General features: G+C 41.7%; 12 protein-coding genes, 1 long non-coding RNA gene and 15 other non-coding genes across 32 annotated transcripts; 9 read left to right on the top strand and 19 right to left on the bottom strand.

Annotated features, from left to right (window-relative positions):
- Positions 1-129,598: 129,598 nt before the first annotated feature.
- On the top strand, positions 129,599-157,809 carry nucks1a (nuclear casein kinase and cyclin-dependent kinase substrate 1a). Its single transcript, XM_070958881.1, has 8 exons — positions 129,599-129,914; positions 140,804-140,853; positions 143,165-143,255; positions 146,373-146,419; positions 146,529-146,681; positions 148,809-148,958; positions 149,485-149,637; positions 154,890-157,809. Exons 1-8 carry the CDS (start codon positions 129,898-129,900, stop codon positions 155,138-155,140), a joined length of 912 nt encoding a protein of 303 aa, XP_070814982.1. The 5' UTR covers positions 129,599-129,897; the 3' UTR covers positions 155,141-157,809.
- Positions 157,810-162,617: 4,808 nt separating this feature from the next.
- On the top strand, positions 162,618-174,485 carry slc45a3 (solute carrier family 45 member 3). The gene is made up of 7 exons (XM_070959169.1): positions 162,618-162,956; positions 164,346-164,587; positions 166,839-166,951; positions 169,480-169,952; positions 170,033-170,298; positions 171,785-172,030; positions 173,545-174,485. Exons 1-7 carry the CDS (start codon positions 162,713-162,715, stop codon positions 173,686-173,688), a joined length of 1,728 nt encoding a protein of 575 aa, XP_070815270.1. The 5' UTR covers positions 162,618-162,712; the 3' UTR covers positions 173,689-174,485.
- Positions 174,486-177,201: 2,716 nt separating this feature from the next.
- On the top strand, positions 177,202-182,763 carry LOC139329516 (Krueppel-like factor 15). The gene is made up of 3 exons (XM_070959883.1): positions 177,202-177,366; positions 178,691-179,851; positions 180,957-182,763. Exons 2-3 carry the CDS (start codon positions 178,758-178,760, stop codon positions 181,123-181,125), a joined length of 1,263 nt encoding a protein of 420 aa, XP_070815984.1. The 5' UTR covers positions 177,202-177,366; positions 178,691-178,757; the 3' UTR covers positions 181,126-182,763.
- A 7,656-nt stretch (positions 182,764-190,419) lies between these two features.
- Positions 190,420-391,756, top strand: elk4 (ETS transcription factor ELK4). Its single transcript, XM_070959397.1, has 7 exons — positions 190,420-190,482; positions 192,888-193,102; positions 199,270-200,046; positions 200,666-200,905; positions 207,183-207,302; positions 207,417-207,698; positions 391,746-391,756. The coding sequence occupies exons 2-6, from the start codon at positions 192,896-192,898 to the stop codon at positions 207,513-207,515; spliced, it is 1,443 nt and encodes a 480-aa protein (XP_070815498.1). The 5' UTR covers positions 190,420-190,482; positions 192,888-192,895; the 3' UTR covers positions 207,516-207,698; positions 391,746-391,756.
- On the bottom strand, positions 212,164-231,520 carry mfsd4aa (major facilitator superfamily domain containing 4Aa). The gene is made up of 10 exons (XM_070958193.1): positions 231,288-231,520; positions 229,456-229,654; positions 227,220-227,474; positions 225,226-225,355; positions 225,014-225,129; positions 224,737-224,910; positions 216,074-216,221; positions 214,799-214,869; positions 214,247-214,361; positions 212,164-212,216 (listed from the first exon to the last, which is right to left on the bottom strand). Exons 1-10 carry the CDS (start codon positions 231,518-231,520, stop codon positions 212,164-212,166), a joined length of 1,494 nt encoding a protein of 497 aa, XP_070814294.1.
- On the bottom strand, positions 217,444-217,516 carry trnaf-gaa (transfer RNA phenylalanine (anticodon GAA)). Its single transcript has one exon. It is a non-coding gene; the product is annotated as a tRNA-Phe (tRNA).
- Positions 217,672-217,744, bottom strand: trnaf-gaa (transfer RNA phenylalanine (anticodon GAA)). The gene has a single exon. It is a non-coding gene; the product is annotated as a tRNA-Phe (tRNA).
- trnaf-gaa (transfer RNA phenylalanine (anticodon GAA)) lies at positions 217,900-217,972 on the bottom strand. Its single transcript has one exon. It is a non-coding gene; the product is annotated as a tRNA-Phe (tRNA).
- On the bottom strand, positions 218,128-218,200 carry trnaf-gaa (transfer RNA phenylalanine (anticodon GAA)). The gene has a single exon. It is a non-coding gene; the product is annotated as a tRNA-Phe (tRNA).
- On the bottom strand, positions 218,365-218,437 carry trnaf-gaa (transfer RNA phenylalanine (anticodon GAA)). Its single transcript has one exon. It is a non-coding gene; the product is annotated as a tRNA-Phe (tRNA).
- On the bottom strand, positions 218,808-218,880 carry trnaf-gaa (transfer RNA phenylalanine (anticodon GAA)). The gene has a single exon. It is a non-coding gene; the product is annotated as a tRNA-Phe (tRNA).
- Positions 219,045-219,117, bottom strand: trnaf-gaa (transfer RNA phenylalanine (anticodon GAA)). The gene has a single exon. It is a non-coding gene; the product is annotated as a tRNA-Phe (tRNA).
- On the bottom strand, positions 219,273-219,345 carry trnaf-gaa (transfer RNA phenylalanine (anticodon GAA)). The gene has a single exon. It is a non-coding gene; the product is annotated as a tRNA-Phe (tRNA).
- trnaf-gaa (transfer RNA phenylalanine (anticodon GAA)) lies at positions 219,510-219,582 on the bottom strand. The gene has a single exon. It is a non-coding gene; the product is annotated as a tRNA-Phe (tRNA).
- trnaf-gaa (transfer RNA phenylalanine (anticodon GAA)) lies at positions 219,953-220,025 on the bottom strand. The gene has a single exon. It is a non-coding gene; the product is annotated as a tRNA-Phe (tRNA).
- Positions 220,190-220,262, bottom strand: trnaf-gaa (transfer RNA phenylalanine (anticodon GAA)). The gene has a single exon. It is a non-coding gene; the product is annotated as a tRNA-Phe (tRNA).
- trnaf-gaa (transfer RNA phenylalanine (anticodon GAA)) lies at positions 220,418-220,490 on the bottom strand. The gene has a single exon. It is a non-coding gene; the product is annotated as a tRNA-Phe (tRNA).
- trnaf-gaa (transfer RNA phenylalanine (anticodon GAA)) lies at positions 220,655-220,727 on the bottom strand. Its single transcript has one exon. It is a non-coding gene; the product is annotated as a tRNA-Phe (tRNA).
- Positions 220,882-220,954, bottom strand: trnaf-gaa (transfer RNA phenylalanine (anticodon GAA)). Its single transcript has one exon. It is a non-coding gene; the product is annotated as a tRNA-Phe (tRNA).
- Positions 221,110-221,182, bottom strand: trnaf-gaa (transfer RNA phenylalanine (anticodon GAA)). Its single transcript has one exon. It is a non-coding gene; the product is annotated as a tRNA-Phe (tRNA).
- cdk18 (cyclin dependent kinase 18) lies at positions 234,092-284,163 on the bottom strand. Its single transcript, XM_070959058.1, has 16 exons — positions 283,846-284,163; positions 259,022-259,157; positions 252,085-252,221; positions 248,958-249,089; positions 248,318-248,374; positions 247,107-247,221; positions 246,118-246,212; positions 245,956-246,018; positions 244,636-244,759; positions 243,996-244,116; positions 242,671-242,768; positions 242,427-242,532; positions 241,379-241,421; positions 241,189-241,279; positions 238,377-238,454; positions 234,092-237,640 (listed from the first exon to the last, which is right to left on the bottom strand). Exons 2-16 carry the CDS (start codon positions 259,137-259,139, stop codon positions 237,606-237,608), a joined length of 1,413 nt encoding a protein of 470 aa, XP_070815159.1. The 5' UTR covers positions 259,140-259,157; positions 283,846-284,163; the 3' UTR covers positions 234,092-237,605.
- LOC139329561 (uncharacterized) lies at positions 265,299-266,388 on the top strand. The gene is made up of 3 exons (XR_011602080.1): positions 265,299-265,358; positions 265,906-265,999; positions 266,233-266,388. It is a non-coding gene; the product is annotated as an uncharacterized lncRNA (long non-coding RNA).
- LOC139329335 (uncharacterized) lies at positions 353,789-371,031 on the top strand. Of its 3 annotated transcripts, XR_011602060.1 has the most exons (3): positions 353,789-354,497; positions 356,518-356,676; positions 370,441-371,031. XR_011602060.1 is itself a non-coding variant. In XM_070959606.1 (2 exons), exon 2 carries the CDS (start codon positions 370,472-370,474, stop codon positions 370,604-370,606), a length of 135 nt encoding a protein of 44 aa, XP_070815707.1. In that variant the 5' UTR covers positions 354,361-354,497; positions 370,441-370,471; the 3' UTR covers positions 370,607-371,025. The 3 variants fall into 3 exon arrangements, 2 of the variants coding, with proteins under 2 accessions (XP_070815707.1, XP_070815705.1); XM_070959606.1 differs by lacking the exon at positions 356,518-356,676 and having other exon boundaries at positions 354,361-354,497; positions 370,441-371,025; XM_070959604.1 differs by lacking the exon at positions 353,789-354,497 and having other exon boundaries at positions 356,542-356,676; positions 370,441-371,025.
- An 11,853-nt stretch (positions 391,757-403,609) lies between the features above and the next one.
- klhdc8a (kelch domain containing 8A) lies at positions 403,610-441,376 on the top strand. The gene is made up of 9 exons (XM_070958852.1): positions 403,610-404,014; positions 406,105-406,163; positions 419,745-420,166; positions 420,830-421,040; positions 424,986-425,150; positions 425,301-425,519; positions 435,402-435,503; positions 436,010-436,158; positions 440,063-441,376. The coding sequence occupies exons 3-9, from the start codon at positions 420,002-420,004 to the stop codon at positions 440,114-440,116; spliced, it is 1,065 nt and encodes a 354-aa protein (XP_070814953.1). The 5' UTR covers positions 403,610-404,014; positions 406,105-406,163; positions 419,745-420,001; the 3' UTR covers positions 440,117-441,376.
- Positions 441,377-453,438: 12,062 nt separating this feature from the next.
- slc41a1 (solute carrier family 41 member 1) lies at positions 453,439-476,122 on the top strand. The gene is made up of 11 exons (XM_070958627.1): positions 453,439-453,788; positions 455,700-456,845; positions 463,568-463,675; positions 469,024-469,095; positions 470,352-470,496; positions 471,526-471,672; positions 473,067-473,214; positions 473,900-473,979; positions 474,414-474,548; positions 474,773-474,921; positions 475,418-476,122. Exons 2-11 carry the CDS (start codon positions 456,360-456,362, stop codon positions 475,601-475,603), a joined length of 1,656 nt encoding a protein of 551 aa, XP_070814728.1. The 5' UTR covers positions 453,439-453,788; positions 455,700-456,359; the 3' UTR covers positions 475,604-476,122.
- Positions 476,123-480,313: 4,191 nt separating this feature from the next.
- LOC139329256 (EF-hand and coiled-coil domain-containing protein 1) lies at positions 480,314-487,865 on the bottom strand. The gene is made up of 9 exons (XM_070959455.1): positions 487,133-487,865; positions 485,325-485,769; positions 485,102-485,236; positions 483,412-483,491; positions 482,017-482,143; positions 481,770-481,923; positions 481,070-481,186; positions 480,616-480,685; positions 480,314-480,517 (listed from the first exon to the last, which is right to left on the bottom strand). The coding sequence occupies exons 1-9, from the start codon at positions 487,734-487,736 to the stop codon at positions 480,357-480,359; spliced, it is 1,893 nt and encodes a 630-aa protein (XP_070815556.1). The 5' UTR covers positions 487,737-487,865; the 3' UTR covers positions 480,314-480,356.
- A 10,462-nt stretch (positions 487,866-498,327) lies between these two features.
- etnk2 (ethanolamine kinase 2) lies at positions 498,328-516,888 on the top strand. The gene is made up of 9 exons (XM_070959051.1): positions 498,328-498,778; positions 506,337-506,474; positions 506,587-506,708; positions 507,348-507,488; positions 509,884-510,026; positions 510,392-510,475; positions 510,563-510,723; positions 510,825-510,898; positions 511,852-516,888. The coding sequence occupies exons 1-9, from the start codon at positions 498,632-498,634 to the stop codon at positions 511,922-511,924; spliced, it is 1,083 nt and encodes a 360-aa protein (XP_070815152.1). The 5' UTR covers positions 498,328-498,631; the 3' UTR covers positions 511,925-516,888.
- Positions 516,889-522,705: 5,817 nt separating this feature from the next.
- On the bottom strand, positions 522,706-568,429 carry sox13 (SRY-box transcription factor 13). 3 transcript variants are annotated; one of them, XM_070959123.1, is made up of 14 exons: positions 568,264-568,429; positions 541,279-541,495; positions 541,013-541,115; positions 539,215-539,301; positions 538,120-538,292; positions 536,672-536,740; positions 536,387-536,501; positions 532,985-533,061; positions 532,161-532,326; positions 530,511-530,641; positions 526,927-527,032; positions 526,186-526,356; positions 524,093-524,309; positions 522,706-523,106 (listed from the first exon to the last, which is right to left on the bottom strand). In XM_070959123.1, exons 2-14 carry the CDS (start codon positions 541,492-541,494, stop codon positions 522,821-522,823), a joined length of 1,917 nt encoding a protein of 638 aa, XP_070815224.1. In that variant the 5' UTR covers position 541,495; positions 568,264-568,429; the 3' UTR covers positions 522,706-522,820. The 3 variants fall into 3 exon arrangements, with proteins under 3 accessions (XP_070815224.1, XP_070815226.1, XP_070815225.1); XM_070959125.1 differs by having other exon boundaries at positions 536,387-536,498; XM_070959124.1 differs by lacking the exon at positions 568,264-568,429 and adding an exon at positions 560,877-560,906.
- Between the last annotated feature and the right edge of the window lie 1,328 nt (positions 568,430-569,757).

Below are 569,757 nucleotides of genomic sequence, written 5' to 3'. Positions count from 1 at the left end.
CTTCAAATGCTGTGACCACTAACTTTAATTCTATGTTAGTGCTAGTAATAATAATAATAATAATAATATTAATAATAATGCATTTTTTAATAAAGGCTAATAATACTACATCTCCATATATATACTACATACTAAGAACTGTTATTTGTACTTTGTGTGTGCCGTTACAACTGTTACTACTACTATTGTAGTAGTGTACTTACAACTACTAATAACAACTAATACTAATCACGATAATAATACTACTCCTAATAATAATATAATATATAATAATAATATATAATCAAGACAAAGTAATCATTTATGGAAAAAATACTACTATTACTAAAAATAATACTAATAACAATAGTATTTTATGTACTTAGTTTACTGCTGCTGCTGCTGCTGCTACTACCAATATTACCACTGGCACTGCTACTGCTACTACTACTACTACTACTACTACTAATAATAATAATAATAATGATAATAATAATAATAATAATCTACTGAGGTTATAAAATAGCATTTCCAATAGTTAAAAGTGTGAATTATTTTTAAATACTTTTTTTAATACAAGGTATCAGTGTTACTGTATGTTCTTTCCCTCATGAGGATTTATAGTTTATTTACCCACACACCCGTGTGCACCATGGCCAGCCTCTGTATCAAGTTGTAACTGCGGTCTAATGTGTACGGGTGAGTGTGTCACGGCCCTGCTCAGAGGTCTGCCAGCACTGGTGCCATGCTGAGTTTCCAAACTCAACTGTACGCCCTGTAATCCCCGGGACATGGCAGCACAACACTGTCACCACTCGGCTGCCATCACGACAAGGCTGCTGCTCCTGCTGAAGCATAGCTGCTAGGTCCGCTTGATTTACCTCACACGCACACAACAAGAACAAAAGGAGTAGTACTCGTCCTGCAAAATATTTAAGACGATATGTAAGAAATGTCCCTGAATATTGAGTGTGAGCATACATGCAGCTGGCCTGCTAAATGAAGGCGATGGAGGGTTAGTTGAGATGAGTGTCAGGCCAAATTGAGGCAGTGCTATGCCTGCCAAACCCCTTCCTCCACCCCCCTCAGGCCTGGAAACACAGGGGTTTCTGTGTGAGGTTATAATGCTTCCTCCACAACATGTATAGGGGAGCCTTGTGCCTACGTGCAATGTCTCTGTAAAGCATGGAGCAAGAAAGACACACACATAAACACAGAAAACTGAGGGTTACGCATCATTTTCCGGGCATATTCTCTGTCACTGTTTTGTCCCTGATCTGCAGTGTGTGTGTTCATGTGTGAGGCTCCTTTGCTTTACCACTAGGCTGCACTGTCAGTCTGCCTGTCTAATAGGCTGCATGCCTGTGAGGACAACAACACTGTCATCTTCACCCCGACGCTCCGATCTTTCAAGTGCAGAGGAGAAAATGCTCTCTGAACCCTTAAACATTAAACAAAAAAACCCCACTGATTTCTGTCAATGTCTCTGATGTAAATGCATGACCAGAGGGATCTGAAAAAAAGGATGCTTTGTAAGAAGCAGGCTGACAAATCGAGTTCAAACACAGAGAATTTAAACCTATATTCTTCCTATAACAAGGGGGATAAAAAAACAACCCGTGATGCAGGAATGATTTTCCATTAAGATGTACAGCCTGGAGCTTCTCGCCATAAAATAATGACACAAAATATTTGTTCTGTGTTTTTACACCCAAACATGATCCCTTTTCCTTTTATTGTATTACGCTGAACCAGAAAATAGATCTGTATCCACAGAAAAAGCACACTGGCTGCTGTCTCAGTCACCTTTCGCATCTCTGGTAATTGATTTTCTATGCAGAGACACATCAGTGTGACATCTCAGTTTAGGCAGCTGCATAAAGTCTTCTCTCCTTTCTGAGTACGGGAGGCGGTAGAAAATTTCAAATGTTCAAAATAAGAGGTCCAAGAGTAGGTGAATAATAGTGCTCTGAGGCACAGGTTTTTAGACGAAAAACCATGTCTCAGTATATAAACATGAATATAAATGCAATCACAAAGAAGAGTAATACTAACATTGTCGGGTCGTTTCGTCCTTTTACCATAATTGAAGCAGGGTGAAAAATGTATGATAGATGTGTTATTATACACACACACACACACACACACACACACACACACACACACACACACATAGAGGCAGGCTCATTAAAATGGCTCCCCATAGCTCTCTGCTCTCACAGTAAGTCTTAGGGAAAACTTGTTGTTGTAGGTTACACTAAACAATATATGCATCTTCAATAATGAGAAAAATTTAGTGAGACTCTTTCAATGCAGCAACAAAGTGGGGAGTCCCTGGCGTGTGTGTGTGTGTGTGTGTGTGTGTGTGTGTGTGTGTGTGTATGACCACTTCGTGACAGGAATCTAAATATGTCCACCTGGGTTTACCTGGGGGCGTTCTGTGGGCAGCAGTTGGCATTAGAACCTTAGGGTGTGTGGCTGTATACATGACTGCATGTGTGTGTCTGAATGTGTGTGTATGTGTGTGAGCAAGCAGATGGTGGGGGTCAGTGCGTGCCTACTGTTGTGGGGCTTGTTGGTGTATGTTGGCTAAATATAGCGCAGTAGTGACAGAGCTGCTCAGAGCACAGTCATTGACTCTGTCGCCACTCTCACTTTAATTCTTTGATCAGTTCAGCTTCGTTCATTTCTCTTCAGTTTAATCAAGTCACTTCAAAGCAACTGAATTCATTTCAGGTAAATTAATTTCTGCTATAAGCTACCTGGCCACAGAATGACACGTAAAGATGTCATTTTATCTGGCAGCTGTTATCATCACCAATTAAAATGATAATTGCTTCTTATCAGCACTTTTCCTGTAACTTCTTCTTTTAACTTAGTTCATAAGAGTTATAGTGACATAATATACATAATATACCGTACTTGTGCATGTACAGTAGTGGTTAATTTAGCTCCAATGCACAGAGAACCTAGATTTTATATAAAACAGGCCTATTTAAGAGACACTCCTGTTTTTTTCTGGTTTGCTCCTGTTTGTATTTGTTAATGCAAACTATGTTTACCAGTTTTCTTGATGTATTTAAGGTAATGTTTATTTCCACAGCAGTTATTATAAAAAAAACATAATGTCATACTCATCATTCTGTTGCTCTGACGTTCTCTTTTTAACAGAAATATGGTTTTCACTCACTCATTAATTTTTAATTAATTTTTTTAAATTCGTTGTTTGGCTAACATCAATTCAAATGCAACACTCCAAGCCCCAAACCAACGATCCACATTCCCTTTAACCATGACCACAATAGTTCCCTAACCTTAACCACATGTTTATTATTGTAACCGTGATGATGAAAGTCTCAGAATAATAATTTTAACCCTAAGCAAGATGTTTTTCTAATCCTTACGAGATACTTATTTTAACCAAATGATGTTTCCCTAAACTTAATCTGCAGGGTTACTGAAGGTTTTGTGGCTAAACTTAACCAAACCTTAATCATTGCATTGTCAGATCATAAAATGGATTTCTTTTTTACAATGATTCCATCCCAAAGCATCGCAAATCATCATGCTTTGGGACGGCACAGACAAATTATTACAAATATTTTGTTCTAGATTAGTGGTTCTTAGCTGGTCTGGCTTCAGGACCCACCATCACCTCTTAATGACAAGCTGTGACCCAAGCCGTGACATGAATAGATGGCACTACATAAAAAATCCCCTTCAAAATAAAAGCACAAGATTTTTTTTTTTTCTTAGCATTTTTTTTCTTTTTGCCCAGACAAAAGCCCACAACCCACTGAAAACGGGCCTGTGGCCACCTTTTGGGTCGCGACCCACCAGTTGAGAATCATTGCCCTAAAGTGTTTCCTTTTTGAGCAACGGCACATATTTTACATTAGAAAAATCACAAGGCACAGCACCAAACAAAAATGTCACAAAAAGTATATTTAATGAAATATAATGAAAATCTAGTCTCAATTTACTTAGTGTGAAACCTGGGTCTGTTTATTTGAACACAAAGCTGATTTTTTTGCAGGAATTGATGAAAGACACACAGGAAGATTTCACCTGATTGGTGCTCTAAGTGTTAGAGCACCAATCAGGTGAAACTGGATAATCTTCCACGGCACACCTGATGATTTCTCACAGCACATTTATGTGCTGTGGCACAGTGGTTGGGAAACACTGCCCTAGAAGATAGTTACAAACAGTGTATTTTGTTGTTTAATTTGGAGGACTGTTGGATGTTTCACGCTCACATTTTTTCCATTCAAAGGGCATAATCCCTCCCTGTCCTGGTAGGTTTTTAATGAGAAATGTCTGTATGACATTATTTGAATACCAACTTCTATTTGAGAATTTACGGGATGCAGCTGATGACTGCCAGAGGTATCCCTATATCTCCAAATGTGGGGTGAACAGAGTTGCAGCAGATTCACTTAATTCTTCTTCTTTGTTTTTTTTTATTTTGTGAATTGAAACTCATTATTTCTTTCACGGATGTATCACATTAAAGGCTCTCCTCTGGCTTTACAGCCATAATCCCTCAGTTTTCTCGTAGACCTTTACTGTGAAATGTCTTTAGGAAGAGTTGAGCTTCATTGATGTAACTTAACAATAATTTTGAACAAAAGAATGTTCAAAGAAGTGATTTGAATTAAGTGGTGAGTAAAAATAGCATTTCTGTTAAAAAGACAAAAAATCTGGATGGCAGCAAACACTGAGGATCTGATACTATTCAGATCTCCTTCAAAGACCATTTTACATCTCATCTGCTTTGCTTGTCATTCTGCAATTCTCTGTTCCCACTCTTACACGGAGGTCAGTGGACTTTTCTCAGGGTGCTGCAGCTTACACAGTTCAGGGTCAGAGGTGCTACACTTAACAGGTAGCCTCATAGACACAAGCTTTGTGGCTGTGTTTGAGTCACGACAGGCTATGAAGAATGAGGGTTAAATATACAGCAACTTAGCAGATTGTGGATGATAATAAAATAGTTGTAAAATGTTTTGAGTTATATATATATTTCATTTTGCAGACAATGTCAAGGAATGACAACAGTCGTTGGTCAAAGGTCTACCAAAATCTACAGCGCTTTTCAAAATTGGCACTTGTAACCAGTTGGCTAATGTCTGCTAACTGCTTGAATGAATGTAAAGTATGTCATTATGGTTGTGGAGTGGGCTGCTCCTGTCACATGTTTTAAGCTGATGATATCTCTAAAAGACATATCTAGAAATGGCACTTGTCTCTTCACAGCCTTGTTGCAGGCCAGTGCAAAACAGCTAACGCTGTACCTACTTAGCATACAGCAATGATGACACCCTGGGGCCCCTTGACATAGACACCTGGAAAGACCCCCAAGCTACACCTGTCCATATACACATATATGCAAATGCACATATGTTGTGCTGTCTGTTACAGCGTGCACACACATTTTTGACTCTTCAGACAGTTTACTCTATTAAAACATATTTTTTCAACTGCAAACTTAACTAAAACATAAAAAGTAAATTTGGCAGACACAACATTGGGAAATGCTGTTATAAAGAGTGGATATGTGGAACATGCACAGGACAGCACCTGTTAAAATCTAAAAAAAAATTTTTCCGCAAAACAAACATCCAGTTTGCTTCTCTTGTGCAGTTAGTGTGCTTGTGATGTGGACAGTCCACACAGTCACAAATTTTGGGTTGCACGTGGATGTCTGCAAAGTGACCCTTGTAGACATGGACAGGTGAGGAAATTTACGTCACATGGAAACAGCCTCTATGGATAACCTGTGTCTGCATCCTTCACCTGACTTTATTCATTAATTCTGCAATTAATGGCTTTTATCTTATACAACTAAACAACATTGGCTACATTTGCTATCATGCAGCCTGAGACGGGTATTTTTAAAGAATGCCTCAATCAAGGAGTGGAAACCTCTCCACTCCACATACTCTGGAACCACATATTCCCACTTGCCACTTTAGGTACTTGTGTAACCCCAACAATACTGAGGGACTTCAACAAATCTGTGAACTGTCTGTTGGTAGAGGATCCTGGGAAGTCAGATGTAGGAATTTCAACAGCATTCACAATTGGTCAGTGTTCCCTCCCCTGTTGAAACCACAGTGCCCTGCCTTCCTGTCATTGTATCTCACTTGCCACATCGCATGCAGACAGAAGAAGTAATCAAATTACGACGTGAATCTTATGAAATTTCAGTTTTTTTCTTTTAGCACTAGTGGTGTCTTGGCTCATTAAGAAGAAGAAGAAGAAGAAGAAGAAGAAGAAGAAGAAGAAGAGGAAATGTACTTTTATTTATCACACATAGTTAGTTGCACACTACATGCACACACGCCATGCTTCCGTGAAATTATTTTTCCGCATTTGACCCATCCTCGGTCTGTCGATCCTCCACGGCAGACCAGGAGCGGTGGGCTGCCAGCTGCCAGCCGATGCCGGTGCCCGCGCCCGGGGACCCATCCCTTCTCGTCACCATTGGTCAGGTGGTGATCTTCTTGCATGTTTTTAATGGGGGTTATTACGGAGGAAACCCCGGGTCAATACGGGGAGAACATGCAAAACTCCACACAGAATTATTATATAATATTAATATAGCAAAAGGCTTGGACGTTTTGCTACAGACACAGCTGTGTGTGTCCTGACTAGAGCTCCTTGATTATTGCCTACACCTTGCTAAAAAGCATGGGCAGATCCAGGACTGGCCCCAGCTGGCGCCCTTTCACGATGCCTATGACTTAGTCTTGACAGATGAGTAAACATCACAAACTATGGCACCTAAAATAACTTCTTGTAACTATAGTGATGTTACATTTAAGTTATGTGGGAGGGAAGCAATAATTGGAAAGATTCCCATGTTTATGACTTGGATGCAGCTTGGATGTTAATATCAATTGTGGAACATCAAGTAGCAGCAAGCTACTACATCACTGGTTAGTTAAAATTTCTTGTTGCTTATTTTTTTCCTGTCTACCAACACAAACACCACGTTTATGATTATACTCCAATTATATACCATTAAAAAGCCAAGATTCTTGTGAATCTATTGATGCAACCCACTTCAAGATACAGTCACAACGGGAGGCACAATAAATGCCAACAGCAGACAAACTGACGCAACTCTGAGGCAACTCACCGATGACGTCTCTCAGTGACCCACAGATCCATAACACTCTGACAAAAATAGACTGGTAACATCGACAAACGTCCAGATGATCCACTGCAGTAAAAATATTTGATCCAAAACAAGATAATAATCCACAGACAAGTGTTTTCTCCTTTCAAATTAGCAGGCATTGTAGTCGCCTTCCGCTTGTCTTCTGTGTTTTCCCCATTATAACTTCCATAAATACGGAAGGGCACCATTGTGTCGCCTGGAGTCTCGGTGCAAAATGACACCTCGCTTGACCAATCACAATTTGCCATATGAAGTCCAGCAACCAGAGGAGCCAATAACAGTCTGAGTTGAACGGAGGTCTCCGCCCTTCCCCCTGTGTGTGAAGATTCAGCCAATCAAGGACAATTTTGAAAATGACTGACACGTCAAATAGCCAATGTCATTTCAGTGGTTTATTTACATCTCCAAACACAAATAAGGATCTTGCACACAATTTGAAGTGATAAATATCGTAAATGGCCTTAATATAAAGCTATATAGCTAAAATATAGTACAGACAGCTTGAATATGAATATATATTCCTCCTTTTTTGGAGGACGTCGGGATATAAAATTAAAGAAAACATGAGAATAGTAAGCTCCTATTATATTGTTATCAGTTTTTATTGAACTTAGACGAGGTGAGGCCCAGATATACTCAACTGCAGGCATCTATTTGCAAAAATATATTCAGGTGGGGAAAAAAAAACCTTCAGCGTATTCAAACTTTCATTACTCAATGCCAGTAGCACTTATAGTGATTCTGAGTGCTGCAGATAAAAGTTCAGAGTGTTACCTTTCAAAAGAGAATAAAACCATACATGTACTCCAAATGGTTCAAGAACAGCTATCAATTTACTTTGAGTTTGCCTTGGATGCAATGCAATACATTAATGCAATAAACAGGAAAATTGTTAAGACTTTGTTTTCTCTGTTTTTTTGAAGTTTTGAACAAGGCTCAATTTGCAAAATATATTCAATGATGTGTGTCTTCGCTCAGAGTTATCAAACCACTGGCAAGCAGGGAATGACTGGTGAAATGTACACATTACTGAGTAAGGAAATCTGCATGGATGTTGGGCATGTACGTTATGGCCCCTGATTTAGAGAAATCCTAGATCCACCCCTGCCAAAAAGTACAAATTCCCATCCCTGAAGATTGACCTGAAAGTGGTGACCACAGTCTAGAGCAGTGGTTCTCAACTGGTCTGGTTTTAGGACCCAACATCACCCCTTAATGACAAGCTTGACAATGACAATGACAATCCCCTTCAAAATAAAAGCACAGGATTTTTTATTTATTTATTTATTTATTTTTTTGCCCAGGCAAAGGCCCGTGACCTACCAGTTCACTGGTCTAGAGCACTCGTGACAGATCTGGAATTGTGCTTCTCTGGGCTGCAGGTAGGATAGATGTACATAGAGGGTCACTTGGATACATTTGTGTGGCTGTTCAGACTGCCTTCCAACAGAAGTTGAACTTGCTTGATGTGCAGGCCCACACATCGCATAGCTGAGATTTGGAAGATGTGCACGTTGACTCCTCTGCAAGCATCAACCTACGGTCACCCATAACAACCTTCTCTGCATAGGTTCACGGAGATGTTAATGAGTTGTTTCAGAAAAGCTTAATTCCAGTTTAACACACATTATGAAGCTGCTGCTTTGTGTGGTCACTGCCAACACACTTAAGCTCGGGGAACTTGTCGAGTAAAATGCAAGCTGACATTAAGCAAAGTGTTTCTTGAAATAAGAAACACAAGGAAAATAAGTCATCCAATACAATACTGTCATTAAAGTGTGGTACATTAACGATCTGAACTGAAAACAAACAAACAAACAAAAAATGTAGTTATTACTGAAATAAATGTTCTCAGTGAATTTCTTGGTTACACATCATTGCCATAATGTAATGTGATTGTGTGTATGTTAGATTAAAAGTGATCTCAGTGGAAATCAGATCCCTACAATGCAATATCAGTTTCCACCAGGGACCACGTCACTACAACCCAAACAGCATTCCCAATAGACTTGAGAAAAGACATACGGAGATGCAGAGCTGTTTGATCCAACAAAGTGCCTTTTTTGTCAGTTCAGAAGGCCTTTCACCAGCTTTCGGGACATGCTCATCATGATATCTGTTGTGAGATTTAAAAGGTCTCTATAAAAAAATTGCTTTGTTTGAGCAAGTCTTTTTATGAGCAACTACTTTAACCTAACCATGTAACATCTTGAAGAGCATTCAGGTCCAATGGACTTCATAAGCCTCCATTTCAGAGGAAACTTTTGCAGTCCTTTGCTGCTTATCTGTGATGCTTCCTTTGAACTCCTGCCCGAGCAGTCAGGCAAACAGAATCTAACTATAAGCTGTCAGAAGTGCTTGTCTAGCTAACCTAAACGCACAGCTAAAATACATTTCCACAAAGTCTTGTCATCTGCACTGAAATCATTCTCTCAGACAAGACTACAGACATCTCACAGTCTGATTAGTATGTTATGCTTTGAGTAATGAGCGTTGATTATTCCATCTAATTTATCTGCATATGTTACTGATTGCTGCTTCACTGATTGTTTTTTTTTTCTGTAGTGCTTGCTTGCTGCTGCTGCTGCTGCTAGTAGTAGTTTCAACAAATCATGCTGTTTAAATCTGTGACATGCTTGTGTTACTTGTGCACACAACCAAACAGATGGATAATAAGAAATAAGAAGTTTTATCATCAAAGGCAGAACCTCGCCCTTATTGCTAACACTCTTGTATAGCCTTGAGAGCAGAGTCATTGTTAGCTAGCAGCAAAGGGATCTGTTCCATATCTTTAGTATATACTTTGTGAAGTTATTTCATCTTATCTCATCTTTACTTTCAGTGTTTCTCAAGTATTTTGCCAGGTACAACTGTGTGTGGCAACACAGACACTTCACCCTGAAACATTTACAGTGCTCAAGTGTACAGCATTCAGATCTCTTATCCATTTCAACAAGTGCGAGTATTGTCCACTAGATGAATACATAACTCACCCACCACAGAAATAAACAGTCCTTTTACATGTAGAAATGCAGGAAAGCTCAGGTTTTATTTGTATACTGTTGATTTTCAAATAAAAGTCAGCTTTCAAATTATGACTGGAGTCTCAAATAAAAATAATACAACATTATCTGTCCAGCACAAACATGTCAAAGCTGGTTATGACTAAAGGCTGTTTTTAAATTTCAACATTATTTCATTTTTCACAGCACTGATTGCAGTTGTAATATAAAAACAGAATCTTGTCATACTCTGCTGCTCTGAGTTTCTCTTGTAACAGAAACACTGTTTTAATTTATTCCAGTCATTTCTACTTTGTCGTTCTTTCATTCATTGTTAAGAAACAGAAAATTTCCTACCAATATTTCACATTAAATTTATATCAGAATTATTTCCTTTGAGCAAATTGGAAGCTTTTAATGTGAAACATCTGTACTTGAAGTGTTTTATTGATGGTAGCTTAACACCAAACCCAAAAAACAGGAAAGTAGAATGAGTGGGATTATTTAGTGAGTGTTAAAAAGACTAAATCAGAGCAGAGCAAAGTGGCACGTAAGGCCCACTGCTCACTGTCCTGCCCACCACATGGGAGACAGTAGGATGCTTCCCACACAAAATGACCCTGCTCTTTATTGGAGATGAGCAAACTAGAAGGACCCTGTGGAGGATCTAAACAGTAGTTGTACTAGAGAGCAATGTTGGGGCAAGTTGATTTCCATTTTTTAGATACATATAAGCTGACAGGCACAGCTGATGCACATTTGATAAAGCTGCCAATTTCACACTGTTAATCAGCACTTGGTGGCAGTAACAAGGAAAGAAGTCAAAAAACATGCCAGCAAAGGCAGAGAAGAACACTGCTAGCAAGCAAAATTGATGAAAACAATGCAAAATTGAAAATATTTTTACAATCAACTTTGCAAATATTCTATGCAGGAGGAAATCCAACATGTTCTCCTTGAAGCAGATTGCCAAACTAAACTCACATGTCGAGTTTCCACCACACTCCCAAAAAACAGCGTTTTTCCTTATTATAATGACTTATGATGATCTTCTATGACTTGTCTTCTGTAATAGAGAGGCTATTACAGAAGACAAGAAGACAAACAGCCATCCAGCCTTCATCAGTGTCACAAATATGCAGTACAGATGCCTCTTGAATAGCAAACAATGCTTTAAGATGATCCTTTTAAGGTTACAGGCACTGCATACAAGGGAATTGTTTATTTAAATAACAACCAATCAGCATCCAGCATTAGAACAGGAAAAAGGTGAATACAAATTCACCATAAAAAAATGTGAGGACCATCAACCAGACTCTCAAATAACATCAATGCACATTCATATAATAAATATACGCTATTTAGTTAAACCATTTAGTCATCATAAAAAAAAAACTAAAGATACTTTTTGAAAAGCTGTCCACAAGCATAAATCTCACCTTTCTGTAAAGTACATTTTTTGGTGTGGCGTTTCCTTCGCTTCATTCTTGTGCATCAAGCTGTAATGGGATTACTATCATCCCCTGTGGCCAGATGGCAGAAAACACCCACTGCAACTACAACTCAGCAGAACCTGTGCAAGCCACACAAAGGTGAGATCTACATTTTACTGGAAGTATTTTCAAGCAGTAGATTCAGTAGTATATACAAGAAAGAAGGCTTCAGGGATGAGGACTATGTGATTGGTTTGGCATTTGCCAAAGCCTGATTAACTTTTCCCGTCTCTAATAAAGTGCAGCACAGAGCTATGTCCATGAGCTTTATTATGGGAAGCATCCATGACTGTCTTCCCGCACAGTGAATGAGACAGTCCCAAACATGGTTAAGAGGTTAGTATGACATAATTGTTATACTGTTGGATTATAAGTCTGTGCAATGTAAATGATCTTGCATTTATCAAGACAAAAAGATAATACATGTTGGAAATGGAGTTTGCATTAACAGCAAAGGTAAAGGGAAATTAAAACAGAAACAGACCTGAAAAGGAAGCTGACATACTACTATGTGTAACTTAGCCTTGCTTCAGATAAAGGCACTGGTATTTTCTGTTGCCATATTTCATACCATCAATACAACAATGATTAGGTGTCAATAAACAAAATTAGGACGCTCAAGTCCTCACATTTTGCTTTTATGTGTACTGAGTAGTTTACCATAAATTGGCCAATTGTTTGTTTTTTTTTTAATTCCAGTGGAGCCAAGAGCAGCAGGGACCATGAGAGGGTCTTAACCAGGAACAACATCAATAACGAGGTCACACTTTCTGTATGTGAGTGTGCACATGAGAAACTGCATTTTCACTTGTGTGTATCTTTGTCCATGTGAGAAAAACAGAAAGAGTGTGTGCAAGCGAGAGAGAGGGCTATGAGGGGTCAGTGTTGTTGTTGTGCTAATACAATTTAGTCCTAATTAGCAGGCTGCCTCTGAGCCTCAAGTGTCCTCTCACAATACACACCATTTCCTAACAATCAATTTCCATGAAAACAACAATTAGCCCTGAAACTACAACATGATGACCCAAACTCTTTGATGTTGTGCTTTTTTGGTTGTTTTTTTCTTGTTTTATGTTCTTCATGAACATGACATTTCAGCACGGACTAACATCCCTAAAGACAAATAGCCAAAAGTGATGAGTTGTCTTGTATCTTGTCTCCAAGAAAGCTTGTCTTGACTTGTTTGGAAACCCCGAGAGCTGACAGACTGACAGGGACTGTTCCACTGAGATCCTGTCAGACACTGTGTGTGTGTGTGTGTGTGTGTGTGTGTGTGTGTGTGTGTGTGTGTGTGTGTGTGTGTGTGTGTGTGTGTGTGTGTGTGTGTGTGTGTGTCCTATTGAGGGTGAGGGTCACAGAGTGCCTGTGCGACACATGGCTTGTTGTATCTTAAATCAGGAAAAAGAAATATGACGGAGACAGAAGTTGATTCAAGACTATAAATTGTACAGGGAATATTTACTTTTCAGCTGAGGACAGGTAATCACTTATGCTTTCCTATTAACCCTTGCGTCTATGGATTTGAATAGAAAACAATTTAATATGTGGATTAACTCCATATCATTTCGTCTGACTTTTCAGCTGAGTGCCGTGAGGCCAATCATAGGAGAATGAGGTTGACCAGGTCACTGGAGCTGCCAGAGGCCACAGGTAATTAATTACTCATCCTTTCCTAGTACTAATTTCATGCATGGTGTCACTACAGGCATATATTACAATTTATTAAGTTCATCATGTATAATGCTCTTCACAAGTCCTATTTTAAGTGTATTGACTCTGTTAATGCGTGGCATCCACTGTAATGGTCACATACATAACGCTGAGGAAATGGGTGTTCAGCAATTACTATATCCCATCATTAGTTTCATCTATCTTCGTTGAACCATGGCTACCTTTCAGTATCCATCCCACAAAAGATTTTCACACAGCACATGAAAACGCAAAACATGAAGTTCTCCATGATTATCAGATATTGTAGTTCAACATCAACAATTACAGTCAACACAAACTGCCCACAACCAACATATAATCCCTGGTGATGTGTAACATTCTGACTATTTTCAGGTCAACACTGTACGGTGAGTCAGTAGTGGAAAAGATCAGACAGAGCGACAGAAACTTCAGAGGAGCCTGGACAGCTCCACAAGAAGTCACAAATTCAATTTCATACACCTAAGACGGATGTAGTCTACATTTCTTCCAATGCTGTCATGTTCCCTTGGGAGACGTCAAAAGCTCATGGTGATCACAAATCCTTCAGTGCATGTTGCAGCTACAGAAGAATTCAACTCAATCCATTCAAAGACCCTTATCCTGCACTAATGTCTCTTTTTGACAGACACTCACAGCAATCCAGGCTGTTCTTAAGAACATTTGGCAATATAACAGATTGGCGTCTGTGTAGTTTAGTGTAGTCTGTGTAGATAGTGAAGTTTAAGGAGATGGACCAAAGCCCAAAGTTTTGTAAGGGGAGTTTTTCCTGTTTCTTTCTTTACTCTTTAATTTACTATTTTCTTTAATTTACATGTTGATGGTGTATATGACAAAGAACTACTATTGCCTTCATATACAAATATATATACAAATATATATTGTATTACTGCACTTTAGGAGTTTTGTGTGTATGTGTGTTCTTTTTAGGATAATGTGCCGTGCACCTTTCGCCAGATCCCTTCCAAATTCACCATTAACACTGCTTGGAGGTCTACCCATTGAACAGGATATTTTTAAGAGGTGGGGCCAGAGGGATCAGGGGAGACTGGGGGTGAATAACATGGAGAGGGTAATGGGGTACGTGGACAAAAGTCTTGGGGATCAAGGAAAAGGTTGCACCACCCAAAGGGCACTTTGTTCTAATAATCAATTAAAAGAATATTTGACATTTTGGGAAACACAGTAATTTTCTTTTTTCCAAGATTGAGATGAGAAAATCTATATCTTATGTTTGGGCATTAATACAGAGTTGCAGTTAGGGCGTGCTTAGCTTAGCATTGAGAACAAAGTCGGGGGCCATAGCTAGTCATAGCTTTCTCCAAAGCACCTACCTCTAACGTTCAATAGTAAAGGGTTACCTCCAGGGTTTTGATACTGTAGACTTCTGTACAGACACAATGATACAAAACCTGGCAACCACACTGCTGACAAGATGTGAAGCAACACAGAATCATATCACCCAGCTGTTTGCCAAGAAAAACATGAAACAACATTACAGCATGTGACTCATTCTAAAACCATGAACATTAAACAAACAAGATTCAGGATGTTAATTAGTGGTGCTGATCTTTTCACTTTGAAAGGAACTCTGCTAGCTATTTTTTTTTTTACACTCAGCAGTGCTAATCGACTGGCTGATGCTCGATACATAACATACACACGAGTGATATAACTCTTCTGGTATAACTCATTGAAAGGCAGTGAATAACAGCATTTCGTAAACTGTTCAAATCTCTATTTGTATTGAGCTGGTATCAGGATGTGGTTAGCCTTGCCTAGCACAAGATTGCAAACGTGGAGAAACAGCTAGCCTGGATCTGTCTAACCAGCACCTCTAACTCCTTTACTAACTGACATGTATCCCATTTGGTTAACATGTGCATAAACCAAAATGTAAAAAATGTTAATATTAAAAATGTTAATTCTTCGTAATGCACTTTCCTTTTTAATCTGATCATCTGCCTCTTTCTTCTTATTTCCCTCATCTCTATGTGTGTTGTGTGTGTTTTTTTTTAGATGCAGTCATGCCTGACCTGTCCAGCAGATGTGGAAGAAACCCAGACATAACATGCTGTGTGACTCCCCACTCGTCCCACTCCCAAGAAAGGCCAGCTCCACAGAAGGAGGCAAAGTTTAGAGTAACAGTTTATTAAAACTTTAGAGTGAAGCAATGCCCAAACCAGCAAACAGCAAAAGAAAGAACACAAACCAGTCCTCCATATTTACACACACACACACACACACACACACACACACACACACACACACACACACACACACACACACACACACACACACACACACACACACACTGTCGGGAGGAGAGAGAGAACTGCCACATCAAAACAAATATGACCCAAACATTTCCATGACTTCGCCATGACATTTTCTAACCTCTATTAAATCCTGAAGCTATGAGATGTTGGCTGCTACTCTGCATCTGAGTCAGAAACACAAGGTGACTGTATTTAGAGAAAATGATGGTTGGCACAGGATTGGACTAAAGGTTCATTTCAAAGTGTTATATTGCCAACAGTAAGGCTGAGGACTATTTTTCAGTGGTGCTGGTGTTTTTTGAACTTGAAAAGTGAAAGATTCGATGATCAATGCCACAGTCATCCTACTGCAGTAGCATTGCACCTGCACCAAGAATGCTGGCGTCCACCTCCAGTTTAAATGGACAGAGGTGGTGAGCACGGGAGCATTGCAAAAAGGCGGCCTCAAAGGCAGACTGACATTTATCTGACCACTGAAAGATGGTTTGGGGCTTGTTGGACTCAGCAATGAAATGAAGCAGTCTTAAATCTCACTGAGGGTTCTCTGTGGGTCAAAAGAGGGTCAAAAGAAAATGCAAATGAATGCTTGCTTCTCTCCACCACAGTTATGCAATTACAAGGAGTTAGTTCATTGAGATAAGCAGTAGGTAACCCCAATTACCTACGAGTCGGATGTGATAATACCATTGCAGAAAAAGAGGGTGGATCAAGATGACATGATAAAATGAGCACTAGTCAAACCTCAAACAGTGACAACAATGTAGAAAACCTGATGGACATATGGTATTTATGTTTGCTTCATGATGGACGTTACAGTCTTCTCATCGCTCCACACGGATGTGATGTTTTAGTCTGCTGCTAGTTTTCATCTCTTCAGTTGATGTTTAAGTCACAGGCTTCATGTATGACAACACCAATGTTTCACAATTTTCTGAAAGATTAACATTTCCCTGAGAGAAGGGTCACGCCTCTCTGTCGATTGGAAGGAACCTGATTTCCTGGCATTTTGTTGTTTTGAAAATGTAATGTGAGTTGGAGCTTGTCCTCTCTGTATTTCCCCTTGCTTTAGAAGTACATTGTCATCGTTGTTATCCTTGTTTCAATCAAACTGTGTGCCTTTTCATGAAACGTGTTGATTGATGGTAGTTTTATTGGTGTTAATTCCCATGCTGGTTTGGTCATATTGTGAATATTCTCCCTTTGACAATAGCTACCTGACTTCAGGTCAAAAGCTGAATATAATGACCAAATAGATGGTATCAAAATTAAAAATGTCTTTCAGCTGTGGGTCTGGCTGTCCTCTGCTATTGTTGCTGCAGTCTGCTGTGTTGGCTGCAGTGGTCTGCTTGACTGTGGGCTAAACAGGGTCTGTGAGTGTGACTGGCCAAATAGCTAGCTACCCCCACAGGTGCTTGTGGAGCTTCTGAACTCCAAAAACATTGGAGCACTTTTTAGTTTTGTGATCAATTTTTTTAAAACTGCCAATATTTGAAATCTAGACAGCTGATTTCTTGCCTTATAAATGAATTTTGTGATGAAACATCATATACGAAAATTATAAAAATCTTCCTGCTGTTGGCCCATCTGGTTGTTGTGACTCCTCCAGCACTTTGCATTGTGGGATATGGTAGGTGAGATTCAGTATGACATCTGGATATTTGTGGCATCCTGCAGATTTTGTTTTTGCATACTACATGCTACATTTTGGCCTAATCAGTACATACTGCTGTTGTAGTAGGCAGTTTCAAATACAGCCTTCGTGTGTTTCCGTCCTCTCCCCACCTATTCTCTCCCACCTCATCAGCCTTGTGACCTGCTGCACTACGCTGGCTAATTAGTTTCTCTGTATAGAGGGGATGTACATGATGTGACCATGTCCACTCTGCTGTCAGCACAATAGTGTAGTCAGGTAAGAGGAGTGATGGGTGGGAGTAAGTTTGTATTTCTGTCAAACCTTTGAATTAACCTTCTTTGATGATTGATCAAATGTTTGTCGTCTTCTTTGTTGTAAAGACTTTTGACTCAACTTGCTTTTGGAAGTTGCACTTATCTTGTAGTCAGTTTCCATCCAAATGTACTGCAAATTTTAACCAAATGTAACATTTCTTTCCAATTCTGATATTTAATTTGTCATGTGACAGTGACAGATGGAGTGGATTACTACTAATAATTACCTCTATATATCTGTGCCTTTTTTTCTTTCAAAGAATCTTAGTGGCTTATTTATGCCGTAGCCAGGGATGAACAAGAGGCAGCATTAATAGTAATGTGTTTGCTGCTTTCACTGGCAGTGAAGTTGTTTTATATTAAACCACTTCATGAACTATACAGGTGTAGGAAAAGCCTTCCATCTCAAACCCATCTACATCATCACAAATGCACTGGATTGGATTTACTAGCTAAAAATAATGACTCATGGCTTCCGTATGGTAGGTTAAACTGAAGTGAAAAGGTTTTGGCTATAGTCTGTATCATTTTTTATTTAATTAGTTTATTAATTAGTATCTTAATGGTCTCGGGCCTTCTTATTTATCTGACCTATCAACCCTCGTGGACCCTGAGGTCCTCCGGCACTGGCCTCTTAACCGTACCAAAAGTAAGAACTAAAACACACGGGGAGGCAGCTTTTAGTTATTATGGCCCCCGATTGTGGAACAGCCTGCCGGAGAACCACAGTGCCACAGAGACCGTTGATGTTTTTAAAAAGAGGCTCAAGACCCACCTTTTTAATCAGGCTTTCAATTGATTTGTTTGTTTTAATCTTATTCCTTTAATCAGGCTTCTTATCATATTTAATCTTTATTTGTATCTTATTTTAGTTGCATGTTTTAACTACATGTTTAATTACTATTTATTTCATTTATCCATTTTATTTTATGTTTATGTCTTAGTCCCTTGGTTTTTAGCTGCAGTGTTTCCTCATGGGGGCCGCCCACACTGGGAGGTGCTCTTGGTCTACTGATGGGGGCGCTGCCGAGGGGACGGCTCTGGCCTGGATGGCTGGAGGCCTCTGCACCTTGGTGTGGGGCCTCCTGTCTGCCTGGGTCAGGGTGGTCTTGGGCGGCGCTCCCTAGTCATGGGCCGGGGACCCTCTCAGTGTGGATGGCCCCCAAAGGTGGCTTATCCCTTGCCTTGTCTGTATGGGTGTGTGCGCGGGTGTGTGTGTGTGTGTGTGTGTGTGTCTGTGAGTGTGTGTCTCTATATGTCTCTGTATGTACTTATGGGGGCGGGAGGGTCTGGTAGTCTGGTATAAACACTGTGCACATATTGTTACGGTCGGAGACAAGGAATGCCAGGACCCAAAAATGCAGAGATGAAAACCAATCAATTTATTAAACAAAGTAGCAACAGAAATCTCCTGAGAACAGGGAAAAAAAGCTCACAAGCTGAAAAAACGAAAAATCACCACAACGGGAAGAAAACGGTATCAAAGACAAAGTAACAAAATAACACGAAACACAAAACTCACCAGAAGAAGGCTGGGAGAAAAAACCACAAAATGCAAAACTAAGGGCGACTATGAAAAATCTCACAGTGAAATATCAAAAGGAAACACAAAGCACTCAGGAGAAGCGACAGCGAGAGACGAGCCGATCAATCAGGAGAACAGCACACTAGAGAAGCTGAAACAATAGTCCGGCACCAGAGTGAGGCACGAGGCAGCTTAAGAAGCCGAGTTGATTAGCAGATGAGGAACAGGTGCGCCTCCGGAGCCAGCTCCCCTAAACGATCGGCCCGCCCCTCTCTCCCGCTCCAACCTGCCGTGGGCGTGAACACAAAGAGCAGAATCAGAAAACACACATAGTGACAAAACCACAACCATCACAGTACCCCCCCCCCAAGGGACGCCACCTGGCGTCCTACCCGGTTTACCTGGGTACCTAATGTAAAACTCCCACAGCAGCTGTGGATCGAGGATGAGGGAGCCGTACCCCTCCCAATCCACAAGGTACTGAAAACCTCGACCCCGCCTGTGGACATCCATCCATCTCCGTTTGGAGAGGCAGGTCACGGGAGGAGAGCCAAACCTGCGGCCCCACCTGGTAGTCGGGCGCCGGTGTCTGTCGGTGATCCGCCAGCCGCCGGTTCCGCTCCGTCGTTCTCCCCAACGCCGCCCTGGCCTCACGCCAGACCCGCCGGACCCGGCGGAGCTGAGCCTGGATGGAGGGAACAGCCGCATCCGACTCCTGATTGGGAAACAGGGGAGGTTGGTAGCCCAAGGTGATCATGAAGGGGGACATGCCCGTGGCCGAGCTGACCAGTGAATTATGAGCGTATTCCACCCACGGGAGATGAGTGGACCAAGAAGCCGGCAAGTGGGAGGCCACGCAGCGCAGCGACGCCTCCAGGTCCTGATTAGCCCGCTCTGTCGTTGGACTGCGGGTGCTAACTGAGGAGAGACTGGTGCATGCGCCCAGGGCCTGGCAGAATGCCTTCCAAACTTGCAAAATGAACTGGGGTCCGCGGTCAGAGACGATGTCCCGTGGTATGCCGTGCAGCCGGAACACATGCTGAACCAGCAGATCAGCAGTTTCCAAGGCGGTGGGAAGTTTAGAGAGAGGGACAAAATGGACCGCCTTGGAGAAACGGTCTACGATAGTCAGAATGGTGTCATTGCCTTCAGAGGGAGGAAGGCCAGTGACGAAATCTACCGCTATGTGCGACCAAGGGCGGGAGGGGATGGGCAGGGGCTGCAGCAGTCCAGGCGGCGCCTGATGAGAGGATTTGCCGTGGGTGCAGTCAGTGCAGGCGGCGACGAAGGTTCAGACATCGGCTGCCATGGAGGGCCACCAAAAGCGTTGTCGGACCAAAGCCAGAGTCCTGTGCACCCCTGGATGACAGGTCACTCGGGAGGCGTGCCCCCACGTGAGCACGGCTGACCTCGCAGAGGGGGGAACATACAGCCGACCGGGACGGCATCCGTCAGGCATGGGATGGACCCGCTGAGCATCGCGGACCTCCTGCTCCACTTGCCACCGGACCGCTCCCACGACGCACTGAGGATGAAGAATGGTGTCAGTGTCGGACTCCCCCTCCTTGCGGGCGAACAGCAGGGAGAGAGCGTCAGGCTTCACATTCCGGGAGCCCGGGCGGTACGTGAGGGTGAAGTTGAATCTGCCCAGGAATAACGCCCATCGCGTCTGGCGTGAGTTCAGCCGCCGAGCGGAACAGAGGTAAGCCAAATTCTTATGGTCAGTCCACACCACAAAAGGATGAACCGCCCCCTCCAGCCAGTGACGCCACTCCTGCAAGGCCAAAACCACAGCCAGCAGCTCCCAATTGCCAACGTCATAGTTGCTTTCAGCTTGAGAGAGATGGCGGGAGAAGAAAGCGCAGGGATGTAGCTTGTTGTCCGCAGGCAGGCGTTGAGAGAGGACGGCCCGACCCCGGAATCCGAGGCATCAACCTCGACCACAAATTGCTGTCCAGGATCTGCGTTAGTAAACATTTCCTTCAGTTTTACGAAGGCAGCATCAGCTTCATGTGACCAGGTAAAGGAGACTTTACAAGATGTCAACTGGGACAGAGGAGCCGCTATTTGGCTATAGTTTCTAATGAACCGCCTATAAAAGTTAGCAAAACCCAGAAATCTTTGCAGCTGTTGGAGGAGGACGGGCCACTCTCTGACCGCCTTCACCTTGGAGGGATCAGCTCTGAGTTGCCCCTTCTCCATAATAAACCCTAGAAAACTCACAGACGACACATGAAATTCACATTTTTCTGCTTTAACAAATAACTTATTCTCCCGGAGTCTATTCAATACATCGCACACATGTTCCACATGTTCTTTAACGTCTCGAGAGAAAATCAGTATATCGTCCAATTTTACAAAAACCACTCTATTTAACAAGTCACGTAGTACATCGTTAACCAGTGATTGAAAGACTGTGGGGGCGTTGGTTAACCCCAAAGGGGTTACTCGAAGTATCACCAGGTACTCGAAGTGTCCCAGGTGTGTATTAAACGCCGTTTTCCACTCGTCCCCCTCCCGTATGGGCACCAGGTGGTAAGCGTTGCGGAGATCCAACTTGGAGAATACAGTGGCTTGGTGCAGAGGACCTAAGGCAGAGTCTATGAGAGGGAGAGGATATTTGTTCTTGACAGTTATGTCATTTAAACCAGTGTAGTCTATACAGGGGCGGAGTGATTTGTCTTTCTTTTCTACAAAAAAGAATCCCGCTCTGACAGGCGAGGATGATGGGCGGATGAGACCAGCGACCTCTCGGGTCTGGAGAGGTTGTACAGTTTAGCTGTAGGAAGAGGAGCTCCGGGGAGCAAGTCTATGGCGCAATCATAGGGACAATGAGGTGGAAGAGCGCAGGCTGCCTCTTTGCTGAAAACCTCCTTGAGGTCATGATACTCACGTGGAACGTTTTTTAAATCAATTTCCTCTGGTGGCTGGACAGGACGGGTGGTCCTGGCAGGAACGGCGGACTGCAGGCAGTGTGCGTGACAGTGGGTGCTCCAGTCGCGGATAGTGGCGGTGGACCAGTCGATGTGGGGATGATGTAATTTCAGCCACGGGATGCCCAGAATGACAGAGGTGAGTGGGGAGGAGATAACAAACAGTTCAATAATTTCATGATGATTCTTGGACAGAATGAGCCCGAGAGGGGCCGTTCTGTGAGTAACTATTTCCAGCAGTTTTCCATCAATAGCCAATACTTCCTTGGGAGTGTTTAATTCTACCACAGGAAGGTTGTTGGCTTTCACAAATTCACAGTCAATAAAGTTATCATCGGCCCCAGAATCCACCAGAACCTGGACTGGTAAATTTTGTCGGGCCCATGTATCATACCTGATACTTGGATCCGGGAAGCGGAGGATGAAGAGATTCGGCTCACCAGTGATCCCCGTTCTACTGGCGAGCCTGCTCTTTTAACAGTTCAGGACAGCGTCTGAGGAAGTGACCGCCTTGGCCGCAGTAGATTCACAACCTGTTGTGAACTCGCCGCTGGCGCTCCACCGTGGAAAGACGAGTCCTCCCCAACTGCATGGGCTCCTCAGCTGGACATATATATGTATATATTTATACCCTGATGTGACACTGTAGGGACCATTAGCTGATATGATAGCTTGAATATGTGTCTTGACCTAGTCCCAATTATTACCTCTTAGCAATAGAATATTATACTCAAGTGAAAATACTGTTGCTTCAAAGGAATTGTACTCAAGTAACAGCGACAGTACTTGGGTATGTACTTCGATAAAAGTAAGAAGTAGGTCAGTTAAAATGTATTCTGAGTAAACATTACTCTGACTACGAATGACAAATTAAAGACCACCTTTAGGTAGTCTGTGCATGCAACTGATTGTCAGTTGTAACTATACAACGACCCTTCTCTGTACAGTCTTACTAGGATAAACCAGAATAGGTTATAGCAACAAGAGTAAATGTAATTCACCACTGCAACTCCTGAGCTTATGTATCAACATTACATTGAAGAGCTAAGCCTCCATTCTTCTGAAAAATAATTACTTGTCGAGCTTTGAAAATCTCAGGTCATTAAACTCACTGCTGTTGTGAAGGTATTAGCAGAATAATCTCAGACTCTGCTGTACAATAGAAAAGATTTTCAAGTTTCAAGTTGTGACTCATTTTCCTAATTCAAACAAAGAGGGTAGTCAGAAATGACATATGTCTGTGGTCAGTCTGTTCAAGATGAACCAACCGACTGTATCAGGATTTCAGGAGTTTCAGCCAAGTGTGGCCATCTGTATCATGTCTGTGTGTTCAGAGTTGTGACTCAGAAAAGTTGTATGGTTTTGATTCAAACTGTGGTAATCAGGCACAAAGGGTTTTAAAGTTCCTTAATAACCTCCATGAGCTGCGTGTCACAGTTTCTGTTGCAGCGCCAACTGCTGACTGTGTTAGCGAGCAGGCCAAGTTAGAATGACTTCCTGTTGTTTTAGAAAACAGGCATGCTCCTGTCCCTTTCACCTCACACAGTATCTTTGCCTCACATCTCTCCCTGACAACCTCACTCTTAGAAAACCTCTTGTCTATATTGATGTCACTTGCTATTATTTCATATTTTTAAGGCAACCGTGATTTTATTTCTTAGAAAACTGGATGGTTGGCTGTGTTGCTCAAATGTAATGGGAAGAGAGAGAAGAGAGAAAACTTGGTTGTATTTTGTTAAGTGTTTTAGTAATTCCTCATTGGGGAAATTATTTTTTTATTAATTACACACATGGCCTGAAAATACACACACATGCACACACACAGAACTTATAAACATCTATTATTAGACATGATGTCAGAGCGGCGGGGCTGCCACATAGTCAGCACTGCAAGCAGGTAAGGGTCCAGTGGCTTGCTGAAGAAGGCAGTGCCCCTGAGGTGGACCACGCTTAAGACATGAACTAGCCTTGTGGTTTGGACCAATCAGTGTTCTTCAGGAACCACTGGCAGCTACTGGCAGAACTACTGTCCATTTGAAACAACAAAGGTGGCTCCTAAAGAGGTGAACATAGATTCTGCTACAGCATCGATTATATCATAACTGTAGAGTATTTCTTCATTGACAGAAGAACAAAGAACAGCACTAAAAGGCTTTTCTACACAGAAAAGATGTTCTTGCTCTTCTGCCGACTGACTTCAGCAGAGTCCTGATGCATCATATGGTTCGTTGATCTGATTGGTTAAAGTTAGCCCGTGATAGATGGTGATCGGCAGATTGCTCATCCAATTACCTGCCAAGTCTTTTTGGAAAGTGCCTGCCCTTTTTCAAATAGTTTCCAAGGACGACTTCCCATATGGTTCTGTGTAACAAGCCATCTGGTGCATCAGGTTAGTCCCCATGAGTCCCCATGAGCCATATCCAAGTCTGCCCCTCTCGTAATGCATGAGAGGCACAAACTTGGATATAAACTATGTGGCCTTATTAATGTTTGTGGTCTATTAATGATGACAAGTTTGAGCAAACTTTGATTCAGTCTACTTTGTTGCAAACTGAGTGTTGAATTGACTGGTAGCTTGAAGTGGAAACTCATTTAACCCACTGGACACAGAGAGACAAGTAAGATGAAATATTACAGGGGCCCAGGTAATTACTGTAAGAGTGACAGGCTAACTTTAATGCAAGCCTATGCAGAACTAATGCTATACTGAATGTTATTATTACCAATGGAACTGAGAGCCAGAGTTACAAAAAAAAAAAAAAAAACCCAGGCTGTGGTAAACAGCAGTTTTTCTCTTAAGCTGTAGATTTGTTTCTGTGATGACAGAGTTAATGACTGACCCTCCATGCTGCCCGGGAAAATATTATCACCTGTGTTGGCTCACCTTAACAAGTAAATGTGACAAGGTGAAACAGGACTAACTGAAACACACTGATACACAATCTCTCCCCTGCAGTACGTGTTCTGAGCTTTCTGTCTCTCTGTTTCTGTCAGTTTTTGTGCCCTTGTTGTCCGTAAATCACATTGCCACAAGTTTGTTTGTTTAAAGATTCATGAATAAAAATTGACCCACAGTACAAAGATATAGGGTCATATCATGTGAAGAACTGGAAAAGAACACATTTTGACGGGGGGTTATGCTTAAAGAGCATGAAAGTATTTAGATTTAAATGAAAATGTACTGAGTGATCCTGGCAGCAGTAGTATTTTTGAAAAGACGCTGGCAGCATAACACCCTTGTAGTTAGAGAAATAGCAAGGCTTGTATAAGTCACAGCTACAATTACCAAAGGTCACTATGTGGCCAGTTAACCCCTGCACTGACTCATTAGCTGAGCTGGTAAGGATGAGAACAACACTCAGAGGTCTAAAGTGTACATTTATTTTGTTCCAGAGCACTGATTTTAATGAGGCAAGACATTTTTGCCTCTTTTAAATAACCTCCACTGCACCAGTGGGTGTAGGCACACCAGATGCACCCCTGTTACACTTTTTTTTTTTCATCTCCATTTTTATTTGTTCCATTTTTCTTCTTCATCCTCTGTGGTTCACGTTTTTACATTTTTTAAATAAACACAACCAGATTGCTTCACATCATTTAATATAGAACTGCTTCTCATTAAAGCAGAATAAAAACTATTCCACTGAACTTTAGTCCTTCAAAGAACTTTGAAGAAGTACAAGCTTTCGAATATCTGGTCATTGCCAGAGCAGCTGTCATTACACTTACCATTGGCATGGCTGAGGCTATTTATAAATCTGTATCATTAATTCACCTCATGTACCTGCATCTTTAGTATTATTAGAATTATAAGCAACGGTTTAGTTTAAAGCACTGATATTTAAACAGATTTCAAGTGCCTCACAAAGGATCAAAGAAAAACGTGAAGCGAATTGATTCCTCCAGTGTCAATAAAAATTGATTGTATTTTACCATCACACAATCAGAAAAACAACCAGGCAAATAAAATGTTTTATTATGAATGTTCCATCTCTTATTTTTCTTTTCTTTTTTTTTTTTTTACAGCCATGTCATAATATTAGCCATGTCTTGTTGTAGAAACCCATGTTCTTTCAGTTCCTAAATGGGAGAAGGTCTGAGTTTGTCAAAACGTTAATTTGCTCATCTGAGTTGCCTTCAGTTATCACAATGTGCTCACAACATTTAACAAGCAGTAGCAAGTGTTTTATGGGCTTTTTGCCCAACGTTTAGCCTCTACCTGCCTGGGCTGTATGCAGCCTGTGAGGAAGGCTGCAGACAATACTCAAGGCTGAAAAGTCATTTTCAAATAATAATAATAATAATAAAAATCATTTAGCCATTTTTATTTACAGATGATTCTCTAAAGTAAGCTTGAACTGATCACCCCAAAAAAGATAATACAGTTAAAGACAGAGCTCTTTAGAAAGACCATATTATGCTTTGGGGGTTTTCCCTTTGCTTTAGTGTGACATATAACTTTTTGTGCATGTAAAACATCTGCAAAGTTACAAAGTCCAAAGTGCACACCAAAGGGTGTTATTCTCTCCCGAACTACTGGACACACTTTGTTTACGTTCTGTACCACATCACCACCTCCAGCACGGTGACCATTCTCCACCTCGGTGACTGTCCTGCAGAGCTCGCTGTCTGCCGTTGCTGTACCACCCTGTTGATGACTGCAAGAACCAGCATAAAAGTCTTCATTTGCTTCCATCATCTGATGTTGTCAAGATCCTGTGGATTAATGTTATTTTGATGGAAATGTGACGGAAATGTCATCACAAGGACTGAAAAACTATGGATGCATTCTAATGTTTGGACTGCTTTGTCTGAGGGTCAGTAACAGAACGATCTTGAGAACGGATCAATTCTGGCTGTCCATGACCTGACTTCAAACTTGGAAACTGTAAGATTTGCAATGTTGTTTTACTCTTTAATTTGTTGGTTAGCCTGTTTGACTTGCTGCTTGACTTGCTCTTAGCATGTTGCACAGCTAAAGTGGAGTTGAGAGAAACTGTGTGAACATTAAGCCTCATTTGAAGGCAACTAAATAACAAGAGTTGTTAGTTCCATGCCAGTAACTGTTTTTTATTACTGCTTTTTTGTGTGTTTATACTGCAACACTAGCTCAGATAGCATTAGCTTTGCTGTCATATGAAGCCTGTGTATGTGAGTGTGTCCCTGCTGTGCATAATTTTACTTGATAGACATGCTATGAAGGTAACGATATAGCTATGTGTGGAAAAGAAATGAAAAAGACCATTACAAAGCTGTAATGTTAGTGGCCCACTGGGCAGTGAGGCTGAGGCGAATGTCAAATCAGATTCATCCTCAAAAATGTGCTGTGGTGACACTTTTATTTTCGAAGCGGTTCTCCTAGTGACATTCATTGTAGAAGTGCAGGTCGAAGCTAATATCACCATTAAAGCTGACATGAAACACGATGAGTGGTGCCTATTTAGGCCTGTGTGAGCTGACCTACCAGAGCAGGGCTAGACAGGAGCGGGCCATTCAGGGGAACTAGAGCTGAATGGGATGTTTCAGACAGCGGTGCCCTAGCAATGGACAGCCTAAGAATAATTATTTGTTCTTTGAACATTAATTCATGTATACCTACTCTAGTAGCCACATATACCAAAAGTATGAATCTGAAAATAATCATATTACGGCTTCGTTAAAAAGATACATTATGTATTGAGGTCATAGTTCATGTTATCAATGTCAACATTAACAACTTTTTATCTAACATAATTTTTTTAATCAAAAAATCTTTTGATTCTATCAAGGATATTATAGTTATTTGGTTAGTGCAGCAGTTTATGTGGCTTTGTGGTACACTGACTTTTAATTTAGTGCCACATTAAATACATTTACACGAAATAACTGCACCGCATTTCCTTTAAAGTCTAGTTCTTCTGTTTATCTCTGTTGCTGCTGTTGGAGATGTAAAGCACATAACTTCATGTGTATCAGCTGCCTTTTCCCTGGAAAAATATGATGTCACTGTAGTCAGCAATAAAGAGGAGGAATGCAAACACTGTGTGTCTGAAAATATCTCACTACAAATAAAGATACTTTTGTTTATTGTGTAATGTTACTGAGGGAATACTTGTCTTTGAGGACGAACATAATGGTGAGTAGAGTTTTTATGACCACACTGATGGTAAGTTCATTTGATCTGACTGTAGGCATCTCATCCTGTCAACTCCAAGCACATCTCCTCGCTCATTTACACCTCTAAAGAAAGCCTACCTGCCTTAAGGAGGTTCTTCGTTTCTGTATAGGTGAGCATAGGCATGTCTATGTGAGGATAATTAGAGGAAGTTGGTTTTGCACCCTTGAGGTTCATTTTACAAGCTGGAAACACTGATGTCAATTCATTTCACAGAATTTTATGATTCCCCCAACACCCATTTTCATTTAAGGCGTACAATCAATATGGGACAAATTTTGCAGCTGATAAACTGTGACAGCCCCGCTGTGTGTGTGTGACCTAACAGCATGGAGGCGGCAGGGAGACACACACTCCTATGCTTGAATCAAGGAGGACAGAAATAGATCTTTAGGCACTGTGCAACTCACAGGGTCATCCTCTCTCAATGCTTGTCTGTGTCTGAGGATCTCTTTATCCATGACAGACTCTCTCAGAGGGGCGGTTTAAAAAAAAATGAGCGAGGAATACGCAGAGGAAGAGGAGGAGGAGGAGGAATGAAGGGAGGTAAACAAGGACTGTCACCAAACAGCTCGGGAACTCTTTGTTACTTTGAGAAAGCGAGCATACAGCTCTGGCAGGGAGAGGATGGAGGTGTGTGTTTATGTCAGCATCTCTGCATTAGGTGTGTGTGTATATGTGTGTATATCAGTGAGTCTCAATGTATCTTTGTGCCTATGACTGAAAAGGATGGTAGGAACTGTGAGAAGCCGTGGGAGGTTACTATGAGCATTGCATCATGGGAGGTAGGGTCAAATAAAGTTCAATGTTGTGCGAGTTTACCCAGAAGCATTGTTAGGAAATCACACACATGCACATGATAATGGAGTCCAGAATTTAGCATCCTGGGGGCATATTGCTCGTGATGCCTTTAAGCACCATCTAAAACCTTTAAACACACACACACACACACACACACACACACACACACACACACACACACACACACACACACACACACTTCCATGTTTCCATCACTTTCAGGGACATTGCATAGACTTACATACATTTCTTAGAGGCTTACTTGAACTTAAACTATAACTACGAATTGCCAAACCTTAATCCTTACCCGAACCTTAGCCCTTCACATTATGTGGACTTGCTCCCAAAATAAAGAGAAGTCCCCACAATGTGATTGTGTAAACAAATTTATGTCCCCAAAATGAGAGTCATACACATTTACTCAAACACACACACACACACACACACACACACACACACACACACACACACACACACACACACACACACACACACTTATACTGTTGATGAGCTTATGCATCTCATCTGAGTGTAGGCTATTCATATGTTCGCCAACAGTAGAGATAAAGCAGAAGGACAAAGAACACCAGACACTGTAAATCCATTTATGTGTGAAAGAAAATCTGTGTGTGTGTGTGTGTGTGTGTGTGTGTGTGTGTGTGTGTGTGTGTGTGTGTGTGTGTGTGTGTGTGTGTGTGTGTGTGTGTGCGTGTGTGTGTGTGCATGCGTGCGTGCTTTGCTGGCTACTGCCCATCTGCATTGTGAAGTTACGAATTATTTCAGCTGAAGCTGTTCCTCCCTGTTCAATATCAATCCTTCAGCTAAAAGACACATATGAAGCTGGTGTGTATTTGTATATTTCCATTCAGTGTGCTTCTTGCAATGCTGATTTGGGATCACTGAGCAACTTCTCTTGATCAGCCTATTAATGCAGATGTGTGAGGCAAACTGAATCAGGACTGTTGTTCTTGTAGGTGTTATAAAAGCCAAGCATGCAAGCAAAAACATTTCTTAATTCACAACAGTTCACTGTTTGACAACTTACATCTCAGAGGAATCAGAATGACATTCCCATGTGAATGGTGTCTTGGTGCATCTCTCAGGTACCTTTCAATTAAGTAGGATCATATTGTGGATCTAAAAACTTGAGTATAAGGCCACTACTGCTCTTAACCTCTGCTTACTGAGCGTATACCTGACAAGACCCACTGTGTCCGGAGATGCAGCACAGAGCTGCTGTGTGGATTAATAAATAATGATTTGCCAAAAAATAGCTCCAACCATGTAAGTGCCTCGAAGACAACAATGTCTTGTTTTTAGAGTAATTTTAACCAGTGCAAGTGCATTGTTCATGTGTTGTAGTGTCAGTCAGTTCATGCCACTGGTTTATCTGGACAGCAATGTGATTGGAGTTCCATTAAGTTTAGGATGTTCATGGTCCCTGGAAGAAGAATCTTATGTGAGGTCCTAAAAGGATACCTTGAACTCTAATAATGCCTCAGATTCAGTCCAAATCAATGCATTAGTGTGTGAAATGTCATTTGAACTCTAGTGGCCAGAGGCAATATTGCAGCAATGTTACAAACTAAAACCCTTGTCTTATTATACACTGTGGCTGAGCGGCGCCCCCATCAGGGGGAGAGGAGGAAATCACTCTGTTATTTCACATTGTGTTTATTGACATTGACATGCTATCGATGAAATAAAAACCTTGCGAAGTAGGCTAGCCTACTCACAAATATCCATGATTTTAATTTGCCTAACATACAAACATGTTAAAATAAAATAGTTTACATTCTTTTTTTTAATTGAGCTGCAAAGGCTGCAGATCTCAGATCTGTGATGTAATGTGACTAACTACATTAATTGTACTGCATTGTTTATAGACCAGTCAGGGTCCTTGTACTTTCCTTGAGTATTTCCATTTTATGCACCTATATATGTTGACGCCGCTGCATCTCAGAGGCAAATGTAGTTTTTACTCCTCTACATCTGAATACTTCCTCCCTACTTGTTGTTGGGAAACAAAGGTAACAGGTCCTTTACAAAACGCTGTGAGATGGCTTCAGTGGACATCTGCGAGTATTGGCTCATTATCTTACATGTTTCAAATTTGTTGCATCTGTGGTTTACATTCTGACTTATTTTCCTACTGATTTGTTCAGAAAAATATTCTTAGCTGTATCTGAATTGCCAGTTACACTGTATGCCAACATGTCAGGTGCCATAAAACCAAGCACATGAGCACATTCACATTGATTAGTTGGAAATTCATACATTCAGTTCCCCCAAAACATGAGCATGTTCAATGAACACTCTGTTTTAATGTGTTCATGCACAGCACTGGTGCCAGCTTATGCTTAGTTGCATCATGCCGCTTTAACAATTTCAGTCTGTGACATTATCAGGATGATGATTTCAAAACAAAACCAATGACTTGGAATTGCAAATATACCTCAGTATTTTTCTGGAGTAGCTCTACTCTTCTATGGATCCACATCAGGTTTGACATTAAGTCATGCAACTTGCTTTAAAAAAAATGCAGGATTTGAAAAGTAATGTAAAATAAGATGATGAGGAGATAAAACCCACTTGATAATAACAGTGATAACAACATAAAAATAAGTTTGAAAATAGAATAAAGAGAATGCATAACATAAGATGGAAATAAAAGCCTCTGTAAAGTAGAGCAATTTAAAAGAAGAGCAGCAGTGTGTGAGGCACATCGCAAAAGTTTCCGGCTTGTATCAGGAAAGTCACAGCTAGTTAAATGCTTATGTGAGGAGATTTTTAGCTTACTTTTAAAAAATGTTCAGCGAGCTGACTTTGTGGTAGTGTGTTCTAGAGGTTTGAGGCATAACTGACAAAGTCTGCATCTCCTATTCTCTTTCAGCTGTTGCTGGAAACCTCCAATAACCCAACAGCAGATGATCCCATTGTTCTTAAAGGCAAATAATAAACAAGAGAGTTAACAATGTAGCCCATTAAGGGCTTTGTGTGCAAAGAGGAGGGTTTTAAAATGAGTTCTAAATGTACAGGAAGCCAGTGCACAGTGTGCTTGAAATGAAGGCATGAACCAGTTTTTCAGCATTTCTGAACTCACCTCAGAGTGAATTCAGGGGGTTAATTTCCCCCAGGTTCACTGTCCATTTTTAAAACTCGTCTTAAAACCCACTTTTATTCCTTGGCTTTCAACTCCACATGAGACTCCGCTCTTGTTTTAGCGTATTATGGTTTGTTTTTACTTATTGTTTTATTGCTTTTAATAGTTTTTAAAAACAATAAAATTATTTTAGTGTTTATTCCTGTTTTATTTTATTTATCTTATTCCACTTTTATTGTTTTGTCTATAAATTGTACAGCACTTTGTTTCAACTCTGGTTGTTTTTAAAGTGCTATATAAATAAAGTTGAAGTGTTATGGTCTAGATCTGGTGCAGTGTTTTCTGCTCTGTTTTTCTTTTCTTTTTTCTCTCTCTCAGCTGCAGTGCTGGAGCGCGGAGGGAGGCGGGGTCGATCTCCTGGCCACTTGAGGAGACGCACCTGAGCGGCATCGGCTCATCAGCCGCTGACTACTTCAGCGAGCTCTTCCACCTGCTGAGTGCCGGAAGATTTCTTGGTCTGTGCACGTGTATCACGCCGTAGCTCTGCCTTGTCTGCCTCCGTGCACCAGCCCCTGTGGTTTTCTTGAGTTTTTTCATCCTCATTGTTTTCTCGTGTCGTTAATTCCCTGTGAAGGTGATTTTTTGTTTACACTTAGATTCCGAGAACGGGTGGTTTTGTGTTTTTTCTAGCGGCCCTTTTGGTCTTGCCTTTTTGTTTGTTATAGTGAGCTTTCTGTCTTTTTCCCACTGTGTGGAGATTTTTGTTAGAGTTTGCGTTTTTTCAATAAACTGTGAAACCTGTTTCTGCTTCCTGGGTCCTGGCCTTATTTCTTGCCACGAGATTCCGTAACATGAAGTTGAAGTTGAAGTTGAAGGTTATTCAACAACATTTCTCTTGTAGGTGATGTGCTGTAGCCCCCCTGGCCTAGATGGTGTCAGGCAACAGTGTGTTCAGAAACCCTATGCATGTGTCTCTGCTGGGCTGCAGAGAGTGAAGTTATCCAGCCTGTTTTCACGACCATATTTCTATGTGCCAGTCATCAGCCATACTTGAATTAAACTCACTGCATGGAGAATTGTCTTGTTAAAATAGGCTTTACTTTCATTAAGCTTGAACAGACAAAGCAACAACAACCACTGGTACAGAGCATGTGGCTGCATCCACAATCACCCCTCAAAGTGCGTGTGGCTTTGGAAGATAGTTTGGCAAATCAGGTGAGAAATTTCAAATTGCATATTGTCTAAGACTTCAAAGGTCAAGTTATGCATAACCATGATAATGCACACTCATAAGTAATGGCCATGTTACACGGTCATTATCCACACTTTTTCACCAAATGTTTTGGTAAGAGACTGTCTAAAATGGTAATGAGGCTAGAAACATCCACGTGTAATTCAAATTATCGTTACAGACTGCTGTTTACTTCAGACTCTCATAAAAAGTGAAACGCATATCAGATAGAGCAGTATTACATTCAGAGAGACCAAAAAGGAGGCACTCCGTAAAGACACATCATTTTCTAGCAGTTTGTCACCATCTTTTTTTCTCAAAATCACAACTTTAAGGAGTAACTTAACACCAAATAAACTTTTTGAGTTCAAATACTATCAATTAATTGTGGATTTGTAATTTACAAAGATGTCAAGAGATTGAAAGTGCGGTGATGTCGTCACATTACTGTGTGTCCAACCAGAATGTGAAGTCAGTGGAAAAACTTGAGTAGATGCAAACTTTCTCAGGGTGATGCCAAGACATTCAGGCGAGTTGAAAATGTTTCAACATGAGCATAAAAATTGGGCATGTCTTTAATACAAAAAAGTGACAAAAGTACTTGAGTAAAGACTTCTTTCCTCCTAACTTGTGCAAAGTGCCCACTGTCATACCTGGCCAATCACTGTGTGGATGTGTGTGTCAGACTATTGGTTTAGAACCAATAACTGAAGGGTGGTGTTTCAAGGTTTTAGTGCATTTTTTTCTTTTTAATCTCTGAACGGTGTTCAAGCTAAAACAGCCGAAGATGCTCTTTATCATCACAGGCTGTGACAGTCCTCTAGTCCTCCAGGTTCCTAAATACTTCTTTTTAAGAGATGGGCATGAAGTCCATCAGTAGGAGGGTTACCACCTGCGCAGGCTGCTCCTCAGCTATATAAGCTAGCCAAGTCTCTCAATGGGAGTTTGTTTGTCTTTATTGTTCTTTGAACCTGACACACCATTCCTTACTCATGCACTCAGCACCACTGTTGTTACTTATATTTACATGCTTTACATTATCTTCAGTTAGTTAGTCCTGTCCTCATCCCCTTGAGCCAGGCTGTGACATTTCATCTAAATATTACAACAGTCTCTGTACATTTTGATTCTCAGCTGAAGGGAACAGCTGAGCAGGCTTTTACAGCAAGATAACAATTATCTTTGTGGGTTTAATCAAGGCCAACAGTATCTCCCGCATGTACATGCAACTGTGCTGTGTAGTCTATATACTGTATGTGCATGTGAAGTCAGGAACAGTAGAGTAATGTTCCCCAGCACACAGCTGCTAAGTGACAACAAAAGGCCTGTCACTGTGATTAATGACAGTGGAAGTGTCCCTGCGTGCTGCCTGTGTGCACTACTGCAGCAGCAGCTCTGAATGGAGCCACATGCACTCAAAGGCAGGCAGGCAGGCATGCGTGTGCAACTCTGTTGGTCTCTTTCTGTTTCATTCCACAAGTTAATACCTCCACTTATCTCCGACCTTGCACACTCTTACCGGCTTTTCCTCTCTCCTGCAGGGCTTGCCCATGAAGCCTGATTTTTTTGGCTTAGGAAAGACGTGGAGGAGTAAAAGTTGGAAGATTCGGTGCCATGACTAGAGAAAGGACAAAGGTGGAGCCAGAACACACACAACATGACACATCCACCGAAGTGCTTTAAAGTCTACAGGGCTCTGACTTCTCGCCATATAGTTGTTTTCCTGCCTATTTCCATGTCAGCGAGAGCAGACTGCTCTCCTCTTTGCTTGCTTTTAAGGTGAGAGAGACAGGGGGAGGCAGAGAGGGAGAGATGCTATTGATTAACGTTTCTGATTCTCCCATCAGGAAACCAGCACTGAACCCAGATGGGGTAAAATCACATCAGCCATGGGTGCTAAAGTGACACCTAAACTCTATGGAAAAATCCATACTTTAAGGCTTATTCCAGCCATTGGGATGCACCACACAGCAGTGCACTACATGAAGCTAAGAAGAATCCAAAGGAAAAGGATGAAAGTGTAATGCTGCAGCTGTCTGGACCCTGAATACGTCTAGATTAAATTTCTTTGTTTAACTTAAATTGAAAATTCTTAGGATTTAATTTGTGCACACACTTATTTTCATGGACCAGGGGCCTCATATATAAAACTTGCTTACGCACAAAACGGGGCTTGAAAGTTGCGTACGCAACTTTCTACGCAAAGGTTGTGATTTATAAAAATAAACTTAGCGTGAGATTGTGCGCAGCAGTACGCCAACTTTGATGCTTGCGTACGAACATTTTGGAGACAGGGGGAACTGGCGGTGCAGATGGTGAGGAGGTGAATTGAAGCCAGATTGATCTCATACATTTAATGTCATCACATATCAGACTTATAGACCTGCGTAATCATAAACACCCAAGTCTGCAGTGTTATACATGTGTTCCTTTAGTTAGCCGTTAGGCCTACTACTGTATGCACAATGTTCATATATCATACTTCCATCTTCAAATGATACAGAGCGGTGGATGGCACTGATGGATTAGTATTAATTGTGACGAGGTGTGTAACAATCACTCAATTTGCTGAGTAAGCATATAAATAGTGTGGTGACACTCATGCGTAATGCTGCACAATGGATGCGCTGGCACTGCTAGAAGATCACGGAAATGGTAGGATCAGGATGGAGACAAGTTTTAGGGACCACGGAGATTTCCTGGCCCATGATGATGACTGGCTAATAAGCCAGTTTGGATTCCCTAGAGCGGTGCTCTTGGATCTATGTGCTGAACTGGGCCCAGTGTTAGATAGACCCACCCGCCGGAACTGCGCCATCCTGTACCAAGGATCGAGGCTATCTTGGTGTCCAGCGGTGTGGGCTCGGGTGCGCCCTTGCCCCCACCAGTAGCAGATGCACTTCGACGGTGCCATGCCACTTTCTTTTGGCCTCCACCTTCACATCTGACCACTTCTTTTTAATTTCTGTCACAGCACGCTCTGTGGCACTGGAACTATTCACTGCGGTGATGACATGATGCCACACATTTTTTTTATTTTATTCGTGTCGCCATTACTGTGACCACCAAACAAAATATCTTTTCTGGCCTCCACCTCACCCACAAGCACCTCGATTTCAGTCTCCGTAAAATTTCTTTTTCGTTTCTCTGCCATGATCGTACGTAAAATGCCATTGATCAGCAGGCATATTTATATGCAAAGACATTCATGAGGTACTTTGCATTGACCATTCATGGTGAAATGTCGGTGTGTCGGGGGCGGGATGTGAGGTGAATCCACCTGCGCAATCTTCCAGGTGGAGTGTGATTTATAAAGGGAAAATTGCGTGCAGGTGTGAGTATGCACGGTTTTATAAATCCGAATGTTTCTTTGGCGTACGCCATTTTCAGTTTTTGGACGTACGCACACTTTTAGTATGGATTCTACGCAATGTTTTATAAATGAGGCCCCAGCTTTTTAGTCTTACTTATTAAAAGATAATTCAGGAGTATAAGAGCTTGGGCCGTTGGTCCCTTACACTTACCATATTGTCACACAGAAATGGAATATGCTGTGGAGGAAGAAGTATTTACTGCATGTTTGATTCAAGTACAAGTAGTAATACTACGGTGCTTAATGTTACAAGTTACAAGTAAAAGTCCTGCATTAAGAAAATGTGAGTATTATCACAAAAATATACTTGAAATATCAAAAGTAAAAGTACGCATTGTACACAATGGACCCTGTCTGTGTTATATTCTTATCATTGAATTAACTACAGCTGTCAGATAAATGTAATAAAAGAAAAAGTCTAATGTTGTCAGTCGGTTATTGATGTTGTTGTCAGTTACATTTATCATTATTGGAACTGTTTGGGATAGGTTGTAAACAAGCCGACAGGTAGACTTTATTTGAGTGATGTTGCTGACACCAGAAAGTTACTTATTGATTATTATCTTTGAAACGATAATTACAGCACTTCTTACTACTTTCACAATGGTGACAGTAATTAGTTACTTCCAATTAGTCAGCCAAGCTCTATTAATAATGCCTTTCAGCCACTCTGAAATCTCCACACCCACACATCACATATTCTGTATTCAGCACATGCAGAAATAATGTCTCCAACTCTCAAACCAGGTGATTCCCCTGAACCAGGACCAGTTTGCCCCAGAAACACATCGAGACAAAACTGATACAAATCTGCCATCATCAGTGTTTGCTGTCTAACTCGTGATCAGACAGCAAACAAATGACAAAATAACAGAGCATTACTGGGACTACTGTAACGTCTCAGCTGTAATCCATTAAACTACTCTTTCATCATATATATATATATATGCTGTTTAAACTGTACATACAATTGGTCCTATCATCTTTGGTCTTCTGTCCAAACTGGCATCACTGATAACACCAAATCACTCATGTGTTCCCACCTCAACAGTGACAATGAGGGCCAAAACCACAATAAAAGTTCAGAGTTTTAATAAAGCAGAATGATCCTTTAACCAATCAGATTGAGAGACACCTTAAAATATTTCCATGTATGCTGAAAGAAATAACTGGATGATAGGACCTCTTCACATGCTCCACAGTAAACAATCGGAAAGGGGAGGGTTACAAAGGGCAACTTTTTGTCAAGCTGCCATTTTTGGAGCTGCATGGCTTTCCCTGAAAAGCGGGATTGGTCACTTCCTCTTTTCGTTCTGTCCACACTGACAGCAAAACCCTCTGAATGTACTGAACACGCCTGAACGAGAGGACAAAAACAACACAGCCCCGCAGATAAAGAGAAACTCCTGAAGAGGCACACTTGACGGTGCTCTTGAATGGAACTCTGCACGGCGGCGGTGTCTGTCGGCAGGCATGCTAACGAGGCCGTGGCCGCTGCTCGACGTCCTCTGGCTCCGAGCTGGAAAAGTGTCCTCTCCCTGAATGCTGGAGACGACCACAAGGGAAGTGAACTGTCTCATATTGTCCCAGATGGACTCATTATCCGAATAATGAATCTCTCCCTCATGTGCGCACACACATCCTCTCTCTTTCTCTCTTTCCCTCCCTCTTACACACAAACTCCATCTCTCCATTGTCTCTCTCGTGAGCACATCAAACAAAAGACAAGTGAAAGAACAGCACAGCGAGACAGACGAGAGCAAAGTCTTTCTTTGACATGCTTCTCTCCTCCTGATTAAAGATGGTGGGGATTTGCTCCACCAGGTTGATTGCAGTTTGCTCCCTTAGAACACCACAACCTTGGTCAACTTCACAGATGCAAACCCGGACGATCGGTTAAAGACGGCCTCAGATTTAAAATTCAGCAAGAGTCACTTTCTCCTTCTTTATGCAAATGAACAAAATCAAAGTGGACATTTTTTTAAAGATTTTTATTGGGTGCTTTGCTGCCACTGGGCAGTCAGTGTTTGGCCAGCGAATCACCGCTGGCCACTGACTTTCACTTGGCAGAGGCGCCTTTGGACAGTGTGTTCTGAAGATTCAAGGAACGCACACTCAAACACACCCCTAAACATCCTGAAAATAATGGTCGCTGTTGTGGTGATTGTTGACAGCTTGGCTGCCATCGAAAACACTGTGTGTGTGTGTGTGTGTGTGTGTGTGTGTGTGTGTGTGTGTGTGTGTGTGTGTGTGTGTGTGTGTGTGTGTGTGTGTGTGTGTGTGTGTGTGAGTCATCGTGGCTTGATGTTTATGTGTCTTATTGTGTGGAGCAGAAAAGAGCATGCTGATCAGCACAACAGTGTCTCAGTCCCCGTTGGCCCCTGCAAACACCAGGGACTCGATGCACAATTAAAACAACCAGCTGCAATTATTAGCCGCCTCTCCTCCTCCTCCTCTTCTTCACTGTTTCTCCCCCCTCCCTCTCCTTTCTCTTTTAAAACAGAAAAATAAAGCCGAGCCTCCGATGACTATAATCTTGGGCTTCGCTATTTTCCCAAATGGAAACATTGCAGACAGAAGAAAGGGAGGGAGGGACTAAAAATATTAGACGTCAAAATTGGAGCAAACCAAAATAGCTTGTGTGTGATTTCTGTAAGCATGTGTAGCATATGGTAATACAGGTATGTGAACATCTTACTCATGAGAGTGTGCAGGCATGTTTCTGTGAGTGCTCAGTAAGTAAAAAACAATAATATTCCATTGTAGGAAAAAGGTGATAGAAAACCTTAGTGCACTAAAAAACACTTCCTCGATAAGATAATGAGAAATTTCAATACACTGTTGATAGAATAAATCTTTTAATAGCAGAAATAAAATGGGGGAAGACATGAAGACTTCTTCAGAGCAAAGTTTATGTGTGATGATGTACAGATATTTTGACCTTTGGTCACAAAGTGGATGAGATAGATCCAAATGGGACAAAGTCGAGCATCACCATCCAATAAAGCATGCATAGATCAAACACTTAGACTGACTGACTGTTCCCCCCAAAAGCCACTGTCCAATTACATCTTAGCAACCGTAACTAGGCACTGCATGCTTGTCAAGCTTTGGATTTCTCAACTGGAGCAGCGTGCAGGGGGCTGTAATAAGCATAATACTATCCAAAGAGTTTGGAGAGTCAGGTCTGTTTTAATCACCTAAAGGGTAAGGAATGGTGTTCATCTGCCCAAACACCAGCTGGGTAACTTCAGCCAACAGTAGCAACCTGTCACTGCAAAGGAAAGAAGCATATCATTACCTAACTATGTTATGTGGAGTCACAGTTTATGTTTATGTTACTTTTCCCACCAGATGTCTATTCCATATTCTTGTGGAAAGCCCTGATGTATGTAGCCATCTAGAGCATCTGTAAGACCTTATCAAATGAGAATAGGGTTCTCATTTTCAGCAACAAACAAACAAAATCAGCAGATCAGACTGCTGGGTAGTTAAATCAGCAATGATTTTTTAAAGTATGGAGTACTTTAAAAAAAACTGGTCATATGTGTTGAGTGTAAAACCTGAATTTGTAAAATAACTCTTAACTATAACTGTCAAATAAAGTACACTATTTATAAATGTAGTGGAATTGAAGTATAATCTGGCAGAAAATGGAAGGAGGGGCTACTCAAGTAAAGTAGCTCAAAAATGTACTTTAATACAGCACTTGAATAAATGTACTGGCCCATATGTGCGTGCGTGTGTGTGTGTGTGTGTGTGTGTGTGTGTGTGTGTGTGTGTGTGTGTGTGTGTGTGTGTGTGTGTGTGTGTGTGTGTGTGTTTGGCTTCCACAGGGCTTGCTCAGAGGGTGGGTGTTCCTAATCTTAGCTGGCGGCCTTCAGCTCTGTTGATCTCACACTGTTTAGGAGAGACTTATGTAGAAGTCCAGCTTAGATATAACACAGACACACTTTGCACACACACACACACACACACACACACACACACACACACACACACACACACACACACACACACACACACACACACACACACACACACACACACCTCTACACCTCGAGTTCCCACCATGACTCCACAAAGACAGAAGAAGAAGCAGACAGTGGAGTGAGGGCAGGGCACTGATGCATGGACAACGCCAGGCGAAGATGTCATGAAAGAAATGAAGTGAGATTCCAGACATAAAGCTTTGAAAAAAGCAGCTAAAGGAACAGCGGGGGTGAAGTCAAACCCCCACGGAGGAGTCCCGACTCCCTGCTCTCCCCTATTGACTCCCCCTCCCCTCCTTTCTCTGCCTCACACCCTCCTCTTGCTCTGTTCTCCTCTCTTTGACATGCTCTGTCTCTGTCCTAGCCTCACCCAGCTTAACCCTGTCTTCTTCTCCAGCCTCCTCCTCGCTCTCGCCTCTCCCTCTTCATCCACCCCTCGACCTGTCCCTCACCCTCTCCAGCTTTTTTTTCCCCTCCCCTCTCATACTGTCACCCTCGAAAGCATTCAGGATGGCTTTTGCTATGCTGTTTCGCTGTCTTCGCTCACTAATGCAAGTGTTCAGCGGATTAAAGGGAGAATATGTTGACTGCTCCACAAACCATTTCCATGGCTCTTGATCACAAAGTGGAGGTGACTCCTGACTACAGAGGCTGACAAAAAACAAAACACACAACAACCTCATTACTAATTCAGCCAGTATTGATGAAATACTTATAGACATACAAACATACACACCCTAAATATACCCCGGTTCTTGTCCTGGCTCTGGGATTGAGCACAGTTCATTAGTTCAGCTTACATAAGTATGCTAATGAGGCACTGATTTTATTGGCCTCATTACACCGCAGGGAATTGGCCCGATAAAACAGGAGTTATGTAAGAGAGGAGAGGACCAGAGTTTAACATCTGCCCTTTCATGGCACTGAGCCCATCAGGCACCAATCACCAGCAGCCGGCTGTCTTTATACTGATAGAGAGACAGAGAGGTAGAGAGAGAGAGAGAGACAGATCCCTGGCCAAATCCACATTTGGCAGGCCTGCATGTGGGAGGGTGTGTGAGCGTCTGCGTGTGTTTGTGCGATTTGTTTTTGTCTTCCCTTTTTGTGCCTGCGTCTTTGCCAAAGCTGAAATTTCATGGCTGGGGACTATCAGAGGTGATTCTGAGTGCAAAGCTGAATTATTTCTTTTTTTGTCTGATGAAGTGGGACATACCTTGGGACATACGTGTGAGTGTGTGTGCTTCAGGCTATTTCATGTGTTTGTGCATCCTGCAGATCTCTCTCCTGACGAATTTTGTCAAGCGTTTGCTCTCATTCCAGTGTACCAGTGACCATGAACAAGTGTACACCATGAAGGGGAGTTCACCATTTCAATGCACGAAGGCCTAAAACGTGTCTGTTCCGATCCCTCGCCTCAGCCAAACAGTTGAATTAATGGCTCGCTAAGAACTGCTACCTTTTGTGCTGTGATGGTGATTATCACCAGATATTATCCCGGACCCTTTGAATAACTCTGGATAATGAAGAGATTTGTTTAAACAACAGTAAGTGACTTTGACTCCAGCGTTACAGCGAGCCGAGTTTCATCAGAAACATGCCCTGCAGCTGAGAAAGTAATTACCTGCTAAGATGAAGCTGTGGCACGTTTGTCTCCACATGCGATTTGCAATAAAGCTCTCCACACATTTCTAGTTGAGCACAGAGTTTAGCTGTTAGATCATGTAGACCTGAATGGAGTTATTCAACAACACAAGAGTCCACAACAACCTTCTTGCTGGAGGACATGAAGACCTGAACATAAAAAAAAATACTGTTTGCATACATGTTAAAGTCAAAAAGTTTGGTCCATTTTGTTGGTTTCTAATCAACTTCAGGCAGAAATAACTGATTCTGAACAAAACCATTTGCAGGCACGAGAGCTCCACAACAAGGAGAAAAACACACTGACATGGCTAACATGTTAGCAAACCTATATTAGGATACATTTGTAGTCGTGTTTCTGGCGATTTGACCAAGGTCAGTGTTATTATGGATATACACTCTCCTATTGGCTTTGTTTCAGCCTCTATCAACTGATGAAAGTCTGGTTCCAATCCAAAATTCATTCACCATCGAGTTGCTTTGTCTGCTGATTGATGTGCGGAAGGAAGCTTCCAATGGATTTATCGGTCCATGTTGAAAAACAGCGATCAGTGTCAAAATTATTGATTTGAGGATCTTTTACGGGTTTTGCTGGGGACCATCTGGCTTGTATGAATATTATGCTAAATCAGTATTTTATGTCAAATGATTAACAACGTACAGACTGTAGTTACGTAGCAACTGTTAACGTAGTAACTAAATCTTGGTGTAAAATTTCCACTCTCAGCTGCTCCACATTTTCCAGTTGTTGTTCTCCGCTCACTCTTCAGCCACAACCCCCCACAGCAAGGTGGTAAAAGCTGCCTGTCAGTTGCATTATAAGATGTAAAAGGAGATTTAGAGCCAGATGGAAAAACCCAAACATAAATCATTCACTATAGGTGATTTAGAAAAAAGTGAAAAATCAGCAGCTATAAGTCTCTACTTCCTTAATGTTTGGAGACAGAAGCAGGAAGAAGAGAGCATGGACGAAAATAAGTCATTTGTAGGATTTTTTTGTAGGACATATCCAAATACACGGTTGCTGCATGGTGTTACCATCTTAATAAAAAGATGTGTACTGTCAATAGGATAACAAGTCCTTTAGCTGTTTGGAGACAAAACACACAGAACTCAAGAACACTGCAGCACTTACATTTGAACAGCTAAAGAGATGAAAGTTATTTTCAACCCAACAGTTCACTTGTGGGATGGAGTGATATGTTGCAGTAAGATTGATCACAGATGACTTTCAAAAAAAACCTGCTCCATGCTTCCCAGGAAATCAAGCTGCTCTCCTCCCACTCAACAACAAGTGAGAGGCTGTGTCTCTGGTTTTTAATATTGTCTAGTTTGCTGAAGATGAAACTGTGGCTGCTGGTGTCATGCTAGCAGTGTTAGCTGGCACGTTAGCTGACTGAGTTTTGAGCTGAGTGACCACTGGGTGAACACTGGTATGCTTGATCTAATTCAGTGATGGGAGGTAACAATTTAAAATGATAAACAAATATGCAATATAAAAAGTCATTTATCTATTATAGTAGCACATCGTCATATTAAAGAGGCTGTCCCTAAATACCTCAGGTCTTTGGATATTTAAGTGCCAGCTGCCTTTTTAAGCTCTTTTAAATGTACAAATAATGCCTTGCTTTTGCTCAGTGAAAAGTAGTTGCAGTTAAACACCCCAGGCCTGGTATTTGCTGACAGGTACAGTATGGTGGAGCTCTGGGGAACTGCCTCTTATTACAGAATAACAGTGACCTTTAAAGCATCCCATCAGGCTCCCTGGGTGTTCTTGGTAAAACATCTGTTACTGTAGCTCAAAGCCACGCACAGCCACCAGCACCATAACTCAGTGTCCCGCTCCACTCAGTTCAGTTCTGCTCTAAAAACCTCACACAACTTTTTTTTTTCACCGAACTGCAGGATTTTGCATAATACATAGCATGACAGGGGCTATACTCTTCTTTACTGTCTGCTGGACTTCGTATCTGCTGAAGAAGGGACTCAGCAATAAGAGTGACTGCCATTTCCAAAGACAAATTTTTGTCCACAGCTGATAAGCTTGATATTTCAGTATCGGGTATACATCTCGGCAAAATGCAGCCAGTTTGTTTACAGTGTAAAATCGGGATTATGGACCATGAGACTTTCGGCCCACTGGCCTCACTGTGACTCTGTCCGCATACATGGCTGAACAAAAACAGGCTTTGTCCCAGAAATGCAATTTGGAACGGTGCTGTCAGGCTTCAACCCCTTTGGCCACTGTGAGAAAGATCAAAACAACTGCACCGAGGCTTAGCGTCAAACACTGCAAGAAGTTTCTGTTCCAAATATACAACGTGCTGCTTATGGGAAGTTCTGAAACTTTTTAGTGTCACACATACGTGGCCATGTTTGAGTTGACCACATTAGACAAGAAGGAGGCAAGTGCAACAGTAAATGAGACTTAAATATAAGATTTAAATACATTTTTATTTAAAGGATGATTCCAGCTTATTACAGCTTGGTCTTATTGTTCTCACAATCACCACACCATTACAGCCACTGTCCCACATGTAGTTTGGAAGGATGAAAGAAACTCACAACAAACAAGCCGGCCCTTCAGACATCCATCCATCCATCCATTATCTATACCGCCTATCCCTTTCGGGGTTGGGGGGGGCTGGAGCCTATCCCAGCTACATGGGCGAGAGGCGGGGTACACCCTGGACCGGTCGCCAGCCGATTGCACGCATGCACGGGAAGAACATGCAAACTTCACACAGAAAGGCCCCGCCTGGCCCTTCAGACAGACTATCTAAACCACGTTACGTGGAGGAAAACAAATTGAACACACCCAAAAATAGCAGTAAAAATCACCACTTGAGCAGGGAAACTATGAGTGATTAAGTACAGTGAGCTGGCATCAACTATGACGGATGTTTGCAGCAGTTTGAGTTTTACACTTCTTTGTTTCCTCTTTCCCAGTTTGAGTAACCTGGAAGTCTGAATGTTACCATGTTCCCACATCTCAGGAGCTGACTTGGTGACTACAGACTCCCTTTATTTATATGCTTATGGCACTCACTGCACGTCTTAGCCAGGCATACCAAATGTTGTTATTTTCAGAATGAGCTAGGCTACACCGACATGCCATCAATAAACAGTTTCTATTATTATTTAAAAGGCAGTTGAAGCGCAGATAATCCAAATCCAGAATGTTGTGATTCTTTTTGTTAACTAGCTATTTCAAGAAAAAAATGATTGTCTCAGTTAAACATTTTGCCTGTATGTGCACATATTTTCACCACACAGCATGAATCTATAGAGGAGAGTGTCAGTGTTACCGGAATATAAGTTGTTGATGGAACATTGTGAACCTCAGTTCTATCAAACCATTTACTGACAAGCAACAAACAAAAAGATGATATTCATTGATTCTGATCCTAACCCTCTTATTGCTATTATGGAATGAATAAATTTTGAGGTGATCACCCCAGGGTTCCCCACACAGAATGTGTGTGACTGTTTGTGTGTTCATGTGCAGTTTGCATCGATCTGGTTCAAGGAGTTAATTTCCCCACCCAGCTGTTTTTCACAGTTTGACAGTTGCTGCTAAAATCTTCTTCAAGCATCCAGTGGAGGTCCTGAACACATCTACAATACAGCAATTTGAAAAGCGTTCACTCATTGGGGCCAAGACAAAAGTACCTGTGACAGTCTGTTAAAAAGCACTGAAGGTCGGAGCGAGCAGCAGTTTGACAAGTGTTTAATGGCCGACTCAGTGTAGAGACCCGAGTCCTGGAATTGGAAATGTCAGTCGGTTAGATGTGACAGAAAATCAGCCAGTCGTCAGTTTTTACTGCACAGCTGTTGGGGTGTTAAAATTAAAGCTACTTGAAAAAAGTTAGAGGTGATTATATTTCTCTCTATCAAAGTTTAAGTTTCAATTCCATGTTTACTTTGAAGTGACTTTTTATTCTAAAAGACACACCTCAGTGTGTTTCAGCCTGCTTTCATTCCACTTCTTTAGGAGCCAACCACCAGCACTGGCTGTCCTGGCAGTCATTTTTGGCCCTTGAACAATCACTATTCTTCCTCATCCAGAGCCCGAGAATTATACTTTCAACACTGACCGAGCAGTTTCTCCCCTGTGTTCTCCAGGACTCGTAATTATCGATCAAATCAAAAAAGCCGAAATGCCAGCAGGGAATACACACTCCAGCAGGCAGATTTATCAAAGGTCGGCTGTTAATGAAGTCACACCAGGCAGATGGAGTGAAAAAATGTCAAAGTGACATGCAGGGTTTCAACTGAAAGACGGGGAATCTGGTAAATGAATTTATGTCCTTGTGATTTGCTTTGATAATCGTTTTAATGTCACCACAATCCTACTTTGAGAAACGCTCACAGATTTCGCACCATACTTTTTTTTTATTATTATTGTAAAAATTTCCGTGCAGACTGAGAGCTAGTGTTCGTGAGTCAGTGGGTTTGATGAAAAGACCAAAAGACCTTGTCAGATCAGGACAGCCTCTGGCGGAGTTTCCTGTCTAGCGCTGGTAGACTGGTAAGAGTGTTTTCAGCCTCCCAGTCACGGAATTTGGATGACTTTTACTTTCTACTGCAATCCTGTGATGGAGCATGTCCCCTGCATAACACAGCAGTCAGCATTGTGTGCCTTACCGCATTGTGATTTTGCGTGTTATTTCTGTGCTATGCTATGTCCTGGCATGTATGCAAATACTGCATCTGTGTGTGTGTGTGTGTGTGTGTGTGTTTCTATGTGTGTATGGTGCTAGCGTGAGCAGGAGTGTATGTTTTCAGTGCTTCCGTGACTTGCCAGGAAGCCCCCCTGCTGTGCTGCTGAGTGCCTCCCCTTCAGACGCATTAAAATAAGATGAGCGTGTGTCTATGTGTGAGTGTGCAGCAGTGTGTGTGTATGTGTGAAGTAGAGAGGGAAGGACATAGTAAAAGAACAGAGAGAGTTAAAGGAGAGATTAAAGGATTGCAAACACACACATCATGAAGCAATCTCTGTGTGCGCAGTCACATTGCACACATGCAAACATGCCTGTGTGTGTGTGTGTGTGTGTGTGTGTGTGTGTGTGTGTGTGTGTGTGTGTGTGTGTGTGTGTGTGTGTGTGTGTGTGTGTGTGTGTGTGTGTGTGTGTGTGAATGTGTACAAGAATGTGTGTGTTGGAGTCCCTGTGGGCCATTAAACTAAGATGAGTGCCATGTTGGATAGCAGAGAGGGAGAGATAGAGGAGGACGAGGAGGAGGAGGAGGAGATATGTGCATGGTGGGTAATTGGTTCTTAAGTGCAGCACGCGTCTTTACCCAAGAGCCTCTGCTCTCCGCTCCTCTCATGGCTGCCGTTTGTTGGGCTGCAAACTCCGTCCACTTATCTCCTCAGCCAGCAATCACTACAACCTTAAACACACACACTCTTTATCACTGACTTACATGTTTTCTTCCGCTCTTCCATTCTGTCTGGCTCTCCAGTCTTACTCCCTCCTCTCCAACTTTTTCTCACATACGCACACATTCACCAGGGACAGCGGAGGACAGGAAAACTGTTAATTATATATTATTAATATAAATAAAACTATTAATTCTATACAATAAGATATATGGATATTTTGATTTTTACACAACACCCATCCTTGCTTACTATTAATTCTTGGTTTGATTTTATGACAAAATATCAATGGAATGGAATGTTTCTCCTGCGATCGGCTGATGACCGGTCCAGGGTGTACCCCGCCTCCCGCCCGTTGACAGCCGAGATAGGCGACCCCGAAGGGATAAGCGGCATAGAAAATGGATGGATGGATGGATGGATGGATGGATGGATGGAATGTTTCTTTCAAGCAGACTATGTAGTCTCAGATATGTCAGTGTCCCTGAACACACCAACAAGGAAGAGTTCCCAAACTGATAGATTAACTGTCTCAATCAAGATTTAAGATCCTCAATGCTGATTCATTCGCATTAAGTTGGGTATATCATCTATTGTATACAGCAGCTTAATATCATATGTATTCACTGAGTATTCTTTGCCCTACCTGCACTCCTGTTCTGCCTGTCCCATGACCCTGTATGTGTCTATCCATATATACAGTATGTATATATTGAGCACCACTGGGAACTGTTGTCAGATTCCTTAAATGTTTCAACATACTTGACCAATAAAGTTGATTCTGATCTTGTTTACCAAACATAGACGAAATACTCTCACTGTGTAAATACAAGCTCTTCTCAGCCTTCGTTACTTCAGTACAGAGAGACTGGTTCAATAGTATCCCACATATCACACACTGGTCCCATAAACTCCACTTTGCAAATTTATGTGGAGGATTCACTATATCACAGATCATACCAAAATAGATAGGAAAAGTGACAGCCTTGGTGAAAATGAAGAGAGTCTCTGTTGCATCCCACTACTTTGTCAGATAGTATTTTGGTGACGTACAGAAGCCTTTCCTTACCTTGCATTACACTGCCTGTTCATGGTAGCTTGTAGTCAAAATATAGTCCCAAATAATTATTTAACCTACTTTGTTATTTTCAAGGGTTTGCAACTTTCATCATTAGCCGGGATTAGAACATCTTTCCATGCCTTTCTAAATGTAAAATAGTACAGCCACACCATAAGGACTGAGCTAGATGCTTATATGTAACATCTATTCAGTGCAGCTCCACCAACATAGGTCACCTGACAACCTAAACTGACAAGATGACTTATCTGCCCACCAGCGGCTGATTATGGCAGGCGTAGGTGGCACCCAGCGGCCTGGCCACAGTCCGCCTGGCTCTACCTTAAACCTGGCCGTCCTGAGGCATTATGGATTTGAATCTGGTCCATGACCTTTTTCACATGTCATCCCATCCCTGTCTCCCATCCTTCCTGCCTCTCTCTGTCTAATGAAGCAAACATGAAACAAAACTGCTGCTTAGAGAGGTGTTTAAAGATTATTTAGTGCACCTCTGCTCTGTTCTAAAACAAAAATGAACTTTTAGCATACTCCCCAGATTCATACCTGGTGCTACCTGTACATGTGCAGACATACACATATGCAAAAAAACACACGAAAAATAGCACAAAGCCATTTATTTACGCAGCAGCAAATATCTGTTTCCAAATCTGTGGCTCACCTGAGTACAGTATGTTACAGAGTTTGCTTGAAAGCCTGAACTTTACAGAGTTATTTTTCTTCAGCAGACACAGTGTGGTGGCAAACACTTTCAAGTTTGTCTCCTAGGTGCCCTTAAATAACATCTGGTTAATGCTACTGACATTTGTTCCAAAAACCAGGGGATCCAGCAAGATGCAAAGGCACTTCAACTTTCTTCTCCTGGTGTGAGAAGCATCTGGTGAATAAAACAAACCAATTAAAATACAAAACATCAGCCTATTGCTTTTAAGAATCATGCGCTCTGTGTATCAGGATCATCCTTGAAAGTGTGCAGTGTTGGGTGTGGTGGAATAACATCAGTGGTTGGCTTCCATGTCTCTGGTTGTCAGACCTTTACATTACAACATCATGACGCATCAGAGACACGAATAATTGAAGAGAAAAGTGAACGGCATCTACAAGGCTGATTCAAACCATCTAAAAGTCCTATCATCCCTCTGTCCCTACTGTTTCCTTGTTGGTAATAAGAGTTCCAGACTCCCAAATTAAAGTATTCATGGAGGAGAGATAAGCCCCTCTGCTCTGAGAAAAAAAAAAATCCTCCTGCAATGATAAACAGCTGCTGGAGAAAAAATAATATTCCTCAACAGAGTGAGAGAAAAGGCTTATGTTTATGATTTCTCAAAACAACTTTACGTCTGACCTCTCCATAATCCCCAGAAAGTCTTTCAATTAGAGAATGGCTGAGATTCCCCCTATTACTGTGCGCCCTGCTCCCAGACAGACTGGGGAGAGAGGGAGATAATTGGCCAATAAAAATGTAAATAGGGTGGTGGAGCAAACCAGCATGTGATGTGGAAGAGGGGGGTGTTGTGAGGGAGGGAAGGGAGGGTTTGGGATAATCCACTGTGACAGGTTGTGTTGGTTTTGTTGGTTGCTAATTGGATGCTCACGGAGTTCTTTTCTGCGCAAATACTATAATACCACATGGGCATGATTATTGATGGGAGCCAAATGAGATGAGGGGGTCCAAAGCCAGAGCAGTTTGGATCGGACAAACCCCCACCCTGACCTCCAGGATGATGGCTTTGGGTAACAGGTGAAAGCCTGTGGAAATACGTGATTTGATTTGTTTGGGTAAAAGTTCAAAGGGTTAGATGTGTAATTGGATTTGATAGCGGGTGATATATCAGGCTTTAATTAAAACTTTGAAATGAGCTGGTGTAATCTGGCTACATCAGCTTTACTTGAGCTATAATAATAGGTTTTATTTTAATTCGTTTCTTTTCTTCTTTTTTACTTTCAAAAGAATAGTCCAGCATTTTTGGGAAATGTGCATCATTTCTGGTTTTGAATCTCACAAACAGCTAAAGAGCCACATATTTCCCTCAGGAGTAGATGAACACCCAAACAGGAGAACCAGAGGGCAGTGAATGCTGGAATTACATACTGTGTCCAGAAGCACAGCTCCAAATAAATGCGAATGTTGCTCTGTGTCTGCTTGATGAGCAGTTGTTTCCTAACGTTTGTGTTAGCTGTATCAGCTTTATAATCAGGGGTGCACAAAACTTGAACGCAGGTACACATGAGCAGCAAAAATAAGAAATGCGTAACATCCAGTTTCAAAACCTGCCTTGGCTTAGCAGGCAGCTGTATTTGGTCCTGGATATAGAATGGAAAATGTGGTGAATGGGATCACTGTTGGTGGACACTGTAAAAAGTTTGTGTTGTGAAACTACAGATAGGCGTAATGCAATACTTATGCAGGCCAACAGCCATAAAACTCAACAGAAGAGCAGCAGCTGGGATTGATATTAAAACATTTTTTTTTTTCTACACGAGTTTCTTGTCAACACATTTTACCCAAAGAAGTAACCCACAGTGGGACGTGAACGAAAAAAAATCTGATCTTAAGCAGAAGAAAAGGTTTTTACCTGAAAGTGTCTCCAAGATGTGTCGTGGTTTGAAGTCAATAATGAATGCTCTGAAATGTGGTGCAAGATATGTCATTCACATCCACATCCAGCAAGTGCATTTTATACTGACTGCAAGAATTTCAACCATCCATTATTTGATAAAAGAGTAATGAGTGAGTTTGCAAGCTAATGCTAACAAACAAGCAAGTCAAGCCAAAAAGTCTAGTCACCTGCTTGATAAATGGTGAAACAAGTTAAATGAGGAACAATGGCTGGCTCTGTGTAATGTTTTTCTCTTTGCCTTTCATAAGGCTAAATACACACGTCCTATGTCTTCCTGTGCTGAGGGTTTTGCTTTATTGAAGTGGCTTGGTGTGAATATCAGAGTGTGTTTATTATTCACATGGAGGGGGACATCGACAATAGAGAGCATTGCACAAACTATCAGTGGGGAGGACAATTGCATCTGAATTTTGCAGGCTGCTCTTTGACGGATCAGAGGACATCACACAAACCACCTTGCAACTTCACAGAGACTCCACTGAGAGAATGGATGCACTTACATCAAGCAGGAAAACTCTTGGCAGCATCCTCTGTGTATGACTTGGTCCAAATAGGAAATACAAGCAGTCCAGATTGTTACTCAAACGTCCACAAGGTGTTGAATTGTCTGAGCAGTGCAGCATGTCAGAGGGGATTCTTACATCTCAACATAACAAAAACTCATCTGTCACATGCTCGTCTCTCAGCCCTGATGCACATTCACCTGTCAAAGATGACCACAGAGACATTTGACCCAAAGCCAGCTGTTGATCTGTGGATGGAGACAGCTCATCACAGGCTCAACCAGGGATGAGGAGATGAATCTTCATCATCAACCATACAGGAAGCTGAAAGAGAGGACAGTGAGGAAGACTGTGTTTATTAAGACCACACTATGTATGAGATGAGTGCCAAACTCCTAGTACACACCTGAGTGCCTGACTAAAAATATTATGTGCACCCCTGTTTATAAGATGATAACTTGTGAGCTAAATGTGTTTTTTCAGCTGGAAAATGTGGATTTCTGCCCCCATGTGGCCAAAAAGCATGACTACTGTAGGGAACCTTTGGTGAAATGTGGTTATTTGCTTTCCTTTGGAAAGTTAGATGAGAACAAATCCCAAGTCCATTGTCTATTTTCAGAAATGCGAAGTATATTATTTCCTCATTTGAAAAGTAGAGTGAAATGAACAAATATAAAATGGAAAAACCTTTCAGAAAGACTGGAGAAAATTAGTTTTTTTTTTTTTTTTTTCTCCCTTTTACCCTTTGGAGTGACATCCCTCGGTCACCATGTTGTTGGAGGATAACAAGCTGAGGACTTAGTTTCATGTGCGTGTGTGTGTGTGTGTGTGAGTGCGCGCGCACGCTCATGTACAAATGTGTGTGCTCAGGCCTTTGTCAGATGGGAAGAGCTCTTTGTTGAGGCAGTCTAGTGAGGGAGAGTCGTTCCTCTCTCATTCCAGCCCCCTCTGTTTATCCTGATGATAATTCACTCACAAAATAACTCACTGGTGACAGGATACACCACTGAACTGACTTTAATCACTGATTATTTCATCATATTTACTCAAACCTTCATGTCTCGCAGGTCTCCCAGCACGCCACTTTGATATGTTTCATCACAAGAAAATGAGAAGTCAGCACACTGAAATCACAGAGAAAACAAGCATTTGACAGTTGTTTTTTTTATAAAATAAAGGAACATGCATAGGGATACAGATGCAGACCAATAGCTAGTAACGTAAATTCCACTCCTTCACATATTCCCTTACAAAGGCATCATAATCCTTTAGAAAGTTCTGAGGAAATCCTCTCTGAATCAGAGCATCTTTCAAAATCCGGGACTTGCCTCTCTTTTGTTTTACATTCATATTTTGTGTATGGGAGGGTGGGGATGATTGTTGCAAAAGGGATGGTTGGAACATCACTTTCAACAAGAAAGGATGACCTAAGAGTCAAGTGATTTTGTCTATGATAATCTCCTTCCAAACCTTGCATGAGAAATTTCATAGCTATGTGAAGAATTATGCCGATTACACTGCCAAAACACTGATTTTCAGGTAAGAAAGTATTTTGGATCAAGGCTTGATTAACACTGATACTTAAGAAGTTAGAATTAGGAAACTTGTATTAGATCATGCTGTTACAGCTGGCTAAACAATAGCTGACACGAGTGAGGATAGTTGTAACATTTTTTAAAAAGTGTAACAACTAACCATATAATGACAACATAATATATTAGTGCTTTATTTATTTTATTAGTGCTAATGTATTTTCTCTATCCTACTCTTTTATTCAGCATACCAAGACAGTGGATGAAAAAGACTGACAGTGGTGTGCCTACATACATCCCAAAATTTGCATCAGATGAGGGAGGCAGGGAAAGACTGCCATATCACATTGAGCAAATACTGCAAGAAATTACAATTACAATGGTCCTCAAATTACAAATGTTCAGGAAGAAAGTTCTTTTAAAGTTTTAAGTGTCTCAGCAACAGCTTATTATTTTGTATTACAGTCATTGTTAAAGTGATTTAAAAAGCAAAAAGTCTTTGTGTTTGTAGCAAACCACAGGAATATACTTAAGTATTGATACATGTGCAATAAAGTCTTTGAGATGCATAGAGTATTTTGTGGTGTGGTCGCAATTTTTAATTCTTCGCAACTATAACTTAGTATCACTTCATTCCCCTTTATTTGGATTACATTCAATATTCAATCATTAGACTTTCACTGGTGGATAGAACTTGCACCTACTGGCAACTACAGTGGTGGAAAAAAATTTTCGGACACCCTTAAAATTTTACACAATCTCAAATATTATTATGAAATATTTTTTTTGTTTATTGTTTACAAGAAAAACTAACAAAACTAAATTCTTGACAGTTTCAGTATGTCAGTTCTCAACATTGTCGGTATCAGAGTATCAGAGTATCAGAGTCAGCTCTGCCTATTCACTTGTGAATGACACGGAGAAGTGAAACTAACTGCGCACTTACAGTAGTCAGTAGCTCCCCCCCCCACACACACACACACTCTTGAAACCCCCTCCTCTTTATGGAAACAACCAGGACCCTCGCGGTCGATCGTAAACTAGTCATAGGAGCAGATTGTAGCAGCGTTTTTTCGAGCTGGCATATAACTTTTGACCATAAAACAGCAAAGGTAAGACATACTGTATGCTTTTGAGAAATATTTTTCTGCTACTCTTTGGCTGCTGGCTCGCCAAGGTTTGGTCGCACAGTGAGGAGGCAGACATTGTCCTGATCATCAGACTCTCTGCTTTCATATGATATCAGGCTTTTGTGGTTTCTATAAGGTGGTGAACACAGCAGACACTCTAAACTGGACGTACACTGTTTTTGTGTTTTCCTTATATGCCCATATAATTTATTGCAGTATGAATTAGGTTTCGTTTTGGTAGCAATGCTGGGTAGAGGCTTTTAACTGAGTTTCTCCCCTTATTCTGGTATGGTACAAGTTAGGATTGGTGTTTATGAGTGTGACCATTAATCATCAACGTGCACACGCATCCCAGGTTGCCACCTGTACAGGGGGCACCGTACTGAAGAGGTTACACCATGATCTAAAAGCCGGCCCCGTACAGTGCGGGTGGAACACTGGACACCAGTTTGGTTTGACCACTGCTGCTGAAGCTCCTGTGATGTCATTCGGCGGTTTTCCCTGCACATGCAGATCAGGATGCGGTCATTTCTTGCTGAAGAAACCCTTGGACGCCCAGACCTTGGTTTGTCTTCCAAGCTGTTGGTTTGTCTGTATTTCTGCAGAGTGTATCCAACTGCTGAAGGACTGCATCTGCACTTCCTGGCTGTCTGGCAGCAGCTGTACCCTTCCTGGCTGAGAATCTGTATTTTCAGGCGTTTCCTACATTAGGTTCCTTGCTTTAGCCATTTTTGTCTCTGAAGAACTTTCAAATGTGCTGGCTTTATATAGACATGAAGGACGGCAACAAAAATTGTGTCTTTTAATAAAAAGCACGACCTTCATTAGTGGATCACTGGTACCATAATGACCCAATACTCAAATTTTCTTTTGTATTTTTATGGAACCAATCAATTTTTAGTTTTTAATGGCTTTTTTAGGATTTGTTTAGTATTTTGGCTGTGACTGTACTAAAAGCTCATTAGGTTAATTGGTGACTCTGAAATTGCCCCTAGGTGTGAGTGTGAGTGTGAATGGTTGTCTTGTGTGCTGCCCTGCAATTGACTGGCGACCGATCCAGGGTGTACCCCGCCTCTCGCCCGTTGACAGCTGGTATGTGCCAATTACATTGGCATCACACTACTCAGCCTCCCTGGTAAAGTCTACTCCAAGGTGTTGGAAAGGAGGGTTCAACCGGTAGTCGAACCTCAGATTGAAGAGGAACGATGCGGATTCCGTCCTGGCCGTGGAACAACGGACCAGCTCTTTACTCTCACAAGGATCCTGGAGGGGGCCTGGGAGTATGCCCATCCAATCTACATGTGTTTTGTGGACTTGGAGAAGGCATATGACCAGGTCCCCCGGGAGATATTGTGGGAGGTGCTGTGGGCGTATGGGGTCAAGGTCAAGGTCAATTTTATTTATATAGCACATTTAAAAACAACCAAAGTTGACCAAAGTGCTTTACAGACTTCTAAGCACTACAAAAACAACATACATGAACATAAAATGAAGAAAGGCAATATATATGCAGCCAGGATGTCAACGCCCAACCGAACTGAAAGCCACTGAGTAAAGATGGGACTTCAGCTGGGACTTAAAAGATTCCATAGTCCGAGCAGCCCTAATGTCCAGCGACAGGCTGTTCCAAAGTTTAGGGGCTGCCACTGAAGAGGCTCGGTCACCTTTAGTCCTCTAGAGACAGGATTATTTCCAGATGCACACGAAACAGTCAAGCCCTGCTCAAAAAGTTTTCCAAACTAACCTTTCTGAGTAAGATATTGGGAAAAGCTGTGTTTTCACAGTTGGATGCATTCTCACATGACAAGATTCATGAAAAATGTCAGTCTGGGTTTAGAACGGAGCTGCAGATAAAATATTTTGACACTTCTAAACCAAATTTAAAATTGGATTGGTCTCTTGTTGTCCAGTCTTGTTGTCCGCCCAGTGTTGCTGTAGCGTCATGTCCACAGCTATCTCGGCCTCAGAGATTCTCGAGTGACTCAGGTGATATCAAGCCTTTTTTGATGCAATGCAAGCTCCATTTTGAACTGCAATCTGCAGCCTTCCCCTCTGAGCGCACTAAGATCTCCTACCTGTCTGGACGTGCTGAAGCCTGGGCGACTGCAGAGTGGAATCGCTGCGCTGTGTCATGTGCCTCGCTCTCGGAATTCACCAGAGGCTGCCCGAGCGCTCATCACACTAAAGCAAGGCAAACAGAAGGTCACAGACTATGCCATAGAATTTTGCACTCTTGCTGTGGAAAGTGAGTGGAATGCTGCTGCGTTAGCCGATGCTTTCTTTCAGGGGCTGTCTGGAAATATCAAGGACCATTTAATCTCCACGAACCTGCCGGAGGATTTAGACTCGCTCATCACATCGCTGTCAAGATCGACAAAAGGCTCACAGAGCAAGATCGGGACCAAAGTCGCCTTCTTGAGGGCGCTTCGCCTCACCGGGATGGGCTCCACGTCAGGCCAGCCGAACCGACTTCGGCCGCCTCTCGCCTCCGTCCTACCACCAGCCGACGTCGCGGAGGAGCCCATGCAGCTGGGGAACACCCATCGCCCACAATTTGTTTCCAAGTTCTGGAAGGAGTTTTGTGGTCTGCTGGGGGGCACCGTCAGCCTGTCATCAGGTTTCCACCCACAATCTAATGGTCAAACCGAACGTTTTAACCAGGAACTGGAAAAGGGTCTGCGCATCACAGCATCACGACATCCTGACACCTGGTCATCACAACTGGTCTGGATTGAACTTGCCCATAACTCTCTCCCTCTGCATCTCTTTTCATGTCATCCATGGTCACCCACTCTCTCTTTTCCCCTCCTCAGACCCTGCCAGTTAAAATTAAATTAAATTGAAGGAGGAGCACCCCACTCGTACGTGACACCCAGCAAAAAGTGAAATGCACAGCAACCCAAACTCCAGAATCACACAACACACGAGGGACACCACCACCCGGGACACCACCACCGGCGGCACTCAGCACTATAAGGAGAGGGGAGAACACAATTAGTTCAGCCTAGCTTAGCTTCTGTAAAAGCCACAAAAAGCAATGTAACAATACATATACATACACCAAAACAAAATATTAACAGCCTAGGGCTGAAACTCAGTAGAACGTAGAAAAAGAAACATCTTATAATTGGCAAATTAACCAACCAACAAAAACCAACAAACAGAAAAAATAAGCAAAGAAAAAGGGTCTCTGGCCAGAGATACTAAATCAACAAATGGACATAACCTTTAATTGAAATGAAAACTAAATAATAACGACCAACCAATTAATTTAAAACAATACAATCAAAGGACATAAATAAAATTACCTGATCCCATCTAACACCTGCCCACACACACGCGCTCACTCATCCATGCACGCTCGCACATGCGCACACACTCTTGACTGGGCAACTACCACTGAAGCCCGACGCTAGAAGCTAAAGCTGGGCACCAGAGTACACAGGGCCAAGCAACAACTTGAAAACAGTTCCAGAATGAAGCAGTGGCAGTGGCAGCAAGCGAAGCAGGCAGTGGCGAGCGAAGCAGAAAGCAGCATGCACAGAAGTTACAGTCAATGCAGCCGGGCGTTAGGACAGCCTCAGCGAGATAGCCACCACACCCTGAAGGTTGGCGAAGCAGCAGTGTTCTAATACTAATGACAGGTAAAGAATAACCCGCAGATAATGCGGCGTACCTACCTGCATGGAGAACAGAAGAGCAAGCAAAAGGCCGGGAAATGGGAGGGCCTTTGAGCCAGGAAGTGAGAGGGTGAGGGAGGGACACAGTCTCCTTTTATACCCTCGCCCTCTACACTGATAGGCTAATGCGCCAGGTAAAGTGCAGAGCAGCAGACTCGCCTGCATCCAGCCACAGTGGCATATCATACTGCTACACAGCATTCAGTATTCCACGTCATAGTCTGTTTTGTGTACGACCTCGTTTTTACCTTTGACTTTGCCTTTTGCCTTTTGTCTTTGGATACCTCTGCTTGTCTGACTGATCACCCCCGTACCGAATCCAGATCTGTGTTGTGCAGTTGTGTCCACCTGTTCTGTGTTCAGGGGAGTTCTTGACAGTTCTGTTCTTGGTTTTTTACTCATTTGTCTGTATACAAACTAGTGCTGTCAAAAATATTGCGTTATTAACGCGTTAATGCAAATCAATTTCAACGGCATCATTTTTTTTATCGCGAGATTAACGCTCTTTGTGACCTAGTGAACTTGTAGTTTTTTATAAGCTGTGGCCACTGCTAGTATCGTAAGAAAAACTACAGGATCCGATTGTAAGCTGGAAACAAAACAATAGGCACACCCCACGGTCTTTCTTGCTTGTAAAAGAGTAGGCTACCGGTTTGTGTGGATGTCAAGCGCGAAACGCCGTAATGGATGCGAACAAGATTCTGAATGCAAAGTTTAGTTTCAAAAAGTTGCCAGATGGGTTGACTGACAAGACCAAAGTTATCTGTGTGTATTATTGGTGTGAACTGAATTATCAATGTAGCACATCCAGTCTGAATACCACTTGATGGCTAAACACATGGCAAATGCGAATTCTCTGCCGCCCCCTTGTCAAAACCAGGTGACAATGGATGGCTTTCGACAGAGGCATATGGATGCTATTATGTTCAAAGGAAACTTAAGAAAGGAAAGTTTAAGCCATGGTTTAACTGCACTATAGCCTGAGTCCTAGTTTACAATGATGTGCACTTTCTAACTTTATCTTGTATCACCCTGTTTTGATCCCTTAGAAAGGGTTGTTGAAGGGGCTTTTTGTAACCAAGTATTTATTTTTTTTGTCATCTGTTTATTGACAGTGTTAAATTGTGTGAGATTTGATTCATTCAAATGTGAATGACTGCTCAAAGTGAGAATGTTGTGAAATGTAAATGTGAAATAACACTACACATTGTTGTTTTCAATAAAAAAACATTTGTACAAAGCAAGCCTATCCACTTTTCCATGTTGATAACAGTATTAAAATGATAATTCAAGGGACATTTAGAATAGATGAAAATGTGTGATTAATTTGCAAATTAATCGCAAGTTAACTATGACATTCATGCGATTACTCGCAATTAAATATTGACAGCACTAATACAAGCACATGTATATTCAATCTGGAGAGACCCGAAAGAGACCGCTTTGAGTCAACAGCTCCAACCATCATCAAATGTGTTCCCAATAGATTACCTGACAGCCGCCAAGACACAGAGTCAGACCGCGGACCTTTATATTTTCAGTCTAAATGTTAAATTCCACCAGGCGCGGCTCCATCCATGACACAGCTTGCAAATTCAGCCGTGCTGCAGCACATTTCAGAAGCGGCCAAGAAGCAGCTCTCTATTCTGCTCCAACACGCACTATGTCTATTTTGGACAGTCAGGCAGGAAATCAGGTACATTTTTCAAAAACAAACACAATTAAAGCGGACAAAGAAATGGTACATGATAGAAACACAAATATTACTGAAAAATGGCAAAATCAGTTAATCTGAACAAGTCACCAAAATGAGGCAGGCAAGACGTTGTGCTTCTGAAATGCTCCCAGTGGGGTTTGAAGCCGTGTGGAATACGGAACAAAACTGTGTTACAGCCAGAATGCCACACAGTCGTGCCCAGTGGAATCTTAGGGTAATGCTCTCGCTACTGAGCTACTTCAACACATAAGTTTGTCATCTGTGGACGTCAAGTGAAAATCAGAACATGTCAAAAAACTTCCCACGAACCATTCAGGTGTTACTGCTCTGTCAGCATGAGTAGTAATATTGAGAATTCATCTAATTAGAAAATTATCAATAAATAGGAAAAGCAGAAATCACAAGATTACAGCAGTTTTGCCTGTGTTCATTTCATCATCGCAGACAACAGAAGTCCCCTTGTGTTGCTTTGTAGGAGTAAGGCCACGTAGGAGAACATGGATGCTTCAACAGTAGGATCCAATCACGTATGACATCATCCATGAAATATATGTGACATTAACTAAAGACAAGCTCTAATTAGATGACAGCTATGACTCAAATACACTGGAATAGAGCCATACACAGACCATACAGGGATGGTTAGCTGGCAAGACAGTGTTAATCCCTCCATCTTCTCCTCTCTTTCCGTTTTTTAGATGTCTCATTCAGCAGGTTCACTAGACCCCTGAGAAAAGTCTAACCTCAGCATGAACCTGTATCTCACCTCAAATATGACAGCTTACAGTCCCCTCTCATCTCCCTGTTCTCCTCTCACTCTGACACACACACATACACACACACACACACACACACACACACACACACACACACACACACACACACACACACACACACACACACACACATCTCAGTTTTCCTCTCAACACTCACATGCACAGGAAAGTTTGCAACTTCTCTCTTCCTTTCTCACTCTTCCTCTAGCACACACACACACCGAGAGAGAAAGAGAGAGAGAGAGAGAGAGAGAGAGAGAGAGACACACACACACACACACACACACACACACACACACACACACACACACACACACACACACACACACACACACACACACAGGGGAGTGCAACTTTGAGAGGAGACTGTGAGAGGGAAGAGGAGATGGTACAGGGAAGAAAGGGCTGGAGAAATGTAAGATCTGTCACTGTGACCTTTGATGGTGACAAGTGTGAGAGCGCCGCCATACAACTGCTGTCTTTACCTCTGTCTCTGCCTTCCTCTCTGAAATATTTCAACAACTCATGTTTGTTTCAAGATGTGAGAAGAGTTGTGTTTTGAAGTCTTGGCAACTAAAGCAGTTCATCACAGCTGGTGATATATTTTCAGTAGATTCACAAAGTAGATGATTTGGATTGGCAACATTAATGTTATTTTGGTTGTTTTGGAAATAAATAAATAAATAAATAAGATGATTAGCCCAAAGAAATTGTACATATTTGCGCTGTTATGTAAAGGAAATTTGGTTTGGTTTTTGGTTGAGAAGCCTACACCATATAAACCAAATAATCACAGCTGAATTAGATTAATACATTCTACATCTCATATGATGTCAAAAGATAAAGTGATATGTTCTTGGAACAATGTTTCTTTGTATATCTCTTCTTTGTCTTCTTCTACTGAATAAATTGGTACAGCTGAATATATCAATAACACAAACAAGACATCTCCAGTCAAACTGTAGCTCTGTGTAGCTGTACTTTGGCACATTGCTGCTTGCAGTTAAATGCTATGGTAAGCATGCTAACATTCCCAAAATTACAGTGTTAGCAAGCTGATCTTAGCTTAGTGTGTTAGCATGCAAACCTTTGCCATTAATCACGAAAGTGGACAACTAAGGCTGATGGGTATATCGTTTGCAGGTATTTGGTAAGTACTGGACAAATAAAAGATTTTAGAAAATATTGGTAGATGAAAAGTTAAGGGATCACCAAAGTTATAACAATTCATCCTGATGGAGGAATGTGTGTATTTGCCAAATGTCATGGCAATCCATCCAATAGTTCCTGAGACACAAAACAAAAAAGGAAATTTCATGGTGGCATTAGAGAACATTTCATTGGATCATCAAATGCAATAAAATTTAAATACAACAATATAAAATCAAATGTAATTTTTGCAAAAGGATCTTGTCAAGACCGGAATACTTTCTTAATAAAGTTGTTTGATAGGGTAGCAACACACAGACTTACTGCAGTTTTACAGTCCACATAATGGTGTGTTGATTCTTGACTCATGCACTGAATAACATGCAAGAAAACATTTTACATTACAAGTTGCCATTGCTGCTGGTAGCTTTTGAGCAACACAGTGAATTTGTTCTCCAGTCTATGGCTTGCTAAAATTAACTAGTAAAAATTAAAAGTTAGCAAAACATCCTTTCATTCGTCATTCACTCTTCTGATGATTTTTTGCGATGCATTTACATTGAAACATTATAAAGCCAGTCTAATAGGCACACTCACACAGACGCTGATGTTCGGTAATTGAGGCTGCAGCATGTCACCAATAAGTGTTTGTCCCAGTTACATCTAATTCCAGAGACTGTGTTTTCCTAATCTCTCTCTATATCTCTTCCTTGTCTTCTAATTCTCAATGATGTTTCCTCTGGTGGGTTCTACAAAGTCCAAGTGAGACATGGATAGATACAGGTAAGAGCGCTATCATTATTACAGTGAGATATGTTGGCCAATATTGTATTCATCAGGAAAACAACATTGGTAGTTTGTTCAGACAGCTGTCCTAACAGAGCTCTTACAATCTGTCTAAATTGTGATGTAATTATATGTCACAAAACCTGTTCAAGAAGAGGTTGTGATCAATGGTTGATTGGATTAAGGTTTAGTACTTTGTCACAGGAGAGTTCACCTGCAATCTCTTACCAACAGTCAACACTGATCTCTTTGAACCATGGCAGTGACATTTTCTTTACAGCTTGAAAGATCATGCTTTATCTCGGAAACAGTAGTTTGGAAAAAAAATTTTTAAAAATCTGTCCATTAGTATCTTTACGTGCACACTTGTCCCAGCTATGACTTATCCTTGTTTTAATAATGTTCAATGGGGCTGGAACAGTGACTTTAAATTTTTTACACTGAAAATAAAAGTTGGCACTGAAAAGTAGAACGGTGAAAACTTTGGCAACCAAAATGAAAATTGGCACTTAAAAGAAAACCTAAACAAAAAAAATCAAATATTGACATTGGAAATCCAGTATTATAAAAAGTTTTATGTGCACTGAAAAAAGTTCCATATAAAAATAACATAAAACAAAAGGAACATTTAAAATTATTTAATTTCATTTAATTTCAATATTTTTTTTTTGTATATGATGTTTTCAAAGATAATCTTCACTTTTTTTTTTTTTCACGATTGTCATGAGTGGTTGTGGTGTGAACATAGCGATAGTGGCGCCATTTAAGGGGTGGAAGTCAATGTAATGCTGGCGTCATGTTGGCTAAGTGAGTTTTCAGATTTTGGTGTGAGAATAAAGAGCCACAGAAGGTGTGCAGCCAAAAAGAGATGGTTACTGGTTAATGTTACTACATGTTACTAAGTTTCATGACTTTGACATGATAGGGTGCTCGAGGAAGTTAATGGTGGTCAGCCTGAAGTGGCACAAGGCTGTGCTGACTAAGCTGCTACAAAAAATCTGTAGGTGAAATATATGCACCTCCCTGGAGGAGCTGGCCATAAGGATATTGCACAGACAGATGAGTAGGAAAAGCCCTCCAGCACGGTGTCCTTGAGAAGTTATAGAAGTGATCTGCTATGGAATGTAGAGTATTTACTACAAAATGTGCTTGAATTGTAAAAAACAGAATTCAGAAAACATTAAATGAAATCTGTAAAGCATTAAAACAGATTCCATAGGGCACTACTAATGAGAGCTGGAACTGATGTCTAAGAGTTAGATAAAAACACTAGCATGTCATCAGCATATAGAATTATTTTCTGATTTTATTATCCCTCTAATGGCCTCACCCAGCAGCTCAAAAGCTAATTCAAACAGGAGAAATGACAAAGGACAGCCTTGTCCAGTACGTTCATGTGTACCACTGATTATTTGCATCTAGAAAAAGCACTAGACCATGTTGTTTAAAGGCCTAAGTAACACTGAAGAGATGTCTAACATTGTTGAATTTCAGATTTATTTTTTTTTAAAGTTTGATCTTCCTTAATTAGTATTGGCAAAAGGTCCTCTAAGATAGCTATTTTAGAAGGCAGTTTTCGGTCCACATTTAAAAGACATATCACTCAGTAGAAGGAACAAGATTTGGGACATTTTCCTCTCTTAAATACACATGATATGTTAGCCTCCTCAAGAGTCCAGAGAATTCTGCAGTAGAAAACAAATGATTAAACATTTGAAGTAGTTGTTGTAAAAGTAGGTCCTGAAACTCCTTAAACAATTTGCAATAGGATCCATCAGCCCCTGGTGAGGGACATTGAGCAGACTTTTTTCTTTTTCTGATATGTTGGAAGACTCATCTGAACAAAAAGCCTTTCATGAATTGAGGTACATCACTTGTCTGTTCAGAACAAGAGTAACGAGTACAGATTTGTGTAAAATTCCTTGAATCAGTTATTTATCAACCTATTTTATACGATTGCCCTACACATTCACAATTGGCAAAATTCAGCATGTAAAAATCTTGCCCTTGTAAGATACCTTTAATGACTATTTTTATCATTAACACAATCAACCACCTTAAAAGACAAAGTCTATCAAATTGTTACATCTGCCCCTACAGCATAATTGGATCTGCAGTAACCCCCCCATCTTCCTCAGAGTCTCTCTCTCTCTCTGCCTGTATGTCTGTATGGTGTATAATTGCCTGAGTGGAGACAGGTGTGCTGGAGCCCAAGCATAGCCTCTCCAGCTGCACCCTATCCTGTAATCAAGACTCCAACAAAGCCTAAGCTCAGCCCCAACCACCCTGCCAGACTATAACTCTTTCCTCTTTGTCTTGTCTGCCCTGCTCCCCTGCCTCAGGCTCCTGTTCAGTCTAGCAAAGACCAGATTCCGCTCGGGACCAGCTGGGCTCTGCTACCCACTTATTGGTCTCTCTGCTTGGCTCCGCCCCAGCTTATATGACTTTGCACAGCAAAAAAATACCTTAAATCTCATACCTGGCTCTTTGTCTTTGTCTGCACCCGGGTTCAATGGCTTAACCCTTCACTCTAGTTAGTATAGCAACACCCGTACTTCTTATTGTAAATGACAAAAAGAGTGCTTGTGCACATATTTGCTGTTGTTGTTGTTGCACCAGTGCAATTACTTTTTCTTTTTTCAAGACGGTATATTCCTGTTTTATGGGATTATGAACACCTCACATATTCCAAGCGCAGACCTCTTACTAGAAGGGCACTCGGAGTGTGCAGACATCTGCCAGTTCCAATAGTACTCTCTTCTATGATACGCATATCTGGCAGTGCAACCAATTTCTCTGGATATGTGTCCAGAACTAATAGAATTATGTCAAAATACAGCTGTACCTATCTGAAGCCTCATTATCCAAGCTATTTCTACAACAATATATATGCTTAGAATTACTTTTAAGTTTGTGTGAGGGCCTACAACTGAGGAAAACATGAGACAAAAACTACGATCGTAACCAGTCATGCCAAAAAAATGCATGAGCTCTTTCTTTGTGTAGGGAGTTGGATATATTTTGATGGCTGCAACTTTTGCCTCCACAGTGTTAGGATCCTGCCTTCCTGTCTCTCCTTTTGTGTCTCTTTGCCCTTTTCCCTGTGTGTGTGTTTGTCTGTTCACCCCTGCTGGCGTGGCTGGGCAGCCCCTTACCTGCTGCCAGCTCCTCCTCCTTCGACTCACCTGTGTTCATTCTCCCAGATGAGCCTGTGTATTTAAGGAGTGAGCAATCTTCTCTTCCTTGCCGGATTATTCCTTCATCCTCCCATGTCGGTGTCTGGTCTTCTGGTCTGTAAGTACTACGTCTCCTGTTTTCCCTCGATCTCAGAGAAATTGGTAATTGTCCATTATTTAGTTCCAGCCACTTACCGTGTGCTGTGTTTTTCTTTGTTTCAGTGCCTCCCTGCCGCTTCCATGCGTGCCTCGTTTTTCAAACCTGCTTTGTCGGAGCTCCTTTCGTTCATCCACTCCATTTGAGTGCGTCTTTTGTTTCTTATCCACTCGTTGAGTGCGTTTTCTGTTTCCCGTTTGTTTAATAAACTGTGTTTGGTTTTATACAAATCCTGTCTCCGGGTCTGCATCTCTGGGTCCTAATACTTCGCGGCTATTGTGCGGCTGTGTGTTAGGCTATTCAGCCTAACACACAGCTGAATAGCACATAAGCTATTCAGCCTAACACACAGGCCACTCTTCACCTTGCCCCACTACTTTCCCCAAATATGTCAATTTGGCTTTTGTGAAATCGGTCAAGTTAACTGTCAAATGAGCCCAAACCAGCCATTTAAACAATGCCTCTATCCTGTTGAGATGTTCCTCCCAAGTGTCAATGTAGATGACGACATCATCCAAGTACACTGCACATAAGCCACTGAAAGGTGGCTGGTGCATTATGCAACCCAAAGGGCATCATAGTATAACTATAGAGGCAAAATGGAGTAAGGAAGGAACAAACCTCCTGTGCATGCATAGAAAGTGGAACCTGCCAATATCCTTTAGCAGACATGTCAAACTCATTCCACAAAGGGCCATGTGGCTGCAGGTTTTTCCTCCAACCAATCAAGAGCATGCAGTCTGACCAATTAGCTGTCTGAAGACTGAGATCAGCTAATGAAATGAGTCAAGTCTGGTGTGCTGCTGCTTGGTTGGAAAGAAAACCTTCAGCCACTCGGCCCTTTGTGGAATGAGTTTGACACCTGTGCTTTAAGGGGATCGGACTTACATACTTGGCTGCCCAAACCTGATCAACACAGTCCTCTCTTCTTGGTAGAGGGTAGGACTCTGGTTTTGTAATGGCATTAACCTTCCAAAAATCAGTACAAGACCTAAAGGTTGAATCAGGTTTTCTAACCAATAGACATGGAGAAGACCAAGCAGCAGAGAATGGCATGGCAAGTCGATTATCCAACAAAATTTTATTCAACCAATGTCAACCCCATGCTCCACTAAATGAGTGTGCGTTGGAGTGTCTGAAATCAGAATCAGAAAAAGCTTTATTGCCAAGTACAATTTTACACATACAAGGAATTTGTTTTGGTGATGTTGGTGCATGACAATCTTCTAAAAATAAACTATTAAAAGTAAAAATTAAAAGTAAAGTAAAAAATATAACAATATAAATATATATACAGTCTGTTTTTTTCCAATGTTCACAAATGTGCAAATCCAAGAAAGGAAATCTGAGCTGAGCGTTAATGTAACGCATAGAGTTATGGTAATGTCAATGTGACAAGTAGAGGCAGAGTGTGAAGTGTGTCGGGGGGGTTCCAGGCCTTGTTGATAAGGCTGACAGCAGACGGGAAAAAACTGTTCTTGTGGCGTGAGGTTTTGGTCCCGATGGACCACAGCCTCCTGCCAGAGGGGAGTGTCTCGAAGAGTTTGTGTCCGGGGTGGGAGGGATCAGCCACAATCTTTCCTGCACGCCTCAGGATCCAAGAGGTGTACAGGTCCTGAAGAGATGGGAGATTGCAGTCAATCACCTTCTCTGCAGACCGAATAACACGCTTCAGTCTGCCCTTGTCCTTGGCAGTGGAAACAGCGTACCAGATGGTACTGGAGGAGGTGAGGATGGACTCAATGATGGCTGTGTAGTGCATCATCATTGTCTTTGGCAGATTCAATTTCTTCAGCTGCCGTAGGAAGTACATCCTCTGCTGTGCTTTCTTGATGAGGGAGCTGATGTTTGGCTCTATCATCTCCTAGGAGATGATAGAGCCGAACAACATCAGTTCCCAGGAAGCGGAAATACTCCATGGTATCAATAGTGGAGTCACAGAGGGTGATGGGGGCAGGTGAGGCTGAGTTCTTCCTGTAGTCCACAACCATCTCCACTGTCTTTAGAGCGTTGAGCTGCAGGTTGTTCTGGTTGCACCAGGTCACCAGATGGTCAACCTCCCAGCTGTCGGCGGACTCGTCACCATCAGAGATGAGTCCGATGAGGGTGGTGTCGTCCGCAAACTTCAGGAGCTTGACGGACTAGTGACTGGAGGTGCAGTTGTTCATATACAGGGAGTAGAGCAGAGGAGAAAGACCGCAGCCCTTTGGAGATCCGGTGCTCATGGTCTTTGAGTCGGAGACATGTTTCCCCAGCTTCACGCTCTGTTTCCTGTCAGACAGGAAGTCTGTAATCCACCTGCAGATGGAGTCAGGCATGCTCAGCTGGGAGAGCTTCTCCTGAAACAGAGTTGGGATGATGGTGTTAAAGGCAGAGCTGAAATCCACAAACTGGATCCTGGCATAGGTTCCTCTGGAGTCCAGGTGCTGGAGGATGAAGTGGAGGGCCCAGGTGACTGCATCATCTACAGACCTGTTGGCTCTGTAGGCAAACTGCAGGGGGTCCAGGAGAAGGTCAGTGATGTCCTTGAGGTGTGAGAGCACAAGGCGGTCAAAGGACTTCATGACTGTATACAGAGGTATATACAGAGGTCAGGGCGATGGGTCTGAAGTCGTTAAATCCTGTGGTCCTTGGCTTCTTGGGAACAGGGAAGATGGCTGAAGACGTGAAGCAGGCTGGCACATGACATGTCTCCAGTGAGGTGTTAAAAATGTATGTGAACCCTGGAGACAGCTGATCAATGCAGTGCTTCAAGGCAGATGGGGAGAAAGAATCCAGTCCAGCTGCTTTCCGGGGGTTCTGTCTCCTCAAGAGTTTGTTGACATCCCTCTCATGGATGGAAAGAGTCATCACTGAGGTGTTTAGCCTCTTTCAGAGCCTTGCTAAACGTGTACTTCGCCTCTTTGAATCTGTCTTTGTCCCCACTCATGTAGGACTCTTCCTTTGCCAACTTTAGCTGTCTGAGTTTGGCTGTGAACCAGGGTTTGTCGTTGTTGTAACTCACCCTGGTGTGTGATGCGAAACATTTTTTTTGGAGTTAATTATGTTTAGGCTACACCCACTACCTCAAGAACGGAGAGACTTGAACATTGGCTGAACGCACCTGCTGCAAATCAGCACCGCAGCGGGAAAGTGGAAAGTGGGTCAACAAAAAGGGACTGAAATCACTGAAGGCAAGCAGAGAGAGGACTGAAGGGCAGTGTGCACAGGCATGCAGAAGGGCAGAGATGGGCACGGGTAAGTACTACAGCAAACGGAAGTGATCGGGAGTACAGTGCAGACCAGAGACCAAGCCAGGGCCAGAGAAGATATACCCAATTTAAAAGAGGCCGGTTGCACGTGTGCTGGGTGGCTGGGAGCAGGCTGCTCAGACTTGGCCAACGTGGTGCAGCGCAGAGACAGCCGAGGGGAGCGCAATCGAGGTCTGGACCAGGGAAGCTGTTCCGACGTGGTATTCAAGGCGCGTTGTGCGTGTGCTGGGCGGTGCACAGCTCGGGAACCCGCTGGAGGCTGCTAAGGGAGCTGCACAGCGACACTGGAAGAGCTCCTCTCCCCCCTCATGATAAGTTTCGATTTTAGATATTTATTCTCACTCCCATTTTAGCCTTTGCCCCATTTTTAATTGACATTTTAGCCATCTGCTGCCCTATTTTAACATTTAAATAATTTTATTGTATTTTAAATCTTTCATTGTAATAAATTCATTGAAAACTGTTCATCTCTTGGATTTAATTCACTGCAACCTGTACTTTTTTTAATTGGGTCCTAGTCCCTTTACTAGGTGGCGTTGTCTGCATTTTAATCTTTTAACCATTAAAGGTAATTACTTTCTAACTTTTAATTCTCCATGGCCACATAAAGTTGCCAAGGACAATAACTAAAGAGTCTCAGTTGGTCCGCTCCACACACAGTATCTGGTTGGTGAACATGTGCCGAAGTTGAATAATTATTAATGATGTTAATCAACTGTTTACAGTGAAGCTCATCCAAAATGTCCCAGCATTACAGACAAATTACCTAAAGCTTCTGAATTTTTGAGGAGATGGTGCAACACCTCATCAGTATTCCCTCTTCAAGTACTGCCACAGTCTGAGAAGAGCTGGAATCTGTAGCATTGGTGAGAAGGGCAGGATTACCAAAATCTCGAGGTTTATGCAAATGTACATGACATACCTTAGAGGCCTCTCCTTTATTAGGCATTTCAATGAAATAGTTGAGTTCTGACACTTGGCTTGAAACAGCACAAGGGCCAAATAATTTGGCCTGGAAAGGAGACTCAACTACTGGTATGGAAGGTCCTCCCAATCTGCTTTCAGCTCAGTACAATTAGACTGCATTAAGGACTTTAAATGTTGATGAAATCACTCTAGTGTACCTTGACTCTGGGGATGATAAACTGAGTACTTCTGATGTTTGATGTTAAGTTGTCTAAGAACTTGCTGAAACAACCAAGAAGTAAAATCGGAGCCCTGATCACTGATCACTGAATTATTTTTTGAGGACCCAAAAAACAAAGATGAACTCTGTAAGTGCTAGCCACAGCTGCTGGTTCACCCGATGTCTCTTTCTCAGGCCATATACGTGCTCCTGCCATGTCATTGCCTAGAATGACATCAACTTCCTCAACAGGCAACTTTGGACACACACCAACTGTGCACTTCTCTCTGTCCTAAGTTAGTGGACAAAAACATTTTGTGCACAGGGACAAAAAGTGCTGCGATCGGCTGGCGACCGGTCCAGGGTGTACCCCGCCTCTCGCCCGTTGACAGCCGAGATAGGCTCCGGCCCACCCGCGACCCCGAAAGGGATAAGCGGCATAGAAAATGGATAGATGGATGGACAAAAAGTGTTCCTCTTACAGGCACACAGGTTCCTGTGTCTGCTTAGTCAAAAAGGCAAAACCGATTGTTGAACAAAAGTATTAGGGCACCGCAGTCTCTTATTATCTTTACCTTAACTTTTGTATCACTGCCCGCCATGAATATGAAGCTGTCAGAGATTAATGGAGTGTAACCTGCAGTAATCTCAGCTGTACACATAGTTTTAGGTTGCATTTGAAAGGGGGAAGGTAATGTACTCGGTTTAGAGGCAACTGGCACAGTTGACACAGCAGATTTGGGTGACAAAAACATATACATATACATATACATATACATATACATATACATATACATCCCCTACCTTGGCAGTAGTTACAAACCCTGTCATCTATCCCATAAGGAACTTCTGTTGGCTTAAGAGACCATGACTCACCATTAAACTTCTTAGCTTTTGGACCATGATCAATCTGTTTCACCAAAAATACACTTATGTGTTAAAACATATTTGTCCGCAAGAACGGCAGCTTCATCTGGGGTTTTTGCTTTACGTTCATTTATATATGTGGCAATATGGCTAGGTACACATTGTTTAAACTCCTCCATAATAAGAAGACACAGTTTCTCAAATAAAAACACTAGCACTCTCTGTAGGCTTCTGGCACCAATTCATAGGTCCTCAAGACTGCAGCTTTAACCTTACCATAATCTTTGCAGTCCTCAGATGTTAAAGCTGGATATGCTTCCTGTGTCTTACCAGTGAAGACACTGCAACATCAAGGTGCGGTCCTCATCTGGCTAGTTCCTGGAATCTGCAAGATGCTCAAACCTATCAAGAATGTGTTTGGGTCTTTATGATTGTACTTTTAAGTTACTAACAATGTCCACTCGAGAAATAGAAGGTGTGCAAGTAGCTACCATGATGCCAGTCAATTCATGGGATGGCATCTTTCCTTCTTTAATTAGATCTAGTTTAAATTGCTCTAGTTTCAGTCTTTCCTGCTCAGTCTTTTGTTTTACTGCCTCAGTTTCTAGTTCTCACCTGAATAATTTTCTCATGCTGCATCTGCAACGCCAACAATTCTTTTTGCTGTTCAAATGTCAAATTTACCAATGCAGACACAGGCCCAATGGAAACTCACTTGCTCTCTTCACCCTGCAAAATTCCATCTTCAATCAAGTTTGCTTTAAGAATACTTTTAATAGTATTGTTCAATCTATTTGCCCCAATTGCAATGTTAAAATGGTCAGCAATCTGCAATAACCTTTTTTTGATACACTGTACCAGTAGTTTTATAGAGGGTACCTGAATGAAGGAATCCACAGCAGAAGCCATAATATTCCAGTTTTAGCTCTTACCAATATTACCCATGCATGAAAATGTGCAATGTGCAATTTATCCACCACATCCTGAATATAGGCAGCTAAACACTGGAGTCTCTCCATCTTAGACTAACTGCTATGCTCAACCCTAGTTTTTGTGAAGTTACAGGTGAGGGGTACTTATTCACTAGAACCCAATGACACTGAAAAGTACCTGCACTTTCAGAAGCCCATGGATGTGATCCCAAGTATGTAGCTCTACTCACTTTCACCACCACACTAAATAAGACATGCAACAATCTCTCTTTTTTGAACTTATTGCCAAACCTATCAGGAAAGCCTCCAGTGAACACCAAAGGAACCAACATGTGGATTAGTACTCACCAACCTAACAACCGGGCCAAACAAAAGGACTAGATATTTGTGAGTCATTTAGAAAGTTTATCTTAAACTAGAACGGCCAGTGCAACACACTTTTTACTGTATCACTGCCAGCTGTACTGCTCTTTTTATTCTGAAAAAACAGATTGTATATATGTATTTATATTGTTATATTATATTATATTGTTTTACTTTTTAACAGTTTATTTTTAGAAGATTTGCCATGTATGTAATTCCTTGCATGTGTACAATTGTACTTGGCATTAAAGCTTTTACTTATTCTGATTCTGATTCTGATTCTGATTCTGAGAACAAACAGACTTGGGTCTGAATGCCACAGACAGGCCAGACCGACAGACTTTCACATTGTTGGTTTTGGTCTTTTTGTGGGACTTGTGAACAATATTAAAATTACAGAATAATGCCAGCCTTACCCTTTAACCACGCTTGTCACCTCTGTGTTTGTGGTTTATTTGTGCATTTCTGTTTTTTATTTTTGTGATTTTTGGTCATTTCACCTTCAGTAGAAACAATGCTACATTTCAGCCTGGTTTTACTTTCTTAGAACATGTAAAGGCCCTTGTTCTGGGACACTGAGAAATATTTAGCTATTTAATTAGCAGGTCAAAACAAAATACATTGCTTTAGGTATAGCATCCCTCTAGTGTTGTTTTTTTGCTGCTATCATACACGTTTCTGAGCAGTGAAGCAGAACTCTTTCCATGCGGTATATTTTTAGCCTGTTTTGAAATTCTGTGCATGCTTCCTTGATGTTTCTCTCAGCCTTCCACACTCCCCCTGACATACACATTCACATCTCCATCTCCACCTGCACTTCCCAACATACCTGCACTTTCTTGTCTACCTGCAAACGTAGACCCTCTGGGGCACACAAAGCAAGCCAGGGTCTGGCCATAATGCCCCTGTTGTTGCTGGCCTGCTGGCTCCGGTGCCTGGGAATAGATTCAATGCCTCCGTTCCCACTCTGTGACACTCATCCAGGCATACCTGCATGCAAGACAATCTCCTAAGAATGTCCAAGCTTGTGTGAGGGGCTGTTGTCGTTTGTTGCTTTGTCTCATGCCATTCCCAGACTGCTGCGAGGCCCAAGGCCAGACCTAAGGGAGTATTGGCTTGTCGTACAGAAAATCAGAAATACATTTTTTCTTTGTTTAATGGGAAACTCTCCTGCTCAGCTTACCTCTCTGCCGTCTTTTTTTCTTTCAAAATAGTAAAGCAATGTGTGAAAGTGATCCGACAGGAAAGGGGAGCAGAAAAAGAGATGGGATAGCAAATATGATGGACATTGAAATCTACTGAGAGGCTGCTGAGAGTGAAAAAGAAGGGAGGAGAGCAAGGGAGGGGGTGGAGGAAGGAAGATGTGAGAAAAAAGTGAACAGAGGTGAGGAGTCAGTTAGGGATGGAGAGAGGGAGGGATGAAGAGCAGAGAAAAGATGGAGGGTAGATTTTGTCTTCCCATCAGGGTGCTGTCAGGTTTATAAATAACAGTAATCAATGGCTCAGCTGGCTCTGTCCTCCGCACTAATTGCTTTAAGTGCTTAAAAACCAGCTTGTGCACTTTTTTCCAGGACAGCATGGTTATAGAGCTGCCACTGTGCTTTTGTCTCGTCCACTGCTGTTTCACATTTTGACCAGCATGTTTTTAGACACAGTCCTGTGATTAGTTGGTTTTCTAAGTTGTACTTACTGTTCTGTTCTTGTGCATAGGACAGTGGATGCAAATGACACTGTCATAGTCACTGGACATAGAGGATGATTACAGCCAGGATTAACACTGTGCCTGTATCAATTTAAAAAAAGACTCAAAAGGAAATGAAGGACAGCTGGACCAAATTTGAATGGACTTAAATATATTCAAACAGGATCCAAAGTATTTGGATAGAGACAAATCATCAACATACTGGCAGCTACATGATGCTCCTCAAAAACAGCAATTGTATGTATATGGCATGTTATGACATATGTAGTGGTGGCACGGTGGTGCAGTGGCAGCACTGTCTGCTGGCAGCCCACCGCTCCTAGTCCGCCGCGGAGGAGAGACTGAGCAAGGATGGGTCAAATGCGGAGAAATAATTTCACATAAGCATGGCGTGCGTGCATGTAGCGTGCATTGTTGTGTGTGATAATAAAAGTAATTCTCTTCTCTTCTCTTCTCTTCTCTTCTCTTCTCTTCTCTTCTCTTCTCTTCTCTAGCCATCAAATTCAGATTCAGGTTTTATTTACTCTAAACCACACATCACGGTATGAGTACAAACATAAATCAAAATAGCAGAACAATGACAAACAACCAGAATAGATATTTAGCACAAACTAAGTCATTTAAAGAGAGGCAGAACATGACTCTAAAATACACCCAGTTTACATACTGTCTGCAATAATGATGTAAATTTAAACATAGACGGCTGGTTTGCAAAGCATGTTGGCAGGTACTTTGTTCTATTCTCAACAATGCTCATGTTTTTCCATTAAAAAAACAAAAAAACAAAACAAAAAACATGATATCCATCGCCCAGGCAGTTATCATTATATAAATTACAAAACTTTTAATTCCATTACAAACACTTATATCTTCCTGTTATTTCAGGAATTCTGCTATTAGAAACTTGAAATTGCAAATAGCCAGGGTATGTTTATTTTTTTGCTTTTCACAAAGGAGATGCTTCTCAAACTTATAGAGTTTGTCACATGATCACATATCCTGGATCTCATAAAACTAATCTTTTAACCTCTGCTCAACTGCCAGCATCAGCCATTTGATGTTATCCAGCTAAATGTGTGAGAAACCACATTCAGCTAATATTTGCTGAACAGATGTAATCCAGGGTGATACTTTTGTTCCAGTTACAAAGAAGTTAAATAAACAGTTATACATAGTCCAGCTGAGTTTTGTTTCCTTCAGTAAACTCTCCCAGTAACCAACAGTTACTCTCTTTTTAATACCAGCATACAGTGAGTATATTTATCTAACTCTTATCCTAACTCCCAAATATCATATTATTAGAAGCTGTTTTTTTTGTTTGTTTGTTTGTTTGTTTTTTGTTTTACTGTATACTTGAGGGGTATTAGATGTAACCTTTCTAACGGCTGCCTTCTCAAGCCTCCACACCATACATACAACATAACTCATACTTGAATACCTCTGCTACATATTTAAGACCTTTCTGCAGTTTTCTCATTTCATACAAACCAGATGAAGACATTAAAGAAACATAAGAGTGACTGTTAGTTGTGTATTTCAAATATATGCAGAAACTCAGGTTGGGACTGAATGGTCACTAAATGAGCAGCCACGGTTGAAAAGCACAATACAGCTAATTATCCCTGCACTTCATGCCAATAATCATTCCCCTTGGATGTACTCAGGTGTTAGTAATGCATCAGCATTGCGTGCAAGGCTGATGAAAATCCAAATCCCATGAAGGCAAGCCTCTGCAATTTTGTCTGTTTTATGTTAAGGCTTGAAATGTTGATGGAATTTGTACCTTCAACTGTGGGTGGTTCAGTATCTTCACATGGTTAACTGTAATAATGTACCAGCAGCAGTAGTGGTACACTCCCCATAAAGACTCTGAACTCCCTTCTTTCTCACACTTTAAGTTGTTCCCAAGCCAAAACTGGCAAAAACTGGAAAAATACCAACAGTGTCAAATACTGTAGTTCCTTGAATGGCCACTTGAGGCTGGCTCCAAAAGTGAGTCAGTCCCCACAGACCTCCATTTTAAAATGCCTAACTTTACAAAAATAAACATGTTTACACTTGTCTAAATAATAATAATAATAATAATAATAATAATAATAATAATAATAATAATAATAATAATAATAATAATAAATTGTTCTTATATAGTGCTTTTCAGGGTACTCAAAGACACTACACAAAAAATAAAAATAAATAATATTAAGTTATGCATAATTATGGACACAGTCACTTTGCATGACAGCCAGCTGCTAGGTTTCAGCAACCAGGCTGACTCCACTGCCACTGACACTGAGCTTCACAATGGCCCTCCAGAAACCTACGAGTGATGTCACAGAGTCTATGTCCATGTTTTATGCAGTCTATGCTTGTTGTGGATGAGGAGGTGGGCTAAATACCTAAAATGTAAATAAGGGAAGCAAGGGAATCACTCAGTACATGATATCTAGCTCTGCAGGCGTCTGGACAACTCCATGACATGAAGTTTCTGGTCTGACACTTTCCCCACAAACCTCCTACCAAGTAAGTCTAGTGTGAACTCAGCAGATTCAATTCATCTTCACGCATACCTCCCAACAGCATTTGGGCGAGGGACTTGTCCTATATTCCAGCTCTACTTGGCAGGTATCCACTGTGTCTTTGGGCTAACGAGCACAAGTCTGCCCATGAACAGAATGGAAAAGAGAAGTCTGCCACAGCCCTGAACATTCTGCTGGAATTAGTTTTTCAATCTTTTGGATCTCTTATTCTAAAACTCTCTTTTCTTTTACGCTATTTAATTCTGTTGAAAAGTGCTAAAGGTGAATTAAAGGTTGCAGCAGAGGTATGACAGTATGAGTTAGAGTGGATGCAGCTGCACACTACCTTTGACATAAATTTGAAAGGAAAGTATTTGTAACATTCTCCATAAATCAATTACAATTACCATAGTCATTTGGCAGACACTTTTTATCCAAAGCGATGTACATATGAATTCACATGCCAATGGCACAGCGTCAGGGCCAGGTTTTTTTTTTTTGTTTTTGGTGTGGTTCAGTATCTTGCCCAAGGATACTTCGGCATGTGGACTGCCAAGGAAAGGGATCGAACCATCGAACTCCTGAGTGGTAGACGACCACTCTACCTCCTGAGCCACAGCCGACCCACAAAACACAAGCTAAGCACTTGACTCCTTGAGTATGGACCAAAACAAATACAATTCAGTGTGAAAGCTGATAACATGTAGTCGCAATTTAATGAAATCAGTTTTGTCTCGCCAGCATTCACCAGTATAATTAAGTATTTTATATCGCAGTTTTTGTTATCAAATTTAACAGCTGCACCCAATACAAGAAGTGCTACTAGTAGTATTACAAGCAGGAATAACACTGTTATTAGCAGCAGTGCAAATCAGAGTTCTGACATGTTGAGTATGCTTTGTATAATCAGAAACACTTCAACTGCTTTATTGATCCAAAAATCCTACAGAATCTTGAAGTTGAGATCTCTACAAATCTCATCCTCTAACTTCCCACAGCCTTGAACAGTGCAGTCAATAGACTTTCAAGCTCACTCACTGGATGTATCTCACCACAGTGCTCCTTAAGACTTGGAGTTGACCTCTCTTTGTACAATCTTGTATTTTAGACTTCCCATCAATTTTTTACAACACGGATGCTCATTGTTTGTTTCAAGCAGTAAAGTTCACCCAAGCCTGAATTCCTCCAGCTACCAATCATCTCCAAGTGTCTATGTAAAAAAGGATTGGGAACTCTGGCTGCTTGTTATTGCCTCTCCCACTTCACTACTCTAGTAGTAGAAGTAATAGCATTGGCAGTAGGGCTGGGCTGTACGGCCAAAAAGCTGGCTAGTTAGCACGAGTTACTACTTGGCAGCATCACACTGAACAAAGCAGAATCTTGGCAGTGTTCAGTCAACTCGCATGGCTTAACATCTCAAGCCACAGATCATAACTCATCAACAAATGCAAACCAGGAGTGCAGATTAGGATCCAGAGGCTTTTTAAAACCTATTCTTCTCATAGATGCAGCTGTTCACAGTGAACTGCAGTGAGACACTTGAGTGACAGCAGGCCCATAAACTGCTCATTATTATTTAAGCCACAGTTTGCCTTGATGTTGTGACTCAACGGATAATGTAACCAGCTATCATCTGCATTAGTTTTTGACTGAACATGAAATTTTTTATAGAAAAAAAAAAAAATTAGAATTGATATTACGCCCAGCCCTAAATGGTAACAGTAATACTAGCAGTAGCAGTCAGTGTGATAATACCAGCATCAGTAGCATTATCAGGCATTCAGGCAGAAAACAGAAGGCACAGTGGTAGCAGAGATACTAGTGACAGTCGTAATAGTCCTCAGAGTGCCATTCATATTCATGTGTCTAACACCTCAGAAGTTTGTGCAGACACAGTCCAAGTCTTCCTCTGTAATAAAGTCCTCTCTAAACACAACAGCACAGTTTTGATATTTCTCTGAGCTCAAAGGCTTTCACACAAGTGAGCTCTATATAGTGTTTGTGTGGCGATTGATTTCTTGTGGCATGTGAAGGTGAGTGCTTACTTCCACAGTGAGCACCCAGCAGTGCAATGGCTGCTTTTGTACTGATCTGTCCCGCTGTCACGGATCAAATCAAAAATAGAAGAGAACTAAACCCCTGGGACATCCCGGAGGCTTAGTGGGCTAAACAACATACCACGTCTTCTTTGTCTTTTGCTCCTCTTTTTTGTTCTATTCTCCTTACAGTTTTTTGTTGTCTCTCTTATTTCCCCACCCTCTGGACCTATCCTAACCCTTCCTTTCCCCTACTTTCTCAACCCATTTCTCTCTTTGTCCTTCTCAGTTCTCTCAAAGGGAAAACCCCAAGAAAACCAGAGTTTCTTTTTCACAACCCCTGGCAAAGGTGTGTTGCTCAAGACTGACTCTTTTAATTGTATATATCGAAAGGAATAAGCATTACAATCTTTTTTCCTGCTATTTTTTCTTTTCTACTGTCATTCTTTGTGGTGTCAAATTGAGGACAGATGAAATAAGAAATATTTGATATAAAACCAGCAAAGAACTGTGCACTACCTGGATCCACTTTCTGGATTTGTTGGCAGATTTCCTCTAGCAACTCCAGCCTCCTGTGCCACAAGTAGTTTGACCAAATCACATACTGTTATGTTGGTCAGAAGTGATGCTTTAGATTTGCTACAATGAGAACTCAGTCATGCACGAGTGTTCTCAGTGCCTGTTTAACATCCAAAATGCTGTCTATCTCCAATGAGGCTTGCCAGTTTGGCTCATTCAAGAGTGTGTTTCGTGTGTGTGTGTGTGTGTGTGTGTGTGTGTGTGTGTGTGTGTGTGTGTGTGTGTGTGTGTGTGTGTGTGTGTGTGTGTATGTGCATGTGTTCATGCTGGCGCAGCACCAAAATGAAGTGAAACCAACTGTGAAGAGATGACTGGGCATGCCAGGTAAGTGTGTTTGAGATTGTGTGTGGCTGGACGGCAGTTTGACAAGATGCATGTTCACTTTAAGTGCTGCTGAGCAACTTGTGCATAGCAAGCCTTGTTTCTTGTTGCTTATTAGATACAAGCAGTTTCTGAGAAGGTGAAACCAGCCACCCTCCTGACGATCAGACTTTTTTTTTTTTTTTTATCAGATTTTAATCATGATTTAAAAGGATAGTTCATTCCTAAATCTGATATACATTTTTTCTTCTCGCCTGTAGTGATATTTATCCATCGAGATTGTTTTGGTGTGAGTTGCTGAGTTCTGGAGATCAGCTGTAGAGATGTCTGCCTTCTCTCAAATATAATGGAACTAGACAACATTCGGCTTGTGTTGCTCAAAGCCGAAAAATTCAATGGCAGTGTCTCTTTCCAGAAATCATGACTTGGTTACTCAACATAATCCACAGAATTTGTTGTGAGCTTTTTCATGTAGGAACTGTTTTCTTTCTTCAGAACTGCACCCACCAGCCGTATCACTGTGCAGAGGGAAGTGTGTATCCATTCCCCTAACCCTGGTCTGACATTGTTAGCTTGTAGAGATTAGTATATAGTTAATCAATACTGCTAGCTAGCTTTACAGCTCAGCCGAGGAGGACGACATCAATGTTTACATCCCACGCTGTCACGAGGGCAAACCTCTCGTGAGTAGATGCATGCCTCAAGCTCCATTTTGCAAGTGATACCCATGGTGTCAGTGATGATTATCCAAGCTTGTCAAATAACTAGCATTAGTGAATGTGATTGCTGTCTTGAGAGCTAAATCTAAGGACTCGATAAATTTGCCCAGTGGTTTAAGGATGGTGGCAGCAGCATGAGCATATAATGCATATAATCCCGTGTAAATAGTATAATGGATTGTATAATGTTTTTTCTATTTTGATAGCTCTGTTGAGGAACAACCCCAATTCCCTAACCCTTTAGTTACGAGCAGGGCGAGCCCAAACCTTTATTGAGCCATAAGCAGAATTTGATTTTGGGCCCCCCACCACCTCAGCACCACCAGTACTACTGTCTATTGTCAGTGCTTGATCATTCGCACACCTGAGGCCTGTACCATAAAGCTTGATTAACCTAGCCGGGCTTCCTCTTACTTATCGGGCTTCACTTAACAAGACATCCGCCCTCCGGATTTTCGGTACCATAAAGCCGGCTATCAACTCACTAATTCAATTCAGGCTTGTCCAATCTAGATCTGTGCGCGCTCACATAAAAAGGGCGGAGTTTGCTGCATGCGACCAATCGCAAACATGGAAAAATCAGCCCGAGCCGCATATTTCACTACGGAGGAGCAAACAATAATAATTAATAAATACGAGGAATACAAATCAATAATCCAGGCAAAACGCAACACAGTTGCAGCTGCCAAACGGCGCAAGGATTGCTGGCAAAAAATCGCCGACTGTAGCTGCGTTTCCATTATCCCTAGAAATGCGCAAAACCTAAATATCGCAATAAAATACTGGTAATGGAAACACCTATATTTCGAAAATCCTCTCAAATATCGCAAAAACATTTTTACGCTCTCATGAGGTGGTTTTTCAGATGTGTCGATATAAAAGTGTATCGCAAAAGTGTAATGGAAACACTTTTTTCGCATTTACATGTCGCATCTGGTGCCACAAGAGGTTCAAGAACATCGCAAAGCTCGTTGAACGTGGCCCGGGTCATCCGCAAATGTTGTATCCACAGTTCGTCTGTGAATTCCTCATTTACAATCTTCTCCCAGAAATCCCTTATTCGTGGCCGCTGCCACACATAAGGGCTTCGCAACAGCCACACAGCAACAGCCGTAGCGGCTCCTGAGATCAGTGTACTGAGACGAATAACGCTTTCGGCCATCTTCCAGTCTCGCGGGACGGCCGAGAATTTACGTGAATTTCGGTTAGTTCGCAAAACACCGTTCAGTGGAAACACCTGTAAGTAGCACTTGTACTTTGTCGAAATTTCAGAAATATCGCTTTTATTTTGCGAACAACTGTAATGGAAACACAGCTTGTGTCAATGCGCAAGTTAGTGCCATTATAATATTATTTCCCCACTATGACTGCACTTGTATATCTGACTACAGTAACATTTGTGTGTTCCATAAATGTATGTGTGTATGAATTTTTTCGTTATGGCATGTGATTGTAGCCTTATTCTTTCAGATGCAACCCGAGAAGAGAACATGGGAGCAAATCAAACATAAGTATAAAAATATACTTCAAAGTGGTCAGTACGCTTACTATATCTTATACATGTAGCATATGTATATGTGGGCCTACATGTTGGAGGCTATATACAATACAATATACAACGGCAAACATCCCAGGGGTTAGTCTACATTATGCAAATTACACATCAACCTTGCTTACCTGCGATGTCATAAAAGCCCTCTTTGATGCATTGCGTGGGCAGGTGGCCGGGAAACACCACGAATGCATCGACAAGCTCAGTCAGGGCCCCCGCGACTTTATGAATAGCTCTACATACTGTGTTTTTCCCGAGGTTTTCGGCATCGCCAACAGAATACATAAAAGTACCTATGAATGAATGAATCAATCCATGATTTACTTAAACAAATAATTGATTAATGGCATTTTATCTGTGGCTTGCTTGTAACCCATCCAACGAGGGATTTAAAGACATCATAATAATTACAAACATCACTAAGAAATATATTACCTGTGGCAAAAAACCTCAGTGCAATGCACACTGTCTGCGGGACTGTCAGCGCGTGGTTGCGGTGCATTACATTGCTGATGTAAGGCTCCAGCAGCTGAAAGATGTATTGTAACCCCTCTCCCGAAAACCTGTACGTACAGTGATTGTTCAGACAATTCGAACAGATTACAGCGATCTCTAAATATTCTCTCGCGCCTGAGTGCTCTTCGCACAAGCTGTGCACCAAGATCCACCGGGTTCTCATAAAACGGACAGGCCATTTTCCAAGAGAACTGATTGGTCAGTAGGTGGGGCTTTTATACCTGCTGAGCTCTTATCCTGAACTTATCCTGCTCCGGAGCAGGTTAAGTGTTCAGCATAGGTTACCACGGCAACGTAGCCCGATAGAAAGTAAGACACCTTTATGGTACCGAAAAGCCAGGGTTAAGCCTGAAGTTATCTCGCTAAGCCGTAATCCAGCTTTATGGTACAGGCCTCTGGAGTCAATTTAGCACACCCATTATCAATGTTATTAGCTGTAGCTGTCAGCCTAGCATGTTTTCAATGTTGTCTAATTTAGAATCATAAAAGGTGGCAAACTCACAAGAGAGGTCTGGTTTTAATTTGCACTTTAATATTCAAACAGTTGAAGTACTAATTAGCATATTGAATGTGGAAAGTAACAAAATAAACCAGCAGACAATGTGTTTACTATAAACAAATTTGTCATTTTATTTGCTTTTAAAAAAAAAAAAAAAAATTGCAACATGCAAAAGTGCAGAGCAATGATCAGCTGCAATTAAAATCTAATGACTTGGACAAACAGTACTCCCTCAAGTTTACTTCTTATAAAAAAAAATAAAAAATGCAAATGTACAAAGCAAACAATATTAGATGCATTTTTGTATGATTACCAGTGACAGTGACATTCCTAACATTGTCAAATTATGCGTGGTTTTGTTCAGCCCAAACTCCTGCCCAAAGTTGAAAACAGTGTGGTTAACTTCAGAGGATGCACAGGAAAACTCTTCTTTTCCTTTCATTTTCAATCCATTTCCACTTTGCTCTGTTCACTTTGCTCTGGTCCAGTTTTGTTTGTTTTTTTGGTAAAAGTAATAAGCATAGTCGTGTCATAGGGTTATTGACATTGGCACTAGATATAGTTAGGTTGATAATCTTTAAAGAAAACAAAATAAACTGTACACAAATTATTTTCAAAACAGACATCTGCTCTCCAAATGAGACATATTCTTGATTACCCATTACTTTGAAATACATAATGATAGTATCTCTATGTAATTACACTTAATTAAAATACAAAGAAATGTAATTCTGCAATCTGTTTTTCTGCAGCATTGTGCTCGTAACTGAGGTAAGTCAACTCCAAAATACTACCATAAATCAAGCAAATTCAAGCAGACTGATATGTTTTCAGCTAAACTTTACCGATCATCCTTTAATGTTACATTAGCTTAACTTACTTAAATTACAATAGGCATTTCCAACACTAACACCAAAACCAGCACTTAACTGATCAAAATTTATCATTCCTTTCTTCTCTGTGTCTGTCTTGCTGAGACTCCAAGCGTCCACACGTGCGGACCAACTTCACTTAATGAACCGACTTTTCACCGATTTCTTTTCCTCCCTTTCCTTCCTGATGACATCATTGGCATTTAAACTGTTCCCTACATGCTCACTTTCATGATGCAGTTCTGTCAACCTCCTTAGAAAAAGAAGGCTGTCTGGACATCCTGCAGGAGTAAATTGTCAGAAAAAACAGATATTTACAAAAATCACTGATGTTGATGAGGTAAAAGATTAAATATTATTAAATAACAAATTATTAAACAATTAATATTTTAGTTTTTCGGTGTTGATTGTCAGTTTGTATGGAAATGTGATATCTGACCATGTTTTTTTGTATGTTCATTCTCTAATTCATGCCCCCGATCTGCTTAACAAATTGGGGGCATGGATTAGAGAATGAACATCAAGCCTTCATGCTTTTGTGCAATGCATGCATTTGGTATTTTTGAGTGTGCGTTTAGAACAAGTTTGAAATCAGTAAGAGGTTTGGAAGTTGTCAAATGCATACTGTATCCTGAAGAAGGCCTGATTTACAGGAGATATGATAGCATTGCAAGATGGTATTGTCAGCATAAAATGGAACTCACAGTGTTCAGTTGGAAATTAAACAATATTTATGTAAGTAAGTAACAGTCTGAACTCTACCAGTAAGACATGATTTGAGCCAGTTGTAAGCAGAATCAACAGAGCAAACAGAGAACACCTTATTTAACAAAGGTTGACCACAAAGGTGTCATCAGCAGTATCATAAGTACAGTAGTGATCCACAGAGTGGGGGGCAATGTAGCTTGTAATTGAACTAGGTCATCAATTACCGCATTTGCAGGAGATTTTGTTCTATGACCAGATCTAAAGCCTGACTGTTTTGCATGAAAGGCGTTATTGTCCTCGAGAAAAGCACATGAATGGGAGATGACCAGTGATTCCTGGAATTTAGACAGGCAGGACAGCTTAGATCAGGGGTGGGGAACCTTTTCCTGTCAAGGGCCAATTCAATTTTTATAACATCCTTCAAGGGTCATACTCAGTGGTACCCCCAGAAATTTCTGTTTACTATTCAAGCCCTGGAACATTTCGACAAATGCAAGAAACAGCACTGCATCCAAACAGTACAAGAAACTGCATTTGTGTGGGCATTTTGTCTTAAGTATTGGTGAGATGAAATAGTATCTAGAGGCCTGTTGGCTCTTGTTCTTGCAGAGTAGGAAAATGCAGTGTTTCCTTTTTCCAGTTGCATTTGCCACAGCTTTAATTTCACCTCAGATGATTTCACATTTGAAAGCAGGGAGCTGAGAAGCTGGCTGGAGCTGGAGGTTCCGCTCCGAGAGGTTTTGGTAAGGTCCACCGTGAAGGCTAAATCACACAGACACTTGCTATCACGGAGTTTCCACGTCAGGTTTTCCTTCATCTCTATGAATTATTCCAGACAAAATAGAAAATAATATAATTCATCCCTTCTTTCTAAAATGACCAATTTTTACTAATTTGTTCCCCATAGTCTTGTGTTCTTCCAATGCACCCACATTTAATTACCTGTAGCAACCCATAAGTATTTTATTGGTACTGACAATGAACTTACCCTATAAATCGCAGGTTGTATTATAAAGTGTTACCAATATTTGTGCCAGTAGTTATAATACATATTGGCATAAACTATTAGTTTGCATTCAAAATCTCAACTGACTCTAAAGAGCCTTCAGCTGTATCAAATGCAACATTACACATAAACTAGTGCTGTCAAAAATATCGCATTATTAATGTGTTAACGCAAATACATTTTAACAGCGTCATTTTTTTTTTTGCGCGATTAACGCTCTTTGTCACCTAGTGAACTTGTGGTTTTTTATAAGCTGTGCCCACTGCTAGTAACATTAGCAAAACTACAGGATCTGATTGTAGACCAGAAACAAAACAATAGGCACGCCCCACGCATGTGTTTGGTCTCATAGACAATGGCCGTTTCTCAACATAGACATAATATACGTAGACGCCTCATTGACTGACGCTTCCTTTTGGAGCTGACGTTCAGCGCGGCCGCCATCTTGGATGGGTCTCCCATGCGTCCCCAGTGCATTTATTTCTACGGAGGAAGGTGTATGTCCAGCTACTATAATCATCGTAACTCTTCTAATTTTTACCCGATTTTCACACGGTTTGGTTTGTTACAAACGTCAGAGATGTAGTTATGATACAGGACGCTGTCACACATTAAAAACAAATGCTTTCATGCTGAAATACTTTGTTAAAGAGCATAATACAGACATATGGTATGGCACATTAATAAATGTATAAATTAATTAATTTTAGATTTTAATAAAGAAACAGTTTGATTGTTCATTTGATCTCTCTCTCTCTCTCTCTCTCTCACACACACACACACACACACACACACACACACACACACACACACACACACACACAAAATCATGGCCCTTCTGTACACACCAATAACACAAGAATTTCTTCATTTTTGTTTTTGTGCGCTGAGTTTATTTAACGTAAAGTTAAGCACAGGCACATAACGCGCACACAACACGCGCACAAAAACCAGACATCTCGCATAACCTGTTGACATGCGTATTAAACTTGGAGTAAGTTTTTATACTCATTTGTGTTGGAATAAAACTTCACCAAAACAAACTGTCGAAACGAGGAAAGTTTTTTCTTTTTGGCCAACTCATCATGTGTGTCGGCCCACAGTCCACTGCTGCTTTCAAACACACACACGCACACACCGTCTGGCCTGACGTGTCTAAATTTAAACAACTGTTCACAGCTTTAGGATGACAAAGATTCCATAATAGCCTGGACTGAAACTGCTGATGTTTGTGATACACTGATTTTAACACATACATACATACAAAGCTCCCATATATTCCTGCTCAGTACATTTTTTCCTTCTTTCTTTTTTTTTTTAGGCCTGGAAAAGTTAGCTTTAAAAGTCCAGGTCATTCCAGCATCTTACACTACCCTGTTAAGCTTGTAACTGGGGCTGGGAAGCTAAATAAAATAAAATAAATAAATAAAATAGGGGCATTGTTGCGCTCTTTACGTGCTAGCGGAGACCCACCCAATATGGCGGCGACGCTGGATTACGCTCCAGCACGTAATGAGGCGTCTACGTATATTATGTCTATGTTTGGTCTTGTCTGCTCACTAGCTGTAAGAGAGTAGGCTTCCGGTTTGTGTGGATGTCAAGCGCGAAACGTCGATATGGATGCGAACAAGTTTCAAAAAGTTGCCAGATGGGTCGACTGACAAGACCAAAGTTATCTGTGTGTATTGTCGGTGTGAACTGAGTTATCACTGTAGCACTGAAATCCCACTTGATGGCCAAACACACGGCGAATGCGAATTCTCCGCCGCCTCCTTCTCAAAACCAGGCAACAATGCATGGCTTTCCACAGAGGCATATGGATACCGCAACTAAGTACAAGAAACTTAAGAAAGGAAAGTTTAAGCCATGGTTTAACTGCACTATAGGCTGAGTCCTAGTTTACAATGATGCGCACTTTCTAACTTTATTTTGGATCACCCTGTTTTGATCCCTTAGAAAGGGTTGTTGAAGGGGCTTTTTTGTAACCAAGTATTTATTTTTTTTGTCATCTGTTTATTGACGGTGTTAAATTGTGTGAGATATGATTCATTCAAATGTGAATGACTGCTCAAAGTGAGAATGTTAGTGTGAAATATAACATTACACGTTGTTTTCAATGAAAAAACATTTGCTCAAAGCAAGCCTATCCACTTTTCCATGTTGATAAGAGTATTAAAATGATAATTAATGGGACATTTAGAATAGATAAAAATATGTGATTAATTTGCTATTAATTGCAAGTTAACTATGACAGTCATGAGATTAATCACGATTAAATATTTTAATCGATTGACAGCACTAATATAAACATTACAAATGCATGCTGAAAAAAAATTATCTAGAAATTATTGAGCAAAATTTATTGCCTGCTGTTTAACAACCAAAAAGACACTGAGCCCTTGTGTTAATTCGAGCTCAGTGGGATCATGTACCAGAAACTGAACCCTCAATGAGGAATGACTATTGAAAGATCTCGATCCTGAGCCAAGTTGTTTCATATGGGCCTCCTTCAAGGAGCAAACTGGGATTCAGAGGAAGTTGAATCAAAACCAAACTGTGCGTCCAAGAGACGGTGAACCACAAGCCAAGACAGATTTTGTTGGGATAAAAACAATTATCTGTGAGAAGATTAGAGAGGACAATTAGCGGTGAAATGGCACTTTTTTTCAATGACATTAGGAATAACAAAGAAGTCCTGTGGCTTGTTATTTAGCATAATAAAGGCTGTGTAGAGTGAGCCAAATAATGCGGGCTGGCCAAACAAAAGCAGCCCATCAAAGCTCATTAGAGCCAGAAATGAGACACATTTGGAATGTTTAATGCTTGGTTATGATGTTGAACGAGAGTGAATGGAACTCTGAAAGGATGTGGTAATTGTTGTAAAATTCAAATGTTTACTTTCAACAATATGGTGAGAGGGTAAAAGGCTCAATTTATATTCTACAGAGAGAGGCATGGCAGCTGATCCCAGGCGTTATTATTTATGACTTCCACCTCAGCTAGAAATGGAACAATCTGCATGGTGCTTGCTCAAAATGCTGCCCAGAAAAAGTAATGCCACCACTTGTAGACAGATACAAGAGGTCAGAGAGCTAATGTCAGGGAGGCTTGTATGGTTTGACACAGTAAATCTTGTCTCTCAGTGCACTGACAAGTCCTCTTTGTCTCGGAGAATGTGCAAGTCTCATGAAAACTTTATTATTTATCTTCTCCTCCACCACTTGTGCCTAAAATGGAGAGAAGGAAAGATTGAGCAACACAGGAAAGGAAGAGGGTTAGGGCCAAACCACTGCAATAAAAATGATGTATGAGACGTCACTCAGTGATTGGCTCAATACATCACACTCAAAATGTGAGCACGTTTGCACACACACACACACTCACTCTGCAATGCAGTGAAGTACGTAGTGGAGTCCTGTCTGCCTGTAGGCTAATAGATGCAAGATAAAATAAGAACTTCACAAATATAGGATGGAGCAATCCTTTATTGGACTGTATTAGCTCCACCAGAATATCCACACGCGCACAGCCATACACAAGCACACAAACTTTTATGTGTTAAATTTAACTTTTCTAAAGCTGAAAGCACAGGAGCATAAAGGTTGAGAATAAGCAGGTGGTAACTAAGTGGGATGACGGAGATGGCACCTGCTCTGATTGATGTGTCTATTGGTGCTCACTGATGCTTGATGCTTCCAATGACGCTTATGAACCTCTCAAAGCATGGAGGTCTGAAATCCGGATGGTGCATGGCCTCACTGCTGTGGAATGATAAATACTTGCTTTGTTTCTGCTCATTGTTCATCATGAAATCTCTCTGCGGATCAGACATTTGGAAACAAAGATGCTGTCAGTACAAGTGCTTATAGGGGTAGAATTTGTTTCACAGAAGAAAAAAATATTCCAAGTGTTTCTGTTGTTTGGTTATTTCTTTACTTTTCTGTTTATTAGTTTGACCCCAGTGTTTGCCTGAAGAAATGTCAAATGTCTTATTTTTACAGACTGTTTGGGCCCCAGGGGGTGCAACATCATTTTGTTCCTTGATTGTGTGCAACATTTCAGATTCGAATGAAACTTGGCATTGGTGCATTTTTAATCTCTCAGATTTACAAAAAAAAAATGATGAGGTGCGATTGTCCATTGCAGTTTTCATTGAATTTGCTGGTACTCTCTGCATGTATTCTGCACCTGATTTATTGAGAAGCAGCTCATAATGCAGTCAGCTACTGGACTGATCCTGGGACTGCCCTCCATGTACACAATGCAAGTGAAGGAGAGTGCTTTTCAGCAGTGTGATTTCTATGAGATCACTAAACTAAGAAAAGATCGAAGTATTTACTTTGGCCACAGTTCAGCTCCACCTCAGAAGAACTGTAAAACAAACTAAAAAAAATTTATTCATAAAATTGTGATGCTCTACTTCTACTTATCTAGTTTCAAAGTCTTGCTACTTTGGGAGAGGTTCAAACAATCCAATCCAGTAAAATATTTTGTCCAAAGCACATCAATACATCAGTAAATACAAACAAACCACTTTTGCATTGATTCAAATTAGCTTGCAGATGTGGTAATCTTCCACATAGTCTCAGTCATAGCTCCTGTTACCATGTCAACATGGGAGATATGTTTGTGTCAAAGTGGCAGTTGTTGTTCCATGTCCTGTCCACAGCCGGCAATATCCGAGCAATACTGAAAGTCTCGGTTGAAAAGAAGTGCCTGTTAGGATTAGCGGCTGGGTTTGGACTCAAGAGCAGAGTCAGACAGAAAGCGAGGAAAAATAAGAATTTGTTCTGGATCTTAATACTGATCACTCCAGATACATAGAAGACCAGTCATGTGAGAGCTCTGTGAGTGGCTGGCAAGGCATGAGGTCCAGAGGTGGAGAGATGATCCGTAGTGCACTGTGGCGCTCAGAGCACAGGTGGTGCAAGTACTTGCATAGGGGATAGCACGTGGTCATGGGTGCAATTGTAAAGTAAAGAGGTGGAGGTCGAGAGCTTGAAGCTTGAGGCTGATGGAGGCAAGAGGCTGGGCGGTGTGGTGGCTGAGACACTGGCACTAGTGAGCGGTGCAGGCAGACTCACTGAGGAGAGGAGGGAAAAGACACACAAGGTTAACACTGGTGAAGAACACAATGTAAAAAAAACTAACATAAGAATAAAACTTTCTTGAGTAACACTAGAGAGCGGCCAACAATACCACTGAATCTTTATCCAGTCTGTGATTGTGATTTGTACCAGCTGTGTCGGAGTCAGCTCCCTAACCACCTGCTGAAACACGCCCAGCCTCTGCTGAAAAAAGGACATACAGGAAACCAAGCCCCACACACCTCCACAGCATATAGGAAAACACAGGGAAATCCTAAAACCACCACAGTGCCTTCCCTTCTTTGGGGTAAAGATCAAGCCAGTTGTAACCGACTGTGCAGATGATGGGCGCTTTGTATAGCCAGTGAATTCCAAAAATGACAACACGCTACTTCAGTGGAAAGCTACTACAAGGACTTCCATGCAAACTGAGATGTTAGACAGGGCTTCAAAATGATAAATCGATAAATGGCCTTGTGATGTGTGTTTGACATCAAATACTGTAAAGTAGGAGAACAATTTAGAAATTCTGAATTCTCAATGGTGTTTAATGATTGCAACATGCATGCTGTCAAGACAGGAAAACACACAGTCCTTTCACATTTTCCACATTAATATCTTGTACCGAAATTTAACAGCATGCCTTCAAAGTACCATAACTATAGGAAATCCCATTCATTACATCTCCCTGTCAAAGACACATTACTTAGACAATTTCTGTTATACAATTAAAGTGGAAATAGACAACTTTTTCAACCCACCTCTCCTTCCCCAGGGTTTCCAAGTGGTATTATTGTCGCGCCACTGTGAAAAAACAACTGGATCTCTTTCTGTTTTCCTCAGAGCCCAACAAGTACCAAAAACAAAGGACTCTACTGCATTTGTTTCCAAAATTCCCTAAAAGAAACAATCAACGCCACTTTGGAAGCAAGACAATAGAAAGAAGGAAGTACACTGAAGAGGTACAGTGAAATTGTGATAACAGCAGGGGCTGGCATTGCAGTGGAGAGGGAATGTAAGAAACATTAAGAGAAAAATCTTGAGTATAGTGTATATTGGAGAAATGAAGGCAGCTAGAAATGGTGCCAGCCAGGCTGGATGCCAGTCAGCCTTCATTTTACATTTACTTCATATTGATACATCAGAGCAAAAAACTTGCCTGTTACCATTTTTCTGTGTGGGAACATTACTACAGACAATAAAGACGTCTTTGAGAGTCCTTACATGTTATTCCCATTGATTACTTGACATCCCACCTAATACAGTCTGTGCTGCTCCACGAACATCTGTAACAGCATTTTCATAACCCAGCTTTCACACCTCACACGTAATAAATCTTTTTTAACCTTTTTTTTTTTTTTTCTTTAACAAGTGACCCATCTCATCTTTCATTTTTGTCTATGTCCTTCCATAACAGGAAAAGTCCTCACAAGTGAAGCTGAAGTGCTGGTTTACTCACTCAACCCAAGCCAGTGACAATAGTGTCCCTTGTGTGCATGTAACAGCTGCTCCAGTCACGGTGTCTGTATTTGTGTGATTGTTGCTTGTTTCAGTCCCACAATGCTCAGACACCTTTACATGAACCTCCTCCTTTGATGTAGGTGTGTGTGTGTGTGTGTCAGTACTGTGGGTGCCCTCAACAGATGACATGGGTTTGGTCATAGCTGTTCCCCTGGAGCTGTGTCCACCACATTGATTACTCATGCCATTCCTGTGGTTGTAGAGGTATGCTTTTTTCTTTTTTCTCTTTGGCAGCTACACCTGCTGGCCTCATTTCGTCTTCATTTGGCCAGTTTGGGTTTAAGTTCTCAGATAAGGTGGGTTAAGTTGTTCAAATTTTCAAACCCATCAGCAGCTCTGCAGGACTGACTCTGGTAGAGGAAGAAGGCAAGGTCCTGTATACCATTAGAGCCAAGAGGGAATCTTCCTGCCTGAGAACCTATTTCGCCACCTATATCGGTGTGTTGTTGCGCGTTGTTTTGTCTTGTATTGTGTTTTAACTCTGTTTTTTGCAACGGTACCTGGAGCTCTTTCACCAGAAAAGAGCTCATGAACATCAGGGTAACAACACCAGAGGATTTAATTCCTTTTCTGCTCCCAACACTGGAAATTTTGGATATCCTGGTCAAAGGTGCGCTCACCTTTGCACACACAGCGACACATCGGAGGAGAGGAAAATGGGCCGGTGCGCTGGTGTGTCTTCGCCAGCGTGGAGTATGCACAGCGTTAACTGGAATATTTCTCTCTAACGTGCGTTCACTGCCCAACAAACTGGAGGAATTGCAACTGCTGTTGGGTTAAAAACAGAGACTTTTCTTCATCTGCAGTTTTGTGCTTCTCTGAGACGTGGTTGTGTGGATTAATACCGGACTCGGCGCTGCAGCTGGTAGGCTTCTAACTCTACTGCACGGACAGAGACACGGAACTAAAGGTGGAGGAATCTGTTTCTACATCAACAGTGGTTGGTGCAACAACGTGATCCAGCAGCACTGTTCTCCTGACCTGGAATCTTTCATCATTAACTGTAAGCCTTTTTATTCACCCCATGAGTTTGCTTCATTCATTCTGGTTGGCGTCTACATCCTGCCACAGGCCAATATGACGCACAGTGTGTGCTCGCCGACCAGTGTGGAGCGGACCAACCCGGACTCTTTAGTTATTGTCCTTGGTGACTTTAACAAAGGTAACCTCACCTGCTAAACAGTTGAACTGCCACACACACACATACACACATTATTGCACCATGAAGTTGAGTTGGCACCAAGCACAAAAAAATTCATTACTTGTGATGATGTTACATTGTTACAAGTATATGACAATAAAGAATCTTGAATCTCACAAACTCCCTAAATACAGAGAGTTTATTAAATGCCTGACCAGAGAGGAGAATATTCTGGATCACTGTTACACCACAGTCAGGGATGCTTATCACGCTGTCCCCTGTGCTGCACTGGGCCACTCTGACCACGTCATGGTCCACCTGATTCCTGCGTACAGGCAGAAACTAAAGCACTGTAAACCTGTAGTGAGGACATCAAGGAAGTGGACCAGTGAGGCTGTGGAGGATCTCCAGGTGTGTTTGGTCTCTACTGACTGGGATGTGTTTAGGACTGCTACCAACAGTCTGGATGAGTACACGGAGGCTGTGACGTCACATCATTCTGTGAGGGCTGCTGTGTTCCATCACGCACCAGGGTGAGTTACAACAATGACAAATCCTGGTTCAGAGCCAAACTCAGACAGCTAAGCTTGGCAAAGAAAGAGTCCTTCAGGAGTGGGGACAAAGACAGATTCAAAGAGGCGAAGTACAAGTTTATCAAGGCGGTGAAAGAGGTACTGTACTCTGAGAAGCTCCAACACCAGTTCTCAGTTAACGACTCTGCATCTGTCTGGAAAGGGCTCAGGCAGATCACCAACTACAAGCCTAAATCCCCCCACTCCATCAGCGGCCGACGCCTAGCCAATGACCTGAACAAGTTCTACTGCCACTTTGAAAGACAAAGGGACAGTCCAGCAACCACCCCCCAAGATACCTCTCAACAGCTCCAGCTCCAGTCACCTCCACCAATGCCCACTTTAAAGGCCAACCTAGAGCTCAACGCTCTACTGTGGAGTCTTTCTGCTTCCTGGGAACTATCATCTCCCAGGACCTCAAGTGGGAGCCAAACATCAGCTCCCTCATCAAGAAAGCACAGCAGAGAATGTACTTCCTATGGCAGCTGAAGAAATTCAATCTGCTGAAGACAATGATGGTGTACTTCTACACAGCCATCATTGAGTCCATCCTCACCTCCTCCAGCACCATCTGGTACGCTGCTGCCACCGCCAAGGACAAGGGCAGACTGCAGCATGTCATTCGGTCTGCAGAGAAGGTGATTGACTGCAATCTCCCATCTCTTCAGGACCTGTACACCTCCAGGACTCTGAGGCGTGCAGGAAAGATTGTGGCTGATCCCTCCCACCCTGGACACAAACTCTTTGAGACACTCCCCTCTGGCAGGAGGCTGTGGTCCATCAGGACCAAAACCTCATGCCACAAGAACAGTTTTTTTCCATCCGCTGTCACCCTTATCAACAAGGCCCGGAACCCCCCGACACTCTTCACACTCCACCTCTGCCTCTACTTGTCACATTGACATTGCCATAACTCTATGTGTTACATTACTGAAAAAAACTGACTGTGTGTCATGATTCGGCTCCGATGTTTTTTCTCTCCTAGGTCTAACGGTGTTTTTTTCTTTCCTCCCTCTCTGTCAGCAGGTGGAGCGAGAGACGGGTCTGATCACCCCAGGTGCAAATTTCATTAGACACAGCTGGGCCTCATCAGCTAATCAACCGGCTTCTTAAGCCAGCTCCAGTTTGACTCGCAGGCCAGACTATTCTCTATGCTCTCGCCATACGAGCCTTGCTCCTGTTGTTATCTCTTGTCTCTCTCTCTCGTGCCTCCAGTGTTTGTAGTTTGCTATTCAGCCTCTCTAGTGAGTTTGCTCCTAGACACTTTGAGTTTAGTAGTTATTTTTCTCTCTAGTGCAGGGGTGGTCAACCCGTTCCACAAAGGGCCGCTGTGGCTGCAGGTCTTCTTTCCAACCAAGCAGCAGCACACCAGACTTGACTCATTCAATCAACTGATCTCGCTCTTCAGACAGCTGATTGGTCAAACTGTGAGCTCTTGCTTGGTTGGAAAGAAGACCTGCAGCCACAGCGGCCCTTTGTGGAACAGGTTGCCCACCCCTGCTCTAGTGAGTTTGCTCCTAGACACTTTGAGTTTGATAATCGTTTTTTTTTTCTAGTGAGTTTGCTCTTTTCCCGCAGTGGTGTTTTTGGCTTCCTTTTTTCTTTGATGGAGTTTTTCCCTGTAGGTGATTTTGTGTTCTTCAATAAACATTTTTTGTTACGACTCTGCAACTGGGCCCAGGCTCTTCCTGTTCACACGGAACACTGTGTTTCTGAAAAAAACAGACTGTGCTTCTGGTAAAACAGACTTTTATCCATCCATCCATTTTCTATACCGCATATCCCTTTCGGGGTTGCGGGGGGCTGGAGCCTATCCCAGCTTCAGCGAGCGAGAGGCGGGGTACACCCTGAACCGGTCGCCAGGGCAACATGCAAAGACAGACAACCATTCACACTCACACTCTAGGGGCAATTTAGAGTCACCAATCAACCCAATGAGCATGTTTTTGGTCTGTGGGAGGAAGCCGGAGTACCCGGGGAGAACCCACGCATGCACGGGAAGAACATGCAACTTCACCAAAACAAATTCCTTGTATGTATAAAATCGTACTTGGCAATAAAGCTTTTTCTGATTCTGATTCTGACATGAATAAAATCATATTTGTGACTACACTGAGGGCCATTATCGCTAACTACCACTTCTGGAATACCATAACATGCAAAGGTGGCTGTTAGCTTTTTGATGATGTGGCTATCGGTCGGCATGTCAACATGCAAGATCGCCAAGTATCTTGAACAGTAGTCTGACACTACCAGATAAGACAGCCTCTTGTACTCACACAGATTTCTGGTTACTTTTTGCGATGGTCTGGAAGGTATACAGTTGGCATAAGTTCCTGTGCGTGCTTCTGTTTTCCATGCAAAGCTTGCATTGAATTACTTTGCTGTTACTGTTACCATGTCCTGTGAAATTCTTGGCCACCACACTGACCTCAAAGAGGTGGGAATCACAAGTCTTTAACCCTGAGCACACACACACAACCCTAGGCCACAGATGTCCAGTCCTCAACATGCTGGTGCAACAGGACCCCTCCATGCCTGTAACTGTCTCATCTTACACCAAAGTGGGCCTGGTAGCATCACTGAAGGAGAGTACAGGTGCAGATGCTAAGGCAGACCTCAGTCTGTGGAAGGCCATCTGCTGTGCAGGTTCAAACAACCATTCCACCTTCCCTTTCAGCAGTCCGTAGAGTGGTTTTCCAGCTGTAGAGAGCTCTGGGATGAATTTTGCCATGTAGTAGATTATTCCAAGAAACTGTTTGAGCTCCAATAAGTTTTGAGGTTGTAGGGAATCTTCTGTCCCAGCCATCTTCTCTGGGACAGGTCTCACAAAACTCTTATCAAAAGTGTGCCATAGGATGCAAATTTGCTGCTGTTGGAAAAAACATTAAGGTCTTTGGGGCCAGCTGCCTCAATCACTGTCAGTACCTGCTTCAGACACTGATGGTGAATTTCCTTCGTTTCTCCATGAACTAGGATGTCATGCATATAGACTTCTGTTCCTTCCACCCCCTGGAGGGTTTCTGCCATTTCCCCCAGGAAGATTTCTGGGACACTTCATATCCCACATGGGAGTCGGCAGACATCATACCTCCAAAAAGGAGTGATGAAAGTGGTTAAGTAATTTGCAGCTAGTCTGTTGCAAGGGAATCTGGTAAAATCCACTGGTGGCATCTAATGGCGTGAACAATTTAGACCATGAGAGCCATGGTATGATCTCCTCTATTATGGGTAGCACATGCATTCCTGTTTCACTGTATAACTTAGTTTCCTTTAGTGAGCACCAGACATCTTTTCTGATACATACGGTATAAGTAGTAGTGGTTCACATGCATATGGCTAAGCATCGTCCTTGACAATGATTTTAACAGGTTCAGTCTTTATCATGCTGCACACAGTGCTCTCCGCTCTCCTCACTATACCCTTTTTAACTGCTGACTGAGCAAACTACTTCTGCTTTTTTCTATATGTCAACCTGTTCAGGCTACCCACGGCACTGCTGACAATATGTAATGTCTGTTTGACATTTAACAAAGTGAAAGAACAACTCAGAAATTCTGAACTCTAAACAGTGTTTAGTGCGCAGCTGTGAATATGTTGTCAACACAGGAAAACACACAGCCCTTCCTCACTTTGCACACTAACATGGCTCGCAGGGATACCATCAAGGCTGGAAAGTCATATGCAGGCAGATGGTCAAGTAGGAAGACTGGCATGTGGGTAGAAACAGTTGAAACAATCGTCTGGCATCAAGTGTAGAGCTGAGGTTGAAACAATTCCACACTGATGAGCTGATGGAGAGCAGGTGGGCACATTCAGAAGGTGTGCCTCATCAGCAGTAATCCAGGAGCTGGGAGAGTGAGAGGGGGATTGCCACGTCCACACCACAGACACAAAGACACAGAGAGAGAGAGGTGCAAATGAGATATGGGGAAGGGGGAAACAAAAGGAAACATGAAGGGAAAAAACTTTCTTAGCCATGACATAAGTATAACTATAGATGGACAGAGATAAATACAAATGGACTGAATATAAATATCGATTATCTAGATAAAAATAGTAACATTTTTGGAAAATGCCTCAACATATCCACAGGCATGACCAATTTGGTTTTTTTTTTTTTTTTTTTTTTTTTTTGTTTGTTTTCTTTTTTACTTGGACTAGGGTAAATCTTCACGCTGCAGCTAAAAAATCCCAATTATGCTCATCTGCAGGCATCTGTTAGAAAATATATATATATACAGTATATTTATGTATAAATGTCAGGTGGAAATTAAAAGCCTCTATTTCATCCGTGTCAACATTGGGATTTGAAAATAAGGGAAGTTTTCCAGTGCCATGCCCCAGTGGTGACCCTTACCACTGTATACCCCTTACATTTAGACAAGGGTACATACGGTGAGCCCGAAAGTCACCACCAGGCAACCACTTGCTTTAAAATATCAGAGCAACAAGGAAGTGACTGCACTTACCTGGTTGGAAGTGAAATACTGTGAACTTTCCTGTATTATATAAATGAAAACAGAAAAGGCTGAGCTGAGGCTGAGACTGAAGCCATTATGCGTCAGTTGTGATTCTGAGAGAGACAATGAGACAACTATAGGAGAGGGTGATTATGAAAATGGATGGTAGCAATAGTATAAATACAGATATTGGTGGATCATGTTTCTGTGCCTTTTGGACACACTTGTGCTTGGCACTTTCCCTCTGTGTGATACATTGAAGTCTGTGTGGCATATTTTGGCCAACGTTGCTCTTCAGTATATTCAGGTAAACCTCCTCCCAAGTGGTGAGAGACAAACTTTTTGCCTTTTTGGCAGGTACTCCAGCCGTCTTCTGTCTTCTTCCTCTTTCTCTTTCTCTTCCCCATCTTCTTCTTCCTTTAGTGGCAGGTTCAGTTTGAGTGACTGAAGTTTCATCACTACATGACCTTATTTTCTATTTTAGAAAGGTTAAAAATATGGGAGATTCTCAGGAAAATAAACAGTAGGTCTGTGGGAGAGAAGGGTAAAATATGTGTGGATCCCAGAAGAAATGGGAGGGTTGACAGGCCTGTTCAGACTTCTATTACTCAATGCCAGTAGTACTTACTGAGAGGGAGCAGGTCAAGCAGCTCACAGTGGAGCGGGGGGAGGTAGAGATGGTGTTCATGTGGACATTAATACTGAGGTAAATGCAGCTAAACGGAATATTTCTGAAATCGCACACAGTAAGGTATAGATATGGTACAGTGTTTTGTACTATTGCGCAATATATATATAGGCTCAGTATGAAAAGAAAAATAGGTAATATTGCACAAGATATTGCATAATTGTAATAGCAAGATTTTAAACATAAGCCGCACAGTAGTGTAAACAGTAGGCATGTAAACAAAAAATTTCAAACAGTGCTAGAGTTGATTAGTCTGACAGCTGTTGGAATAAAGGACATGTGATAGCGTTCTTTCTTACATCGTGGATGCAGCAGTCTGTTGCTGAAGGAGCTGTTTAAGGGCCCCTCCGCCTCATACGGGGGTGAGAATGGTTGTCCATGTTTGATATCAGCTTGGCAAACATCCTCCTCTCACCCACATCCTGAATGGTGTCCAGAGGGCAGTCCAGGACAGAGGCAGCTCTCCTGACCAGTTTGTTCAGTTGTTGTCTGTCCCTCTGAGCTTCCACAGCCCCAGCAGACCACTACATAGAAAATTGCAGATGCCACCACAGTGTCATAAAATGTTTTTAGAAGTGTCCTACATACTCTAAAGGACCTCTTTCCATTCTAGATGGTAACGACTTTGGCCCTTCTTGTACAGGACACATGTGTTCGTCCAGTCCAGTTTGTTGAGGTGAACACCCAGATATTTGTACTCTATCACCATCTAATTTGTTTTGCAGGTGTTTATGTGCAGGTGGTTCAGTTCACACCATTTGATAAAGTTGGGGTGACTTGCCTGTATTCCTGTTCATTCCCTTGGGATACACATCCAACAATGGCCGTATCATCGGAGAACTTCTGGAGGTGACAGCTGGCGTGTGTTTGAAGTCTGATGTATAGAGGGTGAAGAAGAAAGGAGAGAGCTCTGTACCCTGTAGAGCCCCCATGCTGCAGACTACCAAATCAGACATACAGTTGCAAAACCTCACATACTGTGGTCTGTTGGTGGGGTAATTGATGGTATACTGGCAGTCTACTCCAGCTCCTTCCAGCTTCCCCCTGACCAGTGATGGCTGGATTGTGTTGAAAGCACTGGAGAAGTGAAAAAACATGAACTACATTGCGCTCCCAGTGTTCTCCTGGTGAGAAAACACAAATGGCTGGTCAATATGGGAACTGTATGGGGTCCAGCTCACTGCTCACCAGGTGACGGAGGTGGTTCAGTATGAGCCTCTCCATGGTCTTCATCAGGTGGGAAGTTGGGTGGTGAAGGGAACTGAGATGGTTTTTAGGCCTCTCCAAACCTACAGTATATGCCATTGCTCCCCTGAAGGCGCACCTCCAGCTTCCTCCTGTAACTGTCTTTGCCTTTCCTAATTTCCCTTTTTGGCTCCCTTTGCACCCTCCTCAGCTCATTTTTGTCCCCAGATCTAAAAACCCTCTTCTCCTCATTCAATGGGGCTTTTAGTTCCGGGGACACCCAGGGTTTGTTATCTGGAAAACAATGTTGTCCACGCAGAAGTTAATGAGACCGTGAAGCGGGTTGTTAAGCTGTTGGTGTCTTCCCCGTGTGCACTGCACAACTCTTCCCAGTCAGTGGTGTCAAAGCAGTCCCTCAGTGCCATACTGGACTCTATCCATCTTTTCACACACCTTATGGTTGGCAGTTGTTTATTCAACACAGCTATGTATGCAGGGAGCAGATGAACCAGGTTGTGATCACAGCGGCCCAGCAGGGGGAGGTGGTGAAGTACTGTAAGCATCCTTTGTATTTGCACACACAATGTTCTCTTGTGTCTGGTGTGGCAGCTCACTGATGGTCAACTTCAAATTCAAGTTATTTGAAGTCAAAACTCGTTTGTGATACAGTAATCAGATATTGTGTTCATAAATTGTTGAATATTTCCTTATAATAATTCTTTAAAATTACTTCAAGTCTACATTGAATGCATGTTTATTTCCACCACTACAGCTTTGCTTGTGTCTCTTGTAGAGCCCATCTGTTCTTCAGAGGTAGAGACTTTTCCTTGCTAAACAAATTGCGTGACTTCAGTAAATCCAGTGAAACACATAATTCTGTTCAGATGTCTGCCCTTATTATTTGCACAGTCCTCCCTTAAATGCTTACAGATTGAGGAGACAGACCCACCTTGCAAAACCTCACACAAATGACACATAAACCGTGTGACAGTGACATAAACCAGTGACAATAATAGTATGATAATAATAGTAAAGTCCAAAATGGAGAAAACTACACAAGGATGCATTATAAAAGTGATGTGTTATAGTTTACAGTCAATCATGATAGTTTGTTAGTGTGGTAAGATGATCAGGGTTGTTAATTAGTTTGTAGTAGAGTCACAGTAGGGGCACACAATGAAAAAACTGTTAAATTTGTTAATTAAAAATTATAATAATAATAAACAGGAAATATACACACGAGCAAAATTTGAAAAATCAAAAGGCTCTTAATCAACAAGTAAATGAGTAAGTAATAAATCAAATAAATAATATCATAATCAAAGTAAATAAATAAATCATTCAAATTCAAGAAAAAAAAAAAAACATCCCTTGCATTGTTGCAGGAAAACCAATAGCATTCACATTGGACTGCTTCAGGTCATTCTTGGTTAAGGCAAGTACGGACCAAGGGCTGCAGTGCCTAACCAGTCACAGCAAAAGAAAGAAAGAAAGAAAGAAAGAAAGAAAGAAAGAAAGAAAGAAAGAAAGAAAGAAAGAAAGAAAGAAAGAAAGAAAGGTAAAACCAGCCCTTCATAAAGGCCATATGCAAGGACCAAACAGTTTCACCAAGGAGTAGAGGCCATGGATTTGGAAGGGCCACCCACCGCGGTGCACAGCCAGGCCTTCCCAAAGAGCAGGAGGGTGAGAATTGCAAGTCGCTGCTCAATCACTACCCACAGAAGACCAGAGATTAAGAGAAAAAGAGTTACTCTTAACTGGAGGCCACATAGAAGCTGCCTGAAGTTAGCAGATTAAATGAGCCAGCCTGCCTGAAGAAGAGCAAAGCCATATGAAGCAAACGCCCAGAGCAGACAATATTACTTCAGATCTGCAGCCAGAAGACAAACCAGCTACACTGCAGAGCAGAGGAGCAAAGACAGATATAATGACAATGACACACACTCTAAATGTGCAGTAGAGAAAGGCTGTAAGCATCTAAACCCACTATGCCACACTGCAGACACGGCGACCACACAGTCAGGCTCCAGGAAGAGGTAAACACACATCCAGATAGCAGTCACCTGCTTATATGTAGTACTGAGCAGCCCCAGCAGTGATGAAGATGCCAGAGCATCATCGAATGCAGCCTGGTGAAAAATTTGGTGGTCAGGAGGAGAGGAAACCTAATCTGCTACATTATATATTAACCAAAATATATAAAATACCTTTATACCTTCATGAAGTCCAAACAATATTTTGTGAATACATGTGAACTACATGATCCGCCACAAGGTCAAACTATGTATTCTTAAATGCGTTTTGTTTTTAATTGTCAGGCAAGCTAGCAAGCTACTATGTTATCTAGAAATGTAGTTAACGAGCTGGCTAACTTCTGGTTGTGCCTGGAATTGCAAAAACACACATTTCACTCTGCTACTTTCTAGCATGATCAAACACTGAGTACGTTGTTGTTGTTGGCATCCTTTTCCTTGAAAACAGACATCAGGCTTTTCTTAACCTAAATAATAGTAATAAATCCATTGAGTAATAAAAAAAAATCAGAGGATAGCAGACAGAGGCACTGCCACTGTCTGCTGGGAGAGGGAGGTGCTGAGTGTGGGTGGGGTTTGCATATGTGGTGACTCAGGGAAGACACTTGAAGTCGCCCATCCTGTTGGCCTTGCTCTCGACGCTGACAGTGCTGTTGCCCTTGCACTTGAAGATGTCAGATCCTTGTGTGTCGATGTGTGTGTGTGCGAGCAGCATCGCTCAGATGGAGACACTTAGATGGCAGTCACCGTGACAGGGTCAACAAGGAGGGAGAGCACTGACACTGACATCACTCGACCTCTGATGACCGCTCTATACACATACCCACACACACACACACACACACACACACACACACACACACACACACACACACATATGTGTGCTTCTTGTTCAAACACATTCAAAGTTAGACAGGACCACAGTCACCTGACTGGTGCAACAAAGAATTTTGGGGTTGGATTTGAGATTTGAGCACACAAATATTTACAATCTTGGAACCATCATAGGATGTAAAAACAGTTACAAATGAAAGGGTTTTTTTATGTCAAACTGTGACTTATTCTTTTTATTCCTCTATGTGTTTATTGAGTGGCAGCAACAGGAGTGGGACATTGAAAGTGGTGAATCATGATTTTCCTCTACACCTAGAACAATATTGTTAAAACTGCATAATAAACTGTATAATTTTAGATACATACAATAATTGTTTCTGGTGTTCACACTTTGCTGATAATTATAAAATCAAATGAAAAGGAACAGTTTGGAGTCATTTTGTTTGATGCAGTTACAATAAAATATTAAAGAAGAGCAAAAAGATTTGGGAGTTTTTGAGCCTTGTGTGCTGAAGAACTTAAAGATATTACTGATGTGAATGCTGCAGCCACTATACTGTGCCTTGTCTGGAGTTGATTTGCAAGAGGGTGGGTTTGGGTTAAGGGTCCTACTTACTTTACATAATTTAATTCCAGATATTTAAATTCTATTAAAGGCTATTTGTTTTGAGCCTTCTGCTTGGTTGCACCAGAGACTCCTGGAGGCTAAAGAGGTTGTCACGGGTCAGTGGGTTGCACCCAGCTGGCATACCTGAAAGGATGAAGGCATTTAGAGGCTTATCTGCCACACAGGATGGCTGGTTCAAATTCTCACAGCAAGGAAGAGGGCCAAACAAAATCATAAGTCAAAACAGGTGAGATAATAAGGTTTGATTTAAGGTTTAGGTGCATACTTACAAGTTATTTCACTTCCTTTCTGGATCCCTCAACAACAGGATTCAGGTTTCTCCCACTGACTGAATAGACGTGAGCACAGCAGCAGGTTGCTTGTACAGGATCATTTTTTTGAGAGAACATGGCCTGGAGTCAAGGTAAAACTTGAAGGCTGTGAAAATAGTTTTCCTGCAAGAGTCTAGGTTTCAAGAGACAAAGCTGGGATCATGTAGCAAACCACACAAACATACTGTGGTCATAAAGCATATATCATAACCTTATTTCACCTTAAACCTGAAAAAACTCAACATAAAATGTTTTGTATGAAAGATAGAGAGAGAGATGGGTCCTTGTAAAATACTGAGTGAAACACGCTAAATAAATGCTTGGTCAATGCAGTTTTAGTTTGTCAACGAACATTCCCCATGACTAAATTGTAAACTAAATTGTAACAACGTAAATGAAAAAAAAATTGACAACAAAAATTACAGCGAAATCGCCGTTCATCATGCCCTGAAGAGTAAAGACGAGCCAAAAAAGTTGTTGCTTTTAGGGAACCGATTTAAACCCCAATGGTGTCATTATTCTTTAGCCATTACATTGTGCAATCAGTGTTTACATTTTATTGACATGGTGGAGCAAAAAAAATGTGTGTGTGTGTGTGTGTGTGTGTGTGTGTGTGTGTGTGTGTGTGTGTGTGTGTGTGTATATATACATATATATATACACACACACACACACACACACACACACACACACACACATATATATATATATATAATTATTATTATTATTATTATCAGATTATTACTGATCCATTAATATGTAACAAACATATGTTTACAGCTTTTGGAGGAGCAGCTGATTTTATAGTATTTGGCAGTTTACATGACGACGGTGGTCTGGTTCTAAATATTTTTTCAAAAACAAATGTCATTAAAAAAACAATGTTAGTATGTCTGTCTCTTTCTGACTTCCCTACCTTGTCCGCCCTACCAGGAAGGCAGGCAGGCAAACCTATCCAAAGGGGTTGGCCAGAGAATCATTGGTCTGTGGATCAGGCAGCAGGTCAGGCAGGCAAAACAAAGGCTGGAAAGCTTGGGTGGATGCAAACCAGACAATCTGGCACAGTGTGGGTGGAAAAGGGATGATATATATTATGCTGCCAGACTAATGAGGGAAATGGGGAACAGGTGGGCAGGGTAGGTCAGGTGGAGGGAAAAGAGCTTACTGCAGTGCAGGAGGGAGGGGCTGGGTGTGAGGGTCAGGTGACAGGGACAGGTGGACAAGTCTGATCATCTGGTGGACAGGTAGAGAATAGCAATGATGGCCTTTAGGAAGTGGACAGAGGCAGAATGGGCAAGAATAAACATGACTGTGGCAGACATTGTGATGCTAATCATTAATAATGCATCAGATTTTATAGGCAGTTCATATATTTTATATGGAAGTTTCATCTGGAAAGCAACTAGAATCTATAGCTGTCAAATAATAGTGGAGTGAAAAGTAAAATATGGTTAGAGGAGTAGAGATATAAAGTAGCAAAGAAAATAAGTGGTAATGTACCACAAAATTATACTTAAGCATAGTACTTGACTAATACTTGACTATTACGTCCGAGTACAGCAGAGAACATAACCTGCAAAATACTGTCGATATTGAGCTTTTTGGTCAAATGTCTCATTATATTTGACTTTGTCAATATCGCCCAGCCTTAATGCTTCACATTTATTACACTGTGTCCTTGCAGTTGCACTCTAACTGACTGCACTCATGAAGAGCCTATGAGTACACCTGATGTAACATTAAGCTGAGGAATAAGAATGGACAGAGTGTAAAGGTGATAGATTGCTCTCTGTAAGAAGTTTCACAGCCCTTACTCCAGAGCAGGGACAGACACCGTTATGGATTATACAGTATGGTGAAATTATCACCATGGTTATCATTCTAGATGTTAATGGACTTTATATGGAGAGAGACTGCAAAGACACACTAATGTCCTCCTCTTCATTTTTAACCTTGACCTACCTATCATGCTTCTGAGGTAACCACAACCACAGTAATGACATAGTAACACACACATGCACACACACAGAAAAGATGAATTCTGCAGAGGAGGTCATTTATAATTAGATACACAGCACGACAGTGGTCCTGCTCTGCCACACACAATCAAAGACAACTCAGCATACAGCATCCACCGCATGTACAATAGCAATCAGTATTCAAGACAATCAAGTAATCACATTTTTAATAATGCATCTCCCACTGGGGGACAGTGTACAACAGTGTAGGCTGAATATTAGATTAGAAGCAAAAATCAGATAAAAGCGGCCCATTATGCTCATACTTTACGATTGCATTACACTTTTTGCAGCACATTTTTTCACACAGCAGCAGCAGTATGTGACTGTGTGTCTGAGTGTGACAGCTCTATACTTCGATGCCAGCGGTAAGACAGGTTGTCACAGAAAGCCTGGAGAGAGCTACAGGCTAATGCTCAACAGCAGCAGTCAACACTGGACCTGTGGACCTCTGGTCCTCCAAGCAAATGCTGGAAAACTTTGGTTTCCCTCTCCGTCAATATATCTTAGCTCAGATATTTCTCTCAGAAAGAAAGCTCACACCTGCTCCACCTCTGGACATGTGTCATCCAATTTACTTTATTGGATAAGTGTAGTGCTTTGAAAAAGTCATTATCATTGCTGTGTGGCAGACTGTGGGCCTGATGTACTCTGCCTCTGGCCCTAAGAGGAGCTCCAGCCCAACCGGACAAGGAGGAAGGCCCTGAAGAACTGGATGAGTGCTATCAGGAATGGATCACACACTATTTATGAGGCACTGAACGTTTATACAGTATGTATTATGTATGCACAACCAATGAAAATAAATAAAACAATGAAAATAATAAAATAACCTGAAATCAACAGTAAGTAAAGGTATAGTGCAGTGACAATACAGATAACTAATGGGTAAAAATAACATATTAGGTCACTATTATACAGCAAAATATTGTACACTGGCATCTCTGCTGGTTTGTACAGCAATTCATGACCTGAAAAGAAGTTGAGGCTCAGCAGAGAAGAAAAAAAACACAAGAAGAATTAATCAGTACGTTTCAAACAAAGTGCTCGCTGAATTGTTGAACATCTGAAACCCCCTCCTCTCAGTTAACAATCCCACTTAATGCAGCGATTGGCCAGGTGTGCAGAGGTCTGAGGGTCAGCAAGATTTTTTTTTTTTTTTTCATTCACGCAACCACTCCTGTCATTTTTTGTGCATATAAAGAAGTGCAACAAAATGACCAGCTTTGAGGAGATCCATCCCATAACACTTTTTACTTTAGGTGTGGTCAGACAATACATCATCCAAACTTGTGTGATTCAGAAGCACTCCAGCCTTTTCACTGTTGCCTTGTCTCCAAACTGTTTTAAGCTTCCACAAAGTTTTTGCAACTTATCCAGCTCTGAACCTTATATTAAAGTGATTTGGCAGTTACCCAGTGATGTGTCACGTAGGGGAAACACTTATCTATTAATGGAAGGATGTGACTGATGGGAAAGCAGTCTGAAATGACTGTATTATTATTTTAGTTTATTTATTTCTATGTATTTTTTGTTATAGTGTCAATGAAAAAGTCGTTCAGCTTCTAAGGAGACACGCTGCAGATCATCAAAAACCATAACAGGTAAACAATGAATGAGAGATTCAGGAGAAATAATGTGTCTACACTCTGTCCAATTGAATCATTTTCAATTGATTGTAACGAGTTGAGTTGAATTGACAGCTACAGCAATTTGGAGCATGGTAGATTAGGGTGTAAGCCCGACTTGATTCAGGTCCTTGGTGCATAGGGGTCTGGTTTACCCTGAAGACCTCTGCAGTTGAAAAGCTGACGGCCTCCATTTTAATGACATTCTCCTACATTGGCAGTTTTGAGGTCAGGTACATTTGGAGTGCCACATTTGGCAATTGCATTTGAAAACCTCAGACACCGTCAAGAAGTGATTTCTAAAATATAACTAATCTAGGGCATGACCAGAACAAGTGTGTCAGACCTCCAGGGGGCTGAGAACATCCAATCGAAGAACACACGGGTCTCTGGATAAATTTGGGTCGATAAAGTTTGCTAAAGTGGACTCCCAAAACACTCCTCCTCAATATTATGCAGTGGATGTACTTTCTCCTGCTCCTGCCGGAGTTTCTGAAGCATCACTAACAAAATGAGGAATAGAATAATTTGCTTTGTTAAAAGTAAGGATGTGTTTCTCTTTCATTATGTAAACAGGTCTACAATTCAGTGGCCAGAGCTGGAAAAACTACTGATAGAGAATTATGTAGGAGAAACTGGAATGAGATTGGAGTGAGTATGTGATGGTGTGCGAAGTGCATGTATGAGAAGAAGGGGGGGGGGGGCAGGTGGTATGCAAATATTTCTGCTGCTTGACTTGCAGTATTTGGTTTTAATTTTTCTTTCATGTTTATTGCTATGTACCAAAATACCAGGGCCAACTCGCCAATAAATCCAACTCGGAGTCTGAATGTGATAGACTGTACACACAATATATAAGTATGAGTGCGTACATTATTATTAATTAATTATCAGTGTGTGTGTGTTAGGGGGGAAGGACTTCAGTTCCAAAACAAATATAGAGGCGGAAAGAAAAAACTACTGTATTTCCTGAGATGGTTAAATGTTTTTAATATTGATTGGAAACCAATAACCTTATCTTACAAATCTTTCATTCAGTTTGTCTCATAGCATAGTATGGCCATCTAATAGTCAACAACAAAATCCATTTAAAGTAGATAATAAAGGCAGCCAGAAAGATTATCAATGAGCAGCAGTCCTCACTCTCACACCTTTTAATAGAACAGTCTGGCAAAAGGCAAACATTACTGCTACTAAGCCCTTTCACAAAGAGTTAGAGCTGCTTCCTTCAGGATAGAGATATAGACAACATATTGGCAATAGATTCAATATGCATTTTTAGTATGTACATTGAGATCACTTATTTTGCATTTCAGCCCCCTAATTTGCATTTGCCTGTTTTTCCTGCTGCAATTTGTTTTAACTCAACATTTTCTTTTTATTGTTGGTGTGTTACTCTTTCTAAATGGCATTTCTTTTAATCTATGATATGTCCTCAATATACTGGCATATGAGTATATCAAATGTTTGTTTTGAAGGTCAGAATTACTGAAATTACTGGTAACTTCCGCCTATTCTGCTTCTGCTCTTGAAATAAATGTAGTGTTTTGAAAAGTATAATTATTCCCTCTAGGTAAGGCAAAATTTCACAGTACAGTGCTGTATTTGTACTTAAGTACATTCCTCCATCAGAAATCTTCTTATATGAAGTTCCTGTCATGCTTTACTACCTCTACTTCATCCATGCAGAGCCACATGAATATGCCACTGCCTCTTAGTATATTTCATCATGACATATCCGTTCCTAGATGGTGTTACCAAAATATATGATTAACTGTTAACAGTGTAGTGTAAGGTGATTTACTGGGTCAAATGTGTGAGATCTTTCATTTAACAGCATGTTGTCAGATCATCCAAGACTGTCACCTTGTGGCAAAAAGAAAAAACTGCACTAAATGTGCATGTGGGAAGATAAAAAAAAAGTCATCACTACAGTCCTCCCCAGTGAGTGTGTGTGTGTGTGTGTGTGTGTGTGTGTGTGTGTGTGTGTGTGTGTGTGTGTGTGTGTGTGTGTGTGTGTGAGAGAGAGAGAGAGAGAGAGAGAGAGAGAAAGTGAGTGAGAGAGAGAGAGAACGAGAGCTGATCTGTAATGATAACGGCTTCTGGAAGAGTGCCAGCCATGCTGATTTAACCTTTCTCACAGGAGCAGACTGGGTGACAGAGACTGCTTTTTTAAGTCCGTCATATTAGTTAAATAGGTTGTGATATGAAAAGTATAATTATTTACCCATTTGTTCATCATCAGCATGAATTTGTCGCTGTTTTTCATTCATGTCTGTGTACCTTCAGCTGGGATGCAGCGGCGGCAGCAGCTCAAACCTCCGTGCTCCTTATAAAAGCACATTTCGGTGGGGGTTTGTATGTGTGTCACAGAGCCACCCTGTCCTCTCTTTCACCCCGAAAAACAGAAATACTCCCTCTTCATCCTGCTCTTCCTCTCTCTCCACCCCCCATCTCCCTCCGCCTCCACTCGGCTTTGATCCGCCCCTGCAGCCACGCTGGAAAGATGACAGAGCGAGGAAAGAGAGAGTGGCGAGGGAGGAAGAGAGGAGAGAAAGAGATGACAGCTCCTCAACAAGTGTGGAGCATCGGGAAAGAGAGAGTGAGAGGGGGAGAAAAAGAGGAGAGTGCTATTCTGATGATGAGCACCTCACCATGGGAGGAGGAGGAGGAGGAGTAGGAGACATATGCAGCATCAAGAGGCACCGGAGCTGGGTTAAGCATGCACACACTCACTGCTCTCTTTCTACACACATCCACTTGGGTAACTGCATCTGTTTACCCTCAGCCTGGATTATCGATGGTCTCTGTTACCATCTGCCCTGTTTGACACAGATGCTGACTTGTAACATCCAGTAATAATCGGTCATAAAAAAAAGTAGATGCTCAGGTTGTCAGCAGCTATTTGTCTTACAAGATAAATCTTCTTACCATCTTAGTTTATATGTAAGTACATTTCACTTGTGTCAAGCTTTTTTGGCCTTAATTATCTTAAGATATTATCACTTATCAGATTAACTGTTTTGGAGTAACTTCATGCTTGAAACTAGAATTTCCAGAATTTTAAAGCTGTTTAATCAAGACTGACAAGTACAGAACTGCTTTGTCAGTCAGGATTCCTTTGTATCTGCAATCCAAAACAAGGAATGTGTAGCCTACAGTATTTCTTGATCTCCAAGTCATGGGGTTAGTTTTATTTGCAATAGTTGTACCATGAGGTTTTTGTTTTTGTTAAGGTTGGTTTTCTTGTTTAAGTTGATTCTTGATATACTTCTTTGAAGGAAGAGTAAGAGTGCTGCAGCAGCCCAGCAGAGCTGATAGTGAGTAGACTATCACTGTGCAGTGCCAGGTAGCATGGCGGTAGGTGTCAGGAGTGTTTTGTTTAAAGTGTCACATTGTAACAATCACATTTGAAATATGCAATGTACAGTGAGGTGAGGTGAGGTGACAACGGTGGACTGGAAGCTGGAGTGGTGCTAATTTAGCTCCAGGGCACTGCCAATGTACCCCCGAGCAAGGTGCCCAACCCCTTACCACTCAAATCGCTATGCTGTGGCAACCCATCTTTCAATATCAATTACATGTATAGGTTTCTCTGTGTACCTGTGTGTGTGTGTGTGTGTGTGTGTGTGTGTGTGTGTGTGTGTGTGTGTGTGTGTGATAATTATAATCTAAGTATAAAGATGAATTTCCCCCAAGGGGGATTAATAAAGAGATTACTCTTTCTTTTTTTCCAGATTTGGTTCCAGCATTGGGAAAGATGGATAAGCCTTGTCCCCATTTTATTGATCGTAAGGATATTGTTTTTTTCTGATGGGATAAAATTCTGTCTAACAGATAAGAATAAAATTCTGTTCTATATATTCTGGATCTGATTTTGTTTGAAGAAATAATGTTAATTGAACCTGATGTCGAAGAGGGAGGATTTGGATTGATGCCTTCATGTTTAATTTTAGTTTAATGGAAGATTTGAGTTGTTACTCAGCAAATAATTGTCATTATTCCCAATGCTGTATTTCTGGACAAGGCGGGAGAATGAGATCAAGGTGTTAGTACTGAAGGTATGTTTACGCTGTGTGATTCCCTTTTCAGACCATGAATGAAAGTCATGTGGCTTCTTGGTTTTAAGAAAGCTATGGTTGTTCAAAAGGGGAGTGTCGTTCGATGGTGCAAGAATGGTGTTTATGGAATTTCCCCCATGCTGTCAGAGTCATTGCAATTGTTCTTACTTGGTTGTGGTGTTTGATGGTTGGGCTAAATGAATTTATTTACAAAGTTTTTTCGTCGCTATATCTTTCCATGTGTTGTCTGATTGGTTGTAATTGACTGAAACGTACATTGAAAGAGTTTGCAGAGAAATAATTGAGAAGGTGTGGGGCTCCCAAGCCTCTTTGGTTTGTTCAAGGTTGCCATTTTGAGCCCATGTGTCTTGTTTTTTCCTATAATATGTGGTGATTAATGGTTTAAACTAGGTGAGGGTTCCATGATATGATATTTATTGAGATATTTAAAAGAAAGAAAGAAAGAAAGAAAGAAAGAAAGAAAGAAAGAAAGAAAGAAAGAAAGAAAGAAAGAAAGAAAGAAAGAAAGATACTTGCCCTTTAAAATGCCCTTTATAAATAATTTTTTTATTCATATAAAATTTGTTTTGACTCAAGGTGCTTTTCTTACCTTCTTTCATAAGATAAAATAAGCCAGCCATGACATCAGCATGTGCAAAAAGTTGGCATGAAATGTCTTTGGCAATGAATGATTTAAGCATGCACAATTTCAAAACAAAAACAGCGCAACAGTCTGAAGCAGTCCTTTCAGAAAATGATCCATGATCAGTTTATGTCCTGACAGGTTTAACACTCTCTGTTTGGTGGTCAGCTCAGCTGTGATTGAACTGTGGTGAAAAAACACTGGAACAAGCCTCGACCAAGCAGACGGGTGGCACGACCCGCATTCAAGCCTGCTTGTTAAGCAAGGTTTAAAGTGTGTATAAAACACTTTATGTGTGGGACCTTGATAGAATTCTGTACTTTAGCTCCAAAGTGTTCACTAAGCTCTGAAATCCATTGTTGTCAATTATCGAAAAAGGCCTTAAGTCTTTTCTGGTCATGTTGATTTTCAGCAGTGCTTGGCTTGCACAAAGACAATAACGGGAGGTTGTCTTCTCGGCAACTATGATTGCACTCTCTGCTGTTCAAACATAAATCAAATCAAATCAAATCAAATTTATTTATAAAGCATATATAAATTTATTTATAAAAACAACAGCTGTTGACCAAAGTGCTGGACAATTTTCAAAGAATAAAAATGTGTTTTAAGACGTGATTTAAAAACAGGCAGTGAGGGGGATAGTCTAATATGCAGAGGCAGCTCGTTCCAGAGTTTTGGGGCTACAACAGAAAAGGCCTGATCTCCTCTAAGTTTTAACATTGCTCTGGGTACAACTAAAAGCCATTGATTAGCAGACCAAAGAGCTCGTACTGGCTCATGTGTCACTAAAAGCTCAGCCAAATAACTTGGAGCTAGTCCATGTAAAGATTTAAAAGCAAAGGTTAAAATTTTAGAATTGATCCTAAAATGTACAGGGAGCCAGTGAAGGGAAGCCAGCACAGGGGAAATGTGCTCTTGCTTGCATGTTCCTGTTAAAAGACAAGCTGCTGCATTTTGGACTAACTGTAAGCGTGAGAGAGAACTCTGGCTAACACCAACATAAAGAGCATTACAGTAGTCAAGACGGGATGATTGTGAAGTGCCCCACCAGAGACAATAGAACACTCCCCCTCCAGGGGGAGTAACACCAGAGAGGTCTGGAGGGGCCTGAAAACTATCTCAGGTCACAGTGGCAACAGCAAGGGGAGCCCTGAATCCAGAGACCAGGAATGGATGAATGAACTGAACCTGTTTTTCAACAGGTTTGATTCTACCCCTGTCGTTCGACTTCTCCAGTGCTTTCAACACGTTCCAACCATCACTGCTCAGGGGGAAGCTTGAAGGAGCCGGCATAGAATGTCACCTGGCTGCATGGACCATCGACTACCTCACCAACAAACCACAGTATGTGAGGCTACGCAACTGCGTGTCTGATGTGGTAGTTTGCAGCACGGGGGCTCCACAGGGGACAGTGCTCTCCCCTTTCCTCTTCAACCTCTACACATCGGACCTCAGACACAACACCAACAGCTGCCACATCCAGAAGTTCTCTGATGATACAGCCATCATTGGATGTGTATCAGAGGGGAATGAATTGGAATACAGGGAGGTTGTCACCAACTTCATCGACTGGTGCGGACTGAACCATCTGCATATCAACACCAGCAAGACGAAGGAGATCGTAATTGATTTCCGAAAGAATGTACCACAGACTACATCAGTGAACATCCAGGGCTTGGACATTGAGATTGTGGGGGATTACAAATACCTGGGTGTTCACCTCAACAACAAATTGGACCGGACAAATAACACAGATGCCCTGTACAGGAGGGGCCAAAGTCGTCTGCACCTGCTCAGAAGACTGAGGTCCTTTGGAGTTTGTAGGACATTGTTAAAAACATTTTACAACTCTGCAACTATGGAGAACCCATCCCACGCCCTGCATGAGACGGTGGGGGGCTTAAGTAGCTCCTTCAGTAGCAGACTGCTGCATCCGGTCTATAAGAAAGAACGCTACCACAGGTCCTTCATTCCTACATCTGTCAGACTATTTAACTCCAGCATCATGTAATGTAGCACTGTGTGGACACTGTCCTTCTTTCTTAATCTTTACATCCTAAACCTGTTTCTGATTTTGCACTACTGTTCAAGATTAATATATGCTCTATTGTTAATATCTGCTCACATTTATCAATTTCACCTGGTGCAATCTCTAAATTTCTAAAGTTGGATACTTCTCCCAGCTGTGTATTAACAATTTTTTATTATCCATATTGGCAAACGTATACTGTGTACTTATAAACTGTATATATTGTGCATTTATATAGACCCAGTATTCCCAAGTGCAATACTATTTTATTTGGGTGCAAGAGTATTCCCAGTACTTTTTTATGGCAGTAGATTTCTTTTGGCATTTACTATTTTTAATAACCTGTACAAATGTATATAGACATAGTTGCTCTTTTCTACCCTGTATTTTTGTGAACTTTTATATTTTAATTTTTTGACCTTTTATGCCACTGTGCCTGCTCTTTGTAACCTGCTTGCTGTAACATCTAAATTTCCCCGGTGGTGGGATATCTATCTATCTATCTATCTATCTATCTATCTATCTATCTATCTATCTATCTATCTATCTATCTATCTATCTATCTTTTGATATATTATTACATTCCTAGTGATTGAGAACAGATTTTAGTTTTATTAGCTGTCCACAACAGATGCTATTAAGTTTGAGATCATAATTTATTGTTTTGAGCAGGGTTGTATTCAAGTTGACATTGAGCGGACTGAATGAAATCCCTTGATTTGTTGTGTGACGAGTGCAGAGTGGAAGAGGTCACATCCCAGCTGTTAATCCCTAGTAGGAAGACAGTAGATTTTATCCACTTTATAAAGAAACTTTCAATTTTGGAGAACGATTCAATTAGTTTGTTTTTTCTGGTTATTATTATTATATCTTTTGTAGATAAAGTAATATGTCATCTGTGTAGAGACTGATCATCTGAAGTGTGAAAAGTGTTTGAATTCCTGTGATGTTGATGTTCTGGCAAATGGTCGCTGCCAAAACTCAGTAAATATGGTGAATGGAGAGGGGGAGAGTGGGAGTCTGTGTGTTTTACCCAAGTACAGAGTGAAACTTTGTGATGATGTTTGCCCACTAATGATGACAGTGTCCAAAGGTGATGTGCACAGAATCCTAACCCAATTAATTGGGGTGGTATTTGTGTTTGTTGGTTTGTTGTTAGTCTAGAGGGTTTTGTGTTTGTTTGTTTTTTCAGTTGTCAGTTGTCAGTTTGTGGAAAAAATCGGCACTAGGATGGCCCAAAAGTGTCTGTAAGATAAGATAAGATTTTATTGATCCCACACCAGGGAAATTCAGTCATTACAGCCAGCAAGAGTTACAAAAAGAAAAGTAATTAGAGAAGCCATTAGGGTCTCATGTTTTGTGTTTGCATGTTATTAAGTACAACACTAACACACGATATCAGACTATGCCTCTCCCATCCACCCTTGGCTACAACTGTCTCTCTTGCCGAAATCACAACTGAATTCTAATCTCAAAGTGATGTGTACATATCATTCAAGTAAAACATCAATAAACTCAGTGTTAAAATTATATGCCCTTTTTTGTTTTATCTGTACAATGCAGGGATGTTCACAGCATTTCACTTTCAACCATGTATCTGATTCTGACCACCTAGCTGTAGTCACTTAATGTAGGAAGTAAAGGCAAAGGCAAACTTATTTGTATAGCACAATTCATACACTAGGCAATTCAAAGTGCTTTACAGAAGCATAAAAATACATTAAAATCATACATTTCAAAGAAAGAAAGAAAGAGATTAGAAGAGAATAGAAAAATTAAAATAAAATACAATAAAGGAAAATTTAAAACAGAAGCCAATAAAAGACAATAATTTAGCATCTAGAATGATTAAAATCATTGAGCAAGTACATTTACTTTAAGTGAGAGCTGTAGCAAATAATAATGTTTTCAATCCTGATTTAAATGAGCTGACAGTTGGTGCAGACCTCAGGTGTGCAGGGAGAATGTTCCACAGGTGAGGAGCATAATAACTGAAAGCTGCTTCACTTTGTTTCTTTCTGATTCTGAGAACACACAATAGACCTGTCCCTCATGACCTGAGAGGTCTGGGTACTTCATATGGGGTTAATAAATCTAGAATATATTTTGGTCCTAGACCATTTAATGCTTTGTAGACCAACAGTAAAATTTTAAAGTCTATTCTTTGACTCACAGGAAGCCAATGTAGTGATCTGAGGACTGGTGTGATATGGTCCATTTTTCTGGTGTTTGTAAGGACTCGTGCAGCAGCATTTTGGATCAGCTGTAGTTGCCTAATTGGTTTTTTGTTTAGGCCAGTAAAGACTCCATTGCAATAGTCCAACCTACTGAGTAGATGTCAAGTAGTTATCCCAATCCTTGTTGCTCTAATGTTTTAAAGCAAATGGTTCCCCAGTGGTGATTTAAGGATTCACTGTATATAGCCTTGTTAAAATGTAAGGGGTGGACAGTGGTGAGGGTGGTGGGATGACACAGGGTGGGGTGGCAGGTCTGGCCACATCTCCAAGCCTCTGACAATCAGGTTGTTCATATGGGAATATTGTTGCAGGTCAGCCACACAGTCCTCAAATATCCTTTCATCCTTCTTGACATTTTGTCTCTGCATAGCCTTGATTTGTCTCATCAGTTTCACTAATAGTTTCTTTTGTTTAGCAATGTTTGTGATCCTCTCCTGACAGAGATATCAGTGATTTCTCAATGTCCTTGATCTGCTCTTCACAAAGTGTGCCAAGTCTATTTGATGGCATTTTGCTATGTAATGTCGTGGAAAACAGTACAAAGCTACAGAAAGACACCCAACAAAACTTGCTCTCAACAGCAACACAGGCACAGCTAGGCTAATTAGACCAAGTTAGCCAGTGGACCCACTACTGACATTAAATCAAGTTCCAGATCACAGTAGCAAACCAGGCAAATCCAGCAGTATATTTCAGTGCAAACTGAGGTCCAAACGCAAACCGCAGGTGTTTTTGGATAAGCCATGTCAAGAACGTGTACTACCAAGCTAAAGCTAACTAGCTTGAGCATGTTCCTAAATTATTGTTGTGATCCAGGTGTTCAGATCAAAACCATATCAAGAGGCAGATATTCGAAAACCTGAAATCCAAAATCTGTTGCCAAAGGTTAGCCAAAAGCCAGAAAACATAACACAGAGCAGATTGTCCTGATGCACAACAACAACAAAAAAAAAAACCTAACCCTAACTTTAATCACCAACACAAAAATCAAGTTATGTATTTTCTCTGGTAAGACAAAACATTTATATTTATATAATTGACACAGGAAACATACATCTAAAAGAAAGACCTCGCAAAAAACATATGTAGCTTTTTCATGCTCGGGTGCCTGTACAGACTGATAGGCCTAGAGTGTGAATGAAGGATGAGGCAACATGCTGGAACCCTATTAACATACAACAACAGTTAGAAAGAGATACAGTACCAGTGTCTGATGGGATTCTGCCAACATGGGAAGCATTTTCTGGCACGTAGTCAACATGAAATAAGACTATGGAAATTCAGAATGATCATATTCAGCACATGCATTTCTTTTATGGGAGGGAAATATCTGATAACAGCACTGACATTGCCCAAAGCCAAAATGTGACTTGAATACAGTGTGCGTATAATTACCAATCACATGTATCCTCAATAATACCCAGTTATTATCCTGACATGAATCAGAAACAGCTTATAAACGCTGAGGTCCCCATAAGGGAACTGAAATCATCCTGCCTCACTTTACATCTTATTAACATGCATCTCATACCAGGACTGTCTCCATGTAATTATACTAGATTACATTGAGCTAATTAAAATCAGCCCTGTTATACACATTTAAATTGGATTTCTCTTTACCTCACAAAACATTCATCACTTCCTCTAACATATGTATTCATATATATGTTTTTTTCTGTATTTGGTCAAACTTAGCATTGCAGCAATTCAATACTGCACTTTCATACAGTTGGGAGACTTGCAAGAGACAAAAAAAAAAGACGCTTAAAGTTGATGCATCAGTGGGTGAGATTTTGTGACTTTTATTGTCAATTCATCATCATCTGGGTTATTTTCTCCGAGTTGATAAAGCTTCTCCAGAGGCGTACTATTGCTCTAGTGGTTAAGGCAAATACTGCAACATCCTCGGCTTGGATCTTTGTGGCATATAAACAAAAAAAACAAAAAAAAAGCACTCCTCCAGAGCCACACAGGACATTATGCATTTTTTTCACAGGCTGAGTAGTAGTGGTGCTCTTCATGACTTGTAAACTGTTTTTAAATTTGTATTTACAGGAAACACTAATGCAGGTGGAGTATGTTAGTGTTGGACCAAACCACTAAAGGAAACTGTTTACTTTGCTGTCCTTTTCCTAACACTGCAAATCATCTGGATGAAAAAACCTGTATTATAAAAATGCAATAAGGTGTTGGGGCTATTTAGGCAGGTAGGGTCTAACAAAAACATGTTTTATTACAGGAACTATAGTTTATATTTAAAGGTCCTGTGTGTAGGATTTAATGGCATTGCAACCTCATGCAGACTGCAACTATGCCCTTCACCTCACCCTCCCCTTCCAGGCTTGTAGGTGAACCTATGGTGGCCATTAAATTGGTGACAAACATGAAAGGCCCTCTCCAGAGCCACTTTGTTTGTCAGTTCTTAGCTGCTGTAGGAACACGGAGGTGCAACATGGCAGACTCCATGGAGGAGGACCAGCTCCCTCTGTAGAGATAAAGAGCTTATCCTGAAGTAACAACATGATTCTTATTTTCAGGAGATTACACCCAATTGAGAACATACTTATAGATGTTATAGTCCATTTCTGCCAATGGATTCCCCTAATTCCCACACACTGGATCATGAGACCCCTTATTAATAAAACTCTATTACTGCTATATGTATATGGGATATATATGGGATGGGACGTTGGATGGCCAGGGCAGTTCCTCTGGGAGTCCTCCATTGACGTGAATGGGTTTACAGTGGAGTTAGTAGAAAGCCTACTGAGTCTCATACAAATGCTAAAGGTTACCTTGTACGTCTGTATGAGACGCAGAGGGGTGAGACAAAGCATTGGTGTCTGAAGCTCTGAGAATGAAAACAGGTTGAAAATGACTGTGGACCTTTTAACTCCAAACATAGTGGGAGTGGGAGATGAATCCCATTTAAGATGGGAACCATTGTTGAGGTTGTGATGAATTCTTTCTTGTGTTGGTGTGGTTTCAGTTCATGTGAGGAGTTTTACAGGATTTATAGAGCTGCTACAAATTGCGTCTGGCCTTGAGTTGAAAAAACTCCTGCACCCCTCCTCCTCACTCTGCTTTACTTTCTGCCAACTGGCATAAAAGGTGCCAGATTAACACACTGGCACACATACATTTGAAATGTTGGTGCGTATGAAGTATATGATTGTGTGTGTGTGTGTGTGTGTGTGTGTGTGTGTGTGTGTGTGTGTGTGTGTGTGTGTGTGTGTGTGTGTGTGTCTGTCTGTGTGTGTGTGTGTGTGTGTATGTGTGTGTGTGTGTGTGTGTCAGGATAATTGCCTGGGTTTATGGGTGACAGGAACAGTTTACTGTGTCATTTAGATTTTCAGGGACAAGGGTTCACTTACCGGTGAATGTGACAGACAAAGAACCCGGAAAGACACACACACCAAAACACACACGCACACACACAAGCTGACTTGGATGTGTAGGAGTTTCACGGCTTAGTGTTTGCATGTCGCAGTGATATCTTGTGTATTGAGTGTGTGGGATAGAGGAGCGCTACATGTAAGGAGACAGATGCTGAAGCTCGCAGTGAAACACACACAAACAAACACTGACTGTCTCTCTCTCTCTCTCTCTCTCTCTCTCTCTCTCTCTCTCTCTCTCTCACACACACACACGCACACACACACACACACACACACACACACACACACACACACATACACACACAAACACATGCATGATGCCCAAAATCTGACAAATACGGCAATGAAGCTGATGTGCTCAGTGCTACTGACTGTCCCACAGATGAACTCCTGCTACTGAAATTCACACTCCCCTTGGTTTACCAAGGGGAGTCTGATCAAATACTCAAATTCCCTACTGTTACCCCCCAATCTTCACTCACACGCACACACACACATGCAGAGACACAAAAACAGAGTATGGGATGATGGTTGAATACTAATGTCAGACCTATTTACATTTCAAGCTGTACGACTGTCAGCGCATCTCTGTTTGGGGAGAGAGTGGGGAATTGTCAAGAACACACAGTTCTCGCCTCGCTCTTAGTTTTCTTCCAACCTTTAAACCCACAACATAATGTTGGGATACTCTGCTATCAAGGCTGATAATGAAACTTCAGTCAGACGGAGGGAGCCACTGTTTCATCTTTCATTTTGTTTACAAATCCCGTGTTTACACCATTTTTCCTCTGAGAAACCAGCACGAGTCAAGATGTGATCTGTCTCTGTCTCTCTTCATGCCATTTATTCTGCCTGTGTGTGGCTTTCAGATTGACCCACTAAAAGTAGTCACAAGCTGCTGTGTGAATGATGCAGCTTTTCAAAGTCTAGACCTATTCAGATATTCTCATTAGCTGTCCTCCGCGCTGGAAGAAAAGCTCAACCAGTGCTGCACTGCAAGGTTTTCCAGAAGGTGGAATGAGTGAAATCAATTCAGAAAACAAATGTTCGTGAATAGATGGTTGAGATGATGTATTAGAGGGTTGCTTCACCCAAATTACAAAAATGAATTTTCTTTTTTGTGACCAAATTCTAGTTGCTTTTTCTTTTTTTCACTCCCCAAAGGAAAACAGGAAGGAGCCACAGCAATTTCTGACATACAGTGCTTGTAGTTTGGAAAGTGGTAAGCATGCATGCCCCCGGCTAAGAAGGGTCCCAAGCAGCTATGGATTTATTATGATGTTTAAATAAATTATGTTACTAACTCATATACGGTATATCCTGCAAAGCATTTCTTTTACATGTAAACAGAATTTTAATGTTTAAAAATGTTTAAAGTTCACCTTGTGTACTGCTGGGTAGTTTCATCGATAATGATGCTTTATATTTAATCAGTTGATATATTTTGCATCTAAAATCTCGATCTGCACATGCAGTGGAGCAGAAAAATGATAAAGCAGAAAATGAAAATATTCAAGTGAAGTGTCACACTTCAGTAAATGAAGTTAGCTTCTTTTCACTGGCTGGTTTAGTGAGAAGTTCATGTCAGGGAAGCGGAGGAGAAAATGAGCAAGTGCATTTCCTCAAGTATTATGTTTAGTTACGGTTGTGAGATATTTTTTATGTTACTTTATTTGAATATGAGCTCAACTTTGAAGAGACGAAATGTGAGTACATTTGATGATAGTTTTATTTAAGTAAAAAATCTCAGTACCTCTTCTTCCACTGCCAATACCAACATTTCAATTAGAGAAAGGGTGAAAATACACGTTTGGCGCCCCAAACATGCCTTATTTTCAGATCACTAAATCCAGCCATGATCTAATTCCATAGGTAAAAATATGTCTTGTTTCCCAACTGTCACAATTAAGACAAAGGTCTTACAGCTGCAAGAACCCATCGATCCATCCATTTTCTATGCCGCTTATCCCTTTCGGGGTTGCGGGGGGGCCGGAGCCTATCTCGGCTGTCAGCGAGCGAGAGACGGGGTACACCCTGGACCGGTCGCCAGCCGATCGCAGGGCACATACACACAACCATTCACAGTTACCACTCAACCTAATGAGCATGTTTTTGGTCTGTGGGAGGAAGCCGGAGTGCCCGGAGAGAGCCCACGCATGCAAGAACATGCAAACTTCACACAGAAAGGCCCGACCTGGGAATCGAACCTGCAACCTTCTTGCTGTGAGGCACGCGCACTACCTGCTGCGCCACCGTGCAGCCCGCTGAAAGAACCCTCATGTGTTATCTCAAAAACATTGGTTACTTTCATGTTGGATACTTATTCAGCAGCGGACTGCCAGAAAACATGGGGCAAAGGCAGAAAATCTCAAAATTCAATGTGAAATCACAAAAGTTTTATTTTTTAAGTATTCATGAAATGTGTGGATATGAATATATATCCCCATTTATATGTATGTGCCAGTGTATGTATTTGAATTTGCATATACTGTAGTCACAGTAGTGCAGGCCTTAACTTGTGACCCAGGGAGGGATTTTGTCGTCTGTCTTTATATGTTTTCATTCCCTTTGGGTCTGTGTTGTGCTTCTTAGTTTGTCTTCAATAAGTATTAGGGAAAAAAGGAATGACAAAGAAAAGGATGACAGCTGTTCCAGACATGTATACACAGTAATTAAAAAACAGATTAATACTACCCTGTGATTCTATTAACTAACTTAATCATTTGCCTCCTCCCTAATATGATGGAGGTGAATGGAATTTCATTTACACAGATTCAATTTCAAAACAAACACATATGCACAGTACATCAGTGACAAAGCATGCATATGATATTGTACACTTTTTTAGAGGCAAACAAAACAAACAAGTAAACAAAAGCAAAAAAAGACCAAAAGTCTGTGTGTAATTTGTGGAGAACCAGAGGTTTTATAATACAGATACAGCTGATAAAGAGTTTTTCAGAAGGTAAAATGTGTGAAATGTGAAAATATTTTTGCAATTAAAATCAGATGAGAATTTAACAAAATAGTGAAAAAAGCCCATCATGGTTCCCTGCAGCCCAGCGTGCAGTCCAAGACACAAAGATATTTTATTTACTGTCAAATATGTCAAACGGAAGCTTAAGACTCTCACAGCTGAGAAGCTGGAACCCACAGATGTTTGCCTGAATATTTGCTTGAGAAATGACTGAAATGATTAAACCATAATAATTGCAAAATAATTTTCTGTCAGTCAAGTAAACGATCAGTCAACTAATGGTTTCAGTCCTGAAAGACATTGTTGTCTGCTTTAAACTGATTGCTGGAACAATGCCATCATTATGTTTTTCATTCCACCTGTACGTTTCCTGCATTGACAAGTCAAAATGTGTTTGGTAAAAAAGGTCTGTGAACGTGTTTTGCACAGGAACAATAAAGACACAACAGTGTTCTGATGTCAGTGGGATTATTAAGATTCAGGAGAGCAAGATTTATTGCTAAAGCAAAAAAACAAGCAAAATACAAGATGGACAAACTTTTGACAGGGAGGAAAACAAAAGAAGCTCATCAAGCAAGCGTGTCAGACATGATTAACCACAAACCTCTGCGGTTTCTCGGGACACGTTTCATTATGCTTTCTACCAAAAGAATAGAGCCTATGAAAACAGTGGTAGAAGGCTTGTTGCTAATATTGTAAATATGTTTGGGTTTTTCTGTGATTTGGGTGAGCCGATCACTGAACTCATGATGGCTGAGGACTGATCTGACAGAAACAAACTAATGTGTAGTGTAGACTTCAGGGCAGGCTTTTCTTTGTTTATGTATCTGTAGCACTATCTCTACACATGCACGTGTTTTCCATAAATCACAGACTTGAGAATTAAGTTAAGCAGCACTGCCTGCTCTCCATCTATCTCTCACACAGTTCCTGTATTTCTTGCTCCACTTATCCACAGCATTGCCTGAAGCTACTCATCTGAGAACAGAGCGGAGAAAATGAGGGAATCAACTCCAAAGTGGAGGAGGATGATGTGTAAGAACAATCACTGTGCCAGGAGGCACGATAAGCCTTTGAATAGGAGGTTCATTTATGGAAGTTCTTAACCCTGTTGCTTTTTCTGTTTCTCTCTCAGAGCATCAGCGGGTTGTTTGCAGACTGTCAAACAATGAGTTCACCAACTGAGGGTGTCACAGCCAGGTCAAGAGACATTTTAATCAAACGTTCACACACATACACACAGACAGAGGTACCGAGTCAAACATTTGGCCAGCAGGCATTCACCACTAGTGGCTGACTAGAATGTGCAATGTGCTCTGTGCTGGCAAGCAGTGATCCAGTTCTACTGCGAGCCAAACGCAGTCCTGCGTCGCCCTCCTCAGGAAGAACAGGAGAACGTGTGGCTGGCAGACAGTCAGTCCAAATCCCATCAGTATCATCTCTTATCTCTGACATAACAGTGACTGTGTAGATTAGCAGTGATCACTCCAACTATGAACTTTCATGTGAGCAGAAGAATTTTACTTTAATCTGATATACATGTATGCATACAGATATGATAAAGAGCCAGGGCCAGATTAACCTACTAGTGGGTCCCCAAAAAAGGTACTCTTTACACCCTACATCTTACTTGTTACCTCACAAATTAACATTTTACTTCAAAAACAGATGTGATAAACTTCTAAAATAAAAAGCCTCATTAAAGATTATGTCAGTAGTTCCCAACCTTTCCAGTTTGTGACTCCAGTGGTGTCTAGTAGGGGTCCTCTAATATTTCACAAAAAATAAAAAGTCCAAATATGAATACAGATTTGTGTATCAAAACTTTACTTATTTCTTCTTTCCTCTCCCATTAATCATGGCTCAACAACTAGGTGATGATCCAGTGGCCTAAAGGACCTACCTGTATATGAAGTAATTAAGACTAGCTCCATCTCAAACAACTGCAACAGTAAAACACTGCTTAAATATTGGTGCAGCATCATAATATATCTGATAATACACACACACACACACACACACACACACACACACACACACACAGACAGACAGACAGACAGACAGACAGACAGACAGACAGACAGACAGACAGATAGATAGATAGATAGATAGATAGATAGATAGATAGATAGATAGATAGATAGATAGATAGATAGATAGATAGATAGATAGATAGATAGATAGATAGATAGATAGAAGCAGACATGAATTTACAAGCTTGGGAACTGCTAGTTTAATTTTGAACTGTTTTATTTTATACTTTTTGTAAAATGTGATTTAGAAAAATGACTAGTAACAGTAACAGTAACAGTTACACTCTAAACTGTAATTGAGTAGCAGTGTAAAGTAGCATAAAATGAAAATAGTCCAGCAAGTACCTCAGAATACAGTACAGACTGGTACTTGAGTGACGCACTCACTCTCCACCACTGTCCACTGCCATCATGCAAACACCAAATGTGGGAATATGTTTTGAAAGACTCTGGCATTTGCTGGCGCTTCTCCTTGCTGCATTGCAGTTTAACATATTAGCCACAAGGTGGCAGTACTACACAGGTGAGGAGATAATGGGCGCTCTGCCAGCTGATCATGTATGGCTGCAAATCAACATTTTATGGTAATCAGTGCAAATCTAAATTTGGGTGGATCTGAGTGATTTAAATGAATCATTATCTTAAAATTTGGTGCATCAACACTCTGCATCTGTGTGTAATCTGAATTTTAACTACAGTCAGTACCGTTCCATACCAGCCAGACACTGATGGTGCACAAATTGTGCATTAGTCATTCATCCAGAGGCGTGATAAAAACACGTCTCTGGGGTTCAGGCACTTTTCTCCTGTTGCGGGCTGAAGAATGCAGAGCTCAGACCGATGAATGATCCAGAGGCAACTGTAATGTCATACAGAGAAAGGCGAGAGTTACTTCCCTGGTTGCCATGGCAACACACCTGCTCCTCACTACAGCATCATCCCTCAACACAGAGACATAAGTCTGTCTGATGTTTAAGAAACAAGAACCCGAGAGAACAACAGACACACAGACAGAGGCAGAAAGACAGGCGGAGACGAGGCATGCATTTCAACATTTTCTCATCACAAACAACTCACAAAATACTGAGCAGTTTATTCTGATCAGGATTCAACAGCCTGTTTCTCAAACTCCAACTTTACATCATTTTTAACAGGTCAACACTGACACAAAGAAACACACACAAATACACAAACACACAGCATGATGGGAATAACTCACATTCCAAACAAGCCTTCAGCACAGCCTACAATTTGACAGAACGTACTCGAACTCACCACATGAGTGGGTGGACCTGAAATTCAATGAGCCTAAAAAACAAAGGTTACTTCCACCCAGAGCCTCCAAAACTCAACAGGAATTTTTAACAGAGGATCATTGCAGTACAGCTGGATTTCTAATCGTATATGCTCTGAGCAACTGATCATTGAACTTTAAATAATCAACCTGTTTGGAGACCCACACAGGTCAAACAATTCAACTGTAACTGACATTTTATCGTGTGGGACACGTTCATATTCTGCTCCTTTTTTCCTATTCAAATACTCAATTTCAGGTGATGACATATAATGCTGAGAAATACACTGTTGCTTATTTGTGTATCTGAAGCTCTGATGGAATTTAATACTTTTATGAACTGATCAAACTGAAATGAAAAACACTGAGCAAATTTAATTAATGATTGTTTCAAATAATATGTTTCATCATTCACCGTAGGTTTCTATCTTGCTTAAAAGCCATAGGCAAATTTGCTTCAAGACATTCAATTCAATATATCTTTATTAGTCCCACTAGGGGAAATTCCAAAAAACATGTTGAAAGTAATGATTTTATCGTTTTTTTCATTACATTTGTTTCATCATTCAAGCCACAAGGCTTAAAACAGCCAGTAAATAAGACAGAAATAACAAAGAAATGAGCAACAGATGCTGGGACCAGCATCAAGGTGTCCAAGGAGTCCATGGAACATATTTTGAACTTGTGTTTTGTTTGAAGCATAGCTCTTTGGGAAAAACTGCCATCCCTTCAAATTGCTCCTGATTATCAATTTTCATCAAAAAAGGATAGCAGTGACATTCCAACAGCCAGTCAGCCATCACTCGGTCTAAATACGAAACATCTTTGAAGTGATGTAAGCCAAGATACCGCTAAGCAAAATGTTTGTGTCCTGTTGCCAAGCAAGTCAAGAATGAAGATGAAATTGGTTTAAAGCAAACACAGCATCACAGACATGTTTTACTTTGTTTCTAAAGGAAACAATGATAAGTCTACAGCATAGCATAGCATTTTGCTATCTTGCTTAAGGGACTTAATTTGTGCTAGTCAATGAATGAACCAAGGTAGAGTGGTTCAGAGCAATGGAAAATCAGGAAGTGTACTAATTTGTACAAACCAATGCACACTCCTGCTAGCTATGTTTAGCTTAGCATGTTACCATGCGAACATTAGCATGTTGGGAAACCTTGTCATCATCAGTTTCTCAACTTAGTTTCTGACTGAAAAGCCTGTTGCATTATAGAGGTCTCCACAAGAGTACGAGCATGTGCATTAATGTCTTCTTTGCCCGTCTCGTCTGCAGCTCACTGAGTCTACTGAATCTGCCTCAGACTGTGCAGCATGGTGACCACTCTGTGTATCAGAAAGAGGAAACTGACACAAAAGAATTTTTAGCTGTATACATGTGCTTTCTAGCTGGATATTGGGGTTTTCCACCAGCAGCTTAATTCCATACATACATACAGTTTTATCAAACTGGGCTCCTGACATCATAAAGTCTGTTTTAACGCAATCTATTCATTAGTATCAGTATCACAGTATCAGTTGAAATTCTTCCTCCTTGACACTATCTTTTATCTTTTAAACAGTGACAGTGAAGACTGCATTTTGTTTTGAAATGAGATTTTTTGTCAGGAAATGAAAAAAGCATTATTGTGTGTGTAACTATTTTAAAATCATCTCAATCATGTTTTAGCAGTCATTACAATTATGGCTTGAACTACTGTATTTTTCTTTGTTCAGATATGATCTGAATGGACTGCTACAGATCCTAAATCCCATTTTGGTCCTGCAGCTAGCTATATGACTACCTTATCATGCTTAAAGGGATGGTTCAGCCCAAAATTAAAAATATGTTTTTTTTTTCCTCTTTCCTGTGGTGCTATTCATCCATCTAGATTGCTTTAGTGTGAGTTGCTGAGTTGTGGAGACATCGGCTGTAGAGATGTCTGCCTAATAATGGAATGGAACAATGGAATAATGGAGCTAGATGGCACTCAGCTTGTGTTGCCCAAAGTGCCAAAAAATAAATTTGAAAAACTCAATAGTAATGTCTCTTTCCGAGAAAACATAACTTGGTTACTCAAGATAATCCACAGACCTTGTGAGAGGTTTCAGGTGCAAACTATTTTGTTTCTGCTGAACCGTATCTGCCAACAATATCGTTGTGCTGAGGGAAGCGTGATCTACTCCTTGAACCATCTGATGATTGTTAGGTTGTAGAAATTAGTTGATAGCTGACCGATACTGCTAGTTAACAGCTCAGCTGAGGAGGACACCTTTAAGTAGTAGTAGATGAGTGCCTCCTTCCGTGCAGTGACACGGTTGGAGGATGTAGTTTGGTAAAAAGTTCCTACATGAAACTGCTCATAGGTTCTGTGGATTCTCTTGATTAACTGTGTCATTATTTCTGGAAAGAGACAGTGCTGTCGAGTTTTTCCAAATGTATTTGTTTGCTGCTTTGAGCCAAACAAGCCAAATGCCATCTAGTTCCATTATCTTGAAGAGAAGGCAGATATTTCTACAGCTGATATCTCCAGAATTGTGGAACTCACACAAAACAGTCTAGATCAATAAATAGCACTAAAAGCAAGGGGGGAAAATATTTTTCAATTTGATTTGAACTGTTCCTTTAAAGTGGTTTAAGATATGGGAGCAGCATTTTTATTTATTTATTTCGATTTGTCACTGTGAAATTTAGTTATAGACTCTCATTACAGTCTGGAGATTAAAAAGACAGGACGGAGTGTATGAAATCTGTCAGTGAAATAAAATATGTAACCTGTAATATTATAGGCTCTGCAGCTGTAATGCTATGGATGCAACTGCTTGCTACTTGCATCTCATGCTGCAGCAGTCTGCCAGGTGAAACAGAAGAAGGTTAGTCTCCATACCAGCCACGTAACATTCAGTCTGATTACTGAAATGCATTACATTCTATCATTACATATAAATGATGTTTGTGCACGTTGTAACCTATAATTGCAATATTGCTTTATGGTCTTTTGGGACCCACACTGAATTCAATGTTTGCATCCAACCTGAGGGCCTCTTTTTGTTTTCTTAACAGTGCTAATCCAACCGAGCCTGCTAACAAAGGCGGGGAACTCTATGCTAAAACTGTTCTAACGAGCAGCGGAAGTATCCAATACGAAGGGAATTCGTCGTTCAAATCAGCCAATGGGAGCAGCAGGCTGCCGCGCTGCGCCTCTCAGGGCACCGTAGGGGAGGAACTTGTCGGCGACGACCCACCCCTCAAGGCCGCGGGTTTGGTTGCACACAGGCTGCAGTTTCAGTTTGTTTTATTCACCATTTTGAGTAGCTGAAGGTAAAAAAAATTAAGAATATTTGCGTGCGGAGGACAAGTCGCTGCCGTACTTTTATTTTCACGCGCTAGCTCGGACGGTGGAGTTGTGCGTCAACCTCGCTCCCCTCGGTGTTTTGCAGAGCGGGAATCTATATTTCTTTTTTTTCCCCTGTGCTTTTTCGTCTCCCCCCTTTCTTACATCCTTAACCTCTACAGTATTCCTGCAAAATGTCAAGACCAGTGAGGTAGGTGTGCTAAATCTGTCCTCTGCTCTCCGTAAGTTAATAACGACACCGTGCTGGCAGGCATCGCAGATAACATGCACGTCTCGACCATGCTGTGTTTTATGAGCTGGGAATTTGTTTATTTCATGAAAAAATAATGGGAATGTGTGTGTGTGTGCGTGTGTGTGTGTGTCTCCCCTCGCGTGTGTGCACCCTCTTTTTCTAACATGGATCCCAGCGGTGTGGACTGTTCGCCATGTCTTGTGGAGATACGCGCAGCCCGCCGCTGTGTCGTGTCTATCATGCTTTTAAACGGATCCATGATGAGCATTGTTGGCTGCTATGTAGGCCAAGCGGAAAATTAGGCAGTGTGATTTAACCAGCTACATTTTACGACTCATTTATGCCAGGCCTCATAACATTTTTCCCCCTCTGACCGAGAATGAGAATATGGCTACCCATTCATCCAGGGGAGGCTCTAAAACGCTAAACCCCCCCACCAAAACTGAAAAAAACCGACCAGAGGAGGTGGTGTTCGGCCTCGGGATTTGATCTTGTTACCGCGCAGACCAGGCACGTCTGTGCTACGGTCCCCTTTATATCGTATTTCATCGCATGGAAACATCTTAGTCGTTTCAGAACAATAGAATATCCCTTATTTGTCAACAAAAATGTCGTCGTGGGGGGAAAAACTATGGAGAACGTTGGTAAATTTTCAGTGCTGGCAGTAAATTACCTCTGCTGGCTGATGTCACAGGAAGGCGGAGAACTCCAAAAAGTCACCACACCCCCACAATGCAAGAGCACCGCTGTTATCACAACGCATGAGGGGTCTCCAGGCCCATTTTCATTCAAATTAAAGCATCCCTTAATTTGATCAGACGTCTTTTAATACCATTAAAGAGAACGTAAAGATGGTTTTCGTAATCTCGCGATGTCTCGGCATCTGAGTGCCGCATTTATGCCATTTAAATGGAGTGTTTCAGTCAGAGCTATTAGTTCTTTCTCTTCGTGTTATTGGGAATTAGACAAAAAGTTTTGACACAATGTGTTTGTTTTTTTTATTTCTGTAACTTTTGCATTGTCGATTGAAATACACACACGTGTGTGTGTGTGTGTGTGTGTGTGTGTGTGTGTGTGTGTGTGTGTGTGTGTGTGTGTATTATATATAAACTATGAAATAACACATTATATAGGAAGCAAAAAAGTGTAAAAGGAAAGTGTTTTTTTTTTTTAATATATTTTCTGATTATTCAAAGTAGCCACTCAGATTGGCATTCTGTCATCCAGCTTCAGGAGGATGTCACCTGGAATGCTTTTCCAACGGTCTTGAAGGAGTTTCCAAACACGCCGGTGTTTCCTCTCTTATTGGCAAGATGCCAGGCCAATGGGAACTCCCGCCAGAACTCCCAAATCTTTTTTTAATGCTAAAAATAACACCAAATAGCCATTCATTTGAAATCAATGATCTGTCGAGACCTCTGTGCGGTGTGTGTTCTGAAATGAGTCAAAATCTGTCGTTTCCCAGGAAGCTCTTGGTGTGATGGGAACACCACTACTGCTGTTTCCCCAACATTCATTCTGCAGCTGTATGAGGGGCGCTGCTAAAACTTTACAAGATCTGTAATAATGTCTGCTCTCATGTTTCATAGAGGGCAAGATTAGCCTGTCCATACAGGGGTGGGTAATATGACCTAAAATTTATATCACCGGATTTTCTGTTTGTTTTTCACAGTGATGGTTTCATACCACAGTATTACAAAAATAAAAGGGGTTCTCCACTCAATTTGATTCACTCTATTAAGAATGTAAGGCATATGTCGTATATGCCTCCATGTGTTTTTGGAAGGAGTAACCTGCCCTGTAATGTTGGTTAAATATTAAATGTAATGTGATTCATTGTCAGAGTTAGACAAGCGGTAGGATTAGGCTTCTCAGCAGCATTTATTTGGCAGAAAACCCAAAGTATATTTTACAAGTACAGCAGTCAGAGTCAGTGTACAATGGGGCATGTCTGCCAAGTACATTTACATACAGCAGCAACAGACACCGAAACTACCCACAGAGAAATGTAGCAAGCTAAGCTACAGCAACATGGAAAGTAGCTTTTTTTAATTATTATTATTATTTTACATTGAACCAACTTCAGTCTAAGTCAGTGCTCACTCAGTGATCAATAGAACTGTCAGTCAAACAGATTGACATGAAAAAACTTACGTTCAATCACTAACTATACAAAAAGCTTTGCTCACTGCTCCAAAACCAATATGACAACAAAAACTAACAAACAAACATGTTCCACATAATAACAAAAAACAAGGTGTCAAGAGTGTGTGCTCATCTATGTTTGTGTGTGTATGTGTTTGCGTACACACCTGCTACATTTACTGGACAAATTCAAAATGTCATAACAACTCAAACCACTGTAGAAAAAGTTAAATAAAAAAAAAAAATAAGTGAACTGAAGCGTGTGTGTCTGTATTCCCCTGCAACAGAGACATTGTAGGCATCAGCCCAAGGATCGGTAAGCAATGTCGCCATCATATGGAAGTGCTTCTGATCCTTAGCAGTTTAATTTAAGACTGCAGCAGAAACCTCTGCTTAATTTGCACTTCAGAAATAGTTAGGAAAATGTAGTTTGTGTGGACATGACCACACCACTTGATCAACAAGAGCTGAGCCACTGAAAGACTGTTTAATTCAGAAAACAGTGACTCTATCCCCACGCCACTGAGAAATGCAGTTAAACTAGTAACACGGCTACTTTTAGTGCTGCTTCTGCCCAACACTTGCTGCAACACTAACAAGGGACACATATGGGATAATATACTTTGGCAAAGAATTTAAGTATACTAAGTACAACAGTCAGTATACCATAGGGTATATCTATAATGTACATTTACATATGGCAGCAACAGACACACATACTGACAAAGTAGAGGAGACTCCACAACTGCTGGGAAAGCAACATGAAAAAACAGTTTCCCACATCCAAACAGCTACCCTGGTTATTTAATTGGCTTCAAATGAGGCTCAATGTTCAGTTTCTCTTGACAGCTCCTCAATAACTAAGCCAGCATTGCTCCAGTGTGTGGGTCTGTAATAGATGCTACTAGCCACGTTGGCTGCAGAACCTGCTAACGCCAAATTCAACAGGCTAACCAGCAAAATAAACAGTAAAGCAACATAAAAATGTCAACACATAGAGGTTCAAAGTTTGAAGTTGGGATTGATCCATCTTCGAGCTTCAGTTTTGAAGTCAATCCTGCTTTGCATTGGCCTTCAAAGCAGTTCGAATCAAAAATAGTTAGCACATACGTACAGCCTGAGAGCTTTCCAGTTGTTATATATAGTGTTGTTTTTGGCGGCTTGTTTTAATTTTAGTCTTAGTCTAGTCTTTGTGTCAAGCTGTCATTTTAGTTTTTATTAGTTTTAGTCACGTTCATACTCTTTTTAGTCTAGTCAAGTTTCAGTCGACTAAAAGTCTGAGCATTTTAGTCTTATTTTAGTCAGAATTATTGGTGACTATTTTCGTCTAGTTTTAGTCGACGAAAACCAATGATGTTTTAGTCAATGAAAATTGTAGTCTCTTTTTAGTAATGCAATTCTGTTTAACCCAGTCAATATAGTATCTAGTAGTATAGACGGAACCAAAAATTTCTTTTAGTCAAACCCATTTCACAATTCAAACAAGGTTGTCTTATTATTATATTGTTACCTTATAGACTCAAGAATACATCCATTCCACACACGAAGATGCTCTGATTTGAGTTTACAACATATTTATTTTACCAACCCAAGCCGGCTGGCCGGCTGGCGGTCTCGTTCTCTGTGTCAGTTGTCTGTCGTTAACCTACCGCAGCTGCATCTTCTAAATAGTGCCGCGAGTGGGAACTAATGCCGTGACATCGCCTGCGACTGCGCAGTGCGACCTGATGCAGCCCCTGAAGTGAGACACAGGAAACAGAAACACTGCAAAATAATAACAATGCGACTAAACGAGACAAAATAACGTTAGAACATTTTGTCTCGTTTCGTTTTAGTCAACGAAAATGAAGAGACATTTAAGCAGATTTTTTATTTCGTGAACCACATTTAGTCTCATTTTTATTCGTCAACGATATTGCATTATATATTTAATTGTAGTTATCATCACATTAGGGCTGGGCGATAAAATGATAGCGATATGTCTCGCGATAGACACGTAATCAAGATCAATAAAAAACGTTCAATAATTTTTTTTTCTTTGTTGGAAGAAACCTGGGCCGTTTCTCAATACCAAGTACGCCATGTTCGGACTTACGAACTTGGCAGTTCGGACTTAGCAAGTTCGACTTGGGAGTACAGTCTCTCCAGGACGGGAGGACACAGGACCGTCATTCTGCAATTGGGACAGCAGCATACTTGATGACGTTAGCAGGACGGCACATCTCCAAAAACTTTGGAGCAAATTTTAAACTGTGCGCTATCGTGATGAATCGACCACAGATTTTATGTTTTAACATCCACTTCCTCACATAAAATAATCTTAAAACCATATTCCGTACTACTAAAACAGCAGTATTTCGAAACTTGTAACTTATAGTTGTGAGTCCTCTCCTCCACCATCGTTGCTACGAAATGCATTCTGGGATACGTGGTTGTCCCAAGTCTGCACAAGTCACCATCCGATGCATCCTCCATAAAGTGAGAGGGGCAAGAACACATTCGGGTATTTGAGTGTACTTGTCGAGATTAAGACTTTTGAATTGGAACAGTACTTGGACTCAGAGTGATGACGTTGCTCAAGTACACAAGAACACAAGTACAGAGAAGAACGCATATTGAGAAACAGCCGTAAAGTTGGTTGGTTGCGTGAACAAAGGCACTTGCTCTCAGGTAACTGAGCAACATAGGGAGTAATCGCTGATCAGTGAGAGAGACACGCTAACACGCCAATCATGTAACATTATCAAGCTCGGTTGCGCCATCTCGTCTTCTCGTGTTTGATGCTCCGTGCGGATTGAGATGAGAAATAGAAAGTGAGTGCTGCACCGAGCGAAGAAATTGTCGATAAAACAGGGAAAGTCAGCTTGCCAGTGTGGCAGTTTTTTGGATTTTGTAAGTCGGACCGTAGTCAGACCAATGTGGTCTGTAACTTATGCAAGACTGTCGTCCCCACCACGACCGGTAATACCACAAACTTGTTTAACTACCTTAGCCGCGCTCACTCTTTGGAGCGCAGCCATATTCACCAACGTCCAACAACATCTGCAACCACAGCACCACTGCGCAAGCAGAAGACCACCATGCAGAGGTATCTGCTTCAGTGCCTGATGACAAATCATCTAAAAGCACAAAGACATAACAGAGGCAGCGGCATATCATATAGCTAAAGACATGCTTCCGCTGAGCACTGTGGAGAAACCAGGTTATAAAAATCTCTTACACATGTTTTTTTTTCTTAAACACACTTACAATAAAAATATAATTGAATAGTTCATGTATGTTTAGAGTAAGAAGAGTGACTATATGTCTAGGCTGGTTTTATAGTTCAGTCAGTCTTGCTGTACTATCAAGTTTGTTTGTTTGTTTGTATGTTACAGATGTCAAGTCTACCTCAGTTTCTGCTGTGTTTACAAAACACTGCACATATCTGAAAACATTTTATTCACCAGAAGGTGAATCAGCTTGTGAACTTCCTGAACTGAACCTGCAGAAGAAAAGTTATCAGGTTTCTCTCTGTTTACATTTTTACACTTTTTTTACATTTATTATTTGAGTGTTTTCCATGGTTGTGTTGACATTTCCTTTCCTTTCTGCCTTGATAGCTGAGGGGATTATAATCAGAGAAAGGTTCAATTTAAAATAAAAATGTTTAAAATGAATGTATTTTTCTCCTGGTCCTTATTTTAAATGGGTAATAAAAAATATCAATAATTTTTGATATCGACCAATATAAAACACTTATATTGTGATAGTTTTCAGCCATATCGCCCAGCCCTACATCACATGACCAGCATTTACGTCGCGTCTCGTTTTCGTCACGTGATAAAGGTACACATACGGACAGGCCGGTGAAAGGAAGATAACGTTGGTATTGGTTGAAAACAGGTTCAGTAGTGAACAATACGCAAGTGTGTGGATTCTGTGTTTTTTGTTGAACTAGACCAGAGAAATCCTGTGGAGTTTGCTGGAAGTGATGTAATGTAACCCAGGTGTGTTCTCTGTGGGGTGAGCACTGCACCAGATTCCATTTAAAAAAAAAAAAACAGCCTTTTGAATGCTACATCGCTAGTCAGCAAGCACTTACACGGTAACTGAGGCGGAAATTTGGCCTTGTGTGCTCTGATTAATTTGTCATCAACTTAACACACATATCATAATTTTGTTTGAATGAAAACTGAGCTCCTAATAGGAGTAACAGGCGAACTAGCTTAAAAATTGATGGATTTTCTTTTTGAATAAGTATTGTGTGATGTATCAAGGATTGTAGTGATTAGATTTGGGAGTGGAATTTGGTGTGGTGAAAGGTAGTAGCCCACCCGCTGCCACAACCTCAAAGCAGTCAACCCAAGGGAAACACTGAATGCAGAACACTTGTTGGCTGCTTCTCTGTCACTCAGCGCTCCAGCTCACCTCAAACCATCTCAGTTGGGTTAAGGTAGGGTGATCGTGAAGGCCAGCTTGTGAGATGCAGATAGCCCTCACACCCTGGAGGTGTGTTTTGGGTCATCATCCTGATGAAAAACAAATGATGGTCCCACAAACCAGTTGAGATTATATCTGTCAACACTTATTCCACTTTGGTGGTTGCACTGGATGCACTGCATGATGGACAGGAGTACCAGGAATCTGGTAATTAACTTTTTTTTTTCTTTCTGTGAAACCTTGTGAAAATATTCTGGCTCTACATGTTGTTTTCGATGCTATCTGCCCCCTCTCTCATACGCAAAATTAAGAGTTCAATTCAAACAATCAACAACAGACAACACAACAGAATTGGTCACGCTTGTTGGAACAGCGGAAAATGAACCAAGAGGGTTTTGGTGAGTTTTATTTTTTTTTTTTGTTTGTTTGTTTTTGTCATCTAAGAGCTGTGTCTGGTTACACAAAAAGGAGCTTCCTCTTTAACAAACTAACTAACTTTCTGAGCTTGTCAGTAACAAAAACAAACACTTGTACTCTCACTGAATGCTGGAAAAAAAACTTCCAAAATTGTAGTCTCTTGGACACAAAAACAGGGTCCATAATCAGATCATAAGTAGATTTCTGGGACATTGAAATCTTCCAGGGTGTAGGGACTGGCAACTGGAAACTGTGCACACAACGTCACTGTCATTGTTTGAAAAGTGCATCATTCAGACACTATTTTATTTGGTCTTTTGGTAATGTGAAGCTACATCGTATTTGGCCAATTATGACAGCCCTTGATGGGATGGCACGTTGCTGTAGAATAGTGTGCCATCACCATGCTGGTGGGAACCACATGCACATACCATGGTGGTTGGAACCATAAATCTGGACTCATCAGCTACAGATCTCTCCTGATTTAATCTCAGTTCTTTGTGTTTCTTGAACTAAGCAGTTCTCATCCTGTTGGTCTCCATCAGTAGTGGTTTCTTTGCAGCAATTTGACCATGAATTGATCATAAACCACAACTGTCACACAGCCTCCTCTGAACAGTTCATGTTGAGCTGTGTCTGCTACTTGAAGTCTGTGAAGCATTTGAATTGGCCCTAATCTGAGGTGCTGTTATTTGCCGATTTCTGACGCTGGTAACAGTAATGAACTGTTCCTCTGCAGCAGAAGTGCTCTTGGTCTTCCTTTCCTGGGACGGTCTTCATGGCCGTCTTTTGTCATAGTGTTTGATGGTTTTTGCAACTGCACTTGAAGATTTAAAGTTCTTCAAATTTTCCAGATATGTGAATGTGCTAAGCAGGATCATTGGTGACAGGTGATAGTATCATGATTGGGTATGAAAGGGGCATCCTGGGAAGGCTCAGCTGTTCACAAGCAGGGATGGAGCAAGGTTCACCACTTTGTGAACACATGATTGTGTTACTACATTGGGGCAATAACCATCGTCAGTTAACACAGTTCGTTTGCAAATGAACGCATTGTTTTTGTTTTACAAAATGGCCCAGCTTTTTTTTGGAATTGGGGTTGTAATAACTAAAATTACAACAATAGTAAATAAAATAATAACAAAATGATAAACATGAAATAAACATATTAATTCATAAAATGCACCCATGGCCACACCCACCTCCCACCCCCAAATAGATCTCCATAATACACATGGAAATAAGGGCCTTATGACATCGTCATAATTTTTTCCAGATTCCATTTGATTCTTGCACTGCTGTGGGTGTCCAGCTGAGACTGAGACACTGAGACCACCAGTTTTGATACTCATCCCATCGTTTGATCTTGTGTAGTCAAAATAGAATACAGGTGATGTATTTTCAGTGGTTCCTTCTGTGCAACACTGCATATCTTCAACTGTGATGATCTGTTGAAAATGTAGAAAAAAATAATGGCCCAGGAAGTCATTTGTGCAAGCAGTTCGACTGATGGGGCAGCTGGACAGGGACTAAAGGGGCCTTGACAACAAGAATGTGCAATGTGACATTGGGAGGAGGCAACACACAGTAACAATCATAGTTGTAGGGTTTTTATTGAGTAGTTGAGTCATTTTGCTGAATTTTGGTCCCTATCAGAATAGTTTCATTTCTTCTTCCAGATAATCCCATGCAAGCCTGTCAAATGTATTGTTTCTGTTTTATTTTTTTTTTCTGCATCCAGGCTACAGTGTTTTGAGATATGATATCTTTAGCAGTATGATAGGCAGAAGTCGGCACATATTATCAGAGGCCAGTCCTGATTTAATAAAACCTGCCTGGTCACAGTAAACTGATTTGTTTAAGGCTCAGGACAGGATGCCAAGATGTGAGCAAATGCTATGCTAAATAGAGTAGGATGTTTGCCGGGTTTGCGTAATACAGATGATAGAGCCCAGTTTATTTCTTTTAAAAATCAATCCTTTTCAATAGAACAGTAAATCATATCTACAGGAAACTGACCTAACAGGTCCCAAAATGTGGAATAAACACAGCTTGCCCCACAGCTTGTGAACTGAAATAAAATACAAACATGATGAAAAACAGGCTCTCCATGTACCTTAAGAAACAGACTGCCCTCCCCTCACCATGAAGAAAGAATCACTTCCCCAACCTGCCATATAATTTTGAGGACTGTACACTAACTTTATTCCCAAGGAGTACATGTACCCATAAAACGTTTAAGAACACACAAAGAAATTGAGGAGCACAATGAAAAATGTAAAATGCAACACAGTTTATTAACAAACAATTTATTCCATACATATTTATCTTTGTGTGTGTGTGTGTGTGTGTGTGTGTGTGTGTGTGTGTGTGTGTGTGTGTGTGTGTGTGTGTGTGTGTGTGTGTGTGTGTGTGTGTGTGTGTGTGTTCATTCCTTTTCCTTGTATGTAATTATGATGTGAAAACCAGTGGAGGACTGTGGAAGTGGAAGACCCTAGTGTCGAGACACTAAGCATGGGCCTTAAAATATTGACAAAACTTTATGAAATATTGAAACAGATTTTTGGAAAATCTGACACATTGAAAACTGCCTTTAAAAATGACACAGCTTCAGCATGTTGAAACACAGCTTTTTAAATAAAATATTGCAAGAGCTTTTTAAAACAGTTGTTTGTCACAGCAAAGATGCAAAGTGTGTTTTGGAAAATGCTGAATGTAGCAAGACAACAGATTGCTTTAAAAAAAAAACTGTTCAAAGCACTTCACCATATTCAGTTTACGATAATGTATAATACAGAAAAGCATCAGATCCTCATGTTTGAGAAGACTGAACCAGGAATGTTTTGGATTTTTGCTTGAAAGTGACTCGATGATTCGATTATCAAAAAATTGATTCTTTTTCCACTGATTAATTAGTCAGCTAATCTTTTGCTGCTTTCATGAATTGTGAGGGCTGTTTCTAATATGACCTTGTGAATACACATTTGGTGTTTTTCCCTTAATCGGTCACAATTTCCAATTGAAGACAAAGGTTGGGAAAGGGTAGATGCGCATTTAGAAGTGAGAATGAATCATTGCCCCGAATAAAGACTACGTAAGGATCGCACACTTGACACTACCTGCGCTGTACATTGGCATTGGCATTTGTTGCGCAATTTAGTGACTCACTGTAATGGAGATGGTTGGAAAAATAGGATCTTGCTCTGCGATATCCCTGAGATGTAAATAATGATGCGTGGAAAACCTTTCGCACATCACTGGCTGCTGTTGCGCATGTCTGAGGATTTTACTGTCGTGAGCGTCGGAGTGTGGGCGTGTTGTAATCTAAGTACTTGTTAGAGTTTGTGGTGCCATTACCCCTCCCAGTGCCATTTCACCGCACACACACACACACACACACACACACACACACACACACACACACTCTGCTCCAGCTTGGTATTTAACCTGGTTAGGACCCACAGATACCTAGATTTTCAAAAAATGCTTGAAAAATGCTCTTAACCTGCACCAACACAGCTTTGAGAGTTTTGTGTTACCTGAACTGTAGTTGGCTGCTGTTACCTGAGGCTTCCCTCACACACTTTGCCAGATTAGCCCTGGAAACTGTAGAAGGTAGACCAGTGTCCAGTTCACTGCCCCCAGCTGAAGGCTCTGTGTGGCTTCTCAAACCAACCAATACAATCCAGACATTCGTACATAGCTGACTTGTTGCTGCCTGTTAGAATTGCTTGGCATGACATGCAATAGCTTTGTTGTCCAGCCCCCCTGCACCCAGCACATGTCTAATATCAGGTGTGAGCAGCGATGTAACTTTGTCCTACGTAAATGTAATCTGATGCAGTGTGTGTATTTCTTCACAGGAACAGGAAAGTGGTGAACTACTCACAATTCAACGAGTCTGATGATGCAGGTAAGAGAGTTCCAAGATGATGTGTTTTAATATAGACTGCAGTAAAGATGGCCTATACAGAGCCTCTGTTAAACTACTTTTTAATATTTGATATCATGATACCCATAAGCAGTGCTGCTAGAAAGTTTGTCAACCCGTTAGTCCTAATACTAGATAAGAGCAACTAGTTAAACACGACATAACAAATACTGATTTGTTTATTTAGCAAAATTGTCCAACAGAAAATGTCTTTTTTGGAAAATGTGAACCCTTGAGGATTTTAACTTGATTTAAAGGAGCAGTTGGAGTCCAGTGTTTCAGTCGGTGGGATGACAGTCAGGTGTGAGTCTAGCGGCCCCTGGCTTATTGAAAAATCATAAACCTGGGTTTCTGGGCTCCACCTTTTTAGAAGAGTGCCATGCCTCCATCAAAGGAGATTTCTGCACAGTCAATTTTAAATAAATAAACAGAATGCAGTTTGTGCTTATGGCTAATCTGGAAAGTGAAATGAAGAGATGAAGGCACCTCATTCCACCTATGCAAAAGGTAGAGATCCAACATAAAACACTAAGACCATCTAATTGTTTTGCAGCAGTATCCACAATGGTCTGATACATCCGGAGATACAGTATTTAAAGCATAGTTTAGTGTACATATGGCAGAATCGCTCACCAAAAACTAATTTCCATCTTGTTATGGTTCACACTGTCATATTGGCCAACCCTGTGTGGGACAATGCGCTGATACTGGTGCCAGCCATATCAATATAGTGATGGTAGAATTTATAGATTATACCAGATAATTCTTCTCTTAGTTTGAAGTCTAAAAACTGTAACAACATCTACATGTTAAACAACTCAATATTTAGTTAGTTCGGCATGAAAAAATAAACTATTTTATTGATTGATTGATTGATTGATTGATTGATTTTTAGTCTAGCTTGTAAGATGACAGTTCTAGGGATGGCAGTATCTGTAAGTTTGTGGAATGGCATGGTGTCTGGAGGCCTGTAACAAAATCTTCAACTGCTTTTGTTTAGTAATGCAATACCAGTGAGTAAATCAGATGCTTTTGACCGGGAGTAATGGATCAACACTTCATGTTGGGTAAATTTAGGGCTGGGTGATAAAACGATAGAGATATGTCTCGCGATAGACACATAATCAAGATCAATAAAAAATGCGTTTGATAAAACATTAGATTTTTTTCTTCGTCGGAAGAAACCTGAAGTTGCGAAACAAGGTAGGTGGCATGAACACTCGCTCTCAGGTAACCGCGCAACGCGTAATCGCTGATCAGTGAGAGAGGCACGCTAACATGGCAATCATGTAATAGTATCAAGTTCGGTTGTGCCGTCTCGTCTTGTGTTTGATGCTCCGCGAGGAGTGAGATGAGAAATACAAAGTGAGTGCTGCAACTAGGGCTGGGCGATATGGCTGAAAACTGTATCACAATATAAGTGTTTTATATCAGTCGATATCGATAATACCGTATAGCTAAAGACATGCTTCCACTGAGCACTGTGGAGAAGCCAGGTTATAAACATCTCTTACACGTGCTTTTTTTTTTTTTAAACACACTTGCAATAAAAATATAATTGCATAGTTCATGTATGTTTAGAGTAAGAAGAGTGACTGAAGTTGTTCATATGTCTAGGCTGGTTTTATAGTTCAGTCAGTCTTACTGTACTATCTATCATGTTTGTTTGTTTGTATGTTACAGATGTCAAGTCTACCTCAGTTTCTGCTATGTTTCCAAAACACTGCACATATTTGAAAACATTTTATTCACCAGAAGGTGAATCAGCTTGTTAACTTCCTGCACTAAACCTGCAGAAAGAAAGTTCTCAGGTTTCTCTCTGTTTACATTTTTACACTTTTTTTACATTTATTATTTGAGTGTTTTCCATTGTTGTGTTGACATTTCCTTTCTGCCTTAATAGCTGAGGGGATTATAATCAGAGGAAGGTTCAATTTAAAATAAAAATGTTTAAATTGAATGTATTTTTCTCCTGATCCTTATTTTAAATAGGTAATAAAAAATATCAATAATTATCGATATGGACCAATATAAAACACTTATATCGTGATAGAGTTTTCAGCCATATCGCCCAGCCCTACTAGCACTCCATCTCCTCTGTGATTTTTCTTTTTTTTCTTTTTTTTCTGTGCCTCATGGAGGACTTCCAAGCATTGATGAGCAGATAAAGAAATACCAAGAGTTTGACAAGGACAAAAAAAGTATGGGTCTTTGTGACCAACAGTGAATAAGGATGTGTCCTTGTATGTGGATGAATGGAATGAAAGAATAAAATCTTGTCCTTTCTCTGCAGATGAGGAGTATGGTGACAGTAAGCCTAAGAAGGTGCGCACAGCCCCTCGTGAGCCCAAGCACAAGCGCTCAAAGAACTCACAGGATGACAGGTGAGCCCTCTATAGACTGCCGGGGTCCATCAGCTTTCTACAGTATGTTCAGTGCTTTGATACGTTTGTTAATTAGTTGGTTCTTCTCTTGAATTCATGTCTCATTTCCATGTGTTTCACTGATAAATCACTTTTGTGCCATGTGTGACTTAAGTGCTTCAACACATTGATGCAGAGAGGAGCAGAATATTTGTCCTTGACAAACACAGGAGCTTCTGTATGAGCAGGGTGGAAATGTAACGCTCAAGAGGCAGATAGACACAGTCAGCACTAAGACACCAGGATATAGTGGTACAGGTGCATCGGGGCTGGGGGGTTTAGGCATTCTTAGACACAAGCCTTTATGGGGGAGAGAGAAGAGGAAATGAGTAGCTGATCAAATACATGTTTAGGAGGATAGACGACCAGGTGTGTCAGGCAGAGCAGGGCTGGTGAGTGAGTTGGAAAGGAGAGGAGAGACAGAAACTCGGCTAGAGGAAACTGTGGGGGAGGGAGGAGAGCTGCGTTTGATTCATCATGGAGGCAACTTGTGATGTACTACCTCTCTTGTAGGTTTTTTCTGTGGGCCAGAATAGGCCAGCATTAAGCCACACTGTACCAAGCTGTGATGATTTGTGTTTCCACTCCTGCCTCACAGCAGGGGATACACAGTGTATGGGAGAGTCGAGTTGCGTCGCTGTGGGCCAGTTTGGTAGCAGGACAGACCATGGACTGTACCCTTCTCCTCCCCTTAGCTGTGTCCTCCACAGCTAGACTTTATTGTTTGTACTGGTGACTAAAAGTCTCTGTGTTGATGGGATGCTTCTTTAAGTGAAGAGGATATAAGAAATGCAAAGAGTTTATTAGTGAATTGTCAGAGCTTTATCAGCCATTCTCACGCCTCAGTTGGTCAGGTCAACCTGGAACAGAATTTAGAGGGATATGCTTGATACAAACTAGTTTGTACCAACTGTCATTGTTCATGTCTAAATACATAAGTGTTTATATACTTCTACATGGCCACACTGAAAGATGGGACAAACGAGCCTGTCAACATAGAGAGGGGTTAGACATGATGAGGGGTGCAAGTGGGGATAATGGGGCACATTTTAAGACAGCCTCACTTCAGAGGCATTAATGGTGTTGCACTCAGTAGTACATACCAGAAGTCACAGGTGTGGAGATTTAAGAAAGAGGCCACGAGAGAAAAGATCAAACCCTGCTCGACTTCACACGTCTGCACACATGGCCAATCACTGAGCCTAATTCATGCAACATGGAAAAACCAAAATGAATCACGATCAGATTTGTAATCCAGCCAGCTGAGAAAATCTGTGACTAAATCTGAATGAAATTGTCTTAATTTGGCATTTTACCCAGATGCAGACACTTGAAATGACCACTGTAAATGGGATCTGTGAAACAACTTTGGAGGAAACGTGTGGTGGCAAAAGGGACTTTCGACAAAGGGAGCTGGTGCAATTAGCATGCAGATCGGACAATCTCTAAATAATTGATGGCATCTGTGGTTTAGAGTCAGGAGAAACTTCCCTTTTTATAGTGTTCCTTTATCTTCTCACAGCCACAGTCAGTCCTGTGTGATGCTGTTGGTATGTTATGTCTGCCCTGTATGCATCAGGCGAAATAATCACAGACTGGCAAGATGTACAACCAAGATTTCAGAAAAGTTGGGACGCGGTGTAAAACATCAATAAAAACAGGATGTGATCATTTGCAAACAAGCATGTTTTCCGTCAGCAGTTTCATAAAGTGTTCCAGAGTCCATTTAGTAACATCCTTTATCCAATCATGTGTTCACAAAGTGGTGAACCTCGCTCCATCCTCGCTTGAGATCGACTGAGTCTTTCCAGGATGCCCTTTTCGTAGCCAGTCATGATACTATCACCTGTTACTAGGGTTGGGCGGTAATCCGGTAATAAGGTATCCCACGGTATCTAAAAATAGCAACGGTATCAGTTTCATTACCGTCATTAAAAAAAATGCTGCGCATGTACGTCTATAGGGGTCGAACATAATTATAGCATTGTCATAACAAAAATGAAGTCCACTCTGTTCAATTTATCTGATTGAATTTTTACTCGAGAAAATGGTGACTGCGCAATAGTACGTGCTAAAAAAAATGAACCTGAGCAGTTTTACAGAGGTTTTAACACAGGTGTGTCCAGGCGCTCATTCAGCTGCATCTGGGCAGAGTACCTTTATCTCGTCCAAGCATACGGAGAAACTCCTCTGTTGAAAACACTTTTCCAGCCTTTTTTCTGCTTAGTATTTTTCTTATGTCTCATAAAAGGCCCAAATGCAAATAAAACAGTAAAATAACACTTTGGGCTGCTCAGCAGAGTCCTCTGTGAGCGCTCTGCTCTTTCATGAGACAGAGCGGTGAAACTAACTGCGTGGTTACGCCGGTCAATAGCTCAGCGACCCGCCCAAATTCACCATAGAAACACCAATGACGATCCAGAAGGAAGTAAGCCCAGAGATAGGTTATTGCATTAAGAGCGCTCCCTCCACTCTAGAAACCCCCTCCTTTTTATGTAAACAACCAGGACCTTGGCGATTGATCTCAAACTAACACAGAGTTATAGGAGGAGACATTAGCAGCGTGTTTTCGGGCTGGAATATAACTTTTGACCCCAAAACAGCAAAGGTGAAACACACTTTATGATTTAGCAAAGTTTTTTTCTGCTACTCTTTGGCTGCTAGCTCGCCGGGTTTTCGTCGCACAGGGAGGAGGCAGACATCTTTGTGAACATCAGACTCTCTGCTTTCATATGATACCAGGCTTTTGTGGTTTGCGTGAAGTGGTGAAATCAGCAGATGCAGTACCGTTGACGTGCGCTACTTATGTGTTTTCGTTGCATGCGCGTATAATTTCTTGGGGTATGAATTATGTTTCTCCTTGTGAAAAATGAGAGCAAAAATGTATTGCTTTTACTTTGTGCTCAGCATCTTATCGGTACAAATTTCTGACCCGTTCTCAGAACCCACCCTCTATTGCTTGTTTGTTGACTGTTTGCTTCAATGAAATGCAGATTAAAATCCATGCCTTGTTCATGATCCCTCTGGGCACCTTAAATCTAGTTGTTAAGACTTTGTTTTGTCTGATCTTTATTCCAGTGAGGAGTCTGACGACAAGCTCTCTAAATCCAAAAATGATTCAGCAGGTAAGTTGCTCTGTTTGATTTATTTGAGAAGGTTGGCTCAGCCACTTTGTGAGAGTGAACCATGGAGAGCCAGCTCCCTGACTGACTTCCCTCTGTATCGCTGCTGCAGATGACTTTGGCAGTGATGAGGAAGACAATGACTTTGGAGAGGAGGAAGATGAAGATGGAGGAAGCGACTATGAAGAAAAAAGAGGGAAAAAGGCAAAGAAAGCCAAGGTGGAGAAGCCCAGCAAGAGGGGGCCGAAGAGAAAACGGGCTGCAGGTAACAATCCAGCTTCTCTCCTGATCACGTTGCTGTTTATTCAATGTCATGTAACTTGTGGAGTATGCAGAGTGTGTTCTGCTGCGTGTGTTCGTCCACTTTGATAAAAACTATGCAGGGTGTTATTTTGTCATACTGTATGTGCTTGCAGACATTTATAGGAATTCATCAATATCAATACACAATTAACCGTTCACACTCGTGCTGAAGATTCAAGTAAAATATCTTACTGTCATTTTTCTGTCCAAACTAACTAATAAAAGAAGTGAAACTCAGTTTTTTTTTTTTTCAGTCCACATGGCCTTGTTTTGGCTTTGTTGTACAGTCAGACAATATATTCTATAGCTGCGGGATTCACTGAGGTTCCATTATGTTTTGGGGGCCCGAACCGTGACACATTTGTGGCCCTGTGCTACTTTCTAAAATAATGATGAGGGGAATTAGTGCCATTGATTAATATTAATAAGATTAATATTAAGATCTTTTACTTTATTAATCACTGCACACACATGCTACAGGGAGGAGACTGCGCACACGGCATGCTTCATGAAATTATTTTTCTCCACGTTTGACCCATCCTGGTCTGTCGTTCCTCCGCGGCACACCAGGAGTGGTGGGCTGCCAGCTGCCAGCCGATGTCAGTGCCCGCGCCCGGGGACCCATCCTTCTTCGTCACCATTGGTCAGGTGGTTATTAAGGAGGAAACCCCGGGTGAACACAGGGAGAACATGCAAACTCCACACAGAAAGGCCCCTTTTTCCTCGAGCAGCACTGAAGACATGGTGGAGGACATGCCACCAGCCCACAGCTAGATTCGAACCGGGGACCTTCTAGCGACAGTGTTATCACTTGTGCTACCGTGACGTGAATATTTAAAATAACTTGAGCTCAGTGGTCGACAGGCAGCACTTCCTGTGTTCTCCCAGATGAGCATATTCCTCCCACAGCCCCAGCTGATGGTGAGTCATTTGCCTCCAACATTCCCCAACACTGACAGTATGAGCCTGATCAATCATTCACTGTCATTTGCTGAGCTGCGTCTGGTGATGGTCTCAACAATATCTTCATTAAATACACATCTCTTCCCCTTTTTCTTGATGGTCTCATAGGCTTTAATGTAAAGTTGTTGCCTGATAGACATCATGAAAATAACTTTGTATGTATTTGTATTTCTGCCTTACCATCATTCAAATGAATGATTAATGTCTACAGGCACAATGCTTACTTACTTGCTTACTTACTTACTTACTTACTTACTTACTTACTTACTTACTTGTGCCAATAAGCAAATGAAGCCACATCCGTAACTTCCATTCTGAGGAAAGGTTGCTGTGAGGCAGAGGTCACGCTCATCTAATAGACCAGGCCATTCAAACGTACCTAAGTAAGTTCATTTCCTGCAGGCATCGTGGATGCAGCTCAAGTTGTCCAAGTTTAACAGGCTGAATTAACACATTCTTTGCAAGTGCATCAAATATATACCATCAGATGAATGAAAGGATGTTTTGCTGCCTTTTCATCTTGACTAGTTAACGTTAGGTAGTCATAGACAGGAGAAATATTTATTTAATTTGCTTTGCGGCTCAAAGGCTGCTGGCAGCTATCAGTATCTTTTAAGATGGAATGTTTTCTTGCATGTTACTCAATGCATGAGTTCAGTCAGCAGACTTTAAATGTCAGAATGGCCGCTTTGACCATTTGTATTTCTTGGCTTTCTCGTGTGAAATACAAGAAAATGAATGTCAACGAGATGATGGGAACTGTGAATATTCTGTTTGCTTACTCACGTGGCAAGGCGTCGTTCCAGTGCGCTCCAGCACCACGTCCTCAAGCTGCTGGAAAGCGTGAATCCTGATCTCCTGAGTGCACCTGATTTTTACTGATTATCAGCAGATAACAGTGGCAGCTGATCGATGTGGGCATCTCTCTTCATACATTACACTGGCGTCCTTGGGCCAGCACTGTGCATAAAGCACCAACCACTCCCCTTGAGATAACACACACAACACAGGGTCCTTCAAGATCTTCGCCAAACTTAAGAAAACCTGCGTCTGGTTAAGTGTTTTGTCACTACGTTTTCCTCCATTCAGTGCGATGACCAGAGTAACGTGTGTGCTTTTTGCATAGATGACAGTGATGATGACAGGGAAGTGAGTCGAAAGCGTACAGTGCGCCAGGCAGCCTCCAAGGCTGTGTCCAAACAGAGGGAGATCCTGCTGGGTGATGGAGGCAGCGAGGATGAGGAGCACGAAGACCAAGAGGAATCCTATATGGACCGTATGTACAACTGCACTTTGCAAAAGCTACATATAAACCATAAGCAAGTAGTAAATGTCTGATGTGTTGTCTGTATATGAACCAAGACAAGACTGTGAGCTGCATGTGGCAGATTTTTGCACATGCCTAAAGAAGATGAATTGAAGTTGTAAAATTCTTCTTTAGAGCAGTTATTCCCAACCTGAGGGTCAGGACCCTCAAAGAAGTCCTGGCGCATCCCCAGATGATTAAATGGATAAGGAAGGAAAATGTTTTTGTTACAATATTCTTTCAACTTTACTGACAAGTTGATGGGCTTACTAGGCCAGCCGGAGGTGTTATATTTTCGGCATGTCTATCCAAATGTACGTCCCATTCTCATGAACACAACATCCCAAAGCCGTGAGAAAATTTCCTTCACGTTCACTTGGACTCAGGGATGAACTTAAAGGATGGTGCTACAACCACAGGCACCCAGTATAATGTATGTATTGATGGAAAGTATCGCTGCTCCAGAGATTCTTATGCATTCTGTTTCTGTGTGCAGCTGACGAATCTGGCAGTGATGAGGACTTCATGGTGGAGGATGATGATGACAGTGACTATGGTCACTCCAAGAAGAGAGGCAAGAAGGTGATTCGACGGGGACGGCCGGACAAGAAGGAGAAGAAAAGCCCCAAACCTCGACTAAAGGCCACAGGTGAGAGGTCCAGTCCCTCTGCAGCTGCAGCCTCAGACTGCCAGAATCTCCCAGTTAAACTTTTAATTCATATGTTAGTGTTAAAATGCCTGCTCTGAAATTTTGTTGAAATTTTATTATTTATCAATACTAATACGCTAAAATTTTGAGATTTTAATTTGAGAATATGACAACAGCTGCAAGGGATGTCCTGATCCAGTTTTTTTGGTCCTGATCCAATACTTAGATCCCTAAGTATTGATTAAATATGTATCCAACTCATTGAAATAATGCTTTAGCTGCACTGAACATGTAATACATGCGGACTGTTCATGAAGCAGCTGCTACAACGCTACGCTTTAGCTATAATTGCACTTGTGTGTGTATATATGTAATGATGATATATTATGATGTTGCCTGGCCGTATTATCTTATATATTAGAATTTATATTATGTTATTTGTCTTTGTTTTTGGGAAGTGTGGAAGATATTGCAAGTACAACATGAAAAGGCTTTGCGCCACTGGGCCTGGAGACATCACCGCAGACAAATAAAAGGCATTTTTAGAGGAGGAGGAGTTGAATTGGCAGGGCAGCTCCCATACATGAAACGCCTCCCTGGATCCGCTGTTTCCTCCCATATTCTTCACATTTTGTAGCTGTCTCCCTGTCTGCTCTCCTCCTGTCTAGCTCTGGTTGTCTCTTGGGCTTGGGAGGTAATCATGGAGGACACATGCTGCCATCACTACTACATCTACATGACAAGGCAACATGAAATCCTGGTGTAGAATACCCTCCACTGTGCAGCACACATTTTCCTGGCCTTAGAGACTGTGTCCAGAATAGGGCCTCATCAAGGCAGCAACCCCCCCACCATTGTAAATCACTTTTGCTTTGTTGACCTGATCTGGGCAGAGGTCCATTTTCTGGTATATGCAGTGTTCGGGCATCCATGCGCTTCCCCAGAGCTGAGTTTGCAAATACTCGCCATCACCGGTGCCATTGATGGCCCCACTGCAGTTTTGGAAATTCCACTTTCCCCAAAAATGGTCTGCTATCTCTCACCATGCCTCCTCTGTTGGCTTTGGGATGCCTCCCATCATTAGCCTCATGACTGCTCTGCAAGTCATGCAGAGTGAGTCTGCCAGTTTTCCCCCTGAGCTGGTGGGCAAAAGCCAGGCTTCTGAAGGACTGTCTGGTAGCTCAGATCCTGTAGAAAAAAAGCGATAAGTAGTAACTAATGTATACACATAATTTTATACCAATCAGCTTATTTGTCTGTGTAGTAAGTAAGGGCTGTCAAAAACAGAGGAAATATTAAGAGATCACTTGGTGAAACAAAATAGCTGAGTGGATAAGTTTGCTGAATATACTGAATAGTGAAAGTAGAACAATGACTGCACACAGAAAATCAAATCTTCTACATATGTATTTGTGCAACAAAGAGCCTTTCAGTAAGAACATTTTACATACACTCTGGGATTTCCAGTATACGTACATTTTCTTCTTGAAGCAGCTGGAGTTGGATATGCACACTATTTTACAAATTCACCAAGTTTAAAAATACGGAAATACTTTTATTTTCTCATCCTGTATTTGCTGTGAGTCAACATACATTCCCACTGTCTGACATGCATAAATTAACATCCTCTATGATATTGATTCATTGCATATTATATATTTCATTAATCTCTTAGCTCAAGAAGCAGACTGATATTATCTGTGCCACACATGACTAATGGGAAGCTATGGATTTGAGTGATGTAATGGACTTGATGTGGGAGAAGGTACTCAAAACTGTCCCTCACTCTTTGCAAGAGGACATTCAAGAGCAGTGATTGCGACCTTAAACTTTGCACAGTGAGGACCCAGCCAGCCAAGAGAAGTCCGGGAAAACAGGCTGCCAGCTTTGGTCCAGGATTTTCTGGCATGGCCACGTGCTATGGGAAGAGGATGCTACCTGTCTGTAATAAATGAAGTACAAAGGGAAAGTTACTGCAAACACAGCCCCCCTTTTCTCTTCAGGCTAGGGTCGAGCTATCAGGCAGTTGGAGCGGACATACTACCAAATTAAATGCTTTGGGCGCGTACATCAACCCCCATCATTCCAGCTCAAAGGTCTCAGTACATGAAGAGTATCATCACAGTATAACATCAAGTCAGTTAAACTTCAAGGGGTATCTGTCTGTCCATTTAGGAAGCACTAAATTGTGACGCAGCTACACCTGCTTTGGTGCAAATGAAAGTGACAACAGGTGCAATGGAGCAGCAAAAGCAACCCCCAAAAGGGAGTGGTTTTGTATGTGGTGGCCACAGACAATTGCTCTCTCCCCATGCTTCCTGACTGATTCTTCTCTAGCTTTGAGTTCGGTCAGTGTACTTGTTACTACTGGTAGCATGAGGCGGTACCTGCAGCCCAGTCAGGTTGCGCAGGTAGTCCAGCTTCTCCAGGATGGCACATTCATATGTGCGGTCGCAAGAAGGTTTGCTGTGCCGCTTAGCACAGTCTCAGGAGCATGGAGGAGATACTAGGAGGCCGGCAGTTACACAAGGAGAGCTGGCCAGGGCCGTAGAAGGTCATCAACCCAGCAGCAGGACCGGTATCTGCTCCTTTATGCAAGGAGGAACAGGACGTCCACTGCCACAGCCCAACAAAATGACCTGCAGCAGGCTACAGGTGTGCATGTTTCTGACCAAACTGTCAGAAACAGACTCCATGAGGGTGGCATGAGAGCCCGACATCCTCTAGTGGGACCTGTACTCACAGCCCAGCACCATGCAGCTTGATTGGCATCCTCCAGAGAACACCAGAATTGTCAGGTCCGCCACTGTGCGCACATGTGACAGGCGTCAAAGAGTCTGGAGACGATGTGGTGAACGTCATGCTACCTGTAACATCATCCAACACGACCGGTTTGGTGGTTGGTCAGTGATGGCCTAGGGAGGCATATCCTTGGATATGCACAGACCTCCATGTCATAGCCAATGGTACCCTGACTGCTGTTAGATACTGGGATGAAATCGTCAGAGTGATTGTCCGACCTTACGCCGGTGCAGTGGGCCCTGGTTTCCTCCTGGTGCAAGACAGTGCTCAGTTTCATGTGGCCAGAGTGTGTAGGCAGGTCCTGGATGATGGAGGCATTGATGTCATTGACTGGCCTTCATGTTCCCCTGACCTGAATCCAATTGAGCACCCATGGGACATTATGTCTCAGTGCTTCCGACACAGCCAAGTACCACCGCACACTGTCCAGGATCTCACCGATGCCCTCATCCAGGTCTGGGAGAAGATCCCCCGAGACACCATCCGTCGACAGGAACATGCCCAGACGTTGTCGGGAGGGGGGCCATACACACCACTGAGTCACATTATGATTTGCTGTGATGAAATTCATGCAAGTTAGATCATCCTGTGATTTCAATTTTTTACTTTGATTTTTGGTGTGATTTTGAATCCTGCCCTCAGTGGGTTGATGATTTTGGTTTCCATTAACCCTTGTTGCATAATTTTGCTCTCAACAAATTATCAGTAAAGATTTTCATCTTGAAAAATTCATTCACCATGATCCGATGTGTGATTTAAGTGTTCCCTTAATTTTTTTTGAGCAGTTGATTTATTATATACTACATTGTATTTTTGGTTCAATTCATTTGTGCTTCAAAATCTTTTTGCCCTTGCTGATGTTTAGTGAAACAATAAAAGAGTAAATACATGATTTATTTTGCCACTACCAGGTGGCAGTTCGTCAGTAACTTCATAGCCTACTGTAGTGTGTAGATGTTAACTCACCCATACGACACAAACTAGGAAAAATTTGGAAGTTTCACAGTACTGTGCTGGGTCCAGAAACTATCCTGTGCCATAATTGCACTGCAGGTGGAGCTAGTATAAACATACACTCTGCAGCAAATGCGCTCCACAGACGTTATGTCTCCAGTGTCGCCTCGCAAATGATCTTTAGCTGAGTAGAGACAGCAGCTGCAGAGAATACACAGACCATTTCATTTTGGTCTTTTATGAAGTTACTCAGGATGTGTCATTTATTAGCGGCAGCTGGTGTGATCTGCCACTTGTAAGGTTTGTCATTTTAACTGGTCAAAGAGTTGGTCAGCGTTGAATGTTTTGTGTACCAATCCTCAGTGTCTGAACTCTTGTTTCACATTCACACCCTAATTTTCACTCACAGATCCAGTGACATGCACCAGCACCTCAAACTTTCAGAAATGAATGTCTTGTTTTGTCTGTACACAAACAGAACTAACAAAATGACAGTTTATGGTTTTGGAGGCTGTTGAGCAGCATATGCAACTGCCTCTTCACAAACAGCACTTCATCCAGCACCCAGGACTTTTGTCCTGCACTCATTGGCAGATTCACTGTGGCAATAAGACAGAGAAGTCGCTGCACCTACTTACTGTTTGCATTTCTGTTTGAGAACAGTTACAACAAATGAGATACAAAGCATTATTGGGAAACTTTGCCAATTTTCAACCAGCTGTGTATCGTTACAGTGTGGGTAGTATATTCAAATTAATAATGTTGAACTTCCTTCAGTGTTGCCTGCAGCCAGAGCTCCCCACTCATTTGCATTTCGTGTCATCCAGCAGGCTTGATGGCTGTAGGGCTGTTGTTTGAACTAGATTGTGTCCATAGACAGTTAGATCGAGAGAGACAGCTCACCACGCAAAACTCAAACTGTCAAACTAGGCAGGGTTGATTGATTACCAATCAAAATTGTGTGACCGCATTTCCTATTTCTTGCCTCAAATGTTTTTTGTTTTTTTTGTGTACTGTTACTACAGCCCGTATTCTTTTTTTTTTCTCTGATCACGTAGAACCAGTTTCAAAAACATATACGTCTTTCCACTGCTTAGACAGCCCTGTTTCATTTAAAGAACATCTTTCCAGCGGTGAAACACTTGTTTTGTTAGTGAGCTCTAGAGGTGTTGGCAGGTGGATTCTTAACGTTTGGGCAGAGGTGTACAAGCCGTTTCCCCCTGCCTCCAGTCTTTATGCTCAGCTAAAATGAGCGTCAAACCCTCAGCAAGCATTTCCCAGAATGTTGAACCCATAACGTTCCATCAGTGTGATCAGTCAATTATCCAAGTGATTATACTGAAAAGAAAGGATGTGACAAGGAACACAAATTCCGTTTCCATTTTTTTTGAGACGTTGAAAGAAGCGAAGAAAAAATTTATGCTGTTCAGTGGTCATTTGTGAAATTGAACTATGGTCTGATGGTCACTGACTGATGTGTCTTTTTTTCCACTCAGTGACCCCCAGCCCAATGAAAGGAAAGGGCAAAGGGCGCCCCAGCGCCAAGGCCCTGGAGAAGAGCTCACCCAAAGAGGAGGAAGAGGAGGACCCCGAGAGTCCCCTAGAGGAAGAGGAGGAGGAGGCCGAGAAGAAAGAGACCTCCCCTGCCCCCAAGACGACGAAGGAGGCCGCAGGAGGAGATGAGGAGGAGGAAGACGAAGAGGAGGAGGACGGCTCGGAAGAGGAGGCACCCTCTGGAGAAGACTAGAAGATGGTACCCGCTGACGCCCATCCTCCATGTCTCTCTATGTCTCTTCTCAACGTTTTTGTTTTCTTTTGTCGCTCTGCGTTTAGAGTTGTTGTTGAGTTGTTGGGGTTTTTTTTGTTTTGTTTTGTTTTGTTTTTCCCTTTTTTTCTTTTTCTTTTTCTTTTTTTCCCTCCTGGTGGCCTGGCTCAATGGTTTGGACTTTGTGTGCTTTTTCCTATTTTGCTTCTCCCCCCTCCGACCAAGACATTGTGCTCATGTGACCACATGGTGTATGTAAGGAGGTTTTCATTTTCGACACCAGAGTCACAGCGTTCAGCCTTACTCACCCTCCTGTCTTTACCATTTGCATTCTGCGTTTCAGTGTGAAAATTCAGACAAGTCTGCCTTTCCAAGAGCTCAGTGCTAGTGAGCATCCGTCCTTGGTGTGAACAAACCAGTTCACGTGTGTTTGTGTTTTTTTTTCATCTCCCAGGATAACCAATGATCTGACATGACTGGCCACACATTTTTTTCCTGTTTATCTGACTGGTCTGCGATTACAGGGAGTATTGTTCAGAGCTTTTTAGTATCTGTATCTAAAGCGCTGTATTTACAAAGCGATGTTCAGTCAACACACGCAGGGCTGAAGCTTTTACCTTCTCTTTGGTACATTGTGCTTTTAAACCAGGAGCATGTTTTAACAGGGCAGCCTTAGTTAGGTCATTATTTTAAAAGCTTTGAAAGTGTTCTTTCAGTTAAAGCAGCGTCTTTGTTTTATTTTCAGACCTCACCCTGCTTTTTTCAGGCTATATTGATGCCCTGAAACCTTTGCCGCGTTTCTGTGTGGAGACTGAATAAAGTGCGTTATTTTGAAAGTATTCCACTCGTAGCTGCTGCTTCTTAGATGAGTTCGAACTGTTAAAGGTGGTGGGCCACTGCTGAGTGTTAGCTACATGCTGGACCACCGCTGTCACACATTTCAAGCCAGCATATGTGTGATTTTCTGTGCTTGTTTAAATCTAATGGTTGTGGGAGTACTTCCTGTAAGAGGGTCTGGCTTTTTTTCTCTCAGCCCATCAGCTGCCTATGTGAAACGGTTTTTGGTGTATGTTGGGCTTTCTAACGGTGCACCATGCTGCGTGAAGCAACCCCGCCCCTTTAAAATGCGACCCCCACCTGCCTGCATGGCTAGAGCATCTTCTCAGCATTCAACCCCTTGTGCCAGGCACGCCCCTAAGTCTTTTTGTTTGTTTTATTTTCAAGAAATGCAAGAAGAGATATTTCTTTTTTCCTTTGAGAGTAAAAAAAAAATGAATGTCATTTTTTCTCCTGTTGGTTCATTGTTCTAATTCTCTATTCAGATTTTTTTTTGTAATGTTTGTTTTTTAAGAAAAGAAATAAAATGTATCTTGATTTTAAAGAAAAAAAGTCGACCCTATCCAATCTGTTCTGCCTGATGGTTGGACCCAGCCTCCCCTCCCTCATTTTCTCCTTTCCTTCACTCCCCATCCTCTCCCCCTCTCCCAGTCCCATCAGCTTAATGGTTACTGTTGGTATCCATGTCCATTTGTTTCGAGCTTTCTGTTCATCCATTAGTATTTCACAAGCCGATACTTTTTTCAGTTCAGAGTTACACAGTACTGAGGTTCAGAAAAGATCAGCAGCTCAGTTTATATCTGGCATTCATTTGTCTTTTAATGCCTTAATTTTCATTGAGTTCCGTTTCAGTAGTGGCTCTGATAACGTCGTTGGAGGCCTGAGAATGTAACCTGTCCTCATGTTTTAGGTCTTTGCTACAAGTGGCAAATTAGGCTTAGAACAAGTCAACAATTTGTATGATCAGCAGACCATCCAAAGCCATAAACGATCTCAAAACTAGTGACTCGGAGAACAGGTGCAGCACTTGTGAGATTGTCCTTTTTTGCGATAAGTAGTGTTTTGATGTCAAAGCAAAAAAAATAAAAAAAATAAAATAAAAATAAGAAAAAGCTGCTATTGTGATCTTGGGAACATAAATTCATTATTAGGCGTTGTCAGGAGAAATTCTGATTCGTCCCAAGGCTGCAGTAGAAATTAGTCCTGGATGTGAACAGGACACACTTGAACCTAGTCCGTGGTTCAGAAGCACATTCAATTGTTTTACACTGTCCTTATCAGCAGGTTAGTGTGTTTTTCTACGTTCAGGTCCTGAATTGGCACCCAATCCTTAATGACAAAGAAAATAGGAAAAGTTTGTTTATACCAATCTAAAGCTCTGAGAGCTGTTTGCAGTAGGATCAGATACTGTCTGTAGATCACAGCGTTGAGGGCTTGAATGAGGGTCCTCTCCATCCCACAGGGGGCACATGGCATAAGGCTGTGAATTTCTCCTCTTTCATCCATTCTACGATTTCTTCTGTTGTACTGTTTTTGATGTTTTTTTTCTATCTACCTTCAGTTGTACTGGCAATGTAAATGTAAGCCAAGTTGTGATTCCTACAGGAGACCAAGTGAAGAAGCTTTTGTCAGTAGTGTGGAAAAGGAACGCTGAACTCTTGAATCTTTTGCATGTTGTGGAAAAAGTGCGAAGCGATGATGCTGGTGATGGCAATATTGTGGTCTTACAAAAAAAGTATTAACAACGACGATGTTGATAATGTTTTGGTTTCCCAGCTTCTAATAAAGGCAACCTACTTTTTATACGGATTTAACTACTTGTTTTGTGACGTTGAGCTCTGTGTAATGTGCGCATGGTGGTTTTGGTTTATGATGATCGGCAGTAGACAGGTCAGCCACTCAGGAGCGCTGATGACCAATTTAGATCAGTTTAATGACAGCTCAGACACCGCAGAACCTGATCACTGATGAAGTTATATCCAAACTTTACAGAGTCATGCTTAACTTGGGTAAGCAGCTTACATCCCCATAGACCTCTCTCTTCAAGCCTGGACTCTTATGTGTCTGCAAATGTTTGTATTTCCCCCATATTTTTGTCATGTAAAGGAGGCACTCCAGAGGTCAAAAACAGCAAAAGAATGACCTCGTCTTGATCACTTAGATGAATTTTATTTTGCAGCTAATGAACTGACAAATCTGCATTTCAAGAGAATGCCAGCATTGAGAAAATAAATTAAAAATAAAGGAAACAATAAGATTAAGAGAATGCTAGACAAATAGAGATTTTCCATATCAGGTATTTCTTAGAGTTTATTCGGACGCCTGCAGACGGACTCCTTCCTCGCTGCCTTGAGTGTGTGGCAAGAAAGAGCCCAGAACAGGAGACGTTAGTTATATACAATACATTATCTTGTAGACAGGATGACTTTGTTCTACCATCAGAACAATGTCAGCACTATAGGCACGTCATAATGTGCTGTACAATCAGGACAAAATGTTCACAGTAGGTAATAATATACGTGGTGTCATGGACAGCAGATTATGACACACACACCCACACACACCTAATCGTATGACATAGTTATTAATTTGGCTTGAAGACAGTGAGTGCTTACGATTGAGTAACAGAGAAGATGAATAATAAGAATTCCCATCACAGTTTACAACTTGGATGCAGCTTGGATGTTAATGTTAACAATCACATTTATGAGCGGGAACCAGTAACCAGTTTTTACTGGACTGGAAAATGCAACTATGAAAAGTATTAATTATATAGAGCCAGGAGCAAACAGGGAATGACTGGTGAAATGCACACCTTACTTACACCTTAGTAAGGAAATCTGCATGGATGTTGGACATGTACATTATGTATCCTTGATGATGTCATGGCTGTATCGTGGGGATTTCCCAAAGACCCAGTGTGTCCTGTCCAATGGGAAACCAGAATCTGGATTCGAGCCAAACCTGACACTTAGGCGTGATTTGCAAGGCCTGATGGGATTTTGGCAGTACTTCTTTTTTCTCTGGCCTCAGGATTTTATCCTGAGGCTTCAGATTGTACATGTAGGTCTGTCTTTGTTTATCCATGTGGTGAAAATCTTTAAATGCATCTTCAAAAATATTACCATGAATAATATCAAGCATTGAAAGTGAAAACTTGATTTCAACGTATTTTCATCGGGTTTCCTCTATTTTTATTTTTTTGCAGAATTAGTCTTTCCTCAGCAGCAGAATCTGATATTTTAATAGTTACTGCCCCCAAATGGACCAGAAAGAAAACAAAAACAATCAATGCAGCTTTAAAGAGAGCAGTAACTGAGTTTGCTGAGATGGATTTAGCTTTGCATCCACTTGGCTAAAAATGTCTCATATGGATGCTGCTGGCCATCCACACACTATTGCTCAGTTGCTTCCTGTTTCACACATTTAAATTCTCATGCCACCACATCACTGAGAAGGTCAACACACTGGGATGGATCTGTAAATTATATACACTCTCAACTTACTGTCCACGTTAAAAACAGTTAACCTCTACAGTTTTCTTCTTACATATTGTTTAGTTTTCATATCAAATCTCAGTCTTGTCAATTTTCCAAATAGCTTGGTTCTAACAGAAGTCTGATGGTAACTCAGACTTCTTCAGACAGAGGAAAAAAAAGACTTAATGACCAGATGACATCTCACTTTTATGTTACAGCAATGAACATTAACGTCTCCTCTTCTCACACACCCGTCACACTGACATGAAATAGCCTGATATTCTTCATCCAGTCCTGTCTATGTACGAAGGCGTGAATGTGTCTGACCTCTGTGGTTCCCTCTCGACAACTTGTGCAGTCCATGTATGTCTCGGCTCCTCTGCACTTTTCCTTGTGACCGTGTTAACACTTCATGCTGAGTGTTACGCACACAAACACACACAAAGCTAAGTGATATTTTAGGTCACCCAAGGACAAATAAATGTCCTGAAACCAGCCGGCAACATGGTCATCACACTCAGAGCAACAAAGTGAGTAAATCTGATTTTATTCATCACCATCTGCTGTTCAGTTCCAGCGCAGTCAGTACTGTTTACAACAACGCACACTTGACACAATGTTTTCCCTTCACAGTCGCTTTTATCAGTAGGATGTAGCTGTAAGGTTTATGACAGCTTCAGAAGGTAGTGTGTGCAGTTGGGTTTTAGGAGTTTTATATCATGTAGCATTTCACATGTTATCAATTACCAGCAATTGGCCAAACTTTCACTCACTGCAGTTGATATGTATACAGTATGAGCCCAATGAAAGAATAGAATTTGGTCAAATAAGGTAAATCTACAGTACAAGATGTGAATTAAGAGGGAAAGGACATTCTTCATTATGATATCTTTGTACACAAAAATTTGTCCAATGAGAGCAACTTGACTGACTGCAAAAACAGGTACAACTGGATGTAATCTTATTAGAAATTGTCCTGAATTCTCACTTGACCTATTACCCCTGTAAACATTTCCCTCATGGGTTTTTGGTCTCAGTCACCACTTTCAAGTCTTCTTCAATTCAGCACGATGTTGCATTTTGTGAATTATGGTCTTATTGAAAGTAAAACCGACAATAAAGCAGGGTATGCTTTCTGGTGTGGCTACCTTGTGATTGACAAGTCGCTACCACAGTATGTCCTTGGGTTGTCAGTCAGATCCAATCAGGACAGAGGTGTAGGTATGTGTCTCGCACCGCTTTCTCATCCAGATATGAAAAAACCTAGATGGCAATGGCCATAATGTCAAAATCGAGGCTTCTTAACCAATGGTTGATATGACAGTGGGTTTACACTTGCATAAGAGTGCAAGCTGTTGATTGGTGTTTCATGTTTTGGTAAAAGAACGCAGGACAGTATGCATTCTCTGGGATTTGTGTTTTGTTTACTGCCAGACCTTCAGTTCATGATCAGTCAGTCAGTGTGTTGTCTAGAGTAAGATTTATGTTCCATCCTCTCAAAGACGAAATGTGCGCAGGTCTGGTTTGTCAAGTCTGTAGGTTTCATAGTGCTTTAACAGTTGAAACATTCCTTATTGACAGGTGAGCTGACAAACTGCTGTCACCTGTGTACTACAATGAAGTATCAAAATCTATGACCTTTTCCCATAACATTCAAACTTTTTAAGCATAGTCTGATGTTATTATACCAAGTGCATAACACTCAATGACCTCTAGGCTGTACCTGTTGTAAATTGATGGACCTAAATGAATTTTGATATACTTCATCTTTATACTAACCTGCAACATTTCATATTACCTGTTGGGAAAATTCCTGTTGTAGAAAAACAGAACTACAGATGAATTATTTGAATTACAACATCAGGCTCTGTGCTGTAAAAGAGAAAGAAATAAAATGAACACTCCACATAGCATATGACCAAACCCTCAAACTGGATGACTGACATGCCTTACTAAGGCAGTAGACCCGCCTACATGTTCCATAGAAAGCATAATGAGAAACCTGGTCATTTACTCTCCAGCGTCTGTTCTCCAATGAGCCAGAATCTCCCCACCCATGGGCAGGGGGTGTTGTGTGTCCTGTCATCGTGGTCCGCGAGTGGGATTGTCTGAAAGAGACACACATGCTGCACCACACCGCTGAGCTTTAGAATGAAGATGTGATTACACTGGGTGAGCTGCTGCTGGCAATTCAAGCTACTGTTTTCCTTGAGGAGAGATCAAGGAGCTTTTATGAGGCAAGTGAAGCAACTCACTGGTTTATCGCTTGATGCTTACTGATTTATCAGAGAATGACTGTGTAGCAGGAAGGGGAAACTCTGGTTTAATGAGTGACTGAAGTGAGCAACAGATGAAAGCTTAGTTTAGTATGAGACAAAGTGCTTTTATTTTTAGAAATGTCTGTTTGGCTTACTGTTGGTTTTATATACTGTACCACAAAGAAAACCGATAGCAGATCAGGGAATATCGACACAGCCTGTTCTTGTAAGTACTGTTAATATACTAGCGGCATGTAGTTAACACGTCACAAAGATAATTTACACCCCTCCTGAGAATCAACCCAGGTGTTACTGCCCCATGCAAATATAACGCTGGACAATGCATTTTTTAAGGGTGTAAATGCAGGTTAAACGTGTTACAATTGGAATGCGGTCAGATCAGCCAGACTGACATTGCACATCTGGAGGTTGCTCTCAACCAGCAGAACCTCCAGGAAGTTACTAGTCCCAAACAAGAAAGAGTCTGGCAAAAAACCTCTTGTAAAACCACAATTTATTGTTTTTTGCACTTTTTTAGAGTTGATTAAATAGAGGAGATACAAAGTGTCAATTGGTGAGCTTTAGAAGTATCGGTATACAGATTGCATGTTAATACCAGGTGTAAATAAGGCCTATTGTTCAGTGTCAACAAACCCTAAAGATTATTTATTCTAATACATTAACCAAGTTCTCAATTTGGCTGTTTGCTCTTTTGCCCTGTATATTTACATTAGAGCCAACAGTCCTTTTCTCTGTCTGACCTACACAGGAAGACACCACGCTGCCAGAAGATGTCCACAAGTTGGCCTCTGATGGGAAGAGTTCATCCTTGCAGAATGACACCTAATGCCAACAAAAATAACGAGGAAAAATGAGACGCATCATGACTTGGAAATCTTGCAAAACTGACAACCAGCCAAAACCCCTCTGGGAATTTCGCTTATTGTGCTGTGTTGACATGTTCTAATTATTTCATATAAATGCACAGCAAAGATTTTACATTCAAACAAGGCAGTGAAAACGAAAGGAGTGGTTCAAAAAGAAGAAAAGTGAAGCAGCCAAAGATGAAGTTGAAAAATCTTTCGCATGGCCTGATGTGGAAGTTGTTAATGGTGAACACCTTATCATGTGGTCTGGAGGCTTGCATGGCTGCAGGAACTGTCTACATCCCACCTCTACTGCTACAAGCAGGCATGGAGGAACGGTACATGACTATGGTGCTGGGTAAGTGGATAACCCATACACACATTTAGTGACCATGACTGGAAGTTAATGGACATGACTTGCTACTGCAAGGCACAAGCAGTTGTTGTATTTGTACTGCTCTACTACTACTACTACTACTACTACTACTACTACTACTAATAATAATAATAATAATAATAATAATACACTACTACTGCACAGCATGTCAACAGCTAACACTGTATCTGTAGCAAAGGTCCTAGTCTTGGCAATATTTGCATAACTGTAAGGTTGATGTCCAATAAAAATTTTATCTACATTTGGCAGCCTAGGTGGAGCAGTGGTTGCTGTGTGCTGCTCCCTGCTCTGGTTTGTAATCCTACAGACTCTCAGCATCAATTGACCCTTTTGATTAAGGCCAATAATAGACATAATCTACACTCAGGACTTCTTGCTTACAGATAGGAGCCTATTTGTCGGCCCTCTTCATTTCTTATAATTCCTTTCATCTTCTTTCTCAAACTTTATCAGAGCCGATGAGAGGGAAATATTGTTTATTGTAAGATCATTATCTCTCTTCTCATTTCTCTAAAGCCAATGCAGCACAGAGCCTCTTATGTTACTCTAAACTAGGGACGACAATGTTACACAGGCTCCCAGGGAGTGAATGTATCAGTCCTGAATGGAACTTTTCTACCATAACCTGTTAACCAGTGTTGCGAATAATGTAGCTAATTATATGAAAACTCTTTGGCCTAGAAAGTATTTCGAAATTAATTTTTAGCAAATGAATATATTAGAACTAAACCACTGTAACCCAGCTAACCCAGGCATATTGTGTAGGCAAGTACATAAGAACAGAAAAACACACTCCATTCCTCACACTTTTGCAATTGTATATTTGATTTTGGAGAGATGATAAAGATGCAACCTTTCAAACTTTTTTTATACCATGCATCACTTTTATAGCCCCACGCACACCCCTTTAGTATGTGGAAAAAGCCGAAGCTCAACTGGACAGCCGGGCTTAGTTATGGTTGCTAAGCTATGATTGGACAATCATTGTTTGAGAAAGAGCTTTAGCAAAAACACTCGACTGGTCTTTCATGGCTGGTTATATGAGTGGCCACCTATTTTCGATGCCTGTCCAATGCATGAGCTGGCTCCAGTCTCTGATTACCAGTAAAGTAAAAATGATGTTGAGGCTGGCCAGGTGGACATGTAGTACTACAAAAATCTTTTTTATGAAACAGCAAGGTCTCATATGATAGATATATACCAGTTTTACGAAGTGAGAGGCTAATCAGCTCTCACTGCTGAAATATTTTCCTAAATGTTTCCCAGTCTTAACTGCCCATTCCTTCCTGGTCAATGAAAGTGTTTTTCAGAAGCAGTGTATCAAATTAACAGGCTGTTTCTTTCTGCCAGCAGTGGGTCCAGTTCTGGGTTTGATCTTTGTACCCATGATTGGCTCAGCTAGCGATTCGCTGCAAAGCTATTTTGGTCGTCGCCGGCCGTTTATCTGGATCCTGAGCCTGGGAGTTTTACTAAGCCTTCAAATCATACCACAGGCCTGGTACCTAGCTGTGCTGATGTTCCCAGAGCACCCACACTGGCTGGAAGCTGCCCTGCAGGCTGGAGCTGTGTGTCTGATTGACTTCTGTGGACACGTGAGTTACTGTTTGGCTCAAAATCTTGGTTTCCATTCAGAAACCAGGCATGTAATGAGGTATGACTGTGGTGTTGGCTTTATAATGAAGTAAGTGCCTTGTTTCATGAAGGTATAATATTAGAGACAAAACTGGTTTCTCAGCAGCACAGATAACACAAAAAACACAACAGATGTGCTAAAATGTGTGAAATAGATGGGCTAAGAAGAACAGACATCTCAACAACCACAGTTCACACTGTCAATAGATTTTGAACAAATCCAGTTAGACAAACATTCATAATCTATTGAGTCAAGTGCCTTGTGTTGAACAATCATATTAAGTAGTGTTACACCCTTCACAATTATATGAGGTACATATACTTTATTTATGTGTTGGTCGTTATGAAAGTATTATGAAACCTTCATTTTGTATTCGGAGTACAAGAAGAAAACTCGAAAGAAGAAAAAACTACTTTAGAAAATTCTGGTTTATTAGTTCTTAAAGACCCAGTGAAATAAACATGTTCACTGGAAACTGTCACTGTCTGAAAACCATGTGAATCTTTAAGGGAGACTTAAAAATCATTAGATTATAGTATTATAGTATGCTTTGTGTAAAATCTGAAAATGTTTTCTCAGTAACAAGTCGGCAAACTGATTGGCTAATGTCAGTTAAACTGCAATAGATACGTTCTCTAACATCAACTAGCTTCAGCAAGACTGTGTAGGTGTGATTTGGTCAGATTTGATTGACATAACCCAAACAACCCCACAACTGTTATCACATTTTTTTTCAGATTGATTCATCGAACCAAGATGACAGTTATCAAGACACAGTAAAATGTGCAAAGGTTGGATGAATATTCCAATGGAAGCACAGTTTTTATGTTAAATGATGTTTTGATCATTCATTAGGCCACTACCCCGCAGTGAGTATCTGGCTGTGTCATCATATATCTACTGGGCCCCATGACAGGCCACACCACTCTCTAGCCCTGACATAACTTTTCTTTGATCTGCCTTTAAATCTGACAGTCACCGAAGCAAAGAGTAGATACTTGGCAGTTGATAAAAAAGCTGGGTGCTTGGGCATTACACTATCGTGGTTGGTCTTCATAGACAGTATCCTCTTCGTACCATGTTCTGCTCAATAGTCAAACCACCAGCTGTATATCTAGTTCCACTGGTTACCACCACTTATTAAACGACTCTAATGAGCAACCCCTCTGGTATGAGAAATGTCTGATGAACCATATCCTGCCCTACCAAACAAAAGAACAAGGTTTCAATATGAAGTTAGGGTTGAGTCTAAGAAGTCAACAGGGTCATCAGGTAGGCACCCTCCCAGGAACCGATGTTTCATTGATTTGGGCCCATGAAACAGACAACAGCCCTCCGTAGAAGATTATTTTCATTTTTGTCTACATCACCAGCTAACAGCATCAGTTAGCATGCTAAAGGCTAAGAACCAGCTAATAGCATGTCAAGATAACTGGCATCACCAGCAGCATACAGCTCAATCCACCAGTCCATCAGCTGCTGGTTTCCATGTATATTATATCCTGAACTGCCCACATTCAGCACTCACAGACGATGATCACTTGAATTAGCTGCATTTATGTGTGAATGATGTCTGTCAACCATCATTAACCAACAGCATGCTAGCAAACAACAGTTAACATCAAGTTAAGCTAACAACACATTAGACTGTGTGGTATTCTATCATCACTGTCACCAATTCATCAAACAAACCACCCAAGCCGCTTCATCTATCATACTGGCAAGCACCACACCATTTGTCTGTCTCTAACGTTGTCAGATGAAGTTTAGGATTCTGCACTTGTCTATTTTGACCATCACTCACCTTTCTTCTAACCCACAGCTATTCACTGGAACTGGCTGCAATGTCTGCCATGTTTTTCACTGCCTGCTTTAGGCTCTGCCCTCTTAGACCCAGCTCAGTTTGCAGGACAAAACTGATTCGCCAATAAAACCCATACAGCCAGTCTCCACTGGATGCTCATTAACTGAGCCCTGTCTACTTCAAACCAGCGAAAGAGCACTGACAAGTACAAACGCAAAAACCTCTCAGGTGAAATAACCAAAACCGTTCTTTTTTTGGCTGCATATTCACATAGGTCATGTAGGATCCAGCACTCATTGTAGTATGGTGATTATGAAAATATGTTTTCAGGGTCTTTAAAGTAACAAACTAATGTTATTATCACAGTGTGATTTGGTGTAAGGTAAGCTTTGTTTTGGTTCCTCAGGCCGGTCTGACTCTTCTGGTGGCACTGCTGTCAGACCTGTTTCCTGCAGAGGAGGAGAACCACAGAGCATTCTCAGTTAACTCCCTGATGACTAGCCTGGGGGGATGCCTGGGGTAAGGCGTTTAATAAACCTTTCTTTCATAACTGGTTCTGTCTCTCAGTCAATGTCTTTCATTTTTAGGAATGCATGGGGAGCATGGGGAGTATACACATGCACTGTACGTCACTTGCTTTTGTCTGAGCATACTTTATTTGCTTTACGTCACTTACTTTATATTTGTAAGGCGGTGACTTCAGAAACACTGTTGCATGCAAATACATGGTGGTTGTTTGCCATTTTGGCTCTCTGTGTTTCTGTTTCCTGATTATCAGTTTTATGAACAGTCTTATGAACTTACATTTAGTCATATTGGTGAGCAAGTACAGCAGGTTCCAGACCATCATTATTTTAAACTCTTCTTATTTCTTGTTATGAGTCACTATGTGTGAATAAACATTTTTAAGCATTTTTAAAGCGCTTGGGGCAACTTTAAAGAGATTAAAAATGAGAATAACAGTAATAGAATAGAGGTAAAAATAGAATCACATAGAATGCATAAAATCAAGTAAAATACAGCAATCTAAAAGAGGTAAAGCAGTGCAAGCAAAGCACAGATGTTTCAGACCTTTATCAGGACATCACAGCTGGTGAAGAGAGGGAGGTTTATTTTTAAAATATTCAGCAAGCTGGCTTCTATGATATCTATAGGTAGTGTGCTCCAGAGCTTTGGGACATAATGGACAAAGGCTGCAACACCGATTTTCATTTGGCTGTTACTGGAAACCTCCAATAAACCAGCAGCCAATGATCAAAATGTTTATTAAGGCAAATAATAAACAAGGGATTTAGCAATGTATCTTGGTCCTAGTCCATCAAGGGCTTTATGTCCAAGGAGGAGAACCTTAAAATCAATTCTGAATGTTACAGGAAGCCAGTGCAGATCAGCTAAAACTGGACTGGATGAAGTTGCTCAGTGTTTGTTTTTGGGTGGCCAATAATCAAGTTGGCTTCACATAAAGGCATGAATCTCTTTTTCAGCATCTTTTTGATTTATAAAGGTTGTACTTTAGCTATGTTTCTAAGGTGTAAAATGTTGATGTAGGACTTGAAGCTGACATCTGACTCTTAGGTCAACATCAAGACTTGTACCCTCAGATTTAATCCAGGGAGTTAATTTCCGCAGATTACTAAACAGCATTTCTTTTTTTGTTTGAGGGCAGAGTAGTAGGATTTCAGTTTTGTCCTCATTTAACTTGAAGAAATTGTTACTCATCTATTGATTTCTTGGCAAAAGACAGTCAGTAATGGAGTCTCTAGCTGCAGCATCATTTGGTTCAGCACAGATGTACAGTTGTGTGTCTGCATAACCATGGAAACACACATTGTGTTCTCTAGTGATGTCAATGAAGTGGCAGCATGTATAGTGAGAACAGTAATGGACCGAGGCAGCTGCCTTGTGCAACCCCAAAACAGATGACATGTTTCTCAGACACACGATCTCCAAGACTGACAAAAAATGTCCTCTCTTTGATGTTTGTTTGAAACCAGTTTAACACAAAGTCAGAAAAAACAACCAACTGTTCAAGACGATTGATTATATCACCGTCAATCATATCGACCCTGCACTTTGGTCTAAGAGGACAAGAATTGTCCTCTTGTAATCTGAGGTCACTGATTATTTCAGTCAGAGCAGTTTCAGTCCTGTGGTTTGTTCTTAAGCCTGACTGAAATTCCCCCAGGATATCATTTTCTTTAAGAAAGGAGTTAATTTGCACAGAAACTATATATTACAGTATCTTACTGATGAAGCGAAGGTTGGATATCGGCACATAGTTGGTGAGTGCATCACAATCTAGGTTGGGTTTCTTTAGTAAGGGGTTTATAACAGCTGTTTTGAAGGCACCTCGGAAGATGCCTGTTTGTAGATGTATTTATGATCTTCAGGTCATGATTTGAAACACTGTCAAACACCCGCTTTATAAATGCTGTAGATACAGGGTCAAAACATGACGTGGAGGAGTTAGACTTAGATTATAATTAGTGGCTGATCATTTTCTTAATGAGTTTATGGTCACAATCACTACTTTAAAGTCTTCTTCAATACAGCATGATGTTCATCTAGTAAATTATGCACCAATTTTATGCTAAAATAGATGATAAAGGAGGGCATGCTAGGATGTGGCTACCTTGTGATTAACAAGTCACCACCACAGTGTGTCCTTGAGTTTTCAATCAAATCCAATTGGGACAGAGGTGTAGCAATAAGTATCCTCCCCAGCTCCACCCTCCCATCTAAATATGGCCACTTCTGACTCCAAAAAAAAAAAAAAAAAAGATGGCAATGCCATAGTACCAAACCAGTAGGTGACGTCACAGTGGGTTAACACTTCATCTACCTTAGTGTATTTTTATGCCACCCCTAGGTTTTAGGTAAAGGCTAGTTCATAGTCTCTAAAATTCAGCTTTCTGCTTTATTGATGACTTGAATTTGGAATTCATGAAAATAAAATGGTCAAGCAAGATCTTTGAAGAGATGGACATAATTTTGTTTTTGTTTTTTTCAGCAGAGATCATTGTCACTGTCTTAAACTCTATCCTCAGGTATCTTCTCCCTGCTGTGGACTGGAGCCAAGCACCCATAGCAACCTACCTGGGTGGGCAAGAGGCCTTTGTCTATGCACTGCTCACGCTCCTATTGCTCTGCTGCCTCGTCACCACTGTCTTTATTCGAGAGGAGACAGGAACCAGAGGAGAAGAGAGGAAGCCTGTCACCCAAAACTCTTTGAAAAGATGCATCACCAGATACTGCCCTCGCTCCTGCCTGCCCCAGCCTCAGTGCTTCCTTGTTACACTAGGCCGATGCGCATCAGCATTTATGTCAATATTACCTCGTGTGTATGCAAAGTGTGTTTGTGTGCCAGCAGTCATATGGAGACTGTTTGTGGCAGAGACATGTAGCTGGATGGCGCTCATGAGTGTCATGTTCTTCTTTGCTGACTTTATGGGGGAGGCACTGTACCGGGGAGTGCCGAATGCAGAACCACAGTCACAGGAAAGAAGACACTTTGATGAAGGTAGGGCTTTGCCCGTACAGGGTTAACTTGACCAGTGGGATGCATTTACTGTAATAACCGCTTAATTTATGTCTGTCCAGGTGTGCGTATAGCCAGTTTGGGTCTCTTTCTGCAGTGTGTGGTGTCGATGCTGTGCTCTGTGGTAATGGACTTCTGGGTTGCTCTGCTGGGAGCCAGGACAGTGTACATCAGTGGTGTCGCTCTGTTGGCGTTTGCCACAACCATCATGAGTGTCTCAGAAAGTGTGTTTATGGTCACTGTCATGGCTGCTTTGACAGGATACACACTCTGCGTTCTTCAGGTCCTGCCATACACCTTGCTGTGTCTCTATCACTCAAATCAACAGGTAAGTTAATCCCTCAACCACACACTTTAGTATTATGCATAAAACACTTACATGAAAACATTTGTATTATTGTGATTAGTATCTGGTACCTGGTATTTAAAAAATGATTCCGTGTTTAAGTGATGAAGTGTGGAGGTTCTCTGCTTGCTGATGAAATGATCGTTAGAGGAAAGGGTATCCTCCATTGTCCCGGTGTGTTTGTGTCGTGTTGAAGATGATGTCATGGCAATTTCACCCATATTGCTATGACAATCAGCTAAGAATCTGGCTATACCAATGAAGAACCAGCTGCAGTGGAAACGATATTGAGAATACCTGGTACCAAGAGCACATTGAGTCCAGTTGATCCAAGCTGTGCCATGCAGTGGAAACACCGGTGGGGCATCTTGCAAGCCAAGATTCTGTTTGGCCTCAATTAGAGTTTGTGCCGTGGTGGACTTTCCCGCCAAAAAAACATCATTAAATCAGTTGTTACTTATTAATCTCCCACTTTATATGAGGGTAAATATTTTATACCCGTTAAGGATTTTCATGTCAATAATTTGGGCTGAAAATGACACTCACACATTCACTCACTACACTGCTCCCACTTAGTAGCAGACATTTTCAATAGCTAAGTGTAGGATTTTCATGCCTACCTCAACATCTATCTGCAAGACTCCAAAAGGAATCAGTTGCAACGACTCATCCATATAGCCTTGACTTATATGAAGCAGAGGGCTAAACAAAGGATGGCCACTAACTTAAGCTGGTACTAGCCAACTAACTTGCAAACTATGCCTATATATCTCAAATATAACTGTGTATAACTAATTGCATTTCATTTTCACACATTTGAAAAGGGGATTGATAGTCTACCAGCCACTTTAGCAACACACCGTTGGGCTGTAGCCTGTCCTCCAGCACTGATATAAGTGCTGTGTGTGTGTGTGTGTGTGTGTGTGTGTGCGTGCGTGCGTGCGTGCGTGCGTGCGTGCGTGTGTGCATGTGCCAGCTGGTGTGAACTAATTTCATTCTGCAACTTTTGGAAGAACCCAAAACTGTAGGGAAAGTAGGGTGTGTGACTTTCAGAGGTATGATCTATGATGTATTTACAAGTACATAGAAAAATATGTGATGAGATCATTAAAACCACTCTTATGTAAGTATTTTAGTATGGAGCTGGAGCCATGATGTGGTTAGCCTAGCTTAGCATAAAGATTGGGAAAAGGCAAAAACAGCTAAAATGGCTGTATCCCAGGCTAATCACCACCATGCTCCAGCTGTGTACTTGGTGCATAGATATGAGAGTGGTATTTAACAGAGCCTGGAACCAGATTTCATGTTTTAAACAAGACTATCAAAAAGATATCTAATAAGAGTATTCCTCAAAATGTTTCTTTGAGGACATGACATTCTTCACTACATTAATGATTATACATGATGTCATGAGGAATATAAATAATGACATGAATTGATCTCCATCTTTGATGCTTCTTTCTTCAAGGTTTTTTTCACTTCATCAAAGCCCAGACTTCCTCAGCTCAGCAAAAGTGATGGCATAGCCATGCCTTATGCTCAAGGCCACACAGTGGGACTGACTTTACCCAGGGCGGAGCCATCTGTTAGATCACCCCATGTTTCACTGTTTGTGAGTGAGGGTGACAAAAGTGACACAAACTGCACACCAGTCTCACAGAGAGGGATATGTTTTGACATGGCGATACTGGACAGCGCCTACCTGCTGTCACAGGTAATGTGGTTAATTGCATCATGAATCAGTTATTCAAAGTACTGACTGTTGATTTACTAACTGTTTGGAAAAAAGAGTACAGTATGAATGATTCTAATATGTAATCAAACCAAATACACCCCAGACAAATGTATCATTCAGTTATAGCAACAACATCAGGCACACAATAATTAAAGACGTACAAATTTAACTGAAGGGGAGATTTGCATTCATTGATCCATTTGCTGCTGAATTTATGGGTTTACCTCCTTTATAACCCAGCAGCTCTTCAACTGTTTAGCAGGTCTAAAACAGTTTGTGCTGGGAAACATATTTGTGCACTTTCCAAGTTATCCACCTCACTCTCTTGGCTACCATAACAGCTTAAACAGCTATTGTCTGTGAACTCTTGCTCTGTAGCTGTGCAGCATTTGCCCAGCAGCAGACAACAAGAAGTGTGTTGCATGCCCGAAGGTTTATATTCAGTATATGAGAAAGTGTCAGTCACCTCTGCCCAAAAGCTCTTAAAAACACACTGTGGGTCATAGCGTACTGACACACAGCTGTGAGTATGTAGCTGTAGCTCTGATTCTATTTGGAAATTTAAGGAGACCTTCTGGGCCATCTTCATGGCTATGACCTACACTTCCAACTGGCAGCAACATCTACTGCATGAATAACATCTAGCATATTGTCAACTTTCCTCACTCTCACCATCATATACCAAGTAACAAATAAGAAAGTAAATCTATACTTCCATGCACAATTTATGATTCAAACATTTTTTTAAATTGGTCACCCCAACACCAAAGAACTGACACCTGCTATTACTCCTAAACTGACTGTGGAGATTAAATGCAAACACAATAACCCACAACTGAATTATTAATTTTTGCAAATGTTTATCTACATCAGTCATTTTTAGCCACATTAGCAGCTACCCAGCTACACCCACGAAAAATGGTGACTGAAAAGTTGCCGGAAACAGAAATTGTGACAAGTGTGAATAGTATGCAGCCGTACTAGTTGTTGTAAGTCATCTTATAAAAATAATAACGCTATATTTCTTCTTTTGTACAAAAAAGGTTAACTGTTTCCAGCAGCAGCTAGTGCAGCACATCAGCAGTACAAATAGTTGCGTCTGATTGGTTTGGGAAAAACAAAACAAAATGCTAACCTCCACCACATCTTCAGTGTCCAACTGAATGAATGAAACAAAATGACAATTCAGTTCATTCAAGTTCGTAAAAAGACTGAGTTTCAATTGTGATCATTTGACAAAATGTGGACATTTCTGTGATTGAATGGTTCCATTGCCTGATCTGAGTAGCACATGTGCGAGTGGTTGGGGATTGGTTAGGGTTAGGATTACCCATCAGTCAGGTGTCAGAATCAGACCTACGCACATGCGCTACTCAGATCAGACTGCTACTCACATTATGGAGTAACGAATGGAACAATTCAACATTATATTGAGCCTAAAAGAAATAGCATCCCAATCACCCATTTAAAAAGTTGTTCTGAATCTCCTGCAGGTGCTGCCAGCAATGTGCCTTGGCTCGATAGTGCAGCTGGTTAACAGTGTGAGGGCTTACATGGCCTCCGCCTGCTGCTTCAGCCTGCTAGCCTGTCTCTGCTCTACCAGAGTTGTCTACAGCCACAGTGACCTCCAACACTGACCATCTCTCCATCAAGAAGCAGAGGGTTTCCAGCACAGCCTCTGGTGATGAAGTGGTTACAGTTACCGTGTTCTTGAGGGTTTACAGAGATTCAGGGCCCCGTTAATTTAATATTAAGCTATTCTTTTAAGAGTGTTGTTGTATTGTCATTACAAGTTTAAGACACATGTCTCATGTTAAGCGTAGCATCAGCTTAAAGCAGCACATTCTCCACACCAGTGCTGAGATGTGAATGAATGTGTTGCTTTCATCAAAGTCAGAACAATTTGTATGGGCTAAACTCTAACAGTGAACAGAAACTATAGTATGTTCATGTTTAAAATGAAGTCGTATTTTACATTCCTTTATAGGCAATGATAGGGAGCAATAACCTGCTGGGTGCTGTTGCTAAGAAACCAAACTGGAGTCATGACACTACTTGTGTGGTGCATTATGCTGCAGTCTCTTCATCCATATGCTGTTTGGCTTCTATGGAGGACCAGTTACCAGCGTATAATAACTGAATTATGCTCATTGCCAAATATGACAGAAGATCAACCTTTTCAAATACAGCTACTTTTCCGGCTCGGTGTGAAAGTTGTTTGGAGCTTTACGGGTTATTCATGAGCTAGGTCATTGAGTAAGATATCATTTTAGAACCAGAATGTACATTTCCTGAAGAGCTGCTGCTGCTCCTAGCTGCTGCCAGCTACAACCAATTTTTCCAATCTTTCATCGCCACCTCCAGGTGACATTTATCAAATTCTACAGACTCTGCTGAATTTGTTTACCATGGAATTTTATATTAAAGAAATACAGCTGATCATGACTGGTATGGTGGTGTTTTATTAGTGGACACAAGGTGGGGCTGTTGGTGCTATGCTTCAATATGTCATGCGCATGCTTATGGAAAACCTGTTTATTTGTTATTTTATTTATTTTTTGAATAAAGTCAACAGAATTGTAGAAATCTCATGTTTTAACATTACTGTAGCGTCCCCTGTAGGTAGAATTATCTGAAATGTTACACATTTGTGCAAGTTGGCTGTATGTACATTTCCAAACTTGGTTCAATCCAATTTAGTATTGAAGAGTTATGACCCATTAAATGCAGCAAGCCTTAAAACGTTTGGTAACTGACAAACGGTAAGTGATACCTCTGTTTGTTCGGGGTCATTTAAATATGGCATGTACTGAGTTTGATGAATATTAGATGAAGCATGTCCCAAAAGATGAAAAACATGTTAACTAAAAAATTCAAAATGGCAGAAGAATTGTACGGGCACAAATGGGCATAACACATATGAGTCAAACTGACATCATCCGAGGAACACCCTGTGGACATATTGTTTTGCTATGCTTCATGGTTCATGAGCTGTTAGCCAAAACATAAAACACATCTCTCTCTCTCTCTCTCTCTCTCTCTCTCTCTCTCTCTCTCTCTCTCTCTCTCTCTCTCTCTCTCTCTCTCTCTGTGTGTGTGTGTGTGTGTGTGTGTGTGTGTGTGTGTGTGTGTGTGTGTGTGTGTTTGTTTGTATAGAGAGAAGTAGAGAATTTGATGAGACTAATGATATTCATCTCATCTCCATGCATTCAGTGTGCAGCTTGAGCCTTACGATTAGCTTATCTTAGCATGAATGCTGGAAGCAGCGGAAGCTGTTGGCCTTAGTCTCTCCTAAATTCAACTATAACGATACCAACACCTCTAAAGCCAAGTTATTAAGGAGCTGTATCTTGTTTGTTTAGTCCTTATCAGTCCCTCATATCAACTAATGCTAAGCAAGACAGAACAAGCTTATTTTCCAACATGTTGAATGTCACGCGCCTGTAAGGCAGAAAGTCTTGTTTTCAGCGTGACCAACATATCATACCAACACATAAGACTTTATCAGTCCATAGATAATTCCATAGGAGTAATATTTTGTAATTCCATAGGAGTAATATTTTGTAGCATTTATCAATATGCATATAATCCAATACACGCAGTCATGTAATGTGTCATGACTAATTATAATAACACATGTAAGTAATACTTTTTCATAATCCCTTATTAGAGTTTTAAAGGCTACTTGGTTTAGATTTAATATGGAAAACGTTTTAATATGGAAACACTAGAATAATATTATTGCAATGGATTCACTTGCCTCCCACCTTGTATTACAGAAAAGATGATAAGAGTTAATGTGCTGTTGATGTAATGATTTATTGAGTTTATTGAGACCAGCAGAGGGCGCTTTTGTACAAGAGACCAGCAGTACGTCATTATCAAGTCGACACAGTTGAAGATAATATCTTCAAAGCACCTTGATATTTTGCTCCAGGCAGATAGAATAATGTCCCCAAATGAATGTGGTAATGACTTATCACGGCTGCTGTTTCACCCTCAAACTTAAGATTTTCAGTCTGAATTTGTCTTTGAACGTCTGATTGTATCAGGAAGTCTTTTCCACTAGGAGACATCTGCTCATGGTTGTCTGTCTGTAAGTGCATTATGTTGGTGTCTTTTTGAGCTGAATATAGACCAAAAGGGGACCTGTGATGAGTTAACAGTGTGGTTGAGATAAAAGGACCTAAAATTCATTGTATCAATCAATCAATCAATCAATCAATCAATCAATCAATCAATCAATCAATCAATCAATCAATCAATCCAGTGACATTTTCTTATTGTGATGTGGCAAGCACGTACAGAGAGAGGAATGCTAGGCTCATAAAGTCTTAATGCATGAATGTATGATGAAGGATCTTGACAGTGCCATGAGCAATACACTTTACACTCAGGTTGCCATTATAGAAAATGAAAAAACAAACATAAAAGACAACTATAGGCTCTCAGCAGGGTGTCGAGCATCATTCATACTTTTTCTTGTATACATGAATCCTATTTTGACTTTTGAAACTTTGTTCTTCATCACTGGACACCCTTGAACATTTCTTTAAACAAGACATGGAGGTCAGATAGTTTTGAGACATCTTTGCAATTTTAATAATATTTACATTTAAAGGAGGCAAACCTTTCAGCCCCAAAATAGGAACCAATAAGTCTGCACATTTCTCAGCATAACAGTTTAATAGCAAACATCAGGCGGCAGGGTGCTAATACCATTCACCTGATATAACTGATTTTGAACAAGGCCTCCACAGACCGCTGTACAAGTTCAAGAATAACTTCTTCAGCAGCAGGATTTTGTCAAATTTCCTCCCCTTTCTTCTCAGAACAGCTGCAGGCTGTCAGGATGTAGGACAGAACGGCCTGAAGCTGCTCTGGTGGAAAAGGCTGATCTTATTTAGATTTAATACGCTGTTACATTAACTGCTGTTTCCTTTATTTTGTCCATCCCCCTGTGTACACCATCACAAAGCAACACTGTACGCTGCTCAGTGGTGGTATGGCTAACCCTCCATCAACACATGGCAGTCAGAATTTATCGAGCGGCAGCCAATGAGAGCGCTCCTTTTAGGGCGAGCCTCCGTCGCACTCAGCCAATCGGAGACGCGGAACAGGACCCGTGCCTCCGAGTTGTGCAGCGATGCAGTCACGTGACGCTGGGAAAAGGAATGCCAACATGGACCCGTGGCAAGGACGGGATGTGAGTGTGCTACGACAATAACACGACGGAGGAAAAAGGAAAACACGAACACAGAAAAACGATCGACGGCGCTGCTCTTCTCCGCCGAGCCTCCCCCGAACAACACACGGTAGGTCGAGCCAATCGTCCGGGATCCTCCTGCCCGGATCATCCGGAGACACGGAGGAGTATAAATAGAACATTTTTTGACCCAGCCGAACTTGAGACTCGTGGATTCCAATGCAGGCGCTGTTGTATTCAGGCAGATTGCCATGTTGTCGACCGCTGCTGCTGCGGAGACACAGTCAGACCGCTGTTTTCTCCGCTTTGACGGGACGATCTTTGGCTTCGGCTTAGTTTTGCTCGCCATACGGTTCTGGGCGCGTCGGTGCGGGCCGTGTTTACCCAGCGCCCTGTTCGTACACTGTGGAGTACGAGGCCCTGCTGCAACATGTGCCTCACCGTCTGACAGCAGCAACAAACAGCCTTTACATCAGCGAACGGCGGCTTCTCCCTCCATAAACTTTTAATTGACTTTAAATTTACATAACCAAAGAGTTTCCGACTGTTTTTTGTAAGCTTTTCTCATATATTTTACCAAAACCTGCATTTATATACATATGTAAATTGTTGTTATGTAATAACAACTGGATTAAAGCGTACCAGAGCAGTGCTAGAAGATTTGAAAGATTTTTGTGGCCCACAGATGAAGTTGGATTTTATTTTTACATTTATTATAGAACGCTTATTCCCTAAATTTGACAACAATGGTGGGATATCTGATGTCAAAATGAAGTAGTCGGCTGTAACTCTTGGTAGTGCTGGTTCAAGGCTGGGGCAGCTCCCCCGTAGCCCCCAGCCCCACAGGGCAACGAAAGCCCCTGCTTGATTATGCGTCAGTTAGTTTTAATAGTCTGAATATTTATGAATTGTGTGCACTGCTTAAGTACAATACAACTATAGGCAGGTAACCCATCATCTCCAGTACTGTTTTTTAGTCTTCTGGAAGGCCCTCTGTGAAAGATAACGTTGTATTTAATTAAATAACAACAAACTAACACATTAAATATTAATATTAAGTTAGCTGATCGTAGCCTTGGCTCCTCAGCTCTTTCTGTCCACACGTCGTAGTGTCCACTGAACCCAGACTTTTTCCTGGTTTGTGTGCATCTATCAAATATTTCATCAGTATTGCTATTTAGTGACTTTCAATAGATCTGCATCATGATGGGATGGACATACTGTGTTATTAATTGTTATTATTATTTTTTATCTCAACATGATTAAAATTGGGCCTTTAACAATTTAGCAAACCATTGCCTGTAGAATAAATGCATATTGCAAAGGTATCCTGTAGCATCGAAGATAAAAATCCGGGCCGTGAGGTAAATGAATAGCTTTTCATCCATTTTTACTTTGTGCTGGGTAATAGAATCTCACTGCTCCCTTTGCAGGTTTTTGTGATCCCACCTCTGGATAGTGTTTCCTCAACGTCCTGTCTTCAGCGTTTGGCCTGGATCAATGGTGTCTCTCAGCAGCAGAACGCTGAGCTTGGAGAATGACCTGTTCAGGGACAGCAGCAGCAGCAGCCTCTTCTCCCTCAGCCTGGGAGGTGGGGTCCACAGCGAGGGGGGTAGTTTGGCCTCCTGCGACAGCCCTGAGGCCGCAGAACTGGGGGCTACGCACAGCTCCAGCCTCGGAGAGGACGAGGACGAGGAGGAGGAGGAAGATGACTATGAGGGTGCCCGTCTGCATATTTTTCTTGGAGCAGAGGGAGGAGAGGAACCTGCGAGTCACGAGCCTAAGCTGCCAGAATTCCCTTACCACCCGTCTTCCCCATTCTCCCCCACTCTGGAGGACATAGAGGAGTTCTTGAGGGAAAAGATGGAACTTGTCAAAGAGGGGCTACTGACCCCAAAAGAGGAGGCCTCCCCTCTTCCATGCAGTGACTCTGCTGCACCCCCGGCTGCTTCCTCAGAGTCTTGCAGTGACCCAGGGACTAGTGCCTCCCATTGCACCTCAAGCCCAAACACCTCTAAGAATGAGCAAGATAGACCCAGCCCAGCTGACCCTTCCCCTTCTGCCCAAGCTAACCCCTCACCATCCACCTTAACTCCACCCATGGTCCTGGGCAGTCCACTGGTTCTCCAGCTCCAGCCCCTACATCTGGCCCAGCCTCAGACCCCAGCAGGCTCTCCTCCTGGGGCCCAAAGTGGTATTTGGCTCACTCATCTGGTCATGGGGCTCCAGAATGGAACAGGGCAAAATCTCACCCTGCTGACCCCCCAGGTGCCCTCTACCCCCACCACCTTGTTATCACTAAAAAGTGGAGATAGTAAGTCAGCTGACCAGAAGTACGTGAAGATCGCCCCTCTGCCCATCACCATGAGGACTCTAGAGATCACGGGCGTCACTGGGGTTGGGGGCCAGGGCAGTGGTCTGTTGAAGGCCGTGGCCCCCCGGGTGACCAGAGTGCCGCCAACAGAGAGGGTCCATAAGTGCTCCCACCCAGGCTGTGGGAAGATGTACACAAAAAGCAGCCACCTGAAAGCTCACTTCCGCCGGCATACGGGAGAGAAACCCTACACATGTAGCTGGCCTGAGTGTGGCTGGAGGTACGTAACATGATGTGCACCGAAGCAGCTTTACGATCAAGATTACAACATACAAGTTTGGGGAGATTTTCCCACTGCTTGATACCAGGGGCTGCACTGATGGGGCAGGTTGGCTCCGATACTAATGAGATGATGAATTAGGATACAGGAAGTCCAGTTTACATTGCACAGGTTCATAATCCTGTGAGGAAAGATTTTACAACTTGAGTTGCACCAGAAGTTGAGCGTCTGATCACGTCCTCACCAACAAAGTAATTTCTCAGTTGTCTTTTTGATTCTATTAAATGAAAATAGAAAACAGTATGTCACAATTTTACAGAGCCCATGATGACCTCTTCAGATTCTTTTATGTGAACAGCAGTCCAAAATCCAAAGAAAGTCACTTTACAATATAAATGAATCAGAAACAAGCTGAGAAAACTGACATTTGTACAGCTGAAACCAGTCATATCTTTGCCTGATAAATGATTTAATGGATTATTCAGTTCTAAAAATGGTTGTTGATTCATTTTCTGTGAGTCAACTTATTGATTTAATGGAGAAATTAACATAAGAATTTTCCCAATGCTGAGACACTAAACTGCAAACATTATCCCATGTATGAGGGCTGAATAGTAATAAAAACTTCATCCTATCACTCAACATGTGTCTGAAAGCTCTCCATCATTCACTCATTCACTGTTCCCAACATGAGAAACACCCGTTAGTTTACAGTATAGTGAGTAGTATGCTGAAATTTCAGGCACCTGTCAGTCATCACGGGTTTACTGTCTGATTTTACACACCCACCACTCAAGGCATGCATTGCATTCTGGGACTTATACCTTTTCATTGCATTGTGGGAACTTTGAGGGCACTGTATAGTGCACAGAAAGTAAATGTCTGAAAGTGAATGTAGTCATCAGTGTAGTAAACGGGGCACGGTGAAAGTTTGGCTGGTAGAGTCTGATGGGGTAAGAAATGATGATTCGGGGGTCCACAGAAAGCCTATTGATGTGAGCAGTATTCTCTCTGTGGTTCCAGAACTCCTAGCTATGTTGCTATGCTAATGTGAAAACCTTGTTTCTGTGTTCCTTACTCCACCCGCCTGCTCTTGTGTCGCCAGGTTCTCCCGATCTGACGAACTGTCTCGTCACCGCCGCTCCCACTCCGGCATCAAGCCATACGAGTGCTCGCTGTGCGAGAAGAAGTTCGCACGCAGTGACCACTTATCCAAACACACGAAGGTCCACCGCAGCTCCAGGCCCAGCAGGATTATCAGAGCCACTGTGTGACACCTTCAGCTGGCCTAAACCCTGCCCTGCACCCACCCACCCAGCCTGGCCTGTCTTTGACCAGGGGGGTCCGGGACTCCCTCAGGACTTTTGGTGCTTGACAAGCAGAACTTTCAGAAGAATCAGGAGAGCCGGCTGCTGTTGTCCACTCGTAGTTTCCTTCCTTTCTCTCCTCCCTGCTGTTTATCTTTCACTGTTCCTTCTGAGCATCTCGTCCAATACTGAGCATACAGCCACCTCAGGAAAATGTCAGCTGAAAGTGGATTTCCTGGCCTTCTCATACACACATACACACACACACAATATGTATGTACACACAATACAAAACACACAACTCTTACAGAAGCCCCTCTTGCACTACTGTTGTGTTGCCAAGCTACCAGGTGCTGTTGAAAGTAGGGTGGTAACCAGTAATAGGAGTGTCTGTAATTCTATATCCTCCTTTCTACTTTTGTCATTGCCCTTCATCCTCAAAGCCAAAGGGTCTTCATGCATAAAGCTTCCCAACATTTTTGTACGTTGCTAAAGTGAAAATTTAGCCTGCTTAGCGTCACATTTGTGCCATGTGTTCTAATCACAAGGGTTGAAAAGACATGTTCACGTGGTGCGAAATCATGATTAAAGCAGCAGAATCTCCTGTGGATACTTAGAGTCACAGTTCACCCTGAATGAACAACATGACTCTTGATGTTCGGAGTAAATGCTGAGGCATTGTTTTTGTCAGACTAAACTTGTGGCTTTGCTCACAGCTGAGAAAAACTTCCACTGTTTTTTGCCTCCCACCCTGGCCTTTATTGCATTCGTCCAATCATAATCCACCCTGTTTTGACCTGAATGCCTTTTCTCAGCCCCAGTATGCCCTAATCTCTATTGATGCCTTTGTCCATATCACAAAACCTCACTTTATCCTACTGTTATCATATGACTGCTCGTATTTAACTGTGATTCTCAACTGGGGGTTGCCAAACCAGAAATCCTTGTTCTGGCCCTATGAAAGCATGAAAACGACATCCTCGGTGCGTGACAGTTTATAAGCTCTTTATTCTCTGAAATTCTCTTGAAATCGTTGTGCAGACAACTCATGTGGCCTGAAAAACTACTTGGCCTATATGTTATATTTTGGCTCAATGGTGCAAAAGTGATGTGAAACACTGCTCTCTCTTCTTTACACTAGCACTTACTGTAAACCATTTCTCTGTTGGTTATGGCAGCAAGAAAAGCTAATAGGTTAAACAGCTGGAAAGGCAGCTAACATCTATTCAATCATCTGTATTAGCATACTCAATATATTATGTACTGAACTTGTACAGCTTGTAGCCTTTATATAGTTTTTTTATCAAAGGATTTTCAATCAGTGCATTAAGCTATTCAGTCGTGCTTCTGGTGAGGTTTTTGGTCTGTTATGTGAGTTTGATTGTAGCGTGATCAATCTGTGGAATGTCAGACTGATTATGGTCTGGGATTTGGAGTCCCACTCTACCCATTCACAAACCATTAAGCTGAGTCTTCTGGTCTTAAGTGCACTTGTGTTACAGTGAGAAACAGTCGTTGTGCTCTTCTGGCAGTTCAATAAAATGTATTGGAAGCATAAAATGCCAAGAAAGAAAGAAAGAAAGAAAGAAAGAAAGAAAGAAAGAAGCATATTTTCTAAGGAAGGATAAACTGCACTGCGCAGTGCAGTCACTATTGTCATCTATTCTATGATCTTGACACTTTGGTGCTTGTTGACCTATCAGTGCTTCACATGAAGAGACTGTATAACTGACAGCATAACGCTTCACATAACTGGATTGTTTCTGTTAAACCAACAGACACTTACTACTACAAACCATAGGCTACTGGCAATCTTAACTTAGCTCGACTCGAGCAACATCGGTGCTTTTGGATAAACTCAAAAGTAGAGCACTTCTGCATGTAGCAGTGCACAGTCATTTACACAGCAATCATGCTCATGTCTTTGTCTCTCAGCATCATGGTTACATTAGGTCTCACTCTTTAAAAACGACCATGCTTAGTAATGTAGAAACCCATTCAGAGCAGACAGACAGGCAGACGTGTTTATCTGTCTGAACCAGTGCTGTCTTTGTGTCTGAGCCTCCCCAGGCTGCTTCTACTGACCTACATCCAGACCTGTATTCCCCAATCATCGTCATCCAGTTTTCCCTCTCTTCTCTGTTTCTCTCTCAGTCCTGCCTGTGTATCTGGTTGAACACAGGCTGTTTTTTTTTTTAATACCAGAAATGCTATTTTCCTATTTGCAAAAAAATAAAATAATAAAAAAAAAAGAAAATACTGAATCCTTTGCTTTGTTGTTTTTGTTGTTGGATGCTTTTTGAAAAGAGCTGTTAGAGGACAGAATGGGAGTTACGGTAATGGTTGGGTTCATGTTTCACTACCATTTGATGTAACAATACAATGATCTTATTGTGTGGAATGGTATGGTCCTGTTTAGATGTGTGCCTGGAAATGGTCAACGCTAATCAGTGGTGGAAAGAAATAAAGTACATTTACTCAAGTACTGTACTTAAAGCTACACACATCATTATTTTTACATGAACAGAGGCTGGGTGTAATGTGAAAATGATTGCTAATGAAGTCAAAGTGACAAAGGATTCATTACCAAATTCTGTGGTTTCCAACAATAGCTGCAGGAAGTGGATTTAAGCCAAAAAACAACTTGATAATATTGTAAGTGACATGTTTTCAGTATGTGACATTGCCCTAAACTGGCTATAAATACAGCTTTAAGTACACTTCTTATGTGCTTGTAATTCACTGAAGTATTTACATTTCCACCACTTTGTACATCTACTTCAAGTATGTTGTACTTTTACTCCACTGCTTTTATTTGACAAACACATGACAAGTTGCTTTGCAGATTTAAGTTGTTTTAATGGTTTCATTACATCGATGAGGACACATAGACTGAACAAAACTCGTACATTTGTGGACTGGAAAAACCAAAACATTGAGGGGAACTGCAAAGATCCTCTTTCACATTACACATAGTCATTTGACACATTGTTCAGTAAAAATACTGAACACTGCAGGTTTAAGAAAACTATGATGAGTAATAAGCACATTGGTATACAGAACTTTAAAATATCCAACAGCATGCCATGACTACAATTCCCCCAGTGAGCTACCAAAAAGAAAGCTGCAACTGCATCATCGATAATCATATAAATAATCCTGTGTGTGTTTGTGTGTGTGTGTGTGTATGTATGTATGTGTGTGTGTGTGTGTGTGTGCGTGCGTGCGTGCGTGCGTGCGTGCGTGCGTGCGTGCGTGCGTGCGTGCATGTGTGTGTATATATATATATATATATATATATATATATATATATGTAGTGGCAGACAAAGTTACCGGCTTGCTCTCCTCTCACTGTATCTCCAGTCAGCTCCTCTATTAATCTACCCAGTGACTGTCTCAATGAAATGACACCAATCTGAATTTCCTGGAGCACTGAAAGACAGCTGAGATCATAGCTCAGAGGTGGCATGATAACCAGATCAAGGCCACTTCAGTGAGCCTGAATAAAAAGAGGTTGCAGGAAGGTTTCAGTCCTCCAATCACTTTCCAATAGTGATGTGGCTGCTGCAGAATGGTGTGATATCTCTTCGTGCAATACTCTAGAAAGCAGAGAGGAAGCTGCAGCTCTGTCTGCACGCATATCAGGGTGGAATTTCTGGCTGCTGGTGCTTTCCAGTTGTGTTTGGCTTGGAGGGAGCACCCGGAGGAAGCTGGGACGGGGCTTCAAAGCAAAAATCTGTGTTGCCTCCTTTCCTGCTTTGCTCTTGCACACTCTGAGATGCTCTTGCTAATCAGAAAAAAAAGCATCTGATTTGTGTCGTGCTGCTTTGATTGATAAGCTGTAACTGAGCAAGGTGTCTGAAAAGGAAGGAGCCTGGAACTGGAGGACTGAGGGAAGAAGGGGATTTCCTTCTAGAAATGAAATGTGCCCACGGGCTTTAACGTAATAAGAGCAGCTGACAACAGTTGTGACCAGAGGTTATTGTACAACAGAGTGCTGTATTGTCTTTAAAAAAGAACAGTATTGCCTCTAAAAAGCTGTAGATTTCCTCCCATCACTAAGGTTACAACATCTCCCTCCAACAGCTATAGAATAGAACACTGTTACTCTTGCTCTTTTGTCAGTTCATAAGAAGCATTTTGTGAATTTGTGAAATATGTTCTCCTTCCCTCCTTTATTCCTTCTTTCCCTCTTCCGTCCTCTCTCTGGCCAAGTAGGAAGCTAAAGTGAATCCATATGGGCATCAGAAAAGCAGGCAGAGAAAAGCTTAAAGCTGCTAAGGAACACTTTTTCATTAACAATGGATCAAATGATTATGTCATTTTGAAGAAACTGCTTGTAGTGATGATCCCACAGAGAATTATCTCCTAACTCTGCAGTTCCTTTCAGCTGTACAAAGCGTTTTAGCTTTCACTACATTGTTAACCTCTTTCATCCACCTGGTGTCCAGCAGCAGCAGCAGCAGCAGCAGCAGCAGCAGCAGCAGCAGCAGCAGCAGCAGCAGCAGCAGCATGAGGCTGTATTAAGCGCAAAAGCTGTATAGTCCATGCTTTGCACTAAACGGCAGACAGACAAAGTTATCTAATGAACATAGTGCAGCATTTAGCAGCTAAAGAGTTAGATATTTCTCCCAGGAGTTGCAAACACTGAAAACAGGGCTAAAATGTGGCTGTGAGACATTTTCCTGGTGACATGTCAGTGGTAACCAAAAAAGGAGGTAAAATGTTGTGTTTACAGCTTCTTTCGTTGCCCTCAAGTGGCAAAAAAAATCAGTTATTGTTGTTTAAGACAGCAAGATTTATTTATTAATTTATTAATTAATTAATTAATTTATTTATATCAGTTCGATTTATGTCTAGTATTGTATCTAAAAGTGTATGAAGGATTAAGCCAGACACGAAAGCCTTACAACTCGAATCTAAAGCTACATATTACATAACATGACAGAAAGGTGTACTCAGACAGGTTACAGTGCAGTCAGCCATTTCTGCACGCACCTTACATTCTCACTAACAAGAACTTTAGATTAGATTGGATTAGATTCAGCTCTATTGTCATTGTCAGAGTGCAGCACAGAGACAATGAAATACAGTTAAGCATCTAACCAGAAGTGCAAATAGTCATAATATCACAAATATAAATACACGCAAGTAGTGGCATGAGGTATAAACAGGATGAGGTATGAGTAGGTAGTGCAAGTAACTTGTTGCTGTATAATTTTAAGATGGTTAAGTGCAGACTTCTCCCAAATGCAAAGTATATCTATGTAGAATATGAGCACATTGTAAACCATCATAAGACATTAAAAGGTGGAATCCAAATACTGTACATTTGTCCCTCAAGTGTGGAGAGTCACTCATCCAGCTAGCCAGTCCAGCACCACCTCTCTTTAAATACACAGCAAACACTGTATGAAAGAAAAAAACTGCAGTTGAGACATTTGTTGCCTGGAGATGACTAAAGTCTTAAAACTGAATAGCAGAAACTATGATTTGCTTTGCCTGTAGGGGGCGCCATTAATGTGAAAATCAGCTGGTCTGACCTGCAGCAGCAGCCGCCTGTTCCTCATATGGTGCAGGTTGTTCTGACAGTAACCGAACAGCTCCCCCTTGTGGACAAGCTGCAGTGTGAATTCGTGAGTTGGAGAGTAAAATGCTTTGCATCAAGCACAGAAAAAAATCTTTACATTATGTGTGTGAGAGCCCTGTGAGAGACTAGACTGAAGGGAAGCAATGGGTAGACTGGCCCAGGTCATGAGAGGATAGGCTTAAAATTACACGGAGAGTAAGCATGAAGGAAATGCAGCGTGAGAATACACTGCTCAAGCATTAAGGTGTGTCCTCCGGACATCTCGTTGCTCTCATTCTTTTCTTAATCCAATTATCAACAGGTGCCAGGATTTCCCTACATCGGCTCTGCTTCTGTCTTTTATTGGCACCGCACCAACTTGTTTGACAATGCATCCATTCATCTGTTATTACCTGAAGTAACTCCAACATGAAATCGCTATATTTATGAATTCACATTTTTCTTAGAAAATGTTGTCCTTTTAAGTGTAATTTTAAATGTTTATGTTGTACATGTTTCGTTTTAAATTAACGAGTCGCGCTAAAAATCGTTGTTGTGATTTATTTTTATCTAATGATCAGATTGTAGCAACACGTCGTAAACCACAAGTTTACATTAGAGAAATAAACAATAGCCTGTTCAAGACAACACATACTGCTTTGTAATTCGGGGAAATTTGGAAGTGGGTGGTAAGGTAACTACAAAATAATAACAGAACAAGAGAGGAAGTGATCTCAGCGTGAGTTTAGCAACACGTTTTCGTGCTTTCTAAAATATCGGAAATTTGGGAGGCACACATAACAAGCACACAGGTGGTCATTTTCTCTGTGAGGTGGTGCTGAGATGTGACGTTTAAACCCGAAGAACATGCAAGCCGCCTTGCTCAGTGAAACTATAAAGGTTACGTCTATTGCATAGCCTTTACTGTTCGTTTAAGTTATTCATTTAAATTCATCTCTTTTCTCTGAGATGTCACCGTTTTTTAGATGTTGCGATAAGTAGGACTAATTTTTCACATTCGTGCCGCAAACCATAGAAACTGTTTCCTGCATAATTTAACACAGAAAAACAACAGCTACTAACGTACAAATGATCTGTTTTATCTTCAAGAAAACGCACAGATCTCGATTGTAAGGCGTCCGAGGAACATTGAACGCAACATTTTTCAGTTCAAAGGATATATCGTCAGTACAAGCCAAAGGCAGTTTAATGTATTTTATGTTCAGGTATTTCCCTGACGCTCTGTTGCAAACTTGTTTCTTGAGCTATGGCGCAATAGAAAGTTTTCCAGCAATGTTTTGGCAATATTTCAACGTGGCTCGACGACTCGGAAATTCAGCGGGCTCTGCGAGCGAGGTAATGTTAGCAGGGAAGCTAACACGAAGCTAGCTAACAGCTAACTTACAGTTAGCAAAAAAAAAACAAAACACACAAACAAAAAAAACGTTAATGCTTTGATTTGTTTATCTCTTCGATTTCTAAAGTTATACACGTGCTAAACACGACAGTAGCAATTGAGCCCGACAAACTGTCGGGCAATATAAGGTAGCCTGTGTGGACGATACTGAAACTAACGTTATTCATCAACAAGTGGTCTTTTATTTTGCACTGTGTGGGTGCCTGGCTGTAGGACAGTAGACACCAGTCTCTTCAGCCGCGTCGTCAATAGCGCATGAACAGTCCATGTTACATGACTGATCTGACCCATCTCTCGTTATCTCAGTGCTCTGTCGATAACGTTTGCTGCTAATGTCAGTTACATAACGTTCATCGGTAAGCTCTTTGCCTGGCAGCAAAAACACTGTCCTATTTTTGCCCCGATATCACCGGTTTTAACATGGCAGTTTGGGACAGATTGTGTGTGTGGGGGGGTGTGTCTGAAATCCAGCAGGTCTGGATGAGTCAGGGCAGATTTACTCGTCTCCATAAGAAGCTTATACGAGCACACACGCGCGCGCGCACGCTCGCTCCCACGCACGCACATACACACACTTGTTGACCAATGCTGACAGCCAGAGCCCAAATCACATTCAGCCTTGCAACATGGAGTGGACGAAATGGCAAAAAATACCACATGAGAAGCCGGCGACACATAGCAGGCATTAGCAGCACGTGTTAACGCAGTGAAGATCACTTCTGGAGTGAAGATCACTTCTGGTGATCTTCACTCAAGGCAATATGAGAAACCCTCAGCAGTTGGGGTGTGAATTACAGGAATATTGTGCACTGAATCTGCAAGGAGGGATAAGATATCTTAAAATGAATAATCCCTGGGAGTGGACCCTCCTTTACCTTTGGAGTTGGAGAAATTGAATTGCACACGCAGTCTTATGTCATGACAGGACATAAGATTGTGTGTGCAACTCCATTTCTGCACTTGCATTGCATGTGGATGGATTATCAAGAGTGGGCTCTAAGCCTGATCTAATGAATACAAGCATGAGGCTGACATTCACATCAGCAAAACAAGTGTAGTTACTGGGCTTTTCGATCTCAAATGTGTACAACAACTGGACTGGAACACATGACACTTCATCAGCACATTGGCCGCAAGGGAGGCAGTCTTCATAGCTGAGCGCATAACAAGTGATATTTAAGCAGCAATTGACATCACAGTGCAATTCTTGGTACCAGTTTGCCACACTTTTGCCCATGTGGGGTTATGACGAATCGCTGTATTCTGCCTTGATGGAAAAATGGTGCAAACAGAAACTCTGTTGTTCATGATTATAAATGTACACGCTGGTGGGGGAGGTGTAATTGTTTGCAGTGCATTCAGATGCCATACACAGGGTTCAACACTGGAGTGATGCCTTGATCCCAATTGGCCATCCCTGCTCACCAGTTTCTTGCAGCAAAACATGTCTACACTATGTCTGTGTATGTCTTTGCTTTTAATTGCTGTACTGATCTGTGCTCATCATCTCAGGTATGTCTATACTTGTGAATATGCAGTGATCTTGACTGTTCAGCCCAAGCTTAAATGAGCCTCATTACATGAGGCCTGAGTTTCACTTGTGGAACAGCCTGGAAGTGTACTCAAAACAAGGTTTTGTAAGAAGCCTGCTTTTTTTTTTTTTTGCCTCTTTTGTAGAACAGCACTGTAGTGTAAGGAGCATGACACAGCAACAGAGGTTGTGATCTAACTTTTCTGATATTGACCAAAATTTGTCCCATTGCATCAAGTATCATCGACTATCAACTGCCAAAAGCTGGAATATCTGGTCAGACTCCTAGTCTTTTTTGCATATTCCTTAAGTAGATATTTCCCTGTTTATATAATAGGCCCGCTAATTCAGCGCAGTATTTTATTCTCGTAGAGGGATTGAAAAGATGCTTTGTGTTTGAACAAAATTAAACATTAATGCATTTGAAATATCGACTAATTTGGTTACAGTGGCTTTGACTGATATTGTTTGTGATTATATGAAATAACGTGATGTGACATTGAGCAAGACTTTATAGTGAGTTTCAGCTCATTGTTTAGCTGTTTAGCTGCAACTTTACCCGTTTTTTTTAACCAGGAAAATCTTTTGTTGTCTGACATATTTTAGTCTCTTCTGTCATAATGTCCTGTGAAGATAATTCCTGCGTTAAATTAGAAAATATTGAATGGCTCCATGCAACACTTCCTCTGTTGCTTCTCTGTTGTCTCGCACTCATCCCCCAAATCGGTGAATTGAGAGTTTATCTCAATCAAGCCAGATTTAGAGATGATTGCTGGAACAGTGGAAAGACAAATCAAGAATGTTTTGGTGAGTTTTATTTTGATTTTGTCATGTTTGAATGAAGTGTGTTTGACAGTGATTTTTATGAATGGAGTCTGGTGAGACTTTGGCAAGAGCAATATAACAGCTGTTTCTGGTTTAACAAAGCAAATCTTACTCTTTAGCAGAAAGGTATCGCTGAAGGAATCCTTTCCATAATGTTGAAAAAGTTCAAAGTTTGATGTCTCCATTAGTCACTTGGACACAAAAAACATTTTTGACAGCACTATTGAGAAGTAGGTTTGGTTGTGATTGCAGAAAGACAACAGGACAAGGAGCTCTGAAGCTGTTCTGAAGAGAAAGAGTGACCCTACTATCGATGAGACACTTCACACATATAGCGTTTAATCTCTTTATTATATCCACCCACACTATTTTTATGTATGTATTTATAACTGCTCTGTTTTGGGCTTACACTGTTTTCAGTCACAGGATGAGCCCTCCCATCTATCTGTTTTTATCTGCACAAGCCCTCCTCTGGTGAAAAGAGGAACCCGTCACTTTTCTCTGGGCAACAATATTAGCTGTCTGCTGAGGTCAAAAAACATCATTTACCTAAAGAAATTATCTGGTGTCCCACTCTGACCAGTCACCCTACAAGTGAGGGACATGCCAGTCTACCTGCTCTATACATGCCCACGCAGTAAGGAGAGGTGGCCAAATTACCAAAGTGAGAGAAAAAACTCGTGTTGTTAATCTCAACATACGATGTCACAAAAAACATGCAAAGACTGCAGCAAAGCCACTCAAAAATAAAGAAAATGAAAAGAAAAAGAAAACCTTAGCTGAGGCTAACAATTAAACAAATACAGTAAAACACAAGCATGAGCAAAAATCAGCTTTTTTTGTTTACTGATTTGTTTACCAATCATTGTGTCTTCTACAACCTGCATTTTACCAGTAACTTGTAGCTGTCAAAGTAATGTCACCACAGCACATTTTCAGCCACAAATGACCATCATTTGGTTGGTGATTGGTGGTCTTTGCCAATGTCGGTGTAAAAAAAAAAAAAAAGGTCTCAGTAGAGCTGCATAAAGAAATATGTAGGTTATAATCACATACATCCTTTTAAAATTTCTGTAGTGAAATTGTTCAGTAACAAATAGTGGAGAGTTGGCAGATACTAGAGTATCTGTAGAACAGCAGCTGTAGTTGAACATAGTCAAATGCAATAAAGTGTTCTTTGTGAAAATATTTGGGGCCTGTTGTAATGATCGTACAGTATTGACAGAAGAATTATTTTCACTATACTGTGGATACCAAGCCCTCCTGTCCGGGCGACGATCCCTGCAGGGCCCTGTGTGAATGGCTTTCCTTTGCGCCTGCTGGTGAATTTACTTTTTCATTAATACCATTCTTTTCCTTTCACTGTGAGGGGCATTCCATTTTCAAGGCCATGGCGCTTTGAAAGCCAGATGTGAGCAAGATGTTTGGCCTTGACTATGACTTGTCAGCAGCCACATCACAGTGCCACATTTTCTATTTGTCCTTAAATTAGAAAAAAAAGGGATTTTATTTTTAGGTGTAATTATCTTTTTCTGAGTAATTGGTTGAATGTGAACAGTGTGACAAATGTTCAGATATATGACATGATTCAGCTATCACTAACCCTAACAATAGCGCTGCTCCACACTGTCTGTCTGGCTGTCAGTCAACAGCCCTCAAGTTCAGACAGAAAGTGTGTACAGAGCCACTAGTCTTAAAGTCCACTTCATTTTACCAAGGGGTGAAGGTGGACGTCTTCTTTACACTCTTGGCTCCACAACGTCCCATAAAAGGGATGGCATGGAAGGTGTTTGACTTCAGCCAATTTATTCAGCAGGGTCTCTGGTGGCATTACCATCCTGGAGTGCTGGATGCTGGAATGTCAGCATTTGTACCAGATGGGACACCTGGTCCTGTACAGCCTCTTATTCCTCGGCTGTTACATAACCATTTACAGCAATTACACCACATTTCTGCCCATACTTTGAGGTATCCAACAGACTTTGTGGTTTGAGGGGTTTTTCTTGCTTGTTAAAGATACAGGTGTGGGTGACTAAGACCAGTACTCTTCCCATTGCTCCAAATGGGGTCAGATTTTGTGCTTGTGAAATTAAGATATAATACTATATTACTTTTTAAAAGACTCAGAGCTTCCTAGCTGGAAGTGATGGGAATGAGCGAACATCAGTCTCAGTTTCTACCAGTCAGGATGTCTTTACCTGAGTCAGTGATCAGGCTATGATTGAAGGAGACATGTCAGAACAACAGTGGGGACAACAAGAACCCAGTTACAGCACCTCATCAGAAGCTAACTGTCGGAATAAACGGAACATACTGAACTGACTTGCAAATTTATGAAATCACATATTGTTACTTTAACTTTAATCTAACTTCTTTTTTTCCCCCAGTGAGAGACATGGACAACTCTGTCACCCTGTGGCAGTTCCTTCTCCAGCTCCTATTGGATCCCAGTAATGAGCAGCTGATCTGCTGGACCAATGAAGAAGGGGAGTTTAAACTGCTACAGGCAGAGGAGGTGGCCCGGCTGTGGGGAGCCCGTAAGAACAAGCCCAACATGAACTATGACAAACTCAGCAGGGCTCTCAGATACTACTACGACAAGGTAACCACAGTACCTCTTCTCGCCTGTAGAATACACAGCAGTCACGTTCAGGTGATTAAACGTCACTGCTCTGTATTTTCTGCCTTAGCCCAGTCTTTTAGTGTTTAAGTTTGACACATGACAGTAACCATGCTATCACCACAAGACCAGTATTTGGTCAACCATCAGCTGACTGTTTGCCTGCATCCCACACATTGTGGTTGGTGTCACATCTACCAGCCTTGTCATTCCCATAGGAGGCCTGATTGGACTAGCTCCCTAACTCCCCAATACTCCCTAGCCTCCCTAACCCCGATCCAAACCGCAAGCATGTGTTGTCCTTCATTTTGTTAAAGATCTGACTAATTTCAGCTGCTTTTGAATGTCTGTTGGCCTCTGGGGGCTAAATGATCAGAACACATTTGGCCCAAATGTGGCCATGACTGGTATGTTTCTGCTTCTTATTATTCCTCTATTGATTGCCTTCCATCGCCATAGCAAGTACTCTCAGACTTTCATAAAATTATTTAAATAACTTTAAGAATCTAATATGATAACATTTTTGGTTAGGTCTTATCATATTTTTTTGGAGATTGTGTCAATAGTGAAGCATTTTTATCCTGTCAAGCTGAAATTCTAAAAAGGATGTAGTGGATATGGTGTTATGCAGGTAGCTCACAACACTTCCTCAGCTTTGTTGGCTGTTAGTGCTAGTCATCAGGCCAGGTTCCACACTAAAATCAGAGGTTGCTTTCCAAATCAGTGGGGGTGTACCGGCAATAGTTACAGTCCACACTTCATGGGGCCTGCAATGGCAATCACAAGAGCATATTTCTTATATAATGTCACCTCAGTTAATTTAATAAACTACAAGGTGGCACCATAGCAACAAAATGTAATACACGGTTAGACTTAAATTGTGATTGGTAGAACTCATTTCAGCTTAAATAACTAAAAGAGATAAAGCATGAAGAATTCAAGAAGAACTGAAACAACATTATGTTCAGGCTTTGAGTTAGAAAGCACCATTGCAACAAGGCACCCATTAAAACACAAAATGCCCCATCTCTGGGCCTCAGTGTCCTCCATTTTTAGATTTCATAAGCTGTATCATCATTTATTTCATGTCTTAGCCAAACCACAAAATGAGCTGTTGGCTGTTGTAAATGTGGATTGCAAACTGGTGTCTGTACACTCAGCCAAAGATGCTGAGAGAGAGAAAGCCCCACTCTGTACTAGGGCTGGGCAATATGACCTAAAATTTATATCATCAGAATTTTTTGTTTGTATGTTTTTCACAGTGGTGGTTTCGTACCAAGGTATTACCAAAATAAAAGGGATTCTCTACTCAAAATATGAATCTACCCCTTTTCATTCTATTAAGAATGTAAGGCATATGTCTGTGTGGCTCCAAATAGAAATGAAAATAAAGGATAGGCCTCCGTGTGTTTTTGGAAGGACTAACCTGCCCTGTAATGTTGGTTAAATATTAAATGTAATGTGATTCATTGTCAGAGTTAGACAAGCGGTAGGATTAGGCTTCTCAGCAGCATTTATTTGGCAGAAAACCCAAAGTATATTATACAAGTACAACAGTCAGTGTACCACCACATTTACATACAGAAGCAACAGAAGACACCAGTGTTGTGAAAGCTACTTGGAAAGTGTAGTGAACGAAGCTACCAGTTACTCTACATTAAATTAAGCTTCGCTGCACCGAAACTACCCCGACAGAAATGTAGCAAGGTAAGCTACAGCAACACGGAGAAAGTAGTTACTACACCTAAGTCAGTGCTCTCAGTGATCAATAGAGCTGTCAGTCAAATAGATCGACAGGAAAAAACTTAAGTTCAATCACTAATTAAACAATAAGCTTTGCTCACTGCTCCAAAACCAATATGGCAACAAAAACTAACAAACCAAAAAACGGGTGCTGCACATAATAACAAAAAGATGATGTTGTGTGTGTGTGTGTGTGTGTGTGTGTGTGTGTGTGTGTGTGTGTGTGTGTGTGTGTGTGTGTGAGTGAGTGAGTGAGTGAGTGAGTGAGTGAGTGAGTGAGTGAGTGAGTGAGTGAGTGAGTGAGTGAGTGAGTGAGTGAGTGAGTGAGTGAGTGCGTGTGCACACCTGTGATTGCATGTTTATGCTCAATTTAGACCTGGGGAGGACAGCTTAAAATTTAGTAACAACTCAAACCATTCCATTCCATTGTCCTCCGCTTATCCGGGGCCGGGTTGCGGGGGGAGCAGTCTGAGCAGGGACGCCCAGACTTCCCTCTCCCCGGACACTTCCTCCAACTCTTCCGGGGGGATCCCGAGGCGTTCCCAGGCCAGCCGAGTGACATAGTCACCCCAGCGTGTCCTGGGTCTTCCCCGGGGCCTCCTCCCGGTGGGACATGCCTGGAACACCTCCCTAGGGAGGCGTCCAGGGGGCATCCGATAGAGATGCCCGAGCCACCTCAGCTGACTCCTCTCGATGCGGAGGAGCAGCGACTCTACTCTGAGCTCCTCCCGGGTGACAGAGCTCCTCACCCTATCTCTAAGGGAGCGCCCCGCCACCCTGCGGAGGAAACTCATTTCAGCCGCTTGTATCCGGGACCTCGTTCTTTCGGTCATGACCCAAAGTTCATGACCATAGGTGAGGGTAGGAACGTAGATTGACCGGTAAATCGAGAGCTTCGCCCTTCGGCTCAGCTCCTTCTTTACCACGACAGACCGCCTGTCAATCTCACGTTCCGGTGCTATGTGGAATGGGTAGCAGTCGTGGGCGGGGGCCCCGACGACCCAAACCCTGGACAACGACTCTGGCTATGGGGACAACTCAAACCAATATAGAATAAGTAAAAAATCCTGACTCTTTGCATCGGTTCCTCTCCGTCCTCGCCCTGTCATATTTCCATCGAGTAAACGCAAGCGTGTGTGTCTGTATTCCCCTGCAACAGAGACATTGTAGGCATCAGCCCAAGGATTGGTAAGTGATGTCACTGTCATATGGAAGTACTTCTACCGGCTGTGTGTGGCAGTGGTGTCACTTACTGATCCTTAGCAGTGTTATTTCAGACTGCAGCAGAAAGCTCCACTGTGTTTTAACTTCAGAAATGCTTGGGTTCTGCATTCTACTGAGAATGTTGTTAAACTAGTAATGCTACTATTGCCCAAGGCTGACATACATACTCATATGAAAACGGAAAACCAAAAGTAAACAGTCAGTGTGCCATGGGGTACTATCGAATACATTTACATACAACAGACACACATACTGACATAGCACACAGCAGAGGAGGCTTTTCTGTAACAACAAAAGCAGCTGAGCTTGTGTTGTAGTATTAAGTTGGAGATAACGTTAGGTATGTGATAGCAAGGAAAATATTAGTTGCTGGCCCTCTACAAGCATGTTATCGCAGCACGTAACATGATACTGGTGATGGTAACAAAACTGGTATACTGCCCACCCATACTCTGTACCAATTAGATTTTTAAAAAGTGATTAAGGTTTGTGTTTTTTAGTATTCAAAGACTCTGTCAATAAACCAACAATAATTTTGTGAAAAGAAAAAATATTATCAAATGTTTTATCGAACGCATTTTTTATTGATCTTGATTACGTGTCTATCGCGAGACATATCGTTATCGTTTTATCGTCCAGCCCTAACTGAATGCTATATACAGATAAGTGACCAGTCAGATCTCACAGCAACTGATAAACTTTGACACACGTGTATTAATACTTACAACATACGATGTTTAGCTGCTTTTGCTTATCAATTAATTAATTGTTGATGCCTAGCGTGATGACTTAGACACTGGTAAACAGAATATTCCTGCTCTCTCTTTGAACTCTCGCAGGACGAATAAAGGAATATTGAAAACTGTTTTTGAAGATTTAGTGATAGTATTGCCTCTTAATGGATGGACTAGGCACAATGTACAGCTCTAAGGGCACTGTGCTGAGTAGGGATTGACCAATTACCGGCCTGGCCGATAATATCGGGACATCGGCCATTTATTTCCACCGATTATCGATAAAATTAATGAATGTATTTTAAAACACGCTCCCTTGCCACGATGCAGCCGTCTCTCTGCCTGACGTTACCACTCTTGGCTGTGTAACAATGTCCCGCCCACAGCTCTCACTGATTGGCTACATGGCACAAGTGAGTTAGTGACAGCCAATCAACACTGAAGCCTCTACATGCAGTGCCACAGACAAGGAGAAGCAGGCAACTGCTCCGGTGATCCAGCAGAGATAAGGCAAATGAGTCAGTCCTAGTTGCAATAAAAATGTAACCAAGTGAACATGACCTGAAGCTCCTTACTTAATAAAGAAAAAAAAAGAAGACATAACGACATACCGGTAGGTAGACTATAGCAAGTATAAGGGAGGAAAACCTGCTGAATTCCGCTGTTTGGCTCTGGAGATGAAACTGTTCACAACTTCAACAAGGCGTATTTCACGATGACCCACCGCTGCATTATAATTGCTGCAACCGCTTTATAGCTGGGGCCAGATGCACAATAATAATATAGGCCCTTTCGGTTACCATTACTTTGTGGGAATAATAAATCTCCTAACGTGTCTCAGCCCGTGGGGCAGCTCCTGGTTTGTCAGTAAACAACACCGGAGGTGATTATAGCCTATAAGTTTAACAGTACTACATGCTAACATGTCCTTGTTTGTTTACATTCACCTCTCCCTCGGCGCTCATGCTCTCACTACACTATGGTGCAGCAACTCAACTACTGGTGTTAAATGATTGTCTTTTTGCCTGTCACTCGTGAATTCAAGGGATATGAGTCAAGCAGAGAGCACACGTCGAGGAGATTATTCTCAGTGAGTTATATTTTCAATCAATAAATTTACCGTCGCGTCTACATCTCACGTGTGTAATGAAGCCTTTATTGTTTGCATTTACAGTTGCTAAGTGCCTTATTCTTATTTATGTTATACGACATACAGTTCTAAGCACAAAAGTTTTACATCTAGCCTACTGTTCTGACATTCAGAATATGCCTTTATTTCTCTAAATATATATAAATAAATATAATAATAAATAAGGAACTATAAGTGAAAAACTCTGGGAACCCCTGAAAGTTTAATCTTTATTTACTCATTATGCTGTTTTATGTAAAAATTTAATCCGAAAAATAACTACTAAAATTATCAAATAAATGTAGTGAGCCAAGGTTTCTGCCACCCTCTTTATTGGTTTGCTCTTAATCATTAAGGGAAAGGGAAGGGAATCATTAATCATCAGTTTTTGTTTTAAAAATACTTAAACTTAAAGGCATTTCAATCAAGATTTGGTGTTTGTGTTATTTTACAAAAAGTTAAGGTCTTTTTTTCAGTGTACACAAAACAAACAGTATACTGTATTCATTCTAATCCCAGGTGTGTTACTCCAAATTTTGACACCAAAATTTTCATTTTTGCTGCAAATGAATATTGGTTCTAAATATCGATTATCGGTTTCGCTTGATTATTAATAATCGGTATCGGCCCTGTAAAATCCATATCGGTTGATCTCTAGTGCTGAGCACTGTAATAATTTTTCCTATTTGTGGGTTCCAAAAATAAAAATGAATACAAGTTTCATCAGATTGTGTGGTATCCTGATAAGTATGAGATGAGATGTTTGTCAGTCATAACATGCTGATGTTAATTACATGATGACAAAGCTGCATAACAGCACATGTTTTGAAGCAGCAACTGGAGACTCTGAGGGGACTGTTTCCTCCAGAGGGCTGCACTAAAGAGTGCACCAGCCAATAGCAAAACACAAGTTAATTGCATCTCAGAATGGTTAAAGTCGATTGCTCAGTGACGTGCGGAAGAAGGTGAGAGTCCTGTCTGTTTCCCACTCTGCTTGTGGTTTGGCAGAAGCACAGCCTGACTCTGTGGGCGTTCCGGGTAGGGCTGCTCTGGTATGTTTGGCTGCAGCATTAGTGGCTGCTAGTTTGGTACAGACAGGAAGGACAGAGCTGTCCCACGCACAAGGCTTTTCTGTGGTTTCACTCTGCTATTTTTTACTCCTTGTGCCTGTTTGGTAGAGGCATACTACATGAGGGGAAGTCTTGTTTCTGCTCTAACTGGGTGCTTTCTGCCTAGATGATAATGATATACTTTTTCGTATTCACCAAGATGAAAGACTAACATATCTTGTTCTGCAATTTCTTTTTTGTGTCTTACAGAACATCATTAAGAAGGTGAATGGTCAGAAGTTTGTCTATCGCTTTGTGTCCTATCCCGACATCCTGAAAGGAGATGTTGCTGCCCGGATGGAGGGTGGGGATGTGGGTGCTGGGGGCATCCCTCCCCTATCAAAGAGGGGAGACAGCACCCTACAGGAGGGTGAATCTGGTGACCGCAGCAAGATAGCAGGTAGTACAGCAGCTCTGGGCTCTAGTACCAAGCAGTCAAACCGTAACGACTACATCCACTCCGGCCTGTACACCTCCTTTACCCTCAACTCACTGCAAAATGGACGCCAGCTCTTCAAGTCCATCAAAATAGAGAACCCAGCAGAGAAGATGGCTGACAAGAGAGTTCTCATTGCCACAGGCCAAAGCCAGGAGCAGTTGCCTCAGCCTCAGCAGCCAACTGGTTTGCCAACCGTCATCAAGTTTGGAAACACCCCTCCAAAGCCAGCACCAGCGCCACCTCCTCAGGTTGACCTAGAGCCAACCTTGATGTCCAATGACCTGGATCCTCTGCACGCTCCGCCCCAGAGGGCAGAAGACATCAGCACACACTCCTCCCTGCCGCCCCAATCCATCTACTCATTTGAACACATCCGCCCATCGGAAGCAACATTCAGCCTTCCAGACCTGACCTCAGCCAGCCCGTCCCCGAGCCTGGTGCCTGACTCCTCCCAGGAGCTGGTGATAGACAGTGACATGGAGTCGGGATCTTCTCAGCCCTCAGTTGCTCAAGCACCGGAGCCCATAGATGCTCAGTCTCAGGAGAAGGCAAGTCTTCATACAAACAACATAAATGTTTAAAGGCTCTAAAAACTTATTTTCCCAGTCAGTTTGGTTCTTAATTTCACAATTGATCAGAATCTGCTAATAATTGTGCGGTAGTTTGCATATGTTGTCAGACCACTCTCAAACAAATCTTATAAAAACACACCCATATAGTCCCATTGAAGTGGATTGGTTCAGCTTTTGGCGTTAAACTTGTGGTGTTTCTGGGCACCAGATGATTCTAAGTGCAATATTTACTCTCTGTTTAGCCCTGTTTTTGGTCTCTATCAAAATATCTGGCTCCTTACCTGCTAAATGCAGCAGCTAGTTTCTAACTGTGTCTGTCTGCTGTTGTTGTTGGTGCTGAGCAGGTAGTGTACAGTGGGTTGTCAGAGGGTTGTTTTTTTTCCTGAAAACAGCTGTCTGCTGCAGCCAAAAACCAAAACCATGTGAACCAAAACAGTAAAGCTGTGGGCCAGAAAAAAAAACCTGAGTGTAAATTCCCTCTGAATTCACCACCCATTTAACTGAATCACATGATTTTTATTATAAATGTCCATTTTTATATAAATAATAATAAATAGAATTATATAAGTGTCATTATCTGTCTCCTGTCCACCAGGTGGACAGTGGCATTGGTTTGTCAGGAGATGAGACCAGCTTGGTGGACGCTGAAACCAGTTCATCCTCAGTGAGCAGCAGCACCACAGTCAGCACTCAGAGCTCAGGAAAGACACGCAAGCCACCGAAAGTCCTGCAGATCAGCCCTCCGACTCTGCTGGTCACAGCCTCTGACTTCTCCCCCATGAACCTCTGCAGCCCCTCTCTACCGACTGCCTCTCTCACACCAGCAATGCTGCAGGTGAGCACGTGAATTCATCCACATTTCAAAATTAAGTCAATTTCTTCCAGGTAAAAACACATTTAAGTAAAACATTTACACCTAGACATGACAGCATAAATCTGAAGTTATTTTCAAAACTAAAAAAGAAGTAATAAGACTAAGGTCAAGTAATCAGATCAGGATGATTTGTTATAAAACTGGTGAATGCATGGGGATGGCACAACTTTGTGAATGTGGAATTTTTCTAGACCTTCAAGAGGTGATGCATGCTGAAATTAAGTATGATGATTGATAACACATGCCCACGATAGCAGGTTATTAACCTTTTGATCAAAAATAATTTGTTAATTACAAGCAAGAAGAGCAGAAATGTCATGTTATCTATTTATTTTCCACACTCACTGTAGACTACTTGTAAGTTGAAGATGTCATCTGTATTCCTCCTGTTGTAGCTCCACTGTCAAATGATTGGAGGGACAGATGGAACCAAAGTGGAACTGAAACAAACAGTGAGACATCATCAGTCAGTGTAGTTTTGTTTTGAAAAGAGCATTTATGTACTCATTACACACACCTACTATATATGAGCTACAAATTGAGTGTGTAATAAATAATGTCATGCAGCCAAGTGGTTGCACTGAGTTGTACTTGTCTGTAAAGTATTCGTTACAGTCTTGTGCTTTTCGTCCAGGTTACTGCAAGAGAAAACCAAGGCAGAGATCCTTGAAAGTGATCTGTTTGAGATTCAGTGTGCCATGGATCAATTTGTGCCTGACTTTAGCCAGTCCAAGCAGGCATGTTGTTTGTAGGCCTGAGTATCATTGAAAAATGTTTAACTGAGGGTTGGTATAACAGTATATACTGGTGTGATGGTAGAAATGTGTCCCCTGGTAGACATTTGGCAATTCCGTTCCACCATGGGGGCTCTCCCTTAAGCAGTATTTACACATCATTCACAGTGCTGCAACCCTGCTAAACAGCAAGAGTGGGTGTATTGATGACATGTGCTGATGACTTGTGTTGAGTGTAGCTGCTCCATAGTCTTTTCTGCAAGCCTGTATATTTCTTTCCACTTGTTCGTTGATGTTGTGGATGCATCCATTTTATGTAGTATTGATGTCAGTGCAAAACAGTCATCATTAGGAAATTAGTCCTTCTCCTCCTTTTGTACCAGGTGCCACCACTCACCTAAACTAAACTGAGAGTATTTCTAGTGAGTGAGAATGTGTCTGACAAAGAAAAATTTGCTGCTTGTGTTAAAGGACAACTCTGGACAATGTTTGGGCCCGATTCTGCGGACATTGTCCAGAGTTCATATGAGAAATGGTTTTGGTGTCACTGCTGTATTTCAGGGCGGCAGCACATTGTAGCCATCAGCTGCCTCGCAATGTCACATGATTTGGGCAGCAGGACTGCTCACCACCTCCTCGTTCTCACTTGACCTGAGAGCGACAGTTGATGACAATATATTGGCAAATGGGCAGCAATACACCATTGTAACATCCAGTCTCTTACTTTCTCTGTGCTGAAGAGCAGCTAGGCTGGAGCTGACAATCATCCACTGTGTCAACTTCTTTTACCTGTCAGTTTGTGAGCAACTCCCATGTTTGCCATCAAAAACACTCTTCACCTTAGCACCAGGTTATGGATCCCTGCAGCGAGGAGAGAGGATGCGCTGGTAGACGATGTGTTGAATGGAGTCACTGCTAAGCAGATACAGCAGGGGTGGGGAATCCTTTTCCTATCAAGGGCTATTTAAATTTTTGCTTTGAGGGCCATACTAAATTATTGAACACATATATCACACACTAACCTCTGCAATGGCTGGAACTGCTTCTCTTTGGTAAGGTCTCTGATGTCAGATGGTAGTGATAGTGATGATGCTAATCGCAGCTGGTTTTCAGTCTTGAGCAGAACCAGGTTGTTGCAAAAGCCAGTTTTGAGAGGAGCTGCTCTCAGTTGTAGGTTGTTGCTTTGCAGCTCAATGATTTCATGGGCTGTGGGTTGTCAGTTAAGGTCGGTTATCAGCTCGTTCCACATTAAACAGTGTATGTAAATATGTTAAACTCCTTTTGTTTACTTTTCATGTCTTTAAACCTCTCACCAATTGCCTGAAGGCTTTTCCCTTGGAGATGAAAATGGGGTTCTCCACCTTGAAGGCCAAATCCAGTGTTTCCCCTAGAATTTTTTCGTGGTCCACCGAAAAAACCCTAAACAGACGAGATGCGTGGGACGGTGTATTGGCGCAGTTGGATTAAGTCAAGTGGCACAGCAAGCAGTCTGGAATTCTGCAATTATTATATTTGCATTCAAATTTTTGTTCACCCAGACTGTATTCAAGGGGCAGCACGGTGGAACAGCAGGTAGTGTGCATGCCTCACAGCAAGCAGGTCGCAGGTTCAATTCCCGGGTCGGGCCTTTCTGTGTGAAGTTTGCATGTTCTTCCCGTTTATGCGTGGGTTCTCTCCAGGTACTCCGGCTTCCCCCCACAGACCAAAAACATGCTCATTAGGTTAATTGGTGACTCTAAATTACCCTTAGGTGTGAGTGTGGGCGTGAATGGTTGTTTATATATGTTGCCCTGCGATCGACTGCATTTACAAATGGAACATGCTTGATTACACATTGGCACTTCAACCACACAGTGTGCATTGTTCTATGCTGCACTTGATTTTTCTCGGTTTAGAGAAGACCTTCACCAAGGCATTGTTCCAGGGGAATTTCCTACACATAATGGAGATTCTATCAGTTGTAAATAATTTAAACATTTGACAAACATTAAACATAGAAGTTTTTGAATCATTTTATTATAACAGAGTTGCATACATTTGACAGTGCCTGGGGAAAAATGACCCCTTAGTCAGTGGCAGCGCCTGACAAATTTCTCGGGGGGGGGGGGCGCAACTTTTGCGATGATGGCTGACATGACCTGTTCAATGAGTAAAATAATAAAAAATAAAAGTCAGATAGCTAACTTAACAGTGTTACATTGTATTGTTTCATTTGGTTTTCCTATTCAACCACTAGATGGCAACACCAGACATGAATTGTACATACTGTACAGTATTTCTGTAAAGCTATATCAAGTTAAATGTCTCAAATACAATAAATTATTCATGTAGAGAAACAATGGAGTTTTCCTCGCCACAGTTTACTTTGTCTGGTGCTAGCAGCTTCACAGCAGCATCAAAGACCTTGTTCACAAATTGTCCTTCTGAATGAAGTTTCCTAACTTATTAGCTCGCTCATAACACCGCCTTGGCCAGAATGTGGTAATATGACTCCACCCAAACTCTGTCAAAGAGTGTTAACTTTATCCAATCACACTTGTCCTTGCAGCACCCTTGCGAGCACCCCTAGCATCCTTTGCATGCGCCCCAAGCCCTTATATCTGATACAACTTAGCTGCTACTGGCTAGCTAACAAGCAGCACAAAGTTTACCTAGTTACCTGATCATATAAGCAGCTGGCGGAGAAAACAACAACCAAAAAAAAACACCCTCAGACTGCAAATCACAAGGTAATGACAAGACATTTTTTGATGCTCAGCAGTTTTGAAGCAGTTCGGATGGTGCCTTAAAAGTATCAACGTTGGCACCCTAGCCCTAGTTGTTTCATCAAAATTCAAACATTGAAAGTAGTTTACCAGTAGTTTTGTGTTTTACATTTTTCATTACAGAAGGTTGGTGCTGTCTGTTGAAGTGATACCTGTAGTTGCACCTTCATTTATTCATACATTTTGTGTCTACACTACTTTTGGTATTTTATAGTTATTTTTGAAGTCAACTGTTGTTTGGGTTAGGGTGTCCAATGGTGCATTTCCATTACACAGTTCCAGCTCTACTCGACTTGGTTCTGCTCCACTCTACTTGGTTTGGTTGAGTTTCCATTACAATTGAGTACTTCATAGTACCTCCTCAAGGTAGGCGGGGTCGTCGTACCACGGCTGCGTGAAACTGCCGTACGTGACGCAAACAGAGCCGACCTCGTCGATGGACCACGGTGATATTTTACGAGCAGCCATTTCCCTCGAGTGAGAATAAAGAATAAAGTCAGCGGTTGCTGTTGCCCGGCGTTACAATGGAGGGGGTGGGATTGTTTTTCCGGTGTTGGACGTCGCAGACCAGTGACAACTCTCTCTAGCCAATCAGTGGCCGACAGGCTGTTGACGTCACACATATAGTATTGCTTCTACTCGCTTGGAACCTCGCCAGAGCAGGTACTAAATATAGTATCAGGTACCAGGTACTATCCCTAATGGTAACACAAAACAACCGGGTGGAGTAGAGTCGAGTCGAGTCGAGCCGCGCTAGTGGAAATGTGGCATACTGGACAGAACCCAGACAACCTCCAGCATTACCGATCCTGACCAGCAGGTGGCAGCAGAGCAGCTGTAATCTGTGAAGCCTGGCTGTCTGGTCTTGTTCTTGTGGTGTTCAGTTGTTCCCAGTGATGCTGTCTGCAGACCACATGACTGTGTGTGCTGCTATGTAGAATTTAGGAGTCTATTAGATTTGCTGGTTTGTTTTTATTGTGTCTCTCTCCAGCAAAATAGGTCAGTTTGATCACAAGATCCAGTGTCAGACTGCCTTCCTGTTTTTTTCTCTCTTCTTTCAGAGATTGACTTTAAACATGACCTCTTCATTGTATGGGACAGTTTAGAGTAGTTCTTAATGGTCAGTACAGATGCATATGGATCAAAGCTGCTGATGGCTTGTAAACTGCCCCTGTGACCCCACAATTCATAAACATTAGTTTGCTAAATTGAATGAAAATATTATAAACTGTCCAGTGTTGCCAGAGGTGAGTTTGACTCAAACTGAGACTTTTGAAATTCCACTGAAACCTACAATAATGCACCTGTTAGTAAATGATTGTAGAGTTTGTGCTGTTCAAAGTTGACAAGTCCAGGGACAGTGTGCAGCAGGTCCTTAATTTGATAATTGATAATTGATAATTAAAACTCATAGTTTATAGAACATAGTAGACAATTAAGCTCTTTTACGAACATATATGCATGGAAGAGCAGCTGCAATATAAAAAGCATTGTGTACATACTTGCCTGTGTACTTTGTGTGTGTCTGCAGAATCCAGAAGTGTTTCTGTTAAGAAAATCAGTCAGGCCGATAGTAGAATGTGCATTGTGATGCAATCAAGTGGCCCATTATATATAAACAGTAAATTCTGTATAGTACCCTGTGTCACAGATTGCTTTTGCAGTAGATAGAACAGTCTATTTATTATGCTTACCCAAATGTACTGGGAACTTGTTGGAGTAATTATCTGTTGCAGCTAGAGACAACAAAAATCATTTTGACTAAAGCAGCTTAGGCTCTGATAAAGAACAGCATCAGAAATAAACTGTCTCTGCTAAAAAGATCCTACCAACATTACTAACAGTTAATGATGAGGAGCCAATTCTTCTGTTTTTCTGTATTATTTGCGGTCATTAAAAGCAAGTGTAAGCTGCAGCAGTTATAAAAGCAACAGTTGCTTGGTCACTGATGGAGCTGATAAAACAAGTTAATTTAATATCCCATGAAGTGTAGACCTTCTTAATAAGCTGTGGAAGTGGTTAGAGTACAAAAGACAAACTGCACTAAGTGCAAATGGCCACTGTATGCAGATAAGCACTGTAGAGAGACGCGCACAGTGTAAAGCAAAGGCTGAGACAGCAGTGGACATACAATGATGATCTTGCTGAGCTGCCATTTCTTCTCACTTCACTCATTCATAGACTAACAACAGCTTGTATAGCCCTGTCAATCTCATCCACACTTTTTACCACGGTATCTACGTGGACAGATGACATCCCTATTCTTTATACCGCATATGCAACTCTTGATTGTTCGACTGCTTCTCCAACCTGGGGAAAGCGCTGTTAATGAGCACAACACCAGACTTATTTTCTTCTTCTTCTTTCTTTTAAGCTGCTGAACATACTGCATGTGTGTCATAGATGATAGAGCCCAACAGATACATGGTGTATACTGTATTTATACATATTGAATTTATAACTTTTTGAACAGTTTTGACAGTTTTTGTTAAGGAAATTACGTTAAGTGACCAGATGCTGAGTGGGAGAGTTATCAGTGAAAAAAAAGGCTGGCTAGTGCTCTCTAATGGAAAAAAACTACTTAAATAATAGAGATGCTCTATCTTTGGCATTTCGCTGCTGCAGTTTCTCACTATGTATTGTCTTGAATTTATGCTGGTACAATATATCTATGAGAATCTAAAAGCAGACTATGTTATAGGCCTGTTTTATGAGTCTGTTGTTTATCCTCCTCCTCAGACTCCCACTCTGTTACTGACTCCCAGTCCTCTGCTGTCTAACATCCACTTCTGGAGCACGCTCAGTCCGGTCGCTCCGCTCAGCCCAGCCACACGCCGCCAGGGAGCCCACCTGTTCCAAGTCAGTACTTTAGAGTATATAGTGTACCCTCTTTGTCTTTCCTTTCTGGTCATTTTTCTATGTGTCTGGACTGTCTAAAAAAGCATCCTAACACTCCATTCTGCTCTGTTCCAGTTTCCGTCTGTCCTCACCCCTCAGTTCCAGATCCCTGTACACAGCTTGGATGGGACCAACACGCCTGGCCCCATTTCTCCGGACCCTCAGAAGACATAGAATTTACCCCCTACAGCATCATCGCATCTGGACACAAACAGCCAGACCCCCTGCCCCCCCAGCTCCATCTCCCACGACCCACATCCAGGACTATTATGTGGGGGTCATTGTCATTCCTCATCACTCCGGTGCTTTCAAGTTCACTGCCACAGAATTCACACTACAATCATGCGTGATGAGAGGGTTACACGTTCAGTTTGTCTCTCTGAGCGTTTACAGCCTGCGAATGGTATCCTGTACTCATACACACTGATGCCATTGCTCCATATGAACTTATGAATTCATTTTGTCTGGCTTTTTGGGATCCTCAGTCAGAATAATTCAAAGGAGAAAGGAATTTCCATGGCAACAGATGGTGCATGTGGATCGGACACTCAGCAGCGACAATCTGCTTCATACTTTGACTCACAGACCGGTGGGATTGCAGATAACTGAATCTTTCCTTTTATAGATTTTCTGTCTTTTCTTGTGCGACAGTGTTGCTGCCAAAAAAGACATATTTTATGTTATCAGTTTCTAACCTGCTTCTCCCCCTGCTAATTGTGATTCTGCTTCTTTTTGTGTTCTATCCTTAACATTTACTCTTGTTGAAGGGGAGTGCTTTAACCTGATAACCTGCATGTGTCCCTTCAACTCTGTTACCTTTAACACAGCTCTCAACCTCGCCTCACCTGCCTAAGTGTGCACTGTTTGCTGCTTGAAATGCTGGCTGACTCCAGCTGTATCCAACAGGACCTTTACCTTGACTGTCTTATTGTGACATGTGGCCATAATCCAAGTTGAACCTTGAATCATGCCTCTGTGTAACTGTTGTAATGCATATATACAATAGAATAGCCCCAAAAGCCATTGTGGCCTGGTTTTTCTCCAGCCAGCAAGCTTTCAGGTGGGAATGAAAGAAAGTGAAGCCATAACCCTTTCTGTGCATCGATCTGCAAGCAACATACACACCTGACCTTACTGCTCGGATGGATTCCTCACTTTTGTTTTTTAACAGCAGCATGCCCCCTTTCAGTTCCACTAACTATGTCACTGTAGACATCAGATGACGGCATTGATGTCGGAAAAACAACAGAGAAGTCAGCTTTCTCTGTCAATGTAGCTCGCACTGAGGAATTTTTGGCTTCAGTTCACTCTATTTATGTTTTTTCATGTTTTATGTGGATATCCACATAAAACATGAATATTCCTTGAAAAAATATTTTCAAGGAATAGTTAGACATTTTGGAAAATACACTTATTTGCTTTTTTACAGTGAGTTTGGTAAGAAGACGGACACCACTCTCATGTCTGTACGGATACTATGTACCTGGAGCCACAAACTGAACTTAGCTTAGCACAAAGGCTGGAAACAGTGGGACACACCTAACCTAGCTCTGACCAAACGTCCCAAAATCCACCTACCACCACCTCTGAAGTTCAGTAATTGATTCATGTCTTGTGTGTTTCATTTGTAGAACAACCAAAGTATAAAAACATTGATTTTTGTGGTGTCAGACGATTTCCTCAACCACTCTACACTGCTTGTCTGGAAACTGGTCCTGGCCAAGAAACTGTTTCAGCACAATGCTAATTAGTGAGCTTCAGAAGTAGTTTTAGTTGGATTTGCTGCCTTAGGACAGAGCCAGGCCAGCTACATTACATATTTATCATACAGACATGAGAGTATTATCAATTTTCTCATCTAATGTTTGGCAAGTAAGTAAAATGGAGTGTCTTCAATTTTTTCCTTAAATACAATTTGAACTAAAGCCACACAAAATTGTTACTCATCTAGAAAAATCACACCAGACGTTGAACTGTGTGGATTGTCCACAGGTCAGCTCTGTTCTCTTTGCTCTGAGTTCATGGGCTTTGATTGATGTTGCTTGCACGGTCGGTGCCGTTATTTTATCTCCAGACATTTTTTTTAATTTTATCTCTGAACATCCAAATCTTAGTGGCTAGACTTTTAAGAGTCCAGCCGAACCTTTGCTGAGCCTTAGCCATTTGAAATACACCAACCTTTAATCCAGAGGACTGTAGAAACCTTCTGGAGCTCTGAAGCACCTTCCTTGCCCTGAAACTCCTCCTCTAGATTATCAGCCATGAAAGGCTTGTACCTGTTTTGTAAATGATTCTGAAGCCATAAGTCAGAGACTCAAGAGGTAGATCCCACATTTCTATGCTATTGAATGTGGAAATTGTATATCACACTTGTTTACATGGTACTTGGATAGAACACGCTTAAGTGTTTCATTACCTAAGTGTCCCTTTCTAACCCAGGGATGGACGACCAGCGAATCTTATCGGGGGGAACTCTTGCTCATTTTTTACTCAACTAACAGACATTTGCCCCCTCAGCCTGCAGTCCGTCACATTGTTATACGGTGCCTTACCACAGCCGAGCCCAAGTTGATCTCCCACAAGTGGCTGCAGTTGTATCATTTAAATGTAGTGAACTCCCAGTGTGCAACAGCGTTTGTTGGTTTTTGTTTCTGTCATATATTTGCGTAGACCAAACCAGTGGCCCAGAAGTTTGGAGTAAGCTTCACAGGGATATTTTGTGTGCGAGTTCACTGCAGCTCATGTGGTCTGCCACAAATTATGTATCGCAGAACCTGAAATGTGCTCCAGGATGCATAACTGTACATACAGACAGCAACGTGGGTTAATATGCAGGGTATGTAAATCTAATCAGGCCATGTTTCTTTCCTTCCTTACAAATGTTTGTGATAACAGTTTTACTCAGAAAGCATATAAATGAATATATATATATACACATATATATATATATATATATAACCTGTTTATTATTTTTCTGTAATCTCCTTTCATTTTCCTGTAACACCAATAGAATTTTAAGATTAATTTCTATTTTTGTAACGGCCAGATAGTTAGATGTCTGCTATTTTGAGTTCTCTAATTCAATGTTTTTTTGTGCATGTGTTTCTTTATGTTTTCCTTGTGTGGATTCGGGAGGAGTGCCCCACGATGGCATTGGCTATTTTTGGAAATCAAAGCCTTATGAGGAGAAATCTAAATCTATGTTTTATATGTAAAGTGTTTTGATATAGTGTTGATATTGTACATGCAGATGTTGTGATGGAACGTTTGCACTTAAACTTTCGGGGTTCCTGTAGTATTGGATTCTGTCGCTTTTCTATGACTGTGATTTCCTCTTTCATGAAATGTTGTTGATGTTTGCTTACTGAGAAATGTATATTTTCCCAAAGGGAGGATAAAATTATGCACTTCGTATTTTATATAGTAAATCTAATCTTTTACAGTATACATCAAATGATTTGTGATTAGGCATGACCACACAATATTTATTTATTTGAATTTATAATAGAGCCCAATACAATTGGCAGTTTATGATGCATTTTTGCAGTAAGTTTGATGAAAATCTATAAAATAGCTGGATAATAACCCCAAAGCCCATTTGAAAGTTTCCTCCATCAAGTCATCTTGGGCTTGTTGTTTGCATATTTCTTCATTTGTATCTTTCAGTGATGTTTTTCCTTCAAATTAGCTTGAAATGTAAAATGTCATTTTAAAAACAGTTCTTGCTTTGTTCTGTCCAATTTTCTATTTGTTTGATGCTTTTTCAAATGTTTACAAGCTGCTTGTCTTAAGTGGCGTATTAATGTGTGAGAGGTGTAGAGGAAGTGTTTGTAATGGAAGAGATATGTGAGACCAATAATAAAAGATCTCTAACTAACCAAGTCTCTGTATTATGTCATTACATCATGTTTTTAATGTCCCCTCAACCACCACGAAAATCACGACGTTACTACGTAGACAAGCTGATATGAATCATATTTTCCCAGGACAAACCAAATACATTGCAGGTTTTTTGACAAAAATGGACATAATACAACACTTCAACCACAGTCTCAGTCCATTCACATTCACACTGAAAAGACAGTACTTAATCATTGAGGTGTGCTGCAAGAGATAAATGTACCAAAAATTCAATCAAGCAGTTCAGGGCATCCATTGAGCTGCTTGTTGATCATTAGGCTTGAAAGTACAATCCTGATTCCAGAAAAGTTGAGATGCTGCATAAAACTTTAACAAAAACACAATGCAATCATTTGCAAATGAACTGTGTTTATGAGCATTGGTTTTACAAAGTGTTCCCAAGTTTATGTATTAATCTCCTTTATACGGTCATGTGTTCCACAGTGATGAACCTCGCTCCACCCTCGCTTGTGAACCACTGAGCCAGGATGCCCGTTTCATACCCAATCATGATACTATCACCTGTTACCTGTCTTTAGTTGCTCCTGTCAAACTTGTTTGAAAAGTGTTGCTGCATCAAACTCAGAATAAGCAGATACTTACAGCTGATTAGGTTACACAATAGATCGATTTTCTTTGTTCTGTTTTCAGTTGAGTATATATCAGAAAGTATTAGCAAATTGTCCAATTGGTTTTTATTGATGTTTCTCACAGCGTCCCAACGTTTTTAGGAATCCGGATTGTGGACTTCTCTCAAGTTTCAGAGAAAATGCTCAGCTAGAGGATAAAGCTCCTGTTCCAAACTTGGGTAAGACATCTGAATGTCAGAATTCTCCACCCTGTCCTCGAGCTCAGCAGAGGTACTTGGTCCGAGGCAATTGGTCATTTGTGTCTTCTTGTCTGCCTCTCAGGAACCCTCAAGTCAGGAGCCTCCTGGTTTATGCTTCTCTTCCATGACTGTGTTATTAGATGAGCCTGAGAAGTACACAGTGCTGATTAGTGTGACTCATAGCAGAGACACAAAGCCGGTGTGTTCAAGTCGTCTTATTGATGTTACTATCATTTTTTTCATCTTTTTTATAATATAAATCTCACAAAAGAAGGCTCACTTCACAGTAACAATAATGGAAAAGACAGAACAGGGGAGCACCAATTGTATTGTTTCTCACCTTTAAAGGAATAATTCCACATAGGAAACATGCTTATTTGCTCTGTGGCCCCAACAGACAGCAATTCTACTCCTGAAACCAAAGATCACACCAGGGCCCTTTAGATGATCAACTCTCCCAACTGAGCTACTGTATGGTGGCCATGAGGTGCAATAAACCCCAGCATTTCTATTCAACAGAACAGGTAATGACTACCTCCCGTGTGCCTAATTTCTTTTGTTTGTTTTTGGACAAGAAACACTTCCCCTACTTCAGAGAGACAACATCTATGTCCGGTCACAAGAATAAGAAAGACGATGATTAGTGGTGCCATACGAGCCCTCATGTTTTTTGATCCACACTTCAGTTAAATTTAAAGAAATAGAAAAGGACTCTGTGCCTACTTGTGTTTTGTGGAATGTCATTGTTGTCTGGTTTATCACTTTGGTTTCCAACTTGTTTTGTGTTAACACTTTTGTACCAGTTTGAACTTCAGTAGTGACCTACAAAGGCAGAGAGCAGTAACTCCAGAGTCTGTTGAGATAACAGGGCTTTTGTGGTACCGAAAGATACGCTGCGATGTCTTAATCTTAAGCCCTCTCTGGCAGATTCTGACAGTAAGTCCTTGATTCATTATATGCTGATAAACCACAACATTAAAGCCACCTGTCTAATGTTGTGTAGGCCCCTCCTGCCTGTAAAGCAGCTCTGGCCTGTTGAGGCAATGACACAGGACCTCTGGGAATGTCTCGTGGCGTCTGATGCCAGGGCGTTGGTGGCAGATGCTTTCTGTCCTGTGGGTTGAGAGGTGGGGCCTCCTTGAATTGGACTTGTTGCGGCACATACCATGGATGCTCAAACAAGACTGAGATCTGGAGCATTTGGAGACCAGGTCGATGCCTTGTGATCTTTGACATGTTCCCTGAGCCATAATAGAGCTGTTTTTGTGGTGGAGTGGGGCGCTGGGGGGAGGCTGCTGCCATCAGGTGGTGTACTTGGTCAGCAACACTGTCTGGGTGGGTGGTGCATGTCAAAGTGGCATCCACATGAACATGAGGACCCAAGGTTTGCCAGTGGAACATTACATTGTAAAAAACAGACTGCATAAAATATGGACGTAGTCTAGGTGATATCAGCTTGAAGTTTCTGAAGAGCCATCATGCAGCTCAGTGTCAGTGGCTCCGGCTGTTGTCACCTTGGCAGTGCCTGACTCTACCAAAAACCTAATTCAAAAATGGGCATAGAGGTGAAGGTGGATCTGAGGGGGGGCTAATGAAGCCTGGTTACTGAAACATACTGGCTAGCAGTCACTCAAAGTGGCCATGCCCTTAATTATGCATAACTAGGAGAGTTATATAAAAATCCACCCCGGTACAGATGTCATGAATGAGGAAATTAGCTAGACACCAAAACGTTTTGTACCAAGCTGTAAACAGGTTTGTTTCTGATGTAAAGTCGGGCTTGTTAATATGGATGCTCTGGGAACTGACTGGCTTTTGGAGCCAGCCTCAAGTGGCCATTCAAGGAACTGCAGTTTTTGTCACCTCTGCAGTACAAGGTTGTGGCTGATCAGTGTATTTTAATTCTGGCAGAGCAGTTAACTCATGCCTCAAGCAAAGTTGCATCAACTGACAGCTAGATTCCCCACCCATCACATGTCACTACACTTAGCTTGTGTTGCTGCTGCTCTCAGCTACGACTCCACTTCAGCCTCCATCTGTTTTAGTGTCTTCTCTGTTTGCATGCACTGTTTTATTCCCAAGTCAAATGTCCTGTCCATGTCCTGCTGCAATGTGACATCATCTCATAGAAATGTTACATGATGTCTCCCCATGCATCGACCTGATGTGTGTTTACCTGTCTTTCTGTGGATGTGCTTGGCATAGAGGAACAGGAGGAACAGCCCGAAGCTCATGAGTGACGCTATTGTACAAGTCAATGGAAAAGTGTAACTGCCTTGACTGCTGATCATCTGCAGGAAGAGATACAAGCACACTGTGAGATTCTAATAACAACTCTGCAATCTACACTGGAAAGCAATGAAGCCACAGTAGACGTTTATAATGGCAGTGTTTCTGCTTCCTCATTCAGACCCAGCAGCCTACCACCACACTAAACCCTGTGAACAATAATGCCCTGTTGCAGACAAGTTTCCAACAATAACAAAAATTCTTTTAAGATGAGGGCAAGTCAAGGTCTGCAGCAGGGTTCCATACATTTTTGTTTTTATTGTTAGCATCTGTAAAGCAAATATTAACATATCAAAACAAACAGGCAATATGCACATATGAAAAGAATCATGTAAAAACCACTGAATGTGGATATGAATGAAGCATTGGTTTGAATTTAATCATTATTTTAAATCAAATGACATTCAAGAAGAAAGGACACTCGTGAAAAATGTCTTACTGATCCAACGAGTAACTGCACCATCATCTCTCCTGTGCTGGCACTGGTCACCAGGACAGCTGTGGCGCAACCTTTAACACAGAGAGGTAGACAGAATTTATCTACAATTAGGGAGGCCTAAAAATGACAAATTTATCATTAAATAAGTAAATAAGTTAAAACTAGGGCTGTCCCCTAAAAGTGACTGTAAAGTCTGACAGTAACAGGAAGGAGGGACCTGCGGTATTTCTCCGTCACACACTGTGGGTTAGGTGACAGGGTCCTCAACTGTATTTGTCCAAGGGCCAGAATTGTTCTAAGCAGACACTGTGGGGGCTGGACTTTCAAATGAAAAAAATTATGCCAAACCACATTCTGCACATATTACAACAGCATGGCTCCATAGTAAAAGAGTCCGGGTGCCAACTGGCCCGACTGCAGTCCCAACTTGTCACCAATTGAAAATGTTTGGGGCATTATGAAACTTAAAATATGACAAAGGAGACCCAGAGCAGCTAAAATCTTACATCAAGTCAGACTGGGAAAACATTTCTCTTTGAAAATGACAGCAGTTGGTCTCCTCAGTTCCCAAAAGCTTTCAGAGTGTTGTGCTAAACATGACCCTGTCCCAACTTTTTTTGAAAAGTGTTGCTGGTATCAAATTTGAAATGAGGACATAATTTTCAAAAACAATGACATTTTTCAGTTTGAACATTTGATATATTGTCTTGTTTCAGTTAAAAATTAGGTTTCAAAGATTTGCAAATCATCACATTATTTCTATTTACATTTAACACAGTATCCCAACTTTTTCAGAAACGGGGTTGTATATAATGACTAAATAAATAAATATTTCAATTATTAAACAAAAGATTAATAAATACATGTTTTTATTGTATTTCTACATTTCTACAAATCTACATAGATTAATTTTTGGATCTCTGCATTTATTGATGTAGGTGTATGTTAATGAGGATTATCAATGCTGTAAAGCAAGACTGGTCACAGGATTGATTCTGATCTGTTAATGTGAGCCTTGCTACATGACTGGTACACCTGCTACTGGTGTTAACTCCTGATGATCTTGCAGCTAGTTAATGTCAATAATAGGTGTAAAAATGCCATTCAGCTCAGCTTTATATACATACAATTATATTTTTGTCTGTGTTTTCCTAACAATTCTTTACAAATGTACATGTTTATCTTTTGATGAAAAAGTCCTTTTTTGTCTTCCATACTTGGTTACTTGATGAGTTAATGCTGAGAGAGTGTACGTGTCAGAGTGTTTGTATCTACCTTTGTAGTCCAGTATGTCCTCTGTAAAGGCCAGCAAGGAGGGGAACACACTGCTGATGCACAGTCCCAAAATGCAGGTACCAATAAACAGAACAACAAAGCTGGTGTTGAAGACAAACAGCAGGCACTGCACCAGTATGATCCCCACCTGAGACAGACAACCAGACAGACAGCGAGAGGGGTGAGAGAATGACCATACTTAACAGAAGCCTGTGTTCTACTGCATCCAGCAGACCACAATTATACTTGCTGTGCAGAACCTGACTCAGTAACAATCAAAACAAAAACAAACCACTGAATTTGACAAACATCTTATCCACTCAACCTACTCTTATAACTGCATCTTAAGAGTTTCAGTACAGACCACATTTATTTGCGGTGACTGTCAGGTGCAAAAAATTATATTTCAGAAAAACACACAAAACCAAATGAAACTAATTTCTACTTTTTCAACCTAAAAATGACACAATTGACATCACATTCCAATGAAATGTACTGTTCCAAATACTGTTCAGTTTTCTAAAATTATTACAAGTGTTAAATGTTAAATTGTTGAAGTAGAAAGCAAGGCAGGGTTCAGCTATTTTTACTGTGTGCACCCCTCATGTGTAATCATACTCTTTCTCAAGTGAATGAAGCAATGTATGATCATTTTCAACATGGACAAAAGACTGTGCCTGCAAACATGAATACAAATGTTTGGCCAAAGAAAAAAAAAAGATTTTGATTGCACCCGATATCCAGGCTGCTTTTACCACCACCATCTAGGATAAATAAGACACAAAACAGATTACGCTATTCTGCTCATGGTGAGCTGACACACGGTCAGGTTTAGCTTGTTTTCCTCCAGCATGCAGAGGTTGCCTGTGGGAGCAGAGGCACATTGTTTTTGAGTTGTCCATTTGTCCATTGCATTCTTGTGAAATGATATCTCAGGAAAATCTAAAAAATATACAAAAACCTGACATTCCAAGTTTAGTGTTGTAAAATTTAGTTTTTCAAAACGTTGTTTTCTTTTCTGAAGTGGTGGCCTTTCTTTCATTGATGACTTTGTTTTGACTGTTGTGCTCTGCACCAGAGGGCATACATACCGATGAAAGATTCAGTGCAGTTCTGCACAAAAACCACATCTAAATTTCAAGAGAAACATTCACACCAGTTCTGCCTGTGGTCATTTGCTAATCCATGGTAACAAAAGCACAACACAAACTACACATGTCGATCCATGGGAGGAGGATCTAGTCCGCAATGACATACAATGCGAAACTATGGAAGCACATGTACAGCGTGCAAGACAGCCACCAAACACATTGCTATGAGTCAGTGGTTTTCAATCCCTGGAATGCTTTCCCAAAACTCAACTTTCCAGCTGCCGAAACCCGGGATTGAACCAGGGACCTTTAGATCTTCAGTCTAACGCTCTCCCAACTGAGCTATTTCGGCACAAAACCTAAACATATGGTGATTTGACAAACATGTCCTCAGATGACACGTTGACAAAAATGGGACAAAATATGGCAGATGTACTACAAACACATTGCCATGAGTCAGCAGTTTTCAATCCCCTAGAACGCTCTCTCAAAACTCAGCTTTCCAGCTGCCGAAACCCGGGATTGAACCAGGGACCTTTAGATCTTCAGTCTAACGCTCTCCCAACTGAGCTATTTCGGCACAAAACTTAAACATATGGTGATTTGACAAACATGTCCTGAGATGACATGTTGACAAAAATGGGACAAAACATGGTACATGTACAACAAACACATTGCTATGAGTCAGTGGTTTTCAATCCCCTGGAATGCTTTCCCAAAACTCCACTTTCCAGCTGCCGAAACCCGGGATTGAACCAGGGACCTTTAGATCTTCAGTCTAACGCTCTCCCAACTGAGCTATTTCGGCACAAAACCTAAACATATGGTGATTTGACAAACATGTCCTCAGATGACACGTTGACAAAAATGGGACAAAATATGGCAGATGTACTACAAACACATTGCCATGAGTCAGCAGTTTTCAATCCCCTAGAACGCTCTCTCAAAACTCAGCTTTCCAGCTGCCGAAACCCGGGATTGAACCAGGGACCTTTAGATCTTCAGTCTAACGCTCTCCCAACTGAGCTATTTCGGCACAAAACCTAAACATATGGTGATTTGACAAACATGTCCTGAGATGACATGTTGACAAAAATGGGACAAAATATGGCATATGTACAACATAGACACCAAACACATTGCTTTGAGTCACCAGTTTTCAATCCCCTGGAATGCTTTCCCAAAACTCAGCTTTCCAGCTGCCAAAACCCAGGATTGAACCAGGGACCTTTAGATCTTCAGTCTAACGCTCTCCCAACTGAGCTATTTCGGCACAAAACCTAAACATATGGTGATTTGACAAACATGTCCTGAGATGACATGTTGACAAAAATGGGACAAAATATGGTACATGTACAACAAACACATTGCTATGAGTCAGTGGTTTTCAATCCCTGGAATGCTTTCCCAAAACTCAACTTTCCAGCTGCCGAAACCCGGGACCTTTAGATCTTCAGTCTAACGCTCTCCCAACTGAGCTATTTCGGCACAAAACCTAAACATATGGTGATTTGACAAACATGTCCTCAGATGACACGTTGACAAAAATGGGACAAAATATGGCAGATGTACTACAAACACATTGCCATGAGTCAACAGTTTTCAATCCCCTAGAACGCTCTCTCAAAACTCAGCTTTCCAGCTGCCGAAACCCGGGATTGAACCAGGGACCTTTAGATCTTCAGTCTAACGCTCTCCCAACTGAGCTATTTCGGCACAAAACTTAAACATATGGTGATTTGACAAACATGTCCTGAGATGACATGTTGACAAAAATGGGACAAAATATGGCATATGTACAACATAGACACCAAACACATTGCTATGAGTCAGTGGTTTTCAATCCCCTGGAATGCTTTCCCAAAACTCAGCTTTCCAGCTGCCAAAACCCAGGATTGAACCAGGGACCTTTAGATCTTCAGTCTAACGCTCTCCCAACTGAGCTATTTCGGCACAAAACCTAAACATATGGTGATTTGACAAACATGTCCTCAGATGACACGTTGACAAAAATGGGACAAAATATGGCAGATGTACTACAAACACATTGCCATGAGTCAGCAGTTTTCAATCCCCTAGAACGCTCTCTCAAAACTCAGCTTTCCAGCTGCCGAAACCCGGGATTGAACCAGGGACCTTTAGATCTTCAGTCTAACGCTCTCCCAACTGAGCTATTTCGGCACAAAACCTAAACATATGGTGATTTGACAAACATGTCCTGAGATGACATGTTGACAAAAATGGGACAAAATATGGCATATGTACAACATAGACACCAAACACATTGCTTTGAGTCACCAGTTTTCAATCCCCTGGAATGCTTTCCCAAAACTCAGCTTTCCAGCTGCCGAAACCCAGGATTGAACCAGGGACCTTTAGATCTTCAGTCTAACGCTCTCCCAACTGAGCTATTTCGGCACAAAACCTAAACATATGGTGATTTGACAAACATGTCCTGAGATGACATGTTGACAAAAATGGGACAAAATATGGTACATGTACAACAAACACATTGCTATGAGTCAGTGGTTTTCAATCCCTGGAATGCTTTCCCAAAACTCAACTTTCCAGCTGCCGAAACCCGGGACCTTTAGATCTTCAGTCTAACGCTCTCCCAACTGAGCTATTTCGGCACAAAACCTAAACATATGGTGATTTGACAAACATGTCCTGAGATGACACGTTGACAAAAATGGGACAAAATATGGCAGATGTACTACAAACACATTGCCATGAGTCAACAGTTTTCAATCCCCTAGAACGCTCTCTCAAAACTCAGCTTTCCAGCTGCCGAAACCCGGGATTGAACCAGGGACCTTTAGATCTTCAGTCTAACGCTCTCCCAACTGAGCTATTTCGGCACAAAACTTAAACATATGGTGATTTGACAAACATGTCCTGAGATGACATGTTGACAAAAATGGGACAAAAAATGGCATATGTACAACATAGACACCAAACACATTGCTATGAGTCAGTGGTTTTCAATCCCCTGGAATGCTTTCCCAAAACTCAGCTTTCCAGCTGCCAAAACCCAGGATTGAACCAGGGACCTTTAGATCTTCAGTCTAACACTCTCCCAACTGAGCTATTTCGGCACAAAACCTAAACATATGGTGATTTGACAAACATGTCCTCAGATGACACGTTGACAAAAATGGGACAAAATATGGCAGATGTACTACAAACACATTGCCATGAGTCAGCAGTTTTCAATCCCCTAGAACACTCTCTCAAAACTCAGCTTTCCAGCTGCCGAAACCCGGGATTGAACCAGGGACCTTTAGATCTTCAGTCTAACGCTCTCCCAACTGAGCTATTTCGGCACAAAACCTAAACATATGGTGATTTGACAAACATGTCCTGAGATGACATGTTGACAAAAATGGGACAAAATATGGCATATGTACAACATAGACACCAAACACATTGCTATGAGTCAGTGGTTTTCAATCCCCTGGAATGCTTTCCCACAACTCAGCTTTCCAGCTGCCAAAACCCAGGATTGAACCAGGGACCTTTAGATCTTCAGTCTAACGCTCTCCCAACTGAGCTATTTCGGCACAAAACCTAAACATATGGTGATTTGACAAACATGTCCTGAGATGACATGTTGACAAAAATGGGACAAAATATGGTACATGTACAACAAACACATTGCTATGAGTCAGTGGTTTTCAATCCCTGGAATGCTTTCCCAAAACTCAACTTTCCAGCTGCCGAAACCCAGGATTGAACCAGGGACCTTTAGATCTTCAGTCTAACGCTCTCCCAACTGAGCTATTTCGGCACAAAACCTAAACATATGGTGATTTGACAAACATGTCCTGAGATGACATGTTGACAAAAATGGGACAAAATATGGCAGATGTACAACAAACACATTGCCATGAGTCAGCAGTTTTCAATCCCCTAGAATGCTCTCTCAAAACTCAGCTTTCCAGCTGCCGAAACCCGGGATTGAACCAGGGACCTTTAGATCTTCAGTCTAACGCTCTCCCAACTGAGCTATTTCGGCACAAAACCTAAACATATGGTGATTTGACAAACATGTCCTCAGATGACACGTTGACAAAAATGGGACAAAATATGGCAGATGTACAACATAGACACCAAACACATTGCTATGAGTCACCAGTTTTCAATCCCCTGGAATGCTTTCCCAAAACTCAGCTTTCCAGCTGCCGAAACCCGGGACCTTTAGATCTTCAGTCTAATGCTCTCCCAACTGAGCTATTTCGGCACAAAACAGACAGCCTGAAAAAATGCTTCTACGCTGACACAGGCCGTGGCAAGAAGCACATTGTTTTCAGGATGTCCATCCATCCATCTCATTCTTGTGAAATTATATCTCAGGAAAATACTTAAAAATATCACATTCATAAATATTTATAAACATACATAGATATATTGTATTTGCATATAGTGTGCTATAAACCACTACTAGTTAAGAGTCTATTATTAGAACTGTCACTGTCACTGTGATTGCATTTCTCTCTCTCTGCCTTTACAGATGACACCACGGTGATAGGCCTGATTGACAACAATGACGAGTAAGCCTACAGGGATGAGGTTTAGCAGCTGGTGATGTGGTGCGGTGACAACAACCTGACCCTCAACACCAAGAAGACCAAGGAGCTCATTGTGTACTACAGGAAAACTAAAGGCTGCAGTGACACCCCCATTCACATCGATGGGACTGAGGTTGAATGTGCCTCCAGCTTCAAGTTCCTGGGTGTCCACATCTCCGAGGACCTCTCCTGGACCCTCAACTCCTCTGGCTTGATAAAAAAAGGCTCAACAGCACCTCTACATCCTGAGGAGACTGAAGAAAGTTAACCTGGCTCGTCAGATCCTGGTCAACTTCTACTGCTGCACCATTGAGAGCATCCTGACCAACTGCATCTCAGTATGGTACAGTCTTTGAGCAGAGGGCCTGGCAACGGGTGTAAAAACCAGCCAGTGCATCACTGGTGCCCAGCTAACTGCCATGGAGCGCAAGCGGTGTCTAAGAAGGGCACGCAGCATCAGCAGAGACAACTCCCACCCTAACCATTGATTGTTCGCCCCCCTACCATCTGGTAGGAGGTTCAGAGGCCTCCATTCCCGCACCAGCAAGCACAGGAACAGCTTCTTCCTCCGAGCTGTTACACTGTTGAACTCCGTCCTCCAGCAGCCCCTCCCTCCAACCCCCACCAACCTTGCATTGACAATGACACCACCTCATACCACCCAAACCTAAAAATATGGTGATTTGACAAACATCTCCTGAGACGACATGTTGACAAGAATGGGACATATGTAAGATCACTTTGACATTGAATTTTAACCACCAAAATCTATGAAGTACATCCTTAAATCCAAGTGAACTATTGCATCAAATTTGAAGAAATTCCCTCAAAGCGTTCCTGAGATATTGTTTTCACATGAATGGCATGGATGGATGGACAACCTGAAAACATTCTTCTTCGTCGACACAGGCCGTGGCCTGAGGCACATTGTGTCTTTGGCCAAGGCTGGTGACCACATGGAAGCACAATGAAAATATACAAAAATACATTAACACCTGACATTCTAAGTTTAGTGTTGCTAAATGCTGTTTTCCAAAATGCTGTTTTCTTTTCTGAAATGGTGGTCTTTTTTTCATTGATGTCTATCTGCTGTGCTCTGCACCAGGGGGCCAACATACCTATGAAAGATTCAGTGCAGTTTTGTCTGAACAAAAACTAAAATTTCAAAAGAAACATTCACAACAATACTGCCTGTGTTCATTTGATGATCCACAGTAACAAAAGCACAACACAATGTATTGATCAATGGGAGTAACCCACACAGGAGAACATGGACAAGCAGATATATGAGTCACTGGTTCTAAATACCATGGAAGGCATTATTAAAACTCAGTTTTCCAGCTGCTGACATTTAGATCTTCAGTCTAAAGCTTTCCAACTGAGCAATTTTGCCACAAAAGATACTAATGTTGTGTCTTCTGGGACCATGTTCATGAGATTGGATAGATGTGAGGTCATAGTGATGCTGACCTTTAACCACCAATATGTCTCAAGCTTAATTCCAAATTCCATTAAATAAACAATTCCCCTGTTTAAAGTTAGGTTTGAGTTGTAAAAATATCCATTTCTGTCATTTTAATAGGCATTAATCAAGGAAAAACATATGTTTTGTTGTAGGTTTCAATGATTAAACAACTATTTACATTTAAAAAAGCTCAACAATCAAATACAGAAACTATCTAAGTCTGAATTCATTGTCTTCACCATGACAGAACCTGTAAATGAACTGAATTCCATTGATTTCGGAGGGTTCTTGTTCTTTCATGCTGTTCACAGTTTACATCAGTAGAGGGCATAGCTCTGCAGCAGTTGGTGCAGGTCTTCAGAGGACATTAGACATTTAAATGTATTTCATGATTCTACCACTACATATACTTGTACATATACTCCTTACCTTGTAGATCATGTAATGTTTTGTCTTCCATAATTAAAAATATAATGAAAATTCTAATGAATTACTTTTGATTATATCCAATACCATTTTTGTGTAGTTTGTAGCATGGCAGGATAGATAGAAAATGGAGATGATCAAAGAATTATTTACAACAATACTCAAAACAAGTAGCCTACAACCTGCAGGAACACACTCTGTCAGCCATCATTAGATGAGACATCTCTTCTGCTGTAAATAAATGTACAATCAAAGGAAGCTGTCACCCCGCCGCTTGTCCTGCAGAACTGTGAGGTATATATTTATTTAAATTGCTTGATGCTATCATCTAGATCTGTGAAGTGTCTTTGTTTGGATTAAACATAATATGGGCCTCATTCTTGTTGGATCTCTGCCACCCCTAGATGTAGTGTAACATGAATTTGGGTTCATGTTAGGGTGGTGGGGTGACAACTATAATTGACTATGTTAAAAAATGACTGAATTCCATTTAGGTACATTATTTCCATGGTCCTGGAGTTGTGGGTACTGGCTCATGGTCATGGCTTACTAGGACACTTCACAGAACTGAGCCCTTGTTAAATTACTTTTAAATTACTACAACTGAGCTTTTTCTGCCATGACCGATCAAAATTCCGTCGCCTGTCCTGGGTCTTTGTAATGCAAATACTATATACTGGCAAAAATTACTAGTACAGTGCATGTAATCACATTGAAAGTCAAGGCAGCCATTCTGTGACTGACATAAGAAAGAAGCAGAAAGAGAGACAGAGGTGGAAAAAGAGAGGCACAGAAATTCAGTCAATGACACTAATCTGTTTGTCTTAAAGTTAAAGTTTTGAGTACGTATACAGATCCTGTTGTCTGTATACCTACCTAATCTTACTCTGAATAATGCCACCTAATCCTGTCACATGAATCCGCACCCAGTTCAAATATTTGGTGAGAACCATCACGTGACAGCTGTGCATGAGCTGTTTTTACTGTAAAAGAAATTACTGCTCAGTGTGACAATGAGGAAAAATCATAAATCCTGACCCTTGATGTTCACGTCTTGAACTCTATGTGATGTCAACTGTCATTATTTCAAGAGTTACTTTGTGTTCATACCAGACTGAAGATGAGCACCCTGGTTGCCGTGTATCTGTAAGACAGGTAGATGAAAGCCAATCTTCCTACTGTGATGGATGCCCAGAATGTACTGTTCAAATAGCCGGCAGTCGTACGAGCCATCAGCAGAGGAGGGTACACCGCATAAGTGTAGATGTAGCTGGAGTAGGAGCCCTGTAGGGCAAGAAACAGAACAGGAGGGTAGCACAGAGATTTTCAAGTCTGTCCTGAGTTAAATATCTGTGAGTATGTGTGTAGCGTTAGCAGGAAGGCTCACTATAATCCCATCAGTCAGGAACAGGATGGCCCCACCCAAAGCATGGAGGATGAAGAACGTAGTGGGGTGACCCCGGAGTTTGGCAGGGTTACAGCAACCAAAAACACTCCCATGACCTGGAGAGATAGGGATACTGAGACGTATGCCATGTCATTTGCACAGAGTGGTCTCAAAACACACACATAGACGCATACATTACATACATGCATTACCTTGATCACTCTCCTCAGTGGGGCTAACGTTGGACAGAGAGTCTCCATCAAGCAGACGTGGACTGCTGCTGAAGCAAGGCAGCAGTCTCTCATGGTACATCAATGCAAACACTGCTGCTGGTACAGGTAGCTGCCAGGGCGCGCACGCATGCACGCACGCACACAAACACACACGCACGCACGCACGCACACACACACACAGGCTATTGTTTAATCAGTCAGCACTTCCTGTCAGCTGAATCGATTTGTGACCCCTCTCTCATAAAAGTAGAATCCAGGCCTTCTTATCTCGTCCTCTGCTTGAAACAGATCCAGTTCAAACATGAAAACGCAGTGGTATTTCTGCTGAGGTGGAAGTTTATCGCTTTATCTGAGAAGCAATATCGAGGCTCACAGCCATCTGAAGAAATGCAAATAATTCTGAAAAGACCAAAACTGAAAACAAGGGCACAACTCTGAGTGGCTCTGAAGAGCAGTAACATTGTTTGGAAATGTCATTACATCACTGAATTTCATTCAGGCCATGAAACTGTGCAGCACTGCATTAGAAATCTAGTCATGGGAAACCTGTATAAATATGAGCCAAAAAAAGTTGTTGGTTTTTTTTTTCTGTAAAGCCTCATCAGAAAAAGGTGCATCAGTGTTGATAAGAACTGCATGTCTTGGACTGTATAATATAAGCTATTTATCATTACCACAAACCCCAAACGTAAATGAAGTTAAAGCTTTTTGAGTTTCTGGTCAGAGCAGAGAGGAGACAGGATAGAACACATGAAAGACAGATACTTGATACTGACACCTGCTAAATGTTTATCCTGATTCTTAGCATCACTAGTGACATGGCTTTAAGGGTGTCTGTGTCGGTCGGTGTTCTAACTGGCATGTCTCGACAGCTTTTAGATTTGCTGTGAAATTCGGCTCAGACATTCACGTTTTCCTCAGGATGAACTGTGATGACTTTGGTAATCCCTTAACTTTACACCAAGCACCATCATCGGGTCACGTTTTTAATTTGTCGGTTTATGACCAAGCATCTGCAATACTAATCACATTCCAAGATACTTAACTAATATCACAGCAAACATTACACCTGCTGAACAGTAGCATTGACACTGGAAGCATGTTAGTATACTATTATTATCATTATTATTATTTAGCTCACCTTTAGCTTGTAGACCTGCCACTTTTTTTTATCAGAAATTCTGTCCTTTGAATGCAACGCCAGTGGGAGTGTTTCTTAAAATGCAATGTCTGTCTGACCCACTGAATTCCCTGTCAGAAAATTAGGCTATTGTTCTCTTTGCTAATGCAAAATGGAGAAAACTAGCAAGATGTGCTAAGGGATAAAAATACCAAACCATCTGAGCTATCAGGTAAAATAGAACTGTCTCATTGGTTTGACAGTCAAGACATACAGCAGAGGTGCCGCAAATGAGCAAACCTGGATTCATATTCTTAGAGTAGAGCCCTTCTGCCTAAATGAATTGAGTTTTCATCTTAAATGAATGATTTAAAACCCCCGCTCAACCAGTTTTCCAGTGACAACTGTTCTAGGTTGACTATCAATGGGTTTGTCTAATGTCCTGGTCCATTTTGACTGATGAAGACACACGTAGTAGACTTAGTGTCAAAATGTCTTCTCTTCCCCTTGGATATTTGCTGTTGTCAAACTGAGAAGCACTGAATTCAGCTGCATATTGCTGGAGGCTGCACAGAGAACCCTGTTTCAGTAGAAGAGACTTATAGCTTCACGTCATGATACTGCCTGTCACAAGTTATCTGTACTCTTAGTCAAATCACACAGCTACAACTGGGTGTACATCTAGCTGCTAACTAGCAGTTACAAGAGTCACCTTACAGGTAAAGAGTCATTTTCCCATTCACAAATGACAGACATCTGAGCCAGTATATTAAATAGATAACTTATACTAGCATGTATCGCATACACCTCAGTCATCAATCATATGAGATAAGTAATATTGGCAAAAACTCACATTGATTAGAGCAATGGTCCAGAAGGCGTACGACACACTGGTGATCACTTTACCCTCAGTGAGCAGAGGGTACTGAGAGATGTTGTGTACCACTATTCCTTGCCCCGCCATGCTGCTGCGGAGGTGCTGTAGGTCTGAGGAAGAGGATGAGTTGGTTGTCCAGTTGGCACCCAGGACACAGTTGCTCTCTGCCAGGAATGGATTGACCACCAGGGGACTGATGAGCGCTCCCAGGCCTGTAAAAAAATGCAAGGCCTATGGCGAGAGATGAACATAGATCCCTTAATATTATATATGGGGGCATCCAGCAGCCTAATGGTTAAGACACATACCGTGTAACTGCAGTGACCCTGATTTGATTCCAGCCAGAAACTTTTGTGGCATGGACATCACTCTTGTTTTCCCCTTATTTCTTGTCGTACATTGTAACACAGGTCCTATTGCAAACTGTCCAATAAAGGCTAATTACCCCCCAAATCTTGATGACTTTCTGAAAAGTCTAAACTGTGAAATGAAAGATATTAGCTGGAGAGGCTGATTTAAATAAATAAAAATATAAAAAAAAGAAAGAAAGGAAAAGAAAAAACTATGCCCATTTTGGTTCTAAGGTTGTGGAGAAGTTGGAAACAGTATTTCAAAAGGAAATTTCATCTCAGTTTAGAATAAATATCTTCATAGATTATTAGTGCCTATCTTTCATTCGTTAACATTTCCAACAGCTATATTCAGTGCATCCATTTCCTATTATTCTTTCTTAAAGCTTCTGCAATGGATGCTTTTGGCCGACAGACAGTTAACAGCTAGCTAGTGAACACAGTGGAGCATTTAGCAGCTAAAGAAGCAGATATTTCCCTCAGAAGCTTGTAGAGACCAAAAACAGAGCTAAAGAGAGTGAACACTGGAGGTATCTTCATTAGCTGGTCAGAGACAGACTCCAAATGAATGATAATGTTGCTCTATGTCTGCTGGATCTGTGAAAAGACAACTGCTTGCTAACACTTCAGCCATAACAGCTGAAAAGTGATGATGTGTCAATAGTGCTTTCACAATTTGTTTCAGGCAAATGGTTTAAACTGCATTATTCTTTTTTGTTTGGTTGGGTTTGGGGCAGAACTCCTCAATAAGTTGGACATATTATGGCTTTATGAAGTTGAAGCTGTTGCCTTTTTCTTGTGTTTCCCCATGCTTCTTCCATGTATTTGTGCCATGTTAGTCTCTCCTTGTGTCTGTTCTTGTGTGTGTGTGTGTGTGTGTGTGTGTGTGTGTGTGTGTGTGTGTGTGTGTGTGTGTGTGTGTGTGTGTGTGTGTGTGTGTGTGTGTGTGTGTGTGTGTGTGTGTGTGTGTCTGGACTGGGTGGTTCCCTGCAATCGTGGCTCACCTACACCTGATCCCTGTGCCAATCAGCCACCACAGCTGCAGCCAATCCATGATCACCAGCCATAGGATAAAATCCCGGATTTCCTCATCTGTCTTTTCAGACTCTTGCACTCATTAGTCTGGCAACACGTCTAAGTCACACAGCTCTCTTTGCTTTGTGCTTTATTCTTGCTCAAGTTTGTTTGCCTTGCCTCTTTCTGAGTAACTGTCTGCCTAAGTCTGCCCTCTGGGATCATCTCCTTGTGTCTCAACCTGCTAAGTCTGCCCAGCTCCAGTCCACTACCAGAGAGCCTGCTGACTCACCTCATCTGCCTACCCACTCCTCCTTGGAACAACAGGGATCAGCTCCCAGTGATCAGTATACCCTTTCTTTTGACAATAAAGCTCTTTATTATTAAAATCATCAGTAATCATCAGTAATCTGTGTCCTGCTTTTAGAGTCCAGCCATTTCTTCAGCCCCTTACCATTAGCATTAACTTGGAGTCATGTTTGCAGTGACTTGATGATCTTAATTCAAATGTTCACTCTCCTTTTAGCTCAATTTTGGTCTTCTGATGAGGACTAAACCTTACAAAGCAGTTAACCAAAATGACAAGTTGAAAAAAGTCTATACCTATTTTACATACATTGATTTGTATAACTTGAATTTTCTATTGTTTCTTTACTTCATCAATAAAGTCAATTACCAAGAATGATGTTATTATACAGCACATCGTGTATCTGTGTCGTATTAGTCCACATGCTCATCCATCCTTAGCTGCTTCCTCTTTAACATACAGTACAGAATACACACACACACACACACACACACACACACACGGAGTCACTGCTGTTACTTCCCCTCCTCTCCACTCTGACCTGCAGGAAGATGGCAGAGTCTTTCTGGTACAGCTTCACCAGCTGCAGGTTGGCGATAGTCTCTATCACCCCCATGGCACTGCCAGCAAATGCCATGGCGATGGACAGTAGTGCAATGTTGGAACATAGTGGTATGATGGCAAACACAAGTGAAATGGTGAGAGTGCAGAACAGGAGGGCTGCCAGGGAGGATCGGAGTCTGGACAAGACACAGAAAGAGAAGACAATAGCCACAGCATTATACAGTGCATTCATACTACTTATGACTTAATACTCTAATATATTCAGTCGCTCATTCACAGGCGTAAGTCAAATTTTTATTCTTATGAAACTTGATTCAGATGATTAGTACTGTACTGAAGTCCAGACTGAACAGGAGATTTCCAGCTTGTTGCCGCTGCAGTAGGGTCACCTTGATGTGCTCCACTAACTATTATTTACCCTGCAGGTTTATCGCAGCCCTTCAGCAGCAGTACACCACCACATTATTTTCACCTTGTATTCTCCTTCTTTCCTGTCAACTTTCCACTCTCTCTTTAACCTTCTACCAGATAGCTTTTACCGTAAGCACCTGTGTGTGTGTGTGTGTGTGTGTGTGTGTGTGTGTGTGTGTGTGTGTGTGTGTGTGTGTGTGTGTGTGTGTGTGTGTGTGTGTGTGTGTGTGTAGTCGTAGAAATGTGTTAGGTGGTGGAGTAATATGCAATTTTCAGCCATGCTAGCAGCATGAGTCTATGGATGGCAATGTTGGTCTGGCAGTGGGTCAGTCCGCCACTGTGGTTCGGGCTGAAATATCTTAACAATTTCCATGAAATTTTGTACAGATAGCCATGTCCCGACATGATGAATCCCACTGACTGTGATGATACTCTGACTTAACACATTCAAGCCTATCTCAAGATGAATTGTAACAGCTATGGAGATTCCCTGACTTTCCATTTGGTGCCATCATCGGGTCAAAGTTTTAATTTCTCCAATGCCCAATCTCCATGACATTTCCATCAGCATCAGCTGTAATTTGTGTTTATTGTTAATTAGCAAAGTGTGCTAACCTAAGACGCTGAACATAGCACAAACACAGCCTCACAGTGCTGCCAACATGGAGGGGGAGGGCTATAACCAGGGTGTACAAATATTCAGGTAAGAATATTTCTTTGCCTTGTTTACATATACATAAGTGGTACTGTGTTTTGTTGACTTTACTTCCTTATTGTTTCATGTCCCACAGAGCTCAATACTGCATGTGTGAAATTAATAAAAAGAATTTCAAAGTCAAGCCATTTTCCCTTGAAACATTTTTCTTTTCATCCAACCTTATTAAAACTCCATATGTGGGAAAGTACAGCAGTGGTCGTGACTGTTGTTGCAACAAACTAGAATTGCGCATTTAAAAGAATTGATACACCAAATAAGGAAATATTTCATGTTTCATATGCTATATGGGCTGTGCATGAACACATATACTGTATATTTCTGCTATTTGCCAAAACGTCATTCACAAATGCAGAGGCGTACAGCACTATATAACAACTAACCATAACTATATAATGTTTCTATAATACTTACACTTAGGGTTAGTTAAATGCCAAAGAGGTAGAACTTTCTGTTAGAACTCATATAAACAAACTGGAGAGAAATCATACTTGTTTGGGATTTGCGTAAAAAGTACTTTCGACACCAGCGTATGAAAGTCCATTGTATTAGCCAGAACCCAGACAGAGGTAATGTCTGATTTTCTGTAGTGAACCTGTGACACAGATAGTGTGTTGTTCGGGTTCAGGTAGAACATCTCTCTCGGTGTTTACTTACTATGTACGTGTACTCACTATACTTACGTTTGCTTGAAGATACCTCCCAGGCTGCAACCCGCCAACATGAAGAACTGTTGGGAGAAGAAGACCCAGGTGATCTGCTGCAGGGTGGAGTGGGTCTGACACCTCAGGTCCAAGATGGTGGGTCCCAGGACGGCGATGCAAAGGCCAGAGCTAAAGAACACACTCCAATAGGTGAGAGTTTGTTGACATCGGCGCTTAAACAGCAACCAGATCCGCTCATCCACCAGCTTCATGTCGGTCCTTCAGAGGAAGCCTGAGTCCTACAGAGTCCAACAGCTGTCAGCGGCTTCTTTCACACTGACGGCTGGTGGAACTTGGTCACACTCAACAACACAAAGCGCCAACAGACAACGTATACTGAGCTTTTCCAGTCAGTCAGCCTAGTAGCTGAGCTGAGTGCGAGCTATCCTATTGACGGACGATTGGCTGGAATTCCAAGGTACCAGCCTACTTCCTGGCTGGTTTCACATCAGCTTTTCAGTAGATTTGCGTCGTGTATAGAAGAAATGGCCAACGGCGGAAGACATACTTAAGTAGCAGCAGTTTTCTTAAGTAGCACTGCAACATTCTTGAAATGTTCTGAAGAGCAGAATGACTGTCTGACTCTAAAGTCTGTCTATTTGAGTTACAGGAACATAACTTTATTTAAATATCATGCAAACTCAGACAAACTGAGAAAACCAGGTGAAAGCGCTGATGTAAAGCATAAAGATTTTTTGGAAGAAATTATGACATTTGTGACTTACTAATATTTTCAGTGATTTAAACCAGCATACATAGACTCTCTATGACAAATGGCACACATACGAGTTGGAATAAAATTACTGTATAGTTGTAGTTCCTTTAATTTTTTCTCTTTTTTCAGCTGTATATGTGTTTATAACCTGTGTAACTTTTTTACATCCTTGAACTGTCTGAGATGATCAACATAATTACACTTTCCTTTGGCAGCTTTACAAGTTGCTTAGCTCACACAGACTCCACCCACTGAAATTTGCATGTGCAGCCGGCCAATCAGGTCGTGCCTACCTAATACAGGTATGTGTACATAATACATAAACTCACGTACATAAACTTGCGAGCCTCTCTACAGCTCAGAAAAACTTGCCAGCTCAACTTTGCTGGAAGAAGAACACACAGGGGGTCACCCTTCTGCAGTGAACTGATAAAGAATCTGAAATTCTACGATAATCTCAAAATGTATCTGTGACTCATTCAAATTAAAATCTTTCCATACGGAATATATCTCCTCAGTAAAATGTAACAAAACATAAGCTACTGTGTAGAGTAAACGCTGATATGGCTGTAGAAAAAGTGTCAGTCACCCTGCGTTGAGTTCCCTTTGGTCAGTGGAGAGATCCTGTCATATTATACATGCACACACACATACACACACACACACACACACACACACACACACACACACACACACACACACACACACACACACACACACACAGAGAGAGAGAGAGAGAGAGAGTGTATACTAACAGACAAAATAGATGAGTTATCTCTTAGGAAAATGAGATTTGTAGCATTGGGTTGGCTTGCTGCTAAATGGAAAAGTGTTATGAATTGGATGAGAAGAACTTCCAACCTGTTTCATCTGGAGCAGCTGGCTGGAAGAGTTTATAGACTTCATAGGGATGGAAAGAGATGCTGCCACATTATGGCGCTTCGCTCAGGGCATAGAAGGATTGTGGGATATAATAAGGTCATATTCTAATTCCTTATCGAATTATGTGTAATGATGCACAATGAGATGTATCATATTTCAAATATAAAGGGGATCTTTTGTTAAAAGTCGCTGTTTATATTTATTGATGCCCACCACTTTTTTTTTTTGATGTATTCCTTTATTCACTTTTGTCCACATATGTTGCTCTGTATTTTTTATTTGTCAATTGTGTATGCATTGTACATATATGTCATGTATTGTTAGTATTCAGGGATGTCTTTAAAACAACATGATATTTAAAAAATCTGATTAATCAGTCCACAGATTGCCACAGGAGAGTGTCATGGTAATGTGACTGATGATGACATTTAAAAGTTGGATGGAAAATGAACAAGATTGTGCTCCTTTCCTTTTGACATGCAGCATTAACACTATCTGCAAAAGATTAAGAAACATTGGATTATGTTGTGACAATTGGTGCTGCTATACATTTTGTATCAATCACCAGATGTGGATCAATTTAAAAAACTAACCTGGCCTCTTGTGCTGATGTGCAGCAGCATGAAGTAGACCAATAGCACCATCTTCTGTTCATCTATGGTATTGTGTCTGCTCTTGAGTGCTGTATCAAGAACTACACTTTATCAACCCATCCATCCATCCATTTTCTATACCGCCTATCCCTTTCGGGGTTGCGGGGGGGCTGGAGCCTGTCCCAGCTGGTAGCGGGCGGGAGGCTGGGTACAACCTGGACCGGTCGCTAGTCGATCGCAGAGCAACACACCTTGGTCTGTGGGAGGAAGCTGGAGTACCCGGAGAGAACCCACGCATGCACGGGAAGAACATGCAAGCTTCACACAGAGGGGCCCGGCCCGGGGATCGAACCAGCAACCTTCTTGCTGTGAGCACTACCTGCTGCGCTACCGTGCTGCCCACTATATCAACCCATAATGGTATAAATAAGTATGCGAGTAGCCAAAAAAAAAAAAAAAAAAAAAAAAAAAGACACTGAACAGGTGTGTGTGTTCCAGAATTTCAGTAGTTTATTTATTTATTCATTAATTAATCAATTATTCAATCAATTGTATGCCTGTTGGCAGTCACAGTACATTCATTTTTTCTCTCCCCCATTTTATAACAGTGTAGACAAATCACACAAAATATCACATCTTATACAAAATCTAAACTTATCTTATAAAACATTTAGACATCATCTGCATTTTTTTCTTTATTTTACTTTAAATACAGTGCTCTATATTTTTAACAGCATAAAACTCACTGAGAAAGATGAAAACATCCGTTAAAATACATATATCTTATTTATTTTTCATTACAGTATTTAAAATAGCTTCATTTACCACAACTAAAACACACAGTAATACTTCTGCCACTGAGGGAAGGAGTGGGGAGGTTGGAAGTCTTACATCCCTCTGAAGTACCAGCAGGTTTGCCCTGCATTTCTCTCCTTGTTGCCTCTTACGTTTGCACTCACTGGCAGGTGAACAGAGGGTTGGATGGTCGCACAACGATTCTTCCATCAGCTTTAATCACTTTTAGAGGTAGAAAAACACTCAGCAGCCATTTAACTCTCATGGGCATTTGCCTCTCCACTCATACACAAACATAAACACCTCTGATCTGCATGTATATAACTCCTCAAATCAGTTTGGTGCTGGAGTGCTTTAGGGCTTCAGTGCTTGGCTTCTGGGCACTTGAGCATGACCTCTGGTTACTGGTTAGCTTCTTTACCTCTGTCTTCTCTGAACAGTCTCAAGGTATCAGTCATTGACTCTTACTCGAGGACTTTTTGTGAATCCAATTGTGATTTGTGTGGATCAAATCATCTAGAAGTGTTAAATCAAAGGCAACTGCTTTAGACTTGCGTCCACACATTGAGAACCACAAAATTTACATGAGGAGCGTTCGGCACCATGGCAGTCGTGAGAGTCTTTACCCTCTCAGCATGGGCCGTGCAGTAGCTGTGATTTCCTCTGTGGTTGCATGCACACTGCCCAACAATTAATGTGTACATACTTGTGTGAGCTGCAGTCTCATCCTGACCTCCATTTCTCTCTGACACTGTAGTTGGCGCGGTGCATTTATCTACAGCAGCACAAAGGAAGGCTGCAGAAAGCAGCAAAATCAGAACAAGAATGTTTTTAGTTAACTTTACAGTGGCTGTGTTACTGTTGTTGTTGTTGTTGTTGTTGTTGTTGTTGTTGTTGTTGTTGTTGTCTTTTGATTATCCAATTGGCAGTGGCTTTTGGAAGAAGGCAGAAAATTACATGAATGGGTTGGGGTACCACAGACCAATGACCCAATCATCAGCAAGGAGGCATACACACCACCACAGGAGAGTGCAATGTTTTGGCGCCCAGCCAAAAGGCATGCATCGGGCCTTAAAGTCAGGAGTCAAGGTGTGAACGGGCCTGAAATGGCCAAGGAAAGGATGCCCTGACAGCACTCTAAAGGCTGAGGTATGCTTGAAATGAAATAAAAAGTGTTTTCCAACCACATCTAAAGTAAATAAAATATCTCACCCCTCTCACTGACACCAGGCTCATGGCCCCACTTTCAAGTGTGGCTGTTTGGAACAGCAAACATATGTGCCGTCATATATATGCTTAGGTGACACAACATATGAACTAGTTCATTTCAACTATACCACTGAAGGAGTGATGGCAGTGGGTAACCACTATTGTATTCCACACAGACCTTTAGTGTCTCTTTCATACTGCACTGTTAATTTAACAGCCTTGATCACACCTCACCAGTCATTAAAAAACCCTTGCATTGGCTTATATAAGGATTCCTCAGCAGCACAGCACAGAGAGAAGATGGAGAGGGAGTCAAGGTGTCACAGAGAGGAGACTGGAGCTTAGCTACAAGTCCCCATCACCGTGTCTGCAGATCATTTCACCTTCTAGGGCTCAGTCACTGTCACAAGGGAGATAAGGAAGATGTAGAAGTTTCACTTGTGCAGATACATATACTTTCTAAAGTTATACTATATATACTTTACACTGCCTATTGTTCGCCTACAGCCAAAAGCTGCTCCCTCGCAACAGGTGAAAGAGAGCTGTGCAAAATATAAGGGTAGCAGTGAGTCCAACTGACAGTAATTTGCTACTAGAAAGTACTTGTAGATCGTACTTTCCCAGGTTACTGGTCTAGGGTTAAGGGAATTTGGGACAATATAGGGGTCATATTTTGGAATCATGTAAGGTAAGACACAAAGGGAAAGGAGCAGGCTTCAGAGGACACTTTTGGTTTGTGCAAATAGGAGACTAAAAAATACATATACTCATAATGAGTTATTTACACACACAAAGCAAATGCCTCCTAACACATTGGCTACACAAGATCAAATATAGATTCTTCACAAGCCAAAATATCATGCACAGTTTACTAAGGCAACTTCAAAACTGGAGTCAAGCCAGCTGTTAACACTGTATGGAACAAAACCTCACACTGAGTTAAAACACGGGGCGCTGTAGCAAGGCAAGTCAGTCGACATGACTCCATTTGAAACTGGAGTTTTATATTAACGATGGAGTCGTTCATTGTTTGTTTCATGTGAGTAGAGGTACTGTAAATGAACAGTGTGTTGCTACTATTTCAACGTCTGCTTGTATATGTACAACCTCAAGACTGTCGGGATGACATAACATACCCATAGCTGCCATATGGTGACTCTTTTGACAGGGATGTAATCATTTCATCATGTAGAAATCTGACTTAGTTTAAATTATGCCATCTTATTAGCTCCCTGATGTATTCAAGCAGCTAACCATCATTAGCCACCATTCCTGTTTTCTTTCTGTGAATTTGGAGGTTTTAGCAACATTGGTGTATTGTATAAGCTGTTTCTAGTAATGTTAGGTTCAACATGCTTACATTTAACTATTTGTAGGGCAAAATAATAATAAATAAATGACATCTTCAGCATTTCTCCACCAGAATTTTACTCCTAGCAATACTGAGAAGGTTTTGACTTGCCATTTAGACTTTCATGCTTTGAAATGAAGTGTACACAAAGCACAAATGAACAGTTGACCAAATAATCCTGGCTATGGCCCTGAAAGCACCACAATTACCAGAATGTCACTGTTGAGCTGGGAGGAAATTGTACGACTCCCTCCTTATATACCGTGAAATCAGAGGGTGTACTTTTAAGCTACATCTTGTTGTAGAGACAAGCTGAACCGACCTCCATACACACCACAGGCAGCCTTTACTTCTGTACACTTGCAACTGTAAGATGGTTCCAGATGTGGTAGCTACTTCAGATGTGGCAATTATACAAGCTTGTGCATATGTGTACACAATAACAGAGCAGAGCAGTTTATTAAGGGGCCTATTTGTTTAACTAAGTGACGGTCACATGTTGCTGATTGTGCAAATGTGTGTGGAGGGAGAGTGTATCACAGCTCAGTCATTTCAAGTGAGTACAAGTTTATTTCCTGAAACCCTGTGTGTCCCCATGGTCAGCTGCCATGGAAATGAGTGAGTGCACATGAGTCTGTGTGTGCACGTAGGTGAGCATGTGTGTTAATGTACTGAGCTGTGTTGGCCTTTGTATCGTGGTCTGAAATGGCAGCTCCTCTTTTCTGTGTGTCTCTGGCCATCCTCTGTGACGTCTAGAAGATGCTTTGTCTACGGTTTTTTCCTCGACCTGAAGAGAGACACATTGAGACTGAACACTTATTTCAAAATGCTGATTAATAAATGTTAAAAAGAACCAGTGGACACAGATACTGTTGCCTATGTAACGTTAATCAGTTGGTTGCTACATGCTAGTATAATTTAAGTGCTATGAAGTTAGGTCTTGAAGTTTAAATGAGTCTTACTAGTAGAAAATAAAGTCATAGTGAGACTTACTAAGAAGAGTTTCTAAGAGTTTAAAAATTTAAAAAATCTGTACTAAATGTGTTGACATCTCATTTTCATTTTCTTTTTAGGTCCTCTTACACTCTTCTCTGTGGTATTTTTATTTGTGTCAGAGTAAACAAAGTCAGCCTGCTGGCTTCTTGCACAGCTTTGCTAATTAGCAAAGTAAATCTACTGACACCATTTCAGATGTTGTGGTCAGAAAGAAAACAACTGTTTCATTCCACGCCGTTCAGGAAACTCACAGTGTTAGAGTAGCTATCCCATGGTGATCATTAATGGCTCCTATTTACCTTTGAAACTTTTAATTAGCTGGTCTTGATATGTGTAGTATAAACCTATTGACTATGAGAATACAACCGTATGCACCATATTCTAATTACCAGGTCCAAAATGCAGAACAATGTCAATGTAGAGAACTATTTTAGAAGCTCACTATGTGAAGAAATGAGTGGCTTTCAGTAACAGGGACCTGACCAAACTTGTGTATAAAGTGTGAGACTGAAAGGCAGGAACCTTACCTAAAGGCTGAAACACTGAGCTGCGGTGGCCTGGGTCCTTCTGGAGCTGCACCTCTCTGAGGGAAAACACTGAAGCAGCTAAAACAAAGAGAGAAGAAAGAATGACTTAGGAGCACAGAAAAAGAAGTTTTATAAAGGCTTTGATTTGAAAAACTGCTACATGTACTAAAGCTGTGCAATACACCTTCTCATACGAGCCTGACTCCAAAAAAGTTGGGATGCCGTGTTAAACATAAATAAAACATAATGGGATAATTTGCTAATCCTAGTTGACATACTTAATTGATTTTTGTACATATCTGCTTATTCTGAATTTGATGTGAGCAGCACATTTCAAACAAGTTTGGACAGGAGCAGAGTGACTGGGAAAGACTGGGAAAGTTGCAGAAAGCTCCAAAAACACCTGTTTGGATCATTCCACAGGTAAACAGGATGATTGGTAACAGGTGACAGTATCATGATTGGCTATGAAAGGGGCATCCTGGAAAGGCTCAGTGGTTCACAAGAAAGGATGGAGCGAGGTTCACCACTATGTGAACACATGATTGGATAAAAGATGTTACTACATGGACTCAGGATAAGCCTTCTGAAGACCTTGGTACTGCTGACATCTTTCCACATCATAGCAGAAAAAGGACAGGTGTATTTACTAATACTAATAATGGCATCATGGCTCACTTATTGGGCTTACAGGGACACCTAAATGGAACAGAGTCATCATTAATGTAATTAGTTTCACATGGACTTTGCCTGCCAAGTAACACTGCCATCAAAGGGAGACTGTGCTTTCCTCTGACTGCTTCAAGGCTGTTAGAGTGATACTACACAGAGGTACTGTTTTTAATAGATGACAGCAAAGAGCTAACAGGCTATATGCTAATACTGTGAACCTCTGACAAACAAATCAAAATAAGGCAAATAATAAGTTTTAATTCAGAACAGCCTGGAGCAACAAGAGTGTTCTGTCAGACTTTCTCTGTGTGCTAGTAGTGTGCAAATAGACCGAAACACTCTGATAATACACCCAGGCACCCATAACCCTTAAACAGGCAACGTGCACCAGGAGATACACAATCTTAAACATCCTGTAGGGGGTGTGCTGGGAGGTTTTCACTAATCAAGTTAGCATTTATCAAAAGTCTTGTCTGGTATTAGCATCTAGATCACATAATTTGGTTCAGGCTATTTTGCATCGTTTCGTCAGCCTGATCAGAAAACATTATGGCTGCCAGTGGTGGACAACCTGTTTCCTTGGGGGTAAATAATCATATATTGTTCATACTTATTTTCAATAAAACAATAGAAATTCTTAAAATTAATTAGGACGTTTGTCTAAACATTCTGATGAAGAAAAAATGTTCCAACTGTGTTTGTGGTTTTACCTAGCAGCTTTTGAAATGTACGTATCCCCTGAGATACGTTGCCAGATTAGGGGTAGAAATTTGGTCAATGTGCATTACAAAATTTTGCTTCAAACTGGAAGGCATGTTAATAATTACTGCAGTACCAGATATTATCATGCATAGCTGTGCCTATTACAACATTATAACTGTATTTTACTAAAAAAATATCTATTTATTTTCAAGCAGGGCATCTGGGCTAGGTCCTTTTATGCAAAAAGAAAGGAAAGCACAGGGATGAGAGTGATAGAGGAGATCCCTGCAAGTTCCTCTGACTCTGAGTCAAACAGTGATGAAGATGAGGAAGTAATTTTCAGCCAGCATGAGATACAGGCAGTGAATGAAGGCAGATCTGATGAGGAGGATGAAAGTCCTGATGAGAAGGATGAAGAGATGGATCGCAGTGCAAAGTCCAAATGAGCAAAAGGATTCAGGTGACAGTAGTTTTATCTAGGTACACTTATATGTGCAATCCATACAAATGTATGTATGTAGTAGTCAGTGGCTTGTATCGCCTCTCTGAGGGCAGAAGTTCAAAAAGGATGTGGCCGGGGTGGGAGGGGTCTCTGGTGAAAAATATAGAAAATACTGTGGAAATATAGACAGCATAAAAAAAAAAAGTTTCTCCAGTGTTCATTGAGAAAATGAAATTGCTGTGTTGTTGTTTTTTATGTAATCTTCAGTGCACAAAAAGTTCATATGTTCATCATGAAATGTTCAGTTTTTGTGTCACTTTTCTATGAGATTGCTTTGTTATGAGATCAAGATGGATTGGTAAAAATGAACAAAATCAACTTTAAAAGTGCTATGTGTAATGCAAATGAGCAAGGAATACAACAATTTATAATTTATCCTCATCAAATTGAACATCAATATGTTTATCATTTGTGCCATCCATCCATCCATCCATTATCTATACCGCCTATCCCTTTCGGAGTTGCGGGGGGCTGGAGCCTATCCCAGCTACAATGGGCGAGAGGCGGGGTACACCCTGAACCGGTCGCCAGCCGATTGCAGGGCCACATGCAACGACAAACAGCCATTCACACTCACACCTACGGACAATTTAGAGTCATCAATTAACCTAATGAGCATGTTTTTGGTCTGTGGGAGGAAGCCGGAGTACCCGGAGAGAACCCACGCATGCACGGGAAGAACATGCAAACTTCACACAGAAAGGCCCCGCCTGACCCGGGGATCGAACCGGCAACCTTCTTGCTGTGAGGCACGTGCACTACCTGCTGCGCCACCGTGCAGCCTGAGATACAACTCGTAAAATCCAAAATATTGAATATATATACATATATATTGAATGTGGAAATATTTTTCTTAGGGCCTAAAGAGATGAGTGATAACATTAAACTATTTTTCCACTCCTGCCTGTTTTAGGGTTAAGGGTATGTGTTTCTTACTGTCTGCCAAATTGTGTATGTTGTCCCCCAGACTCAGGAAGTAGGGGTGTCGCAGAGCAGCTTCAGAGGAGATTCTGCTCCTGGTGTCATACTGCAATCAGAATCCAAAACCAGAAGATTAGACCATCTCTGAAATCACACACTGCCTCATATCCAGCAGAGTGAAGTTCATGGTGCTTTTGTTTCATACCTGCAGCAGAGCAGACAGCAGGTCGATCCCCTCTGTGTCCAACCTGATGGAGGCAAAGAAAACAGTTTAGCTTTTATTGTGACTGTGCACAGAAAAATAACATGCAGGTGGTAACAGCATGTTAGGTTAGAACCAACATAAACAGTGTTTTTGGATGCTGAGAGAAATTTACAGAGCCTCCCAGAGTCTCAAACAGGAAATAAAGAAGGAGAACTGCCAGTCTCTTGTTCTGATGGTGTGCAAGTAATCTGGAGTTATTATGATAACCAGGCCAACTATTCTAGCAAGCAGGTTGGATTACCAGACCAATAACTCAAATGTCATTTAAAATATTCTCAATCACAGATATTTAAACCATTTCAAACAGTGAGTGACTTGAGTATCCTGAGAAGATAAAGTCAGTGTGCAATCCTTGTAAATATAACTGGTGTTTCCAGAGAAGCTGAATTGGCAGCCCAGAATTGTATCAAGACACTTGAAACTTTCAACAGTTTCAACAAGTTGGCTGTCAAATACAGCAGGCCTTGTTATGAAATCCTGCCTAGCACAAATAATCACTTCTTTAGTCCTATTAACATTAATCTCCTTACTTTTGCACCAAGCCTGAGCTTGTGTTTGGGCAAAATCTTCAGCTTCGCTGAGGAGGTCTGTTTTCTTGAGAGGGCCAACTCAGGCCATATCATCAGTATACTCAGACAAAAACCCTGATCTTTAATCAGAAATGAATTTATCCTGCTGATCTCCTAAATTTTCCTCACACATTTTCTTCTCCTCACAAAGATCACATTTGTGGTTTTGTCTCACTAACTGACTGGCATAAAATTTGGTTCTCTACATCCATGTTCCCTCTGGATGAACTGTAATAACATACATCATCAGGTCAGAATTTTAACTTGCCCAATCCTTCGGGTTATGATCAAAGTGGCATTTACAGCAGCCTCTCTTGTACTTTGTATTTCCTGTATTTAATCTAATGAGCAATTGGAGTGAGCCGATTTCCCTTCAGACAGGACTCAGTTGAACTGACTGAGATAATTGTTAGTGTCACCTGGGCACGTGGTTGATGAGAGCTTGAGGTCTGTACTGAGGAAAGAGGTAAGACCTAAACTCCTCATTACTGCTGATACCAGGCCAAGTCTCTTCTACTGGAGTGCCTGGAAGACAAAGACACAATGAAATGTACAGTAGTTTGCTGTCACAGGACACTCACTTATATTACTTATTCCCACTTCATACATTACTGGATTTTATCCTGGCCTGTGGGATAGTATCATAATGTGCTGCCATCTTACCCATGAGCCTAAAAATTAAGTGTAGCTCCTCCTTTACTGTCGCACCAGGGAACATAGGGCGACCAGTTGCCATCTCAAAGAGGATGCAGCCCACGCCCCTGGAGGAGGAGGGAGGAGGAGCAGACAACAAAGAGCTCTTTAACAATGTAGAACTGTGTTCAACAAACACACACACTTCAAAGAGCGCTGATTGGAAGTGCAAACATGTATGGTGTGAGTGGGCACAGTGCAGCCTTTTGTTCTACCCAGGATGGTGTGTTGGAGAGGGGCCCTGTGGCGTGATGAGCGTATATGTATCTAGGTGAGCTCATAAAAGACTGGTGTTGTTAGAGAGGCACGTTTAGTCATCAGCAGCTTGCCAAGGCTGTGAGGGTTTTCTCACCATGGCAAACTGCTAATGAGCAACACGTAAGGAAAGTGCATGCAGATAAATGATGCTCCATTGTATGACTCTCTGCCAATAACATGGGAGATTTTAATGATATGCATGATTCATGGAAGTACTGGACAATTCTCAAGCTGCTAGATATTCATCTACTTTACCAAGTGAACAGCATTGCTCATTACTGACTGTAGTCAGTTAAGAGAAAAATGAGACAATCCAAGTAAAACCAGGTAAGGTTTCTGTGATGCTTTCAACACATTTGTTCTCAGTTTCCCGCGACAGATGTGAGGATTAATTATGAAAGTCAGAACTGGCAGGGATTCATATGGACTTTTAGATCTTACTGGAGTTCTTGAACTTTCAAACTAATGTGCTTGTTCAAAAGCATCAATACAACACAGTATATCTAACAACATGTGAGAACACTTCGCCCTGACCCAGGGCTGTCATACTGCGGTTCACAGTCCTACATAACTATCTCATTTTACAGAGATTTCAGTCCCTGAGTGGCTCATAAAGTGTGTTACTGGAAAAGTGCTGAAACTACAGCATGTCTGAAATGTCTAAGGTAAGGACATGGCGATGCAGGACTGTGACACATAGTATGATGTTTAGTTCAGAGAGAGGCTTACTGAACACAAATGCACAAGTATCTACAGTATGTACTAGAGTGCAATATATTTTGTATCATTTGCCAGAGCAAACTAGCTGCATGTTACATATTAACTTCATTTATGAGGCTCAACAAAAGATAATGCTGGTGGTTATATTCACACAACTCAGTGTTTGCTCTTGTAAGGTCTTCCACACATTACAGTTGGGACAGTTTGTAGTGTTGTGGGTCTAGTCCCCAACAGAGAGCAGATGGTCGTTGTGGTGCTGTGGAAGGCAAATACATGTTAGACTAAAGATAATTAAATATCCATACTCTAGTACTCACCACATGTCGATGGGTGTGGAGTATTCTGTAGAACCCAGCAGGACGTCAGGGGGCCGATACCATAGAGTTACCACCTCATTGGAGTAGGTCTTAGTGGGGACAGACTTGGCCCTTGCCAGACCTGGAAAACATAGCATGGTCATGGTTTAACAATGTGAGACCTCAGGAGACCTCAGGAACAGCAGAAGGCTATATCAGTAAGCCTGCTTTTTGTGCAAATGTTCAACCTCTGTCACTTCAGTAGTAAAAAGATCCAGTTGAAATGGAAGTATTTTGTGCCTCCACAGGTGTAGCATGAAACAGCGTGATGCAGTAAGTCTCATTGTGGAATAGTGTGTCCATCCGCTCGTATGCAGCTTTTAGCTAAAACTGTTGAAAAATAGTGAGGGAATACTGGTGGGTTTATCTACCCACAGAAAACTGAGAAAACTCAGAGAGAGGGGCACAGTTGCTAGGATACAGGAAGTAAGGGTGCTAAAGTAATCAGGATAAAAGATCTCTGAGCGGCAGTAAAATATAATTGGAAAGCGATTGAGGCAGGAAACGTGCTATTCTATTCCCAAGTGCGTGTGTCTTTATGACCGCATTTGCTTTTGTTGATGTCCGTATATGCTGCATGAGAGTGTGCTGATTTTCCTACCAAAGTCTGCCAGTTTTAGCTCGCCCTTGTCATTGATGAGCAGGTTCTGAGGCTTTAGGTCTCTGTGGAGGATTTTTCTCTTGTGACAGTAGGACAGGCCACGCAACAGCTGGAACATGAAGATCTGTAGGAGAAAAAAATGTTAAAAAATTCTGAGGATGAAAAATTCAACATCTGTACACATCATTAAAACAGATTGTAAAATTTTGGATTGTAAAACTTCTCTGATTCCTTAGTTGGGAATAAACTCTAAGGACCAAATAAACAATATTTGTTTTCTCCCTTTCAAGTCTACCCTCATCCCCCTGACGGAGCTGAACTAAAACAATGAAAAATCTCAAAACAGACTGGGTACTAATCCAACTGAACCATAGAATGAACACCGTATGATTTAGCTCCAGTTTGTGCCCCTCGTTACATTTGAATAATGGAGCAACACATTGATTTAGCTAAAAATGTATGCATGGAAAATCTGAAAAACACAGAACACTATCTGCTGTCCTGAAGGTATTTCCAGAATCCTCAGTGGATGGTTGTGGATAAAAAGAAATCCATCTGCTGCACAGTAAGAGAGATTTTCAACCCATTTCCCAAGTTGTGACTCATTTTCCTAATTTTAATTCCCTGAAGATTGTAGCCAGAAATGACACACGTGTGTCCTCGCTCAGTTTGCATGATGTGAAACAAAAGTCAATTTTGTATCATCAGTTATATTGCTATATATTTTGTTTTTTTCCTTTCCAGTATTGACATTAACAAATTCATCATAATATAAAAAATGTAAAATAAAACCCAGTCATTTCCACTCTCTTGGTAGATAATACAGTTCCAACTTGAGAAAGGGGTGAAAAATCTTTTTTATCGTGCAGCAGACAGAATATCTTTCCATCTGGATGTTGAGAAGACTCTCTGTGGACTCTGGAAATACCTTCAGAAGAGCAGTTAAGTGTTGTTAAACATCCTTCTGGGTTTTTCAAGGGTTGCCAGATTTTCATTTTTGAGAAAATTGGATACATCCTTAAGAGACACAAACTGGGATGACCTTTACATTTTATGGTTCTGTGAGACTTTTACTCTGGTTCCCTGAGTAACTCCTCTGCTTTGAGAATGTGACTTATCTCATTGTTTCAGTTCCAAGCCTCCGTGGCTTCTATGCAAAATTAACTGCTTGATCATTTGCATTTTGGCTTGAGAACAAGAAGCTGCAAATGCTGAGGCTGTGTGTGTGTGGTGGTTTGGAAAAACAGTGTGTCTGGTATGCAGTCAGTAGTGTTTGACACCTGGTGCTGCTGCTGAATCATTGTCATGCTGGTGGCTCACCTTGACGTTATGCATGCTCATGAGATTCCCACAGTTGTCCAAGTATTGTTTAAGGTCGCTGTCCTGGAAGACACAACAGGCACAGTGTTCACACTCAAACCTATGCATAAATGAGGTCGACAGCTTCTGAACTCCTGCATGCTGGACTGCCGATGTACTCACAAGATACTCAAACACCAGTGTGAGGCAGCGCTCGGTGTGGATGATGTCGTGCAATGTGACGATGTTGGCGTGTTTCAGGTTCTTCAGTAGAGACACTGGGTGGACAGAAGATGGAGAGATGAGTTGTGCTGTTTTGTCCAGGAACCTAAAATGTGCCTCGAGCACCACAGCATCAACAGCAGAAACCATTACAGAACAATCTACTAACACCCCGGAGCTGCAGATCTGACAATAGCTTAGCTACGATTTCAGTCTTAAGATGGGTTTTAACTTAACTAACCAACCTCATTGCTGTGTTGTCATTAGCAGCTGTTTCAACTGCACCTGTGGTTTAGTCTAAACTCAGCTGCTGTGTCCCAAAACAATCATGTAAATGCCACTGGAGGTCATCCTATCTGTGGTTTAACACAAACGTACTGCAAACAGTGCTATGTCCCTAATCCTACACAGTAGATATGAATCTTTATAGAATACAGTTTTTGCAGTTGGTATCACAGAGAAAATGATATAATACTCAACTGACTTTAAAATGTCAATGAGGAAACATCTTAACAGTAAAAGCCCATGCACACCTTCAGCTTCTTGTAGACGTAGGTGGAAATATCCACGGAAAACAGAAGAGAGATCTCCCTCTCACTTTCCTTCTACTTACAGAAACTAAGTGATAAGCAAAAGTTCTAATTGATAAAACACACACTGGACATTGTTCCTGTGGTATCTCCTTATCATTCCTGTGAATATACAGATGTCCAATGCAGTCTTCCTTTCAATCACCTGAGTGAGGTGGACCTTACAAGGTGAGTTCATCACATGTCCAGGTTAGATGCTAGGTGACACAGCAACAGCCCCATGTGTGAATAAGCGATATTTAAATGAAAGTGGACAATTAATCAATTAATGTGCTGGTGGATTATTGTCCACCTCAGGGCGTGGCTGCACCCCTGGCCTGGGAAACCTTTGTGTGTGTTTGTTGATGCATGTGTGTGTACCCTCTCTGATAGCAGTGCAAGGTGCTCCCTCCTCGTGCTCCAGCCGAATCTCCTTTAACGCCACCAGGTTCTCTGTTAGTTTGCTTCGCCCTTTGAACACTGTTGCGTACGTCCCCTATGAACACACACACACACACACACACACACACACACACACACACACACACACACACACACACACACACACACACACACACACACACACACACACACCTCCATTGACATTCTGATAATAATATATTCTGAAGAACTGTTACTCAAATACCAGCGGGTATACATTTTTGTTATTAATAGCAATTGAATAATGAAGTTAATTTGACTGGAAGTGTTTACTTTCGCTTTCTGTTGACTTTCTCATCGTCATCCACAGCACGTAAACATAAATCATAACAGATAATTAATTCCAAAAGGGCTGAATGAGGTCAGAAGTTTAAACTGTTATCATCCATGAACAGCATCAAAACACTTCATCAACATAACACAAGCATCTCAAGCAGGATTTAATCTATTAATAAGGGCATATTTACATGTTTGGGAACTGATTATTGGGATTTCTCATCACAGCTCATCTTCCTCACTCATGAATATCCTTCATATATTCAATGAATCTTTTCAGATACTGTGAAAAGGATCAGTAATAAGTGAGGTACTTTTATAACAGCCTCGTGTTCAAATTACTGTGTTCCACTGCATATCAAACTCAATCACGCCTTTCTGAACCACAGGTTATGATCACTGACAACAAACAAAACTCTTTTTGATCCCTCACCAACGCTGTTATCTGCTGCTGAGCACTGTGACTGAGACTAATGCAGACAGCTTCTGTCACTAACCGTTCCTTACTCCTCAAGGCAAACACTGTTCTCAGATAAATGGTGAGGGTTTTAAGTGCATTGGTACTGTAGTTATACAAGGCTGTATGTTGTTGTACTCTTTTTGACAGACTCGTCTCCCCTGAGAGGCTTGACTCACAGCAAACCTGTTAAGTATAATGAAGACTCGCAGACAAGTTGTTGTCAGCGTGGTTGATGTTATACACCAGAGAGATGCTTTATTTGTGTTTGATGAAGCTCTGTCTAGCCTCAAGTTATTGGTCGGTGGCTGCAGTGGGTGTAGCACTTGTACAGTCATCTCTCCCTGGCCTGCACGTCAGCTGTTTCCATCGACCGTCTGTTAAATGGTGAATGTGTGAGTAAGTGGTATTGACGTACTTCACCCAGTTTGCCGAGCTTCACATATGTCTCCAGTTTCCCAAAGCCTATGTCAGACTAGAGGCAAAAAGAACAAGACAGATTAATCTTATTGTTTACTGTTACGGTTCTGTTCACTAATTATACAGTACCTCAGATCGGTCAAGAGATCACATTTGCATAAATGAATGAATGTTTTCTTAATTAAGTATAAATCCTTGTTTACTCTGTCAATCTGACACAAAACAAATGCATCTTAATGGCGAACTGGGGGAAATATCAAAGAAAATAATGCACTCATTATAATATTAATATAGAAGTTAAAAAAAAGTAACGGTGGGGCAAGATAAGAGGACTAATAATTTGCAGAGAGGATATTTTCTCTAACATGAGCCGAGACATTCACTGGTTCAAGACTAATCTCATGCACTGAAAAATAAACATGAGGCCAATGTGGTTGAAATGAGATTTATATGAGAGTTAGATTAAAAAAGCCTTACAGAGGTCAATATGAGATGAAAGACTGACCACTGTCATGTTAACACTTTGTCCATGGTTATTTATGTATGAGATTCTAATATATCACAGACAGACAGACGGACGGACGGACGGACGGACGGACGGACGGACGGACAGACAGACAGACAGACAGTTTACTAACCAGTGATGCACGCCGAGACATACGGCTGAGAGGTCTGCAGAGTGGCGAGTTTTCACTCTCCTGCTGCAGTTTCTTGAGAAACTCTGGAGGCAGGCGAATGTCCATGGGCAGAGACATGCGCTTACTGACATCCTGCAGGAAATTAAGAGGCACTAAGGTTTATAGCATACTCGTATCAGTTTATCTGCTGTGGGTGTAGTTTAGCCAATTTTCATGTGGCCATTATGGCATGAGGTTCCAATGTGCTCGTTTTGCACTGTTTAACTGCTTAATTTGTACCAAACCAACTATTATTATTATTTATTATTTCCAACTTGAATTTCCCAACATGAATTTCGATACATGGTACCACACTATAATCATAGGCATACTTTATGGTCTTTATAGGTTTACAAGTTGTTTATAATGGATTTAATGAATGGTTAATGAATCATTTTGTAATTAAAAAAAATGCAGAAATCTACTCTCCAAACATGTTATAACTCACAGAAGAAAGGAGGGCAGCCACTGAATGCAGATAAGGGAGAGAATTTAGTTTTCTCATATCAAATGCTGACTGAAATCTCATTTTGTCATTCTTTATGCAAACAAATATAACGTCAACATGTTTTTTTAAAATGTATTTCTATTGTAAATAGTGTTTTATTATTATCAAAAGGAAGCCATCTGGAGGGGTGGGTTGGTGTGCTGATTGACAGTAGTTGACAGGCTGTCAGAGAGCCGGTGTTTCAAAGTGAACATATTTGTGCTGTAATCCACGTCACAGACAGACAACATGTTGTTAGTGCTGCTGAAGAGTAAAGACCACACCAGCATCTGAATGGGCCAATGTGAGTGAAAAATTTCCAGGTACGTTCACATATTGTTTAATGTGCTGCAGCTGAGCAGATCATTTTTAGCTTGCAAACTGAATTGAGCAGTTAATTTTTTTTTTTAACTGTTTGTTTGCTGACGTGTTTAACAAGCTAACTTAAAGGTGCAAAGTAAAATGTGTGTTCATATTTAAGAGATAAAAAGGAGACTTTGGCAGACAAGCTAATGCAGTTGTTCAGAGTGTGCAGCTCTTGTGTTGTGTAGCTGCTGTCTAGCTCAGTGTGATGTCTGCTGTGTGAGAGAACGCTGACGTTACTGCTGTATGCAAGATTTGACTGCAGGGATGGACCGGGATAATATCTCACATCATGAATCTAACGGCCAACGGCACATTCACAACGGACCACGTATACTGTCAGCATTTTGTTCAGTCACATGTCTTTTACTTTTAGTTCAAAACAAACAAACAAACAAACAAACAAACAAACAAACAAACAAACAACATCTAAAATAGTAGTTTAACTTGATAGAAATGTCCCCACAGCAGCAACTGGAAAGCTCTCAGGCTGTATGTGTGCGCTAATGATTTTACTGCTTTGAGGGCCAATAAAAAGCAGTATTGACTTCAGGATGGATTGATACTGACTTCAAATTTAGAAGCTGTAACTTTTGACATTTTTATGTTGCTTTACTGTTTATTTTGCTGGTTAGCCTGTTGAATTTGGCATTAGCACATTCTGCAGCTAACGTGGCTAGTAGCATCTATTGCAGACCCACAGTGGAGCAATGCTGGAGTATTTAATATTGAGGGACAGTCAAGAGAAACTGTGGGAACATTGAGCCTCATTTGAAGCCAATTAAATAACCAGTGGAGTATATTGGATGTGGAAAACTGTTTTTCATGTTGCTTTTCATGTAGTCTCACTATTATTTCTGTCTTGACAGCACCACGTCCTTCCTGAGCTCTCACTTCCCTCTGGCATAGCTTCACTTGACTGTCTGGTACGAGTTGTGTTTAGTATGAGAAAGACTCGAAGTGAATCACACTCACTCCACAGGGATTATTTCTGAAAAGGTGGAACTGCGAACTCTCTCACATTTCCAATAAAAAGTCTGGTGCTCTTGGGAGGATTAAAAGCTTCCGACGTCTCTTTTCTCATTGAGTTGGCAGAGGCGGAAATGGAGAAAAGACTCCTGAACAGGAGAACAAACCACTTTTGTCACTGCTGATATGTCAGAGTGACTTTTAATATTTGTAATAGCAACTTGAATTGACAGTGTCACACTGGAATGACACTTTTTTTTCTCCAAGTCAGGAAATAGAGTATTTGCAGTTCTTATAATCTGGTTGAAATTCATGAGGGCTATTTTTTTTTCTTTTTTTTTCTTTTTTTCTTTTAAGTGCTTGAAGATCCAGTCAACGCTAAAGCATATGTCATGCAAGAGAGTCAAAAAACCAAGGGAATGGTCAAATTTGCCATAATGACATTTAAGGTGTCAACTAATGCAATGACTAACTTGCAAGAAAACATTCCACCTTAAAAGTTGCTGGTAACTGCCAGTAGCCTTTAACCCATAATGAATTGAATTATTTTTTTCTCTAGTCTAAAACTACCTAATGTTAACTAGTCAAGATGAAAAGGCAGCAAAACATCCTTTCATTCATCTGATGGTCTATATTTGATGCACTTGCAAAGAATGTGTTAATTCAGCCTGTTAAACTTGGACGGCTTGTGCTGCATCCACGTTTGCATAGCTTCTTCAATACGCATGACCTCTGCCTCACGGCAACTTTTCCTCACACTGGATGTTTTAAATGTGGCTTCCTTGGCTCCGTACAAGTATATGAAATCCTTCAAAACACAAACTACTCGTTTTCACTCGCCTGTCCTGCTTAATGCCGCACTAATTACAACATACTACATCCATCCTTGGTATCATCTAGCAAGATGTTTGGCTGACACGTAATGTTCTCAAAACAATGAAACTGTTCATGAAGTCAGTGTAACATTTGATCCTGTGGTCAGTTATAGTGGACTAAATATGTAACTTGCCACCACAGGACCAGTGTTTATGTAACCTTAAAAATGAACCACAACTTAACCGTGCATGTGAATGCATGCATGTGTCATAGGTTAAACAAGTAGCACTACACTCTGATCAGCAACACGCAAATTACTGTGGAAGAAAAGCATGGCAGCATGTGACTACAGCATGACAGGAAACTTAAAGTTAACACGTTGCCTGTTAACCCCTGAAATGCCATATGAACCTGTGTCCTCCTGCAGCTGCTCTTTGAGCCTCTGTTACTCACCTCCATGGAGAAACGTCTGTGCTGAGCCTTGCTGTGATAGTGCAGGTGGGACGGAGACTGAGCTCCTGGTGTTGATGGTTCAGGGCTCACCGGACTGGCATCATGAGATGGAGGACCCAGCCTGTCTGGAGTCAGGCCTGAAAGAGCAACATAACCCCTCAGCATTAGATGGGCGACAAGGAAAAGCCAAAGGTTTGTAGGGTCACCATAAGTTTTCAGAACAGCTTCAGTGATCAATAGTGTGGATTCGCTGGAACTCAAGTCATTCCAAAAACTGTGCACAGTTGTGTTTAGAACTGGTTCACATCATTTTTATACTCATCAAACCTTCAGTGACACCTCGTGCATGGAAACATCTGAATTTGTCATGTTTCTCCACTCATTTATTTAGATGTTCTCTTAGTTGATTGCTACAGACAGTTTTTTAATCACAGGAGTAGAGCTGACATTTGAACCTCACAGGCAAACATCCAGCTGTGATCTATGCAAATGCTAACTACCTTCAAAGCTGACTCTACATCAACGTGGAGATAAAGTAAACAATGTCACAATTATTAACCATCAGTTTGCAATGATATTATGTTGTTTTTATCTTTTTTAAAAATTTTCTGAGCAGCTTCATTTCATTCAGGTCAGGTCATTTTACACTGATAATTTTGTGTGTGGAGCCAGACTGTTTCTCCCTGTTTCCAGTCTTTATGCAAAGCTAAGCTAACTGGCGGCTGGGTCCTGCTTCATATTTACCATACAGCCATTGAACTGGTATCAATGCTCTCATCATCAAGAAAGAAAAAAAATATTTTGCAAAATGTCGAACTGGATCATTTAGCAGCTCTGCAGCCAGACATTTTTCTGAGGACTTGAAGTCCAAAACAGAGCTAAAAGGATTTATAGTTCCGCATTAAAGGTGGCTGTGGCTGGTCTTTGGCTGCACATTTTCTCCTACCAATTTCTGCTTTGTTTGAGATTGTTGATAGTGAAGACACCTTTAACACAGTTGAATAAAAAATATCCAATATATTGGCACAAAAAAAGAAAGGCATGTCTGCACACAACCATAAAATGTAGCTTTGTTTTCAGAGATGAGGCTCATCGAGAATAAGGGAAGGAGCAGATATACTGTGAGCACACCATCAATGCAGTGTGACAGCTATCCAGCCAGTGTGGTGGGAAGAATGGACTTTGATCCTCACCATACAACATTGTATGTGGTGTGTGTTTGATGCCTGGTCGGTGTCTTTTGAGTGCTACCTGCTGTGAGGTTTCAGCTGCAGTTTGATCTCCCATTTCAATGGCTACTGTTGGTCGGTATGGCAAGTGTGGTGTGAGAGGGGGACATGTGTCTCCGTTTTATCGGCAACCTCCAGGTGTGTATGTTTTTCAACTGTTCACTCCTAGGTTGAAGCACAAAGTGCTTTAACTTCTTGTTTCCATGGGGACCATGAGTAACAAGGGAAGCAGGTCTTGCTCTTAAGGAGGGAATCTTATTTATCTCTTTAAAGCCTCCCCCTCAACACACAGTATAAACAGAAACATCCAATGCATGAACTATGGGCATTCTCATATTACAGGAAATTCAACAATGCCTTATCAATTAAACACACACACCTCATGCAACAAGCTGCTAATGTATCAATAGCAATAAAAAGAAGGCAGACAGATTTAAGGCCAAGGTTTAACAGAGTGTTTTTAGCAGCGCTACAGAGAGGCTTCTAACAGGCCACTTTGTGCCAGATTGAGTGACAGTCTAAATGGGCTGGGAGGAATGACAACCTGTTTGTTAGTCATTTGAATATCACAGCTACAGTGCTTCTTTGATCACCAGATGCTAATTATGGTCAGTAAAGGCAACACTGATATGAGCACACACACACACACACACACACACAGTGCCTGATGTCTGTGCAATATGGATGGATGCCTGCTTGTCATCTTCTTAGGAAAAGGACAATCCAATATGGTACACCACAGGATGTTTTTGTAGCATTTCCATCTGAAACTCAGTATGATTCTGCACGTTTTTTGTTTTTTTTTCCAATTTAAAGCTGCACTAATTCAAAGTTTGAAATCAACTTTGAACAAATGATCATGAATGAACAAAGTGGAAAATGTTGCATTTAATGAGACAGATATTATTTCATGAGTTGGTGGTGACCAAAAAAGAGCTAAAACAAGAGTCTGGGTTGGACATACACTCTGCAGGTAACGTTACATTGACCTGAAACAGCTGCTCTTTGTCTGCTGGGTGCTTACTAAGGCAACTGTTTGCTAGCACTTTGACCATAACAGCTTTACAAGGTGACAGTATGTCAGTGTTGTGCTTGTAGCTTGTTGCGATGTCCCTGCCTGGAAAAATGATTCATCGATGTAGGTTTAACTTTATCTACAGACAAACTCAGCTTTAACTGGAGCAAAGCTGAAACTATCATATGGTCAAGCAGGTCACATGAAGTAGACTGATGGAAACTCTGGCTAATGGTGCTTTTCCTGTAAAAGCAAATGGCAGTGTGCTTTGGACAACAGCCAGTCAACATAACCAAGATAAGAAAATTTCACCTGCTTGGTAATAAATGCTTTATGACTTAGTGCATGTGTGTGTTAGAGGGTTTGGAAAGACTCAACCAACTCACTGTCACATAGAACGGACTGAAATCAACTGGCTTGCATCATTTGTTTGTTTTCCTTTGATCAGGATTCAGGATTGGTTTTCTTCTCTGATCACGAAGCTCTCATCAGAGCACTAATGTATCATGTACCTCTGATGGCATATGTGATTACTCTCACGGTTACAATAGCACGTTCATATGGGAGCTCAGCTAAACAGCTTTAAATTGACTAATATATGGAAAGTGAACAAAGAGATTCATCCTAATGTGGAATATTAGTGGTGAGTCAGGCTCTAAATCCTGGCTACCCCTAAAGAAATACACACACACACACACACACATACACACACACACACACACACACACACACACACACACACACTGCTTTTGTATGAATCTAAAAAATCTGTAAGATCTGACTAGACTCACGGTAATGAAATTGTGTGTGTATGCTTGTGTTCATGTGTCACGCTATCTTATGTGTGTGTTTGTGTGTATACACAGCCTTAGGGGATGCTAATGAGTTCACTGTGCTCAGTGATCTGAGACTGATTGACTTTCTTTGTTTACCAGTTTGATCCAGCTGCTCTTGTTCTTAAATGTGAGCACTGATATCAGAGGATCCAATAATCTGATAAGACCAAAGAAGTTAAACTCACCTGAGCATGAGCTGTATATCTAATAAGATTTGTAAGCACGAATGTACACAGTCTTCTCCATTCAAGGTAATCATGAGGAGTGGGCATTATATCTAAAATACTCTATATTATTATATTATCATTCATTATTATTATATTATCATTATAATACTCTAAGGAAATCTTTATTTTTGATGAATCTAGTGAATTAATACCTGACATCTCAAGGCACTTGATTGGTGCATCCATTAATATTATAAGGCAGTCATACTAACTGACCAACAGCCTCATATGTACATCCAGAGATATTAAAGGAAAGATACCATACAATTAATATTATGCCAAAAAAATACTGTATATATTGACACATTTACAAGATAGTTTTCTTGCCAAGAGGGAGATGAGAAGGCTGATGCCACACTCATATCTGTGTGTTAAGTGTGAAACCAGAACTGGGAGATGATTGGCTTAGTTTGGCAAATGGGAAGGAAACAGCTTGGCTCTCTACACCTACCAGCACCTCTGAAACTCACTAATGAACATGTGTCTAATTTGTTTAATCTGCACGCAGACAGAAATGTGAAAACAAGAATCTGCTGTATTATTTTGCAATATTTTAAGAAATAGTAACTACCTGTAACAGCCCCTAAGACACAAATTGTAAATTCAGTATTTCTGATTATGTACAGATTAAATGAACCGGATAAAACTTAAAATGCTGAGCTTTGGGACTGTTGATAAGTGTGCATTTTGAACTCTTGACAGAGCCAGGCTAGCCATTTCTCCCCTGCTTCCCCACTACAACCAAGCTAATTATCACATTTCCCAGAATCATTCATTTAATGTGCACCACATTATCCTCAGTATTCACTGAACCCAATTAGAAAACATATATGGAGCATTTGTGAAATAGCTTCTGTCTGTAGAAACGCTCTGGGCATGTGATGCTTACATCCTTGCTAAAATGTCAGATGATGATTTCGCTCTAAACAGCAGCAGATGCTGTGGATAATGCTGTGGGAGCATGATATAATCCCTCACATGGGAGAGAGGAGAGCAAGATGCAAAAGGGAAAAGAGAGATGAATGGGAAAAGATTAGAGAGGAATCGAAGCATCAGAAGGCTGCTGGGTTTGGGTCAAACACTCTGTCTCTCCTTGTTCCTCCTTTCTTCTTCACTCAGTTGTATATCGACATTTCTTTGTACTCTCTCTCTCTCTCTCTCTCTCTCTCTCTCTCTCTCTCTCTCTCTCTCTCGCTCTCTCTCTCTCGCTCTCTCTCTCTCTATCTGTCTGGTTACCTCTTTTCTGACCTTGAGGAGCAGACAGTGATGCAGACAGATGTACTCTGGGGGGTTACACTACATATCCAGCTGCTTCTCTCCATCGGGCAGCCAAAATAACATCCTCACTTTACTGAGCTGTATGTTCACAGAGGAGGCAGAAGCTTTAGTTGCCCTATTTTGATAAGTTGACTCAAGAGCCATATATAGGATCAGGTCTGAAGAAACCACTTGGATCCTTGGAGCACATGATCCTTAGATTGTAAAGCTTGTGCACTTGACTTGGCAGATCAGATCAGCACACCTGGAGTGACCTTCCATCCCACATTTCTTTTGATTTGCACATTTTCATGGCTTTTTGGCTTTAAATCTCAACATAAAGCATCAGATCAAAGCTATATTTCCCACCTTAAACCAAACATCCTGGGAGCTCTACAATCTAAATTTGCACATGATGCATTCACCTGATTCATTGTTATTCCATCTGTTTGTGCTATCTTCACAGTCAGACACTACATAATAAAGAAGAGACACTCAAAAACATATTCTGAATGCATTCAGTTCCTTTCCATTATCTAGCCCTACTTATCCCACCATAACCCTCATTTCCCTTTGAAGCCTGCTGATCCTCAGTGGCTCAGCGCCGGTGGTGGTACCAGTCGCAGCCAGAAAAACCCCAGTTAATCTGTGAGGGTCCGCTACAGACACGGAAGGAAGTAAGGCTTTTGTATTTGGTATTAAAACGCAGACCATGATTGCAGTTTGTGCTCTATTATTAGACATGAGCTGTTCAAACAGGGACAAAAAGACACAAGTAGAGCTCAGGATTCAGGACTTTGACCATGCTTAATTAACCGATGGTTATAAAATGGTTTTATTAGACACTGTGGCACAAAACACCCAATGACACCAATCAGTGTCAACGCAAGACATAGTGTACCATTAGCTAGGTGAAAAATACAGGTGTGGAATTGGGGTTTTGTATGGGTTTGTATCTGATAACATGACAGATTTTCATGAGGACTGAACTGAACTTCTTATGGTGGCCGACAAGGGCGAACGCGCCGCAAACGGCAAAACGCTGGACACACAGGAATGATGCAAAGCCAAAAACACACAAACACATAAAACAAATGCAACAGAAAAATGCTGCATGAGAAAAATGCTGCAATCACAGAAACGAATCAGAAGCGCCTGCCAAACAGCACTGAGTGGAGCGGGTGACCGGTCCAAGACGGCGGCCCCACGGCTCGTCAGCGCCGACAGGCAGTAGCGGTCGATGTGCCGTCTACTCTTTATATCTCTATGGTCTGGTCCTGCAGGACCGGTCCATCCCTCAGGTCGAGTCCCGCTGGTGGCCTGGCGCACTTCTGTTTTGTGGAGTGAATCTGCAGTGTTTGTCTCTTGCAGTTGTTTTGGGGTTGTGTGTGTTTTGATATTTGCAGCATTTTTCTTTCGCATTTGTTTTGTGAAGTTTTTGCTTCTGCTTCGTTTCTGTGATTGCAGCATTTTTCTTGTGCAGCGATTTTCTGTTGCATTTCTTTTACGTGTTTGTGTGTTTTAGGCTTTGCATCATTCCTGTGTTTGCAGCGTTTTCCCGTTTATGGCGCGTTTGCCCTTGTCGGCCACCGTAACTTCTCATCTATCTCAGACCAACAAGTAACAAGCTGTTTTTAACATTGCTGCAATCCTTGTCTTACATTAACCTCGATGACACAGACACAGAGCTACATGAGCATTCGTTTGGACTCGTGTTTCTGGCCACCTGAAGAATATATGTCCAGTAGGCTATTCTCTTTCCTTTTAGCTCTGTTTTGGCCTCCATCAACTCCTGATAAAATGTCTGGTTCTTTAGCTGCTCAATGCTCCACTATATTCACCAGCTAGTTGCTAACTAACTTTGTAACTTTATCTCCCATCTGGTACAGAGCGGGAAGTGTGCACTGTTATCAAGCCTTTTCTCTGAAAACACCTGCCTGGAAACGTGCTTTCAAAGAATTGTGAGATTGAAACCAAAGAGTAAAGCTGAAGGCCATAAAACCTAAACAATGACCTGAAACATGCTAACACACTCAAAAACTTTCCCCGCTCTGGGCAGCTAAAGACTTGACTGATAATTCTCTGTGGGTTTGTCACTATCAATGACTCACTTTCCAGGTATACATTTGATCAGTTGTCAACATAAAAAATATTGATTAGTGCAGCTTTAACCAGACCTTGAGTATTGTACTAACCATGCATGAATTTTGTCCAATAGCATTCTGCCTGCTTATAGCTTTAGATTGGAAACTCAACTTCAATGACAATCAGGGACGAATGGTTTTAAATTTGGGACCCAAAGAAGATTAGGGAGTAGATCTTTAAGGTTGTGAACAGGTTCCCCTTGGCTGAGTGGGAAATAGGGGTTCTTACCCTGAGTGTGCCGTATGTTGAGCTGGTTGATCTGCTCAGTGAATTCATTCTCCTCAATGGTCTCAGTGCGAGGAACAGAAAGAGAGAAACGCCTTTTAAAGTTCTTCATTTTGTTCATGGTGCTCAGGAGCAGGCTCTGGGAGAAGAAAGACACACACACACACACACACACACACACACACACACACACACACACACACACACACACACATTCATCAAGAAATATGCAATTAATCCTCCAATTCATCAATGCATGCAGTACACGCATCAACACATTCTGATGCTTTTCTTGAGGAAAAAACTATTTAATGGTGCAATATTAATTATGTATAGCCTTGTAATACAAAATACACAAACAAATCAAGGTTTTCTGAATACAAAGCATTTAGAATAATAGAATTGGGACAGTTTGTACAGCATATTCTTCTTCTTATTATTATTGATAATAACAATAATCTGCATTATTAATGTTATGTGCAGAACATATCATAGACCATATATCAAAGAAACTGAAGGGTAAGCGCTCCGCAGGCCTCTGCCTGTATGACACAAGCAGCAGAACATGATGTGCAGCTGACCAAAGACACTCTTCTGTGTCAACTGATAATGAGGCAGACAGCAGCAGGAAAGCGTCTGATCAATATACTCTCTCCCTCAGTAGGTTACATAACCACAGCCAGCCCTAACAGTTCGGTTTCATTCTCGTGCACTTTCTTCTCACTCAACTTTTTGTTCTCTTCTTTTTCTCTGGTCTGTGTGCTGCAGAGACTGGTGTCATGGGGTCTCCGTGATTCCTTTACTTGCACAGATTTGTGTGTGTGTGTTTCTGCTCATTATAGTGAAGGCTAAGAGATGTGTATGGTGGGCTCAATTACAGCCAGACTCAACATTTCCTGTGGTTATTTTTAAGCCTCAATAACCCATCGGAATGAATATCAATGTCTCTCAGCGATCAGGGAATTGCCCTGACTGCTGTAATACCTGCACAGTGCAGTTCAGATGGCTGCCTGAATCCAATCAGGAACATGCCAAATACACATATGCACAGTACATGCACAGAAATGTACACACATTTCATGAAAATACACACAAATAATAATCCACCCCAACTATTTTAGTAGCAGTGCTCTTCTAATCCACACCATAACACAACTGATACAGTACATAATACAACAGCTGAGCAACAGGATTTTAGAATACAATACAGTATGAGGCTTTCTGAGAGACGGCATCGTGAGATGTGAGTGTACAAGGGGTGTAGAACCAAATGAAATGAAGGAAAGCTTATGGGATCAGAGTTATTTTTGTGTCTTAAACTGCATGGATCTTAAAAGTAATGGGTGGAAAATATCCAATTTCCCAAGAAAGAACTCTCCCTATTTAGTCTAAATGATATATAAATGCATATGTTGCACAAAGCTGTGTAGTTCTCAAGTTATTTAAGGAGGATTAATTTACAATGAATTCTGGGTAAATTCTGGGCTTTTCACAAACAACATGAATAATAAAAAACATGTATGACCAGGGCAACCACGGAAAACCACTCAGCTCTCTCCACTCAAATGTTTGCTTTCTGGAAGAATTCAACAATTCCAAGAATATGTTATTGGGAAAAGTCAGCACAGTGCAAGAATCCAAAAACAAACAAACAAACAAACAAACAAACAAACAAACAAACAAATGCCCACATTTCTTGGGCAAAGATAGTATGAAGAATAACAAAACACACAGAGGGAGTTAAAAAATTAGCTTTTTTTAGCAGTTTTTAGCAGCCATTTTTTTAGGCAACAAAACCACTTTTGTGTAGGAATAGGTCACTGCTCAGGTTAAAATAGACTCTTTCACAAGTCGTGTGGCAGAACACCCTGAAGGCAAACTTCTCCCATGTGTTATGTTCACAGTGGGTAGTTCTGGTCTAACATTTACAAAGATAATCTGCAAACATTCAGATTAACACACTCAGGTCTCTAAAATATTTCCCTTCCTGCTGCTTGTTTCATAACATTATTGCCAAGCCACACATTATCAGCCATGTTTTCCTCTTTTTTGCCATTTGGTGTCACAGGTCAGGTGTGTTTGATTGTTACCATGGAAACATGGTTCTTAGCTCAGAGTTAGCCTGAGGGTGAGTTGGCTAACTTTTCAAGCAGAGAACACATACAAAAATGTTTTGAAACTGGCCGCAGGGCCGAGCCGTGGATTAGAACGTGGTGGATGGTTTCTCACAGAATCTAGTGAGGATGAAAACATGTGTTTTAGAGTAAGAGCTCACATTGTTACAGTATGTTTATGGTTCAATGAATATTGCAAATGTCTGTCAGACTCAGTCATCAATACTGGTGAGGTGCGTTTTGAGTTTCACTGGGGGGCATGGTGATAGCTGATGGAGGAGCAGACTGGTGGAATTAGGTGTGGAATGCATCAAATAGTAGTATAATAGTTTACAAACTGGTGTTCAGAGTCGCTTTCCATAATCTTGCATGTCTGATTTAAAATACCTATTACATCTTAAAGTGACAGTTTGATGTGTGTTAACTGCCTTGACTGCATTCATCTAATATAAGGTTTTGTACTAATGTGAGACATCTGGGAGATATGTAGCGTCTACTAGGTACATTTTGATGGTAAAATCAGACATTTTCACATGCTGACATTACTGATATAATACCCACAATGAGGGAGGAAGTTGTGTAACAAATGACCAGCAGGAATTCAATACATGTAAATGTATATATATATATATATATATTTCCATTAATGTTAATAGTATTTATGCAATAAAAATAGGGCAATATGCAAAAAAACAAACATATGCGTGTGTGTGTGTGTGTGTGCGCGCGCGTGCGTGTATGTGTGTGTATACACACACACACACACACACACACACACACATATATACATATATAGGCATTGAGCCAAGGCAAATTATTATATTAAAAGGATTGGGAAAAAGGACTTTAGGAAACCCTCTTGCTTGTGCATGAGAGCAAAATACCTGCCACAGCACTGCTAAATGGAGGCTTGCCATCTTTTTATATGGTGTTTATATGGTGTTCATAACACATAAGACATTTTGCTCAGCGAACACAATTTCATCCATCATGACAGTAACAGCTGTTTCAAACAGCAGCAGTATGTTTCTGCAGCATGGCATCAGTTTTCTTCCAGCTCACTGTGGATATTCTGACAGTCACATGATAAAACTGCATAGTATTAACATAAAAATCCAACAATCAATAGCCATTTATTGTTAACTGTCAGGGAAAATGCACAACATCAGAGAAACGTATAGGTTTGGGAAATGTAAATAATAAAAAGCGTTCAGACATAAAGCAGATTAAGGGGTTAAGAAAGAAGGAGGAAAGAGGCTTACTCTGCAGAGAGAAATCAATACCACTAGGCCGGCTAAAGTCCGGGTGTGTTTGTGGTTGTGGCTGATGTTTTTCCCTTTGAGAATTCGTGAGGCAGCCTTTGTGGAGGACGACTTCCTCAGTGTATCAGCGGGGTAGAGCTGTATAGTCAGGGAGTACCTCCATACAGGAGTTCAACTGAACAAATGGCGCTGTAAAACAACAGTTCGAATACCTCTTTGTGTCACAAGCTGAGTAACAGTGCCGTTTCCTTTTACTAGTCTGGTTTGTTGTGATGTTTCTGAAGAGGGGGACAGCGCTTATTGCTCTGATGTGAATAAAAAATGACCTTCCAGCATATTTTCTTTTCTTTTCTTTTCAGTGCATTCAAATAAATGTTACTGTATCCGACACACAGCTGTTATTGCCACCATGCTATTAATATTTGTGACTTTGTGACTCATCCTGTAAAACATTTTACACAAACAAATAAATGCATGCAGCAGGGAGACTATTCAGTGTGAGTCCAGAGGATGCAGGGGTTTGGTTAACTTTGAATTGGAAGTTAGTCACCTTGGGTCTAAGTGGAATATCAAGCATTAAAAATAAGATGTAAGCTTATGTGTTGTGGATGTTGTCTGGGGTTCTGTTATGGTTATTTGTTACCTTTTGTATTTGTGCCATTTGTAGTCAATTCAGTCTGACAGGCTTAGTAGAACCTCAAAGGTTTTTTTTTTGCAGACGCACCCAGACGTAGCACGTCTGTGCACTCGGTCAGTGGTGTTTGAAAGATGGAAAATAGAATTAAAAAGAGGAAAGCTCTGGAAACAGAAGCAGCCAAATGTGCTAAAATTGGCAACTTTTTCAGTAAAACGAGCTCGCGGTTGGGAACGACAAATGAGGACGATGAAACGGGCACGGCAAGATGTTGAACTTTGCCTGCAAACCACCGTTCAAGTTAATTAATTATCATGTCAATGAATTGTGCAGCGTTGTGGCATATAACATAGCGTTATTTAAATTATAGTATGATGCGGCGCCACATAACTGGGAAACTTTGTCTTGTAGCCCCTCAGAGTCAGAAGCAAGATCCAGCACCAAGCACCAGCCATGAGCCCACAGGTCCAGAGTGGGCAGGTAGGATTGCTCGTTGAGTGAATATTATTACAATTAATAGAATGAAAAGGGTAGTGTAGACCTGCTCTATGAAAAGTGCCCTGAGATGCTCGATGATTCAGCACTACATTAATGAAACTGACCTGAACTGATCAGAAGGCTTTGTAAAAAGGGGAGATTTGTGCTGAGAATTATGACCATTTTTAAAATGTGATTTAGAGTCGGAAGCAGAGCCAGGAGCCAGTAGTGATGAGGGGATGCTTCTGTCAGTATGGAAGTAACAGGTGAGCTGTTGTAACAGTGTGTGTGAACAAGCAAGCATTAGTTCTAATATAACCACTTTCTATGCCCAAACGAACACTTATTTGAACAGAATATAGATTCAGATATTGTTGAAAAGGATGTTGTAAAGAATAATGTTGAGGTTGTGCACTCATGTTGATATAAATCTACATTGTGAAGCAACCCTTACTTGCACTGAATTGGAAATATTTTAGTAAAATACACTCAATTACAAGGCTTTACATAACAGCATGCTGTTGTAGACTTAAAATGTATACATGATTTTAATAATAATAGGTCGTGATCTAAAGTGGGCCGGTCTGAGGCATGAAACTCCAGCGCTGAAAATGAGTCCCACTCCGGCCCTGTTGGTGACCCAAACTTTTGTCCAAGCATCAGTATCATTAATGGTGAACATCATGTCATCTTTTGTCAAAAAAATATTCTTGCAAAGCATCACTTCCAAATCTCTGATCAAAATGTGGGAGGAGGAAGAGACTTTAGTGGCCTCTGGAGCTGGCCCCTATGAAACCAGAGGTCCAGTACCCGTTAGCCTGTTACACTGATGCCCAATGTGTACATTTCAATCATGAATACAGACCTGCTCGACACAGATTTTTTGAACCTGCAATTCAGTCATTCCCTGTTCAAAAGTAATACCTGAATGTAGAATGCTCCAATACAAGCAAAGATCACGCATTCAAAACCTGGCTTAGGTTAAATTGTAGAGATACTATCAACAAAATGAGGGAGTAACACTCTTCAATACGAGAGCCCCCTTTACAGGGGGCAACCTGGGATGCGTGCGCACGTCGATGATCGAAGGTCACACTCGCGAGCACCAATCCTAACTTGTAGCACACCAAAATAAGGGGAGAAACTCAGCTAAAAGCCTCTACCAAGCATTGCCACCAAAAGGAAAACTAATTCATACTGCAATAAATTATATGGGCATATAAGGAAAACACAGAAACAGTGTACGTCCAGTTTAGAGCGTCTGCTGTGTTCACCACTTCATACAAACCACAAAAGCCTGACATCATATGAAAGCAGAGAGTCTGACCATCACGACAAAGTCTGCCTCCTCACTGTACGACCAAAACTTGGCGAGCCAGCAGCCAAAGACTAGCAGAAAAATATTTCTCAAAAGCATACAGTATGTCTAACCTTTGCTGTTTTATGGTCAAAAGTTATATTCCAGCTCGAAAAAACGCTGCTACTATCTGCTCCTATGGCTCTGTGTTAGTTTGAGATCGACTGCGAGGGTCCTGGTTGTTTATATAATGAGGAGGGGGTTTCTAGAGCGGGGGGAGTGCTCACGTGAAATACCCTAGCTGTGTCCCAATTCACCGGCTGCATCCTTTGGAGGACGCATTTGAAGGCCGAGTACGTCATAACGCTGCGTGAAGGCTGTCCCAATTTGTCCAAATTTGAAGGATCCTCCAAATGCAGCCGACTGCATCGCTACTGTCCTTCGTGGCCTCCCATATCCCAAATGCTTTGCGCACCGATTGTTTCTTTTAAACAATGCACCAGCAGCAGCAGCACCGGCATTGGCACGAGCAGTGGTGCAGAATACACATTTAAATGTAAGTAACAGGTTTTTGCTTAATGCCAGGAGCTCAAATGGCCTTAAAACCTCTAAATGGCTGTTAAAATACGTAACGTTAATAACGCTAACACGTAGCCACCGGAATGTAGAGCCAGCTATGTGTTGTAACTTAAGGCTAACCTGTTGATAGCCTGTTGATAGCCTGCTAACCTGTTGAGCTCAGTCAACTGTTAGCCTTATTAAAACCCTTCACTTACAAATGTTACAATTCACATCAGGTGAATTTGTTCTCGTAAGCTGTGTAATAGGCTACATTTCGCTCCTCTTACAAGCGACAGGAGCTGTCCGGGCGCATCTCTGCACCCAAAGCTGAATGCAGATGAACAAATAACGTTGACGACGGGTTGTGAGCCCAGCTGTATTTCTAGGCTATTAATACCTTAAACGTTTGGATTGACTAGAGCTAATATTGTTATAGAGTTAACTTGAGGAGCATTATTATTGTTATTGTTGTTATTATATCGAACAATAATTTTGTCTGTTGACATAACGGAAAATATGCTTTACATGTCATTCTGTTGTAGGGAGCAAGGAGCAGAGGGAGGAGTTTAATAAACTCCGTGGTCAAAACGACCACCTGTTTACAGGGGCCAAAAACACGGCCACACTCGGATGGAGGTAACTGTTGAGGCATAAATGAACAGCCCATTTGTTCTCTATACATACTGTATTTGTATGTGAAAATTACATAAAGGAACCCAAATCCTGTATAAAGTACAAATATAATCTTTGCATCACATTAAATGAATGTTGTTTTTGGGTGGGGGTGGGAATTTTGTCCTGATGTCACTTTTTGTGAATCTGCACATACCTGAGATAATGTGATCTTGTGTGTTTAACCTTTACCTTAGAACAATCCTGCAGAAAATGGGCCTGGAGGGAAAGGTGGAGCCCCAACAGGCCAAAAAAAAAATTGGGACAACTTAAAGAAAAAATACAAAGTATGTGCAGGTTTGGATAATGATAAGGAAACTACATTTGTTTTACCCAAGTTAATAAAAACTTTGATAAAGAAACATAGAAAAAATCTCCAAGGCACTCTTGTTTTTTACTCGCTAGTGTAGCTACAACGCAATGCTAATTTGTAGCCTCGCCAAATGTGCTGTCTCCTCTGGTCTGAGTGCTTGCATTGTTTCATCATCTGGCTGTCAGACCGGTCCACTGCCTCCAGAAGGTAAAGAGTTATGGTATTTTGAAACCTTGCTGTTGTAGGTCACACTGACACATCAGCAGAAACGAGGGACTTTTTCATATCCAGTTAAAAGTTCCTTGCAGGGGCTTTAAATAAACACTGCAGAAAATTCCTGCTGTTGATGTGATTGATTTCCAATTCCTTAGGAATGCAAAGATCCAGGGACAGGGCAGGGCGGCCCACTGCTGCTACGTGGTCCTGGTTTATCCTCATGGATGAGATATTAGGACAGAGGCCCTCCTTTGCCCCGCCTGTCCTAATTGCCTCCATCCCTGAGGACACACCAGGGCCAGATGCTGCAGTGGGTGGGCAGCATGACGAGGAGGAGGAGGAGGAGGAGGAGGAGGAGGATGAGGAGGAGGAGAGGCAGCCAGGAACATCAGCAGCAGGAAGCAGAAAGAGGAGAAGGGAAAGGGATGAGCTTTTGGACCTGATTAGGGAGGACATGCGATTGTGGAGGGAGGCTGAGGAAAGGAGAGAGAGAGAGAGAGGGAGAGAGCAGAGAGAGGATGGACAAACTTTTTGGTTTATTAGAGAGGATGATTGACAGGCGTTGATTTTTTAATGTTTTTTTTCTGTTCGATTACGTTCTGTATTGTTTGATGTAAATTGTTCATAAAAAACACTGTGTTCTAAATTAAAATCCTATAACTGTGTTACATTATCTGTAGACGTTTGAACTACTTTTCAGTGACAACACAATTAGTTTATTATTTTGTTATATATTATGTTATATATTTACAGATATTTACAAATATGAATATACATATAACATAATGAATATTTCTAACTATTTACAAGTGGGCATTCTTAAAATGTACAACTATTTACAAAAGAGCAGAAGAAATGACTATTTACAGAGATTAGCAGATTTACAGAGAACATATATACAGTTGAGACTGAGCAAGAGTCCCTGGTGCTGCTGCTGGACTGGATGGGATGCCACATGGAAGATCTTGGAGTCTTCTGGCTGTGAGTGGGACATCATCTGGGGGGTGGGGGATGCATGTCTCCACCGTCCACCACATCGTCCATCATTGGGGTTTGCAGGGCTGACGCAATCGACGGCTGCTATGTTACTAAAAATGTTTAAAAGAGAGGCAACAATAAAAACACAAATTACCTCAATAAACTCAACTGTTTACAAAACACTTTAAATAGGAATAGCTTCAAAATTAATGTACTTGCCCTCTAAAGGTAATCATGGTCAAGGATACCCTCCTCCAGGGCAGACACCTCAGCAGACAGCTGGTTCTGCCAGGGAGCACCACTGGCTGCCTCCAACCCATTCTCCTCCTCATCCTCCGGCACGTCGTCCTGCACTTCATCCTCTAGGGCCATGATGTCACCAGCACCCAGACAGATGTTGTGCAGGATGGCACATGTTGTTATGACCTGTAGAAAAGGAGAAAAAAATAGATACATTGAATGTAATCAAAATTATTTTTTAATTAATTTACTGCGGCTCACCATTTAACAATAATCAAAATCCTGTTGTGTAATGACATACCTGAGGCACAAAGGTGGAGGAAGATGGCTCTAAACCTTGTCTTCATCATTCCAAAGGCACGCTCTATGATGGAGCGTGCCCTGGAAAGATGGCTGTTAAAGCGCTGGGCTCCAACACCTTGCACCGGCCGCTTGTAGGGAGTGATGAGAGGGAGTGGATGTTGGAGGCACGGGTACCCGCCGTCTGCCAAGATGAAGTACCCTGGAGGAGGGTAGATGCCACGCCTGTACAGTGGGCTGTGCCGGAGTACTCTGGAGTCATGCTCCGACCCCGGCCAGCCCACGTACGTATCAATGAAGTGGCCCTGATGGTCACAAACGGCCCTGAAGAGTATTGAGGCAAACAGTTTCCTGTTCTGATAACAGTGACCATCAGGGCCGCTTGGAGGCTTGATCCTCACATGGCAGCTGTCGATTGCTCCAGCAGCTTTTCGAAAAGGTTTGTGTCTTGCCAGCTCTGCAAACCCCTGAGTTACTGCCGCCAGGTCTTCTGTGGTCTTGGGGGGGTAGATGACCCTGTGGCGAATGGCCACCACCTCCTCAGTAACTCGATGGACAATGCAGTGAACAGTGGAGCGAGGCATCCCAAACACCCTTGCCACCTCAACTGGAGGATGTCCCACTCGCCAGCCAGAAGAGACAGATCAAGGTCTCTATTGTGGCACCCCATCTGTGTCGCCTTTCCTGGTGGAGAAGCTCCAGCAGCACCGCCAGGGACTCTCTGCTCAGCCTAAAATCGTGCCTGGTGTCATGATGGTTAGAAAAATGCACTTGCAGGATGGGAACACCGAGGTTAAGGCGGCAGTACATCGCCCTTGCCTGTAGAAAGGAGGGTAAGAACAGGAGGATTAAACAAGAGCAGCTGAATTGTAGTTGATACGACAACTCTAGTGAATGTTAAAGCTTAGACCAATAATGCTTCATTTCTCCATCTATTACACTTTGGCTTCTCAATATGGTTCTGATGTTTAATAACACAACATTTTAATAGGCTATTGAATTAAGTCAGGGTTATTTACAGGGTTCATACACATTTAACTATTCAATTCAAGCACTTTTCAGATCTTGAAAACAGAGCATTAAAATTACAGCATACAGAACCCTGAATCAAGACTCATGGTTAAATGACATATATGTCAGTCCATAGTTTATATGACAAGCGTTTGTCACTAAACGGTATCGTTTCTTAACGGGTTTATTAATTACCACGAACTATGCTAGCTATGTATGAACATTAATCTGGGTTAAAATAGCAGGTTAATGTTACCTCCCCATGGCGCTCTCCCAGCCGGAGATAAACATGCTGCCGGTGTTGTCGGAGCCGCCTCTCCTCTTCCTCCAACAAAAGATTTATTAAAAAGAACAGAATCAAAACTTCTGGTTCCATGGTCATCTATCTCTCGTCTGTTAAATTTTTGTCTCCTTACGTGTGTTTTCCCGGGTTAGGAGGGAAGAAGTTATGACGTTGTGACGCGATCAGGAAATGCTCCGAAGGCTAGACCGTCCCGTAAAACTGCTCAGGTTCATTATTCTGGCATGTACTTTGCCACAATTACTTATCAGATATTACTTTACTAATTCGTAGAAGAATTTGGCCTTTATCACAAGGTTTCAAGGTGGTTTTTTACTGAAAATAGTGTAAAAATTAATTATTTCTACTGTGTTCAAGATGAATTTACTCTGACATAGTAACATATATTTTGATTCTGACACTTCTGTAGTAATCTCACAGGTCACTTTCTTTGAGACCAAGATTATTCATACAGCCCTTGTAGTTCTGAAGATATACTCTATTTATCATTTCAGATGAGGCAGACATAATAGTCCTGGTACTGAAGAGGTTAAGAAAAGGCATGCTAGAGGCTGTTTTGACTGTTCACTGTGTATTTTTCAGCTAAAACCACATAAATCTGATTTGCAGCCAAAACTAGCAATTGTATTATCTGTTCCATATCTGAACAAACACCCATTTGCCAAAGCCTGCAATGGATTATCCTCCAAACCCTTATGCCCAGTTCATGAAACTTACATCTCACAAAACCAATACAGATCATTACCATTTGTGTCTGAAGTTATTAACAGAATAGTAACTTCATTTGCGAATTTCCAGCAACATGTACACCACAGCACACAATGCAATCTTTATAAAAGTAACACTGAAAGAACACATGAATGAGATGAGAAACTAAATCATAAAAAACAAGGGTCATGCTGATTTCAAAGTTTACCTGCATTTCACTTACAAGGTTTCTCTAAATGTCTCAAATGCAAAATTAATATGGGAGGATAACCAGTAAACCTTTTGCTTGCAGCCTTGGATGAATGCAGTAAAAGCCCTGGGCCTACAGCACAGTGCATATCTAAAATAACTTGATTCAAATATTTGTGAGGCATCGCTGAAATATTACTTAAAATGTAGCAACATTAGGTGGAAACATTCCTTCCTGTTTACAGTTCAGACCAAAGTCATGGCCAAGAGCGTAGCCCATGCTAAATATTTGAGGCCTATTTCTTTTCATGAAAACACTTGTTCTTCTATAGATCAGTCCATCTTTCCTCACAAACCTGCACATCATGACTGAAAATCACTAACATGCCCTTCACCGAACAGCAGAGTGTTTGTGTTCAGGCAGCCATGATGCGTATGTAATTTGTTTGGCAGTCTCTCACCCGGAGAAAGGCGCCTGCAGATCTTTGTTTTACAGTGAGCTCAGTTTCTCTTGTTCCCACTTGCTTCCTCTTCTCTCCTCACCTCTCATCTGTTGCTCTGGCCTGGTGTTTGAAATAGAATCTAAAGGGCTTCTTTACCAAACAGGACACAGAGAACTGAAATGGCCCCCACTCTGATCAGCCTCTCTTTATTCACTGTCCTCTCTCATTTGCCCTCTTGAACAATTGCATGGGTCGTGAGTGAGAAAATTCCTGATTGCGACGGGCAGTGTGTGTGCATGTGTGTGTAAAACTGGTGGTGTGCTTCATTCATCTTGTGGACAACGGTCTCCTCTGTTTGGAGAAGGGTACAGTTTGAGGTTCTGGAGGCTTACAGACAATCAGGAGTATGTGGCATCTCTCTCATAGCTACACTATCAAAGTTGGTCCTAGGTTGTGTGACACAGTCTGACTACACACACTTACACACAGTCAATCTCACAAGTGCATCTGCTCCAAGCGAGGTGCCAACACATCTCAGTTCGCCCGTAGCTGTGACTCTCCCTGGACACAAACATACTTCCTGTTACTGAGGCACCCTCTCACTTCTTTTTTTGAAATCCCTCTCCCTCTTTGATCTTTGTTTGTCATGCACAGCTGTCGCCCCCCCTCCCCCATGAGGGCTTAAATTTAATTTATTTTCTCACAAATTTTAGATGGCGACCCTCCAAGACACAGGCAGTCGACAGGAGACCATTCAAAAGCCAGTGTCTGTAATATTATGGATGGGAGCCCAAAGTCATTTCATGTGTTTACCGAAACCAAACAGACTCTTAGTGCTGAATGATTCAGTTGTGGACAAGGTTACAAGCTGCAATAGGATTACTGCCAAGATTATCAGATTGTCAAAAGTAACCTTAAATAAAAGGAAAACTGATACCTGGAAAAGCTAAGAACAAACACCTGTTGACCTGCCTGCAGGCTATGCTGCAGCTGCAGTCCAAACCAGGACATGAAGGTCATATATCCTCTGTAGACCTGTGATTGGCTGAATTTGGGGCTTTTAGAAAGACTGTTCTCACAAGAAAAATATATTGTTTATCTTATCTTGTCTGTGAGTCGGCACAATGTTTTATTTGTTACTGTAATACTGATGTCTGTGTTCTTCATTCTTTATAAACTTCACTTAGTATTTTGTCAATATTTTGACATTATCATGTCAGGATTATTATATATTTGTTCTATATATATATATATATATATATATATATATGTGTGTGTGTGTGTGTGTGTGTGTTTGATATTTTAGATTTGTTTTCAGTAAGATATGATTGAGTTTGTATGAGACTTTACTGTTAAAAACATCTTTAAAATTCAAATATATATATATATATTTTTTACTGTTAGCGCTGCTTCATATACATTGCAGATCTGAATATCACTGACAGGCTTTCATGTGTCACTTGAACAGATTTGAACAGAGCTCATACAGAATATTGTGGCATGCATCATGGGAAGGGGCCTGAGTGCCATGCATTTACAATTTCCTTTGCTTTTAGGCAAAAAGAAATATTGTCAGCTTGTTTGGCCATCACCGATTTGCACTCAAACATCTGTCTGTTTTCTCTGTACTGCACCAATTAACCCCCCAAAAGTTTGTTCTAAGGATTGTAGGTCATTTCACTCAGTAAGATACTGAAGAGGGAACAAAAACCTCTCTGATATAACGAGCTTGCTAACTATCTAACTGTCAGTTAACCAGTCAGTTGTTAGCTGAGTGACAATACGGTACCAGAATTCATTCAAAGGGTGTATTTGTCCCATGATTTCCCATCTAATACTGTATCTGTCTCAAACCAGACCTCTTCGGCAGAGGAGGGTAAATGAATGTGGAGAGTGCAGCTCCTCATAAGCTGGTCACCTCTTTTCTATACTCTCCGACTCTCCGCTCACTCAGAAGTCAGTCCTGTCAAGGCTGACCTATTGGTCAAAGGTGTGAAAATATGCATTGCGGTTCATCAAAGTGTAACTTGACACATAAAAGTTGCACAGATTTAAACCTGTGAATTAATTTTTCCATTTCAATTGTTGGTGTGACCAGGCCTTTGTAGTGCAAATGTGTCGGACTTGGACAATCAGAGCTTAAACTTGAGCTGCCCAATGCAAACAAAATATTGTCTTTTTGACCAGTGACCACATCCGCTGGAGCATTTCATCAGTTGTTGCTTCTGTAGGGTTGAGGAGGAGTGTGTTTGATTCAGCAAAAAGCCATATGCCAGTGGTCCAGTGACCCATGTCAGACCTGGTTAAACGAATATACACAACTTCCCTCATGTGAACTCATTTAGAATGGTGCCAGCTGATGGAAAAGATGTGGGGCGTGTTTAGACGGGCTTCATGGTTTTACACAGGTCAGTGGGCACAGTCATCAGAAAATATGACACACATTCAACTGTCTATCTACATAAGAGGCATACAGGACAGGCATGGAGATACACAACTGTGACTCATGCAGGGTGCTGAGTTCACACATGTACACACTCTAATTTGAACCCTCAGGCAAATGTTTTTTTTCTCTGTCCATTTGTTGAAATTGAATGAATGAATGAATGACTCTGAGAGCAGTGTTAAAAAAGAAGCTCGGGCACAGTGTCAGGGCAGACCATTAGTCCACTAACAGTGAGACCACAGCTTAAACTGTCCACTGTGTTTGTCCAGTGAAACCTTGCATGGCAGCTTCCTGTCCCTGACAGCCGAACGGACTGCCAACAAAAGTCTGACCAGTGGGTGTGCTAAAAAAAAGGGCCAACAACAGAGATGCAGAAAGTAACTAAATGAAGCAGAAAGAACGAAAGGCGATTTCCAGATGTGTGTGTGTGTGTGTGTGTGTGTGTGTGTGTGTGTGTGTGTGTGTGTGTGTGTATGTGTGTGTGTGGTGTTTCCAGATCCAACATTAAGGGGAAGATGAAAACAGAGGGAGGACAAACAATAATGTAGTCATTCTGAAATGGTTTCTTTATCTTCAGAGTACAGTATGTTGCTGATAAAGTGCCATCCATCCATCCATCCATTGTCTATACCCGCCTATCCCTTTCCGGGGTTGCGGGGGAGATGGAGCCTATCCCAGCTGTCAACGGGCGAGAGGCGGGGTACACCCTGAGCCGGCCGCCAGCCGATCGTAGGGCAACATATACAAACAGACAACTATTCACACTCACACCTAAGGACAAGGAGTCACCAATTAACCTAATGAGCATGTTTATTTTTTGGTCTGTGGGAGGAAGCCGGAGTACCCGGAGAGAACCCATGCATGCAGAGGAAGAACATGCAAACTTCACACAGAAAGGCCCTGCCCAACCTGGGGATCAAGCCAGCAACCTTCTTGCTGTGAGGCACACGCACTACCTGCTGCGCCACCGTGCAGCCCTGATAAAGCGCCATTAATAGTAATAACCTTTAGCAATGGATGTTGGTGATAAAAAGGAATTTCAACAACATTTACATTTCTTTGAAACAAATGTCTTGCACAACCTCCAGATATTATGACCCAGCATCACAGCAACACTAACTATAGACTTACAGTTTAAGTAAATCTAAATAAATATTGTGAAGCTATACTGTATCTACAAAGAGACACTGAGGAGGTGATGTATCCAAATGGTTACTGAAATATTCATACAAGAAAGAAAGAGGAGCTTCTGCAAAGTGAGAACACCAACAATGCTTCACACCGCATGAATGCAAAAACATGCTATGTGAGGGAATCATCCTCATTGTCTTGGCTTTGATGTGTGATTTTCCTCATTACATTTTTTTTTTTTTTTTTTCCATGAGAGAGCGTGAATTTGTATGAGTGTTTAGAGGAGAGAGAGAGACAGAGAAACACACATTTGTGTCATCTGTGCACGTGTGTGATGGGTCATATGCGCTAAAATTGACCTTGGGCCTGAGGTTACATTATTGTGTGCTCCAGTAGTTCATAAGGACTAAAAATATAGCTTTGCTTGTACAACTGCACACTCGCACACACACACACACACACACACACACACACACACACACACACACACACACACACACACACACACACACACACACACACACACACACACACACACACACACACACACACACACTTTCCCTAAAGGAGATGAATGGTGGTGACAGTGATGCCTTACAGAAACCAAAGTAGTAAGAGAGAATCTCTGTTACACAGCTGGTGTGTTGAGGCTGTAATGCAGCTAATCCAATTTTAGCTGCCATTATCCAGCCATGTTCCAACAACAATGCACACACATAATGGAGATAATAAGTCTTTGTACAGTAAAGTGTTTTCTGAAATCCATTGCAAAATTCAAACTTAAATTAACATTACTGGATTCATACGCCATTTTCACATTATGCCAATAGGTGTTAGGTGTTAAGCTAGAGGTTCCATCCAGCTGTTTGTGGTGTAACAGAAATAAAGTCCAGCAGCTGTTTGAGTAGCAAGGTACAAGGGTGAATTTGGGTTTGCCCTGGTTGTTATGACAAATCTGTGAAACAGGAACTACATAACCCCTTACCATTCTTGTGAAATGAGCCTAAAACGTCTATCCAAGGCAAACCCATTGTAAATTGAAAGCTGTTCTTGAAACATTTGGAGTATGTGCATGGTTTTGGTCTCTTTTGAAATGTAACACTCTGAAGTTTTATCCCCAGCAGTCAGAATCACTGTAAGTGTTGTTGGCATTGAGTAATGGTTTCACCACAGTGAAGTAGAAGGCTGTAATTTCTGCCTGAACATATTTTTTGCAAATATGAGACTGTAGATGACTATATATGGGCTTTATTAGTTGGGAAGCAGAGTGGAACCACAGCATTAGGCCTTACCCTCGTCCAAGTTCAATAAATCTGATAACAATTCTGCACAAAATAATATTTCAGATATGTTTTTCTCATGGTATGTCCAGGTGTTCTCCAAAAAGGCCATTTACTATATTTATCAAGATAAAAATCTATATTTAAACAATCTATACCTACAACATTACAATCTATACTTACAACATTTGTAATTTCTAGCCCTGTTTACTGTCCCCTGAATTCCTTGATTTGGCGGTAAATTACCTGCTGAAGCAGCATAATCCTCGTTTTTCTAATTTCATTGACTATGAAGTGCCAGTCATCTGCAAGACCAGCTGCAATTAGCTTGATCTTCACACAGAAGAAGAGAACAAGGCATTACCTTTCAATCACTTCTTTCAGTCAGTTTATGCTCGAGCCCAAGTCCCTCTAATGAATTAAGAAAGATCCACCAGACTCTAGCTTGACATCTTTTACATCTTACACAAAGTGTGTCGTCAGAAATGTGATGTCACATTCTCCTCTTCGTGCCCAGGCAGAAGCTGTAATAAAGATGACCTTTTGTTTCCTCTCATCCCGTCTTTTCTTGGAGTTGGGCATCACTAGACAACAATCACTGCCTTATTTGCTCAGTTATATGGCTATACATCACACTCTCTATTTCTCCGTCTGACATTTTTCTTCAATTTTATTCTGTCATTGTCCTTTGCTCCTAATCTAACTCACTTCTCGGAATTTTGCAGAGAAGAGTTTAAGAGAAGTGCTGATAATGAAGCTATCACTCACAGCAAAATTGACAACAGTGTGGACAGCAACAATAAATCCTTCTGTCTTTCTCTCTGTGTCAGTCTACACATCACCCCCTGCCCCCATGTGAACAGCAGGCTTACTGTGTCCAGTGGTTGTGACTGAATAACAACAGTGCTGGCAGATCAACATCCGACTGGCCTATTGTACCACAGGCCACCATGGTTTGTGCAACAGGCCACACATATCAGGGTGTTGTTTTGTTTGGAGATTTACAAGCATTCATTCATATATCTTACAAGAAATCGGCTCATGTACTTGATGCATAAGAATTAATTCTAATCATTCATCCATGCATCTGTTTCCTGCTACTTGGATGGTGGCAGCAGAGTGAGTGGACATTCAGACCAATAATTAAGACCAAACAACTCTACATTAAAACATGCTTCCAGGTTTGCTGCTTCAGGTACCGCTGAGATAATGAAAACCAGTCTGAGTAATCGATCTATGAGTTTAAATGGTTATTAGAGGCAAAACATTGCTTGGTTTCTAATATTATGATGAAGACTTTCACTGCTCTGGAAGCTGATGGCAGTTGCAATCATGTGATTGGCCAACACACTACGTTCCTGCAAAAGTTTACCCACTACATTGTCACTCCACTGTGCCAAAACAGTACCCTCACATAAACGACGGGGCTCTGTATTTATTTATTTATTTAACACAGTGTTGTTCCTATGTACTGAAATCCTTCGAGCATATGCTGATATTATGGGTCTGAGCTGGGGTTGCCTCCCAGTTGGATGTGCCTGGAATACCTTGGCAGGGTGGCATCCAGGAGACATCCTGGTCAGATGCCAAAACTAACTCAGCTGGCTTGCACTCTTTCTCAACTTGTGAGCTCCTCACCCTATTTCCAGGTATGACCTCAGCAACAAATTTTGGCCCTTTTTACTGGCAATCTCACTCTTTTCTCACATGACCCAGGTGAGCTTTGGAATAGAGACAAAATGAAAAATCAAGAGTTTTGCCTCCATGCTCAGCTCCCTGTTCACCATGACAGTCCATTATAGTGTCCACATGACTGCTGGCACACACTCCAGTCTGTCTGTTGATCTCAAGCTCCATCTTGGCATCAATCGTGAACAAGATTTTTGAACTCCTCCACTTGTAGCATTTACTTACTCCCAACACAAAGGCAGCTGCTGCTTCACACTCGGCTACAAACTGCTTCCATGTAAAGTGCATGGCACGATGAAGCCAACAGAACTGCAACATTTGCAGGTCACAATGGATTAACATGTTGTTAGTCTTGGCACATACATACATGCACTTATGTATTTCCTGCATCCAGACACACCCTTGTACAATACATCAACACAGTAAAAGTTTCATGTGACAGGTTGTGTGAGCACTTCCATGTTTGTTCTATATATGCATTTAAAAGCACAAACTGCTGAGCAGATTTGAGTGAACCTTCATGTTTTCTCAGCCTTAGCCTCAGGTTTTCTGGTGACATTTAAAGCACATGCATAGGTTAAAGCTCCAGGATGATGACTGTTCGATGAGCCTGTGGTTAACTCATTCTGGCAATGTCTCTTCTCTCTATAGGGTTTTTAACTCCGGAACACAACCTACTAAAACATGTGAATGCACACTGATTGTCGAGTTCAGAAGCAAGTCAGGATACAGGTGAGATGTCTTACATTGTGACAGGAGGCACGACTCAAATTGAAAATGTCACTGCTGATGACTTAGCCACCCCAGAAAGAACAAAAAACCCCCCTGCAAATTGTGGTTGAGAGAGGCAGAGAGAGGGACAATGTACACAGATGAAGGCAGGGAGAAGAAAAAGATAGAGAAAGAGAAGAGTCAGGAGATAAAAATGAAAAGAGTCAAAGGGATTTTTTTTTGGAAAAGATAGAAGCAACACAGACAGTTATCATCCTCAAACAGGCTCAGTCTAATGACCGTCTGTTGTGAGTAAAAGCATGAAATTACTCCAGCAAGGCTAAAGGGAGAACTGTAAAATTAGACTGGGGAACTTCTGCTGACTAGAAGGAGTATCAAGTTCAGCCAGAGCTTTCTGAACTCACAAAAACCTGAAAGTGTCACTGCTTAAGTCTTGTCACTTTGCCTTTTGTAAACACTGAATGCTTGAAGCATTTGTGGGCTTAGCCTCAGGCTTATTAGTCAAACCATGTGTGTACAGCGCTTGATGATATCACTCCCTGCTAACCTGCTCTCCTGATATTTATTGCATCAGCCACCTCAGTGCTTCAAGTGTATTAAGGGTGTGTATCTTTCCTCAGGCAATCTGTTACACATCTACTCACACAAACTTGGTATTTTCAATGATGCTACATATTCACATGAGCACAGTTCAAGGCCTCAGGTATTGCCTTTGACTGGTTGGAGTTTGGGCTTTGGATGCACTGTTTGCAGCTACCGTTAGCCTTATTTGCCTTGGATTGACAGTAGCAAGGTTTGTTGTTTGCAGACTGTCAGTGCAGTGCACATAGTGGAGCTGGGTCATTGTATCTAGCAAGCTGAAGAGTCATTTTTGACAAATTTCACACAAAATTTGTTTTGGATCTGTGGCTGTGTTGATGTTGACATATTGGTTAATCTTTACACCCATTAGGTGTTGCAAACACATAACAGTACACCCGGACAAGATTTACTACATGGCGCCTATCTCTGCATGACTGGTTCCTTTATGTTTGGTTATTTACATTAAATAACAAATATTCAGAATTACTTTTCAATTATTTGACCAAGCAGACAAAAGAAACTATCACCCAAGGCTTAGTACAGATAAAAATGACTGTGACTTTAATGTCAGAAACATGCATGAGTGTTTTAGACCTTTACATCAGTCAGATTTCTTTTACATCACATTATGAGTGTGTGATTATTCTGCTGTGTTGGTTGTTTGGACTGCTCCCTGGGGTTTTGGTTTATGGTCCGACTTCTGACAGGAGCAGCTCTATGACTCACAGCTTACCTCAGACCACTCACACATGATACATTATACATTTCCCAAGGTGGCTTCTGTCTGTGTCAGTGTGTGAGCCAAACTCTAATAAGCCATCACTGCTGCAGCACTAGAGCAGCAACTTGGGAAAAAGAGGCCTGCAATTATGTAAAGCACTTAAACACACCACTGAGCATGACAGTTACAAGTGAACACACTGGCTGCCATCCTGCCTAGAGAAGAAAATCCTGGACTTCAGGGTGCCCAACCAATCATCAAACAGCTTCTCTCCATGAGACAGTGCCTGTCACAACAATTGTCTTTCTCCAGTGTTCGTTGAAAACATAATTCTATATAAAGCATTGGCAGCCTCAGATAGGGTGGATAATTTTAAATGAGCTAGATAGCTTAGCTGTGAATGCACCGCCCGCCCACCTGTGAAGAGCTTTTGAAGCATACTGGGCGTGAGTGAGGAAAGCAAGCCCAGGTCCTTTAGATCTTTTTTTGGTAATTTAATGCAACCATGGCAGAAGCCATGGCACAGGATGGAAGATGTGGCTGCTCACGCACACAAGAACAGCATCAGACCATGTTTGTGTTCTGAAACTGAAACTTCAGTATGTCAAACAATATATTAAATATACCAATGGTGGTTCCTTATGGTGTTCTGAACACTGTGAAAGCTCGTAGATGGACCTTGATCATTTTGTTACACTTGCAGCAAAGAAGTATAGTGACATGCCAACAACGACAAGGAAGAAGAAGACTGTAAGCTTGTAAATGTGTATGCTAACAATGACTACAATTACATGCAGTCAAGTAACCCTTTCATAACCGGAATATCAGCAATAACCCGGTTGCGCAAGGCCATGTAAACACCAATAACCCTTTTGAAAAACTGGAATATGCTCATATTCCGGTTTTTAAAAACCCTAATATGACCCCTGGGTTACTCCTTTTCTGACCCGAATATTTGGTCATGTATACGCTTATCAGAATATCCCCATCGAACGGAACATTGATTTGTGTTCTGCACATGTTCTATTCGCAAGGAATCTTGGTCTTTTGAGTGCAGGTAGCATGGATATGGATGGCACAGCTCCGGCTCCATTTCCTATTTCTTCACGTTCTCGCCTTCCATTAATGAAGAAAGTGAGACAGAATAGTGTCGAGTACTGGTGGTGGGTCAGTACCAGCACCAAAGTGCAAATGAAGGCAACTGCTACTGGCCCCGGGCTGCTGTTGTTGTTGTTGTTTTTGGATACAGGAAGAAGAAGCTGAAATGATGCACATTGCGTCATGATGTTCTCCGTGCGTCGACACATTGTCTGTGCATCGCTGTTTTGATTAGGATATCCCAATTGATTACAATTACCATGTATACAGGAATAACCTTATTTGCTCAGGCATGTAAACAGGTTATTCCGAATGTTTCAGAAACCGGAATATTGACCATAACCCGAATACTGCCTGCATGTAAACATAGTCATTGTATCAATAAAGATCAGCATTGAAAATGTTTAGGAGTTGCATTCACACATTGAGTTTTGGTGATTAACACTGAATGTAAACTTTTTTTATTTAAACAAAAGTACTAACAGTCTGCAGTGCATTCTGTATGCCAGTGTGTTCTTCTGGGATAACACGTTCACTGGCAGCTGTAGTGATTACGACTATATCAGTGTGTACTGTACTTGCTATCGGTTTACTGTGGCTTTATTCCAGTTTATTCAACCGTGCACTGATCTATTGATAAGTACTGTCCAATGAAAATAGAGCAATAATGTGACGATAACCCTAGTGTGTATTTTTGCAAATAAGCAGTAGAGAGTGGAACAGGAACACACTGGGAACACAATGTTCCTTAACTGGCAATTTTGCATGTTGGCATTTCAAAATGGCAACAATAAGAAGAAAACTGTTTTACCTAGTTTTGTAACATTGGTAACCAGCAAATAGCACACACACATTTTCCCACACAGCCAGTCTATAGTTCATTTACACAAAAACACTTCAGTAGTTACTGAGCCAATGCACAGCATCTGAGAGTAGGTGATCTAGCTCCACCACTAGAATACAGCCATCGTAGTATAACTCCTTATGATGGGACCCGCCATGAGGACCAGTGGAGTCTCAGGGTATTAAGATGATATATTTATTTTCAGAAAAGATGCTTGCTCTCTGAGCCATTTAACCTTTCATCACAGTAGCCAGTGGGCTCAGTGTTGTGTGAAAGACAAACTGTCTTCCATTTGGTGTGTTTGATCAAATGTTTGCATGTGTTTGTTCATCTGTGAGTGCTGTTTAGTGCTAGTGCCAGGGCTATTGTTGAATATGGAAGGGTCTATCTTCACATTGTCATGGCTGAGTGGGCCTGGGGGCTGTGTGATGAATCAGAGACTCAATAATACACTGCTTATGTAAACATTGCTATTGTTGCTCAGCTGCAGCATGCTAAAGCAAACGATGGATAATATGGACCCCAAATTACAGAAAAAAACGAGCTAACTGTTCAAAAATACTCTGTTTAAGAAGCAACACAATTCTGTCTAATCTTCGCATTTTGCTTCAGCACTCATGCAATTTCTAATGATAACAATGGCATATTTACCAAAATTATTATTACTCTTGAAATGACTTCTTGTCTTTAGAGTATACCAAAAAAAAAATTGATCCTTATTCTTCAGTTTTGCCAGATGACAACTGTTGCTGGCAGATTTGTTCAGGTCTACTTAACTGGCCAACTAAATTCTGTGCGTTGATATTAAAAGCCTGCTGCTATCAAAACCCTGTGCACCGCTACCTGAGCTTGCTGATAGCCTGGCTCCAGCCAGTGTGTTGTTTTTACTAAGGAAAAAGATTTGAGCCAAGTGTGGGAAACACAATGCTACCTCAGGTAAAGAGTTTGACTCTTTTGGCTCTTTCCACTGTAATGAATATGTTCTTGAATGGGGATTTCTGATGTAATCTGTAGTCACACAAAATAATTGTTAGCTAATGATATGGTTCTCAGTGGCATTGGACATAACAGTAGGTTACAACTGTAGACGGTAAGCTAGTTAGCAAGACATGCTAATGTTAACCGCTTACGTCAGAGCAGATAAAACACACTATTTTTCTGTTCTTCAGACCTTTGCTGTAAAGTTTGGATATGGAAAGGCGAGAAACATGCTGCACAACCCTGTGACCGCATTCAGTTCTCAGCATCACTTCAATAAAGCCCCATGCACAGTTTCAGCATGCTGGAAAAGCTAAAGCTTGACAGACAAGCAATGTTTGATTACAGGTGCTAAGCCACAATTGGAGAATTGCTGGTTGGAAGAAGGGTTTATCAAATGGTCAATTCAAAATGAAACTTGCATGCTGCAACACGAAAAACAAAAATGCTATATATAATGAAGCATTTTATTTCCGTTAAAAAACCCTAAAACATATTTATAATAGCGACATAACACATTATTTCTCACTTCTTGGTGTGTTCAACATGCAGCACTTTCAACAGAAGTCTAACTTCTCACTAACATGTTAGACTTAGTTTCTTTTGTTAATAGCACTAAAACAATGCTGTAGTTACTGTGTGATTCAACAACACATGACAATGAAATGGAATAAGGAACCACTTTTGTGCATGCACACAGTGCGCGCGCGCGCACACACACACACACACACACACACACACACACACACACACACACACACACACACACACACACACACACACACACACACACACACACCAGACATCCAATTAGACTGGCAGGGATCTGTACTATGGGTAAACAGTGCTGTGTGTACAGTGGTTATGGATAGACTTGAGTAAATTTGAGTGGCCCTTCCTAGGTTACTACTGTTTCAGTGTCAGTTTACATGTGAGCACTAACGCATAAGGCTCATCAAAGAGGAGGGGGGTGGATGAGTGAGTGGGTTGGTGGCTGGTTACAGGGCTTTCAGGTGGCCTAAGATGTTCTTATTGCAGTGGTGAAGATAATACAGAAGCAACAGTTATAGACACTTAAAACTTATCTAATTAAGACCAAAAAGAGGCTACTGCAGCTTCATTTACTCTCATGCTGCATCACACTATTATTATATGTAAAAAGTGTCGAGTATGACCTCACTGTTGTGATTCCCATTAGGGACTATCAATATGGCCACCAGTTTTATATGGAACAATATGTGCTTTTTATCATTAATATGCAGACGTATAATACAATTCCTCAGTTTGATATTTTCTACTGTAATATAACCTTTGACAATCATTACATACTGTACAGAGCACCGTTTAAGTCCAACCTCAAGACAGACCTTCAGACCAAAAAGAGAGAAAAGTAACCACTAATGAGGCCAATTAGACCTCATTGGATTGCAGCCACGAGATATCCAGTGCGCTAATGAGGAATGCTGAGAAAAAATAATGAACACATATCATCCTCAAAGCACAAGTTCAGCCTCATATCATTAACATGTCCCAATGTCTCTGCTTCCCCTGACCCCTGACCTGTCTTAATGAAGAATGTGAGTGTTTGCGGCTGCAGCAGAGCTACTTACAGACGAGCATAGGTCATCCACACACACAGGAGAGACGGAGCAGGGGGAGCAGACTCCTGCCTCTCAGCTCAGGTTTCCCTCCCCTTTCCAGGTGTCTCTCACACACAGATAAATCCACAAGATGCAGGCAGCTGAATCACAGTGATGGACAGGACTCAGCAGGGAGACGTGGTAAATGGACCGACCTGTCCACGAGTATCCCTGACAGCTCACCCTTCCACTCTCCCTCCGTCCTCCACACAGAGCCCTGTGAGCTGCCTAATTGGCCAGATAAAAGGAAAGGCTAAATGAGAGACAGACATACAGTGGAGACAGCTCAAAGGAGGAGGAGGCTTCACAGAGGCTTTTATAATCATCCTGCAGCTCCTCCCCCACCAATGTCTGAATTTGACCCTCCCTCGTTGATATGGCAACAGCCAATCACAACTTGGCATAGCACAAGCCTCCTCCTCTCCTCTTCTCCCCCTCCTACAGCCAGCCTCCAGTGTTGAGAGGAGTGTCACACACTAGTGAAAGCAATGAAAGCATGTGTGCATATTTTTGTGGATATGGAAGAACCTATATAAAAGTATGTATTAGGGTGCGTGTATGCGTGTGTCCGTGTATGTGCGTGTGTGTATAACTCTGCACCCATGTACTGTGTACACATTGTGCATTTAAGCATGTGTGTCAGCATGTCAGTATTCATCTCTGTATGTTTGTATGTGTGTGTGTTTGTGTGTGTGTGTGTGTGTGTGTGTGTGTGTGTGTGTGTGTGTGTGTGTGTGTGTGTGTGTGCATGAATATGTGAAGCCTGTACACGTGTAACAAAGGCTGAATGAATGTACACATCTGTGTGTGTACTCATGTGTATGTGTGAAAGTGTGTATGCATATGTACTGTACTGAACTAGAGTATATATGAGTGTGTGTACGTTAGTGTTTCCTTTATTACCGGTAAAGCGTTTCTCCATCAGCTGTATGTTTAGAACTGACCAGTGCAGTGCCCATTCAAAACATGTCTGTTTAGATGGGGGATTTGGTGCAGCTTCTTCCAGGTTCCCTAAGACTTATCCAAACAACTTCCCACTTGTCGCTGTGCTTCCTTGAGTCCTGAATGTTTTCTGCCTGCAGTGGATGCAGCTCTACTGGTTCTTCCTAGATCCCGGATGTGACCACGCCTTTGCTGTTCAAGCCCAGAAACTATGGAACCTATTCAAGTCAGATCGGCTACATTATTAGCTTTATTTAAATCCCTTTCTAAAACTTTTCTAAAACTTTTGTTTATGAATATTTGCCATGTTACAATTTTAACACCCCATTCATTGTCTACAACTAAGCCCCAGATTTCACATATTTCTTAATTACTTACTTCTAGGGCTCCAGTCCCAAATGTTTTCTTAAAAGCCCTGAATCTTTAAGGTTGTTAAAATGACTAATACTTCAACTTTGTGTCATTGTCTCTCCTACTGGACCAGCAAATCAATGGAGCAAAAAACAAACAAACAAAAAAATAATAATTCTGTTACTGGGGAAATATTGCCATCTATAGGTTTACCATAACACTGTTACAGGGAGTTGTGTGAGCCATATTTCATTCTGTCATGTCACCTCAGTGAGTAAGCTTGCTAACTAGCTAGCTAAATAGTGAATGGACTATGGACATAAGCTAACAATAAATAAACAACAAACAATAAAGTTAGCTGCCATCTGCAGAGAGCGACTCAGCAGCACCAGCCAGTGAACAATACAAGGGTGAAAGAGAAAGTGAGGAAAAGAATGAAGGAGAGTTAAATAAATGAGATGTGAAAACTTGTGGAGGGAGCAGGTGAACATCAGTTAGAGATAAAACTGCTGAGAAGACAGGAGTGAAGAACAGAGGAGAGCAGAACAGAGGTGTCAGGAGCAGATGTGAGAGAACAAGATATGCACTTGATCTTTTATGCATCTTAAATTGTTAAGAGTGGAATTGAGAGAGTGACAGGAGTTCATAAGAGAAGAGGAGGAAAGGGGAACAGGGTGACCAGGAGTAGATCAAATAAAGTACCATCAGATAATGATATATGGTGATGGTGTTTATCCTACTATGCTATTCCCTGAAGAAATCTAATATAATTTGAGTTCTTGTTGGCCTAATATTCAGTTCAGAGTAAGACCACATTTTGCTGGCATTGATGGGGATCCTTAATTTGCAATTAGAGCAGCCCTGTTGATTCAAGCGTAGCACATTTTTCAGCTAAAGATTCATTCTGTGAGCTCTGCTCCAGCATGCAACAAAGTAGGTTTTCAAGATTGGTGATGTTGTTTACACCAAATTCCTACCTGTTATGTAACATCAAAACTGTAAGAGCAGACAATCTTTGCAAGGTGGCAGGAGTGAAAATTACCCATCCTCAACATTTACTCAACATACATATGGCAATTTGTGTGTGTGTTAGTGTGGCCACTTTGCTTTCTCAATTTCTTTAGCTGAACTCTTCAGTTCATTCATAGTTCAGAAGTTATACGTCTCCAATGGACTGTTTGACCTCTGATTTCTGTTAATTCATCATTTTTATATTTTTGACATTACAACGGATTCAATTCATTATTCTAAATGTATACATCTGATAAGCTTTGCTGATGGCTTATCAGAAAGCCAGAAACCCACAACACTTTAGTACCCTTGTTTAATGACTTTGTCATTACAGTCATAGTGACGGAGCATTTATTAACAGCATTATTAGTAATGACTCACCAGCAAGAGAGCAACCCTGACCCAACCCCGACGTACCCCAAACTGATCTATAAACCTGTGCAAATTCTTTTTTAACCTTTGAGAAAGTAATTAGTTAGATCTCAACAAACATTTTATAAAGGGTGTGTTATGAAGAAGTACCAAAAGTAGAAATAATACACAATACAAAAATAATTACATATTTGACCTAAATCACCATGGATACATATCTTTCCAGACTAGCCCGGTCCCGCAAAGACTAATTTTCATTTGTGATTGTGTCACAGGAATAGGTAGTACTGGACAATGATGTTTCTGTTATATACAGGAGAATTAATTATGTGCCTTACAGCTACCAGCTACTAACATGCCACAAATACTGAGTGATACAATACACTCAGAGAAGAAGTTCTCTTTTGATAACAACACATATAAAATACAACACAGCTTTTAGCACTGTCCATGCTAAATAAGCAATAAATGAAATTCAATTAAATTAACAAGTTTTACCACAAATAGGCCAGGGACATCAGAGAGAAAACATCAGATGAAATAAAACACCCATGTTCACGTTGCTCAAGTGTATCAAAAGAGATTTCAATGAACTAAAAGCTTGTCTAGTCTTAAGAGCTTCTGCAGTTTGTCTCATTTGTGTGGTGCATAGTATTTTAGAGCCAGTTTCCCATTCTCAGTATTGATATGGAATTGACATTGATCTTTAGGATCAATAGAACTAAGACCATTAAACACTTCAAGATTTGTCGAGCAAATGTGGTCTCTGATTGGAGCCAGAGGGAGAAGATCCATCATATATAACCTGCACATTCATATGGACAAACCCAAGCCCTGACTAACAAAGCTTTGCAAGCTGAAATCAACATTCTGAGTTTCCTCCAAATTCAACTCACAACCTTTGGAGCCATAAGTCAAGTTGCCAACTGTAGCAGAGTCAGGCCCAGGTTTTTCATATCCTGCTGCTGAACAGAGGTTTTTACCAGTGGTGGAGACTGAAAAGTCGACTAAGATGGCTAGTTTCAGTGGAGGCTGATCATGCTAGCTGGATCAACAGCATAGGTCGTACTAGGTGGATGAAGTGGTGCAGCCTCCTGGCCAGAGGGACCAAGGCCGGGTGGAGGGTGGAGATCAGTCTGAGCAGCAGGAGCTCAATTGCTGCCTTCCGCTGATGAAGTACACATGAGGGTGCTCCGTCGGCCTCAGGGGCCGTGTTTGGTTCTGGTTTGGCTGTGCTCCCTGGGAGCCTTAGTCTTGTTCCTCACAGTCTCATGTTGAAGAGGTGGTTCTGTCATATGTTCTGACCCCTAAACTCATCTGTTTTTCTGCAGAACAAATAATTAATAAGAGGCCATATTGACCAGTGCTAGTTCACAATTTTTAAATTCCCCTTGAATACGGCTGCACTGATTGAAACCAAATTTGACAGTATCAGAATGATTCACATGTGAACTCTTCCTCACCTCTCATACTGGACTCAGTGGGAATCAAACACTCAAACTCCGTCATTTTCAGCTCTCTTTTTCAGACCTCCCTTTCTATCACAAAGACACACAGAATCTATTTAATTCAGTTATCACAGTCCATTTACAGACATTTCAAATACATTGTATTATATAAAGAGGAGTTGTGGGAGGTCACTGAGTGTGTTTGGTGAAGTGATCATTGATGGCAGCAGTAACATGAGAGCATTACCCATTCTGCAGGAACAGTGATTCAGGCCCCTCTGTTGTTTATATAGTACACAAGCATTAATATGAAACTGTATGAGTTTATCTGGCCACAGATTATACATAAGGGATGTGAGTTGGTTCATAAGTTCTTTGCAGGTCACGTCACTGCAGATGGAGGGCCAGAAGTGACTTTCTGCATAGGAAGCATTATAACACACACTCAAAATGCTTATGTTTTGCGTCGTTTACGGTTGCTCAGATGGATCTAACCAAGAAACAAGGAGGAGGTTTAATTGAGCACCAAATGTTGTTGTTCATAAGGGTGAAAAATGCAAGAAATTGACAGAGAATGCAGGTTAAAAACTGCTTGTTAACAGCAGACAGTTCGCCTGCTTGTTACGGTTAGGAGGAGCCGAGTCGGCTAATCGTGGAAATGGTGTAACATGAGCTATTCTTTTAAATCTACGGAGATAGATTTAAATTAATAGCTACAAGCAACACAACTAACACTTGTTACATCAGCCCTAACAGTTTCACATAAGACAGCCGAATGTAAATAACATACCCTGTCTTGTTTAGTGATGATCCACGTCTTTAGGGGCGTTTCACCTTTGCAAGTAGTTGACCTTGCTACAACCATAATGTATAGGTCAACTTTTAGTAGATTTCATGTAAACTAGCCCAATGAGAACTTTTCTTCATCTCATTGATTGCAGTTTTTACTTCTGCCCTCCATCTGAATGTAAAGTCATATGACTGCAAACAAACTATTCATGCTTTCTGAGGCTATCCCTGCAATATGCATATTAACAAAGGACTGATCACTCGCTCAGCCATGCAATCAAAGCCTGAGCTGTGTATGAAGTATCTAAAGCTCTCACCTCAACCAACTACAACTGTAAAATGTTAATCAGGAATTTAACTAAAATAAATGAAAGTATAAATCAATAAGAATTGCATTAAAATTTGAAAGCTAAACTCAACATACATCAAAGGATTTCAGTAATTTTGGAGTGGTCTGTTTGTGTATATTTATGTATGTTTAGATAATTGAGTAAACATGTCTGATGAAGCGATTGCTCATGTTTGTTTTCCGAGCAAACATCTTTGTACAACAACCATGTCATCGTATTCCCAGATCTCAGCAACTAACTTGTTGGTGACTACACTATTATCGTTACCAAGAGGACTGATGGCCAAATGATGACTGATGACTTTAATCTTTAACTTTGTAGAGATTAAATGGAGGTCTGTCATAAGTATATATTCTCTGTAGTCAAACTTTATAGATTTGGCACTTTTTGCTTTGGCCCAAAAATGAATTTGCAGGCTAAGCAGAAGATCGGTCTTTCAGGACATTTATCTGTAGGATGGCAGATCGTTTTTGTGTTTCATTTCCTGAAAGATAATAAGGCCAGTTTGACCTCCAGTTTCTTCCAAACAGTAATTTGATCTTACAAGGATCCATCTGTAAACTGTTCTACATTAACCAACGTAACTGTATTGACTATAGAATCAAGTGTGTTTGAAAAGAACTGTGTGGCTCATGGTAGAAGATCCCAGAGGTGAAGGTTCAGATTTGTTTTCCTGAAAACAGGAATGAGGAAACAAAGAAACGCTGAACCCCCATGGAGTTCATTCCTGTGGACACGCTGTTCCTTCTCTCCTCTCTTCAGTTTTATCACCATGGAATTATGGTTATCCAGATTTCTTGTGGGTTTATGTCTATTTGCTGTAAATTGACGTCACTATCTTTGTCACACAACAACAAACAAGAAAACAAATCCATGAAAAAGAAGAATAAACAAAACATTCCAATCATGTCTCATTTGTCTCACGATTTCAGATTTCAAATTTGTTTGTCGGATCTATACATCTCTGTGTACTTTAAAAAAATACACGTTTATGTAAAAAAAAAAGACTTAATTTTATTTTAGATTGTGCTCACATGGTGCATATTTCTCAATAAAGTTGTTTAATGATATCGTCAGCAACTTACACACGGTTAACCTGGGCAGGGTAGTGCTCCAGCTAGTATTTGCACTGATAACTGAGTCTCTGTTTTCATTACATGTAAACGAATCAGGTGAAATAAAAAGGTTTATTTAGTCAAAAAGAAGGCAGAGGACAACAACATGCAGTAGAACAGGTGACCAAGACCAAACAGGCTTGAACAACAGGCAGTGAGCCAAAAACATAGCAGGCAGAATAACAGGACAGGAAGGCGAGGAGCTGATGAGGGAATAGTGACCAGGGGGGTGTTGAGAAGGGGGGATACCCTGAAGACCACTGTAGGACCTCCAGGGAAGTGCAGGTTCTGAACTGACAGGAGAGATAAGTGACAGGCAAACTGGCAACAGAGCTATCAAAGTAAAAAAAAGCTCTGTCACATGACTCAAACCGTTATTGAGTCGTAAACAAGAAGTCTCATGGACTGACATACAGTATACGTAAGCTGTTTATTGGACTGTGTTGGTGACCTGTCACCCTGCGTTATCTTACGCACACCCACAAGAGAAGACCAAAACCCAGTTCTTAATGTGATGACTATCACAGCACATATCACTTTTTCATCTCCTCTGGTGGTCACGATGATCTCACAAAACTCAAAGAAACAGCTCCAAACTGGCCCACTTGGTTTGCCTCTGTGGATCTTATCAGATGGTCTGAGTAGACTGGTATAACCACCTGGAAGTTTTGCATTGTGTGACTATGATACTGTATCATTAGAATGGAATATTTCACTGTCGAGAATATAGCAACAGCAAATATTGGAAATACAGTAAAGTTATGCACAGGAAAATGAGAACCCCCCCCCCCCCCCCCCCACACCCCCCCACCTCACACACACACACACACACACACACACACACACACACACACACACACACACACACACACACACACACACAAACACACACACCACTTAATACACGAGGATGTGCAGGGTACAGCCAGCAGCCTGGCACAGAACAGTCTTTGGCGTGATTAGATTGCCCTTGTCCTTCACTGCAGGACAAGTCTCTCTCTCTCTCTCTCTCTCTCTCTCTCTCTCTCTCTCTCTCTCTTTCTCTCTCTCTCTCTATCTCTCACACACGTGCACACACACACACACACACACACACACACACACACACACACACACACACACACACACACACACACACACACACATAGTGAGAGACATAGTGTACACAGTATTACAGAAAATTAAAATGTATCCTGGGGAGCTGCTGGCATTACAGAGGCTGTTTCTTATTCTCCTCTCTCTCTCTCTCTCTCTCTCTCTCTCTCTCTCTCTCTCTCTCTCTCTCTGTGTCTCTCTCTCTCTCTCTCTGTGTCTCTCTCTGGTTGAACCCTCACGGTTGTAGACATGGAGGTAATAAAGATCACATCATCTAAGCTGTTTTACCAAAGTTATCTGAAACCGAATCTTCGAAATGCAATGCTGTAATTGCACAGCTGATAACAACCAACCTTCAGTGTCACATGGAAACTGAACATTTTGGAAATTCTGTCTACAAAACACAGAAGCTGGAGTCCATAATTGTACACTGTTGAAAAATGTTGTTCTCGGATACAGATACAACTGTAATGAACATGTGGTCATTATTCTTTTTCGTCTGTATAATTTACAGCAAGATGAATAATCTGATAAAATCTTTGGGGCTACTTTATTTTGGCTACAATCAATATTTTTAAAATATCAGTGGATCACATGACTACTTTTATATGAAAGAGGTAACTAAAATCATTATCAGAATCATCATACTCAGCACTCCCCTATGCTATCGTGCTTATTGCATCACATCGTGGGCTCTATTTTCGATTCTGCCTCCGGCGCAGCGCAGGGTGCGCACCCCGCACAATGGTATGTTCATGCAGCGCAGGCAGGCGCACAGCGTACTTGGTATTTAAAGTATACTCCATCACAGAAATGGGTCTGTAAGCAGAATTCATCGTATTGGGTGTACCTCTGTGTTTCAGGGAGGAAGAAAAAAGAAGGAATAGAGATGAGAAATGATGGATCAGATGCTAACTCTTCCAAGAATAGTATTCAATAAATTGTGAAGTGACCCAGTCCAAAAGGATGAATTTAGCTGAACTCCTGAATGACCTTTGAACTCTGTGTGTGTATGTTTGAGAGAGAAAGAGAGAGAGAGATTTAATTATTGGTCAGTCTTCAAGATAAAAATAGCAGCTCAGAAACTGAAAACTTAAGAGGGATGATGACACATAAATGAGGGAGAGGGCTACATACACAATGTCTTAAAAATACTTGCGTATACAGGTATTACAAACTAACTAGAATACAAACTAACCTGGCCATAGAACATCAGCCAAAAATATGTTATTGACGTTTTATCATTGTCAGATTTACCAATGCCAGATGGTCAGTCCGTCCCTGGGTGGGACTTCGATGAGAAGGGGGAGGAGTTGCGCTGGCGGCGCAGTGCACGTAAATACCAAAGTCTGCGCTGCCACACCCCATCGGCGGACCTGACTTTGCGCTGCGCCTGCGCCGCGCTGGAATTGAAAATAGAGCCTCATATCCTTCAGCACATTGTTTTGGTTTTCTGGCTTGCAACTTTGCTGTTTTGGTTTCCATGAGATAACTCTGATAATTGCCTCTTCCTGCCAAGCACCAAACACAGGATGGACACAGCAACTAAGCTGGTGAACATAGTGCAGCAATTACAAGCTAAAGAGCCATCTATTTCCCTCAGGAGATGGTGAAGAACAAACCAGAGCTAAAAGAAGAGTGAGCACACTGCAGAGGAGTGCTAATGTTGTTCTATAACTGCTGGATGTCTACATAGGGGGCTATTTGCTAACAAACTTACCACATCAACTTAAAAAGTGTTGTTTTAGCATAATTTATTCTATTTTATTTTGTATGAGGAATTCTGAGATTCTTCTTCCTCTATCAGTTCAGGAAACTTGTAAGTCTGGTTTCCAATGGATTACTCTATACTTTAAATACTGTAGGTGAGAGTTCAAATTGTCTTACGGTATTTAGTCAGCACATAAAACATTCATGAACTGTGATATTCATGCCAAATATTTTATTGATTTATGTAAATTAAAAAAAAAACCAAAATATTCAGCCCACTGAAGGCCATACCCTGGCTGCCCCCATCTGATGTATTGACCACAGGTCTTGCCCCCGCCCTCTCGGACCACAGACCCTCGGTGCTCTGGCCTGCTCTGGTGTATTATTTACAGCAGCCCATTCTCTGATCTTCTGTGGTCCCAGAATTCTAGGCGTTGGAGGCCATGCTCTGGTGATTCTGCTCCTGGGACCTTGGGTTTTGTAATCTGTGTCCTGCGTTATAGACCATGTCCTGGTGCTCTCAAGTCATGGTTCTCAAGGTTCAGTAGTGCTCTCTGGCATAGGTATGGTTGATGCGGTAGGTTCAGCTGCTTTTGATCTCTGTGGCCCCATTGTTTTGTATTCTGAAGGCATGGTGCTGGTCCTATACCACTTCCTTTTTCACTGGTGAATCTCATTTGTGTTTAGGGAACACAGCCTTCTACTGGAGAATAGGTAGGAGTAAATGGGAAATGGACAGTATTTATATACTTTTGTAGTCTTAATGACCACTCAAGGTGCATTACTGTTGGCAGACTTGACATCCGGATCAGCTTATGTCACAAATATGTAGTTTAATTAACATAAATAAATGAAATGATTTCTTGTGTAATGAAATTATGTCACAGGCATTGTAGTTTTCAGGAAATGCCAATCAAACAGCAGGAAAAAGCACTGTAGATGTACTTTTTTTTAGTCAAAACTTAACCAATAACTCAATATTCCACATACAATACCATTCTGTAAGCACTTACATAAATATTCCACATCTTCAGACAAGCCTTGTCATGAGTCTGAGGACACAACAGTACATGTCTTTGATTCTTGGGTAACACAAGCACAGGCGTTGTTCAGCTGTAACTCCATCTTCTACACAACCGAGGTGATGAGAGGTAAAACCATGCAAATAGATTTCTCATATATGTCTGATACAGGATCAGTTTTAGAAAATGGATGGACAGTTTGTTCGGGTTTTAGCTTAGATCTTTTGGGTCAGTTCTGATAAAGTCTGTATGTCTTCACTTGATACAAGGTGTGAGTTAATTCATGATATGATTTACAGAACCCAACACACCATCATGTGTATCAAGCTGATGTTTCATCTTATGTATGGACTTGGCCTGTTTTTCCTGAACTGAAGCCTTTACAGATAGATACCTTGCCAGTAACAAAGAAGTGTGCTTGGATGTGGAGGAGAACAAGGAACATTTCACCTAGTGCAATGAAAGCAATGGAGGTCTGTGACACAACAACTCTATATCAGGCTTTGGCTATACAGGCAATACTGATCTTTTCATGGGATTTGTATACCATAATAATATGGATTATCACTATCCGCACACACACAAAGTAATGCAGAAAATAGCAAAGATAGGAGCTGATGTCAGAAGGTCTTTCAATAATTAACAGTGTAACACAAGGAATTCCCATTGCCTTGCTCCTGTATAGCCACAATATGTGCCTTTTATGTCCATTTTGTCATTTTGAGTACAGCCTATTACACAACCTTCTCTATGAGACTACAGAGACAGCACACACACAGACATACATGTTCTACCATCACATGAAGCTCACAGGCCGCCAGGATCAGTGAGGTCGTCTCATTCCGCCAAATGAGATTTTTGCTGCAGGGAAACAGATGGGGGAGTTTCCCCTTTGGACAGAACAGCCCAGTGAGAGATGAAGCACTGCAGAATAGCTCTAGTCTCAGCAGGAGGATAAATACACCTTCTCTTCCTGCCTCTCATCCCTGCTGAGACCTCTATTCTCTCTCAACAGCTGCACCACCTCCAGTAGACACAGTAGGAATATTTTCAGTAACAGTGGCTCTCCTCCGCATATCTGCTGTTTGCTTTGGCTTGAGGTGAAATTAAAGTGAAAAGGTGTAGGTTACTCTTTGAACAGCTGCGTGTTCATCCTCTGCATGCACTACTGCCATCAAAACACCATAACTAACTGCCACCAGTGAGATATCACAATCAAATTTTCTGCATTGTCGATTTTGAGTTTGAGCTCTTGTTGGATGATGATGATGATGATGATGATGATGATGATGATGATGATGATGATGAGAATAAAGAGGTTATGCTGTCCCTGGCTTCATACTATGCTGACAAATGGAGGCACTATGCTTTCACAAATGGTGGTCCTCCACTTTGCCTGACAAAAAGAATGCTAATTAACACTGATATCGTGCTTCAGTTTATTAAAGCACAACATTAGGCTTCAGGGCAAATGAACAGTGGCACTACATCATATTTAATAACTAGTGTGGTTATTTAAACATTAATCTTGGAACTCATCTCAAGAAGAAATACATCAGGATCTGTCTAATTCAGTTCAGCAGATGGAAATTATTGATTGTGTAACACTGTATTTTTGCTTTGTGCAATTAATCAGCAGCATGATACAATGTTGAGAAAACAGAATACCTTTTCAGTATTTGCAAAGTAAAAAGAGAGAGAACAGCTGTCCTGCCACAGGGCTCTTGCACCTCTGACCAAAAAAGGGTAACCTACCACCCCATGGCAAGATGTGTTAATAACCTGGGGATGGATGCTGCCCTGTTCTTAACTGATTCAAAAATTTTGAAGTAAGTGGGTTTCCTCCACTTTATGACTGGAAATCCATAGGGCGAGGCTGCGCGTCTGTGGCAGCATCACGCCCATGCTGATGACATAGTGGCACTATGCCGAACAAAGCGTGAAACAGACGCAATAGAAACAGCCAGAATAAAACAGGGCCGGTGCTGAATGATGCCCGCTGTGTGAGCCACCCGGTCTGTCCTGCTGGCTCAGAGGAGCCTGGAGCTCTGGAAGCAGAGGCTCTCTGGAAAGGAGAGGATCCTCATCATGGTGTACAGTCGGGAAACTGCTGAAACCAACCACAGAGACCCATTCCCTGAGATTTACCTGAGCCTTGATTTTGGGGAGTTGGGCAGCCCCCTGCTGACTGTGTGTAGACCTGAAAAACTGAGCCTGCACAGAGTGGACCAAAGAACTCATCGACTGTGTGAAAAGCATGAACAGGATGGCACTGTGCATCAGACCACTCACTGTGTGGATGAACAGGGTAGAGACAATGGACTGATGATAGAGGATTTTGTACAAACCTCCCCTCAAAAAACCCATTTTCACAAACATAAACTGTATTGTACTGATGTGTGTGTTTGTTGTGTGTAAAGCACATTAAGCCTACTTTGTATGAAATACAAGAACACATTGGAATCTTATGAAACAACAATAAAAACACAATCAGTGACATCTTATTGTTGGACCAAGATTCTGTATCATCCTGCTGGTCACAACGTCACAGTCCTCATCATTTCAAATTTTGCTCTTGTCCCCTCAACTAAAAAGGAATTCTAATCACTTTATAATTAGGTGTGTGTGTGTGTGTGTGTGTGTGTGTGTATGTGTGTGTGTGTGTGTGTGTGTGTGTGTGTGTGTGTGTATGCATGTGCATGTGTTTGTGTGTGAAAACCCACATCATCGATACCAAGTAAATTTTCATAATGAATAATGCAATCCTGGCTTTGGAGACACAGAGATGAAAGAAGACTGAGTGCTGAGTGTTGAGGTTTAGACAGATGGCTGAAAATGAGAGAGAACAGAGAGCGGTTGATAAATGGCTAAAAGATGGCCAGTGGCTTGGATTCACTGTTGTACACAGTGAATGCTATGTTAACAGATCTATTTCATTTGGTTTGTGAACAGATGATACTGAACAAGCTGTTTGATTGCAGTTCTGTCTGCCCCAGTGTCTTCCAGACAGACTGACAGATCAGCAAAAAGAGAAAGACAGATGGAGGCAATGATGTTTGTTAGAGGCAAGAAAGCCACACAGCCAGCCAACACAGAATGAGAATAGTGTTATGAGTTCTGTAAGTGCAGTCACCATACCAGACATCATGAAGCTAAAAAGCTGCTGCATGGATAGAAAATGTGATCGAAAATCATATGTGAGGATTTTATCCTGACAGCAGTGAGGTCATCATTCAGCTCCATGAGGTGGAAAAAACAGACAGGCATCTTGGTGGAAAGCAAGCCCGAAAGTCTGACAGACAGACAAGCAGGTGGGTCCTGCTACACTAGTCAAGCAGAAAGACAGTGAGGTGAGACAGGGTGACAGGATTTCTCTCACAGTAACGTTAATTATAACTTTTGCCTTCCCACTTTCAGACAGCGTATGAAGTACAGATAATTATCTCTGCCACACATGCACAGAGACATATACACACACACCACTCCTCTGCAATGCCAGAAACTGCACTGCATGTATCACTGAGGTGCTGTTAGCGGCTCCTACAGGCTGCAATGTTCACTACACCAAACATTTCAACGTACACTTTTGGTATTCTTAGAGGGTTACTGGTTTCAAAGCTGTCTTGGGTTGCAGGAGTAGCAAGCTCAAAATGTATCAAAATGTCCAAAGAAACTTCCTTGCAGAATAATACACTTTGTATGTAGATCTGTGAGCTTGGTATCCTTTTAATAATCGTATCTTCATTTATGAAAATTAAAATGCTACTTCCATTGAAGCACTGCAATTCAGGAGAATGCAATGACCTGGCATGGAGAAACTATGAGTGTTTCTGGAAAACAGACAAACCTATGAGGGCTGACTTTTTGGGGCCTAAAAGACAGATTTTCCTTCATAGGTAACCAACCTAACCCGAAAACATAAGCTGGTTATGTGTCACTGTTAGCTAACCATTCCTAAAAATTCAGTTCACAAGAATGGAGTTGATAATGACTTGCTTTCTTTTTTTCTTTTTCTTCTGTCATAGCAGTATATTTATTAACTTCCCACAGAAGGCTCAAAGTGTTTGTGTGCTGGCTGATCAAGCAGTAACAGGCTACGCTGCTTCCTCGGGCCTTTACCTCGTCCAAGGGATCTGACATTAATTAGGCTAGCTGACACTAATTACTACCATCCACTGTTAGGGAAAAGGAGTTCTTTGGATGTCTGGCAGGCTGATTTGGACTCAGGCTTTTCAAGGACAGGTGCCCACTGTAGTTATGGGTGGGAGTGTGCACTGATGGACACTGGGGAGAGGGCAGGCTTACCTGAGGGTGAAGCAGCTATACAGAGGGATGAAGGGGGGGGGGGGGGGGGGGCAATGTTGTGAGGGAGGAAGAGAAAGATGGACTTGGCTGGAAGGAAATGCAGACAGAGTTGTTGTTTTGGAAATGGAGAGAAACCGCTAATAAAAATATAATTAGGATTGACAAAAATCAGCTACTGACAAAAAGCTGAACTCACCAATAGCTGACCCTTTTCACCAGCTCCAACCCACCAGACACTTCAAAGAAGAAATGTAGTTTTCTCAGCTTAGCTCTTGGGGGTATCAACATGAATAATTCATTGATCTTGCTGTCATTTGAAAGTACCAACATATTAAACTGTGATGTGCAGAGCTCTAAAAAGCATGAAATAAACATTTCTTTCTGTCACCTTGTGGTAAAAAGGTCACCTATCCAAGCTCAGTCTTTTCTGTTCCATAATAGATTAGAGTACACTCTTATGTAAAGGCCGTTCTACAGATAATGGCCTAGTCTCAAATAACACCTGACCAGCATAAACACATAAAGGCCAGCTGATAAAGTCAGACTAAAAACAACGAGCAGGATGAAATGATCTGCATCTGACTACAACAGCTCACATGGTAAATTTGATATGATGTGAGGAACATTTCAGTCAGTCATGTCAGACTCACCACTCTGCTGCCGTCTTCTGTCTTTCTCCTTATCAGTGTACTGTATAAAGGAGAGGGTGCAAGACTTTTAACAAAACATCATATTGAATTTGTTAAGACAAAAGATAAACATAGAAAGTTTTGTGATCACCTGTGGTGTGACCTGTGGAACAGGGGTTTCAGAAATATGACCTCTCAGTCCCAAATAAAGGTCTATGTCGTGTTTCCCAATAGCATCGCAAGGCTAAGAGATCCCCAAGTCCATTTTCTAAGCATTTGTTATTGAAGACACTTCTAGATATGATTGTAGATTGAGTGCAACCTGCTCACTTCTAGAAGGCCAAGAGTGTCTTAAGAAGGCCCAGAAATTGTGAAAGTGACCACTAGCCACATCCTTTATTTCCATTATTTCTGTTTTTTAGACTTTAAGCTAAAAATCTGGATGGCCTCTTGGATAATTTTCAATGGTCAGGAGGGATGTTCTTTAAGAAAGATGTAGTATTTATTGGGTTACACTTGATTAATCTTCAATGGGATACATTCGTAGTCCTTCCTCTGTCAGGTTGCAAATGAAAACAAGCTGTTGGGTCCTGGGGGAGAACAGGACTCAGGGCTATAAATCAATACACTGATGTACCATAAATTTGACACAAACGTGCTGTTAAAATTGCAATCTGTAGGTATGACATGCTTTATGAAATACTGTGGTAAATGGGAATTAGAGCACAAGAGTTGAAATATACAGGAAATGAAGACAGACTTCACCTTAATCAAATGAAATGTTTGTTATTGTAAACACATTCTAATGAACAGCTAACTCTGTTTCCCACTACATGTTTCACCATGTGTTTGTGCTGTACTCACCGAGTGTGAGTTTGTCAGTGCTTTATGTGTCTGTCACTGTTTAAGTCTATTTTTGGCATGAGCTTCAAGCTCCCACATCCCTCCATCCACAGTGCAGTTAACCTCCACCCACAGTACCTCTTTTAGGTTATTTTTTTACTCCTCTTTCCACCTCCAGCTCCTGCCAGGTCTCCACTCATCTGCACTTGTCTACACTTGTCCTCTGGCAGGTGAGTGAAGTAGAGGAGAAATGGGGATGGGAGTGGGGGGGGTGGGGGGGGGTGGGGGGGGGGTGAGTCACAAACAGATGGTGCTAAAAAAAACAAGAGTTTGTATTGTAATGCAAAAATATTCTTTCCAATCTAATTATGTTTTATATCCATTTTATAGGTCATTGTTTATATAATTTAGACTAAATTATAAACAACAACATTGTATCTCTACTAAATTATTTAGTAGAGATACAATGTTTCCCGCTGTGTAATGTCATCACAGTCAAGGTAAATGTTGTACTGTCTCCCGAAAGACAATTCTCAGGAATTACTGCAAAGAGGGACAAATGCAAGTTCTTGATTATTGTGATTACACAATGGAACCCCTTTCCTTCACCAGACATCTATCACTGTATCAATTATGATGAAGGTCCCTAACCTTCATAAAGTAGTCCTTTTAACCCAAACCACAATGTTTTCCAAATCTTAACAAAACCTATTTTAACTGAAAGTGGTCCCAACTAACTGAGGTGACTTCCATTGGTTCAGCCACCTGAGGACTCTAAAGTGACCTACACTGTAGCTACAGCTATACAGCAGTTCTAAGCTTACACGATTCAAATTTGAGTGTTCATGCTTCAGGTGTCCAGCAGAGGGCAGTGTTTACAGAGCTTTTCAGTCCTGCAACTGAATGGACTCAGTTTCAATGTAAAACACACTATTTGAATGTTCATGTCTGGAAATTCCTCCAGGCCATACAAAGTGCACGTGTTATATGGCTGAAACAGCAGCTCTGGAACCTGGAAGATGCTGTCAACTGCAAAGGACTAAAGTATACTGAAACAGTAGCTCTCCTCTCTTCTACTCTGCAGCATTTGGCTGCTTTTCTTGCTACATTATCAAAGTAAAGGACTTCATCGGCCTGTAAATAAACTAACTCTACTGTATGCACTGCAAATCACAACTGTATCCGTCCATTAGCTCTGTGTGTTATACTTTAATATATACTGATATATTCTAAATATATATTGATATATTAAAGCTGTATACTGTTAAACCTGCTCTAACCAATATTTCTATGTTAACAATGGATCAAATGGCTTTTAGATACATGAGAAAAGACTGACTGGTTTGTCAAATATATGTCAGGTTAACTTCTCCACCTCTGTCATAGAGCAGCACACAGCTGCTGCCTTGTGCTTTTCTATGGGACCTTTGCGGGACTGCCTCAAACGAGGCTATGGCCAAACATGACTGATCAAAGTGTCAGATTCTAGATCCTGTACAGATTAATAACAAGAATTGTGACACATAAGAAACAAATTAATATTCCACCACAAATAAAGTGAAAAGGTGTGTTTGAAGTGTACGACTGGGTCTTGGAAAAGCTGCAGTTAGAAAGCATCCAATTAGCACAAATATGTTGTGATCAAAGACACAAACATGGTGTGTTTAATGGAAAGCTGGAGTTGGAGTTTGACACTGTTAACCCATAGTTATTTACAGCTTGCTCAACAGAACCACAATTAAGATACAGAGAAGCAGTTTGTATTGCATTCATAATGTTTATTAATGAAGAAAATTTCTGAATAACTGAAATACAGATGCAGTGTTAGATCACAAGATTATAGTGAAACTCCATATGGGATTTACAGTTTTAGGATGACTGAGAAACTACAGACATTAGCAATTAATATTTGCAGTTCACTTCAATGTGGATAATTGAGTTGGCCTTTAAATACCAAGTGTATATGAAATGGTGATATTTCACACACAACATGGACACCATCCTGCTATAATACACACTAATGAAATCTGAAAAGAGCAGAAATAAAATCTTCAAGATGCTATAAATTATTGAAACTGCACTGCTGCTTCAGTAGGATTTATTGATTTGACTTGCTATTATTGGGTACATGCTGTCACACTATATAGTTTTATATTATGATAACACTGCTGCAGTAATCTACAGATCAAAATGGTCTGTTGCTGCATGTTAATGATCCCCCACATGCAGCGATGCAGCTGGTGCAGCTGTTATCACTGTGCGTTTCAGGACATTGTTATCTGAAAATGTTAATAAGGAGAGCTAATTGTTGAACACAGACAATAGTTAGGGAACTGTCTCTAAAATGCAACGTGAGATCATACAGTCACAGCATTATTTTTTCACAGAGCAGTGCTGCACTTTTTTTTTGCAAGGATAACATATTAATGGGACCAAATGCTTAAGAGTATTTTGTGGTTCGACTTTATGACAAATCAAGCAGGATCTGGTTGAATTCAAACATTATAGAAGGTTGGCACATTCAGCAAGATAGTGCATCTCGTGAGCAGAAGACATGAAGATTGTTCTAAAAGGAATATAATTGAATGTATTCAGTATTCCTTTGTTTGTCCCACGAGGGGAAATTCCATGAACCGTTTGTCCTTTAGTGGTATAATAGATGGCTAACTGAAGCTGAATAGACCAAAAAATGTGATACAGGTGCAGCAGACTGCAGCATCCATGGTGGGGGATTGCTCTCTTACAGGGGAGTGGGAGAGGCCATAGGATTATCCACTGCATGCCACACAGGTGAGTGTACTTTTTGCAAACCATAAAGTCTAAATGTTTCTTTTAAATGTGACCTGCCTATTTCTTACAGGGTGTAACATCAGACACGTATTGGTGATGTGTCTACAGTGACCCAGTCTGGTGTTTTCTGTAACTACAAGCTAAAATAGCATGAGAGTGCTGTCGTGTTGTTATGGTTGTTGTTGTTGTTGTTGTTGTTGTTGTTGTTGTTGTTGTTGTTGTTGTTGTTGAGGTGCTCAGTTCTTACTTTCTTTTGAAGGTCTAGCCATAAGTGTGGGGTTTGCCTCTGAATGGGCCAGTGATCAAAATTACTTGGCTGATAAATGCAGGTGAAGGCAACTGCTCTATCTGTTGCTTTCAAGGCTCCTTTCTTATTCACCTCATATATATGTGTGTGTGTGTGTGTGTGTGTGTGTGTGTGTTTTGTATGTGTATCTTCTTTTCTGTTCTGAGAAAGCTGCCAGATGGATGCTACAGAGTGTTCTCCAGGCAGCGGTGTGCAGCAGGCCAACTTTATACTAAATTAGGAGGTACAGCTGGACAGAGACAGAGAGGACAAGGCCCAGAGAGGCCTGGTCACCTCCAGATACTGAGGGGAGCTGCAAAACAATCCAGAGAAGCTGTTCTGCAAGGTTTGTGTTTCTCATCTGTCAATTATTTTATCTTTTACTAGATGACTCAATGATGATGCACTTTAGGATGATTTATACTGTAGTACTGAAAACACAGAAGTGTGTACTGACAATAAAAACATGTCACTCACAAGTCAGGTGTACTTTAGATTCCATAGAAAAGTATACATGTAATTAGAGCATTTTCAGCACTTTCACATACAGGCTGTCTCCATTACTGCAATGTAATTAAGAATTATATTGATTGATTGATTGATTGATTGATTGATTGATTGATTGATTGATTGATTGATTGATTGATTGATGAAGGTCCTATGCTGAAGTGCTGTAGTTGAATGAAGAGCAGATGATTATTATTAGTAAGTTAATGTTGCTCAATCATTTTTTCACTTTTGATTCAGAACTGTGCAGACCGCAGACCTCCTCCCAGGAAACCAATGGAGATCGACTTTGAGACAGACTTCTGTTTGTTTGATCGACTCGTCCCTTTGACACGACAGAGTTCATTCAAAGCAATGCAGAAACAGACTTGACGTGGACAAAACATAACTGTGTTCACAAATACAATTTGTCTGAGCAGAGTTATTTCAAATGATTTCCTCCACTTGTTCTTGCCCTCGTGTGCTGGGCAATAAATCTGAAGTGCCACAGGGATTCTGCTCAAGGTTTCGCAATGAACACGATCAATCGTTAAGACTGGAAGGTAAAGAATGTGATCCAGCAGGTGCTTGTGGAGTGAGACAGCCTCACCACCCCTTCACGGTCTCTGTGTTTTGCTGTCTGGAGACACAGAAGCACCTCTGCATAGTTACAGAGTAAAGGTCTGGGCTGGTATGGATTGTTGATATGATAGATTGGTAAGTGATAGATTTCAAGGTGTATTTTTTTGTAGTTAATAGTACCTCTTCTTCTCCACTTGGATGGACCAAGTACATATTTGCATGCGGCTGTTTCAACCTTGCTCACGTGTAGAAAGCCTTTGACCTTTTAGAAATCAAGTGACTTGACTAAGCGACAGCAATTTCTGACAGTTTGCCTCTCCAAGAAGTATGGCTAGCTACCTACTGCACTAACCTAAGCTAATCTGACCGTTTAGCAACCTGACTGGTGACAGCCGCAGCTCTGACGCTGATCGTCTCAGAGTGTTCTGCTGTTGTCGTGTTAATATTTTCAAAGGCTCTAGCTTGGCTAGCTTGGTACACATCAATTTTTCAGGTTGAGGCTAACTTTACAGTACACATGAAAGATCTGCCAAGACCCAATGAATAATGTATTCACATTCTGGAGCAAAGGTTTCAAGAAACACATTCTTAATATTAAATTGATGGATTTTAAGCTGGTTAAGTGATTAGGGTGGCAAGTGTGTCACCTCCTTTCATGCACTCACCAGCACAGTAGTTGACGTGTCTAGCCCGCTGACTATTTTGACTACTAATTGAACAGCAGCTGTATCATACGCTCCCTTCTCTGTGTAGCACTGACCGGGATTCAGAAAAGAAATCAAAGTATAGCAGGGATTGTTTTCACTCTTTATAAAGGCAACATTCATACTTGGCCCCTCTCTGGCTCATTTGCAGAAGCACACTGCTCATGCACACTGCAAGTTACATTGTGGTGTAATGGAAAAGCTGATTCTTCAGCAAGCTAACTAAGCTAACTGCCAGCACCTGCCTGTCAGAAAACAGAAAACAGGTCAACTCCACCTTGCTCTTCATCACCATCCTCTCCTTCAGTACTGGCCAGCAGGTGAAAGCCAGCCCCATATTCATGCTCATTTTGGAACAATTTAGTTTATGTCTGTATCTGCTTGATGTTTTGCCTTGCTATATTCATGTTTTGTTTTGTTTTGTTTTGTTTTTTCATAGCTGTGTCTTCCCTTTTCATAACTCTCTCTTTCTCTTGGATGTGTGCTGCTTACCTTCTGGCACATGGTTGCTACCTTTTTATGAAGCCCAGACATCACCTGCACTCTGTTATTGGCTTAGGGTTACACACCCACTGCCTAAAGGTTGCAGCCCAGAAACATCCTGAACACATCAAAATAAGAACAAAATAAGAAATTTCAGGCAGAGCAGGGTCTCTGCTCATAAATACACTGCCACACACTACTAGTTGGTCATATTTTATGACTGAGAAGAAATACAATACATTGTTTTTTAGAAAAGTCCTGCATGGTATACCTTTAATGGCCAAAGCAGAGCCCAGATATCTATTAAGAAGTGAGAAATATTTTCCACACAAAGGTGACATTTACACTCAAGTTCCAGCAAGAATGAAAGAACTGCTCTCTGAGGAAATGCATAAAACAGACTGACTGTTCTGGCTCTACTGAAGCTGTCATGACCTTTATTTCTCATTTCATAGATCAAAACTGGAGGATGGTCCAGGGTGGAGTATCCCGTGCTGCAGACTGTGCCCACCAGATGGAAGTCAACACTACATATGCTCCTGAGGATGCTGGAACAGAAAAGGGCAGTGTAAGTGGCCAGCAGAGTCGGGTTTTTGTATTATTCATGTTCCCGGAAAGGTAAATGTTGACGTCACATGCCGGTTTTGCCACAGTAGTCGATGGGCTCCGAGCAGGCTTTTGCTATGTGATTTTAGTTTCACGATACTCTGAAGAAGAATAAAGTTGTACCAGTCGAACTCAACGCTATTGATGCCAGGGGCTGCTACAGGCAGTTTATTATAGTCACTATGAGCATTTCATAAGTCCAACCACAGAGGAATTGCATTTTTAACTTATTTTTAAAAACTTTTTTTTTTTTTTTTTGACAGTTTTAGAGTCTGCATTTTATGCACATGTAGTGGCTCTTCTAATTGTTTTTCACACAGTAATATCAGAAAAAGGGAGAAATGTAATCAAAGTGACATTTACTGTACTTAGTGTTGGTTCCAGGCAGGGTGAGTATTGTAGAACCGACTAATCTGCAGGGATTTTCCAACCCAGTAGTCTCTTATTAGACAACGGTGCAAAAAAGAAAAACCCGGTTTTATCCGGATTTATTGAAAGTTTATCTATGAGACACATTTTTTGACTTTCTGGGCTCTATTTTCGAGTAAATACTTTGGTATTTTCGTGCACTGCACCGCCGGCACATCTCCTCCCCCTTCTCATCTCAGTCCCATCCAGTGGCGTAACTTGTTGTATTGAATCGTGGCCGTTGCTAAATATTGATCGCAGTGTGCTGAAAACACCGTTAAAACCACTCTGCCGTCTTGTTGAAGGTGTGATATATGGCGTCATCAACCACGTTTTCAGTGGATAGCCGTTATCACCTAGCAGCCACCCATCCAGAGAGGTGTCACCAGGCAATTTGAGTCACAGATCACCAGACATCCCTGTTTCACCTGTGTACATTCGGTCAGGGTGAGTGACCATTACGCGTGCCGAACGCGCTGTCGATGTGGTCAGATGAGATACTGATCATCCATCCATCCATCCATCCATTATCTATACCGCCTATCCCTTTCGGGGTTGCGGGGGGCTGGAGCCTATCCCAGCTACAATGGGCGAGAGGCAGGGTACACCCTGAACCGGTCGCCAGCCAATTGCAGGGCCACATGCAAGGACAAACAAACATTCACACTCACACCTACGGACAATTTAGAGTCATCAATTAACCTAATGAGCATGTTTTTGGTCTGTGGGAGGAAGCCGGAGTACCCGGAGAGAACCCACGCATGCACGGGAAGAACATGCAAACTTCACACAGAAAGGCCCCGCCTGACCTGGGGATCGAACCGTCAAAATATATAAATTTAGTTCTGACTGTATGTGCTGACTCAGATAGTTGCATTGAATCATGGCTGCTGCTAATTATTGATTGCAGTGAAATGCCAGACACTGTGGAAACCTGCCTGTGAGGTATTAGTGACGTGAGCGCACGACTCCACTGGTATACGAAAATCCACTTGACCGGCGGTGCGCCGCTGGCGCACAGAGCCCTCTGATTCAACGAGAGTCTTCAAAATGTCACTGATATCAAACTGATGTCACTTGATATCTCTATCTCATATCTGGCTTTATTTCTAAAATAAGCATTCATTGTAATCAATAGGTAAATTTAAATTTTTATTTTTTAATTTAATTTTTTTTTTAATTTAAGGTTTATAATCACTGTAGTAATCCAATTTGCATTTTTCCGTTTGATTCTAGTCTCCTTCGGTGGACCAAACCCCAGACCAATCAATGTATGAAAGCCTATGTTCACACTCCTCAGTTGTGTGATATTTTGTACACCTGAACTAAAAGAAAAGAAAAGAAAAGAAAAAAGTGATTTCCAGTGTTTACCTATGATTTAAATATTTTACAGGTGCAATAATGTACTTTATGATCACTTAAGGCAATATTAAGGATGCCTGATTGAGAGATCTTTATACCAATATCACATCTAATATGGACTGGCTAATTAGAAGTTGCAAACCAAACACTTAACAAAAGTTTGAAAGTAAAATAACTGAACTTAATAAGCATTAACAAGTTTGTATTAAAAATCACCCCATATAACACAATTATTCTCCATGCATACATTACTGATAGTACAAGATGTCTCTAAAAGTTCACAAGTGTCTTTGCATAGGAGCTCTGTGACAGACACCAGTAATAATGGGTTTAGTCATCAGAAGCAACAGGTCAATCCACGCTTCAGCCTTCACCTGGAAGCCATCTCCAGAATTAAGTTCCTGACAATAAAATTTCATTTCATTTTCCACTGTATTCCCCTCAGTTCATATGGTCAGAACACTTCAATAATTAAACATTAAGGGTTCACTACACTATACATAATAGATATTGAACATAATAATAATAATAATAATAATAATAATAATAATAATAATAATAATAATAATTCAAATTCCAATAAGAACTCCGGCCCTTAACTGATTGGTATGGCATGGCTTTGTATTCTCAGATATAAATATACTGCCGCTGAATATAATTTACTTATTAATCTGTAGCTCCCGGGCTAGTCCACAAACCAATTTGGAAAAGTTGTTTAATCTGAGTAAAAATCTAAATCTAAGCAAAGCCAGTAGCAGTTGGCAGAGTTTTGACAGGCGGTGCCACGGGGCCACTTTAATGGAACAGGACTGTTTATCTTCAGCTGTGATGTGCTCCACTGCTCCAGTGTTGAGTCGGTCTTTGGTGGAGGTCAACTGGTATCCAGTGAGTCTTTAAGCACCACAAATAAAACTGTCTATGCTTTCCTGAGCTGATGCATTCATATTGTGGATTTCTTTTCCTGTTTCATCAAGTTTACTTTGTGTTTAGTTCCAGGATGTTGAGTCGGAGTAAAATGTGACATAACAATGAAAAGTTTATGAGCAACATCAGTTTGATGATCACATAATAGCCCATGATGAAGCTATTAAAATTACTTTTATATCTTTCAAAATCCATTTGTAGTAATAAAGACATAATGCTCTGTTAGATCTTAAGCCTCAACCTGAGGCCATTTCAGAAGACATTGTCATCTGATCAGAGAACATACCATATGTTCACATAATTGTAATCAAGCGGGATACAGCTGGAAGATGAGATCATTTTTCCATATCTGAAAATAGCAGAAGTGATATGGAAAATAGTTGGAATGTCCCCACTGCTTTTATACCCAGATTAAATAAATGTGATACTGTACTTGAGCCACTAGGTGGCAGCCAGGTTCCACCTATACCAGTTTTTGCTCACACTGAAACCAATGCATTACATTTTATTTATTTAGCTGACATTTTTTTATACAAAGCATCTTAAAAGAAATGCACTCAAGCAGGTGGAAAGAAGCCAACAATTGCAAGAATCATGCAGCTTCATCAAATATGCTGAACTTCTTCAAGTGCTACCTTTAGAAACAAGAGATATGGAAGGATTTTCTGGGTTTTCCTTGACTGATTTCATATGGAGCTACAGCACGTCTGCAGGCATTTTTGGAGTTCCTGTGAAACCGTTTGATCATAGAAGTGTGAGGAGAAAACAGATTGTGAAAACCTCATGTTGGCATCGCTGTGCCTGTTTGTTGAGAAGGGGAGGTCTGAGAATTTCTTGGCATTCTGCATCTAACCAAAGCCAGTCAGTCTTTTGGAAGTAGACATAAGAGCCAGAATAAGAAATGCAGGAGAAGCTGTCCAGTGGCATCAGCAGGGCACTATGGGTAGATTCGACAGCTCTACTGTATGCACACATGCAGGATTGGAAGGATTGGAATCATTGAAAGAAAGTAATAAGTGCAATAGATTTCAATCCACTTGGATTAAGCCATAGTTAGACTGTAATTAGCACTGTCATCATTCATTACAATGAGATTACTGCTGCCAGTGCAGAAGGCTTGAGCAAAAAATACAGTCATCCAGAAAAGAAGGCAAACTTGACTCAACTCTCGCTGTAACACAAAGCAACATCATCTTGGTAGATGACTTTGTAATGTGAACAGGCATTTGTGTTGTCACCGCACAGAACAAAATGATTGTTATTGTCATACCTTGGTGGATGTAAATTGTATTTTATGGTTCCACCTGTACCTGAAGCAATTTGGCTGCTGAAATTTCTTAATGCAATGCAGTTTTCAATCTGAACACCTGGTTGGACACAGCATGGCCAGTCCAAGTCTTTTAGGGGCTCTATGGCAGATTGGATGGAAGGATAAATCTGCCATATGTACATTGAAACAGATGTTGCTGTTTGTAATAATTTCCTCTTTTCAAACTGCCCATTAAAAGATCCCTTTTCTAATTTCAATGTTAAGTGACAAATTAGCTGTCTAAAAACATATATATTCATTTGAAGCCATTATGAGATTTCACAAATTAGACAAATTAAGCATGTAGATTCTGATGTTACAGTCTTTTTAGTATAAAGGGTTGCCTAACAGTGTTTATGTGCTGCAGACTCTCAAAAATGTGAACCTATCCTTTAATGTTCTCACTCCCACCTCTGAAGTCCCAGTAGCCCAGTCATGCATTAGCTTGAATATGTTTTATAAATTGCACATTGTATGCTCCCCTGTGTAAAACCTGAAATGTAAAACAATACCATCGGGATGTTACCGCTATTTAATTGTTGTTGCAGTTAGGAGTTACTGTATGTTTAGCTTGGTGACATGCACATGTGCACAATTGTCACAACCAACAATCTTCATATGACAGCTATGGTGTGGTTAAGGTTAATGTTAAGGTGGTAGTTATGGGAAATAAACTGGTTATTGTATTGTTCGAGTTAAATAAAACACTCAGCCAGGGAAAGTTTGTTACAGTTCAGAATAAGTGTCAGGTCTGTGATGGCACATGTACTCCACTCACCAGCAGGAAACCCACCCAACATTATGACCTCCACACCTTTGCTCTCTGCCTCACAACATAAAGGACACACTATTCTTGCACTGGTCCTGAATGTTGGCGCTGGACATAAATTGTAAGGTTTGGCATGTTTCATTTGGAGACCTGTTGTGGCAACTGAGTCCAAAGCAGCCTCTTAGTTCACTGAAGCCTCAGGCCAGCTCTGAGACACAGTTAGAAAGGATCAGAAAGATGATGTGGCCAGTGGAAGTCAAATGTCAGCAGCCTTTCTGATTCAGTCATACATTCCAGTTAGTCTGTGTTTTGGATTTTTGCAATGCAGGACAGTATAAGATGACAAGTGATGTGAGTGTAGTCGGGGAAACATGGAGGATGGAGGGGCTCTGAGAACATTTTGTTCCTTTTGTATTTTACCAAAGATGTGGAGAAACACTGGTTATATTCCAAACTGCCCCCTATACAAGCAATACATACTGATTTGACCATAGCGTAGCATATTGTATGCGATATGCAAATGTCACACTGACTTAACAAAAATCTCTAGTATGCATCAGACCAGTCTATCTTGCCTACAGTGTCTGACAATGCAGCTGCACTGGAGCAGTCACAAGACCCAGCCAGGCCAACAGCAGGAAGTGTTTTACAATTTACGTATACTATTTCATCACTACATTAGTTAACATTGATTTCAAATACTGCCACTTTTATGAGTTGAGAAGCCTCATAAGTGCCTGTTGGGGTAACCAGCTAGGTAGCCGGCCAGTCACGCTCACAGAACCTTATCCCACAGTCACGACAATAGCAGAGGAAATCCAGGCCCATAAGGCTCCCAAAGCAACATAAATACTGGGAGTACTAGTTCCAACTTGTGTTACATTTGCAGTGAAGTAATGCGACAAAACACCAGTAAATCTGGTTCCTTTGGCATTACTCAGCTCACAATAAGGAGGGTTTGCCATTAGCCGTGTTATTGTTTACTTCTGCTTCCAGAACAAAAACCAGCTAAGCCTGGTTTTGCATCTTGCAAATAAATCAGTTGAATAGTTTCAGAATGTATACTACTATGGAAAACAGTACATACTGTGTTAGTCAGTAACAAGTCAGTAATACAGTCATTATGTCAGTAAAATGCAAGATTTCTAAGTGAGCAGTTGAGGGGTTAAAGAGCTCATGTTGTTGTCTCAGTTATGTGGAGATCAGAAATTCTTATCAGCCCTGCTTCTTCATTCATGATGACCCCTCCAGTCCAAGTGCTCTGTGGTTTTCTTAAGACTAAAGCAACTGTTGAGTTAGTAAAGGCCTTATGAAATATTCGAACATCAAATACTGACGTTTTCATACAGTGGACATGAGGGAATCCATTTCTTCAACCCCCACCTCGTCCGTCTCTAACCCCTGTATCTCCACCCCACAACTCCCTCTTCAACTTCATCTAAGACAAACAACAAAGAGAAGCACTGTGCCTCCCTCTCACCTCTGCCCCCTGCTTCTGTTGTCACCACTGTACCACCTATGATCATTCCAGGCTTTAAGAATACCTTGTGTTTTCGGGCCTAACTTTGAAATATGCAATGTCTGGTTCTTCGATCTGTGGCGAAGACTTTGATCTTTTCTACCACTACAATCAGAGGCTGGTCAGGATTGAGTCAGCTAAATGTTGGAAATGTAAGTTCACTCAAAATTATAATATGAGGCACAACTCTTCTCCAGCACACCATGCAACCTTTTCAGCTATCTTGACCTCATCAGGGTGATAGTCACTATGTATAGAAAACATTTGTGACATCCTTTCTTAACAATTACTATTTACACAATATAATTACTTCTTGTTGAGAAAAAAATAATATGAGGAATATTAAGGACCATTATGACAGAACATAATTACAGTCATCTTTTCACAATAACGATTAGAAAATTAAACCTTTCAGTGGCTAATAAGATTTGAATATCCACTTCTCAAGACCAGGCAACAAATTATCTATTCTTTCAGCCTCATAATTCAGACTTAACTTCAGACTTCAAAACACAGTATACTCAAAACCCTCCAATCCCTTAGACCTGCACTGTGGAACTTTTGTGTCACACTTTGGGCACTTAGAATAATTACACAAACACTGTCGACATGCCTTTGTCATACTCTTAGTTGCAGGAATATGGGGGCAGGGCGGAGTGCGATTCAAGCACCAATGACCCTGCAGCCTCCTGGAACACATTCAGGACAATGGCAAATTAAACTAAGAAAAGCCTTGCTATCACCCCTTCCCCCGGACTCGCTGCAGAACGCAGCACCATTTACACTAGGATTACACGCTGTCACTCTCCTCCCCGGCTTCCTTGTCTCTCACCTTGACTGAGAAGGACAGTCATAAGCTCTTCACATGGCTAAATGCAAGGAAAGCCCCATACCCTGATGGTGTCTCTCCAGCCTCACTGAGGCACTGCACCACCTAGCTCTCAACAGTGTTTTTATTTATTTTCAGCCAGTCCATCTCTGAAAGATGTGTGCCACCCTGTTTCAAAATATCTACCATCCTCCCAGTTCTAAGGAAGAGCAGAAATACATGCCTGAATGACTACAGACCAGTTGTTCTGACATCTGTTGACATGAAGGGCTTCGAAAAATTCCTGTCATTCCTGAAAACAATCATGGACCCCCATCTGGACCCTTTACAGCTTGTCCAGGGAGCGGCTGGCTACTGTTAACCTCAGCCTCCACCACATATTACAGTTCTAGAAATAGCCAGCACCTATGTCAGGGCTCTGTTCATGCACTTCAGCTCAGCCTTTACAACTATCCTTCATGGACATCTGCACACCAAGCTGCTACAGCTGCAGGTACCCTGCCCAATCTGCCAATGGATTACAGACTTCCTGCACAACAGGAAGCAGCTTGGCAGCCAGCTGTACACCCCCTTGGGGGTTGTATCCTCTCCCCTTATCTATACCCCAAGTCAACCTTTCACCAAGCTGGTCAGTTAAACATCAGCCAAGCTTACCAAGACGGTGGAGGTGGTCACGGACTTCCGGACACACCCATTTTCCCATCACTCATCAACAGTGCAGCTGTATAGGTGGTGGAGTCCGTTTCTGGGTACCACTATCACCAACGATCTGAAATCAGAGAGACACTCATCTTATGCCATCAAGCAAGCTCACCAGAGGGTTCTTCCACAGACTCCCCCGAAAGATGAATGCAAAAGTTTGCACCCAGTCGTACAGAGGCATCATCAAGCATGTCCTCACCTCCTCCATCACTGTGTGGTACCTCTGCCCACTCTGACACAGACTGAGCGCATCATGTGAACAGCCAGATGGCTAACAGGACAGGAACAAGTGCCTGTGAGTGTTTTGCATGATGCCAGAGCCAGACAGTGAGCCAGTTCGATAGTGCCAGACCCATTACAGCCGGCTCACTGCCTCTTCAGAAGGCTTCCATCCAGCTGCAGGTTCTGCTCCATTGGCACCAGGATCACCAGACACCTGAACAATGTTAACCTAAGGCCATCATTCTGCTTAATAATGCATCTTAGCTTCCTCTCTCATCCTCCGACCTCCCACCACACATCACAACCAACACACACATACACATGCGCGCATGCACGTACAAGCACTTACACGCACACAGGTTGTGACAGTACAACCGCCTCCTACGGACTGTGCAATATGTGCAACATTTGCCAGGACTGTACAGACTGTGCAAATGCAGCATGATGCAGCATATCTTATTATTCTAAGGTGTATATACTTCTTGTTTTCAACTTTCTTTAACTTTTTAACCTTTTAATCTTTAATGTTCTTGTTTCACTGTGCTGTATCATCAAGTCAAATTCCTGTGTGCATTGTACATTTGGTGAATAAACCAATTTTGATTCTGGTTCTGACATGTACCTGTTCCAGCAATTCAGCATGTTCAGGAATAGAGTGTATACAGACAAAGGTGTAGAGGGAAAAAAAACTAAATTGGAGGAAAAAGGTAAATATTCAACCTTTTATTCAGGTGTTAAGGTTTGGTGGATAAAGAATGCTTTATTCCAGGTGGTTGTTTAAAGTTTAAGAAATACTTTGCATGGTCAGTACACACAGTAGAAAGTTAAGATCCTGATGTCCTGATTCAGAAAGCTCATGTTCATTAACTCTCAATATTCATTCAGTTTGCTTTTAGTTAAGGTGAAAATCTGACAGGCCAAAATTATGTCTTGAAGTGGTAACATACTGCATATATATATATATATATATATATATATATATATATATATATATATATCCAGCATAAGTGGAGGTCTAATCAAGGAACATCATTGCAGACCATGGATGTGTAGGCATTTTGAGAGCATGCAGTGCATCAGCTGATGTTTCCAACAGGGTACTTGTAGCTGCTGGTATTTGAACCCTCATGAAGTGGCATATATGCAGTTCTCATATTGATTTGCTGTCTTACAGGCTTGCTTTTGAATTACAGTATGTCTTTAAATAAAGTGCTAATATTCATCAGCAAGTAGAACATCTGTGTGGTCATCGATTCAATCAATGCTGCACAGCTATACAGAAAAAGAACCTATGCACTTATTTTCATGAATATGGAGCAGATTGTTACTTTCTCTTCTCTTAACAATTCTGAGGTCTTGGGAACTTAAAACTTTGATTTCATAACCTGCCCCCTCACCTCACAGTCTGTGACACACAGACACACACACACTAACACACACATACACAGAGCCCAGAGGGACACAACAGGATGCTGGAGAACACTGCATCTGCAACTGGAGCAGACACAGTTCACCCGACAGGATTTTCTCCAAATCCTTCAATTGAATTTCTCCCTCCCGCGAGGGGAAGATGCTGCTTCTTTCCAGCCCAATATCCCAGAGCAAACACTTGCGTCAGCTGTTTGTGTTTGCCAATACATTAACACTATGAATATTTCAAAGGCAAGATGGAGTTTGCTCTCTGTAACACACGTCATGTTTTAGGAGGAACCAGTGTTCAGAATTAATTAAAATGCACTTCATTTAGCATCACATGATTATACAGCGTGTTGAGATTAGGATATTGTGCTTGATTTATTCATTAAATGAGCAGGTGAGTTACTGATGCATAAATCTCTTGCTTTCTTTTCCTTTTTGTCTCAAAGAGGTTGTGGAATATCAATTTCGACCAGCCACAGATGTACGAAACAACAGTTTATTAATGAAGCTGAAGGAAGCTCAGTCTGGAAGACTATTCTTTTGCACGCTTAGGCCTGGAACTTATTTCTTATACCGTCCTGCATTCACTCCACATGCATGCTTACTCATAGCATCCTTGTTGTCATTGTCTGAAGCTGTCAATTGTGACATCAGCTGTTGTCATCAGCTGGCCACATCTTTCCAATAGCACAGCAACACACCTTCACTGTTAGCCTCATCTCACTGCTGTCTTTTTAAATATGAATCTCTCTCTCTCTGCCTTATTTCATTTATTGTGCTATTATGCTCTCCCCTCCACCTCCCCATCACCGCCTAGTCTGTGCAAATTCATCAGCTTCATCATTTCATCAGCCTCATCAGCCTATCAGTCTCAGCGGAGTCATCAGCCACCACCACCACCAGTGTCTGGACTCCATGGGGGGATTTATCTGGTTACTGCTCAGGGCAGACAGATCTCCCTGTGGAGTCTAAGCGCCGAGGACCTCTGATGAGACTTCACATATCATCTGTATAATAAACAGTCATCTTTATTTCATTCACTTGTCTCTTCAGATTGAAATATATTTTTCTCTCTCCAAAACAGTGACTCATTGAAGACTTATAACTAATGCAACTATATTTACTCTAAGGATCTCCCAGAAGCCTCATTAAAATTTGCATTAAAGCTTGTTTTTGTTTGACTAGTATTTTCAGTCAAGGCTTTCAGTGTCTGGGTAAAAATAAATTCAGTCAGAAGCTTTTTTTTCCTCCTTACAGTGTATCAAATGTAATTCCTCCTGGCCAGTGAATTGAAATGATACACTGCAGTGGGGTTCACTTATAGGACAGTATAGCTGCGATAGTATACATAATGGTCTGTTTTGAATTGCCACAGTGCTGCTCAGGAGAAGGAAGCATACTGTTATCTATGATTCAACAGTAATGCTTGTTTTCTGCGTCCTTTCATTGTACTTGATGTCTATCAGCTGTGTTATTGATGAGTAGAGCGTTGCAGCGCTTTAGACCGGTGTGAGCCGTGTACATCCATCCATTTCATTCAGCCATGTTGACTCAAGCTGATGTAAATTGAGTGAATGCAATTGATTTTGGGCATCGGCCTTTCAGCAAAGGGGAAGTTAGTGAAAAGAGGAAGAGACAGCAGCACCTCTGTGCAGCCAAGAAGAGGAGAGAGAAATGTGTGTGAGACTGATAAAGACAGACAGATGTATTGCTAGACAGGAGCCTGCCCTAACGTAGTTTAGTTGAGCCCTTATCACCGCTGGCAGCATTTTGGCACAATTTAAACACATAGAGGGAACAATAAACACAGCTAAGCTTTAAAAGATTTAATACAAATTTCATAACACATCAGGAGCATTGACTTTGTCAAACAAATAACGCCAAATTGCACATTTTCTTGAGATTTTATCATTTATTTATTTATTCATTTTTCTGGATATAACTGCAGTGCAATATTCAATTTAATTTTTTTTCAGCCATGCTCGTGATGTGGCTTTAGGTATCGTAATGTTGGTTTGACAGTCTGTCCACCACTTTGGTGTGGAAGGACATATTTTTAAAATTTGCTAGATGAATATAATTTTTCTCTACAGGGTGAATTATGAGAACCTTCACTCCTCTCACTTTTCCCCCAGCACTAGCACTGGTTCATGACATCAAAAGTAATGATATTCCCATTATTCTCAGCCATACTTTGTGTTTACTAATTAAGAAAATGTATGCATTCTAACACTAAGCAAGAAAAATTCAAAATGGTAAACATGACCTTTAAACATTAGCATCATCGTGAGCATGTTTGCAGGCTGGCATTCGCGCTGAGGTCAAAACACTGCTGTGCCTATAAACACAGCCTCACAGACCTGCTAATAGACATCAAGGGCAAGACACATCACTGAGGTCAGTCAGTGTGGCATCATTTGAAGCCTATAGCCAACAAGTCCTCTGGATGAAACAACAAAATCTGTCCATGGCCACCAAAATGATATAAAAAAGTCTTTTCTGCACTGACATCATCAACGAAAGGACAATGTCATTTGTCAGTGCCTTTCAATACTGTTACAAATTTCCATTTAAAGAAACAAGGCATTTTATGATGTGACCCTGCTCTGGTTAAGGTTTGGTTGGGTCGAGGGAAAGACTCTGGCTTAGGTTGAACTTACTTTGTTAGGGTAAGAGGATTTTCAGCATTTTTACAGTAATAGACTTACTTAGATAAACTTGCTTATGGTTATGGATTTGCTGAAATGACTGATGCTGGGTTTTTTTTTTTCTTGGGAGGACAGCCCCCCCATAACAAACACCAAATGTGCAATACAGGCAGGAGGAAGAATTAAAGTACAGTCGTTCAGATGTACCAATAAAGTAAACCACTACAGTAAAACTGCTGCTTTTGAGGTGCTTTTGAGTGGATGTGCAATGGCACTGGGCAACTGAACAGATGTGCAGTTTGTAGTATATTAAGGCACCACCGCTGTGAGGCTTACACAGGAAACAATGCAGACATGCTACCTTATGGCAAAATTTGTTTTTTTGATTGGCAAAATAGGACAAAATACTGCAGTATATCCAAAGAAGTTTGTTTGTTTGTTTGTGTGTGTGTGTGTGTGTGTGTGTGTGTGTGTGTGTGTGTGTGTGTGTGTGTGTGTGTGTGTGTGTGTGTGTTTGTTTGTTTGAAGGGGTGGAACGTTCGCCATCTTCCAAGTCAACTCACAAAAGCAGGACCCTGCTTGCCCCTTTGCTTACGGTTTCTGTTATGTGAAATGCTGCTATTTAAGTGAGTTATAGTCACAGTACATTGTGTCTTGTGCTAAATGAACTACATTTAGCTTTGTTTAGCCCAGCAACAGCATCGACCCTCTATTGTTGTTTTTGGTGTGTTTCTGACACTTATGTCATTAAAGGGTGTGACAATACTGGACGCAATGAGTAGGATTTCAATGCCAGCCATCCTCAAGTGTAGTGGTGAGAAGTAGATAAGTGGTTCAGAAATAGAAAGTGACTAAACGAAAGTACTGATGAGCGTCAAACATCACCTGAATGCCATGTCCTTTATTAACTCTTGTTCCTACATGAAATAAATGGCCACTTGCGGGCATTGGACACAAGTTCTGAACACAACATTAATTTATCATCACCAACACACCAACAACTTCAACAGCTTTAATATATTTCATGCAATGTAAATCCATGCATAAACCATAAATAATGTACCACACAAACAAACAACTTGAAGCAGTCATTTCTATAGCTCAGTAGGTCGGTCCAGTCGCAAAAAAATATACTATTTGTAAAATCTGATCTGTCACTAAAACTGTACAGCTACTCGCACCACTAGTGCTGTTTCAGCTGACCTCTGAAGAGGAGAAAGATACTGAACAGTCAACACAACATGTCATTACCTTGTTCCTCTTTCACAGTTAACCTTCCCTGGCTATGTATTTCTCCTCAATATGATTTATACACACTCAGCAGGTCACGTCACCTTATGATACAAAATGTCAAAACATATTGAACAAAATTCTGATGAAGCGAGGTCATCTTTTATCACCACTGTTCAAAGCGATCATGTCATGCAGGAAATACGAGTGCTGCTGTAACGTCAGTACAAATTGCTGCTGTATGTTTCTTGAGGCATACTTTGCGATCAGCAGCAGATATTTATAGCTGTCCACCAAATCCATTTCCTTGCCTTCGATTACAGTGTGCGGTAATCCTCGAAAAACACACTGCTATGTCCTTAGTTTGTAAAATGTTCCAGTTAAAGAAGAATTCATCATTACACGACACAAAGTCATCAGTGACAGCCTCCATCCATCTCCCCTCACTGCGATCGGCCATAAGGAGGATCCCTACAGTCCGCAAAATGACTTCCCAAATTTGCACGTCATCATTTCTTTACGCTAAATAGTCTTCAAGTCATCAAATATTCACAGGAAAGTGCTGTTCTTCTCCATGGCAACACATTTTTCTTATCATTCTATTTTATCGAGGGTAAATTGCTCCATGTACCAGTGTTACCTTACATGGCTTCAGGAGTCATACCATCTAATTCAATTTCTAACTCAGCATATCTAATGCAGCACTAATAACCAAAGCACAGCTTCATGATTTAGTCATTATAAGTTAGTTGGAATTTAGGTTCTAACTTTTGGCCCTCTTACAGAAGCTAGTGTACAAATGTTCCACTGGTGTTAAAAGCTGTTATATTAAGTTGTGTAAGCTCATATTAAATGAAAAAGAATCAAATCCAAAAAAAAAAAAAATTCTTTGTGGATTTTTGTGTGTGAGGGTGTGTGTGAGTGACCATTTTCACATTTCATGTCTTTTGAGCCATTGTTCACGTGAAAATACTGATTAGTGCGGCTACAAAAACAGGATCGGTGCTGGTGGTTGTGTGCATACAGGACGACAAACGTGAGGAGGCAATATTTCTTTTTTTCAATTGGATTTGTGACATCAGGAGTTGGCAGCATGCCTATTTCCCCCGCCACTGAAGAGGGCACAAAATCCGTGGCAAGTTGGAATTTCAGCTTTCATACCAAGGTAGTAAAGAAATATGTCAGTTTAGGTGCATGGTTAGATTCCAATGACAGCTCATAATAACAAAAACAACATGTTTGTTTCTTTGCAGCTCCTCTGACAGCTCGGCTGGCTCCCCAGCTCCTGCTGTCTCTCAGAGGGGAGGGACAGAAATGATGATTTTTCATGGCACTGAGTAATTGGTTATATTCAGTGCATATGCTAGAAGTTTTAAATTTCATTTCTGATTATGCAAGACACTTTAATAATTTGTCTGACACCTGAGACAATTTGATTGTTTATTAAATTGACTTGTCATATTTGACAGGAGTTGAATTTGTGACAATATGTCAGTGCACCAAGACGGCAGAAGCTGATTGCAGAGAATCAATCTTGATGACAAATCTATAACATCAATAACTAATTATGTAAAAATAACAACTTTTAACTAATGAGATGAGACTGTCCAAACATGAAAAACAACAGCATCAATCATTTTGCCAAATGCCCATATATGTTTATGTTCAAGTGACAAAGCCACGATTCTGTCAAGTCTGCAGAGGGAGGATTTATGGGTCAACAGAACATTGGACCTTACTGTTTCCTCGCAACAGTCAGTGTTGATTTCTTGTAACCATCTTTCCAGCAGTAACCTCGAGCTTAACCATGACAAGGATTCCCTCACGATAATGAAGAAAAGTTCTTTTAAAACAACAATCACATTTCGGGACATGTGCACATTTCATTTCTTGCTGGGAGTTTGATGTGAAAATCAATGCCATTGGTAAATATAAGGCTACAGCCAGCAGCCGTTAACTGAAGGCAGTGGAAAACAGGTTGCCAGGCTCCATCCAAAGGTAACAGAATCTGCCTACCAGGACCTCTAAAACTCAATATGTCATGTTTGTTTAATCAATGCAAAAAAAATTCATCCACGGGCAGTAACTTCTCTGCTGATTTCCTGGCAGTCTATGGTGCCAATAAGGAATTTATTGCTCTACAGAGCAACTTTATGCAGAGGTAACTTTAGGTTACCTTTGGACATAGCCATGGCTATGTCCCCCTGTTTCAAGCCTTTATGCTTAGCTGGTTGAATTTATTGGTTATAAAAAAAAAAATAATAAAAAAAAAACACAGAAAGACAAAAAAAAAAAAACCCCAACATGTATAGAAACACAAACCAAAGGAAAAACAAACAACCACCACCATGTATGCTGCATGCAGAAAAAGCTCTAATTTTTGTTACAGTCATTATTGATGGTTTTATAAGACAATGGCAATCCAAATGATGCATGGTTTTGTTCTTCCCAGGTGTGTTTGGATGAGTGCATCTTTCCCAAAGAAAAGGATAAAATGAGGATCTGAGGATTACCACATTATTGCCTCAGCAGAATGTAAAAATGGATGCACATCATGCACCATTAGATATTATTCTCCTATCATTTGCGCCCAAGCTGATCACTTTGAACCCAATTCTCATCTACCGGGTGCAATAGTTTGAGTTGCCTCATAAGGCTGATGAGTTGGCTGGCTGCACTGGTCTCCAGCAGAATCCATTAGGGCAACTGTGCCATTTAACAACATCTCTAAAAGCATCCAAAATAACACCATGATGCTCACACTGCATTGGGCTAGGATACATTTTGTAATACCAGGCGGACAGATGAGATGCTAAATGGTTGGGAATTATTGTAAATGAACTACAAAACCAAATTTACATGTGTATTAGAATAGCTGGAGGCAATTAACACGTGGGTGATTCACACAAATGGGGGCCATTCAGGCCTTATCATTTTAGATGAGAAAACAAGTTCATAATTTCATTTGTGATCACTGCATCTGATAGAGGATGTGTTTACTGTGGGAAGTAAACACACTTCAAACACACAACACATCATCTATCACCTGAGGCATAAAACCACAATCATTATCAGGCGCTGCTCTCTGACAAGGACACTGTTTGAGTGCAACCCTGTCACGGACAACATGGAGCCTGTCTGATTATGATTAGGAATGTAATCAGACGTAATTGCAGTTCTGTCAAACTATTCCTGCTGCACATCTCTCTTGGCCATGACTTTCAGGTAGAAAATTAATCTGAAAACCTGAACCATTTATCCTCCTGAGCATGTCACGGCATTCTGATTGAGTGGCCTTATCAGTAAAAAGAGCCCTTAATGACAGAATCATGACAGGAATTCATATTTTTTGTCATTTATTAAATTGAATAATCAACATAACTGATGTGTTTCTTATAAATCACTTATTTTTGTCAGTGGGTTCTCTGATTGACAGCTTGGCAGTCAGGCAGATTCGGTGTTCATAAATTGCTTTGCCATAGCAGACATCAGTGATTGCATACATTGTTTCTGTGGAAGTTGTTTTGCAGTATGTAAGTATAAATGAATGAGTGAGGGGGCTGCATATAAACAGATTTGCACACAGTTGAATAGAAGTAATCTTATGGAAATAACTTTATTCGATAAAACATGAGCGCAGATATGAACAAAAGTTATATCAAAACATATGAATCTGTGTACTAGAAATACAGAAAGACTAAAATGGTGTTACTCACATGAGGAGAAAAGGGCTTCTTAATCACTCAGCCAGCCCATCTGCACATGCATTCCTCTCTGCCTCTCTGTGGCACGGCAGCCTTCAGTGTTGATAAGCTATTACCCATGATATGAACCGATCAGATAATGCTGTGGGTGGGACATTGAGCCAGACAGAGAGAGGTGACTGCAGACGGAAGCCATGGTCTCATATGAATTATGGACAATGTCTGGAGAATCAACAGATTCGGTCATTTGTGTTCTCTCATACAGCTCCTCTGGGTAATGACAAGTTCAGTGGTGCAGTGCATGCGTGAGAGAGAGGCGGCCAGATCAGAGCCAAAGTAGCACTTTGTTAGTTAATCTAGAGATAGAGAGATTTCCCCCATGGGCCGACTAACTGGTTGAAGGGGAGGCAGAATTTCTTTGATTTTGACAAGATTTTCTTTGATTGACCACGTCCCTAATTTATGTCAACAATGAATCAAATGACTGAAAGGGGTCACTTGTAGTGATGAATCCACTGAGAATTATCTCTTGAATCTACCATTTCCCTCAGCTTTATGAAGCATTTTTGTGTCCTTTAGATCACTTTGTTGTTTTGTAGGCTCATTTCTTCAAGAGAGTGCAAATTAGACTTTGATTTGTTGGCTGGTTGGACACATATAGTTGTAAATGAATGCCTATGTTAATCCATATCTGCTGGATGTGTGAGGTGATATGTCTTTGTTGTGTCTGTAGCTTTTTTGATTCGGCCCCAACATGGCAAAAAAAACATTAGTGCAGCTTTAATTGAATGCATCAATACCCCATGTAGCAATACAAAAGTTGAGGTAACCTGTTCTTGGCATTACAATGTACTCAGATATTAAATATGTATTTTAATGTAAAAGGTTCTAGTAGCTCTGCGATAGACTTGTCCCGGGTGCACCCCGCCTTTCATCCAGATCTGGGACGTGCTCCAGGCCTCCAAAACGCTGCAGAGGATTAGCAGGTATAGATAATCGGTGGGCCAATGGACAAGGACCAAGTGAGTCTGATTATTTCATTGCTGTTGGGGAGATTCAACTGCAGGAATGCATATTGTTGTTTTCCTCTAAAAACCTGCAATTTAAAGGGATTTTAATGCTTAGGTGAAAGATTACATGCTCCTCTACAGGCTGAGGAATTTCTCTCACCTCTTCATTTATAGTTCTTCTAGAGACCATAAAATCAACATGCATTTCCATCAAACTGAAAAGAAATTGCTTAGATTAGAGGAGATATTTATGCACTTCTCGTATCCATACTGACAGCAAAATCATGATCTGGAAAGTTTAAATTACATCAAATTAAATGACTTCTCATCTGTGAGTCTCAGCACACCAGTGATGTACATTTTCATCTCAGTTCATTTCCAGTAAAAACTTTGTGGTCTGTCAGGGCTGAAGACACGTCTCTAGGATTCCGTATGTTGCGGCAGATGGAGAGTTCAAGTTGTTTGGCCTTTTTCTGGACAGATGGATTAATCACTGTCTATTTAGAGATGTTTTTGCTTGTTACTGCACATAGTGACAGTGTGAAGCATTTCGCATAGAAGACCATGACAGGGACATTTGTCACTATACAGGAAAATAGAAACATATCTCTTCTATTATAAGGTCAGTTCAATTCAATTCAATTCAACTTAATTGTCATGAAACTTATGTCAGGTGTACATTATACAGAACAGGAAAGCGCATATGCCGGTCTCTCAGTTACGGTAATATAAACATGACATTCAGTACATATTACAGTGCATCTTAACAATGCAGGAGAACAACACAGTGCAGAAAAGATTTAGATTTTTATTGTATAGTGATGTACAACAGTAGTATGTGGCATCTTAAAGTATACCACAATGTAGCCAGTGAGATACAGTAAACCAAAGGACAGAGAATGCAATGCAGTCATCATTTGTGTGCCTGTCAGTGAAATATCAGTGCAATGGGTAAATAAATAATGTAATAATGTGATATAGTAATATTGTATGGGGGCTTTCCTCTGAATAATCAGTTTGAATGTGTGTGTGTGTGTGTGTGTGTGTGTGTGTGTGTGTGTGTGTGTGTGTGTGTGTGTGTGTGTGTGTGTGTGTATATATATATATTAGCATTGCTAAGATTTGCAAACACTGATCCTAAACACGATGTAGAGCTGAGGCTGATGGGAATGTCAGTAGTCCTGTAGGTATTTGATCATACAGCTAAGTATTGGGGAAATTTTGAGCAGATAGTGATGCTAAAGGAAAAATTAAGCTAAAGATCAGTGAAGTGACGACAATTCATCCCGAGGGGAACATGAATGCTTATACAAGTGATTTCATTCAAAACCGCGAACCACCTCAATAATGGCACGAGAGAATATATCAGTGGATCACCATGGTCATCCGTCTTCATACCCCAGGGACCATTGATTAAATTTCACTACAATCCTCCAATAGGACCAAAGTTGTGTACAACTTCGCTATAACTAGAGCCATAGCAGAAGAGAAAAGTCATTTTAGTGTTATTTAATTTATTTTTCCTGGTCTCAGTGCAATTTTTCCATCTCTATAAGTCAGTGTTTGAGTATCTTAGTCTTCTCCTCAGTCAACATCCTTTCAACACCCTTTTTTCCCTTCTGATCTCCTGTCGCTGTTTAAACTTGTTCATTATTTCAAAGTGGCTGAGTCTGTCACTGTTATTCAAAATGATTTCTGCACGTAGTTCAATTCTGTTGTCAGATAAAGCTGTATGATTTAAAACTTTCATTATGTTTCCACAGCACATGGTCATAGCAAGGCTGTGAATTCCCTTGGTCGAGAGATTGATAAACTAAACAGCTTTGAGCTTGATGCCAAATCTCAGGCATCCATACACCCAGTGCATGCCAAACACATGTATTTTTCAATATTAAGTCTGGATAATTGGTGAGCAGGCCAACTCATTCAGGCCTGCTGGCACTCATTGGATACCTTTAATGCTATTCATACACCCTGTTCCCTGTTATTGATGTTGAAAGCCTTTGAACAACCATTGACACCCAGAGGGGACTGAAGGTCATTAGGGATTATGTTAAACACCCAAACACATCACAACTGCCTCTCTACAAAGTGACATTGGATCTCATGCACATGCCTCATTCAGGCCTTCAAGGGGCCTCATAGAAATATGGCGCTGACATCATCAATTGATGCAAGTAAAACCAGTTTTCCACATGACAGAGAATTTTGAGGGTCCCACAAGAGATTGAGACAGGGCCATAGGTTTGACACAAGAGAGTAAGGAATGGACAGATATACTTATATTACAACTTACATTACCTTTTTTTCACCTGGCAGGAGAGATGTTTGTTCAAGGCACGAATGGATTCATCAGCTCAACATTAAGAGTGGAAATCACCAGCTGTGAATGCTTAACCTCCTCAAAACAACTTCTTTCTGTTCCTTTCCCAATTTTCCAGTGAGATCATGTTCAAAACCTAGCTGCAAAAGCTGACTCTTCCAACTGCACAGCATTGTATGTCTGTGGTCAGTTAAAATGTTCCTCAGCTTTCAAGTTAGACTTGCAATTGACTCCCCCATCTGCTCTCAAATCAGTGGGGCAAATATTATTCTCCATCAGCTGCTTAGCTTCAGCAGTGTTCATGTCCACAGGACTGTTAATGTTAGCTCCATCACTGTAGCTGGGCTACACGTGAGCTAGTGTTAGCCAAATCATCTTGAGTACTGAAGCTTGGGTTTGGCTGTTACTGCTACTTATTCCCTGTGTTGATGCTTTTCCAAACCACTTGTCCATATATACTTAGCCAGTGTTAAGTTTTGCGCATTACTTTTAGAATCTCTAGCTTTGTGCAAGAAAATGTCCACCTACAAAATAAAGCTTTTAAAAGAATTTACTGATTGGTTATACAGATATGGTTAATCAAAGTATGAAATATTTGTTGACCTCTACATCACCAGGATAACCCCACAAACATATTTATACCTCCTCTGTCTTATGCTACACATACATGGAAGAGTTTGCCCCATGGTTGTGTGGGCTACCATTAATACATTTGAATATTGCCATGTATGTGTATGTATCTCTTTGATCAATAGCAGGAAATATGACTGAAAGTAGCCAAAGCTGAGACAAGCTTTTCCAGTATTAATTCTTGAAAGACTTTATTTTCATTTGCTTCAGTGTAGGTGTTAAAAATGATTTCCAACATTTGAGAGGTTCACCCAGTTGGAAGGAAACAGCAACGAACACAACAGATGCAAAGGCCCAACAGAGCATCAATTGGATCAACAAATCAACAACTTCCTCCTCAGCAGATTCAGTTTAATACATTTCATCCATTCAGTGAAATGTTTGTCATTCTGCCCTCTTACAGAATCACTCCACTTGTCAGTGAGGAGCAGCAGAACCTTTGATGGAGACAAACGTCTCAAGGAGAACAGCAGAAAGAAATGATGAATGTGAACTGTTGTTTGCATAAATTACTTCTGAAATGGAGAATGAATCAGTTCAGAAACAGTAAGGATATGTAGGCCTGCATGCTGCAGAAAGATATGAAGATGGAATGAAAGGGAGGAGGTGTGTTTGTTTGTTTGTGTGTGGGTGCGCTTCTTTAAAGGCTCCCGGTCGGGCGGTGACGTACTGGCTGGGTAGAGTCAACCTCCTAGTAGCAGCCTGCCAACATACCTCAGTGGCAAAAAAAAAAAAAACCCAGCAGCAATGGAAACAAAGAGCCCCACGGTGGACGATAAACAGTCTGGCTCGTAAGCACTCTACAACCGAACAGTCAAATCAGCCAGATTTGAAGAATGTTCAAAGTTAACATATGTTCCTTTATTGAGTGACTTGTCAAAACACTTCTTTTTTGGGAGGCCAGGTGATCTCCTAAGAAAGTCAAGAAGATGTTCCTAATTGATGACACTGTGCCTCCAGATATGCATTAATTTGGGAGAATCTTGGTGTTGTCTTTGTTGTAATTTGCCACTGCAGTCCATTGCAAAAATTGTAATATTTTAAAGAGATTCAAGACCAGATTGAAAAGCAGTGTTTCACTGCCCTGGTTGAACGTTTTAAGTCAGTCTCACGTCTGACCACACTCTACCTGTAAAGGTCTGAGCAGCAGTAAGCGGACCCCAATGCTGGAACTTGGAAAGAGGAGTATGTAAAAAAGGAAATGGTTTAATGAAGGTGCAGACGAGACTCACTGGAGTCTCAGTTGTTACCACATGTAACAATGTCATTATGTCATCATCAGTATGCATGGTGATCAGACCGACCTGTTTTGACTGAAATATCTCAACAAACACTGTTGACATTGGTGATCCTCTCACATTTTGTCTATTGCCACCAGCAATTATCCAGTGATTTGTCTTAACCTCTATATGATGGATTGCTACAAAATTTGGTATGGGCGTCCATCATTCCCAAATGATGATGTTGGTGATCCCTTGACTTTCATTCACTAGGGCAAATATTATGATACCTACAAAAGTAATTACGTTCCCATCAGCCTTTGCTACTGCTGGTATGCAAAATGAAGATGCAAACCCTGGATTACTCTTTACAAAAAGGCTTTTCTCAGGGAAATAACGAGGGTCTTTAGTTCAGGAAATAAAGAAAAGCTAAAGAAGATACCAAGAGAGCTGAGAAGGGAAATAAGGGAGAGAAAAAACAGCTACAGGAGCAAGCTGGAGAATCGGTTGGAGCAGAACATCAGTGGAGTCTGGAGAGGCCTTAAAACCATCTCTTACCACAAACCCACCTCACAGCCTGTGGGGGATCAATAGTGGGTGAATGATCTGAACTTTTTCTTCAGTAGATTTGATCAGTCGTCTGCCTTTCCTAGTCGTCCCTGCTGCATCCCCCTATCATCTGTACCATGCCCATTGTCTTGACTGCTGATAGAAAGAGACTTAACACACTGGTTAAGAAGGCCAGCTCTAACCTGGAATGCCTTCTTGATGTGCTGGAGGTGGTGGGAGAGAGGAGGATGATGGCAAAGATATCACCCCTGACGTCTCTCCCAGTGCAGGACACTCTGACAGCTCCCAGTACACCACACACCCCCAACCTGACAAATTCACTCATTATGCAATATCAGTGTACACTAAACTATGCAATATAGATATATTCTATATGCAATAATGTGAATGTATGTCCTGCTGTTTTTGTTTACTGATGCTATTTACTATGACATTATTCCCTTTGCTGCTGTAACACTGCGCATTTCCCACTGTGGGATTCATAACTGGTTCTCATTCCCAGAGTATCAAATGCAGATGATTTGTCATGTCCCTCGGCATCTCATACAAACGCACAAGGTATAAGGCGTTGCTTCTCAACGTCCAGTCCTTGGTCGGCATATACACCGAACTGTAAGTTAATTGGAACCCAGTCCATATCAACTGTCGTCACATCCAGCCTGACAAAGCTTCCTATCCAGCCCACAGAATATTAATAAAGAAAATGCACGCATCGAACACTACTCACCGGTGGAAGAGGTTCAGTCCATCATGAGAGGGATCATTGATTAGCTTGCGCTGACACTTCTTTGCGCCTGCCAAACGGCACTGAGTGGGTGACCGGTCCAAGACGGCGGCCCCACGGCTCGTCAGCACCGATAGGCAGTAGCGGTCGATGCGGCATCTACTCTTTATATATCTATGGTCTGGTCCTGCAGGACTGGTCCATCCCTCAGGTCGAGTCCCCCTGGTGGCCTGGCGCACTTCTGTTTTGTGGAGTGAATCTGCAGTGTTTGTCTCTTGCAGTTGTTTTGAGGTTGTGTGTGTTTTGATGTTTGCAGCATTTTTCTTTTGCATTTGTTTTGTGTGTTTGTAAGTTTTTGCTTCTGCTTCCTTTCTGTGATTGCAGCATTTTTCTCTTGCAGCGTTTTTCTGTTGCATTTCTTTTATGTGTTTGTGAGTTTTTGGCTTTGCATCATTCCTGTGTTTGCGGCGCATTTGCCCTTGTCGGCCACCGTAGGTTTAAGCATCAGAACTACTTGGTGAGGTTCAGGTATCAATATGACTTGGTTATGTTCGGGAAAAGATCGTTCACTGTTGATTTCTCACAGCACATGAACCCCAGTCTCCTGAAAATCGAGTTTGCTTGATCCATCCATCCACCACAGCTTCCTTCATCTGCAGACTTTCTTGCTCTTTATACTACTTCAACTAGTGTAGTGTATATTGTACAGTTGACTTAAAAACATGACAGCAGGATCAGTAGTCACTTGACTGGGACAGAAAATTTCCTTGAATTCTTGAGCTCTGTTAAGAACAAATATAGATGTAACAGACCATGTGTGTGTTTAAGAGCTGAAGCATCTTTGTGTCAGCATGCATGTGTCTGTGGGATGATGATTGATGATTAATATGATGATAAAAGTAGTAATCACCCTGCCATGGAACTGAAGGCACTGTGGTTGCTGTTTTTAAAAAGTGGTACATTCTTGTGTGTGTGGGTTCGCAAACAGATGACATTTGTGTGTGTTTCTCATCAACACCCCCTCACACAACTGTCTATCCATCAAGATGTTCTCCGGCACGAGTGTGGTTATGTGTGTGTGGCCTTTGGGCCTCTGTGTGTTGCCTGCTACTACAGCAGAGTGAGTATGTGAGAGGCTTGCGTATATGAGCTACCAAGCATGTGTGACATCTTAAATTAGACAACGTTCCTGGCCACAAAACCGCTCAACCCTGCCAAACACAACGCAGACAGCACCATTCATGTGTGGCAGACTATGATGACAAGTCTCACACACACACACACACACACACACACACACACACACACACACACACACACACACACACACACACACACAGACATGGTGACTCATACATCTTAATTAGAAGCTAAACAGCAGCGTGTTAGCATTAGCAAGGAGAGGCGAGCCTGTCACTGCAGGCAAACAAGAAGGGGCACGGACATGTGCACGGGCACACACATTTAAGCATATGAAGCAAATGCATGGCCTAAAGTCCAATTAATTCAATACCTGAGGAACGCTCAGGCGTCTGTGTGTGTGTGTGCATGTCTGCGTGCCCATAACAGCGCAGATGCAGTACTAAACTCTCACACAAACACACCAGTAAAAACTTTTGGGAAAAGTGAAACAGGAACCTGGGTACTATTAGAGTCTCACTAGTGTCTCACCTGTGTCTGTATGTGCGTGTGTGTGTGTGTGTGTGTCTGTGTGTGCGAGCGAGTGCATTTTGGCCTCAGTGCTGCAAAGCCAAACACTCCTAACACGATCTGAAAACCCTAGCAAGACCCTGTTGTTTGGTTTGATGGTGTCACTGGTCACTGGCATTTGTCGAAGTTCAGGAAACACACACGTGCACTGGCACACACATACACACAGATGGTGGCATTTGGTCAGAGTCGTGCGGGGGTTTCGGGGAGGGGTGTTCACTGACGTTCCTGTTGCTACGGGGATGAAGTGACCTTAAACAGCCCATAGTGAGGGAGGTACGGGGGAGTTTCCTGTGACTGATCAGCTCACCTTAACGTCAAACGCATGTGGGCACATGAACACGCACACTCAGACATGTACACCATTCTTGAGTGAGGTATTATAACAAGACATACCTCATTTTAACCTCAGTCCATGCGTTCCTCAGCCTCCATCCACAGCTTCCATCATCCTTCTTCATGTCTCCTTTATCGTTCCTGTTCAACTCCTTCTCTCCATGTTCTTTTCCTCTAACCATACACCCCAATCTCTTCCTCTGGCATCCTTTTCCATGCCTCACTCACATCTCTCACCTTTCCTTTAACACCACTAGTCAATCTCTTCCCATATATATGCTGCCACTAGGCTTTATTTCACTAATATGACAATAATTTTCATGTTCATGCAGACAATACACGCCTGTTGCCCCTAAGCCTGTTGACAATGACATTGCAGAAGGAGCCTGACTCCTCAGCTGTCTGTCTGGTCTTAAGAGCTGAACAGCAATTTTCGGGAAGAGAACAAATCCAAATCTGAAGTTCTTTCTCCTTGACAGTTTCTGCAATCCCAATATAAAAGGCTTTGTTCACAACTTTGGGGTTTGATTTGACTCCAACCTATTTTTTGACAACCAAGTATTCAAGGCAGCATACAACAAATCATGTTTTCCTCTATTAAAATTAAATAGTTCAAAGCTTTTGATGTTGAGAAGTCCATGCTTTTGGAACTTGTCCTTACCTTGGCCCAAACCATAAGCCACTCCAATAGTTGAATATGAACATGAACAGATAGCATCTTTGCAGAATCTGTGTGTCCAGTGAGAACACACGTCCATAAATCTGTTAAGGAAACATAAACAGGGACTGCTTTTAACTTCACCTCATGATCAATAGATTCTGACTTTTCTCAGTATCAACAGTAATCAAGTCTGTACACTGCCGACAGGAACGGCTGGTAGTCAAAGCAGCATGACTGGACATGATGCAGATTTGCCTTCATGTAATCAAACAGGTAACAGGCTGAAACCACAGTGTAGATAGTCATTCAATATGACAAGTATAAGAAATCAGACATTCTGTGAAGTTCCTCCTCAATAACCTTTCATCAGTTTTCACCAGATTAGTTGCTCAGTGCCTAAAGCCTGGAGAGAGAGAATTTCAGATTTTTGTCAATAGCTTTTTCAGGTTTGTCTGGACCTTCAATGAACAGCCACCAGTTTTTGTTTTTTATCTTTTTATGTAATTGCCCTATTGCCTATTTTTCACACACACTTGCCTATTTTTCACACACACGGACCAACTTTACATTGACAACAAAGTGTCCCTGAGCCCGTGTATTAATATCCTTTATCCAATCATGTGTTCACAAAATGGTGAACCTCACTCCATCCTTGCTCGTGAACGTCTGAGCCTTTCCAGGACGCCCCTTTCATACCCCAGACGTTTACCTGTTCCCAAGGTGTTTTCTGAGCCTTTCACAAATTCCCCTATATTTCGTTGCTGCATCAAATTCAGATAAACATATAATTACAAAAATCAGTTGATTTTGTTGATGAGGTCAAACATTAAATAGATTCTGTTTTTACTGTTTTCAACTGAGTATATGTCAAAAAGGATTAGGAAGGAATGTATCACATTCTGTTTATGGTTTACAGTGTTCCAACTTTTTTGGAAACAGGGTTAAATCTAGGCGTCTTTGCATGAGATACACCACCTCCAGTTTTAAAAGAGAAATCATGCACTGCGGCCCAATGAGCTTCTCTGACTTATTTTCCCACTAAAACCTTCTGTTCTATTTCCAGTATGAATCTATTTCAAGCAGTTATAGTGAGTTTAGATGAGCTAGACAGAGGCCTGTAGACTTTTCTCTTTTGTATTCATTATTATGTGATTCATTTAGGCAAATGGTAAAATATTCTAATGTTTGTATTTTGTGTGTTTGGTGAGCAGCCAAAGCTATGAGAATCTGAGAAGTGTAAATGACCATTCAAAACAATCTAACAAAGAAAATATAAGTCTAGATCATTGCTGACAACTTCCAGTGTAAATCATACAGCTTTTACTGAAATAAACGGATATTCATACAAAGAAGGATTGCATTTTGTTACACCCTTACTAGTGTTGACATGGTAAGCTCTCATAAGCAGCCTGAGATATTCAGGCAGGAGTTTCCTGCTTATTCTAAAGGACAACACTTCTACCTGAAAGCCTTTCAGAGTTTATCCAAGGTTGTCTGTCAGTCTCCCTTCTCCATTTGTCAGCCTCATCTCACTAACTCACAAATCCCTCCTGCTTTAACTACATCTCTAACAACCATCTCTCCATCCTTTCTCGCCATATTTGCCCTCCCCTTCTATCTTCATCTTCATCTCATCATCAACATTGCCCAACACTGCTCTCCACATTCATCCTCCATCTCCTCTTCCTTATTTCATCTCTTCTTCTCTGTCCTTCCCTTCTTATTGTGCCCTATTCCTGATCCACCCCTTCATCATGCTTTCTGTATTCATCTTACACCTCGTGTTTGCCTAACTCTCCTTTTTCCTGAACTTCTTCTTTGCCCCTCTGCATTGGCGATTCTTCCAACACCCACCCCACCATCCTACCATCCCTCCATCCCCCACTGATGAGATGAGATGCAGGTCCACTCATCAGATTGCCTGTCTCTCCTCCCTGCTTTCTTTAACACTTGTAGAAATGACCTGACACATCCAATCCCAGGTTATTACACAGATGTGCCAAGTCTCTCTCTCCCTTACACACACACTCAAACATTTAGACCAAGAAAAAGCACATTCCCAGTGGCTGGTACACAGACACACACACAGACACACACCCTATTACAGAAGCCCAAATGAAAATGAATTATGCATTCTGTCAGGCCACTCGTAACAAGTATATGATACATCCCCTGTTTCCACACAATTGGACCCACAGAAACACATGCAAAATGGGAAAAGTGGTTGCTCTTGGACACACACACACACACACACACACACACACACACACACACACACACACACACACACACACACACACACACACACACACACACACGCACGCTAAAACACACATACTGGTGAAATACAAAAACATGACTGTATTACTGGATCTAATCTCAAACGAGTACAATCTCTTCATTTACAAACATGTTGCATCATTTTGGACAGATGAAACTCTTCACTCCTGATTATTTGATGACTGTGTTACTGATTTCTCACAAACTGAACACAAACACACACAAGCGCAATAACACAAGTGCACATGTTTACCACAATTTTGAATGATGTGCCACCCACAACCAACTCCTCCTCCTCCTCCTCCTCCTCCTCCTCTGAGTCCATACCAAGGTCGTTGGCCTCCCTCCTGGCTTTAGCATTCCCCTCGTATCCCCATAATCCTCACTGTTTAAGCCTGAGGTACAAATACATTCTATTCAACCTGCACCAAGGGGTCCGCTAATACCCAGCAGAGTGTGTGTTTGTGTATATGTGTGTGTGCCTATGTGTCGCTGAGCAATGTGTGCTTATATACACTTCTCTGTGCGTGTGTGTGTGTGTGTGTGCGCACCGGTGTGTGCAGGGCTTTGTGTTTAACACCCATCGGTGCTTAGTATTCTCTCCGCCACGCGTCCTTGCATTCCCATGCTTATTCTTTCGCGCTCTGTTCTCCCCTTTCAGATGAGAATACCAACGGTTGATAGAGAGAGGAGAGAAAGAGGGTTTGAAAAAAAGAAAGGAGGAGACAGAAGGAGATGAGGGAGCGAGCGACAAAATGCAGGTGGATAAAGTGTATACAGCATGACTGATGTAACCTTGGCCCTGTAGTGTGCATTCTTTAATAGACAATTAAAGTGGATGCAGCTGTTTGAGTGCTGAATAGGACATTGTTATGTTCTCCAGTGGATGTAGACACGCAGTAAAGGCTGTGTTAATCCTAGATATCTTGACATAGGTATGAGACAAAGGGAGGGAGCAGAAGGTAACCACACCCACCCTTACTTTATCAAAACTCTCTGGTAAACTGACACAAATCGTGGAATGCGTAGTTCTGTCACATGTTTGTGCTTTTAGCCTACAGTATGCTAAGTAATCACAGGTGATTAGTGTTATCCCAACAGTGAGAAAATGGCAGCTTGTAGCAGCAAACGCAAGTTTACTCCAAACTAAATCTACTAAATTTGGCATGTTCTCAAGCTGCTGCTGAAATGTGTCCCCGCCAGATGGTGAGGCTCACAAGTCATGGTGGGAGCAGACATGCTTTACAACGCCCTCAACGAAAAAGTAAAGACAAGAGTTTTATTAAAACCTGTAAACAGTAAATTGAATCAATCATGTGACATTATTGACAGTTGCATGTGAAGGTGAGGGTGTTCTGGAGGTGAGTGAACAAGACTGTGTGACATTTGTCTACACACAATTCAATAAGCTGGAATCTACTGTAAGTAATGTATTTAAGACTTTAAAGAATTTGACCAGAATCAGACCATATCAAAGTGATGTATCTTCAGTTACTGTAGCAAAGGATCATAGAAAAATAGGACATAGGACAGAATCCTCTTAAGTCTAGATCAGGGGTGGGGTAGTTGCTTTCAATTCAATATACCTGTATTAGTCCCACAAGGGGAAATTCCAAAATCATCAACGATATATATATATATATATATATATATATATATATATATATATATATATATATATATATATATATATATATATATATATATATATATATATATATATATATCGTTGACGAATAAAAACGAGACTAAATGTGGTTTACAAAATAAAAACTCTGCTAAAATGTCTCTTAATTTTCATTGACTAAAACGAAACGAGAGGAAATGTTCTAACGTTATTTTGTCTCGTTTAGCCGCGTTGTTATTATTATTTTGCAGTATTTCTGTTTCCCGGGTCTCACTTCAGGGGCTGCATCAGGTCGCACTGCACAGTCGCAGGCGACGTTATGGCATTCGCGGCATTGTTTAGAAGATAATGCGATAGGTTAACATTAACGACAGACAACTGACACAGAGAACAGGACCGACAGCCGGCCAGCCGGCTTTGGTTGGTAAAATAAATATGTTGTAAACTCAAATCACAGTGTCTTCGTGTCTGGAATGGATGTATTCTTGAGTCAATAAGCTAACAATAATATAATAATAAGACCACCTTGTTTGAATTGTGAAATGGGTTTGACTAAAAGAAAATTTGGTTTCGTCTAAACTACTAGATACTATATTGACTGGGTTAAATAGAATTGCATTACTAAAAAGAGACTACAATTTTCATTGACTAAAACTAGACTGAAATGTCATCAGTTTTCGTTGACTAAAACTAAATGAAAATAGTCACGGACAATTCTGACTAAAATAAGACTAAAATGCTCAGACTTTTAGTCGACTGAAACTTGACTAGACTAAAAAGAGCATGAACGTGACTAAAACTAATAAAAACTAAAATGACAGCTGACACGAAGACTAGACTAAGACTAAAATTAAAACAGGCCGCCAAAAACACTAGGGTTGGGAACCTCTGGCCTCTGGGCTGTATGCAGTTTGCAAGAACATTTGATCTGTCCCATGGGGCAATTCGTAAAAAAGCTTTTTTGAGAATTATTAAGAATTATTTACCATCTGGAATGTCCACAAGTAGAGGGTATCCCATAAAGGGAAACAGGATGTCTGGGTCAGAGACATCTTACCAACGTTGTTACCAAGAAGGGAAATTACCAACACCTTCACATCAAAGACTACCTTGCTCATAATGTTTGTCATGAGGATCCTAAGGCTCCCTCATGATGGCCAATAGGAAATACGGACAATAAAACTGACCAGCAGAACAAAGGCCAGGCCTCAGAGTAATCCACAAACCAGATCATGCTGATGGGTTGTAAATTGGACGGCCCTGAAACAAACTGTTTGTAGATTTGGGTGCCTTGTTTTCTAGTATGCCAGGATAACTGAATCTCTATATTTGACTTGACTTTGGATGTTTTCACATTACTAAGCTCATAATCTGTATTATATCAATGCTTTTCCCGTATTTGTAGCTTATAAAATGACAAAGCTGTGATTTTTACTTTCTTACAAAATTTGTCTGAGGTTCCACCATGGAGCCATCCTGCCATCTTAGGGTTCATAGGGTTTAATTTGATTGTGCTTTATGAGACATATCTTAAGGAGTAGTCATAATGGTGATAATCATTTCGGGCAAATGTAGTCTGCCTTCCTATAATTTCATTAATATGATAATTATCCCTGGAACAATCAGATACATATTACGATGAGTGTTAGAAATTGTTGTCTTGATTATTGTTGAAGATTGTTATCCACTCATAAGAGTTGCCTAATGCCTGTTATGAACAATGTTAAAATGCCATTGAAGAATCGTCCATTTATGCTAAAACGAAATTGCGCTTCTACGAACCATCCCTCGTGAAGGACGGTCTAATGATTAAGCCGCCCGGAGCAAGATTTAAACGGCTGCAGACGCAGCGAGAAGGCAGTGTGCGTTACTCAGTCTTGTCTTAAGTTATGTTACCTTATGTTTTAGTTTTGTTTGTTACTTCTTAGTTGTCTTAGTGTTGTACAGTCGTTTTGCCCTTTAAGTTTTTCCCGTCTTCGAGCTACTCAAAAGCCATACTGAGTAGCGTGATTTACTTTTCAGAAGACGTGTTTCTATAGTTTTGCCGCAAACTTTCATTTTTCTAAGTCACACGTTATTGTTTTAGTATCTGTAAATTTTTGTCAAATAATAATAATTTTGTAGACCCTTTTCGACCGGCCATCGAAGAGACTATCAATTTTGTTACTATCAGTCTAAAATAATCCTTCACGGACTCAACCAAACCAAAACCCTGCAGCCAGCTGTTGATCCTTGGTCTGGGTCCTCCGGAGCCGTCCCATATCTGTAACCGACACTGTAGAACCCAGTTCGAGAGACATCACCGTCCATCAGCTCTTCACCTTGGTGTGCCTGGGCCTTCCACCGGACCACCAAGCAGATCAAGCCATGGACGAGCACCTGGGCATCTTCGAGTTAGTTTGGAGCAGAATTTACCGGGACGTCACCAACCAAGTAAGCATGCTCAACGGGTTTGAATAAGAGTTGGTCCGTGAGGTTAAGATACTGCTAATTTATCCAAATTCTCTCAACTGCTCGTTTAATCCCTTAACTTTACGTTCGCGTCCCCATTATTCCCCTTCAACTACTTCTCAATATCGCCAACTTGTTTTGCCATTGTGTTGCCATAAGTTTCTTGTGTGTTCTGTCATATCACCTCATATCTTCTGTCATACTATTCATGATATATCATTCATTATCCATAATTCTGCTTAATAAATGAGATTTTGATTTAAGTCCTGGTTAAACGGTGTCCTTTTGAGCTGAATATATACGATCCCTGTATCCAGAGTTTACACTTCAGATTATCATACTGGTTTACTGTTAGTTCATTCGTTAGTATTTTATCAGCGTTATAGCAGTTAATTTCTGCAGTCCTTCTTAGCTGAGGAAGGTGGTGCCCCGTCGTTTTATCAACGAATGCAACATCAAATTAAGTTAGTTCCCCTACAGTGCCCAACAAGCAGCTTTTACAAGACCACATTCTGACAGAGACATTGTTTGTGTTGTGGTGAGTGAGCTAATAGCTCAGAAGCTGAAACCTCATTGAGAAGGATAATTTGTAAAGGAGAGCCTTGTTGCTGTGTGGAGCTGCTAATACTAGACAACGTTCCAAAGTGTCAGTTTGTCTGGAATAATTCATAGATATGAAGGAAAACCTGACGTGGAAACTCAGTGATAGAGAATGTCTGTGATCTGGCCTTCATAGTGGACATTACCAAGAACCTCTCAGAGCTGAACCTCAAACTCCAGCCAGCTTCCCAGCTCTGTTTTCAAATGTGAAATCATTTGAAGTGAAAAGCTTTGGCAAGTGCAACTGGAAAGACATAGCACTCCTACTCTGCAAGAACAAAAAATGGCTGTAACATCTGAATATGCTGATAAGTATGAAACTTCTTCAGGCATTTGGTGAGAGGTTTCAGGACATGAAAAGTACACAAAAGGAATTTATTTCCTGCACCATTTAATGTGGAATGAGCTTATGTGCCTGACAAGCTGCAACATTAAATCATTGAGCTGCAAAACAACCACCTACAACTGAGCAGCTCTTTTCAAAAGTGACTCTTGCAAAGACTCAAGACTGACTTACCCAAACCTGGAAAATTAGTTGCAAGTAGCATCATCTTCATCACTTCCATCTGACATCGGACCCCTCACCAAAGAACTTCCAGCCTTCACAGAGGTTAGTGCGATTGATGTATTCAATAATTTAAAATGGCCAAGGGTGCCCTCAAGGGCGACACCAAGGGAGTGCCTGGGGGAAAAGGCCACATTGATACAATTTCTGCACCCCGAAGTGAGCAACCCCTCCCCCTAGTTGCATATGCATCATAAGCTTCTCAGGTGCTTCCAATCACCAGCGCCTCTCATCATGTTTTTTTATAATAGAGGGGGTGGGCTAGTCATGTCAATCTTTGCTATGAATGGCTTGGAGCATTAAAGCCACTCTGGCACAGTGTGAGTGTTTTTCCTCTGTGCCACACAGTCAGGTAAAGTCATTTATGTGGATGACATGTCAGAGGCATGCTGGTGTGCTGTTTGTGTTTGTACTATTCCTCTCTGCAGTAATTATAACTAATCAAATGTAGATACAAATTAGACCTGTATAACAGCACCCCTGAACTGCATGACAAGTAAATTCCATTTCCAATAAGTAACTCACAATGGTAGAGGTGTTCAGTCCATGTGCCAATGAATATTTAACAATCAGATTGAACAAACTAAACTGGAATTAGCAGCTCTTAGTAGTGGAGCCTACTAAATAAATGCATACAGAAGAAACATTCATAACTCTCGTATACATGACTGGCTGCTGAGCTATGAACCAAATGTGCAGTCTATGTAGACGCTTGATTTGTACTGAAGTGAGCATGGCAGCTTGGAGCAAACTGCCATACTATTGAACTGACAACACATTCTCAATCCCAACTCGACAATTATGCACACTTGGCCAGGACTCCTCAAGTCATTTTTCTAGACACTGGGTCCCCCTTTAAGATAATTTTTCAATGTGCAGGGCTCTGTGGTCAGGTCAGTAATAATAAATATGTGTTGTCCGGGTATAAACTGAACTAACTACATAGTCAGTGAGTATGAATCTTTGAACTGAACTGACTGGAATCTGCAAAGAGATTCATGATTTCCACCTCTGCCTGCTGGGTCATTGGAGGAAAGCTTTTAATATGATGGAGCAACAAATGTTTGCTTTGCATCAGCAGTCACTTAACATAGCTCCATTACATACGAGAGCCACCATTGAACAGTAAAACAAAGCTGATATCTGACAGCGCAAACAGGAGCACAGGAATGGAATTAAACTCAAATCCACAGTGATTCAGGAAGAAGCTACAGAAGACGCTAAGTACTAAGAGTTGAACACACACAGGCCCATGGAAAAATCCTGTCAGCCTCCTGAAGGTCATTGTTACAGTGATGGGCAGGTGGTGGGTTGTGCTATAGTATGTCAAGGACCAATTCACTCCAGGAACACAGGCAGAAAAATTATCGAATTATGAATGTAAGGGATGGTGTGGGAAAGCAGAAGTGACAGAAAAGGTTAAAGCAAGCAGAAAGTCTTCCATGTTGAACTTTCATTAAAGCTTCATAATGAAGTTCAAAGTAGAAAACAGTTCACATCTTCATAGTTGCAAACTTGTCTGTAAATTTTTCTAACTCACCAAAGTACATGTCTTTTGGACAAGTGGCTGGGTACCTGCAATCAAATATGTGTTAAAGGAGTGCATTTATGCAGAAATACAAAGGATACAATCGTGTGCTTGCATGGGTGTTTTGTAATTGCAATGCTTGCTGTGCAGAAATGAAGTTATGCTCATGTTAAGTGTCAGTGGAAATTTCAATATGGAAAAACATGCTGCTCCTGGGTTGACAAACTATAAACTTAGAGGGACAAGAGGCTAAGATGAAAGACAGAATTGGACAGTTGGAACATCCTTCCACTGTTAGCTCTTTTATTTACAGGACAAACGTCTCTATGATTCACTGACACTACATTTAAGATCTCTCAATAGACCTGATGGCACCTTCATCAGACTGCCACAACCAAAGCTGGATTGTGGATTACAGTCAGCATGTCCTCATGTAAGATGCTTGTCAGCAGCTGTAAAGGTTACTTTTTTCTTAAATGTCAAAACAGGCTAGAAATGAAGGCCATAGACATGAATATGATGTTACTTCTAAATGTGAACTCATCTTTCAGTTGAATTGTGGTGTCTTCTCTTCACTGAAGGCCAGAGAAGCAGGTGCTCCTGGTTGAACTTTTGTCGCTGCTGTTTTGTGCCGTGTTGAACTGTGTTCTTGTAGCTGTGGCTCGGCACTGCACGTGATTTTCACTTATGCATCCAAAACCAACTTTGCCAACAGCCTCAAAACATTATGGGTCCTAATTGAATTGCGTAAGCGTGATGTCCAGTGCAAAGCAGTAGGTCTTGGGTGCACTGACTGTGTGGGTGTCACACCTGCTATTTTGATTCATGTATGTGCAGCAGCGCAAGTGCAAAACAGCTGGATGAAGTGGAGTGCAGATCGGAGGGTGTCGTGATTGATAAGTACACTCTCAGCCAATCACATCACTGGTTTCATCACTCTGAAACATCTGAGCCAATCACAGTGAGACATGATGAAAACAAATGAAGAAACGACTTCCCCAGGAATTGTTGTCTAGATGGAGCAGAGTGGCACGATGTGAACATACTGTACCACTGCAGCCAGAGGCATGCGACCACATCATTTCAGCTTTTATGTATCTCACATCGTAAATGGTTACATCATATTATACAGGAGGACAGATCATCATTGCACCATGATGCTTTTCAAGAATAAAACATAGAGTCTTTGCTAAAGTTGGAAAGGAGCCTTTGACCCACAGATGAACAACTATAACCCACCATCTTCTGCACCTATACCATACCAGTCTGATGTGCAGAGAGGTGTGTGTGGTTACTCTGAAGCAGTCGGGTGTCATTTTCACGTTATATTGGGGGTAAACATGGTCAATGTACATGCAGCTGCCTTCAGATTTGATGAACTGAAGCAGAAACATTTTGTACAGTATAAAGCAGTTCTGAACAATGCATGTTCTCACAATCACTCATCTTCATTTATAGATAAATGCTGACTGTTTTAACCACAGTATTATTTTTCTTAATGCAGGTTTAAACACACCCACTGGCTGGGGAGAGTTTAATTGGTTTATTCACATTACAAACATATTCTGTTACCTGTTATGCATATTTGCTGCAAGTATTCACTTTGCTCTGGTTGAAAAAATCAGCAAAGTGGCAGCAGATTGACAATGCACCAGAAACAGGTGTGGGTCTAAGATGTCTGTTATCACTGCAGTGTAAGAGTCCATTTTCATCTGTGCATTACAACTGCTGTATGGTTAATGTATGGTTAAAGTTAGCAAAAGATCACCATGGTTAAACATTAAAACAAGTCACTGATGATTGTTGGTCCATGGTCTCCAGCATCATCAAAGTCAAATTCATGCCCCAGCTACATAAACAGTACACTTGCACTTCCATTCAACACCGACGCTGAAAATTGCCATTTAATCCTGTCTAATGGAAACATTTCATATGATCAGAATTTTTAAGGAGACAAGACCGTCTAAATAAAAATATAATCTTTCCCCTCCTGCTTCACCCCCCAAGTCTCTGGCTTAGTCTCAACTGCTCCCTCTTAAGCTTGTGTGTCTCATATTTTTACGCACTAAACCACTAAAAGGGGCAGTAAATGCATGAAAACATGAAACCTGGAAATAGAAGTCTTTCAGTAGTGAAAAGCTCTCTGCCGTCTATAATTTGCATTCACATTTGTATGGTTGTGTAACATTTATTGCTCTTTATGAGCGATTTATTCAAAGTCCATCCAGTGCAGTGGTTCCCAGTCTTTTTGTATTCTGACTCTTTATATTACAAAGCCAAATGTGACTGCAGGTTTCATATACTTTTACTATAGTACTATACAATATTTTATTCAACAAAAAAGCAGTGTAAGAGAATGCAACAATTTTTGTGTACCAGAGTTTAACTTTAGTTATTATCCTACTTTGGTATCTACTACTTTGACTGGTATGAAGCTGTAAATGGAATTGATAAATGGAATGGAAGACCACTTGAAAAGAAGGTGTCTTGATCGGCTCCCACACAGACTTTTCTATGGTTAGTTTGTGATGTGATGGCAAAGCAGACCACAGTATTCTGTGACAGTTGGTGCCTTACTGTTAAATCCATGTGCTCATAATGAACTGTTAATGAAGCAAAATAAAAAAGTGTGTATGAGCCATGTGCTTTAATCATCTGGGATCCACAGAAACACAAATGCGCTTCAGCATGAGCGTGAAAAAAGAAATGACCCTACCTGCCTAATTAACCCTTGCCATTAGCCAGCCATATACACCTGCTGCAGCTACTCTATCTACTATAATGACATGTACTGTAGCAAATCTCAGCACATCTTGGAGTACAGAAAGGCCACCAAATGGGTTTGAAACACCATAAAACACATGGTTCAGCAGGTCAAGAGCAGAACAGGGACCCTGCAACATACTTGGGATCTAAGATATTTACAGTTTCCAGGGGCCAGAGTATGCTTTGCTGACCAGGCCCAGAATGTCTTGCAGCATTTCTCAGTTTAGGTGACCAATGCACCAAACTCCCCAAAAGTCTGTGAAATCATTGAATGCATTTGTTTAAACATATTACAGTGCTGGTTTACAATGATCACCAATCGCAGTATTTGCCACTATATCAGATCTGAACATTGGTATAATGTGTGTGTGTGTGTGTGTGTGCGCGTGCGTGTGTGTGTGTGTGTGTGTGTGTGTGTGTGTGTGTGGAGGTGGTTACAGCCTTTATGAAGCATGTTATGAGCCATGTAAGTGGTTGGACGAATGGGTCGGTGCTGATTGATGCTGGCTGGAGCGGCTCTAATGCTGTCTGGCTTGTAGCATACACAATGTGACATTGGTTTGGTCTGAAGAATATTGATCTAGAATGTTTCTTGGCGGGTGTAGATATGGAGGGCTGTATTGATGTTCACCATGGTTCTCATTTCAAGCTCATCTCAACCCGCCTCTGTATGTGTGTGTGTGTGTGTGTGTGTGTGTGTGTGTGTGTGTGTGTGTGGGGCAGCAGCAATGCCGGAGGCTACTCAAGTGTGAAATCGTGTGACGGTTTCTCCATTGCGCTTCATTTAGCCACACATCGCCCATCTCTCATTCCTGACAAGTTGCTTAACTGCTCCAAAATGCGAGTGCCTTAGGGTGGGGTGGTGATGTTGCCCTGTCAGTGTACAATGAGGTGTGTGTGTGCTTGTGGGCTAAAGGGAGAGTCTAATAAAGCCAGCAGCTGCCATGGAAACCAGGGCAGAGGCTAACTCATCCTCTGTGTCCAGGGACCCATCAGGGCCTCGGCCATGGTTCGAATGCATGAGTGCGTGCACGCACGCACACCCACACACCCACACACACACACACACACACACACACACACACACACACACACACACACACACACACACACACACACAAATGTGTACCAAAGGCATGGCAAATGACTCTTACAGGGAGGCCTTTCGTACACACTCGCACACAAACAGCAGATGAAGGGCCGTGAAATAATCTGTGGCACCACAAGAAATAGGGAAGCAAGCTGCTTGTTCAATAGCCACTGTGACACTATTTCCTCACACACTCTCTCTCTCACACTCACACACATTGTGCTGGTACTCCAACAGCATGGCATGGGAGTCAGGATGGCTTAAGATGCTCAATATCCAGCTGTAATCCTCACCCCTTCCTTATCAAATGTGTTTATGTATGTGTGTGTGTGTGTGTGTGTGTGTGTGTGTGTGTGTGTGTGTGTGTGTGTGTGTGTAGAATAGGTAGATAAGAGTGACAGCGCACTCAGGGTGACACCATGACAGTAGCATTCTCCATGTGACAGGTTTATTGCATTTCTAATCTCTGTTTACATAAACTCTCAACATCCACACACACACACATGCACACACACATATACATATAATACTCTATATGCATAGATACAAACACACACACACGCACAGACCTCATCATCCCTTTCCTCCCTGTCGCTCAGACAATGAAAAGGGCAGAGGAAGCCAATCAAAATGATTGCTAATAAGAATATTACCCATCAGGCTGTGGGGTGGCGGCGGCTGGGTTAGACGGCTTGCCAAGCTTCGTCTGACATTTATAAAATGAATTGCAGGCCGTACACTGAGGAAATGGTGTGCGTCTACGCATTATGTGATGCAGGTTCTCTCCCGGTCTCGCACTTGACAAATCTGATATCGGCGCTCTGGACTGACACGCCAGCAGAAAATTAGATGATTGCAATTGAAAGCATGATTGAAAGGGAGATGTTGGGGAAGGTGATGCTGATTGCCACACTGGGTGTCACTAAGGTGTCAGGAGATGAGGAAAGATGACAACAGTTAAGGTGGGTGACTGACTTGTTTGCTTTACTGGACTGCAGATTGAGCTAGGTTGGATGAAATGAGACTTAAATGACACTGTGGGGTTACCGATACAGAGGAGGTAATAATACGACTAATGGTCAGTAGAGAAGATGATAAAAAGGCCACTCAAAGATTGCAGCCTATTAGTGCCTAATGCTACATGTGGCTACTTGTTCTCTTGTCTCATGTTTTTGCTAAACACCTTCCACATAAACACATTCAAATTGTTTTTTTAGGAGTCTTAAACTCCTTCTACCATCGTCTGTAGCCATAAACTTTAAGCTTAAGTCATGTTTGCACCGGAAGAAGTGACTCCTAATAGTACAGCTGGTAGAATCTCACGGGGCTTTGTAACGCCTACATGATGAAACAGTAAATGAAAATGGCACCCCACAGCCCCAAACCCAGAATGAGAACAAGGAAACCACCCACCAAAGCCTTATTAAGAAAAGAAGAAGAAACTTTAGGGCAGGATTTCATAGGGAGTCTGCTACCAGAACAGTACTAACTGTAGAAGTGCAGAGAGTGCAGATTACTGGCAAAATGAAATGCAGAATAGAATAGAATCGCAGAATAAATGTCAGCTCCATCTGTAGTATTATAAGATGTATTTTTTTTTTAAAGGAGAGTGAAGCGAACATACAGCAAGACCAAGAAAAAAAGACTTCTTTTACAGTTCAAAGGGTACATCATAATTTTCCCATTGGCAGTATTTTTTTTTTCTGGAATTGTGCCTAATTGCCTAATGCCACTACTGACACTGTTAAATCTGCAACAACGGGACTTTAAGTCAAGCGAGTTCTTTTTCCTATTGAGTGACAATTTTGATAATTAAACTTGCCCACAAATGATGCAGAACATGCAGCTTTATATAAAACTTTGACGAAACTCATTATGCCAAGAACAAAATGTTATGAATGCACACCTGCTCATGAACAGGTGGCATTCATTAGGTTCAATCCAAATCTGACATGGAACACTCGTATGAACAAACCTCTTAGAAGAAGTTTAGAAGTGAGAAGTTTAAGATACAGACACATACTGTGTGCCAATGTCTCAATGGGCTTTTTAACCCCATAACAGCTGCAGCTGACCTACCTCTAACTTTGCCCAACTGCTGCAATCCTGAGCTGCTGCAGCTCACGTGTGTAGTATCCACACAGATAGTGATGGTGCTGTAACGCTGCCACCAGCCCAGTATTTCTACATTGAGTTTATCTTTGATAACGGTCTTCAATAATCATGACTGATTTTGGTTTAGCCTCATTCAGAGAAAGAGTGAGAGTGTACACTGGAAAAGATACTGCTCTTCACCACATATTTCTTTATGTCTGTGATATCCAAAGCTAGGTCTACAGCCTTTGAATCTGTAGTGAAAGACCAGTGTGATGTCATATCTCAGTGCCAGTTAATACAGCCTACACTTCTACTCTGCGCAATCAACTACAATATCACTTTATCACAGTATGCACACACTGAAGCTGACCAACTACATGGAAAAATACTGTCAATGTAGCATACATAACAGAGACAAGATAGAGTCAGTGTAGCAGGTCAAACCTTGTGCATGTTCCGCTCACTAAAGAGATCAGTGAGGCACGTTTACGTGTCCGACTGCATCCCCTTCTGCAACCTCAGCAGGTTACTGTCTGTGCACACCTGTCTGCCATCAGCCTGCACTGATGCTACTGCACAGGCAGTTATTTAGAAGTGATGGAATACACCCTAACTGGCTGGGGGTAAAGCTTTGCAAACATCTCTTGCCCAGCTGTGTGCTCCTTTTCTTAGAAATTCAAAACATCTCTTCCATGGCGATTCCTTCAGACCAGTCCCACCACTACTGACATCCCTGGGATCCTAGTGCCAGTCCAATTGGTTCCTTGTGTTTCTCCATTGCTCGTGTGGAGCCAGGACCCTCTAACAACTCTAATTTTATAATAGGTCTTTTTTTATAGGTCAACTATTAGTTTCGGAACTGAGATCTCATCCTGCAATATAGCTACAATTTCAGTTAGTGCAATTAAAAGATCTCATGGAGTTTTTTTTTTTTTTTTTTTTTTTTTTTTATCAAACCGGATAGACTCTCAGTTTACTAAAAGACATATACACTTAATCACAGCGGAGTAAATTTTAACAACATTGTATACATCCCTGCATCTAATGATTGTTCTCAACCACAAAGGAAGACAATAAATCTGCACTTTTAAATATCAGGTACCTCAACAATAAGACTTTCTTTATCAATGATCTTATTTCTGTACATTTCTGTACCATTTTTTAACTGAAACCTGGCCAAACACCGATGCATCTGCTGCACCACAGAATTATAATTTCTCCATTAGAAAAGAGAAGAGCGCTGGAGGGACAGTATCCATATGTACTGATGCTCTGAGCTAATGGGATATTTCTTTTGATGTTTTTATTTCATCTGAGTATCGTATTGTCATACTGAAATGTCATGGTCCCAAAGCATCACCCAAATATCTTGCCTGATTTCGCTGAGCTGTTATCTATTATCAGCTCTAATTATGACAATATAATCATTACTGCTTGCTTTAATTTTTACATTGACAATAACACAGACAAGAGGGCTGCTGACTTTTCCATCTATTGGAAGATCTGAGCTTACAGCTCATAGCTGTGGTCGTACCATAGACCTTATCATTACACAGATAATTTCTGTTGACATTTCATCAGTCATGAATGTGGTTCTGTCCGATCACTACTTCATTAAATTTGCTGTTTCCCTTCAAATGCTGAATTGTAATTCTAGCCGCACTGCAAAACGCTGATGTCTTCTATCTGAATTGACAGAAAATTGCATCTTGCATGTAAACAATAGGCCTGAAGCTTTGCCAACTCTCCCATCATCTGATCATCTTCTCTGAATTTCTCAATTAAAAACTGTAACAAAGTAAGAGTTGTTTTTCTAACTGTTGATAGTCCCATGAACCTGCCCACTGACCACTACTCAGATCGCTTGAATGCTACAAAATACAATGAATTTTCTGCCTATTTTAGACATAAGATTGCAGCCATCAGAACAAACATTACTTAGAAAAGGACAATATGTCACCAAGATTTTGAATTTTATTTTATTTTTTTAAACAGCTGAATGATTTCCTCTGTGACAACAGTGTGTTTGTAAAATTCCAGTCTGATTTTGGAGTCCAACACAGAAACAGCACTAGTCAAAGTTGTGAGTGACCTCAGGATGAACAGTGATGAGAAAAAGCTGTCAGCACTGGTCCTGTTCGATCTCAGGGCTGCGTTCAGTACTGTAGATCATAATATTCTGCTGGACAGACTTGAACACTGGGTTGGTCTCTCTGACACAGTTCTTAAATGGTTCAGACCATATCTAATTGGTCGACAGTTCTATGTGGTCACACTGCCAATAAAATAGACCTGACATGCGGTGTCCCGCAGGGTTCTATCTTAGATCCAGTTCTTTTCAGCATCATCAACATCAATTTCCAGAAATTTTGCAGATGATACCCAGCTATATATGCTAATGATTACTGTTCTATCAACAGCTTAACTGCATACATCTCTGACATCAGCATGGATGACTCAGAACTTCCTTCAGCTAAATCAAGACATAACAGAGATCGTTGTTATTGGCACAAAAGCTGAGAGAGAAACTGTCTGAACACCCACATTTACTTGCACTAAACATCAAGGAACAGGTCAGAAACCTTGGTGTCATCATTGACTCAGACTTAATTTTTGAACATCACATTGGAAACGTGACTAAAGTGTCATTCTATCGTTTAAGGAATATTTCCAGAGTCAGACCATTTCTCTCCCACTCAGAAACGTTAATACATGCTTTTATCTCCAGCAGGCTGGACTACTGTAGCGTTCTTTTCTCTGGTGTGTCTAAGAAAGCTACAGAAAGCAGCAGCACGAGTTCTGATGAAAACCAAACACAGAGTCAATTACTGCTATTTTAAAATCTTTACACTGGTTACTGGTCTATCACAGAATCCATTTTAAAATTCTTTCATTGGTTTTTAAATTTAAGACAAATGTGCCTGCTAGGCCGCTTAGATCCTCTGACTCAAACCTCTCGATTGTTCTTCAGGCCAGAACGAAAAGGCACAGAGAGGCAACCTTTTTAATTACACTCCAAAACTCTGAAACAGCCTCCCTGAAGGGTTCTAAGTCTGTTGACACCCTAAAACAAAATCATAAGAAACACCTTTTTAACATTGCTTTCTCCTGAAGTGTCTTTTCTTTTTACCTAACCGCTGTTTTATCTTGTCATATCCAGTTGTTTTAATTCTACTTCATGCCCAGTTTTTCGAATCAGACAATGATGGCACAGCAATCTAAAAGCAGAGAGGATGGGCGACACACAGTTGACTTATAGAGCCCAGAGACGTGACAGGACAGGTGAGCTCTTTGCACTCATTGCTGTGCTGGTTTTATCCTGCACTTCCCTGAGATTAGTTGGTGGATATGCCAGGGTCCCTTTTCTTATGGGGAAACAAATGTGACACTCAAAACGCTGCCATTCCTGTTAGCTGGAAGTCCAACTCTTTACACTTGTTTTGTCATTTTTGTTGCTGCGTTGCTTGAAGTGGCCTAGCTCTGGTTGTATTTATGCATGTCAGATGTGAAGTTTTGGTACTTACTTTCTGAAATTGCACCCCTTATCACAGACACAAATGCAAAGAGCATTTCTTTGTGTTTTCAGTTAAGTTGTATGTTAAGTTTTATCACTTTTAATTTAATACAGACATTTCATACATTTATCTGCACATTTTATTCCAGTTGATAACGATCTAGTGTGTATTGTGATTAAGTCCTGAATTCTAATGATTTGTAACTCCATTCAATCATGTTTTGGACTTAATCCTGCCCATTTAGAAAACTTAACCTGAATTTGAACATCATCTGATCAGTCAATAATATAGGATTAAACTGGAACAATGAAAGGCACTATTATCACAAAACATATTACATACTAGATTTGTGTATGCTACTAATTGATTTGTTGTCTTTACTGTATGTTGATGGACAATTGTAGAAAGACTGTTCAAGCGTCAATGGCTCAAACTCAAGAACTTAAAAACTGAAACTCGACTTGCATTTACCCTTAATGGCTCATTACTGAGGAGTCGGAGACTCATTTTCATTTCCTTTATTACACGTGTTTAGATTAAATGAGGCTTCAATGATGCCTGTGTGGGCAAAAATAATTATTGCAGCAGAGAAAAGTCACTGTAAGTATGAACCACAGATTAACTAAGCCCTGCATTATTCAAGCATTAATATCTACAGAGATTACAGCCTTAGTCTGTATCAGACTACTAACTCATTTACTGCCAATATGGGCATACAGCACAACAGTAATGGGACAAATGTATAATTATTAAATCTCCTTTAGGTTTTATGACAGGTGTTGAATTATTTTCTGCTATGGAGCTTTCAACACACCACACAGTCTTTCATCAGTATGTGAAAAGCCAGATTTGTTCTTTTATAAATGTATATTGAAGCTGTACTGTAATATCAATTTACAAGTGACATTTTAAAATATGTTATCACAGTAACACCAGAGGCGTGTGCACACCTGCTGGTCTCAGCAAACCACTGGGGGTCCACTCCTTGCTTATACACCTGAGCAAAAAGTCCGGTGTGGACCCCCAGCAAGCTTTGTCCAAAGGTGAACAGCTGAAGGTGATCTTAACCATTAACAGCTTAGCCTTTTTTACAGCCTTTAATAGGTGCTTAGCACATGCTTGGAGAGCACATTTTGCCACCAGAATTGATTAATCCCACCTAATTGGTGCTTACCTGACAGATATGTAGTCTCATTAAAGTGAACCCATACAGAAACATGACATCTTTTAATTGCTCACAACATTGTAACAATCAAAAGATATTGAATCAGCCTCTGTAGTGCGAAAAACATAGTTCAAGACTCCCTCTGAGTTTTATAGCACTTTAGTGACAGGAAAGTTTCACTGTGACTTATTCCAACCTTTTATAATGTTGATTTGTAAGTATGGAGCAGACCACTCACTATGAACCCTGTTGGTCTGCCTTGGTATGCTCTTTCATGTTGTTGTCTTTTCTTCTTGTCACAGTGGGTCGTATACAATACATGGCACATTTGACAAAGCAGCTGACATCTTGACATACTTCATGCCTTCTTACAGGGTTAGAACAGCCAAGATCATCACCGCTCTCATGTCTGTCTGCTAAAGCTTTCGGCAGCAGTTGATTATCTTAACATAGTGGAAAGAAAATAATTTGGGGGAAAATATATGCCCATCATTACCTCCATCATTACCTTGTTTGTTTAATGTGTACATAAAATGAAATGTAAAAATGCTAGATTGTAGCTTACCTGGTTTAGTAAAGTACTAAAGGCTGAGTTCTTATACAGTGGTCTGGCAGCACACGCCGCTTGCTGTGAACTTGAAGTTTTTGCGTGGAGTTTTTATGCTGGAACTATTTCTTTGGCATGCCACTGTTTTCCTGTCCGCTGATTGCCTGGCAACCTCACAGCGAGAACAAAATCAAGGAAGTCACAACGCGCTGCTTAATGTGATGATTGGTGAGCTTTAGAGGTGATGGAGGTGTATATTTTTAAACGTTGGACAGAGTCCAGGCTAGCTCTCCTGCTTTCCAGCTTTATGCTAAGCTAGCCAATCAGCTCCTCGGTTTAGCTCTATATAGGCGTGAAGGTGGCATCAATTGTCTCAAAAAACTGCAGGCAAGACAACAAATGAGTGTGTTTGCCAATATGTTCTCATATGTGTGTATTTTTGACCCACAGAGTGTGTGAGCTGGAGTCCTTCACCAGCCAAGCCAGTTGACAACATTCACATGTGAGACCTCTGCTGGCCGAGCCAGCTGACTTGCGGTTAGCACATGGGAATGGTAGCATCAAGTCAATCACGTGGTTTATCTTCCACACATTATTGGACTGAATGGATGAAATTCTGAGAAGATAAAGTATCATTTCAGGAGGGTTGTCACACTCCTATGTATTGTTTTACAGCTGTGTGTATAGTAAAGATGCTTTTCGGTCTAGTGTGCGTCACATGATGAATGCCAAAGTAATATAAAACCCAGCCACTATGACAAAAGGACTTCAGAGCCCAGGCTCAGGCATATTATCCTCGGGACTCTGCCTTCATGTTGTTGTCACAATATGTGTGAAATTAGAGTTGAAATATTGAAATCAGCGTGGTCAGGACAATTTCTGTTTTTTGGAAATGCTTTTTGAATTGCTTTTTCAAAGACAGAGACAATCTGGGCTGACAAGATAGAAGTCCCTGTTGACTTGCCTTGTTTCAACTATCTGACTCATACTTAATATATGGAAAAACAAAAAAACAAAACAAACAAACAAACAAAAAAAACCCAGATTTGAACTCTCTGTCACGGGTCACACATGATGGTCTAATCTGATCCAGACACCCTCTCAACCTCCTAAAAGGGAAATTCTCGGGGAAACACTGAATCCATGTCATACTCTTTCCTTTGGATATGGAGAATTTCGGCTAACGGCAGCTTGAATCCCCAAAATAGAAGTGGGGCTGGTAGCTCAGACATGTGCACATGTGCATCGTTTCAGCTACTTTACCACAAGCAAACGCTCACATGCTCGTACTCGTGCGCACGCACACACACTGAAAGGACCCAAACACACACACACACACACACACACACACACACACACACACACATGCACATAGACACACACTGACGGGGAACAATGGACGTCGAGGGGACACCTGCTCGCCTGATACACCCTCCTCCTCCTCCTCCTCCTCCTCCTACTCTTCATCCTCTTCATCCTCTCTCCCTCTCCTACATTAGAATTCAGTTCAGGGCTCGGCTTCGTCTCCGTGAGTAGTTTAGCCATGCGTGTCATGGCGAAATCCAGTGAATGATAATGAACTAAGCAAATGTGTGTGCGTGTGTGTGTGTGTGGAAGGGAGGAGGAGAAGAGGTGGGATGCTTGCTGAATCACTCCCTCTATCCAGCCCTCCATCCACCTATCTATCCATCCATCTATTCCTCCTCCACCTCTTCCTCGTTGGTGGTGTCTCGGCTCGAAGGACGGCCCCCGTGCTCTGACACACTCAGACACACGCAGACACACGCAGACACACACCTCCGCGATGTGTCACTACTAATTCCACCTGCCTCTTCCCGTCATTCCCCGCTCGCCGCTCCATCTACCTACACTTGCTCATTTCCCTCCTTTTTTATTAATTTTTTTCAGTCTCTCTCTCCACCCCTCCTTGTCCTCATCCCCCCCACGCTGTGTGTCACCGCTGCTGGGAAGAAAGAAAAATGCTCCGGCCGACGAAAGTGAGAATAGAAAGGAGAAAAGAGAGAAAAGAGTCAAAGAGGAGAAGACAGTGAAAGCTGGAGTGTTTGGAGCGCAGCGATGCCTCCATCCACCATGAGCCGGACCCTTCTTTGATGGAATATCCCAGACGGCGGAGGGCAGAAGGAGGGAGAGGAGGAAGGAGAAGAAAAAGTAGAGGAGAAGGAGGACCGAAAGAAGACTTCAAGGACTGAGAAAGCGGGACAGCCAGCGCTCATCTCAGGAGGGTACGGAGACACAAAATAAGAACCAAAAAACATATAAAACATGCTCTTGCCAATCTTTTCTCTAACAACTTCAGCTCCTCTGTCCCTTTCGGCGTTTTTCATTTGGGTTTTGATGTCTCTCTCTCTCTCTCTCTCTCTCTCTCTCTCTCTCTCTCTCTCTCTCTCTGCTGAGTTGTGTCCACAGGCTCTGTTTGGGATTTTGACTAATTGTGAAACTATTCTCCGGACTCGAACGGAGAAGAGACTTTCTCTTCCCTCCATTTCTCTTTCATTCTAATTAACTCCCCCCTGTGCAGACCCTCAAAGAGCCTCTCTCTCTCTAGCTGTAAGTCTGCCTCGCTCTCCCTCGCTCTGTTTTTTCCCCCTCTCTCCATCTGTCTGCCTTTGAGAAGCAAATAATTGGATGTGGAGATTGGCTTTTCTGTGGCTGAGCCGGAGAATTGAGGCTGCACTTCTCTCTCTCTCTCTCTCTCTCTCTCTCTCTCTCACACACACACACACACACACACACACACACACACACACACACACACACACACACACACGCACACACACACACCTGGAGCTCAGGGTGCGTGTGTGAAAGTGAGTGTGGGTGTAAGCTGGACAAATGGCAGGAATCTTTTATCAAGTCATTTTTGTGTGAGTCTGTTGTCATTCTTAGATTTTGTCAACAAATCTCACAAAGAAACCAAAACCAACAGTGTGTTAGTGCATCTTTCAGTCCTCTGTGTTTGGGTCTTTGATACAAAGAGGTAAATGCTGACAAATGTATGGTTTCACTTGTAGCAGAGGCTAAATAAGTTCCTTTAACACCTGCGCGCTGTAGTTTTTAGCAAATGTTACTCAAAAAGGAGTAAACAGAGCATTTATTGAGGACTATTTTCAGCTGTGAATGAATACGCTCTTGATGGTCCTCTGAGTGTTTACAGGATTTCTAGGTGTATGAATGAAGGACTGACTCAAAGCTGAAGGAATATGTCTTATAGTTTCAGGACAATAATGGATGTCTGTGGCACAGAGGAATAAGACATGTCAGGCTTTAAATAATCAAGCAAAATTGAATTATTGTTTTTATTATTTAAGATTAATTTAAGGTTGGTTTTGGTCTTTTTCTACAATCAAGTTTCATTTTTGCTTCTTCTTTATTCTTGCTTCAAGTTCTTGAAACAAGCTCCTTTCTATTAGAAACACATAAAACCCCTCCAGTCATCACTGTTTTTTTTCTCACCTGATTGACTGAAAAAAGGTTTTAGCACTATTGGCAAAATGATTTGATAATGGCTGACTTTTACAGTGCACAGCTGAGTGAGAATTAGTCCAAAGAAAGAGAGGGAGAGATTTTGGTAGCTTGAGTGGCCGAGAGACCTTTGAAGAGATTAGTGGCAGAGGTATTTCCCTGGAGAGAGAGAGAGAGAGAGAGAGAGAGAGAGAGAGAGAGAGAGGTGAAGAGGATGAAGAGGAGGCTTGAGGAGCTTCTGAGACGAGAAGACATGAGATATGTTGTAATGCTGGGGAGCTACAGGCTTGCTGAGTGGAGGACACACACACACACATGCACACACACACACACACACACACACACACACACACACACACACACACACACACACACACACACACACACACACATCGACACTTACAAGAGCTGTAAAGCTGCTCTCGCTACACTTTCTGCTCTGAGGCAGGGTGCCAAGTCTCAAGTGACGAACAGGAGACCCGCCAGAGCCTTTACACACATGCACACACACACCTTAATACATTTTACACACTGCGAGACACACACAAAACCACAAATGGAACAAGGGGGACTCCGCTTCAGTGGGACCCTTTTCACATTTCTTTTTTTTCCAGCCACTTCTTCTTTTCTTCTGCTGTATTTCATTATTCACCCGGTCTCTTTCTCTCTCTTTTGCTCTCTCTCTCTCCTCTTCACCTTCCCGCCCAACCACACATCTCCCTCCTCCCTCTCTCCTCCTCGTTCTCCTCCTCCTCTTCCTCCTCCTCCTCCTACTACTAGTGCTGCTTAGCTCCATCCAGTCCAGTCTCATTGTCCTCACACACACCTCGTCGCCGAGTGTGTGAGCGCGCGCGTGTGTGCATGTGTCTCTGCGAGGACGGGGGTGCAGCTGGTCATTTCTACACCACAGCGCAGCGGAGCGCCGGGTTCCACTCTGAGGTGAGTGTGTGATAAACCCCCGACAAACACACTTTTCACCGTTTTAGCCTGTAATTTAGTTTCTAATGCTCTTTAAAGTGTGGCTATGCTGCTTTATCTCATGCGTAGTCGCACTGAGGATGGTGTAGAGTGTGTGTGAATTTCTGTGTGTATTTGTGTGTGTGCTGTTTGCGTTAACAGGGGTCAAAGGTGCTGGCGGTGACATTTGAATGGTTGTAGGACTGGATATGGAGCTGAGATTGTGGCTCAGGCTTGTCCAGACTGCTGGTGCGATTGTGGGTGAGTGTGTGTGTGTGTGCGTGTGTGTGTGTGTGTGTGTGTGTGTGTGTGTGTGTGTGTGTGTGTGTGTGTGTGTGTGTGTTGATCCCATGTATGTGTGTGTGTAGCCACAGGGTGAGCTTGGCTAAGTCTGTACGTGCTCTGCTTATGAATTACTGACCACGACTTGAGTCTTACTCCCCGCTTGTTCACATTGAGCACGCAAAAACTCCTTCTATTAGTTTTTTCCTCTTTTTTCCCTCCTCCTCCATTTATTTTTCTAGTGTCTTCTTTGCTCATTCTGTCTGATTTGACTTCAGTGACTTGATTGGCATGCCTGCATACGGAAACCGCGCTGCCAAAGCTGTGTACCAAATGCAAATTCTCAAACAACCAACCAACATTTTATATGTTCAAATCATCTCTACTTCTTTCACTGTCTTTCCTTCACGGTCGCTCTCTCTCTCTCTCTCTCTCTCTCTCTCTCTCTCTCTCTCTCTCTCTCACACACACACACACACACACACACATATACACACATTCCATGGCAGATTTAAATATTTCCCGGCGGGGTTGGAGGGTGAACAGAAATAGATCTAATTCTAAATCAGGACGGAGAGCTCGGTTCAGGCAGCCTCGACACCCTCCCTCCCTCCCTCCCTCCCTCCCTCCCGTTACAGCCAGCAGCTACAACACTTGCGCTCCAAAAAAAAAAAGAAAAAGTTCAAAGATTAGCTGCAAATTTACCATTTTGCAGCTAATAATATGGAGTGAATATGCTGCAACAGTATGAAATAGCAACGCTGAAACATTGCCAAATCCCACACACTTTGGCTTCGATGCTGGACATGAGAGGTGTGAGGACAAAAGGGCGTCTCAGTTTCGGAGATTTCGAAACAATGCAGCTTTCTGGAATTAGGTGTTTTTGACGATTTGCACTGCACCACCCACAAAATAAAAACACAAAATAAACACAGGTGATGTTAAAGTGCCCGATTTGCTTCATAGAAACTAGACTTTCAAAAGATTTGGGGGGATTTTAAACTGTATGGATTTGTCTGTTCCGGCTCTTGGCTGCTACAGTAGCTGACTGCGCTGGAGAAAGCAGCCGGATTAAGCCTCTAAGACCGGAGTTAAGATACAGATCTTGAGTTGATGAGTTCCTAGCTGCCTGTCTAACTGCCTACCTGTCTGCCTGCCTGTCATGTCTTTGTGTCAGGACTGACTCCAGAGCAGCGATAGGATAGTTTAGGTCATGGCCCACCAGCTGCCTCCAGCGGTTCTGGAGAGGGACGGAAAGACAGCAATGGAAGGAAAGGGGAAAGAAGGGGGGGGGGGCAGGTTGAAGGAATGTGTGTGTTCATATGTCAAAGTGTGAGTTTGTGGTGGCAGTGTAGAGATAAAGCAGGTGGGGTTGGAAGGGTAGGGGGTAGGATAAGATGTGCTGAAGGCTGGATAAGCAGCACCTGGCTTGAGAGAGAAAATAAAAGATAAGAATGCACAAAGGGGGATGTGAGGGTGGGGGTGTAGAAGTGGGTGAAGCCTCCAATATCTACCTACAGTCAGGATGGACGTCACATAAAGACCCACTCATCCTTTACCCCCCCGCCCTCCCTCCGTCTCCCTCACTAACCGCCCTCTTCCTCTCTCCTCTTTTTTTTGACAATGAGCCGACAGCAAAGAACAAAAGAAGACATAATACATGCAAACCCTCCTCTCTCTGCAGTCAGGAAGGAGAGGAGGAGGAGGAGGAGGAGGAGGAGATGGGAAAGAGAGAGAGATGAGTAAGGCATAATATGTAAGGCGATTGCGGTAATCAAATTATGTAAAAAAAAATAAAAATAAAATAAGCTGCAGTGTAGCTGCATCAGAAAAGTCAAACTGGTGGACTTGGAAGTGGAAGATGGCGAGTAAGTGAGTGAGCTTTGGGATACGAAGTGTCATTTAAAGTTGAATCTTTTAAAAAATGACTGGATGATACTCTTAATGAGCTGATGGATGTCAAGAGGAAAGAGTCTGTCCTCACTTGAGCACAACTGAAGTTTACATTTTGCTGAAGCAACCTCTCGCGGTCGCTTGAATATTGACTTTCCTCCCTCATAAGGAAAGACTGAAGTTGCTCAACCAAAAGAAAAAAATCCAGCTAACACTATGACCTAGGACTGACAATATTTTATTAACGATTCACGAATGACATTAAAAACAGTGAACTCCGTGTTTTGCATGTTGCTTCATCTGATTGGCTCTGTGAAGTAGTGTGACAACGTTATAGTGCCAAGAAAACCTCCAAGTGAGGAGGCTGGACACATGCTTTTGCATACAAAGTGTTGGAATCAAACACTGTGAGATTCGTATCTTTGTCCAGCAGTTAATGCTGGTTTATTTTCACCATGACTAAGATCTAAAGTTAAACAAACGTTTAAACAAATCTTCCAACACAGGTGGTCAGACGAATGTAAGGATGAGCTGTACCAGCCTCCTGTTTAACTCTGGCCCACCGTATTTGCCATCGATGTGTGCACTCATTTTACCACATATTCTAATTATTAATGCTCACAGATCATTAGCGACATAACAGGTATGCTCACTTTCAATATTACCTCAAAATAAACCACACTATAGGTTTGTAGACACCCGGTCTGGTATTCTGACCGGCCATGATTGTTGCCCCATCGAACCTACTTTTAGAGTCGTCGCTGTATTCAAGGATGTCTGCGAATACTTTGGTGAGTACAATGTTAACTTGACCAATAAAACCAGAGGTGCCACTGTAAAACTGTAGTTTTTACTGAATGTTTTGGTCAAACATGTGCGGGGCAATGACGTATCACATATTTATTTTAGGCTGGAGGACTAGTCGAAAGTAAAACTTGAATTACGATTCAGTTTCATCAAAGTAACTTGACGATTAGGTGGTATGTCAGCCACGTTGTTATCTAAATGTTGAAAACTTGAGTTCATGCTATAGATGTGATGCAAAATAACAGTAATGATGTTTACAGAGAGTCTTGAATGGCCTTATATAGCATGTCCTCTTGACTTTCCTCACTTATTCAGCTGATAATTAATGATCGCTGTGTATCACACATGTTAGAGCCCCCATACGCACGCGTGCAGTGATCACACTGGCAGTGATTTTAGCTGCGGTAATTAAAGAAGTGTTCGCGGTGAGTGAATAAAACATTCATCAATCCCTCTTCCCTTCATTTGAACTCCCCTCCTCCATCACTGCTTGTTTTTTCTCTCTTCCCTTTCTCTTTTATCTGTTCCTCTTTTCCACCTTTGATTCTTTTAATCATCCTCCTCTCATTTTCTTTATCTTCTCTCTGTCTTATGTTGTTCTGCTTTTCCTTTTCTTCATCTGCCTGCTATTATTCTGCTTCTTCCCCCCTCTTTCCTTGTTCTCATTCTTCTTCTCTCTTTCCCCCTTTCCTCCTTAATCATTGTCTTCCTACCTTGCTCTTCACCTCCTCCTTCCCTCTCACTCCATCCTCTCCCCCTCTTCTCTCTGCTCTCCCTTATTCCCCAGAGGTGAACCAATGTGTGCAAGCTGTTGCAGCAAGGGCAGCGCTGGCGTAGATGGAGCTAGTCTACCAGAGATGAGATATACAGTGTGTGTGTGTGTGTGTGTGCGCGCGCGCCTGTGCCCATATAGACACTTGGAAACACACACTCTTTCTAGCACACACACGCACGTGCCTTTTAGACACTGCAGGTGCTGCATCAAGATAAATGAGCCGTCATTAGCCAATCAGGTCAGCCGGTGGGAGGGCGATGGAATACCAAGGAGCGAGATGAGCTTGTGGAGGTCAAGCCACTGACAGGGGAGATGTGTGTATGGATGTGTTTCTTTGCACAGAGAGATTGAGAAGGAGGATTCCCTGATTAGATGTGAGCTCTCGCAAAGTTTTCTCCTCCTCCTCCTCCTCCTCCTCTTCCTCGAGCTCCCCCTTGCCGTCCTTCCTCCATTGCTGTTCCTTCTTTTTTTCCCACCAGCGCTCCTCTGGGAAGTGGAGGAGTACTGAAGATTGTTGTGCTGCCGTTTGACGGCCTAATTGGTATCTTCGGCCCATTGTTTATCTCTTCATCGGCAACTCATCAGAGTGAGGGAGACAGAGGTTGACGAGGAATTAAAAGCATTTCAAGTCTAGCTTCCAGCTTCTGCAGGAGGAAAAGGTAGATGTCATAGTTTTTGTTTTTTTTTTGTCTTGTCTTGTCTTTCCCGAAGCTCTTCTCCTGGGAGAAAGCTATGAAACCAATTAGAGAGAAAGTTAGACTGGTGTATATTCTCACTCCAGCACTATAATCAATCAATGGATTTATGCATAAGGTGCTCATTCTCACAGCCAAGGTGCTGCTGGGAAGGAGAAAGGTAAATGATTAACCCCATCGAAAAAAACTTTAATCTCCCCTGCTCTCTCCCCCTCTCTGTGTCTGTATGTGTGTGCATGTGTGCGTGCATGCATGTGCGCATGTGTGTGTGTGTGTGTGCAGGGGGTTTTCAGGATGGCCGCTGGCTTTCTTTGATCACTAATCCTTTCTCTGGCCTGACTTTCTGTCCCTCGTTCTTTTTTTCCTCTGCCCATCTCTCGGCTCTCCTCTCATCTCCTCTCCCGCGCTCGCCTCTCGCGGCCCGTTGCCATGTCTGTATTGTGAGCGGCTTACAGTCGAATAACTAGGGCAGGGTGCCCTCTCTCCCTCTTTCTGACTCTCTGTTCTCCCTCTGCCTCTCGCAACTGTTTTACTATTCTATGTTTTCTCGAGTGCTTAAAGGATAAGTTCGCATTCCTACAAGTCAGTTTTAACATTTGTGAGTTGTTGGTCACTGTAATCATTCTTTCTCTCTCTTAAAATGCGTCATTATTGTACACATTTTTTAATTTTAAATTGGGGGGTGGCCCAATGGGCGCACACACCACCAACCAACACACATTCACCTAATCCCACTGTAACTGATGATCATAGAAATATTACAAGAACATTATAGGAGTACTACAGACAACACTGTGTCTCTATGATCCTCTCGCTCTTCTGTGACTACACGTTGCTCCTTGTCACTTTGATCATGAAGGAGACAATGCTTTATAGGCCCTCTAGAGTAGTGTCTCCTGTAGCTTATACCCTATAGTATAGGGTATAGGCTACAATATGGTCTAGAATTATTTATAGTGCATAGCTTATAGAAGATTATGGATCAAAGACAAAACTGACAGGGGTGGGACTGACAGAAAGAGGCGCAATGACCAATCTGTCTACTACTTCAGCACCACGGACAGCGTCATGGATTTATTGACATACAACACAGTCATATTTCAGAGACATGGATGGGGTCACAGACTCTAACTTGCACAAACTTCAGTCAGATAAAGGATCAATTAGTCAGGCAGATGAGATGAACATATTTAACTAAACACTGCTTCTGCTCCTGCACTCTCCCTGCTGCGAGGTGATGGGAAGGGGGGATGGCAGGTTACCAAGGGGGATGCACTTTGGTCATACTTCTAACAAGGGGGGTGGCCTCCCCCTTTATCCTAACTCAAATTGCCCATTGATTGTATACAAAATCAATGGAAGAAAGCGAGTGGGTGCTGATAGAAGCAAAGCAGTTCTGGGTGATGTAAATTGCCGCAATGGCACTTCCATGTGAGTTCAAAAGTGTTGCAACTTGGGTGAAAATTCCAGCTGATCCAAAGGCGTAACGACCAATTTATACATGTACAGAGAGAAAAGGAAAAGGAGCAAGACAAGAAATTAGAAAAAGGCACGTTCCTGGTGAGTTCAGAGATCAGTCAACGTCTGAGCTGTCATGTAAATTTACAAACACAGCCAACACGTACACTTCTACCAAGCTGCAGCTAACATATATAAAGCCAATGAAGACTGAGCTGTTGCCCCCCCCCCCCAAAAAAAAAAAAAAAAAAAAAAGCCATTAGAAGACTTCACCTTGGCATCTGGGAATCTTTCATAGTGTCACTATTTTTTGACACTGATTCATGGAAATAATGAAATGGTTAATCCATACTCACAAATCCCCAGTTTGTGCTGTCCTGTCCTGGCCTGTCCTGGCCTGGCCTGGCCTGGCCTGTCTTCTTGTGAAGCCATGGAATACTTACTGTATGTAGATTTAATCACTTGGCTAACTGAGACTGTGGCAGCTGCATTAACAGCCTGAGCTTGACTTGCATTTTTTAACAAAGCAAGGACTGCATATTTTGTCCTCCATTTCTTACAGTGTCATCACACTGAGAAGAGATAGCATCAGGGATGATTACAGTGACCAATAAGTCTTTGACCTACATCTGGAATTTGATCCTTGTAATAAGACAGTTTTGCTGGGCCCTCATTCTTTCTTATTTTCTCTTCTCTACATACCCCTCAGCTTTTCTGTCTCCATCCATCTTTTCTCCCCATCTCTCTCTTCGTTGCTCTGAGATCACAACAACCTTTCTGTCCTCTTTTCTCTGGCTTTCTCTCTCACTCTATCTGTTTTATTCTTCTCTCAGTTTCAGGTAATCTGTCCAACCAGCTGAGGTGAGAAATCTCTTGGCTGCAGGACACACACACACACACACACACGCACGCACGCACGCACGCACGCACGCACGCACGCACGCACGCACGCACGCACGCACGCACGCACGCACCCACACACACACACACACACACACACACACACACACACACACACACACACAAGCACACAAGCACACACGCACACACACGCACACTCTCTCTCTCTCTCTCACAGTTCATAGTCGCTCTAAGACTCCCGCCAGTGCCTTACAGCATTATTATTCAGCACATTCATAACTTCATAGAGGAGCTCAATGGTTGGCCAGACACTTGTACAGCTAGTGAGACCTCGTAATCCCTCTCCTCTCTGCCCAGGCCTCGTTAAGCCTTATTCCCCACTGGGACCCTGGAGGTTATAATTAAAGTACCTGTGGTAGACCTCGGGACCTCGGCTCTCTGTAGTCCTGGTTTCACTCCACAAGGGGGCAAGAGAGAAACTTATAGAGGCCAACAGACAACACAAAGTGTGTTTGTCAGCAGCCCTGGGGAAGTTAAGAGTGAACTTTTCTAGTGTAACACATACGCTGAGGCTGCATCCAAACATCACCATGGCTGTACCTCAACCTGACCACACCTGAACAGATTAGGCCACGACAACGGCTAAAGCAAAGGTGTTTTTATCTGCTTTATCTGTCTGGCAACACTCAAAGGCGTCCTACTTTTCACAAGCAGAGTAAATCACACTTACACCAGATACTTTACCTGAACTCAATTAAATGGCATTTCCTCTTTAAATAAGACAGGTCACTTCACAAAGTGTCGACTAGATGCCACCTTATTTACAGAAATTTGTCAAAATAACTTAGTTTGCAGCGAAAGTACAGCAATCATAAAGTAAGTGACTTATAAATAAATATAAATAGGTATTTGGACATAAGGATGTTGAGTATCGAGCGGGGGCGGGGTGGATATATCCAGGCGCAGGTGGAGTGGTGGTGTATTTGTGTGTGTTCGTTGGGGGAATTTAGAAATGTGTGTGTGTTGAGGGAACAAGCACAAAGCAGTGGCCTGTGGAAAAGAGAGAAAGCTCCTGTGTGTTAGAGTCAATAGGCTCTTTGTTCAGTGGGACTGGGAGACAGTTAGCCATGAGGACAGACTGAGACTCCAACGCACCACAGTGAACCTGAACCTGCACACACACATGCAACAGCACACACACACACACACACACACACACACACACACACACACACACACACACACACACACACACACACACACACACACACACACACTATTCAAATACCTGAGCCTGGCAGGGCGTCATTCAATCTCTGTCCACTGTTCCTGCTTTACCTTCTTTACCACCTTATCAGTTTTTCCCTGACTTTCTCCTCTATGCTCCTCTCTTGCTTTCCTTCTCTTTCCATACATGTATCCATCTTTCCCTCCTTCTTCATCCCACCCACCACTGGCGTCTTTGTGTTAGAACAACAGAAACTGTTTCCCTGCTTTTTCAGCCCTCTCGGTTATCTAGACGGGGGGTTGGTGGGTGGGCGTTTTTACCTGAGAGCAGGACAGAGGGCATTTTGTGTTGGACAGGGGAGTGAGGGACAGCGAGGAGGAGAGGAGAAAGAGAGAGTTGGGAGGGAGGTTAGAATGAGGCGGGGGGGACAAAAATGCTCCAGATACAGGTGAAAGCTTTGTGCACCATAATCAACTGCAGGAATCCAGGACGCACACTGGTCTTAATGTCCATGTGATGGTAAAGAGAGACTGTAACTAGTTTAGTGCCAGAAAGACATGGACATGAAGACAGGAAAATGAGGAAGAGACAATCTATGTTTGATTTAATCAAATAAGTGGCAGGGAAATGTTCGTATGTGCCGACTATGACAGAGTGAAGGGAACTCGGGAAAGTGCAGGATTTCTGCTTATACGACAAATACAAGATGTAAGTAAAATGACATCCGCTGGCATTTTTCCTCATTTTTAGGGGCTTTTTCTGCTTTTGGAAAGTATTCTGTGAATTCTGTGAGCTGTAATGTGCCTCTTGAGTGTAACCCCTGCATATACTGACCTAAAAAACTGTACATGAGTGTGGGTGCTTTGGGATTTGGAATATTTGAGGCCACTTCACTGTAAAACTTCTGGTTTATACACCAGTTGAGAGCATGTTGTTGCCTTCTTGATGGGAAGTGCTCTGGACGGAAGGTTTCTCAGTGGCTACTTATATTCCATGAATAGAAGTCAGGCACATGTCATCATGAATCACACTCACATACAGTGTTTGTGCTTTGTGTGTGTGCGTGTGTGTGTGTGTGTGTGTGTGTGTGTGTGTGTGTGTGCGTGTGTGTGTGTGTGTGTGTGTGTGCGTGTGTGTGTCCGAAGGCAGGCACGGTATAAATAATGGATAAAGGTCTAATAAGCTTTCTGTGGAACGTCTCTGGGCTGTTGACCATTGGGATCAGCATTAGGATTCTGTCACTCAAACTCAAAGGCACAACGCTCAGCTTATCTATTGCTCTACACACACATACACACGCGCACACACAAACACACACAAGAAAGTTTGAGTGCACGCACATATACACGCATGCTCATATGTTTTTGCGCGCTCACGCATACACTGTTCACCTTATCTTGTCGTCCAAACAAGAAGATAACAAATAAACCACATTGTCTGTTTCCACAGAGGATCTCGATAAGACACAAATCAGCTTACACACACACACACACAGAAAAAACACACACGCAAACATATACAAGCACATACAAGGAAGCAGAGCATGTTTTCACAGGAATGGGGGTGAAAAAGACAGACAAAACAAAGATGGATGACTGACATTAATCCTACCTGCTTCAAACTCTCTCTGAGTGCCCCTCTTACTTTATTCTCAAACCCTGCTTCTTTATCTCTCATTTCCTCTTATCTCTGCATGTCTTTCCAGCTCTCTGACTTTCCCATTCCCATGCTTGTTGCTAGAGCAGTCTCGTGAAAAGTAGTGATTCCCCTCCAAACAGTGAAGTAGCTCTTTGTTCACCAGATAAAGAGGAAATATACAGATACTGTTTGGTTATTAGCAGCCTTGAAGGTGTATATATGTGTGTTTTTACCTTCATCTTGAATGAATATTTAGACATTTGGGGAATTATTCACTTTCTTGTTGAGTGATAGATGAAAAGATTGATACCTCTCTCATGTTGGTATGGAAAAATTAGCCCAATCAGTTCTGTTCAATGGTAAAATAAACAGCATCTCTAAATATCTACAAGTAATGCATTACTGATGTGTGTTTGATCATCTAACTCTGCACAAGAAACGTAATAGTTTGACATGAGGATGTTCATGGATGACACTGTGTTAGGTGTTAAAATTCACTAAATCAAACCATTTCCAAGCCTTTAACACAATGTTTTGAGAAACCAATTCTTTCAGGGCAGAAATGGCTCAGAAGCAGCATTCAGACTACAATGGGACCAGAGCCCTGCTGATTACAGCAGTCTGCACAGTCACGCAGGCCCTTGCAGCTTGTGGACATTGTATCACTATTAAATGTTTTTCCACTCATATTTTGCTGATACTTAAGTGGAGCTGATGTATGATCATTTTCAGCCTTACACATACAGTATATGTCACTATTGGTGTGCATGTATTGGCCAGTATGAAACAAGGAATTCTAGTGCATTAGTGCCAAAGACCAAAAGGTGAGTTAGTTTCTATTACAGAGGTTTGCCAACACACACCACTTCATGTAATGCCATTTTATGTGTGTGTGTGTGTGTGTGTGTGTGTGTGTGTGTGTATAGACTCATATATATATATATATATATATATATATAGTTTTATATAGTTTTATGGTTGTTATTACTATTTCAACTCTTTATCCTTATCAAAATGATATGTATGATATGTTAATGAGTTTATTTTTAAAATGATGAGCCGATACGTTGTCGTGGGATTATTTTAAATGCTCAAATATCAATATCAGTAACTCTACGTCCAACTCTAAGCCCATTCCATGGTATTAATTGCAGGGGTTAGAGCATGATAGAGCAAACCAACCCTTTAGGGATACTTGGGCATATCACTGCCTTGAAATTAATAATTTAATAAGAACAAGTTAAACTTTTATCAAAGTATTTAATAATTCAAATGTGTTGCCGATTTCATTTTTCTTTGGCCAATATCACCAACCAGAAATATCTTTCTAACCCAACTTTGGATCCCACCACGGTTGGTTCATGCATGGTGCCACGCTGTACTCAGGCCTGTGGCTCTTCATTTATGTGTGTATTTGTGGATGCACGTGGGCTGCTTTGCCTCCTTCTCCCTCTCTCTGTTAACGTTGACTCATCCATTTTCAGCCAGTTAATAATTCAGAGGGTCTGCAGGCTGTGTTTTCATCTGTCTCATCTCTGCGCTCGCCTGTGAAAGAACCCCTAGTAATTACACACCACCAAAACAAGACACTGACTCCTGATGGCTGGCAGCATGGCTGGGGATGGAGAGCGAGCAAGCTTGGGGGGGGACGCGGGTAAGAGTGAGAGAAGGAGCGATCGAAGGACAGGAGGGGAGGGATTGGAGGATACACGGGAGACAAGAAGGATACACAGTGGAGAGAGGTGTCTCAGCACTGTTGTAAATCCTCTGCAGGGCCTTGTAAGCTGTCAGACAAGCTGAGGGTGTTAAAGGCATGAAGTGAGAGAGCTACACACACTCATGGACACACGCACGAATCATTGTGTGGAGAGAAAAGTTTACTCCTGCTGCCGCCGTGACTGGCTCACTGCTGTGTTTTATGGCTTTCTATTCCTATGTGATTTTTTCTGGCATGTCACATAGGGTCGAAAGCCATTGGGTACAGAGTGGGAGATCTGCAGACGGGGATTAGATGGATATATGGAATGACAGAGGAGAGATAAAAGAAGAGGAGGTTTAATAGCATGTATGTACACACACACACACACACACACACACACACACACACACACACACACAAACACACACACACACTCTCACACACATATACACTGCATGGCCTGAGGCGTTTTTGTCTCTGCTTGCAGGCAGCCCAGTCTAGCTCAGCTAATTGCCCCCATATGAGACAGGTTGAAGTGCGCATCAATCCCTAATGCCACACACACACACACACACACACACACACACACACACACACACACACACACACACACACACACACACACACACACACACACACACATACATGCATGAATGCAGACACTTTATGTTTGGTCTGTGCCTGTGTTTTTGTCACCCACTCTCTCCCACTTGCATTACACACACACACACACACACACACACACACACACACAGAATACACTCCCCAGCCAGGCCTGCTGGTGCTGCTGACTCAGGTTGGTATTTAATGAAGCTCTCAGTTTCACCTCGCGTCTCCTAATCTCAGTGCTCCTTTGTGATTGGCTGCTAGCAAGCTAGCGAAAAATGTTAACGTTGGGAGTTTAGTGAGCCTTAAGACTACTTCTGGCTGTGTGTGTCTGTGTGTGTGTGTGAGTGTGAGAGAGGGGGACTTGGTGTGAGAGAGAGAATAATTGAAGTGCAAATACAGATGTGAAGAAAAATGGGAGAAGTGTAATGGTGAAGGAGTTTTTCTCCTTGTTGAGTGACAGCACTCAATAGACCACCATGCCAAACTGTACTGAAGTGTGCAGTGTGTGTTGACTGACCTATTGACTGAACCTCAGCAACTTTCTCTGCTCTGAGTTTCTTGCTGAGAGCTCTGCAAAAACCAGAAACACACATACATTGTCTTGAGTATTTTATCGACCACTGTCTTCCACATACCTTCACTGGATTGCAAGAGTTTTCCTGCTCTACACCTGTTGTTGACATAGCGAGGTTAAATCTAACAATTAAGATTTGCATGATGATACATTCATGAGCATGAAGCAATCAAGGTCAACCATGAGACTAGCACAGTGCTTAGACTGTTCCCACAGCAACTCTGTCAAAATCTGGACTCTACAGGCCTTTCTATTACAAATAAAATATACCACATAATTAACAGTTTCACTTCCAAGAGGAGAAAAAATATGAATCAGTTCTAAAAATATGAAAAGCTAGAACACCAATGAAGCAGTTAGTGTTTGTTCAGCTTCATGTTTTATTGCTAACACATTTCAGCCTTCCTCAGAGCAAGTTTCAGAACTTGAAGTCCTAACATATGCACTCAGTTTATGAGGTTTCATTTCACAATTTGTGTTCAACATAGCCTCTGGAAGAATAAGATCAGTGCTAAACACTGATGCCTGCATTGTGCTTGGAGGCACTTTTGCTGAAAGAAACCACAACGTGGGATGAAATGGCAACTGCGTGCTCACATGGGCAGTAAGGCATCATAGCAAGAAGGTCCTGCGATCGATTCCTGGCAGGAGTGAGTTTAATTGTTTGCATTGTGTTTGCACTGTGTTTGCATTGGTTTCCTCCATGTCCTCCGGTTTCACCCACCATCAAAAAATGTATGGTTAATGGTTAATTGGTTAATGGTTAATTCTCCTGGCACTGGGCCTAGAACTGAAGGTGGTCCCCAGGTGCTGCTCACAGCTACTAATACTTGGGATGTATTAAATTCATCCTCGTGGTGAAATTCAAATTTCACCACGAGGATTAATAAGGGATAACTTGATCATATTTTTACTTTCGGCAAATCCTTTAGCCAAACTGTAAATGAATCAAATTAAGCCAAATAAGAAAAAATCTCTTCATCGTAGACTTCAGTTTAAATTTCTGATCTGAACACTGACTTTGGCTCAATATGCACAAAAGAATGAACACCCCTTTCTTCTTCTTTGATGCCAGAAAGCCATGTGTGTTCAAAAGAGTTCTTGGGAGAAAACTCCTCAGGAGCAGTGTGATGTCTTGGCAGATTGCCAGATGAAGGAGAAACGTTTTAATGCCTCCCCTCTTGTCCTCCCTCTCTTCCCTCCCTCCCTCTCTCTCTCTCTCCACAGGTTTACGTGGATGCGGTGCATCAGGTAGACCATGCCCTTCACCTGTGCCTGCTTCTGTGGCCTGAACGGCTTCTGTCGCAGACGGAAGAAGAAGAAAAAGGAGCAAGTGGAGGAAGAGGAGGGTGAGGAGGTAGAACAGTGGAGGGATCAGGAGACAGAGGTGTGACAGTGGCGCTGTCAGCTGCGATCTCCTCACCTTCCCTGGGGTTTTATCCTCTGACAGCATGGAATGTACACCCCGGGTTACTGCCGCTCAGTCCTGACTGTCTGATATTATGTGTGGGAATTCTGTAACAGGGATGGTAAAGGGGCTTCGGCACACACAGGCTTTTATTGAAAATTCATAATTAATTGGGCATTTTTGAACCAGATCTTTTCCGACAGTGTTTGTGACTGAGGCTTCTTTCTACTCTTTAAACTGCCTGAACTCAACAACCACAACATTGTCGTGATTCATATTCCTTGAGATGAATCTGATTGATTAAAATAAAAGCCTATGAACTCTGAGCGCATCCCCATTACCCATCACTGCTGCACTCTAATTTCCCTTTGGCAGCAGACTGAGAACGTTGCTTCTGCTGATGTGATTCCAAAAAAAAAAAAAAAATGGTATCTTTTTGATTCATGTCTTGTCATAGCTGGTATACTGTATAAGGTGTGAATAGACGCTGGGCCCTAGAAATCTATTATTTCTCTCAGTCACACCTCTCAGTGACGCCCCGTCTCTCCCTTCTCCCCCTTAATCGCAGCTCCACAGAGGCTGAACTGGAACCAAAGCTCAGCGGAGCTCTGCACCTCCTCACCTACCTGCTTATGTCAGATCAACTTAGAGAAAACTTCAGCCAAGTGAGAAAGTGTACAGTAATTTCCAAAGTCACCCACGGAGGGCTGAAGCCCATCTCAGTTTTCACGCTGAGCTGGGCCCAATCTAAAGCCGAGCAGCTGTCCAATCAGCAGCTTAGCTGGAGTGTGAAGATAGGAGTCAAGGGTCAGAATGAGCAACAGGATTTGGGAGAAGTCCCTCTGATGCCGTAGCATCACTGTCTCATTAATAGGCAGCCAAGTAATTACAAACGAACACTCTGATGCAGACCCATCAATTAATGTCCCTCGGTGGGAGTGGAGTGTCTGTCCGTAAATGCCACTGTGGTGCACTTCCAGCTGTCACCTGTGTGAGTGTATGACTCTGAAAGCGTGTGCCTGTGTGCTTGGGTTTCTTCTTGGCTGCAACAATAGACTTTCAAACCTGAAACAAGTGGTTAAGATATCTATTCAGCTGCTATAGAACTGCCTTTTCAGAATGCACATGGAGACACAAAGACAAAGCCACGCATACACGCAGGTCTCATTAGTGTGTGTGATTATGCATGGCACGTCCAGTCAGGCAGTGGAGATGTAATTAACCTTTTCCAGCAGGAAACAGATGCCTGGATGTCACACACAAACACACGCAATGACATACACACACAGACACACACACGTCTGCTGTCAGGGAAACAAAGCCAACGTCACGGTGTCACGGAAACAAAGCCCCAAAAGCGCCGCCTGGCACTCTGTGATAATCCCCTCACGCATATTTACATTCAGGGCTTAGAATGCGCCTCGGTGCCACCATCTCCACCCCCTGTCACGCTCTGCTCCCACCCCCACCTCCGACCATCCATCCTCTTGTCCTGTCCGTCTACCTTCGGTCATCTGATTCACCCTTTTTCCTCTGCTATCTCTCCCTCTCCTTCATCTTTTACATCTCACCCCAAACTCTTTTCTTCATCGGATTCATCTGTTTATTATCAGTGGATAGTACATGGCCTTGCATGGCAGCTCCCATAGATTAGCCCCCACTCTCTCTTTTTCTAACTCTGAATATCAGGGATTTCTTCAGGCGGGCAAAAAGCTGCTTTACGACAGATTAATGGACGGCCCTGATTGTGTCTGTCGGTGTGTGTCTGTGCCTGCACGGAATAGATTGTCTGTTTACTCATTCTCCTGCTACAAGCGGCGAAATGAGACAAAGCTAAAGCCATTTCACAGTGTAGAGCACCTATTATGATTCACTGTGTTACGACGCAGCCCTAATGAGAAAGCGAGAGAATGAGAAGAGGGGTTGGTGGAGGATAGGAGAGGAAGAGAGAAAAGACGGTAATGAGAGCGAGAGTTGGATATGGAAGAGGGGGGCTAATGCTTGACAGAGCAGTCATGTTAATTGGCTACAGTGGATAACTTTCTGAGGCGGGGGATGAGTGTGTGTGTGTGTGTGTGTGTGTGTGTGTGTGTGTGTGTGTGTGTGTGTGTGTGTGTGTGTGTGTGTGTGTGGTGGGGGGGCAGAGAAAAGAACAGCCTGATCTGTCGGCGTTACACTCGTTTAACGCTCCCTCCATTTCACCTCTGTAATGAGAGTAATATTCGCTCCAGTAATGGCGAAAGACTTGAAATTGGTAACGATTTGTTGCTCACGCACACACACACACACACACACTTGGAGGTGGTAAGCGGGGGGCGGGGGGGCTGAAGGGAGGATGGTGTTGGTGGGGGTGGGTGTGTGTTATCCCTCAAGCACCACAACCCAGTCCTTTATGGATCATGGCAATTTTCAGGGATTGTAACTCAAGGACAAACAGCTAAAAATAGAGGGGTGGTGCACGACTCCTGCAACAGCAGGGAAGGGAGGTGGGAGGAGGTGTGTGCACGCGTGTGTGGGTGGGGACAGCGAAAACGAGTCCTGTCGCATTAGATTTGGGTCAGAAACGAGGGAAGAGCCAATGAAGCGGAGAGTGTTACAGGCGGCGGTGGGATTCATCACTCGCTGCTCCTTGTACCTCTTGCATGTCTCCTTCCACATCTCACCGCCCTCCCCCTGCTCTCCAGTAAAGATGCTAAACTGCTGGAAAGACAAAGGAGAAGTAGCACAGCAGGAAAAAGAGGTGAATGTATAATGTGAGAGAAAGAGGGACTGAACCACAGCTGGGTTAGATAATATTATAATATTAATATATGCCATTCTATCCAAGGCTCTTGCTGTATAATGAGCGCATACATAAATTCATACGACTGAAAGATCCCAGTCTGGAACAAACTCTAATGGTAGAGCCTTGGCTCTGCAGCTTAAAGGAATAGTGTGACATTTTCAGATAGACATTTATTAGCTTTATACCGATATGCAATACCACTGTCATTTCTGTGCAGTGCATATAGCATGGAGCTAGCACAGCATAAAGACTGGAAGCAGACAGAACACTTGGCAAGGAAGTGTTTCAGCATATTTCCCAGAAAGATTCCTTTATCCATTGGGTAGTGTACTTGTTTACCCTCTGTATAGTGTGAAGGGATTGAACCCCATACCCCTAATCACGATAGTGCCTTGCTTAACAAAATCAAACCCTTTTCAGTCCCATTGAGGAGTTGAATCTCTAACACTCAGCTCATGCAGAAGAAGCTGCTTTCAGACACCAAATTCTACTGTTGAGGCTGCCACTCAGTGACACTGCCCAGGACTGAAAGCGCCAGTAAAATTAAGCTGAGTTAAAAAAAAACAAAAAAACAAAAAAAAACTAGGTTTTTAAAAAGATTTTGTCTAATCACAAATATGGAAACTGGACAATCAAACTCCATCTCAGGATACCAATAAAGCTAGCTCCTGCAGACGAGCCAAAATAAAAATCTTGGGCCAGATGTGTCTTCTGGTGGCCTTGTGGGTAAGGCACGTATATCTCCAGTTTGACTGGTGATCATTAGTGTCCTCTCTATCTACTGTCACGACCAAATAAAGGCAAAACTCCCAAAGAATAATGAGTTCAGTGATTATCAACGCAGGCAGCAGTGGCAAATAAGCATGCACATACTCTCTAGAGGCAGCCGACCAGTCTCTCCCTCACACCACCACCACCATCAACAGCAAGGCATTGTTAAGTTTACATTGGCATCAATGGAGGTAATGGCGGTAAGTGCTCGCCATCTGGGAGCACCTGCACAAGCATATAGATCCATTAGTACCTTTCTTCAAGGAATAGAACCCTCAACTTTGGCAGTCTTACCACCGTATTATAGTATACAACTGTTTTTCTCTCCAGTGTGTCCTCCCGTGCATCAGCCTGTTGTCCCTCCATTACTTTCTCTCTCCCTCACACACATCTGTTCTGTTTTCCTAATGAAGAGGAAAGTGATGGTCCCACCATGGCTAATTAAGAGCGCTGACATGCAGAGCGCTGATAGACTAGTGATAGAGTCAGGAGGGAAGCGCCAATGCTGACCGCTTACAGCTCCCACCAGCATCACAGGAGGGAATGGGCAAAAGGGATGCCGAGAGAGGAGATAAAAACGAGGAGAGAGATATATAGCGTAATTGAGACTGTAATGGGTTTTGTCAGGAGCACCTGTCAGGGTCAAGTTAAAACGGCTTTGGTGAGAGAAGAAGAGAGGGATGAGAGGCTGGGAGAGGAGAGAAGGGGCCAATTGGAGTCAGGATCCCGTTGAGGAGAGGCCCTCGTCCATGCCAACCTCACCTGATTGCCAATTTGTGCCAGTCTACAGACATCAAACGCTAATACGAGCCACAAGCAGACACACAAATGTCACTGATTGGAGAGTGCTAACCAGCTAAAAGCACCCATACACATTCAATCACACACATGTGCAAACTCATGCTGACAACCCACCTACGCTGGCTGATTGGACACATCTAGGCACTTAACAAGGTGTCCATGGTGCAGACCTAAGCTGTGTGATTGGAAGATAAAACTGCTGCCATTAAATATCTAATTCTCCCTCATGTCTAGATAAAAATAAGGTGCAGTGCTGATTAGATTGCAGCCTGATGCGCCAACCTCGGATCTGCGCCATGTTCATTACCCACCCTCATCCCCCAACCCCAACAAATCCCGTCTCTGTTCATGTTCTCCTGCCAACCCCAAATACTCTGTTTGTGATGGAAAAGCAATTCTGACCCCCTCTAGAGTTGAGGTCGATGCTTGAGGAGTGATGAAATTACGTCGAGTAAAATTTATTTATAAATCGCTGTTAAAGCTGCACCTGGCAATTTAACACTGTGACAGCTCCAAATGACAGCCAGACATAACTGACGTAAAATTTAGGACCTCAGCACCGAGAAATTCTGTTAAGACGATGTCAGTAAATGTCCCACTCCAGGTCCGGAGAGGGTGGAGGTGATGAAGAGGTTCAGCCATCACCCTGGGAACAAAGTTCTCACTCGGTGCTATTTGGGATTTTGTTTTTTTCAGTTTGATAGAAAATGTTTGCTGCCATCAAACATTTTGATGTCAGAATTTCATTCAGCAAACGGCAAGAAAATGTCCACCTTGGCTGATAGTAAAGATATATTTTCATGGTACAAATTTTAACAAATTCTTACAAATCAAAAGCCATATTTCAGATATAAATATGAGTTTTATTATCTAGATGAACAGAAGGACAATCAGCTGGCTTTTCAGCTATAAGTAAACCACTTCTTTGGAGATATGCAGTTTTCACGGATATGAGACCTTCTTGTTAGGAAATAAAATGTACAGATGACATAACTGAATGATTAACTGAATGTGAAATGTTAAAGTGATTTAGTATTGCGCTTTCATAAAGTCAAGGACTAATTTAAAAGAGAAAGGTCAAAGCAGCAGCGGCCATGATTTAGTCTCTAGTAAGGGTTAATCTCCAAAATCAATGGAACCAACCTTTCCCATAATGCAGCTCAATAGCTTCTTTCATTAGACCCTCCCTGCCTCCAAAATGTCCTTTCTTCTTTCCCACCCACACTTCCTATTTGTAATGCAGCTTTTCTGTAAAAACTAAATCAAGGCTGAAGCTCAAGCTGTGATACAGTAACCCATGACAAAATCATCAGACTTTACAAAACTTACTCCAGAGCCACACGCGACATCACACCTCTGTGTTAGTGAACTGAATATCATACAAAATCAAGTCATTAAAAACATTTTGTGGCTTTATTTTTGGTGTCTGATCAACCTTTTCCTGGCGAAGGTGTCCTGGGATGCATGACTTCAGTATTTGTAAAATCCTAGCTTTGACCATGGTGCTGCACTGCTGAAACACCGTGATTATCTTTATTTATGTCATATTTATCTTAGATTTTGTAAGAAGTCTAAGTCTTTTAATATGATTTGCAAGTATAAATACAGCATGAACAAACCAAAAATGAATTCTTTTGATTGAAATCCCTCTTCTTCTTCTTATTCTTCTTCTTCTTCTTTTATTTTTTACTACTGCCTGTTTTTTTATTTGTTTTTTTTCTGTAAATACTCACCAGGAACATTACTGGGACACTTTGTGGCATATAACCTGGTTCACTGCCACAGTTTGGGTTTTGGAGCAGTTTTGCTTAATAGTCTAAAGTGTCAGAATGAAATAGGGGTAATGAGAACATTTTTTAAAACCCAGCAGCAGAGTCAGCAGCAACTCTGCCAGCAAAAACCCAATTTATGTCTATTTTGAACGCAGAAAATCTCATGGAGTCTTGGGTTTTAATGTGCTGAAGGTTAAAGCAGGCGCACATCGAGATGGACGCTGTATTTTTCTCATCAGCTGTCTCCATAACCCTTCAAATCATCTCCAGCTGCGCTCACACACACCTTTCTGCTGCTGCGATGCTATTTCAGATTTGACGTACATGGTCATGAAATGGAAAGAATGGTCATGAAATGGAAAGAAATGTATATTGAGTTGTGTTTTCAGCTGAACAGAGAAAAAGTTTTCTAATTGGCCAAGGGCTATGAGCAGGTCAGGTGTCGCACATATCTGCTGCCAAATCTCCATCATCAATGAGAGATAAATCTATTTCTCTCCCCTTTCACTTCATCCTGCCCCACCTCCTGTTCTCATCCACACACACACTCACACTTCCACCGGAGCTGGTCGATAACGGAGCGGGTATTGAGCAGTGGCTGTGGTCTAAATGAGAGTTTGATTTCTCAGGGGGTGTTAGGCCCTGTAACTATGGTGTTGAGTCGCCATCAGAGACCTCTTTGCAAAATGCTCATTGATGAAGTGCGTATGTGTGCCACGAGCGCACGCTTTAAACACCTTTTGATTAAGTTGTGCTGAAGAACAATACTTTTCATTAGAGGCTGATAGCATTAATTAAGAGCAATTCAGCAGGGCCACTAATGAGCTGATCTGCTCTCGAACACCTCATTCTCCTTGAAAAACAATGAAGCGTGGCATCAAACAATCACACACACAGAAAGGCAACACGTGTCCTCATTGCATCTTGAGTCAATTCTCAAAACTGTTAATATAAGCGAATACTAGCTGGCTGAGTCTTTGTTTAGGAGCTCTGGCTGTGAGCCTTTCTGCTCAAACTGCAAATACACTTAGTGTCATTTGAGCCTATTCATAACATTTACTAAGCCGCTGATTTTGTCAAAACCAATAAAAAGCCTGTGCCTTTGATCCAATGTGTGGCCAAAGCTGTTGAGAACATAGGAAACCACTCTGTGCTTTCCACATTGCGTCCATTAATGCTGCTTCGCTCTGTGCGTCCAGACTTTTTTGATAGGATTTGTGTTTGTTGTTTGCAGCATCTTGCAAATTCCCTCCTAGCCTTCTGCGCTTGCTGCCACCCAGCAGCACACACAACAGCCTGTTTGTCGGCGCCTGAATGTGTGCAATGCTTATGGAGTTTTCTATTATTCCTGTCTCTCGGCCTTTGCGGCAGGGGAGCAAGCGAGGCAGAGATGGAGAAAGAAAAACGGAGAAGGAGGAGGGACCTTTGACAGGGCAGCATTGAAGAACAGCTCGACATAGTGAGATACATAAACATGAGGTCAGAGAGTATCACAGTGGGAGATGGAGAAGGAAGGAGAAAGGGCGAATGAAAGAAAGTGTGTGAGAATGAGAGCAGGGGAAAGATAGGTAGCCACCAATCAATGCTTTGGCATGGGGGGGGCATAGACTCACATACACATCAACCTGCAAGGTTGTGTTGTGTGGGTGTGTGTGTGCGCATGGCGTGTGTGTGAGTGTGATGGAGGAGAGGATGTGCTAGTGGTCTGCGTGCTGCAGGAGAGTGTGTGTTTGAAATGCAGAGCACGTCAAGAGTCCTAGGGAGCTCCTTTTGCAGCAAAGCCTCATTAAAGAGACACTTGCCTTAAAGCAAGGATATACTGCCAGACCACACACACACACACACACGCACACACACACGCGTGCGCTCCACACTAACACTCCAGATTCACTCAGGGTAACAGAAAGTGATGCAGATGCAGAAGCAGCTTCGGACGAATAGAATAGAAACCTCTGTGAAGGAATAAACGTGGAGCGAGTGAAGGAATAAATGCCGTGTAGTAAACACCCTCCACTCCAATCCTTTTTTCCATTTCCTCTCCTTGTTCTCCATCTGAATAAAGTTTAATTTATCCACCGGCCGCACATCCCCCCATCTCACACTAATATTATATTCATGTATATTTGATTGTGTCAACTCTATGGAGATTGGCTATGCTGTATCTTGTGTGCCTTTTAAAAATGCATCTATGAATAAATAATGCCTGTATCCGCTGATTGAAAAAGCCATATTGCCAGAAAGCCATGATGAAATGATAATGTAATATCTGTCCCTGTGTTAAATAAAGCAAAGCACCCTTCATCTTTCCCCCTTTTTTTAATTATCCCAGTAAATGAAACCTAAAGCTCTGCAACTGCACCTTACACTGCCTGATGACATTCTCTTGTATAGTTTGCACTGCTGCTGTGAGTGTGTTTTAATAAAAAGAAAGCCTCTTTCTATACATCTGAGTGCTGTGTGGTTGTTTGGAGACATTAATAAAGAGAAGCAAACCGGTTCCCTGAGCGGCTCCCCTGCTAATTGACAGTGATAGCAGAGACTCGTCTCCTGGGCTGATGTTGGGAGCCTAATAAAGATGCATTACTACGAGGATGTGAGAATGATGCAGATTGCGTGTCCCCCTCCCCTCTCCCATCCCCCCTGTCCTCCTCCTCCTCCTCCCCTCCCCACGCAAGCTGATTAAACTGATAAACTGCGCCAAAAAGAGGGAGAGAAGGGGATGTAAATAATGAAATAGGAGCAAGGAAAAGGAACAGTGAGTCGGGGAGGTGAAAGGAGAGGTGGTGAAGTGACAGGACATTGAGATAGAGGGAGAGATCCTATCAGAAACAGCTCTGTGCCTAATGAGTAAAATGTTAAGTTTGATATCGCCTGCTTAATTTCACGAATTATTAATTGGCGTGACATTTCAAGTTAAAAGCTTTGGCCTCTCTGTGACCCTGTGATGTCGCACTGTAAATAAAACACACACACACACACACACACACACACACACACACACACACACACACTTGACAAGCAGTGGCTGCCGCTCGTGTCTTTGATATACTCTCATTAGCATAGCAACAGTGAGCTGACCATCCGCAAGGGATACCGTAACCCAGGCAACCAGAGCTGGCCAGTTCAACTATGGGAACCAGAGGTACAAATGGAGCCCTGCTCCCCGTCTCCATCCTAATGTCTCAACACTCATGGGTCTGAGCAAACACGCTGCAAACACTCACACCCAAGAGGGGAAGCAATGATTTGCAATTGTTACAATGCATTCTTATGTCCAGCTCTAGTAATTTTACTTGAATCGTGTTCTAGTTTGCTGAATTTTGAATAGCCTTTCATATCTGCAGGCTCTCCATCAAACTTGTGTATTTACATGTGGCTAGAGAGGGCAAATCCAAGAAAAGTGTTGAAACACTTCATTTCTTCATGCACATTATTTTGTTGTACATGTAGCACACCAATACTATTTGACTATAGGTCAAAAATGTAAAAATGTAAAAGTATAGTATGGTTACAGTCACAGAAAGACTGTGGTCATGGTTAATAAAAACACGAGTGCAGGTCCACCCCCTTATCTTCTGCCTGGTACGGCACACCTCTTCCTGCTTTGGCACAGAACAATGATACAGTTAAGCATAATGGAGAATCATCCAATATGACCTTTGGCTAAATACTGAGCTGGTGTATCTGACAAGGACCTCGACTGGCCATCTGAATTATCACTCTTGTCTGTCAGGAAAGAGGTGATAGTAACGTGATTTTGTCACAGAACCACTGAATCTTCTAGGGCAGAGGTTGAGTTAACAGGGGTGTGACTTTGACTCTTTGGCTTGGCGACCACTGTTCACAGTCTGTTTTGTTTCCATCAGTCTGTGTTTCTTTTTACCATGACTGTGATCGTTCTGTGTGTGTGTGTGTGTGTGTGTGCGCGCGCGCACGTGCGTGCGTGCGTGTGTGTGTGTGTGTGCCTACAATGTTCATGTGAAGCTAAGCTAGCTACCTAGCTTCACATTTAACAGACGAGCCTGGTCTCATTTCGAGAGCGTCACACACCTGCGCTGTGTCACGCCTCTTAGCATACAGATGCATAAGACACCCTTCAGTGTCTGTATGAGTCACCGTCTTTCAATGCATCAATATTAGAAGCTCAGAACAAGGTGGCATCATATTAGGAGCAAGAAAATCTGCCAATGGAGGGAGGTGGGGAAGATACATGCCTCAGACACACGACATTCACCCTGGAGAAACCCCAAGTGAGCAATCTTATACTGATACTAAACCTAAGCAAACTGGTTTTACAACATTAACCACGTGTTAGAAAGGCTTTCTGGCAGTGCGTCTGTATGAGATGCACAGGACATGACAAAGCGTAAGTATTTGATGCTCTAGGAATGACCAATAGAAGAATGGTATTGATCTTCTTGTCTAATGGTCTCATGGTATTTCCCAAAATGTCAAACTATTCCTTTAACTCAGGAAATTCTCCTCTGTTCCATTTTGCATTACTTTTGATGAATAATGTGTACCAGAGTATGCTCTGTTTTTTCTGAGCAACTCTCTCTCTAAATCTGCTTTGAGTCAGCCACTTACTGCTTTTCCGGAACAGATTTTTACACCATTTTTGACTCCAGTCCTATTTTTAGCATCTTCTCAGGGGACATTTCAGCCAAACAGCTCTTCAAATTGTGTGGGACATTGTAATAATCTTTCCACCCGTGTTTATACCCATACATCTCAAATATAGACTCCACACTGGCAGATGGAACAGTGTCAATCTCTCTCCATCATTTGGCACAGAAACCTTGCAGAGTTTTTGAAATGCATATGGTGGATCTTGCACAGATGGATACCTCGCACAGGCAATTTTATTCCACCTGTCAGTGTCTATCCCACCTGCCTCACACACACACACACACACACACACACACACACACACACACACACACACACACACACACACACACACACACACACACACACACACACACACGGTAATGGATGTGGTGGTGCTGTAGTTAATTAGAATTTAACTTATCAAACTGCGTTTTCTCGGTACCTCGGTGTGTGTGGGGGGTTAATTGTGTGGGCAGAATGACTAGCTGCATAGCTGTTTGTGTTAACTCAATAGAGAAACACAGGCTATACAGGGAGCTTCTAATAATAGAGCCATGGACAGATTGGAAAATCCTCTGCACAAGCAGAATAAAAGTGCTTTAACTACATCTCTGGGTAAGCAAAGAGACAGTGGGAGAGAGGAGGAGGAAGAAAAGTTGAGAAAAAGAGGAAGAGGGAGAATAGAAAGGGATTGTTTTTACTCTCACTTCGCTCTTTGTGGTTGTGAAAGCGGTGCTGTTCAGTTGTGGATGGTGTTGTGGTGATATAGCAGTCTTTTTCAGTGCAGCATTTGCCTCTGTGTTCTTTGTGTGCAGCGTTGTGCAGACCCTCTGCAGGACTCCCAAAGACACAACTCTTTAATGAGCATATCGATCAGTGTTTCTCACACCTTCATTTCCCCCACAGAGCAAGAGAGAGAGGGAGAGAGGGAGAGAGGGAGGAAGGAGAAGAAAAGAAAAGGGGGGGAAAAGCTATGAAAAGACGAAAGCTTTAGAAAAGCTTTAGACTCACATAGTGGGGCTTTTTTTCTAAAGACCGCAGGGGAGTCGGCTTTGTGTCTGTAAAATTCAATTTACCTTTTCACAGATGGGCTATACTGCGGCTGGTATTGAGGTGCACAACTCATAAGCCGCTCTGAACGCGCGTGTGTGTGAGCATGTGTGTGTTTCTACTTGTACTGTATGTGCGCGCACACCCGTGAATATGCATGCTTGTGTGTATATGTGTGTACACGCAGGTGCTCGTATGCTCATTTGTGTGTGTGTGTGTGTGTGTGTGTGTGTGTGTGTGTGTGTGTGTGAACAGAGAGTAAAGCAGCAGTGTAAACCACCCTGGTGTGAACCTGGGCTTTCTCTCAGAGCTCCGTCTCGCTCCAGTCGCTTCTCTGCATCACATTACCTCTCCACCTCCACCCACCCAGCACCACAGACAGAGAGGGAGGAAAAGAAAAACATCAAAGACAGCCAATGAGACTATTGTAGCAACTTAAATCACTGGGATGTGACTTCTTTGTTGACTTGAAGGAGAACAGTCAATACTTGACAGTTTTTGGGAGATGAGACTGTTAACTTCAGAAGAATCTCTTTCTCCTGGGTGCGGTGCTGCACTTTAGCAAACACCATGTTGAGTGATAATAATACGCTGTGTCAGCGGAACGTCCGCCTCCACTTTGTATGCCACTATCGTTCTTTCAAGTGACACTCTGCAGCAACATTTCCTCACAAAATCAATCCCTCTAAACACCTGATAGGCTACTTGGTTTAGGGCAAGTAACTGAAAACATATGTGAGCATGCATGTTTGTACTGATACCTTTACATTAATGATTGACTTGCACCAAAAAAACAAAGAGGGAAACTTCCTGAGGGAACATAGACCAAGCGGTCTGTTTTCAACGCCTTTGAATCTGCTGACTTACTGCTGATGACCATAAAATAAATCTAGATGCAGGTAGTTCTTCACAATTCCCATCATGTACTATCTTTAGGCCATATGCAGAATAACAGATTATGATGGGAAAATGTATGCACACAGTGGATCAAAGTTCAAAAACCTTCACAAGGTTGGAAAAAAAGCAACATTTGGGCTCTAAAAGTAGGATCAAGTCTTTCCCAGGGTCCTGTGTTTCCCTATATTTATATGCCACGTATTGGAACATGACAAAGGATCCTATGTTCCCAAGGTTCTATGTTCCCAGGGTTAAGGCAGGGGTTTCAACCTGAACACAGTATGAATTTAGGGCCCAGGGAACATTGATACACTTCTGGATCAACATCTTGCAAATCTATTTTGCTCCCTTGTAAACTTGCTCAAAGAAAACGTGTGTTAGGAGCCTTAATGCAGTTTACAGATAACCACTTTCCCATTAAATAAAAGTACTGACTATATTAATGCTATTGCATATGGGATTACAATTAGATCAGATTACACTTTTTCCTCAGACATTTGTCACATTACAAGCAAACTGTTCTGCATACATTAGACAATAAAAGCATGTGTTCAAGTATACATGAAAATGATATTATAACATTGCTTCGCAGTCTATGTTAAGCAAGGAAAAATGTTCAGCCTGAGTCAAAAGCCAGTTTTTGTCAGGCCCTAGCGTGTGTTCTGTCTTGTCACTTCCTGTTTTATTTATTTTAGGGTTTTCTCAGTTCCTGTTTTGTTTTTTTCTTGTTAGGTGTCTTGGTTCCCCATGTGTGTGATTGTTCATTGTCTTCACCTGTGTCTCATTGTGTCCGCCCTTTTGTGTATATATACCTGCTCTCCCCAGTGTGTCTTTGTCAGATTGTCTGCATCCCTCCGTGAGTAGCTTTCCAGCGGTCTTCCTCGTGTTTTGACCTGTTTTGCTCTTTGTTCCCTTTTGCCTAGCGTCTCTGTACTGTTGCTTTCTACACAGTTTTCTGATTTTTGGACTCTCTCGTGTTTTTTGACTCCCGTCCTGCCTAGTGATTTTGTACTGTTGCCTGTCCTGATTGCCTCCCGTGTACTGACCTTGGACTGTTTAATAAATATCACCTCTTTTACCTGAGAGTCTCTGGTCTGATCTGTGGGTCCCCAGTTTGTCTGTCTGAACCTGACAGTTTTTTTCAGCGGCAAGTTGACCCAGAACAAGGCTGCTACTGTGTTAGCTACAGCAGCTAACTGAGGAGGCTACCTCCTGTGCCTGCTTTCAGTCAGACTCAGGGACAAACCTTTAAAATGATTTATGTTGCACTGAAATTTCTTTGTAAAGCTTTGGGAGACTCGAGCTGATTGCCCTGATATACATTGTTTAGCAGGAATTGCTTTTCTGGAATGTCATCACAGACCTTTAGCATGCTAACACTGATTGTCCACCCCTCCATTCAATGTTAAACTTCAAATCAGAATTTGTTAAACTTGAACAGAGGCCATTTTGGATTAATTTTCTATCCAACAATCCATTTGAAGCTGGATTTAAACTGTTCATTCATTTGTTCACTGTTCAGATGACTCCCCTCTTCTGCCCATAGAAGCTCCAAACTCTGTTTTTGGGTATGACCTAATGAAAATGTCATTACTGAAGTCCCTCTTCATAAGCGAGTATGGCTTGTTTTATTATCCATGTTCCCATCACATAAATGGAAATTGAACAGTCCAGGTGTTCTTTTAATAGTTGTAGTTTGAGTCCATTTCATTGAGGAAAAAAAGACAGAAGATGCTTAATCAGTAATTAAGTACAACAAAATAAGAAAAAGAGAAATGGGTGAAGCTGTAGTCCCCTAGAGGAGAGGATGAATAGGAATACGATAAGGTTTACGAACGGTGGCAGGGAGATGAATAGAGATGAGAGAGGAACAGAAGCATGTACATGACTGGGATTGCTCTGTCAGCTTCAGTTAGCCTGACTGGACCTTCAGTATAGCTGCATGCTTCTGGCTTATGTTAGTGTATTTGTGTATGTATGAGTCCATCTGTGCGTGTGTGTGTGTCCACGCATGTGTGTGTTGGTGTGCGCCTACCAGACTCTGCTCCTTTTGCAATGTTTTTAATGAGGAGGAAAATTCTCTCTTCAGCATCCTGAAGTGTCTGCAAACTCAAATATGAAACAACAGAGAGAGCAAGAAAGAAAGAGAGAGAGAGAGAAACAATAGTCTTCATCGTACTACAATTACAGTGCCACTGCAGTAAAGACACAGAGGCGCTCTGCAGCAGCCACAGCAACTTCTTTGACATTTCAGTAGCAGAAAACGACGAGAAAAAGCAGCTCACTCACGTCGACAGAGCAAACGTCAGAGTTGAAAGTGAGTTACACGAGCAGTGGGGAATCTATTCCCTGTCTCTTTTAGTCTCCATCTCTCTTTGGGTTTACCTGTCTGTCTTCATCTCACACACTGTCTGTACGCATTTGTGTTGCTATACCTGCTGTGACTGCCCATACATTTCCAGAATCTCTTTAGCTTTCTTTCATTTCTTTGCTTTTAAAAATGAAAGGCACTACATGTAAAAATGTAACATCATCGAAGGCATATTTTGAGCTTTCCATTGCTTGAGATTTGACTTCTGCAGTGCTTTAATGGCACTCAACTGGAGAATTACCTCCATGTGGCCGACTCCTGATATTCACATAGCAGCAGTAAATGGAAACTTACTTTAATTTGGGTTTTATTATGCAGATGTTCTGGAAATTCAATTAAGATTTGTGCTACATTTGGATGGAAACTTGACTTAAACTACTCAAACTAATGACTCATGACAGGAACAGGTTTTATTTTATGGTAAACACGCAGCAGCAACATGAACAGTACCTCTAACGACGTGATGGTTATGTTTTTAGTGCTTTTAATGTGCACCATTTCCCACAAATCTGAGGTCTTCACCAGAAGATAAAAGATGGAACAATATCACATTAGATACATCATGCATTCGAAGAGTGCATGAATTTGAACAAAGGAGAAAGACTCTTTATAACATAAAAATTAATAAATTAATAAATTAAAATAAATAAACTAAGCTGAGGAGATTTCAGTTTCTTCAGCGAAGGTCTCCATTTCTAAGTGCTGTAGTTTCTCATTTATCTAATTTATATTAACTGTTAGAATATGGAGAGTAAACCTCAGGGACAGATCAGATGGGTTTTTTGTAAAGGCCAAAGTAATAACCTCTATCTGAGACACTGCACTGAATTGTACAAGTTGGTGGAACAGCAGCTACTTCAGGTGTGACATCAGGACTTCAGCTCTATATTTTAAGAAACACAAAACACCACAACCACACATTGACAATAAGTCCTCAAACCTTAACATAGAGAACCTTCCAAATGGATCAAGATCAATGCTACAAAAGCTATTCAAGCCTTTTCTGAACTGCCACTATGGTTTGTTAAGGTTTTAGCAACAAAAACACTTGGTTAAGGTTCGGGAAGGTTTTAGGTGAAAACCTTACTTTAACAACCAAATCTGATACAGTTTTTAAAATGCATTTGAGTGTTAGAGCATGAATTACCTCTCTAACATTTGGTTTCTCCAAATATTCCAGAGACAGATGTTAATTTAATGGCCTGTGTAGTTATTTTTTGACGGAAATGTAAATGAATCTTCCAAGTTGTATTTATTACTTACAAACTGGGATGCTGGAGCATCCAAGGGCCACATTAAAGCAGCATGACTCGTCCAGTAAATCACTGTAGGGCAACCTGAGGTTTGTAAATGAGGAACACATAGAGGATAATGAAGAAAATATTGGAGTTATGGACCCACAGTTCAATCATTTAGCTTCAAGGTGTTGGCACAAGGTGTTTGGAGTATTTTTGTTCACTCTTTGCCTTGAATGGGACTCCAAAAATAATGGACTTGATCACCTCTGCTGTTTTGGAAAATGTTGAACTACTGATACTGCACTAGATAACTCTTTTGACACACAAATTAAACAAACATTTTGACTGATATCTTTATATTCTGTTTTGAGACTGTCCTCATCAGAAAAACAACAGGCTTGGAAATGTGTATGCTGTAAACAATATATTTTCCTGACAGGCAAACCTTCTGCAGACTTGTGAATAACGACTGTTCTCTGTCAGTAGCAAAGGCAAAAATCGCTCAATGGGGATGGCTGGATGTGCAAAGGACATGACTTCAGCACTAGAGATTGTGGGTCTACATCTTTTCTTTTGAAAATTCGTATTTTTTTTTAAGGCAATCTTTCTCTAAACTTTCTGTAGCTTCAACCCTGCATTAACTGGTAACTTGGGTGAAGTGAAAACAATCTCTAGATGCAATATTGACAAATTATCATCCCTTGAAAAAGTTAATGTGGCTAACCTCTTTGACAGTTTATTACTGAAACATCCAGCACACGCAGAGCAACATTAGCATTCATTTGAAGTTGTGTTTCTTTCTGCCAGATGAAGTCCAGTATTCACTCTCCTTTTAGCTCTGCTAAAGTCTACACCAATTCTTAAAAGAAATGTCTCTTTAGGTGCTAAATGCTGCACTATGTTTACCACATAGTCGGTAATGTTATCTGTGTGCTGTTTGCTGCAGCACAGGTGGTGTACAGCGGGTTTACTTGAGCTTTTTCACTGAAAATTGCATTAGCTATATCAAACACTGTTGATGAGAGCAGGGAGGCTGAACCAAAACAGTTAAGTTACAGGCTGTAAACCAAAACAATGAGCTGAAAGACAGTAAAGAGCCCTGCAGAACTGAGTAGAGCTGATGCTGGGGGAGAATTTTCTGTAGGTTTGCCATTACAAGCAAGTCCTTTCTCATTACACATAGTCATTTCATGCATCATTAATATAAAAACACTGATTACTAAGTAGTTCTCTATGTCTTCATACCAACGATAGGTGTGCCAGGTGAGCAAAACACCGAATGTCGCTTAAGATTACAGCAAACTATTTTGTCATTTAGCTGCGATGTCTTGTTGCTCGGTTGGTCCTATAGATGTGCTATACACAGAGCAAAGGAAAACAAATAGAAAGGACAGCTGCTGGATTTCATTTAGAGTACCAGTCCATTCACCTGTTCAGCAGGTCTAATGAAAGCAGCCACGACAAAACCTCATCAACTGACTCCACACACATCCAGTTGATGTTACTGGTGGAGCAGGGACACCCAATGGCAGCTTGTAGTACTGCAACTGCCTCAGACATTAGACCCTCGCTTAGACACGGAAGCAGTCGGGCTCATTTAAATCCTCTGTGAGTCAGGTTCAATACACCCAAAAACTAAACACATTCCTAATCTAGACGTGATCAACATGCTTTATCAAACTTCCGATCTCTACTGTGTGTGTGTTTAAATGGCTGTCAAAGTCTGAGCCTCTTTGACTGTTATCAGAAGTCTGATTCCAGCCAAGGCTGTCTCCGTTCTCTACAGGCTGTGTCAGCCGCATGGGATTTTGGGCAGACAGTGCTGTTAAGTAGATATCCAGACATCAGGACTGAGGGTGTTTCCCTCGGGAGATAAGGGAGCATGATGGGTGACTGCGTTGCAGCATGGCAGGGGGCAGGTTCTTGCCATGTATAAAGCATCTGGCTGCAAAAAAATCTCCATCTAAAGAGTTGAAGGTCAAAAACTAAATTTGTCTGGACTCACAGAGGGAGAGATTTAATCAAAACGTGACTGACATGCACATATTTTAAGCTCCTGGTGCTCGCTTCTTTTTGGCATCTTATTTGATTATTTTTGTTAGGCTACTATGACCAAGGACTTGGTGATTGCAAACCACATTTCCCATTTACTAAACCAGGATGTGAAATGGAATATGCAGCAGAAAATGATATTGACTGAAATAGTTTTGCATGTCCAGGTTTTTAGTCGAGCTTGCAGCATGGCTCGAGGATTGACAAGGTTGGCCGGTTGTGGTTTTAAGTGAAATGGTGTACTATTGGATGGATTAACCTGAAATTTGGTACATAGGATAAATGTTCCTTTAACTTTTAATGCAGCACCACTATCAGGTCAAAATTAATAACATTCCTGTCGGTTTCAGCTGTGCTTTGTGTTTAGTGCTAATTTGCAAATGTTTGCATGCTAACACATTATGTTAAAATGATGAACATGATAAAATTATACTTGCAAAACATCAGCACTGTTAGCATGTTAGCATTCTGATGTTGGCATTAAAGCTCAACACACCACTGTACATCCGCACAGATCTGCTGACATGTCTGTAGACTGTACACTTATTCAATTATATTTATGATTATTGTATGCATAAATGACTTGCTGACTTACATACAAACCACTGGAATGAATCCAAATGTTGAATATGTAATATTCAACAAATAAAAGAAGAAAAGAAATCATGTTAATCAAAAGCCGTGCAAGCACTGTTTCCATGGAGTCACATGATTTTTTTTATCGTTATACACATGCCAGCACATTATATTAGTGTATAAACGTACATATGTGCAGATATTTGTATCTGATTGCTTCATCTAATCACCAAATCCTCAGTAAGTCGTCAGCCTGAGGACAAGGCTGATATTTGGATTTTACAGTGCTGATTCTCTAAACACTGTGCCTGCTAGATTTTTTGGAACGTTTCACCACTCGTCACAGTGTGGATTCACACTTCCAAGGACATGAAAAGACAGAGTTGGTAATGATACATCCCTTGTCTCACAGAAAGCAGACAGGAAGGAGATTTCACTGTCTTTTCAATTCTGATGCAATGTCTTATTCATTACAAGCCTATTGCAGCCTTTGGAGTGTCTCTTTCTTTTCTTTTTTCTTTTAGACCCTCAAGGGAAATGTACATCTGATATGGACTGGAATTGGAATTAATGTTTTTTTTTTTTTTCTGACTATCTCGTGCATTGGTGTGTTGTGGTGTGGCACGCCTTTAATGCGTTAAAATGGTAAAGCTCCCTATGGTAGTAGGTGTGCACCAATAGAAACAATTCCCTGGTGTTGCCCTCATGCCGGGTGTTTGATTTTCCCTTGTTTTTTGCTCTTTCATCCTCCCCTCTCTGGTACATGTTGTGTACCCCAGTCTTCCACCCTCATCTCTGTTTGTTCTGATAACGAGCATAGAGGCACACACGGCCTGCCCACAGAGAGAGCGACAGAGAGAGCAAAAAGAGAGAGTCGAGGAGTAGAGAGAGAACACTCTGTTTTCATAGGAGACTCCTTCTGTTCCACTTTTGCCATAATGGCCTATTTGTGTACAACAATCTCACTCCAACACCTCGCCTCTGATGCCTGGCTTATTTTAAACAATGCAGGGTATGCTTCTCCAGATGTAGTTATGCCTGCATGTGATTTAATGTGTGTACGTGTGCATGCATGTGTGTGTTTTTGCTACTATGTGGGAAGCCGTCTCATGCGCCTCTCATCTGTCAGCTCAGCAGGGTTGCTGTGGGAACAACAAAGGACCAACAGCAGTAATGAAGATGCTCTGAATTGTTGTGAGGCGACCTTAAAAAGGCAAAAGTAGCCTCATGTGCAGGTAAGATAGATAAGATGCAACGTTGTCCATCATGTAGACAAATGTAGACTTTTTTGAAAAGGTGGAAGTTGCTGCTCTGAGCCATTCAACCCACAATGTACTGTTACAAGTGTCTCCCATGTCTCTCACCAAGTCCACATACTTGACCATCATTAAATGCTCTCAAGAAGAGTTGCATCTTCTTTGCTGGGAGACATTCAGTCTTACTCAGCAGACACTTTCTTCAGATATTCACAATCTTCCTGATCCGAGGCCCCACTTTACACACAGGAGCACAGCAGATCACCAGAGTGCTGGTATTAACGCTTAGCTTTTAATCAGAGGTTGATGGAGTGGCATGGAAGCCAGGTGGAGGCTCTTTCTGGGAAATAAGTGCCATTAACTGATCAAGTAAAGCAACCGAAATTCACAACGACAGCAGCTGTAGTCCCAAATGGAGAGAAGCTGCTAATAACCGTGTGTGCATGAAGGTGCCGGTGTGTGTGGATGTGCGAGGGCTGTGAGTATGCTGCTGTGTAAATGTGCACACTACACTAACAAACATGTTTGTGTCTATGCGTGCGCACATTCAGGTCCATGTTCGTGAGTTTGTGCGTGTGTGTGCTGACAGGAAATGAGGAATTGAGGTCAGAGAGAGAGCAGACCTACTTTGAGAGATTCCTGTTCGTTTGTTAATGTCAAGCAACAAGCATTTAACACTGATCCCACCTCCTCGTTGTCTTGCTCAGATTGACCTTGATGACCCTGTGTGTTCGTGTGGATTTATGTGTGTATATGTGTGTGTGCATGCACTTGCTACCGCTACACCAATCAACCATGGAACCATTATTGATTGCGCTGCACTCTGCTCACCTTTCCACTTGTTTACTTGTTTTAGTGATTAGTCTGGCCCCCAGCAAGCTGAAGCTCATCACGACCGCTTTCCAGTGGAAATGGGGAGGCACTCCAGATAGGAAACTCAGCAGAGATGAGATGAAAAGAGAGGAGACGAGGGGATGAGGGAACAAGGAGGTGAGGAAATGAGGAAATGGGAGAAGGAGGCATGAAATCCCATGATGGGCTCTGCTCAGCATCGTGAGGATTACAGCAACATCCACCAGTGCGGTGGAAGGGAGCATTCCTGAAGCACACACCAGCGCTTTTCAAAATGAAATATCCAACACTGGAAAGAAAACAGATGCTTGCTTTCCTAAGATCATTGTGGTATATAGCCTAAGTCAACAAAGGCTTATGTACATATTTGGTGGGTTTTATTTTTTGGACAAAGAATAAAAGACAGAAGAAGTGGTGCAAAAATGGTATAAAATAGTGTTTCCAATAGGCAATGGGTTTCTGAATATATCTGGAAACCATTTGTACACACTCTGTAGCAATTGTCCAACTATATCTTTAGCAAGTTAGCAGCTTTGTATTTATGGATGGGGCTGTAGTAGGAGTGATATTTGGTATTCAAAGAGATTAAATGGTTGGTGGTGTCTTTTTTTTTCCACATTTTATTCAAAACCAAGAACACAAAATATACATGAATATATTAAACTGTGTTTGTCTGCTCTAACATAAACTGCAAATGTTAGCATGCATTTCTACCTACAGTCATAACCCAGGCCATAAGCATTTGATAGGTCTTTATTTTATGGGACAACAGGTTACATAAAAAAAGCCAAAGTCAAAATATCACAAATCCACTGTGTGATATTTTCCCACTGTCACAGCTGGTCCTATGTACTGCTTGAATTTTTGCTGAGGACCTGTAAGCTTAAGCCTTAACTTCAGTCTTGCATGATATCATGTATGTAGCCATCAGGTATAATTATAGATCTTTTACGGGATTTGTGCTCCACTCAAATTATTAAGAGGTCAGCTGGAGAGGGTGTTTTGAACTCAGTTAAAATTAGTTAAGCAACAGCTGTCAGAAAGAAAATGGACAGTTTCTGATTAGGAACGTGTTGATGGAAAAGTGTGGTTTTGTCCAGTATTTCTAAAATCAACACATTGCTTAAAGAATTGCAAAGAATTTGGGGAATTTCCCATTCTGAGGAGACATGCGCTGATGTTTGCAGTTCCACTCAAGAGTGACAGACCTAAACCTAAAACCAGCTCTTATATCAGACGTCTCGCCAAAGCAGTTCCAGCCATCGCAAGATTAGTGTGATATATATTTTCAGTAATTTATCAGAGGAAGTGTCCGGGGAGAGGGAAGAATACTTCGAGGATCTCCTCAATCCCACTGTCATGTCTTCTGTAGAGGAAGCAGAGACTGGGGACTCGGAGGTCGATTCATCCATTACCTGGGCTGAAGTCACTGAGGTAGTTTGCAAGCTCCTCAGTGGCAAGGCACCGGGGGTGGATAAGATCCGCCCTGAGTACCTCAAGTCTCTGGATGTTGTAGGGCTGTCCTGGTTGACATGCCTCTGCAACATCGCGTGGCAGTCTTTAAAAAGGGGGACCGGAGGGTGTGTTCCAACTATCGGGGGATCACACTCCTCAGCCTCCCTGGGAAAGTCTATTCCAGGGTACTGGAGAGGAGAATCTGACCAATAGTCGAACCTCGGATTCAAGAGGAACAATGCAGTTTTCGTCCTGGCTGTGGAACACTGGACCAGCTCTATACCCTCCACAGGGTGCTTGAGGGTTCATGGGAGTTTGCCCAACCAGTCCACATGTGTTTTGTGGAATTGGAGAAGGCATTCGACTGTGTCTCTCGCGTCATTCTGTGGGAGGTGCTCCAGGAGTATGGGGTTGGAGGCCCTCTGCTGAGGGCTGTACAGTCCCTGTACAACCAGAGCAGGAGCTTGGTCCACATTGCCGGCAGTAAGTTGGACCTGTTCCCGGTGCATGTTGGACTCCGGCAGGGCTGCCCTTTGCCCTTTGGTTCTGTTCATTATTTTTATGGACAGAATTTCTAGGCGCAGCCAGGGGCTGGAGGGGGTTCAGTTCGGGAGCCGGCAGATTTCGTCTCTGCTTTTTGCGGATGATGTTGTCTTGTTGGCTCCCTCGAGCCAGGACCTTCAGCATGCACTGGGGCAGTTCGCAGCCGAATGTGAAGCAGCTGGGATGTTTGGGGGAGAGTTCCTGCCTCAAGTGGAGGAGTTTAAGTATCTTGTGATCTAGTTCACAAGTGAGGGAAGGATGAGCGTGAGATTGACAGGCGGATCAGTGCAGTGGCAACAGTAATGCGGTCGCTGTATCGGTCTGTCGTGGTGAAGAAGTAGCTGAGCCAAAAGGCGAAGCTCTCGATTTACTGGTCAATCTACGTTCCTACCCTCACCTATGGTCATGAACTTTGGGTCATGACCGAAAGAACGAGGTCCCGGATACAAGCGGCTGAAATGAGTTTCCTCTGCAGGGTGGCAGGGCTCTCCCTTAGAGATAGGGTGAGGAGCTCTGTCACCCAGGAGGAACTCACTTCTCCTCCACATAGAGAGGAACCAGCTGAGGTGGCTCGGGCATCTCTATTCCAGGCATGCCCCACCGGGAGGAGACCCAGAGGAAAACCCTGGACACGCTGGAGTGACTATGTCACTTGGCTGGCCTGGGAACGCCTCGGTATCCCCCCGGAAGACCTAGAGGAAGTGTCCGGGGAGAGGGAAGTTTGGGCGTCCCTGCTCAGACTGCTGCCCCCGCGACCCGGCCCCGGATGAAGCGGGAGAAGATGGATGGATAATTTATCATTACCTTTGAAGAATTTTATAAAAAGTTAAATGGCCCTTGATAGGAAAAAGGTTCCCCAGCTTTGGTTTACATCTATGTTTCTCGCTTGCAGTGTTCCTCACTGTCTTTTTTTGGTTTGTTGCTGGATTTCTTTGTGCATTACCTCCTCCTGAAGATCAGTGGAGTAGCACCCACGTGCATGTGCTCATGCATGAGCTGCACAAAACAGGAACATCCTCATAGAAACACAGCTCCATAGCACCACTTGAGGTACTAAAACTCCACAGGGAACCTTTAATTAGTATAATTTAATTAGATACAGATAATAAAGATGATATCAGAGGAGAAATAAGAGTGAGAGCATGTGATATGCTGTTGGTTGGTTGGCTGGTTGTTGGTTTTTCTTCAAACTCTGTAAAAATTTCTATGTACATAAAGATAACAGAATTTCCCATTCCCCAGAAAACTGAACACTCAGTCTACTTAAGAACTGTCATGTCTGTCAAGTTTCTGTATTATTTTGCACATTTCATGTCTTGTCTTTCCTGTTTTATTTTGAAATCACTAACCGGGTGTCTTTGTTTTAGCTTCATTTCCTGCACACCCTTCCCCTGTCTCGTCACACCTGCTCCCTGATTGTTCTCTGCACCTGTTTCCCATCTCCCTTCATTAGCTCTTGTATTTTACCCCGTGTGTGGCCTTTCTGTGTGAAGTTTGCATGTTCTTCCTGTGCATGCGTGGGTTCTCTCCGGGCACTCCGGCTTCCTCCCACAGACCAAAAACATGCTCATTAAGGTTAATTGGTGACTCTAAATTGTCCTTAGGTGTGAGTGTGAACGTGAATGGTTGTCTGTCTATATATGTTGCCCTGTGACCGGTTCAGGGTGTACCCCACCTATCCCCCAATGACAGCTGGGATAGGCTCCAGCCCCCCCGAAAGGGATAGTCAGGTATAAACAATGGATGGATGGATGTCTCACAGTCTCGTTGCCAGTTTGTTGTACTACACGGTCCTTGTCCCAGCATTCTGATATTCACGCCATAGTCTGTTTTTTTACAACCTCGTTTTCTGCCTTCAACCTTGCCATTTGCCTCTCGTCTCTGGATACCTCTGTTTGTCTGACTGATCACCGGTGTACCGATCCTGCCTGGTAATAAACCTGCCTTTTTGCCTGAACCTAATCTGTGTTGTGCAATTGTGTCCACCTGTTCTGTGTTCTGGGGAGTTCATGACAAGAACACTCCTACAACACAATTGTGTATTTTTAACCTTCTTGTTATTGCTAAAATATTTTCTAATGAAAGTGAGAATAAAGCCAAACAGTTACCACACATATTCATACAAGAAAACACTGCACACTGGGTCCAGCTTCCAAAACACTCACTGATGTACAGCTGTTTGCTTTGTATTTTGCTCTTCACTTGTGATTCATCACTTCATGTGGGCAGACAAGAGATCATACCCAACATCAGAAATTTGAACTGGACAAGCAGGATGAATTTATAGCATCTCATTCAGCAGTAATGGGACACTCCTCTCTGCTGGAGCACCTCTTTGAGATGCCAGATTTTTACATAATAATCTTGCCTTGTCCAGCATTCCCAGAGACTGTGGTTACACAGTGCATGTTAAATTGGAAAGTGAATTCTAAAAAGGGAAGTAGATAGTAAACTTGCAATTTCTGAGAAAACAGTGCTCATCAAGCTTAGCACCATCAATTTTGAGCAAATGGGTCAGTACACAACAACAGATGGCGGGCAATCAGCAACACTACATCAAGCTGTTTCAGTGTGGAGTGTACTTACGGATGGCTTCAGGGTTGATTAGGATGCGTGATTAGGCGTCTTGGTCATTTCAGGGAAGCCATGAGTATTTCAGCATGCTGTGAACATACATGAGCATGAAGGGGTTGCCTCTGATTGACACTCATGTACGAACCCACCACTGAGATCAGTGCTGCACATGACCAGCTGCATGGATTACACCAATTAGGCAATAGGTGACATCAGACTGGTTCTCCAGCAAAACAGGCAGTGATGCACTGTGAGGATTCTTTATGACTGGAAATTTTAACAAGTGCAACACTGAGCAATTTCAATCTAAAGCCACTTCAGTAGTACAACTAGTGGAGTTATTGCTCATAAATTAGAAATAGCTACTTTTTATTGTGTTTTTTTCCTGTCTCTTGAGGAATGAAACATTTGGACATTGAAAGCTGCTGGAATGTATCTGAAGCTTGCCAACCTCATCCCACAAGCAGAGAAACTCAACTTTTTATGTACCAACAGTCTGAAAATACTTGACATTTTTATTCTTAGCAAATTTACTAGTGGCCTCAATCCTACATTAAGTGTAAGTACACAAGTACAACAACTAGGGAAGGTGATAATTTTTGCAGCTCCACCTATTAACTGACCTGTAAAGTAAGCAAGATGGGATGACGACATGACTTTTAAGTTGTTACAGTGCTGATTGTTGCATTGAAAAGACAGAATTATCACATGTTGCAGCATCTTAACAGGTAAAAATCTGGCAATGTTCATGTTCATGCATTTATTCTTAATTAACCACTTCTGCTGTGATTTAGGGCCAAAGCAGTGTCAAGATTACTTCATGTATTTTACAGTTGTTAACATCCTCATAGCATCATAAAACCATAATCCACAGGGGAAAATGAGGGCAGAAATGAGATGAAGAAGGTTAGGAAATGACATGCTACATTACTTAGAAGTATTATGTTACATGTAATGTATGTTAAAATTCAGCCAGTGACAGATACATCACCCCTCAGTGGTCAACCTGCCATGGAATTGCCCAAAGCAATACATCACAGTCCTGTGACAGGCATGTACCTCAAAAGCCCAAAACCTGAGCAGATACAAGAGCCATGTAAAGGTGTCAGTACTGTACGCTTCAACTGAAGTGCTTTCAGATGGTCAAAGAGCATCAGCTCCATCTCCCCACACTTTTATGATGTTAGAGCATTTTTCCAGCTTTCTGAAAGAGACAATTTAACATTCATTCCCTACTTCAAGCAGCTTTTTGCAGAGATGACAACAGACACAAGCATTGGTATGGGTCAGCCACAGCCCCTTTGTGACTTTGGCCTCCTTTGACCTTCACACAGACTTCTTAGTGTAAACTTCGAGAGGGAAATACAAGCATTTTTTTTTTTTTTTACCTGTTATCCATGAGTGGTTTGCATCTTCTGTGCTGTCACATGTGTTTCCAGTCTTCCAGGGATGAAAACATGCAAACATGCAAACCCGAGGCTAAACCTGCATTCAGCATTTTAATCCAGCTTTTCCACAGACCTTTCAGCAACAGCGCTACAAACATAGCCCTGCTGTTCTCTTCTTCGTTTTACAAGCTGTATGCTGTGGAAATGCTGGATTTAGAAGTGCCCTGGGCAAAGATGATCCAGACAGCAGACTGTAAAACCTGTGAGGTCACCAAAATATCACTGAAGATGCAAACCACTGCCAGATAACAGGTTGTATTTCTGCCCGAGGGTTTGTGCTGAGAAGTCTATGTGACCAAGTTGCAGAGTAATGTACACAGTGCCAAGATCACAAGCAGGACCAGCAAATGGCATGGTAACATCATTGCATAATAAGTCCTCCAAACTAAAAAAAACTAAACAGATTGTTTGTCACTGAACCAGGCTATGTGAGTGTTTCCTGTAAGAAAAACAATTCACATGACTGTGTTCTGCTGTGCCATCTCTGTGGTTAAGGTTTGGTTTGGGCACAAAATCCATGTGTTCATGGTCACAGTTAAAAGACACAGTGACTGTACAGTGGTCTTCAGTGTCACGGTCACATGCTCAAACCATCCACCCTGGGCTCCTCCCAAAGAAGTTTGTGGTGCTAGAATGTCTAATAACTACTGCCTTTTCTTTTGAGACACACAAAAGTATTACAGACGTCGTTGTCAATGAATGCAAATATTGGTAGTTAACAGCATTTGAACAACAACAACAACCAATGCTGTTGTTTTCCTTGTGAGGACAAACTCTTGTAAATGCTTTGGGGAGATTCTACAATTTGCATAAACATAATGACATTTCATGATAATAACATGCACCAGGCACTAAGTGTAATTGTCTATAAAACTGCCCCATGATGTACTGTACTCAACCTACAGGTTGAATGACGTGGTTGTTATAGTTCTAACAATTGTCAGGGCCTCACAATGAGCTTATAGATCATAGTGCCTCGTAAGAACAGCTGAAATCTCCATGTATGATATCTGAAAGAGGCATAAACACCCAGGTGGCTCCTGTGTAATGGAGGACATCAGATCCCAGCCTGCCGTGTCTGTCAGTCCTCACCGGGAAAGGCAAAGCAGTCTCAGCTGTCAAATTACTTTCTCAAGTCAGATTGGAACAAAAACTGTTTGACTCAAACTTGAAGGTCATAACTGAAGAATTTATTCATTGTTTCATCTCTGCCTGGGACAGAACAATTACTCCCGTATATTCTAATCTCGCTATGCATCCATGTACACTTCTGGCAAGCTTCAAAGGGTTCCTTTGAAAAACAACCCTCCCTCTCCCCCACCTCCATAACAAATTACCATACAAAAGTCTCCCAGCACATGATGCTACACTACACTGAATCTCTTCACAGACGGAGCTCCGCTGGATGATTGAAGTCGAGCTCTCCTGAATTTCCTCAGCTCGCCTCCGTGATCAAAGTGGATGAAGGAAGGCAGTTAGCAAGACGGGCCCAGAAGTGAAGCCCTGCCTGGGGCTTACTCTGTTCTGTGCATGGGGAAAGACTTCACTGCCTTGTAGCCTTCACTCTGCAGATATGCATTGTCTGGAGCTCACGCTTGGCATGCCTCAGCTCTTGCCAGCTTTACTTTTACTGGTTGCTAGGCTAACCATAGTTGAACTTTTATTAGCATTTTAATGTTACCCACATACAGATTATATAGTGTATTCTTCTATAATAAATGCCTGAAGTGAATACATGATTAGAAGCATTTAAGATGCAGAGAGTGGCAGTAAGATGCCCCTTCTGGATCATCTTGGTTCATGCAGCAGTCCCATCTGAGGCATAAAATCTGACTGTAATGTCTTTCAGTATTTCATAGCTTGATATAAGAATTCTGCAAATTTGCAAAACATGGTTTTATCTTCTTATTGTCAGTCACATGTGAGCTTTACTAACTAAATGCAAATTACACTATATAGCCAAAAGTATATGAACATGTGAACATTACACAAATATGTGATAGTGTAGCATCTTCTGGCTTTAGGCTTTCCTCCAGATGTTGGAACCTGGCTGCAGGGATTTGTTCCCATTCAGCTGCATGAGCATTAGTGAAGTCCAGCAGTGATGTTGGCCAATGAGGCCAAGCTCACACACAGTGTTCCAGTTCATGCCAAAAGTGTTGGATGTGACCAAGTGTTAGTTTGAGGTCAAGCCTCTATGCAGGCCAGTCAAGTTCTTCTACAACAAACTGGGAAAATCCTTTCTTTATGGAGCTGGCTTTGTGTATGGGAGCATAAAAGGGCCAAACACACCACACACACCAAGACTGTTGATACAAAACTGAAAGAACACTTATCTAAAACATCATTGCATGATTTTAATGCAAAGATTTACCTTAAAGGAATAGTACGACACTTTGGGAAACATGCTGATTCACATTCTTGGTATTATACGAGAAGGTCACACCACTGTCATGTTGTGCCTTAATTATGGTCAGTAAGTAGACCAACCTGCACCTTTGAAGCTTAGTATTCAACAATTGTTAACAATGATCTTCCCCTAAACGTAACCATACTGTCGCTGTCACACACAGACATCATTAAAAGTAAGAGTTTGAAAAGTGTAATCGGGGTCTCGCAGAATCCTCCATTATTGCCACTCTTGTGTTTTGATAGGGTTGATCCAGTTTTCATTGTAACTGGGGACTGTGCCCCATGTGTATCTGTGTGCAAAGACTAATGGAATTTATCTGTCAAACTGATTCTTCTGTGGGTGAGAAAGTGCTAGGAAGCCTATAAATATCTGTTGGAAGTGCACAGTGTATGGATTGTATGGTCACTTGCTCATCTGCTGTATTATTTATACGCGACAGTTGGCTATATGACCTGGCTACACTGAACCTCTATAAAAATATCCCTGCTTTTCCATGATGTGTGGTATTGTTTTGTTTTTTGCAACATTTAAAATGCATCTGAATCAGACAACTGCAAAAAAAGATTCCCAATTCCAACACCTGCCATTATTACAAGTGACCACCGAACCACTCAGCCAAGGACAGCAGTAGAAACATTGCAACAAGTCTGATCCAGTAACAGAGGCTACCTGCAGATGGGAGTGAAAATGCCGGTGTAGACAGTTCTTCTGGAGCAGACTGCCTCAGTCTAGTGTTTGCTTCAGTGACAGCACTGGAACCAATTGATCTGCCTGGGACAGATGGATCATTTAACAGGTAAGCTGACCAACAGAGTATTTTCTCGAAAACTGTGAATATCAATCTGAGTATGGTTTAGCAATTGGTTTCCACAAAAAAAGACCCATGGCCCAATTACTGCTCCTGTAGACCTGGAATTGGAAAAAAAATCCTTCAGGAACAAACCTCCTCCACCTGTGCCAAGTACTATAAGCTGTAAGTTTTGCCAAGTAAAAACTGCTGGCTGTAGACAGTTTGAGTCTCAGCTGAATTATAGATGTAACAGTGGATTCCTTTTCCTCAGACCAGTGTTCTGCTCCAATGGAAACATCAGCGATAGAGAGTGACATGTCGACAAGCCAATTATCTGACTGGCCAGCTGTCATCGGCAACAATATCACAGTCATCTTTGTCTCAGACTCTGAGACTTCAGAGCGCCTGAAAATACAGTGACAGGAGGCCACACACATTCAAGGCTCTTAGAAAATAATAATGCAGTTGAAAAGGCATATTCAATGAGCTGCAAAGTACAGATGTGCACCGAGAGCAGTGCCACAACTGTGTGTGTGTGTGTGTGTGTGTGTGTGTGTGTGTGTGTGTGTGTGTGTGTGTGCCCAGAACTAAAAGAGAGAGAATGATGGTGCTGTAATCAGGCTAGGTCCCACGAGGGCAGACAGCAGTGCTGACAGCGAGTTGGTACCCATCTTCAGAGCAGGATTTCTGGGCCACAGTCCCTCTGTCTGGCTTTTAAAAAAAAATAGCAGGAGGGGCAGGGGATGTAGAAGCACAGACAGGAGGCAAAAAAATGACCCGGGTAGAGAAAATAAGGGGCGCATAATTTTCTAGAGGCAATGACAGTAATACAAAAGCTGGAGTGTCTATCAGACTAAATCACACAGCCTAATTGACACAGTGTAGATTCAGGACTTGGAATGGTGTGTATGGGGCTGATAGTGGCCATTAATTTCTTACAAAGGCAGAGAGCAGCAGTAATTGCAGAATCAATGAAGTTGAGAGAAAGAGGGTTTGAGGATTTGAGAGCTCTAAGCCAAACTGTGCAACAAACTGCATATAAATAGTAAAATCTTAACTTTTTAGGCTGATAATAATCATGGTCAGAGGCTTGAAACCGAAATAGACATTTCAATAGTCTAAAAGTCAAAGAGAAACACAGTATTGACAAAAACAATACATTATCATTTCTTCTTCTGCTGTCTTGTCCATTTGAACTAAAAAGTCATTTTCATAAATTCATTCTCAATGTAATACATTTAAATATGGGGTTTCAAGCTAGCTGCGACTCAAACTATGTGAAATTCACAAGATTCATAGACTCAAGTCACTGCTACTCTGCCAAGCTAGGCTAGTTACCTTTTTTACCTGGTGTATATTTACTCTATTACTCCATAGATTTACTCACTGCCTTGTTTGTGTGGTGTGACAAAATCAGTGATGTGTTGGAGCATCACCAGCTGGGTGCAGTCACTGCAGTTTGGGTTTTTATCTCTGGTCCCTAGTCCCTACAAATCTGACACGCTGTTCCTTTTTTTTCTGAAAAATGACACTTATCGATGGCATTGTGTTTTATATGCCACGATAGAAGATGCCAGATTCTGGCTTCAACTCAGCATTGACAACATATTTAGCTACAGTACTTCATTGTGGCTTTGAAGGGAAGAGTAATTTGATACACAGAGGCAGTTTACAACTGAACACAGCACAGCTTGTAAAGATTGGAATAAAATGTGTTTTCGTTGTACATTTACTAATAATGTTCTATATTAACTCTTAATAAAAGCCTATTTTATCATGTTCCCAACTTCGAGAGGCGTTGAATTGCAATTTCTATAGCCAGCAACAGCAACCAGAAGCCAAGAGAGATAAACAGGAAAAAAAATGTGTGGGCTGCATTAGGTAAATAAGCCCCATCTGTTCCAACAGCAGCACTGTGGCTGTATTGGTAGGAATTGTTGAATGTTGTAATCAGTTTAAAAGTCTTTCACACTAATGTCCAATGAGTGTCCGCGTAACAAATAAACCCAAGTTCAGACCGGACCTGATGCTGAGAGGAGTCTGCAGGCTGACTCTGGATGCTCACTCTCACTGTCCTGTGTGCAAATCATACAAGGATGTGAGTAACCAGTTTTATGTTATATATAATTGTCAAGAGCAGGTATAAAAAGTCGCAGCAGGGACATGAGTGTGCACATGGGGGCAATAATAACCCTTTTTCACAGCAGACATTTTGAATCAGCACAGCAGGAAAACCACAGCTGGACATTAACAATGGCTCAGTCACATCAAGTGTTCCAGGATGACAGCATGTGGGCTACAGCACCGAACCCTGGACCTGGCTCACCTTCATGGAATGCAGCCTTCATTAATGTCATCTATCTCACTTGTTCTTTTCCTGCTCTGACTTGTCAAAATGCCTACAATGAAAACGGTTTATTGACATACAATAAACTGGTCAACGACCAGCAGCTGTAATGACGATAATAAAAAAAAATCATTAAATCATAAAATATTATAACCTAATGGACAGATCGACCCCTTCTGTATATCTGCGGGTGCCTCTGTGTGGCCTCGGCACCACACTGGTGAGCTGTATGTTGAATTACCGTAAAAATAGAGGACCATAGAGAGCCTCCCACTTTGCTAATAAAAATCATGTCATCAACTCCTGATAATTCGCCTTTGGATGTATTACAAACACAAAATATTTCTGCTGTAACCTCAAATCAACTGAAAGACCTGCAAACACCCACTTCATAACACATCTCTTTCAATTCAAATAGGTGAAATTGTGTCAGTGGGCTCCCCTTTACCAAATATAGGTTATCACAACACTCCGGCTCTCTCCCTCTCTCTCCGGATTGTACCATCGCCGGGATGAATCTGAACTTGTGCGCTGAAAGCTGGAGATGAATACTTCATCTCTGACCCACATAATGGCGATATATCACACCGGGTAAGCGGAGCCGTGTCGTGTTGGCGGCCGCTCCTCCGCTGTGCGCTCCCGGTGCGGCGGCAGCGATTAGCGGCGCGCCTCGCCTCCCATCGTCCTCCGCCTGGATCCGACTCCTCTCTCCATCTCGTTTCCAGGAAGAGGAGAGGAGGAGAGAAGGAGAAGCGGCACACACCGAGAGCGCGGCGACGGAAACGGAAAAAGTAAGTAGCTGGAGATGGAGAAAGGAATGGAAATGGAGTCGCTTTTCCTGAGAGGCGCGTTTACGTGACTCCTGGCTCAGTTGAAAAGTGATGCTCGTACTTCAGCTGCCAGTACTTCGTTACTCGTTACATGTCGCTGCAGGAAACCTCGAAGAAGTTACTGTTTTCTGCTGTTAAGCGAGTGGTGAGACAGGATTAACGTAGGCTAATATTAAAACTATTTTTAAGAAGGTGACACTTTATTTTGCCTTATTGTGAGCTGTGGTTTTAATTAATGTGCAGTAATGTATTACCTTAAGCCTTTCTGAAGCCAGCCACTTCAGTAGAGATGTCATATAATGTGAACGTTGCTCCTGTAATTGGCTTTGTGTGTGACACTGTGATAATTGGCCGCCTAAATGCCTCCATTATAAATTAAGATAAACAACAACATGCAACTGTCTGACCGGTTCTTTCCACAGTGAAGAGCAGGGATGTATGGCAATTAAAAACATTTAGAGTGATGGAGATAAACAGCTGAGAAATATTAGTGAGCACAAAGTGCCAGTGAGTGACCCACAGCAAAGAGCAGCACAGAAAGGCAGTGATGTAGATGTAAGAACAGACTGCAATAGAAAAATGAAACAGTGCTGTGCGGTCACTGCAGAGCCACAATGCAATATATGCTTTACCTGTTTATTAGGCTCACTAAGCTAAAATATAAATACATACTTCATAATGTTTGGTCTCTGATGGAACTGCTCTCCAGTATTTATTCCTATTGATAAAAAAAATGTGTGGGCGAAATATTAAAAACACTTTCTGCTTCCATAAAGTTGAAACAACACCTCTAGTACAACAAAAACTGAACGTTAGAATTTACATTTAGCCAGGATTTACTGCAGGAATGAAGCACTAGATTGCATTAGTTTTAGCTGTGTCTGCCTCATAAAATGCCAACTTAGCTCAAGTCCCTGCTTGAATATTACTGGATTGTTTATAATCTGCTGCTCAATAAGATTTTAAGGTCCTTCTCCAGCCCACGAAATGATGATTGATGATGATGGATCTATTATTACAGCCCTCATGACAGTGGAGACAGTGAATATAAAGACCATCCAGGCCGTATCTGAAAGGTCACTTACTCAATATTCACCACACTTGTCTGTCTTCAGTCCGTCTCGGCACAGACGTAAAGGAGGAAGAATGACATTCTCTTCCTTTCTCCCTGAGGGAGACTGTCACTCTCCTCTACTTTCACACTTTGCTCCAAAGTTGGAAATTATCAACTTCACTTAAAATTGCATAAGGCAGACCTTTGTACTCCAGCGGTGCTCATGCAGACCGCAACTTTGCTTTATGCAAACTACTGTTTCAGCTGTATTATTATGTCAGTGATATTTGAAACTGAAGAAGCTTCTTCGATGAGAGACGAAAAGTCTTACAGAACCACAAGCAGGTCCAGTTGCCTTTGGAAAGAACTTAAAAAAATAATTAGTAAAGTTAGCTAGGTAATTCTGTAAGTTATTAATGCAGAATTTGAGCAGCAAGTTTTATGTTTTAAAGCTGCATGAATCCATTTTTAGCCACCAGGCAGCAGATGAACTCCAAAACAAGATGACAGACAAACAGGCGTTATTGTGGCTAACATGTTGGCCAATAAAGTCCTACTTACACAGACTCTGGAAAGACAGCAACATTAGCTTTCATGGAGTTGACAGTGGGGCTGGGGATCGTTTGAATTTGTTTGATTTTTGTGCCAGTCTGATATCTGATTTTTGACACAATACCAAAACAATGCTTTTGATATGAGAAATAGAAACATGTTTTTCTACAAAGCTCATTTCTGAACAGCAGCAGCTGTGCAAGAAGTTAACACTGGACCGCAGCTTCACTTGACAGATTGATATTCTGAGCTTTGAAATGAAAAAAGAATTCAAGTTAGATAACTTGTCTTTGTTGAGAGCAGTGAGATAAACATACAGTACATTTCCAGGCCAGAAACCTAAAAGACTGCACTAAATGAGGCTGAGAAGCTCTGCAGTGCTGCAGTGTTGGCTGATAATTCTCCGTTCTGTACAGTTTACGGTGCCGTCCTCTTGACTTCACAGGTAACTGACTTGTAGTGCTGGAAAATCCAAGTTTTCCTGCCTGGGAGTCCAACCTGAAGGTACAGTAGTGTCATTGATTTTCCTCTGGCCTCACCTCCTGACCTTTCCCCACACCTTCCTCTCCACTCCCCGTTCTTGACTATATTTCCCGTGCACATTCTTTCTTGCTTGAGCAGGCATTGATTACTTCCTTCCTTCAACTGTCAAATACAAATTCAATCAATTGCTATATTTATTTTGTGCAGCAGTTATGGTGGATCAATGCGGTTTGATGGTGGCCTCAGTAATGTCAGTCTGCTAATTGGCTCGTAAGATAATCTGGATGGAGCTATTTCCAGTCAAAGTTGGGACGAAGTTAAAAACCGATATAACGTATGTGTGTCAGTCACGAGCTGTTGGGATGATGGGCCATCTCTTCCTGACAAGGTGAGTGACACTTTCAAATTCTGAATTGGCAGCAGTGCTTTGAAGTCACAGTTTGACTGACAACTGGTGCCACAGGCTTTCTAACATTTCTTTTTAGTGCAATACATGACTGAATGAATACATCTATTTATTCTATATTTACTGACCAAAGTGCACTGCTTACAATAGTAAAAAGTGTATGCGTTATATTATTGGTATATACCCAACTATGCAGCTGGGACACAGTTTAAGAGACTGAACTAAACTAAAAACGTGCACTATGCTATGCCTATTATTGCTACCCTAAGTGATAGTCTAAGAGTCTATGCTAACAGTGAAGCATGCATTAGTGATATTGGTAAATTAGCCACTAGCATTCTAGAAAACTTGCAACAACTCTAAGAGTTGATATTTTTGGACGACTACATGAATTTCAATGTGTGAACCTTTGGCTGTTCCTATGGAGATCACAATAAACATGAACCTAAACTTGAACTTTGTAGTTTTGGATGAGAGACTATACAGATACAGATATAATGTATCTATTTTTTTTCAAGCAGAGACTAGTTTCCTTGTTTGTACAGAGAGCCAAAGTGAGTGTTTGCAGACTGTGTGCAGCTAAAGATCACTGCATGGCTTATGAATTCTTGTTGGCTCAGCAGTTCCACAAAAAGGTCCGCTCTATCAGCTATAGCTAATAACAAAAAACAAACTCTAATTGCTTCAGGTCGGTCAACTTAGTCTGGAGAGTCCTAGCGGCCTGTGTCGACTCAACACACCGCATGCAAGTGTGAGCATGCAGTACTGGAGCTGGTGATCTACAGGGCACATACCATGCCAGAGTTTATGTTAATGTTTACCAGACTGAAGGCGAGCAGCCTAGTTACTGTGTTGAGCAGGTGGATGAAAGCCAGCCAGCTTGCAGAATACACTGTCCAGACCTCCTGCTGTCTTATGATCCACAAACAGAGGAGGTAAACACATACTTTATGCTTTCTATAAACACAACTCCTAACCGTGAACTAATACCTTCATTATGCACAAATGCTCTCACTCTGAAAGTCAAGCACTCAAATCTTAAAAGCGTAGAAGTATGGCTAACACACACACCCCCACACACACATACACACTCACACATAAAAGCATGGTGCAGTGAGAGAACCGTTAGGGAGTTCATTCCAATTCTGCTGACACTAGATAGGTCTTACCATTCTCTCTCTCTATCACATAGTAATTACTTATAAGGCCACAGGGATTATGATGTCCCCAACTCCCTCCTGTAATAGAGCTTGTGCTCCATATAACCCGTTAGCTTTGGTACCCAGTCTCTATCACCCCACTCATTAAGCCGTCCCTCCCTCTCATTATCCCCTCCATGTAATATTCTTCATCCATTAACTTAGCCCACTTCTCCCACTCCTCACTGTAACTCCCCCTCCTCTTTCGGCCTCTCCTCCATCTTTCCTGCCTTCCCTTACGCTTCCTCCTTCTCTGCTCTTTTCTCCACTCAAGCCTTCACAGCACTGCCACACTGGATCAGCTCACTCTAATTTGACTCCTACACAGCAGTCAGTGAAAGGGAGCAGAACCACTATTCCCTGAATATAGGAGTGGTTGAGCCAGGGAGGGGGCTGTGCTTCAGGGACACAATACAGTGCGCTGGAAACTGAATATACATTGTCCTTACGTAACCAAGCATGTTCCTTGGTGCAGGCACGTCATGTCCATGCATACATCAAGCTTAGTTTTCTCAGCTCTGCTAATGTTTTCCTTTTCCTAAGCGCCTGTATCTATTTCCGTCTCGTCTCCATGGCTCCTGGCACAGCAACATGCAAAATGCAGCCTTGTCTTCTGATTAGCTTCTCTACAGCTTCAACTGGTTCCAACTCTCACATGAAAACCTATAAAGACGTTTGTGCATCTGTGTTAGAGGTCTGCACTGGTCCAAAAAAGATCCCGAAACCAAACTGGGCCCAACTATTTGAAAGCCGGGACATTGACCCATGCGGAACTGAAACATGTCGGACCTGAACCTGGCCGGGAGACGCAGACTGGATCGGCACTGATTTCACATGTGATTTCTATTAACAATTTAAGGTTATTTTACAAGTTGTGAAAACAAATCTTTGTGTCTTAACAACAGTAGCTCTCTTCCCGGTGACTGGCTGTGATGCATAATCCATCCTTCTTGCCAGCAAAGTTGGTAAAATAAAAGCAGGTTTTCTGTTATTCCTCTCTTGCTGATTGAAACACCAAGAGAGGCTATTTCACTTATTATTCAGTTTAAAATTTCACTTGCTGTCTTGTGACAAATGCGAGTCATTTAGTATCAGCTTTGCAGTTTTGTTGCATCTAGCATTATAAAGTCTTTGACTTTTTGCTCTTTTGAACTACGATATTGATTGCTCTTATATTGTCGCGTCTGTTAATGTTAGCATTGCTAAATGGCTATCATCTGTGCTCTCAGAAACAAGTCTGTTGTGGCTATTTGCCAGCTGTACCTTCTCGTCATAATGTTAGGATATGGCAAGTTACAATACACACACACACACACACACACACACACAGATAGCTGATGTTTGTTTCCGGTGTTCATTCGGTATCATGTCGTTTCACCACTGCAGTGATACCCTCAGGTGCTGCATGGGATGTGATTATCAGCTCATTTTGTAGATGTCTGATTCACTCTCATGGCTCTCACAGCATTGTCTTTGGCCATAGCCAGCTGCTCTTTGCAGGCACAATGCTCTAGACTAGACTAGCTAGTTGCAGTCATTTAACAACTAGCTAGTGAACAACATTTAGCAGCCAAAGAGCCAGATATGTCAATCAGGAGTTGGTAGAGACCAAAAACAGAACTAAAAGAGACTGGATATTAGACATACATTTGGTAGGTACTGTCCTCTTCTTGTTCAGATAACCAAATAAATACAAATCCTGTGGCTGACCAATGTGTTGCATGCTCAAGAGCCACTTGCCATTTTTTATATTGCATATGGATGAAATGTATTATTTATTAAAAATTGGAAACGTGACATTGTAAATGTGAAAGCTTGCCACGAAACATAAGAGAGTACGTTAACATGCACACTAGAATCCAGGATTTAAGCCTCATCCTGATTTGGATCATATTCAGCCAATGATGTTTATATGGACCATAAGACACTCGGTTATTCATGTACATATGATAACAGCTTTCCAGGTTTCTGATCACCTGTCCTCAGGTGTGACTCCTCACCATCTCACCCTCTATGTTCTGTACCGACAAATAATGTTCAGAAACCTTGACGAGGTGTGCAACAGCATCCTGGATTCTATTGCAGCTCTCCAGGTTTCATATTCAGGATTCTGAAACCAGGAGAAGACACTTACATTACGGGAATGAAAACAGCAAGGGTTAATTATGATGTGGCAGGTGTGAAAATGTAAAAAAAAATGTGGAAACCTCTATTAATGCAGCTTTAAAAGATCAAGTCTTGACATACACTGACGTACCATGCTGTTGACTATAAATTCATTTTACATAAATTGGCAGGCAATCTTAGATTAGGTGCATTTTCCTTCCATCACATTCTCATCCTTTTATGTGTTTCCCAATGGAACTTTTATTTGGCTGAAAGATGGTCAGTGCCTTCATGTGCTCAGCCGAAACAGCGACATAAAAACCCAAGAAGGAGAAAGAAACAGGTGCTATATTCTTTCCTCTTAAACATGACGGCACTCTTGAGTTGCTACGGTGACAGTGTGCTCACTTTTACAGCATCTGTCAGCTGAACAGAGACACATGCGCATACACACACAAATGAAAAGGACAGCCACTTGAAGCCGGGGGGGGAGTGAGTTGTTTGCCGTTTAAAGGCAGATAAGAGAAACACCAACTGCTCCATGACAGCCTCGGCCAACAATCAGCCACCACTGATTTAGTCTCAGCTCTCTCATTATAAGACCTGGAGCCAGATTCAGCCTGCTAATTCACTTCATCAGTACCGATAGGGACACGGGAACAGCTGGGCTGGAGCATTTTGCTGTTTCAATCTTGTGTAAAATATGTAAATGACAACATTCACAGCGAGGTGGTCAGCCGTGGCAGCAGAGCTAAAAGACGCTGTGGTGACAGCAGCAGATAATTTTCCTGATGTGGGTTGTGGCAACAGTATTATGCTGCATTGTTACTTCTCACCACAGAGTCTCTGTCTGCTGCCGGTGATTTATTACAGTAGCTCACAGTATGTTTACGTGTACAGTAGAGATAAGATTAACAGAGAGAGCAGCCATTGGCTCCATTTGCTCTCTGGAAGCTGAGGGATGCCGTCTCTCCCTCCGGCCTATTGATCCTGAGGTCAGCTCTGGCTCAGAGGACAGTCTTGGTTGAGCAACTCTCTGCAGCCCACAAACCGACTTTAGCTTTCTGCCAAGCTCTGTTAAGGCAGCACATTCACCTAATCCTGTCCGGGCCATTAGATCAGTTGGAGCTGGGCAGCCAGGTAAAACAGAGCTTCATCCAATCTTGGAGCTGACCCGCGGCACGATATCTGCAGCTGCAGAGGTGGCGATTCAGTTGGCTGAAAGGATCTGAGCTGTAGATCTGTCAGCCGGAGAGGCTGAATGTATTCACACTGGGATGTGCTGTATGTTCACATGGTGAAGAGGAGCTGTGGTGCCCTGAGGTATTCTAACAAAGAGGCTGTGAAAGTGTCATGTAGAGTATACGTTGTTGGTCTGAAGCAAAGCAGAGAAAACGAGGTCTGCTGTCCTGCAAATCCTATCCAAAAGTAAACTACAAGTCCCTCCTGTGCTTTGGCTCCATCTTTAGTGTTCAGCTCTCTTAGCTCAAGTGTTTCTTTCCAGACATCACCTGTCAATGAGACTGTGTGGGCAGCAGGCCTACTTCTTTTTCTTTACATTTTCTTCAGATAAAGTTGGAGCTTCTTTAGGTTTCTTTACTTTATCTATTCATCCACAGTTGCCCTCACTGCCAGAAAAAGGAGCATGTTTAGAATAGTACTTTGGAGAAGCTTTTATGGTCTGGCTGAAGGGCTGTACTTGAATGACATGCGGTACCTGACACTGCTGGCCTCTTCTAGCCTGTTCTGAAAATGTTCAACAGCACCGTGGAAACAGTGGAAAGTAATTACATCATGGAGAAAGAGCGTTTTCTGTTCTCTCACAGGCTGCATCAATGATCCATTTGAAAAATTATTTTGCCTTCAAGCCTTAATTCATGACCATCGTGGCCGCAAGGCACACACTTCCTTTCATAGTGAATCCCCTCATACATCTTTTTTATCAGTTTCATCACTTATTAGGCCGAGAATTCTGCTGCTTACTTTATAATGTCAGACAGTGAAGCCGCGTAGAATAACAAGATGTCAAGTTTGGACTCTGGTTTAATTACCATTTGCTCATGTTCTGCATGTGAATTGTCTTGGCTGAAATTCATGCATTCATCCATTCAGCTGACTTGATTAAAAATTGAAAATATAAGGAGGGAAAAAGCTGGTCTCATTATCACTGTAGCTGAACAAGGGTGTTATTTTTTACATCTTTGTCCCAGCACTGCACGAGAAAAATCTTTTTTGTGAACCGATCTGACATTTTTTGCAAAGAAGGTGACGGCTGAATAGAAGTCTACAGGGAATAGGATGCATTTAATCTCTCTGTGTGCATGTTTAACCTTGTGCCGCTGCAGCCTGGTATCACGCCCTGTAATTCGCCCGCTGGTCCATGCCGGTCCACCTTGTCTGTGTCACGTTTTGCATCACCCTGATGTGAAAACACATTCTCATTCTGCCCTCAACAAATGAATAATAAATATGCAATGTTTGATTACACTTTCAAAACAAATCTTGCTCACATTTGGTTACTCTTTCAAAATAAAGCTTGCTGACAAACATTTTGGTTTGGTTTAGGCACCAAAATTACTTGGTTAGGGTCAGGAAAAGTTAAGTTTAGTTAGTAGTTTCAGTTAATAGTAATATCTTCTTCCTCAAAACCACCAGAATTGGTTTCACACAGGAATCGAATCCTGGTCTCCTGTGTGAAGGTTGTGTGTGTGTGTGATCCACCCCTCTACCCCAAACTCAACATCTAAGGCTTTTTTACCTTTTATACAAGCTAAATCTGTCCATTACAGCCATTATCACCCCCTGCTGGTACTGCACTGCCATACACGTCATACACACACATAGGCGACGCAAACAGTCACACTGACACGCCATCCTCTGGTGGAATGGCGGGTCTATTACACGAGCGGTGTGTAGACTGCATTGGCTGTTGCAGCCTCCTGGAACTAGCCGAGTAAGATTGTTGTTTTTACGTACAAGTGACTTGAATTATACGTGAGACTGACACGTTACATTATCATCATGCGGACACATATTTTGTTCAAGAACCTGCAGAGATAGAAGAGGTCTCAAACCAGAGTTCCTTTAAAATTTGATTTCTTCTTATTAACATCACAGAGATTTATGGATATCAGCAATTATAAGCAGCGTGGTGGGGAAGACGTCTGCAGAAGAATAATGACCAGAGTACACAGCATCCTTCAGTGTCACGTTCCACCTCTATCATGGCTGCTGGAAACAATCTGCTGCCATTTTAGCCACTGTGTGTGTCTGTGTGTGTGTGAGTGTGTGTGTTTGTCCACAAGCATCACACTTGAGGCTCTTTCCCACTCGCACCTGGTCTATTTTTGCCGGAGAAGCTCGTGTCTCTGAAGTGTGAAATTCTCTTGTGAATGTATAGAAATGTCTGTATTTCCTGGCAACTGACTTAAAAGCAACTGTTAACGCTTCATTTGTGGTTGCTTTTGAAGGAGTGTGAAATTTGACCGTGGCTCATGAGGGCTGTGCTGACAAGCAGTAATTACCAAGCTGAGCTGAGCTTCAGATGAAATCTTTATTTATTGTTTGTCAGTATTTATTGTCAGACTAAATAAATAGAAATATTGCTTACCTGCTCTCAAATCTAACACACGAGTAGCTGCTAGCTGTATTTCCTGTATGGTTTAGTTTTCTCTTTTTAATTACCTCGGCAGTATACTGAAGCAGATTGAACCTCAATTGCATCAGTACAAAGAGGAAAGTAAAGAAACACATTTATTTATATGAGAATGTCTCCCATCATTTATTCAGAGGCCTGTAGTAATACCCAAGAACTGCTGCGTCTTCACGTTCCTCTGTCTGTCTTCACTTGGCCAAGACTTTTCTCGTTAAATGGATCTGTATCAAAAGCGGGTTGTCACCATGAAGTAGCTGGCCTGTGCTGAACTTAACCAGATAAGGCTTGTTTGAGCCAAAACAGTACTGATTGTATCAGACCATGGAGGTGGAACTGCTATTGGAGCTGTGGGGGATGGATTCAGCGTTGTTAAAACCAGGCCAGTGTGAAAAGCTGTTAATCTGATAAAGCTCAGGCACCTTCATCGGCATTTTTATACACTTCCACACACACACGCACATCCAGATAAGCGGACACACATTTGCACGCATGCACACACTAATAAATTTTGGCAACTTTGTCAGTGTACTGAGGTCAGCTACAGACTGCAGCACAGATGCGCTATTTGAATACTGCAGACTAATTAAATACAAGTCAATAAATGATCCCTTGCTGAACTGCGTGCACCCATAGAGAGAGAGTGCAGAGAGGATCAGCTGTAGACCAGGGGAAAGCACAGCAGCCGTTTTATCTGACCTCTAAATAATGAAAAATGGTTACTGCACTGAAAACAACCTGTAATACACACTTAAAGGAGGATTAAAGGCTCAGGGAAGGAGGTAGTTTTTAAAAAATTTAAACCGTGCAGCAGGTTAAAGATTGCTGCTGCATTTCATGCTATAATGTGCTGTTCAAAGCAGTAGCCAGGAGCCTTTTCATCCTTAATTTCAAACCTCAATATATTGTGATGTCCATCAATCCATTTTTTTTTTTTTTTTTTTTTTACCCATTGGAAAGATTAAGCAGAATATCCTGTAAAAACAAGCTGAAACAAACATGGAGATCAGACACAGGAGCAGTGCAGTTTTGGCATCAGATTGGGTTTCCACATACTCAGACCACCTCTTATCGCAAACAGAAGTGCAGACAGCAGTGTTGTGGATTTTGTTGGCAGTAGGGCACTGACAGACCTTCCAAAATCCCAAAGCTTTTTATGTGCTGTGTGTTGGGTTTTCTCTTCGACATCATTTTGTATTTAAATAGTCCTCATTTAAATTGCACTCCAGCGTGTTAGTATTTCACATTCATGAAGTTAGCGGGATTCACAAGGGACAGATTGCAAAAAGAAAGGTTCAAATTGAATCAGCAGGGTCCAAGATATCCTGGCTTTTAGTCTCCAAAATGCTGGATCCTACATTTCCCACAGTGCAACTCAATAGCATCTTTCAGTAAACCTCTGAGTCTTTCAAAATCTACACCTCCAGTGTCTAGCACAGGCTTTCTGCTATACTATATTTGTGGTGTGCAAGCCCATGCCAACATGAACAGGGCTTTCTTCTGTTGCTGTTGTTCTGATCACACCTCCGCGCTGGGTGCCGTGTTCACCGCTGATTGTTCCTCCTCACAGTTTGAGGAAATGATAAACCCCAGACTGTGTTCAGGCACATCTTGTGTTCTGATTCCAATGTATAGAACCGGCTTTCGTTGCTGTTGTGCGTGATCACGTCACACGTGGTCTTTCAGGCATCTTTTAACAATCTACATTGGTTGCTGTGGTAACGACCTAGTTGTGTGCATGTATGCTAACGGGCGGTGTGATTTTCCAACGTAGAACAAAAACAACAAGCTGCCACTTCGATGGAAATGTGTCATTGCGATATGTTGCCACAGTGATGCGTCGTCCACTGAACCTCAGTGAAGATTGATGCTGTTTTCACTCATGCTTTGACTGTAAACATGGCCACCGACCTGCACTGTGGTTATCAAGGTTCTTGTTGTGTTGCAAGTGATGTAAGGGAGGTTTCAAATGGGATTGATTGCCCACACCAAGATACATCTCCAGAAATCCTGTTTTGATATTTAATATTATTATTTATCAGTATGTCATGATTGCGGTTTAAATCTGACGGTTGTCATGTTTGTTCTAGGGAACCTCAAACTTACACCATGTTTACATCATATTGACTGAACTATGAGCAGCCAGATGGGATAAAGCACCCTGTCAGTCGACTAATTGTAATATCAAGCCGAAGACATGAGGAATTGTTGAAAGATGCAATACTGTATCTGTCATTTGTCAGCAAGACTTGTGGAAGTGACAACAAATTGATGCCAAGATGGCTGCAAAGGCTCCATCATGACAGTTCGTTGTAATGCAGTATTAACACTAAGTTTGCTTTCAGTGAGCGATTACTGAGGTGGGCGCTAGCGAGAAGAGGGAGGGTAGCTGCTGCAATGTGCAGCTCTTTGCTGCTGCACTCAGGTATTATGATGCTTTTACTTGGCGAGGAGGCGATACAGGAGCCGATTTTACTGGTATCTGGTACTGGAGCAATGATCGGTCGAAAGGTTATTGAAATGTTGATGCTACTACTCAGCAAAACTCGCCATATTAATTATATAGAGCATTATGATTATAGGAGGTGGATAGTAGCTGCCTGTTGTGTACTGGCTGGTAGGACTGGAGGAGCAGGGTTCTAGCTCGTTGATTCACAATACACAACTTTTATGTTGCAGCCACAGCAGCCATTTCTCATTGTCTGACTGGACCTTAACAGTTATAGTTCAGGGTGAAGTCGGGCATTAAGCTGCCTGGCATCAGCTGCTTCATTCGTGGGGTTCAGTGGGGCTCTCCCTTCAACTCCTGCTAATGCATCACAAAACTAAACTTGCTTCCGATTGGCTCTCATTGCTGAACAATGACTAAAATCCATCCAGTCAGGGAAGTTTGTAGCATTTGAAACAGACCCATAAGCAGTTTTACCCTCTCAGTCTTTCAATAGAAGTAATTCAATTAAATTGGGGCAGAAGTACATTTATTTAGAAATTGTTACTCTTGATACATCTGAACACAACATCATGAAAAATTAATAATAGCAGACTATGAATGTGAGAGTTAATTCAATCTGATTCCCTAATGTGAGTCTTTCCCGGGGACGAGTAACGCTGGATTTCCTCCTTCCAGGTCTGATTAATAAAGGATTAACTTACAGGGCGGCACAGTTGGATCCAGTTTAGTCATCTCAAATATTCCAATTTGTTGTATCAAATGTTATTACTGGCTGGATTTGTGCCTTGGCTTCAGGTTAGCTTTTCCAGTCTCACTATTTGCATATTGATGTGTCTAAATTTCATGAGCAGAAGAACCAACAGACGGAGCTCAGATGTTCCTCCTCCACAACAACCTGTTTATCATAACTGATGTTTATTGTCATTCAAACTTGGATGGAAGGTTGATAAGACACTAATCAATGATAATGCATGGTATGAAATTAACATGCACTTCATTATGCTTCATTTAATGGAGGACGCTTTCTATGGCTTTACATTGAGAGACGGTCCCTACATGGAGGGAGCTGAGGGAGAGTGACTGTGATACCTAATTAAAAGTTTCAAGTTGGAGCCACGCTGATTGTAAATGACTTCAGATGATGCTGGTGGGCTTACTGTTGATCTCAAGCTGTTCAAGCAGTTAATTAAAAAAAAACGATGTGGCGAACCAAATCGGTTACAGATTTCAATTAATGCACTCTGTGAGTCGGGCAGGGGGAGAACTACCCTGCCTCGTTAGCAAGCGCACGCCTGCCAGGGTCAGCCTATAGGAAAGCAACCACTTTTATTTGTTTTTCATCCTTTTTCACAAGCCATTATTAACAGCAAACCAAGCGATAAGCAATCATGTGCAAAAGAAATGAAAAAACAAAAGCTGCACCTCTTGGGAAAAGCCTAACTGTTGCTATGGTAACCTACCCGCACACTAACATGGGGGAGATTTTATTTTGAAGGACAGTCCTCTTGTTATCTTCCCCTTTTGTCCTTTATTCTTTCATCTGTGAGATGATCAAAGGTATGGCAGGTAGATAAAGTGTGGCAGTAAAATGGAGGGAAACAGACAGAGAGGGGAAGAGGGGAAGAGGGGGAGGAAGGGTGGAGGTTGGGTGGGGGGGCTGCACGTTTTAAAAAGAGATGTGAAGCTTTAAAGGATAAACTGCTGAGATACTGTGTTAAATCACAGCTGGGCATTTAACAGCAGTTACTTTTGCACTTAAATCTCCCTCTGTGACCTCCTCAAAACACACCTGACTTTGACCGTAATGACTAGTGTTGTTCCTCCCTGTATGACACATAAAGTTGTGATACAGGGTGCATTTGAGGTGATAGTCAGAATTAGGTTTGCAGTGCATTGTGGGTTTATTCTTGATGCTTCCTCCCACGTCGATGACAGACTTCCTCCCCCGCTCTTCGCTGGAAACCGTGCGGAGGCAGGAGAAGTGGGTTACACACAGGAAACAGAAAGCTCCTGAGGCATGACACAGGAAAAAACAACAGCAGCACCCAACATCACCATGATAAGGGAAAGAAAGTTAAACATGAAACCTGCTGCTCATCTGAGCAGAGCATGGAAGATGAGGACAGTTTGATTCCCAGTTACACACAGGCAAAGTGTCAAAGGGAAAGGTGGGTAAACTGGATCTTGTCAGTGATCATCAACCATCCAGTATGTTCACGAAGCAATTAGCATTATCCTTTAAATTAGAAGATGAGACGTAGCAGCATCCAAGGCTGGATGATTCCTTTTAATGAGACACATATGTGGTTAACAAATCTGACCAAAGAAATGAACTTTGAGCAACATCACAAGTGAACTCGCACATGTTGGGTGTAGTTGAATACAAGATGTAAAAACTTCCCACTGATTTGTATTGGACTTCATAACGATGATGGAGAGTTTAGAGCACAGAATGAATGAAGCCAACGCTTTGAGTGAGTAACAGGATGGTTCAGGCAGTGGGCGTATTCCTTTAAATAGCCTTCTCATGCTTAACATGCAGCAGATTGATATTTATATGATTTGAGCTCAGAGTTTAATTAAAGGAGCATTGCTAAACTGGAAGCAAGCATCTGTTATGCAAATCAGCTTAAGTGTGTTTACAGTGTGCTCTCATTTGTATGCCTGCCTATGTGTTTTTGTGCAAGAAATTTGCAGAGCCTTTACAATGCTTGTCTCTGTGGCCTAGAGGTTTAGGATGTTTACCATGTAATGTGAGCCAATACAGGTTTTGGACTTTGGTTGCATGTCTTGTCCTTTACTGTCTCTCTCTAATCATCTTTCTTGTCAATGTACCTGTACAATGTAGTGTTTTACTGCTGTAGCTAGTGAGGGTGGAGTTGGTTTTAACTACTTTACAGACTGCTGGTTAGTTAGCCTGTGACGTTATCAGTCACAGGCGCCATCCTCATTTGGACAGACAGCATTTTCTGCTCAGGGGATCAATTTGTGCAACTCCTCAAAACTCAAAGAGAGTTAGACTATAAGAATCGTGTAGTTATGAATGATTGTAAATGAGGTCATTTTATTGTGTCATTGCTTTGGTTTTGTGCTGTTTTCTTGTATTTTCTTGTTGAGTTGTGTGTATCATCTAAAAAAAATAAACATTTTAACTTAATTTTATGTGCCCATTATATGTTTTCACATCCAGTCATAATCAATTTTCATTTTTATCGAATAAGCTGCTAGTTACTTTCTCATTGAACTGATAAAATATAAATGTCTATAAATGTGAGAAAATAATGAGGAATGACTATCACATTTTCCCCAGAGTCCAAGGAGAAATCCTTAGATTGCTTGTTTTGTCGAAGAAATTGTCCAGATCTCAAAGATAGTTCATTTACTACAATATGAAAGAGAGAAGGATTGACTGATTGATTAAATGACTAATCCCTGCAGCATTGCTGTCAGATGATTATCAGCAGTAAACAATAGAATATTCCCCTGTGAAATGTAGTTCAGTAGAAGTTTTAAAGTAGCGTAAAATAGAAGTACACAAGTACATGTACCTCAAGCCTATATTGAGTAAATGTACTTAGTTACTTTGCACTGATGAGATGCTTCCTCTGACTAATACACTCAGAAGCATCCCATTCTTCGTGTGTTAGCATCTTGTAGCTGACTGTAAATGGCAGCTCAACAGAAAATGCACACACTGTTCTTTGGTGAAGAATACTGTGTATTACAGTAATACTCATGTGCTGTGTGTTGCACTGCTCAATCCATTTTCATTTCATATCCTCTGCAGGGCCCTGAGTGAGGCAGCGGAGCATCCTCAGGAGAGGAGAGTCCAGCCTGGCCTTTAACTGATACCACCACCACTCAACTCCCTTTTGCCTCTCCAATAACAAACCTCCCCCTCACCCTGGAGCCCTGATTCCAGACTCCCAGCTCTCATACACCTCCATCTTCTCAGCTCCCCCTGATCAATCCTCCACCAAACCTTCCTGGACTCTGGCCCTCCTCCTCCTCCTCCTCCCACTTCCCTCCCAGCCTCGGTGAGCCATGGCAGTACCATCAGCCCAGGAGTTTCACTGGCAGAGCCTGGCACGACTGCCGAGCGGCCGTGTCTACCACTCCCTGTCTGAGGTCGGGGGGCAGATGTATATGCTGGGGGGCTGTGACGCTGCAGGGAGGCCCTGCCCGGCCCTGGAGCTCTACTCCCCGGAGGTACCAAACAAATGCAGTGTGGGCAGTAACTGACTAACAAAGTACTGTTATTAGTGATGTCACATCTACAATAATTTGGCCACACATCACCATAAAGTTGCAAAAAGCAATGTGAACTAACACACATTCACACATTTGTTCAAATTTGTACATGAAATGTTGCATTTCCCCAGTGCACTGAATACAAGCTGAAGCTGAAATATTAAGCTCATAATTTCTTGGCAAATCAACAGCAAAGTACTATCTGTACAGTAGCTGCAATTTCCACTGTGCATTATTTAAATCCCCCTGAAGACACTGTCACAAATCAGTTGATTTCAATTGGAAATAAACTAGCTGTATATGTAAGGCAACTCCCAGCACTGAGGAGGCGCACAAATAAGAAAAGCAAAACTAAAACCAGGAAAAGTTCAACCTCATAGTAAACTTTGGTGGCTTTGTTGCAACTGAAATGTTGCTGTTGAAGATTCAAAGATTATGGTGTTTTTATTGGCTTTAAGTATTCTGCCTCAGTGAAACATCTGCTCTGTCCTGTGTGCCATCAGACTTTAGAAATTACTTAAATAAAATAATAATAATCTTGAAACATACGCAGATATATTTACAGCTGACCTGCATCAGCAACTGCTCTGCCTGAACGCAGCCGATTGTCCCTGTTTGCAGGGGGACCGGTGGATAAGCTTGCCGCCCATGCCCACGCCTCGCGCTGGTGCAGCTGTGGCAGTGCTGGGAAAACAAATCCTGGTGGTGGGAGGAGTGGGGGAGGACCAGAGCCCCCTGAAGGTGGTGGAGATGTATAACACAGAAGAGGGGAGGTGGAGGAAGAGGAGCGCTCTGCGGGAGGCCTTGATGGGTGTATCCATCACTGTGAAAGGTACACATAACATTGTTAGTAAGAACACTGTGAAAAAAAGTGTCAGTAGATAAAATGCTGCTCAAACCCAGGGTGAATGAGTTTAGTCCTCATTCACTAATATTTCTGCACATAGTGTCACTACGGGGTGGTATGGTGATATATGCAAAGCTGGCAATAATGAGAAAAAAATGTGTGGCTGATTGAAAATAATTTGCTGTGTAGGTTGAATCTCGTATCAGTTTAATGGTACTGCTCTTAAACACGAGAACTGTGAACTGTAAAATTACAGTTCACCACCGAAAATAATCCATTTTCAGAAAAGCTGTTTTTTTAATCTACAGCTCCAAACAGAAAGCAGAGGAGCTATGCTTGCTCAATCATCTTGGAATAAGGAAATGTGTCCACTATCCAGTCATAGTATCTCATTTCATTAAGTTACGCACTTAATCAATTCCAGTTTGATGTGCGTAGAAATATCAAGCCAAAACATGAAATTTGCTATTGATTATGCCAAATGTATTTCATGAATGCAGCAGCAGATGTATCACGTTATTCAGCAGAGACTGCATGAAAAGTGAAAGCAGTCTGTTGGACGGAAACACTATCAACAAGTACTGAAACAGCGGCAATCCAGAGCATTAGCTCAGCCTGTTACCAGTTTATGCCCTGTACAATAACATCTGTGTATTGCACTGATCATCAGCTGCCTGTCTGTCCCATCCGGCCCACAGAATATTAATGAATTCAGAAAAAGAGCACATCTAAAGTTACTTACTACTGGAGGAGGCCCATTCGGTCCTGAGAGTGATTGTTGATTAGCTGCGCAACCCAAAAAGTCCATGATTCATAGTTTACCTGGTCTACAGAATCAGATTATTCTAAAGCTCCATCCTCTCTACTCATCCACCTTCAAGCCCCTCGGCTTCCAGGCTGACATTCCCTGGAGCCGACAGCAGCGCAGTGGCCAGACCACAGGAGGTGACTCCAGAGCTGTCGCAGAATCACTAAGCTTGTCTATTAGATGCTTAGTATACACACAACTGCTATTCTAGCAGACTGAAGGTAGTTACACCACTGGTTTACTCATTTACCAGTACAGATCTCCTGTTTGTATCACTCACAGTCTGTTGCTCTTACACATGCATTATACATACATACTTTTGTTCATCTTTTCACCACTTTTGCTGACATGGAAATGCAGAAACACAAGCACATCAACATGACGTGACTGCATCATGCAGGCTGTTTAGGTCGCACTAAATAACACATGCACCCTCCAGTGTCTGACCCCAAAGACCCCTAAAGTACCCCAAAGTGCCTGTGTGAGCCTTACTCTGGTTACTACTTGTAACCATTAGTTAACCAAATAGAAGATTACACTTGCTATTGTAAATGAACATATATATTAGATTATGAGTGCAGCAATATTTTAACCCCAAGCAATAAAAATGAAAATAATTGATACTGATTAATATGCCCAACACTACTGTGGACCTGCAAATTGAGTCTCATTGAGTATTTTTGTTTAATTCCTGAAGAGGAGCTTCTGTTGAGATAAGGACTCATTCATTTGTAGTTGAACTGTGGGTGTTGTACTGAGCACTGACTGCCTCCTTGGTTTAGGTCTGACAGCATTTTCTCTTGACATATGGATTTTCCATGTTTTTAGGAGACCACTCGTCCTGATATAGGCTATTAGAAATAACATTCATTTTGCAAGAAAGTAAAAATATTCAACAATAATATGCTAATTAGGTCTAAACACTGTTTTTTGGAAGGTCCAGCCCCTGCAGGTGTCTGCTTGGAAAAATTCTAGATCTTGGATGCATGTAGCGAAGGACCTCTGCTATAGGGTCTTAACACACACTGTACGTATTAGATTTAGTGGCTTATTTTGAGATGAGTGATCTGTGTGTCCTGTCCAGAGTCGCTCTGGGAAATGGATTTGTCTGCCAGTTGTCCCTCTCAGGTACTGCAATGGCCAAAGCTGATAACACATCCACATGTAGAATGTTCTACCCAGCTGCTGTTACCACCAGTCTATGGCAGTGAAAATAGAGGCTGTAGTGTGGAGTATACAGAAGTCTAAATATGCACTAGTTGGGGCGTGCACCAAATGATGTCCAACTGTGAATTTGGAACCACACTTGCCAATATTCAATGAAAAATGACTTCACAGCAAAGCAGCATGTTTAGGTCTTTTCATCAAGATGTTCTTGAAACATGACATTGCACAACAACAGTATACTTCAGCAGCACAAACAATCAAGCAGTGTTAGTCTGCATACATCCATCTGACAAGAACAAAAGCATTACATGACTAAAACCCAGTAAGAGCCAGTATTTAGTGTGGAATTAGAGCACAGCTTTAATCTTGTGATTACATTCGAACAGTGACACAGCGGTCAGTTTGCTCACAGCGTGAACCCAGTGTGTATCTTATGATACATCGAGGTTATACAGCCGAGACAACAGATTTAGGTAACAAACTAGAAGTTTTTCTTGGGAACTCGTTTGTTTGTCTTTGAGCTTTGATTCTTCCCGACTGTCAGATTCAACCACTCACATGACATGAAATTATGTCTTCATTTAGAATGTATTTAAATGTATGTATCAAATCTGCTTTCATCAGGAAGTACGTATGTGTGTGAAGTGCAGAGAAGATGATCGGAGTAACTGCACTCCACAGTGAACTCCAGATAACTTTGAACACACTCTATGAGCAAGATTTCAAATAACACTTCAATGCACTTAAGCTTAACCAAGAAGTCTACGGTAAGTTTTTGTTTTTGATGTCAATGGAACGATGTTTGGCCTCTAACACTCATTCATTCTCACATTTTGGGATGATTCTGGCATTCTACATAAATAAGCAGTCTTTTCAGAGAGCATCTCTTCAGCCTGGGATGAGTTGTGTTGTGAGCAGTGCTGCATCGGTCCCTGTCTGCTTGAACACAGATAGATGTTGTATACACACAGACTTATTGGCTGTGTATATTCATCATGCCGCCCTCTCCAGCTCCCTGAACAGTCTTCAGTCCACTTTCATCCCCAAACTGGTTCTCAGCAGCTGAAAAAGACAAATTGTCTGACAAAATGATCGATGGGGCCAAATTAGAACAAATATGCTATATTTGAATGGATGCTCAATCATCAAATTGACTAAATGATGCCATTTTTATTGACATTTGTAGAATCATTATTTTCCAGATATTAGATAATGAACTTCAGGTAATGAGCTTTTCTGTTCCCCTGAAATGAATATTAAGTGTTTTGGAAACTTTTCTAACCTGTGTTATTTATGTAATGCACAGATGCATGGAGGTTGGAATGTGAAATCAATGGCTTTATATCCAAAAATTTGAAAAAATGATAAAGAAAAACAAAATAAAAATGCAAATTGTTTTCCTGCAGCCCTACTTCTCTTCATTCTGATGGTTAAGGCTATATTTTCCCTTGTGTCAACACTCTCACCCACTTCCATTCTTATTCTAGAGGTGTCTTGCCAAAGTGCCAGACGTGGACTCTTGCATTTTTATTCTGCTGCTGTAACTCCCTGTCCTTCCCATGTCTGTCACAGTCTCCTGCCTCGTCACGAACTTCTCACCCAACTCTCTAGCTTTGCACATTTTTAACACTTCATGAAATAAAGTGCCAATGAGGTGTTTCCATCAGCAGGGATTGTTTTTTCACAAGCCGATTATTGTTGAGCAGGTTGTTATTGTTTGATTATATTTCTGCATGTATATTTCACAGAATGAACTCGAATCCATAAAACACATTTGATGAAAACTGCCTAGCCTTGCATTATATGTGCATTATAAACACATGAAAGCACTTAGATAGCAACTCTGTGTGTGTGTGTGTGTGTGTGTGTGTGTGTGTGTGTGTGTGTGTGTGTGTGTGTGCGTGTGTGTGTGTGTGTGTGTGTGTGTGTGTGTGTGTGTGTGTGTGTGTGCGCAGATGGCCGGGCTCTGGCTGTCGGGGGAATGGGTGCTGACCTGCTCCCTCGTAGCATCCTGCAGCAGTATGACCTTCGAAAGGACGTGTGGGCGTTACTTCCTCCCATGCCGACTCCACGCTACGATGCCAACACACATCTGCTGGCCAACAAGCTCTACGTGGCAGGTACAAACAGACCAGTGTGGGTGTGTTTATACCACAGCAGTTTCACTTTGTGTGTCAAACAACATAAATGGTTTCCAATAATTCCAGTACATGCTCTCTAAGTATATATGTGACTAGAATTACCAGTTTTCTCTTTGTGCCACCTTTAAGGCGGTCGTCAGTGTAAACGACCAGTCAAGGCCTTTGAAGTATATGACGCAGAGACACGTTCTTGGACGTCGCTACCCATGATGCCTTGTAAACGTTCATATGGGGGTGTGATATGGGACACGACTGGGAGGTTGTGTCTACTCGGAGGACTGCGGCAGGGAGGAGGACACCAGAGCTCCAAGTTCACCAAGAATGTCAACATTTTTGACACCAACCAAGGTATGTAAACACATATTCCTTTATGGGTTTCCATTTTCCATTTTACTTCATTTTATTTCTTTGTAACTTGACAGTAATTTGTTGTTTTGGTCTTGCACATTGACGTCTTGCACAGACAAAGTTTTAACCCTGCCACTTCTCTCCTGGTAAGCCTTAATTCGTGGATTAGATCACATACACATGCACACTCAACACATGCCATGTGTGAGAGGGTTGCTCTGAACCTTAGGATTAATTGCACCGAATTCTGCAAACAAGCAGGTGGAGTTGCAGATTCAGAATATGCCACCTTGACTTTGAATACTTCACTTATTTTAAGCAGAATAGAATTTCAGTGCAGAGTTAGAATGAGGACAAAATCTGGGAGGCTGAGGACTTTGAAGGGATGTATACATAATACTGCTTTTTATGCAGCTCTGTAACCAAAACTATAAATGATTGGTGTTGCTGAGTTGCTGGAAAGGTGTGGGCTGTACTGTCTGGAGGGTTTTAAAGGAATAGTTCTTACTATTGAGTACAACAAAACATAGTCTTGGTGATCTAAGCACACAGAGTGGAGGCAGGGGGAAACAGCTAAACTGGCTCTACTTGAAGTTCAAAAATATGCCTACCAGCACCTCTTAAGTCGTCTTATTTGCACATTTCTTACTTGTTAAACCAGTACATAAGCAGAAATGTAAATTGACAATTTGTCCTGGGTTGGAACAGTTTCTTGACACACAGTTTATTCATTGGCACAGTACTTCTGTGCAGTGCTGATTGCAAGATATGGTTGGTTAGAGCAGGTTTGTTTTGGTCTTCTGTACAAGCACAAAGATCCCCAATCCAACTTCTCTGTCACGATAAGACTTTGGGAAGCTGTGTACAGTCACTACGCCTGGCTTTGCCAAGAAATTCCAAAGAAAAAGCTCCAGCATGTTAATCCCCAAAACAACACAAACTGTCAGTTTTACATATTCATGAGTCGAACAAGTGAAATACACAATGTTCGAAGGAAACACAGTTTTACACATCTGTTTACAGGTCTTAGGGAGTACTACTGTACATGTGAAAAAAGTTGCATAAAGCCTGATAATTGCCTTGAGTGATGTCACTTGAGTCAGCGTTAGTTGGGAGTGAACACTGTAAATTTGAAAATCTGCCAGTGTGGAGTTAGAAAGAAGTGAACTTACCAGATATCTGTATCTATGAATGAGGCAAGAGACTCAGGCTACGTTAGCTGCTACTAGCATAACACACCCAAAACTCTGGAAGAGGAATGCATGAAGTGAGAAAGTTGACATATCTGGTTCAGCTACACTGATTTGGCTACTTTTTAACTGTTCATTGTGAGTCTAATAATGTTACAGGGTTGCAATACTAAATCAGTGGAGAAGCAGTCAGATTTACAACTAGCTCCCTGCTACCACTCTTTCTGCTGAGCTAGGCTAAATACCTCCTGACATCAGCTCCATATTTATCAATCCTTGCCTCTCACTCTAATAGATAATAATCTGCATATTTCTCAGAACTTTACACTCATCCCTTAACATTTTCTAATTAATTAAAGACCTGTCTATCACATCTGCAAACCAAAAATAAAAGTCATGATGTTAGTGTTGGGTAACTGAGATTTTCATCACGCAGATTATGGGTGTCCCATAGAGACATTTTATTTTTTGCTATCAGCAAGTGTCTCATCGTCATCTCCTTTTTCTCTGACAGCATCCATCTTCATTTTGACTTAACTGTCATACAAAACATCCGTTAACATCACCCTCACCATGAAGAGAAATGGTTTTCTACTCAAACAGGCTTATTCCTACACTCTGTGTACATTCTGCGTCCCATAACGCAGTGAAATGACTTATCCCTCGATCCAAGCAAATACACCCCAGAGTAACAGATGAACAAATTGAGGAGGGACGGGAAAGAGAAATGGAAGAACAAAAATCGATAAGTCATTTTAGACAGCTGGATGTACGGTCACACGTTGGGATTGGTCGAATGAAAACCAAATAAAGCAGAACACCGGAATGATGATGTTAATGTATGATAATGGGGAGAAAGTTTGCCTTGTGTGTGAGAGATAGAGGCAGAAAGAATGAAAGAAAACGCCTTCCAACACACACAAACATAAGCGTTCATGCGCATATACTGATGCATATCCACATGCTCGTGCACACACATACTGGGAAGGCGGCCGTACCCCGTTTCACCAATCTAATTTTGGTGGAGATGAGATGGAAGATGAGCTGCGGCGGGAGGGCTGGGGATGAGGAGCGCTTTAAATTACAAGATCCAGAAACAGATTGCTTTATTATCCATCTGCAGCAATATCTCTCCACACACGCACACAGTCATGCAATCTGCTGTCACACAGTGATATTCTATTACTGTTCCATTCCATATCGGCAGTCTTAAGACACACGCCTGTTAGGTGTTGTTTTGGCATTGTAGGCAAGCTGCAACAAGTGTGACTGAAACACAAAGAGTGGAGTTGTGAAAGGAAATTTACAGAGCGAAAAACCTAAAAGGGTCAGTTCATTCAAATTAGTAAAAAAAAGATTTTCTCACTTTCCTCTATTGGTATCCAGCCATGCAGATAGTTTTAGGGTATCAGTCTGCATCCACCACAACACAAGGGAGGTCTCACTGCTGTGAGCACCACAAACAATGTTCCATTGACCTCCATTATACTGAGGTGGAGGCCGGAGTCTTCAAGATATCTCAAAACTTGGATAAATAAAACCAAATCTATTTGGGACAAACGTGTCTTTTAGGGTTTACTGACTTCCTGACAGGTCTAAGATAAAAATAACAAGAGAGAGCGCATGCAAATCAAAGGAGAGCACGAGCGAGACGTTGGTGGTGGTGCTAGAAACAAAGCTTTGCTGTTTGATTCAGTTTGTTTACACGCTAGCTTAGTACTAACTGGAGCCTAATGATTAGAAATGCTAGCCAACGTGCTGGATTATTAGTGCACTAACCCTATATCACTCTTAGCTCCTTAATAAAGACACGATAGTGTATAATGCTGTATTTCCATACAATGGACAGTGCGCCTTACAGCCTTATCCTTGATTGGTAATTAACTCTGATGTCTTTTTTAGGAAACTATTGAACTGTAAATAAAATCACAAATGAAATTGTCTTTCTTTTTAATTGAAAAGCACAAAACAACATTGTCCCAGCAGCGTCCAACAATAAGACAGGGGACGCTCTGTGCTGCCTGAGAGGTGAAAACATGGTCGAAAGATGTTCACAAATCACTTGCTGCAGCTCATAAAGGTTCATTGCTGAGTGCATAGTAATAACTGAAGCAACTCAGATGTGTGTGTATTTTCATCAACTCCTGTATTCTCTCATCTGGAACATGGAAACCACCTTGCCTACTAAGGCAGAAATAGTATCTGTTTATGAAAACTGCATCTCAGTGTATTTGTTTTTTAATCTGTTGTTGGGCTAATTTGCTTCATCTTCATGGCTTTTCAGATGCTATGAGATCTCAAACAGGAATTCACAAAGGCCACTCTCCGTTGCTCATTTAGTTCCTGACGTTATGTCCTGTGGCTCCTTTCTACCTGGAACTAAAGAAAAAAATCTTTAGGTGATTTAGGAAAACCAACCCTTTAAAATTTCTAAATCAATTCCTTTTCTGTAGCAGTACTGAACTAGAATTATGAATTCTACGACTTTCATCAGAAACACTTTCATCAGAAGCTTCTGTGAAGCATGTATAACTCAGTCAACAGTAACAAAAAACATAAACGATGCAGTCCCCTTGGGCCCAACTAGTAACAAATGTATTCCATGTTGTCTATATTTGATTTATGTCCTGCTTGAGATGGTAAAAACTACACAAAAGACTACAAAGCAGATGGAATGAAGCAGAAATGACAAGAGAGCAAATGTGGTCTTGGTTAGGCCATGACTGTGGGCCAATGTGTATCTATTAAAAATGCCACAACATAATGATGAGATTCTGTCCAAAAAGTATAATCTATGTGGTCAGCGGGGTCTGAGACATCACGCGTGTCAGAGACAGAATCCCGCAAAGACTGAGAACCAATCACCATCCTTTTCTAGTTTTAATCATGATGGACAATTACAGAGGAGAGCTGTGGACAAAATTACTCCCACACAGACTACAAAGCCCAGTCTTCAGAGAATCGCCTCATCTCTCTCATCCTTTTGTCTCTCTCTCTCTGTCTATTTTCTGCCTCTCTGTATTTTCTCTGTCTCTCCATCTCTTTATTCTCCTCTGCCATCTCCCTCCAGAGTAGAATAATGCATGCTGGTGTTTTCCCTGCATCCTACAAAGAAAATCTTGGCATGAAGACTTGTGTAATCCCTCCAAAGCAAATAGGAATAAGGTTCTGCAGTTGAAACTCAGTCTCGGAGGATTGGACCATAAGTCTGTAGAGTGATGTGTTGACACAACTGTAATTTAAAGGGAAAAATCTAGCCTGTAACACTGTGAGCACTGTTTAAAAAGGAATTACAAGTGTTGCAGCATGCATTCGGCATCCACTTTGTAGATGGGTGTATTGTATTTTCCATTAGCTGATAAATGGAAAACATCAATGACATGACAGTATGTTTCCAGTGTCCAGGACAAAGTAAAATATAAGAAAGAATAAGAGTGGTTCCAGAATCAAAGCAGGAGTTTTTGTGGATCCACATCCAACAATCTTTAAGAGATAAATACAGGAAGATTTTCTTATGTTTCAATCAATAGTAGCCTCAGCTGACGAGAATTCAACCACATGACATGTTCTTATGAAGGGCTTCAATTAGAATTTTTCACTTTTTTTTTTTTTTTTGTTACTCTTTGCTCACATGTTGAAGCACAAATAGCATTCTACAGCCATGCTCGCAGCTCTTTGAGGCTGTAATGAGGCACGGCTTTGAGCTAAATGTCACACTGCCAATGCTAACATGCTGATTCTTGGTGGGTATAATGTTTACCATGTTCACCATCTAAATTTAATATTAGCATGCTAACATTTACTTATAATATCAAACATAGAATGCAGCTGAGCTGATGGAAATGTCATTCGGCATGCAGGTAATTGGTTATAAACAAAGCACTGCACATGTTGAAATTCCTACCTGATGGTGCCGCAGGATGAAAAGTCACTGGATCACCAAAGTTATTAGAATTCAGCCTGAGGGTAACATTAATGTGTGTAACAAGTTTCATGGCAATCCATCCAATACTTGACATTTCATTCAAAACCACAAATGTCAGCCTCATGGTGGCACCAGAGGAAAAGTCAGGGTTTCATCAAAGTCAGCAGGCCTCATCCTCTGGGATCCATGAGTATCTCATTTTATGTCAGTCCATCCAGTAGTTGATCCTAGTTTTAGTCCGGACCAAAGACGAGGACTGACAGGCTGATGCTGCATGCAGTAAGTCCAGGACTCAGCTGTATCAGGTGTCCACAGTTTAAACTTAGCCCACTTAGAATGTTTTCTAACATCACTACATTAAAATGGGTTGCATCACACACACTAGACCTTACATAGAGATTATGTGTTACTAAATATTCACACCTTTAAGTGCCAGGTGAAGCTGTTGCATGGCTGACCAGACCAGCTAACACAGCTAATTTGCTAATTCATGTATAACCCACTTATAGTGAAGAGATGTAAAATGGACTTTGTTCAACATATCTCACCTGACAATGGAACAGTTTGAAAGTACAGTTTACAAAAATGAGACAATATGTCGAAAATTACAAAAAGCTATAATTTCGTTTTTCTTGTTCATAAAAGTATGTTACAGTTTATGATTCGAGTGGATGTCTTAAGAAGAGCAGGATATTGCAGTCATTCTTATGAGAGATGCTCATTGGGTGTAAAAATCACAGAACATTTTTCAGGCTTCTGCATTTTTGAATGGAAGGACAAGAGTTGAGAGCATGCACGTTGGACATTTCTTCTGACTGAGCTGACTCACTTCCTGTTGTCTCTAGACACACAAGAAAGGAATAAAGTTATTTACAGATGCAGCTATTTGAAACTTTTCAAATTTCAATGAAAATTAGTGAAATTTTGATTATATAGTCATTTCGGGGTGTTCTTGTCTTTTTGGGCTAGTGTGCGTCATGTGATCCTTCAACACCAAATATGTCCTCTACACCAATTCGCCTCATGTTGTTCCTCGGGCCTTGGTGACGTTAAACTGACGCCTTGCATAGTCGATCACACTACAGGCGAAAACATTACTTCAATTGCAACCCAATTTTGTAAATCCCCACTTTAGAAACTAGCTGCAACTGTGACCTCAACTCTGTAAACTCTGAACTCAAAAAGGACTTACCATTGAAACTTGTCGATGAATTTGTGGATAGCAGGTGCACTCTGATCCAGTGGAGTTGGCTGAGAGTTTGCTGTGAGGCATCCTTGACATTATAGGGAAGAAGAAGTAGACGAAGCAGGCTGGAAAAGTTAAATTACAGTTCTTGTCCAGGTGGGTATCGTTTCAACTGTTTCTACACTAATGCCAGTACAGAATCTCATGAACAATACGATACCTTACCAGGAATATAGATATGTTTTCATACACAACTCTTGATACATTTATCAAAAAGAGAAAGCATTTGATGCCAAATTTAGGTACATCACAGTTTTTGATACGCACAGCTCGACAGCATAGCTGCTGGAATTTCTTCAGCATCTTGGGTTTGTGATACCAGTGTGAGGTATGTGACAGGAGGATTTTCCTCTGCGAGAACAGAGCAGAGTGGACGGCCAGCTGTGATCTCTATTCTGTTCTCTTCTGCAATTTAACCAGGCTGGAAAGGAAAACACAGCTCTTCATTACACACTGCTGCAACATGCAGGAAGACTCACCATCTGGCTACTTATCTCTCTCTCATTCTCTCTGCCTCTATTTGTTTCTCTCCACCTTGTTGCCTCTGCCTCTTGTTTAAGATAAAGCTGGAGAATAAATGAGAAAGAGAGGGAGAAATAGCGAGACAATGGCAGTGCGAGAGAGAATGAGGAAGAGAAAGCAGACACAAAAAAAGATGATGTAAAAATAAGTGTGAGAAAAGATAAGAGAGAGAGAGATCCAGAAAAAGAAACAGAAGATAGACAAAGATAAAGAGCAAGGCATTTTTTGTACTTTTGTTGTATTGTTCTGTCTCTATCTTCTTTTCTACTTCTCCATCCTCACCCTCCCTCACTCCCTAATGAAGTTATCTTTCTTCCTCTGTCAGGATTCTCTCCAGTCTGGGTTTCCTTCAGATAAACAAGACTTACCAGCAACAAAACTTACAAGTGTAGAACCTGCTGGGGAAAGAGAGAGATTATTTTGATGGTTAGGTTGTCATTTCCACCACTCTCATGTACTCTTTTGATCATCTGGAATTCTTCAGCTTTGAGTGTGAAGAACATGTCACCTCCACTCAGACTGCATAAAGTGTGTAAGACATTGTCTTCATTGCCAGTTTTAAGTGGTAGGTAACTGGAAGATTGGATAAGACTTGCAATGTCTTCTACAATTGCAGCCTGACTTAATGTTGTTTCCAATATTGTGGGATTAAAGGTGAAAGTAGTTGTTTTCGCTGGTGAATTTAGAACAAGCACATGCTCGCCACTGCACCCGTAGGCACCAGGGTTCAATTCCCAGCAGTGGGGCTTCTGTCATGCCGTAGCAGCGTTATGGCTGGGAGGCTGTTGATGGAGCGTGTATGTTCTCACTGGAATAGCAGCTCCTAGTGTTTGGTCAGGATATCTATGCAGAGTGGTGGGATCTGGGGAAGACAGTGAGAACAACTGTGTGTGTAAGTGGGGATTCAGACCCAATATAACCTTGCGTTAAAACAGCACAGGGGACTGCATTGGTCCCCCAGCAACGCAGTCCCCTGTGTAGTTTAGATATCAGTGGGACTACGTAGTATGATCCATGAAGTCCAGTTGGAGTAATGGATTCATGCCTATTAAAGACTCATCAGACTCAAAAATACCACACAACAGTTTATGATGCTCAGAGACAGGATTCTACAACTGGAAAGTTATAATGCCAGCAATTATTTTAACTTACAATTCACAATGAATGGGGATAAACAGCAGAAATACAGCACTCCTGTTACAAAGTAACCTGCTGGGAATATGTGCTTGCATGTATTTGATTGGCCAACAAAGCACCTTGATAATTTTATATCCGATTGCATTGCAGCAAAAGCCTCAAAAGGTAGCAGGATGGCCTTGCGTTGTTTGTCATTCAAGCTAATGGAAACTTTGAACATATTAAAATATATCCTGCTTCAAGAAGTGATGAGCTGTGACTGCTGGTCTAAGTCCTGCTTTCCACCCTCTACTCAAAGTAAAGCACGCAGCTCGGAACATAACTTCAATTCCACCTACCAAACTCCATTCGTCCCTCTTGATCTTTAGAATAAGGCTAAAGACCAAGCTCTTTACTGATCACCTTTCTTAAAAAAACAAACAAACAAACAAACAAACAAACTCTCTATCCACCCTATGCATTACCTCATAGCACTGTCTTGTAGCACCTATGTCCAATTGGCCCAATAATTATGAAAATCTATGCATGTATTATAATCTACGTATGAAAATCTCATATGTACGTTGCTTTGGATAAAAGTGTCTGACAAATTCTTATTGTAATTATAATTATGGCCACAAACACATCATAGCACAGTCCTTTACTTCACTGTCAAATATTAGAGCATGAACAAGAAACCTGATACCTAAAATACTTGGAAGGAAGAGTTGTGTTGGTTTTTGGTCTGGGGACAAAACATCTACTAAACTTTGTAAGTAAATGACAATAGAATCTTTGGATTAAAGCAAGCATTATCAACATACAGCACATTAACAGCTATCTTATGACTACATGAATCAACATACAAATATCCTTATTTAATAAATCTAACTATGTTATGTTTGTCTACTGGACAAAGAACTCACTTCTCAGGACTGTCACATGCCTCAACAGACTGCTCCTTTAAATGAAAGATTTATGCATGAAAAGAAATAAAACTTTATCCCCAAAAATATTGATACATTGACTCTACCCTTGTTTAAAGTAAACTTAGTGTACCCTGTCCCCTATCAAACAGGATGATATTTTAACAGATGGTGATTTCTATTACAAAATTTGTATTCCTATAAAAATATATGCAAATCCCATTACAATAATTTATAAGTTCTCTGTTCTTAGTTTAGTGCAACAACAAACATACTACTACGCTGAGAGTGATGCCCAGTATACCTTGTGTTCCTGAAGGTTTCAGATTAACTGAATCTTGTGATGGCTAGCTGATTTTCTATACTGTCATGCAGACTTTGTCAAGCTTCAGACGTCCTAATAGCTACAGTATGTTGGACTTATGGCCTACTCCTGACCCCTTTCCTTACTAGCTGCATGGGAATGAATCCCAGCAAAAGCTGAATTTTTTATAGCAAAGTGCAGTCATCAAAATGATGTGCCAGCAGGCTGACAACAGTATTCCCACTTTCTCTCCGTAATAGTAGTCTGACTCTAACTCTAACCATCCTGTCTCCTCCCTGTCTCTGTTTCTAGTCTGTGTTTATAGCCTTTTAAGCGTCCTTGCCAGGTGTGTGTGTGTGTGTGTGTGTGTGTGTGTGTGTGTGTGTGTGTGTGTGTGTGTGTGTGTGTGTGTGTGTGTGTGTGTGTGTGTGTGTGTGTGTGTGTGTGTGTGTACTGTACTTGCCCTGGCTGCAGCTGGCTTTTGGGTGACCTTTTTGTAGAAGTCACAGTCCGAGAACAAGCTCAGCAGCATCCTGTCCAGCCAGCGGAGGACTACAGTGCCACTGACTTCACCTTCAGCTACTTCCTAAGCTTGTGCACACACAAGCACACACATCTGCTCACTTCAGCTGTTGTTTCTTCTACTTCTGTAGGAGTCTGGTTGAAGTCGGAGGAGACGGTGGCGATGAAAACAAAGAGAGCTGACTTTGCTGCTGCTTTCCTGCGTGGCCGTATGATTGTAGCTGGAGGACTTGGTAAGTGTGGTACAGTGTAAACTAAACGTTGTCCACTGCTTTCACACTGCAGTTTTTATTGATTGAAGTTTGTTGCCTGTTATAGAATTAATTTCAGAACAATCCATTGGGTTAAAATATCCTATTAAAGTGCATTAAAGTGTTGACGTGATTGAATGACAGCTAATTCAACATCTATGACAAAAAAGAAATCCAGCAAGACCAAGCTCATGATTTTAAAATAAAAGAAAATTGTTACATTCTTTGTTTTATTTATATGATTGACTGCACTTGATTACAGGTTTGATGATCATGGCTTTTGTTGATGGTGTCAAAATTTAGAAGTCGGATACACTGATTGGCTGCAATGTTGTGATCCTGGTGAATCCTGATGCATCAATGTTGTCATAATATGAGCTTCTACTTGATGAAATACCCTCTATGCCAGTCAGTACACAGAAGTAAAACATGAGGGAATATCATCGTTGATATGTCTGATATCTATGAGTGTTTATTTATGTTTCCAGGTCATGAGCCCTCAGCCCTGGACACAGTTGAGGCCTTTCATCCTCAGAGAAAGAAGTGGGAGAGGTTGGCTCCCATGACCTTCCCCCGATGCTCCACCTCCTCCATTATCATCAGAGACCGCCTCCTGGTGGTAGGAGGAGTCAACCAGGTACAGTCCTGCTAAAACTAACCATAATGTTATACATTCACACATACATAAACAGTACATCATTTAGACAACAGCTTAACCAGCAAGACATGTATTAGTATTCATGGTGACAGATGGTTACTTCTCACTGTTAAGAGGGGCAAGTGTGTCCCACAGCTGACATATTTATTTATACCCTCGTCTCAATGTGGGGTGTTCTTCACAGCTGTGAGTGTGGTTTTATTCTGTAGTGAGGAACTAGTAAGAAGGTCTGTGCTTGGAAAGACCGTTGTCTGTCTGACTAACTGCACCCTGCCTGTCCGCTCATCAGGATCATGCTTGACACACTGCAGATGACAGTGTTGGACAATGATGTGTTAGTTTTCCCAGTAATGAACAGTGTCATGAAATGCTTCCCAATCTTCTTTGATAATCATTACAGCTACAAAAAAATCCTGTTTCTGAATGACCATTAGTAATCTCTCTGCTAAAATTTCAGTTAAACTTTCTGAAGAACTGAGAAGCTTAATATTTCTACAAGCATTTTGAAATGTGAAAACTTCTGTATTCTGTGTAGTTCATCTGCATTCAGTTAGTGTGCCCCTGTAACCCTGGGAGCAGTGTTGTCAGGGGAAATAGCTCCTTGTAGGGTCTTCCACTGCAAGTTGGTCCCCGGGTAGGGGCCTGACTAAGAGTAATTCACAAACCACAGCAAAAGTCCACCAAGAAGGGGCTGCAGCACTTTGTCTGGACCAGGGACATTGGTGCCCCCTCTTAGCATCTGGTGGGCAGATCTTGACCAATGCAACTGGGTGGGGCACAGCCCAAAAGAACTACATGGAGCTGCTGCCCTTTTGGGCCCACCACAAATAGCCAAGCACCAAGCATTTGGTTAGGAAGGAATGATCAGCCTGATCTGAGCCCTGAATCATGCTTTGTTATTGGACTTATTGTTATTGGTCCCTGTCGAGACAGCAACCTGAGATCCTGTGGGTGGACACCAGTGGTGAGGGATGCAGTCAAGCTGAAGAAAGAACCTTTTGCCACTTGGTTGGCACAGAGGTCTTAATGGAAAGGTAAAAGGTGTGGATGAGAGCCACCCTAAGACACTGAAGCCTCTGGACACTTTTGGGCTGTTTTCGCTGGCACGCCTTTACAAATTCGTGTAGAGGTAGGTGACCTAAGGAATGACAGACCAGGGTTGTGGTTCCCATATTTTAAAAAGGGAACCAGAGGGTAAGCTCCTTGTGCTGAAAAGGAGGCTCACACTAACTGCGGAACCTCAGGTCCAGGAGGAGTAATTCCATCCTGGTCCTGGGATAGTGGATCAGCTCGTAACCTTACCAGGGTTTTCAAGGGAGTCACGGGAGAATTGGGAGAATCTCAGAATTGCTGCTCTTTGCAGATGATGTGGTTCAGTAGACTTCATTAGACCAAGACCTTCAGCACACACTGGGACAGTGTGCTGTCAAGTGGGAGGCAGTCAGGATTAGAGTCAGCACTTCCAAGTCTGAAGCCATGGTTCTTGGCTGGAAAACGATTGTTCCCTCTTGGTTGGGAAGGAGTTGAAGTATTTTGGGGTCTTCCCAAATAAGGCAAATGAAGCAGGAGATCAATAAATGGAACAGTGGTCAAGTGGCTGTTGTACCAGAACATTGTGGTGAAGAGGGACCTCAGCCAGAAGGCAAAGCTTTTGATTTTTCCAGCCATCTAAGTTCCAAGCTTCACCTATGTTCATGAGCTTTGCGTAGTGTCAGAAAGATTGAGATTGTGCATATGAGCAACCAAAATTAGTTTCCTCCATAGGGTGGATGGGTTCACCCTTACAGCGAGGGTAAGGAGCTTAGACTAGAGCCAATTCCTCTTCACACTAAAAGGAGCCAGTTGAGGTTGGTGAGGGGCATCTGATCAGGATGCTTCCTGGGCACCCGAGGTAGACCCAGAACATGCTGGAGAGATTAGATATCTCATGTGTTTTGGGAATGTTTTGGCATCACCCAGGAGGATTTGGAAAATGTTGCAGGGACAGGGATGTCTGCACCACTTTGCTTAGCCCGATGCCACTGTGACCCAGGATAAGCAAAAGAAAATGGATGAATGGGTGGAGATTTCTCCTTTGCCTTCCATAAAAGCAAGCCATGACTTTTGTTATCATCACTGTAACAGTAAATATCAGATTCAATATGAATTATCTGCAGACTTTACCCACCTCCAAACACACAATTAGTTCTCATCATAATTTATCTCAATTAGCCACAGAATTCAAAGCATGAGGATTTCATACATGATGTTATAATTTGCGATAAAGACGTGAGTGAAGTAGTCATTTAAATTTAGTTTTACTTTAGTTTTTAATAATCACGTCATATTCTCCTCCAGCCGTAACTTTCGTCTTCTGAGTGAAAAATGTCACTTGTATTTCTAATCTTAAAGTTTCTCTGAGAATATGTCAGCTCTCCAAACTCTTTTATGTTACGTTTGTTTTCCTTTGTGCATTTTAGACTTTGCGTCGTTTCTGGATTTGCAGCATGATTGCTTTCTGCATCACATTCCTGCAGTGTTGGACTTTCCTTGCCTGTAGGTGGCAACAAAATTAGTCAAACTGTCAAAGAATGACTGAACAGCTTTGCCTTCTGGATAAACAGCCTGCTAACATTGTCTGAGTCTGAGTTGTGACTTCATGTGTCAGTTTCTTTACCTAGGCATGACCGCAACACAGCTGAATTTGCGAGATCACAAGATCACATGAGATCACGTAAGATCCATCTTGCCAGGCTTCAAGTTTTTGGCCAAATGACAGTCATTTTGGACCATCTATCAGTCCTGAGAGAAATTACTGGAAGCTATGGGTATGGTTTAGGTGTGATGACAGCAAGAGAAGCAACTGTTGTTTTGAAAACAACAATGACAGCCCTTAATGAGGTTAGCTTAGATGCTGCCATAGCATCAGTTATATCAAAACTGAAGAGTATTTCTTCATTTGCTCAAAAGAGCAAAGAACGGTACCAAAGGCTTTACTACGTGGGACAGATGTTCTTGCTCCTCCACAACTGGCTTCAGCAAGAGTCCTACTACGTCATATACTTTGTTGAACTGATTGGTTGAAGGTTGAAGGCAGATGGTTCATCCAATCACCTGCTGAGTATTTTTTGAAAGTGCCTGCCCTTTTCCAAACAATTTTCCAAGGACAACTTCACAGATGGCTCTGTGTAACAAACCATCTGCTGCGTCACGTTATCAGTTTCAAGCCATTTTTAAAAAGGTGTTTCATATCTAATACCTGCATATGGAGAATACATTTTCTAAATCAGGACAGTGCTTTGTCATTCTTGTGCCATTGCCACTTTTTAAAGGTCCAGTGTGTAGGATGGCTTTGAAAAAGGGGTTTGGTTTGTCCATTCTGGGCTACTGTAGAAACATGACAGTGCAGCATGGAAGACTCCGTGGAAGAGGACCCACTCCCTCTGTAGATATAGAGAGCTCATCCCAAGGTAACAAAAACACGATTGTTGCTTTCAGATGATTTTACATGAATGAAAACATACTTATGAATATTAGATTCCATTTTTAACCAATGAATCCTCATAGATCCTACACTCTGGACCTTCGACAGAAAGAAACAGAGACTGTCTAAATTATTTTGTTTTTGGTCAGTTGTTAACAATTGAACACTTTCTCCGCTGGTTATGTATCATGAGTTGTTTTTATGGTTTCCTGCAGTTTAAAAAATATTACCTGACTCTCTGATTTAGAGCAGTAGTTAAACGATGTGAGATGTCCGTAAATGGAGTTTTAACAGACACCTCCCAGCCAATCAGATACAAGAATTTTCATTCATTTAAGGTATCAGTATCGAATTATATTTCAGTATGAAAATGTGCAACACTTTGACCCCCAATCTTTTCCTTATTTCTCTCTCGCACAGGTTCCCAGCACAGCCCACGAGATTTTGTATGTAAAAGAAGAAGAGTGTCTGTAGCCTGTTATAACTGATATCAGGCACATCAGTGATTCCACTTCCTCTTCTCTATGGAACCCTCTTGAATCAGACTGTGGTGCAATATGTAGGAAGCACTGAAAAAACAGAGAGATGAGTCTGAGTGAAAGGCCCAACTTTATGATGTAATGTAACAGATAACACTGCCCCCTGCTGGGCTTTACTGACACTGAGCCCCACACACGGACAATGGAGGAGCTGGCTCTTTCTTTATACCAAGTTATGTTTCTTGATACTTTAGTATGTGACACTTCTGCATTGTACGTTGTAGTGCATACATGAAGAAGAACTTTTGTAGCTTATATATCTCGTAATGTAGACAGAAAATATAGGGATGACCTATTTTATGTCTTATATACGTTTCACGTTTGGTTTTCTGTCTTTGTTCAAGTGTTGTTCAACAAGTGAACATTTGTGGGTAGTGCAATTTCAACAGAAGATTTTAATTTAGTTTGATGACATGACTGCAATATTTGTATACTGTTTATTATCTAGCCAAAAAAGGAAGGTGGGTAGTGTTTGTTAAACTGTACTGTAACAAAATTTGCACTAAAGCAATTAACACTGAGGATGAGTTGATTTTACCATCAATAATTTCTAGTGTAATCTATTGTTGTTATTACACTGAGAATGCTGTACTACACTCTTCTATGCTGTAACAGTGCATATTTGTCAGTATGATCATAGATATGATTTAATACACTGAATAGAACTGTAGAAAAAAAATAGGAAAAAGAACTGTATTAAATGACAATATGGTGATTGTTTACGTAATTACCTGCTGTTGTAGACAAAGAAATGGATGGTAAGAAGTGTGATTGATTGTACACATTTCATTCCTTCAGCAATACAAGCTCTCTTTTTGTCAGTGTTTCCTTTGTGCTTTGTGCAACATGTGCTGTGCTGTAATAATCATTAACACCTCACTCAGGTTGTGATGTTACAGATTTCTTTAGTTACTTCAGAGATAATCTACTGACTGGTATGGTGTTTGCCTGGTATGGTGTTTGGTGTCATTATAGTCAAAGCCAAACTCTTGTCTCTTTGGCGCAAGCTCTTGTGCAACCAGTGACTAAGCTGTGAAATATTTCATTGTGTTGAATATTTCACTTCTGAAGATTTTATTTCATCATACACCATCATCAATCTCTGATCTGCCCCACACTCAATCATTTCATGTAACATTGAGGATATGAGTAGTCATATTCAGTGAAATAAATTGTTTTTTGTTGTTTGTTATGCACTTATTTCCCACTAGATGGCAGTCAGAACACACATGAATCCACACAAGCGCCTGAGGCTTTCACTGACTCATTACAGTCTTAGCTTCTCCACAGGGATGCAGTGGACTGACAGTATTTTATTACATATGCAGATATGTATATTCATAAACCTAGAATACATTATAATAAGCAAAGTCAAGTAAAGGAAAGAGAGGAGAAATCCCTAATTATTTTCTCAAAATTGTACTTTAGTTAATACAAGTTGCTATAATTATGATTGCTGTCAAGAGATGAAGTATCATTAACTATTAGCATGTAGTGATCTAGTCAGATAGTTTTATATAGCAGCTTGAGTTAAAAAAAAAAAAGGTCTGCTCACACTTACTGTGTGTTTTATAATACATGAGGTTGTATGATCTATACATCATGGTTAGAGTTTGTTGATAGCTGATAGAGGTGCAAACTGATGGCTTTTAACTAGAAAATGCATCAGTTTTATGTCCGTCCCTGCAGCTGATAATACAAATCATGTAGTCGATTGAAATGGTGCCTCATGGGGGACGTTAATTGCTGTTTCCTCCTGGAATTTCATGTGTAAGATGTCAATGTGAGTTGTACAGTAAAAAATAGTTAAGGACTCTCAAAAGTGAACAGCACATGCAAATGCACTTCTAAACAGTCATTTTCCTTGTTCCATAGATATATGAACTGCATCTAATCTTCAAACTGAACTGACTGTATCATCATTGTAGCTTGTAGCAGGGATGTACCTCTCACCTCTCACTGATGCAGTAGGACCTACATAACTTCCTCATTAAAAGACCACAAATCCCACGGACACAATCATGAAGTCATAACTCTGAGCTACTAACCTTAAACACAGTGCTTGAAGAAGTCGGGTCTTGCACACAAGTGAGGGCAACAGCTTGAACCAGCATCACTCTGAATTTACAGCTAAACTTCAGGCAGTCAGAGACGGTGTAGAACACCATGCAGGTCTTAATGATGATGCAAACTGACGCATGTACAGAAACCTATTTTAATGGTGATCTGATTGTTCATCTTACAAAAAAGCAAACAAAGTTGCCACACAGGAAGTGACCTTGTAGCTTTAACCTGAACTGACTGAAAGCATTCACCAAAGTGATCTGTATTTTCTCTACAATACACTGAAAATGATCATATAAGCTCTCATGACACTGTAGCAGTGTTTTTTCTTCCCACCTGCTGTGCTCGATACTTATTTGCAAATTGGAACTCTCTCCACAGGATGAGGATTTTATTTTGACATTTGTATGTTATGTGCATTTCAGTGTTAGATATCTGTTCAATGCTTTAAAACTGTAAGTTTTGATAAGGTCCTCTATATTCTAAGGATATAAGGTAATGGAGCAGTAACTGCTGCCCTCACAGTGTCACAGGCAGCTTTAGTCATGGTTGGACAGACTTGTTAGGTAATGCTTATTCACTGCTTCCTCTCCATCCGAGGCTCTCTCTACTGCCCACTAAGGATTGAAATTTGTTCTGTAAATGACCCCCCACCTCCCCAACACACACACACACACACACACACACACACGCACACACACACACACACACACACACACACACTTATTTTAGACATCATCCAGGCTAAAATGGGTTGATTGCATTCAAGTGAGGCTGGCTGCATTTGTGACTGCTCTCCATGGCCGCTGTATTCCTCTCTGTGTTTTTTCCACATTAACTCGGTCAAAGTAATTGCCCTGGCATAACAGCAGAGAGACACAATGGGGGACGGTTATTAGCCTGAACTAGCAACCCTCACTTAACCATTCGGGGAGAAATTGAAGTAATCAGCTTACTGAAGATATCTTTAGTTTGACTCTGACTGTTCATTTTCAAATAAGATGTATCCTTTGAAGTGGCAAAGCTAATACAGTAATTGACTTATTGGCAGAATGCTTTGTGTCAAAACACAATTGGCTTTTCTTTATGTTACACATCTTTTTGTGTCTTCTTGGACGTGTAGGCTTCTGCACGCTGCAGCCTCCGCTTTACGTCAGCTCTGAGTGTCTTTCTCACACCTGTATGAATTACTGTGAGTTTACAGCACACAGGGAGGGATTTCAAAGAATGAATTGCACCAGTGCACCATCGTGAATCCTGCGTTTGTCTGCTAACAGGTCATATTTGATCTGAACACGTGTTTCCTAATGTGTTGCATAATTTGTGGGTGTTACATATTCACATAGCAGGAAAGGACCAGTGTGTATCAGAGGATGGGTGCATGGTGGTGGGTGTAAGGGCAGTGGAGGGTAGTTTGGTCAAAGTACACGGTGAAAGCTGGTATCTAACTGGTTCACTCTACTCACATGATTTATGATAAAGAGTTAAGATAAAAATATATTTTACAAAGCAAAAGTATAAAATACTGTACTAAACTGATGTAATTACTACATTGGCATTACATTTACATCACAATTAAGGCCCATGACTTCAGCGATGTTTTCTTTTTTTCTTTTTTTTTGGACAAACATACTGTAGTAGAGGACATCCTGCCCACATGGAAAAACAGAGGGTGCACACACAGCAAACAAGTCTAATGTGGATAGGACGTTGGTAAGTAATCAGATTCTTTACTCAAGTAAAAGTAGCAATGCAAGACTGTAAAAATATTCCATTCCAAGTAAAAATTCAAAATCTTACTTTAGAAAAAGTGAAATTGAAAGTGATGAAAAGTTCTCATTATAAGTAAAAATTACCTGCTGAAAGTATAAATACTGAAGTATTAATGTGGTAGTTTGAGATTTTTCCACAAGCAGACTGTTAGCTTAGCTTAGCATAAAGACTGTCAATGAGGAAACACATGTCCAAATGTGACAAAACCTGTCTGAGTGGATGGAATCTTTTATCACATTATGTCTTGACGTTGACGAGAAATGCATGTCAATGGTTGCTGACGAGTTTCCTAAGTAGACTTCTCTCATTTCCAGTTGCTTGAGTCTTGCCGTCTCCATGAGCTTAACCAGTGAAGTAAATACAGTATTCTGTCACATAACCACAACACACTGTTTTAACACTTCAGTTTGTACACAGATTAAGCCAACAAGATATAATGTTAATCAGTCAGCTGTGAAGGTGCTGGGAGGTGGATTTTGTCACCTTCAGACAGAGCCTGGTGACCTGGCTCCAGTGTTTGTGCTAAACTAAGCAAATGTCTCCTGGACATAACTTCATATTGTACAGCGAACTCTTGGCAAGAAAGTGAATCCGCATATTTCCCAAAATGTTAAACATTCTTTTAAAAGAAGAATAGTTTTTGTAAAGCATTTATGTATGAAGCAGCATGAAATGGAAATACTTTAAGTAAGCACAAGCTCGACTTTAATGAAGTACAGTATTTGAGTAAATGTACTTCATTATGTTCCCCATAATTGCCTATATTGTTAAAGACAGAAAAGAGCATTTCTCAAACAGTAGATACCAGAGGGCACAGACAACAAACATTCCTGCAAGGGTGCAAGAACATATTCTGTTGGAGAAAATTAATGAGTTTAAGGGAAGACAAACACATGTGCTCTGATAAATAAATTATAATCACATAGATACACACTCAAGCAGCATCTCACGTCCTCCACCCTTTCACCAGCCTCAAGATACCAACATTATTAAAAGATCCTTCTTTTTGCAAATGTATATTACCAGCAGCCATGTTTCAAAGACTCTTTGTGTTTTGTCTTTCCAACTATTTCCAGTATGCCATGGAAATCAACATGACTTGCACACTTCATAAGTCAGGCTGCATGTACTAATCTGCTGCTATACAAAACCAAATGACAGAGGTGGGCATGAAATTCATTGTTATGGATTACCCAACTCAGGCAAGTCTTTGCATGTTGATTGTCTTACTGCATTTGAACTGATGAAAACTAACGGCATCCTCGAGTCCACGATCTGCAGCAAGTGGGCAACAGGCTAAAACTTGTAAAAACACTGGTGGTCTTTTCTGAGAAGGCAGGTCCTGCTTCACACTCCTCTCTGACCTCAAACAAACAATTTCTTCCCCCATTCTCCAATTTTCCATCTCTCCATGATGTGATGATGATGTCTGTTTTCCTTTAATGGATGAACCATGTGCTGCCTGCGGGAGGTTACTCTTCACCCACCCATACATACACACACGCGAACACACACACATACTCATACCAGCACACATAGGAGGACAAAGCTGTTAATCGTTATGACTGTAGGTTATTCCCTAACACCTCACAAGTTGATTTTTCTTCCATTTATGTGGTTTAGTGTTCAATGTTGCAGAGTTTCTGTTTGAATGAGTAACTTTTTTAATCATCATACTGGTTCTTCCGTGTTTGACAGAAACCTTCTACCTGGAACATTGGCAGTGTGTTGTATTTGCTGGTACAGCTATTTGGAAGGTTACAGCTCATTCATTACAAGAGCCTGGGGTCAGAGGTCAGGACATCCATTTCATCTGCATCTATATTTTCCCTACAGTCTCCCATCAGGAGTTTAGTCCATGCTTTTTTGTACCTTTGTCATCTCACTGATGCACTGCATTTTCTCTATGACATCACGCAGCTCCCCAGATGTATACAACCATGTTCAAAACTGAAGAATGAGACAAGCGTCACATAATAAATGAGCGCAAGGTCAAATAATATTAGCTGAATGTGATAGCTTTCAAAGGTAATCCCAGTTTAAGCGGGTTTTGTTTTTGGAGTTTTACCCAGTTGTTTCTATTGGTTGTGATAATATCGCAGTCACCAAATTATGACTGAGATCTGGGAGCAATGAGGCAGGAAACACAAGTGGTTAGACGATCATGCATGTGGTAAACAAGGGAACACCACTTTGTTTGGAGGTAAAAACCAAAAGTTAGTGCCCCCCAAACACCACTAATAATAAACATTGCACAGGAAAACTATGAGCACACATAACTTCAGTAAACTAATAAGCTGAACCAGGGTGTTGGTCTCTAAAATTTGGGGAGACTTGATGAACTGCACAATCTGCAAGACAAGGGGTCATAGAGCAGGCTAGCAATTCTCGCTTTGACTTCTTTCAGCGATTTTGCTTTGTTTCCAGATCTCAGTAATTAACTTATTGAGGTGGTGATCAAAACTACAAAAATAAGCCCTCAAAAGCTCATTTACCTGATGGAATAAAGTGACTGGATGATTTTAGTGTCAGCACTCTCTGTTGGATGTAATGACTCTCTGGAGAATGAGGAGAAGAAGTGAAGACTCAAGCTCAGGCTTGTTGCAGTTTTCTGTGAGGCGAGAGGATGGAGGGGATGGGAGAGAGAGTGGGGGAGTGTATTCGCTGGACAGCCATTCATCCTGAGCTGAGGGAAGGTTTCCAAATCTCCCCCCTGACATTCTTCTGGGCTCAAAGAAGCCCGAGGACAGAAGTGGCCCAAAACTGGCACAGACCGCCTGGACGTTGCCAGGGACAGCCACTCTGCCGAGGCGTTGCTGGGGCCCAACACTGTTTTGTCTTCCGTTCTCACCTCACTTCCTGGTTTGGAAAAGGAGGCTGGAGGATCATTAACCACCAGAAGGACCCATACTACACTGTATGTCCACACGTAACCAGACCTCAGGACAGGCTTAAACATCTTCATTCAGTCAGCTATTTCTGTCTTCACTCAGTGCCACAGGTGTTCTTTTTTCACTTTAAAGCAAACATCCATCCGGTGCTGTCGTCAGACAGCTTACAGTGTAACGTTACACTTCATTTTCTCACTGGATGAATGCTGTCTTATCAACCACTTATGGTAAATGGACTGCAGTAATGGACGAAGCACACACACGCACACACACACACACACACACACACACACACACACACACACTGATGGTGACAGAGCCCAGGACACTTTTGAACCACAAACCCAGAGATGAGAGGACGACGTGCTCTACTGTCTGAACCCCAGCTGTCCAAGTGTTTCCACTCCATTGTTTGCTGCTATTGGTCAGTTGCTCATTTAACTTCCTGTCCAGACAGGAAGTGGGGATGTGTCATGTTGTGTAGTTTGACATCTGCAGCCTGCCTCCATTTTATCAAATATCTGAGGAGTTTTATAACACAATGATTCCTTTAATGAGTGTCTGGCGCAATTAGATCAGTTCTCCTGCACAGCTCTGAGATCAGCTGTAGTCATGGTCAGAATGTGAAATACTATGATATCACAGCAACACTGTGGCCATTCAAAATGTGTGTTAAAACAAAATAGCTTAATCTAAAGTACAGTCACAGTGGAGACTAATTATGAGGATAATTGGAAATTATCACCACAGAAACATCAAGCTATGTGCTGTAAGATAGCGAACACTGTAGGTATTGGGCCAAAGATTGATTGATCTAATCTGACATCTGTGTGGATGTGCTGTTTTCAGGCCATATAACCTCGTTCTAAATGTGAACGTTTGTTCCCAGCTTTGAGAAATGTATAGCAGACTGTACAAAGAGATCAGGGTTCTGCCATTTGACTTGCACTGACTGTATTGACAGCATTAGCAACGAAAGTGACAAATGGAACAAACAAAAAAATAAATAAATAAATAAGTGGCTCACAAAAAACGAATAAATGCTGATGAGATAATCTAAGTAAAGAGTTTCAGGATTTTCAAATCTAAATTCAGGCTGAGTACCATTAAAATACATCTGATCAAATACATCATGTGTTCTTTTGCAGCCCTTCAAACCGTTTTATTTTGCCCAGGTTTGAAGGCAGCTGTGCGACTGGTTTCCCAGGAAATCTCTCAAAACACTAAAGTGCCTAGTTTTCATGCTTTGAACTAGAAATGAGCATTGTCCAAGATTCTTTAGAGGTTTTGAAAACTATTTAACTTTCATGTACGAAGCCAAAGCCACAACAAAATGTGCAAGGCATGAATCCATGTGTATAAGCAAGCACAAGATTAGCAGTTTGGTACAAGACTCCCACTATTCATAGAGAGACATATTTTAGGACACAGCTTTTACACTCACCAGCATGCAGTCTTACTTAGGTTAGTTTAGAAATGTTGTTGTAAGATAGAAATGTCAATGATGAATATGAAAAGCCTCATTGAAAGATGTCTCATTTACTCAATACTGTATCATGTGTACTGAATCTAAAAAGGAATCCTCTTAGCTCCTGAATCCTCTTAGGGACAACCCGTGAGTTTCCATTCTCCCTGCCTGCATTCCTGTTGGACCGCAGTCAATGTGCAGCACCAAACCACTGTAGCATCAGGGAACACATCAACAGAAGAAATCACATACACATACAGCATGTGGTCCCAAGAAGCACCAAGACAGACATCATGGAATGACTTCATCAAAGTAAATAGGACATTTTGACATGTCACAATGGGAAGAGCACAGGTGTAATAGAGTTAATGATGGCATATTTTGGCATATTGTATATGCTGGCTCATTACCACACGACCCCAACTATCCTGCACAGATTCTGTAAAATGTAGATACCATTATGTTTTCATGCAGTTCGACGGATTTGTGCAAGTTATATATTCATTCAGCACTGTGCTGCTGCTGTTTGAAAGGAAATAAAATGGACATAAAATTACAGTTAGACTTTAAAACACTGCCAGTGATTGTATGTATATTTTTGGTTAACTAATACATTTTAGTTGATATGCTGCCAAAACCACATCCTGCCCAATCAATGAATGACAGAATTGTTCAGCTCAGATGCATCCGTGACATTTAAATTTGTTTAATGATTGTGGGTTGGTGTTTGGGGTTAATCCAACATTAGCACAATGTTGGATTATTGTGTTTTCCATTTGAAAAAATGGAAATGAAAAAAAAAAAAAGTTTTTCCCAGTAACTATTCGCTATTTTCTGTTGGTTCATATTTGGAAATAAATACTTAAATATTACAGAGCATTACTGTGTAAAATCTAACTTATTGGCTTGTGTTGGCTTCACAGACAGGTCATTCTACAGTCTTTGTCTGTAGTCATGACATCTTAACCAGCAGTAACATGGCCCCTTGTGTCTTGTCTCCACAGAATGCATCAATATGAAACAGTGATACATTTAACAGCTTTGACCAGTTTTGAACATTTTTTAAGTCATAGAAATTCTCCTTGAAGATGTCCCTAATTTTCTTTCTATGGTTTGAAACTGCTTGATTGGCAGTAACTAATTGAATGAATTTTTAGTACGCCGTGTTTTTATTTTCTTAAGGTATCTGGAAATCTCTCCTTGACAAAAGCCAGAAAACTCCCCCCAAAATCAGGAGGAAGGTCCTTTGTAAACAGAGCATTTCAGTTAAAGTCATCAGAATTGATCAGCCAACTGAGAACACCTGCTTCTTGGCACAGGCCCTGCATGAAGGCTTCTTCTGGAGGAAACAAAGCAGGGGTCTTTTCTGTCTTACTTACTTAACAGTAAGAATTTATTTGTGTAACCAAGTGCAGCATAAAAAATAAATTAAGTTTCAGTTCAGCTCTGTGTCTGTAAAGCATGATGGTTTATCACAGGTCCAAAATCTCACATATATCCCATGTTATAATCCAAATGTTGAATGTTACAGAGTTGAACTTTTTGGGAAAGTCATGTATTCGCTTGCCAAGAGTTCGATGACAGGTGATAGTGTGAGGCTGCAGCCTTAGCTAAGTATACAGACTGGAAAAAGGTAGCCTGACTCTGTCCAAAAGCAACAAAATCCATCTCCGAGCTCCTGCACAGGCTAAGCTAATTTATCTGTGTGCTGGTAGTCATTTCACATGAACATTAAGATGTGGTATCAATGTGAACATCTACCTCACTGCGAGAAAGAAATTCAAAATGTTAAACTATTTCCTTAAATTGAATTTCAAATAAATCATTTGATCCCCAGTTAGTAACACAGAATATTCACTTCCAGGAAAGACACGTGCTCATTCCATTTCCTCTCACTCTTCTTGCACAGGGCATATTTGTATGTGTAAGTCAGAGGAATATGCAAAATCATAAAAGCCTAGATGAGTAACAAAGGGAGTGCAAACAAGTGACAATGACCAGCTCATCTATGAGTCCGTGTAAAAGCACCTAACAAATCCACCCAGAGACCGCAGCGTGCAGTGGTGTAACGGACTCTCATTCCCCTGTTGTTACCAGATGTTTACGCTGTGTGCAGACTGGCTCAGCTCACCACTTTGCCAGCATGGGAGGATGTGGATGGATTGTAGCCTCTGCACTCTGAGCGGCCACTGATGGTGAGCTGAGCGGCTGTATAGCAACGGGCAAACAGCACAACAAAGCTGCAGGTCCTCTGGGGACGTTGTTAGAGCTGCTGCTCTCCTAGGAACCACATTAGGAGGCTGAGGCATCATACAATTTATCCGTCAGATAACACACGAAATGCACACATGCTTTGCAGTCCCTGGATGAAAAACAGCTCCAGTATTCCTATATATCATTTTATTATGCAACTATAACATCTAATCAAGGACCATATAGAAATGTAAATGCAAAAAAGAAAAGCAAAACAACACAGTGGGTACAATGGCAAACAAATACCATCAGATTTGTAAGGCCAGAGCAATGTGCTCATACTGCGAGAGAAATAAATATTACATAGGGCACGATGCAGCCCAGTTTTTTCCCTTGTGTCTCCTCATGTTTCCCTTCGCTGTGTCTCCTGTGCTCCTGTCTGTCTTTCTCTTTCTGTGTGATTGCCTGAATGGAGACAGGTGTACCAGCTGAATCCCATCTTCAATCAATCATCAAGGCCTCAGCTCTGCCAATTCCACCTCAGCACATCGTCCACTCTGCTGCCAGTGAGTGTTCCTATGCTTCAAGCCATTTTTGCCCGTTTATATTCAGTTAACCTGTTGCAGCCTGTTATCTTCAGTCTAATCTTATTTCTCCTCTCCCTGCAGTTCTGTCTCCTCGACTCCAGCCTCTGTCTCCTGTCCCCTCTTCTCCTCTGGCCTGCTCCCCAGCCTCAGATTCCAGCTCTGCCCAGCAACTCTCCAGATTCTGCTCTGGACCTGCGCAGCTCACATTTCTGTCCCATTTGCCCCCAAGATTAATTACCTCAAATATCATCCCTGTCGCTGTGTGTCTGTGGCTGCTCCTGGGCTCACCAGTTAGCGCCTTAACAAGGATGCAAGTGAAAATACTGAAGGCTTAAAGCTGCTAATATTTCTGTATTTACTATCCTCAACTCTATGGGGCATTTGAGCATCTTTCAGCTCATTGGTTTGGTTTTATTGCCCACAACTTAACTGTATTGGTTAAGTTTCACTGATCTCTGATAATAGAAAGGGTTGTATGCCGTACAGATTGTGAAACCTTCGAGGCAGTGGCTTGTCAAGACTTTTTTGACTGGGGTGGTCCAAGAGAGGCCCTGACTTATACAGGAGTACATGAAGTATGTGTGCACACATGTCAGAATAGCACTAATTTACCATTTCATTGTCTATTTACTACTTTAAATCACAGTTTCTTACAGTACTGTGTGCAAGATTATTACTGAAAAGATAAATAGTCTTATCAATCACAGCACAAGAGAGTGGCACCATATACATTTAATATAAAGCTTCCATAGTTTATCATTAAGCCTTCCAAAAGAAACAGTACTTCCAAATGTAGGCGGTATACAAAAGAAAACAATGTACATTCAAATATACTCATCAAACAGTTGGTTTGCTGTCAGGTCCTGTCTCTCACTGGGCAGATAGCCGATCATACACAGGGATGGCACTTGCGGTGACCAGTCAAAATTCAGGGGTGGACAGTACCACCACCTCCCAACCCATCAGTCGGGACAAAGTTAGTGATTAGCTGTTGAACATTGTGGAGCATTTTGTAGCTATAGAGCACTGTTGGGCAAGTTACTTTTAAAATGTAATGTATTACTAGTTACTGTCATTTGAAAGTGATAAGTTACTATATCATATCAGTGACTGTGAGGAGTACTGCATTACTGATTATTACATATTACGGTTGTATTATTGTTTGGAATAATAACGCTTTTGGTACTATAGCCTCACCACAACCTGGTCTCCGTGGCAGCTTCAGCCTCAGATTGGTTTTGCTTGTTCCCAAACACACAGCTCAAATGTCTAAATGGTAACTTCTTGCTAACACATTAACCATAATAACTACATAATACTATCTAAATGTTATTTGCAGCTGGCTCTGCTGCCCCCATGTGGCCAAAAAGTCTAGAGTCCATGATTACTTAGCGTTTGAGATTCAGGAACATTAAGCGTTGGGAAAAGCACAAACTCTCAGCCTTCATTTTTTGTGCCAAAGATAAACATTTGAGTCTGTATTTAGCTGAAGAAAGTTTAGGCACATCCAGTTACTGATGATTAGCTCAGCGTGCTTGTGGAGAGATTCCATGGGACTGTCGTTGCATGGTAACAGAGCAAATGAAATTTGGCAGTTGTGTGCATAATTATGTTTTTTGATTTGCATAATTTTACCCAATGAAGTGTGCCAGGGTCAAGAACTGAGCCTTGGCGAACTCCACAGGTACGTCTGTAAACTTTAACCATGCAGACACAACAAAAGGTCTTTAAATTATTTTTACTGGAATTGAGAGATCAAGAAAACAAAATCCCGCAGCTAGTCAGGTATGGTCACTGTGACCTAAGGTCACAGTAGCTACAGACCCAGAGATATTAATCTTATTTTCAATGGGCTTCTTTCCCTCTTTGTCCATGAATATTATTCCATTTTAAAATCAATTTTCTGTTCAAACTCCTTGTTTCTCTCTTGAGTTTTAAGCCACATTAGTCTGCTTTCAAAACTTTGACTTATGTAACATTTGTATTTATCTGTTCTCCATGTTGGTGGATGAGTGACTAAAATCCTCCCGGCTCAGTTACACTGTCATGACATGCGTGTGTACACATTCATTCAGGAGTCTGGGGCTATTGTTAAATTAAAACTTCTATTTCAGCCCCCTGGTAGTAAATTAGTAGGCTTGTGGAGGAGACTGGCACCGCACGGGCACAAATTTCCACACACACGGGGGCGAAGGGACGGGACGTGCTTGTGCTCAGTGGAGGGGGGGGGGGGGGGGGGTTCTGTATCGTTAGCTCAGAGTGTGGAGGGAGGGCCCGCCTTGTGGCTTCCTGGCCCCTTGCACCGGACGGGTGTATTATAGATGCGCATCGAAGCAGTCGGGCGGCGGGGGCAACTGGACGGGTGCAATGTGACGGGGTCGGGAGAGACTGGGACACAGCCTTAACCGCGCGGGAGGGAGGGTTTAACCATTAACCACCATTAACCATTAAGGCAGCTGTGCAGAGCCGGCACCGTAGCCTACATAAGGCGTGCGCACCGGCGTCCACGCCTCAGCCTGAGCGCGTTACCAAGAGGTGGAGGATACATCCAGCCAGCCACACGGGTCCCTGCGCCGGAACGGATCATCACTCCGGCTGGTCTTCTTCTCTCTGGAGCGCTGACACTGAAAGGTAACCGAGGAGCTTTTTGTCTGACTACCTGCTGGACATTTTAGCCGCTGTGAGCTGTGAGCGTCACGTAATGCCTTTATCTAACGGAATGTGTCACTTGGCGACTGACACGGCAAAACCTCAGCTTCTGCTCTGGGTGTTTTTCTATAGTGATAATACAGGATGGAAAACTGCAGTGGCTTTGCATTCACTTTCATGAGTTAAATACTCGTGGTGATAGTGGCAGTGACATGGGCTCCAGCCCGGTGTTGGAACAGAAAGCCCCCTGCCCTTCTTTAAATGAGCATCAGAATAGAAAAGGAGGGCTAGTCTATTCAGCTCTGACCAGGGGAGCACTAATTTACGCCTTTGCCATGTTGGGTTCGGGTGGTATTGGTCCTGACTACTAAACAGAGGATTGTTACAGCGGGGAAAGCCAAAGTCTGTGTGCGGATGTCGCAACATGCCGGCGGAGGAAAGCTACGCCAAGTGTGCAACAGTAAGACTGGAAGCAAGTAGATTGGCCTTCAAAATAAAAGCGTTTAATTGTTGAATAATATATAACTTTGGGGCAAACATAGGCCTACAGCTTGGTAAGGTGCGTCGGGTGTTTACCTCACCCTGCCTAAAATGAGTTTACTTTAAATTTTAATTGAGTTTGATCAGACAAGAGTCTTCACTGGAGATCATCCAAATTTATTACAATCTGTACACAGACCTTCAAAATGTTGGTAGGCCTGGTCATTGTGTTTTTCATCACTAAACTCTGTGAATAAAAGATTGACAGGTCTTCTATTTTGAAAGTCTGTTTTTTCTTTAGATTAATGGAAATACCCATGCCAGACTGCCCACCACACTCCCTGCCATTGAAATTATATTTTCTCCTGTGTATATCCATGACGAGGTGAAACATTTTCCTTCGTTTAACATTTCTGCTGCTCAATTCCAGTTGTGGTTGAAAATGGGACTCTCAAAATATAATGAGCTTTTAAATGATAGGCAATTTTTTCTCACTGTTAAAATGTTGGAATAAATTCTCTATTGCAGTTTCTTCAAATTATGTTTACTGTGTTTACTCTAAGAGTGAAATTGTACTCAGACTGGAGACAGTGCAGGGTCATCTATGCTCCTGTTAGGACGGCGGTGTTTACTTTGAAAGGTGTGACAGGAATCGTTGTTTTTTCATTGGGGTTGTACTGACGGTAATTTGACAGTCCGTTTCAAAAGGATGTACGCATCACCTCTGGTAATGGTAGAATATTTATAGCTGCCGGGAGGAAATTAGGCGCTAGATAAACTGCTTTTAAACTCCCTGTTTGTCTCTTCTCATTTCTGTCAGAGTGAAATGTTTTGGGGTTTTTTGGCCTTAAATGCTATAATAATCTATTACAAGGGAGTAAGGAGTTTTTTATCATCCACTGAATATTTGTTTTCAAGATTACAGCAGTTATATTATTTAATTGTGGTGACATATTATTTCTGTCCTTTTTTAAGAATTTCACATAATATTCCTGGAACACTGAAATGGTTTTTGTTTGGTATAAAATGACCACATCAGCCTACATCCACCTAGGATTGTCGTTTTGTGATAAAGGAAATGAAAATGGCTCATATTAATAATACATCATAGATCATCAAAGATGAGAGCTTGAACACAACCATACTTTTCATCACTTTAATGTTTCTGTCTTGTAGAATTAGAGATGAAGTAGTGACTCATTTTTTTTGTTTTCTTATTGTTTCTCTCTCTCTGAGTGTGTGTGTGTGTGTGTGTGTGTGTGTGTGTGTGTGTGTGTGTGTGTGTGTGTGTGTGTGTGTGTGTGCTATAATCAGAATTTCATTGTCAGGAAATAGACTTAGTCTATAGCCACAAATAAAACTGGAATGTTTGCATTTATGACTGACTAATCAATAAGTGTGTTGGTTTTCCAGGTGACTGTCCACTCTGGTTCGAGGCACTTTTCTGCAGCCGGTAATTGAATCCTCACACTGCAGACCTTTAAATATCTTCCTTGAAAACCTGCCAGCAGCCACGTGGTGTAAGGTGAGACATTTCCAACCCGGTACACCAAGCAGTCTCACACGAACAGTGGAGGAAGAGCATGAACAGTCTACGCTGCAGTCTGACTGCTTCAGACCTCTTACTTGATTTTTCCTTTGGTTTATGAACTTTAAAGGACTGTTTCCAAGTGACTGCAGGGGATTTCTATAGTGAGTCCCCAAGCCTCTTGTTTTCCATACTCATCTGTTTAAAACCAGTATGCTTTCTTTTTTTGCCGGCCTACCCTGAGCACCTTGCAGTGAATGGAGAACATACTGGTTCTGCTCCCGAAGCACCGACAGGAACACGGGCTCTGCAGACGCACGGCTGCATGTGCCTTGCTGCAGGTTTTTTCCTACAGAGCAGTTTTCTCCTGGTCTTTAATACCGACCCCCACTCCCTGTAAGCCTCTTTAATGGGATAAATCAATTGGACCGATCAGGTTCAAAACCAGATCAGGCGGCCAATTCCATTTTGAATTCCCCAAAACTGTTTGGCCAAGGCAACCTGACCTTTTCTTGTCAAGCCCGCTGTCTTCCAAAGGCTTCCGCATGGTACTTTGGTCGAAAGAACAAGATAAACTCCCCGACATCGACATGTCCTCTGGGGCTAATGAGATGAAGAAAGAGGGAGGCCCCCCGTCCCCGGCCTTCCTTAACTCTAACTGCTCCGTCCACCCGGTGATCCCCACTAAGGGCCCTGAAGAGGTGAGCCCAGGGACCGGGGGCGAGTTCGAGCTCACAGAGGTCACATCTTTCACAGAGAGGGCTGGTGAGACTGGGGAGGATGAGGAGAGGTCAGAGATTGTAGTGGCGATGGACTGCCGGGCCAACGCCAAAGGTCAGCGGGAGGAGGACGCTCTCCTGGAGAACGCAAGCCAGAGCAACGAGAGCGATGACACCAGCACCGACCAGAGCCCAGAACCACCGGCGCCCCTCAAGGAGACCTCCTTCTCCATTGGCCTGCAGGTGGTCTTCCCCTTCCTGCTGGCCGGGTTCGGGACAGTGGCAGCCGGAATGGTGCTGGACATTGTCCAGGTGAGCAATCCCACATATTCTATACTGTACATGTTTTTATGGAAACTGTGTTTGATTGTGCATGATTCTTATTAGAAGCTGGTTGAGTGTAGTTAAAGCAAATGTGGTTCTGGTCTTGTACAAGCCTAAAGAACACAAATGAAAACACTGATGTAGAGTTAAATGTTTTAGTTACGTTAGAAGACAGGGAACAAAACAAATTCAGATGTGCAGCAGCACTCATTCAGTATCCGCTTTTCTTACAATCCCGTTACCTGTGAAACAGGAGTTGCATCTTATTTACACACCCACTAAAGTTCATTAAATGTTTCACAGTTGTGTTCTCAGACCAGAGCTGGTGCTCCGGGCAGACCGTGTGTACTGAGTCACAGTGTCAGATGGGCTTGTCCATGGAGCATTTGAATGAACTGGTTTAGCGAGCTCAGTTATCTTTGGCATGTGTCTGTCACAGTGCTGCTGCCCTATCGGATGGCATGCCTTTTGAGGGTGGGCGGATGGGACTGCCGTGACACTCCATGGGGGTATTTACATAACCTTTTACTCCTCAGGCCTGCCTGCCTGGCCCCAGGGCTGAGACATCCTGGTAAACTCTGTGTCTTCTCATGGCCTGTCACAGAGCCTTGTATCTGAAATCTGGCATACTTAAACCATAGAGACAAGAATAAAGGGTTTATTGTGGTACAGTGTGTCTCCAGAGAGCTGCTGGATCAACTCTCCCTCCAAGAAAAGATATAACTCAATTTCTGGTTACTCTCCTTCCTTCTTTTCCTGTTGAATCCCTGTTGTTGCTGTCTCGCTCTGAATATATGCAAGAGGGCATGTTCGGTGTAGAAATGCAGGCCAAAGTCATGCTGACAGGTCAAATATTTCTTTAAAGTCAGCTTGTGATGCAGATAAAGCTGGAGGTGTCAGGCTGCCAGGAGACCAGCACATTGTGTACAAGCATACTGATGCCAACATGGCGGACCCCAGGAACTCAGCACAGGGAGGAGGGGAAGAGGCCGGGGAATAAGTGTACTTTCTTTGAGCACCTGAAATGGCAGCACACTTCAGTTGGGCTCGAGTCAGAGTGAAAACAAAACAAAATGCGGTGTCAAAGCCTCCATTACCGTGCGGTTAGGTATCCTCAGTAAACCAGGAATGCAGAAGTTTGAGGTCAAAAAGTTTTCATGCTGCCTCAACTTAGGCACCATGCTGCTGCGGTTTCTCCAGTTTCCAAAACACTCAGTGCACCATTCTTTTAGAGGTGAGGCTGGGAAAGAGGGGACACAGAAGGTATAGGGTCTTATCTTCCTTCTAGGCAGCCATGCTTTCCCGTGTCTGTGGGCAAACCTTGAAGAAACACTTGCAGTGCAGTGCGAGGCGAGGCTTGACGGTCAGTCTTTAATGACTGTTCCATTGAGTTCGGCTGAGCACCTAGCAGGTTGTCTCACTGCCTAAATCCCCCTCCATGACACCGTGAAATGCTAACTCAGCTAATCCTTCCTGTCCTGGAAGGTAATTGTCTAACTCTCTCTCACTCTCTCTCGCTCTTGCTGTCTCTCTCTGGTTTGGTCAGACTGCAACAGTTCTCTGCTAAAAGTAAGCTTGAAAACTGGAACATACTAGAGCCTTTAGCTGACATGTCTACCTGGCCTGAGTTAAGTAGTTGACTTGGCTTTTTGCATCACTCTCTATAAGGCTACTTTGAAATGTGACCTCTTCAACATTGCTTCCTTTGACTATGTATAACACACAGACAGACGGAGCTTATGGCCTCGTTCCCACTCGAGGTTGGCCCAGAAAGGACTGTCCAGGCTGGTATAGAGGAGTGAGACGTCTGCATAGTTTTGCTTAGTGACTTGGCAGCAGAATGACCTAAAACTGTCAGTCTCTCACAGCCAGGGCCAGAAACTCAGAACTCTGATGGCGACCTGCTCACTTGGACTGAAGATTACACATGGTTTGTAAAGGTCATGTAGTGCTAGTTTTCCTGGGAATGCCAGTGTCAATGGCCAAATAGGTGATTTGCTATTGGTCACAAGTAGTGGTGGAAAGTAACTAAGTACATTCATTCAAGTACTGACCTGAAGTACAATTTGAGGCACTTTACCATAGTATTTTAATTTTCTGATACTTTATACTTCCAATTGACAGCCTTTCATCTCGACTTCACTATATTTACTTGGCAGCTTCAGTTAGTAGTTACTTCTAAGATGAAGATTTTACACAATGGATGATATAACAAGCTGTGAAAATACAACACACTGTTAAAGACTGAACCAGTGCTTTGGTGTATAGTCAGGGTCGCACTGAGTTGTTGTTAACAGCTCCACCAAATACTCCTTTTGATCAGAGAGACTAAGGAAAAAAAAGAGCTTTGTATATCAGAACTTTGATTTTTTCTTCTTTCCTCTCCCAGTAATCATCTCCCAACTCCTCAGATTCATCCGGTGGCCCTGTATGTAAAACTGTATGTAACAACTCCATCAGCAACAACAGTAACATGCTGCCTACATGTTGATGCGTCAGTGTTAATAATCTGATGTCATATAATTCTACATCACTCAGGGGGGCCTAACCACTAACTACATTTTGCCGCTAATAATTCTGTACATTTACTTAAGTAGGATTTTTCACTTTTAGTTGTAATGGAGTATTTTTACATTGCTGTATTGGTACTATTGATCAAGTAAAGGATCTGAATGTGTCTTCTACCACTGGTTATACAACACAGTTTTATATTCTAAAGCTTATGGTACCTTCCTTTGCACAGTCAAACTACAAACGAAGAATACCAAAAAAAAAAAAAAAGAAAAGAAAAGAAAGAAACCAACTTGTTATTGCAGTGAATTGCCATTATTGTCTGTGTGTATATCTGCCTCAGTGTCTAGCCATCTGTCTTGCACTGTGGTGTCTGTAGACTCATACAGCAAAATAAAGCAAAGTGGGGCAGAGCTTCAGCCTGAAAAACAAACAGTCTAAAAATACAGGCACTAGTAAACAGGAAGTCAAAGTCAGCACAGTGGTTTAACACCAGCCAAGGTCTCGTTGCCCACAAGACACCATTTTGTTCCGACCACATCTACTTGCCACTGCACAACTGAATCTTCGTTCCACCTACTGGCTTCAACCCCAGCTCCGTTCATTGGACTGAGTTGATGTTCAAATGTATGCATCACTTGTATTACATCCCTTCAGGGATTTCCCCTAAACAATCCTGTTAAAAAGAAAATATATGATCTAAAGGCCAAACCAAACGCCATTTTGTAAACTTCAAGTAAACTTCAGCAACTTGTTATTGCACTGACCAACTGCTTGTTTTAGACCTTCTCTTCATATTGGTCAGTCATTTCCATCAGCTAAGGATGTTGTGTCCTGAGAATCATTAACAACGTATCAGCTCACAGCTATTAACACCTGACAATATCCCACATTTATGTTGTAAGGATCTGACAGATAGAGATCGAAAGGATTAGAATGCTTTTGTGTTGCCCCAAACCCTGGTTAATCTTTCACTCTGTCCATGATTCTCAGGAATCCTTGTCCCAGGTTGCTTATTTGCACTCCCTTAGGTCAGATAGTTCAGGCTTTATCCACCTTCATCTGGTCTGTGGACACCAACACTCCACATCTCAGGCATCCTTAGATCTTAGCTTAAAGCCTGATCATGCTTTTTTGTTCATGTGTGGGGGCTTTTGTGCTTTTGAGGACAACTTTGCTAAAACTCCTTAGCATTTTTGGCACAAGGAAATTTTAGCTCTCAGTTTCTGCCCACAAAAAAAGTGACCCAACTGAAATAGAGTGAATCTGGTTCTTCTTGTTCATAGGTCATACCATCAAGGTCTTATTGTATGGCTGATGTTCACTGTTCATGTTTAACTCCAGTATGCAAAATCATTTTTAACCACAGCTGTATTCATTTTTTGTCCATGCCACATGTTTGCACATTAGGCTGGACTCAAACGGCACTGTTCATGTGAAAATGAAATGGACACCACCTGATGTAGTTTTTGTGACGCTGTTGGAGTTGCGTTGACATTGAATGCCATCAGGTTCAGCTTCCCCCTCAGTACAGCAAGTACAGTGATCACAAATAAAATGGGGCCATGTTACTCAACTGGGCAACCCGACCCTCGTGGGGCTTGCATACCAGAGCTCCTATAGGTCTGTACACAGAGGTGCTGGGGTTGTCCAGTAGAGTTCCTAGAACCAAGGAGGTGGCCATGAGGAGGGAGGGCTTGTTTGGCTCAGAGCCAGTGTTCCATGGAGACAACAACATATATCACCACAGGGGAGGCAAAGAGGGAGATAGGGGAATGAGACAGAAGTAGAGAGAGAGGGAGAAGGCTTGAAAACATGCGGCTGTGAAAGAAGAGAGGAGTGCTCACAGAGGTGCTCACAAGGCTGCTGGGTTGGCAGAAGGCAGTGAGCCAAGCTAAGGGGCTGGCTGTTGGAAAGGAGCTCAGCTTGGCTTGATGACAGCAAGGGGATAGACAGAAGGAGTTTAACCCACACCAGTTCATTTTAGTGCCACACCTACTGATACAGCATCGACTGAACTGTAGGCAACACTCCTTATCAGTCTGTACATCTGGATGCACAGTGGGAGCAACACAGGGAAACAAAAATGCAAGCTTGTTAGTGTGAGAAATGTTAGCCAACATTGTTGGTGCGTCACTTCAACGTCAGTGACTCCTCTATTTTCCTCAACATGTCAATTTTCTACTTTCCTCTTCTCTTTTCTTCGTCAGCCTCGGTGAATATTGATTCAGCTCTGGGCAGACTGGACTCTTAAGTGCAGGGGGCCTTTGAGGCCGGCTCCAAAGATAAGCACTTTTACTGGAGATAGATCGAAGGCCTCAGCTTCAGCAACAGCTCTGTTTCTGGCCACAGTAGACCACAAGTGTGCCATCACTACACGAACTCTAATGGAGGCACAGTGGAGAAAGGCACTTCACCACAGCGACAAGCCCAGGGACTCACAGGGAACCCACCTCTCAAGGGCTGGCTGGCAGCCAGGAAGGAGGTTATCGGGGGTCAGGTCTAATAACACAGACTATAAATTTAATTACAGGCCGTCTACTAGGATCTGGATGCATAGCTGACCAGACATGTCCTCTTGCACATGCTAAACATGATTTGTGATTGTCTCAAGCAATCCCATCACCTGCCCATGTCGTCCTTTAAAGATCCCCTACGGATGTGTTTGTAAGATGTAAAATAATCTACTTTGAAAAATAATTTGTGTCTAATATGTTTTTTCCCCCAAAAAGCTCAATTTGGTTAAAATCCTTAAAATGACTTCTGCTACTCTCTCATTTAAAATTCCTGAATCTATGACTATGCAATTTTTGTTTTCATTTCTAAAGTTTAATGGTTGGACACCAGATGTCTCCTACTGAAAAGTCCAGCCCCTTGAAACTGGATTTCCAGTGAACAGAGAGAGACTTTCCACTTCCAGTCGATGAATTTGCGAACATTTTTAGTGTCAAACTGCACATACATCGCCCTGCACAGTGAAGCTCAAACATTGCTGTTTGATCTATAAAAAAAACACATTTTTGAATAGGGGGGACTTTAAATGTAGCTGGTCCAACTCCTGGCTGACTCTTTTCGCATTCTGTATTTGGTTCTGTGGGTAATGTTTACAGCAAAAAGTAGCTTTTTTTATGCTAAGGTAGGAGCTGAGCAGCAAGGATGTATGATGATGTAGGGTGGGGTGATGGTTGTCGCTGAAACACTCTGAGGCTTTGATTGATTTACCAGTAAAGTATGTAATACTTTTTTATTTCCATCTTGGAACATCAATGGTACCATCTTGCCAATTCAGTCATTCAGCCCGACACCGTGTTCATATTAGCTAATGTCAGTTTTGGAGAGGGGGCGTCCAGTCGATGTTCAGTCGACACAGGAGTCTGTGAAATATGCAAAATTTTGTTGTTGAGTTGTTTCCTTAAACTGACTCACAACAAAATGTGCAGCTCCATCCGTCTCATCCATGCTTTTAGCAATTTTTCGTGGGTGTAGCAAGGCAGCAAGATTCAGAGGTCTGGAACCAGGCTAGAAACTCTATACAACTCTAAACAGTACATGAAATGAACTTAATATTTACATGAAAGGTTTGTTGTACAGGAAGATGATCAGATTTGATTTTGGAATGCCATGCTGTATAGATTTACCAAAATGTGAAGATACAGAATCTTACCTTTTTGTGAATCATCCATGTGTATTGACAGAATTCTTAGCTTTTGCTTAAGCACTGACATTATTATCGTGTGCCTGCCCCAACTGCTACTTTGCAATGTACCATTGTCATGATAGTGAGATATGAGGCAGCCAGGTCTTATTGTGTTTCAGCTGTAGAAGATGAAGAATGGTGAATAAAGGTGAAAGGGGGAGTCATATGGGAAAGGGATATGAGATTGGAAACCAAAAGAGGAAGGTGATAAATCATTTCAGCATGAAGTCCCAGTGACCTTGTTCTTGTAAAGGATAGCAGAGAGCTGATATGATACAGAGTGTAAAGAAGACTATCTGGTCTGTCGCATGGGTCTGGTTTCACCACTCAATCAGTTTTAAAGAACAGGGTCACAGAGACATTCTGCTCTCACCTAAGGATAAAGTCTATCTACGTTGGTGACATTGTGTGTCCATGTAATTCTGATATGTCCTGTGTCAGTACTGCAGTGTGTCCATTATGTTGATGTTGTGTTACTGATATTACATGGTGGTCGTTGCAGCACTGGACGGTGTTTATGGAGGTGTCCGAGGTGTTCATCCTGGTTCCAGCACTGCTGGGGCTCAAAGGCAACCTGGAGATGACGCTGGCCTCCAGACTGTCCACAGCGGTAAGAAATTTGTGTGTAAAGTATCAGATATAATGAGTATCAGTAAAGTATCAGATATAACAAATATGTCCTACCAGAAGTGCTGTAGGTTGTATTCTTTTCTGTTATTCTATAAAAACAAAGATCATCCTACCTGTAAAGAATGTGTAGAGATTTTTTGGGTTCATTGTATAACACTACACAACTGTCTTATGTCAGCCTGGAAAATTGTTTCAGTTCATGATGGTTACATAAAGCATTTCCCTCTCAAAATTTAACCAATCTATCTCATTGCCTGGCAACCCCTCTCAGACCCATTAAAGCTGTGTTTTCTTGGAGTCAGAGGTCATATTGCCAAATGTGACCTGGGTTTCAGACAAACTGATAGCAGCATTCCTGTTCCAGCCTTTGTTCTTTAACATTTTCACTAACCAGCCTGTTCGCTGAATAGACACACAGGTTGGTGTGCTGTTTATAGCTGAACCAAAAGCATATGTCCAAATTTTTTGTTTGTTTATACTAATTAATCCAGGCTGTACAGAGGGACAAACCTGCCATTTTTGTATCATGGGATAAATCAGGCTGTTAGTAACAGAGAGAGGGCTGACCTTTGCGTGCATCCTACCAAAGTGCAGTAGGATGATGAGTTATGCAGGGGAAGACAAGCAGAAAGCAGAAATGAGCACAATTCTGATCCCATAAATGTGTATTTCATGCTAACAGAGCTTAGATTGATACTGTTATTTATACTGTCCCTTCACGGTTCCATCAATCATTCCAAATTATAAATGGATGGAAGAAGTTCTAGCTATGTTTAACATATTATCATTAAAAGTTAATCTTTTTGTTTGCATTCACTGTTAAGTACACTTGTGGGTGGTGGTTACACAGATGACTCTCTTAAGATTTGAAGTGCTGCCCACCCTCCTGCAGACAGGGTGACTATGTTCAATCAGTACTCACAAAAGCCAAATTCAACCACACTTCAGGCTCTGAGAAGGCTGAAAAAGGTCATCCTGCCATGTTTTCACTGACATAAACCAAACCCACGTTGCATGCTGCACCTGCATCTGAGAGCATGCTGCTAACTTTGGTTGATGCTGGAAAGTATTTACAGTGAGTTTTTCAAAGTGCAGTAATCAAACACAGTATTAATGATGATCAAAATTTCAAATGATAATAGTAACCACTGGGAATTGTACTGTGCTTTTTCTTGAAACCAGAAATCATTTCATCCCTCCAGTATACCCTTGTGAGAAGCTAGTCGAAGGTCATAGCAGGCCTGTACACCTCTGATAACAAGAAGATTAGGCTTCACATACACTTCAGTTGTTTCTTGTAAGATTTAAAAAATAATAATCAGTATAATGGTGCATAATTATAGCTAGCTACCCTACCCTACCCCTCCATATTCACATTTTAAACAGCTAGAACTGTTTAGGTCTTTCTACTGAGTTTCCACAACTAGCATTTGATGCTAATTTACTGTTTGTAGCTTATAGCTCCACTGAGCTCCTGGCCATAATGCCAATGTCTGAGCTAACATTGTCCATTGTAAAGTCTAAGGGGTCAATGACCTAGCAGCATTGCCAGCGGTTAGCAGCAAACTACAGTTTTGAAAGTATAGAGAATTAGCTTAGCATTGCTCTTAAGCGCACCAATCCTCACATTCTTTCCACTGGAATGTGGGAAACGTGACGAAGCTGATTAGCATAGCTAAATGCATAGCTAAATTCTGCAGTACACTAATCCATTGAGTTAGTAGAGTAATTAAGACTAACCTTATTTTATTTGGTCATGGCGAGTAGTAACTACAGCAAAACTCCAAACATTTAGTCAAAAATTTAATCTTAAATGAAGTTTGCACATTATGGTCATACGGGAAGCTTGAATTCTCAGCTTGCTTTTCAACATGAACACCTTGGTCTTGGCTGTCGATAAAGCAGAACAGATAGTGACAGTATTTTTGGAGAAGCTGAATATTTGATGAGACACAATGTTGATTTTGTGGTTGGTGTTCTGTTTAACTTTCCATGTTGTTTCCATATTCATTCATAGTGAAGGTTTGATGGTGAATCAGTGTTAGAGTGGGAAGTTGATTCACCAATGTTTCACCAGTGTTTCAACACTCATTTAACAAATTGTCATCGTTCTTGGCCAAGATGTTAAACTTGAAATCGTGTGTGGCTCTTTTCAGAAAGAAAGAAGTCACTCTAACACGCAACATACATACAGCTCATGATACACGTTCATTTTACATGGGACTGTTTGGCACAGCTTTGTTTTGTTAGCTGATACGATGACGTTTCAACAGTAATATTTTTTTTCACTTTTTTTTTTCACATTTGTCAGTGTGCATCGCTTTCAGTTGAGCATAAAAGGATTCTTACATCCATCATCACAAAGTAGGCCAGAGTCTGGTGCTTGTCCTGAGACATTACTGTTAGCTCTCTGCTGGCTGGCCCCAGCAGGACCACGTTTCTTTCCACGCTGCCGCTAATTATGAGCAGATTAAGACCACTGTAAGTTTCCTAATGCGCTTATTACTGAAAAAAGTAATCCTTGGTACTGGCTGGCTGTAGGATTTTTCATTTCACATGACCATGTTTCCTTTTGGATTTTCTTTCCTTTGGTCTTTTTAGTCTCTGACTGGCAATTTCACTGAAATGAGTCTTGCCTTTGTAATTTCTCATCATTGTTTATCTGACCAAGCAGTTGTTTTCTCAGTTCTGCCTCATCCCTTCTCATTTTATTGAGCCTAATTGATTGTATGTAGTTGGATAGTGATATTTTGTGGATTACAGGAACTTGGCAGCACCTGCATTGTGACTGTTTCCAAATTGCAAAAAAATGCAAAATTGGCCACAGTATAATCAGAGATTACAACCAGTACAAAAGCCCACTTTATCCTCATTTGATGTGTGTTAGATGTTTCAACATACACTCCATTCACATAAACAACAGATTTTCCCCTTCACAAGTTGAAACTGACTGGTATTATTCTTCAACGGAAAAATGTAACAGAGCTTTTGAAACGCAGGGTATTACAGATTCTCATGCACGATATGTCACCCATGATTCACTTTCATATTGTTCACCTGGTTACATCTCTGTGATGATCTAAAACGTCACTAATCCAGCCGCCCACACACACACACACACACACACACACACACGTTGTGTTTATATCACTTGTGGGGACATTACATAGACTTACATTCATTTCCTGGAGCCTTACCCTTACCCTAACCCTAACCATAACCACTATCTGCCTATTCCTAACCCTGTACCTAACCTAACCTTACCTAACCCGTAACCCTATCCTCAGTCTGCACCCTGAAATTTAATGATTTACTTTAAGGGGACCTGCATTTTGTCCCCATAAGGGAGGTCAGTCCCCACAATGTGACTGTGTAAACAGATTTTTGTCCCCACAACGTGATAAATACCTGTTCACACACACACGCACGCACGCACGCACGCACGCACGCACACACCCCAAGCTGTGGACTTGGCATCACCATTGGACATCATCACATAACACCAGGCAATGCTTCTGCGAATTCCTGAGCTTCGTCTGTGCACTGAATCAGTTTGCATATTGTTGTTCTAATTGTATGAAACTCCTTCCAGATAAAGGTTCATCTTCAAGCAACAATATGAGTGTCTTTGCATGTAGAGTTCATTGTGAGGCTGTCATGCTCCCAGTGCTCTGAACAGATGTTTGGCTTTATCCTTCTGCCTTAAACCTTCTTAGCAATATTGGTGGCAGCCTGCCCCTCTGAATGACAGCAGGACTGTCAGGAGGCATCCATGCACAGGTTCACATGGTGCTGACAGATGAGGAGTATGTTTGCGTGGCTGTAATCTGTCTGATACAAGTTACAATGACGCACAGTCCCACACACATAATCATCATGTCAGTCAGGCTTGCGAGTTATTCCTGTCATGCAGCCAGATTTATTTGTCAAATGAGGATGGTGCAGGATTGTGAGAAATTTGAGAGGGAGAGAAAAAACTAAAAGGAACATCCAGTCATCAGGACCTTCTCTGTATGGCTTTTTAGCATTAATCAGTTCTATAACCTTTGGAGCTTTTTTTTTTTTTAATTTAAATACTTTTAACATAAATTTATCTTTGTGTAAAACACTGATTCCAAAACAGTTGGGATGCTGTGTAAAACATAAATACAACAGAATGTGATGACTTGCTAATCCTATTTGACATACTCAATTGAAAACAAATCAAAGACAATATATCTAACGTTTGACCTCATCAGCGTCATTGATTTTTGTAAATACATGCTTATTCTGAATTTGATGCAGCAACAAAAGACTGAGAAAGAAACACCTGTTTGGAACATCCCACAGGTAAACTGGTTCAACCCAGCTCATCTGCAAATGATTGCATTCTGTTTTTATAATTTTTTTATGCAGCATCCCAACTTCTTTGGAATCAGGGTTGTAGAATAGTCAATTCCCAGACTGTTTCAGCATTTCAAATCTCTTCCAGCATCGACTGTGCTTTTTTCACTTACCATAATAGCATGGCTTAGCTTTTGTGTTTTGCCCTAACTGAATGTCTCTAATCCTTTTAATGTTTTTGTATCATTTGTGTTTCTAATTGTGGATGAAAAAAGGAATGAAATACTCAAAATATGAAAACGCTAATGAGTACAGTTAAGAGGATTAAGCAAAGTTTAATGTGTATAAAACTCAGCATTTTAAGCAAAGTTCACAAAAACGGCATTTAAAATCAGAACTGCTTGAAATGACGTTTTACATTTAATAAACTTTAACATTCAAACCCCATAGCTGCAAATGTTTACATATTCAGACATGTCAACTCATACACACATTTGCATCGCTTCTTCCACTGCTTTATTAAAGCCAAACATGAAGCAGATATATACTCTCACACACAGACTTATATGTGTTTTGATGTGTCCAGATGTTTCCCATCCCTCTGCATATGTAAATGTTAGAGGAGAAGGAAGAAGAGGAGATCCTCTGTTTGTGTCCTCTCACTGTGGACGAGCATTAGGATCATTGATCTGGACACACAGTAGCCCACTGTAGCCACAGCCACTTGACACTTGAGACCATCAGTGTGTGTGTGTGTGTGTGTGTGTGTGTGTGTGTGTGTGTGTGTGTGTGTGTGTGTGTGTGTGTGTCTGTGTAAAAGAGGGGAGATGAGATAAGTGGAGTCGGCCGCAGGGTGGGGGATCAGATCAGAGTGTCTTTGTCAGGAGAACTGACATCTGATTGTTCTGATGGGACCAATAGGCAACAGCATGTACATGCACAGCTGTGCACCCACACACACAGAAACACACACAGATGATAATGGGTTGACCTCTTGTCTTTCAGGCTAATATTGGTCAGATGGACACAGCCAAGGACATGTGGAAGATGATCATGGGGAACTTGGCCCTCATCCAGGTAAATGAAACACATCTGTAGCAGATGATGAAGTGGATTCCAGCGTCATGGAGCATTGCTGACCGTGCTTACATCCACTTAACAAACACGGTTACGGGGAGAAATCAGGTTAAGGCAAGAAATCAGATCATGAGTTTATGTGCCCTTCAGTTCAATGGTCAGATTGCTCTGAAACTCAGTTTACATGCAATCAGTCAGTAATCAGATTTCTCCCCTGCACCCCCTTTTTTATTCTGAATCTAGATTGACGCTGCAGAGAGTAGACATATTTCTATTGCTTTTAATTTCCTTCTTTTTTTAATTTTTATTTCTTTTCATTCGGTCACACATTAAAAACCTGATTACACTTCAGAGAACACAAAGGAAATCCAGTTTGTGATTTACATGACATTCCAGGAATCAAATTACCGACCAAGCTGGGAACATTCTGCTTTCATAAGTGCACTGTGTGTACAGTAAACACAGCAGCTGATCATTACTGGGCACACCAATACCACTTGTGTACTGTATGACAGGAGTCACGTGACACACAGTCTGAATGAAGGCACATAATTAAAGCCCCTACACACCCCCTGCACAGTGTGTTTCTCACTGCACATTCAGAATTAGTATAAGTTGATCCACCCTAATAAGTGGAACTAAACTGTTTGGAGAGTGACAGAGATGTCAGTCAAGCACAGTCTGGAAATAAAGTGACCTGAGGCAAAAGGCGGGACAGGAAGGACCATGGACTTATGTGGATATATTAAATATGTACAGAGCCTCTCTTTTATTTCATTTCCTAAAATGAAGTATTCATTGGTCAGTGAGTCAGTCACCTCTCCTGAGGGTCTGCTCTTTGAATTGTGCTTGTTCTTATGTAATATTTGGGTCCATAGTTCCTGGAACACTCTAAAACTGTTGCCAGCCGGGTGCTGACACAACTTCCTGCACAGGTCATTGTGCACTCACACTGGGTCACAATGGTGCTCCATGAAGAGAGTTAAATTGGAGGTTAAAGTTTGACTTATTTTGGTAGTTGTATCGATTGTTGCACTCTGACGTTATTTGTTTGAATGCCACGTAAGCTTTGACAGTGTTCAGACTCTGAAAGCTGCTCACATGTAACAATTGGACTTTAGGCTAACTGTAATCGATGGCCACGTGAATCATTGAAATGTGTGTGTGTGTGTGTGTGTGTGTGTGTGTGTGTGTGTGTGTGTGTGTGTGTGTGTGTGTGTGTGTGTGTGTGTGTGTGTGTGTGTGTGTGTGTTCAGGTCCAGGCGACAGTGGTAGGGTTCCTGGCCTCTATAGCTGCTGTGATCTTCGGCTGGATCCCAGAGGGACACTTCAGGCTGGGCCACGCGGTGTTGCTGTGTGCCTCCAGTGTGGCGACCGCCTTCATCGCCTCTCTGCTGCTAGGTATGACCAGTGCACAGGATGTGAGGGATCCTCACAGTGTCTGGGTTACATTTGACTTCCTGTACATGTTTCAGTGTTCATTTTGAGTAAAAAAAAAAAAAAAAGGTGAAAAGATTGAGTGTACAGCTATGCTAGCTGCACTGCCAGGCTGTACTTAGGCCCAGTGGTACTTTGAGATAAATGCTAACATCAGCATGCTAACATGTCCCCAATGACAAAACTAACATTGATGTTTAGCAGGTAATGTTTACCACATTCACCATCATAGTTTAGCATGTTAGCATACTTATTGGCACAAAACACAAAGTAGAGGTGAGGCTGATGGGGTTAATGTCATATTCGTTCTCATGATGTTTCTCGATGAAAAGTTAAGGGCTTACCAAAGTTGTTACAATTGATCCTGAAGCATAAATGTCCCTGAACCAAATTTCATGGAAGTATGTTGAATAATTCACTCAAAACCACAAATGTTAACCTCACAGCAGGAAGAGAAAGCTAAAGATTGTTCCTGCAAAATTTCAGGTGAAAATCAGTTGACAAATAATGTCATAGACTCACCATTTATTGTGTTTTTTAATGCCTTTCATTAGCTGAAACAAATATCCTAAACCATAGGTTCTCCGAACTGTTTTCCCCTTTCTGTGAGAGAGGAAGTATTCCAAGCCATCCTTGCCATGCCATAAGGCTCTCACACTCTCTATCCAGCAGCTCTTTATTGCTTTGGCTCTTCTCACTTTATGTTTTTAACGCAACCTTCAGGTTTTGTTTTTGCCAGCTTCAGCTGTCATGATGGAAAACAGAAGAATCTCAATTCATTCTCCTGGACAAGGCTACACCCTTAAAGTCAACATGTTGCACTCTGTGTTGTTGCTTCTCACACTTGACCCCCAGACCCCACACACAAGACCGCAGAACCCCGTTCGTTCAGATCATTATTATTTCACAGAATATCACATATAAACACGGGTCACTGTGTGTGAACGCAGGTTCCGATGGCTTCCATGTTGTAACGTCTCTAAAACCCCACAGGGCTCATCATGATTGGTGTGATCATCGCGTCCAGGAAAGTCGGCATCAACCCTGACAACGTGGCCACGCCCATTGCTGCTAGCTTGGGAGACCTGATCACACTGTCTCTGCTGGCGGGCGTCTCAACAGGACTGTACAAGGAGCTAGGTAACACACACACACACACACACACACACACACACACACACACACACACACACACACACACACATCTCACAGAAAAAATGTGACATGTTTAATATTTAATGTAATGCTCAGTTAATGATGCTTCTTGATGCTCACATCTGTGTCAGACATCCCAATTTACATCATGTCTTTGGTCTTCATGCATGAACAATCAAGCCACCAATGAGACAGAATCATTTCTACAGAACCAGTATTTCAGTGATGGCGTCATCACAGTAGCTACATTTGGGATAGAGCTTCAAAAGCCTGTATTAGCTTTGAAGATGTTATCATAAGAGGGAGCAGCATGTGTAGAAATGTGTGAGATGTGACTGCGCGCGGTAAACAGGGATGAAAGCCGCCCACACCTAACCTCGCTGTGTTTTTTAGGGCGAGAAACTCCACAGCTATTTGGCTCTATTGTCAGCTCTGGTCTCCATAGACAGACAGACAGACAGACAGACTGTGACACACAGAGGAGCAATGTAACCGTCCTGACCAGAGTGTGGAGTAATCCCATAATTCCTTCCTTCAGCTGAGAGTCTTGACAGTCTTACTCACTTTAAATGCCACAGACAGCTACTATATTGAGCCTGTTTGGGTTGTTTTGGCTCAAACATGGAAAAACACAGCCGGTGTCTGGGTCTTGTGTGCGTAACTCTACTTTAAATGTTGTGTTTGTGGTGGTTGTGTCCTGTAGGCTCAATTTAGCAGTTACACTGCCTCCTAGAGACAACACCAGGGACTGAATAGTCATCCCAACCTCCGTATTTATTCCTTTATGTTTCGTTATATGTAATATGATGTTAAACTCTCTTTCTCTTTTATTATTGTCAGGATTGAATAAATTGGACCTTGTGCTTTAATATTTGACATAAATATAAAATGTAAAACTCTGACTTTATTTGAAGTGACTTTAAATCAAATGCGATTTTCATGACAATCATAGCAACAGTTACTATAAGCAATGTTTAGGAATCGTATTTAAATTTAGTACAATTGGTAGTACAGTAATACTTTTCTGTCCACAAATGAGACTTTTGCTCTGAGCTTAAACCTTATTGGATTTGGCAGGAAATCAGCTGTTTTGCTTTGCAATAATAATCCTTAAATTGGCTCATTCCACACTTCATGCCACAGTGGGTGACGCCATGTTTTCACTTAGTGCTGGTGATTATTCTCAGCGAACACACTTTTCTGATAATATAATGTGTGTTTTCAATAATATTTTCGAAGATATAACAATGCAAAAACAGACCCATCAAATCGTCACAAACCTGAAGAAATTATCCACAGATTTCTTAGTACAACCTTTAATGTTTGTAACGTCAACATGTGCCTGGTGTGTGAATCGACCCTCTCTTCTTCCTATACAGAGTACAATGACTATGCCAACCCGCTGGTGTGTGCTGTGTTTGTGGCGTTGTGCCCCCTATGGGTGCTGATAGCTAGGAAGATCCCGTCCACCAGAGAGCTCCTGTACTCCGGCTGGGAGCCAGTCATCATCGCCATGGCCATCAGCAGGTAGAGCACACAGGGACCAGTTCTTGCTGTTTAACCACAGAATACACATACTGTACATGCTGGAGGTATAGTTTTCGCTTTCTCACAGCCATTCCACCGCACTCACTTAAGCTAATGTCTTGTCTCCATTTTCAAAATATCACAATTAAAATGAAAAGAAATTCTTTTTTTTGTTGTTGTTGTTGTTTACATGTGTTTATGTAAAATTATTTTGTTCTACTTTGAAATCTTATACTACAACTTAAGAAGCTGTACACATCACCACCAGTGGTGGAAGTATTAATACTCCACTACAAGTAAAAATTCTTCATTCTGAACCTCAGTAAGTGAAAGTGTGGAAGTATTACCAACAAAATGTCCTTAAGGTATTAATGTATAACATTCCAAATCACCACTTTTGGAGAAAGGTGCTTTAACTGGACAGGAAGGACAGCTAAAGCTGTCAGACAAATGTAGTGGAGAAAAAAATACTCTATTTGCCTCTGAAATGTGGTGGCGTAGCTGCATAATGTGGAAATGCTCAGTAGTTGAGTAAATGTACTGAGTAACATCCCAGCACTGATCAGTACTGACACCCAGATGTCCCAGATTCTTAACTGTGTGATGGATCTTCATTTTCAATGTGATGATGACAGGTCATGCAGTGAAAAAAGATTTCAGTTAATCCCTCTCGTCTGTCTTTTAGTGTTGGTGGTCTGATCCTCGACAAGACTGTCACCAACCCAAACTTTGCTGGCATGGCTGTCTTCACACCGGTCATCAACGGTGAGGAGTCATAAAACCTAAGAAAGGAAACTTGCTTTGAGGGTCGCCATAACAGCAGAGAATAAGATGCAAGAAGAAAAAGATGAGAGACAAAGAGCTGTAGATAACAATGGCCAATGAGTAAAAGAACAGACAGCCAGTGGTAACGAGAGTGAACACATCCAGAAACATCTGTTCTAGCAGTGAAATGTGTAGCTAAAGCTGCTGATGTCACCACCTCCCCCTGGTTAATAAGAGACAGATGGGTCCAACGTGAGCAAACATACATGCAAAGTGATTGTCCTTTAAAAATGACGATGAAGGTGGCACAGAAAAACCTTCTATCCTCATCCTCAGCTAGTTTTGTTCTGTTTCCACCTTGTGTGTGTGTGTGTGTGTGTGTGTGTGTGTGTGTGTGTGTGTGTGTGTGTGTGTGTGTGTGTGTGTGTGGGCAGGTGTGGGAGGTAACCTGGTCGCAGTTCAGGCCAGTCGAATCTCCACATATCTGCACATGAACGGTCTACCCATGGGGGATCCCAACCCCACCCCCAGGAAGTGCCCCACACCCTGCACCTCCTTCTTCAGCTCCTGTAAGTTGACAGGCAGCGGTGGAATGTTCCACTGTTCCTCTCCTGGTTTTGTCTCCTAAAACAGACCTTTCCATCACAGCTTGTCATCAGGATCTGGGAGTGGTCCACCTCCCGTCCTACATTTTGAGTTTTGATTCCAGCATCGGTCCTAAAAGAGCACAGCCTGACATTTTATTTTTTTATTTTTTGGGCTGTTTTTAAAGTAGATCCTTCCTCTTTTCCAGCTGTGAACTCTCGTTCGGCCCGTGTGCTCTTCCTCCTGGTTGCTCCAGGTCACCTCGTCTTCCTCTACACCATTAACTCCCTGAGGGGTGGGCACACCACCCTGACACCCATCTTCATTACCTTCTACCTGGCTGCTGCACTACTACAGGTACTCAGGAATTAAATAGAAATTAAAGCCAGGACCCAGTTATTGTAGGTCTTTAGGATCAAGTTGCTGTTTCTCTTACAGATAGGGAAATAGTTCTTCAACAGTAATGGAGGAATACGTTTTAATCAACACAATAATTAACATTTTCCCAAATACATACAAGTATATTGTTGCAACCAGTCTGCTGTTTATAGTTATTTATTTATTTAGTTTTTTTTATAGTTGTTTTGTTTTTTCAGCATTGCTTGTTTGTACATGTAAACAAACAATAAAGCAGTCATGTTAGCTACATTATGAATATGTAAATTCCAGCTAAATTTCCGTACTTCTGGTTCACGGTGCTGCCATACACACCGTTCAGGATTCTTCAGTTTGATGAGTTTATGTGGAAATATTGCAGAAATATTTCGTGATCTCTGACATTTCGTAAACCTCCAAACTGCATTCAGAGATTTTGAAAACGCAGGTTATCATGCTTTGCTTGGTCTCCCTCCAGGTGATAATCCTTCTCTACCTGGCTGACTGGATGGTCCACTGGATGTGGGGCAGAGGCATGGACCCTGACAACTTCTCCATCCCCTACCTGACTGCTCTGGGTGACCTGCTGGGGACCGGCTTCCTCGCCCTCTGCTTCCACATGCGCTGGTTCATCGGAGACAGAGACACTAGCGCGGGCAACTGAATGCATGCAGATACACACACACCACAAAAAAAAAAAAAAAAAAGTACGCTTGCACGCACAGACAGTGACGAATATCACCCATATGCCTGAACATTATCCGGAAGTGGACATTGTCTACAATTAAAGGGCTAATCTCCTGTAGGGCTCTGATTGATGGTATAGTGCACTTGTAGGGCAAGTAGAGTTCATCTTATGATGTCAGCCCAGAATCCAGACAGTATCTGTGTTTCACATTAGAAAGAATGGGAACACTCATCTCCACCTCAGCCAGTACATAAACTTCACTTGATGAATCCAGCCCCACTTTACTCTACTTAATAACTCAGTCCTACTACTTGTGCGATATTGTACCATTGACAATGATTATTATTGTTGGTCAGTAATTCATTTGATATGAATCCATATCTCTTCTACATGCAGGGCCTATTCTCATTATTTTCAATGGGGACGTTAGCCCTCCCGTTTTTAAAGATCGACTTCTAACACTTGAAACCAGGACAAAAAAGAGCAAAAAATAAATCCAAACAAGCCTAGAATGCTTACTCACCAAGTGCTATGTCATATATACGGAATGAATTTATATGAAATGCAAATCGAATGTGTTTCATCTCTGATTTAGTAGAGTGCATAGGGCCAGCTGTTCTCTCTGTTTTGCTTTGGCCTTGTGACAGTAGGGAACAGGGTTGGGGAGTTTTACCACAGGGCACTGGACCACAGAACAAGCTAAATCCCTTTTGGTGTTGCTCCCATCAGCGGATGGCTTGCTTTGAGTACCTGGAGTGAGCAGGAACAGGATTGTGATTCCAGCGCTTACTTCCCCTCATTTCTGGGCTCTAGAATTAAGGATATCAGATCTGAGGTCTGATCACAGTCCAACAAATGCTTACGTCAGCCACTACCACAATGGATTTAACTTTGATTTCGTTAGCAGTTGAGAGTAATTAATGTCTATTTAAAAGTTTAGGGTAATGACGCTTGTGTGCTCCAAACAATAGTCTGTATTTTATTCCTCAGAGGTTACACTACTTCCTTTTTTTGGGCCAAATCTACTAAAAACTGCCATTATGCAATGTCCTGAAAAAGATTCGTCTTTGTTTGAGCAAACACACAGACACAGTGGGAAATAGTACGTGGAAAATGGCAGCACAACTGTCAGTTAGGATTGTGTCTGTGCACCTGACACGCAAGAACACATCTCACTGTTTGTTGAGCTCACGATGGGGGTTTTTCTGTGGATGCCAAGAGATTAGAGAGGTCTTATTTTGTTCCAGGTGAGAATAGCACCAGTCCCCCTGTCTGAAAGCATCTGCCAACTCTCTACTGGAGCAGGCCAGTTGTTGTTGTTGTGTTACCCTAGTCAGGCTTACAGTAAGTGACAAGAGGCTCCCCATGCTGCAGTGCACTGGAAACAACCTGCAGAGCTCATCCAGCTGAACAGCACTGCGCTCACACATGGTGCAGAGTGTGGAAGTCTGATGCCACATCAAGGAACTGATCGCTGATATTTTGTGTGGATATTTGATATCTTTAGATCTTCCATTTGACATTTTTGATTCCCGTTAAGCATTTTGACCATGTTGGAGCGCTGAATCAATGAAAGACAGACCAATGAAGTTGTTTGAGGTTGACAATGAGGTCACAGTGGCGACAGGAAATTGTGGCAAACTTTTTTTAGTACTTTAGTGTTGGTACTGGTTTTCATTCTGTAGCCCTTAGATTCAGGCTCGCCTAAAGGTGGAGGGTCCGGTCACACCAGCATATAAAACAGCGAAATCACTTCACCTCAGTGGAATCAGGAGTTTTTAATCCACTATTTTTATCCCATCTGTGGTGGAGTATAAACTGCTCCACAGAAGAGGGATGATTTGTAGACTGTTATGAGACAGGAGTTGATCACAGAAATGCATCTTTTGAATGAACTGTGTGAACTCATAGTCCCGTCAGAAACCAAAAGTTTGCAAATCTAATGAGCATGCTGTCAGTTAGCAAGTGTCCTTAGCTCAGAGAGCTTTTATCCCCCGTCAGCTACCGCTCATTGAGTGAATGATGGACAACGTTTAGAGCAGAATACAGGGAGGGGGGCACACTACATGGACAATGGAGAGAAACTTGGAGAGCTACTGTGACCAGTTTGTGTTGTGAGCAGGCACTGAGGAAGATTTCACAGCAGTTAAAAAAACAGAAAAACGTGTTTTCTTCTCTTATCATACATTAAAATAATAGAATATCTAAGAATGTGGTCAGGAGGAAGCTGACCTTTTGATAAGAGAATGACAGGTCGATGTTTAGTCCAAGGGCAAAATCTTAGTCACACATCAGTTTAGTGCACGCGCACACACACACACACACACACACACACACACACACACACACACACACACACACAAGCAGTGTGATTCTTTCTTTGAGGGCTTACATGTGAGGAGGAGAATGCAAAAGGAAGTCGTGAGCCATTTTGACAGACTGTACCAAGTACCAACAGCCCAGAGGAAAAGCAGAAACTTGCATGTGATGCTTGATTTATCTGACGCTTGTCAGACTTCTGTGTTGTTTCGACGGGGCCAGCAGAGTGCATGTGCAGGGCACATAGAGTGAATGTGCAAACGTGATTATTTTATCTGTTCTTTTTGGTTTTTTTTCCTGACTGATTTTCAAAAAAATGTGTTAATTACGTTCAAATTGTGATTTTTCTTTTTCTATTCCTTTCCTCCTCTCCCTAATCTTTTTAACTCTTCCTCATTATTGTTTTGTGTCATGAATTTCATAAGAATAATAATTTTCAACCACTGTAAAGATGAAGCAACTGCTCCACGCTGGTCAAATGCACCAAGTACTGTAATATGTAAAACGGACACCAGAGGACACCACAGGGATTCTCTTGACTGTATACCTTCTCAGTGCATCTCTGTGTCCTCTGGATTGAAACCCACACACACACACACACACACACACACACACACACACACACACACACACACACACACACACACACACACACGCCCGCAGTGACATGTATTCTGTCTTCTTTTCTACAGCGTTTGACTTGTTGTAAAAGTTGCGTCCTTCCATCTGTTCACTGTCAGTCTGTATCCTCCACTCTTACTGAGCAGGTGCCAGCGTTCTGCCTCTGTGTCAATGGAAAGTTGTGAATACTTCTATAAGGGGGCAAGTAATGCTTTGTCTATTTATTTTTAGAAGCACACAAAGCAAATTGTACATACTATATTTATTCTATATATAAGGTTGTTTATTTTGTCATTTCATTTTGGCTCCGTTTTCGTTGTCACCTTGTTGATGTCATTTTTATCTTCTCTTTTGTGCTTTTTTTTTCTTTGCAAAAGGCCAGTAGAGCTTTTCGGTGCATGCCGCAATAGAAGGGTGGTGAGGCTAATTCATAGCACAGTGCCTAATACCAGTCGTTACGCACCTCACACATATGTGCACACACCCTGTCTCAGACAGGGAAAGCATACTTGTAAGACATAGAATGGCCTTAACCTATCAGAGCCAAGCTCAACTCAGAGTAACCAATCAGGAGCTAGGCTCTCCACAGAGTAGCGTCTCTTTAGTTAGCTTCGATTAATAAAAGATGTACAGAAAGTTGATTATGTGTAATGTAATAATGACTTTATATGATGCAGCAGTGGAGAGGAGGGCTGGTAGCGTCAGTTTCAAGTTTTTGGTCACTTGAATCTGCAAAAACTAGGACTTGGAGACTGAAAAAAACAAACACTAGGCTGGTTTCATAGGGCATCTGAAAAGTCAATTGGAGTTGGAGTCAAGTTAAGCAGCAGCTGAAGTAACACTGTAACCCATAAATACATCTGAAAACCAAGTGCTACATGACAAAATGCACAGCGTTACTCCTCCGTGTGATTCCATGTTTCTCCCTGTGTGTAACATACCCGGCCTTTAAAACCCTTCACCCACCTACTGCCTTGGTAACCTCAGTGCTTCAAACCCTCGAGCCCCTGAACTCACAGACAACCACACTGATCCTCAGGCTGCCAGCATCCACATCAAGATGGAGCCTTTGATTCAAACCTCCACCTGTCCCAGTCAGCTCTGCTGCTGTTGAGAACCTGATGTAAAAACATGTTCAGGCTTCCTGGGGCTGAGATCTTTGCGTTCTCTGTGTGTTCTTGTAAAAGCCCTCCCTCTGTGAGGCTGGAGGAAGGCCTTCTCACTGCAGGACTTTGTAAATTGCTGGAAATAAAGGTCTATATTATTTCATACCATTCCTCCGTCAGTGTGTTTCTATCAGCTCTTACTGTAAACGTGTGGGTGACCTGACAGGATCAAAGCACTGCAGTCTGCTCCTCTGTTCTCAGGACAGACGTTGGTCAGACGTGAAACTGAACACCACCACATTGAGCACATGCATTTTAATAAAATACTTCATTGATCCCTGTGTAGAAAGTCCATGGTCCTATCTTCGATAGACTGCAGTGATCAGGGTTAGGGTTACCGTTTAGAGTTTGTTTTACCGTCTCTGAGCCGTAGCCTGGTCTTAGTTTCACTCTTCCTTTTTTGAATCAGTGAAGTTTTTCATAGTTAAAAGAATTGAAATCCAAGGGTTTGAATAGTAATATTTAATCATTAAAATTAAATAGATACAAAATAGGCGTTCGTTAAAGAGGTTGAATAAAGTAAATAAAATTAATCTTTAAATACACTGAATCACTTTCAAAATCTGGGATACACAACATACATGGGTTAGCCTGAAAGGAGAAGCTCTGCAGCCATGGCTCATTCAACAGGAGATGAGCAGAGGGTTGATGCTGCTGGTTTGACATCCTGAAGACGGAACCAGGAGTTTCTCTCCTGCTTCATCATCTCCCCCGTTTCCAAGGAGATCCCTGGAGGACAGCCGGACACAGAGGGCGTCAGCTACCTGCAGGATGTGAGACAGGCCTGGATGGGGAAATTGCAAAGTACCAAGGAAAATTTCAGCAACAAGCAACACTAACACGTGAATACTTGACCAGCTGGAGGATGTAGAGCAGACCTACCATCTCCACTCCTACTGCACATATCCAGAGTGTCCATCACAATCTTCCCCAGGGCCCTGCGGGACACGTTCTACGAGGAGAGGGAGGTTTTACTTTTTAGAAACAAACATTAATAAATACAATAATAAACACGGGAAACACATACCGAAAGCAAAACAGCAATAACAAAACTCCCACAAAAGCAGATAAAAACCCAGAATTGAGCCAATAGAGCCTAACACCTGAGTGACTAAACAAAATCGATGGACAGAGGATGAGAACCATTAACTATTGTTTGTGTCATTTTGTTACATTAAAGGGAATTATAATCAGATTGCGTCTGTCTCCATATCAAACTGTGCACGTCCAACTGGGATGGAGTAAACACTAGATGGCACTGAAGAGGTGTGTGTGTGTGTACAGTATATCTGAGGTGAATGCTGTGTGTGTGCGTGTGCGTGTGCGTTGTGTGAACCTTGTTGCGCAGCTGCAGCAGCAGTGTGAGGGCATCTGTGAGTTTCTCCTCCAGCAAAGACAGACGTGTCTTTTCTGTCTCCTCCAGTCTTGTCTTGTCCTCCTCTTTCTCAGGCCTCTGGCAGACAGGAGGAAGAACACATCAAGGCGAAGAAGCTCTAAAACTATGTCAACAGTCTCTGAGACGGATGAGTCAGCAGCTTCTCTAGCCTCTGTGGAACTCTGGACACTTTTCCACACAGGTCAGCGAGGGACTTAGACCAAGTTTTAGTCCAATTAGCATTTCTCTGTGTCAGAACTGCTCTGGATGAACAAACATGTGCACACACACCTTCCTTCACATTGGGCAACAGTCTAACTTGAAGTTAGCCAACTAAAAGAAACATTATGTGTCATTATGTAAAACAATTATGCTCTTTAATGCCTATATATAATCTGACATTTGGTATTTTTCAGCTCATCCTTTAGTAATTCAACACTTCTATGGAGGGGAACCACAATATTAACTTGTTTTTCCTGTAATTTGTGTTTGATCTGGACACCACCCTGACTTGATGACAATACTGTCATTAAATATTTAGATTTTCTTACCTAATCTGACATTATGCATCCAGAGCTCTGAAACCCTCTATAACAGTCTGCATTTTAATCCATTCAATTCAGCATATTAACTGTTTCTCATTATCATCTCTCTCTCTTACCTTTTCTTTTTCAGACCCCCTGCTTCCCTCTGGGTGCTCTTGGTTTTGTCCCTCCCAGCTGCAGCGCCCCCTGCTGTCCTTAAAAGCACTGATGAGGTTCTTATCATGCAGGTGACTTTGAGAGGGAAGCTGAAAGACCACATGGTTCTGACATCTGGAGAAAGAAACAGAACCACATCTGACATTTGCGTGGGGGAAACGTGTGCACAGTGGTGGTGTACAGTATGTGTGTTGGATGTAAACTAACCCTTTGCCACAGCCGTGCAGTCGGCTGATGTACTTCTTCACCTGTCCTTCCTCCCTCATCCCTCTGTCCTCCTCCTCTTCATCAGAGGCAGCTCTCCCCTCCACGGCTCTCTGCAAACACTCTGCATCTGCAAACAGCAGAAGTAGTTTCTTTACTTGCTCAATGACACGTCAGTGGTTAAGGCTCCATACATGTGCACCAGTCTGGATTAACACTTTGTTTAAAAACAATGTGTTAATTTTAGTATTCTGTTACAAAGCATTGGTGAATGAGTAATGCTCTGTGTGCCCAACAGACCTTTTTCTAAAAAGATGTTTCAGCTTGTCATATCAGATAAGTACAAGTGTAACTAATAACATTGAAATCTTACTGCAATCCATTTAGGTGAGCTAGTTCCTGGGTCTTGATGTACTGGCTCTCTGTTTTTCAAGTCAAAATGTTGCAAACATAGTCTGTATAAAACATGGAGCCATTGAGCCAACTCCCAGCTAATCCAAAAATGGGCAAAGAGGTGGAGTGTGGGTGGAGCTGAGGCAAGCCAGATGAAGCCTGGTTGCTGAAACCAACCTTTAAGCCTTAAATGAGTGAGTTATATAAAATTTCACTCCCTGTATAATTGTCATCAACAGGGAAATTAGCTATAGACAACAAAACTGTTTGTTAGACCAGCCTCTAAATATGTTTATTTCTGCTGTAAAGTTGGATATTTAAGATAAGATAAGATTTTACTTTATTAATCACTGCACACACGCCATGCTTCGTGAAATTATTTTTCTCAGACCCATCCTGGTCTGTCGTTCCTCTGTGGCAGACCAGGAGCGGTGGGCTGCCAGCTGCCAGCCGATGCCAGCACCCGCGCCCAGGGACCCATCCTTCTTCGTCACCGTTGCTCAGGCGGTGATCTTCTTGCATGTTTTTAGTGGGGGTTATTAAGGAGGACACCCCAGGTGAACACGGGGAGAACATGCGAACTCCACACAGAAAGGCCCCTTTTACTCGAGCAGCAGGCACCAAAGACATGGTGGAGGACACACCACCAGCGCCCACAGCAGGATTCGAACTGGGGACCTTCTAGCTGTGAGGCGACAGTGTTACCACTTGTGCCACCGTGCTACCCAATGAGGGTACGAGGGTCATACATGAACATGAGGGTCTGTGGGGATAAACTTGCTTTTGGATTTTGGCACTTTCTGGCTTGGCTTCACTTTTCAGCCTTGTAGGTTGCCGCTTCTTTGCAAAGCTTTAATATATATAAAATAACATATGCCAAACATGTCAAATGGGAGCAAAAGCTGCTGCAAAATGTTGTGCACCACTGAAGGGAAATCACACTTCATTTAGAACACACTCCTTTCCCTAATTGCTCAGTGATTCATCCACGTTCCAGTCACTCACCTGTCTTGCTGCAGGCATCTTCTGCTCCAACTGGGTAGATGTGTTGATGAGTGGGGTCAGGGATGCAGCTGCAGTGGGATCTGAGAGTGGTAAAGGTAGAGAACATACCTCATATGTACTGTTAACAGAGGCTCCTTCGTTTGTGCATTTGCATGTGGGTTATTCTACCTGGTATGCTAGCTTAGACCTGTCTAGTGAAAGCTTTCCTCGATCCACTCTGCAAGCACAGACTAAAACTTCTTATGTAACACATCCCAACTTCATTTTTTCTGCTGGCTGCCACCTACTGATCACACTCACATACAGCCCGTCACACAGCGCTGATGTTTCAGATCAGAGTGCAACAGCAGGGTAGCAGCAGAGAGACATGTCAGGCTACATGTGGAACCTGTGAGTCCTTAGAGCTTGCAGTGTTTCGTGGTTTGCATGATGTGCAAAGGTGATCAGACAGGAGAGGCCACAGCAGGACTTTGGGGATCAGGTAAGAACAATGGTGAGAGCAAAAAGATTCTGAGTTGCAGTTTTTCCATCAGAGCTGCATGGGGCCTTCCAGATGTAGAATCACTTGTCTTCCAGATGACACACTGCATGGGATTAGACAACAAATTGTTCCTGACACTCACTTTTGTCCCTGATACCTCAGTTCTGCTGGATCAGTGCACTTTCAGGCTGATATCGTATAGTCTGAGTGCAGCCTTAAGAGACACCACTCTGTGATGGAAGGGTCTCAGGTTTAGACACTGAAACATACACTGGGTGCTGTTGAAGTGTCCTTGAGCAAGGCACTGAACTGTTGTTTGCTCAACTACTGTCAGCTGCTGTTAGATTATCATCTATATCTACAACCCTAATTTTAAAAAACTTGCAATACTGTAAAACATCAATAAAACAGAAGGTGATCATTTGTTAGTCCTTTTTAACATAACTGAAAACAGTACAAACACAATACATTTAATGTTTGACCTCATCATCTTCATTGATTCTTGCAAATATATGCTTGTTCTGTTAATATTCTATTTGATGCCAGCAACACGTTTCAAACGGGAAACTTCTTAAAACACTGCTAACTGATTTCTTTGGACACTTGGTGGTTGCCTGTTTGCACGTCCAGCAGACACAGAGCAAAATTAGCCTTCATTCAGAGCTGCGTTGTGTGTGAGGGTGATGAATGTGAGCATTCAGTCTGCTTTTAGCTCTGCTTTGGTCTCCTTCAAATCCTGAGGGAAATATCTGACTCTTTATCTGCTGAATTCTCTGGTATGTAAAACCAAAACAATAAGCTGAAAAACCCTCGATAACTCTGAGGGTTCATGTGACTCCTTTCATTACACACAGTCTTCTGATTCATTTCTAATACAAAAAGATCTCCAGTATTTCTTTGACAATCATTAGTGATGTTAGAGATCAGTCTAACGCACTGTGAGTGTGAATGAAATGAATGTGACTATGATCTGGTCCCTGTGGAGGGTTAGAGGGAGACTCTCTGTTAAACATTAATGCAGCGGTGTTTGTTGAAAGTTAATCCATCTACTTTTGCTCAACACTCTAATTCAGAGTGTAATTTAAGATGTTTGCTTTAGTGCAGTGAGTTTCAAATCAGCAGGGCACAGAGGCAAATGATGTGTAAATGGATGCACAAACATGCCTGTGCACTTTACTCCGCTCACTCATGACCACACAGAGTCTGTACCTGTACTGGTGTAGTTCACTCTCCAGCTGGGTGATCCTGAGCTGGAGTTGCGGCACAGACTGAGCCTGCTCCTGGATCATCCGGACCCTCTGAAGCCCCACGCTCAGAGCCTCCCTGGCCTCCTCCGCCCGCCTCCTGAAGGAGATCATCCAAGATCATCAAACTGGTCTAATATCTATTTTTCATTCAAACATCATCCAGTTAACGTTTAAAAAGCTCCAACCTGATGTGAGCGTTCTCCTTCCTCAGTGCAGACTCCACCCCTTGGAGCTTGCACACCTCCTGGTACGCCCATCGCAGCTCCTCCTCCAGACGCTCATTGAATCTGATGGCTTCATCCAGCTGCCCATCACGTGAGGCGCGGATCAGCTTCAGCTCTCTCACAAGGGGGTCCCTGATGTCCCGTCTCCTCGCCACCCTCCTCGCCCCTTCTCCTCCTCCACCACTGCACTGTCCTTTAATTCTGTGGGTTGGCACCAGTTTTCCCTGTATGATGGTGATGGAAGTCGTGGGTTGAGTTGAAACTGTGGAGCTGAAGCCACGCGTGGAAGGCAGGCTGCGGCTCCTCTCCTGTCGGAGTGCCACCTCCAGGGCCAAGCAGCGAGCGTCGCTCCCCTGCAGCGCCGAGCGGAGGTCCTCCACCAGCTCCCTCAGAGCTGCTACCTCATCTGGAGAAGAAGGAGAGAGAAGAGAAGAGTAAGAAACTGAACCTGTGGTGAAAGAGAAACTAAATCACTGCTCATTTCAATCATCCCAGTTAGGTACTGATCCAATTGCAGGAACACAGAACAGTATTTCAGCTAAAATGTGGATAAATCTGATGTCCTTGCATCACTACTTCAGTCTTCACAGGGTTTAATAATAATCCAATAATATAATATGCAATACTCTAAAACTCACAGGGCCTGCTTGTCAGCATTGAGTACTTTAACTGAAACTGAATACAGGAATTTCACTGGTAATGGAGCATTGGTTTGGAATGGTATTAGGACTTTATATTATGTGAAGTATCTGAATGCATTCTCTACCATTTTTCTGAGAATGTAAACAGTAAGGGCTCAAGTACTAATATGTACTTTACTTGAGTATTTAAATTTTATGCTACTTTATGCTTCTACCCCACTCTACTTATCTGACAGTTGCAGTTACTAGTTACTTTACAAGCTAAGATTTTACATAAAAAATCATTTAGAACATTTAGAATACAATACATTGAAAGATCAAACCAGTGGCTCCCACCTTTTTGACTTTTGACCCTCTGACAAAAATGAAAGCCATTGTGTCTCTGTGTCACATTACAGGTGTCTATGAGCTGATCCATTTCCTCTCAAAGAGTGTCAGATGGTTCTATTTAGATAAATGTTCAATGCAAAAGAAGGAAAACTCCAATATTTCACAAAAAAAGCAAAGACTGGTGAAAAGGCTAAAACATCAACACACACTGACTGTCAGAACTTTGTTTTTCTTCTCTCCTCTCCCATTAATCATCAGGAAAGGCCCAACCCCTTGGTTGGGAACCACAGGACTAAACTTCAAACGAGGTTCACCTTGCACCACACTGGTGGATCAGTGTATAAAAATCTATAGTGTATAAAAATAGCCACAGCAGCCACAGACTACATGTACATTTTTCAGACCTTATACTTTAAGTCCATTTAGCTGTCAGTGCTTCAGTATTTTTACTTAAGCAGGATTTTGAACGTGGGACTTATTATTACTGACTGTAGAAACATGTTGCTAAAGATAAAAAAATAAAAAAATAAAAATAAAAAAAGACAAAAAGAGAAACAAGTATTTGGTGTTCAACTTCCCTCTCCCTCTCCTAGCACACACGTGTGTCTCTGTTCAGTGAATAATGAGTAGCTTTGCTTATACAGTCAACATACGTCCTTGAATAATTTCCTATAAACTGTATTAAGTTTAAGCACGTGCACTTGTAATACTGAAATGAAATACTCTGGAAGCAGTCGGTGATCACAGGGGCCATATAAATGTGAAAACACGTGCAACAGAGACATCCTGGAACAGTACCTGAGTCTCGCTCCTCTGCGGTTCGACCTTTAGTGGATCTGTTAACAGATCCGTTCTGATCCCTCGTCAGATCAAAACTCACACATTTTCTCCGTCTGACACGCGGCCACCGGAGCCGGATCTGTCGCTCCACCAGCTCTGTGTCCTCAGTAACGGGCAGACGCCAGGCACACTCCGCGGTGCCTCGACGCGCACTGCGCACACGGAAATACCCACAGAGCCGCGAGTGGAAGTCTTTAAAGGACAGCTGACAGGGCAGCCCAGAACACACATCACTAAATTCTTCATCTTCCTCGTCTTTTTCTTCATCTATGGTTCCTTCTTTTATCGTCCTCTTGCCTTTTTCTGCTCCGGTGAGTCCCAGCACGCTGCACAGCGCTGTGAAATCCTCCGCCGACACCGTATCGTTCCGGTTGGGGTAGGCCAGGTGATGGAAGACCTCCTGCAGGTATTGATCTATTCCAGTGGCCAGGACGACGATTTCGTTATCCACGCCGGGATCGGGACAGTAGTGATGGGCCAGGGCGCTCCGGAGCCACTCGCTTTTACGCGCTGCTCGTGGCGAGATATGGACACGCGACGGGGCCAATGCGGTACGCTCCATGACGGCACCTTAACTAGATTCAGTTTCTGGAAGTTACCGAATGAAAATCAGATTACGGAATAAGAAAGGGATCTGATTTCAAGCCAGAATTAGGCTAAAACCTATTCCTCCGTGGTGTGACGCTGCGTAATTCCCTGGAAACCTCACCTTGGATTCCTGGCGCATCAAGTCAAGATCTGATCCCCTCCGGTGAGAAAAAACAATCCCACTGCACCGACTCCACCCTTTTATGTGCAAACTCTGACCGCATGAGCGTTTGTGACGGTACCAGTAAGGTGCTTTACCGCTTACAGTTAAGTAGGCACCAAAGCGGATCACATATCAAGTCTCAACAAAATAAGATTTGAGATAAATGATATCATTTGCACAGACTTGGGGCATTTTGTGGCACCTGTCATCCAGTGACTAAAACAAACCACAACAATGCAGAGTGAGGTCTGCTGGGTTTCAGTTTTCACCTTTACCAGAATCTGACTCACCGCCTGTGCGGCAACAACAAGAATAAAAAACTGTCAAATTATTCGTTGACTGCAGTCTCCCACTGTTCCCAGAGACATCGGGCCCCAATACAGTCACCTGGAGATAAAAAGTGTTTTGTTTTTTTTTTTGTTTTTTTTTTTTTGTCTCTCAGCGGAAATACCTTTCCCCACCCTGACCACCACTTGTCACACACCTGACAGCCAAAGCAAAGAGGGCGTCATGATTGCACTCAGCTAGGCATGACTACACATACCGCCCAAGTTACACATGAATTACTACTGCTGCACATTAACACAGACGATAATTCAGCACCACTACTAAAGCAATTTGTAAATTGACAGGAAAGTAGTCAATTACAGTCATCAAGCAAATTTTCTGACCTGCTGCCTTCAGCTTCCTAGTTGTGAGGATTTGCTGCTTTTATGCGATTATAGTGCAAATTTAATAACTTCAGGTTTGGATTGTTCGTCGGACAGCCATCCCCTTTGTTTCTGGGAATTTGAGATGAGCTTTTTCAATTGTTTTTTTTTTTGACATTTTATATTCAAACATGCCATCTAACCAAAGAGAAAAGACAACTGCTGTGCATGAAAGTATAGCCCAGCAAACACAAGCTGGATTTGCACAATCATATATTTCAAAAATGCTCTTTTCGTTCCAGTCTCTGCAGTTGCATGCTGAAGGCAGCAGAGCTGATGTATTTATTTAACTACCCTGTATAACATGGGAAGGGAAAAGAGCAGTCTGATAGATTTGGGAGTCCAAACTCTTTGCACTTGCTGAGCAAACAGTATATTGAAAACGCGGCTGTCGGATAAATTGATGATGGAAATCTTGAATTTCAGCCTTACAACTACAACATAACACTTCTTCAAGCCCACAGTGTGCAAAATGCAGGGCTGTAGTCACCACCACTGAGGACACTGAGGTCATGTCTTCAGTAAATTCTGCAATTAGACATGAATTTCACATGGTGAATTTTTTCAAGAGGCTATTCTTAGATTTGACTTGTTGTGGATGAACAAAGGTTTATGTGCTGGTCTATTTCTTTGGCCACATGCAGTGACTTCCTGGAGTCTTGCCAGGCAAACAACAAAGACTCTGCTGTTTTAGCTTTATACTTATCATAGAGGTATAAGTACTCTCATCTATAACAAACTCTGAGAGAAAGTGAGTAAGCCTATTTTGCAAAGTTTCAAACCTGCAAGCAAATATAGAAAATATGAAAAAAAAAAAAAAAAAAAAATGTGTACCTGTCTCACCTCCAGTAACAAACATAGAGAAATATAAAGAATGATTCAAAGGGGATGGCCAACACTTCTGAAGATAAGAGTGTCTGGAGTTGAAGGCGATACTTCTTCTCCTGTGTATTCCACACACTAATGTACTGGCTAACAGATGAGTCATCTGAGCAGGGATGGGTGCACAGATGAGCTCACACAGCCAAACCTCAAAGATATTGTTTAGTCTTTGTTTTGGTTTCCAGCACATCTGAATATGTTTGAACTGCAGTGCTTGCAGTAAGTTATCTGAGGCTTTTACCTTTGGAAAGGTGTGTCAGTGTACTGTTTCAAACAGTGGCTCTTAAGGCTGCAAATATTGTGAAGCAAATGTGTTCTTTCAAACACCCACAAATTGTCCTGAAGACTTAAAGAGACAGTTATCACCTGTGGCCGGACTTGTGGAGGCAGGCAGAGCTTAGTGGCAGCAATAAGTGCTCCTCTTGCTGTGTCTTGGAAACTATGTAATTCCTTCCAGGCTGCCGGGGAAGAATCAGTGATAACACAGTCAAGGTCAAGGTCTGCACCACAGCCAGATACACTCATATATGACTTTTGATCAACACTTGAATGCACTGATAAATAGAAATACTGTATTCTTCTCAGGCTGTGTCCGTCATACAGCAACCTAGATATTTTAAATGGAAATCATGTATAGTTTTTAAAAATACTATATATGTATGTATATGACATTACCACCAGACTCTATTTCCATGTAAATGTATATATTCTGCAAAGAAAAGCTGAAGATTTTGTAAGTTTTAACCCACTAACTACACTATAAACCTACACACACACACACACGTGCAATGCCCACCCACAGTAAGTACAAGCCACACATTCATTTCCAAGAGCAGCAACAAACAAAAAATGGGTTTTGTAGATCTGTCATCACTGAAAGGCTTTTCATCAGGATCATTCAAGTAGCAGTAGTGACTGGTGTTTCTTTGGAATTAAAGCTCTTGTTCCTCCGTTAAGATGCATCCAAAAAGAGCACAGGCTTACATGAATCACATAATAGGTGTTTTGGTGAGTGTAAATGCTCACTTTATCTGTTCTTCCTATGTGTGTGTGTGTGTGTGTGTGTGTGTGTGTGTGTGTGTGTGTGTGTGTGTGTGTGTGTGTGTGTGTGTGTGAGGGAACTAGTAGTTAATGTGTGGCTCAGCACGAGTTCCCTCATTCCTGCTGTCATGCTGCCTCCCTTGAGAGTCAGTCCTCCAGCTGCTGCCTTAAATGACCTGATCTGAAAATGAAAGGATGGGAAGCAAAAAGAGGGGGCTGTAAATAAAGGGGTGTGGGGGTCTGGAGCCTTGTGTGTGTGTGTGTGTGTGTGTGTGTGTGTGTGTGTGTGTGTGTGTGTGTGTGTGTGTGTGTGTGTGTGTGTGTGTGTGTGTGTGTGTGTGTGCTCATGCATGTGTCCTGTTGTTCACCTTTGAGAGGAGGAGTGAGGCAGTATCAGCATTGATATGAGCAGGGTTAAGGGTTTGTGGCTTTGTGTTGGCTGCCATATGCTCCTCTGAGGGTCAACAAAAAGACAAATACAGCCACACACTCCCAGGACACACACACACACACACACACACACACACACACACACACACACACACACACACACACACACACACACACACACACACACACACACACACTTGTACCACCTCTTTGAAGTGGTGACACTGACCAATATGTTGTGTCAGTTCACTGAGGCCCCATCCAGGTTAAACCCTGCGGGGATGTGAAGGTCTCTAAACATGAGGTCATACATATCACCCTATCTGCAAGCTTTTGGTTGGCCTCTCACTTTTTTATTGATCTGCGACCACTTCCTGGCACAGGCTGCATGTTTCAGGACCGAGCCACATGTCAAGGACAGAACGAGGGTTGCACATTGTCTCCTGCATAGTTTATTTAGAGCATAATTATGTGGCTGTGTAATGATAATGATGCTGTATACAAAGTACTTGTCTCATTGTGCAATGTGTTCTGAAGCCAGATTCAAGTAGAATAAAAACAATGTTTTGGTGGATTTTTGGAAAAGAACTTTTCCAAGTCTACAATTACAACTGAAAGGTCCTCTTTCCCTGTTTAATTTGGCTCGATTTACCCAGAGGGAAAACTTTTCATTAAATTACAGTGTACTGCTGGGCTCAAATTAAAGCAAACTCCAAACTCCAAAATGAAGCAAACGTAGCAATAGTGAAAGAAATAGCCAAATATCTCCATATCATAACAATACCATTGTATTGTTGTGTTCAGTATAAAACAGTAAAATGTGTTCAACTGTTAAAAATAAACATAGGTACAATTTGGGGGATTTTCATACTTTCAGATCAGTTGACAAAAGACAGGAAGTAATGTTAAAAGGAGAAAATTAGGGAAAAATAACATCCTATAATAATATGAGACAAATGTCGTGGGGGAACAACCTAAAATATTTTCCTCTGACTTGTAAGAACATCCATCCATCCATTTTCTATGCCGCTTATCCCTTTCGGGGTTGCGGGGGGGCCGGAGCCTATCTCAACGGGTGAGAGGCAGGGTACACCCTGAACCGGTCGCCAGCTGATCGCACATACACACAACCATTCACACTCACACTCACACCAATTAACCTAATGAGCATGTTTTTGGTCTGGAGAGAACCCACGCATGCACAGGAAGAACATGCAAACTTCACACAGAAAGGCCCGACCCGGGAATCGAACCTGCGACCTTCTTGCTGTGAGGCAAGCACTACCTGCTGCGCCACCGTGCAGCGGGCTTGTAAGAACATTTTCAACCAAAAACCACCTTTTCAGTCGATATGGCAAGTGTAGCCAGCAAAGAAGCAACATTGACATTACCTGAAGAATATGAAAGTCCAATATTCACTCTCCTTTTAGCTCTCTTTGGGTCTCCACCAACTCCTGAGAAAAATATCTGGGTCTTAATGTTGTTTGTAGTATTGTCTCTGCTGACGAGAGTGGACAAAATATTAGCTGAAAGATGCTAGCACGTAGCATAGAGCTGAAGGGAACCGCAGAGTTGGTGGATAAGTCTCTGTACGCTCATCACTGTGAGCAACCCCTTTTAGAAACAAGCAGTTATGTGATCCATTGTTAATATAAAAATTCTGCTTATGGCCACTTAAAGTAGCAGTGCCTCAAAATGCAAAAACTCTCTGTGACATTTGAAACCTTGTGCCATGAATTCTACCACTTTGAGTTTGAAAGTTTTTGGCCAGTATTTGTGACTAATGGTGATCTCCACTTTCACTGTATTTTAGGAGATCCTTTGTACTTGGGCAGATAAGTCAACAACTGTTTTCCAGGGCAACTGTATGTTACTGAACTTGTAATCCAGCTGTACGTTGTGATAGAACAAACAGTCTTTTGTCAGCAGTGCATACGCTTTGAGTGCTGTGGTGATCTCTCTACTTTGTGTGCTCAGGTGTGGCTATCTAAAGAATCAGAAGTGGAACAATCGTTGACCTAAATCTCTAACTCGGAATTGTCATGGAGACTTTAAATAAGGAAGCCAGCACAGGGGAGCTGTTTTCAGAGAGTGAAAGGAGAAAGGAAAATTAAATAGAGATAAAAGGGAAAGGTCATTGGAGGGCAGAGGATGGCAAGCTAATAACTAAAGTTTGGAGGAAACAAAACTTTTACGTAGTACATTTTAGGCTGTGCGGTTTTCTGACTCACAATGAATTAGAGAGAATCCAATAAGATTTTATTTTAAAGCAGCTTTTAATCTCTGATTAAAGACATTGGCAAACAAGCAGGAGTGCAAAAAACCTGACAAGATACTGAGGAAAGCTTTTAAAAGCATTTGTCTCAGGAATTGGTGGATACTAAAACAGAGCCAAAAGGAAAGTGAATATCAGACTCATATTTGTCCCGTGGCTAGAAACATGTCTCCAATAAGACAATAATGCTGCTCTTTGTCTGTTATGTGCAAATAGACTACTGTTTGCTTAGTGTAGAGGCAAAGTGTAGGAAGATGTAATAAATTATATTAGCTAACTAAATCAAATGATGTGAACATTCACAATGTTTTTAACATGAAGAATGGCTTGCTACCCTCTGCCTATCACATGTAGCCTTAATTTGACAACGGTCACTCTGACAGTGGTAAAAGAATAAGAAAACACTGAGGACATTACAGCAAGAGAAGTTGATCAGAGTCCTTCGATCCAGCCAGCTTTAAACCAAGCAGATGGTCAGACGTCCTTGAATGACCTTCCATTCACTTACTTTGTTGCACATCATAAACTGTGCACATTGTTCAGCCACTTAAAGGACATCTGTCAACTTTAAAACCAAGCCATGTGCTCAGTGAAGGTTTGTGTAAATGTTATGAAGTTGTGTGTGAAAGTAAACACACCTCACATGGAACAGCCAGAGACCCCAGTTCATTCTAATCAAGCTGTGACAGATGAGGAGTGTGTCAACACAGGCCTTGACATGAGGAATTAGGTTAGAGGAAAAGCAGGCTTGGAGTTCACTCTTTCAGTGGAGATGTGATTTATAGAGATGTGTGTCTGTGCGTGCACGTGCATGTGTGTGTGTGTGTGTGTGTGTGTGTGTGTGTGTGTGTGTGTGTGTGTGTGTGTGTGTGTGTGTGTTACATTGTAAACAGCACTCCACAGTGTGACAATATAAACATTTCCTCATTCCTGAGATATCGAAGGAGCAACGATCTACCTTTGAGCTGTCCCACCTGTGGACAAGGTCATGGCTGAGATGCATGCATGCACATTTAGCCGTCTAAACACTCACACATCCACACTTACACACCCTCAGACACACATGCACACACAATTGGCCAACTGCATTCCTGTGAGCCAGTGAAGAGCCTGGATTAAGAGAGCAGATGAGACATGTGGCTACAGGTAGAGCTCGACTCTGAACTGCCACACACACACACACACACACACACACACACACACACACACACACACACACACACACACACACACACACACACACTCAGTGTCTGGGTGTGAGTGCACACGCCAACATATCCTACTATGTCCTGTAAAACTAAAAGTAGGCATGAGTCATCTGTAAACTTGTACATTTAGTTTTGGACATAAATGATGCATTGCTTGCTGTTTCTTCATTGTAGTTTCTGACAACCACAAATACACTGCACCCTCACAGGCATCAGTAACCTCCATCTCACACATGCATACACTGACACAAACACATTTGCAGTTCCCCTTCATTCCTCTCCTATTATTTCAAGCCTAACTATAAGAGACACTCTGAAACAGGAAGCTGTATGAAGTAGTACAGCAGACCGGGATATGCTAGTCAATAGTATCTATTTTATCCAAAATTTTCTTTTTGTCTGAAACACACTATGAGCTGCATTCAGGTGCTCATTCGCTGCAGAGCAGACATGGCTCATCTCACAGGTCACATGGCACCAACTTCAGACTCCCATGATTGTCTTAAAAAACTTAAAAATAGTAGGTTTTTAAATAATTTACTGTAGATTACAGTGTAAGCTGTATGTGTGAGGTGAGTGCTGGATTTAATGTTATTTCAGTGTAATACTTTGCCTATTATTGCTGTTTTCATGTTACTGTATGCAGAGATTTGCAGAGATGCACCATTTCCTCTGTGTATCACAGTCTATTGACCTGTTGATTTTCAATTTCGCTAAAATTGGAATAGCAGAAATGTGTGAACATTACTGCAATAATTCCTCTCTTACTAAAAATTCAGAAGATTCAGAAGGAAACCACAAAGCAAACCTATAATACTATATGTAAGTAATACTCCCTCTACTTTTTTCCTTCTGTGTCATAAAAACCCTCTAATCAAATTATGACCTCAGAGAAAGAAATGCAAGAAATAATTGTGTGACATTTTATAGACACAAAGAGATATATAGGCCTAGTAAATTATTGTAAATCCATTATAAATTCAAAACCACAAACAAAAGGCGGGCAAGGTGATTTTATTTATACAGCACATTTCAAGGTAAACTCAATGGGCTTTACACAACAATGCATGCAGCAAGTAACATATAGAGTAGAACATAATAAATAAATTATACTCAATGTATAAAATGTATAAAAATCAGTGAGAAAATATAAAGAAAAACAAAAATATGATGATGAACCCCAGATCTACCCACAGAAACAGTAACTGTAAACTAGAAGAGCTTTTAGTTTCCCTTTGAAAGGACGCAGTCATGACTGATCTCAGCTCATCAGGCAGTTAGCTCCAGAGAACAGGACCAAAACTAAACGCAGTCAGACCTGGAGTTCATCTAAGGTCCAGTTAGAAAAGACTGGACTGTAGTCAGTGAGCAGGTCAGAAATGTACACAGGGACAAACAAGGAGCAAAGAAGGCGTCTGAGCACTGCAGTAATATGTTCGGCATTGCATGAATGCATAAGGACCCTTATGGGAAGCTTAAACACATTTTTCATCTATGTAGGTTCAATCATGGCTCTTTGCTCGCAAACAGTAAACACTGCAAGTGAAATTCCCCCAAACTTCCTGTGGACTTGTTTATGTGTTTGACATAGCACGCTCGTGCGCACACACACACACACACACACACACACACGCACACACACACACCAATGACGTGAAGCGGTTGCCTCGAGCAATATACTGTAGGCAACAAGTCTGAGCAGATTTAACGTGGCCGGACGTCCGTCTGGCTGTTTATCTTATTGTTCACTGGATGTTTGGTTCTTTGACATTTTAGTGACAGACAGCAGAGTCATAGTGAGCAGAAACCAGGATGAGTTAAGAGAGCCTCTGCACTGGTAGACGACTCGTGAGCCTGGAAGCATAACTTCTTGGAAGAAGTTTCTTTCTGCACAAAGTAAGATTTTGAGAAATGTGCTATCCAAACAGCTGTGTGTTCCAATCTTTCAGAAAGTTCACTCATAGAAAAGCAGATGACACTCCACAATCACAAGATCACAATGTGACACAGTGTGTTCACAGCTGTGTTGGACCGTTTGGCCCCTCTTAAAAGGGTTGTTTTTTTTCAGCACTAATGCACTTATGTGAAATTAGAATCATATGATTCGAACTTGCACCATCACCACTACATCCCAACTGACAAGAAATGTGTCCAAAGAGGGGGCAACCTGAGACAAAACCTGTAATAAATGGGGATTTTTAGTCTGACTGGCATTTTTATTAGACATGAAAGAGTTTGGAAACGCCTCTCAAACATCATCTAATGACAGGAGACACTAACAGTGAACGTGATGAAAGACATCTTCTTGGTACAGCTGATAGAGCTGGTAGCTGCAGCATTCCCTCATGTACTCATCCTAACAAGGAGAAAGCCTTCTTCAGGGTAACTCTGCTCTAGTTGCAGCACTTGGTTAAGACATTTTTATTACTATACTGTCACCACCTGGTCGAGAGTTGGTACTGCCACAGTGACAAGCTTGTGGATTTCACTCATTGCATTTTTTATCTGCTGGTTGTATTTTTTTCTTTATTGATATTTATTTTCTTTATTGATATTGAAGTCTGGTCCCACTGGCTGAGCCTGGGTTAACATTTTATCCAGATTTTTGTCCTTTCTGTGAACTCTCCTGGAAGCTTTGTATACTGTTAATTATATATATATATATATATACATATGTATACACACACACACACACACACACACACACACACACACACACACACACACACACACACACACACACACACACACACACTAATCTCTTTATTGTGTGGCTCTTTTTTATTTTCTTTGCTCTGTTTTTGTGTATATTTTCCTGGTGCATCTCTTGAGCTGCTGTAACACCTTTGGCAATCAGGAAATATGATCTTCTCTAGTCTAATCTTCTCACTTTTGAACCTGAATAAAATCATGAATTACAATGTCCTGACTTCACAGAACTTGTAAAAACATTTTTTTTTTCCAATGTGTATAAATTAATCTCACACTATTGGATTGTTTTCTTGTTTAGTGAATTAGAAAATGATGCTTCCCACTTTAATTCCTCCCTAATTGGCCTCACTATCAGCTATAAAAGGTTTAACAGGGAGATATGCAAAGTAGTGTAACACAGTGCTATTGTATTTTGGAATTACATCAACAGCTTTATCTTTTTTCAAAATACACCATGACCCAAAACAGCTGCTCGTTTCCAATTGGTAGTCCTACAAACTGAGCTTTGGCCTTGTCCACGCAGTTTGCATGGCAGTAACTTAACACTGCGTTATTAGAAACCAAGTACAGTTCCATCCATCCATTTTCTATGCCGCTTATCCCTTTCGGGGTCGCAGGGGGCCGGAGCCTATCTCGGCTGTCAACGGGCGAGAGGCGGGGTACACCCTGGACCGGTCGCCAGCCGATCGCAGGGCACATACACACACCATTCACACTCACACTCACACTCACACTCACACTCACACCTAGGGGCAATTTAGAGTCACCAATCAACCTAATGAGCATGTTTTTGGTCTGTGGGAGGAAGCCGGAGTACCCGGAGAGAACCCACGCATGCACGGGAAGAACATGCAAACTTCACACAGAAAGGCCCGACCCGGGAATCGAACCTGCGACCTTCTTGCTGTGAGGCAAGCACGCGCACTACCTGCTGCGTGTACAGTTATTCAAGTACAGTTATTCAGTAAATTAAAATGTCGTCTCTTTCTGACACAATTCTGATGAAGGCGACATCTTTACCGCTCGTTCGTCTTAAAAAGAAACCAATCTCATTTTCAGACCTGCATCTTTTCCCAAAGGCAGCAGCTCGTCACGCTGCTTCTTTTTCGGCCTCATTCGGGCCTCACTCGGACACATTCGGAAATAATGGGCGTGCTGGGCTGTGGCGCGTCTCAACCGGCGGTACAGTCGGATGATCCCCGGCGGGCGGAGCCAAGCAGGAGGAAATGGTACCGTCGGCTGACTGCTCCCAAGAAAACCGGCGACGAGTATCCATACCCGGCAGTTAGACTGCACATCTTCACTGCTCTCAGCTCATCACTACAGCAACAGCAATCAAACAAGATACATCCCTGAAGCAAAACTGAAGTAATTCACTGAAACACGTCAACATTTCGCTACTTAGAAGCCAAGCAACATTTGTATGCTGCATTTTCTAGAATTATCTGAAGGGTCCGGAGATTAGCGCTACAGATTGACGGCTGCAGGATGGAGACGCAGATACATGTGCCCGTCGGGTCACCGGTAATTAGAAAAATTCCCGTTTTCGTGGATGAACACAACGTGACGGAGGGAGCGATGGAGCTCATTAAAGAGCTGAGACCGGCGTGGGACACGAGCCACGTCAAGACGAAGGTAACGTCAGCCGTTAAGCTAGCTGCACAGAGTATGCTAGGCTAGGCTAAGACTGGCAGCTACGGTGCATCACCAAGTAACGTTACTACCGGCCGGCCAGGAGGAGGGCCGTGGAAACATGGACGTTATCCAGCTACCTAGTTAGGTTCATTTCTCTTAGCAAACGACACACCTTTAGATACACTCACTTCCTAACTGATGAATGAAGACATATTCGATATTCCGTTGTAGCCTCGATATGAAAATAATATCATAATAATAACTAACTGTAAGTTATCTCAAAAGTATTAGAATAATATTCCTTTCACAGACAACTTCATATGTACGAAGTACACAACATGTAGCATGAAAGCAAAGTCATCTTCGTGTCAGTGACTAGACGGTCGGGCTGGCTGATGGTGATTGATAGATGCTCAAGAAAGCAGACGCATTATGAAGAGCCATTATCATTTGATGAACTGGTGTCTGAGACTCAGTCTTGCTTCTTTATTCTGTCTGTTTGCTCTCTTATCAGATGTTTGGAATCTGGAGTGACTGAATAGAAACTATGGGTAATAGAAATCAGAGGTGGGGTCTGGGCAAAAGCATGTTGAGACACTTTTTCAGAAACGCACTTTGCTTTGTCACTTCCACTACAAATATAATGGACTGTTCACAGCTTATGGCTGCACTGCTCCTGTAATGTGACACACAGTTTATAGTTCCATGCATGCATGATATCTTAAACAGTTGACTAACATCAGTTTTACTATTCAGTTTTTTACAATTCTTTACTTGATACTCTAAATTTAAAATGTGGTGAATGGTGTATTTCAGCATATTGCTAGATCATAGCCAGAGATGGCATTAATGCACAGGGAGTTAATAGAGAGACATGAACAGAAGGCAAACATACAGGTTAAGTAAATCCACAAATGTGTATCTGCTCTACAGATAAAGGTGAAAGTCTGTCTACTAAAGTTAAAAGGCTTCTAACTAAGCCTAAATTTGAGACCTTTTGGAGTTCTATTATTCATGAATCGTCAGTGGCAGAAGCAGAGAGGAGAGAGTGTGGATGAAAACTATTAAAAGAGGAGCTTCTGGTAAGAACAGAACATCTGAGCTGTTCCACACAGAGCCTGCTCTTGTTACTACAAAGGTCATATGGGGAAGTCATCTTGTTGCTTGCTTGGGGTTCAAAGATTGCGAAAGGAGTCCTGCTGAACGCAGCTCTGTGGGGTGCAGAGAGATCACTGACAGGCTCAGCCCTTGCTGCTCACATCGCAAATTATTGTCCCACAATATATACTTCCACCCTTACGTCGATGTTGAAATTTTGTCAGATCTAATCTATCCATTTGTGGCCATTAGCCGTGTTTCCATCAACATATTTTTGTGGGCATTGTGGAGTATCACATTAGAAGAGGTTACAGATATGGCAGAATTAGAAAAAACTTTAAATTTGCCAAATTTTGCTAAAAGGTTTTACGCTTGCTTAAGGTGGTTTTTGCCTTTTTCAAAAAAGAGTTCATGTGGGAGATGGAAGAACCTTTCCCAAATAAGTTCTGCTATGAGTAATCTGCAAGAAATGTCCATCTGATATTCTATAGCATAATTTAGTCCAATTTAACTTAAAGGTCGTGGATGCACCGTGTTTGATCAGTTCCAACCTGAAAATGACGGCTGCCTGTTTGGGCTGTTTGATAAACTGATCGAGTGCTCGCTATCAAGAGAGCACATAGCGAACTGACTGCTGTGCATGCAGAGTCTTTGTATCACCTCACCGGCCTGTAAACATGCACAGATAATGTTGTCTGGATGCTCGAGGCAGGCGTTCACTTAAGGAAGGAGGCTTCTGAGTGAGTGTATTCCCGTTATCAGTGGCACTTTGCCAACACACACTCTCACACACACTTTCACAAAACTTGCAGTATCCAGATCGACATCTTGCTGGCACATAGATAAATCTGTTTTTTGCTTGAGTTTGAGATTTTTCCCATCCTCATCTTGACTGGGAGGCCTGTTTTACACAGATTAATCATACCGTTGAACGTAGTTAGAAATGGTAGATTGCATATAAGTAATGAATAACGTGAATAACACACTGCATGTATCTGGTGAAATAACGTCTAGTTTTTCTTATCACGATATATCGCAGAACACAAAGATGTCAACTTTGGGTTGTGGAGTCTTCCCTCAAGAAAATTAGATGCTGTTACACTAAAAAATGTGCATTTTCACAATTTGACAACATTTATCAATATTCATTATCAAGAAAAAGTGAAACAAATATGGTCACTGATTAAGTCAGCACGATGAGCTGAAGTAATCCTTCACATTTTTGTGAGTGTTCTGTAAAAAAATAATAATGACAAAATACATTAAAGTCTTACACTGAAGGGATTTGACCCCTGATTTGGCTCAGTTCTTCATCAGTCATCTTGCCGGTTCTTTTTCGTCACTAAAGTGTATTTTTTTTAATGATCGTTTTTAAAAACTAATGAATTAGGATTATGATTGATTTACATTTGAAATATTGTTCCTAGAGCAGCAACGGTAAAGTTTACAGCAGCAAAGTCAATGTATACTGGGCCAAAATTTGTGAAAAATAGCATTTGAATATTCCCTCAAAACACAGAGGTTTGAACCATTGAACATCTGTTTTTGTGCTTTAATTTCATAAGAAGGACAACCAATACAACACAGCTTGTATATTATTTCAACATTAATGTCTTTAAAAGAGCTGTACACCTACACATTACAAAACAAACAAACAGACTCTATTCACAAAAACACCTCATTCAAACATTACAAAAACAAAAGAAACTCACCAAAACCTTCTTTGTTGGTTTCACTGTTTCAACAATCATCACTAACTCTGGAATTATTTTCACAGGACATTATGACAGGAGAGACTTAAATATGTTGGACATCAACAGATTTTCCTGGTTTAAAAAACAAAACAGCAATTACTGGACAATAGAAACTGGTTTTGTGACTCCTGTCCGTGACGCAGCACTTTCAGTGAAGCTGACGTGGCGGTCCTGCTTTTTCCCCACATTTGAATATTCATTTTCACACTCCAATTGTGTGCATTTATTTAGAAATTTGATTGTAAATTTGAATTTACAATATTAATTGACAGCCCTAGTTTCTACACAATAATATTTCACTGGAAATAAAACAAAAATGTCACTTAAGTAAATTATATTCCTGACATCAAAATTTATAAAGAAAGTTCTGAAAAGATGAAGAACACAGACATCAGTCAGTGTCGGTCCATCTTTTTGTCTCATCTGAGACTACACACAGCTTTTGTTTTCACCTTTTCTCAACTGTTTGCCTTTAGCTTCACAAGCGTACTGTGGTCGTATTAAACAAATGCAGACAAAGCAGGTGGAAATATTGCTTTTCTAAATGTTAGCTGCCTGATTCACTAGTCCTCTGTCTCTGTTTGGCTGCTTACAAGTAGGGACTGACCCATATGTTATTTTTCAGGGCCAACAGGATTATTAGTAATAACAGGTAACCAATATTTGGAACCTATGTACATTTGCAGAGAAAATAAAAATCTTAGTGTAAATATTTAGAATAATTGTATATAATCAGTATACAGACTAACAGTTTGTTTGCTTTTTACACTTCCGATTCGCTATCAATCAGTCGTGTGTGTGTGTGTGTGTGTGTGTGTGCGTGCGTGCACACGCGCCTTCCTTCATTATGTGATTAGGTTTAGGTTAGGGTTAGGGTCAGGCAAGTAGCAGTTATGGTTATGGTGAGGGTAAGTTTCCAGGAAATTAATATAAGTCTATGTAATGTCCCCAAAAATGATGGAAACATGACTGTGTGTGCATGTGTGTGTGATTGAGTCAATATGATGTGAGCATACACACATCAGAGAATTCAAAATACACTGGGTGTAATTGTTTCATCCATTATTGTATCTATCCCTGGTGTACATTTTGAGTTCTAACAGCTGTACACAGTCTTTGTGCAGTACACTTTCACCACCCCATCACCACAAACTAACACACACGAGTGTGTTGTTGAGTGATTCATTTTAGAGACTCACCTTGTCAGGAAAGGAAAATGCATAATTAATTTCTTGTAACAGGATCAAGTGACTGACGTGTCATGGCCAGGTCAAAGTCTTTGGAGTAGCACTGGCAGTGGACACGATGACATTTAATTTACGGCTCCAGTGACGTGCTTTGAACACAAGGCAGCCGTGCATCCCACGCCCCATCCGTTCACATACCTGCAGCTGTGATCATGACAGTGTTTACATACATCTCTATAGGCCAGAGCAGCAGAGCTTTTCTCAGTGACCACTACCCAAACAGGCTTTTTGTCTCACTGGATGTTTTTGTCTCATGGAGTCCATACAGAGTGGTACAGCAGCACGACTGGCAAGCATACTCATGAACCAGGCCACAGCAGAATGTAAAAAAAGTATTATTTGGTTATGTTGGGAAGGATGTTCTCGAGCAGCGGGACCATTGTTTTGAGCGGGAAGCGCTAAATGTGGTGAAGAGCAGCGGGGCAGCACTGTTGACAGAAACACCTGATTAGTCCCGCCACCTGGACAGGAAGACTTTTACTGTAAATATACACTGTCCATTTCCAAACATCCCACACACACGCTGAGTTCCAGCAAATAGCAGAGTGAGCCAACAGCAACAGAGCAACTGTCTCCTCTTACAACTTTCTCATGGTGAAGATGGCTCGACTCATCTCTGCAAAAGAAAGGCCGCCTCATAGAATGTGCAGTCAGACCACAGAACGTAGACTCGGTCATGGAACAAAAAAATCAAACGTCAGGCAGTATATGGCCGAATGTTTACCTCTGTCTGGGTCCAAGCTTATCGCTGTCTGTCGACGTATTGATCGCCGGTCTTAGCGGTGTATTGTGTGGCGGGTAGAAGGGATCAGTCATGTGGTAGCAAAGGCGTGTATGCTTGTGTATGTACGGTCATAACAGGGATGCCTGCGTGCCCATCTTTGTGGTCAGCCGCGTGTGGAATGCCAGATATGTATGAGTGAGCGTCTGGGCCGGGGGAGATGCAGGCAGTGTGTATGTTGTTATTGTGTTTGCTGCAGTGGGATGGGCGGGCCACGGCTTTCCATTGGAGTGATGTCACTCAAATATTCAAGGCCTAGCCTCAGACACAGAAGGCTTTTTGCTGACTCTTAACTTTAGAAGAGGCGTTTGACTTAACTTGCTGACTCACTGATGCAACACCTCTTGGCAGAAGAGTCATCAGGCTTCATGCAAGAACCACTGGTACAAATATATATTTTTAAGTCACTCCAGTCATGATATCCAGTGAAAATAATTCCTGACTAAGATGTGACAATGTTCCAGCTCTACATACTGGTTTCCCTCGCTGCTTCTCTGATGTCTGCCCTCTTCTCTGATTCTACCAATGTGGTAAATAACGGGTTTATTTGGAGCCAAACCAGAGTTGGTGGTGATTGTTGGAATAGTATGAGGACAAACCAAGATGGTTTTGTGGATTTTATTTTGCTTCTGACAAGTTTGAATGAAGTGTGCGTGAAATTGGTGGCTTTGATAAGAGTGTTATAGTGGCTGTTAAACAAAACTGGTTAAACAAAAAGGGCCTTTTTAGTGCACTTTTAATGGATGTACACTGACAATGTGCAAACCCACTTACACACAGGACTTACACTGCAGCTTGTTTCATGACTGCAGCACTCTCATTGTGTACTGGAGAAATTAAAAAAAATATCCCCTTTAGACACAGAACATGGAAAAAAAAGGGCCCATTAATACAGATATTTGACTGTAATTTCTCCATTTGTCTGGGATACTGAAATTGTCTAGCGCCCAACTGACTGGGAGATTCAGTCCAGCATGCTCCTCAATGCAAAACTAACCAGTTAATGGTTAATGGTTGTTGGGCTATTGAAAGCTAAATTAAGCTAAACTGACATCTCTGGTTCAGACTCATCTTAAAGTGGATTCAGTTAATTTTTTCCTCATCAACCTACACACAATACTTCACAACGACAAAGCAAAACCAGATTTCTGGGATGTTTTGTGAATGTATTAAAAATACACTGAACACTGAAATACACCATTTACATAAGCATTCAGACCCATTGTTATGACATTAGCAATTGAACTCTGGTGCATTCTGCTTCTATCAATGGTCCACCTGTGCCTAACTGTTACAGTGGACATAATTAGGAGGGGCATGAATCTGTCCATAAAAGGTCTCACAGCTGGTGTATGTCAGGGTTAAAAGCAAGCCATTTGGTCAAAAGAATTGTCTGTAGACCTGCGAGACGGAAGTGTGTGAAGGCACAGATCTGGGGAAGGATGTAACAATATTTCCATGGCACTGAAGTTTCCCAAGAACATGGCAGCATCCATCATTCTCTAATGGAAGATGTTTTGAACCACTGACAGTGTTCCTACATCTGGCCACTCAGCCAGACTAAGCAATCATGGATTCAGGGCCTTGGTCAAGTATTTGGCCACAACTCCAAAAGCATATATGGAGGAAACCAGGCACCTCATTGGTACCATCCCTACAGCTTAACATGGTGGAGGCACCATCGTGCTGTGGAGATGTTCTTCAGTGACAGGGACTAGGATACTAGTTACAATAGCAGGGTAGATGCAGAAGAATATAGAGCAACGCTGAGTAAAAACCTTTTCCAGAGTGCTCAGGATCTCAGGCTGGGGTGAAGGTTTCCATTTCAACAAGGCAATGACCTGAAATATTCCGCCAAAAAACACAGGACTGGCTTGGGGAAAAATTTATGAAAGTCCTGGAGTGGCCCAGTCAGAGTCCAGACCTAAACCTGATACAGCATCTCTGGAGAGATGGCTGTGCAGACAATCCACATCCAAACCCTTTGAGCTATGTGTTTCTGCCAAGAGGAATGTCAAAAAAAGGTGTGCCAAGCTTTTAGGATCATTTTCAAGAGTTAACCAAGTAACAATTGGTTAGAATATGTTTTTTAATAAAATGTCAAAATATTTCAAAATGCTGTTTTTGCTTTCTCACTGTGGAGTATTGTTTGTAGATTGATGACAAAAAAATAAACTGAATCCTTTTTTAGATGAGTCTGAACTCGGGATGTCAGTTTTGGTTAATTTTGCTTATGATAGTCCTACAGCGATCAATGACGAATCAGCTTCAAATTAAAACCACAGAATCCTGCACTCATGCCAATTTCTCAGTGTTTACCAGTTCTAACCATGTTTTGAATATGTGGTACTTTTACTCTGGAAATATGACAATTGGACTCGATGTAAAAAGGTGAGGTTGACATTTTGTAGTGTTGATGGATCAAAAAAATCTTATATTTGTGACTTCTATATGATTGAAGGTGTCAAATAAGATTTTCCATGCAACCTAAGCCCTAAAGCTGCCAGGCATTGTGGGTGGAAGGCACATGTGACTGTCAAGGATCTTGGTGGTTGGTGGAGGACACCCAAATCAGAGGCTTTGTTTGGGAACCACTATGGTGCTCTACTATCTGAGGTTGGGGTTATTTGTCTGCATCTCCGTGAGAGGTTATATGATTTATTTTCTTCCTCTTCCAGCTGTTCACTGATGGAACCACCAACAAGTTAGTGGGCTGCTATGTGGAGGACAGTCCAGAAGACATGGTCCTGGTTCGAGTATATGGGAACAAGACAGAGCTGATTGTGGACAGAGACAACGAGCTCAAAAGCTTTCAGGTAGTGTTAAAGCAAATACTTTCAGTAAATTCCCAGTAAATCAACAAGTGCTCTATAATAGTTTCTCCTATCTGATTCTTACGTGTTGTGTGTTATTGTGACTCTCCTCCAGGTGCTACATGCTAATGGTTGTGCTCCACGCCTCTACTGCACCTTTCAGAATGGCATCTGCTATGAGTTCATGCAGGGGGACGCTCTTGGGACGGAGGATGTCAGGGATCCATCCTTACTCAGGTTGGGACATGGTAGAGTCATGGGACCATAAATTCTTTCACTGAGCAAAATGGCATTGATTGTGCTCAGAATCCTCCATTGTTTCTACATTCTGTATGTAGACACAGACTACTTTACAATGCAGAATGCCTCAATGCCACACAGGAAAGAAGCAAATGAAGCAAACACGTGTGAGTCACATGCAAATTGTCGCTGGCAGATGAACCATACTGCAAAAACAAGCGATCAAATGGCATTTGCAAACGTTTCTGTGCAGAGTTGCTCATGTAACTTAATACTACAGCAATTATTGTGATGTGCCAAAACAAGTCAATTTGGTTACTTAATCTGGCAGCACACTTTGTCCTTGGTGGCCGTTAAACACTCTATTGTCTACAGTGGTGTAGTGTTGTAACATGATGTATTCAGTTGTTTTCATTGGACTCCAGAAACTTTATAAGAGATACAGTAGTTCTTGTCCTGACCTAACCTGGCAGATAAAAGCATCTTAGTCCTTTTACAGGGCTGTCTGTCATTGGACTGTTTGGTGTCTTCATAACTGGAGACTAATATGGTATAGGCAGTAATTTACTAAGTCTGTGCTGAAATCTAGTCATGATGAAAAATTGATTTGTAATTTGTCTGTGTATGTGTCCTCAGACTGATAGCCAGGGAGATGGCTCGTATCCATGCCATCCATGCACACAATGGCTGCATCCCCAAACCTGACCTCTGGATCAAGATGCGAAAATACTTCTCCCTTGTGGCCACAGAGTTCACTGACCGAGCGGCCAACATCAGGTGAGATCTAACATCCCAGTAGTTCTTAGTGGGCCCTTGGCTCAGCACACATACAGAGATAATGATGCATATTGCTTATGAAGTGGAGCCTGATTTGCCTGTAACTTTGCCTGAGCTTCATATCATCTGAGAGCACTCAGTGAAGTAGTTCTATCAAAAGTATTTGCACCAAGATACAACAAGTTACCCTGTTTAATATTCTAGAGACCAGATGTATCTGTCACATGATGTACAAACAGAGGAGATGTCCAGTTTACTGTGGAGTCATTTCAGGAAGTGAGAGGAAGCTGCAGAGGTTGATTTTACTAGGAGGTGGCCTCCCTTGTGCAAGAACATACCAGAATCTGCACAACCACTTGTACTCTTCAGTGATAGCACATTTTAGCCACCCTAGCACAGTTCTAGAGATGGAAGAGTCAGTCAATGGCCTGACCTCTGAAATATCGCAACAGGTTTTGTATGGATTGCCATTCAATTTTGTATAGACGTTTCCTTTAGCATCATCAAGACAGCATTTTAATTTCGGTTTCAATAGAGAAATTGATTAAGTTTGCAAATTTAACCAATTACATGTGGACGTACTCTTAAGATGATGAACATTGTAAACATTGTACCTGACAAGCATAAGTTAGCATTGTGAAAAGTCGAAGCTATGTCGTGCCTACGTACAGCGCTGCAGGCTAAGTTAAGGTGTTCAGAGGTGATAAGAATATTAGTTAGAACAAAATCGATCATATACTCTTAACTGTTTATGTAGTTATGGCAACCACTCTTTCCAGAGGTTGCAGGCAAACTAATGCCTTCTTGAAACTGTAATATATATACCAAAATCTCATGTCCTTATGGAGGTAATTTCATATCCATGAAGCGAAGGAACTTTTTAACAATCAGGTCAGTAACATCTGCTGTCATATGTAAATCAGACTTTAGGTAAAGATATATAATGCTTATTTTTATTACACTCTTTTGTATATACTTGCTGTTTTTACCTCATTAAAATCTTTTACTGGTGCTGCTGTAAATTGGAATTTCCCCTTGCGGGACAAAAAAAAGGTATATTGAATTGAATTGAATTGAATTGAATTGAATTGAATTGAATTGAATTGAATTGAATTGAATTGAATATCTGGGAAAGAGGATGAAAAATCAAAAGTTGAGGCCAAGGATGGTTTGATTTGCATCTTGGAACTGGACCTGTGGAGCCGAAAAAGGCCGTTTCATAACCTGGCCAGCTTCCCAGTCCCAGCTGATATCTTTGTTCTGATTGCTATTAGATTAAGTCCAGCATGTGGCTTATATAACTGTAACAATAATAGCCAGCTGGATTAGGGAGTCTGAGGCATGCAGTGGGCCAGCAGATGTTTGCTCAGCTCAGTGTATCAGCTCACCTTACTCTTTTCCTTGGTAACACAGACAGCTAGTGTCCTGGTCCTGGACAGCAGACACTTGTTGCTCTGTGATCTGAAGATGTTAACAGACATTTTTAGAGAATAGAGAGAGAGAAAGAGTTTGCGATATACAATGCAGGGATTGAACAGTCATGACTTGCCACAGGTAAAGGAGAGGCAGCGAGCCACAGAGAAAGCTCCAAGGAGAAGTTCTGTGTGTGTGTGTCTGTGTGTGTCTGTGTGCCTTCCTACCACCTCCCTCTCATCTCCTGCTATCAGGCTGACTGTGGATTAAGCCTCATAAGCCCATTACAGTTAGCACAGGGGTCTCTTCTCAGCACACCGGTCTGGTTGGCTGAGACACCAACTCAGCGACTCAACCCTCTCTCCATTAGCCAGTAAAACCCTTTCAGACGGACACATGCTGATGGTCTGAAGTGGTCAGTGCGCGTCATGTGACTGGGGCTGAACACAGGTTGGATACATGAATGTTCAGTTGGCCTGTGTCACAGTCACAGTTGAATACGTACAGCTGAAGGTGATGCTTTTTAAAGATGGAGTAAATCACAAATCAAATGACCAGGATCAGATCTCAAAGCTCTGTTCAGAGGAAAACATATTAGTGTAGCCATAGTGACCCAGGAACACCATGCAGCACCACGGCTGTCCACTGAGAGCTCGTTTCTCTGGAACTGTGCTCCCAGGAGGCTGCAGACGTCAGCCCCACTGAGCCTGTGTGCTGTCTGTGCATGTCAGGCTCAGTTGTTTTCACATCACATATGTTCCCAGTTTGTGAAGATACAAAAGCAATAAAAAAAACTGTTCGTTTTGGTCAGTAACACTTAGCAAAACAATTTCTCCCACTTTCTATCCATGCTCGTGGGGCTAGTGTTATATTTGCAGACACTCAGCATGGTTGTCACAACAGTCCAAGAGAGGAAATTAAATTGTGTGTAAAAAAAGCTTGACTCTCCTTATCTCTCTCTCTCTCTGTGCTCCTGGTCCAGAATCCAGCAGGAGGTTCCCAGCAAAGCGGTGCTGGAGCAGGAGATGGTGTGGATGAAGGAGCATCTCTCCATACTGGGTTCCCCTGTGGTGCTCTGCCACAATGACCTGCTCTGCAAGAACATCATCCACAACTGCAAAGAAGGTACGCACCTGTTACCTAAAGGATGCATTGGCAGACTGGGCAAATGCTCCCATTCTTTCCTAGGAAGCTAAATTTCAAAAGAGCATTTATACTTCTTTCAGCTTTTCTAACGCTGTTGGAATGGAAGCAGTTTTTGACAGCCATTAACACCGCAGGATGTCTCTGTCCTCACCTGAAACGTGTGGTTAATGAAGTCCTTTAAACCTGGAATTGCTTATTGTGGCTAAAGGTGCAGCAGGCTGCATAAGCTGCACAAGACTTAAACATCATCGCCTCTGTTGCTGGAGGAGATACAACAGCTGTTTAGAAGCAGGTACACCATTATACACTTTACATTCCCTTAATGTCCTCTTGTTGTCTTCCAGGTCATGTTCGCTTCATAGACTATGAGTACTCCAGCTACAACTACCAGGCCTATGACATAGGAAACCATTTCAATGAATTTGCAGGTCTGTTGAACCACTGTGTGATTTTTACATTGAGGTGGTATCCGTACAGTATGGCTTATACAACCGTGTGTCTGTGTGTGTGATCAGGAATGGCAGACCTGGACTATGGGCTGTACCCCAGTCGAGAAATGCAGATGGACTGGCTCAAAGTGTATCTGCAGGCATACAAGCTCTTCACCAAGAAAACAGAGGAGGTCAGCCAGCGAGAGCTGGAAACGCTCTATGTACAGGTCAACAAGTTTGCTCTGGTGAGGAGGAATATGTTGGCAAAAACACATCGTCTCGGACACACTCACACCTACAGTGTCTCACATTACTTTCATCTGATATCTGATTTGTCTCTCTTAAGGCTTCTCACTTCATTTGGGGCTTCTGGGCGCTCATCCAGGCCAAATACTCCTCCATCGACTTTGACTTCCTCGGGTAAGTTGCTGCATGAGTGCGTGAAAGATTTCGCCTTGTGTGTGCCCCCCCCCCATGCATGATATCACCTGTGATGGGTCGGACTGAGTGTCTCAGGAGAATCTGTCACTGTGGGGTTAAACAGAGCATTATGAAAGACTGAAACCAGAAACCCAAAAAGCCAACATGTCTCTCATTTCTTTTGTGAGCATCCGTAGCACTTAACAATTCCTGCTCACACACCTGTAACACACACGGACACCAGGTCTGCTCCCCTAGTGGTCCACAGAGAGGAAGTAGACCTGAGGAGGGTTATGGATGGCAACCTAATCTCTCCTGCCTCACTCAAAGAAAGGCAGCGCCAGAGTGAATATCTCCCCTACTTTGTATGTCTGACTGACAAAAAGAACCTGGGTGATGGAGGTGGCACACTAAAGCTGATTTATTCAAATTGAACTGAAACTAAAATGCTGTCTTTGCTAAGACACAGTGTTTGTTTTGACTTATAACATATTAATACCAATTTCAGTACTAAAAAGAAATTTAGTAGGTTTGAGAATCTTAGAGAATTCTGATCCTTGGCGTCTCGACTCATGAACGGTTCTTGAATGAATAAATAGAAAGGATGTGGCAGTAAGCAGATTTCTTTATTTAAAATAATTAACTAGCACTAATTGCCTGAGCTGACTCAGCATTTTGTTGATGTAAACATTAAGATGGAATCAGTGCTAACATTGGGGAGCTGAGCTAACAAGCTTCAACCCTGAATGACTTTGAAAGCATGATGGGTCCTTCCAGATCACTCCACATCGCTCATGGTTCATAACCAAAAGGAGGATTCTGTCTCGGATCAGCATTTGTGGGATTTATATGTGACATATATTATCCTCTTACAAAAGTACACAAAAAGCAAGGTAAATCCAAACTTGAGTTCCTCCGTCTGTGCCAGCACCACCTTTTTGCTTGTCTTTCAGGTATGCTGTGCAACGTTTCAACCGGTACTTCATGGTCAAACCTGCAGTGATGGCCCTGCAGATCCCAGAATGAGGACAGGCAGGAAGACGGGAGGAGGCGGGGGAGCAGGTTTTATGCTGGGACTTCCTGCAGGGTGGGAGCTCTTCTCTGTGAGCCAGCTGTTGATGGACCACCGCTTGGTCTACCTGACATCCTTTTCTGCAACAAGCGCAAAGCCTCTTCCATTCCTCCAGCTTAACTCCATGTCTGTCAACTCTAACTCAAGATTTATAAAACTTCTACAAGTTCTGTGTGTGTGTGTGTGTGTGTGTGTGTGTGTGTGTGTGTGTGTGTGTGTGTGTGTGTGTGTGTGTGTGTGTGTGTGTGTGTGTGTGTGTGTGTGTGTGTGTGTGTGTGTGAATGTATGTGTGTGTATGTTCTTAATTTATATTGATTGATCTTGAAACCCCGACATCTTGCTTTCCCTCTCAGGACAGCTGAACAAGGCGTAGTGAGCCCAGCAGTCACACAGTTTAAGGTAGAGCTCATTGACTTAGAACCTGCTTTGTTGTCTGTCACAGTGGCGCCAGAATGTTCCACAACGCTGGTAATGAAGGTCAAAAGAGGGACAAGACTGTTAGGAGGGTTTGATGCTGACATTGACAGATGCCATAGTTTGTCCTGTTCTGTGCCCTTTATCTGTGGTTCAGTGCCACGGCCTCATTACACTTAGAAACTGAGTAAACTTGGGATTCCTCATGTTTTGTGTGTGATGTGCACAGTGAGACCATTCCTCCTGCTGTCTGCAGCTATTTGAATGCTTTAAGTTCTCATCTTTTTTCCCCTCCATCATTGGTGCTAAGTGCTCGTAGCTGCGGTATTTCAGCACTGTGCTTCCCAGAGATCACCTGTGCGTCAGACACGGTGGGCGGTACTGTGTCGTCTCTTTCCTCTGATTCTGTTTCTGTTGCAGTCTGAGCTTCTGTCAGTTCCTCTTCTAGTTACTCTAAGCTAACTGCTGCTGCTGCTGCTGCTAGAAATATCAAACTCTGCGTGCTAGTGGAAGGACCTTCCAGCCACTGAGTGTGTGGAACAGCAAATGGAAAAGCTTTTCATGGAGTGGCTGTAGGCTGAATCACTATTGTGTTCTAGCAATCGGTGATAGAGGGTTGCTAAACGTGCGTTATTTTTTTGTGTGAAGACAATGTGGATTATTTAACATCTCAGGTGAAACAACTCTTCAGTTTGGGTTGCTTTAGTAAGTGATGCTGAAGGAGGAGGGCAGAGTGATGCTGGTTAAAAAGAGTAAATGTCACTCTAAACTCTGTGTGCATTTCTGTCCTCAAACCGTTTTCCACCTTCCTGACTTTTATGGTTACAGCGAATCGCTCTGTTAAACTTTCCATTTAATCTTTCCAGACCTCTTGGAAAATCACAACCTCAGTCACCTCCACTGCCAACCCCTCCTCCCCTCTTTTACGCCCTCCTGTGTCTGCTCCTTCCTCATGTTCCCATCTTGATCTGCTCCCACCCCAGTTTTGTTTCATATGTCTTATTTCATAGTGAGGCAGAAGCACCTGTTCCCCAGGCCATCTTAACATCAGACTGCTCTCAGCCCCACACTTTAATCCAGTCCCAAATTTTGTTACGTCATCAGACGTTGCGTAAGTTAATATCTGGGGTCAAAACAAGTGTAGCTTCCAAAAGAGGAAGGAGTGGGTTACCTGGGCCTGAGCTGCTGTCATGAGATCTACCATTACATAGATGGAAAAAGATGGCATGTGACACTCCAAAAACAGTCATTTCCAGAAGGAAATGCAGACAAACTGTGAAAGTAAAAATGCTAGAACTTTTGAAGGGGGCCTCCATCAAGTTTACACGTTAAAGTCTGTTTTCAGGTGTTGGGGAGCACTTCTGCATATGTGGAAAAAGTTAGATGAAGCCTTTTGTTCCTCCAGAGGGAGATAAGAAAAGTATGATGATTGTCCTCAAATGATGTCACTTGAGTCAGCGAAAATAAAAAAATCTGGGCGTGTGGACTTAGAAAGAAGTGAGCTAACCAGACCTCCCCAGCAGCCCACTCCCCATCGTTTCAAAGCTAAATCAGTGAAGTGACTCTTCACGCTGGTTAATACACGGTGGAGCCGTGAAAAGAACCGTAAAAAATGAATCAGGAGACACTGACAGAGCCTCTCCATTAGGTCTAAATAGCCTCTTTCATTAGACCTCCCCTGACTGCTACATGCCCACATCTTTCAAACTTAATGTCCCCAGTTTGCTGAAAAAATGATTTATGACAATGAAAAGCAGCAAATCCCACAATGGACAAGCTGTGACTAGAAAATGGTTGCCATTTTCCTCACAATTTTTGCTTTAAAAAATGACAGTTAGGCAATTCTAACAGTAGTTGCTGAGTAGTGCTAACCATGGCCGCCATGTTCATGCATCAAATCAGTGGAGTGCCCCTTTGATAACAGAGAGCTGGACTTAATGGCTCTCTTTCTTGATGTTTTCCTCACTCTGGCCACTCTTTGAGAGTCTTCATAATGTAGTCTCACTCAGACATTGATGGCTTCTTTCCTTTGATTCATTTAGCTCAAATTTCTGCTGCAGATACGTACTGTACCACCTCACCTCCAGTCATGATGAACTGACGCAGAGGATTCACTCCTCCACATTCCTGATGTGAATCTGAGCTTCAGAAAACATCTTCACAAATGTAGTCCCTCTAATGGCCAGCAGGGTGCGACACTGAGCTCTGACCTTTGTCCTCCACTGACAGTCTCATGTAACTGTCAGGCTTAATAATTTACCGAGTGAGCAGCAGCCCCTCAGAACAGCAGGACAGACAGAGACTAAATGCTGTTAATGGTTTCCAGTCAGCACAGTTAACCTGAGGAATGACACACATGCTTCCAGAGGGATCACATGTATATCTGAAAGGTGTGAGTGGTTCTTATCCTTACAAGTGATGATCACAGCCTTCTGGATGTGACTTATAACTCAGGGGCTGTATGAGGCTAAATTGGTTTAAGAGTCACTTAACTTGAAAGATGATGGCACATATTTGGGAGCAAAAAGCTTCTAACATTGTCTTGAAAAAGCTCAAATCTCTCATGTCAGTAGTGCATTTTTAATTTGAGAATAATCAAGAGGCTCTTATTTTAGGGAACTAATAGTGGAGTAATCTGCTTAGTAGATTTGCAGAGAAAGACCAAATTAGTGAGCTTGCTGCTTGAACGCACAATCCTAATACCCTGGTAGGAATTCAGCCTGGATAAAAAAGGCATTTGCACTGGATGAGCACTGAATGGATTCCTCCATTCACTTAATGGAGGACACTGAGCCTTTGTGGACCTCATCTGGTGATGCAGTTTGGGATTTTGGAAGAGAAAAGTTTGGGTCAGGCTTTAGTTTTGTAATTCTCTAACACTCTAGCGGTCACTGTTAAAGGCTCGAGCTAAATGTCGGCTTAAACTGAACATTCTGCACTGAATCGAGGTTGTCCTGAAAACTTTCCACTCACTCTGGAGTGTGCTCATGTTTTATCAGCCGTTTGGTCCATTGGTCACCTTACCTATCGTGTTGGTTCGCCATCAAGCTCGTCTCAGTGTTTCTGAATCAGCTTAGTCCAGTGTGTCTTCCAGACGCTTCACACGCTGCACTCCTAAACCACTGAAGTACCCTTAACCTTGCTCTGTTTCAGGGAAGGTTGGCAGGTCTTTAACTTAATACCCAGCTGAAAGAACTCCTTTATTTGGTCAAAAGTTTCAAGTCTGTTGCACCGCTTTGCATCTGTAACGTTACTGAGGAGTGATGTCAGAGTGTACTGACATGCGTGGAGTACTCGTCCACATCACTGCGGTGCGGCGAGGCAAGGTGAGGCAAACCACCAGTGTTTTCATTCAGTGTTCAGCTGCTCTGCAAATACACAGACTAGTACTGGACAACAATTAAAAGTAAGTTATTGATGTTAACTTGAGGTTCACTCACTAGCTTTTTCAGGGGCTTTCAGCAGTGTCATGTAGCCTTCATCAGCAGATGTTTGTTGTCTTGCCGATGAATTGGAGGACAGCTGTTGTCTACGGAAAGCTCGGAAGTGGTTTAGGATCACTTGTGTGATGATGAAATGATTTGTGTGTAAATACTCAAATAATTGTGTAGTTGATTAACGCAGTGATTGGGCCTTTAAGTATACATCAGCAAAAGATCTCAAGTGAGAGAATGACAGCAGATGTCTCTTCCTACACGTGTTTTGTCATATTTTGTTTACCAAAAAGTTAAAGTTAGCTAAAAGTTTTGCACTGTTGGCGGCACTGACAATGAAGTTTGACATGTTTGGTTTCAGATCTTGGGAATCTGGAGACCACAGAATGAAAACAATGAGGCGTAAAAGTGTCATTTTCAAATTTCTTATTAACTTGACCAGACACAAAGATGACTTTGTGGAAGTTCCTCATGAAGTGACACACTGGGTAAGGTGAAAATACGCCAGACAAGCGGTTGTTTTGAGCAGTCCCTGTTTAAAGACCACTACATACATCTGATCTGATGTCCTGTTCCGAGCTGGCCGACAAAGATTTCACTCTCTTTATGTTCGGTCAGTCTCAAACAGGGTTTATTTATTGAGTGAATCTAACGTTGCTTTTCACACCTTTTCTTTTGTTGTTTTCTAATCATACCAAAATGGTTAGCTTCAGAGGGTTTGCATTGCAGTTCGTTTGAGATTAACTGTATTTGTGTGTGAATGTACTAACTTAATTTTAAGAAACACTGTACAGATGACTGATTTCTTTTCCTTTGTTTGCTGATATGTACTTTTTGTAAATGCTTTGAGCACTGTGTAAAGGGACCCAGCATTTGGCTCGCAGATGTACTCATCCACTGCTAAAGGAGATGCTGCGTCAGTGTGTGCCGTCAGCGTAGATGGAGCATGTAAATACTGTAAGAAATACTGTGAAAAAGCTTACTGTACAGTGATCTCTCACACCTCTGTAGGAGTGGCAAGAATAATTATTTAACAGTCATCAGTAAATATTTCCATTAAAATGTATAAATTAATCAAGTCTTGGGCGTTTGATTTGTCCGTTCTCGAACGTGGGAATCCATGAAACTACCAACATGCCTGTTCTTCTTTTCACACGTCCAGCATCCTCCTGTTTGTTTCCATGTGCCAGCTGACCTGGTGCCTTGGCCCTAACAGGAGGAAGGAAGGCGAGAGCATGTACAGTGGGACATCCTGCCAACACACACACACACACACACACACACACACACACACACACACACACACACACACAGACAATGGTGATGACTCCTAACATCCTAAGCACGGAGCGTTTCATGTCTCTGACTTCATCTGTCTTTGTTTACTCACTCTTACATCTTCACCTTATTGTGTTTCATAGATGACAATTAAAACTTGAGTTAGCTGCCATTCAAAAAGCAAACAAACAGGCGCTCAGAGTGAAAAGGCTACTGTACCAGTGGTAAGTTGACAACCTGAACAACTTCTTTTTATGTCAAGTCATCAGTGAATGAAAGAATCGGGAACAGATTATTATATTTCAGAGAGAATGACTCATCCACACCTATAGTTCATTTGATCTGGTCTGAATCACTTCATCAGTCGGTGAACTTGGTGCATTTTCCAGTTGGTTTGGTTTCTTTAACACCACAAACCATGTGAGCACATTCACGTCATTCACTAGTCAGATGTGTCTGCGGCGGGAGCAAGAACGTAACAGAGAGAGAAGACCCTGATGAAGGTCCTCTGGCCAGCTACAACACAGAACACTGCATGTGGTCGGTCCAACCTCGAGTCATCCTCGAACCAGTTAACTCACTCATCAGTGTCCCTCTATGCAAAGCACAGCCAGCTACAGGAGCCCCCTCCCTCAAACTTGCAGATATGTTTGATATGTTTCATTATTTGCTTTTAATGTATGGAACAGATTAGTGAAATAAAATTAATGTAACTGAATTGATGAATTGATCCATAAGGACATACAGTGACATGTTCAAAGGTATCGACAGTTAATACAAAGCTTCTCACTCTGAAGGACGGGATCACATGAATACACAGCAGCTTTCATTATCTCACTGTTATTTTTTTTTTACTGTATTTATATATTTTCTGCTGTGCAATAGTACAAAAACACTATTATCCATATTTTCCTTGTGTGCAAACCAAAATTTTCCACTGAGAAAGTGAATCATTCTTCTCAAGGCGACATTATTTTTACACTCTTTTTTTGTATATAATGTTCATGTATATATAGTTGATTTTGCTTTATATCCTTCTTTATGATCTATTTGTTACATTTCCCTTTTATTCTTGCTGTTGGTAACACTTAATCCAACGGAAATAATAAAGTGTTATCTCAAAGGGAATTCTTCAGTTATAGTAGTTCAGATTTCAAACCAGGTTTTCAGTGGCTTTAATTTTAACTGGTGAGGAGTCAAACGTGATACTGAGTTAGAAAATGCCTTAAGCATATAAATGTAAAATTATTTGCAATACAAAAAGAGAGTCAGGACATTGAACTAAACTAAATCTCCTCACAGTTTGAAATCATGACATAGTACAGCCTCCAAGTAGCAGTGAGGGAAGAGAACAGCATTTCCAGTTCTCATCAACATCTAAATGTTTGTTTTGCTTTTCTTTTTGTTTAACAATCGTTACAATGAATGCTCTTATCTCAGGAGAGGTGCCAACAACAGCAGTGACAGCGTCCTTTAAACCAATTTTTTTACACTCTTCCAACTTGTTCATGGCAGACAGCTGAACTTGTCACAGTCAGAAAGGCGTAGGTGTAACTAAACACACTAACAGCAGCTGTGATGCTCTTAGCTGTGTTTTAATGAGATAACATAGATAATACTAGCGACCTGGACCTGGAAAGTTTGATTGGAGTTCAGCTGTCCGTGTCATTAGTTGGTTAGTGCAAATGTACGTGACAAGTTACAATATCCACTTTTCAGAGTCTCCCGTTGAGATTAAAGGGAAAATATAATTTGTTTTATGGAGACTTTTCCAGTGTGATTCATCATTTTTTACACGAGATGCTAATTTGAGATATAGAAGGGAAAAATACGCCATGCTGAGATAATGAGTACATGCAGGGAAGAGCTGAAAAGAGCTGAGGTGCTGTGTTACCCTGGGAATGACCCCCGGGAACAAAGTAATTACTGAACTAACCAGGGCCTGTGGGGAGAGATTCTCACACACACACACACACACACACACACACACACACACAGTTATAAAAGAAAAAAACAAAACAAAACGCAATTAACACAACCAATTTATTGTCTTTAAAGAAAAAAACAACACAAAACTCTGAAAACATAGAGAAACATACACCTTTAAATTACACAGGCTCTTATAAACAAAATAAAGTCTCTTTCTATATTTACATCAGCAGGGGTAACAACAGCATGTCTCCACTAAAATAAGATAAAAATTTTCCTCTGATATCCATCTCTGTGCACAAAAGCCAGCATCTTTACTCGACCGTGATTGTATAAGATGAGCCCAAACCCCCGAGGTCTGAAATGAGTCTTTTCCTGCTGTTTGGATTTGTCAACCTTACAGTTAGCTACAGGTGGATTGACCCCAGTGTTACTTAGTTACACTGTTTTGTAAAATTGTCCTATTTGTGAATACAGTTCACTGAGTGATGAGAACAAAGACACCAAAACGATCCACATGCTCAAAAGTGTGTTCACAGATTCCTATAGGCTAGTACGCGCTGTCGAAACACTGAGGAGGATGTCGCAGGTTTATGTCTGGGACTATTTTATCTGATGCAACCACATATTCATCTGCAGAGCAGTAATTTGGGGATGCACACATTTTCCAGAACTCCAGCACAGCCTTCACTCGAAATGGAAATTATCTAGTTAAGCTAGTTATTAACACTTTTTTGTCTTCTGTTTTGTGTAAACTACACCAATTTATTACAGAAACATGGCAGGCGATATGAGGGGGGATGCAAACTGCCTTATTAGCAACATGACCAAAATGCATCCCCCTTGGTAGCCTGCCACCCCCCCTCTTCATCACCTCGCAGCAGGGTGTGTGCAGGAGCAGAGCGGTTGTTTAATGTTCATCTAGTCTGCCTGACTCATTGATCCTTTATCTGACTGGAGTTTGTGCATGTTGAGTCTTTGACCCTGTCATGGATCTGTAATATCAGCAGCCTACCTGTGCTGTGTATTGATAAATCCATGGTGCTGTCAGTGGTGCTGAAGTTGCAGACAGATTCAGAATTGCGCCTGTTGCTCTCAGTCCTGCCCTGCTGTAAATTTTGTTTTGGATCTACTTTACTCTCTAACCACATACTAGAAATACTCAGTTCTATACTATACTGTAGCCTATGTACTCTATAGAATAGTGTCAGCTTCAGGACCAAACTAGTAGCAACATGTAGTCACAGGAGAGCGAGAGGATCATGGAGACACACTGCTGCCTGTAATATTCCTATAATATTTCTCCGATCATTCGGTGGCGTCTGTCCTGCTGAAAATACATCCCCAGACCAAACCACCTCTGTAACAAGTATTCTAGTGGACACATGACTACACATATACTTAGTGCTATAGATGTTTGCTGTGAGGCAACCTGCAACAATATCCATTAGGAGGTGCACATGGGTGTGTGTGTTTGTTGGTGGTGTGGGGGCAGGCGGTTGCGCCCGTTGGGCCACCCCCCTATTAAAAATGACCACATCACCGACTGCATAAAACTACAAATTAAGCGACTAAAACTAGCTAATTAAGATTAAGAAGGTTCATTTTTTCTAATCAAATTTGGAACCTACAGTCACATCAGGTGGTATATGCTTAACTGTAACGTTAGCATCACTAGCATGGAGTTTTCCATGTTTTATTAATCGACGAAAGTGTGTCAGTATGAGTAAGGATTTCCTCTTTGCTACAAGGGAAAAAATGCCTCCTCTGTAACATGGAGCCTAATCTCACACAGCAAGATGAACTGTTAGCATTAAGCACCAGAGTCAGTAATGCGGTGCGGACCCGGGGATTATTCTGATGTCTGTGTTCCCATGAAGCTGAGCAGAGGTTCAGTCACCCAAAACTTTTGTATATTTCTTTCACTGTCTTACTTGACCCTTTCTCTCTCTGTGTTTGCACCATTAGAGAGTGGGTTTCCTCCCAGTGAACAGCAGCTCCCGCTCCCATGTGAAACGTGATCTGGGTTGAACTTGTGTTAAATGTCTGTGGAACAGGGGAATAAAAGATGAGATGAGAAGACAACAGTTTAGCCTATTCAGATGGAACTTTACCTTCATGCTTATATGAGGCTGACTGATCTGTCACTGCAAACATGTTTTAGTTTCACTTTCAGTCCTCATGTCAGAAACTAATTCCAGTGCAGCAAGAAAATGACGATTGTTGAAAGAGTCTTTTTTCAAGATTAAAAAAAAAAAAACTACATATAAGTAAAGATGTTGCATATGGATATTTTCTGCAGCGCTGCAGGAGGCAGCAAAAAACAGCAGACAGTGGGAAACACAGACAGGAGGTGCTCGACACAACAATCAGTTAACACTCAAAGAAGCAAACACAGAGGTATAAAAAAATAGGCAAGGCTGAGGTCAACCCACCATGCTATGGACACACAAATACAGCATATACAGCACAGCTCAACTGAACAGTGTGATGTGGGAGGATGAGGAAGAGGAGGGTTTGATTGTTAATTCACTGTATTATCATCTGGGATGGAGCTTATTACCAATAATTGAATTGTTGGTGTGGCTGAGACATCCCTTAACTGAAACATTTAGTTCAACACAGTTACAAACAAGTCATTTAAAGATGAGACCTAGTCTCTACAAAGGCTAATCTTCCTTTAGATCCACTAAATGAACGTGAAGCAGTGGCTCACAAACCTGCCAGGATTCTTTTCCAGTCAGAGACTTAAAGATATATTGTGTCATCTTACAGCGCGTGATGCTCCTGAATGCTGCGGTCATGTGATTCCAATTTATTAAAGGGGCACTCCAGCAATATATGACACAGCCAGAGAAAACAGCTGTATCATGTCCCCTGTGGTTCTTAAAGTCTGAAAAAATAACCCTGATGATGTCATCAGAGTTTGAAACATAATGGGCTTTTACCAGACAAGGAGGGTCTAATGAAAAACATTACCAATCTGCATTATGGGAAGTGTAAGATCTGGTGTTTTTGGATCTTGAGCCATACTAGGGATGAAATTTCAGAACATGTCAGCCTCTGCTGATTTGAATTTGGCCATTCTTAATGCAAGTGCGATACTTAAGTGCTGGAATACACCTTTAATCTCTGCATTTTGTCCTCAAATTTTTTTTGAGTTTTAGAGATAATCTGAACCATTGGCTTGATGGAGCTCTGCGCTTCTGGGTGTCTTCATTTAGTAATAGCCAGCCTCCACCAGCAGGGGTCAGTACTGACATACTGAACACACAGCAGCACAGGCGGCCCTCAGCAGAGAGAAGTTAACTCAGGTGAAAACAGGGATTCTGTTGAACTTGTATGTTTTCTTTTACACTGAATGGATCTAATCCCTGTGGGGCATTTTGTTCTCCAAAAAGTCAACAAGGGCGGAAAACAAGAAGCATAAGGTATTAAACGATAAACCGTGTACATTATAACTTCAGTGTAACGTCTGTATTTTAAAACAAAGCAGCTGATGACATATCTATGAAGGGAAATGAGTAAGATAAGAGCTTGCCTTTGTGTGTGGAGCGTATAGGGTTTCACTGAAAACTAATTTACAAGGGAGTGAGTATGATGTATCACTGCATCTCTTCAGTGTTGTCTAAGAGAGGGGCAGTTTTCAGTAACAACTCTATGCCTCCCCGATTCTCCTGTTCGTCCTCCATCCTTCTCTGACTGTCAGTCAACAAAGACTACACTTCCTCCTCAGCTGCCCTCCCCTCCCATCACTCGCCACCATTTTCCTTTTTCCTCTCTCCCACCCCCTGTTCAGTCTGTCAGGAGCACCAGTTCCCCCTCACTCCTCTCTCCCCCGTCGCTCTCCTCTCCTTCGCTGTATGGAGGCCGCTCCCTCTCTCTTTCCCTCTCTCTCTCCCTGGGCAGAGAGGTGGGCGTGGCCTGGCCCTCCACTCGGCGTGGTGCGGGCGGGGCCTGCGGCAGGTAATGCTCCAGTAATACAGGGTGAAAGGGCATGGATGCCACCGGGACCGAGCCGGTGCCGCCCGGGTACTGACCATCGCTGTGGGAGTAGTGGATCTGCTGCGGTTCCGTTTGACTGGAATGACAGGAGGTGAAGCACACACATCAGCATATAGCATGAATATAGTTAAATATGAAACGTCCAGTCACTACGCTGACAGTTGTGTTGTTAGTTCTCAGGAAAGAAACGACTGAAATAATTTAAACCGATGGTAATAACATAAACCTGTATGATCATGACAAAATGTGGGAGACTCCTGTGATTTTATGTGAAGTAACATTAAGGAGATGCTGTATTTCACTCTGAGAGTGGTCCATGTTCAGTCCATGAACGTTGATACAAGATGTTTTTTCTCCTTTTGCAAAATGACAAGTATCTCCCGCCTCCTGGTTAACTGCCTGTGAGATTATGAAGTACTTTAAGTGCTTGTCCTCACTAATACTGCACCAAAATGAAAATTCAGACTCATTTCCTCTAAGAAGTCAGTTAGCAGAAATGAATCTTAACTTCAGTTTGACATTTAAATGTTTCTTCCACTTTGACAATGGTTTCAGATCAAAAGCAACTACAAGCCAGGAGAAATAAGCAGTGGAAATGTAACGGTTTCTAAAATATTCTATCAGAAATGAAATGTAACATCCTGAAATGTATGCTTTATTTCTCAAAATGGTCAAAAAGAGAAAAGATGTGCTGAGTATATCTGTGAGACAAAGAAAAACAGCAGTGAAACAGAAAAACACTCAAACCCAACCACTGTCAACAGTTCACTCAAACTCCTCCAGCTTAACTAGTTGGAGGAGTTTGAGGGAACAATGGTGATGGATGCTATTCATCGGCGAGGACAAACGGAAAAACAGCCCAGCTCAATACTCCACTTTTGTTTGTGTCCTTAGGAGTAAAAACCAGCTTTGGGAGCTGCAGGCATTGTCTGCAGTGTGTGGATGTGCGGGGCGAACTCTCGTCATTGGAGTGAATTGTCAGTGTTGTCTTCCAGGGACAAACCTCCAGCATGATGTCAAGTTGTGTGTAGCATGTTGGTCTGTGTGTGCTCTGGTGTCTACCTGTGCGTGTAGGTTGCTCTCTGCTCCTGCCGGCGGCTCTTCATCATGGCCTTGTACTCGCCTACCCTCAGCCTCCGTCCCTCCACAATGCAGGTCCGCTTGGGCCGGGGCTTGTACTTATAGTCAGGGTAGCGCTCCAGATGCTGCCTGCTCAGCCTCGCCTGCTCTTCATAGTAAGGCTGCTTCTCCTGGTTGGACATGCCCTTCCACCTGGAGCCTAAAGACAAAGGCACATTGGCACAAGCAGGATGGAGGAAAACGTAAATGCTCAGTGGAGACGAGTTCGCTCACAGAAGTTTTCTTGCAGCACGTCAGGTTGGGAAGAGCATACTTGAGATGTTTCTTCAGCTCAGAGTGTCAGTTTTACTTTTGGCTGAGATTTTTGTGTTAGCTTTAGTCATTGTCATTCATAGATTTTGTGAATTTGAGTCTTATATAATTAGTTTTAACTGAAATGCACCTCTCCAAAACTGAAGTTTGTCTTTCACTGGCTCAGTTTGAGCCCATCCGTGAATCTTTCTTGCATGTAATGTCCCTCTTTCCAACTCCTCTCTGACTTAACTGTTCAATAATGCCAAAAAATAATCTTGAGAAAAACTGTGTCAATGTCAGTAGATGCCCTTTAAAATTAGATTAACTTTTGCTAAACAACAGCCACTTGATTGATTGGATTTGATTGAAAACTCAAGAACACGCTGTGGTGGTGACTAATTACTCACAAAGCACTCACACCTCCTAAAGCATGTCCTCCTTTACCATCTACTTTAGTCTAAATGGGACCATAATTTACTAAATGAGCATGATGCTGAATTGAGACTTTTAAGTAGCAATTGAGACCATAAACTCATCAAGAAAATTGTTACTGAGGTAATAAATCAAGTGAAAAGTAGTCTGTTTCTCATAAGCTTACACACAGTTTTTTCCATCCAGTGGTGTCTCCCCTGCTGGCCATTAGAAAGAATGCAGGTTTAAAGCACCTCCACATTGGCTTCATTTTTCAGACCCGAAGCTCCATTCACTATTTTCGCAGTCTAAGCTAAATACAGAATTTGAACTTTGGCGGTTCTTGGGCCACGTGTGATGATGCTTCACAAGTAAAGACAGGAACAGACACAGAGAGAGCCTCAGTGTGGCTGCCTGGTGAGATCTAACATGTTAGCCTTTTGTTAAATGTTTGTAACAAGGCCACTGAAAAGTAAACTTTTACAGGCTAAAATGTAGTACTGAGGAGCCATTAAGTCAGCAAACTGACCCATTAATGTCTGTTACTCAGCAACATCTGGCAAAAGTTTGCTAATATTTGCTAACGTAAGGCCTCATAAGCTGCTGCTCATACCAGAGCAAGCGAGGCTGAAGCAGAAAAAGCCCTGACTGCACTGAACTGAGCAAAACATATCTCATTACTTTTGAATTCAACTTTCAATTTGAAAAAGGAAGTTCATGTCCTTTTCAAAAGTTGCACAGTCCTGCTTTAAGCATGATTTTGACATATTTGAAATAGATTTCTCTATCTTTAAATATCACTACATTTTGATTCATTTCTCTTCATCATGGTCTACTCATCAATGAGAGTTCTCACTGTCATTGTGGCACAAGAGTATTCAGATTTGATTGGTTAAGTTCTTCCTGTCCCTGGGTGACAGAGTGGTTAACACATGCTCAACCAGAGAGATTAGCTGGTGCAGTGGTATGAAAACCGGCATAAACATCGATCTCATAAGGCTGGAAAGAGATTAGGTATTTAAGTAGTAATTAGAAATAATATTGTACATTTTAGTAGAGTAATGGTCTGCATGCATGTGTGTATTCATATGTGCATGTCTGTGTGTGTCCATACAAAGGGTGGTTGCTCACAACAACAGGTTCCCAACAAGAGAATGAAATGTAAATGTTTGGTCCAAGGAACGGGATTCAGGCCAGTATGTGTGTGCGTGTTTGTGTGTATGTGTGTGCGTGCATGTGTTTGTCTGTTGTGTGTGTGTGTGTCTGTCTGTTGGGAGAAGCAGGTGGCTCCTCCTGCCCTCACATTTGCCAGGCAGCGTCTCAGAATAGAGACCAGAGTGAAACCCGCCCCTGCCCCGCGCTAGGCTCACCCAGGATCTTGCTGATGGAGGAGTTGTGCATGTCGGGGAAGGCCTGCAGGATCCTCCTGCGCTCATCTTTGGCCCACACCATGAAGGCGTTCATGGGTCTCTTGATGTGGCCCGAGGATGGAGGGGGCCGGGCCTCAGTGTAGCTGCCTGGGACCGAGATGGCCAGGGCACCTACCGGAAAGAGGACTGCAGTCAGAGGACCACAGCAAACTGTGGGGTTTGGAACACGTTACTCATTCTCCTTAAATACATCTCTTTTTGTTCTTGCTATTAACCTTTTCTGTTAACCTGAACCTTATAAACGGTGAATACCGTTACACTGTTACTCCACCTGGTTATTAACCTTTACTCATTAAAGGAAAAGTTTCTCTTCACCCACAAACATTTTTCAGCCACAGTTAAATTCACTCTCCCCACCCACATCCTCCATCCTGCGGTCTGCACGAGAAACTTTTGTTCCATTTCTCATTAAAGCTTCCACACTTCAAGGAGATGACGATGTAGTATGATACAGCTGAATCTGGAGGTGGAGGTGGAAGATATTTTTGGATATCTAAATGTCAATCTGATATTCTGAGGGGGCAAAAACACAATATTTTTTGATGATATCCAGTATTGCAATTGAAACAGAAGTTTCCATAAATGGAAAAATAAAATTCTATTCAACACATTTGGTAAACATGTTACCATCAATGAAGATAAGACCATCATTCTTAAACAGGCTCCTTCAGGACCACCTACCCTCAGAGTCACTGCTGAGGTGGTCCTCAGTGGACGGCAGGCCGTGTCTGTCTTCACCCCGCTCGGAGTGAGGAATTCTCTCGCCGCGGGGAGACTCTTTATACTCCTGCAGACATAAAAAAGACAAAGACAGATTAAGTGAGACATGCAGTTAAGTCACAGAAATGTTCACACTCGAGCACAAAGGGACAATTTGAATTTGGACTGCAGTAAAAAGATGACCTAATGTTCAAGGCGTGTGCTGGAGGCATGCATGTGTTACAGAGTGCTATTTAAGGTAAAGAAACTGCACGCTCACCATATCAGCTGCTGTTTAAATGCAGCGCTGTAAATGCAAAGAAAGGAAATGACAACGCTATGGAAGGGGAAGAATGGTGTTTATTGTTTGAGGGAGGAGAGGTGAAGGGGAAAAGGCAGAGCTGGGAATGCAACAGCTCTGAATTTGCAAAACTATCACACCATCAGTGTATGTATCATCCATTCCCGTGCTGTAAAACATTATTTATTCCCGTGCAGTAAAGTGTAATACCAAAATAGGTCAGTCGTTAGTATTGCTTAAAGCAGCAGAGGCGAGATGGAGCAGGATAATGGAGCAGAGGAGGAGGAGAGCCACAGAGTACAGTATTACTGTGGACAAAGAGAGAGGGCAGGTGGCTCAGTCAATGCCACACTGAGGCCTTTGTGGTATTGTGAGGCTGCAACAGCTGTTGCTCCAGGACGAGGCTGAGACCAAAGCTTCAGTCACCTCAAAGAATCAAAACCAAGACCAGAATAGAAGGCAATTTTTACAAGAACCAAAAGAGAAAAGCTGTTGTTTACTATTGGGCTCCAGATGAAATACGCAATCCTGAGATGCTTTCAGAGCACTACAAAACAATTCAGCTTGCACAGATGCAAGATCAGATTTCTAAATGTCTGCTTTGCTTCACATTACTACACAAGTCATGTGAGTCATTAAAACTCCTTTTCGCTCACTAATACTGGAAACAACAGGCACATCTTCTTTGTTTTTTCCAGACTGTGTTTACAGCATTTTTTAGGAGACAAATCTAAAATACTGAGCTGGAACAATGTGCTTCTGTGTGTGGTTACAGCTACTACAGCTGAGATAGTCTTCAGTCCGTTAAATCCTCAGGAGAAGCATGAGTCCCTGTAACCCTAAACCTGACTCTGAGTGTTTCCTCATATCCAGTACTGGAAGTACAAACTCCACCTGTTTACACTGACAGATTTGTTTTGGCTTTTTTATGAACAATCATAAAATAATGTGATTATTCTTACATTCAGAGGTGACTAGTGCTGTCAGGCAATTAAAAAAATTAATCTAATTAATTACAGGATTTGTAATTAATTAATCTAATTAATCGCATTTTAATCTCATATCTGCTAAAGGTCCCCAAATAAAGAATTTGAATTCTAGGACATTACAATTCACTGACATTCACATTACAGCTGGTGAATTCTTTTCATCACTGTAGTTCTCGACGGTAGCTGGAAATTAGAGTCAGATGACGCTATCTGAAACGCCTCTTTTAGGCCCTCGTCTTCCACGATTGAAATCGGCCTACAATCAGCAGCAACCCACTTTGCGATTGAGTTTGTCAGTTTTTCTGTCGTGGCTCTGCTCATTCGTTTTCCTAACTCAGCAAGTGTGGGCTGGCGGAGTGAGCTCACGGTAGCACTAGCGGCACTAGCAGCAACTACATGTTTACATGTAGCGTTTAAATGATAATTCAGGCTGGAGCTGCTACGGTGATAGGAAAACTCTTTTTTACACAAGGTACAAATCACTGCGTTCTTGTTAATAGTCCCGTCTTTGTTCTTTTTATAAATAAACTTGCCGTTCAAAGGTCCAAGTAGGCTTGCCTCGCTCTCCGGTGTCGCATCCATGTCTGTTGTCACCCTGCTTTTGACTAGTGGCGCAGGTAGGATGCGACCTCACTGCAGCCTACGGGTCACTCAAAGGGCCAAATTTAAAATGCTTGAGTATTGACTTGCCACTCATGATTAATTGCGTTAATTTTTATAGCACGTTAATTTGCAGCGTAATTAATTAATCTAATTAACGCGTTAAACTGACAGCCCTAGAGGTGACATGACAAAATGCTGTTTTCCGGGCTTTCATTTCTGTGACTGGTTAAACATGGAACTAAATACAGACTATTGTGCGTTTCACTGTGTAATGGCTTTCTGTAAATCAGACACAGGTGACAAGTGTGGGTTAACTTTAAAACAGCTATCATTGATATTTTTCCAATACCAATGTATCATGATAATGTAAAAACAATGCAGTGATAAAGGTGACGATATGTCAATGATGTGTGGCCCCAAGTGGCCAAAAAAATCGGATGTTGCAGGCTCAAGTAAACAGACAGTATAACCAGTCGTAGTCTAGCCTATGATGCCAGAGGTTTGTTTGCGGTCCTAAATAAACGTGATGACATTAAACTGTGGGTGGGTCAGCCACAGTGAGCCTTAGCCTTAAAGAGCTTTGGAGCTTGGATTACTTGTGTAACCATTAAAATAAAACATTTTTTCCAGTGACAACCACACAAATTGAATTGCACACATGCTTGATATTTGCGTGGATCCAGACGTGTGTATCGGCTAATGCTAAGAGGAAAAATGAGAGGGCTTTTAAAAATCAGCTACACGAGCAGCGGTGAGAGAGCAGGCGTGGCGCTGAGGGGCAGCTGCACAGAAATGGACCCAGGAATTCTGAGCAAGACCACACAGAAAAAAATGTGAAGAAGTCTCAGGTGAGAGCGGGAGAGGGAGGGAGACAGCAATTAGCAAGCACAAGGAGTATTTACTCTCCTTTTGTGCATGTTTTATCTTGAGCTGTTGTGGCCTTTAACATAATTGTATGCCATTCAACTCAGACTCTGTGCTCACCGTGTTACAGAAATGTTGCGGTCAGATCTAGTGAGATTGCTTTTGTGACTTTTATGTAAAAGTGCCACAAGTGATTCAGACATGAGAGAGACTTGTTTCCCGTAAGTCTCCTGAAATTTTAACCTGTCTAAAGAAAAAGAAAAAAAAGGTTGTCAGGAGGCGTAACTGCCTATTTGATGCTACATTCCCCTCCAGTACAGCAGGTGGCAGTAAGTAGAGCATTAGCTGTAACATCTAATGACAAGGAGTCATTCACTCAAACGGCACCTGCCAATGAAACAAGAAGAAGATGCTGGATGAACGTGGAAGGGATGGAGTAGCCTCCCTGCCAAAAAGGCTCAGGCTTTTTGTAAAATATACCACAGATTTTAGTGTATTGGAGAAAAGGGACGTGAGCATACATGACAAATCTGCGCAGCACGAGCGCTTCCAAAACAACAGAAACACAGACGTACTCCATCAATGATTGTATTTCTCCTCTCTGTCCATCCATTTCCATAATCACCATCTTTGAACACTTGTCTCTCAAAATCATAACTGAAGCATATTGTGTTAGTGGTGTGTACATATCTTCCAAGATATACATGAATAAACTATGTGCACCATTTCCGTATAATTTACGTAACAAGGTGCATGTCTGCCAGGAACCATGTGACTGTGTCGACTGAGCGCTTTGAACGCAAGCTCACCATCTTTCCTCCACCATCTCTCTCTCTCTCCCTGTCTCTCTCCCTCTCTCGCCCCCCGGAGCTGTGGCTCCTTAGGAGCAGCTGAGCATCATGGATGGCCTGGGTGACCACATCGCCGTCTCCGAGGAAACCTGAAGACAAAAACACAGCCAATGAGGAGAGGAACAAAAATGAGGAACAAGATGATGAAGACAAAGGAAGGTAAAGTATTCGAGGCAGCGACCACGTCAAGTCCTTGTCTAGAAACACGTGACAGATATAATTAACACCTCTTCCTCACCTACAGATGATAATTAGTTTCATATCCTGCTGGTGGAAATGAAAGAATGTAATAACTCAGCTTCTCTTGGAAAATGAGTCAAATTGAAGAACTGTTGTTAAAACTATCACTAACTAAAGGTAGTTAGTGTTGTATTTCATGGCATTCTGTCCTCATGAAAGCCAATGTTAGTGTTTTTTTCACATTTCAGGCATGTTAAACCTATCTGAATTTCATTCCCCCCTTCTTTTTCACTTTTCATTACGTTTATGAACAGGAACTTGTTGAAAATAATGAAAACAGTATTCTGGAAGGTATCAGAAATGCTCAGGTTTTCATATACACACAGGTCCAAATAGCCTGTTTGTTTCTGAAGCATATCTGAAGTGATCACCCTCAGTTCCTGCTTTGAATACATGTTGCTGCTAGTCTGTCTCCACGGCACAGAGACCGTCTGTCAGTCAAACACTGTGGGTAGCACTATGAATTTGAGTGTTTGTAGGCTGCACCCTCTTATTTGTCTATTAACTCACATTGGCTAATGATGTTAAAACTACCTTCTCTTTTCTTCTGTTTAGAGAGTTAGAGTATGACATTTTCAGGGAAAAAGCTACAAGACACCAAATGTTGTTTAAGGCTGAGTCAGTAATGAAAAACCATAGAACAATAGATAGACACATCTATCTATGTGACAATGTCACTCCTTTAGAATTAACAGCCACTGCGGGTAGAATTTTTTCACTTTGCAGCATCCCAGTGGCAGAATTAAAGACATAGTAGCCAACAGCAGCGTGACAAACAGAAAGATATGCAATCACACTTTCAAAATGTTCCAATAGTTTGAAAGGAATTATCAACGTTAAAGGTACCCAGTGGGTATTTTTGGAATCTAAGTTATGTTTTATGTCAGTGTTTCTCACTAAAATGCCTTGTGTGTATCCTAGAGGCCTATTCAACATGCTGAATGCGTTTCCTTCCTCAGAAAACCTTTTCAGAGATGATTTTGGAAGAATTTGAAGGCTAGCACTCTCTGCTGCCATTGCTTTGTTGGCAACTACGGCACATTACTGCAGCTTTTGGTGCGGTACTGCCAACGTCCATTGGTGAAATGTCCAGCATGAGCAGGATTGTGTGTCATGACACATGCATGTGTGCACCAAGATACAAACAAACTCTTAAAAACAAAAAGTTTTCTAAGCGTGAAGAAGGCCTTTAGGGCCAAAAGGAAACAGCTAAACTCTTTCACTGTAACACATCAGAAAAGCAGCCGGTGTCTAATACCACAAGTTTGATTCAAGCATCTTACAGAGTTGTGATGGGTTTTTTTTCCTCTTTTTGGGATCACAATTCACATTTTCTGTCACAGTAATGTAGCTGTCAGTGTAACTCACTGAGGGCAGACCGAGGTGGACTGTGGGACACTTCTTTATGGAGATCCCTGGGTCTGTAGGGCCCCTGCAGCGCTAGCGATCCCAGCTCCATGCTGTGCGGACTGGGTGTTTTCCCCAGCTCCAGCCCCTTTGGCTTGGAGGTCAGGTTCAAGGGCTGACTGGCTTCCTAAACACACAGGGAGAGCAGATGAGCAGGGGTGGGGCCACTTACACATATTCAGGCTTAACCGCAAAGGGCGAGGGTGTGCATGTATTCCGGTTATGCTCGGCAGATTTGGCATGTCCGAGCGCATCTGTCACACCTTTGTAGCGTCTCTGGTCTTTTGTCTTCTTGTTCACCTCATTTTCTCTTCCCTTTTGTTTATCTAAGCTCTGTTGGTCTGTGCTTGAGAACCAGCAGTGCAAACATAGTTCACACTACATACACACACACAGGCAAGAAAACTTTCACACACAGCTATACCACACACATTAAACCTTTGAACAGAGGGTGTGGTGTATTCACAAAGCTTTTACAGCCTCCCAAGCACAAGAAAAGTACATTATCTCTTTAATCTGGAGGGCGTCACTTTCATCAATGTTCCTTAATCCACACAAACATACACTATGCAGTACATATACACACTGCACAGTCAACAAACATACTGCCATAATCAGTGCTCTTACAGTAATGTCTGCATTTTCGAGATCTAATCTGTGTAATGTAGGTGTATGCATCGGAAATGTTCCTATTTAAAAGACTTGGGAAATGGGTTTGCTACACTGAGATCAACATTTAAATGGATGACACACAATACATGCAGGACACTGTAATGATGTCGTACCTGTCGGAAGGAACCGCTGCTCCTCTTGACAGGGGTGGGGTGGGGGCTCTGCAGCAGCTGCATGGGATAGTCCACAGCTGTGGAAGGTGCAAAATATTCTGCATGAAAAACATTATCATTGGTTGACACACAGACTTGATACAACTGTACTGAATAATCACTCAAATAGCAGTGTGATTACTCTGCACACCAGCAGTATCAGAGAAAGTGAGTTTCCGAGGCTAGGGAGCCTTTCAGCGTCAGCCAACTAATAACAGTGACGGCAGCACACAGCAGACTGAAATAATGAATTAAATCAATTGATAATTCTAAGTTAATTCAATTAGTTAATTATAAGTTGATTGTTAATTTAACTTTTGACTGAATCAGAGAATTAAATACCTGAGGAATCAAGATTTTTCACCACTATAGCAAAGGAATGAACAAAAAAGAGGAAACACGACCAAACTGAAATTAAACAGCTTTTCAATTTAGTTTGGAGTGAGATTCATGTGTCGGTGCAGTTTGTGCATTATACGAGCAGCCGTTCTTCGATGTTACTCAGTGCAGGGTTTGGGGTCATCACTCCTGAACCCACCAGGAGTGTTCTTTAAAAAGTTCAGCAGCCAAAATTCACAATTTTAAAGCCAAGTAAATAATCATGGTCAGTGATGAATAACTACGGTTGATCAGCATACTCGCACACCTCCAGACATTACAGTCCAAATTGGGAAAGCAATCCTAATAAGGGTATCTGTCTTGGGATTTTCCACCAGAAAACGGTTAATTTCACTGTTTTCCTGCATTCTAGTGAATTTATGGAGTAAATTTGTTGCGGAAAGGTGGAGTTGTTAGAAAACGGGAGGAGGGAGCATTGAAAAAACACAATTCTCGGGAGAATCTGGAGAATTGGCAAGTGGCTCTACAAACATGACATTTTCTGTCAAATAACTGAAGGAGGACAACACATTTTTTACAGAGAGTGGATCCTGAAGGATTTTGTCCAAAAAATAACAACAACACAAACAAATCTGATTTCACTAAACCTAGAAATACAAGAGAGGGAAAAAGTTTTTCGTTGACCTGTTTTGTTTGGATTTGTCACATTTTTCTTATTGATTACTTCAGAGGTGCTGTCAACAATATTTACTGACAAGACTACAAAGGCGTCTTCTGACATCTTAGCATCTACATTAAGCTATTAACCAATGTTACTGTCCAACAAATAAGAGTTTGGATGCATGATGAACTATTGCAGCATAATGCATCAGATGGCAGCCTGTCCAGCCTTCCTGTTGGACTTTAAGTAGCCCAAACAGAAAGCTCTCATTAGCATGGCGGTTTAGATGTTAGCAAGGGTGGTTCTAGGGTCAGTGGAGATGGAGAGTGGATATCTTTGAATGATTCTCAGGTCAAGTGTCAAAGAATCAATACTGCAGTTACCATTATCATTATTCATCTTATTATTTCAGGGACGGTCACACACTCTCTCTGGAAACAAACCTCTTCTCGGCAGAGTCACAGAGCATCCCCGTAACCATAGTAACTCACTTTCACCCACTGTCAGGGACAGACACCGTGCTGCTCGGTCTCGTCTGTCCGTGCGTCCTCTGTTCACACAGCAACATGATCAGTTTTTAAGTTGTTTTTCATTGCATGAGAAAACATATGGCGTAGGAGCATATGAAAAGCATCAACTGCGTGAGTCTCACGGTCAATGCGTGAGAGTTGGCAGCGCTGATAGCTCCGTCCATATCTTCAAAGAAAAAGCAACTTCAAATGTCTGGCTATAGATGACCTCTTCCACACAACCCTACTGTCTCTCTACATGTTTCACATTCATCTGTCAAAACACTCTGAAGTACTCTTTCTCTCTCACACACACACACGTTTCTTGAAATAAAAAAGCAAATGAATGGTTATTCTTTAAGTCCGCCTACAATGTTTTAAAGACTGGCCTTGTGTCTTTTAGGTTTGAAAAGATAGAGAAGACAAGGTCAGCCATGAGCACAGCTTTTAAGGCTTGTGAAAGCAAGCCTGAACAAAGCTGTGGCTTAGTAAGCTGTGCCCTCTATAGCCTGCTAACTGTACAAGCAGAAGTGTATGAAAGGTACTATCAACCATATTGTTCAGCTGAAGTCTACATTTGTGCCTCTCCTATATCTTTCCATGTTCTATAAAGTAGGTATTGAATTGTGCAAAAGTACATAAGATGTTTCCGCATGCCAACTCCTGGAATTGTATTGATGGACACGACTTTTCAGAACAAAATTTCTGCCCTTCAAAGCATACAGGTATGTTCAGGTAAGTAGAGTGTTCATTCTTAGTTTGGAATGTAAGAATAGACTGAAAGGACTGACAAAACCCCACAGAGAAACCTTAGTGCACTATCAAGAGATTACAAAAATTACCAGACAGACTTCATAGAAAACAGAATATTACTGAGACCATCTCAGCTTCTTCAGCTGATTTTAGGGGGCTACAGATGCACAGTAGAGATGGATTGTGTCGTACAGTACCAGACGCGTCTCTGCCTGCGTTGATACTTTTTGGCCACTCTAAAAACGTATCTCCAACTAAAATAAGGCCATGTTCAGACAGACAACGGCACTGCCTGAAAAACACAGCCCCCTCATTCATTTCAATGAGGACACAGCAGAGAGTCTGACACAAAAAAAAACGTCAGCAACAAGTCTGAAGTTCATCAGTGTTCAAGCGTTCCTTGTAGATTATTTTGCAATGTGATTTGGAGTAATCCTACTCTTTATCTTGTGTACAGTACAAGGACAAATAAAATAATTGTATCCGTAATAAGTTTCCAGAGTTAAACATCTTGTCTGATAATACTATATAATATCATATAATTAACATTGGTGTTATTATTTAATCTTCTGTGATTGTAAATTGATTTTTTAATGCATGTTTTGAAAGGAATAAAAGAGGCAGAACTAGTAGCATGGGCACAGCGCAGCACCCAGTGTTATCCTGTAGGTTATAATTAAAGAAGGAAAGCATTTGATTTACGTTGCCAGATGAGGGTGAAGCCTTCTGACTTCATACACCACCACCCAATAACTAATGCAAAGTGAATACAGCAACCCATTCCAGCACTTCATCTGTGGTGATGAAAACATGAGATCTGTGTTGAGTGACTATATCCTTCCTCAAATTAATACATGAAACAAACACTAAACCTTGCTTCTTTTCCATAGTTTTCCATCATTTGAGGTTTTCCTCATTTAATCACTCATGCCCTTATCTTCTGCAGTAGTTTAATGGCACCTGACTGCGGAATGATCCTCACCAACTGTTTATCTTGATGCACCCAACTCGATTAACAATGGATTTATGGTTTAATGGGAGCCAGTGTGTCTCACTCCGGCTCTTCCCCAGGCTGAAACCTCTTCTAGCATGATGACTGACCTGGCTTGCAGGGGATTGGCTGAAGTGGCAAAGTCATCTGGGGGTCAGAGGTGACTGGGAGGGGCTGGGTGTTGGGGTGGAAAGCCGGAATCATCACATAGGGCATGTTCACCTGCTGGGACGAGGCAGGACAAACACACCTTACATAAAAGTTCTTTTGTCTCATTTGTCTGAATCACAGATTTCTGATCTGCAATGAGAACTTCTCATCTGTAATTATTATCCATGGCAGCGCAGCTGGCCGTGGTATGTGAAGACATGTGAAAGGTCTTGAGAGGAGCTGACCTGGATCTGCTGCTGAAGCAGGTTGATCTTGTGCTGCTGCTGTATCAGCTGCTGTTGCTGCTTGGCGATCTGAGACACAAGACATGTTCATTCTCACATGCTTCACGATTGTATGTTGCACAAAAAGAGAAGTGGACACAGTGTCGGTGACCATGATCTGTGCTTCATTCAATCACTGTAGAACATACAATTTTTATTCTCAATTATATACAGTGAACAGAAAATCGAATCATCACACATTCATACTGAAAAATAACTGAAATAAACTGATAAATGCCTGCATGTATTACATATTGTATTATTGGCATATAGTGAATTCAATGAACCTGAATTGTACCAGAAATCAAATGCCTTTTTTCTAAAATTCACAGTTAAGTAAACCAGCCTGAAGTCAGGTGTAGGTACATATTATGTGAAAAGTGTTGAACTGTTGTGCCAAAAATCTAATATGCAGGACTGACCATATGCTATTAGCATTCTAAGTGGAGGAACACAGTAACATTTTTAGGAAGTCAGGAACTTGACCTGCTCTTCAGCGGCAGGAACCGGGTTCTAGTTTTGATGTTCCAGGAACAGTTTGGAAAAAATTCTAAAGGGAAAGTCCTCCAATTTTACACATCAAAGTCTATTTTTTCAGCACATGAAAAGGTCGTATAAGGCTTTTTGTAGCTCGGGAGGGAGCTGCACAAAGTCTGATAAATTGCCTCAAGTGATGTCACTTGAGTCAGTGTCAGGTGGGGGGTGAAGGCTCTGGGAATGTGTAGTTTGAAAGAAGTGACCTATGTAGCCTGAAACTACATTAGCGACCACTAGAATAACACACCTGAGTACCTGGCTGGAATCTCAGTGACTGATTTGCATTGTGGGTAATGTGGACACCAGGTTTTGCAGAACAATGTGTGGAATAAAAAAGACAGTATTTCCCATTTAGATTTATCGATTTTGATTAAAAACTCTCATTGTGAGAGGTTAAAGAAGCTGTTGCTACAACCCATGTCCCGCAGCATTCATACTGCAAATAAGCACCAGTGGTCACAAGTATCAATATTACAAAAATGGATGGGAGTCATAAGTCATAGAGGTTTTCAAATTATGTCAAGTCTGAAAAAAGGCGATAAGGTGATAAGAAGGAGGTGTGACAGTGACAGAACAAAAGAAAAAACAGCTACAAGTTAAAAAATGAAATTAATTTATTTCTACTGTATGATATACATTTACAAAATAATCTACATTTACAAAATAATCAAGGGGATGTTTAAGTATCTGATTTATTTTCTGGGATTCCTTCTTTCCTATTTGGTCAGAAAGGTCCATATATTCCCTTAGTTTTCATATCATAGACAGTGCACACACAGAAAGTTGTTTTGAAGTGACCTCATGTGAGTATGTTTAGACATGAATGATGGTGGATGGAAGGAGTTCAGTGAGCTGACACCTCTGAGTGGTACCTGTTCCTGCTGCTGTCGAGCCAGCTCCATCTGCTGCTGCTGTTTCTCCAGCAGCAAGGCGGCCATGTTCCTCTGTTCAGAGTGGGCCCCCAGAAGCTGCTCCCTCAGACCGCTCAGCTGGTTGATCATCATCAATAACTGGAGCTCCTTCTCTGCCAGAGACTCTGGGGTACCTGGAGGAGGTCAGAGGGGGTCTAAAAAGGGCTTGAGCACTTGAGCACTGTCTCATGATCACTGTTGATGGTAAAGAGTCTCCCTATAATTTTACAATTTGTAGCAATGTAACAAATTGCAATTTCTGTTGTGGCCAGAAAAACCCTGTTATTGCCATTTTGAAGTTTTTGCTTTTGTCATGTGGATATCTACATACTGGACTACAATTGTTTCTTTTTACATATCATCTTATTATAGACATGGTTCATAGGGTTCTTTGGGTTGAAACATTCCTCCTCGATTTTATTCAGTAAAAGAACAACAACTTGGTTTTTTGCTCATTCTCACAAGGTGAAACTATCAAATGATGTATTTGTCATCATTTGCCAAAACCAGAAGTGAGGACTACAGCTAAACAGTGACCTAACAGAGGTAAGTAAACACTGAGAAACTCAGATAAAAGCAGAACCACATATGAGACCAAAGTGCTGTTAGGACAGTGGGACAGGGACAGCGACAATGTAGGCTGAGTCCTTCTGAACATTAGTTTGTGAATTTCTGCCGCCTGGTGATAATATATATAATTTGGCTCGGCAAGTCTTTCCTCCTGCTTTTGTCTCTCCAGATGTGTCCTTTTGTTTGCTTCTATGTCTTTGTTCCAACTTGCTCTGATTTCAGAGGGACGATAAAACCAACAATTCTGACAGCAAAATGATCCAACCAGTGGTGTACCAAATTACTGCACACAGCCAGGTACTGCTTTGAAATGTGTAACAGGTGTTATATAACATGATTCAATTCATAAAGAAACTAATGATCATGGCAAATGAAAAATAAATATACATCAGATATTTGCACAATGTCCTCAGTAATGTGTTGAAGTAATGTTATGTAAGTGGTGTATAAATGTTAGAAAGATGTCGGCAGTGTCTGAGAGCTGACCTTTCAGTTGTCCTGCCCCCACTGTGCTTTTATCCAGAAGTTTCTCCTTCCAGTCAGCATTCAGCAGCTTCTCAATGGTAGGCATTACTGTTAACAGGACACAACAAGTAATCAACAGAACCTCACTGGGCTGCACTAGATGGCATGAAAAATATTTTCTGTCAAATAAAATCCATCTGACACCAAACTACTTTCTCAGCCTCTCCTCTGCCTTCCTAATGGCATTGATTGAAGAAGACATTTGAGGTGCCGAAGGGCAGAGGTTGTTTGTGCATCTGGGAGAAGTTTTGAGTGTTTGAGTGGATCGATATTTGGACAGAGAACAATCCAAGGTCAGCTTGTAGAGAGAACTTGAGAAAAATTTAAGGCGAAGAGTGCAGGCTGGTGAAAGACTTGAGGGCAGGGAGAGTCTCGGGAGCGGCTCAGAGAGCAGCCTTTTACTCCACATGTGAGGGCTTGAACAAAATCAGACAAAAAAAGCACCCCAATCCCCCCGAACCCATTCAGGAACCAAAACAACACCCTCGCTTCACTAGACAAACCGTCACTTCTATGCATCGATTTTCAGCAGGCTCCATTGTTTAATGCTGAATAGCAGCAGAACGCAGCGCACTTAAACACATCAGATATGGAGTCGTCCAAGTCTGGTCAGTGAGAAAATTGTATGGACGTTTATATATGTGAGTAAGACAGAAAGACTCCCATAGAGGGAGATAAAACAGCTGCAGAAAGGAGACAGCTTGTGGAGGTGCACTTGTACAAATGTTTCAAATCCAACAAGGAGGTGATTCATGAGTACATGTTGAGGTGAATTTAGTGCAGATCCAAATACAAGTCAGTGTACAGTCTCTCATGCTACTGAGTGCTACTAAATAGAAAGGACCTGTTCTAACGTATTAAAAAGTACGCACTTTTCATTCATTTGATCAGAAGTTTGCACATTAAATATTAAAGCAGCTATGTGCAGAGGGGGAAATGTCTACCTATAGCATCCCCATTGGTAGTCCCCTCACTGATTGGCGGTTTGTTAGAATGCTAAGATTTGCTAATTAGCCCTAAACACAAAGTCCAGCTGGAGTTCTGCAGGTTTGGTCATAAACCGAATCGAATTTTTTGTCTACAGGGAGCAGGAATATCTGTAGCAATTCATCGAACAGTTGATATTTCACTCAAAACCAAGAACGTCCACCTGCGGGGGGCTATTGAGGAAAAGTCAGGGGATTCCCAAAGTTGATTAGGATTCACCCTGTGGGGACCATGAATGTCTCTTCCAAATTTCAGAGCAGTTCATTCAATAATAGCGGATTGACAAACCAAATGACATGGCCATCCTTACAGCCACACCGTTAGTGTGTGCAGAAACAAGATGAAAGTCGTAGTAAATCATAATTATCCTTTAGTACAAAAAAACATTACTCATAATTATGAATCAGAAATTATTAAGATAGATGAAAATAGCTTTTCATCCAGACTGAGTTCACTGATGGATGCTAAAAAACAGTTGTGGAAAAAGCTACTAAGATGAATGTGTTAAGAAAAATGAGTCATATTCAGAACAGGTTAAAGGATAAAAAAAGTGCGGCAGGTTAGACCAAGAGACACAGAATTAACACTGCACACAGACATGGTTATTCTTCTAAATAACGGGAGATATGCTTTCATCTTCACTAAGAGGAGATATTTTTCAGACTAGGACAGCTTCTATCTGAGTATGATTACTTGGCAACACCATTAACACTAGTCCTGACACTGCAGAGCAGAGGGTGACTGAACGACCATGGAATGAGTCTAGACAGACCTTCCTTGAAGTTGGATTGTCCCTCTGGTCTATTGTGTGTCCTGGCCTCCTTCAGTCCCACGGGGCTTTGTCTGTGAGGCAGCTCCTTACCTGGAGAGCCCTCCTGTCAGGATACAGAAAGAGACCATCAACTGCAAAGCCTCCAAGCAGGATGAGGAAATGTACATCTTCTACTTTCACACGTCATTCTGTGACACTTACTACATTTCCTAAAAGGCCTGTTGACAACCTTTATCCCTCTGTCATGCCTACTCTGATATCCTTACCGAAGGAGAGCAAGAGAGTGGTGGGGTCAGTTGGCGGGCCTCCAGCGGATGATTTCCAGACCAATCACGGGAGGGCGATGTCTTAGGAGGCTGAGCATTGGTAATGACTCCACCTCCTCCACTGGACTCGTCGGGCTCTACTTTGACACCAACACAAGCCATGCTCACATCCACGCCGGAGAGGAGTTGCAGGACTGGTGGACTGGGCTCAACCATGCTGAAAGACAAACACAACCCATGAAATTGGGTGTCATTTGGGTTTGGTGAAGTTTGGGCACTTGTCATGGCAATTTTAATTGGCAGCTGATATTTTTCCAGCCCAGAGCAGAGATCAAGATAACATCAGACAGCAAAACTAACTGAGAATCATACATGAATGTTTTATCAGGTAACTCATAACTCATAAGTGCCTGTGTTCATCTCCATATCTGTCTCTTCCAGCTCTACCTACTTCATGTGACTTGAGGAACTCTTTAAGAAGAACAAGTTAAAACAGCTTTTAGAAAAGAGCTGGTTGAGTGGGCCTGAAGAAATGCTCTGTGAGGTGGTATTTAGAAACAGAATAAATCAAGTATATGTTCTTTGAAATCTCTGATCTGTCATTAGTGCTATAAAAGCATTCAGAGGATCACAAAAGTCATTGGAACCTCTCCACTCGGGACCTTGAATATCTGTAGAAAAATTCAAGGCAATCCTTTCAATAATTGTCAAGATATTTGACACTAAACTACAAATGTCAAACCTCAAGTGGTGTAGCTAGAGGAAAGGTCAGAGGATCACCAAGGGTAGTAGGGTTCATCAAGCAGGGAGCATGAATGTCTTTACAAAATTTCATAGCAACTCCGACTGACATTGCCAGCCTGCTAAAAACTGGACTAAAAATTATGTAAGCCATGTCTGCCATCAAAGGTCCATAAGGAGGCTACCATGAGCAAAATGAAGAGTACTGTACATTTTCAAACAAAACCTGGTATTAAAATACTACCTATGGGCATGGGCAGCATGAATAATAAACGCTGGCCCCGAGTAAAGGCAAGGCTAATCACACTGAGGTGGGTAGAACTAGAAGGCTGTGAAACACCTGCAGAACATGTTGAGTTTCATAGACGGCAAAGACACAACAGAGTATAGGTGACAGAGAGCATCCATCCATCCATTTTCTATACCGCCTATTCCATTTCGGGGTCGCGGGGGGGCCCTGCCCGACTCGGGGATCGAACCGGCGACCTTCTTGCTGTGAGACACGCGCACTACCTGCTGTGTCACCGTGCCACAGTGACAGAGAGCATATAATAAAATACAGCATGTGTATAAATCAGTAGACATTAGAAATAAAGACATTTCTTTAATAGAATAAGTTTATTTCAGTCCCAGTGCTCTTAGTAATATTTGGCCCACTAAGAATTTACTGTGGTTAAACTTCACATTTCTGTAATTTAATACTGTGAATTTACAGTTTGTATAAGACCTGCGTTTCAAGTTATGGCTCTCACTGTCACAGCTGCGTTCCGCTCACAGTGGACCCTCATGTTGAGGTGATGCACATCAGTTTATGAAAATATGGCCCAAAAATTGGAGGGAAAAAAAGTAGAAAAGGACAGGTTGAGTGAGAGAGGTTTGAACCACGGTGAACTTGAACATATCAACTCAGGCTTGTGTGTGAACGTGCGTGTGTGCGCACACGTGCGTCTGTGTGTGTGTGTGTGTGTGTGTGTGTGTTATTTCCCAGCTCTGCAGCAGGAGGAAAGAAAAACACAGCAGACAGCAGAACAAAACAAACAGAACACACAAGGGCAAAAAGTGCACATATATATTAAGAGGCAGAAAAAAAGCCATTGTTGGAGCCGGGGAACAAAGGAAGCCAGGACAATGGGGGAGAGGCTGACAAAAGCCACCGGCCGCAGGAAACAGGCCGGATAACAATGCCAGCGGAATGTGCCGACCAACTCGGGAACGCAGCAAAAAAATGCGGAGCGCCACCGTTCTGCGGAAAGCATAATAATGATTAGAGCCCCCCCCCCCTCCACTTCACCCAGCTCTCCCAGCCTGCATACTGTGACTCTGAACAAAGCCACCTGTCTGCCAGGGTCCAAGGCTCCAAACCTCACTGATGTATATGCATGTGTAAATGAGTGTGAGTGTGTTTGTGCGTTAAAGCTGCAACAATGAAGCAGGGTTACAAATGGCAAAGCGAGGCTAAAACAGTAAAGGCCACCTCATCTCCTACAAACTGTGATGCAGTGCAACCTCATGTGGTCATGTGGTCGTGTGGTCACTGCTGGAAGTCTTCACCGCACAGGAAGTGAGGATTCTATGGCGCAAGACAAAAGTGTCTTCAAAGCAAGTCCTCTCTGATGACAGCTCAACGCAATCATTCCTCCACCCTTCTTATAATCAAAGGTGCGGAGTTTTCTTGTAAATAAAAAACTTTGTTTACACTGATTGCTTGCACTATTTGCATTGTTTACATCCATGTTGACTAGCTTCTTCTTCCTTTTAGCTGCCAGGACTCACGTCACCGGCATGCCCATGCACATACATGTCAGTCGTACGCTTGCTTATAGAACACATGATACAAACAAAACATGGACACACTCATCAAAACATTGCTCTGTAGTGCCACTATTGGTCAAAAACTCCACAGGGTGACTTTAATTTCTGCTTAAAAGTTGCCCCCAGAGCAAATTCCCTCAAACACTTCAACTGCTACTGCAACTACAACAACTACCACATCAGACGCTTCATTATTTCAAGTACTTTTTTTTTCAGGCAAGAAAGGTCTGTTGGAAAAACCATACAATATTCAGGATAAACAGGAACACATTTTCTACACACTCCTGTAGAAACAATGTATGAAATGACTTAAACTGTATGTGAGGATATTCTAATTTAAATTGCTGGTGCTGCTGAATATCTTACATCATGGCCTCTTCTTTTTCTACCGATCCTACTGTGGCATAAATTATTTCAACCACCTGGTATAGCCAAAGAGAGCTGGACAACATGGCTGGAATCAATACCAAAATATTCATGTGAATATTGTTGCTTTATCAATATATAAAACAAATTGGCAAGTCTCTGCTAAGCTACATTTTACTATTAATTACTATTCTACTATTTATTACATTTTACTTGAGGACAGATATCAACTTTAGCTCATTCCTCACCACTTCTCACTTTCTGCACAGTGCCTTTTGGTAGAAGAAAGCACGTGTGCAGTGAACATTTACCAATAAGAACGAGCTTCATGCTTCATGGAGTTTGGCATAGTGCTCACCTCAACATGGCAAAAAAACCTATAGACTGCCAGCATTCTGCCAAACGCATAATACTATTGTTACAAAGCCACCTGCCTGCCCAGCTTTAAATTGTGTTTGTATACCTGTGTGTGTGTGTGTGTGTGTGTGTGTGTGTGTGTGTGTGTGTGTGTGTGTGTGTGTGTGTGTGTGTGTGTGAATTCAAACTCTGAATCATAATAAAACCATTTCACACAGCCCTGTAGCACATTAAATACAGCTGCAAGCAGGGGGAACAACAGTACTCAAACTCAATTGACTCCATCTGCTTGACTGACTTTGAACACACTATCATACTCAGTTATTTGTGTGTGCGTGCGTGCGTGCGTGCGTGCGTGCGTGTGGATATGTGTCTGTGTTTGGGCCAAAATTTTGTTTTCAGGTCAAAAATGGAAATTTCCCAAACAAAAAATCGATTTTTGCTCCTTTAGTGCTCCTATGATCTACATGCTGTTGCTCACAGTGATACTTGTCATCTCAGGTAACTGCAACTGCAACAGCAACTTCAAACCCACCAGGACCTGTATCAGCCTAATCCTGCCTGATTGCTATTTTCAGGTGTGGTGTGGGGTTGGGAAGGAATGAGAATGGAGGGAAGAAGATGGAGAAGTGGGAAACTGTTTAGCCAACACTGCAGCAGTCGTCGTCAGTATCAGTGAGGGGTTGATTGTGTGGCGCGGGGAAGGTTGGCAGTGGCAACACACCAAGTTTTGTCCCACGCTGGAAGTTATTCCTGGGCCTCCCCTCCACGTTCCACAGAGCCTGAACTGTGGAGCTGCCACAGGTGGCTTTCACACGCCCCTGCACAGACGTGTGTGTGTTTGCATGTCACCCACTGCAGAGGTATGCACAGAATCTCAGGGACCCATTGAGCTGTTGACAGTGAGGAATGCGTCAAGGTGTGTGTGTTTTACAAGCACAAAGGTTTTGTTTTCTTAAAGAATACATTTAGCATCTTACCTAGAACAATACAAGCCAGTCAAGGTTACAGCTTCCCGCCACATCAGTCTCATCTACTTTAAGACACACTCAGCCTATCTGCAGCTGACGGCGCCCATGTGGAACCTGACCTTGTGTATGTATGTAAGTAGCGTGTGCGATGCATGATTTGAATAGCATTGCCTTCCTATGAGGATATCTGATTGAGGCCTGTTTTCTGACCACCTACAGTGCTGTTCAGCTTTTATAGGCGCTCACCACATGTTGCTAGGAAATCACAATAAAACAGACCCCAGAGCAGCTGTTGAGGTAAACTAAGTAGAATAAACTGACCGAAAACTATTATTAGAGACTTCTGCACCACTTTTCTCACATCAAATATATTTAGAAGTGAGCAAATTACTGAGTGTAGTAGTGAGTTCAGCTCAGACATAATAAACCGCCCAAGCAGGTGAGACTATGTTTCAGTGCAAATCAGTGATGTGATCTGCGTCATTGGACCATGAACATAGTGACAATCTGTTTCTAGGAAATGTCTAAATGCAGTTATGACAGCTGTTTTGTCACAGGCTCACTGGCTGATTCTGGTTCAGTCAAGTCAGTCGTTAAACTGCACTTAAAGCTGCGCTAGTCAGTATTTTCTGTATCAACAGTGGCTCAAATGATGTGAGAGGCACTGCTTGTAGGGACAAACCCACAGATAATTATCAGACAACTCTCCACTTCCCTTAAGGTCTCATTAGCCTTTAGTCTCTTCTAGCTTGTAGTTTTGGTTGTCAGGAGCCACAAACTGCACTGTTTTCAGCTAAAAAGCTCACATAACCCCTCTGTGCACTACTTACATCAGACAGTCAAAGCCAGCGAGTATTTACAGTTTTTTAGGACCATGTTTCTCCTCATCTCACTCTTCTGTATATAATTGTTGTATTTAATTTGCATGCACTTGTTGGACTATTCTACCTGCTCTATTGATGCTGCTGTAAATCGGAATTTCCCCTCGCAGGACTAATAAAGGACTATTGAATTGAATTGAATTAAATTGAATTGAAACATCTTGAAGATAAAAAAAAGAAAAAAAAAAAAAACAGATTTCCACCCTGTAGCTGTTGGAGTTGCTGTCGACCAAAACTGTTTGATGCATAAAAAGACAACTATAGTTTTCCAAGTTGACAGTAGTGTTTTAGGCTTGTTCAGTTGTCCTAAAATGATCAGAAATATAAATTACGGCAGTTTTAAAAGGTAAAACCTGAGCTGATGGATTGGTTTCAGGAATCAAGCATCACCTGATGGCACAATACGGTGAAAGAATTGCTACCGTGTTTCAACATGTTTGATTTTAACATACTGACTTGTTTCTGGGAAAGTCCTGAAACCCGAAAGCACCTGTCAAATCTGAACTACAATTAACAAAACAATGGAAACAACTTATTGTATGGGTAATCTCATAAGCATCGGCAGAGTCGCCAACTTTTCATTTCAGCTTGAGACGTGCTGGGTGGAGTTACAGTATGGGGTAATCAGTCCAAATTTGGGGTTATGGTACAGAGACCAACGTTCACTTGGTTTCACCTTAATGTGTTCACCTGTTCAGCTCATGTCGCAGCGTTTTGGCGTGAGAGTTGTTCGGGCAGCGCGCCAGTTTGACACACAGGGTGAAAGGCGTCACATGCCAGAAGCATGAGTGTTGGCAACCACGATGAAAGCCAGAGAACCAAAATATTTTGAATAAATTTAGTAAGTGAGTGACAGTGCAAGATTGTTTTTCTTTTTCAACAGTCAAGACTTTCTGATATCTGTCAATAAGCCGGTCTGGTTTCCAAAAACTTTGTATTAGTTATTCCCTGTGGGGAAATCTTAAGGACAACACCCAGAAAAAGAGTTTGAAATCTTCAAAATAAAATAAAAAGCATTGTTAGATAAAGCTAGAGGAAGAGGGAAATGATTTTGTGTGTTTTTGGGTGATCTGAGCCTTTACAAGAAGCCCATTGTGGCTCACTGTCAGTTTGACCACAGTAATGGCTGTGCTGTTACAGAGCTACACTTGTCCTGTCCCCCGCTATGAACTGAATGGTCCTGTTGCAGCAGAGAGGGAGGCGATGGAGGATGACAGTGGATGGAGGGAACATGCCTCTGCCTTCAGATAAAAATCAGCTCCTCTCCTTTGAGCGCTGACAACACTGAAACACTACACTTCCCACGACACAAGAATCACTTCACACAAAACCTTCAGTTACCCAACAAGTTGTAACACGTAAAACCTACCATTGCCCCCCCGGGGAACTGGCAATGCAAATCCCTTCTGTTGTTCTCCCTTTCTTTCCTTCCCTTTTCTTCCTTTGTTTCCTTATTCTTTCTCTCAGTGTTTTTCTTCCCCCTCCCGACAGGAGCAGCTTGTTGGGTTTATATCGTCCTTGTCGCTTTCCAACTAGTGCCTGAGGCAGAATAGCAGAGCGCGCACAATGGACAGAGAGAGTGTGCCAGGAGAGCAGCAGGATAAAGTGTTAGACATCTAAAGAGGTTTACTTGGTGACAAACAAATAAAGATCTCATTGTCAACTCTGAGACTGACAGCTGTAATGGCAGAAGGTTCCCTGCAGGAATGCATCAAAGACATAAAATCACAACACGCCTCAGTCAGCTGGCTCAAGCGCAGCAGTCTATCAAACAAACAAACAAAAAAGCAAATTCACATAATCTCAAACGCAGATCTTTGCATATTTCCACAGCCAGCTCCATCACACTTAAGGAACCTTTACAAAGAACACTTCTCACAGGTTGTTCACTTGTCGACAGCATTTTGCGACAGCGCTCACGGTAAGTTTCCAACCTGCTGTGCAGTCGTGTTAAGACAAGTGTGAACAAATGCATAAACAAATGTTTGGGGAAATGTTTCACAGTTAGCAGTATTTGCTTAGGGATGATCAAATAATCCAGCACTCCGTGCCAGCTAGTGCCTGTCTGCCCACAGGGCCTGGCTCGGGCTGTTCACGACAAGAGCCTCCAGCACACTGAAACATCACTGAGACACCGCACCTCATCTTTTTTTTTTTTTTTAAATAAATCCACTGTGACTCATCTGGGTTCTCCTAACCTGCATCTTCTCCTTTGATTGCAAATCCGTGAGGGGTGTCGCTCTGCTTGGATTCAGCTCATCAGAGACAGCTAAGCACTGTCATATTTCATTAAGGAGAGTTAAACTTGCTGCCACATGTCAGTTAAGAAAAAAAGATTTAAACAAAGTAGATGCACAGTAAACCCTTAATGTCTAAAAACTACATTAGAAGGAAGACCCCTAACGCTGTCACCCCTCCCTCCAGCCTGCTGGTTTCTGTACTGACCTGGTGGGAAGAGTGGAGGAGAGGAGATCCAACAGTGCTCCCTGACTTAAACAGAGCTGCTGACATAAGTCATGGTGACTGGCTCTGTCTCTAGTAACACCTGTCTTTTGTACACTTCAGTTACTCCTGACCACCCCCCACTGCCCCACCTCTCCTCCTCTCCTACCCCCTCTCTCCTCTCAAGAGGGGAAGTACAAAGAGCCTCTTCAAATCCCACCGTACAGGGGCTTCATTTGCATAATTAGAATGCTGCTGCAGGTAACCGTCGCTGCAGACATGCACGATAGCGATCGGACATCAACCCGTCAACAGATGTGAAAGTGTTTCTAACAAATCAGCTTGATCCTCGGTTATGATTTCTTGGACATGTGCCTGCGGAAAGCCAGGTGAGAGGAATGACAGGGCCGAGGTGCACAGGCCAGGAAATAAGGCAACATGTACACAACCAAGTGAGATAGGCTCACTTTTTTTCTGGTTCTCATTAAATCCTGATTTCTGTTCCTGTTTGGCTTTCTGCTGTTAAAGTGCCCACTGCATACCCTGCTTTTGCTTTGTCAAAGCACAAACTGTGCAACAATGCGCTTCATTGTATCTAACATATCTCCTGTATGAAATGACTTTGGTCCAGTGATTACATTTTTCTTCATTACTGCTGTCATCTGTCAGCAAAGTGATGTAGAAGGACGTGCAGCAGCTTACTTGAGCTGGAATCTGCAGCCGTTCTGCCTCTCACAAACTACTGTGTGTCAAACTCAATTTAAATGTCACCATCAGCCCATGTCCATGAGGAGACTGAGGGAAGAACCACACACGCCGACGGCACATGTGTGAACACATGCTGTGTGTGTCTAGAGTCCATTTTGGTCCTCAGTTGGCATCGACTCTGTTATTGACTTGTGTACGTGTACAGAATTAGGTGGTGTGATGAGCTCAGCAGTGTCGATTATCGATCCAAGGTGATCGGTGGCGCTCAATCAGGAAGATCAGGTAAATTCAAGTCTGATGTAAGATATGGAGACACATGCCACCAGTCAGACGTATGCTGACCGCACTCTGGATGCTCAGGGGGTTTAGTTCTACACAGTGTACGTAAATGAGCAAACATTTGTGATCCGACACGAGAAAACCAGCAACAAGTCGGCCCGGCACAAGTTCTGTAAACAAAGAAAAATGGATTTAAAAAAAAAAAAAAAAAAATTGTGATTTTCGTCTCTTTTGCAAAATATGTAAGTTGAAATCATGAAGATGCCACTCCATGTTTCAAGTAACAGTATTGGGGGCCTTAAAACCATAAACTTTGTATTTGAATTTGGGTTGTTTTAGAGGAAATTCTCGGTCCTAGTTGGGGGTGTAGCGATTCAACGGTAAATTAGCATACTGGCTTTCTTTGGCTATTCACGGCTATTCACGTGCTTCTGGTCTTTTTTCGGCCAATCAGCTGCACATTAAAAGGGAACCACATGGCTACTTATGCAGCTTCTGGTTATGCTGACGGTGATCTCACTTCTGATTCTGAACCCGAACTAGAAGATGAAACTGAAAAAATCAACGAGAGCGACTGCATTACACTGGAGAATATCCCTAATCTTGACTTGACTTGACTCATTCAGCTCATTCAGCTCGGATGCATCCCACTGCACCACAGAGTGACAGAATTTATTTTATTTTATTTTATATTATATTGGAAATAAGTATCTACATTTGCTCCTTCTAACTCTTAAGTATATTACCTTTCTTGCTTTTCATTTTTATTCAGGGGCTTTTTGTAACAAAAGAATTTCCACTTCCATTTGATAACCATTGTTCAAACTACTACAATAGTTTCTGTCCTGCGGGATAACAGATACCAGATGTCACTGATAGCTAGACCAGTAGGGGGTTGGGCTTTTGTAAATGAGATGCAATGAGCAGCACTGTGTTACCTGGCTCCCCTAGGTGGAAATCTTTCAGGCTGGATTTCTCACTAAACTAGTTTGAGAAATGTCTACATTCAAATGGCCACATCTGGAAAGCTTAGAAACTACACTTTCAGAATCTGCAAATAACTCAGAATGTCCCCCGGGAGACTTGTTGCTGGTTTTCTCATGGCTGGTCACATATTCAAGAAGCAGGTGAGACCTTTGATGCGCTTGTAGTTTTCAGAGCGAGACAAGACGAGAAAAGAGACTTTTCCTTCCTTCCTTGCTTTCATCAGATACAGGACAGGAGTCAATGCTGTGGTCACTGGAGTGAATTGATAAAGCTGCCATGTTGACTGAACGACTGCGAGGTGGACATTCAGCCCAGAGCTTAGCAACTGCAAATCCAGAACAGTTGTTAACAACCACATAACTGATCTGCAAGGAGGAGCTCTTTGTCAGCTGGAGTAAGACAGTCAGTCTTACGACTTGCTGGTGACATTCAAAGCAAACAAAAAAACACCTAAAATTCCAACTCTTGAACTTTAAACATACACAGATTGGTACTTGTTCATACACCTTTTATACTGTTTTATTTATTTATTTATTTTCCTTTCCTGACTTTTCCGCAAGTTCAAAAACAGCTTTTCAATGAAATTTCAAGGCCTTCTGAGAGAACGCTTACATTGAAAATGATGAATAAGATCACACTGACAGATGAAGCCTCAAAGAATTGTGAGTGTTTGGGGTCTCGAATTTGTTTTTTGGAGAGGTCTGTAAGACGTCCACACAGCAGCAGACACACACAGATCTCAAACAAAGCTGCCTTGCGCTGCTGACTAGGCCTCATTAGCGAATGAGCTCTCAGGACTGGAGACACAAAAGCCTTGCCCTCTTCTCCTTTCCTTCCCCTCTCTTCCTCTGTTCTCTTGGCCTTTTGATGTCAAGGGTACTGAACCATATAGTGCGTAGTCCAAAGAATAAGCTCATCAAGAATACACACTCAGTTTCCTCATTTTTTTTTTTTATCTTCCACTGAGTGACTGTGTGTGTGTGCTGAGAAGGGAACACAGAGGGCTCCGAGCCCTGATAAGGTGCTGTTGTTCTGTGGTCGCTGGTCAGTTCATCACACAAAGAGCAGTGTTGGGAACTCCGATTAAGTGATAGAGACATCACAAAGACTACATTTTACTCCCCTTTTCCTCTTGGAGTTCAGGGGCTGCCCCATAGAGGCCCACCCACTGTATACACACACACACACACACACACACACACACACACACACACACACACACATATTGAGAACACAAGCATGTCCAACACATTTCGGTCACACACTTCCAGGTTCCACCACACACAACAACGCCACAAATAATAGATTAAAAGCAGACAAAGTGGAAGTCACAGGATGGAATGACCCAGCGAGGACTGAAGAATTAGAAAGTGTGACGCTGATTCATTCTCATGCTTTCACGGTCAGCGGCGAATGAATTAATACGGATGAGGGACATTTTTGCCGTATGATCACAGGCTCTGTTTCTGATCAAAAGACCATTTGTGTTGGCAGCTGTAGTAAATTGGAGCTAGTTATTCTGAAAAAAGTCATATGTCAGGGGTCATTTCTAATCCCAGTTATGTGTTTGGGGTGAATGGGGGCACATCTACTCATACACACCGCCCCGACGGTTAACGCATGAGCAGCGGTAAAACAAGCAAAAAAAAGGTATGTGTCAGATTGACAAGGAAGCGCTATCTATTTAAATGTAATAAAATTAGACACCAGGCCTGATTTTACATGAGAGGAGAGGCAAAGCTGTGCAATTAATGCCACAGCAGAGATGTCTTCTTCTACTTTTTCTTTTTCAGGTAAAAATTTGGAACCATGTCAGAGCATCGGTGGGTATTACGAACATAAACCTGATGATGTACTCGTCCTAGCTGTGGTAGTAAAATCTATGGGAGCTAAGCCTCTTAACAAAGACCCCATTTACACCCACCCATACAACTTCACAAAATGGGATCAGATACATCATCTGGATAATAAATGATCTTGTCTTGCTTTTGCATTTGCACTTTGTGTTCGTCATGCGTTCTTGTTGTCCTCATTGAGATCAGATCTGCCGTCCAGTGATGGCACAGTTGAGGCATTTGAGGTGGCGGCAAATCAGCCAGAGACTCCCTTAAACAAATCTCAGAGTTTTGTGAGTTGTTGAGCGGGTGAAAACCTCATAAACTTTGTACTTTGTACATTAACTTTGTACTCTTAATTGTGTGCCCCTTCTTGTACACCCTGTAAACATAATTCATGAAGTTATTCCTTTCTTTGTAAAAAACATATTGGGCGCTATTTTCTATTCCGCCGCTGGCGCAGTGGAGGGGTGGCGCAAAGTCAGGGCTGCTTCGCCAATGGGGCGTGGCGGTGCAGACTTTTCATATTTTCGTGCGCTGCGCTGCCGGCGCAACTACTCCCCCTTCTCATCTCAGTCCCACCCAGTGGCGCAACTCGGAAGGAGGGAGGGGAGAAGGCGTGGAGTGGGTTTGACACAGTCGAGTCCAATCTTCACCAATCACAGCAGCTCCTCGCCTCACCTTTAAAAACGCCGCTGGCGAGGCGCATGGCAAGTTTCAAGGATGACTGAGACCGCACAGGAAAGTGTCCGATGCCCAAACTTCTCCCAGGAGGAGACTGACATCACTCATGTCTAAATATGAGGTCCTTAGATGGTAAATCCTCGGCCTCCTCCTCATCCTCCTCAAAGCAATGATGTACTCCATCTTTGCAGATAACGTTAAGCATTACAATGATAACATTTGTATTTGGAATGAAATGACGTGGGTAATAGCGGACAATGATCATCACTTCCGTTTTTTCATGTGTCTGTCTCTCTCTGTCTCTCAGTGCTCTGAGATAGATGCAGTATATCTGTAGGATGTCACGGCTGTTTCGCGACGTTAACCAATTAGTTCGCATCCCTGTTTCACCTGTGTACATTCGGTCAGGGTGAGTGACCATTACGCGTGCCGAACGCGCTTGTGATGTAGTCAGATGAGATACTGATATAAATATATAAATTTAGGTCTGACTGTATGTGCTGACTCAGACAGTTGCATTGAATCGTGGATGTTGCTAATTATTGATCGCAGTGAAATTCCAGACACTGTGGTCTTGGTGACGTGGGCACACAACTCCGCCAGTTTACGTAAATCCACTTGCCCGGCGGTGCGCCAGTGGCACACAGAGTTGACCAGGTCTGGGGTGGCAAGCTTTCAGCGTACTTTTACACCGCAAATGGACCGAAAATCCAAATCCGCCGGCTGATCATGCCAACACCTCCCCCTGCTGCGCCGCAATGCCCATCCTGGCATACCTCTGTGCACCTCGGTTTACCAAAATATCAAGTGTGCCGCGCGCCTTCCTGCGCTGCACGAAAACACCACTGCGCGGGGTGCGCACCCTGCGACCCACCAGCGGCGGGGACAAAAATAGAGTCCATAGTCTCATGACACTTTGGACCGAGCACTAGCTTGGAGGTGATTTCAGCTGACTTCACTGAAGTACGTGGTCCTGCTGCCATATTTATTCATTAAGCTGCTGCCTAGCTATTTCTTAAACATACTAAATACAGACAATAGTGTCATCTGCTGTCCTGGTTAAAAGCTAGCTGTCCTCTGCTAATCACTCAGGGTCACAGGGGACTGAGGATTTTGTCAATATTGCTCAGATTTTCTATTTTCTTAATTTCACTGAAAAGTGCACTGATGATAATGGTGTACATTTAGGGCTGGGGATTATTAATGAGGGATCACTGATGCTTTTTTTAAACCATTCCTTCCTGCAATATTATGTCTGGCTAAACTGATCTGATGTAGTTTGAAAAGACCTTACAGTGAACAAACTGTGTGTGACTCACCCCTGACCACAGAGATGGGCTCATTTTCTTAAACAAAACCACTGAGACTTAACTCTGTTGTCAGAAGATCAGGGCCGACAATTTCATCTCGATAAGGTTTGTTCTAGACTGCAGCCCTGCTCACTGATACAGGAATGAGTCATTATTTGTTTGAAGCTCTCTCTCTGTTTTTTGTCACATAACTGACATCAGTTTGGACTTTTGTTCAAGAGCAAACTCACTATTGTTTATGCAGGAAAAGCAGGAAATAACGTTTGAATGCTGAAATGATTCCTGATTATGAGCATCACTTGACTTCAGTCAAAGCACCTTGACTTGTGCTCTGCACGACAGCTCTTTGCTCTGTGCTCTACCGACTGACAGAGAAGTCAGGCTTGTGGTTTCTGTTTTGTTCATCTCTTCATGCGGTGTGGTTTAGTTTCTACAGAACTGATAAATGCAAAGAGCAACGTTATGTTGTGTCAGCTCTGGTTTCCCTTTTGACATTAATCTAGCATCTAATAGACACAACTGCAGTCCACACACACACACACACACACACACACACACACACACACACACACACACACACACACACAGACAGAGGTTCAAATGCTCCAAAGCAAGAGGTATTTTTAGGGCTTTTCACAGCCCATGGTTCAAACTGTGCATCCACAGCATATGAGGCTATGTATTTAACTGTGGGACACATATTTATAAAGTAGCGCGTGATTTTGCTTCTCACCTAAAAATACACAATGGTTATATTTTCTCCTCTTTGTCTTAAAGGACAGGATGATTTGGAGAGCAGCTGGAGCAGCATGTGCAAAGCAGAGGGATGAACTGGAAGTGAGGCCGTGGTCTTCACGTTTCTGCTCATCCAGTACAAGTGGCACAACTATTTGAGCGGGCTTTATCAACACAGAAACATCACCGCACAGACGAGGACTTTTAAGTCATATGTGAACGACTCAGAGGACTATGTTGAGTCATTTTCCCAGTCTACAGGTGCAAGACTGGAGGTAAGTGCACAGTTCAGAGGTCACAGCCTCTCCAGACAGCAATGACTGCAGCTGCTGTGCCGCTTTAATGCTGTGCTTTCAAGCTCAGATTGTTTGCGATTTTCAGTGGAATTAGTGTCAACAAGATACAATACAGGACAAGTTGCCCTGGTTACACGTACATGGCTCAGTTTTTGTTATTACTGTACGTGTCTGTCTCTATCGCCGCAGGACCATTTTAGTAAGGGGTGCCAAAAAAACCAAAAGAGCACACCAAACACACAACTATCAGACAAATAACAAAATATATAGCACAGCAATGGCCGCCTGTCAGCCCAAAAAAATGACAATATGAAAGCAGCATACCATTTATACAAGTTACAGGGAGGCACTCATCAACACAGACAGCCAACATAACATGGGACACAAGAAAGTACTGCAGAGAAGTGTGAGAACAGCTGCGCTGCAGGCCCTGAGACATTCAGACAGAGAGTCATATAAACGTACAGTCATTGGTCACGTGGTCATTTGTCCGTAAAGGTAAAATCAAATTGACTACACACTGACTGAATACACCATTAAAATACAGGTTAAAGCACTCCTCATTATGAATCAGTAGTAGAATAACATTTTGTTAATTGGTCATTCATTCTGATAATTCATCTGTGCATGTACTTAATTTGAACAGAACTTTGACTCCTGATAGCTTACCTTATGGTATGGTATTACAACGTTTACTGAATTCAAGGATCTGAATACATCTTCAACTAATGCTGTCCTCTATGAAAATGTTCTATAGCAAAAAACAAACAAACAAAAAAAACAACTGATAGCTGCTAAGATTTCCGGCTTCTCGGTTTATAAATAATGTCAAAGCACACTTTATGCGGCCATGTGTCTTAGATACAGTAACAGTAATCGGCTGTGTTTCCGTCCTGCTCCACTAGACTTCACAAGCCTCTCACTCTCTGTCTCTGACCACTCTCGCTCTCTCAGAGCCTTTCTAAATAAGATGTATAAATAGGCTGATGACACAAGTGCACCCTTCACAAAGACACCAAGGAGAGAGAAAAGAGAGGAGAACAGGACTCTGGCTTTAGTCACGGCCGCTTTATTCTTCTTCTTTTCAGAAGCGCAGGTTAAAAGGCAGCCATTTTTCTTTTCATGCCTCCCTCCCTCTCATCCCTCTTTCTCTCTCCCTCTCTCCCCCTCTCGTTCTCTGAAACAGGTCGTCTATTGTGGCGGCTACCGAAAGGCTACTGTGGCATTTATCAGAGAGGAGGAGGAGGAGGAGGAGGGGGGAGAAGACAAAACACACTCCCAATAAAGAGATAGAACAAGAGAAAGGGAAGAAAGGATGTGTATGAAGGCCACTTTTTTTTTTTTTTCTATTCCTTCACAAAGCCCCCCACCTCCACCCCCTTTCCACCCCCTGCTCCTTCAGGCTAGCTCAAACAAAGGAGGCCCGACTCTCACAATGTGCTCTCTGCTTTAGCCCGGCACACTTTATATCCTCACTCCATTCACTGCCGCTTCTTGAGAGCACCCACGTGTGCGCAACGTATGTGTGTGTGCGTGCGTGTGTGCTTTATGGAGTTTGTAATGGTGGTAGTGGGGGTCTATGTTTGCTGAGGGTCTTATGGACCAAGGGGCCAGGGCTCTGAGGTGTTACTATGGAAACGCCTTTGAGCAGTAAGGAGCACAACAGGTGATTCTGCTGAGGGCCTGTTCGTCTCAGCATTGAGACTGCAGGAGGTCTGTGTGTTTCTGTGTTTCTGTGTGCGTGTGTGTGTGTGCATGTTGTCTCACAAGTATAGCCGCTTATGCTACAAACTACTTAGTGCCATAGGTCTTAACCAGCTCCAATAAGCTGGAGATCATGTCTGAAATTGCTGGCTGACCGCTGTAATGACATGTGTGGCTGGCTCCGCACACGCGTTCAGCCTACAGACCCGATAACACAGCTGATGTATCTGGATAGTGTCTGAAAATAGGAAAATGTAGGAGGAACACTGATGGAAATTGTTTTGTTTTGGTGAATTTGTTCGCACTGACAAAAGAGACGATGTCAAAAGCCAGAAATGGCGGCCCAAGAGACGAGAAGAAAGAGGAGCGCAGGGCCCCAAGCTAGAAAGAATGCACCATAAACTACTGAGGGAATCAGTGAAAATATATATTTAAAACAGCTGTGATGGATATTTTGTAATAACGTGCTGTATGTATGCTGTTCTGATTCACATGAAAGCACACGACTGGAGACTGATAACTGGCTAAATAGGTGAGAAAAAATATATGGAATTTGGAATTCATATTGGAACACTTTCCTCCGTTCTACAACATCATCGCCTTTTTAAAGACAACAAATGGAATAACAGCTCATGCAGAACACTGTGTTTCCCGTTGTCTTCATGTCTTAGGTGAGGAGGACTGGCTGAAGGTTCAAAGATGGCTGAAGACCAGGCTGATTTTCTTGTGTCCGTTTGACCACCAGCTCATTTTCAAAGGATAAGGCTGGAGATTTCTGTTTTTCTTCTTGTGAAAAGACCAAGAAAAAGAAAAACCAACAATGACTTGATCCTACTAAGACTACTCCACAGACCTCCATTGTTGACCAAAAACTATTAAAAACACATCAGTGAGCCTCTCCGGCACTGGGTGACATGCTCTTTCATCACCACACAGTGTAGTTTATTTTGACTGAGTCCCATAAACACCGTCCTGCTGTCATGAATACTCACAGGAGCACCAAACATGGATTAATCTGCATCTGAAAATAGTACCAACCAAATACACTATTTCACTGCTGTTTCAGTAATGTTTGCTAAAAACTTCAGTGCCCAGCAGTTTGACAGAAACTATATATTTGTGAGCCCTCTCTAAAGATCTGGATCTTCAGTGGGGACATGTGGGCTTGAGGTTGGGTGCTGCAGACGCTAATAGAGATTATTAGTGTATTGTTCGCTCGGCTCAGCTGTGCATTTAGTAACAAAGAGAAAGAAGGTGGCAGTCATGTTTATTGCGGGTCGTCATTCAGAACTATGAGTCTGGAGATTGTACTTCAACAACAAGAGCCACTGAAGTGAATGATGTCCTCTTTGTGACTGATTAAACATAAGATGTAAACAATATAAAGTGCATTCTGTGAGGCTGGCAGAGGCTGCAAGATGAGTTCAATTACATTTCTAATGATGAAAATACATTGGTTACACTTCTTCGTTTCAATTTTGGTGCCTTCTCCTGTTAAACACTACTAAATATGACATAGTGTTTTAGAATTTGGGAAGAAAGTTCACCATTCTTTGCACAGCGTGCAGGGGTCTTTGTTTTTAGAGGTGAAAGGCTGATAAAGCAATCCACATACTGAAATTTATCTGGGTGGTTTCTCCTTCAATTGTGTTACACTTCAGCAAATGATAAAGCCAAGACACATGAAAAAGAATTAAAACGTGGAAAAAAAAAATCCTTATCAGAAGGAACAACAGTGAGCGGCCAAGACGCAGCAAGCAGAGGAAGTGTAACAAGAAAACCGAGGGTTTAAAACTAACATACGTAGCAGGAAAGTGATATTTGCTCATCTACGGCTGCACCACTGCCACAATCTCGACCATCCAACTGAAAGAGATGCCAAACACCAAAATGCACCATGGTCATAGAGACGTGAGATCAGACATGTTTCAAATGTCTGCACACACACCGCAAATGTTAGAGTCGAACAAGCAACAAACTTTTACAAAGCAGTCACATACTGTAGTTTTAGATGTCACTGATCTTTAAAGTAAATGTAAATCACGCCACATCACGCTAACAAGCACACAGTCTGTACGTACACATGCACACACAAACGCACCTACCAAACAGCTATAGAGTGGGAGTCTTGTGTTTTTCAGTATTTTTTTAAGCTACTTAAGGTTTCAAATGATGACAGAGGCACAGTGTCTGAGTCCAGGGGGAAAAGTCATGTAAATGAACCAGGAAACTGCAATGTTTGTATTTGTGTGCGCAGAGCTCAGGTATCAATACAGTGTTTGTGAGATTCTTGTGATTGGCGCAGAAATAAACAAATCGTGTGGAAAAAGGATAGCCAACGAGCTGATCATACCTTTACCTTCAGCCACGGAGAACAAAATAACATCTGTTTGCGCGCTCTTCTCTGAGGCAATGCAAATCTGTTGGTTAACAGAAAAAGGAGTAAAAAGGAGCTGCAACATATCAAAAGGTGTAAAACGTCAAACTGTCTCTAAATTTCATCAGTTTATGTGTTAATCTTACTTAGGATATCATTATTATGCCTCCATCTAACTCAATCTCATTTTTTCCATTTAAGCTCCACGTTCATCCTGATCATAGCAACACAAAATAGTCTTTTCTCCCTCTAAACGCTCTTTAAATTAAGAGGCAGAACTTCATGGTCACATATAAATCTGCTCTTTAATGCCTTCTGTGCTAAACCATACAGGGCCGTTATGTGACTAGCATAATGGGAACAGTGACACAAAAGAAACCTGTAGTTATGGTACTGTGACAAACATCACAACTTGAAAAAACCCACATACTTCCAAACAAAAGCTTCCCTCTCAACTCTACATTTAATGAAACACACCTTACTCCTGTAGGAGCTTGCATTTTCACATTGCGTGCTGAATGAAGGCTCGTGCATTTAAAACAGGCGTGCACACACACGCACATGCATGCACGCAGAGAAAAGTTCAGAAAACTCAAGTGTTTTTTTCTTCTTTCAGGGATTAGAAAGTGTTCGAAAGTGGTATGAGAAACGCAAGGCTGCAGTTCAAGGATGCTTCCGTTCTTTCTTCTTCAAAACTGATTTACAGCTGTTGATAAATAGCCTGCCACGGCTGAAAGCGCGGGCTTTAGTCCTGCATTATTAGTGCGTTATTATGAGCTTATGACAGCATTCATGGACGAGTGAGTGCACATTCAAAGCACAGCTGGCAGAATGCAAATGCACTTTGCAACGGCAAGTGCATGACAGAATGAGATCTTACCAATAGTTATTTCAAATCCCTTTTTAATCTTCAGCTCCGCATAATAGAAACCTAAACATGTGAATACTACATTACTGCTTTCACACACACACTAAGACAAAAAAACAAAGCCGTGAAAACAAAGACGTGAAAAGCCCACAAGATGTTTAACCTTGCGAGCAGAGGCAAACAAATCTCGCTCACATTATTGAGGCTTGTTAAAGACTTTGCTGCACGTAAAGCAGGAATCTTACCTTGAAGGTGTGTGTAGATGCTTACAGTGTGTGTGCAGCTGCTGTTGTCTCTAGGTGTCTCTGAGAGTAGCCCACCATCGGTTTAAGACTTTATCACCGCCCAGCCCGAGCCGCGGTGTGTACAGTTGTGTGTGTAGAAGTGTGTGTTTCCTATGAAGTTGACATCTTTTTTCTCCCCCTACCAAGGCAACAGGTGCAAAGTGTCTTTAAAAAGTCCTGCGAAGAATGAAGAGAGGAGGTGTAGAGATGAGGCAACAGGAATCAAAGAACCTCTCCACCTTTGTGTTTCCTTCACAAAGAGATGATTTCTAAGAGCTTCTCCTGACACGCTTAACATCTCCGCTTATAATTACTGCTCTCTCACCCCGTTTGCTTCAAAGATTAAAAAAAAGAAAAAAAAATGAAGACGAGGTGCATCTTGGCACTTAAAGGATGACCAAGACATTCTCACATCAGCCGGTTCTTACAAAAAGGACCATTTTCTCTGCTCTTACACTCAATGTACTGGATTCTGTCTTTGTGATAGTGACATACAGAAACACTAAAGACTACATGTTCAGGGGTTATATGCCTCTCGTGAAGAGACCAGGCTGTTACATGCATGCAAAAGAGGACATGGTGAGGTACAGAAACTGATTGTGCTATCACGCTCTAATCAAGGATGTAGTGAAGAATTAACTTGAATAATCTCCACTTTCTACTTTATAGGTCACAGAATAGGAGAGAGTCACCTTTACCACCTATGAAGCCCGAATAGAAACATGAATTCATAGAGTTTAAAATCATAATTGACACCGCAATGAGTTGCATCAAACTACTGTCACCGCCTCCACAGCATCTCTAAGTAACAGACCATCACACCATCATCATCTTTTTGTCAATAAACTATCATAGGATAGCAAAAACATCCATCACCATTTCCCAGACCTGAAGGTGACATACTGAAAGTTTTGCCTGGCCAACGGTCCAAAGCACAAAGATATTGTGTTTGCAATCATATAAGACAAAGAAAGCCAGAGAAGGTTCACATTTGTTAAGCTGAAACTAGAGAATTTCTACCAATTTTCTTGAATAATAAGGTTGACTGACCAAAAGTCAAAAGTTGCAGATCAATTTTCAGTTGATCAATTAATCAACTAATCCCAATGCATTCATTTTAATGTTGATGGTCTGCAGAAAAAGATATTTTTCCCTTGTTACCAGCACACTGTCTACCAAAAAAACTTTTTTCTATTTGAAAAAGTAAAGTAACATCACCAGATTTTAAGTATTGCAAAACCTTCTCATTTGTCAAATGGAGTTGGACAAGGACACTTTTAAAAGTGCAATAATGTGCAGAAAATGGTGAGAGATGACTTTTGGTCAACTCATTGAATTGACTTCTAACTTACTGCCTTCACTTTTTGCTACATATATAGTTTTGGAAACTCATACCTGTTTCTGCATCTTAACTGGATACTACTCATGCTCTTTTGTAGCTTGTGAGTCGTCCTTGCCTGTGCACAGGTCTGGTTTGTATTTAGCATAGTGACCATCTTCCTGCCCTGCTCTCTCAAGTGCCTTTCACATTCGCACTGCAACCCTGAACATATCTAGACAGCAGAGCTGCATGCGAGAACGCAAATGTCTGAATCAGGTGGATGAGACATTAAAGTGACTTTACCCTGCAGGCTCCCTGGTACAAAGTCTGTGTAATATCCAATTGAGCCCATGTGTACAGCAGGTCATTGTCTGGAGTAAGGCTGCAAGAAATATTATTTCAGCATTAGCATCACAGTGTGCACATGGGCAAATTCGCTCAAACATGTCATGCTACAACTTTGTTGCTGCTGCATAGCAAAGGAAAACTTGCAAGCGTCTCATTTATTTTGACTAATTTACAAGAAACGTCCATCTGATATTACAAACCATAACTTAGTGTGATTTAAGGGTTCTTGCATACACAGTGTTTGATCAGTTCCCAGTGTGCTCTGATGAATGGGTGCACTTCATCAATTTATCAACCAACCAAAGCAGTCCCCACTAGTCGCCATCTACAACCTGAAAATGAGGGCTGCCTGTTCGGGCTGTTTGATAAACTGATCGAGTGTGTGTGGAGTCTGCGTATCACCGGCCTGTAAACATGCACAGATGATGTTGCCTGGATGCTCGAGGCAGGAGTGAATGTATTCCTGTTATCAGCGGCACCTGTTACCAGCCCAGGTGCTGGTTAAGAGTCAAAAAGTTAGTGTAACAGGGCTACTCTGTGCCCTCATGGAGGAAACGCTTAACACACACAACACACATACTCTCACAAGGCACATAGATAAACCTGTTGTTTCAGTTTGAGATTTCTAAAAACCTAATACAGACTGGGAGGTCTGCATTTCTTCTGCCACACAGAAAAGCATGCTGTTGAACATAGTTAGGTGAAGTTCATTAAGAAAAGTGTTGTTTTTCCCCAAACAAACAACTACGACTATTTTGATCCTTGATTAATCTGTTGATCATTACTTCAATTAATTGACATTAATTGAATAAAAATGAAATGCTACATTTAAGTTTTTTCCAGCATTTCAATGCACAATGCTTTTTCAAACAACTTGGGAAGGCAAGTAGAGACAAGGTCACTACAACACAAAGTTCAATAAATGGGCACTGGGAATGCAGCCACGCAGTGAGGGAAAGGAAATATAACTAATGCGTATTTGATCAGATCTTGCTCAACTTTCTGTTGGAAAGAAATTCTCATGGAAGGCATTTCAATGCAGTACGTTTGTTTTTAAATTAGAACCTGTAATTTTTGAATTCTTACCCCAGAGACAAAGCAGATCATATCATTCATCATGTGAGCTACACAAGGCACGGCATTGGCTGGCTTACTAGCCCCAGCGCTGTGCCTCGAGTTTAATGGATTTAATAGGTTGTTAATATATGACGTCACGTCACTCTTTTGTTGTGGTGCGAACTGCACATGGAAGCAGGAAGTGATTTTCTGCATAGGAGGCAAAATGCTGACGTTTTGCGTCATTTACGGTTGCTCAAAGCGAGCAAACAGAGAAACCAAGAGGAGCTTTTATCAAGTACCAAAAGTTGTTGTTCATAACAATGAAAAATCCAAGAAATTGACCAAAAAATGCCAGAAAAAATGTCTTGCTAGCTTAATCTGCAGGACAAGAAAAGCTACGCACCCTTGAATAACGAAACAACAACCTTGGTATCGAGGTCGTGGACCCAACGGCTAACAAGAAAGTGGTACGCCTCCATACTTCTGTTTGCTTTCAGAGTATAACAATGCCAACAGGTCATTGGTTATTTCCACCTGTCAGTAACAGCAAATCTTTCAGCTGAGTTGAAAAATCGCTCCTCTTCATATCGTAAAGGTCACATCCAACATTTGTTCTGATTTTCTGTTTACACCTCTCTCTTGCAACTTAATCTAAACTAGCCCAGTGAGAACTGTCCTTCATCTCATCCATGGCAGTTTTCACTTCCTGCCCTCCATGTGAATTTAACATCACGTGACTGCAAACAACCTACTGATTAGTTGTTTCAGCCCCATTTGTGTGCTATATGTGTGAAATGGAAACTCCAGACAATAACCAGACCTAATTCTCCAGACAGGGGAGAAAGCTACTGACGTTACATTAGGTCAGACTCAAAGTTTGGTTTTGACACCTTGTAAATGTTAACTTGTTAATAGCAATCAGCAGTGAAATTAGTGCCGATCAGGTCTGTGTCTCTTGGTCAGATTCGGGGCTACCATTACTCAGTTCTGCATATAGGGGTTCCAGCTTTCAAATCAGAGGCGACTCCAGTTCAGTTCTGGATAGTATGTTTCTGTGTCTTTTGGAGTTCGGACACAAATTTTTGGACCCATGAAAACCTGTGTCTTAAAAAAAGATTTTAATCCAAGCAAAAGCTGGTTAAATGAAATGAAAATTCATTGAGCACTCCATCAGGGCCGGGAAATTTGATTGAACTCATCAAAACAATAATTGAATGTTGTTTCCCCCCCCCAATGGTAATATAACGTAAATCGCAATAAGGCAAATGTATGTAAGATCAGGGCTGCAACTAATATTTATTTTCATTATTGACTAAATTGTCAGTTATATTAAGGTAAAAATGCCAGAAATCAGTGAAAAATGTTGAGAAGTTGACGTATTCTTATGTTACTTATTGTCTATAATTGAGAAAGGCAGCAAATTCCACCATGGAGAAGACAGATCTATGGAATCATTCTGAAAAAAAAAAAAAGAGTGAAGTGATGAATCAATAATCAAAACTGTTGCTGATTATCAACCAGTCAATTCATTGTTTCAATAACTCATTTTGTCAATTTTGTATTTACCACTTCATCAGTCATTAATTTGTAAAGCAAACCATGAATCCTCTCCCAGCTCTACACTCAGTCTCTCTTTTTGGTGGTAGCTCATTAAACAAGCAGTGAAAAGAATAAAATGCATGAGATAAATGATGAAAAGTGTTAATGCTGAAGTTTCAGTCAGAGGCGAGGCGTGTGGATGAAACTGTTGGCCTGTTTATCAGTCAGTCAACCAGCTGAGTGTTTTAATGTTCACGGTTCTTGTGATTCCTCCAAAGGAGACAATGCACCCAGAGGGTTTTATTTAAAGAGATCATAAGGCTTCCCCGAACCCAGCATTGTTCTTTGTCATTGGCTTGGCCTCACACTGCGCTAAAGCAGAGGCTGAGGAGTACGCACACACACACAGACACACCATTCTCCATTGTGGTGTTTCTCTGTGGACTCGTGGTTCAATAGGATTTGGAAAACAATGTCCAGAGGATATAGGAGGTCAGGAGGAGAGAGGGGAAGAAACCTTTGTCTGTTCTGCTGCCCTTATGGAGATGTCTGATGTATAGGACATGGTGCACACGTGCACACACTCACAAACACACACACACACACACACACACACACACACATACACTTCAAACACTGGCACAAACAAACTATTTAGAGAGCAATGCGCCAAATTCAAAAGTCCAACGCAGGTATGAAAAATATGTAAACAATAACACATGGCGAGGTGGAGTCCATTATTTTCTACATCAGAACGCTGTGGAGTGCATTATGGCCATCATAACATGGCTGCTGCAAAACACAGTCATCCACTTGTTGTAAACCTGAGGCTGGGTTAGTTTGTCACGGCCAAGGTTTATGCCCCTCATGTATTGCCATTACAGCCCATTGGATTATTGAGGCCAATACTGCTATCAATATTTGGGAGTTTCAGACATCCAATAAAGATATATGGATTCATTTTAATCAATTAAAATGAACAATTTCAATACAGATCCTTTACGTTTGTATTTGTTTTTATTGTGACCAAGACATACAAATCAGAACATGTAACGGTGGAAAAATCCTTGCGTCAATGCTCTCTGGAAAATAAGCTATGTTGTGGTGACACTGTTCCCAAATGACATGATTTGACATGTCTGCAATTTCTTGACGCCTTTCAGCGAACATATACACTAATACTGATATATCTGCAGTGAACGGAGGTCAGCCTGATTGATTTATCAGTATAGCTCTAATTCAAGTCACAAAGCTAAGCATCCAATCTTCCAGAGGGTTGTTCAACAATGGAAGGTATTTCCAGATTGACTCCTCTAACATATGTCTGTGCTCAAGCAAAATAACAGCGCTTTGTTTTTGTCAATGGTCACATGGAGTTTAATATACCTTTATTCTGGTAGAAAACAGTGGTTACACAGTTGACTACCTTGAAGTAGATATATTATTATCATATTCTGTGGCTATGATGTGAGACATGATAGCGCTCAACCCAGCTGACAGAGACAGTCACCTTTCGTCCTAAATGAACCCATTCACCTGCAAACACAAAGCTCCAAAGGTGAGGGGGGTGGGGGGTTAAGGGTGAAATGCCAAACCACTCCTAGAGATTATGTTGTGTGTGTGTCAGACAGAAAGGAGAGGTGTATAGTATATACTACAATGTGACAGTGACAGCAGACTCTTTGCTTTACATCTGCACTGCTCAGCCAAAGAGCATGATGGGAGCGTGTCCATGCAAGTTGCATGGTAGAGAGATGCAGCATTACTGTCCTTCTAATTAGCTTACGAAAGAAAGAAAGAAAGAAAGAAAGAAAGAAAGAAAGAAAGAAAGAAAGAAAGAAAAGGAGTGGGTCCAGCGGTAGGGGGTGTGAAGATGGGAGCAAAGAGTGAATGAGGAAATAAAGGAGATTGACGGAAAGAAAGGTCAGGGACTCCCCACTGACGGACAGCTTTGTATGCAGCCAACCACTGTAAAGACGAGCACGCACACACGCGTGCACACCCGCACAGATCTACAACTTCACTGTTCAGAAGGACTCCCGCTGTGGCAGAATGCCCACAAGCTTTTACATACTTTGTTCTCTGCACTGAGAGCGAGACGTAACCTCTGAACTGCTCCCAGACCTGCTGTCCATCCGTCTGCAAGCAGAGTTCACACTAAGGGTCTTCTAAACCCAGACAACCTCACTACTGATCCATGAACACCACTGAGTATTGTTTCTGACCATTTTCACATGCCCCCAGGACCCCTGCGTGTTCTCAAAGGTCCCTTGGGTGGGAGCCCAGGTACCACTGACTGTCACCACTTCATCCTGAGCCTCATAGAAAGTGCATTTCTAAACTGACAACTGACAAGATGCAATTATTCTTTAAAAATGTGCCCAGCAGAACAACTTCACGCCATTCTGGAGCTTGAAGTTCTAATTACTGCGACGCTCTCCTCAACATCAGCACATCAGCTGAAGTGAACATGAAAAAGAAGGTGTTGAAGTCTTTGGGAAAATGTTGACTCCTGTGCCTACTCTCAGTGAACCTGCTGATATCTGCTCATTTGCATCTGCCAACAGAACTGAATTCATCATCATCCTCATCGCCATCACCATCATCTCCCCCCACTAGATAATTGTGTAAGCTGGCAGCCGTGCAGTGCAGTGCAGCATTGTCAGCCTCTCATTTCTGGCACATTCAGAGGAAAAAATAAAGATGTCACAAGAGAGAGTCAAAGAGCGGATGGAGGACAGCAGAGACGACTTGGATGGTTCAGATCATAATGAACTGGATAATATGAAGAAAAAAATAAAGTTTTTGGAAGTTGTAAACTCATGGCTGAGGTGGAATTTGACAACAATGTCTATTTTAAGCTGATAAGTTCGATCACATCCAACAACAAACACAGATCCACACCTGACATTTGAGAGGCGTTTGGAAGTTTTCAAGCAAATGTTACGTGACGCAAAGACTTCCAGCGGGTCGAAATACGCACAGAGATTCACAGCAGCTACAGGATGAGTTCATGACAAAGCTTCGGTGTGACACGAAACGCGTTTCAGGCGCGTTGACACCGATCGAGCCTTCACTCACCAGTCCCGGTGCGCCCTGAGCTCTCCGCGAGAAAAAAAGAAAACTTCCGTCCTCCTCCTCTTCCTCTCCCGCGTTAATTCCTCACCGCATTCAAAGCACGGTGTTTTGGGACAGACGCTGCTCGCTCCGGTCCGCCACAGCGCAGAGAGCCGGTCGGTGGTGGTGGTGGTGGTGGGGGTGGATGTTGGTGAGGTGACGGCCGGGACTGAAGGGAGAGGCGGAATACTGCTGCGGTGCGTAACGTGAAATGTTTTGGAACCGGAGAGCGCAGTCCTGCTCTCACTCACTCACTCACTTACTCACTCACTCACTCCCGGGGACTTTCTGTCGGCGGCTCTGGCTCCAGCGCTCACCGTCCGCAGCGCCCTGCCGCTCACCTCCCACTTAAAGGGAGAGGGACTGATTTCCAGGTGGTGGCGGCGGTGGTGACAGACAGGGAATGAAAACCGAAACGATCATCTGTCAGTGGCTCCTTGTCATATGAGTACTCAGATCGAACAGCCTATTGATCACTGTTTATTGCTTTGTTCCCATCAGCTGACAGCCTCTTGTCCTCCTTTAGATCCATATTCAATCCAATATGCTCACAGTATGCTTACTTCACTTCAGGCTGCTGCCAACGCGGATCGTGTTTTACAACTTCCTTTGTGCCCAATAAGACAGCCACGGATGATTGTTTGCAAAATCGAATTATTTGCTGATAATTTTTTCAACTAATCCATAAATTGCTTTATTCATGAAACGTCTGAAAATAATGAGAAATGAAGCAATCACAAGTTTCCAGGTTTCCAAAGGTGACGTCTTCAAATGTTGTAGGGACTGTATGAAAATTGTAGGAGGGGTGATCACAATTTATTGCAAATATTTAGATTTTTTTAAAATTTTTTGCATTCTAAATGAATGAATACTCCCAAAATGATATATATGAACATTAGAGAGTAGCAGCCATAGGCCTACAGGACGTCCTTTGTTATGTGGTTAACGTTGTGAAACGGTTGCAGTTTGCTTAGGTTTAGGCACCAAAACTACCTGGTTAGGTTGAGGAAAAGATCATGGTTTGGATTACAAATGTTACTGTTATGTACTTAAGCATGCTGCATAAGTTCAACCTTGACTTTCGCTTTGACACTGGACACAAAAAGTAGTCCCCTGAGTAAAAGTCCTGTGTTTGACACATCCATCCACACCACCTTCCTCCATATGCGAACGTACGACACCTGACATCCTCGTTTGCTCCCGTCATAATTACTTCGGCCACTAGAGGCCATGGCCTAACGACAGAGACACATTTTACTGTCTGCTCTTTCACAGTTAATCACTTCACTTTGAACGTAAACATTTTCTCGTAACACAAGAGATTAGTGTTTAGCTCAAGAAAGTGGCTGTGCTAACATGACACGTGTTGACATGACATGGTGACACATGTTGTCATCATCTTAAATTTGCCTCCTTTAGTTATCTATTGTTAAAGGATTTTTACCAACTCAACACTTC

The sequence above is a fragment of the Chaetodon trifascialis genome, chromosome 3 (genome assembly GCF_039877785.1).
Source record: "Chaetodon trifascialis isolate fChaTrf1 chromosome 3, fChaTrf1.hap1, whole genome shotgun sequence".
In the NCBI taxonomy this organism is placed as follows: domain Eukaryota; kingdom Metazoa; phylum Chordata; class Actinopteri; order Chaetodontiformes; family Chaetodontidae; genus Chaetodon; species Chaetodon trifascialis.
The sequence above is the reverse complement of the archived record's forward strand: the minus strand, read 5'-3'. Positions and strand labels throughout refer to the sequence as shown.

Excerpts from the sequence above, each read along its gene's own strand:
- mfsd4aa (XM_070958193.1), bottom strand. The coding sequence starts at position 231,520 with ATGAAGCTGGTGGATGAGCGGATCTGGTTGCTGTTTAAGCGCCGATGT. Across the intron at positions 225,356-227,219 it reads GGACCATTGCTCTAATCAAT|CTACCTGTACCAGCAGCAGT; the intron begins GTGAGTTTTTGC and ends GCGCCCTGGCAG. Across the intron at positions 212,217-214,246 it reads GCACATCCACAGAAAGACAG|GCTCATCTAATAACACAGTC; the intron begins GTAAACACACAT and ends TGTACTTCTCAG.
- sox13 (XM_070959123.1), bottom strand. The coding sequence starts at position 541,494 with ATGGTTGAGCCCAGTCCACCAGTCCTGCAACTCCTCTCCGGCGTGGAT. Across the intron at positions 526,357-526,926 it reads CCTCAGCAGTGACTCTGAGG|GTGCCCTGGCCATCTCGGTC; the intron begins GTAGGTGGTCCT and ends TCTTTCCGGTAG. Across the intron at positions 523,107-524,092 it reads AGAGCAACCTACACGCACAG|TCAAACGGAACCGCAGCAGA; the intron begins GTAGACACCAGA and ends CTGTCATTCCAG.
- cdk18 (XM_070959058.1), bottom strand. The coding sequence starts at position 259,139 with ATGAACAAAATGAAGAACTTTAAAAGGCGTTTCTCTCTTTCTGTTCCT. Across the intron at positions 248,375-248,957 it reads TGTCTCGGCGTGCATCACTG|TCTGACATAGGCTTTGGGAA; the intron begins GTTAGTAAACTG and ends TTTTGCCTCTAG. Across the intron at positions 242,533-242,670 it reads CTTAATTTTTAGGCTCATGG|GCACTCCAGTAGAAGAGACT; the intron begins GTAAGATGGCAG and ends TTTGTCTTCCAG.
- etnk2 (XM_070959051.1), top strand. The coding sequence starts at position 498,632 with ATGGAGACGCAGATACATGTGCCCGTCGGGTCACCGGTAATTAGAAAA. Across the intron at positions 507,489-509,883 it reads GACCGAGCGGCCAACATCAG|AATCCAGCAGGAGGTTCCCA; the intron begins GTGAGATCTAAC and ends CTCCTGGTCCAG. Across the intron at positions 510,899-511,851 it reads ATCGACTTTGACTTCCTCGG|GTATGCTGTGCAACGTTTCA; the intron begins GTAAGTTGCTGC and ends CTTGTCTTTCAG.
- elk4 (XM_070959397.1), top strand. The coding sequence starts at position 192,896 with ATGGACAACTCTGTCACCCTGTGGCAGTTCCTTCTCCAGCTCCTATTG. Across the intron at positions 193,103-199,269 it reads TCAGATACTACTACGACAAG|AACATCATTAAGAAGGTGAA; the intron begins GTAACCACAGTA and ends TGTGTCTTACAG. Across the intron at positions 207,303-207,416 it reads AGGGAGCCCACCTGTTCCAA|TTTCCGTCTGTCCTCACCCC; the intron begins GTCAGTACTTTA and ends GCTCTGTTCCAG.
- klhdc8a (XM_070958852.1), top strand. The coding sequence starts at position 420,002 with ATGGCAGTACCATCAGCCCAGGAGTTTCACTGGCAGAGCCTGGCACGA. Across the intron at positions 421,041-424,985 it reads TGTATCCATCACTGTGAAAG|ATGGCCGGGCTCTGGCTGTC; the intron begins GTACACATAACA and ends GTGTGTGCGCAG. Across the intron at positions 435,504-436,009 it reads GATTGTAGCTGGAGGACTTG|GTCATGAGCCCTCAGCCCTG; the intron begins GTAAGTGTGGTA and ends TTATGTTTCCAG.
- LOC139329256 (XM_070959455.1), bottom strand. The coding sequence starts at position 487,736 with ATGGAGCGTACCGCATTGGCCCCGTCGCGTGTCCATATCTCGCCACGA. Across the intron at positions 485,237-485,324 it reads AAGGAGAACGCTCACATCAG|GAGGCGGGCGGAGGAGGCCA; the intron begins GTTGGAGCTTTT and ends GATCTCCTTCAG. Across the intron at positions 480,686-481,069 it reads TGCTGCAGCTGCGCAACAAG|AACGTGTCCCGCAGGGCCCT; the intron begins GTTCACACAACG and ends CTCTCCTCGTAG.
- slc45a3 (XM_070959169.1), top strand. The coding sequence starts at position 162,713 with ATGCACAGCAAAGATTTTACATTCAAACAAGGCAGTGAAAACGAAAGG. Across the intron at positions 166,952-169,479 it reads AGCCTGGGGGGATGCCTGGG|GTATCTTCTCCCTGCTGTGG; the intron begins GTAAGGCGTTTA and ends CTCTATCCTCAG. Across the intron at positions 172,031-173,544 it reads GCGCCTACCTGCTGTCACAG|GTGCTGCCAGCAATGTGCCT; the intron begins GTAATGTGGTTA and ends AATCTCCTGCAG.
- LOC139329335 (XM_070959606.1), top strand. The coding sequence starts at position 370,472 with ATGCCCTTCACCTGTGCCTGCTTCTGTGGCCTGAACGGCTTCTGTCGC.
- slc41a1 (XM_070958627.1), top strand. The coding sequence starts at position 456,360 with ATGGTACTTTGGTCGAAAGAACAAGATAAACTCCCCGACATCGACATG. Across the intron at positions 456,846-463,567 it reads TGGTGCTGGACATTGTCCAG|CACTGGACGGTGTTTATGGA; the intron begins GTGAGCAATCCC and ends TGGTCGTTGCAG. Across the intron at positions 474,922-475,417 it reads TGGCTGCTGCACTACTACAG|GTGATAATCCTTCTCTACCT; the intron begins GTACTCAGGAAT and ends GTCTCCCTCCAG.
- LOC139329516 (XM_070959883.1), top strand. The coding sequence starts at position 178,758 with ATGGTGTCTCTCAGCAGCAGAACGCTGAGCTTGGAGAATGACCTGTTC. Across the intron at positions 179,852-180,956 it reads TGGCCTGAGTGTGGCTGGAG|GTTCTCCCGATCTGACGAAC; the intron begins GTACGTAACATG and ends TTGTGTCGCCAG.
- nucks1a (XM_070958881.1), top strand. Across the intron at positions 143,256-146,372 it reads AAGAACTCACAGGATGACAG|TGAGGAGTCTGACGACAAGC; the intron begins GTGAGCCCTCTA and ends TCTTTATTCCAG. Across the intron at positions 146,682-148,808 it reads GAAGAGAAAACGGGCTGCAG|ATGACAGTGATGATGACAGG; the intron begins GTAACAATCCAG and ends CTTTTTGCATAG.